At 39.3% G+C, this 530,297-nt stretch overlaps 22 protein-coding genes and 2 long non-coding RNA genes across 31 annotated transcripts in view; 14 read left to right on the plus strand and 10 right to left on the minus strand.

The window, feature by feature from the left end:
• Positions 1-5,341: 5,341 nt before the first annotated feature.
• Positions 5,342-12,097, minus strand: dynlt2b (dynein light chain Tctex-type 2B). The gene is made up of 5 exons (XM_042483905.2): positions 11,932-12,097; positions 11,261-11,394; positions 10,564-10,633; positions 9,800-9,863; positions 5,342-9,688 (listed from the first exon to the last, which is right to left on the minus strand). The coding sequence occupies exons 1-5, from the start codon at positions 11,976-11,978 to the stop codon at positions 9,641-9,643; spliced, it is 363 nt and encodes a 120-aa protein (XP_042339839.1). The 5' UTR covers positions 11,979-12,097; the 3' UTR covers positions 5,342-9,640.
• Positions 12,098-14,217: 2,120 nt separating this feature from the next.
• Positions 14,218-15,829, plus strand: LOC121941136 (receptor-transporting protein 1-like). The gene is made up of 2 exons (XM_042483858.2): positions 14,218-14,457; positions 15,196-15,829. Exons 1-2 carry the CDS (start codon positions 14,315-14,317, stop codon positions 15,524-15,526), a joined length of 474 nt encoding a protein of 157 aa, XP_042339792.2. The 5' UTR covers positions 14,218-14,314; the 3' UTR covers positions 15,527-15,829.
• Positions 15,830-17,055: 1,226 nt separating this feature from the next.
• Positions 17,056-19,196, plus strand: LOC121964776 (receptor-transporting protein 3-like). The gene is made up of 2 exons (XM_042514970.2): positions 17,056-17,303; positions 18,631-19,196. Exons 1-2 carry the CDS (start codon positions 17,155-17,157, stop codon positions 18,959-18,961), a joined length of 480 nt encoding a protein of 159 aa, XP_042370904.2. The 5' UTR covers positions 17,056-17,154; the 3' UTR covers positions 18,962-19,196.
• Positions 19,197-20,012: 816 nt separating this feature from the next.
• LOC121963321 (uncharacterized) lies at positions 20,013-34,065 on the plus strand. Its single transcript, XM_088077664.1, has 19 exons — positions 20,013-20,344; positions 20,518-20,572; positions 20,818-20,981; positions 21,321-21,365; positions 21,501-21,607; positions 21,935-22,104; positions 22,489-22,652; positions 23,422-23,632; positions 24,539-24,724; positions 24,869-25,053; positions 26,139-26,202; positions 27,536-27,699; positions 27,963-28,007; positions 28,331-28,437; positions 30,331-30,500; positions 30,658-30,821; positions 31,420-31,630; positions 32,318-32,527; positions 32,621-34,065. Exons 1-19 carry the CDS (start codon positions 20,318-20,320, stop codon positions 32,902-32,904), a joined length of 2,733 nt encoding a protein of 910 aa, XP_087933790.1. The 5' UTR covers positions 20,013-20,317; the 3' UTR covers positions 32,905-34,065.
• Positions 34,066-36,289: 2,224 nt separating this feature from the next.
• On the plus strand, positions 36,290-42,704 carry LOC121941414 (5-hydroxytryptamine receptor 3A-like). Its single transcript, XM_042484212.2, has 9 exons — positions 36,290-36,344; positions 37,409-37,569; positions 37,703-37,747; positions 38,159-38,265; positions 38,504-38,673; positions 38,898-39,058; positions 40,221-40,431; positions 40,616-40,825; positions 42,166-42,704. The coding sequence occupies exons 1-9, from the start codon at positions 36,290-36,292 to the stop codon at positions 42,453-42,455; spliced, it is 1,410 nt and encodes a 469-aa protein (XP_042340146.2). The 3' UTR covers positions 42,456-42,704.
• A 3,123-nt stretch (positions 42,705-45,827) lies between these two features.
• Positions 45,828-50,309, plus strand: LOC121963345 (5-hydroxytryptamine receptor 3A-like). The gene is made up of 8 exons (XM_088077276.1): positions 45,828-46,138; positions 46,256-46,300; positions 47,423-47,529; positions 47,731-47,900; positions 48,311-48,471; positions 48,947-49,157; positions 49,257-49,466; positions 49,979-50,309. Exons 1-8 carry the CDS (start codon positions 46,112-46,114, stop codon positions 50,278-50,280), a joined length of 1,233 nt encoding a protein of 410 aa, XP_087933402.1. The 5' UTR covers positions 45,828-46,111; the 3' UTR covers positions 50,281-50,309.
• A 3,028-nt stretch (positions 50,310-53,337) lies between these two features.
• LOC121941422 (5-hydroxytryptamine receptor 3C-like) lies at positions 53,338-61,279 on the plus strand. Its single transcript, XM_042484227.2, has 9 exons — positions 53,338-53,392; positions 55,705-55,865; positions 55,983-56,027; positions 56,328-56,434; positions 57,164-57,333; positions 57,937-58,097; positions 58,739-58,949; positions 59,658-59,867; positions 60,614-61,279. Exons 1-9 carry the CDS (start codon positions 53,338-53,340, stop codon positions 60,907-60,909), a joined length of 1,416 nt encoding a protein of 471 aa, XP_042340161.2. The 3' UTR covers positions 60,910-61,279.
• Positions 61,280-63,311: 2,032 nt separating this feature from the next.
• LOC121963357 (5-hydroxytryptamine receptor 3A-like) lies at positions 63,312-69,864 on the plus strand. Its single transcript, XM_042513649.2, has 9 exons — positions 63,312-63,366; positions 64,831-64,991; positions 65,097-65,141; positions 65,830-65,936; positions 66,264-66,433; positions 67,482-67,642; positions 68,341-68,551; positions 68,899-69,108; positions 69,212-69,864. The coding sequence occupies exons 1-9, from the start codon at positions 63,312-63,314 to the stop codon at positions 69,514-69,516; spliced, it is 1,425 nt and encodes a 474-aa protein (XP_042369583.2). The 3' UTR covers positions 69,517-69,864.
• Positions 69,865-70,783: 919 nt separating this feature from the next.
• LOC121963447 (5-hydroxytryptamine receptor 3A) lies at positions 70,784-76,698 on the plus strand. The gene is made up of 7 exons (XM_088077325.1): positions 70,784-70,885; positions 71,249-71,358; positions 71,734-71,903; positions 72,105-72,265; positions 73,589-73,799; positions 75,100-75,390; positions 76,481-76,698. Exons 1-7 carry the CDS (start codon positions 70,784-70,786, stop codon positions 76,696-76,698), a joined length of 1,263 nt encoding a protein of 420 aa, XP_087933451.1.
• A 3,129-nt stretch (positions 76,699-79,827) lies between these two features.
• LOC121941257 (5-hydroxytryptamine receptor 3A-like) lies at positions 79,828-90,177 on the plus strand. The gene is made up of 9 exons (XM_042484012.2): positions 79,828-79,964; positions 81,524-81,684; positions 81,778-81,822; positions 82,892-82,998; positions 83,382-83,551; positions 83,961-84,121; positions 84,301-84,511; positions 86,606-86,815; positions 88,258-90,177. Exons 1-9 carry the CDS (start codon positions 79,910-79,912, stop codon positions 88,581-88,583), a joined length of 1,446 nt encoding a protein of 481 aa, XP_042339946.2. The 5' UTR covers positions 79,828-79,909; the 3' UTR covers positions 88,584-90,177.
• LOC148189550 (uncharacterized) lies at positions 82,682-90,311 on the minus strand. Its single transcript, XR_015776598.1, has 5 exons — positions 90,174-90,311; positions 88,327-88,558; positions 86,557-86,761; positions 84,284-84,487; positions 82,682-83,072 (listed from the first exon to the last, which is right to left on the minus strand). It is a non-coding gene; the product is annotated as an uncharacterized LOC148189550 (long non-coding RNA).
• Positions 90,312-97,949: 7,638 nt separating this feature from the next.
• On the minus strand, positions 97,950-121,958 carry rubcn (rubicon autophagy regulator). 3 transcript variants are annotated; one of them, XM_088077667.1, is made up of 22 exons: positions 121,510-121,958; positions 118,832-118,985; positions 117,189-117,272; positions 115,422-115,581; positions 114,579-114,685; positions 114,147-114,372; positions 112,724-113,167; positions 111,998-112,045; positions 111,090-111,185; positions 110,459-110,574; positions 110,087-110,285; positions 109,700-109,807; positions 108,647-108,721; positions 105,610-105,670; positions 105,196-105,328; positions 104,894-105,039; positions 104,624-104,688; positions 104,081-104,319; positions 102,939-103,000; positions 102,695-102,848; positions 102,099-102,192; positions 97,950-98,332 (listed from the first exon to the last, which is right to left on the minus strand). In XM_088077667.1, the coding sequence occupies exons 1-22, from the start codon at positions 121,545-121,547 to the stop codon at positions 98,196-98,198; spliced, it is 2,946 nt and encodes a 981-aa protein (XP_087933793.1). In that variant the 5' UTR covers positions 121,548-121,958; the 3' UTR covers positions 97,950-98,195. The 3 variants fall into 3 exon arrangements, with proteins under 3 accessions (XP_087933793.1, XP_042371820.2, XP_087933794.1); XM_042515886.2 differs by lacking the exon at positions 111,998-112,045; XM_088077668.1 differs by lacking the exon at positions 108,647-108,721.
• A 5,568-nt stretch (positions 121,959-127,526) lies between these two features.
• tsc22d2 (TSC22 domain family 2) lies at positions 127,527-166,412 on the minus strand. 2 transcript variants are annotated; one of them, XM_088077669.1, is made up of 4 exons: positions 164,114-166,412; positions 145,485-145,556; positions 131,079-131,130; positions 127,527-129,942 (listed from the first exon to the last, which is right to left on the minus strand). In XM_088077669.1, the coding sequence occupies exons 1-4, from the start codon at positions 165,703-165,705 to the stop codon at positions 129,643-129,645; spliced, it is 2,016 nt and encodes a 671-aa protein (XP_087933795.1). In that variant the 5' UTR covers positions 165,706-166,412; the 3' UTR covers positions 127,527-129,642. The 2 variants fall into 2 exon arrangements, with proteins under 2 accessions (XP_087933795.1, XP_042371849.2); XM_042515915.2 differs by lacking the exon at positions 145,485-145,556 and having other exon boundaries at positions 164,114-166,411.
• Positions 166,413-188,791: 22,379 nt separating this feature from the next.
• LOC121965813 (profilin-2-like) lies at positions 188,792-199,292 on the plus strand. 2 transcript variants are annotated; one of them, XM_042515944.2, is made up of 3 exons: positions 188,792-189,168; positions 193,379-193,571; positions 198,472-198,835. In XM_042515944.2, exons 1-3 carry the CDS (start codon positions 189,040-189,042, stop codon positions 198,567-198,569), a joined length of 420 nt encoding a protein of 139 aa, XP_042371878.1. In that variant the 5' UTR covers positions 188,792-189,039; the 3' UTR covers positions 198,570-198,835. The 2 variants fall into 2 exon arrangements, with proteins under 2 accessions (XP_042371878.1, XP_042371871.2); XM_042515937.2 differs by lacking the exon at positions 198,472-198,835 and adding an exon at positions 198,899-199,292 and having other exon boundaries at positions 188,796-189,168.
• A 2,870-nt stretch (positions 199,293-202,162) lies between these two features.
• rnf13 (ring finger protein 13) lies at positions 202,163-254,686 on the minus strand. Its single transcript, XM_042515952.2, has 10 exons — positions 254,449-254,686; positions 250,274-250,536; positions 249,887-249,967; positions 238,521-238,643; positions 218,859-218,946; positions 217,739-217,829; positions 215,999-216,104; positions 215,497-215,590; positions 204,575-204,655; positions 202,163-203,565 (listed from the first exon to the last, which is right to left on the minus strand). Exons 2-10 carry the CDS (start codon positions 250,385-250,387, stop codon positions 203,195-203,197), a joined length of 1,149 nt encoding a protein of 382 aa, XP_042371886.1. The 5' UTR covers positions 250,388-250,536; positions 254,449-254,686; the 3' UTR covers positions 202,163-203,194.
• A 5,182-nt stretch (positions 254,687-259,868) lies between these two features.
• Positions 259,869-262,850, plus strand: LOC121962300 (protein ANKUB1-like). The gene is made up of 3 exons (XM_042512540.2): positions 259,869-259,961; positions 260,076-260,972; positions 261,217-262,850. The coding sequence occupies exons 1-3, from the start codon at positions 259,957-259,959 to the stop codon at positions 261,296-261,298; spliced, it is 984 nt and encodes a 327-aa protein (XP_042368474.2). The 5' UTR covers positions 259,869-259,956; the 3' UTR covers positions 261,299-262,850.
• On the plus strand, positions 262,501-285,787 carry ppp1r2 (protein phosphatase 1, regulatory (inhibitor) subunit 2). Its single transcript, XM_042483841.2, has 6 exons — positions 262,501-262,849; positions 273,937-274,044; positions 275,011-275,094; positions 279,431-279,531; positions 281,096-281,290; positions 282,762-285,787. The coding sequence occupies exons 1-6, from the start codon at positions 262,725-262,727 to the stop codon at positions 282,779-282,781; spliced, it is 633 nt and encodes a 210-aa protein (XP_042339775.1). The 5' UTR covers positions 262,501-262,724; the 3' UTR covers positions 282,782-285,787.
• Positions 285,788-290,850: 5,063 nt separating this feature from the next.
• acap2b (ArfGAP with coiled-coil, ankyrin repeat and PH domains 2b) lies at positions 290,851-360,763 on the plus strand. Of its 3 annotated transcripts, none has more exons than XM_088077672.1 (24): positions 290,851-291,261; positions 309,726-309,783; positions 315,406-315,525; positions 317,564-317,617; positions 320,868-320,926; positions 322,702-322,885; positions 327,523-327,567; positions 327,648-327,743; positions 333,605-333,679; positions 342,650-342,762; positions 343,181-343,232; positions 344,280-344,380; positions 344,521-344,626; positions 344,893-345,101; positions 346,182-346,251; positions 346,400-346,494; positions 346,950-347,137; positions 347,973-348,074; positions 348,666-348,758; positions 350,097-350,329; positions 350,489-350,598; positions 350,699-350,809; positions 351,616-351,659; positions 357,718-360,763. In XM_088077672.1, exons 1-24 carry the CDS (start codon positions 291,209-291,211, stop codon positions 357,819-357,821), a joined length of 2,475 nt encoding a protein of 824 aa, XP_087933798.1. In that variant the 5' UTR covers positions 290,851-291,208; the 3' UTR covers positions 357,822-360,763. The 3 variants fall into 3 exon arrangements, with proteins under 3 accessions (XP_087933798.1, XP_087933796.1, XP_042371911.1); XM_088077670.1 differs by having other exon boundaries at positions 290,852-291,261; positions 351,616-351,677; XM_042515977.2 differs by lacking the exon at positions 347,973-348,074 and having other exon boundaries at positions 290,854-291,261; positions 351,616-351,677.
• A 36,398-nt stretch (positions 360,764-397,161) lies between these two features.
• Positions 397,162-443,291, minus strand: psmd1 (proteasome 26S subunit, non-ATPase 1). Its single transcript, XM_042515993.2, has 25 exons — positions 443,103-443,291; positions 442,065-442,108; positions 441,134-441,207; positions 440,760-440,929; positions 440,312-440,520; positions 440,035-440,178; positions 439,121-439,347; positions 438,712-438,772; positions 438,484-438,612; positions 438,280-438,368; positions 438,090-438,168; positions 437,818-437,991; positions 437,484-437,595; positions 436,925-437,121; positions 436,407-436,502; positions 435,759-435,823; positions 417,627-417,741; positions 413,653-413,769; positions 412,457-412,559; positions 408,563-408,732; positions 404,962-405,054; positions 404,514-404,600; positions 401,955-402,122; positions 399,546-399,711; positions 397,162-397,357 (listed from the first exon to the last, which is right to left on the minus strand). The coding sequence occupies exons 1-24, from the start codon at positions 443,116-443,118 to the stop codon at positions 399,565-399,567; spliced, it is 2,886 nt and encodes a 961-aa protein (XP_042371927.1). The 5' UTR covers positions 443,119-443,291; the 3' UTR covers positions 397,162-397,357; positions 399,546-399,564.
• On the plus strand, positions 425,325-435,490 carry htr2b (5-hydroxytryptamine (serotonin) receptor 2B, G protein-coupled). The gene is made up of 4 exons (XM_042516001.2): positions 425,325-425,825; positions 426,428-427,050; positions 430,598-430,798; positions 432,323-435,490. Exons 2-4 carry the CDS (start codon positions 426,789-426,791, stop codon positions 433,276-433,278), a joined length of 1,419 nt encoding a protein of 472 aa, XP_042371935.2. The 5' UTR covers positions 425,325-425,825; positions 426,428-426,788; the 3' UTR covers positions 433,279-435,490.
• A 480-nt stretch (positions 443,292-443,771) lies between the features above and the next one.
• LOC121940116 (uncharacterized) lies at positions 443,772-449,106 on the minus strand. Its single transcript, XM_042482976.2, has 3 exons — positions 448,238-449,106; positions 446,972-447,076; positions 443,772-445,746 (listed from the first exon to the last, which is right to left on the minus strand). The coding sequence occupies exons 1-3, from the start codon at positions 448,998-449,000 to the stop codon at positions 445,649-445,651; spliced, it is 966 nt and encodes a 321-aa protein (XP_042338910.2). The 5' UTR covers positions 449,001-449,106; the 3' UTR covers positions 443,772-445,648.
• A 463-nt stretch (positions 449,107-449,569) lies between these two features.
• LOC148189551 (uncharacterized) lies at positions 449,570-454,776 on the minus strand. Its single transcript, XR_015776529.1, has 5 exons — positions 454,505-454,776; positions 453,715-453,801; positions 453,387-453,554; positions 450,937-451,016; positions 449,570-450,205 (listed from the first exon to the last, which is right to left on the minus strand). It is a non-coding gene; the product is annotated as an uncharacterized LOC148189551 (long non-coding RNA).
• Positions 454,777-524,502: 69,726 nt separating this feature from the next.
• On the minus strand, positions 524,503-526,284 carry hes1 (hes family bHLH transcription factor 1). The gene is made up of 4 exons (XM_042514281.2): positions 525,964-526,284; positions 525,699-525,794; positions 525,501-525,588; positions 524,503-525,355 (listed from the first exon to the last, which is right to left on the minus strand). Exons 1-4 carry the CDS (start codon positions 526,069-526,071, stop codon positions 524,814-524,816), a joined length of 834 nt encoding a protein of 277 aa, XP_042370215.1. The 5' UTR covers positions 526,072-526,284; the 3' UTR covers positions 524,503-524,813.
• A 3,870-nt stretch (positions 526,285-530,154) lies between these two features.
• The window catches only part of LOC148189552 (uncharacterized), a 73,422-nt gene continuing 73,279 nt past the window's right edge, over positions 530,155-530,297 (minus strand). For both annotated transcript variants that reach the window (XR_015776530.1, XM_088077277.1), the window contains one exon: positions 530,155-530,297. This exon is cut by the window's right edge and continues 6 nt beyond it. Coding sequence is in view for 1 of the 2 variants with exons in the window: in XM_088077277.1 (XP_087933403.1) it covers positions 530,270-530,297 (28 nt within the window). In the remaining variant the exon portion in view is untranslated.

Consider the following 530,297-nt stretch of genomic DNA (forward strand, 5'->3'; position numbering starts at 1 on the left):
AGTTTTCAAAGGTAAATAAGGTGCCAGATTCAATTTAATTTTTTTTTTTTTTTTAAAGGATCTCCCTGTACCCCCCTCTGAGGTCCAGCAATAACCTAAAATCATAGAAACGCTCCTGTAAAAGGTGTTTCTTGGGATTACTTAATTTACTGAGAAGGTGCCACTAGTAATGTGCTGCTTTAAATTCACTGCATGCATAAAAGTCAGTCAATCTTTGACCGCACATGTGTGTATGTGTTCATTCATATGCATGTATTTTGGCAGAAACTGACACACCGCTCCATTATATTATAATTTGTCTCTGGGTGTTTGTAAAGGCAACTATAAGTTAGAAAATTTAAGTATGACAGTAAACAAGAACGTAGATGTACACGTGTGTATGTGTAAATTGTTGTTACAGTTACTATGACAATATCATGTGAAGTTTACAGGAACTGTGATTTGCTCATCCTGCATTGCTTGTATTTTCTCCTATTTCTTTCCGAAGAATCATTAGTGACTTTCAGTAACAAAACTTTAACAGTCATTTCCACTGCAAACCATCTCAGCATGATTCCCATTATCTAAGACGATGAACGGATGTAAACACACTTACTTTGGCTATAATGACTGCACAGCGAGACAAAGCCTCCAATCTTCCCTCTACATACAGGATGTAAACACAATGAATTTATAATACGAAAGTAAAGCACAATAATAATAATCATATGTGGTGTTGCAGTAGTGCTATGAAATCCGACATTGAACAATAAATGAATTCCTGTGAGGAGTGCGTAACATGATGCATTAGTTTCATCTTTTGGCTTTCAGCAATGAGTGACAGAAAAAGAGCAAATTTTCTCCAAATGAAACAGTCCTGAAAATGCTGATAAGACCATCATCTTTATTGCTGGAAACAAGACTGCTTTATAAGGACAACAAAGAACACCAAAACTGCAACTAATTATTTTTCACCCAATGAGTATCCCTAATTATACTAACCACCAGCTAATAGCCAGCCTGGAATTTTTGCTAATTACTGCATTGACTATACATTCATGCAAATCCAGCAGTCCAGTAATTAGTGCTGATTTATAAATAATCTAAAGAGAGGGAGGTGGATTATAATTGCAGCAATCTTGTTTCCTTCCAAACATCTGATCATTTCCTTCAGGTTTGTTCAAATGTCAGAAACAACCTATTTCTAAACATTTGATTTATTTTGTTGCCATGTTTGCACTTTACAGCGTCCTGAAAACATGTTTGTAGCTCATTCATAAATGATACTGTGCTGCACTGTTCTGAACAACAAAAAAGGACACAGCCATAGCCACATTGTTATAATAATTACATATTGCCTATTTTCTGTCATATTTACCTTTGAAAAGACATAACATAATAAAAAAAAAAGAAGCCACAAATCTCAGATACACTAAGTATTTAAGACTTCCACTGAGGATCTGTGAAAATCCTGAAAATCCTGGTTTTGTTATGTACACTTCTTCAGTAACATTTGGTCACTAAAATTTGATATATACTCATCTAAACTGTGCCCTCTTAATGTGCAGCAACAAAATCCAGACAAGTGAAGCTCTGAGTTGAACTGTTAAGATGCACCCATAAGAATAATCTTCATTACCAGTGCAAAGTAATATGGGGATTTTGGCCCTGAGCTTTGTCTCTCAGGCTGAATAGAGGCTGCCTGTATTTCATGGGCTCAGTCCAAATGTCTGGACTATTTTGCAATTGCAGACTCTAGGACTTTGCAAGATTGTCACGGAAAGGCTGTGAGTGCTGATGGCTGTCCAAATCCGAAATTCATGCAGTCCAAAAGGGACCTGAAACAGCCATTCTGCAGTTAATCTAGCTGCTTTGATTTAGGATCTTATCCTCGCCAATTGTCACTCTTACTGGGGCACTTGATTGCAACTGAGCAATCGTAAGTGTTATTATAAACACCTGTGCTTTTCCTATGATAAGCCAAAATGTCGTCTATTTGACAAGCCTATGCATCACAATATGGATGTGACATTGTTTTTTTTTTTTTTTACAACTAAACCTGACTAAAAAAGCAAGGCTAACTTACTATGAATATGTAAAAACATTTTAAACATAGTAAAATGTTACCCGAATCATGTTTGCCTGGAATAATCCTCAACCATATCATGATGCAGAAATATGTGGTTTTAAGATGTAATCAGAATACATTTTACCACTGCGGCCTACCCTATAAAAGCTGTGCAGTGCAATACCCAATATAAAGGTTAGAAAAACAGAAAAGGTCTGAACTGTCCTATCTCTGTGGTCCTTATTTATAAGTTCTTCTGTATTTGAAAGCGTGTAGGCTGAAAAACTACTTTTTCATATCTTGGTAATGATCAGATTTTTGATCATTCAACATTTCTGTTTTGAAAAAACTGGATATGCTAACTGGAGTACTTCATTAAAAACCAGGAAACTTTAGCATCTGAACATGTCTGCCAGGTTTCTGATAATTCTCTGCCATGTTTGCAGATTTGTCATCAACTCAAGTTATGCACAATACAGGATGATAGATATGATGGTAAATGATGTTATGATGATCATCAGGCTGAAAGGGAAGTCTAATTTGGCGACGCAGATCATAAAGTGTGTTGTCTTTCATCACCAGTGATCAGACAGAGAAGCCAAATCCAGCAGAATAATAAATGCAGCAGAGTTAAAACAGTCAGAAACCAAACTGTCCTTATTATCAGTCAATGAGGTAACTCGGCCCACAGCACAGAAATAGGAGGCTGTTAATTAGTGCATTATATCGCAATTTGCATTGAATTTCTAATTATGTTATAAGACTACCATTATTATTATTAAGCGTTGCTGAGGGTCACGCAGAGTCTGGCTACCTCCTTTTTGTAAATGGTCTTTGCTGCTTACCCACTAATGTATCCATTTTGATTTTAGTTAACCAAAATTAAATGAAAGGTTAATCAATGAAGGGTTGGAATTATTTTTGTTGGAAGCTAATGTTAGCTGCCTAATTCTTGATGTCACATATCAAACATCAGCTCACTTAAAACATCTCATTTCCGAATTTAACAAATGTGGAAATGATTATTTCTCAATGACAAAATTCTATCCAGTGTCGCCAGTGACACAAAGGTATGAACCTGATTTTCAATTTTGAATAATTACCTTTGTAATATGCAAAACCTCAAAAGGAGTGGTAAGTGGTCAAAAAAAGGAAAACTGTGCCATGACTCAAAAATCAGTGTTCATTAAGGAACACCTGCCTGTTATTCTAAACAACTCTTTGAAATAAATGTGGCAGATAACTCACATACAGCTTTGAGGAGAGAATGAGTGATGTTGACAACACCAAATTGCTCCAAAATGACTTTACCATGACTAAATAAACACTTCAGACAGTGCCATATAGCGTAAGGAAAGATCCTTTACATGTTAAAAGTATTTGATAACACGTTGATGTTCAATCTCAGTGGAAGTCAATTAAAACAGATAGCTGTGAGGGAATCCATGAGGGTCCTGTGAGAGTAATACAGCACTCAGGGGTGTATGGTTTTAAAGTGATGAAAGTGATGCATCAGATAAGACCATGAAATACACCATGTTTCCTCATTATTAAGCAACTCATCCATTACATTAATTTATTTATGGTGGGCTGATGTGTTAGTCCTTCAGTGTCACACAGCTACATGTTTACTTACTCATTCTGATAGTTGATTAGAGTATTCATCTGCTTTTGGCCTTAAGCATCTCCAGCCAGAGAAGGTCTGGATTAAGTTACGGCAGGAATTTAGGTACATCAGTTGGCTTCAAGCTGGAAAAGTAATTAGGGTTCAGGAATAAAGTCAATAGACTTAATCGCTTTATCATTACACAGGCTCATGGGAAAAGATAATAAACAACTGTGGACTGAAGATGGACAGTTTAAATTAGGGGCTGAACGATTATTGGCTCCAATATTCAGCTTTTTTTTAATAATAATTATTTATTGAATGGGTTAGCTCGCAAGCTGCATGGACATTTTGTTAATACATACCATTTAAATGACTGAAAACAACATAAAAGCTTTCCAAAGCTGTTTTGCTATAATAAATTAAGCATATCTCAGACATTCAAATTTCTCAATTCGTGGCTCTTAATCACAAGGGTGCAAATGCTTGTGTTCCAACAGCTCCATTAGTCCAAAAAATGTTCCATTGGACTGAAAGCCCCTTTTGTCCAACAGCCCGTTATCTCAAAACTAGATGCAAATGCTGCTGAAGCCATGCAAAATCAACAATCCATCTCACGCTCTTTTTTTTACCTTTATTTGGAAACAAGACCCTGAGATACTTGAGACACCTTTGCTTAGGGGCAGAAACTCTCTCCCATCGCAGAGGGGGCAATCCACCAATTTCTGGCAAAGAACTTCATCATCATCATCACTGAATTTTCACAGAGGGGAGAGGACGCTGGCGTTGTCTTTTTGCCACCTCTCCTTCCCAACAACATTTGACAATAGCATTATCTTGCTGGTTGTTCAATTTGCTTTCATGCTCTTATCTTCTTATCACTTTTAAATATATGCTTTTATTTTGATTGTTTTTATCGTTTTTTTTTAAGCTAATGCTTTATCTTGCAGCACTTTAAGATTTGTTTCAAATGTAAAGTGCATTACAAATAAAATCTATTATTATTATTATTATTATTATCATATTATTATTAAGACATATGGCCTCAGACTTGATGCTTCATATTATTGAGATTAATCATGAAGGTGTTTTATGACTAATTTGGAGAAATACTCCAATGCGGCTTGCAGGAGTTGATAATAGTTTGTAAAATACATTAAAACTTTTACAACAATTGTCTACAAAAATATTAAGTTTTGAGCATCTAGAAGTTCATCCACAAATCAGGTGTGCTTTGCAACCAGAAATAGACAGGCAAAACTTGCTTTGGCATGTAGATCAGAGTATGAGTCATTTGACTAATTAAGTCAGTTAAGCTTCATCACTTCAACGGCTCACTTCTGTCTCATTAGTCTTTATATATAGTCTGAAAAGCATGGTGTTTTTTCGGGGGGGGTGGGGGGGGGGCTGGTTTGCTGAAATTAATTGATGAGAGACCCAAGAGTTAAGAATGTCTGAAAATGATCTCCCATCTAATTGAAGACAGATGTCTCAATTTCACCAATAAATTACAGAAGAAGAGTTGACGAACATTTCAAACAACGAACAATTATTGTTGTCAGGCAGATAACTGGAAATAAGTGCAGTAGTAAAGTGTGTTTGAAAGTATTATTGAAATTTATAGTCAGCCTTTGAAGAGTCTAATCGCTGAAGTGAAATGAGCAAAAGAAGGCAAACCTTCAACAGAATGCAGTAGACACTTTTTAATTAAGAAAATATGCTGCAAAATATCCTCTTAATGGAACAAAGATCGAAATTGTTGTGAAGAAACTTCAAAATATGAAAACCCAGAAGCTGTGCATGTGATTTATTATTCACTTATTTAAATTGATTGGATATAAAAAAAACATTTTTTTTATCATCCTTCACTTTGTTGTGAAATATTTAATGCAATTTTTAGTCTTTTCATAATTGGTGCTTTGTGATGTCAGTTTGTTGGGCTGTGTTACTGGTTCTAGTGTTGTCACAAAACTGGAATTTCTAACACCAATACAGTACTTTGAAAAATATAGAATATTTATACTTTTTTTGATAACAGGGAAAAACTGACATTGAGGGAATAAAATGTTTTTTGGTTTTTTTTGGAAACAATGACTTTTTTTGTTGGTTATTAGCAGAAAACAGCAGAATGACAGTGTAACTTTAACAATAAGACAATGAGAAAGCACAGCTGGTACTGGTCTATCAATATTTTGGAAAAATTAGTATTGAAACCGATTCAAATTTTTAGAATAAACACGTATCAATAAATCAGTATTTTAATACTAGTTCAGATGATCTGAGGTGCCTTTTTGCTAAATTTGTAATCTGTATAAATGTAGACCTATTTACAGTGGGATCTTATGAAATAGCCTGACGTCAATTCTATAAAAGAAGTAGGATAAAGAGCATAATGATATGGTAGCTTAAGTATATTCTAGTGGGAGCCTCAGAGGGCAAAAATGTCAGTGAATTCATTTAATTGCTCAAGTGAAATTACTGTGAGTACATAAATCAAATTGGTACCTCTATGGCTTTGACAGCTCTTATTGTTGTCAGTACAAACAGATTGAACACAATCAAACCTCCCTATAACGTCACCACTGTTTTTTTTAGACTGAGTATCTGCTGATTTGGCTATGCTTTACGTTTTGCGCATCATCTCTCTTGTCCAAGGTACAGGATATTTAGTTGATATTACAAAGCATGCACTGACAAATCAGACGACGGGGTACACTGCAACTGTCTCAATGAAGCCACCATCACTTGTGCCAGTTACTCGGCACACAGTATCCTTCCATTCCATCAGTTATTACGCGCTTTTACAATTTGCACATAATTTGGAAAAGAAAAAGTCGAAATTACACAAGGATGTTCAACTGAGGTGGAAAAGTTGATGTAGCAATAAAAACAATGTGATGGAAACAGACTTAGCAAATAAATCACTACACATGAGGCATTTTACCTAAACATCAAGCTTCTGTTCTGCTAAAGAGATGAAAAACTGCAGCGGACAATAAATGCATATCAGCAGGGAGCAATGAGGAGACTACCTCAAATGACTATGAAACAAGCATAAATGTATCTTTATTTTATGGTTGTGTTTGGATTATTTTGTGGGTCTCTTTCCCTTTCTGCTTTGTGGCCTGCAGCCTCTCTGCAGAAAGGTCCTTGCTTGTTTAATGTGTATATTTTGGACTCACTATGCAACCAGTGGCAGACTCAGTCATGGACCAGTAATGGCCAAGGGCATGACCGTGAGGGAACAGAGAATTGTGTTAGTGGAGGCAGAAGTTGTGCTTGCATCAGCTAATGAGCTATCAGTTTCCAAATCAATCTCTGATTGAAACTCCAGCAGATGACAAATTGCCTGAAGAGGGAGATACAAAGAGATGTAGAGACTAGAGAAGGTCAAAAAACTCATTAAGAGTAAAGTCAGGAAAGTGGTCAAGCAAAGGAACAAAAGAAAGCTCTCAAGATAGACTTTTGGATGTCTTTCTAGTACGACCACTCTTCCAAAGTGACTCAGCTACAGTACAATGTATCAGCACAGCAGCCCCTTAAAAGCCACAATTCAATTGACCTTTCAGGCAGCCTTCACCAGAAAGACTCCAGGGTGAGGGCAAGAAGTGCCTGCGACATGCAAATACTTACATCACTGGCCCTCATCCAATTCGATCAATTTACATGCCAAAGACAATTGTGGTGCACTTCCACACCGCCATCATCACGTCCATCCTCACCTCCTCAGTCAGTCTGGTACGCTGCAGCCACGACGAGGGACAAGAACAGGTTGCAGTTTATCATCTGCGCTGCAGAGAGGGTGACTGGCTGCTACCTGCCATCCCTCCATGAACTGTTCACCTCCAGGGCCCTGAGGCGTTCTGGTAAAATTGTGGCAGAACCCTCTCATGCCAGACAAGAACAAAAACCTCACGCCTTAATAACAGTTTCTTCCCCACTGCTGTCACCATCATGAACGATACCCGCCCCCCTTCACATGACACGGGCTGTAATCCAGCCCCAGAGTCTCGTAACATCATATCAATATTAGGCTAAATCAGTTTTCATGCGTTACATTAACGCACACTGTATTGGACTTTAGTCTGTCTGTTCAATTATTTATTTAGACTGCAGATAATTGCACTGAAACTCCATCTTCTCCACAACTGTACGATTCCTCTATTGCACCTTTCTACATACATTTTGTGTTCTTTATATTCTGTTTCATTTTATATTTTTAAATTGCTTCTAGATTTTAAGCTTATTTCTTGTACTATTTAAATGCACTATTTTTATTCTACCTTTATGTTAATTGTTTTGCACCAGAACACCAGGTCAAATTCCTTGTATATGTTAATGTACTTGGCCATAAAACTGGATTCTGATTCTGATTTAAAGAGAATTGTGCTTTTGGAAAAGGTCTTGCTGCTGACATATGGTAGACAGATATTTGATGAGGTTGTGCAGAATGTGAAAAAGGCAGCCAACCCTTACAGCCAACAAAGCTGTCAAGTTTTTTTGGGGTTGTTTTTTTTCAATCTCTGAAACCATTAACACTTGTAGCCAAGGCACTTACCGAGTGTGCTAAACTAAAGACATCCTGTCAGCCTAACACTCAGTTTGTTATTTAATAACACACTGCAAACTGTGAATATTAATTTCTATATTGCTACACTATTTTTCCAACAAGTAAAATGTCACCATAAAAGCAATGCTATTGTACTAAAACTACAAAACTAAAAAAAAAAAAGTATTACAATTGTCAGATTAAACATAACATTAATTAAAAATTAAAATATTGCCATTGAAAAGTACTGCTTTAAAGCAATAAATGTATAAATAATATCTTAAATATGATATTTCTGTGACAGTCCTTGTTTTCATGCCTAGCATGAGTCCCACAGCATATTGTGACTGTTGAAATATAATGGCCATGGGAAGAAAAAAAAAATCCAATCTGGATAACTTCAGGTGGCATCTCATGTGAAGTCTTGCCTGGTGACAAATCCAACATTACAAATTTAGCTCAAGCCGGGAAATTCTGTGTGGCTAGAAATGTTTCTGTAGGCAGTTGAATGTTTAAAATCTTTTCAGTGATGTTTTGATTTATTTATGACAAATGGTTAATGTGATAATGTATTTTATAATATTGTGGTGTTACATACAATGTATATAGGAAATAATGTTTATGATAACAGTAGCTGACACGTATTTGAAATACTGGGCATTTGATACTGAAACAAAATTTTAAATGTTATAGTCTTAAAAAATACCAAGATAGCTCACTTCTGTGTTAGATAGTTGTTTGCTCAATAGGACGTCACCAACAGATGTCACAATCATAGTGTCAAATCAAACTAAGAGTTGATCTAATTTTTAAGGACTCCAATAATAGCAGAAAGAGGCAACAATATAAAAGGGATGAGCAGAATTAAAGTGGTGATACGCTAGATAGACAATGGTTCAATTTCTTCTTTAGTCTTTCCTGCTCCTGTATAATTTCAGTGTCTCTCCAACAGCAATCTGCTGTCCTGATATTTATAATCAGAGATAAATACTGACCTCTACTGTAGCTGCTGTGCAAAGTTAACCCCTTAAAGTGCAGTACAAATATGCACTCCACTGCACTGCAACAGCTGTGATCAAAAGGATTCTACTAATCTACCAGATCTGGTCACACACAATAATATGTTTCTGGAAATGTTGCTGAAGACACTTTTAAACTGTTATCCCTTCAGTGTTAACAGCTGGTCACTTTTCTAAGAGGCTTCGGTCTTCAATAATCATCTTGTCTGGTTAGGAAATCCTGATGAAATCCTAATTTTGAAAATCACTATAGCAACAGAACAGGTCGCTCGTCTTGATCTCAAGATGCAGCAGTTATGTACACGGTTACTTCAGTTCAACGCACCGTGGACCCAAAGTACTGACGGTGAGCAGTCTCAGTTGGACGTGCGCCTCACATCTTTTGATCTGAAAGACTTCTCTGTCATCCATCCTCGTCTTCAGTAGTAATAGCTTCCGAAAACTGCCACCACACAGAACAAGCTGTCCTGCACCCAGAGGTAAAACAGTTAATTAAAAAATATATATTTCTGTCTGAAGAAATCTAATCCCCCTAACACACACACACAAATTTGAGTGAGCAGAATAAAGAAACCTACGTTCATGAATACATCTTCTGTGTAGCTGTCTGTGTCAGCATCCCACAAACACCTTGAAGACATCCTGGCAAAACACATAAGAAGGTCGTGGATTCATTTTATTCTGACCTGCTTCCTAAAAGCCTTCTACAGTGTACGGCAATCCAGAGGAGGACCCCTCAAATCAACACTATTTTTATGATATTTACAATATATGTTGTTCAAACTTTGTTCAAACTTTGTGGTATATGTGATAGCCTTGCATATGTCCATGAGGTAGGAGGAGTATTATAAAAACTTTTTAGAAAAAATGAATCTAATAAAACGCTACCAAACTACAGTCACAAAAATGAGTTGAGTCAGTACCTTTCTGATAGATAGCTACTTATGAATGATAGCTACTAATGCTATTTTGAAACAGCAGTAAGACTCTCACTTGATAGGATTACTGATGACAAATGCAAAATGCAGCTGCAGGATAGCAGTGAGGAAATATGAATCGTGCTACAGTAATGCAATCAGTGATTCAGCCTAATATAGTGCTATTTTTTCATTGCTGGTTTATTAGCTTACAGCTTAAGCAAGCCAACAACATATGCATCCTTTTAATTTGTATGAATTTTTCTTCTATTGCTAAAGACTTATTAATAAAATACTGCTGGGAAGAAGAAGGGTTGATGATATCCAATCTCTGGAAGCCTCTCACTTTCACTTTTATAGTATATGGTAGTTTTACAAATTGTTTCAGCTATATTTTTGTTTACCACTACCAAATGAACACTCACTTGACTCCTTGTCCTCGTTGTTCTCCGATGACCACCTGCACAACAAGCTTATATCTATCAAACCCTGCATCTGTTGAAAAAGAGGAATGAGTTGTAATGATGTACATCAGTAATTGTGCAACATTCTGCAGAGACAGTGCAGGGATGAGTAGAAATATGCTGTAGTTCGTGTGCGGCATTTAGTTCAGTAAAATATTTTACTTGTATAACTTGTTCTAATGGAAGGAGTGTTGTTATTGACTATATTTTTAATGACAAAAAAATGTACTGTTGCACTGTTTCATTAATCTTAAAACTTCTGGCTACATTTTTTTATTCAGCAGAGTCACATTAAACCTCATTCCTTCTGTGGATTCAGCATGACTTTGTACTGACAGCCACACCAATCACCAAAAGTTTGCTTTATAATTTGCAGTGACATCTTTAGTCTGTTGCCTTAAGGATCAAACAATAGTTTTTTGTGTGTGTTATACTTGCTGTGCATTCAGTCAACATCAGGTTAAGTATGCAGTTCTGTTGCAAGTTCACTGGTAGACTGAATATAAAATCAGAGTCACACTCCTGTTTTGTTACTGTATGCTTTAATGTGTATCTGGTTGACCATGTTTATCTGTATTCTAGTAATTATTTAGAGTAATACTTAACATAGACAACAGTAATTGGGTGCTTTTGACTTATAACACAAAACATCACTCACTCTTCACTTTGTCCTTGATGCAGTCTGCCAGGGACCTGGACAGCTCGGGGACTTCCTCTGGGTCGTATTGCATCCCAGAAAGTCTCTCCCTCACAATTTCACGGACACACTCCTTTACAATGGCTGGCTTAAACCTGGAGGATTTAACAGTGAGCAACAAGGCAGGACATCAGCTTACAGGTCACAATGGCCAAAACTCAGCAGCCTCTGTCAGTGTAGGTGAAAGAGCTGCAGAAATGTCTTAATAAATGATATTATATTAACGGTCCACACTGCACTTGAGTTATACGTCCCATACACTGAAGCGTATATTCTATATTTACAGTATTATACAGTACTTTGCATATACTTTATGTGTGAGTGACTTCATAACATAGTTGAAGCAGACAAGTATTACCCACATTGTCCTCACAGATAAATTAGCGTTAAGCGGCCTCTAGCTAACTAACATAATAGTATTAAAGACATACTGTCATTTGCAAACATAACCACGTCATCTTGACTATCGCCAGTCTATTTCCTTACGGTTGGCACTAATGGTTTAGTTTCTGTAGAAAATACCTACATAGTGGCAAACTTATCTTAGCAAATATATCGTTAGCAATGAACTCGCTGGCTAAAAGCTAACTTTATCTGTCACGAACGACATTTAACCCCTTTGACTAACTCACTTGTCCTGGTGATTAGGTCGTATGAGGTATGTATCGGACCCCTCCATCGCATGTCAATGATTTTAACGCGGGATTCAACAAACGAGACTGGAATAAAGGAGCCACGCCGTTGCTAACAAGCTAATCTCTACAGAGTTTCTTCAGTTACCATAGCGACGTATTTTTATCGTTTCCGGTTTCAAAATAAGAGTATGGTAAATAGTGTGTGTACTGGCGGACTCTAACCAGCATTCTGTTGTATTTTTCTGTCCCAACTATATCCCTAATGTATGAGAGGAACGAAAATACCTACTTACCTACTTACCTACCTAAATACCTACTTCATTTTCCACATTTTTTCCTTCTTAGACAAGGAAATCCTTGCCCATGAAAAAGTCAATACTTTTAGTCCCACGTATGGTATGAAACCTTTCATGCCATTGTCCTCTAAACTTTCCCCATTATCTTCATCATTTCTTTCACATCGCACCAAATTCTGATCCTCTCTATGGGCTCTGGATCCATGTCTCTTAAGCACCTTTGATATATATATATTTTTTTAACGTGTCTTTCTTTTTGGGGAGCAGCATAAGCAGTCATTGCTCTTCTAGCTGCATTTAGAGATTACTTCCCACTTTACCCCCAACCATGATATCCCTGAGTCCAGCACAGGTATCCAACAGCATACCATGGTGGTGCCTATTCACTGCTCTCTTCACCTTGATTTCTGAACATCTCTGCTTTCAAGGCCTCATCAACTTCAACCTAATGAGACATGTTCTGATTGGCTTTGATGAGACGGTGAAGTCAATTCACTTTGCTCTTCATCCTGATTTCTGAACTACTATGCTTTCAAGGTCTCATCAACTGCAGCCAAATGAGAACAGGTCATTTAGTTTTACTTACCAAAGAAACGTACCATAAGTGCTATGATTTCACAGTACATTTTTGAGCTCTCTCAGTCTTTATAGGCTAGTGTCAGGGAAATGACTATCCTGGCACATCCTTACCAATCAAATCTTTTTTTAAAAAAAAAAATCAGGTATCTTATAGGCAAATGTAAACTATCTGCATGATTACAGGATTCTCTCTGAGTTGCACCATCCAACATCTACATTAGCTAAATGCAGAGCCGACCTGCAACAGGAAGTTAAACAACACAAATCCAATAATTCTGTAATCTACATAAAGATGTATTTGAATAATTAAAGGGACTCATTTTGAATTCCAGATCAATTTGGCTTGTGCCAAAAAGCCAGAGGGGTAAACACTGTGTTCTCATTTTAATTGTTTGATAATATTGCAACTAATGATTGGACTGATCATTACATTCAGTATTGATTGTCATCATCTGTGGGCCCTTGACATGGTATGAATTACAAATAGCAGTAATTGAATTACTCTGTGTTCTAACATTAAACCTGCAGAGGTTAATTGGCCATTAATGTGTTTATTGGTTTGTTACAATGAGTTGTTGACAAATTTCTACATGCATAATCCTCATGGAAGCAAGCACAGGTTTATGAGTTTATTGTTTAATGTTGCAGTTCTCTCACTGATGACTGAAGGTCAGGACTCAGGATAATCTGTAAACAGAGATGGCAACCATGATATTGGCATTTTACGAGAATATTTCATTACACAATTAAGCTCGAATACTTCTGTTTATGGTTTGAAATGAAACCGTGAACAGGAGAAGAAGGTAAATGTTTTAGGAGCTACAAATTCTTACTATAAAAAGGATGATGACATGGGATAACTTACGGTGAAGTATATTTACTTCTGCAAAATGATGATGTCACTGTGTAAAATTATAGTAAATATTAGTAGTTTCATTTCCTACAAAACAGAGCAAGACAGCAATATCACCAGCAAGTGGCAGTGTTGCATTAAAACAGGAAAACGTTTCAGTTTCATTTATCATGTAGTCCTCCACTGATGAGTGCACTGAAGCTCTTATGTAACACAGTTAATTCAAACTAATCACATTTCTTACGTATGTGACACTTTAGTAAATGAAAAGTTAACTTTCAATTAAACTCAAGTCAATTAAAATCATACAGCTCCCAAACACACAAATGAGTTGCATTTTCAATATATGGGCTTATTCTTTCACACCCTGACCTTTATTTCTGTGCATAAACAAGTTATCCAAAAATTAGACAGTCAAGTGATCAGTGTAACATTTGCTCCAGCTCCATCTTTTCATTTCCCATTCTGGACCCGAAACTTAAGGAAATCAGATTTTCACTTTAGGTTTCATTTTCTCCAAACTCTCTGTAGGAGATGCTATATTAAGACAGCCCAAGCAGGGTGAGTCATTCTCCCAAGTTGTTTGGATACTGTGCAGATCAGCTGTCAGTGTTTCGTGTTGTCTGTCTTCAGCACCACTGGCACCAACAGGATGACACAGCAGGAGTGGTCGCGCCTCTTCCAGATTACATCTACGAAGCTCAAGGACAACTGGAGTTTGGAGTTGGATGAAAATCTTGTGCACAACTCCCAAAGACCAGGCTGGAAGAAGTGTATTGTGAGCACTGGTGGAAGGTCAGCAGTAACTACTGTAGTTAAGAATAATGCATGAATTAGGTTGTGGGGACAAAAAATTCAGTTATTGCAATTGACTCATGTTGTGAACCATCCCGTTTTAGAGTACAGTTTTTTTTCTGTTAACTAACGGTTAGGTTAGGATTAGGGATTGAGCCTAGATTTATATTGAACCTTTGAAATCTGCATCAGCATCACTTTACTTGTGCTGCTGTCAGACGCCTTTCACATGTATTTAAGTGTTTGAACCCTGGGTAAATTGGTGCGATTTCTTTGTAAAACATGGGGGTTAGCAATAAGTAACTTAATAAGAAATGTTCCACAAATTGCAAGAAATTAGTAGATTTAGAAAATTGTTCTTAAAAAGCAAGTGAAAATATCCAGGGAAAAATGAGTAAAAATAAGAAAAAAAAATAGAATTCTCATAATTGAATACTACTTTTATGAACTTATTTTAATTTGCAAAGCAGTTTTTGCAGATCATTAATGGGTTTTTCTTTTTTTTTTTCTTGTAGTATTTAGTTATTTCTTGCTAATTTTGGGGTTGTTGCCTTCTTCCCCTTTAGCTCCTCCTATTTACTTTTTACACTGGCTCCAGTCTTGCAGCATTATTTATCCCGATAGTTAATGATGTTGGCCAGCCATCTGACATTAAAACCTACACCTAACCTAAACTGAAGTTTCCAGAGTAAGTTTGGTTGTTTGTCATTTTGTTAAAGTGCCTCTTTCATTTTCAAGGTTCAGATGCACCAAGTGTGGAAGAGGCTGGTCTTCTAACATGGTGAGGGTGGTCTGCCACATGCGTCTGGCGTCGGGGCAGGGCTTCGTCAAGTTGAGGCCCTCCCGTCAGAACTGCAAGGAGTGCACTGATGGTCCAATGGAGGAGCCCAGTATCTCCTCTGACAACATCAAAACCCTGCTGAAGAATGTTGTGGAGAAGATCAGAATAAAATGCTACAATGAATACATGGGCAATACAAACAGGCCTTTCAGAAGCTTTGACACCAATCGTCCCCATGAGCCTGCCCATTGTGAGGCCTGTATGCAAGGCATCTGTCCAAAGCGTTGAGCTTGTGTTGCATTTTGTTTCTTATAATGTTTTATGCCTCAGCTCATGTTCGCAAAGCACCAGTTGTGGAAGACTTTACTTCCTTCCATTCTGTTACATTGTATTGTATGATATCCAAGTGGATGTAAGCGTTCATATTTGTCCTTGTTGGATTTTTTCTTGCTGTGAATCTTGTTAAAATGTGAATCTGTGTGCTCAAATTATTAAGCCACCCTTCTCATGAGCTACACTTAACATTGTTATAGATTTTGTTGTTGTTCCAGTAAAAAGCTTATAAGCAATAAAGTAAATGCTTTTGTGATATGCAGTGAGTTGTTATTTATATCAAGTAGTCACTTGGTAAACTGGTAGGTAAACTGATCTGTTAACAACACTTAAATATTAGCAATAAGATTTGGACATATGCAGGTAAGAATTGTAGAAAATGGGATATTGTACATACATATATACAGTATATACATGCATGGGTGACTCTTAGACTTATTTTTGTTTCCCTGCTAGAAACAAGAAAAACAAAATTATTTTTCATTTTTGTGACAGGGAACACAAAAATTAAATGACATCAGGCATTATTTTTATTTTACATTAATAAGTGTTTTTTTTTTATTTTGGATCTTTTTTTGTTTTTTATAATCTAATATAAACTTTAATTACGCATAAATACCCATTTTAATGAAATGTCTAATGTGTTGTAAGACATATTACTATTTTGTTTCTTTTATTCATAAAAAGAACATATGTCCCTCGAGGTTACTGTCATTTCCACCACACTGTAGAAAATGGCTGGAGGATCTCTGTGGAGACTTCTGAAATAAGACAAAATCAAAGTAAATTTTTGTTGATTCAAAAATATCTTTATGGGCTGCAATATCCAGACAGCTCTTTTTTGTCTTTCTTTTAAATCCCGAATAATCAATAAAACAGCATTTTATGTTGTCTATTTTGTGTATATTTAATGCCAATGTTAAATCAGTCAACAAAGCTGACATATCACTTTTTTAAAAGTGACAAAATGTAATTTCCACAAAAGTGATTATCACTTTGTTTACTGTGATGGAAATGACATTTTTTAATGTTTTAGATTTTCTCAAAGTTTGCAGACCAGATGGACCTGTGTTGAAGGATAACTGCGTAGAAGACAAGGCAGCATAGCACCAGCAAGTGGCAGTGTTGTGAGAATGCAAGAGGAAACACTTTCAGTTTCCTTTCTCTTGCAGACCTCTGTAAGTGATTGCTCAGAGTTTCTCTGAAACACATAAAGGCAATAATTATATTTTAAATAATCTACGCTTTACATACAAACACACATATTTTTTTTATATGTTGGATGATTTAGTAAATGAAAGGTTAACATCCAGTTGATGATAATCATAACCCTAACTATTCAGACACACACACATAGTCTTCAGCGTCTCTTCATGTAGTAATTAAAAAGTCTACTGAATAAAGTTTTGATCTGTCATCTGCCAAGAATACAAAACTAGACCTGAAACTTAAGGAAATCACGTGTCCACTTTAAGTTTCATTTTCCCCAAATAAATGGCCAGGTCAGCTGCTTATATACTGTATAAATCAGCTGTTAGTGTTTTTCCTCCTCATTAGTCACCAGCACTGCTGACACAGACAGGATGGCACAGCAGGAGTGGACACGAATCTTTCAGATTAAAGCACATGATCTTAAACAAGAAGACTCCTGGCGTCTGGATTTTGATGAAGATATTGTGCCTAACTTCCCGGACTCAGGCTGGCAGCAGTACATCAGGAACACAAGTGCAAGGTTAGTGTGCAGGACTACTGTTAATCATTGCCATTGCTATACATACAGTATCATATAAATTTGGCCAATATAAATGATAGTTTTGTGGATTCATTCTCTCATTAAGGATTGTGTGGACAAAAATCCGTCTGATTTAGGGACAAAATCTAGTCATTAGGCTAAGCACAAGGGTCAGGTTAAAGTTAAGAAAATGAATGAACACGCAGAAAGTTAATGCCATGTCCAGTGTGACAAAAGATTGGTTGTTTAAGAGTTAGAGTTGTAATCAGAAAAGCAATTATTTAATTGGTAGGGCAGTAGGTTTTATACTGGCAACACTTGCATAGAGGGGTGCGGCAGTGAGTCCTAAAACTCAGAAATATGTTAGCATTTTAGCACTTCCAGCTCCTTTGTCTCAATGTCAATGTTTTATTTATTTATTTATTGGTTATATGCCTGAAATAATGTTTTTGTTAATCCTACGAAACCTGAATCAACATCCATTTTATGTGCTATGTTCAGAGGCTTTTCACAAGCACTTAGACCTTTAAACCTCATGAAATTGGTTTAATGTCTTTAGTAAACATGAGGGTGAAGTCAATGAACAACTTGACAAAAAAATGCCCCACAAATTGCAAGAAATAAGTAAAAGGTGACAAGGAAATTACCTGATATTTTGCTCAATATGATTATTTAATTTAATTATCAGAATTCATTAAGGTAAGTTTATTTTCTTTTTTCTTTCTTTTTCTTTTTTTTATCCCAAGTAATTGTCTTTAAATATTTTATATCTTTTAACATTTTTGGGCCACTCCTTAAAATGCTTGTTGCCTTCTTCCTGTATTTTGAAAGAAGTTAAGCCAGTTCACTCAGGTTTCAAAAGGTTAACACAAGCTTCAGAGACTTTTATGTTTTGTTCTTCAACATAAAATACATCAGTAAATGATGTACTAAAAATGTTGATACCTTTATGTGATTTTGAAAGGATATTTTCTAACAAGTGGCTCAATGAGATTACACCAATCATCACGCAACGTTTAAGTCATGCAACCCTATAGTTTGTTTACAGCCTAACATTAGCTTTTTACATCTGGCATTTGTGCTTCAAAAATCATAAAAGTGGTGCTCATTTGTTGAACAAAATGTGTAAGTATCATAAACTTTTGTTTGCCACAGAGCCTAATTTCTGTAATAATCCAAAATCCAATCAAATGGGTTTTTTGTCAAGGTAACATGGGAGATGTTGGCCTACAAATAAACGTCATCCCTGCAGCACTCTATGACAGTGTCATATTGTTAAAGGACCAGTTCAAACTTTCTTCAACTTGGGTCCTCTTCCATTTTCAAGGTTCAAATGCAGCAATTGCAGAAGAGAGTGGCCTTCCAACCGAGTGATGGTGGTCTTCCACATGCGCCTGACATATGGACAGGGTGTTGTTAAGGTCAGGGCCTTCCGTCAGAATTGCAAGATGTGCTCCAACGCTCCAATGGAGAAGCCCAGCATCATCTCTGAGAACATTGACATCCTCATGGAGAATCTGGTGAAGAAGATAAGAATAAAATGCTACCATGAAGACCTGGGAGAAGGACACAAGCCTTTTGTGAGCCTGGAAGTCAAAAGTCCGCATGAGCCTGCTCATTGTGAGGCCTGTATTGCGGGCTTCTGTACCAGGAACTAAGCCTGTGTTGCTTTTACGCCAGCCTTTTTTTGTTAACTTAAAAGAATATTAATATTTATCTCAGGTTTTAATGCCTATACTAGTACCCTGTACTAGATTTACTTGCCTGTCATTTTGTTTTATTTTATATTTATTTAATATAAGTGCACGTCAGTTGACTTTCTGCTCCAGAGCATTACACAAGTCGTTTACAATCAGAAATGTGATGGATAAATAAAGCCCATACAAACAATAATCTAAATGTGTGTGTGATTTGTGGTGTTTTTAAATAAATTGGTCTGATGTATGAATTATTTGACATGTACATATGGCACTAAATGAGAGAATGAAGGCCTATCAATGACTTTTGACACTTCAAGTATGAATAAAGGCGTCACTAAGGTAAACTGATCTGTAAACGGTAAAATGTAAAATATGCGGGTGGAGGGGGCCGACAATTTCGGCCCCTGGGCCTGTGCCAGGTTGGCAACTTCCATCCTTGTACACGGGAAGTGATGTGCTACATTTCTAACAGGGGAAATGAAGAAAAAGTGTCACACACACTTCCTCACGTCATAAGTTTGTCGTGGCTTCACTACAATAAAAGCTAAAATATAAACTACATTATTGTATACAACTGCAATAAAATAAAATAAATTTTCCAGACTGAAATTAACTATTTCTGTTCATTTGTTAACACTAAGTTTGTCAGAGAACCACATCTTGAGAACTTGTTGAACATAAATTATATAGACAGGTGGGTTTGCAAAAGCATTGTGTTGGAGCAAAGTTGTATAATCCTGGTTGGTTTTGACAGACAACTTTAATGTTGAATGGAAAAGGTTTGCTGGCAGGAGGGCTGAGGCGACACCAGAGCACACATGTTTCTTTAGAGCCTCCACTGCTTATTTGCATCTGACCAGCAGGTGTGACGCTGATGCCGCCATGGTCAGTCTTCACCATCTGCAAGTCACACACTGCGGTACAATACATCAGCTGTGGTTTATTCTTGTTTTGTATGAAACCACCTACAGGGAAAGTAGCTGCCTCCTAGGGTTGTCCATTTCCCACATCATTTGCTGGGGGCTTGTCCACATCACGCTTGGTTTACAGGGACACTTTGTATATCTTTGGCCACCAAGGTTGAATTTAGTCTTGCAAGAGTGAGTTTGCCAGGTAGGTAGTGGATATGCCTTTTCTGTCTGGCAATAGTTGTTTTTGGATAGATGACTCCTACTCATACAATTTACAACTAGAATTAGAAGTTCTTATGAAGCAGAATGATAATTATTTTTGCATGCTTTCCAGATATGTGATACTGAAGAACCTGCTTTCATCTGACAACTGTAGCAACATAAAGACTGAACTCTTCATATCATGGCACCCAAGGCTACAACTCTGGAGGTAAAATATCTTCTCCTGGTGCATAATCTGTATATTATGAAGTGTTATATCCAATGCTAATTACAACATTATTTATAATAAATCTTCTTTGTAACTGATAAAATCATTTATGGTTTTAATGTCGTTTATCGTTTTGTGTAAAATAAATAAATGTATTTGTTGTTTTATTCTAGTGCCTCCCTCCATCAGTCGGGCCAGCTGTGGTTGTTTTTCTCATTCTTATACCAGGTAAGCTTTTTGGTAAGCACAACACAGCATAAGGCATAATAAAAAAATTAATGAAAAATTGCATAAAAAACATAACTAACAAGGTTGCATGGAAATGAAAAAGTGCAGTGGGATGTTAACTGCATGGACATTCATACAAGGTAAAAAGTATCTGCATAATCATAAGGCAATAACAAAAGCCAATTCAAAACAAAGGAATTTCATGTATTTATAATGGGACTTTAATTTTTGAATCCTACCATCAGCTGTGTGCAGTGCCATTGAAGTAAATTGCTCTCAACCAAACCAACCTGCCCTTCTGGAGGCTCTGACTCCAATCTTTAACCTGAGCTCCATACGACCTGTCATGAACATGACAACCTACACCAACGTCAACATATATTTCACCCTGTATGGAATCCTTGGAGTGGTACGTTTCACAAGATAAGATAAGTAGCATTATACAGCATTATACAGTATATGTAGTGCGCACATGCACTTTGCCCAAGTATGTGGCACTACTTTTAAAATTAAACTTTTGCAGATGTTCAGTGAGCCATAAAGGAGCTTAAATGTAGAATTATTTTTAAATACTTAATACTGATTAATAATAAATTAGCAGGAGAGCTACCTCTCCTATCAATCTGCTGCTGCCTCCAATCAAATGTAACCTGAATTAAACCATGTCTGTATGTTTCTGTGCTCAACTGCGACTTCATTTAGGATTTGTATGTTTTTGTGCCTTAAAGCAGCTCTTTTTATCTCACAGGATGAAAAGGCTCAGCTCTTGCACACTTACCTTTGGCTCCATTATGTATGTACTGTGATCATCTATCTTCATTTCTCAGTCAGTGATGCAGGGATAATTGTGGGATTATTTTTGTCAATGATGCGATGATTTTGTGTAAAATAATTGCTCTGTGCACTGACTGCAGTTTTCTTGCTTTAGTGGTGGATGAATGAGTTTGTCAGCTGGGACCCAATCCAGTGCGGCAATGACAAGATTTCTCTTCCCAGAAAAAAGTTTTGGGTGCCGGATATTGTAATAAATGAATTGTGAGTATAAAGTATATATTGTATATATCAACCATGTTAGACATACACCGTTTCTTCACCATTTTAAAGGCTATATAATTTCTCTTAAATTTTACCAAATGTTATTAAAACAGGAGTTTATGGTGCATTTTTAGTTTTTTTGTACTCAAGTGAGTATTACCAGCAAGAGGTATATGTGGAATTGTATAAAAATAAACTGTGTTGCCTGTGTTTGTTGTAATGAAGGAAAATGTCACACATTACAACAGAGTGACGGAGTGAAAGGTACCATACACTAATTTTACAGATATTTCACTCATAACTCCTCTACCTGTTCTTGTCTTGCAGTATGGATGAAAACACAGCCCCTTTTGTCCCATATGTGTACCTGTTTAGCAATGGCAAGGTGCACGATGCTCAACCAGTCAAAGTTGTCAGCTCCTGTAATCTCGATATCTATACCTTCCCCTTCGATATACAGAACTGCACTTTGACCTTCAATTCCTACATCCACTTTGGTAAGGCTCATCACCAAATGTCTCATATAAATGTCTCATATAAAGACTTCTGTATGTTGGTTACAACAAAAGTGTCCACTAAATGTAAATGTAAGAGGCATGAAGTACTTTTTGTCCCTTGCAAATAATGATGCACCATGACAAAAATCTGCTGTATTAGAGATATTAAAATGATCTTATGATCCTTATGGTTGATGATCATGTGGTAGGAAGGTATCTTTTACACTTATCATTAGGTGTTTACAGTGACGAGCTAGAGACAGAGAACAATCAAGAATAAAACATAAATAATATTAATTTTGTGAAACTATGAATTCCTTTAAGTCTGCAATGTGGATATGTAATGTGACTTTACAGGTGTTATCTATTTCTTTTTCTCCCCAGCAATGGATTTACAGATTACCCTGGGGAAGCGTGCAGATGAGATCACAGAGCACTCCAAGAATGTGATGACCACCATGGGGGAGTGGGAGCTTCTGGAAATCACCTCCCACAAATACCACAAACAACTTGACAAAGGAGGTCATGTTGATGAGCTTGCATTTCATGTAGGTTGGTTGTAAATCCTGTAAACTGCAGTAAATAGACCTTCAACTGCATTTTAATCTCAGATAAAAACAGTGTTCATTTGTATTGAATGTCGAGCAGTCAAACAATTCATTTTAAAATCGGGATGAAATGCAGATTTTCACTTTTTTTTATTACACATTTTCAATTCCATTATTTTGCACTGCAAAACAAAGTCTTTATTGACAAAGTAACCAAAGTCTTACAAGATTGTCTTGATAAGGAATAAAATGACAGCAAAAAACTGCATGGGAGTAGCATAAAGTGGGCACGTCTGTAAAGGGGAGACTTATGAGTATCCACAAAACCCATTTTCATTCAGATATCTTGAGATCAGAGGTCAAGGGACCGCTATGAATTGACCAAAATTGTGCCTAACTTTGGAGCAAAATGCAGTCCTCTCCCCTCTCCCGGGGCATGACATGGTTGGTGCCACCGAATTCCTTAGATCCTCTGGTTTCAGATGATATCAGTATCATCACTCTAGCTTTAAAAGGCAGTCCAGGACAGCCGCTTGAAGACAGGAATGTCAGCTGGCAGTTCACATGATTTGAAAAATTACAATGTTAATGCTCACAGCCCTAATTTAAAGCAAGCAAAATTATGCTGTGAAATATTATATTATATTACTTTATTATTCTGCCTAAAAAAGTTGTATTCATTCAACACACTTGGACAGTTTTCAAATGTGTGCAGAGCTGGTAATAACCACATCGTTTTTGTTTTTTGGGTTTTTTTTCCCCTCTGCAGATCAGAGTGAGGCGCCGGGCCACCCTTTACGTGGTGAACCTGCTGATCCCCAGCTGCTTTCTCATCACAGTGGACCTCTTCAGCTTTCTGCTGCCTCCACAGAGTGTGGACCGCTCCTCCTTTAAGATGACCCTCATCCTGGGCTACACTGTCTTCCTGCTCATCATGAACGACCTGCTGCCCATCACCGGAAACACCATACCTCTCATAAGTCAGTGTTATTCAGAGTCTGTATTTTGTTGGACTTGTAGTTAACTTTAAATGTGCTTGTTGGGTTCAGCAGTTGCTTTAGTTGTTAGCGAAGGGCATCACACATCTTTTGACTCAATGGGAGACTTAAGGGGCCTATGGGGCACAGGCTGTGGTGCCAAATGTGTCAAGGGGCCTCCTAGTTCCCAAATTAAAACATACCAACAAGGAGAGACTCAAAATGACCACAGAGAGACACAAAATTACTTTTCAAGAGACAAGAAAGCACAAGGAGACACAGTCTGTGTGTCTTGCTTCCATGTAGGAGGGGTAGTGGGGCCCTTTGCATATGTGCCCAGGGGCCAATTGTGACATGATCCGCTCATGATCACTACGTAAGCTGCTGTGCAAGGGGTGTAGACTGCCATCTATTGTATCATCAGTGTAAGTGTAAATGTAATGATCATTTAACACAAATCAGTGAATGAGACTTATTAGTAAAGGCAACATAGAGTATCTGCTATCTTAAACAAACTGCTGTCTCGTTGAAATGTTGACATCTCTCAGTGGTTTCACATGTTCAGTTAATTTCAGCCTGCAGGGTACATGTGGATGTGTCGTCCTCAGTGGACATCAAAATGAAAGAGCTCACAGTTTTTTTGTTTGTTTGTTTGTTTGTTTGTTTGTTTGTTTCAGAAAAACTCATTCTTCCAAAGATCTTATGCATGTGGGTATTTGGGGCAGGTCAAATCTGCTGCAATTTTGATTCCATACGATAAACAGATACTGTAAGCAAATATGTTGAGATTTATGAGTAATTTGCATTTGCATCTCCAAAGAGGTTACAGAGAGGTTTTCAGCAGCATAGGCAGCTGTTCACTATACTGAATATGCAGTAAATAATCAAACACGTCCCACTGTCTCTCAGATGTGTTCTTCTCCATCTGCCTGGCTCTAATGGTGGCCAGCCTACTGGAGACAATCCTCATCACCAACCTGCTCTATGGCTCTGGTGACTTCTCTCCTGCCCCTCGCTGGGTTCAAGTGCTTGTTCTGCAAATTCTAGGCCGTCTCGTTTGCATGTCTCGGAAGAGTAAGGAACCAGAAGATTCAGGTAATTATTTTCAGAAAAGAAATTTAAAACAGACTTAATTGCAGTTAATAATACATCAAAAGGATCAACATTTTTTATACACCACATTGAAGTAATTGATATGATCATTTTTTAAATGTCAACCTCTTCTTCCTTGATAACTAGACATGAAACCCAGCACTGTCGTGCCACAGCAAAAAGCAGGGGATGGGCTTCCAGGTGAGAGAGGGCCAACTTTGGAGGGCAAGGCTGTGCAGGAGCTGAGAAGCCTGAGCAGGGACCTCCGGGCCATCCGCCTCCAGGTGGAGAAGCAGCTCGGTGGAAGCCAGAGCTCAGAGGAGTGGATCCAGGTGGGTTTCATCATAGACCGCCTGCTGTTTGGCCTCTACATCCTCTTCATATCAGTCAGCTTCATAACCATCATCATTATCTGGGCACAATCATACAGTCAGTAGACAACTGATGTCTGTTTTAAAGGGCTCCATTTATGTAGCTAGTGACTCAAACGTTTGTTGAAATTTGGTCAATAGATGAATATTTTGTTGTTTTGTTTGAGTTTAGGCATTAATTAGCACTCTAAAGCTGTTGTGCTAATGTTGATATAATAACAAATCATCATATCATATAGGACATTAATCTGACTCTATTACATTTAATATATGTAGTTCTAAGCCTTTTATGTTATATTGTGCAATTCTAAAATGGAGGAACCCATGTATACAAAATAAAATTATTTCAAAAATTTCATTCAGTTTTCGATTGACATTCATTTCAAACATAACAATCATGTTCGAATTGTTTTTTAAATTCATTTAGACACAAACTTTGATTCTCATATTCTTTTGTAAAGTCACATTGTAGAAATCAGAAATCATGTAATTCATTACACTTAAAAGGGTACACTGCCAAAAGTAGTTTCAAGACATTTGGAACATTGTTGTAGGAATGAATAAGGCCAGGCACGGATAATAAGCCAGTTCTATACTAATCTTCTAAACTTTTTTTTTATTTTGAAGATTAATGCTATATGTTGTTAGTTTTAAAGTAAATATCTTGCTTTTAACTATTTGAATACGCAGAACTCACCAGGATATAAGCAGGAAGTTAAAAATAAATAAATAAAGAGTATCTTTGTCTGCTTTAGATCATGTTAAAGAATTTTGTAAAAACATGTAAATCTGCACAAAATGAAATCACTTTATCTGGATTTATATTTGATATTGGGATTCAGGGTTTTGCCATATTTTTCAATGACCTTAACTTTAGATGTAGGTCTTTAAATGCTCTCACATTAACATGCAAAAAAACATTTTTAAAGTTTCCACTTCTCTAGATCATTTACCTCCTAAATCATAATAACTTTACAGGACAGCCCTAACAAGCAGCACACCATTCAAACTAACAACCGCTTTTGACTTAATGTTAATGTTTTTAGTGCTGCCCGCTGAAAGTCAAGCCTTCTAGGGTTCTATTCATCTTCATCTCTGTCCTCATGCATGGTAAGTACAGCTCCCGCTGTGTGTTACAGTAATATAAAATTCTACTTCTTATTATTATTGCACAGTGATGATTCAAGTCAGTCTGTCCAGAGTCCAATCACATGAGGGAAATCAAAAGTTTCGACTACAATAAGGCTGTTATGTCTCTACTTTAAATAGTTTTGGACACAGAAGCAGACTCAGAGACTAATGAGTAACGAGATGGTTTTATTAGGGGTAAGCAGGCAGGCAGAGCTCGACTGGCATTGTGGAGATTGCAGCAGGAGTAAAGAGGTTGGGTAGGTTGGCAGACACGGCTTAAAGTTGAGACAGGATCCTTAGTTAAAGGTTTTGGCAAGGCCATCTTTGATGAGGCAAGGTTTCTAAGAACAAGGGAAATGAAAGTTAGCTCACAGTTCACAATAGCTCGCTGCTAAAGCACAAAGACAAAATGTGGCATAAACTTGGTCCAGCCGATTACCAATACCACATGTGGCAACAGGATAATCTGGCACTGAGTGAAGTAAAGTCTGGAGCTCTTGTAGGACTGGTGATGAGTTGATCAGCTGCAGCTGTGCAGCAGTGTCAGGAGAGCAGTGTGAAGCCACACCTTTAACTGACACACACACACACACACACACACACAGGACAGACAGGGGAAGACACCAGGAAAACATGAAATGGAGGACACATAAGGGAGCAGGCAGAAAAGACTAATGATGTCACAGCCTGGACTGTGACAGAGGCATTATAGCAGTTAAGCAACTTGAGGCCACTGTGTGGAAAAAGTAGTGATCAGTGTCACTCATTTAATCAATTGATGTGATCTAATCTTTCTGCAATTTAAAACTCAAGATTTTTAAGAAAAATATACTAGTTTTAACAGCAAAGTGAAGCTGATCTTTCAATGTCTATGTTGCAAAGTCCAAACTCAGCCTCACTGATTTTAACACGTGTAAAAGAGTTTGTGTGGGTTCGAGTTGTCCCAATTTGGCAATGGTATGAGGGCTGTTTCACTGATTATTTGAGACCTTTTCACACTCGTTGTTAGTTAGATTTGTGAACATTTATCCATCGGAAAACTGAGACTGGCAGATCTTCTGGGGGGTTTGGTCAATGACCAAAAAAATCTCCTTCCTCAAACTCTCCAAACCAACTTGACTCACCATTACTACAGTACAGCTTTTGCCTCTCAAGCTGTTTCTGGATGCATACTTTAGGCTGGATACTTAGTTACTATACATTCTCTTGTTTTTGAATTTCATACAGTTGGTAAAATACCTTTGCTTGCTTTTAGTTGGTGCAGCCAATCTTCTCTAACAATATAATGACGCGTTTCTTTTTCCTTCCGTAGCTCCGTGCAGTTCCGTTATGCTGAACTGCTCTCGACCTGACCCACAGTCCCTGCTGGAGGCTCTCCAACCAGTCTTCAAACTGAGCTCCATTAGACCTGTTGTGGATATGTCAGTCCCCACTAACATCAGCATTGGCTTCATTCTGTTTGGCATTTTGGGGGTGGTAAGGGACATTACATTAACCTAAAAACCAATTAGCCATTTGGCAATGGTTGATTGCTTCAAATTATAGAGACTGTAATCAACTTATATCAACTTATTAATATTCACTTTCGTTTTTTTGTGCATTAAGCATCACTGTGATTATATCAGCCAACAGGGCAGTTTCACTGGTTTTAATCTTTATGAGTTTCTACATGGTCTTTCCATTAAAGAAAATGCCTGTAAAGAAGGAATGCATATGACTGAATGTTGTTTCTTTTTCAGGATGAGAAGGCCCAAGTCCTGAAAACATTTATCTGGCAAGAATTAGTAAGAGCTTCTTTTACAGACAACTTCTACGTTTTGGGGCAGATCCTATCCTAAACCAGCAAGAGAACTCTAGCTACTGATATAATCAAATAAATAAACAAACAAAAAACTAATAGCATAATTTGTTATTTGCAAAACTAAACAAACAAAGACAAAACTGCTGATTCTTAACCCTGTTAAAATGGGGTCACTTGACATTTCAAAGTGTAACCAGCTGTCCACGTCAAATGAGCTTCAATATAACCACCAGACATCGTTTGAAATCGGCTATGCTGTATGTAGTCAGCTACATTCATTTTCTGTTTGTTTGATTCGTGTTGCAGGAATGGAGAAATGAGTTTGCCAGGTGGGACCCAGAACAATGTGGTTCTTCATGGATTACAATTCCAAGGAAGCTGCTGTGGGTACCAGACGTGGTCATCAATGAATTGTAAGTACCAGATCCTCTGTAGAGGATTGATTGGCCTTACACACAATATTGGCAAAACTGCTCTCATGTCTTTATACCTATGAACATCACCATCAGTATATCACACATAATCATGAGCCAGTAATTCATGTATAACCCATGCGATTGGTAAAACTGTAAGAGTAAGGAAGGAAGCAGTTCACAGATTGAGGCAGGCTGAGGTGGTGGATAGGTTGTAACATGGGAGGTGAAGGTGCAGAGTGCTAGTGGCATTAGCTGGTTAGCAGGAGGTCCAGGATCGCAGATTAGCCCAGATAGCTGAAAAACAATAAAATGGAGATTTCCACACTGTTTCTTTATTCTGCAGTATTTACCATGGACCACACATGCCATGGCAGGTGTCCATGGCACTGTATTATTCAATAACATGAGCAGTATAATGTGGAAATATAACCTGCACCTATTTGGTTACTCCTGAGAGTCATCTCCTGTTGATAGTGGTCAGAGTAGTGTAGGGACTACAGTGTCCATATTAGGACATCCTCAGTTCTCAGAGTCAGGTATCAGACCTCAGATGAAAAGGCATCAGGTCTGAGAAAAAACTCTGTCAGGTGTCAAACAAAACAGCCTCATGCGAAATTGCCTTCAGGTGTCAGACAAAGCGGCATCAGGTGTCAAATAAAGCCGCATCAGGTGTCAGACAAAACTGCCTAAAAAAAGGGCATTAGACAAAATGGCCTCAGAAAAAACGGCCAGTGTCAAAAAACGGCTTAATTTCTTTATACATTTTATTGAAAAGTAGACATTTCTAACTGAACAATATGAATTTAAGCCTCAACTTGGCAATCACAGAGAATGTTGAGCCTCAGCCCTAATGAGCTGCCCCCCCTCCAAAAAAGTGCACTAATAGTCAGCTTCTAACGGGCCGATCACACCGATAGGCATCACTAGTGAAGCACCAGCAGCAAAACCATTTTTCTATGGTACAGTGTGCCACTCCTCTCTTGCTGTTGCATGATGTGTTTTTTGAGCATTTTTTGCTTGCAAATTTTTAAAAAATATTTCAACTTTTCTGCTCAAGACTCAGGGTTGCACCATTAAGTTCAGTTCAGTTTTGAGTATTAACATGTAAACATTTTTTCTTAGGCCATTTTGTCTGACACCTGAGGCGGTTTTGTCTGACACTTGATGGAGTTTTTCCTGCGACCCGATGCCTTTTTATCAGAGGTGTGACACCTGGCTGTGAGACGTGAGAATGTCATAATATGGACACTGCAAGTGACACTGTGTGCTGACCCCTCAGCTGTAGTATATCACAACACAACAAAAAGAAGGACACCTTATGGCGTTGTTAGGCATTGCAGTAATATCATAAATCTGGCTGCAACAAGGTCAGCAAAAAACACATGACTTTACCACACATTACTTTTCCCAAGGACATTGGTGTGGAGACCTTCCCCAAACATAACCTACATAACTTTACGTTAAGTATCTAATGTCATTTTTGGGGTGCCAATTTGTAAGATATCATACAAAATGTTACAAGGGCATTTCCGGAGTGCCTGTCATACAGACATTGACAATATGCTGCACTGGCCTTACCATAACTGAGCTCAGATTAATAGCCATACTGGGAAATGTTTCTTACTGTCAGAAAGTTATTGTTTTATTTCAGTGTGTTTTAGCTGACTGCAATTTGGTCACCTTTGTTATATTAAACACAAACTTATGTTTAACTTAAAACTTTTCATTTTTTTAGCAACATCAATAATTTTTAATTTACTAAGAAGACTTTTAACAAAAATAATTTAGTAAAAGTGTATACTTTCCCAATGTAGATATTTGTGTTATTACACACAAAGAGGATATTACTGATCATATTCACTGGCTTCTTTGTATTTTCTCATTCTACAGTATGGAGAAGAACTCAGCTCCGTATGTCCCATACACCTATTTGTTTTCTGATGGACTGGTTCTTGACAAACAGCCTGTAAAAGTCATCAGCTCCTGCAGGCTCGACATCTACACGTTTCCATTTGACATCCAGAATTGCAGTTTAAGCTTCAACCCCTACATACACATTTGTGGGTAGAAACCGATCCACATTGTACTCTGTCTTGCACTTACACAATACGTGATACATAAAGTTTTTCATTTTGTTTTAAAAGGAATGCTGTTGATAGGCATTTTTATTATTCATGTCATAACAAAAGCATTGACTACAATATATTTTCCTTTCAGTAAGAGATGTGCGGCTTGACCTCTCATCAACTGTAGAGGACATATTAATGTACTCAAAAGAAGTGATGAAAACTATGGGCGAGTGGGAACTGATTGGTCTCTCAGTGAAGATTTCTGAACTACCATCCTGGAAAAATGAAACATACCATGAGATTCGCTTCTTTGTAAGGAAATACTGTATAGACTGTAACGTTATGTTTTTTGTTTTTTTTTTGTTTATGTTGTTTTTCTTTTTCTTTTTTTTAAGCAAAAGGAAAGATGAGTTGAAGATACAGAAGAAGGAGTCTAAGACTAAGGGTTAAATATAAAAATGAAATCGTGAATCCACACATCAGCATCATATGGCCATCATCATACAGAGTGATATGAGCATGAACGCTGTCTATAAAATCTATTACACTGTCAGCATTAAACACTCTACATATTAGATTTTCACATCAAAAATTGACAGTACAGACTTTCATGCATGTGTTGAAATGGAAATTCTGTGTTTTAGGATGTATTGTAACTTTCACTTACTAGATGTTCTTAATTGTAGTGATTTTGTATAGGCATTTGCAGATTGTTGTGATTAAGTGTTGACTTAAAAAAAGATATTTCCAAGCATTTCAAATATAACAAGACTTCTAAGAGCCCTATAAATATTCATAAAACTGACAAATAGTCAGACTTCTTTTCTTGGGCAGTCCATTTAGTTCTCTGCTCTATACAAAGCTTAAAGTGAGGTTTACCAGCTGCTGTTTATCCATCAACACTGCACAGGTGTCAGTGAGACGCCGGGCCACCCTCTATGTGGTGAACCTGCTGATGCCCAGCTGCTTCCTCATCACAGTGGACCTCCTAAGCTTCCTGCTGCCTCCAAAGAGTGTTGATCGCTCCTTGTTTAAGATGACCCTCATCCTGGGCTACACTGTCTTCCTGCTCATCATGAATGACCTGCTGCCCATCACCGGAAACACCATACCTCTCATAAGTCAGTTGACAATACCTTTTACTAATGCAAGTGTCAGTAGTAGCCAAAAATTCTGAAAATTAAATGATGATTATGGTCATAAAGTAAATATAATGTTGACTCCCAGTTGTTTGGGTTTGAATTGGAATAATGATAAACTGCAGTTTCAGTTGTTTGTATTACTTTTACAGCATACAACTTCATTTTAGTTAATTCTCACCACTCTTCTAGTGTCATTTTCAGCCAAAGCAGGTGGCAGTTTTCTGTGAAAACTGTATAAAAACCCACTCCACGTTACCTGAACAGCATCAAATAGCAGGCACACAACATTACCAACCTGCTGATGAATATAGTAGAGATTTTTTAGCAGTTAAAGTGACAAATATGTCGCTTTAACATTGTTTGAGACAGAGATTAAATGCAACTGAGACATCAGAAGAATATAGATGCAATTTATAGTGAATGCTAATGTTACTCTGTTGCTCCATTTTTGCTGGCATGTTCGCCACATCAGCTTGAGGTGATATAACGGTATCTCTGTGTTGTATGTTATTGTTTACAGCCTGTTTCCATCTAGTCAAAAATTTTCTAAGTGCAGTTTTAAGCCTTAATGGATTTTTCTGTCTGGATTTAACTTGCAGGTGAAGCAACTTTAAGATTTTTTTTAAAAAGAAAAGCTTCAATGAGCACTTTTTACTACTGTCTCAGATGTGTTCCTGTGTCTGTGCCTGTCTCTGATGGTGGCGAGTCTACTGGAGACTACCCTCATCACAAACCTTCTTTGTGGCTCCGCTCACTACTCTCCAATTCCTCCCTGGGCCAGAGTGTTTATCCTTCACATCCTGGGCCGCCTGGTAGGGCGTTCTCCAAAGCCCAGAGATCTGGAGGACACAGTCATTCAAAATCCTGAAGCACAAGGTAGTATTTAGAAAATTCTGCAGAACATCCTTACACAAGTCCATAAAAAAATGAGAACTTCTGTCACCACTTTCCTCATCTCCTCTGCCACAGAAATGAAAGTCTCCTCCATGGTGGTGGAGGACAGTGAGGCTCCAGAACAGGGAGGACCACTGGATGGGAGCAAAGCTGTGCAGGAGCTAAAAAGCCTGGGCAAGGAACTCAAGGTCATCCGCCTTCAGGTGAAGCAGCAGCTGGATGGAAGCCAGAGCTCAGAGGAGTGGATCCAGGTGGGTTTCATCATTGACCGCCTGTTTTTCGGCCTCTACATCCTCTTCATATCAGTCAGCTTCATAACCATCATCGTTATCTGGGCGCAGTCATACAATGCATCCTGATTCAGCATTTAAGTATGTATGTTTTTACATATTTTGGGGAATTTTAAATTTTTATTTGTAAGTTTGTCATATTAATTGTCAGTTTTGACTTTGCATGGAGGAATGTTGATGGTTGGTTGGATTTTTTGAATTTGAAAGTAACATGTCACCACCTTTCACAATTAATTTGAACGTTTTGTGTTATTTTCTTTACTTAAAATGATCCTGTTAAGAGTCATTTTTAGGGCAACTGCATCCCTAGTGATTTTATTTGTCCATATCACTGTTCCTGGAGTCCAGGGCCTTATTTCCCAAAAACTTCTAAAGGATAAGATGACCGTTAAATCAATTTTTATCATCTTGAGCAACGTATGAAGGTTTTATTGTTTAAATAAAAATATTTGCTCAAATTTAAAATATCCATTCATTGGAAAAGACAGATGGTCTGAATGTCACAAGAAAATGAATAGGAAAATACTGTTCTGATTTGATTTTCTAATATACAGTTCAGTTTATAATCCATTCTATTGATTGTGTAGACAGAATATTTATCTCAGGAGGTTTTCAATATAGTATTTTATGAATATACTTCAGAAATTGAAGATATTCGTTGTAGTAGTAGAAAGTAGAAACCCACCATGGCAATATATTGTGTTTGTGTTTTTGGAGCATAACTGGGTTCAGGTTCAGGTTCAGGTTACTTTATTTGTACCTGTAGGCAGATTTGGTTTGCACTATAAAGTGCAAGGCATCAATTAACACAGTTGTCAGACACCACAGACAACATACTGGATGAAAATATGACAGAAAGATAAAAGATAAAACATAAGAAAGATAGAACAGATGCCCCAGAGCTAATCAAAATGTTAAATATGTATTAAAACCCAACAAAAACACTAAACTACAAAACAAAACCTTAAATAAAGACAATCTAAAAAAAATCATAAAAACAGGCTCCAGAATTATCTTGTGCAATGTGCAAATTTGAACAATTTTCTAAATTTTTTTTTTTCTAAAGTATCTTAACCAAAGACAGTCTTGATGACACTGATAATTGTAAATTAATGAGTGTCTAGTACCGCAGGAGTGGAGACACTTATTACTTCTACTTGCTCATGGGAAACAGGGCTCAGGACTGTACTGCCCTGTAAGATGACTCACTAAGACACAGATGAATAAATTTTAAGCATAACCTGTCTCAATACATCATTTGCATTGAACACTGATGTAGTACCACTGTAGAAGTGCATGCATTTTGAGAGTAATAAAACAAGCTGCCATTGTCTTAATGGAAATCATCTCTTGTGCATCTTTTTCTCTTTACATCTGATCACAGTCAGATTAATTAGTGAATTTATCTGCAGAGCAGAAGCTTAGAAACAGCTGTGTAGATTCTATGAATATACACCAGAGAGAATTTCATTCATCGTTGCTACGTTTAAACCAGTTTACACTGAAGTTCTGTTTACCTTTTTCTTCTCTGTTTGGCGCACATGTGAGTACTGATGTAGACTCATTGCACGTTGAGGTGTGCATTTACAGTATAATCTGCTAAAATAAACTCAAATGAATTTAAAAACAACATCAATATCATCTTAAGGGCATTTTAAAGTCAACAAAACTCACTTCATCATTCATTATCCTTTGAGTTAGCAACACTGTTATTTTGACAAACTAGACATGCATGTAGGTAATTCAGCTGTGAATTGAGGTGAACCAATTAGAAAAAGGATTTACTATTTTCTTGGTTGACATTTTTTTTGGCGCACTTGAGAAGGAACTATAGAAAACTACTGCATCCTGTAAAAAGCTTTTCAGATATTAATCATCTGTCTTGGATGGATGGGTGGATTTTCCCTGCAGACTCACTGCCCTGGAGGTGTGTAAAAAAGCTGCACATTCCTGTATACATGTTCGCTTATAGTTTTTCTGTATGTTTTCTATATGCTAGTTTTCCTAAGGCTATAAGCAAGACAAGTCCAGGACTGCACTTTTTAAAAATAATATGCAGCACTAAGACACAAGTGACACACAAACTGGCCTTCCTTTGCCTTAAATATTCATGTCCATATGTCATACAATTACAAAAATCATGTCTTGTGTGTAGCTTATCTATATGAAGTGTGATAGAAGAGTGATTAGAGAGTGTTACCTGTGGGCTGCTGGAGTTCAGTTATCCCCACACATCATTTGACGAAAAACTTAGGCAAGTGACCATCCATCATAATGCCTGCTACTTTATTTCATTATTTGGGTTTTCATTGTATGATTATTGTTGCAGAGGCCAGTAGCAGTTGAATATAAATTTACCAGTTGAGGCTGTATTTACTTCATTCGCTAAGAAAGCCATAAATAAAAAGACTTGTCAATTAATCTTCTTTGAGAAGGTAAGAGACACTGGATGAGATAATTGAGACTGAGAGAAAGAAAGAGAGGAGGTGAGGGAGACGAGAGATGAAGAGCAGGTACCTCCTTGTGTGCCCAGGCCAGGATGAGCATTATGTCCCTGTGCTGTTTAATACAAACAAAAACTGATCCAATTCAAATAAAGTCATTACAACAATTATATGTATGTTCTTTGATAGTTACAGTGGTTTGGTATTTACCTTTAAGTTCAGTTTAACAACAACACAAACACCTGACATTGTAAAAAGTCAATTGTAAATATATTACTATTGTATTAACATATTGTTAATATTTGTTTAATATTTTGTTTACATTTATGTAATACTGTTTGAGACACATTTCTGTAATGCAAATTCAGAGTAGTACCAACAGAAAAAAATAAATAAAGAAGGTGTATATCATTTTATTTGTAATTATTTTTAATACTGTCTGGCAGGAAAGGCAAGTGATGAGTCACACAGAATGGCACAGGGATAGAGAGATGGTCATCATAAGACAAGAAAAGTATCTGTAGTGCAAATTACTTTAATTAAATATTGTCAACAATCATTTTAAGATGTTTCATGACTATTTTAGCCTCCTTTGTATTTCAAGATTATAGTGTGGATCATTCATTGCAGCATTTAACCTAATATTTAAGTTACTACTTAACAGATCATTTATGCTACTGCCGTACTTTTGAAGCAATTGTTATCCATTTTTTTGCTATCCAAACATCTTGAAATACACATCTGGATAAGGGAAATGACAAAATTCAAGGCCATGTAAGCTCAGTCATGGACCTCAGTATTTCTCAAACCCTGCGTGCAGTGATCCTTGTTTGATTAGTTTTACAAGCAAGCCAAGCACGCAAGCAAACATAGATCAAAAAGAAAAGGTGTGAGATGAGGCTTAATTTAGCCAATCAGAAACAAGATATACATTTGTTCAGCATGTTGACATTTTCTTTGAAATTAGTGTGACAAGTTAAGAAAGTAGTTAGTTGCTGACACCTGACAAGATGACAGAGATAAAGACAGCCAGGCTTATTTTCATCAGTTTTTCACTGTTTCACGGTAAGATTTATATATATATGTATTTAGAGATAGATAGATAGATAGATAGATAGACAGATAGATAGATAGATAGATAGATAGATAGATAGATAGATAGATAGATAGATAGATAGATAGATAGATAGATAGATAGATAGATAGATAGATAGATAGACAGATAGATAGATAGATAGATAGATAGATAGATAGATAGATAGATAGATAGATAGACAGATAGTGATCATTGTGATTGGATATGAGTTTACAGTTTTGTGGCACATTCATAAATAATGTTATGAGATGTGTATGAATTTGTATTGTTTGTAAGACAAGCAGTGGAAAACAATTTAAAATTTTGAGAATTTAAGTTAAACGTCTAGTCACAACCTTATCAAGACTAAAAGCCTATGATGTGTTATTTTACAGAATTAATGTACATATTCATAACTAAGAGTCTCAGCCACCAACATTAGCCATTGCCAGAGGGAGAGCGGGCTGCAGCTCCCGACATGGACCTTCAGCTCACCTGTAGTAACTCAGACTCAGCCAGTAGAGGTCCCACCACCGGGGGGTTACAGTGGCCTGGTGACCAGCAGCCGCACTGCGTCTAACCTGTGTAATAGCAGCAGTCTGGGATCAAACCCCTGGTTCTGTATTTATGTGGCTTGAATCTGAGTTGCTATAGGGCAGTAACTAAAGGTCTGTGCTCCCCTCCAGTCAGCTACCATTATTATTATTATTATTATTATTATTATTATTATTATTATTATTATTATTATTATTATTATTATTATTATTATCATACACTTTACGTTAGACCTGCTGATATATTTTGTGATAATGTATACTGTGTGTTTTTGTTTATTAAGATGTATAGGTTGATTTTGTATGATGTTCTGTTTCAGTTAGACTTAGGCATTGTGTTTGCTCTATGTTTTTTTTGGGGGGGGGGGATTGGATGACTTAAGTTCAATAATGTTATTGTTAACAAATACAAATGTAGAAATAAATCAAATAAATGAATAAATACATGCATTTAGGCTGTCTTATGAGTTCACATTTCTTATTTCTCCCTTTGAATGCAGGTTTTGCTGCAGCATTGAACTGCACCAGCCCAACTCCCAAATCCTTGTTTGCTGCGCTTGAGAAAGAACTATTTCCTCGAAATCTGATGCGACCTGTAAAAAGCTTTTCAGATCCATTGAACATATCCATTAGTATGACTGTAGTGGGAATATTAGGAGTGGTGAGTCCATTCCTGCACATAGATCTATAAATGCTTACACAAGCACATGGATAATTTTTTCAACTAAGTATACTGTAAATGAATTCATTTTGTTTTTTAATTTATCACTTATAATCATATGTCTCATTCCTAGGATGAAAAAGACCAGTCCTTGACAATGTTTATATGGCAGGTCCTGGTAAGAACTTTTTCACTTTTTTGAACTAAAAGTGATAAGGCAAATAGCTGAGACCTTTAATGAGAGGCCAAATAAAACAGTGAAATTATGGTATTTTCAGATACCATAAATCAAATTAAATACCATAATCTTTACCATATTACATGTCACAATGTCATTTTCTTAATTTTGCATTGTTCTGTTTTTCAACATAAGATAACATTCTTTTTTTGTTTTGTTTTGTATTGTTTTTACAAAATAGTATTTTGAAATGGAATGCCTCGTATTTCTCTCTGATGAGGTATAGGGGCTGTTGATGTATTTGTAAGATCGTAACCCTAGTTCTATTAGCACAGGTGAAGACCTCTACTGGGAGATAAACTCGGCTGACTCTGAGCTGTACGTCTCATTGATGTTGCTCTTTTATTGTAGGAGTGGAATATAGAGGGACTGAGCTGGGATGAGAGGGAATGTGGAGCTAAACGTGTGTCTATCCCTCGAGAAAACCTTTGGATCCCAGATGTCCAGATCTCAGAGTTGTAAGTGAAAATAATGTTCACTGGTCTGTCAAACTGCATTAGAAAAAAAGGGAAACACTCCAGCAGCAAACAATAAAAAGCAAGAACTATGTCTGATTTTAAATATTTGGGGATTTGATTAATTATTAGTTACAGAAACCAAGGAAAGACTCGAATGAGTGGAACATAATTCCTATTCTTTCAAGTATATATGCATTTAAAGTTTTTCTTTTAATCGTTTTATTCTGTTTACTTCCAGCATAGACGAGGACAAATCTCCCTACACTCCCTATGTCTACCTGTATAACACAGGTCGTGTATACGATGATAAACCGATCAGAGTGACCAGCAGCTGCAAATTAGTAATCTACACTTTCCCCTTCGACGTCCAAAACTGCTCATTGACCTTTGTATCATATTTACATCTTGGTAAGCCTGCGCAACAAAGAATTATAACAAAATAAAATCAGATCACCTCAGCTTCATCCCACTTTCAATTTCATTGTAATTATGGAAGTTTTGTAGCCTTGGAGAGTTTTCATGAACCCAACTTTCATGTTGTCAACTTTACCCCACCCATGTGCATCACAAGCTACACTTTACATTGACTTTGTATCTAATGTGGACCCACTTTTCCTATAATTTTATTCCAGCTGGAGATATAAGAATGATTCAAAGCACTACAGCTGCAAAGATTCTGGAGTACTCCAGACAAGTGATGCAGGTTCAAGGGGAGTGGAGTCTCGTAGATATTCAAGAAGCTCCAACTACCCTTGAGATAACTGAAGAAAGCTACTCTATGATTAAATTCTATGTAAGTTATTTTATCTGTTTTATTTATTTTATCAGGTATTCACATGATGATTATTGTTTTTTTTTATCTAGAATTTATCAACAATTGTGTCCATACTTGTACAGAGGAGGAGAGCTGTGTGATAAAATAAGACAGCAAACAAAACGAGTACTTTTACTTTTGCTACTAAAAGTGTATTGTAATGCAAGTACTTTTTGGGTAACATTTTGAATGAAAGGCTTTACTCGAATTTTTTCACTGTAGTATTGCTACTTTTACTTAATTAAAAGAGTAGATAGATAGATAGATTTTATTGTCCAAATGGGAAATTTGTTTTCACAGTCTGTAACATTACATAAATACCAGTATATATAAACTCTACATGAACACATAAACACACACAACATTAATACCCCACCCATGGCCTCCTACAATACATGCAACAAACACATAGAATAAATGTAAGGACCAGTTTTATACAAGGTTATCGTGGGAGGTTGCTAAGTGCTGATAAGCAGACGGGACAAAACTTTTGCTGAATTAAGCCCTTCTCCTTCTGTATCTGTGGCCTGATCGCAGCAGTGTGAGGTGTGGATTGAGGGCATGATTGAGTCTGACGCGTATCATGGCCCTGTGGTACAGATTTAAGAGTTTAGGTGAAGGGGAGTGGATGATTTTGGAGGCAGTGTGTGTAATTCTGATGAGTCTGTATTTGTTGGCTTCAGCTTTTGAGTTTCCAAATCTTGTCATGTCTCAAGTGAGACAGTTTTATCGCAATCTTCCTGTAAATTACCTTTTTCCTATCCCTCAGATGTTTGTTTTCTTCCTGTTTTGCACAAGCTGCATGTTAAAAATGTCTTTCACAGACTCATTGTGTCAGAAGTGACAATATTGTGATGAGAGGGTGGAGCAGTGAAGTGTAGTGTATGTTGTTTTTGTGGATAATATGTCTTAGTAGAAGGTTGTAAACAAAGAACAAAGAGGGACTAGTCAAGACTTCATCAAGTATATATCCTTGAGGGACACTAAAGGTCTGAGGGGCCACTTAAGACGTATCAAAAACTATAAGAGAGGAAGTTTTTTGGAAGCTCAATATTCCTGGCAAAGGTCTCATTTATTAAGGTAATAAGACCTATGATAAGGTCTGACTAAAAACTTGAGCCTTTGTACTTCTCATTCCAAGATCATTTTGAAACGAAGACCACTCCTTTATGTGGTGAACCTGCTGATACCTAGCTGCTTCCTCATCATCGTGGACCTCTTCAGCTTCCTGCTGCCTCCTGAAAGTGTGGACCGGTCCTCCTTCAAAATGACCCTCATCCTGGGCTACACCGTTTTCCTGCTCATCATGAACGACCTGCTACCTGTCACTGGAAGTCCAACACCTCTCATAAGTAAGTAATGACTTTAAAAAGCTGGTTGTTCTGCTTTTCCCATTGAGTTTTAACTTAACCAAAAAGATTACTTCTATCCTCATTGCATTTCTGCATTTAGAAATGTCAGTCACTTACATACCATGAATGAATAAAGTTTCAGTTAAAAATCTTAAGCATTCCTTTTGTTTTTTGTTTCCTGCAGGTGTTTTCTTCTCGGTCAGTCTCGCTCTGATGGTGGCCAGCCTGTTGGAGACGGTGTTTATCACTAACATCCAGTTCAGCTCCAGCCAGTATTGTGCAGCGCCTAAATGGCTCACTGTCCTTGTGTTACGGTATCTTGCTGTTGTTGTTTGTCTCCCTCCAAAAAAGAAGAGCAACCGCGTCACAGTTTCCCTCCAACCAGCTTCTAGAGGTATAGTAACATTATCATTATCCTTTCCTTGTCATCATTTCTGTCACTAAGGTGCTACATTTTATTGTGAGTTTTAAGGTTGGTGTTTTTTTGCTGCACTTTCCAAAAGCAAACATGAACAACACCAAAAGTGCAAAGAGTGCAATCAAAAAAAGGAGTTATCTTTACTAATGTAACGAAGAATACATAATTTTATCCCCATTCAAATGAGTGGAGCGGATACCAGAAGTAGCCGGTTCTGCCAATGAAAGTCTCTGGTGCGATTGCGCTATAGGCTCATTGATGTGGAAGCATCATTCGGGTAATTTTATATCACAAAAAAAAGCTTTTTTGGCTAAATGTGCCACTAAGCAACTTTCAGCGAAAAAATATGAGGTCCCATCCCCAACACTGTAGCCAGTCTCTTAATAAATGTATGTATGAGACTGGTGGGAAAGGTCGGGTGTGTTAAGCTGTGTGGCACCTGATTCCCTTCTGGGCATAATACAACAACACATTTCCATGATTCTAGATGATCCACAAAATGTGATGTGCAGGGTGTCTTGCCTTTTAACCCCTGCAAGGTTAGGTTAACCTAAGCTCCACCCAACTGAGTTGCATACCTCTTGGGTTGGCTTGAGCCCCCAACTTCTCCTCAGTGGCAACCTAAGTTATAAAGAAGCCACTTTTAGTCATTAAGGACCTGTGTGGTTGTGTCGATGTCATGTGCAACAGGGCATTCATTCATTTGGCTCCAACCACTGTTCCCATTTAGTCCAATAGAGTGTGGAGCCTGTGTGAGATCCAGCAAAGGTTACAATAATATAACTCTAGTTCTTTTAGCAAAAGCAGACCCCTCTACCTAGGTACACTGTCACTCCTATGCTGCTCACTAAAGAGGGCTATAAGATGGCAGACAATGCTTTGGTGCTGCCTTGTATATTGTGGGCTCTTCACATATTAGGATAGGCACTGATTGGCTGGCTACATTTGTGCAAAATTCACAGGGTGGATGCGTGTATGTGATTGGAATAGAGTATTACCCAACGAGTCCAGCAGAGGGCTCCGCCTGTGCTAAAGGATCTAGGATTACAATATCATAATCCTCTTTACAGCATGCATTTATTTTTCATTAATGAGAGGGTTTGATTCCAATAATTGCTGAATTTTTAGCTTGGAATTAAATGAAAGCTTTGGATGAAGCTATCAAATCATATAACTTTATAATGTGATGTCTTTCTTAACAGTCAAAAGCATGAGAATTATTTATATTTTCATTATCAGAATTAGAATTGGAGCCTGCCTTTTTTAAAAAATATGTCACTCACACTATGTACCACACTATCTCTTGATATATCCAGCGATGAATAGCACCATCATCTCTTCAAGAGGTCTTCAGAGTATCTCTGGTGATACACCTCAGGAGAAACCCCCTCCAGAGCCGGCCCTGGATGAGCTGAGGATACTGAGCAGAGATCTCACAGCAATCCGTCTCCAGATGGACAAACACTTCCAGGGAAACAGTACCTCACAGGAATGGCAAATGATCGGGATAGTCATTGACCGTATGTTGTTTTGCTTGTACATTCTCTTTATCTCTGCCAGCTTTATCACCATCATCTGGATCTGGATTGACTCAAACATAGGTTGACATGATGAGAGAGTCAAATAACAATTCATATTGATTATCAGCAAAAGTTTGATCAGTTGGCAGCTTACCGTTTGAAAGACTAAGTGAAATAAATGATAACATGGAGTGTCTTTTTTTCTGGTAGTTCTGATCCGAGATTCAAAATCTTATCTGGTTATTCGATGCAGGTAAAAAAAAATAAAATACAGAAAATGGTCAGTATAAACAGAAAGAATGATTACAGCAGACAAAACCTATTATGCACATATACCCGACTGTTATATTATGGCAGACTTAAGGCGGAAAACTGTGAATCTATCCTTTCATCAGTATTTATTATCCATATCTCTGAGATCTTAAGTTGTGGAAATAAAAGTTTATGAATGATTGTGTGAGTCATCACTCTCCTGTTTTGAGTTTTTAGGTAAGAAAGTTGTCTATTTGTTTAATATTTGTTTTGCATGGGTAACGTGATAAGATTTTGTTCACTTTCGCTGTAAGCCAAGCCTGAAGTGATAATATCTCTGTGAAAAATAAACGAATTCTTTGGTTGCTGTTGCTGGTGATTCTTGGCGCTGGGAATGGTAAAGTGTCTTTTTGATGTTGCTCAGGGCCAGGGCATGACAGTGGAAAGTAGAGTGATCAGTATCTGTAGAAATCCCTGAAGTCCCTCTTCAGGGTAGTTTGGGAGATTTCTCACAGCTTTAATTGCTGTAATTTTAGCTTGTGCAAACTGGGGAGAGAGAGCAAGAGTAGGGTGGTTTATGGACACAGTCCCTCAGGGCTGCTCCCAACAGCAACAGCTGATCTGTTCTGATCTATAGCTTCTAATTCTGTGGAAAAAACTGAATGCAGTGCAAAAAATGCCTAGAAACATTGCAACATACACTAGAGTTAAAATAAATCCTGAGGGGACTAAACACTGTTGTTTTGACAAACAGGATGTGCATGCAAACAAGGAAAAGCTAAATGTAAAGCTGAGCCAATCAGAAACAAGAAACACCACTTGTTCAAACTGTCGACATTTACAGTACCTGGAAAACCGTGGGACAAGGTATCAAAGTAGGTAAGCTGACATTAAAAAAGATGACAGTCATAAAGATAACTGGGCTCTTTTTCATCAGTTTTTCACTGCTTCACGGTAAGGAAGAAATAATTCACTCAATCTACTAGCAACAAAAAAATATATATGTTTAAGACTGTAAGAAACTTATTTTCATGATAATGCTTTAAGACACTTTAAGGTTTGAGATCATTTGCAAAAGAAACAAAAAATAAGCTAAACTAATCAAAAAAATCAAATACAGTGAAAAGTTTGTACTTTCTCTCACATCGTAACCATATGTAAATAAGCAAGAAAAAAGTTTAAACAAATACATGATACTGGAGATTTAAAGTTGCCTTGAAATTGTACGTATTGTGTTTTGTAACGCTTTTGTGGCTCATTCATGAATACAGTCATGAGATGGTTACAAAATGACTGAAAAGGCAGTGGAAAAAAACAACATTATGTAAAGACGAAGAGGAGTCTACAGCGACGCTAAATATTTTTTCTTAACTTTATTTTCAGAAGAGTGTTCAATAATCTTCTATATAAAGACGGGTGAACATACTAACATAGCAGTAAACTAAGTTTCAAATCTTACTTTTCTTTCTTTCACAAATGTTCATCTATAGAATCCCTCCATCTTTTCCTTATTTTATAAAGTTGGGAACATTTCCAAATTTTACTCTATAAAGTTGGGAACATTTCCAAATTTTACTCTAAATAGTGACACAGGGCATTTATAAATCATCTGTTTCAGATAATCCCAATGTCAGTTTATTTTCTTTGATAAGTGATCGGAAAACATATTGTATTTACTGGTATTGTTGGTATTTTTGATCTGTATTACGAATGCTGTATTCTGTTCTTAGACCAATGGGCAATTTCAATTGCAGGTTTTATGGAAGAGGTCTTTACATGATTTTATACCCAGATTTGTCCATTTACATATATTGATTGGTCTCAAGTGATTTTTTGTTGTTGTTTTTAATCAAGATTCTGGTGGATCAGGGAGTATAAAAAGTACCATTGGTAATACCAAGCTTTTTGGTGCAGTTTGTCCAGGCTAAAAGTCTGTGGTAAATGGTGAAACATTGATTCATGTTGTTTATCTTATTAAAGTGCAAAGGAAATTAGACAGCCTCCTGGCGTTCAGAGAAAAGGACATGACTCATGCATTTTTCTCTCATATGTGAGAGACACGCATTAGATTTGTTAATATGTATTTTTTTAACCCCAGTATCACCCGAATGGCTCTATCGTATTATATAAATGTGATATTGAATTTTGTGGATCTTTGATATATTATGTCATCCGCATAAGGGATATTTTGTGTTCAGTATCATTTATTTTTAGTCTTTTAATTGTATAGCATGTTAGCATGCTAGTATGTTCACAATAACAATGCTAGCATGCTTTAAAAAGTCTTTTCAAAGTCCTCTAGTGTATGGTAGGCGACAGGGGCCATGCAGGAAACTTCAACTTCAACTTCAAGCACCTTTATTTATACCAGAGGAGCAATCCAGTTTCACAATCTACCCAGACCAGACACAAACTGACAACACGCAACATTCAGCAATAGTAGTAGTATATCAGAGAGATCAGTACATGGGCAAGATACACACTGGCACTTTGAACGGTCCTGAGCATACTGACCCACACGAGGACCGGGCAGAATAAATTAAAGAAACAAATAATTTAAAACAATATAAATATGAAAAAAATAAGATGTTTTGATGCATTGCACGTCACTCAAATACATTCATAGAATGTGTGTATGGGCTTGCCAGCCATGTGAAGAAAGAGGCCCAATGATAAACCAACCGTCTGAGTAGAAAAAAAAACAGTCATTTAACATAATTAATGTCAACATTTAGCAGCCTGAATGCAGAAGGAATAAAGGACTGATTTGTTTTTGCGAGGGGTAATTTGCAGCCTTGACCTGATTGAATTAAAGTGAATTCACTTGATAGAAAATGATCACAGTGACTTATAATTCCTTTTGCTTTCTTGGCTACATATTTCTCTCAAAGGGAGTCAAGGTCTCTCTGCTGGATTTGCATCAAACTTAAGTTGGTAATCCAACAGGTTCCCCAGGTACTAATAACTGTCAACAATCTCAGCTTATAAATTTATAAAACCGTGCTGTTGTTAAAGAAGGCTGGAAAGCTAAGATGGCTGCAAAATAGACCATCAAACAGGGAACAGGTGGAGATGGGCAAGTATATGTACTGCAGAGGTTGATTAGTAAATGTGAAGCAGCTGAGTGAGTGAGCAGATGAGGTCAGGTGATCTTTGATATCAAGGGGAGTTAATAGATGGTAAACAGAGCAAGCAAACAGAATGAATGTTTGGACTTCTGTGTGGATCGAAGTGTTGAAAATGGATCCTTGTATTTTTGTGTAGCTGACATGAGGCACTAAATGAAAATGAAAAAAATAAATGAATATTTGGGGTATCTTTGATTTTGGATTTCTTTGTTTCACTCTTGAACACAGGTTTTGTTGAGGCATTGAACTGCACCAGCCCAACTCCTGAAGCCTTGTTTGATGCACTTGAGAAGGAAGTATTCACTAAAAAACGACTGCGACCTGTAAAAAGCTTTACAAATCCTCTAAAAATATCTGTAGAAATGACTTTGGAGGGAATTTTAGGAGTGGTGAGTACATGAGTTGTCCAAAATATTATTTATGCTTGTGCATAAATGTGTTATTTTTTTAAACTACAGTTAATGAATTTTGTTCATCATTATAATTATAGTATCTCTCATTCCTAGAATGAAAAAGCCCAGTCATTGACAACATTCATATGGCAAGTCCTGGTAAGTTTTCAGTGCACTTAAAAACTTAACTTAAAAAAACTACATTTGTTTATTAGAATTAATTTGCTTGCCATAAATTTACCCTATAGTCAAATACCATGATCTTGACAATGCAAAACAGTACAATGTCTTATTTTTATGGTGTATTTTATGTTTTTCAGCATTAAGTTACATTTGATTATTTTTACAAATCTATGCAGTAGTCCATGATATACGACTTTACAGTTTACCTACTGTCTGTGTCTCTCAGCCTCAAGCTCAGTGGTTCCTCCTGAAGATGTGATATTTTAAAAATGTGAAACAAATAAAAAGGCACAGTAGTTTTCCTTGCACTGTATAGATTGGTGCTCTAATGAATTTTTCTGACAGCACAATGGTGTCTGTGGGAAAACAAACCGAGGTTCTTTGTGATGAAGGTTCTTTCACATTTGACCCAGTGCAACTGTGCTGTTTTTCACAGCTTTTGGACAGCCATTGAAGTCTCTTTAGAGACAAAGTCATGATGTCATATCTAGGCTGGTCAAGCTTCATTCCTCTAGCATGTAAAACCCAATGCAGTCTTTTCAGGATTTCTTTCATCAGTATCTTTGAAAAAAATGAAGCATGTTACTGAGGTTTACTTTCGATATTCTAAGATGAATGTAATTCATCTTTGTAGCCATTAAAAAAAAAACAACCTATGGCTCCCATGAAAATTTAAAAGTGTGGGAACTCACATCATCTTAACTTGGTTTTGTTAGTTTTGCATAAATTTCCTCCTGAAGTATTTTATTCAGCATTTCAGTTGTGATATCTGCTGTCTAAAATGAAAGTTACGGTTATTTTTATCTAAACACATGGAATGAACCACACAACATTTTGTTGACTGAGGTAAATGTGTTTTTACGACATGACAAAAAATTTCTAGATTCAGTTCAGCTGTCTCTAGAAAAATGAAACAAGCAATGAAAAGCTTTGGTTACGCTAAAAACATGAAAATAGGATCCATATATTGTTTGTTGCGGTCATCTGTGGGATTTGTTGACAGTAAGAAAAACATGGAACACCACCAGTCTTATCATGTGAATTAAAGTATATAAAGTACTAACACAGCTAAAATGGATGTTGTTCTGTTTCATGTAGGAGTGGAATATAGAGGGACTGAGCTGGGATGAGAAGGAATGTGGAACAAGCAGAGTCTCCGTCCCTCGAGAAAAGCTTTGGATTCCAGATGTCATTATCTCAGAGTTGTAAGTCAAACTTTTGCTCAGGAGTGTGTATAAAAATAATAACAGTTATTATTATTATTATTATTATTATTATTATTATTATTGTTGTTGTTGTTGTTGTTGTTGTGGCAGCACTAACAATTTAATGTGTATAGCACTTTTCAAGTGCTATATATATGATTATTTAAAGCTTTTTTATTATTCTGTTTTATTCTCTTCCAGCATGGAGGACGACAAATCTCCCAAAACTCCCTATGTTTACTTATATAACACAGGCCGTGTATTTGACGATAAACCAGTAAGAGTGGTCAGCTCCTGCCGATTAGAAATCTACACTTTCCCCTTCGATGTCCAAAACTGCACACTGACCTTTGGAACATATCTACACTTTGGTAAGTCTGTGCAAAAAACACAGCCCAGTCACCAGAAGAAAATATTGGCATTGTATATGTCTGCATACCACAAATATCATACTTTACATTATTACACTTTAGAGGTATCATCATCATATCATATCCATAGGTCCATAACTTAAATTTTTGTTTTCATTTCATTTTACTTGGAGTACACTGAAAAGTGTCACTTTTTAATTAAATACTTTTTTCCAATCAATTATGCATTTTCAGAAACACAAACCAAATACTTAACACAAAAGTTACATGAAATGTTGGTAGGATTAAATAAAGTAGCTTGAACTGAGAAATTCGAACTTGAACTTGATGAACTAAACTGCGATTATTGTTACTTTCCTCCACTTGTGCAGAAGACTGGGCATCTAAACTTTCCTTAAATTTTATTACAGCTGAAGATGCATGGATGACTGAAAGCATTTCAGTTGAAGAGTTGTTGGCGGAGTCCAGAAAAGTGATGCTGACCAGAGGGGAATGGGAGCTTGTAAATATCGAAGCAGCTAAAGAGACCCTGGACATACAAGCTGGAAGCTACTCTGAGATCAGATACTTTGTAAGAAATCTTATTTTATTCTTTATTCATGATGAATGATGAATTATTGATCTGTTAAGTATCACTTTTAAATCTGTTGCAACCCTTTAACAAACCCAATGTAGAATTTCCATGACAATGTTTGTGATTAAGCTTGGAACAATAATTGATAGGACACACAAAAAGTGAAGAAATAAAACAAAATTCAATAAAATGTTTTTATTTTTTAGAAGTGAGTTCAGTGGGTGTTGTTTTTGTGGATAATTTGCCATTGTGGAATCATGTAAACAATTAACAAAAGGGAACTGGTGAGTGATCCTTGGGGGACACCAAACGTGTGAGATTCCACCAAAAAAGCATCAGAAACTACAAACGTTTTATGGGCGCTGGTACACAAGGTTACTATATGGGGGCAAAGGTCTAATTTATTAATGATAATAAGACCAATATTGTAAATTCTAAAAGACAAAGGCTTTGCACCTTTTTCTGTTCCTAGATCATTTTAAAAAGAAGGCCACTCCTCTATGTGATAAACCTCCTCATACCCAGCTGCTTCCTCATCACATTGGACCTCTTCAGCTTCCTGCTGCCGCCCCAGAGTGTCGACCGGGCCTCCTTCAAGATGACCCTCATCCTGGGCTACACTGTTTTCCTGCTCATCATGAACGACCTGCTCCCTGTCACTGGAGATTCAACACCTCTCATGAGTGAGTGACACTCATGATTTAAGTAGATTTAAATTACCCAACTACAGCTATGATTAAGATGGAGGCCATTCTTTTGTGTTTTTTTCTTGTTTTCTGCAGACATTTTCTTCTCAGTCAGTCTCGCTCTGATGGTGGCCAGCACACTGGAGACGGTGTTTATCACTAACATCCAGTTCAGCTCCACCCAGTACAGTGCAATGCCTAGATGGCTCAGTGTGCTCGTGTTACGATACCTAGCTGTTGTTGTTTGTCTCCCCCCCCAAAAAAGGACCAATCGTGTCACAGTCTCCCTTCCACCACCTGCTAGAGGTAAAATGCCATTTTCCTTTTTTTTTAATATATTATGTTTCATGCAATTTGAAAAAAGTTCTGATGATATTAAATGTATTAGAAAATTGATGGTGAAGGTTCATTCTGCATTATTCAGTTTCATCATGAATTAGCCTTTATAATAAAGTTTTTTATCAGAGGAAGAGTGCCTTGGTTTAGCCCTCCTTTTTTTCAACTATCCTCATTTATTAACCAAAGAGCACCTTCTTATTGCTTTAATGTTTTACTTGCTTATAAAACGCTGAAGCCCTCCCACTTTGTCTCCATTCATTCTGTATTCTTGATCTTGAAAATAGTTATTTGAAAAAATAATCTTAAATCAAGTTTAACTGACTAGCTTTTTCCCAAAGCTTGAGACTGCATGTCATTTTCTTTACCATAAAGTTTGGCAAAATGTTGTCATCCCAAGTTGTCACATATCGTCGCTTTGTCAGTGGACTTCCATGTCTACATACTAAATTCGAGGTTTCTTTCTGAATCTTTCTTTTAAGCAATAAATAGTGACATCATCTCTTCAAGAGATCTACTGAGTATCTCTGGTGATACACCTCAGGAGAAACCCCCTCCCGAGCCGGCCCTGGATGAGCTTAGGAAAATGAGCAGAGATCTCACAGCCATCCGCCTCCAGATGGACAAACACTTCGAGGGGAACATTACCTCACAGGAATGGCAAATGATCGGATTAGTCATTGACCGTCTGCTGTTCGGCCTGTACATTGTCTTTATCTCAACCTGCTTTGTCACCATCATAAGTCTCTGGTATGCAAGTCACAGAGCTTTAAGAGTTGACTGACTGAGTTTACTCACCCAGTTATAGTGATCATCAACAAAAAATTGATCAGTTGGCAGCTTACAGTTAGAAAGACAAAATGAAATAAATAATCAATGATGAGACTGAAGTTTGACTCCTCATTGAAGTTTCTGTTGAATAAATAGGATAGACTATGGTGCAGACTGTATTTTAAAAGGTCATGTGGACACTTAAAGTTTATAACACCATGTTGATGTAATTGATTTATTATCTGGGTCATGTATCCAAGTCTTATTGTACAATAGCAGAGGGCTGGGTATGTGGGTGAAGAAGCCGTCCCTTCGATGACAGCAGCGGATGTAGATGCAGCACCCAGTACCTCCTCAAATCCTTTCAATTTTTTGCTGAATTTTCTTTTTTATGACTCCATGGCCCCTTCTGCTGAAGCACAACTTTTTCTATGATAGAGAAGCACTTCAACATCAGGAAAAGTTTTGTGGGTTTTCGGACTGAATTCAGCAGAGGATTCCCACTTGCAGTGTGTGCCAATCAGTAAGTCAGACCAGTACGGAGAAATGACACCAAAAGCGCCAAATGAAGAGGGCTACCTAGCCTTGTTCTGGCTAATGTCCAGTTGCAGGAGAATAAAGTGGATGAGATGCGACTCACTCAGCAGCTGGAAATCTGAGTCAGCTCTGCGTACATCTTCACAGGGACATGGTTAAACCTTAACATCCCAAATCAAGCTGTTGCATTGGATGGGCAAAGATGTAACAGGATCGAGGACAAATTGCAATTTAATTTTTTAAACTTTGTTAAAATATAACTAGTAAATCTACCTTCTACCCTCTAACAATAATAATAATAATAACTTTATTCAGGACACAGAAAAGGTTCATAGTGTACAACATATAAACACAATAGTCTATGTAACAATAAAAAGGATTTTTAAAAAACAGGAAATACACAACACTACAATAGCCAAGTGGATTTTTAAAAAAAAGCACAAATTCAAGAAACTGCATCCACAAACAAACTGGAGTGCCAGTGGCGCCACAGTCTGAATGAAAACCTGACTGAGTTGAATAATACAGTTTTCTAAAACAGAAAGCCTGCACATATCAACACATACAATTTGCATTATGGCAGAACAGGTAAGCACACTAACTTTAACAAACATTTGGCTGGCACTAAACCATCTTGTAAGCTGAAGAGGCGATCTCATGCCATCATTATAGACCACATTAGGTCTCTGCAGGTTTCTCTTCCTGCCTGAATGCCACCAGTGAGCAGTATCTAGAGGGACACAAAATGCTGTAAATAAAGCTTTCCTCACTGAGTGCTAAAACTTTGTTTTTTCGTCATCCATTTAAGAATTGTAACTTACCTTGTCAGCTGCAGCTATTTCCTCTTCTCTTTCTCAGCGATTGGAAAGCGGTAAAATCACAAAAACTTTTTTTCTGGTACTCTGTTCAAACAATGGGGAACACAGCAATGTGGCATTGTAAACAAAACAAGGTTGGAAACAGTTTTCTGAAAGGGTGTTGCATCAGACTGAAAGGCCTGTAGTTCTCCATGCTATTTGTTTTGCCAGTCCTTAAACAGCTATCCTTTCAATAACTTCCTAATGATTACCAACACGAAATACAGCACCGGAGAATGTAAGAGATTGTTTGTGTGTGTGTGTTTATATTTTAGAACAGGGATTCTCTAAGTCTGAAACTGTTGTGTAGATTACATTCAAAGCCTTCTTTGAATGCCATTTCATTGTGCATCTTTATTCATAAAATAAAGAATATTACAAATGTAAAATCTGAAATATGAATTAAACATGAAAACATTCCTTATTTGTTTATTTTATTTTCATAAGTGTAAAAAGTTTTCTTTTTCTTCTTCTTGTTTTAAGTGCCAAACCATAAGCAACTGAACATGCCTGAGTTTCTTTAAGAAATTTCACCTCTCATCTGAGAGAGAATCGAAGAAGCCCTTTAACACATTCTCATACTTCTTGTTCTTATTCTCCTTGTGATATATCAGAGTATGAAGGAAATTCAAAAGGTTGGCCAAAATGTTTTACTTGCAAGTAATTTATTGACTTTCCAACATTTTTTTATTGAATTTTCCTTAGATGCACATCAACATCAATTAATATAGCAGAACCGTGAATTTCATCCAATACGTTTGTAGTATAGACAAATAGAAAATAATAATAATAATAATAATAATAAAATAAGATGTTTCATAAATGATATAAATTGAAATATAACGAAACATGACATGTCAATTGGTGAAAAAGAGAACCAAGAAGTAAACCAACAGAGAAGCAAAAAACAAGAAAGGAAAAAAAAGAGAGAAAAGAAAAAGGAGAAAGAAAAACATGACAGGACACATTGACACACACACATAGACAGACCAACAACAACAACAACAAAAAGAAAATTAAATAAATAAATGCAAGTAATTTATTACTTCTCATCTGCACACTATATCCTCTTTTCTGAATAATTTAAATATCCTACATATTTTTAGTCAAGCAACAAATATTTACATGTTTCAACAAACCCTTTTATGTGTGAAAATGCCCTGGAGTTGTCAGCAACCAACAACCCTGTTTATGTTTACTTTTAAAGTTTTTCTATTTCCTTTTTTCCTCAAGTCTATAAGCAAGACAAGTCCAGTATTCTTCTCTGAAATATGCAACACTAAGACTCAAGAGAGACATAAGCAGTCTTTCCTTTGCATTTAATATTCATGTTGGTGTGTAATTCACTTGTAAAAACTCTTCTTGTTTGTGTCTTTTTATATTTTAATCTGATTTCATTCTGATAAATGGGTTAATACGAGTATAGAGTAACTAAGAACTAATTTAGATTTATTTTATAGGTATCTGTTAACAATAGTTGAAAACTTACATGAGCCTTTCAGCAGACATCCTTGTTTGATTAGTTTTAGTTGTTTTGACAAACAAGACCTTCATGCAAATAGCTCTAAGTAAAGCTGAGCCAATCAGAAACAAGAAGCACCATCTGTTCAGACTGCTGACAGTTACATTGAAGCAATGGAACAAAGTATTAAAATAGGTGAGCTGACTCAAACAAGATGACCAAAGTAAAGATAACTGGGCTCTTTCTCATCACTTTTTCACTGCTTCACGGTAAGAAAAAAATAATTTAAAGGTTTTCTTTATCTACACAATTTGGCAATATAATACAATAATGTGATCAAAGTTGGAATGAACCTACTCCCATGGTAATGCTTTAAGAAACTTTAACTTTTAAGATGATTTGTGAAAAAGTATGTTCGGAAACCTAAAGATCAAGTAAACTCAAATATAGTGAAATGTTTGTGTTTTCTCTAGCCTTATAATCTTATGTTGATAAGCAGAGAAAAAGCTAATACTAAACAAATACATGACAGTGGCATTTTCAAGTTAGTATAGTTTTTTTGTTTGTTTGTTTGTTTGTTTTCTTTGTTTTATAACAGTTTTGTGGCACACTCATGAATACAGTCATGAAATGGTTATGAACTGTTTGTGGAAAAGCAATGGGAAACAATCTAAATTTTTAAGAAATTATGAAACATCTGAAACCAAAATCTCAACATAAAGACTAAAAACCTCAGGTATGGGTGTTCCTTAACAGAAGAAACAGCTTTCCACTACCAGCAGGTAACTGGCAAGTGGAAAACAAGGAGAAGTACAACATATGTCAAGACTAAAAGACAACAGCCACGCAAATATCTCTGCAATGCTGTATTTCAGTACAGAGCTGCTTTGAGCTACTAATGTTTGTAGGCTGTACTCATTGTGGCAATGCTTGCATGTATAGCAAGTTTAGCATCTTAGTTTTGTATGTTAGCACATGAATACCTACCAACCAGCACTGAACACAAAGTGCTGCCAATGGGAATGTTATAGGTATTTGAATATAAACCAAAAAGAGTTGGGCAAATTAAAATTTTACCCTGATGATGGAGCTAGATGAAAAGTCAAGGATCAACAAATCTATTATAATTTATTCTCATGGGAAGAACTTGTCAAAGAGATGATGATTAGATCAATGTTTTTATTATTTTTAGAGTTATTTTTAGAAGACATCAGATAAAGATACTTCTTTACTGTTAAAAATCAAGCAGGGATCAAGACCAGGTAGTCTGTCCAGACAAGCAATCTTATGCGTGCCTTACATCACATGACTATCCGAGCAATGTCACAGTTGCCAAAATACTTCTAATGTTGATCAGAATTATGAGAGTTTCACCTCAGTGATTGTGCGCTCGTGATTTCGATGTAATGGGGCGTAGAGCAGGTGGACCTTAATACAGGACACTGCAGGCACATGAACTCAAAAAGGTCACTCTTTCTTCTAAGGAAACAGAAACTTAACATCACTCAACTATATCAAGGATCCAACAAAGAGTGAGCTGAAAATCAGGACTTAAATACATAACTAGTCTGACGAGGAGATGAAGTGCAGGTGGAGAAAAAGGACAGAGAGGCTCAGGTAAGGAGAATGAGGTGATGAGGGAAGGACTAACGAGGCTAATAAGGGACAGATGTGTAGCTGCAGCACAGGAGCACAGGGGAGAAAAATCAGTCAACAGAAACAAAAAGCCAATCCTTTTGATTATAAACAAACCAAGTAAAACAACAAAGACAAACTACCTAATACAGGCAACTAAATTTTTTCTGTTACGCTCAGTCCAGTTCATCAAGACACTGAAGGCGGGTTACCATTAACCCTCAAACTGCTCAAACTGAAATATATGTTAATATATTTATTCTAATATAATTGTATGTATTTTATTTACATATAAAACACAGCGAAAGAAAACATGTCAATTTCACACAAAAAAAATCCATTTATCGTAAAAATGTTTTTATGCCCACATGAGGTGATATTTCGGGCAATTTGAAAAATACATATATTTCAAAAATGCAATGGCAGCATTTATTTTCTACTTTTATAGGTCACATGATTGTTTAGCTATGCACTAACTGCATGGCTCTCTCAGGCATGATGCAGCAGGTGCTACAAGAGATGTTATTGTATGGCATAACTCATCAAAAGTTGAGAGATCATCCAGAAGTTTTGAATCAGCAATCGCTTCGGTAATCGTGGACTATCACCTTCCAGAAATGCCTCACACATGGTTCCACATATAAGGGGCTTGCCTTTCCTTTATCGCTTACATAACATGCCTACATCTACTTGGATTGGAAATAATGATCACTAGTGTGGTGGCTGCAATATAATGAATGTGTGGACTTACGTGTGGATATTAAGTGTTGAAAATCAATCACTGCATTTCTGTGTCACCAATATGATGCATTTTGTTGAACAGTTCATGAAGTCTTTGCCCATACTTTTCAGCATACAAAGAAAGATCTGCTAAAACATGTATATATTCATTATTCATTTATCTATCCTAACTAAATTTGGATGTTTTCTTCTTTTTTTAACACAGGTTTTGTTGCAGCATTAAACTGCACCAGCCCAAACCCTAAAGCCTTGTTTGATGCATTTGAGAAAGAACTATTTCCTAGAAAACTACTGCGACCTGTAAAGAGCTTTTCAGATACATTGAATGTATCCATTTATCTTACTTTGGTGGGAGTATTAGGAGTGGTGAGTTCATTAGTTGTACAAAAATCTATTTATGGTGGCATATAACTGCATAACTTCCTGAACTACAGTTAGTGAATTTTGTTCATCTTAAATAATTACAGTATGTCTCATTCCTAGAATGAAAAGGCTCAGTCATTGACAACATTCTTATGGCAAGTCCTGGTAAGTTTTCAGAGCACTGACAAAACCAATTTGTTAAAATGTGCTTTAAAAAAATAAATGTGAGAGAGAATGACAAAATTTAGCCACTTAGGTATTTCTATTTTTATGATGGAAACAAAATCTAAAAGTTCCAGTTTCAGTTTTACTCACTATGGCAAAACATGTTTTGGTGAGACTGAAAATATTTGTTAACAGGATCTATGTATTGTTTGTTGTGGTCATCTGTGGGTTTTGTTGACCACAAAAACATAGAACACCTTAGTGACTCTGTTGAAATTGCTGTTGGTCTTTTTAATGTAGGTGTGGAAAATAGAGGGACTGAGCTGGGATGAGAAGGAATGTGGAACAAACAGAACCTCAGTTCCTCGAGAAAACCTTTGGATCCCTGATGTTATCATCTCAGAGTTGTAAGTCAGTTATGTTTAGTAGTCTGTAATAAAAAAAAAATAACAATAATAATTGTATGCATATAGCACTTTCCAAGCTGAAGCAAAACACTTTAAAACATTAGAAACCCATTTGTATGCAAAAATTAAGAAGATGAGAGAGCACTAATATCAAACAACACTTAGCCCAGACATAAATTTGATGGATTGGAAAATAAAAGTAATGTGGATAAGAGAAATAAGCTCATTGAAAGTGTTTAAAATTAGATAATAGTAAATAATTACATATATACACAAATAAGATGTGAATATAAAAGATGATCTTATATAAAGCAGATAAAATATCAATAAAAGAAAACTCTTGAATTTAAAACAGATAAAAGTACAAAATATTTAAAAGGGCATATAAAATAGTGACATGGTGATACTAAAAGAAGAGCACTTAAAAATAAAAAATAAAAACTTAAAAGTAAAGTTGTTCATTGGAAAACAAAAGGAATCACACCATAGACCTTATCTCCAGTCTGTAAGCACTTCTGTAAATCTCTATTGCTATTGTGCTGTTTTGGTCACAAAGTGGTTAATCTTTTATATTTTTATATTTTATAAATATTACAAACAAGAACTGCACCCATTTATTAATATTTATTAGTTAGAAAAAAAGTGAAAAGAGTCAGCTGAGTGGAACATTATTATTTTAATGAGTGATCCAAGCTTTTTTTTTTTTTTCTTCTTTCTATTCTTTTCCAGCATGGATGAGGACAAATCTCCCAAAACCTCCTATGTTTACTTGTACAACTCAGGTCATGTTGTTGATGATAAGCCGGTAAGAGTGGTCAGCTCCTGCCGATTAGTAATCTACACTTTCCCCTTCGATATCCAAAACTGCACACTGACCTTTGGATCATATCTACACTTTGGTAAGTCTGCACACAAAAAACAGACCAGTCGCCAAAAGAAAATATTGGAATTGTACATTTCTGCAAACCACGAATATCATACTTAACATTAGTACACTTTCTAGGTATCATATCAATGTATGAAAAGTGACATTGTATATAAACTGACTTGACATCAGTAGTTGGAGGGGGCAGTGGGTGGTGTGTCTCCTAGGCAAGCTGAGCTGCCTGCCATGCTGCTGACCATGGTTCAAGACCAGAAAACAGTTGTTGTTTAGTGAGTGGCTTTTTTTGGCACCAGCCATAGATGTTTTGTAGCAACCAGTCCCTGTTTTTCCAGCAACTTTTTAGAAACATTTGTGATTGTGATCGTTTTTTTTATTTCATTCACTTGGATGAAATTGACACTTTTTAATTTTACTTTTTTGTAGTAATTATGCATTTTCAAAACTGAAAACTGACATGAAATTTTAGTAGGATTAAATAAATTATTTTAAATACCTTTGAGCCTGAATATCATTATTTTAAATTTCATGATTACAACTTTGTTCTACTCTTGTGGAATACTGTAAGCAACACTTCACACATACTGGGCAACTAAACTTTTCTCAATTTTTTTTCCAGCTGAAGACATACACATGATTGACGGCATTCCCACTGACCAGATAGTGGCACAGTCCAGACAAGTGATTCAGACAAGAGGAGAGTGGGAGCTTGTAGATATCAAAGCAGGGCCAAGTACCCTGGAAATAACTGTTGGAAACTACTCTGAGATCAAGTACTTTGTAAGCTCTTTTATTTTATTATTTTTTCACGTGATGAATTATTTATCTGTTTAATGACATTTTTAAGTTGATTGTAACACCTTGAGAAACCTGATGTAGAATTTATGTCAATGTATGTGACTTACTTGTGATTTCTTGGAAAGATAAAATTGATAGGAGGAGTTAAAAGTGCAGAATTGAAAAAAACAATGCGAGGATGTTTCATTTTTAAGAAGTGAGTGTAGTGTATGTTGTTTTAGTGGATAACTTGCCATACTGGAATCATGTAAACAGAGACTAAAGGGGGACCAGTGGTTGATCTTTGAGAACACCAAAAGTCAGATTTAGTTTTACAGGGGCTGGTGGATATGGTAACTATCTGCGGCAGAGTTCTAATGTTTTAATGGTAATAGGACCATTTATCCTGTTTCTTTTTTATCAGACAAAAAATGTAGGAGATGTTGTTATCCTTGTCCTTATCAGCTGTTCTGAGGAAGACTGCAGTTGTCAGTCGAAACATGTCAAGGTAAAAATCAACATCTCCTCCATTTTTTGTCTGACAAAAAAGAAACAGAATTAGTCATCAAAAGGTAATTAGACTAATATTATAAATTTTGAAAAAACGAAAAACTCAAGGCTTTTTGCCCATCTGTCATCCCAAGATCATTTTGAGACGAAGGCCAATCCTCTATGTGATAAACCTCCTGATACCCAGCTGCTTCCTCATCACATTGGACCTCTTCAGCTTCCTGCTGCCTCCCGAAAGTGTGGATCGGGCCTCCTTCAAGATGACCCTCATCATTGGCTACACCGTTTTCCTGCTCCATATGAACGACCTGCTGCCTATCACTGGAAATACAACACCTCTCATGAGTGAGTGACACCTTTAAGTAGATCTAAAATAGCTAACTACGGCTCTAATTTAGATGACGGCCATACTATTTATAGTTATAGTTATACTTAGACTAGTGTTTCTATGTGACCAGATGCCATTGCTGCTGAATTAATATCTTGGCTTCTGAAAAGTTTGCATTTGCTTGATCATTTAACCATTCACAGTGCTTGTGCTTCTGCTGTACAGTTTCTCTGCAGTTGCAAATGTATTGCATTATACTGACAGTTGTTTCTGTAGTTTTTTCTTTATTCATTTGGGTATTATTTTGTCCATAACAGTCATATAAATAAAGGTAGGCTAAAAAAAGAGACATCTCTCTGTCTAATGCAGTACAATCCATCAGCAGCAAACTCCAACCTCCTAAATGACCATACAGTAAAACTGTTTCACCAAGACCTGAACATCACAACCTTCATGAATGTAAGATTTATTTTAGGAGCATTATATTTTAGCTTGGAATACTAAGTAAACTGACAACTGAGTGAATTTAAGTTCAGCCTCACCTTACACCTAAAAATTTGACATTATTACGCCAATGCCGCCAACACGTACAGTTTTGAATGCAATCTCCTTGTACTTTGATAAGCTTGTTCTCTTGCACTGCCCACTGAATTTTGACTTAACCAATGGGATTACAGGAAAATCTAAATTCCTTAACCATTCTTTTGTTTCTTTGTTTTCTGCAGACATTTATTTCTCAATCAGTCTCGCTCTGATGGTGGCAAGCACGTTGGAGACGGTGTTTGTCACTAACATCCAGTTCAGCTCCACCCAGTACAATGCGGTGCCTAGATGGCTCAGTGTCCTCGTGTTACGATACCTAGCTGTCGTTGTTTGTCTCCCTTCAAAAAAGAAGAGCAACCGTGTCACAGTCTGCCTTCAGCCACCTGTTAGAGGTATCATTCACTCATTATTTAACATTATTTTAAATTCTGTCAATACTACAGCTGCAAAATGTTATTCTAAAAAATAGTGAATGCAGCTCATTAGGATTAAGTTCTACTGACATTGATGACACCAAATAACAAAAGAAAATAAGTTCATTTTGCATTCTAAGCTGGGAAATTGTAGTTTGACAAAATGATCTCAACTCATGATCAATGTCCTAGCTTTTTTTCCAGAGCTTTCAACTGCATCTCAAGCTCTTCACCATCAAAAGAGTTTGTTCAGTTGTTATGGAGATGTATAATAAATTCAGAAAAAGTTTGACCTATATTCAATTGAACACAGTCCACAAATGAGATATTCAATTTCCATTTCCAAACTGATAAACTGTGTTGCTTTTTGGTAAATATTTCCTCAATCTGAAATTTATACCTGCTTCGAGTTCCAAAAAAAGTTTGGATATGTGCATGATTACCACGATTACTAAACTCTGTGAATGTTTGGAAACTAAGGACAGTAATTGTTTTATCAAAGGTTTTATTCTGTATTTTTTGCACAGAACAAAAAGCTTTTAGGTCATACGCTTTTTTGCTATTGAGGATTCTTTCTAAATTTTATGACAGGGTGTCTTTTTCACCGTCGAAAGAATATTGATTATTTATATTTTTATTCCTAGAATCAGTATGAGTGTATGGTATCTGGATTTCTTTAAACAGTGTCACTCTATCACTCTAATGTTGAGTTTTGACATACCCAGGAACGAATACTTGCATCATCTCTTCAAGAGACCTTCAGAGTATCTCTGGTGATACACCTCAGGAGAAACCCCCTCCAGAGCCGGCCCTGGAGGAGTTAGCGAAACTGGGTAGAGATCTCACAGCCATCCGCCTCCAGATGGACAAACACTTCCAGGGGAACATTACCTCAGAGGAATGGAAAATGATTGGATTAGTCATTGACCGTCTGCTGTTCGGCTTGTACATTATCTTTATCTCTACCAGCTTTATCACCATCTTAAGTCTCTGGTATGCTAGTTACAGATACATAGGTTAACTTGATGGGAGAAATGAATCACACAATTGCGTTGATCATCAGCAAAAGTTTGATCGGTGGGCAGCTTGAAAATGAAATGAGGTGTCTTCTTTTTGTCATTTGATGCCGGAGAACAAAATTAAATGCCGAAAATGGTCAGTATTAATAAAAAAAATTATTATAACAGGCAAAACCTATTTTAATGCACAAATGGACAGACTGTCTGTTTTTTTAGCAGAAAATTGTGAACCTATCCTGTAACCAAAATTATTATCTGCATCACTCTCAGATCAAAAGTTAGTTCAAGTTAACTGGCGAGATTCTGATACAGACCCTACATTTTAAAATGTCATGCATACACTTAAAACTCATAGCACCATAAAATACACTTTATAAATTCACTTTATAAACATTGTGTCTTTCCAGAAATCATTTCAGCTGAGGGCTGAGGATATGGTTGAGAGAGGGTGAGGGAGCTGTCGGGACCTGTACATTAGTCGTGTGTTTGTTATGTAATACTGTTTTTGTTTGTATTTGTTGGATTTTTTTTCTTTGTGTGTGTGTGTGTGTGTCTTTAGGACCCCATTGAAAATAAGGTGCTACATGTCAAAGGGGAATCCTTATATATAGCCTACAGCAGTGGAGAATGGAGCAGACTGTAACTGTCATTGGTGGCAGTGTTGAAAAATAAAATGTGTGAGTTGTTACTGGAGGTGTGGAGCAATTCCTGTATTGTGTAATTTTTGTTTTGAGTACGTAATGTGAGAAGATTAATTTAGTTAACATTACCCCTCCGATACTTAGTAAAAATTAAAAATGTTGCAGGCTGTGGTTGTTGTGGTGGTGGTTATTGGAGCTGAGGTAAGGGGAGTGTCAGTGGCTTTGGTTATATGCACAATAATATCTCCCCACTATTTTCCGAATATGACAATACTCTGATTTTGCCGCAGGTCATGTAAACAGCATATTCTGTTAAATGTTCCGAATTAGGCTGTTTCCCCAATTTAGCAATTTCCAACATGCCATGTAGCCATGTTAACATCTTAATAGGAATATTATATTTTTCAGAATAAGGGCAAAAACCTATTTTGTGCATGCAAACATAGTAATTTTTGTGTGTTCTCAGGGACGGGGCACAACAGTAGGGATTAGAGCGATCAGTTGATCTTAAGTCCTTATTCAGGCTATTATATTTCAACAACTTTTTTTTTGGTGTCTGTTAAAATATGTTGGCCAGCATGCTAAAAATGTGCACATATTGTGAAAATGAGTGAAAATGACTCTTCCACCTTCCAGTGTTTTCCTTACATACAAACAAGGGACCTTTTTCACTGCAGACATTTTGACTTATCAAGGTACAAGGTAGATTTATTAGTCTTTTTTTTGTTTTTTTTAAACATAGTTTAGAAAAAAACTAAATTAAAACTAGTCCCTAAATCCTGCTACATATTTTGGCATCAAAGGAAGAGTTGGGGACTCTCATAACCGCGGGAGAGAAGCTCTTCCGTAGTCTCATGGATTGGCAGCTTCTGTATCTTTTCCCAGATGGAAGCAGGGTGAACAGATACCGCTGGCTCATTGCAGGAAATAATAACATTAACGATGGCTCTGTTCCATTTTGTTTTCACTGTAAGTTTTCCAGTGAGCCAGCATGTACAAAACCAAGGTTGTCCCTAAATGGAATGCAGCTCTTTTGCACTGACAGGACAAGGCTTTCTTATCTTTTTTTTTTTTTGATTACCTGCCCAGTTGGAAGGTGGGCTGATATGTGTTATTTGCAATATCTTAATCACACATGTACACTGTCCTCTTCTCATTTTCAGTTAAGCAACAAATATTTACATGTTTCAACAAACCGTTTTTCCTGCAAATTTCAATTTGCCCTGGAGGTGTCCAGCAACCTTCAACCCAGTTTATGTTTTCTCTTAAATTCTTTCTATTTGTTTTTTTCTATAAGCAGGACCAGTGCAGGATTCTTCTATGAAAATATGCAGCACTATGACACAAGAGAGACAAGATGTCTTTCCTTTGCATTTAATATTCATGCCACTGTGTTATTCACTTTTAAAAAATCATCTTGTGTGTGTCTTTTTATATTGTTGTGTGATTCCATTCAGATAAATAAATAAATAAATAAATAAATAAGAGTTCAAAACAGAGTAACTCAGGAATCATTTAGATTAATTGAATAAGATATATGTTGATTATCAGTAGAAATCCTTGTTTGGGTTTTAGCAACACTGTTTGTCAAAGCAACAGTGTTGCTTTGACAAACAGGATGTGCATGCAAATAAGTAAGACGTAAAAGCTGTATATGAAGCTGAGCCAATCAGAAACATGAAACACAATTTGTTCAGAATGTTGACATTTATGTTGAAATCGGTGGGACAAGTTATGACAGAAGGTGAGCTGACACAAACAAGATGAAAGAAGTAAAAGTAGCCGGGCTCTTTGTCATCAGTTTTTCACTGCTTCATGGTAAGAAAAATATAATTTGACGGTTTTATTTTCATGTGTAAATTATTTATTTGAGAAAAAAAAGATATTAACATTTTTAAAAAAACTTTTTTTAGAAAGCTGATGTGATAAAAGCTGAAAGAAACGTATTCCCATGGCAATGCTTTGAGAAATTTCGAAGGTGATTTGTGAAAAAGATACACAAAAAACTAAACTAAACAACAAGTAAACTCAAATACAGTAAAATGTCTGTAATTTTTCTTGCATTATAACCATATATCAATAAGCAAGAGAAAAGCTAATACTAAGCAAATACATGATAGCAAAGTTTGGAGTTGACTGAATTTTATACATACAATGTATATAAGACTGCATTTGTGTTGAAGAACAGTCTTGTGAATACTGTCATGAGAAGTTTCAAGAATTTGAATAAAATCTGCAAATAAAATCGAACTAGGAAGACTAAAAAAAAATATGGGATGTGTGTTTTTAACTGAATATACAGCTTTCCGCTACCTAGTAATTAACTGTCGCAAGTAAAGGTAAAGAGACACATGGGCAGCGCTACGATGCTACATGTCGGTGCAGAGGTGCTCTGAACCATGCAGCGTGCTTACATGCCCACAGGGACAATTCTAGCTTCTACAAAGCTGTTGTTTACCAGGTTTAGTTTCTTTGTTTATTATGTTAGCACACTAATTCTCACCAACCAACACAAAGTGCAGCTGATGGGAATGTTGGTGGTTTGCAGGTATTTGGATATAAACCAAAGAGTTGAACAAATAAAACTTTTACCCTGAGGATGACACTAGATAACAGGATTTGTAACGCCATAGAAAATGTTTTTATTGAACACTCAGCCAGATCTGATATACTAAAATTAACATAATGAGTTAACATGAGGAATTAGCCAGTGTGCAACAGCTAACCCAATAGCACAGAAACATACACGATCCCTGAAATGGAGGACAAGCAGTTATGCAGCTAGACAAGTTAACTCAGTAACACATAGCACACATTGCCCTTCTGAAGCTCTTATTTACTTGAGTCAAAAACAGGTGAGGGTAAAAACCAGGTAATCTGTCCAGACATCCAAAAATATGCCGGCCATACAAATTTTCAAGCAATTTCACTGTCTAAAACAATTTTGCTAATGGCAGAACAAAGTCAGAATAATCACTGCTTGTGATAATCACGGACAAGATCTCAAGGTGCAGCCTGGGGGAGAAAGGGATCTGGTTTGTAGACCTCAGAATTGAATCTCTGCTCTTTGCAGATGATGCAGTTCTGTTGGCTTCATCACACTGAGACCTTCAGCATTTGCAGGGACGGTTTGCAGCTGAGTGTGAAGGGGTCATTGTGAAAGTCAGCACCTCCCAGTAGGAGACCGTGGTTCTGGGGGTCTTGTTCATGAGTGAGAGTAGATTGCATGAGATGGATAGGCTGTTATGAATTCAGATTTATTCTTTCTATTTTTGAATACAGGTTTTCTTGTGGCATTGAACTGCACCAGTCCAACTCCTGAAGCCTTGTTCGATGCACTTGAGAAGGAATTATTTTCCAGAAAACTATTGCGACCTGTAAAAAGCTTTTCAGATCCACTGAGCGTATCAATAAACCTGACTTTGGTGGGAATTTTGGGAGTGGTGAGTCCATGAGTTGCATGAAAATCTATTCATGCCTGTAAATACACATGCATAACTTTTTAAACTACATTTACTGCAAATAAATCAGATTTTTCTTATCCATAGAATGAAAAAGACCAATACTTGACAATATTCCTATGGCAAGTCCTGGTAAGTGTTTAGAGCACTGACAACACATGAATTCATTCAGAAACATGTCTTAAAACTTTTCAGCAACAAAAGCGCAAATTGAGTACAAATGTCGTCAAATTTTTTGAAGATTGTAAGAATTATATCATATTACAAATGTCCAGCATGTATGAAATTATGAAAATTATTTATATGTTAAACACCTGCAAATGTGTGCTCACCTTTTTTCTCTAATAACTTAAGATACAGGGGCCATATTCACAAAGCTTCCTTGTAGGCTACACTCCCAGATGACATCCAAGAACTAGTGGCAACAAAAGTCCCCTGCCTTATTTAGCTGTGTCTGAGCCAAAAAGTTGCAAAGACTGTGACTGTGTGAGAGGAGATTCCCCTCCATCACAGTTGTCTGTATTCATTTTTCAAAACAGGAAACCAGAAGTCTATAAGCCAGCTAACGCTAGTTAACCACTTGGCACATTAATAACACAACCCAAATGGACAGAACAGAGCATATTATTATGTGTTTTTTTTTGTTTGTTTGTTTGTTTTGTTTTATTAATTTTCAGTTAATTTTCTTGTACTTTTAACAATTTTTAAAATAATTTTGTAATATTTTTTCTGTCATTGCCCATTGCCTTCTTTCAATGTTTTTTAAAGAAATCAAGCCAAGTATACCCAGTATAAATTATTTTTGTTCTGTTTAATGTAGCAGTGGTATATAGACGGACTAAGTTGGGATGAGAAAGAATGTGGAACGAACAGAGTCTCTGTCCCTCGAGAAGATCTTTGGATCCCAGACATCCTCTGCACAGAGTTGTAAGTAAAAACTATGTACAGTAGTCTGTTCACTTGTTCATTCATTAGAAAACAATATTAACCACACCATATACCTCATCTCCTTTCTGGTAGCACTTTTTTTTTCAAACCTTTGTAGCTGTTGTGCTGTTCTGGCCACAAACTAGTTTATCTTTTATATATATTTTGATCATATGCCTACAATTTTTGAAATGTGGTGGTTTAATTAATTATTATTCACAGAAATCTTTGGAAGAGAGACAGCTGAGTAGAACATTCTGTCCTTTCAAGTATATATGTGGAACTAAAAGTTATTGTTGTTTTTTTTTTTATTCTGTTCATTTACAGCATGGAGGAGGACAAATCTCCCAAAACTCCTTATGTATACTTGTACAACACAGGTCGTGTGTATGAGGATAAGCCGATCAGAGTGGTCGCCACCTGTAAATTAGTAATCTTCACTTTCCCCTTTGATATCCAAAACTGCTCACTCACCTTTGAACCATATCTACACTTTGGTAAGTCTACGCAAAAACCAAACAACATAAAACCTAGTATATGGATGGACTGTGTATAGTAGTTCCCACCCATTTTCCTTCAGGGACTTCTACACTATGATTGAGTAAACTGATGACATATTTTAAGGATATTTTGTATTCTATTAAATTCATAACAATAACAGTATAAAACAATTAATAAACTGTGCCATTAACCCAAATGCCCAACTCCAACTGCAAGAGGTTTGTTAGATTGGCAATTATGATACATTTTGAGCAGATTACTTCCTGTAAATATTGCATCAGAGATTAATTTTTCTTGATGAATTTGTTGAAATCTTTTATAGGATTAGATAAACCTACAATCATACATTCTATAAATGCTTCCTTTTTGAAAAATTATTTTTGCTTGGTCATCTTTTCTATGACAGGATGAGGCTGGTTACATCTTGAACATTAATCTTAATTTATGAAAATACAATTGCATTTAGTTGTCTTCAACAAAGTTAATGAAATGCCGAGATAGTCTTACTGTCTTTTTAGCTTATATATTTTTTCAAGTTTATAACACCCTTTAAAATCACGAGAGCCTCACGACCCCCTGGGAAGCTTTGGTGACCCACAGTTGGGTCAGGATCCCCAGATTGGGAACCAGAGATGTATAAAACAAGTTGTTGGCGGTCCAGCCCAAAATTCATGTAACCTAAATACATGTTAACATGCAGAATAACACTTACTGTTAGACACAGTAACACAGTGAAAGGGAACCTGCTTTCTCTGGAGCTCTACCAGCTGATCATTTAACACATCCTCCCTCTTCAGCACCCCTTCTAAGTTTTTGAGGTTGATTGATTGCCAGTTTTTCCAGTAATTATGCACTTTTATGTAAACTAAAACACAAAAATGACATGATATTTCAGTACAATTAAATAAGGAAATATCATCAGGCCAGGGCTTCATTCAACTTTCTTGTTGACAACTTCATTCTATCCCTGCAGAAGACCACAAGCAACATGTCACACAAACTAGGCATCTAATAAGGCTAAACTTTCTTTGAATTTTATTCTAGTTGGAGACATAAGGATGTTTCCGGGGAGCACAGCTGCAGAGACCCTGACAGAGTCCAAACAAGTGCTGCAGACCAAAGGGGAGTGGGAGCTTGTAGATATTGTATCGGCTCAAACTACCCTTGACATAACAGGTGGAAGCTACTCTGAGATCAAATACTATGTAAGCTATTGTAGCTTTTATGATGTGTTCACATGATGAAAGCTGGCAATTATCTTTTTAATATTTGTTAAAATATGATCCCTTTGAAAAACTGTGTAGAATTTCTATTGATTTTATTTTGGATTAGTCTTTGTAATTATTCAGATGAAATTGTTGATTGCATGACAAAATCCCTGCATAAATTTGTGCAGTCCATGCGTTGTTTTCAGCCCTTGTCATCTCAGCAGGGCAGGTCAGAGCAGCATCAAGTATTAGGGTATTTTTTTATACTACCCCTACCAGCCTGAAAAAATATAAATTATTTGATTAAATAATAGGAGCTTCATACTAAAAAGACAATGAAACACATCACTATAATATTATGACAAACACAGTAGTTAATAAGAAGCACCATGGATGCTGTACTCACTGACAGTGAAGCAATCTGATAAAAAACAGCAAGAAAATGCTTAAGTATTGTTTTTGTAGATGTGAGTGTAGTGGATGTTGTTTTTGTGGATAAGTTGTCATTGTGGAATCATGTAAACAGAGAACAGGAGGGACCAATGATTGATCCTTGGGGAACACCAAAAGTCTGAGTCGCCTCCAAAAAAGCATCAGAAGTTACAGCAGAGGAAGCCAATTCATTAATGGTTATTACACCAGTATTGTAAATGCTGTATAAACCTTGATGCTTTTTCCTTGTTTGCCATTCCAAGATTATTTTGAGACGAAGACCACTCCTCTATGTGATAAACCTCCTGATACCCAGCTGCTTCCTCATCACATTGGACCTCTTCAGCTTCCTGCTGCCTCCCCAGAGTGTCGACCGGGCCTCTTTCAAGATGACCCTCATCCTGGGCTACACTGTTTTCCTGCTCATCATGAACGACCTGCTCCCTGTCACTGGAGATACAACACCTCTCATGAGTGAGTGACACCTACGATATAGCTATATTTACAGAGATGAAGGTCAATTAATACCTTGCCCTCTGATGCTTCTTCTGTCCACAGAATTTTAACATAATCCATGAGATTAGTTCTACCCTCACTGCTGTTCTACAATATAAATGTATATATAAATTAGAATAGAACAGAATAGAATGGAATAGAAATTCTTCATTATTCTCGTGAGGGAAATTGTTTTGTTGCAGCAGCAAATAAGACATCAGCGACTGAATGAAATATTCGTTAAAAAGGGCAAAATAATGCAAATAAATACAAAGTAAGACACTTAACATTGAATACTTCTTAACCCTTTTGTTTTTTCACTGCAGATGTTTTATTCTCAGTCAGTCTCGCTCTGATGGTGGCCAGCACATTGGAGACAGTGTTTATCACTAACATCCAGTTCAGCTCCAACCGGTACAGTGCGGTGCCTAGATGGCTCAGTGTCTTTGTGTTACGATACCTAGCTGTTGTCGTTTGTCTCCCTCCAAAAAAGAGGACCAATCGCGTCACAGTCTCCCTTCACCAACCTGCTAGCGGTACAATAAAATTGTCTTTTTTTTTCTTTTTTTTTACATAAATTCTGTCAAAACTACATCTGCTTCATCTTATTCTGATCAAATCTTTTTTTCTTATATCAAGCAATGAATGCCAGCATCATCTCCCTAAGAAATCTTCAGAGTGTCTCTGGTGATACACCTCATGAGGAACCCCCTCCAGAGCCAGCCCTGGAGGAGCTAAAGAAGTTGAGCAGAGATCTCATGGCCATCCGCCTTCAAATTGATAAACACTGCCAAGGGAGCAATAGCTCGCAGGAATGGCAAATGATCGGATTGGTCATTGACCGTCTCCTGTTCGGCTTGTATATTCTCTTCATCTCTTCCTGCTTTATCACCATCATATCTCTCTGGATGTGGAGTTACTTTGTCATAACAGATAATAAATGAAACAGACAGTATAGACTTCGAAACAGGGTTTCTGGTGAATGGAACAAATCGTATCTCCCATGGGTGGAGGTGTTGAAAAATAAAATGGTTGAGCGCTTACTGGAGGTGTGGAACAACAAGTCGTGTTGTTCTGTGTGCTTATGATCAATCTGTACATACTGCACAATTCTGTGTTGTTTTTTTTTTTTATTTCTATTCATTTAGGTCTATTCATGAGGACTATATGTCCTCCAAAGGAAAGATATACCTTAGCTGTGGATTTGTTTGCAGTATAAAAGTTTGAAAACCTCCATTTTTTACTTGAGGTTCATATTTATAGAAAATACATATCCACTGTTTCAAAAGTTAATGGGGCAACTTAATGTGCATTTAACATTTGCTGGTTCCTACAATGTAAATAAACACATTTTAAAATACCTTGTTTTTGAGTATTTGTTTAAGATTAGGATCACGTTAGGGGCTGGGGTACGGCATGCAGTGGCTGTGGTTAAGTCTCCAGAGAATTTCAGTGTCCTCTTAGGAGGCATAAACAAGTGTGTTTGCATTTATACTGCCAGTAGGAGCTATCTTAACAGATAAGATCGGTATTTGTGTTAGATATTCGGTCCATAAGAAACATCCAGCATGAGTCTGTCTCAGCATATTATCAGCATCATCTCAGGTTTACTCCTAATTTCAGGTAATGGTACTTTTATTCAATACTTTATTATTGTATTGTATTGTACTGTAGTAATGTAGCTCTGCAACTTAAAAGTTCTGCTTTCTCTTCACGTGAATAATAGGCAGTGCTGTTTTTATTTTTGTAATTATTATTGTAATATTTTATTGGGTGCAGGAATCAAGATTAAATTATCCTCATACTGATGTCATTTTTTCTGTTTTGCCCAAGAAAATCTGAATTGCTTGCATAAGAGAATTTATAAGTGGGTGAGAACCAGGGAGCATTAGTGATATTTGACTAACTTTACAGGACAGCCCAAACAAAAAATGACCACCATACTTTGTCCCCAATATTATGATTTTTAAACAATGATCATGAACCATTACAATATTGATGCATGATTATTCAAAAATTGTTTTCTCTTCTATGTCTAAGCATTTTACTTGTATGATAAGAAAACATTTTGTCAGTTTTTATCATTTCAAAGTGCAGATAAGGTGTTTTTAAAACATTTAAGAGTTTTATAAACTTTCTCTCTTGTCAGTGTGTCCATGTTACAATAAACTGACCTGTAAAGACGGCCACAGCGGACCAACCTATGAGTCTATGCAGGCTGTGTTTGACCTAAAACCCTTCAGGCCGGCAGTGAACCTCAGCAATCCCACCATGAGCAACATCTCCTTCACCCTGTATGCAGTCCTTGGCGTGGTGAGTTTGTAAGGTAACTTTAAGGCAGATATTCACTGTAACAAATTTGTCAATCTATACATGTGAAAACAATTACCATGTATATTGTTGTAAAACATTGCATTTTTTGACTTGACTCTACCCTCTACCCAGTCAGCTTAACATGAGATTTACCTGTTTTTACTGTATTTCAGAATGAGAAAACCCAAATACTCACTACTTTCTTGTGGCTAAGGCTGGTAAGTAGCATGGCCAGACAAAATGTAAATGTGTGTCTGTAACCAGAGCAAGATCACATAAAGAGATTATGAAACTATAATCAGGAGTTATTTTAATTTTATGTTTAAAGTCAAAAGCACATTATTTCTGTTTTATTCATTGAAGTACTGGCACCATGAATTCCTGGTTTGGGACCCTGATGAGTGTGACGGTGTGACCAGGATTTCTCTCCCTGTGAAGCAGCTTTGGTCTCCAGATATCATTGTATATGAGTTGTAAGTTCTCAAGCTTTAAGAGGTTGTTTTTTGCTTTTTCATGGATCGCTGAGGGTCTTACACATAGTAAATGTCTCTAATACATGTAGCCATGTTCAGACTTCAGGTAGTAACAGTGATGGCCATCAAATCTCAGTTGTACGTATTCCAGAGGTTGATACAAAGTCAAAAATGCGTAGTCCACAACATGACAATTCAGGGTACAGACACCCATAGTGTCATATTATTTCCCAGTTAAAAAATATCTGAAACTGAGAGAGCAGAATAACTTCATTTATTGTGAAAGTAATGTGTTTCCCCATTGGTGCCATTTAAATATCATCTTGATGTGTTTTTTCCTATCATTGTGTTTATTCACTCCTCCAACCCACCCAGTGTGGATGATGATGTTTCCCAAGCGTGTCCTTACGTCTACGTCAACCACACAGGTCACATCCGCTGGGACAGGATGCTTCGGCTTGTCTCAGCCTGCAACCTGGAGATCTTCAGTTTTCCTTTTGATGTGCAGAATTGCACATTTACATTTGGATCCTACATGCACACTAGTAAGAGAAGGCTTCTCAACCTTCACACAGTCCTAAACTCATCCAGTCATTGGCTTCACTTAGCACCTAAAGCAGGCTTAATAGTCAGAAAATGCAACTGCAGTCTGTTGCACTTTTTTTTTTTATTTAGGTTAGTTTATTTTTGCTGTAGAACTTTCAGGCTCATTTCCCCCCCTTTGATTCTGTTTTTCTTTTTCCCAGTAAGGGATGTGAGGGTCGGTCCTGCACTCACCTTTAAGGAAATGTCTGGAAACTCAAAGCGTTACCTTGAAGCCAGTGGAGAGTGGGAGCTGGTGGACATTTTGGGAGAGACCTCCATCCTCCAGTTTGGGATTGATGAGTGGGACATCATCACTTTCTGGGTGAGAGAGAACAGTTTACATTTAGTTTACTTCATATGTGCAAATATAACAAACTATAAATAAACCACTTTGCTATCAGTCAACAATGATTATTTATATTAAAGGTATGGTGTTGTGGAAACAGGCTAATTTGCTTTTTCTTCAAGAGTTAGAGGAGTCGGTCAATACCACACTCATGTCTGTACGGTAAATATGTTGCTGAAGCCAGCAGCTGGTTAGCTTGGTTTAACATAAAGAATTTCTACACCTAATCATTTGTGCACTTGTTGCCTTATCCTAACAATATGTCCGAGCATGTGCTTTTGTTGATGTCCCAGCCTTGGCTGCCATGTGCTTTTTGGTCTAAACATAGCCCACCTACCATGTGTATTTTTTGACATTATGATAGCGGCATCCCAGAACGTCAACAGTAGACGTAGATGGATACCTAGAGCGTAGTATGAAGACGTGAAAGTCCAGTGCAAAGCGAATATATGTGAAAACCTGGGATGAGAACAATTTGGCTCACCAGCTGCTTGCAGGCCACGATCAGACAGAACGAGTTTTAGGCCTTGGGTGGCTTTTTTGCGTCTGTTTCCAAGTGTTTTGCTGGCTGCTTTTGCTGAGTGCTTACATTTTTCCACTCTATGACCCTCGCATTTCTGCAGAAGCACCCTGGAAGCCACAAATTGAAAAAAAACTTCAACTCCGAGTGGAAAAGCACCCAATGTCATTGGCATTTTTTTCCCATTGTCCAATCAGAGGAACTGAGAGGCGGGCCTTCCATAGTGACAATGACAACAAGTAGCAGCGTACATGTTTCATTTTAGGCTAACTTTAGCTCACTTTCAACGTTGGAAGCTAAAAGACATTACCGAACAAATTCCTCAGAGTGATGAAGCTACAGATAATTATGAGCCATGTCAACAGCTCCGCTCCCCTCCCCTTTACAAAGCTTTACAGGGAGTTTGAGTGTATTGTCTTGCTGTCCAGCCACAGCCTTGTTGCTGCAGAAGTCAGCTGTTTTCAGTACAAATACTTCAAAAACCCACAGTCCTGGTGAAAATATCAGAGAATTTAGTGATCAAAAACTCAGCTAAAAGAGGGTAAACAATGGACTTACATAAGGTGGCCAGAAACATGACTCCAAATAAATGATAGTGTTGCTCTATCCAAGATTAATAACTCTTGGTGTACATTTTGGTATTGTTACGTTCTCTTTCAAATGCATCCTCTCCTTCTTCGTTTTATGTCATAACAAGTAGCGTAAAGTGGGGTTTTTTTGTGATATAAATGGCCTACACAGTAAAAGGTGGTGAAACTCCTCAAACTCTTGTTTACTAGGTGGTCATAAAGCGACGTCCAGTGCTCTACGTGGTCAACCTGCTGATCCCCAGCTCATTCCTCATGCTCATCGACATCCTGTCCTTCTACCTGCCCCCCCACAGCGTTGACCGCGCTTCTTTCAAAATGACCCTCATCCTGGGCTACACTGTCTTCCTGCTCATCATGAACGACCTGCTGCCCAGCACAGCAAACGGCACACCCATCATAGGTCAGAGGTTTTGACACGTAGAGGTGACAACCTGAACACTATCAAAGTTGTGGTTTGAGGTTTCACGTCACTAACATAATGACAGTCCATGGTTTAAGTCAGCAGTAACTAGTCTCCTCCACCACAAGCAGTTGGTCCGCTGTGGCTACTTCATGAAGAATAACTTTTTGCCCTATTTGCTGAAACTGTCACTATACAGTATTCTGACAGTAGTACAAGGCACAGATAATCTGTGAAAAAAAAACGTTCCTCTGGCTCCTCCTAGTGCTCTTGATGGCATTTGCAAGAATCCACCATGCCTGACCAAAAACAACCAATCAGAGCTGAGGTGTCTCTAACCCAGCTGTCATTCAGTGCATAGCTGCCATCCCTTGCGCATGCTTTCCCTCAGCCAAGTTCAATATCTTCAGTGTGCTGCCTCAGGAGAAACTTTGCAAATACAATGGCTGAGAGACAAACACCAGCAGTGAAAAAGGGCCCATCCCTTCTTTTCCAACAGCAGCATGCATGGCTGTTAATGGCAGTGTAGCGTGTGCACAAGCAGTGATTGACTCTATGTTTGAGAGTCTACCTGATTCAGCCAGAGTAACCAGATTTATTCAGATTATGTCAGGATATATTGACAGTTTCTGCTAATACAACATATTTTTGTATACCCACTGTAACTTTAAAGCTGCAGTAATCAAGTATTTCATTTCAATATTTCTATGAAATGACTTTCTGTAATCTAAAAGTTGTTGCCCCTGTCTTTAAATGTATATAAAGTAATTTGCTTGCCAACATAATGTGACTTAATGTCAGTGTTGCACTTTCAGCTATTAGTGTGTTTGCTGCTCCCAAGTGGCAAAAAGCAGTAGTTTTGAGTTTTGGCCCATTTGCTTTAAATAAGCTACATATCTAACAAACTCTCTGAAGTTTTAGCACAAAGATAGTAATAACTGAAGGTGTTTAAAATTGTCTAAATAATTTTTTCCCCCAAATTTTCTGGTAAATAACATTGTATAAATACCTTTCAACTAAAATTTTTTTACATCCATATATATTTAATGATGGTGGTAGCTAAAACTTAATATACAGACCAGTGCAGAGTGTAAAATACTTACACAAACCTGTTTCAGTACATCAAACATTATTTTAGAATTTATGCATTAAAGGGGTCCTTTGCTTTAGCTTAGAGTGATAACATGTATAAGGACTCACTGAATCATTGGAGCTTACTTTGTCAACTGAGGAAAAAAAGTTTTACATATGACATCTCAATTATGTATCCTCCTATTTCTCAATCTATCCTTCAAACTAGGAATCTATTTCTCGGTGTGTCTGGCTCTAATGGTCATCAGTCTTCTGGAAACGGTCATCATTACCAATGTCCTCCACCACAGCTCCATGAAATATCAAGAGGTTCCAAACTGGGTGAGGGTGGTCGTCCTTAAACACATAGCCAACCTCATCTGCTACCGATGGCCTGAGGACATCCAGCGCCCCTCCAAGCCACAGACAGGTAAACCTGAAAGCTCAAGTGGCGGTTCAGAGTCGTGGATCATCCAACCAGCCAGTCAGACACCTGCCCAGCATCCGATCAGCAGCGGAGGTAAACACTACTTTGCCATTACTTTTGCCAATTGAACAGTTGTCTGACCTCAAAAAGACTAGTTGTCATCTATTACAACAAATAATAGTAATCTATAAAGACAAATCTGCAGTGTATAACAGTAATTCACAGTCAAGTTTAAGCTGTATGCTACATCCAGAGCATATCTTTGATTCAGAGTCTTGAGTGGAATAATCTGCACACATTTCTCAACATGAAAGCTAGTGACTAGCAGCTAATGTGCTCGATAGGTAAAAAGCACTAAATACGGGAGAAATGCTGACAGAGCTAACATTGTTAATCTGGGGGGGAACCTGGAGGACAAAGAGGTTTTAATAGTAGTTATAACTGCTGTATGTGCACGTTGAAGAGCTGCAGCAATGAGTTAGTGGCACGAGCAAGCAGGGATTCACATACACTTACATGAACACACAGCCAGATCATGTACCATCATATCTGACAGGGAATGTAGAACACAAAGAGGGAAAGTGACTTCATTCTCTGCTTAGGGCATCTTTTCTCCACTATATCTTAACACAACAGGTAGGGTGGGTGGGTAGGTAGATAAACATATACAGTTTGGCTTCACAAATCCAATGTAGAGCATCAGTCTTGCACCCACTGTTTGGTTATCATCACTCTTTGTAAGCTCAAGGTTATGATTCCGGTTTCAAATGATTTCTTTATTAAATTTGATCACACCATTAAAAATGAAGGAATGTTAGTGCAATTAAAAGATTAAAGTGGTCACTCTCTAAATGTTTTGGTTGCTTGCTCTCTAGTGCTGTCCAGCCAAAACAATTAACTATACAAACAGGAAGTCATCGTAGCATGTAAACTGTAAAGTAATTGTTTAGAGAGACCAGACAATATGGAATTGTTAATCTTTTATAAATGTGAGAATGACTTTGTTTTATGTTATTATGCATGATGGTGAAATATGATTGAGGTTCATACCTAATTATGCTAAACTGACCAACGTTATTTGTTTTGTTCATTTTTTCAAATGTCATTTTATTACTGGTATAAGAATTGTATATTTCATTCTAAAATGGTCATATATTGTAACATGTTTTCTTTCACCTGCCAGGTACAGCTGCTCTGCCTGAACTGCAGCAGATCTGTCAATACCTCAGCGACCTTCGTGCCCACCTCACCTCGCTGCAGAAGGAGAGCGAGCTGCAGGACCAGTGGTGCCACGTAGGATATGTCCTTGACTTCCTGCTCTTCCGCATCTATCTGCTGCTCATTTCATGTTACGCACTGGTCATTATCTCCATGTGGTGCATCTGGATCAGCCAGTCCTAAGGGATCAATTCAAAATTAAAGTAACAAATTAAAAAAGTTATTGTGAAAGTAATTCTGTAAAATTGGTTTTCTTTGTTTTATTTCGCAGTACTTCTGTTTTTGTGTGTCCTGCATTTATTTAGCCCCTGCTAAAGAGATGCATCTTCTACACTACTCAATATAATAAATACTTTAATGGGAAATAATTGAGAATGCTTTTTTTCTTCAATGATTCTAAGTTCATTCTGGCTTCCAGTCACAATCACATCATCTATACAGTACTGATAAGGATATTAACACATTTGATTACTGGTTCAGGTAAAACATTATTTCTGGTACTGCTACTGATAGTGCAGTCTTTGATACTTCTATAGATATTTCTAAAGAAGAACTTGTTATAGCTGACTGAAGCGGCACAGGCAGGCAGGACCCAAACACAGGACAGCAGGAAGGTGGATTCAAAAATAATTAAATTGCAGAAAAACAGGCTTACAGGAAGAGGGGATGATTGTACTGCAGGCAGGTAAACTGACAGGAACAAAGAGCAGGGAAAATAACAGGAAAACCACGGGAACATGGACAAATGATTCAACAAGGAACAAAGAAACTGGGCAGGTATAATTACAAGACACTAATTAGGGGGTGTGAGAGCAGGTGAGTAAACTGCTGGACTAGTAAGGGACAGGTGAAATTAATCAGGGCAGGCAGACAATCAACAAGGCAGTAAAACTCACAAAGATGGGAAGTAAAGCCAGACATGATACATGAGGTTTGAGAACTGTAAACAGACTAAACATCAAACATCAAAAAAATCAAACAGAAAACCCCAAAAAACAAAGTCCACAAGATAATAGGCTAAATACAGAAAACCCAGAACCTGTGCACAATTGGTTCAGGTTATATCTCAAAAGCAGAGGCTATGTCATGATCACTGGTGGTCACAAATCTGAGTGGAGTCTCCGAGGGTTCGATTCTCAGACTTCTAATACTCTAAAAAGTAATTCAAGGGACCTATCACCACCGCTTAATAAAATGCTGCAGGAGAACATTTTAATTCATTGATCGAGATAAACCTTTTAAGTTGCAAACATAATTTTGATAAGTTGTGTTGCTACAATAATAATTATAATTACATCAACTTAATATTGTGTGCAATATTTAAAACTCAAATGAATGTGTTAATGGATTTAAAACAAAATTTAAGCTGTACTTAGGTAATGATATTGGCTTGATAATTTTACTTTTTTCCACCTTCACATAATATACTGAAACAAATTCAGACAGTTTAGACTGTATTAGGGACCTGCAGGCCAAACAAAGGACATTTTTTTACTTAAATACGTGTATATGGGGTACACATAAGCTCAGTTGGTGGAGCTGGTGCACCATGTTCAGAGGCTAAGTCCTCACTGCAGCAGCTGCAGGTTTGATTCTGACCTTCGCCCTTTGCTGCATGTCGTCCCCCCTCAATTTAGTGCACTCGATGCATGTGATTTAATCACAAGCTGTCATAACTCACTCACTCACTCAACTCACTTGTTTAGAGATGGAGATATTTTTGGGATTGTAAGGATGTTTACATGAAATGTTTTATGCAAAGTAGGCCTAATGTAAAGGGTAAAGCAATAACTTTTTTTAGATTTACAGTTCTACCCCTACCAAGCTTCTCCAAGTGGTATTGTTGCTGACGCCATTGCCATGAAGACAAACGGATCTAGGATCAGTTTCTGTTTCCATTAGAGCTTATCCACAGACAAGCGATTGACACGAAACAAAATTATCAACACACACAACACTGAAAAAAGGAAAGAAAACATAAAGGTGAAGAAATGTGTAATAATTTTAGATGGTTATGTTTTAGTTGTTTTAGAATGAAAAAAAACTGATAGCATTACCTAGCATTACTTGATTTGGAATCCTAAATTGGACTAGAAATATCTACTTTAGCGCTATGTAAAATGAAAGTTAAAAACAACTTTTGCCAACTCAACAATGGTTTTAAACTGTCCGATCATGGAGCTCCCTCATTGTATAAATACCTTTCAAAGATTCACCATCGTTTTACCCTGCTTTCGGTCGCTCTCTCTCTCTTTGCCTTTTTTGCAGCCTCCGTTAACAGGGCTCTTTTTCTTTTGCTATGCAGAATTTACTTGTTCCAACCTCTGCCATTTCCGCCACTACTGTGGACAATAATGACAACTGCAAAATCACATGTTCAGTGTGAAATTATTCCTTTGCTGTGGACAACTAGTGCTGGACCTGGGAAAAGTTCTCTTCCTGCTTTTGTTGTGCAATGGTTGACACACTTCCTTTTGTTCCTCACATGAATCCTTCATTTTTCCTGGGAGATCATACCCGGAGGCAGGCTGAATGGCATAGTGAAAACTAGGGTACAAGCAAACCAATTTTGACGCAGTTTTTTTCATTGTTCTATAGCAATTACATTGTGTAATCAATATTAAATTCTGCATTGTTTAAAGAGAGAAGGTATCTCATTCTGTCCTCAATAAATCTTTGAGTCTGAGTTTAGGAATTTCTCCTAGAAGGTTATAGGTTTAGGTGGTAGACACACCTAAACCTATAAGCAGTGAAAGTGGCGATGTAGGACAACTTTCCTAAATGCTATTGCACACATTGTATTTATCAGAATTTGCTGCTAATACAGTGTGAAGCTGAATTCAGCAGTATTTGTTTTCTCAGCCAAATTAGTGGGCTGTAACTCTAGTCATGCTTGCAGTGTGGCTCTCGGGAGTGTAATTGTAAGTCTGCAAAACTCATGTCACTCCCATCAGCCTCAGCTGTTGCATACATTTATTGCAAACATGTGTATGTTCACTTGCTAAACTACAGAATAACTGAGAATACTTGTAAATACTGTTGTGTTAGCCTTGGGCTCAGTTGTGACAAATTGAGTTGTTGACACATCTCATACAAATCTACGTGAAGATAATTCAAAAACCTGCTGTACAAGCCCAACATTCATTAAGTAAACACAATCACCAGATGAGTGAATATCGACACGCAACTGCCAATATCCCAAAGGCTTACTGTATGTCGTGTTACAGTCTGAGTCAATATTAGCCTGTGGAGGAGGTTACACGGTTCACTCGAATTTTTGATATACTCATGCAGCTTCGGCAGAACATCTCAATCTGATCGAGCAGACGGATGACTTTTTTTTCTTGTATAGTTTCCGGCACTTGCAAGGATAAAGGTTTAATTGAAACTGAAAATGACAGCCGTAAAGCCTTGCGAGCTCCTTCTCATCTGTTTCACACTGCTTTACGGTAAGGCGGGAAGACATTTTAATCATATACTAAATAAGCAAAGATGACAGTCTGTTCAGTGTTGTACATTTGCAAGTTTGTTATTTAAGGGGCGCTCCAGATACCCCTGGTCCTGTTTTGGGTCAGGTTGTTGTCAGAAAATACTAAACTAAAAACTAAAGGCAATATTTAACATATTAATACATGCTGCCTTGAATAACATAATACATGTTTGACTAAATTCACAACAGCTACATGGCACATTCATTAAAACTATTTCAATTCTTGTTTACATTAAATATCCATTGAATATTTCCAGCATTTATTTTCCAAAAAAAATTGGGAATTCTACAGATGCTCCGAGGGGCAAGGTGAAAAAAAGTTATTTTCTCCTATGTACTAGATGTTATCTCCCGTGTTGAAGATAACATGTCTTACATAGGAGATATTACTGTTGGGCTTAATTAGGCTGCTTTGAGAGTAACAAAGCTGCTCACAAAAAAAGCCTAGTGCATGATACAAAGGGTAGAATTTACTTTCTCAGTTAATAAACTCCAAATTTCCACTGTAAAACATAATGAAACTGTGTGGTGGCTCCAGCAGGATTTTATTTCTTACACTCAAGAACTGCCTGCCTGTAATGTCTGGGTTCCCACTTTTGCGCATATGCAGTCTACACACCAAGCAAGTGAACACTAGCGTAAAATTAATAAGCCACACATATTTAAAATACATCATTTAAAAGTCATAATTGCAGCTCTTGTACAGTCGCAACCACATTCTGATTAATAAAGAACTGGTTGCAGTCAGGTTAAATAATACATTATTGATGGAAAAAATATTGATTACATCATTTAAAATGTGAACATAGCAGAGAGCAGAGCTAAAATCCTATACAGAGGAGACAATACCTCCTATGAAGGCAATGAACAGGCCATCGCTGCCCACAATTTATTTTTCACCTTGTCTCTCAGGAATTCCATAGAGCTCATTTATTTATTTTGGTTATTAGAATATAAACAAAGTTATCAGGCACAAATCTGATTGAAAAAAGTACTACCTATCTTCCAATAAAGCATCTTCCTTTTTCTTTTTTTCTTTTTATTCCTTTATTATTGACAGCAGAGAAATGACAGGAAATGAGGGACAGTGAGATGCAGCAAAATAAAATTAATGTGTCATTTACTAATAGTTAATGAACCAGTTACCAGGAGGTTACCAGAGGTTGTGGAAAAACTCTCTGGGTGTCTGTTAATTATTAATAAGCCTTTAGATACAACTTACAAACCCTTTTTAAAAGTGTTTGACAGACATGCAGATCTTACTCTAAAGGTATTATAGTTTTATTCAGAGGAAATTTAGGTTTTCTGGATGCTCAAGACAATCAGCCTGTTATCACAAGAAAACAAGATAATTCATGATCTCAAGATAACAGGATATAAAAGAAACTTCTGTGTTAACAGCCTTACTTGCTCTGCTGCCAAACGTATATTGTGTAAAGCAAGCATCGGGACTGAATACTTCCATATGCATGAATATGAGAAGTCTCACAAATTTTGCTCACTACTTTCCCTTTAAAGGTTTTGGAGCAGCGTTGAACTGCACCAGTCCAACTCCTGAAGCTTTGTTTGATGCACTTGAGAAAAACTTATTCACTAAAACACTTCTGCGACCTGTAAAAAGCTTCTCAGATCCACTTAACATAACCATCAGTATCACTGTGGTGGGAATTATAGGAGTGGTGAGTCTACACAAATACCTATTCATGACAGCACATGAGTATGCATAACTTTATCAATCACATTTTAAGAGTCACTGCTATTTCTCACCCCAGGATGAAAAATCCCAAACCCTAACAACACTCATATGGCAAATTCTGGTAAGTTCTCGGAGCGCTGACACACAAATAGACATATACACACACCATTTTGCCACCCATGAACTGGCTGTTATAGGGAGGCATTACTGTACCTGACAAGTGTTTGTTTTTTGTTTTTGTGTGTGTGTGTGTGTGTGTGTGTGTGTGTGTGTGTGTGTGTGTGTGTGTACGCGCTTGAATGCATGAATACATAGATGCATGTGCGAACATGGTGCACCTTGAGATTATCGCATCTTTTAAATGATTATGATTACATTAGGTTTCTGTGTGAAGCAAAGTAAGCAAGTCCGAGGGTCAGAAGTGTGACTTTTTTGGAAGGGAACCAAAATCAGAAATGTGCTGACCTAAACTGTCAGATTTTCTTAAAATCGTATATGCATGACTACTTGTTCAAAATTACGAAATTGAAATTAACTTAACTTGAGGTTCATTGACGTATTATTATTTATAGTTCATGAGCCCTTTGAAACCTGAGCAAATTGTTTTGATTTTCTATTTTTAGGTTGTTTTTTAAAAAAAAACATGGGAAGAAGGTAGTGGGCAATTCCATGAGACATGGCCCCAAAAATTAGCCAAATATATAATAAAATTAGCAGAAAATAAGAACAAAAAGAGTGAAAAAAACAAAACAATCAAGAAAATGACCTAAGATAAATTGCTGGAGAAAAAAAGTATTTATTTTTTGTATATCATTATATTTCTTTCTGTAACATACTTTTAAATATAAACTTATTAAATTATATATATATAAATAATTTTTAGGTAATTTCTTTGCCCCCTTTCATTCATTTCTTGCCAAGTTAGTTGTTGCCTTTCCCTCCCTGTGTTTTCAAAAGAAATCAAACTAAATTGCGAGAACTGACACGCTTCCAGGTTTCAAAGGGTTAACTAGTGACTAAATACTGTATGTTTTTGTGTTAAAGTGTTAAAATGTCTTGTATTTCATTTCCCCTAAAACGATGGTGTTTTGAATAAAACATTTGTTTGTCATTTTATGTAGTGACACATCTGAAATGGTTGCCTTTTTCTTAGCTGTGTGTAAAATCATTCTTTGTCCCGTTGAATGTAGGAGTGGAATATAGCAGGACTGAGCTGGGATGAGAAGGAATGTGGAACCAAAAGAGTCTCTGTCCCTCGGGACAGGCTTTGGATCCCAGATGTCCACATTGCAGAGTTGTAAGTTAAAAGGATGCGCAGTAGTCTGTATGCTTTTCAATGAAGAGAAATGAGCACTGATGTAGAGTAAAAACCTGAAATGTCAGCACAGAGAACAATCCCCAGTAAACCTGAGAGGAGAGAAGTAAACCCCCATACAGTATTACAGTTGTTTGTATTATGTAGTTCCAAGGAATCTACTTCTTGACCATTTTAGGCCATTTTATGAAAAAAGAAATTATAATTACTTGTTTGAAAGCATAAAAAAAGACCAACATTTCAGATGAAAATACAACATAAATTTTAAAAAACAATGAATAGAGCAAACTGTCTGAGAGAGATGAACCCTCTTGTCTTTGTTATCTTTTCTCCTCCTTTTTCTATTCTACTCTATTCTTTTTCAGCATGGAAGAGGATAAATCGCCCAAAACTCCTTATGTCTACTTACAAAACACAGGTGATGTTTTTGATGATAAGCCAGTCAGAGTGGCCAGCTCCTGCAAATTAGGGATCTACACTTTCCCCTTCGATATCCAAAACTGCACACTGACCTTCGGATCATATCTACACTTTGGTAAGTCTGCTCAACTATAAAATACAGTTGAGTGCTTATCCTTTTCTGGGGCACAAGTTTTTTGTGTTTCAGTTGAACTTAAAAAGTCTGATCTTTGAACAACATTGTTTTAAACAAATCTATTGGATAAAAAGCAGCTTTGTACACTACAAAAGTTGTGTGAGCAGTGACTGGAGGTGAAGTGTTGACTGGAGATTAACTTTTATTTTTACTTTAAGTGTTGGTTAATAAATGTGCCGGTGGCACAAGGTTTTACTTGCTTTTTGCTGTTTTCCCACATTCAAATTATTTAACAAACTCAACTGAGGAAAAAAAGCTTAAAAATGTTATAAAAAATAAAAATATTTTTTTAACTCACAATGGCATCTAATAACTCAAAACAAAACTCTGCTACTAATTGTTATTCAAGCTGTGGACGTAACTGTGTTAAGAGGCGCCACAGCTCAAGAGATCCTGGAAGAGTCGCAAGAGGTGATGGAGACCAATGGGGAGTGGGAGCTCGCAGGTCTCAGTATATCTACCTTCAACCTGGCATTAGAGGAAGGGAGCTACTCTGAGATCAAATATCATGTAAGCACTTTCAAGTATTCTATATATCTTTTGATCACATTGATCACACATTTGATCACAGGCTTTTTGTGTGTGTGTTTTTTATTCAGGCAACATTCCCAATATTAGTTATTGTGGGGAAAAAAATCCAATAGAAAAAACAAAACATAACCTGTGATTTACCTGTTTCTTTTTCCAAGCTCATCATCAAACGCAGGCCACTCCTCTACGTGGTGAACCTGTTGATCCCCAGCTGCTTCCTCATCACAGTGGACCTCTTCAGCTTCCTGCTGCCTCCCGCAAGCGTGGACCGGTCCTCCTTCAAGATGACCCTCATCCTGGGCTACACCGTCTTCCTGCTCATCATGAACGACCTGCTGCCTGTCACTGGAGAAACAACACCTCTCATTAGTAAATATACTAAATACATTTTATTAATAAGCACCTCTCAAGTCAACCAAGAACAGATAAGAACAGATAAGACAGATAAAACCAGATAAGACAGTCAGTACATTATAAAAGATGACACAAAACAATACAGTAGGTTAGTCAAACTTGTGGTATATTGATACTTCTTTTATTCAAGAGAAGGTTGAAGGAACGTGCACAGTCTATTTCTTAAATTAGGAAATTTAACAGCTACAAAAAGCTCCTCATAACTCCAGAACTTACCTGAAAGAGTTGAGATTTTAAGATTTCTTCAGGATTCAAGTATTCCATTGTAGGTCTACACTGCAAAAATTGATAGTCAATAATAATAATAAATAATAGCTTATGCGGCACACCTCTACTGCTGCTAATTTGCCAAAATGTTAGGCTAATAAATATAGGCTGAAACAACTATGAGTTCAAGGAGCTCACAGTTAACTTTCCAGCTGGCCACCAAATGCTTCAGACATTGTTATTTTGGTTGAATTTCAGTTCTGACATTTGGTGACCAAAATCAAGTGTCAGGACATCTACCAACTTCAATTTGTTGTAGAAGACAGGACAGATGAAGCTCATGTTTTGTCAGTTTTAAGTTGTGTTGTTACATAGACTTACCAAAATCCACTGAATACATTGTCTGCATGACATAATAATGTCAAAATCCATTCAACGTGAAATTCTAATGTTGTTAGACATTGAAAATATCATCAACAGGATTTTTAATTCCAACCCATATTTACCATTTACCAATGTCTCCAACATTTTACTTCCTGTTTACATCCTCCAAAGCCCCCAAATATTATGATAGCTGTAGTTCCCAAACTTAAAGCTTTGAGATAATTATCCCCAATAAAGGTGGGACAGTTGCTGAGGCTGAGAGTGTCCCGTCAAAAGGATAGTTTAAATTTATTAAGTGGTGTTGTATATGGTACTTATACATAGTCATTGTAGTACATACAGTCAGCACACCCCCAGTTGGAGAAGCGCGCTGAAGTCGGACATGGAAGCTAAGCAATTTGCTGCTGTGGACAGGTCATCAACAAAATGTATTGTAGCCACCTAAAAAAGTCCCATCCAAAAAATAATCTAAATCAGTTTAAGTATACGTAATATTGAGAGTAATTTTGATATTTAACATTATTGTCACTGCGTCAAACAGTTTGGGTTTTTTGTGTTAGTGTGTGACTTTGGTGTTTAAAAGACTTCAACAAAGTCACAAATTAACACTAACTAACTAACGAATCAAAGCAGCAGTATGTCAGCAGCTCCCGTCTTCAACAAGCTAAAATGACTTGTTTCATTAATGGAGTCTGGTGGCTTTGACAAGAGCATAAAAGGAGAACTGCAGCAATTAACACCTTTCCTGTAGGAACAGGCTGTCTCACGGAAAAGTTAAGTGATCTACTCTGAATATAGCCTGCACTTAATCTGATACTGATTTCTTCAGTTGGGGCTTTTTTAGGTGGTTAAATATGGTAGCAAGCAGTCTGACACCTACTGTATGTAATACACTGACTATGGATGAATACCTTATACAACCCCATTACAAAATGTCCAAACTATCCCTTTAACATGTTTCTTACATCTGTCTTCTTATTTATCCTATCTGTCAACTCATGTAGCCTACAAATATTTGCCCTGTGTTAAAAATAAATATGTGTACATATTGACAAATAAGTAAAAAGTAAATTATTCAAATATAAATTTGTGCCTGGGAGTGATGGAGGGATGATTGAGCTCTGAGAAACTGTATTCCCACAGAAACTCAACGCCCTGCGTGCAAACCTGCCATTGAGCTCCACAGTCTATAAAAACACTGGGGTGGCTGTTTTAACATTAATATCCTGGTTATAGCCTTGTTTTTACAGTGTCAAAGACACACCTCCATGCAAATGATTAGAGAAAGTGAAACTGTAAAATGATATGATGAGGAGAGACAGGTTTCCCAGGTTTTAGTGTAAACATCATTTCCTGATAATCATAAAAACACTGAAAACCAGTTTACGAGCATGTAAGATAAACATTACCTAATGAAAAGTGTGCCGAATCCCCCTGTTTTGTTTTTGTTTGCTGCAGATGTTTTCTTCTCCATCAGTCTCGCTCTGATGGTGGCCAGCCTGTTGGAGACGGTGTTCATCACTAATATCCAGTTCAGCTCCAGTCAGTACAGTGCAGTGCCTAACTGGCTCAGTGTCCTCGTGTTACGATATCTGGCTGTAGTAGTTTGTCTCCCTCGAAAGAAAAAGAGCAACAAAATCACTGTCAACCTCAACCCATCTAATAAAGGTATATTCTTATTCTTCTTATTATTATTATTATTATTATTATTATTAGTAGTAGTAGTAGTAGTAGTAGTAGTAGTAGTAGTAGTAAAAGTAGTAGTAGTAGTAGCAGTAGTAGTAGTAGCAGTAGTGGTAGTAGTAGTAGTAGTATTACTATTATTATATTAATCAACCTCAACTGCGAAAGACATGATAACTTTAGTTTGACCTCCAGTTTTCAGGGTTGAAATCCAGTGACATTTAATGGAGTAAATAATTTTTACATGAAAGGGTACAGAAAACTTATTTGTTTATTGTCACCTCCTTAACTGAGGAATTTATAAGAATTCTGAAATGTTGGAAAACCGTGTTCTTCAGTTGTTAAAGGTACAACGTACCTTTAGATTTAGGGGGATTTAGTGGCGTCTAGCAGTAGTGACTGCAGATTGCAACCAGCTAAAACTTCTCCCAATTAGAAATCCCTCTGTGTTCATTGTTAAGGAAGTTTTTAACTTGAGCCAAAAAGGTCTGTGGCTCTCTAAAACAAACATAATTGGTGATTTAAACCACTAAAAACACTGAATAAAGCAGTTTCACATTAAAAATCAGCGTGTCTTATACACTGCCAGCCCAACACCTGCCCAACGTCAAAATCTCTGTAGAGGTTTCTTCCTCTGTAAAACATATGGACCCATTTTAAAAAGTCAGTGTCATGAGTGGACTTATCTAGAGCCAGTGCAACACACCGGACCCACTCTATGTGTAGATATAAACAGCTCATTCTAAGGCAGAAAAAACACAACAAAACATACTAATTCTATTTCTACCAAAATATATCCCCCTAAATCCTACATAGTGTACTTTTAAATTCAAAATACTGCATGTCAGGCTGGTCAAAGGTGTTTTCTGTTCCTCAGCCATAGTTTTTATTTGCTTCTTCTTCTTACTCATGGTTATGTGTGCAGTTGTAATTAACGAGAAACATATTGTACTCCTGTGTCCATAAAAGACACAATGATGGAGTAGAGTGGTCTACCTTTTGAGCTTTTTTTTGGGGTTAAGTTCAGCTTGCTTGACCAACTCAATCACAACACCTGTTTATCAGTCTGTCTTGCACAGTGGACTTTTTGCTGTGCCAAAAAAAAGTACTACAGATTGGCTTAGCACCAAACTGAACCCTATTTGGGCACTTATTTTCCTCCTCAACACAAGTATACTGGGGTTATTCTTTTTTCTTTGTTTGGTCATTTTTTCATTAGAATCACAATCTTTTGTAGGAAACAGTGTTTAAGGTGTCCTGATGATTGTTTTAATGGATACCTGAGGCCCAATAAGTAATATTTATTTCCATTGCCTTTGGATAATTTAACTTAGATCAAATTTAGATGCAACAATTTCAGTTTTTAGTAATTTGCTAATTTGGTTGTATTCCAAATCAAATAAGTTGTCCTTCGTGTTTTTTGAAAGAACCAGGAATGAATTCCAGCATCACCAGTGTCTCAGTCATCCACCCTAAGAGCATATTTGGTGACACACCTCCAGTGAAACTCCTTGAGGCCCCTTCACTCCCTCAGGATCCGACCGTGGATGAACTGAGGAAGTTGAGCAAAGATCTCTCAGCCATCCGCCATCAGATAGACAATCACTCCCAGGGGAGCAAAACATCACAGGATTGGCAAATGGTCGGAGTAGTCATCGACCGCCTGCTGTTTTGCTTGTACATCATCTTCATTGTTGTCAGCTTCATCGCCATCATATCTATCTGGGTCTGGAACAATTCGTATTCACCGTGATTTAACTAGAGAGTTAAAATTGGAATCATACATACATCATAGACAAATAACTGTTCATACATATCAGCATCTTATATCCTGAGAGGTGGCACATGTGGACCGACACTGTCAAGGAATACAATGTGACTTTTTGGGTCTTGGAAACATTTGGGAGATTTCTATTTGTCAGGGTAACTCCTGTTGAGACCAGTGTTAACTAGTTATGTAATGGAGTTGCATAATTAAACCACAGAATATTTTTTTATTCTAATCTGTTACAGATACTGAGATAAAATATGTAATTAAATTACACTTAAGGGAATACTGGTGAATACAAATGGGTAAATCTAAATTATTAGTAGTATATCTAAGGGATATCAATAAGAAGGAGTCCACATCATCACAGCTGTGATTCGGTCGTAGGCATGAGGCTGCAGGCTGAAGACAATCATATTTATTTGTGTTTCCATTTATTTTGCGACCAGTAATTTAAGTCTGTTGACAGTTGCTTTGGTGGCTTAATGTGATGTAGATGAGTTAACGGCTTAAGTAGGCTGAAGTCGGGTAATTTGGGACACTTTTTGGTAGATTACCAAGAAAACCACCTAAAACTCTGTATAGTACCCTAAGTCTTACTTTTAGAACTTTTTATGGTTCTCTGGTGTATTTCTATAAAGAAAATACATTGACAAAGATAATTTAGAAACTATGGACCCTCAAACACATCAAGAAAACCTACCTAACTGCAACGACATGTTCAGGTCAAATGGGACAGTCGTGTTATGTTTTTAATTCGTCTAGTTAAATCCATTAGGACGTCTACCAATCCATCCAAATCCATCGGTTTAGTCATTAAATCATTAATGTAACCTGTGGTTATTTATTTTAAAAAATGTCCAACTTCCCTGCAATGCTTTCCCCATTCCTTTGTTGCCTGTTTCTTTGGTGCCATGTTGACTACAATGGACACTCCTGTGTCTAACAATGATGGCTAATTTGTGAGCGTTGTAACTGATATGGACTCACAGCATCAGCTTTCAATATTTTTTTTAAATGACAAAAATACTACAAATTTGACAGTATTGCATGCAATAGTATAAGTCAAAATTTTATGGCCTCCAATAGTTTCAAAACATTTTGGTTTCACTTTAGAAAAATGTCCCAGTTAAGCTTAATTTTCTGTCTGTGTTAAGCTGAATGCATTAAGTAATTACTCAGAACCCTTTTCATAAAAAATAAATTATATTCTTAAAACATTATAATTAAAAGTCAAAAATTTAATATAATGCAACATCATATAGCCATTTTTGTTGTTCTACCCTCATTTTTTAGCTGCAGCGCTCACTCAACATGAAAAAATGAATATGCCACATGGTTGTCCTTGCATGATCTTGGAACAAGTGGATTTTTGACTATTTGCTCTGCCTATACTAGTTATGTAAGACCATTAAAAGAAAGGCATATTTGTAGTAACAACTCAGGAACGTGCTTGGTGACTGGCGGCTAATATTTAACGAGCCCAAGATGTAAAACCTTATTTGTCCCGTTTCTGTCTGAAATAACCTGGCTTCACCCGACATAGCGACACCTGCTGGTCTCATATGAACATACCTGTAGATCTGCAGTGAAGTCCTCAAGCTTCTTTCTTTCCTCTCGCCCTTTTTCTGACAACCATTTAACATTTTACTCAGATATTAGGCCTATTTATGAAAATGCGCTCCTCTTTGAGCTGCATAGTTTGATCCTTGGCGCATAACGAGAAATAGTGATCGATGTAATTAAGGCTCAACTCAAAACACCTGTGAAGCGGAGTAATACATGCATAGTAAAAAGTCTCAGTGGTGTCGCGAATAAGCACATCAATGCCTCCCAACAGTCAAATGGGTTGGTCGGATCTAATTGTCTTCTTTAGCATATTTCCGGTCAGCAAAGTCTAGAGTACAAAGTAAAAAAATTTAGTGCATTAAATGCACTAATAATTTTAGGACTTTTAAGCTTTCTTTTTGCCCAATATAAAACATCATATGTCTGCCCAATAAATTACATTACTTATATACTCAGGGTAACTTGTAATCTGTAACCCATTATATTTCAAAAGTAACCTTCCCAACATTGTTTGAGATCATATGACGTTTACTTATTTACTCCTTTTAAGTAAGGAGCCAGAGTGCATTTAAAAGAGAAAAAAACTTCAAAACAGCTTGTCAAAAAATAAATGCCAGGGGAGGATCTCCCACACATCACACACAAAACAAAAAAACATTACTTTAATTACTACTGTTATTATTTCTATTGTGTAGTTGTCTGTGGTGGTGGTGGTGGTAGAAGTAGTAGCTTAGTATATTCATTTAATTTATTACTTAGAAAGAGCTCATGAGAAGTAAACACTATAAACTTAGCTTGCAAAAAAAAAATTCCCCTGTTAAGGGGTTTATTTGGGGCGAGTTGCATTGACTATTGCCATACTCTCTAGATCAAACTGGTAGAGAAAGTGATGTCATACCAAAAAAAGATTTTTCACCCACACTAATCTCAAAAATACACACTAGAGAATTTTCATACGGCACTTTGTCAGCTGTAAACATATAAATGTCTTAAAAAGCCAGTCAGTATCCTTGAGGAAACAGAACAACTAACTTGCAATAAAGTACCTGTAGGGCCAAACTGTGTTTTATGCTTTAAATCTAAAATTTGACGACTGAATTTTTAAAACAGTGTAATATGAAAAATAAGCACATGGTTCAACAGCGAGAGAACAGAACGGACTGTAGCTCCCAAAGGTGAAGGTATTGAAAGGTAAAATGGGTCAGTGGTTACCGGAGGTGTGGAACAACAAGTGCTGAGCTCTGCTAGGCGTGTTAATGATCTAGACTGCAAGCATAAAATATGTGCGGTGAATGTCTTTTTCCATTTGTATTTATTTTTTTCTAAATACTTGTTATATTTGTGTTTATTTTGTATATATCACCATTAATGAAGACAGGAAAAGCAGTCTTGTTTTTTTGTCTTTTATGCAATTTGATGTTTTGTTATATATAATATGCATGTGAACATCTTTATTTAATGATGCTTATATTTTAAATAAAAATATCACGGAGAAAATGCCATTGTAAATACATTTGCATAAAGCAATTTGAGATGGGAGCTTGAGAATTTTCTTAATTTGTTTGAGGCTTGTATCAAAGCAAAGTAACAAACTTAATAGTTTTAATGGAGGAACTAAATTCTCACATTTGTCACGACCTGGCTCCTAGGCTGGACACCAAGAGGACAACTCAAAGTGAAAGCAACTTTTAGAGAACAGGGAGTGGCCGAGCTGTCTGCCTGCTGTGTTTTCAGCTTCACTCAGAGACTAAATAGTTTCCAGATTAGAGGAAGGTCTGTTCTGTCTGCTGTGACATCTTCAAAGACCCTGTCACCCTGTCATGTAGCCACAGCGTCTGTAAAGACTGTGTGCAGAGCTGCTGGACAGAGAAACAAACACGTAAGTGTCCACTTTGTAAGAGAAGATATTCAAAGGAGTTATCTCCTGACTCGGCTTTAAAGAAGCTGTGTGAGAGTTTCTCACAGGAGAGATCAGAGAGCTTCAGAGGCTCTCTGCAGTCTGCACTCTGAGAAACTCAAACTCTTCTGTCTGGACCATCAGCAGCCAGTGTGTGTCGTCTGCAGAGATTTAGAAAAACACAGCAACCACAGATTCAGACCCACTGATGAAACTGCACGGCAACATAAGAAGGAACTTCAGGAAACTCTGGAGCCCTTAAAGAAGAAGTTACAGGTGTTTGTTAACGTTAAAGTGAAGTTTGATCAAACAGCAAAACACATAAAGGGTCAGGCCTGTCACACAGAGGCTCATTAAGGAGCAGTTAAAGAAGCTTCAACAGTTTCTAGAAGAGGAAGAGGAGGCCAGGACGGCTGCACTGAGGGAGGAAGAGGAGCAGAAGAGTGAGATGATGAAAGAGAATATGGAGGCTCTGAGCAGAGAGACAGCAGCTCAGACACAGTCAGAGCCACAGAGGACGAGCTGAGAGCCGAGGACCTCTCATTCCTGCAGAACTACAAGGCTGCAGAGTCCAGCAGCGCTCCCTGCTGGAGGATCCACAGCCGCTCTCAGGCACTCTGATAGATGAGGCCAAACACCTGGGCAATCTGACCTTCAACATCTGGAACAAGATAAAGGATATGGTCTCCTACACCCCTGTGATTCTGGACCCAAACACTGCTGGTCCACGACTCATCCTGTCTAAAGATCTGAGCAGTGTAAGAGCAGAAGAGAAGCAGCGGCTTCCTGATAATCTAGAGTTAGGAGTGACGCTCTGTTCTTGGCGGGCTTTAACTCAGAGACTCACAGCTGGAATGTCGAGGATGGAGACAATACATACTGGGAACTGGGTGTGTTAGCAGAGTCTGTCCAGGGGAAAGGAGACATATACGGTGTGGATTCTGGAGAATACGGTTCTGGTAAATACTCAGCAGTGAATCTGGACTGCAGCAGAGGACAGCTGTCATTCTCTGATCCTGATGCTGGCACACAAACACACCTTCACACACACTTTCAGTGAGAGAACGTTTCCGTGCATTCATACAACGGATGAAACCTCACTAAAAGTTTTACCAGTAAATGTCTCTGTCGACTGTAAAACAACAGGAAGAGATGATGATGATGATGATGATGATGATGATGAAATTTCAAGACAGTGAACTTTTTTCTCTGAGTTGAATCCTGTGTACAACAAATGCAAATCATCTAAATCATTGTCTATTGGGTGCAGATTTAAAAATCACAACATGCAGTAATATGACTTCTTTATGTGATGTGTTCCTCTAGAAAGGTTTTGCAGATAGCAGGCAAACTTTGTTACACTTTATGGCAATATCAAGGTCAACTTATTAGTTGATGATAAATAAAAATGTTTGACACTGATGTTGTTTTGACATACTGCCACATTATATCCACTAGATGGTGCCATTAACTGAATGATGGAGGTTTGAGGTACTTGTACTTTATTGGAGTATTTCAGTCTTCTGCTACCTTATACCTCAATTTCACAAATATTCAGCAGGGGAGCCCTCAGAAATGTTTTATAGGGGTGTCTGACCAAAACCAAATGCCAATGAAATTTAAGAACTATAGGATGTTGTGGTAGTAAACAGGCCAGTTGAAACTATGTTAATATGGAGAGTTAAGGAACTGATGTGCCCGGGTTTCCTCTTTTACCATTAATATTACTAATCATCTGATGTGCATGAAGTAATAATGGTACAGTTAACATTTTGAGTTGCACAACAATCCTGTTTAAATGTGTTTTATGTCTATATGTGTTAGGCTGGCTGTTGTTTTCTTTAAAAGAACAAATATAATGCTCTAAAGATTTATCTATAGCTTTGTAGAGGTGCTTCTATTAAAATGAATTCATGCTTCTACCACAAATTATTCAGCACTGAACATGACTGAATTTGCCTGTTTCCTCAAACGTAAAATATGCAGGTTCTGCAACAAACTGGCGACAGGCCTTTTTCAAAGACATTTTGACATGTTAAAGTAGGAACAACACAGGTGTAAATGATGAGATTAACGACAACTGAATCCCATTAAGTTGCTTGGATTTCAGGATTCTTGTGTCCTGCATGTGACTGACTCTCGCTGCGCCACTTAAACATAACAGCCGTCATTAGTCTTATTAGTAACACCTGAGATTTTCCTGCTATAACAGGCCAAGTGTCTGCTGTGAAAAAGGCCAATACTCGTGAAGGACTGTTAAATCCAGTAGCTCATGTTATCACAAACACCTTATGTCCCGTTCAGCTGTTTGGTAGAGCACATTTTGATTCACTTTATCTCAATGAAAAAGATGGTTAATTTTGACTCAACTAGCCATCTCTGTCCATTAAGATAAGGTATGTTATGCTTAAAAGAAAGGGAGAAAAAAAATCCACCAGATGTGTCTTTAAAAATGCCTTTTCAGGTTGCTTAAAAGAACAAATTGGACCCTTATTTAACTTTTCTATATATGTACATAATATTATGGTAACAAAATTGGTATGTTGGTATGTTCACTGTTTGATAGAGGTCAATATTTAAAAATTTTAAAAAAGTCTGTGTGGTCTATTTAAACAAAAAAAAAATGGATTTTGGTTATTATAGTAGGTTAAAAATTCCATTGCTTTTTTTTTCACGTGGACATTAAAGGGTTAATGTACACCACAGTTTGTTTTGAAGATGAGGGTCAGTGTTGCCTCACACTCCTTGTAGCATAAATGGCATATAGTTACTGATTTTCATTACTGAAGACATACTCGTTTTTTTTTTTGTTTGTTTGTTTTTTACACACATCTTGTAAAGACTGGGGAGAACTTGATCTGTTTTTGTATTTACAGTAAATTGTAACATATGCTGATTATAATTAAGTGAAATGGCTGCCTAAATTGAACAAAGGAACTCAACATGTTAAATTACCTCCAGTATAGAGCTAAAAAGATCTGTCAATCAATCTATCTTTTCTTTTTTCTTAAAAAAAAACAAACATCAATTGGTTCCAGGTCCTTGTTTTACATCAAAAGAAATTCATTTTTAATTTTTTTTTGACTGGTGGCTGAAAAGTCTCTGACTAAAGGCTCTGACTAAAAATGGTTGCAAGCCTACTTCAGTTTAGTGTTATTAGTTTAGTCTTTTTAACTCTTCTTTTTTATCAACACACAAAAACAGGGGCCCTCATCAACAGTCTGGCCAGTCTTTTATTGTCAACATACTTACAGAGCAAAACAAATTAATACAAATAATACCTCAAAATAACAATAATTAACATTTTTAATAATAGACATGTTAATCTGTAGTGCACTATAAACCTTCGCACACCTCTGTGTTAAAGGCAGTCAAAGGACAAACAATCTGCTGAGTTGAGGAGCTTCTTCGGTGGAGTCGAGCGGCCGCTTGGTTCAGGAGCCGTGAACTGAACAGTTCTGTGTTTCCTGGTTCAAACTGAAAAAGTGGGCGCAGTTTATCTTTTTAATTCTAGTCTGTGAGGGCTGAGGGACATGGACTTCACATTTATTGCTTTAAGTCATGTCTCATGAGAGTGTGATGAACACGTGAGGGATCGTTCACATAAAGCAAAGCCTGTTGAGGACGGTATGCAGAGCGGAGACTAATCCATTAATAGCTTGCTGCAAATAAACCTGTAACTCCAGGGTGAAGGCTTTGATTAAATCAGTGGGTTACATTTTTGTTTCCCCCACAACTTTCTTTACATACTCTGTTGGTTATTTTTAACTCTCTACAGAGTCGTAACTAACAAGATTTAACATGTGAGACGTGTCTCTAACATGTATAACAGACCTGTGGTTTCAACCCTACAGAATAAATCTGAGAGGTCACCAAATGATTTAAAGTGCTTAGAGGAAAGAAAGAAAAAAAACTTTTCTCTCTTATATCAGACTTTTCCACAATGTCTGCTTTGTTCAAGTTTAATACTGGATACTTCTACCTTTTGGGGCTTCTCAGTTTAGTTCAACTGCAATCTGAACTACTGATCTTTAGCGGTGTTGGCAGGCAGATTTTAACAGAGCTAGGCTAGCTGTTTCCCGGTGTTTCCAGATTTTATGCTAAGCTAAAGTAAACTAACCAGCTGCTGGCCCCAGGGTCATATTAGGCATGCATACTGTCTGAACCTTAACAATATACTATGCAGGATTTAAAAAATAATAATAATAATTTACACAGAGGTAATCTTAATCTTAATCCTGATTTAAAATGCCACCAGAAGTGTGTGGTGGTGTAGAGTCTCTGCCCTTTGCCTGTATTTTCTTGTTTTCTTCTCATTTTCTGTGTTAGGGATGTTTATGAGAGTGTACCTCCGCAGTGCTCAGGTGATGTTCGGACTTTATAAAAAGGGAGCAAGCAGGAGCCAGATTGTAAGCAACGGGCTTTCAAAGGACACAGCACAGAAACTAACGCAAATATAGCGAGGCGAAAAGCCAAATGAGAATGAATCTGTGGTTGGCTTTTACTTTTACTTTCTGACAACAATTAGCGACTGACAATCCTGCATAGTATACCAATACATTTGGGAACCCCTGCACTAGACTGCTAAAATATGCTGGAGGAGAAAAACGTGCTCAAATATGAATAAATTCATAAATTGTGATGATTTTGCTATAAAATTGTGGCTTTCGTATTTTGGACGAACCCCTTCACATTATCATGCAACCCAGGTGACAGGAGCTTCATGAAGGAAACAGATTTTACAACGACGATTCATGATCTTACAACGAACATCTGAACAAACCCCAAAGAGTGACTCCCAACTCAGCCCTCCAACAACGACAGACAGGATCAGTGCAATTAACTCGACTCTCCTATTGTTCCAAAACCTACAACATTAGAAAACAAGTGCTGATCAGGCTGGTGCAAACCATGTTGTGCATGGCTGCATGTACAGCAGGTAGACATGTGTGCGCACACACACAAGCACTCCGTATCACACAGCTTTTTCTAGTCACCACTCACACAATCACACAAAGCAGCACAAAAATGGAGAATTTGTAGTTTCATTTAAAATATCTGCAACACTGACTCTGAGGTCCAGTCTTTCAATAAACTCAACTCTCCAATGTAACTCCGCTAGCTCTACCAGTCTAAGTTCATTGGTCCCAGAGGCACATAAGCATGGCTAAAAGAGCTTAAAACAGGATAGTAAGGCGCAGAGAAAAGAACGGATTAGTTAAATATCTTCAGTATTTTCAAATCAAAATTAAAAAAAACCTCAACATAAAGGGCAGGGTTGCACAAATACAGTATCTGCACTGAAAAATCAGTCAAAATGTTAAAAAATTACTTGCTGTTTACTTTTTTAAAAAATAGATCCTGCCATTTTAGGTCACAAAAATCAGCTAAGCCAGTAGCCATTAAAATGACCAGAGTTGAAGCAGTTGCCAGAAGCTGCAATTGAAGGAAGGAAAACTATCAAACCTGGGTACATTCGTCTGAGCAAATACATCTGATCTACTTTAATCTCAAATGTAATTGTTTTACCACACAGGAACGAAGTGCCAAGACATTTAGTGAATCTCAGCCCCTTTTCACACATAAATATAACAAGGTCAGCATCAAATATACTTGTAAGTTTGAGTTTTTTCGTCACCTATACTTATGATTTTTGTCACACATACTACAATTAGTGGCTACTAAAGGTTTTAAATCCTACATTTTTACTTATGTACAAAAAATGTCTATAAATAATCATTTTTAGGAGTTACATTTTCACTGGTGGTCCAATAAAGTCGCTAAATTTGACACTAGTTGCCTTTGAGTAATTAAGGTGCTAAAAGGGTCTGCAAAGTCGCTAAATCTAGCAAGAAAGTCACCAAGTTGGCAACGCTGGCTGACAGTGTGTGAAAGGGGCTTAGCATTCACTGAATGCATCAAAAATCATTTACAGTTGTCACACTAACACAACTGATGTCCTGATGTAGTAAAAACTGCACATCTGGTAATTTATTGAGACCAAAACATCTGTTTGCAATATTGTCACCCAGGTCTGAGAGGACTGGAACGGAAAAGAGAGGTTGTCGGTCACTACAATCATGGTCGCATTGTGCTCTTCTCGAGTCTCAGAGTTTCCTCTGTTACCAGCACTAGGGCCCACCTCCCTCGTCTTCTTGCTCTTCCATGTTTTTGCGCGCCATCCGCTCTCTCCGCTCTGCCAGCCGCTGACATCGAGGGCAGTCTTTACCTGTGCGGAAGCAGCTGCGATGGTAACATGCATGGCACTCTGTAAAGGGAAAAACAACAAAAAGTCAGAGATGTGACGCTTTGAAGCATTTCGCAGCACAAATGTGTCATCTTAAAAAAGGAGGCTAACAGTTCACAGCTGCTTTCAGCTGCTTAACCAAACAATGCTGTAATGGCCACAAACCAGTTGAACCAGTTTGCTGAGAAAAGATGTGATGTAGCAACAGAGCAGCCAATCACAATGAGACCTGAGAGAGGCAAGGTGAGGAGCAGAGTATAAAAGGCCGAGAAGTTAGAGGCAGCGCAGCAGAAGGCAGGAGGTAAGTGAGACGGCTGATATCCTGGGAGACAAACACGGCACGCCCTAAACCTGCTCAGACACATCCCATTCTTCCAAAAGAGGCCACCAGAGTGCTTTAAAACCTCTTCAGTCTCTTAACTAGTCTACTTCAACACATAGTTATGTCTACACACATAAAACTGATTTTTAAAGGAAAGATAAAATAACAGGCAACTCAACTTCAAAACAATTGTGTTTATTTCATGTTCACATGAAGATGAAGTTTAAATAATATCAACTAAAAGAATAAATTACACATTCATTCTGACACGTGGTCATCTCACATAAATGAGACGTTCTACCAACAAATATCTAAACAGACAACATGGCTTAAAACAATCGTAGATGAGGCAGCACAACAACAGGCACTATTTCTTCTAAACCAGAGAAAGAGTCTACATTTCAATGAAAATCTATATCTGCTGATTTCACAGAGATGAACTCATCAGTAGGGATGTGTGTCGTTTAAAACATTATGATATAAGCACCCAAAAGTTATACTGACACCAATAGGCGTGACGTGTAGTATACCGTTGAACTTTAATTAATAAGCCTGGGTTTTATTTGCTTCAATCACTGAACTCAAGCGGCATATGTATATTTTTACAACACAGGATTACGGCGCCTGACAAAAAACAATGTTTTATCCGCTTAATACAATATTTATAACTTGGATTTATTTGAATGAAAACCAAATATGGTCCTTTTGATTCTTTTGGACAAAAGGAATGTAAAATATTGAGGAACGGGCACATTCGTATTTATTACCTCTTCAGAGAGAGGAAGTCACCACCTTCTTTTCATCTCTCTTGTTTACTGTGCTGGTAAATCTGAATGAATAATACTTTGGTGCTGGTGGTTTCAATAAAAATAAACTGAACATTGCATTGTGGACAAGTGAACCGAGTTCACAACGTGTAACAAGTCCATATTGACAAATGTTTAAAACACTTCCATATGTAAGCTCAATTTAAGCGGCTAACGTTAGCTGAAGCGGATACCCAACCATTTGGTAGGCTTTTAGAGTTATATATACAATGAACTTCTGTAAAAATAAACTTCTCTGCAGCACCAATGGCAACCACACCTGGCATCTAATTTAGAATTTTAATTGTTTTGGTGGCATCTTGGCATGCTAGATTGCAAACTCTCACATACATCATGCTTGACTTCCCCGGACCGCAGCGCAAAAAGGATCAAATTCAGCTATCGTTTGACTGGAAACATTTTGATACTACTGGGTACTACTACTATGACGACTATGATTACTACTGGTTTATTTCAGGTGTTGCCTTAGCAAACTATTGAGTACCGATACCCAGCCCTGCTGATCAGTGAAATCAGCTAGAGTAGTGTTTGGTTAGGATGAAAACAGACTCCTCCACTGGCTCAGAAAAACAGGTGTAACAGCCCAAACTAAAATTCATGACCAAAGCAAACTGAAATGTAAACGTTTATGAGTGATACGCCCCTTTAGTGTCATCTGCCAACCCGTGGCCGAGACAAAAGCATTAAGAGCTCAGAGCCAAGAGAAACAAAACCACTGATGGCTGAGCTCCACACACCAATACCTCTGGAATATAAGCCAAAGGAATCCACCACCAAATAGCTGCCAGATATTTACCCTCCACCAGCTGTGCAACTGCACAAAGAAACAAAGCCAAAAAACACCAAAATCACTATAGTGCAAGGAAGTTGCAGCCAAATGTGAGCAACAGAAAAAACAAGTGTACAAAATGTTTCAAACCCTGAGATGGTTAAAAGGTTGAAAAAGACAGTTTAAAGAGAGGCACAAATAGAGGTAGGATAGCAAAAATCACCTGATTATCTGAGTTAGGTTTAATAACCTTACAACATTAAAATACTAAAAGAAACTGTGTTTGGAAAGCCTTTGGGAAATATGAGGAGAAATTTGCAGAGAGAAAGATGAAATGCTAGATATCATGCTCTTATCTGTCTGCTAAATATGAAGCTACAGGCAGGAAGAAGTCGTCCAGCCAAGAAACAGAGCAGCCACAAAACCACTGTGTAAAACATGCTGTTTCTTTACTTTTCTATACTTTTTGGATGGATTAAACAAACAAGAAAATAAAATGTTTATCAGTGAGCAAAAAAGTCAAATCAATCAAAACGTTCTGCATTGCTGCACTTGTGTAGCTCAAAAAGAAGTATTTGAAATCTACAGGCGTTAGAAACACTGCTAAAAACATGTGACAGAGTCAACTCTGATGAAATATAACCTCTTCAAAACTAAAATAGACGAGGTGAACTAATCCAGAAGCCCTCAGTTGACTGTTACCAGTCATTAACATCTGGGCAAATGCAAACTACAGTATCATCCAGCAGAGCCATCAAATATTAACCTTTTAGCAGTTTAGAGTACAGTAATTTAGTGCTGTTTTAGCTTCTTATTGCCCTTACCCTCATCCTCCACCTCTCTCAGTTTAAGAATCTACCTCATTTGTGTCTTCACTCTCTCCACCTTCTGTCGTGCCTTCCCTAATCTTTCTGCCTCTCCTGGCTTTGCGAGTTCTACGACCTCTCCAGTTAGTCCGAGTTATGACGGGTGGCTCTTGCTGGCCTTTCTCCTCAGTGTCCAATTCTCTTTTTACATCGCTCTCCCCACTTCTATCCTCCTCCCCCGTGCTCGTCCCTTTGGAGAAAATCGCAGACAGCTGAGGTTTTAACAATTTTGTAGGTGTAAATTTCTCCACATGTTCTGCATCCCACACTGCCTTTCCTCGCTCCTCTTCTCCCTTTACTTTCTCCAATAATATTATGGAGGACTCCTTCTCTTTGACATCTGTTTTCCCTTCATCTTCTATCTCTCGTTTTGAGACACGCTTGGCGAGATTTGTTAACCCCGGTAGCTTCAAACGTCCTTTACTCTGTTGTCCTACTTCATCTAGACTTTCCACGCTGCTGCATGTTTCGCTGCCGCTGCTTCTTCTGCCTCCTTTTGAGATGTTCTTCTTTAGTCTGTCTATGTGAAGAACCTTTAGTAGGTTGACTTTTTCCCTTCTTGCGTGACCATCTTCCCTTTCTTTACCCTTTTCCTCCACATGCTGATCATTTCCGTCCTCCTCCCCTCCCTCATCACACTTTATCTCTTCCTCCCTCTCTGAATCTGTCTCTCCTGTCATCTCCTGCTCTTCGTCATCGCTTTTACTCCTGGAGAACGCTTTCACGAGCTTTCCATAAGTGAAAGTGTGAAATATTCCCCCTCCTCCCTTTCTCTCTTCTGCTATGTCACCCCTTTCCTCTAGCGCTCCACTCCTCACCCCCTGATCCATGATATCCTCTAAACCTTCCTCCCCTCCCTCCCCCTCCTGCCTGTTTTTGGAGAGGGCCTTTGCCAGCCTAAAAGGATCGGAGATCTTCCAGTCTCTCCAGGTTAGTGGAATGGAGGGGCGGGGGGAGGGGGCTCGTGAGCCACCCAGGCCTGCCGCCAGCAGAGTGGGCTCACCTTCGCAGCGCTGGCACTTGTTCAGCTGGAAGGGGAAGATGATGTCTTTGTCGTTGCCACAGAACTCACACACGAAGCCCTTCGCCTGGCACAGCTGACGGAGACCGAAGAACAGGTGACAAAAAAAAAATTAGATTTGATTAAAGGGATATTTCACCGATTTTCAACCAGCTTTGAATCAAAACAATGTGGGACAATGTATGTGTAGATGAACTACAGTAAACTTCCCTCTGTCTAACCAGTGCTGAGATATCCCCTCTTTCCCCGGGCTGTTGCTCCAACAGCAGGCTATACTGACAAATTTTCTGTCAAGGCTGTTCAAAAGAGGCTGAGACACTGTGTATTGAGTCTTTGGGCAACTTCAGACCAGATTTCACTGCGCATGTGTTATACCCCAATTGTGTGATGGAATTTGAAACCATGACTTCTCCTCTTTTGACTCTCCTTAATATGTTGATCAAGAGAGTTCAGAAGCTCTTGCATGGCCTAGTTTTATGCGAGGACTTCAACTTCACAATTCAGTCATATTTAATCAATGCAGTAAATTAACTGGATTAACTCTCTATGTAAGAAGAGGAGGCACATGATTATCTTACCACACAGCCAGCTACGTGCATGGTACCGAGTTTAAGCAGCTCCTTCATTCTGGGAGCCAGTTCTCCATTACGAACAGCAGTGAGGTCATTGAGGGAAAAGAGGTGAAGGTCCTCGGTCAGGTGACCTGGCAGGCTGTCAAACTGGTCCAGCACCCTGATGGACACACACACATACTGATGATCTGGGTCTTTTCAGGAAGAATAATTTTGTTTTGTAAAAAACATGTACAAACAGACATCTTACTCTTTAGCAAAGCGACAGGTCTTGAAGAGATTTTTCATATGAAACAGCTGCATCCTCAAAACCTACACAATGACAAAATGGAGAAAACATTATCTTGTTAGTTTAACATACACTGACAGACACACGGAGGCATAAAGGTTCATCTATGGTGAAAGGAGCATAAAGTCCAGGTTCAGTTTCCAATTACAGCATCTGTGCTGTTAGTGTTTAATATTCAGTGTCCCTGCCAGCAGACTGACTGAACTGAGCAAGCATCACATTTCTTCTTTCTGTTTTCCAGTAGGTAAAAACTGCCTTGACACATCTTTAAAACCATACTGTCATTATGTCTCTCCCTATCAGCGTTTTAATGCACATTCTTGCAGCTACGGATGTTCCTAATTTCTCCAATGATTAAATAGAAGTTTACACCCAGACTAGTCTAAAATCATGACAATATTCAGAAAACTGTTAAAAATGAGCACAGTTTAGTCTACAAAGTAAGACATATTATAGGAGCCATTTGAAATCATTAAATCACATTTTTTAATTTCCAAATCTTATTTTAAAAGGCCATTGAAATATCTGGCATTTTGCACTGTCAATTATGAATATTGCAATATTGCAAAATATCCAACAAAACAACTTACTAAATAAAATTAAATACTGTAAAACTGCACTGGGTTTACAAAATGTCATCTCTGTCCCACTTTCCACTTCTCTACTTGCAGGACTGAGCAAACAGACCAATATGCTTTTATTTTTTCCTTGTTTATTTAAAATGAAGCTCTGTTAACTAGGAAGACATGACATTTCAGTGCATATTATGTCAAAATGTGACCATTAATAAAATAATTTAAACTGACTAGTATATTGTGTTCCAGCTAGCAATAATAGCAATATTTAATCAACTTCTCAACTGTGAACCTCACTACTTTTAGCACAGTCCTGCCTAATCACGTACATAAGGATGTCTTTTTCAGTATAACCTTACTCGGCTAATCTTCTTCAAACAGAGCTGAAACTGGTTATGATGGGGTGGAATTATAATTACCACTCTTTACCAGTAAAAAAGAAAAAAGAAAAGAATACTTAAATAAAAACTTCAGGAAAAAAATAGCTTAATGCCTCATTTCCCATCCCGCTGCTGCTTCTGTGCTCACCCTGACAGCCTCCAGAGCTTTGATCTTCTTGTACAGGCCACTGTTGATGTCACTGGGGTTGAACAGCGGGTCTCCGGCGATCTTGCTCAGCAGGTCCCGTGCAAAGTTGCTGACATAGTACTTGCTGAAGTCCCACTTCCTCAGCACTCTGCCGGGAACCACTGCCTGGGCGTTCTCATGGCAGCACTGGCAGAAGTAACGGCCGAGGTATTCACAGTAACGCAGTCGCTTGATATAATCTGAAGTGTGGACAACCAGCAGAGACACAGGTGGCAGAGAGGAGTGTGGAATGAGCAAGCTAGCACTTGTACATATAAAGGAAAATGCCACAGAAATACACCAAGTTTTATGGCAACTGATCAAGCTGGAAAAACTTAAAGTTGCACTTGTGAAATAAATTTAAAACAAGAACTGAAACTGTGAATGTGAATAGATAGCTAGTATTTTGACACAGTTTGATTTGTTGAACTGATTAACTTAAAACTTAAATGCCTTGCAAAATTTTCCAAGATAACAAGTATTTCTGGGGTTTGCTGGTCATACCTGGGTCGATGCGGGTGCCACAGCCAGCGCAGCGATAGTTCTGTTTAGACACAACTACCTTCCTCCTAACAGGATAATGAAATGTGTAAGTAATATCAACTTCATAGAACAAAGAGCAAGCAAACCTACTAATTCAGGAATGGTCAGCTGGGTATATCACAAAAAAGATGACACATGAATAGCAGATAAATACAAATCACCAACAACATAAAAAATAAAAAACGAAGCAAGAAAGTCAGTGCAGGCGGGTTAAACATGGCATGGACTCACTTGGGGGCGGGATGAATATTAAAGATGATCTGTGGTCGGGGTGGCGCCCACTCCAGGTTGCCTCGTACCCGAATCCTAAGCTTGTAGATGTCTGCGTGTTCACCATCATCAGGTGATATTGGCATAGAGTCTGGGATGGGCAGCAGCTGGGAGAGGGCAAAGAAGTTAAGAGAGTTCAAAGTGTGTTGTGTGTCGGTATATCAGGAGAAGTGCTACATACTGCAAGTCAAGTTATTATTATGTGAATTATTGCATGTGTGGAGAACTGCTGAGTACTGCGCATAAGCCAGTTCCTGTTGTACCTTCTGTGGAGCGTCATGTTCTGGGACCAGCCAGTCGAGCTCTGAGGCTGCAGGAAGCTGCATACCTTCAAACTGCTTGAGTAAACCCATGGCTACTGACTCAGCGGAGTTAGACTGGAGGAAGGATGGAGAGCTGAAAATGCAAAAAGAAGCACAGAACATGCTTTTTATTAAGTCATTCAACATACATTTTTCAGTTTTCTACTCATCCACATATCTGACATGCAATCTCCACTGTGGTTCATATAATTGTTACTTATTATATCAAAGTCCCAAGTGAGGACATTGCAGTATTTAAAGCCAGCAAATTTTCCTGTAAGTCAAGTAACATTTAGTTATTAACATGCTTTAAAATGACATTTCTATCTATTATTAAAAGAAATAAGGGAGACAGGAAGTGGCTGTGTTACTCACATGGACTCTGAACTGAGGAAAGACCTGCCACTGGAGCTTACACTGCGTTTAATGTCTGCATCTGGAAGACACAGCAACAGCAAAATAACAGAGATTTAACCACATGGGAGCAGTGCACCAGTTACACACTTTAAGTGTAACTTTACACTTCTTTCTACTCCTTTTCAACATTGGATATGACGGTTTCCTTTTTTCTTTTTTATGCTTTTGCTGGTTTGTATGTTTATGGTCTTGGAAAAAAACATGTTTGAAATAAAGATTTCAATCAATCAATCAATAAGTATTCATCAGTCCTAGACACCAAAAGATTCTTGATACTTGCATAATCAGATGAAAAAAATTTAAATCTATGGTATTGCAAATAGCTGTCACAGGGTTCCTATAGCTTGTTAGATTAAGGACTTGAAAAAAAACGTTTTTTGGATCAGTGGGAACCCTGTGTCAGATGATGGCTGAATTTGATTTAAAATAGATGCACAAAAATAAGAGAAATATTAGAAGACAATCTCTTCTTAAAGATACTGAAGTGGAAGACCCTTAAAACCAAATCACATCTCAGATTAAATTCAAGCATGTTTAAATATATTTTAGCAGGTAGCATGCAGAGAAGCCAGAGAGATTCAAAGGTAGAGCATTGCTACTATTATTTATGTGTAACACCTCACAAACAACATGTAAGCAGAGACATTAAGCAGTTTGGGTTTAGCAGAACAGTAGACCGTCTGCATGAAATCTTGTGTGACTATGACAGATTCTTTCTATCAGAGGATCAGCGTTGTTGTTTATTCTAATAAAACACTGGTTAGATTCAGAGCCCTTCTGGTTGCAGTCAGTCAAAGTTCTTGCAGAGCATTTACAAGCTTGATAAGCAAGTTAATCATCTGCATGATTCCACAAATGCTCTCTTTTGCACGCATAGTCTGTCTTACAAATCCCTGGTTTCATGTGGGATTACAGTTTGACTACTGCAAAGTGATACTTCAGGCAGGCACAGAACACCGGAGGAGGGTTTTCATAAGCAGCACACGGCAAAAAGCACATGTGAGCAGACAGGGCATGGTGATTGTGTGTCCAGAGGAGCGAGCGAGGAGCAATGAGTCAAGTGTGAGCGATTAGGACCAATATTTCATTACTGGCAATTGGCAAGAATGAAAAAATAAACTAAAATTGCCATGAACAGGAATTTATTTAGACAATTTATTTCGCCGAAGTTGTGAACAACACAGTGAACAGCATCTGAGTAAAACTGCACCGCAGTCCTTGATTACACCTCTTCTCCATGCTTTGTTTGTGGCATGGGGTGTAAACTAAATCAAATATTAAGGCATTTCTGACTCCTTTCTTTAATGTCACTATTGTGAAAAATTACTATTGCTTTCAGGGGATTTGCACACACAAAGGCATTTAAGTACAAAGTTGAGTATAGCTACATGGATATGTGTGGTTTTCTATTAACTACACTTTTAGTATTTTTCATAGGAAACATACAATGACAGTGTATTTTCTGTTAAAGAACTATCAATTTATATTTTCATCTCATCATTACTATAATGCAGTCACATATGATTAGTTAGTTCAGTTACTTTAGATTCTGATTAGGTTTCAAGATTTTGGTTAAATGTATGGTTAGTTATTATGGTTAAGGAATGCAATTAAGTATAAATCATTGGGGTTATTGGGCTATGTAGAGGCAATGAATGTTCATTTCACTTAATTGAAAGTCTATGAACAAAAAAAAAGTATCACTTAAAGGGAGAGTTCACCCCAAAACCAAATACATTTTTTTTCTGTTACCTGTAGTGCTACTTATCAATCTAGATTGTTTTGTCAATGCTACAGCTAATATCTCCAACACTCTGCATCTTACACCAAAACCATCAAGACTGATGAATAAAATCTATGTACTGTTCATTTTCGGTTTAACTAACCCTTTAATTCAGATAAGGAAAATCTTTTTAGAAATATATTGTCCAAATCCAAAGTAATATTTGGTTTTTTAATGTATCACAATGTGATATTCTTTTGATATATTGTCCCACTATAATTGGTTGCAGTCATGTTCATGATGGGTCTCAGACAAAGCAGCTGTGTGTCCATGTTAAAATCCTCATTTTGCCAGTGCTAAAATCTGCTGTATGCCTTAAAAAAGGAACAAGACGGAAGAATTTTACACCAATCACACCGCACTCTCACTGGAGTCATACTGGGGATAATGATTTATGGAGTGGATGAATAGGTGGATGAGTGTTTATGCCTGTAGTCACAGTCACCACTTGTTAACTCGCTCGTCTCCTCTCATGAGGCCCTCTTAACTCTAACAGGTACAGGCACATTTGTCCACCAAAACCCTGGAGCACTGAACAAGCACCAACACTAACAGCCAAGCACACTTTTCAACTAAGGGGAGAGGGAAGCTGGCTTAACTCCAAACTGAAAACTTGCAGTACTCCCTGCTGTTGTTAAAAGGATTTTTTGTAGGATACTGGGGAGCCATAGAAAAATAATCTTTTTTTTTATCTAAAAAACATCGCCACTGAGGTATGACAACAGACTGAAGCTTTTAGCAAATTAACACAGCTATGGTTCATTGGGAAAATTAAACATTAGTAAATATTACTTTTCTTTCTTTAGGATGGTGCCGCATGACATCGAGTACACACAGTCATGCAGAATTAGAAGTTAAAGCTGTCAGCTCACAGATTTTTCCTAAAAAATAATATATATAGATAATATCTTCATACAAAGCGAGCATCATTGTATTGATAAAACACAAAGATTGGGTGTTTTTACGCTTGATTCTTAAAAACGTGTCTTTAACTTATTCAGAGTTGTGTTAAGTGGTAGATTGAACAGAATGAATCAGTATGTTTATGCAAAGACAACAGATAAGCTATCCAGTTTAACTAGAGGGATTAAAGCCATGAACTCTCAGTTTGGAGCGGAGCCATCAGCCTCCTCTCAGAGGAGCCCCACCACAATAAACTATCTGCATTGTAGCTGTTGAGCCTCGCCCACAAACTGTCCAGCCTGCAGATACCTGAGAAGAGGGAGGCGAGTGACAGGGAGAGGCCGTTCTGAGACACCGCCAGCAGGGACTGACCCTCACAGCCATCTGAGAGACAGAAACTAACACTCAGCACAACCGTCACCACAAGCACAAACATTTTTTAACTCTCCACAGAGCTGTATGTCAGTGTCAAAGGCAAACATACAGTATACTGTACTCATGCAGTACATGTGGAGATCATGCAGTTATACAGCACCGAGATACAACAAACTCTGTGTGCTCAAACCACAGTGCTGAGAAGTGTAGCTATACACAGTCAAACAATACATAAAGAACATGCAGTTAAGAAATCCCACATCCAATGTTAACAGTGTCAAAGCAATACATGTTTTGACATTTCTATATGTTAGTGATTAGTCTCAGGGTTATTATTTGTCACATAAAACAGCAATTGACATCTAATCAATTAATTAAGAGGAAAATGTTTTAAATTTACTCAGTGAACACTGCCTGGAATTTACCAGAATATATCAAATTATAATGACCATACAAATCTGAGATATGACAACTCACATGACTGTGACTTGGTTATAAATAGCAACACTAATAAAAGCATTTTACAGACCCTTATTCTGTGACTTTTGTACTCAGATGTCTGTGTTTATGGTTCATGGTAAAACGTGACATGCTTGGTGAGCAACATAAAGCAAGTGCGATGATTAGGTTATGAATTATGACTGGAGCAGAAACAAACTCACTCACACAGACAGAAGAGAAATTCTTTACATATTTCAAATTTTTAAAATGTCAATACGTTTTCCAATGTAGACGAGAATATTTTGTTCAAAGTTCTCATTACAGCAGCTGAAAGATAAAACTGTTAGCTGCATCATGTCACTGTAACTCTGGCTTGCTGATAATCAAGTAAAAAGTTCCTATTTGAATTGACAAATACACAAAAAGTGTAGTCATATTCCTGGATTGAAGAAGCTCGGTCACACTAATTAGCAATTGTGTTACAAAAAAAAAAAATGAAAAAGGGACTGTTAATCTTCTGGTACCACCCCCATCCCCTCTCTCTACCTCGTAGTTCGCACTCCTCCACCTCTTCAGCTGAGCCAGAGTCTGACAGGCCCTGGCAGGAGTCCTGAGAGCTCCTCCTGGAGCCTCCGCTGTCAGTGGAGTGGAAAACTGCAGGAGAGGAAGGAGAAGAGGAGCAAAACGAAGAATGAATGATAAATAAAAAATCAATAACAGCAAATGACACTGTGGTGCAGTGAGACCAATCTATTGAACTATTTATGATTGCTGCTCACAAAGATCTAAGACCCTATTTACAGACCATAAAATGGAAAATAATCAACTTGTAATTTTCTCAGTGAATGAAAAATGGTATGACAAAAAGACTGCAACATCATACAGGTGACTACTTTCCCATTTAACAACTCCCCACAACTAATGCTGCCTTACGGTGCTGGGAGTTTGAACAGGGCGGCAGGCGGCTGCGTCTGATCTGCTGCCTTCGCAGGCGGATCTTCTGTTTGAGCTGCTGGATCTCACAGTCGCTGTCTCCCTCCTCTTCTCCCTCCTCCTCCTGACGGCGTAGGTTGTACTTCATCAGCTCAATGGCAGCAATGAGGGATTCTGAAATGCTGAAATGAGCATTCTCCTAAAAAGCACAGAGAAAACTCTAAATTAATCAGAAGAGGAGACTAAATCTACCGTTTCAATCATGAAACTTTGTCAGTTCAATAATAAACTTTTTCTAAGCCTTAAGCTATCACAGGTTTTTCAGATGCACGTCACAATTAGTCAGAAGTTCAAAATGAACCAAGCACTGACCTTCTCCAGGTCAGCACAGCTGCCAAAGTCCTGCTCTGACAAGTAGCTGATGAGACTCTGACCCTCCGATGGCTTCCTGAACATCCCATCTGGAACACTGCTGTACTGGGACCCATCTGACACAAACACAGAATATACATGAAACAAATACACAGAACAGACACTAAAGATAAATCGTATTTTCTGCACTAAATTTTAATGTAATCTGTTTTAGCTTTAAAAATACATTTTTGATTTCATAATGTCTAAAAAAACAAGTGTTAAAAAATAAAAAAACTGAATGCTCCAAGCTTGCCAGAATCCAACTATCAGCATGTTATTATCCAAACCATAAAATCCAAATAAAAGATACACCCCAAACAACCTATCTATGACCTTCCTGCTCAGGTCCAGAGTGTCACGATTATGGATCAGCTGACTCACTCACAACATGCACATTCAGGAAATGAAACCTAGTTTTCTCTTCAACATTTCATGTCAGCTTTCCTGACCAACTTCTTCCTGTATTTAAATTTGCTGTGGATTTCCATTAAAACTTCCTTAAAAACTTAACAATCACAGGATGAGTGCAGAGTTTTTTTCTACAACTGTACTCATAAAAACACAGCATAAAAGTACTGCAAAAACTCACGGGACTCCATGTAGAGGGAACTGGGGGTGCTGGTATCCTGGCGTTGAGGTGAGAAAGGGCTGTAATTCTTCATGCAGCAGTCATCCTCTGCTGATTCTGAGACACAAATAGCATTTAATAGCATTTAACAAATCTATGTTAAATGCCACAGTCACTAAAACAAACACTGAACTCTTTAAAACCTGATGGGAACATGTGTCATGATTCATACACAAAGAAGGTCAAAAATGTTTTGATTTTATCATCGTTTTTCTGTCAAACAATCAATAAAATCTATGGAGATGGCTCATTTTATTGGATGCAGAAACAAAAACATGACTGCTGACCTTTATCACTGTAATGACCTGAATTATGGATGTACAGATTCAGAAAATAAATCACACACTGACACACAATTGATACATTTCTATATGTAAGCTGGTAGAAAAGAGTGATCTGATTCTTGCTTTTCTGAGGAGATAGTCTTGAATTGTATTGCAATACTCAGCTTTACTTTGTTTACAGTGCTTTCACATCCTGTATATGTAAAAAATACAGTAGAACGCCTGCTATGCTTAATCATCAATAAATGTAGACACATTTTAGTGTTATGTTATGGTAAATTCTAAATCGCAATGTCAGAGCTTCTATCAGAACATCATTAGCATAACTGCTGTGAACACATGCTGTTTATTTATAACTTCCCTTATACTTAAGATAAGACATTGAAATGGCCTCATCACATTAATATGACCCGAGAAACACAAACCAGACTTTAAACAAAATGGACATCAAAGACTAAAAGCACAGATTATGAGCTGAAGGCAAGACTTAAAATGAGAGGATGAGGAGTTCATCAGCATGCAGAGGAAAAAAAAGAGGGGTGGAAGGGGTCAAGTGATGGAGCACAGTGAAACTGCACTGCCAACCTGCTACCGGATCTTCTATTATTATGGTGATTTTTCGGTGGCCCCCTCCTTCGCACAAACATTAAAAAGAGAGATAGAGCAGAGAGAGAAAGTTACCTCAAGCTAAGAAAGGGAAACAGGGCGCAAAGAGAATCAAGACGTTAATTTGGAAAAAACTTCAGACAGGAAGTGTGCAACTAATGAGAAAGAGTGTAGCCTCACCACATCCTACAAAGCTACAAATAATTTAACAGGTGCAGGTATACCCCCATCTGAATCTCACCTTCAATTTATGCAAACATGTAAAAAAAAAATGGTTGATCAAGTATATTTCCATATGCAGGCAGCTGAAGCCTCACTCTACAAAGCTATTTAATCCTTTAAAAATTAACAAACTCCTTAAATAAAACATATGCCATAACAACAGATTCATGTAGTACATGAACTGATAACTACATGATGTGATTTAATCTGCACAGTTTGAGTTTGAACATGCAGAAAGCTATGGGTTGCAGCAATGCACAAATACTCACTATGTACTTAAATATATATATGCTGAAATGTAGGAGGTAAATAGTAAGTGTTAAATGAATTAATTTTAATCTTCACAAAAAAAAGATTTTCTTCTACTTTTTTGAATTTTCAATTTCATTTCAACCTTTCTAATTCAATAAAAAAAACATATATGCAAACAGATGCAGGGTAGCCCAGCTATTGTCATTTGTGTTACCCTCAAAGTTTACTCACCATTCCTGAGTTTTTGATTGATCCCTGTGTCTGAAAATGAGCGGGTGTGTCCTTTAGACCCCCGGCCCGTCCCCCTCTGGCCCTCTGAGAAGGATGAGCGTCTAGGTGGGGGCGGAGCTAGGGAACTCTGTTGCAGGGACTGGTCCGGGGTGATGCCCTGGTCGGGTGTGACGCCCTGGTCGCTGCTGTGGGTGGAGCTCCGGGAGTCACGGCGGCTGCGTTGCCCCAGGTTACCAATGGCAAGGTACTCAGGTCCATCATCATAGTCACCCTCACCAGAGTCCCCACCCTCAGGCTGAACGGAGGTGGTCGACGGGGACTCTGTGAGGGAAATAGAGGGGACTGGGATGGAGCCAGGAGGGGGTGTCACACCTCGCTCGCTGTCCCCGGGCCTGGACACACACACCCAGGGAGCTCCCAGGCTGCTGGCTGGAGAGATGGTGTCTGCAGCAGAACAGGTAGATAAGGTAAGATCAACTGAGACACAAGGTCACAGGCCTGCTCCTGTTTCTTCCGTTTCATTTGCTCAAACTTCGCTGATGTGGAAGGGACGTGAGTCAGCTTACAGATTGTTTTTAATCTAAAAAGTAACAATAATGTTAAAACATTTTTAGGAGCACCAGTTTAATCCGTTTAATCTCTTTTAGTGAGCACAGCCAGTTCAGGACATTGAGTTTTGGAGGCTGTCTCAACACATTCTTCAATATCTGAGCTTGTCCACAAACAATCAGGGCTCTGTATGGTTAAGTCAGTCAGTCTATTCACATACAAACTGTGGTGCATTCATTGTGTCATCCCCTAACCCCAACTCCTATATCACTGAATGTTCTTATTACAGAACATTGACTATTTTCTTTTTGTTTGCTTCACTAAGTGTACAACTAAAAAATCTTTCACTTAAATAGTGACAAATATAAGAAGCCTTGCTCAAGACGACAGTGTTTACTGAGATCTGAAATGATTTTGTGGAATGACTTTGATCAATTTCTGGTCCTTAAGTATAACAAAAAACTCAGATGTGGCAAAATAATGAAACAACATTGCAGATTTGAATTTCTATGACCTTAAGTGTGCTCCATGTGAACCGACCATAAATCTCTGTATCAAGCACTACTTCCTCCTTACTCCTACACTTACTTTTGATGGACCAAAGATGAATAAAAAAAAATCATGACATTGAAATTCAATAACTTTACCTGAACCTTTTTTTTTTAAATAGGAGACACACAAATACAAGGCATTGCCTGCTAGCAGTCTGCCTACCTTCTGAATTATTATTACGGCACATTTAGTTGAGCCGTATGAAAACTCATCATTAAGCATTCAGTTAAATCAGCGGAAACAACACATTAAAAGCACAATATGAAAAAAACCCACAAACCCCTTTAAAAACTACATTGATCACCCTTCACCCTCTCCTCACTTGTGCTGTTGCTGTTTTGGGATCTGCCTCCCGTTGTGTTCCCAGAGACATGGCTGGTGGTGACTGCTTCTCGGAGGGAGCAGTTGGAGGTGGTGAGTCTGCGATTTAGAGAATCTCCTCTGGGAGCCGAGTCAGCGTTCCTCCAAGCTCCACCAGCCCCTGGCAGCACACACAGGCTTTGGCTCTTCAACAGGCCCAAACATGGTGGGCCCTTCAGAGGGGACAGCTGAGGGAAGAAAAATAAGAAGATTTAAGGCCTTGTCCCAAATGTCAAAATGAGGGTGTGTAGCACTATCTTTATTGCTAACCTGTCACATCATTCATAAAAATCTTTAACTGATGATGAACAAAAGAGTAACAACAAAATGATAATAAACGAGACATAAATGCAGCAAGCCAGAAAGATTTAATTAGTTATTTCACAAGACTCACCCCGACAGTGTCGACTTGGGCCAGCAGTTTGGGATTATTCTGCTCCACAGCTTCCAGACACTGGAACATGGCAGTCACATGGGGCTCGCTCAGCAGAAAGGCATCATCTGAAAGGCAGAGGCAAACAGAGAGAGAGAAAGAGAGGAAAACAAAGAGGGTGACAAAGAGATAATGATGAGAAAGATAATTAATCAGTGGGGTATGAGTGAAGATACAAAGAGAAAAGTTAAAGAGAAGAAAGGAACAGACTAAAGAAATTGGGGAACAGAAAAAGTGATTTTTGCTGTTTTTTTACATTACTTTAAACTTAACACCAACTTCTTTTCAAACAAACTGGACAATTAAAAGAGTACATGAGACAAATAATGTGTGAAAAGATCATGTTCCTCTGCCCAGCATTTGCAAGAACCCACCAAGCAGCTGTCAATCATTCAGCAGGAGCTTTGCGAACACAACAGCTGACAAACAACCACCGGTAATAAAAAAAAAAAAAAAAGCCCATCCATCTTTGCAAACAACAACATGCACGGCAAAGACAAGTCAACAGAAGAAAAACAGCATTCCTCTGTGAAAGTGAAAGCAAGCCTTGTCATCGATCTTCTATTTATCTGTCTTTGTCATGTACACTGTTATTGGCAGTCCAGTGTGTGCATAAGCTGTGATTGACACAGCGTTAGAGAGCTGTGATTGGTTGGAGCAGCCAAAAGAACGTGATGTTTTTTTTCCCGCTGATTATTCGTCTCATGTACAAGTATCAGAATATATTAACGGTTTTAGCAAATGTGCAAAAGTTCAGCAAACATTATTTTTATTTTTAAAAAAATACCTTAATGTGAAACTCACCATTATAATATTTACGTGTATGCCCCAGATGCCGGAGCAGAGGTCTCAGCTGAGCAGATAGCATGTGAACCTGTAAGCTGTGAAGAAGCCAGCGCTCAGCCTTGTAGCTCTCACCAGCACTTTGCATCCCGCTGCTCAGTACAGGCTCCAGGTGACTGAACTGTGGACGGAAAGAGAGAGAAAGCAAAAGAAACAAAACGAGAGAAATGTAAAACAGAGGCATATATTTCTCATGGCAGGAAAGGCACAGATGTTACTAATAACATTCATAGTAGATCTTTTCTATTCAGGTGCTCTGATGAGCGTTACATTGAGCAAGAATGCACGATACAAGGATCCTGAATCAAAGCAGCTAAATGTAATTCAGCCATAATTCATTTAATTATTTACACCCACATTGTTCCTACTGTGAAATGTCAAAAAAAAGCCCATTGTGAGGAGAGCAGTGGATAGGAATGAAGCTGGCAGAGGTGTAAAAGACAGAGTGACACTATTGTGAACACTATTTATCTGAATATAAATTCATTTTTAATGGTTTCTTTTAATTTTTCTCATTTGTAATTTTTCATCCACGCTGTTAATTAAACAGCACGACAACCAGTATCATGAGCTCTTGTTCCAAATCTTACTATGTTTCCTACAAACACAAACATAGAATATCATGCAACATTAGTACAAACATACTAATGTTGCATGATATTTCATCAATTCAGCTAAAAAAGCAATGGAGGAGTGGTAAGGAGACAGGTCTACCATGGTGTGGTGCATACGATAAGCCTGACAGTTTAAACAGAGTGAGCAATGAGTGGAATGAAGAGTGAAATATATCTGCATAACCTGCGCACAAGGAATCAACAATCAATCGTTTCATGAGAATTTAATCATGGCAGCACTTGCTGTCAGTCCTGCTAGTAACAAAACTGGATGTAATAAACTACTCTACGATCCTTTCATGTTGCACATTTCTGTTAACACTGGACTGGGGTTGAAAGGTGACTGTTCTCCACAACATACCTTAACACAGAAAGGTAGAAAAACGGGTAATCCAGGAAGTGTGGTAAATCATCTGAAGGCATCTGACAGTGTGAAATGTATTGGGTATTTACTTTGCATGTAACTAAAAACTTAAAGAAGGAGCCATTGTTTTTTCTGTCAAGCAGATCAGCTCTGAAATTAGCCTCCAATTTTCACTGTCCAAAAAGCCAAGTTAAGCACAATTTTTCAGCTAAATAAGGGTATTGTTTTTGCCACAGTAGCTGGAGGAGCACATAATCAAACATAGGAATGCCACAATATAAAAAAATTATCAGGATATGGTTAATACAAATTTACTTCTATCTTCACGACTCGTAAATCACCAGCTTATTCTCTACAAAAAGTGAATCAGTAAATAAAATGCAGAGGCACATCATTTTTTGTGTGTGAATATGAATTACAGAACTAAAACATATCAGCCCCCTCTTGCAGAACATATGGAACATGAAAAGTTTTCAAAATTACACTGCTGTAAGCTTTTGAAACAAACCAAGCAACAATGTGTCTTGTGATTATGAGATAATAAAACTATAGTCAATCTGCTTAAGATAAGTTGACCTTACACTGTTAAATCTGAAGAAGAAAATAGCATAGCCTAGAGCAAAGTAGCGTTGTTTAGGAATGTGTTTTGTGCATTAACTTGCCTCCCATGACATATGTAAGAGATCTGTATGCTCACTAAACTTGAAAATATTTACATACAACGCTGCATGTGGATGGTAGTGACCATACCTGTTCAACATGTGAGGCGAGGTGGGGGCTGATGTAGCGAACACACCATACAAATGGCCAATAATCTCTCTGCTTGTAGTACACCTGCAACACAAAACCAGCATGACCCAGTTACAAAGAATAACAGCCTCTATGAACACAATAAGCCATTATGGAGTGAGCTGTTTTCCCCTCTAATAAAGGAAGTGAAGTGATAATGATGGGTAATACCTCTCTAATAATGTAAAAAAAAAAAAAAAGTATTTAATCTGGTGACATCAGTCGCTGCATCCAGGCGCAGTCTCATTCTTCCTCTCCTTGCAGTTACTTGTCCTCATAAAACTGAGGTTACATCCAGTAACTAATACTACTAAGAGCAAAATGTTTCCAGCAAAAACACTGGTCCAGGGTTCCCACACATTTTCATATACAACATCTGAAAACTTATGCATGAATTTTCAGTAACAAAAAGTAAAATTTCCCCCTCAGAAAAGCATTTGCTTCACTGTGTTTGCATGTTTACCGGCCCAGTTACAGTACTTTTCGACACATACACACACTCAGGAGAGTCTCGCTTCCCGTAACAATTGGTGCCACAAAACGTACAAAAAAAACACATAAGCTGTCTTGAAGGGGAAGGCTGGTATTAGATATGGAAAATGAGAAAACTGTGCGAGTTTTCCTTTTTCTACCAAGCAGCAAATTACTTAATTTGTCTTACCTAACATTGCATGTACTCCGATGTGACTATTGCACATCACAGTGTCAATGCTGAAACGATATATTGTGCAGCCATGAGTCTACACATATTATGCTTACGTTATGTTACCAGCTAACTTACAGAAAATAAATTTGCCAATTCATAACATGACGTGGAAAGTTACTCTAAAATCAATTTCATTACACAGAACATAATTCCATGACTTCCCAAACCTTTAAATGATTTTTCCAGGCCTGTAAAACCAGACAGTGAAATTCCAAAACTATTCCAGGTTTTTTATGACTGTGGGAACCCTGCTGCACTGTTTTGGGAATTTCAGTATAAAAGGTTATGTTGTTTACAGCTGGGCTCCATCAGAGCCAAAGTAGCGCATGTTTTCAATGAATTTGTTATGTTACATATGTAAAGGCTCAAAAAGATACAGCGTAACATGACCGTGGAAATGCATTTATCGTCACAGCCCTGCAAAAATATGTCATGAAACCTATTACGCCTATTCCCGACAACCTTTGGGTAAGTGAGAGACTTATTCTCTGACTTACTTACTGGTTTTGTAACTTCTGTTAAAATTACTTCTGTATAGGGGATTTCAGTGCCATTTGTCTTAGCATGAGCAACTGCAAAAAGATTCCCTTCAAAGCATAATATGATTCTGCACTATAATATGCGTAATGCGGAAACACTGAACCAACCAATACTGCAGTTTGTTGATGGATGGTGTGGTATTATGGGGTTATGGGACACACCTAATGTGTCAAGTACTCCTCCATGTTCAAACACAAGACGTTATGGCAGATATTTAGGCTTAGGTTTAACAAAAGCTAACTTTGACTTGCGAATCTGTAAGAAGTGCTGAAAGTCACACAGAAAGAGATCAGTATCTGTTCACAACATATAAATAAAAAAGGGAGAGTGGTATCAGTCAGATCTGCTGAGTTCGGACCTGTTCATTCTTCAGTCCATGGCTCAGGATGTTGTTCATGTCTTTGTGGAGCCGCTGCAGGCCACCATAACGTGACCACACGTTGGGATTGTTGGTGGACACAAGACCCTCGACAGTGGTCTTCAGGCTGGACAGTAACTTCCAGTGTTCCCTCCTGTGAGGCAAACAGGGCAGCAGAAAGGAGTGACACGGGGTAGGGAAGGAAGTTTAAGAATGAGGAAGGAGGTTAAAAAGTGCTGGTGTTAGCAATGTTGTGGATTTAATCATTACTCACATGGACAAGAATCCTTTTCCCAAAAATTAAAAAAATCAAGTCAGCAGTTTAGTTACAATAAACTAGCTTTTCTCTGAACTCAGCAGCTTACAGGGATTGCTGACCATTATTATCTGTAGTATCACCACACAGTAGCCTAAAAAGAGAGATACATAAATAGACAATGTCACTTCCTCCCGACAAACACAATGTTTGCAAGGGCTAAGATGTGTTTGCATCAGAAGCTTTAAAAAGTTATTTTCCTTCCTTAGCTCACAAATACTGGTTGCAAAATTCTCATAACTAAAAGTTAGTAGTCCTGTTGCTCAAGATGTGCAAGTTCAAGGAGTCAAACTTTATCTTTAGGATACAGCTATGGAAAGCTGTTGCTCCAAAAGTGTCAGTTGTGTCAAATGCGAAACAATTATCAGGTCAAATTTCCCAAGAGCCATAAAGCACCCGCTCTTATCCAGGACTTCCTCTTCTTCCCCTTAAGTCAGCAGTTAAAGTGAATGCTATTGAGTTCCAGCCGCATAACTGCAGCAACAGGACAAAAGATCTGCTGTCAGAGGACACCAACACTGAAGGCTGAATTCAGAACAGGATCATTTAACTGGTCATCTACCACTTATTATACTACGTATTAGCAAGTTGCAAAACAAGCAAGTTTATTAATATAAAACATTTCATCAACAAGGCAATTTAAAAAAAAAATACACTACTAAAGTGCTTTGCATAAAACATCTCTTGTTGTTAAAGAGCTAGAGAATAAAATAAAAAATACAATTTTAAAAGAAAGAAAGAGTTTTGCCCCTCCTCCATGTTAATGGAGAAGCTGCATTCATGTTTATGTTAAAACATGACTAATAAATCCACCTTCTACCTTCTCCTTCTACCTTAAGTAGTAGTGTGTGGTTACATGCATAAGAATCCCCCCAAACATAATACATCATATCAAAATAGATCACCTATAATGAAGGTCTAAAATCAAATCCAATATACAGAAGGCCTGTTCTATTTTGTGCAAGATAGATATAGCCAATGCAGTCATGTAACATCAGTGACTAACCCATAATTTAGTATACTTTATCTTCCTTCTCTAAATAGTGACAACCATCACCTCAGATGGAGAAGTGGATGCAGGCTGTTGAAAAATGCTATGAAACATATGAATAGCACACTTATGAACACAACAACAAGCAGTGCTGAGTGAGCAGCAGCAGCATCACGAGTCCAGTTCCCAAGCCAACTAATCAAATCACACCATGTAGCCTGGAAAAAGAACATTCTCCACATACGGTCGAGCATGATGCATTTATGCAACAAGAGAGTTTTATGTGACTTGTGTTGTGCGTGTGTGTGCGTGTGTGTTTGTGTGTGTGTCGGACATCATGGAGTGAAATACTACAAGGTTCAGAAAGGTTTTGAGATTTAGGATCAACTTAATGTTTCGTTTGTTGTCGTGTAACGTTACTCCGCTTGTGAAGCCTCCATACATATTTGTTTATACAATCTGAACTTCAAATCTGGAACAATACAAAGAGGATTTCAAAGTTATCACTGCCCTGCTCATCATGATCCGTATATCTCACGTTATGATTCCACTGAAAGGCAGGACCATACTAACACAATATCCACAATGTTGACATTTAAATGTGCGTTTTCGGATTGAAAGGGTATTTAAGCTTCTCTTACCACAACACAATCGGTAGAAAATTAGTGCACTTGAGCAGCATTTCCTCTCACAAATACTCTTCCACCAATCGTGATGACAACAAATACTTGTTATTTTGAATGTCAACTTGTGCGCACTAACAATAATAATAATGACAACGTCAGCTTGCTAAATACCCCCCCTATGGTAAACTCTATATGTATTCTTACTTTCGATTAAAAATGTGCGAATATCTGTACCACAATGCAACCAACGACATCTCGCAGATGTCAACTTCATTTGACAGCTAGCGTTAGCAGTTAGCACAACCTAGCTACGAGTTAGCTTACAGTTAGCACCATTAACGCTAGGTAGTAATGTGAAATGCCCTAACCGTTAGCTCACAAATGTACGTAAGAATTGCTTAACTGCCTCCAAACGTTTAGTAATTAGTTGGCCTTTGATATTACACAGGTTAAAAAGCGTCGTAGTTAACGTTTGTGTTTGCTCCAAGTTGTCAAACATTGACATGTCAGGTTAGCCTAGCCTAGCTTAGCTTTAGCGCTAGCACCCTGGCGTCAATAATCTCACCAGCTGGCTAGTTAGGTGACTAACATTATTTTAACGGCTAAATTTAAATGAGCTGCTGCTCCAAAAGTACTAATTGGTCGGCTTTGTTTAATTATTATCTAGTTTTGATGTTTATATGACATTAACGGTCGCTCTTTACACAGCTAGCCGGGAACCTGCCCAGCCCAGATTGTCACTCACCTGCGCTCCTCCGCCTCTCCCTCCGCCGATGTCTCCATATCCTCCGGGCGGAATCGAGTACCGTACAAAGCTGCCAGCTTTACCGATATTTTGTTTCGTACAACGGAGTTTAACCTCGGTAGTATGGTAGCTTGGAGTGGTTACCCGGACTTCCAGTCTTCCGCCATCTCTGCCCCTCTTGTCCGAGCTGTGAATCAAAACAGTGGAGGCCGCACAACCTGCTATGATCAGAAAGTGGGCGGTGATGTCGACCTCTGCGCTGCCCACTTTTTAACCATAATTACGCTTTTACTCTAAAACAAGATCACCGCTTATTTTCCTCCGTTGTTTTGTACTATGCTGGCGGGCTGTCAGTGCGTTTTCAGGACTTGTAATGCATAAACTCAACTGTTCTGAAGTGGCTGGTAAAACACGGAGCTTTCTAGAGACACGTGACTGCTCAAGTGAATTAACCGCACTTCACTGCCACCTGCTGTTACTAAATAATATCACACTTACAGCTGCTGCCCCCTGTTTGAACCATCGGCTGCATATGAAGAGGTGCGAAGAGGTGCAGGTCAGGTCATGACGACCTTTTTTGACTCTGTGTCAATCATCCTCTTAACCCTCTGTAACCTGAAAAATTGGTTTACTTTACTGTAAAAAAAAACACGAAGAGAAAGCAATGAGCAACTTAATACATACATCAACACATACAGCAAGAAATCAGAAAAGAAAAGATACAGGAAAATTACTGAACAAGCAATAAATAAATAAAACAAGAAAATGACCCCAAATAAGTGCAGTAAATATATATATATTTTCTGTAACGCATTCTAAATGTTTGACTAAAATAATTCTGAATCTAGTTTTCAGGACATTTTTCTCTAGTTTTCGATCCTTTTCTAATAATTTCCCCCTGCCTTTTTTAAAATAAATTTTCAGGCTATTATCTTTGTTACCTTTTACGAACCTATTGCTATTTGTGAGACGTCTCTTGCCAAGTTAGTCTTTGCCTTTTTACCAATGTTTTTTAAAGAAATAACAACACATTTCTCAGGTTTCAACAGGTTCTGAGAGGCATCTCAATAGAGCACAAAAAACTGATGCTGAACTAGGTTTTACAGGGTTAATGACGATGGAGGACAGCTCTGTCTTGGGATGTCTCCTTGCTTCAAGTGGAGGAGGTGGGAAAAGGGAGAATGATGGCCAAGTTATCATCCCAGATGGAGAACATGTCCAAATGTCGTGCTGGATACTGACAGCTGTGGGCTTCTTCGGTGACAGGCTGCTTCACCCATAGTGTTTGAGGGAAAGTGACCACTCCTCCACTCCATTAGTTGTGCCTGTTTTCCTGGATGCGCTTTGTCTTCTGCATTAACACGCCAGGGTCACCATTAAAGAAAGTAAATTCAAAGAAAAAAGAAACACCAACAATGCTTATTTTCAGGTGATTATACACTTTATAATAATAATAATAATAACACTAATATAGCACTTTTTTTTAGGTACTAAGAAATGCTTTACATGAGAAGCAAAAAGAAAACAAATAGAAAATAAAGAATACAAAATTCTGAAAGACACTTACATAAAAAAGAACAAATATAAGAACACCCCTAACACTAACCCTAACCCCCCCCCACCACCACCAAGGTGTTTTTTCCACCTCAGCAATAACTTTCATATCATACCCACATGATGGCACCACAGTCTCGATTTTGTTTCACTCCATGCCCTCAAGTTTATGTCCATCAGTTTCATTACTAGATGGCAGTGGTGAGTCAAAAGAGTACTACACTGTGTAACCGTAAAGCTCATCCCCAATAATTGTTGGGTGTGGCTGCAGATGACTGAATTATGAGTTATTGTCATTGCAAAACACACACACACACACACACACACACACGCACACACACACACAAAGAGTCACTGCTTCCTTCCCCTGTGCTGTGTATATGACAGTACCAAATTCTTTGGTAGACAGTACCAAATTCTTTGGTACTGTCTTTGGTACTTTTATTTAAGTAAAACTACAAAAGTATTGCCATCAAATTATGTGCTTTTTTAATGTAATCATTGGAATATTGTCACTGATTCATTTGCACGTCAATAGTATTTTGATTTTGGTCTTTGGGCGAGTAGATGTTTACGCATGCATTTCAATATAAAGCACATTTGCTTTTCTTGCAAGTAAATAAGTTATTTAAAAAACATGTCTTGCTTTGTCCATTAATGCTAACATTACTGACATTATTGTTGATTGGTTTTTTTTGATTTTTTAAATCTGGCACAGTAACTAACTGTATATGTAAGATAAATGTGGTGCAAGTACAAACTCACAGAGAAAAAGCTCTGTACTGTAGTAAAGTAATTAGTACCTCAAAATTTTACTTAGAAATTGTGAATAATATGCATAATATATTCTGCAGAAAGTCCTCATATGATTGAATCCCAGCACGTATTTGATTCGTGTCAGGAGTCAGGACATGTCATGACAAGTTGATAATCAAGTCACAGAGACAGGAAATGTTGACATCAGCTTTTATCCTCCATTCATAGTCGAGCATTTTTTGAACTGTGTTTGTTCACGGTGACGCGGTGAACACACCCCGTTCTTACCACAGTTCTGTGTGAGCAGCTGTGACTCAGAGCTGTGACCTGCTGCAGCATGAACACACATCATTGACTTAAAGTAGGTGAGTAGGAACAGTTATCACAGTGATGCAGAGCCCACTTGATACCGTTTTTATGCCTCCAGACTGGCGACAGCCATGTCTGCAGCAAAGAAGGTTGGAGTTGAACCAGCGGCCGCTGCGGTGAGGACATAACTCGAGAATCCACGTGCTAATTTTTGACAAAATTTCACACAATAGAATAAAATGATGAAGTGATGAAATTTTAGATCCAAAGGTCAAAAGTCACCTTCACAGTGTCATCACAATGTTCTGCAAAACACTTTTCTGAACATTGCTCTTGAAACTGTGCTGACTGTATAGATCTTCTGTGTTGTCAGGCTGAAGATGTAAGTGTGAAGCATTAATGTTTTACATTATGAAGCTTCTTTGCAGCAGCACCCATATTTGAAGCTTTGTCAGCTGTCATGGCTACATTTGAGTCTGGACAGACATGGAAGAAAAGGGCTAACTGCAACTTGACTGGTTTGTGGAGGCATCAAACAACGTGCAACTCTAGTTTTAGTTTGCAATAAAAACCCAAAACTGCATTCAGACGTTTTAGCAGATATGTAGCAAATCCAACCCAGAGAAACAAGTGTGGTGTAGAAAACACCCAGAATAGTCTTTATTTTGCCTAAAGGGTGAATTCATGTCCAACAAAATCTATTAATGAGTGTCACAGTTTTGTGAAGTCTTCTTTGTTGATATTATGCAACACAGTGTTTCATTCCAGGGCAGGGAGTGGAATGTTCAAAAAAAAATAAAATAAAAAGCTTCCCGAAAAGAATTTTGACATGATAAAACATAAATTAGATTACAGCTTTTTCCCCAGCTAGATGAGGGTAAAAATGTGCCAAAAGGGCCACTCCATCTCTCTTTGTACCTAAATGATCAGATTACATTTAACTTTGTAATACTCTAGCAGAAAAATTAGATTCACATGGTGCCTCCTGCTAAGTATAAATAAGTGCAACAACCCACTGACCGAAAATTGCAAAATTCATAACTTTTAAAATTAGAGGTAAAAATGCTTAAGCTATTTATGAAGAGTATAAAAGGGATGCAGGTTATGAGGAAAGGGGCTGTTTGAGAGAAAAGGTCAATAGGTCAACTTTTGCTTCCAAGAAGGGGGTAGTATTGTGATTAAGTCACTTGGAAAATTGCTCATTGTTCTTCCTCTTGAAAACTCCTCTTTTTGCCATGTAATCTGTTCCGAAAACAGAGCTCTCCTCCCACTGGAAAATTTGATAGTGTTTTGTGTCAGCAGCCACTTTAATTCAAGTTGACAAAAGGTAGAAATTAATTAGGTAATCTATATTGCTGCTTTTTTGCCCAATAACTGGTAATGATCAATAAAGATCAGAGATTATTCCATGCTTTTATCCAAAACTAGGACATTTTATTCCTTATGATCAAAGCCATGGTATACGCATGTTTACCTTACGAATGAATATTATAAATATTATAACATTCAGTGAAATACAGAGGGCAATCTCTTTGGAACAATCTACTTCCATCACTACAATCAACATTTATATTACCGTTATTTAAACAAAAACATCTGTAAAGGACGTTGACTTGCAAAGACTCATAGGACTTCACTGAATCATTTGAAATGCATCTCACTTTGTAAATACAAACTGTTGGTCATTTGTACATTTTATCAAATCTGTATGACTGCTTAGTCATTAAAAATGATGATCATTTATGTTATCTGGGTTCATTTCGTTTTCTTTTCATGAAAATTATATAGTAATTTAATAGGGGCCATTTTCTGTCTTTTCTACAGGCTACATACAGTACGAATGCACAACTAAACTAAACCACTTTAGTGAAACTGAATGAGCCAACTTAGAATGACTGTATGTATGCACAACACCTGTGATGAAACTAAACACCTGGCAGACAGAGATGAGTTATGACAGAGCGCACGTTTTCTCTTCACTGAGACGTGACAAACATGTCAGAGACCGATCTTTCAGGTGTGAAACTCTCATCAGCTGTCAGTGGACGTCAGCTTGGGGGCCACAGAATTACATGCCAGACTTACTTAAAAAATTATCACCTTTTTGAGCAAGCATGAACTGATAATTTATGTCTGAAATGACATGAAGGTGATGACTAAACATAAAGTCATTTAGGATTTCACACCTGCCTCTGCACCAGGTGTAAAGTTTCCTCCCTCTTTAGAAAGGTTTTATGTGTCTTTCAAGCGTGCACACAGGGACTACTTACTACTCTCATGGAAACATAACTTCCTCCTAACTTACAATCAGATTCCAGAGTGAAATTTCCTGTTGTTCCAAGGAATTGTGGGAGAAGGATCTGAGCTCTTGGATGACAGTGACTGGGAAATTACGTTATGTAGACAGAGTTGTCTGGATACCAAATTACAGATGACGTTATTTATCTGGAAAAACAGAACTAAACATATTTTGGACTTTTTTGTTGCCATTTATAACATTATAGATATGACTTAAATCTTTTTGCTAAATATGTCACAGAAATGTTTGAATGTAAAGGTCACCCAAATTGTGATTTTAATGGGAATTTTCTTTAATTTCTTAACTATGGAACATCATTGGCATTGTACTGTCACTTTATGTCTTTAATTCGTCTGATGTTCCCCAGGACGTTGATAAGTACTTGGAGTAACTCATCTTGACCGAGTTGTCTGCATGTATCCTGTGGAGTTTCACACTGCTGTCTCAATTCTTCAAAGGTTCAGTTCTTAAAATTCCTCTCTTCACTGACAGACAATATGTGCCTTTACAGTGACTAGAAATAAACATCCATCTGTAGTAACACCGGAGATCAGACTCTGAACTTCATGCATGTGGAGACCCGAGGCTCTGTTTTGAGGGACAAGCCATTTCAGCTCTACAAAATCAGAGACCCTTTTCTTTCTTTAATGGGAAAACAAAGTAGTCCGAACTCCAAAACATAAGGGAAAGAGAGGTTAGAGCTCTTTCACAGAGCACATTTAAACATATCACAGCAGGACAAACACAGATGTACATAATGACATTAATGATAGCAAAAATCCATCTAGCTGCTTCAATTTCAGAGTCCTGCTACTGTGCATGCAAGTAGCATGCTGTCCCTACTCTGACCGTCTGTCTTGCACTAAACATGACTTTAAGAATAAAATGTCTGCTGAGAAAAAGGTCTATTATGTCCGAGGTGGCAACAGGAAACCTCGGATTACCATGACCTGGATGACTGAGAACCTACACAGACGTCTATTGTTACGGACTGATAACTAGTAATAATCAGTTGTATCCTCATCAGGTATCCGGATCTGAGGGAGTATATGTTGGGTGGGGCCTTTAAAAAAAAACACAAAAAAAGAACATGGAGACATTTTCTTAATAAAACAGTAATTTATTCTGACTGAAAACTAAAATTGTCTGAACAGCACATTACAAGGGCATTAAGATATTTTTCTCCAAGGCTCAGTGATCACTTTCATACAGTACACTTGGCATGTACACGGCATCTCCTTCAAATGAAAAGAAAAAATAAAGAGAGAAGAAATAAGCCTGTTTGCAAACAAAAAAAGGAAATCAAAGAGTCCATCCTGTAGAACGATGACTGATTGTACAATTACCAAGCATTTTGGTTTGGTTCTAAGCCACAGAGAAAGAAACCGGATCGCCTGACGACAGCAGACGATGGCACAGGAGGCACAAAAGACGTGACACAGACAGGACATCAAATAATATGCTCACACACAATTGACTGGGTTCCAGCTTTTCAGTGTGAAACGTTTAATAGTTTCTATTGTTTATTTTTGCGGATATTGTTATTTTTTAAGCAAAGTGTTGGTACACTACAATCGAAATCTAATTGCTGCATTCATTAAATACATTAAAATCTGCAATGTAACAAAACCTTTTTCTCTGCATATTAAATTTAACACAGCATTTACATGAAAAAAGAAAAAAAAAGATGGCTCCTTTTCTGACTAATGTTTTGTGCACGGGGCCGTTTTCTCCATCTGACACAAACCCCTCACTCTTCTTTTTTTTAATTCTTACCCTCGTCTACTTACTCCACCCTCTCTGCCCATTGTTCCCTTTCTCTTTCATAAATCCTTTCACAATCATTCACAGACTGACAGCTTGACAGAAAAATAAGAGTGCTGGATAAAAACATGAGGTAAGAAAGTGGTTTGATTACAGATCATGCAGAACATGCAAAACAGCAACAAAAAAATATAGGGAAGGAGAGAGTAGAAAACAAATATGAGTGTGCATTTAAAATGGGGGGAAAAGACTTACACAGCTTTGCGTCTTTGGTTATAAAGTAGGTCAAGTATTTTCACAGCTTTTCACCCCCAACCCTCCCACCCCCACCCCAACCAAACCCCCAAATTCATTTCTATTTTTGCCTGTTTTGACAAAGAAAGTCTTGAAAAAGTAAATTTATAGTTTTCTTTATCAAAACATCCCATCAAATCAACAGGTGTTCTCCTGTACAAACCCTCCTTGCTCTTAATACTTTACACTTTACAAAATATACATTCAACCTGGATTTTACCTAATGTAAGCTCGGCTTTAGTGTTATCACTATTTCATGGAAAGAAAATTCTCTATTATGGAACTTATTGCCTACTCATTGAGATCTACTTGTTGCAAGAGACTACCAAATTGTAATACCTGACAGATTCTAAAATACCAAAAGACCAAAGAGAAAGGTTTTCTTGTTTTGTTAATAAGTATCTCCATGACATTTTTCATTTACATTATGAAAATAGCAGCCCTGAAATAAATAAATGCAAATACTAAAACTGAACTAATGGAAAAAAAAGTATTATGATTTATGTCAAAGTACGGTGGCTCTGAGAAAACAACACAAGCTTTTGTTGCAGCATATACCAAGCCGAGGCTCTCGACTCGCGACCCAACGTCCTCCTGCGCTCAGGGAGGACGATTATTCTCCCCCACTTCTCCCTCAGCTCTGTGGTTTCTAACAGCCCTGGAGTGATGTGGGGTTGGGGATGCTGGGAGGACAGTCCCTGCTGGTTGTTAGAGGACCCTTGTCACCTCACATGGTTGCGCCATCCTCTTCCACCACTTGTTGCCCCTACGAATCGAGCTCTCTGTGCCCTTTGACACTGTCCTCCTGCACAAGAACAGCATGCAGTTTTATGTTTAATGGTGTGCACCGGCTCCCCTGCCTCTCCTTCTTTCTTGCAGCCCACCACAGGCACAGGATAAGACTTTTCGAGGGGTGGTAGATGTCTTAATAATGTGAAGCCCGGTGACGGCAACGTGCGCACACTGAAGCATGGCTCTTGCAAACAAAGATGTTGCTGCTGTTGATTTTGCCTCAAATGGAGCATATTGAACGCAGAGCCGAGCCTTTTGCTTTATGAAGCTGAGGGGACGGTAGCAGTTGTTGTCTTTACTAACAGGATCTTCCACTCCTGTCCGTGGGAGGTGTGTCTTTAATGAGTGTACTGGGGGGACAGAGATCACGCTGAGGTGATGTTGGGCTGATGAGGGACGCTCTGACTCCCCTCGTGGTGAGCCGAGGGGTTGTTGTTGTTGTTGTTTGTAACGAGTGGGTGTTGCTGTTGCAGCGGCGGCGATGTGCTGCTGCCCTGGTTGAGCTGACTGGACAGTTGGCTGAGCTGATCTGTGTTGGCCAGCGACTTCAGCACGGCGTTCTCGCGCTCCAGCACTGAGTTCCTCTCGTAAAGCTCCTTGATCTGCTCCTTCAACACCTCCACCTCCTCGCGCACAGCATACATCAGGTGGCTCTTCACCAAGTCCTGAAATAGAGAGAGAGGAAAACAGAAGATAATAATAGCACATGAATCAATCAGATTCCATCCTCAAACAGGAACACATGACGTCTTACAATTTAATCAGTGTGATCTTTTTTGGGCTGCAACACGATTACAAAAATATTTGGCAACATTTTTTTTTATATCATCAATTAGTTGGGCCCCACAGCAGGCCATCATCAGACTATTGCATCAAATTGGAATCAGACGCTCTCTTACCACACTGAAATATGCACTACTGTTTCGTCATATAAACAAACCTTGTATCAATCAGCTGTGCACTAAAAAATTAGAGACGTAACCACGAAGAAAGATGAGTGTGTACTTTCTATCTTCTGACGTTTGTACTTTATAAAGACAAAAGGCACATTTTATATTGTGACGTAAAATGTAAAAATGTGATGTACTGGAAGTGACGTAAAATGTAGCCAGCAGCAGGTAGGTTGTTTTAAGTGACGGTCATTATCCAAAAACTTTAAGCTCCCTTGTAATCTTTCTCTAGTCAGCTGCCACCTTATTTAGGTTTTTTGTATTAAAATAAGGATTTTTCTCTCTTGACCTTTTTTTATTTAAGAGTTTTTTGAAAGTATAACAAGAAGACAAGGATTTTTTTTTTAAATAAATTGTGGAAATTAATAAACGTGGCTTTATCCTTTTAATCAGATGAATAATTAATTGCAGTAATAATAAACAGATCTCCTTTTATCTAAACAGCTGTTAGTTTCAGGTCTTGATCTTTTTTCCGCAGTATTTTTAGCACTGATGCGTCATTGCCATGTGGGGTTTTGCAACTGCATTTTCAAGAGATCACCTGTCAATCAAACTACAAGAGCCGCACTAAGATGCTGAGTTATTTGATTTTCTGGTATGTTAAGAAAGGCCCACAAAGAGCTTGTTGTTCCAAGTAAATGCAGAAGTTTCCATGAATTGAACACGGGTTATTACATAAAATTTCCCTTAAAAATGAGTTTTATGTTCCTCGTCTCTGAGAAAGTTGTGTCACAGAGCGTGTGCAGTGGAAAACTCACTGTCAAACAGGTCGCTGTACAGGTTAGGTTAGCAGAGAATGTGGGTCACCTGACCACATTTGTTGTAATAGTGTACATCTGTGGAAAACTCACCATTGCTTGCTCGATTTTGTTATCAATGGCGACGACGCTGGCACCGGATGCACTGTAGAGAGAAAGAGCGAGAGTTACCACAAGATACTCATCTCATGTCCCCCTCGTGCTTCAAACTGATATCAGCGCCTTCATATTCACAAACAGCCAAAACTAGGTTCATAAAATAACAGCGATGACCTCAGGGGATTTCACGGGGATTTCAGAAGCACACGTAAATTAACAGTCAACTCTGGTTTCACGGAATGAGAAAAACTGATTTGAGATTTTCCAAAACAATGACCAAAAATAAAAATAAAAACTATTTTGAGAGCACTTTAAAGAAAGTGTCACAGATGAACAGCTTCAAAACCCCCAAAGAGCTGCTGTTCAATGTGATCAAATTCAAAGAGGGATGTTATAAACATGGGGCTGCTTTGTAAATTTGAATATTTTCTGGTTTCTTTACTCATGTAAGTAAAGTTAACTGAATATCTTGGGGTTGTGGACGATAAACAAGATAAAAACAGCAGTGTGCACAACTCCAAAAATCTTTAACAATGTGTAGAGGCGCACATATGGGGTGAGAATCTTGACCACATTAAATGAGTGTAATTTTCTGTGAGTGCCGGTGTTCTGATTGTAGACAAGAACAAGACATATGAAGATGTCATCTGGGACTGTGGGAAACACTGATTAACAATTTTCACCATTTATTTTGACAATCTATTGACCAAACCACTCATCTACATATAGTTAAAAATATATAAACTGAAAATAACTGGAGTTTTTTTTTTGCTTGATGTATGGCTTCAACTAACAAATTAGGGATTGCTCATGGTAGCCTAACATGTAGCAACGCACAAAGCAAGTGTAAATTTCCATTTAGACGGCTGCATCGGAAAACACCTCACATGACGACTGTCATCGGTAAAACCAGATATTGAAGTCTGAAATAACATACAGTAAAGACTCTGTCACGTATGAATCACATACATATGGAGGGACAATAAAAATCAGTTGTTACTTTGTGTTTTTTGAGTGTTTCGACATTCATAGAGGTAAAAAGCACAAAGAAGCGCTGTTCATCCATCACATTTCACTTAAATCGTCCCGTACAGAAACAGCAGCAGGGGCCCCGATAACAAAGCTCCTGGACATTGTTTAAAAACAGACATTTCAGCGACTGTCGGTCGTATCAGTTTTTATCTCTGCATGATTCCCCTGCAATGAAAACAGATTACAGAGAGGGAGTGTGGCTCCGCTCCGGCAGGAGTTGTATTGCGGGCGCGGCTGGTTGTCGCCGTCAGCGATGCGTTTACAGTATCAGTGTTATCTCATTGTTCTCCGTCCTCGATATTAAACACGTTTTAACGCGATCGGGCCAATTGTGAAGCATCCACGCCGCTGCTATGAGCACCCCCCCATTTATCAACACGTTTCCAAACCACTTAAGAGCAACACTGTGTTACCCCCTCCCCCCTCTTCAGGAAAGACGGGAAAAACGTACCCCACTTTACACATAAAAGACAATCAACTTACTGAACAAGCAAAAGATCCTCATACAGCATAAACAATGCCAAGTTTCGGGGTGTACCTCATAGAAAGATAGAAACCCACTCAAGATCTTAATCTGTCTCAGCAGATAACGCTCTCTCTCGCACAATCACCACCCTACTCAGATGTGGATGCAAAGACAAAAAGAAGGACCTAAGCGTTTTCACGCCGCTAGAAGGTGCTCTGGCCATCAGTCAGAGCCATGAGAGGGAACACAATGTGCCGAAAGCATAGTAAAATGTGGAGAAGGAGGTCAAACTAACGTATGTTTCCTGAATCGTCCCATTTTTAAAAACTGAATAATAAAAAAAAAACGAGTGGTGGAAGATAGTAGCAAAATGATCTAAGTATCAGCTTTATATAAAATTATATTCATACCATTTGAGATGTAAATTAACGTTTTGTGTGAGTAAATTTGATGGAGCTTTAACATAAAGACACTGCAAAAGAATGAGCTGACCTCAGCAAAAAAAAAATAAAACTTGCTGCAGAATTATTTAAAATATTACAAGGTAATAAGGTAAATATTGTGCATCACCACACACTTGACCAAAAACATAAGACTGAGCTCCAGTTGGCTCCCCAAGCATATCCATCGCCGTGCGTAATGTAGCGCACGTTCAGCGCGTCCTAGGCAGCCCGGGGGGCGCAAGTACAAACACCAAACAGATGCTTCACTTAAAGGAAAGTATGTTCTGTGCTGCAACATCCTGAGAGGTAAAGTGTCACGCATACCAAACAGCTGATGGCAAAATACTTTAAACACGCAGGGCACCGGGCACAGAGCCCTTGCGCAAACTTTGTCCGCTTTGTCAACATTGTCTATGACGGCACGAAACACCCAGCTGCATATGACTCAGAGTTAAAAAGTTGTGTGGTAAATTGGGAGTCTGCCACAAAGTTTTAAGATTTAACCGTAAGAATCATATGTAAACGAATAAAACAGGGACCCTAAAGGACGCACAAGCAAAAAATTAAACCATATACGCAGACAATAAGAAGGACAACACACCCGAGATTGTACACGGGACATATACGAGTAATACGGCAGTAAAACACATGGCAGAGCGGCATATAAAGGTTAATTACCTGATGCATCTCGCCCTGTAAGTCATCAACCGTCCGGAATACGTCGGTGAAGTTCCCGGCGAGCAGGGCAGACTGTAGTTCATTTTGGAGCGCATGTTTGCCGATTTTACAAAGTTTCTCGAAAGTGTTTCTTCTGTGTAACTCCGCTGAGTGTCAACACACGAATGTCTCTTGTTTGCATGGGAGCGGAGTGTGTCTTAAAACCAACCCGCTCGGTCACATGGTAAGAAAACAAGGGGGCGGAGTTCAGCCTCTCGCTACTTTCCCCTCTCTACATTTGCTCGCAGGGAGGACTCCCGTACTAATTACATTACATTCACTGTCTGCCAAAAATTATACACTGTGATCCCACAGAGACACAGGACGCCTTATTTAAAGGTTAATTAAAAAGCAGACAGTGTTTTGCATGTAGTGGCAAAGATTTCTGGTTGTTCCCTCCTGTATTACAGTAGAAAAAGGCAAACTCTTGAGCTGGCAGTTTGCAACCACATTAGCCATTTAGTTCTTTAAAATGCTAATAACGTAATTACTCTACATCAAGAGTGATGAGAAGAAGATGAATTGTCAAATATGTGTCGACAACATCAAAAAGAAGCACTGAAAAGCTAATTGAAATGGTTAATTTTTCATGAACTTTATATAAGCTGATAATAGAAAACTTGAGAATGATGTTGATGATATTGGTCACGTGGTCATTAAGACCATATAAGTGCAATTAAATAGCATAGATCATGCTGAATTCACTATGAATACACATGCTTTTCATGTAATTAAATCTGTAATGCAGTGTTCCACATTTGTCTTCTTAATCTATTGGGATTGTGCAAAGAAGAAAACGTGAGAATATGTAAAACTAAGATAAAACAATACCAACTCATGTCTGCTTATTGGAAAACTTGTTGAATCTCGCCTCTAAAATTGTTTGGAGGTGATGGAGGTCAGAGGTCATCTACTGTAGCGTGACAGATCCACACTGCTGTGATGACAGCGAGGTAAATGAGCTGCATTCCACAATGAGCGAGTTGCTCTGTTGTGCTGCCGATAAATAACACAAGAAGACGACCCTCCCTTCGAACCAAGCTTGAACAAATCTGGGACAATGAGAGAGAAGACTGTCCACTAGACTGACTGTCACTAGAACATGTTTTTATCAGAATTAAAAATCAATGAACATCCAGGTTAGATCAAATTAACTTGTCAAGTGACCAGAAGATGTGAAAGACTTTCAAGACATCGTAGGCGGACAAAAACTGATCCGTTGTCATTTTGTGTCCAAGGACAACAAAGCAAACTGGACATTTTATTCAAGGAGGAGAACATGTGGCGGTTTATATAAGGGCCGCTTGCTGTGTTAACCTTAACATAGGCCTTCCCCGCAGACTGCAGGAGTGCACACATTCACCCCCCCGCCCCCAAGCAAAGTCTCCAGGACCTCACGGCAACACATTCCAACTCTGGACACCTCCGGCCCCGGGGCCAGTGCCTCTAAACTGAGACATCTGTGTCAGAGCCACCATCGTGCTGTGACAGTTTTTGGTTTTAAACAGGCTTAAATGAGCTTTCCATGATTGGCATGTCTTCTGTTGGACACCCAGCTCACACACTGCAAGCAGCTCCAAAGAAATGAGTAAAATAAATGCCTGAAATATGTGTATTACTGAATCTGTCATCATGCTATTGCTCTATATCAGAAGAGACACGTGCAGGAGCAAAGCGTGGTCTCCTTTGTCTCTTGGTTTATCACATGATGTCCTAAAACATCAGAAATTCAATGTGTTCTCCATTAAGGCACTGATGCACCGGCACACGTCCCCATTGGAAAGCATACCAACGCTGACCGTAGGGGGAGGCAGCTGAATAATCAGCCTTCAGTGATAACCCCCCCCTCCCCTGGTAAGTGTACTTCAAAACATTAGCTGGAGGGTGGGGGCTGAAACAACAGAGGAGTGACCTCACTGTCGATTCACTGTAATTCTCTTTCAGACACAGAGACCTGCGCTGTAGCCCAGTTCATGCCGTTCATTCTGAAAGATGCAGTTCAGCTGCTGCGCCACATGAGGTCGGCAGAGGCTCCAGTTAGTCTTGACACAAAACTACAGTGAAAACAAACAAAGCGGCTTCGGCAAGAGCGATTTAGTCATGTCTCTCCTAGACGATGACAACAAATACATAATCATGGCAGAAATCCACAAGAAACTTCCAGTTAATCAGGACATTTTACAAGCTTTTGTCTCAAAATATGACCTCTTATTATTTCTGATCAGACAAATTCATGAAGTGGTCAGAGGAATACTGACATCACAGCTCATGACTATTTGTATTCGTGGATAAGCAAGTGAAACGTCTAATAGTATCACACTGCACTGTCAGCAAAGTACTACAAATGAACGTGGAGATGTAACATGTTTCATTAAAAGATTCAGAGAACTGAAAGTGCCTTCCCTTCAAGACTTACTGAAAAGGTCTAAACTACTCCATGACCCTGCAACCACTTAACTAATGATCACCCTCTCAGAAAACAAGGAGAGCTGTGTTTTTGCCTGAGGGCGTTCACCGCAGGGATGAGCCTGTCGTGTATCTATCTAATTAGACAAATCAGGCTACGTCCACAGCAATATATTTTAAAACAAACCAATCTCAGCACAAACAGGCATTTTAGCACTGAGAAGTAATCTCCGTCAATATTAAAATGCTTGAAACGCTTATCAAATGATCATACACACAAACTGTGCATACTAGTGTAAACAGGAAGCAGACTGTCTACTCTGCGTTTGGTTGCTTACTTACAGAAAATACTACGGAGATGGTGAAAAGGAACATCAGAGATATATTTGCTTGTAACAACAGCGAGGTGACATCACACCCAAGTTGAGTGTGTTTGGGTGCAAGTCGGAATACTAAGATGTTTACAATATCCAGTTTCAATGTGATAATAGTAATTAACTTTAAAATAAATAAATAAATAAAAACGGTTGATGGACATTAGTTAGAAGAGTGATTTAAACATTTCTAATGGCGTTGAAATTATTTTAGAAATAAGTCTCCCTCAACTCAAGTTCTACTTTTGTTGTAATTTTTGCAATAGGTGAGCCATAAATAATTTTGTTAACAGAAAGTGTATTTGGTTCATTTTTAAGGTGTTTCCTCTCCTCCCACATTTGTAAACTTGAAATCTTCTCTTGATAAGCTCCTCCACTGCCTGTTGAGACTGTACAATAAGTACGAGTTAATGCCATCAACATGCTCAACGTGATCTAAACGAGCGGCTTCAAATCGAGTGGTATTACAACACAGAAACAAGTTACACAATACATGAGGAACACTTTGTATTTAGTGACGCACGCATGAAATTCCACATGAAGACTTAAATTTGCAAAGTGCTCTAAAATAGACACATAACAACTCTTCAAACAATGCTGACAATTTTAGGATGTTGCAAGTATGTTAATATGTGCCTCAGAACATGGTGAACTCCTCCGATGCTGAAGTGTTGGGACGTGTTGTCTCCATAAAGGTGGCTCACACTGCAGATACATTTTCTGTAGATTGAATTACAAATAACATTTTTAAATGTGCGTTTGACAAATCAATTTATTTTAAGACAATATAGATGAGTCCTTCTGAAGAGCTCAAGGAATAAAAATGATATTTTTAACTACTTCAGTAGTTTTCTTGACAATTTCAAAGGGTTGGGTATCGAACTCTGTAATTTCAGGGGTACCGACCGATTAACATTAGTACCACTTCCTGTTAAATCAATCGGTGCCACAAGTTCAGCAGCTGAGAGCGCAAATGGATGAGAGAGTAAGCCTTTTTTTTTTTCATAACGCCTTAACTGAATGTGAAGACAGAAAAAAAAAACTATGCTGAGAGTTTTCTGCCAAGTTTTTGCTGTCAATAACGGTCGCACTGACTTCTCTGTCCTCTCCGCTGCGTGTTTGACCGAGTGCAGCACTCATCTCCCACACACACACACACACACACACACACACACACACACACACACACACACACAAACAGAGCAGACAGTGCGGACGGGAGAGCAGAGAAGTCACTATGGAGGTGGTGAATAGTAAAGAGGGAATGAGACAGAATGAGACTACATCTCCCCTACAGCGTTTTTTGAAAAGTGTGGTAACACCTCTCAAAAATCTATGCAGACAACGCTTGATGCTACACAATATAATATAATGACATTTCAGAAGTGGTCACAATAGCTGTTACAGTTTCCATGAGACAAACAACAGCGTTCTCTCTGTATGCCCTTAAGACAGACTGACAGGCTGGAGGTTTTGGTTTTATTTTATTTTTTATGGATTTTTAATTCTAAATGAATATAAAACATGTTAAATAATAAATGGCCTGAACTGAAAACTATGCTGCATATTGAGAAATTTGGACTTTTTAAAATACTTTCACAACTGTTATACATTTATTTTTGTTATTACAGAGAAAAGAAGAAAAGCTACCACTGAGTATCTGCACCAAATTCCAGGAACCAGTACTGATCCCTACAAGTGTTCAAACTGAGGAGGAATATGATACAATTAAAAGCCCAAAACTGTGTTTGTCAAATTCTCCAAAGTCTAATATTGTCATATCATTCATATTTTTCCCCTTTTCTTGTAAAAATGTTTTTAACTGATTACAAAATTCAAGGTGTAGATTTTGGTAGAGTGATCTTTCCTTGATAAACTGCTGAGATTTTACCTTTCACATCTGCAGTAGGTGAGTAAAATCATGCTTTGTATTGCAAGATATGTGAAACTTGGAGCCTGAATGCCATCATCATGCTTGTCGGGATCCAAACGTATGACCTCAAACTTGACACCCCACTCAAGCCTAACTTTACAAGACAGAAACAAGTTACAACACATGAGAACTACTTTAAATACTTGAAATTCACCATCAAGACTTAAATTTGCATCTCACCTCGAGCCAATTCTGTCCTTATGTCACTGATAAGCATCAAACAATGGTGACAATGACAGGATGCTGGAAGTATGTTAATATGTGCCTCTGAACCTTTTTCAGATGCTGTAATGTTGAGACATGCTGTCTACATAAAGGGTGGTCCAGACTGACACAATGGAGACTAAACAAAGGAAGACAGACTTCGAGACCCCCTTGTCTGGAGATTGAGGTTTTATTTTTCCAGCAATAATTCAAGAGTCACAAGTAGGTGTGTCTGCTGCCACCGAGCTTCCTCGTAAACATACCGAAGGAACTGTCCCACGCGCACCCTCACCTGTTATATAACCCCAGACTTGTTCACAAATATCATGTTTGTGACATACTCAAATATATGGACACCTCCAGCAGGCCACTTGAACCAGACATCCGGGAACATGAGAAGGAATTCTGACCCTCAGGGGTTTAATAAAAATGATAAGATCTGAATTCATGAGACAGGGGATTATCATCGTTAATTTAAATGGCTTATGGAAGGTCTCAGACGCTAAAATAACCAGCAGGGATGTTTGTTAATGGCTGCCGAGCCACCCTTACAGCTCCTGAGGAAATGATAAAGAGCCACACTGTAATGTGACCATCAAACTACATATGCAAACACAGAGGGGGATCCAGCAGTGGGCGTCCCCCTGTCTCAAATAATCACTGCTTAAAACCAGATCTTCGGCATGCCCCACGTGCCTCGATATCATATTTCATTACTTTTCCTTCGCCTCAGAGTAATTTGGGCCTGTGCCACTTGTTTGGATCAATGCGGATTAAGACCCCACTGGAATGTGTTAAAAGTAAAAGTGTTACTCCCAAGACTTTAATGAGAAAGTCCTGGCACCTCGCTGTTAACGAGCCTCTGTATTCAGCAGAGCATTTATCATGGGATCAAGGACTTAGCCTCAACTGGGCTCCTTCTCTGAAGTGCAGGCTTTGGGTCAGACTAACGTCATTAGACTCTGTGCTGCAAAAACACTGCATGTCTCAGCCGCTGTCTGTCGCTCTGGCTTTCACAAAGTTTGAGCTTCAATCATGACTTGACAGCAGAGCGTGCACAGCGGAGCAGGAGTAACAGCTTAAAAGTTCTCAAAGATTAGAAATGGAGTTTGTGGCCAGGTGGTTTGAATCTGAAGTTGAGTTGGAGTTGAAATGTGAAACTTTCTCCCCTCCTTCAACTATACAGGTGACTTTTGGTGCAAGTTTGACCCTCTGCTGGTCTAGAGGGGATGTTTTAGGGTCACTACAGCTTAAGGCAAGTTAGATTTACTTTTTAGGACTTTTTAAAAGCTACTCAAATGAAATTTAAGACCAACTTAACAACTAAAACTGAAGCAAAAGAAAAAAAAAAACACAAAATGAAATCAATTATGTAGGGTGAGGAAAAGTTTTGTCCAAATGTTTATTGTAACAGAAAATGTGACTTTATTTGTCTTGCGATGGAAGAAAGAACTGGGAAATACCCGCCATTCTTTGGCAAGTTTTCTTGTAATTTTTTGATTCCACTGCCTTTATTCCTGAAGTGCTAAGTTTTAAAAACTTTTCAAATAAAGTACTCAGAGCCTTTATGCATTGTCTTGCCAATTAGCCATTTTTTGTGAATTTGCACTTCCCTTTGTCTTCCTGGGTAAAGTGACAACTCTGCAGCAGACAGTGGATCCTCTGTTCTGAGCATCCCAGACGGGAACAATATCAGAGTATTGTTAGTTCCACTATCCTGATGTGTATGACGTTAATGCCAGAGTCAATAGGTAAATTATCTGTAACCATTTAGTCTTGCACAGGATCACGGGGGGGCTGGAGCCTATGTCAGCTGACACTGGGCGCAATATAAAGTACAACCTGGACAACCCTTACACTGCTGTGTATTTGCTCCAAAGAAAAATACAATTTAACATTATCATGAGATTTTATAATGCAATGTCAAAAAAATTCAGGAGGAAGTGGGAAGTAGGATTCATTTAATCCTACTTCCCATGTCGTAGCATTCTTAAGACTTTTATAAGATTGACTTAAGACATTTTAATTCCAATGCCTTATTTTTAGATTAATGAATGCCTTTTAAAGCTTTTTAAGGATCTGCAGGAGCCCTGTGTTTAATGAGAAACAGTACACGTCTGTGGTTATATTAGGTATCTCTAAGGAATGCCTTTAACTGCCGAGTGTGAAGCAAGACGCTTCTGGAAAAAAAAAGCACATGTGCTCAACAAACTTTTCCTGGATAAATAAAGGTCAAATTTCAGCAAAGTTTCCAAAGATAAATTCGACAGGATGAAAATGTTGCCCTCACACAGTGCCGTCTTTGAGACATGGGGTTTGTTACGTAAACCGTAAAATCCTTGATGGTGATGATGGCCATCCATCACCTCCTCATTGCATCTAAAAAAAAGTCTCAAGTTTGAAATAAGAACTATGCATAATGTTGTTATGTCATGTCCATCAAGGTTTAGCTGTTAGTGATTTCGCTGGAGGGGAGCACCATCGCTGAGTAATCAGTTTAAAATCATGAACTGGGTGTGTTTTCAAAAAAGAGCCTGAAGTTGAATTGGGCAAGGTTCTTTTAGGATATGCGCCACAGGCTGTTAGCAATTACAACGTGTGTTTTTGAGTGTGTGTTTTCATTTGTATGGAGGGAAGGTGATTCCAATTGAGTCCATACCAAGAAAAAGGTGTATTTGGAAAAAAAATGCATTAACATATGTCGAATAAAGCAGTGATATTTTCTAAAAGCATCACCATTTCAAATAAATAAGTTCCCTGATGTGTTTCTTTCCTATCAGCACATCAACAGTAAAACTGCAGCTTTCCCACGTTCGACTTTCCTCCACCTGGCCCCGTAATGCAGTGTTTGTTTCTGTGTCATAAACAGTAGCTGCATACCTGGTCTAGATCAAATAACTCTCTGTGACTGAGCATGGGGCCACTGATCAGGTCCACTCAGTCGGAATATAAATCTGTCTTTTTATTGTCTGTGTTCATAAAGTTGATCATTGTGGACTGAGGGCAATAAACGGGCTGCTGCTGCTTCCGTCAGGACCAATCACAGCCTCACAACGACTCCATTCAGCAGGCCAACAAATTGCTTTCCTGGAATGTTTACGAACGACGAGTGTAACTTATAATTCAGTTAGAATAAAATACATTTATCTCTTCTTCATCGAGCTGTTAACAAGAGGGGCTTTAAGCAGAGCTGTATGGGAACAAATAAGGGGCAATAACATTTTAATCTTGTGAAATTACAATCAAAAATTATTTTAAAACCATTTTTTTATCAGCCTGAAAACAAAAAAACAGCAACAAAAAAAGCATGGCATGGGAAATTTGAGATCGGGAATGGCTAGAAAAATGTGTAGATTTTGAAAAAAAAAATTCGAATGTAAATTTTGTGCACAAACTATATCGGTTAGGGCTGCAACATTAATCTAAATCAATTATTTGATTAAATGTTTGGTCTATAAATGTGAAAAACTATTTAAAATTGCCCATCACTGTCACACACATCTTTCTTTACCCAGATGTCCACAGAAGCAATTTTCCTCAGTTTTTGACGTGACCTCATTGCAATAACTTTTTCCACAAATTTATTCTATTTTCTTTTTACAACTACAAATATTTTTCTACAGAGTGTTGTCATGGTATTACAAAGAATAAAACAAAATAACTCGGTTTCTCTCCGGTTTCAAAAACTCATTCTGAACATTATTGACAACCTCTGAATCTTTTTGACCCTTCCTTGAGCCCATAGTGCTGCAGCAGATGTGGCATTGTAAAGATTACCAGGTATGCATGTATGGATGACAACAATGTTGTAACTTGCGTAAAACAACACAGTAAAAAGTGCAAGTGATGTGAGGGCACACTGCATAGCTGAGGTTTTACATTTTCCAAAAAGCAATCATTTCCAGGAATGCTCCTTTGTGCCCTCAAACCATTTACGTGCAATCCCACTTGTTCACTTCTAACAAGTCCAACCTTGCAGGAAAGCTAGCACAAGACAAAAGGATGAGGAACAAAGTGACGCCGTCAGGTTTATCTGCGGTTAGCTGAAACGTTTTGAATAAAGCTGCTCTGTTAGTCACAGAGCCCACAGGCAAACATGAGTATGATGGCAAACATGAAATCTTTGCCAGCCGTGCACTTTATCAACTGCTACTGTTTTTTTTTTTTTACGTTAACATCCACGTCTCTTCTAGACTGGCTCGCTCACTCTGGACTCATAGTAGTTACACCTCTTATTGTGCTATAATCCTCTTGGTTCAGTTGCCAACGGCTGCAATAAATCATGGGAGTGTAGATAAACTACGATATTCATGCCCTTTATTGTGCAGTGATCTATGTTAATTAAGTCAAACAATATGTATCATTAATCTCTCTTTCATCACAACTGTAAAATAACAATTGGAAATCTAGCATACAAAAATGTAATCATTTCCTAAAAATGTCATTATGCCAGAAATTGTATTAACATTTGCTCTTAACCTGTTGGTATGACTCTTGATGTGTTAACCAACGAGCTGGGCTGGATTCATAAATAAACTGTGCTGCTTTTCTCAATACAAACCAACATAAAATACACTGGCATCAGTTTCCTCAGAGCAGCGTTTTTTTTCCGTTTAAAGCACTGCCAAATATAATTTTTTTTCATGGGATTCATTTAGATTAGAGACCAGTTTTTGTCCCAGAAATTACGATGTGCTGAAAGGTATTAGTTTACTACTGATCAATTTGAAAGAATATATTGAGTGAATCCTCTAGCTAAAACAGATATCAAACACATCCCATTATGGCAAGATTTGGCTGACTGAGTAACATTCAAATTTTAAATGACTCATTTTCCTGCAGATGCCCCAAAGAATCCCCACCTCCTTGGATCAGAACTGGGAATTGTTGCTTTGGAGCTTTTTGATCAGGCAACATCATATTTCAGTTTCATGACTTGACAAGCCGACCGCCTGTTTAAAAAAAAATATGCTGCCACCTTAACTCCAAGGTTTGTTTGCCACTGTTTGTTGGCAGCCGATTAAATATTGATGGCAGAGAGTCAAGAAAACCTCAAACAACCTCCATGGGGCAACACATGGGAACAAGAAATGGTTGAGACTAATGCGAACCACTCCCAAACCACAGACATACTAGAGCCACAAAGTCAAAACCAACTGGTATGTATTTTACTATAGCGCTGACGTGAATCGACAGGTACCCACATGTTTTAGAATAATGGTCAATCCATGGATAATGCAGTCTCAAAAGTGTTTATTTACTGCACAGTATGTTCTGCAAAGCAAACCCCAGTTAAGTCCAGATATTAGTGTATTCTATTTGACAACAAAAGGCAGAACTTGGACCCGATCAGCTATTGGTCTGATGACATCTGGGAGGAACGGACAACATTTTGTGGGTTCCTGTGTGGCATGCAAATATCCGGGCCAAGTCTTCCTCTTCCACGCACCAATCACTGTTAATAGTTCATTAGCAAACTTGAGACAGGTCCTACAATATTTTCACTAACCTCAATAAACAAATGCGTGCATTCATATGCAGAAAAAAGCTAATAAAAAGCTTACTGTTTGGAATAGCCGATGGGCTCCAAGTTTGCATTTCAGCCCATGCTTTTTTGCTCTCCACAAGGGATAGGCATTTAAAGTAACTTTCATATTCTAATACAATGAAATCAAACAAGGAGAGAGGCCAGTCCTCACACTGGAGAGACTGGAAGCGACAAACATTTTGCATTTTATCTTGAAATATTAGTACAGTTGTTGCTGATTTATGTTTTGTTAACTGCCTTATCCATTCATTTACAAACTGTTTTTCTACTTATAGTTTTCAACTTCCCACAGTCAATGAATCCAAGTCAGTGAACAAGAGCTTCTCATCTGAGAACACGAAACAGACTTCAGAGAATATGACGTAATACAACACAACCTCCCTCATGTTATCTCACTGTGATATGCTATTTCCAGTGCTGAAACCCCCTGGCACTGGCCGCACATGTAGTAGGTGCAAGAGAAACCTGAGCACTGGATCCTCGTGGCCGACACAACGTAGACGCTCAGAGTGTCACAGAAAGTGTCACGAAATGTACCCGGACGCTTCGTTAAGTGCCATGCTTTCTCCACACGTTACACACCCGCAGCAGCTCAAATGTCCAGCCTGACAAGTCATTTATTTAATTCTGCACTTTTTGAATGCAACACTGAAGCTGCTAAAAGCAGGGTTTTGGGGCAATACTAACAATATCCATGTGATCATTTTTCAGCACACTAGTTTTTTTTTTCTTCTGGCATTTTATCCTGGCAACAACGGAAATTTGACACAAAGTTTGAAATATGAGGCACTATGAGGCAGTCTTTAAATTCTGCGGTTCTTTATCTCAGGCTCATCTATCACCGGAAATGGGAAATATTAAACAAAAGTAGTAATGAAAGAAAACTGTAATTATGTTTTGTTTTTAGTTGTTTTTGGGGTTTTTGTTTTTTTTTTACATTTTCTTTGTATTAATGTTAAAAAAATTATTGTTGGTCTGAAGACTTCATGTAGCTGCAGTCAGGTGGAATCTAAATGACATCCAGGTTTAACTCGCAAACAATGCAAGTCAAAAGACAGAGTAATTTGGTTCAAACAAAAATTCCAAACTAACCAGACTTCTCTGGAAATTGATGAAAGTGTCTCTCCTTGTTGACAGCACTATAACACTGTAAAATGCCAAAAAAAAAGTCAAAATGGACATTTTCTTGCAAGGTGCGCAGGGTTGAAGGTTTGCAGCATCTGGTTTAGTCAGCCAGTCCAGGCCACACACACAAGTAAACACACCCGAGCTCATACCTATCGTTGACAGGCTTTGACCCCCGTAATCTGCTGGGCCGGAAAGCCTGGTAGAAAGCAGTGGACGGGTTCCTGCATTTTAATGGGGGAGGAAACAGAGACAAGACAAACATGAGTAAAGGAAGGGAGACATGTTCGCTGGGAAGGAAAAAGAGAAGTGCTTTACCAGGAAAGGAGATTATGAATGAGAGTAGAGGAGGATCCTGAACCACAGAGGTTAGAGGAAAGGATGATTCGATCCAGATTGCCAAACTCTTTGCAGAAGGGACATGATGAAGCAAGACCAATGAGCTTATGAGCTTTTTTTTCCAAGTCCTAAAACCTTGTCAAATATTACAGCCAATCATTCCTATATCCATCCCATCTAAAATAACGACCTTAAACATTTCAGCGCGACATCTGTTTTTATCAACAGACTTGTGGTATGATGTGATAACATCTGTACAACTCACCCAGAGCTTAGAGGATTATTTCTCTTCAAAATGTTTTAGACAAAATAATGTGTTTGCTACTATAAAAATCAGTGTTCATCTTTAAAACTCAGAATATTAGTAAAAGCAAACAGCCAAGTCTCTTGTAGCCATTTATTCCTAAACTAGAGACACACAAGGCTTGAGCAGCCTTAAAATTGCACATTTTCAGTTTAAATCACTGTCATATCATTTTCTCTCCTTGTACCCTCATGCATACTTAAGTCTAATAACATGATATTTTAAGTTGAATGCAGGATTACTTGTTTGTTTCAGATGTGAAACTAAAATTTACTTACTCATCAACACATACCAACACATTTTTAATCATTGGATATTATGCCAAACTGTTTTTCATCTCCAGTAAACCATGTCAAAGTTCACCACCAATCCAGGATGATTTTGACAGGAAGTTGTAGTTTCCGTCAGCTGCTAACATTTTCACTACCACTCTACAACTACTTGACCAGACTGATTTGTGAAATAGAAAGTAAACACCAAGCGGGGGCGGTTTTCCTGAGGGGAGATAAAATTACAAACCACATCAAATATTTATCAGCATTTAGGTAATTGCTAGCCCCGGATGATAATGAAATATCCTGGCAAAAAAATGTCAGTCCTGGATGTCTGAGTTTAAAAACAGTACAATAAGCTTGACTTCAAAAGTACCGTTACTGTTCACTGGAGCATGGTAAATAGTATTTGTTATATGTTATATTTTTTTTAACATCCAGTTGTGTTGTTAATGTGCTAACTAGCTAATCAGCATCTTGAAACTGCCCTGTCAGTCTACTGGTTTACCCTTTTGAACTGCGAATATAGACTACTGCTGCCTGCTGGTATGGAGAGTTATTTTCTCTCAAGCAGGCGCAGAATGTGCATGCAAGATGACTGCTGGTTGCAGGCGAAATAAGCTACTCAAATCGTCGGCCCCTCACAGCCATTAGTTGTTTGATGTCGGCCTGGTGTGTCTGGGCTGCACTTTTGACATTTTAACTCCTTTTAGCACTTAAATCTCAGTCAAACTTCGACTTCTTTTGCATTTCAACGTCATTTTTCAACTTATAGTATTTCATATTAGTATTTATAGCACACTGAAGTTTTTTTGCATAAACCTGAGCCTCTCCTAGTTTCAGGCTATTGTCTTTGTCTCTATTTTATTTATTAGTCATATAAAGTCTGTATTTTGTGTCTTGGTCTTTTGTTGTTTATTTTGAGACACTTTGTGAAGTCTTATCTAGAAAGACACTATATAGATAAACTTTAGCTACTTGGATTTGGTTAATTATTTTAAATCAAAGTGCATTCAAATAGCATGACTGCATACAGTTTTAGCATGCAGGACCGCAAGCGTTTTGAGGCAATAAAAAATATGTTTTCATGTGTGACATTTGCTCCACACCATGTTATGTTTTGAAAAGCAAATAAAATTCAACTCATCTTTTTTTTATAAAATGATAAATGGGAGCATGTATTTAAAGTCAAAAAAACAATCAGGGAAACAAGGTTAGGTGTCATGTAATGGCTAACAAATGGAACAAACGCATGCTCCCGCTGGGTTCAAGTTCATGTCAGTAGCCCTTCTGTCTGCACCCTGTCTGTAAAACTTTGTATGAGAGACTCGTCCCACAATAAGAGCAGGGGTGGTCTACAAAATTGTTAATTGGACAGTTTCACTATATACGAGGCCCTGGAGGACAGAAAAACAACAGCAGGGGAGGGACAGGAATTTGTTTTTTGGAACTAGAAAAGCAAGGTTACCCATCCACTACTGTATCACTGCAAGAGTGATTTACAGCCAAGTTTCCATATCTGAGCCTGTGACAGATTTATCTGCGCCACACCCGACAAACAGCAGCTCAGGACCTTCCAGTTTCTTCATGCACTGGTGAGATATTTAGACACTGCAAGTTGTAAGAGCTCACAAACAACATACTTCAACACAGCAGCTATGAATTAGCTCTCTGAACCAAAATATGTGGTTTCATTGAGACAGGAGGACACTCTCTTATGTAAGACAAGTTCATCAGAAGGAGAGGAGACAAGAGATCAAGACATCTGAGGAGAAGCTGAGAGAAAAGCTGCTATTTAAAATAATGGAAGTGGAGACAGGGAAAATTTAGGGAAAATAGGCAGGCGTGGTCTGTCACCTCATCAACGGCCTTTAGCAACATCGCTCTGTGGAACCGGAAGTGTAAGATTTAAGTAGAAAAATGGGTTTTCTGTGCTTTATGTTCATGCAGTGCGCCGTAAAAAGGCCACTTTAAAGGTCAATCGTGTTCATGGCCGATCACACCTGCCTCTTTTATCGACTCACAGCGCTGTGCTGCTGCAAAACAAATATGGGGGGAACACAAAGGGGTATTTGGTGTTGTTTTAGGTATTTAAAAAGTTTGGGGGGGGCGGGAGGTTGGTCTGCAAAGTTATAGGCGAAACACTGGTTTTAGACTGTCAGTTGGGTAAAACAAGATATTGGTGTGACGGCACTTTGGGCTTGGCAATATAATTGCAACTTACCACAATTTTCAGACACAACAATTATTGACAAAAAAGCCATCATAGTAATTGTAAATAGAAATAATCATTAGCTGAAGTGCTCATCGAACATAAATCAGATCCTTAATTACAATCATAAAAAAGTCGTCTTAACACAACACAGCTCATGTCATGTCAAGTTGTGACCTTGGCGCATATGGCCTAGTTGAGCTGTTGGAACTTGCATTGTTGCTGGAAGCAAATATTTAAGTGACTAAAGTCAAATTAGCTCTGCAGTGTATGAAAAGGTGAAGGCAGAAAGTTGGATGGTAGGTATGCTAATTGATAAACATCCTGCTTGACCTACAGCCCCAAGTAAGATTCAGCAGGAAACGTGATGGGAACTCACATGCACCCCTCAGGCGTTCTTTAGGGAGCATTTATCTTGTGATCTGACTGATGCACACATGACTGCATTTAACCTAAAGGTAAATTTCTACACCAGGTTGTTTGTCCACGAGATGCTAGGTGAGTGAGGTCATTTCTGAACCCACCCATCAAAGTAGAACAGGGTACCTGTGTCTGTTTACCTAACTAGATATGTGGAAAACTGTTCACTTTAAAAATAGCTTTTGAGCTGAAATTGTATCAGGTAAATATTGCTACCGTAAAGTCATTATTGAACTGTAAAATGTACATATTATTGAGTGGCATATCTCACTGAAACATTTATAGGTTCCATTTAAATGAAAAATCATCATCTCATGAAAACTATACTAGTATTACAGTACTTTTTAAAAGCTGCAACAAACATCACATAATGACTGAGAATCTGTTTCTATAAATACATACAGTATTTAGATTATCAGAATATCACAATGTGTGCAGGATTTACGTAGTTCTGTGCAGTGTTAGGCTGGCTACTTTTAAAAAAAGTCAGATATTACTCATTACTTCTTCCTCTTTTCAAAAGTAATGTTATTATGTTACATATGACTCCCTGCCAACAGTAACTGTTAAACTACTTGTTATATTACTTTTTCCTTACACCACACAAAATTTGTAATGATTCCTTTTTCTTCAAAATTCACACTTCGCATGTGCGCCTCTGTGTGAAGGGTAATCTCCAGTGCACACATCTTCCATAGCTTGCTGCTTTGTGACGTGCATGCGCAGCACAACAATTACAAAAAACTAATCTGGGATGTGATTGTCACAGTAGAGGGTGACAATAAAACTAAAACTGTAACAAATTATTTATTTTTTGGGAAACTGTAACATTATTATTGAAATAGTGATTGGTAATTCGAAACACTACTCATTACTAAAAAAGTAATATTATTACAGTAACACTCTAGTAACGCAATGCTTCCCAATACTGGTTCTACGCACTTTTTTTGGTGTGCATTTGTTTTTTCTTTGCAGTGAAAGACATTTTCGGTTCCTATAGCAAAGCAAAAACACTGCATAACAAAGGTGTTCACATCATAGTGTACTCATTGTACAGTGGGGTAATCTGGATAAAAGCACCATCTAATACACCTTTTACATTGCACAACCATCCTGTAAATACATGCCAAAAACAGGTGTCATGTCAAGCCGGTTGCCAGAAGCAAAGTTACACGATATTGTCAGATCTGAGAGACCGATCCCTGGTCACATGATGTGTGCTGACAAGGGATTCAACAGCTACAACTTCTGTCAATAGAGAAGCTTTGTTAGCTTCAGGACTCTCTATCACACATAAAGTGCCTGTCAAGTTCAACAAGCCAAACTACTTGCAGCAGTATACAAGGTTTAGGAGATTGCATAATTTGATTGGCAATGACAAATGTTTTCAGAACAGAAAATGGTCATTCAAAAACTACATGTTTACATGATGTGATATAACAATGACATAACCATAATGGTTTGATGGTGTTCCAACCACCTGCTGTGGAACAGGAACTAATAAAAACAAGTATGTCCATAAAAATCTCTGTACGATGACATTTTAACAACCATGGCACAGCATACACAAGATGAAGATTAGAATCACAAGTGAGACTTTGCCCATAATACACATTCAATCTTTAAATGCTTTGCTGATTTTCAACCAGCTTTGTATTTTAACAATGTGGGTAGTACGTATAAATGAACTGGGGTAAACTTCTCTCCATCTTACCAGTGCCCAGATCTCCCTGCTCATCTCCAAGTTCAAGGATTTTTGTTGGCTCTAGGGCTGCTGCTCAAACTACAGATTGTACCGCTGCATTTTCATATGCCCGCCACCACAGACGCAAAGTGGATCAAGCGAGAGGGCCATCCCTGTCTCTCTCTCCCTCAAACTAGGACCAAATCCAGATCAAAGCATAAAATTAGGCAGTGCTGGGATTTTGTTACTGTATTGCCTATTTTCACCCAAAATGTCTTAAAAAACATGTTTCAGGGTACTGTGCGGCTGTTATACCAGAATGTACTACCAGTTATTATGCGCCATACTGCTTCCTGTAATGTAAAAATAGAAGCTGAAGAAACAGCTCAAACAGTAAACCTAAGCAGTGCTAATAAAATATGAACCACGATTTTGTTGCGACATTGCCTATTTTACAGCTAAAATTACATTTAACAGTAAATCATTTTGGTGTGTTACCAGACAGCCACTATTTATTGTTTACTGTGTGAAAATGGACAACCTTGCATTACATCACCCACCAGCAGGGCTTTTATTGGTCCGGTGAGGCGCAGTGCTTTTTGGTAGTTATAGGTTTTCTACTTCTTGAGCAAAAAGAAAATACCACATATCCTTTTTCTGTTTTCTCTGGTCATGTAGCACTAATTTCAAAAGTATTTCTGTCTTTTTGCACAGACAGCTCAGTTTTATGAAAAAAAATGTTTTTCAAGCAGTAAAATAGTTCTTCATGCTGCTGCATGGCCCTGAATGAACACTGTATGCTCCCTGAGGTCACTTGAGGAAAGCTTCTGCTTTCAATGGAACACACACAAATTAGATTTTCTCTCTTAAAAATAAAAAACGAGTTGAAAACCTCATGGAGTACAAAAAACAGGCATGACAGCACAAAAGACGAAACATGTTGGAAGGTTTTTCTTCATATCAAGCACACAAAACTCTATCCCTGTTCATATCACAAGTACCAAATTTTGGCCAAAGCCAAAGATGCAGGAGGGGCTGAATAAACTGGGCAGAGGGATGAGACATGACCCAGCGGTTGGAAGAGTTCTTCTCATAATGTAGTGATTAGGAGATGCCGTGGGAGAGAGAGGAAGAGGCTCAATGGCGCACAGGGACGTGACCCTCTGCATGGGGCCCAGTCTTCAGCAATACGGGAGTCAGTCAATGTCCCAACTGTGCAGCTAACCTCCACCGACAACACAACCACGCCCACTCTCCTATGGGAGGCTACAGAGTGTAGGGTAGAAAAGAGAGATTTGTTGGGATTTTTATGACCTATCTTCAAAAACCTCAGTAAGTAAGATCACAGCTCAAGCTTTAGCAATGTTAGAGGCACGCTCAAACACCTCAGCAAAGAGCAGCAAACATGTAATGTAAGTGAAAGATGAGTGAGAATATGTCACACTGACATGAGCATTCTCGTAAGCAGAGGGTGTAAATTTCTGCTCGGGTTACACATAATTGCTACCATGAGTACAGATGAGTCAGTATAATTCAGGATCTGTTGCGGCTCATTCAGCTGGGTGGCAGCTGATAGCATCTGCCTGGAGCTACAAAGCCACCCTATCTGCTCAATTTCACTTAGCGGGGCTCAAGTTCATTGACTCCGCCGGTTAAATAAAGTGTAGAATTGGTTCCTGAAGCGTGACACTGGCCAAGTGAACTTTGCCATACTGGCCCTCAAGTCTGTGTCTGTCTCTACTTGTCAGACGCTGTATAACAACAACACTGAGTCTGTCACTCTCCAGTGACTTTGCCTCGGGCTGAGCATGAAGGCCAGGCAACTGATTTGACATATTGCTGATTCTCACTCACTTTAATAGACATTAACAATGATGCTTATGAACCTAAATGTGAAGGTTGTGAAGTTTTGTTATTGTATTAATACAATGAAAACTGCACACTACAATTCATGTGTGTTATTTTTGTATTATTCAAGTTTATGATTTATATGCTGTCTGTCATGAATAGGCAGTTAACAGAAAAGGGCACACATATATTAATAACAATGCAGTTTAGTTATCACTCACTGTGGCCTAAAGCGGGTTTTATACTTTTGTATAGAATTAACGCCTAACATGCACCTCCCCACATGTCGTGGTGACGCAGATCTACAACAAACAACAAAAGCCCCACAAAATAGCATTTTAGGTCCTGTGTGTGACTGATCGTGGCTTCATATGATTAGAGGAAAGTCTGTTAGCAGCTAGGCTAAGTTATGCAACTGGGAATGTCATAGGCTTATGCTAAAAATTTTAGCATGTTGTATTTGTGGGGAAAGCATGTTTAGTATAAGACAATAGTTTTGTGGTGAACCTTGTGAGTCATAAAGGAGCAAAATTGTGTACTTTTTGTTTAATGTTGATGTAGTTGGTTGGATCAATTACACTTTACTGAACTTCACAGACACTCAGCACAGAAACAAACCCTACCGCTCCCTAGAATTTTGGAGGTGTAACTGCAGAGCGACACAGACACACCACTGCACAAGTGTTAATGCTCACTACTAACGGTGTAGCCCACTTACGAAGAGCCTATGCAAAACTACAAATCAACATTAAGTGATGTGGTTTCTTTGCAGCTTTTGGTAGGGCACGTGGTTTCCTTTAATAATTGTCAATCCAAAAAAACATTATCATTACCATACACTTCTTCAGTCTATCAAATATGGTCCCAGAAGGAGTCATACGTCAAACCATAGACATGTTATTGCAACTGTTCAGTACCATGCTCTGGCTTTGATCCAAGGTCTTCCCAGCTGTTGTAATGCTGGTTACATGGGGATTCATATCTCTGTGCATATAAAGCACTCACAGATTCCTGTGACAAATTACAACCAACCCCTTTTACATACCATACACCGGGTGTGTCACTGACTGACCTAAAGTAAACTTTCCTAGATTTAACGCTTGTACAGGAAGCACACAGTGCCAAGGTTTCTTTCACAGGTCTTTTATGTGAAAAACGGATAATGTAGAGATGCTAGATGTTGAATGTTATATAATGTTATAATAATAATAATAATAATAATAATAATAATACTAATAATAATAATAATAATAATTTAATGGAAGATTTTGAAAAAAATCTGAAAATTAAGTATGATATTACTGTGTTCATATGCTTAACTATTCAAAAAACCCGAAAAACAACGAAAATCTTTGAAAGGTTGGGCGGGAAAAAAAGCAGTTCTGCATTCACCGAAAATACATCCACAAATGGCGCTAGCTGGGTATTAACATCAGACCCTGTGTTTTTGCTGCGTTAACTACTTTATTACCATTTATTAGCAATACTACTATATGAAAAGATAACTGGAAAGATCCAGTATGAAAGGTTTAACTTGAGTGAACGCAAATTACAAATGCAAAATGTGTGAAAGTATCAAAAGTAAAAGCATTCATTAATCATGATGAATGGTCTCAATGAGAGTGGTGAATTATTGATGCATTTCTGTAGACTGAAAAGGGCATCCTATCCAATATGAAATGTTCCACGGGACCTACGCTTTAGTGTATTTGGTCAGCGTCTCTCACTCATGCAATGAACATCCCCTGGACTGTCACACTGTCAAACATTTTTGTTGCAGTCCTAGTTCAAAGATAAAATGCCAATGCTCTGCCTTTCCTGTCTTCAGCTGCTGTGCATTCATTGACAGCACAGGAATATTTTCCACTGTTCAGTGTGGAGTTTTCTGGCTGACCTCGTAGCCGAGGGTGGCAAAGTGGCAGAGCAGAGCACTAATGCGACCTAGAAAGCTTAAATACTGAATGAAGAAATCAATAAGATGATTCATATTTTAAATATTTAATTAATATTTATTGTCGCCAAGAACCTAAAAAACAAACTGTGACAAAAGTGCACAACTTAAGATAACGTGATACCTGAGTTCCTGTTTCACAGTTCGATAAGAAGGGGGATGAAATGTTTGAGCACGTTAAAGGCTGACTCAGATGAGGAATACAGAAGCATGAAAGTGTGAAAGTTCAGAACGAACCGGTCATCACACCTCACCACAGTGCTAACCAGGACGTCAACATGCCTGATGAAGGTTAGCTGCTTCTTGTAAGTCTATAAAAGACTGACAGTGCCTCTGATTATCACACTGACAGCTTTTAAAGATTCCAGCATTCTTTGCTTAAGAAATCAAGTGAACAGGGTCTGATTCACAACAGCGTAATGGAAGAAGTTCAACAAAGAGTTATGAAAAGAATGATTATTTCCTAAGTGGTGGCAGTTACACACATTAAAACATGATCACATAATTAGAGGAAGTTATTTGCTGGAAGCTAGGAGATAAATGATATAATCTGGATGGCCTCTCTGGGTGAAAAAGAGGACAAGTTCAGCCTCCTATGACAAATCAAACCTGATTCAGTGATAAGTTGTGGTACCATCTGTTTGACACCGGTGTTTCGAATGAGCGAATACACCGCTATCAGTCTACCCAGCCACAATGACTCACGTCCGTTTCCTTGCAGAAAACCTGCTCAGTGTAAGTCACCGGAGGAGGTGGGGGGGGGCAGAGAGATTGGTGCGCTGCTGATGAGAGGAGACACACGAGACGAAGTTGACTTAAGAAAAAGAAGAGGAAGAAGACAACAGAGGAAGTGTTTGACTGAATACGAAAGCGGACATCAAAGCAAAGCAGGAAACGTAGGTTCTTGCAAAACCTGCGCCTTTCTCAGCTGAAGACATTGCATTGCCTGCATGGATGTTAGATTCAACTTGCAGGGGAGTTATGACCTTAATTGGCCTTGAGAGCAGCTCCTGCTCATGCTCACTTAAAAAAAAAAAAAAACTTGAGTGTGAATCTACTGCTTAGCTAACACAACCTGACAAGACTGATAGATTTAGTGTGAATATGAATCCATATGTGTAAGAAAATGTATTACATATTTCAAACACAAATGCTAAACAGTTCCAGCTTCTCAGTTGTGAGGATTTAATGCATTTCTTTGTGACATGACACAGACATGAGTTTTTGTCTTTTGCTTATCTGTCGATGTCATGAAAATCAAATACTCAATTATCTAAGAATCAATTGCAAGATGTGTCATTAATGAAAATTATAATTTATTGTATTCTTTAAAATAACTTTTTTACCAATTTCAAATCTTAGACCTATATGTTAGATATATTGTCCAAAGTATAATTGCAATAAACATTATTTTAAGACCATTCTTTGCCACTGATTCAATTTTATTATAAAAGCATAAAAATGCAAGTATACTATTTCAAAGAGCAATGATTTTTTTAATTCTTAAGAGTATTTAGACACTAAAAGTAGAACTTGACAAAAAAAGTGAAATATATACTTAATAAATAAAACTCAACACAGTTTGGTTTTTTTTTTTGTTCATTCACCTGAACAGCTGTAAAAAGAAAAAAAAACCCTAAGGTGCTGTGCCCTAGTCTTATAACGGTCAGGACCCTGCTGTCAATAGTGGCATCATGTTGTTTAAAATGTCAATGGCATCCTTGTGTAAAAACAAAAAACAAAAACATGCATATAAACACAATGGCAATATCATAAGCTGATAACATAATTGTTGTGACAGGCCTATTGGTCATTATTCCTCAATAATCAAATTTAAGGGACCCTTAACAAATCTTTTTTTATGCGACGTGTTTATGCCACAAATTAATATCGCCATCAAACATCTCATGCCAGCCTGGCTTTAGAATCACAATCTACTGATGTTTTCTTCTCCTCAGGTGAGAGAAAAGTTCATTGCCATCCAGAGCTGTACCTGACTCAGAATTACGCCAGCGCAAGCAGGGCTGTACAAGAATATTCGACAATTTGTTTTTTTCGAGTTTTATCGTTTCAGCAGAGTTCAGCAGGACATCAGACGGCATGACATCAGCATTCACATAATACAGCAAACAAGCTAACCAAGCTAACAATTGATTGGAAATGTGCAACATTTCCTGCCGACACTTGATATCAAGCAAATGCCAGAGACTGTGTCGTATTACGTTAATGTGACCCGGAAATTCAGCATTTCTCCCCAGAAAGGCTCTCCTCTCCTCTCTACCATGCTGTGTTTCTTTGCAGCTCCATGCAGAAGCGTCAAAGTTCAATGTGCAGCAATATCTGGGATCCAAAACGTCTACTGGTTTACATCGCACAGCACAATGAAGAACAAAAAATAAATAAATAACCAAACAACTGTTCAACTTGAAGTAATCTCAGTTGACTGAGGGGTCTCCAACTGATGATTCGAATCTTCGACTTCCAGGGGGCAGCCTATTGCCATCCATAAATTCAAGACTGTAAAAACTGAATTCAAGAAGTGAACTGTCTCACTCTGTGAGACTTGAGTACTGACAGAAAACCCCTTTGAAAGAAGTTTGGGATAGACTGAGAAAAGAAAAAAACTACCCAGGCAATGAATGGTAAATGAAAAAGACACTAGAGAAAAAAGCTCCCAGACCCTGGAGACGCCAAAAACGAAGCCAAACATGAGCACCCCCTAAAATCTCTTATTCACTCTTGAAGCCTCTCTTCAACTCTTTCAGCCAATCCCACACTGTCATACCACAACACTCACACGCACGCGCACACACGCACAAACACAGGACTAGAAAACAGATGAACAGTCACAGGCACCAGAGAGCCAGATCAGTAGACGACACCCATTGAAAGCAAGCAGGAGCACAGAGAGAGGATGGATGACTCAAATGCAGCTGCCTGCCATGCTTTCCACACATCCTCATTACTCATTATTCAGTCATCTCGGGCTCCAGGGGGCCCCAGGCACTGAAACCCTGTTGTTCAGCCCTTGCTTCCCACTCTGTGAGACTGACTGGCTGCAACACAGAGCTTCGCATTTTCTTCAGCAACTGGCTAACTTATTTAAAGCTGCAGACATTTATATCCCACAGACTTCCAGTCAAATCTTCTCCTCCGTGCCTACAGACTGAGCTCTGATCTGTGGTCAGCTTTAAAAGCCTACAAAAAGGCATTGTGGGAGAACTGCTGAGTCACCTAACCAACAATTTGCATATTCTTTCTTCTTCCCTTTCCCTATTGTCTTTTACTTGCTCTGAAATATATATTTAACCCCTGCACTTGGAGATTTATTATTGCTTATCATCAGCATAAGACAAACTGAGCTGTGGCCAAGTTCTGCCCAAGTGGTTGTTCTCTCCCTTTCACTTCCTCAATTTGGTGTCAGAATACCTGACTTTACTGTAAACCAACGGGGTTGAGAGACAACAAAATCGGAAATGTGCCAGATGACCTCTGAGCAAACTCTGAAGCACCACATTTGTCACTCAGTGCCAGAAAGTTCAAACCAATTTTAAGTCCTTAAACATATCACCCTCCTTGCTGCAGTTTTAAGTCAGCAGCAACTGCAGCACCCACATGTCAACATCACAACAAAACAGCCACAAAAAGAGAGAGAGAGAGAGAGAGAGAGAGAGAGAGAGAGAGAGAGAGAGAGAGAGAGAGAGAGAGAGAGAGAGGGGGTGAGTGATTAGTTGGGATGAACTTCAACACTTAGATGCTGCTTTTGTATGAAATCAACTTGCATCAATGTTTTTTATGGCGAGCACTAAGGCTGCAGCCAAGTATTATTTCTACTAACAATTATTGTGTATACAATACATCAGAAAAAGTTTTACAAATGTGCATCGCCATTCCCTTAACACCAGCATAATGTCTTAAGATTTCTTGAGTTTTTTCTGGCAAACAGTCAAATATTAAGTTTACTCCCCTATGTGTAGGAATTAGTCCATTTTTGCTTCAATACTAAATTCTTTGCCATCGTCTTGTCAGTCAACTCTTCTTACTCTCATCACAAGTTAAAACAAACACTTTCAATTTATAAGTGTGCACAGTTTGTATAGTAGTATAGTATACTACTAGTATATGCTAGAACAACGCGTAACACCGACTTCTGCAAGCCTACTTACCATGTCTTCACTGCCTGATACTTCTAACAGGTAACTGCGGTCTCTAAAAATGATTTTTCTTCTCATCCCTCAACATTGTTAGCAAGCCACTTATGAGCCATACTTTTGTCTTCTTCACTGATTGTTACCAAAGAAATAGGGCTCTTAGTCTTGAAGCTTGCCTAGCTAACTTATGAGGCTTAAAATAAGTCAGTCTGCATTTCTGTGAAACTGTCTGAAGTCTAACACAAAGACAGACTTAACACAACACAAATATCCAGTTGAACTTTTGGTTTGAAATTTGGAATCAAGCTTCTGAAAACACAGATGGAGCCCATGTGTAAAATAAAGACACAGTAACTTTGCGTATTTTTGGTTAATCTATTCATTAAACTCCGAACTGTTAAAATCCAAAGTTATGACACATACACTGGAACATTATGCAATCCCTCAGCTCAATGTAGCCCACCCCTCTCCATGTACAAAGTGCAGACTGGACAAATGAGTCAGTGCATACTTAACATGCTGCAACCACTCGAAAGAGGGGTCTAACCTGTTCTGTACGGAGACTATATTGGAAAAAACAACAAACACGAACAGTTTACACACACTGTCCTCATTCTTGGAACAGCCTACAACATATTCTGCGGCTGATTCAATGGCCTTGCTTCCAGCACAAACTCAGTTAGTTATGGTGGGACACCAGGAACTTGGTTGTTTACTTGCTTTGGCAGGTCCACTCTAATTGGAAGTGATCCCCTGACCACGTCTTGCTGAGATAACAGGGTGGGTCCTGCTATGCTAACTTACTCAACCACTTTGCCTCACAGCACTGGCCTCTTCAGATCTTTGAAAATGGTTTGTTTTTTGAAATATACTTGACATGTTTGAAAATCAAATACAATTCACTGTACCATCACGAAACGAGGAGATTATTTTAGCCCTGTCTCTGTGTAGGAATGGAGTGTTGTTGTTGGGGAAAGGGCCTAATAAGTTTAAAGCTGTTAATGAGCACTATGAGGGTAGTTCCAAGAGACATCATTAAAAGCTAACTCTGGTCAGTTATTATGCTTGTAAAAAACTGCTAGTGATTGCTCAACACCAAAATTGTCACCCCAATTTAAAAGCACAGAGAGTTTTGTGTATGAGCTGAAGCCTCTCCCTTGATTAATTAAACTAGAAAAAACAATGATGTGAATTGGAAGTGAAAAATTGAATCAGCAGTTTAGAAGCAGAGAGGGGGACTCTTAACAGCTCAGTTAGGGATAAACAGAAAAGAAGAGCCAGAGAGACAGAACAGACACATTAGAGGGAGGAGGCAGGGGCAGTGGTCCAGCCGAAAATCAGAGCTGGCGCAGACCCGTCTGCTCAGCCCGGGACGTCCCACAATCACAGCCATTCAGGGCTCCTGGAATGTGTCCCCTGGAAGTTCAGGCAGGTCAGCTATCTGTGGAAAATAAGTTGCTCCCTTGTTTCCAGGCACTGCGGCAAATCAAACTACAACCCCCAACACACACACACACCCCATCCCAAACCTGACTCCCCATCTCCCCCTTTGTATTAAACTGTCAAACTGCCAAGAGATGAAATGTAGGGAGGTGTTAGTACAAGTACTGAACATGTGCACATTCAGATTGATGATCCATGTAGGTAGGCTCGTCTGCAATCAAATAAAGCTAAATGACGTGTTTGGTGTAAAACATCAGGCAATAACACAGACTTAGGCAATTTGCTGTCAATCTAGGCATGCAAAAAAAGCTTTTAAGTCAAGAGCAACAGTGGGGGTTAAAACTCAGCTCATCTCCCCAGCGTTCATAACTAATGCTTGTCCAACTTAACACACACTTCACAAAATTACTCTTCACCAGTTTAACCATTGTTCTCCAAACTGCAGGAGCCACAACTCTCATGCCAGATAGAGGTGGAACGACTCACAATTTCCACCGTGTTGAACTCACACACACTTTGCAGCTGACCTCTCAGAAAGCTTCCAGTCATATTACAACTTTATGTGACATTCAATGTGTGCAAGGAGAAATTAATCTTGTGGGTATTTGATTTTCCACAAATGCACTGTGACATCATATGTCGGCTATCGGACAAGTTGAGGAGGTCTGTAAGTTTGGCGGCTGGTTTGCTCTACTTTTATTGGCCCAAGTTCATCGGTTTGTTTGCTGATATGAGCGTCAGTGTTTATTTAGCACAAACAAACTGAAGTTTATAAAACTATGCTTGTGACTAGATAGCGGTCGGTTCGAATCCCACAACTGACAAGGAACAAAAAAGCCTTAACCCAGGCTCTTTATACTCTTCAGTAGACTGTGGCTGAGCTGGGTCACTCTCAAGTGTGACTGTGGATAAATGCACAAAGGTCAGGCAGGGTTTTGTTGGAAAGGTCTGCAGGTGCAATCCTACTTATGGCCATTAAAACCAGTTCTTTACATGCTAAAACATTACTAGCATTTTTAGCCCTGGAAAAAAGTCAAGCAGCTTTCTGATTAGATTGGGACACTGGAACTGCCTCAAGAAACCAACAGGCTGTTGTGTGCTGGAGAGGGAGAGTGAAGTATGTGCAGGTTTCTGGCACACACTTTAGATAGCAGAGGAAGAGTGGAATGAAAGTAAGGTGGTGTCGTAAAATGTGTAAGTAAGGTGGCAAAGGGTCAAAAACAGTACCAATTAATTTCAGGGGAAAAAGTAAATTTGATGTACACAATTCATTAATGACATATGAACTGTTTATACTATCAAGCAGATTAATCACCTTGATTTTGGTTAAGTTAAAGGTATAGGTTACATTTTTTGAAGTGGGGCTATATAAGGCACTTATCCATAGACATTGTATTACATTCAGTAGATGTCAAATTGGCATGCCTCCCGTTTTGAGAAGCAGGCTGGAGGCCGACACAGAAGCAAAGCAATGTGCTGCTGTTGATGGGGGTCAGCAACAAAACATATTTTAGCCACCTTAAACAGTCCCACTTAAAAAATGTATTATCAGTTTAAGTGTAAGCTATATTGAGAGTATTTCACTGCTTTACCTTACTGTCAGGCGGCTCAATTTGATAGGGAGCATTTAAAAGCTGTTTGTTCCACATGCACTTGTCAGAGGCACCAGACTTCATTGAGAAAAACAGTAATTTTAGTTGTAATCTCCAGACTGCTTTTCTCTCCACTGTACAATTAAGCTACCACTGTTCTTCATCTTGAGAAATACATCTATGATGGATTATTATATTAACACAGCACAAAGGGAGGGAGGTCTGCCCTGGGATGAGCAATTGAGTTAAAGGCCAAATGCTCCCACTGAAGGAAACCAATTTGTCCCAAGGGCATCATCATCACTTTATTTGGCAGAGATGCAGCGTGCTGAGCAGAGACGCTAACCGCTCCAAACTGAGAGGAAATCATTCTAATCTCACAACTCCACACCCACAATGCTTTGTCCCACTTTTGTGATGGACTCTAACTCAAAACAGAACCAAACAATGAAAACTGGAACAGACTCCTCTATGAGGCTGAGCTCGTGCACAAAACAATGACCCTCTGACAAGAATTTGAAAATCTGTGTCCCATTATAGAGGTGTGTTCCTAGCAATATGTGTGTGGGGGGTTTCTCACTCTCACTCCTCACTGAGATCTACAATACAGTTATAAGTTAACAAGGCATTTTAACTACAACTGATGGTAGTTAAAAGTATGCATATGGTTGCCAATTTGCCTTTGGGCCCCACAACCTCACTAAAAAGTTTTGAGGTTGACCATAATTCAACATATGCTTATACATGTGCATATATGCAGTGGGCGAAATCTATATAGAAACACAATAAAACAGTTCCACTCTTCTCATTATTCAGGCAGAGCGTAAAGAAATAAGTGCTTACCGAATCTTGGTGTAAAGGCTTTCATTTTAGATTAAATGAGGGTTAAAGTTCTGTTAAAACTAGATAAAAAGTTAACAACTTAAGTATATGTCTAGAATTTCTCTGTCTGCATTGTTATTGTCCAACACGGTTGGCTTATAGTCAAAAGTTTGGTGCAAAGGGATCAACAAGGGGAGATTTTTAGCAAAATACAGTTTGGTATCGGCTCAACTTTCACCCACACTCTTTATCTTATTTTGTTGAACAACTGTTACAAAAGTGTGAGTGAAGCCTCGCTGGATATGTAGAAGTTTTGTTGCAAATTGGGGGCCCTTGGGGGCAAAATTGTTTTAAAATTCTGGAAATCAGCTCTAAAACATTTATGCAAACTAGCTGCAAGCTTCAAGTCTCCAAGTCTCATGGAAAAAAAGAGGAAGTGCGCAGAGAAGAAGACAACAGAGCTTCAACCCCTAACAAGCCAGCAACAAGTCAACACTTTGTTAAGCCGATGTGTCAACATGGACATGAACGGGCCAAACAAGGACTTGTCTGAGAGCCAGAGCAGAAGGCAGACATCGTCCTGCTGATTTGGTCTGGCCATGTCATCACTGCCACAGACACAGGTGGCTTACGTGCCTGCTATCATTGCCACAGGTGTGTGTCTGTGCATCTGTCCGTCTGCGCTCTCCACCTCCATGACACCTCTTGTCCTGCTGCCAGCATCACCATAGCTACACAGACAGCCACTGATGTCAGAGCTCACAAACACATAGATATACACACAGGAATGACTGGGAAACAGGCACTGGCTGTACCTCATATGAAATCAGTGAAAACATACAATGTTTCTGCCCTCCGCACACATTGTGTGATGCTGCTTGGATAAAGTCTCAGCAAACAATGATTAGCCTCAGGAATATCTGAACTATGAGTGTTAAAAATCAGGCCTGAAACTCATACAGTACACATATAAATACCTCCTCCTCTGACTGTCCTATTCAAGAGTCTGTATTTACAAGGTATAAAGTTGGGAAGCTGGGATCGCTGCTCAGGGCGAGTATGCTAAACATCTCTCCTAGACAGCAAGGAGAATAAAAACCGACCGCCTACGATTGGGAAGTTATTCCCCTCTCAGCTACAAAACACAGCTACTGCCTATGTTGTAACATATTCAAGTGCTTGTTAACGCCCCCTTAACCCAAAAAGCCTGTATGGTTGAATGGAGGCTTGAGGGACGGGGCTGTGGGAGTGTAAAGAGCCAAGTTACTATGCAATGTTTTGTGGGTAGCCTATTAATGACAGAGACAGAATATCCCTCCTGTCTCGGCCAGTTTTCATTGGCTCACTACCCCTCCTTCCTCACAGTCTACAACCTTCAACTAAGAACTAAAAAATGTGTTTTGCACAACCAACAGCTAAATATGTACGGTTAGTGTGCCTTATTCTGGCACTAGTGAAGGGAGAGGCAGAGTATGACCGCACTGCTGTAGAATGCAACAAGAATGTTTAATATAAGGGCTAACTGCCAGATACACACTAACTACCTCCAACAACGTATCAGTGCTGCACCAGGTCAAGACTGTCTCTTTTTTGCTCATAAACTCAAACTGATTTCGTTATTACAGTATTTCATTACTAACTGCCCACAGATTAACAACAAAGGCAGTAAACAACATTTATGAAAGAGGACTCATTTCACATGAGCTTTTTTTTTTTTTTTTTTTTTGCATTATACTCTCTTACCTGTCCTCGTCCACATCCATGGTAATATGGATGCCAAACAGGCTGTTGACAGCAGGAGTGGGCAGGTTGAGGCCCTCGCCGATGAAAGGCTTTACACCATCTTTCCCTGGCACCAAAACACCACTGGGCTGAGGTAGGGCATCTGACTTCTGCCTACTATCTTCTGCTTGGTGACTGAAGAACGAGGGAAGGCCTGTTGTTGCTCCTCCATGGGCTCCTTGTGGCTTGACAAGTCCTCCTGTGCCAGGCGCCTGACTTGGCACTCCCAGAGGAGTGTTGGTGGTACTGGGCAACGTGGCAGGCGTGTTCTGGACACCGCTGTGGGAGGTGGTGGTGGTGATGGAAGGTGCAGGGGTAATGCCTAAACCCCCTGAAGGCTGACTGACATGCTGCTGTTGGCTACTTCCTGGAAGGATGGGTGCCATGGCTGATGCATTGCCCCCTTGCAGCAGGAGGGGCTGGACTGAGGCTGCCTCCCCGCCCAGCCCCTGGGCTCCTGGACCAGCAGGGGTGATCAGAGGTGGTGGTACCTGGCTGGCTGGAGGCCCCACAGGGTGGGCAGACATGGGAAGGCTCTGGGTGCTTGAGACAAAGTGCTGCTGACGATAGTCCGGCTGGCTAGCTGTGTGGCCAGTTGGATGAGTAGAATAGGCATACTGCTGGGCCTGCGAGGCAGGAGGCATAACGGGAGACTTCTGGTGCATGGCACCGTGGTGCACACCATTGAGGCTGTTAGAGAGGAAAGTCTGGGGAGCAACAGGCTGCATATTGACCTGAGCCTGTTGTGATGTGGTAGTTGTATACCCTGTAGGCTGGAAGGCACTTGCTCCGCTTCCTATCTGTGGAGCCAAGCTGTAGCCTTGCTGCAGAGGCTCTGAAGGGTAGGGGTAACCACTGTCAGCAGTGTTCTCCAAAGCCTGTGCAGAAAAAGCACTGCTAGTGACCACAGAGTTGCTGGTGGCCCCTAGCCCACTGTCCCTGTCTATACTGTGATCGAGGGTTACAGCTGGCTTTATGCTATCCACAGTCCGATTTGAATCTGAATCCCTTTCATAGAACTCAGTGCATGTCCACCTGCCCCGTCTGAAGGGCTCTCCGGTACCATGGTCAAGTTTAATGACCCTGAAACGGGAACTACAACTGGTGTTCACAGGAGCTGTGTGAGCCACACTGGTGGAGACAGTGGCAGCAGGGACTGTATTGATGACTGTCGACGGATGAATGGCTGAGCTCGGAACAATAGGTTGAGTTGTAGCTGGCACAGGCACACTTCCTCCCAAATTATGTGGGGTGACACGACCAGTGCCAATACTTTTATAAGGCAGCCCTCCGTTGACAGGAGCTGTGGCTGGCGGCTGGCCCTCCTGAGACTCTCCTACGTTGTTTAAGGTCTCTTCGGATGAACTCCTCTCACACACCCCGAGGTCGGCCCGAGAAACGTCAAATATCTCCGACGACACGTCCTCTGTCCGGGACTCGTCCGGATCATCCAGGCTCTCGGTATCGTCTGTGATGCTGCTGGCCGCCACCTGAGCCTGAGTTACACTCGTGATCTGGAAACAACTTTTCTTCTTCGCCGGCATTTTCGACATGTTGACTATCTGCGTCAAGTCTGTATGCCTCTCTGATGAAAGAAAGTGCGGGACTAATGTGGAAGTAACTCACAGCTGAGGGATATCACACAAACACGTACCGTCACAGGACATTTCCATAGCGTTCCTCCTCCTCTCTCATGGAGGAGAAAAGTGTCACAACCGTGGATAAAACCCTGCTGACACGTCCCGCCGTGTCCGGTCACAGCGCACGGGCTGTTCTCCCTCGCCGGCCTCTCTGACACCCGCACGGCCTTTCTCGTGTCCCGGCAGCGGAGTTGCAAACAGGCCCTTGTCAAAGTTCTTGTTCCGCAGCTGCCACCGGTACTTTAGTCTGAGGCGGGCCCGGTCTCACAGCCCACTCTCCTTTCTCAATGTATTTCTCGCCGAATAGCTAAATTAGCTGATGTTGGCTAGTTTTCCCTACCTCGGTACCAGCATGTGCGACATCATGGTGTAAACAAATCCATAGGCTTTCCAAAAAGAGTATATAATCCAGCGGTAGGCGGGGAAAACGTCACAAAGTCGGTGAAGTTTTGCCTTTTGCCGTGTGGACAGCTCACTTTTGGCAGCTGCTACTAGCAGCTAGCTGACAGATAACCACTTTACCACAGCGGCGGTGAGCTAACGGGCAGCTAACTCCTGCTGCCTCTCTGCTAACCAACCACTCCACAAGATGGCAAGAGCGAAGTGCATCCTGGGTAATGAGGTCAAACTATTTTTATGTTATCTCAAATAATATATTTATAAATCAACAGCAACACGTACGTTTATCTTATAAGCCGTATGTTAAGTTATCGAGGCAGTCTAAAATTTTAAAAAAGCAACATTTATTTTACGTGGCTAAAACCTTTTTTCATTGTCGTCACTTCCGGTAAACGTCCCACCCGGTAGAAGCAGGACAGAGTTCCTCAGTCGCCGGCAGATGTGTTTTTTTGGGAGATGTTTCCTCAAAAGTCGGCAATATACCGCCGGAGAGCCTCTCGAAATATATATTTTAGCATTTAAATCCAAACTGCTTTTTTGACATGTTACTGTCATCACTATTAATAGAAAGATGGACAGCTGTTCTCCAATATGCTCCTGCCTCACCTAGACTTTAAGAAACCTGTTACATTAAGGGACTGTTCTTTATTTATCAGAGGATGGTGTGGCTGTGTTGTGACTTAATTTTGTCAAGTCGAGTCCATTTTATTCATAAAGCTCATTACAAATCACAATTGACCTTGGAGGGCTTTGTACAAATAATATATCCTTTATTTAACCTGATAAAAGGTTCATTGAGATTTAAAATGTTTTTTCCAAGAGTGCAGCATAAAACATAGCTACGGCAATAAATACAAGCAGACAAATACAACCATCACACATGAAAAAAAATAAGTAAAATGTCAATTTTCAATTTTGGGTGAGAAGAGTGCTATTTAGTATATGCATTACATGCTTATATTATAGTTTATGTATGTGACAACAAAAGTCATATGTGTATAATAATAGTGGCAGAATGACAAATAATAATGGCGGTTAGCTAGGCGTCAGGCAGGACCACGGCATCAGCACAACCACGGCCTACATTCCAGGAGCAAATCTACAAGACAAGCGAGCACAAATGCTCCCGAGAAGAAGCAGAGTAAGTGATATGCAGTAAAAGGACAAGAAAGTTTGCAAATGAAGAGAGAGAGAGAGAAGGAGAGAGGATCTCAGTGTGACATAGGAAGTCCCCCGGTAGACTAGACAAGCCTGAGCCAGTGTGTGTTTTGGGTTTCTTTTTTTAACCCTTTCTGAAACTACAAATATTTTTCCTTGAGCCTCCCTGCTTAAACATTATTTGACATGCCTCCCCCTTTTGCACCATCCCCTCCCCTCTCATAGATAACAAACAGTCCCAAGTCTTTCTATATTTATTCCAGCACCCTGTTGCCTTGCACCATTGCACTGCATTAGCATTTACAAATTGTGTTGTTTCATATATTGCATCATTGCATATTTCATATTGTATTAACTGTTGCATAAACTACAGCCATCATATTCAACAATGGCCTTTCGGATCCTCTAAAGTTGCCTTACAGAAGTAACTGTCTGTTTTATAGGCTTTTAACTGATCTCTGTTGCAACATTATCTGGGATTAAAGCCTGAAACATTTATTCTATTAAAGAGCAAAAATTGAATGAATCAAGAGAGCAGGGGGCTTTCTTTTGCACACACAGCTTAGATTACCTGATATAATACTTGTCGAGTTACAAAGATGACAGTCATGAATACAGTCTTTATGAGTGGGTTTATGTATGACTGTGAAGTCATGTTCTCAGTTTGGACCATGTGCACATATGGAGATCACTGAGATAGATAAATAGATATGCTTTATTACTTCGTTAAATATCAGTTTAAAAAAAGTCTTTGTTTACCAAATCACATAAGACACAGAACAAGTGATATAACAATAAATACTTTTTTTTTTAAAAAAAAAAAATCACAAATTAGAATAAACTAAAATCTAGAAACTGAACTAAACTAAGGCAGAAATCATGAGGCAGATCATGTGATATAGATGACTTTATCTCACATTGTTGTTGCTGAAAAAATATCCAGTGTGTATATATATGTATATATAATGCATAATTATTTTATTAGTTGATTAGTAATTAAAACAGACTTAACTCACTTTTCTTGTGTGAAAGTCAGCTTGCAACTGTTTTGTCAGCACAGGCTGAAAGTCATTAACCAAACTTCTGATCATAGGTAAACTCAGGATTACACCTGCAAATATAATCTTCAACTAGAAATATCATGAACAGAAAACACTACTTCAGCACTTTGCCATCTGCCAAACCAGTCAGTAATGTTGGCAAAATTTCCAATAGGACGCACACGTGAGTATTTTTCTTGTGTTCATATCCAGTCATGTCCAGGAAACAGGAAAAGCCTCATACATATGGCTCGTGACTATGGTGACCCCTAAGGATAAAGCATAAAACAAAACATATTAGATCATTAAGAGAAATACACTCCTGTCCTTATTTTTGGTATTTGCAATTTCCTCTAGTCTTGACTTCCATTATTGCATCAGTTTTGTCATTAGAGACTACACAAATGACATACATATTTAATATGTTCCCAGGAAACAAATTGACTGACAGATATAATCTCCAATTTCATCCTAGGTACATCCTCATAGATTTGACTTGCCTGAAGCTGTACGATTACTGTGCCTTCCTTCAATTGAATTTTTTCATTTGACATTTGACCCCTTATAATAAAAATATATCTGCCATCACGCCATAATTGTGTTGCCCCATTAGTTTCTTAAGTATTGGTTATTGTTTAGTAATACCAAGAATCTCTAAGTTCAGCACAAAAATATTCACTTTTTGGAAAGAAAAATCAGATGTTTAATATAGATGTTATGGAGGTCTGTGACACACCTCTTATCGGGAAATTGTAAGCCTCGTTATACCGCACTGCTGAGGTGATTTCAATACCAATACCAATAGTAATTCATACATAACCACGTGACTCATACGTGATTTCAGCTTACAAGGTGTCTCCACCATTAGCAGACCTGTTGAAACCTTTTGGATAAGAGGAAATGTATTTAAAGATAACTATATTTGAACACTAACGTAACTTGTTTACTTTATTTTGACTCATAGTGTATTGATTGCTTTATTCCCTATTAGTGACTCATTAGCACTGCACTGATGACTTAAGGGCACTGCCTTAATAACGGCCATCAGAGGCGTGTGTTCAACAGCAGGACAGTTTGTCATAAGATCAACACATGACACAAGAAATGGATCATGATGTTTGTCTATGATTTTGTGACATCAGGTCAGATGCATATATAGAACAACATCCTCTGCCCATAGACTCTCCAAGGCACAATACAGAACTGCAGACAATGGCAGAAAAAAATATGAAGGAGAAAGTCATAATAATAGTTTAGTGAATTGCTCAAGCAGTCTCCAGGGATCAAACCTTTGATCTCTCTACCTCACGTCTTAAATCAACATGTCATCTTCCCATTCTGTCTATTTATTGCCATTTTATTGCTCTTAAAAACTATGTAACAGCGTGAGAAAGGGCAATACAGCTTAACTGTTTTATTTTCATAAAGTTTGTTACGTGGTGATGGTTGAAAATAGCTATGCTGAATTATTCCCCTGACGCGACTGACTAATCATTGAATTACAGAGTTACATAATGTCCGATTGCCGACTCACAAGGTCTGTGTGATGAAAACAATGTCACGATGAGTCCTCAGATAAGACAAGGAGATGGAAAACAGCACGATGTAGATATGGGTTGACAAACAGTAATAAAATACATCAGCTTTATTTCATTTGGGGTGGAAAAACAGATACAATTTCAAAAGATTATGACAAATTTGTGGAGACACTGTAGAAGTAGAAATAAGATTACTTGTGTGGAAAACTACTTTAAAGTGGCTCTTTTGAAGGCTGTGGCTTTATGATCAAAAGCATTCATTCATCAGTTTGTGTTTGTACCAGAGGTGTGGACTTGAGTCACATGACTTGGACTCGAATGATAATTATAATGACCGTCGGCTCAACTTTACAATATCAAAAAGACTGGCAACTCAACAGACTTGGACCTCATCATCTCAACATCATCGACTCATGATTTCATTCGCACTTGAGCCTTTTGCCTCGAGAATACTTGATACCTTCCCTCAAGCCTGAAGATTAAAAACTATTACTGTGACACAAATCAATTAATTTCTCTTAATTTCTTAAATCAATAAACACTTTCACTATTCATTCTCAGCAGGTCAATACTTAATTATCTAGGTCCACTTCGTTTAAACCAGTCCGACAGCATCCAGTGAAGGTGCAGGAGAGAACCATGAAGAACTAGCATTACATAGGCGACATTTGGAAAAGATGACACATAAGATCACTTTATTCATGTACAAAAACTATGCAGTGGTCAACAAAAAACAACAAAAGTATGCAAAATGTTTGCGTTGAAAATAACAGATAGTGACTCAATAACTTCTAGTTATATACAACATTTAAAATTCAACATAGGACAAACTTGAAGTTTTCGCAGCTAACGGTGACTGCAGGTCATTTTAAGTCGGAAATGTCTTTAATTTAATTCTGGAAATATTAAGTCTTAATTTTGAAGGTCTTAATTACAATACATGGTCTTTAAACCTACCACTGCACAGGATTACACAGACACTACTTAACTTACATAGAATGCTTGAAAATTGTAGAAAAATACCATTGTCTTAAAATCAATACTAAATTAGGTTAAACAAAATATCTGAAAAATGTTTCAAAAAGCATGTTTAATAACATGTCTTCTACCTGTAGACATCCTGACTGAATGAATTTTTAATAGACAGGTAAAAATAAATGCAATTTTAAAAAAGCATTTATGATTTTGTAAATTTAACATAATTATTCTGATGTTAAAATGGCATTATATCCGGTGAGGAATGCATTCTGACTTGTTAAGGACACAAAGCTCAAAGTTTAGGACTTGAGAGTTTGGGACTTGTCGGTTTCGACTCATGACCTTGCTAGTCATGTCTAGACTTGAGGTTTGAGTGCAAAGACTTGAGCCGCACTTTTGACTGAAAAATGAAAAAACTGAAAATGACTTGGTCTGACCTCTTACCACAGTGTGAAAAAGCTACTTAGTTACAGCATGTAAAAAAGTGAAAGTGATTTCAAGATTAGATTCATTTTTATTAGCCAAACATCACTTCTTACTCTTCCCTAAATGGACCTGGATACGACTCCCTCTGAAAACAATGTTGCAACATCAGCTCCAACAAGCCCTCTATACTTAGACGCTCTCCTTTAGTAGCGGGCTGTGCGCGGGCTTTCCCAGCACCAGCCAAAGTGTTTGTGTAGCTGGTCATGTTTATTTGCTCTGGTCTGAGGGCGAAGACTACCAGGCTGTGCTGCGGCACGTCACAACCCAGCATGCTGGGTCCACTCTCAGTATACCACCGCAGTAACAAGCCAGGCGTTGTACCGCTGTATTTTGGGGCCTGGGGTCCAGGCCAGCGGTCACTCTCAGCAGCCCAACCTGAGAGACCTCTGGCCTTTAGCAAAGAACTGTGGGGTCTGAGAGTGCACGATCAACAAACACACTGACCGAACATCACTCAGCACTTGCTAAAAAAAGGGGTTCCCGTGAGGAAAGGTAACAAGCGGCTGGTTCAGGGCATCTTGACCAGCCTGAAACTGAAATGATGAAATGTGCACGTGAGCCTTGAGCATGGTTTCAGATTTATTGGGCTCCTTTTCCAGAGAAACAAGCATTGGCTTGTTAGTTTTGACCTGGACCATTTATTTCCGTGTCTGACTGCTAGTAAACCTAAGTGTTAAATAAAGTTACTGACACGTGTGTGCATTTTAAAGTGCCTCTCTTCGCCCGCATAATCCTTGTCGCTCCAAATATACACAAGTGACAGAACAAGCTCTGAGTTAAGTCTGGTGTACTTTTGGAGATATTGGAGTACATTTTATCTGTTGAGCTATGTGTGTTCAGCCTGATATTTTTGACTACCTCATGAATTCCTTCGGCCTACTGGGATTCACAATTCAGTTATTACGCAATATCTGAAGTTATATAATAATGTATGGGGTAATGTACAGTAATACTCAGGGCGTCTGCTCACATGGTAGCACAGAGTCCCCAAACTCTGTTGCAATGCAGAAATGAAATGTTTTCACGCTTAGCAACTTTATTTTCCACAGTTTCAGTACACATCATATTCAATTATATAACCGTATTAACTGATAGAAATTCACTGACCATAAACTTCAAATTCCCTTTTATCCATTCCGCATCAGTTTCAACTAACAGTGAATACTCCTACGTCGGCTGGCAAGTAAAATGAATGATAAGTTATGGTTGTGCCGTCTGGAATAAATCACTTCTGATACACCTGCTTGTGTAATATCTCTTCACTCTTACTGCCTTCACAGACAAAGACAGGTTCAAAAACTTAATGTCATTGTATTACATGTTGGCATTACCAGGGAAAGTAACAAGGAAGAAAATGAGAGGAGCTGAATGTAGAAGTGCAGACAAAAAAAAAAAAAACACAAAAAAAAGGCTTGCACAACAACTCTGAAGTTTGACTTTCTTCCTCAGCAGGTTTAAAGTTAATGCAGAATAATGTACACTAAAGGCTGTAAATGTTCAACATTACAAGCCCACTATCTTTTAATGAGAGCAACATTAGAATATGTTTAAATTCCCTAATTACAAAAATAATCTGCAACAAATAATAAGTACAAAGTTCAGGGCCTTGCAGACTTAAAACCCTCAAAACACTAGAAAAAATGCCAATTAGCCTGAAAACTGTGGAAAATAAGCTCAGAGACAGTGAAACAACATTCCTGGTGAGGACAGCCTTTTGAGCTATAATCCAGAATGAGACATAGTCCTGAGTCATTATATAAAAGTGCCTCAATAACAGACAAAAACAATAAAAAAAATCTCCCCGATTTAAGCAACCTGGCCTAAAGGATTATCTCTCTTCAGACAGTTTAAGTCACATCAAGTGTGTGTGAGAGAGAGACAGTGACTCATGAATCTGACTACGTGTTATAAAGCATGGAAATGATAACTCATGCCCACATTTTACTGAAAGTGTATATTTTCACTGGAATGTCGGCCAGGGAAAAACAATAACAAAGAAAACCTGAAATCTACTTGAACTTCCTCTTCAAATTTCCGGCATTTTTTAAATTGAAGCCACTGTATGACGTGATGTACGTGTCCAAACAGGGAGAAGGTATAAAGAGGCATCTGTGAGAAAAAAGAGAGATGTTTTGGTGGAAAATGTGAAGTAATTTACACCCACTCTACCTCCATGCTCATGGTCTTATCTTGATCATTTGGCAGAATCATTTTGCTCAACTTGTTTTTGCAGATATATCTTGTTCTACGGAAAGAATTTGCATTGAAATGTAGATTCTTGATCTTCAACAAAACTCCCACATTTACCTGTGTGTGTGTGTGTGTGTGTGTGTGTGTGTGTGTGTGTGTGTGTGTGTGCATGCGCACAATGGTGTCTTTGTATTTTTGTTTGCACATTCACAGCACCTCATGTGAACCAATGAATTGGAAAATAGTGCACACTAATACTCATATTTGTGTGGTGTGCGTTCTTCCTACTCCTTTTCAGACATGAAATGGTAATTTATGTTGCTTACTGAAAATGTGTTATATATGTTTGCTGTTAGTTTTTTATAGTAGCATATTTTATATATATATTTACTTTTAGTTTTCGAAATAAAGTATATTTGAAATCGATATCAATATGTGTGTTTTCAATCACTTGTCACTGACTGTTTGCATCAATGGTTGTTTATCATGGTTTCATGTGTCTTTTTCTCCAGTAAACAGGCAGGTTTTTGTTGAAAGTCAAATGGTCAGACTTAAAGAAATACCTCACCCACAAAAAGACCATTTGAAGTAGTGTTGTGTTGAATTCAGGAAGAAAACTTTGTTTTTCTCACATGCTTCCACAGAATACAGTGAAAATATTGATTTATCAATTGATTGGAGACCATGTTCAACAATAGTAAAATTATATCAAAACATCTGTTACTAAACTCACACCCAAATCGTGCCATGAAAGTTTCTTTTTACAGTTGTATAATCAATACCTCCTTAACACACGCATTTCACATTACTACAATATTCAATTACTAAGGTTTTTAGTGAAAGTGCATGTGCTCAGGAAGTACTGAGCATATTGAATAAATGAGACTTTGATTTTGCTGCACGACTTGTGTGAGAGTTTGTAAATGCTTTAATACAATTTTGCAGTCATTAAATGTGGTTCATTAAACAGTGAATCGATGTGTTTGCTGGTTTCCATGGAGGCACATGACTACTTGATATATAAATGGTCATTTTGTGGTTGAGGTATTCCTTTTAACTACACTGACAGTAGAAATCGTAACTAATCCTCTCTTTTCCCCGAAGTACAGACTTCAAAGAACTACGTATATGCACTCATACGGTACACATACAGTAGGGCTGCAGCTAAAAGGTGGCAACAGGCCACTGATTACAGTTACATGAAATGTGCAGAATACTTAGAAAGACTAAGAAATCAAAGAAAGTACCATGTGTCCATTAAAAACCTATAAGCTGGAATGCATCTATTTCCTGTTCATGTTTTGAAACAATTTATATCAGCACAAGCTAAGACTGGTTTTGGTAAACAGCACAAAAAGCATGCTATATATCAATATAAAACAGTAACTGAAACACGAGAATTAGAGAACTGTTGTAGTGACCAAAACGCAGTTCAGAAAGTTGATGAGATTTAACTTATCATCTGCGAATGGCATATTTTGGAACCAGTGGTGATAATGTAAACTTCATTAAATTCAATAAATAAACTGGATTTTTTTTGTGTTTTTGTTACCTTTATCTGTCACAGTCATGACAACAAGTTTCACTTAACATTTATGAATGTTTCATGGGTGAAAAAGCTGTCTTTGGTCTGCTGGTGGCCTTTGGATTTTCTGACTCACTCACTATGACTAGCATATTAACAAACCTTAATGTATGGTTTTGGCATGTTTGTTAGGAACAAGGTGTATGCGCTGATACTGATGTGCTGCTAGATTTTCTTGTCCTCTGTTGGACGGTGTAGGTCAGCGGTTCCTAATCTGACCCCACTAGGGGTCGCCTAAAGCTTCACAGGGAGGTGACAGGGCATTATTAAAACAAGTAAATCCATTAATCCAATTCACTCGTTTTACACAAAATTCCTGAAGTTGTTTTGTCCACTATTTGGGTTAATTTTTTCAGGTTTGTAATTTCCTCTGTACTGTTATTGCTATGTAAGTGCTATGTATAAAAATAAAATATTAAATGCCCAAAGAGTATGTCATTTAGTTAGGAGTTGTCAGTTCACTTAGAAAAGGGGTCCCTTAAAGAAAAGGTTGGGAACAACTGGAGTAGGTGACAGACTGATGAGACTAACTGACTTCTTACAGTCTTCCAAAAAACCTGTCTGGATTTTATTTATCTTTCAGCAGATTATGTAAACATGTGCAATGTAATCTGGAAATACCACATACTAATGACACAATAACAAATAAATATCTGTAATGAGAGCATGGCATGAAGCTTCTGCTCTCTCCACCTGAACACACTATAAATAAACGCACCATCAACAGTTTTATGCTGCCCTCTATTGGTTAAACACTGATAGAGGCTAAATGTGCATAAAATGATAAAATGCTAGTGCAATAATCACACTTTCACATAAATATTACTCACACAGATAACCTTTATCAAATAATAAAGCTATGGGCTAGAAAATCAATAAAAAATAGACTCCATGGCAGTTACAGTTAATTGTCTCTGCAGTTAACCACTGATTATAATATCTGAAAACATGCAGGTGTGCGGGCTGTAATTAGGGGGTGGTAAATGATTTGATCACATGCAGCTGTGGACTTCCTGTTAAATCCACCTCAGGGGCGCCACCACATCAGAGCCAAGGTTGTGGCATCACCTCAGCCACAAGTGAAAAGGGCTCAAATAGGCTATGACACAAAGTATGAAAATGTTACCATGTGTCACAGCGTATACAAGCTGTCACGCGTACTTGCATCCATCATAGTTGATTCACAGTATTTAGCATTCAACTACACTGATAAACAAATACTATATGAAGCAGTAGTAAGCATAGTTAGAGGAAAGTGATGTCAAATTATGAAAACGTCATTCTAATGAATCAAATTAAAAGCTGTAATAGTGCTGCTTCATTAAAAAGCAAAACACATTTGGTCGTTTCTTTATTTGCTCCTTATGTTACTCTTACAGCACCTGTTGTATATCAACAACATGTGAACTTAATGAGCAAGTGTGGTTGATACAGCCTGACTTCTGCTGCCCCCAGGTGGCTACAGAATTAAATCCTGTAAGTTTCAAATCTGCTGAGTCTACAACCTTTAGCACGCTTTTTTAAAAATAAAACAAGGGCCTGAATTGAGATGGTTCCATAATATTACACAAAAGAACAACCTTAGTATTTCAATAAAGCCTTTTCATTTGTCAGCCATGAGGTTCACTGTGTAAAATGTGACAAATGTGCCACTTTTCCACAAGACCACTTTTTTTTGACCTGTTGTAACTTAGCATTAAAACAAAAACAGCTGATTGGCTATTAACAGTCTCACATTAAATTATCCACAACATTATGCAGAGGTGATTATGTTAAATTTGACATAAAACAATATACATACATATTTTGTTAATCTTACTTTGGTTTCTTCTGCTTTGCTTCTTTTTCCTGTCTTTTTGAATGCTATTCACCTTCAAAATAAAGCTTTTAATACCTTTAAGGCAGATTCTGTACTCTGTACTGGGCTTAAGTGAAGGGTGATTCTTTCCGATACTGTCATCCCAAACTGTTTGTGGAATGATGTCCTCTTTTTTACTAATTAAACAATTCAGTCATAATACAGTAACAAACAGGTGCAATGTATCTCTATTTTTCCCTTATTTCATGAATGACAGAATAAATAGGCTTCTTAAAAGGCACCAGGATTTAATGGTACCTAAATTGCATTTTATACACATTGGTGAATTGCACTATATACATTCCAAGTTGACACAGTCAGATCATGTGGAGTATCGAGTCTGTCCCATAAACTGTATATTATCTATGTTTTGTCCTCAAGATGAACTCTATCGGATATCTCAATACTTTAAAATCAGATCCTCAAAGCTTCTTATCTGAATAATCCAAATCAATTTGTTGATGTCTACAGGATTATTAGGAGCAGTTCACACTTTATGAAGCATGTAAGCAGCCAGACAGCACACAGCATTTACAGTAGAGGCAGTATTGAGCACAGTATTTGAATGCAGCAACTTCATCAATTCATACATTAAAACACACACACACACACACACACACACACACACACACACACACACACACACACACACACACACACACACACACACGCACGCACACACACATGTTGGTACTGCGCTCAAACGAAATTGTCCACTTCATAATGTGGACCCTGCATGCACTGACAGGTATTTCTGTGCCCCTACCTTTACATACTTCAGCTATAATACAATATTTATAATTGCTGACTATTTTTTAAATTTATTTTTGTTTACTTTCCCCAATTTATTATTTCACGAGTTATCTATTATTTAGATATTAATTAATTCATTCATTTTGTTTGGTAAATGTCAACCCTTTGAATTTGCACCAATAAAAATAAAAATAATATTAATAATTCATATTTGCTCTGTAAAGCATATTTGGGACGCTCTGGGGGATGCTTTATATTCATAGTTGTATAAGGTGTTTATTTGTGGTTGTTTTTTATCAACAGTTACCTCCTAAACTTTTGGTTCATTAAACAGTCTGTTGCTTAATGAGAGGAGCTGCTGTGATTGGCATTTTTAAAGCGTCCCTGAAATCCTCCTGCTGCTGTCAGCAAGGTGTGGTCACAGTTATCATGATCCGACTATTGATTTTTTTTTTTTTTAAATTTGATTTGACTTTTTCTTACTGTGGAGTATCTGAGAGTTGAGGATTGACATCGCAGATGATCTCACCAGTCCTAACCCTAGAAGCAAGGCTATTGGACAAGGCTGTACATACGGTTTACATTTTCAAACTGTTCTGAATAAATGTTAAAGGATGCAGGCGGTTAGCATGACAGCCAAAGAGAATGGCACCACAAAGCAATGAGCACTTTACCACAAAAGTTGGACACAAAACCAGTAGAATTTGGACCTGGCAGATGCCACGGTACATTCCAAGGTTGTTTGCATTAAGAGTTACTGTAATACTGCTGGCATGAGTGTGTACATCTCGGGTAAAGTTGTACTAAATGAAAGGATAATGTTGCTTTAGCCATGGTTTAGATCATGACGAGAACCCTCCATTTAATGGCATTAGCTGGATTTAAAAGGGACCTCATTTCACACTCTTCATCCACCATCCTTAATGATTCATGTACATGTATATTCGCATCATTCCCTGTGGCTTGGACATAAGAATGGAAACGCCTTCATGCATGTCACTAAAAAAGAAATATGTCCATGTTTCACCCAAACTCAGAAATTAAAAGAAGAAATATGTCAAGCTTAAAACAAACAAAAAAAAGTTACGAGCAACTTTCAGTGAATCAGTAAAACAGATCAGACCATGGAAATGTCCAAGACTCACTTCATCCTCTGCTATGAATCATGACTATTCATCTGTGCAGAACAGTGGGGCTTTATATCCACTCTGTACATTATCATACCACGCTGCAGGACTAGATGTACAGTGGCCTGTTGCCTTGCAGAATAACAACTCTGTCCTTCCTAACAGGCAAGAAACGTTTAGTCCTGTTAAACTCCTTTTGGGAGGCATTAATACAGATCAGAGGAGCTCCTTTGTCTTTTATTTATCATAACTGGCTTTATTTATAAGAAAAAAAAATGTGGGTGTTGGATGATCCACATTCCTCGAGTTATTTTATGTGTGGAGTAAGAGAGAGAGAAGGGAGGCCTGTAAACAACAGGCCAAAACAACAAGGCAGGCAGGGTTTCATACCGGGGCAGCTTGAAGCTACACTGTAAATTCTGATTAGTTAATCTTATTTAGAAAAAGCTTGCAAACCGATTGCCGAGTCCAGTGCAACAAGTGCTGTATGTTGTACTAAAAAATGCTTTTTAGTGTAGTACACTTACACCAGAGTTTTAGGACAACCAATAATATCAGTTAGACTTTAAAAAATAAATTAAATTATAATTCTGGAAAAGAAATCTGACCCTGACCTATAATTTAACACATCTTTAATATGAAACCATATCTTTAATTCTGTAATAATAATATCACGTTGTTTATAGACCACATGATGTGAAGAAGCAACAGGCTGAGCAAAGTGGCTTCAACCTGTGAGCGTAACAACATAAATGAGTAATGACTCTGGCAATGGACCACTCACATGTATGATGAACATTCACTGTCTGTGTCTATATGTAACTGGCTGCTGAACCCTTGGGCTGACAATTTGAATAACTTAATTAAATTTACATAATAACAAAAAGCAAATTACTCCACTGTCAAAAAGTGAGATCTAATGCCAAACGTCATCACTTGTATACACGTATACATTCTAACTCAACAGAAGATTTTTAAGAGTTTGCAGTTTTGGTGGGAGTTTGTCCTGTCCCAAGCCAAGCGTCAGTCTTTAAATGAAGGTGAAAGTGTTCTGCATGTCTTTAGGGTCGTCTCAGTGTGCGGCATATGACAGGCCAAGATGCAAGATGCCTGAGGTAGATTCTTGAGCTCTGACGTTACAATACCTCCCTCAATGACGATGACTGTAGTCACTGGGTCAAGGTGAAGATTTGGAGAGGCAGGCTCATCTTCCCTGATGACAGTCAGGACCCCAACAGATACCTGGGCCCAGGCCTCATCACTGTAAGAATCCTGTATAAAACCAACCACACACAACACTGAAACAGGGAAATATTGATGGCCATGATCAATTTTCACCATGTTATCTGTCTCTGGGTCAGCAGTTTGCTGTCGGGTTAGACTTAATACAGGCGGAGGGGCCTTGAAGCTAGGAGGCCAGCCACAAAGCTCCCGGACACCTCGTCAGCTTTCCAGCAAGCCAAACTAACATAGAAACACATGCACTAAATACACACACATACACTCACTCAACTGTCATGGTTAGCATGCAGTCCCTGCTAGTGCGGCACGATTAATCTAATCACAATTGCAATTGCGATTTCAGGCTGTGTGATTACATAACCACATAAAAGGCTGCAATTTGCGATTTAATTTAAATTAATGTGCATGTGTGTGGCTGTGAACGTGGCTACCTCTCCTCTAGTGTGTGGAGCCCAGGCTGAGTTAGTAGCGACAAAAAAAATGCAACCTCTGTTATATGGCAATACTTCAGGTACCGCGACGTTGAACAGAAAGATGTGCAGTGTAAAACAGTCCAGAGAAAAATATGAAGAATGCATGCGAGAAAACACTGCATCAGGACTGAGAGAGGCTTTAGCAGTGAGGGACCTGTGTGAGGAGAGACAGGTGACCATCACTACAGACAACGCCAGTAACATCATCAAGGTGGTGCAGCTTAATAACTGTCAAAGATTCAACTGTTTTGGCCATAGACTTCATCTTGCCATTGGTGCGTTAACTGTTTCCAAACTACTTTGCCTATCTGACATGTGTACTATTTCTTTTTTAAAATCTGTATTTCTTTATAATTAGTATTATTCAACCAGTTTGAATAAGAGAAACATTGCATTTTCAGCCCTACATAGTTCCAAATAGCTCTTTGGTTACTAGTAATTGTTGTTATATCACAAACACATAACATATCTGTTATGTGTTTGCTTTTTTGATTTTGATTGTGATGTACTTAAAAGTGTGCTATATAAATGAAGTAACCAGCCACTGAAGTGTGTATGCTGTGTCAAAACTGGCTGCAACATTTTAAGTTTGCAACTGTCCACTTTTGTTTCGACAGTGAAAATAGGTTTTCAGGCAACCTCTGGACAGTGGTGGGGAAGCCAGTCTCCAACGTCATTACCGAAACATTCATGAACAAGCTCTGCAAGCACCGAAAATACTGAGAGGTGCCTGTTAGCAAATTAGCTAGCACTACTTCGAGCAAGTTAACTAACTTGCTAACAGGCACTGTTAGCTCTAGCGTACGCTAGCTAGCGCTTAGCATACGTTAGTGAACGCTAGCTAATATTGGCAGCAGCCGGACACAAGCTCACACATAATTATTGTTTACCTTGTTATTCTTTAATAGAGAATGGTCAAAATCTGAGCAGTATGGCTTTCTTTCCTCTGTCTCCTGGTCGGCGCCAGTCCACCTGCTCACGCTATGCAGATTTGAACTTAAGCGACTGCGCATGCTCAGACCTCAGCATCTTCTTCTATTTACACATTTATGGCAGACTTTGGAGCTACCAGCTAATGTAAGTTAGCTTCACTCTGAACAATTAGTAATAGGTGTTTTGTTTACCCTGCAATTAACTGTTATTTGATAAAAACCAGTAAAAAGTAAATTTTGTTGATTAAGTCAAGTAAATAATTTATGCAAGTCAGGGCGGCTATTAGATTTTACAGTGTATTTGACATTTCTGGGCACATATGTATCATTTGATGGAATCATTTCTAAAATGTATTAAAGGCTTAAGTCAGCATTTTTAAATATCAGTGAACGACAAATTATTTTTTACATCGTCATTCGTAATGAATGAGACAAAGAGGAAATAAGATATAGGGGGCTTTGGTGATATCTGGTGGTGAGGACTACAGATTGCATCTCGCTGAAACTTCTCCCAGTTAGAATTCCTTCAGAGTTAATTGTTCAGGAAGATTTTCACTGGGAGTCAAATTAGAGATCTGTTACTTTCCAAAATTATACGGACCAGGTGATTTAAACCAATAAAAACACTCAATAAAACAGTTTCATGTTACAAATCAGCATTTCTTCAGTGTTGTTTGGCACATCAGAGATGGGCCACTAATCCACCTACAAATGTGTCTTCACCTTTTTTTCCTCTGAAAACTAGATCCCAGACATTCAAGATGTTTTCAGAGCCAAACAACTGTAAAGGTCTCTTCTTTAAAAAAAAAAAAAAAAGTGTTTTCACAACATTGCTCCTCCAAAGGACCTGATTATATGGTGGCCAACATGAAAGCGTGAATGGCATTCTGAAGCCATGGTTTGGTTTGTGCATTCAGAGCTACCGTAGAAAAGTGGCGGTGCAACATAGCGATCTTCAAAGACAAGAATCAACTCCCTATGACGGCATTAATGGCTCATTTTAAAACTTTATGCCCTGAGCAAATTGGCCTGATTTCAGTCAAAACCATGGGAAGAAATCAATGAGCAACAAATGAAGAAATGATTCAAAGGTTAGCAAGATTTTTTTTTTTAAAAGTACAAGAAAATTAGGTTTCTCTTTAATAAATGAGAAAGAAAAAAACTGTTTAGACAAAGGGGAATGACTCGCAAAAAGTGTTTTACCACTATAATCTTTCTGTAACACATATTTAAATATCTAATAATGATAATTATAGTTTTTCACTGTTTTTCCTCTTTTCCCCCTGGCTGTTTTACCTAGTTTTAAAAAATATATATTTTCTGATTTCTGGAACACTTTTTTTTTTTATTAAAGAAACCACACCATTTGGCTCAAGTTTTAAAGGTTTAAATTGTGAAAAGCATCTGTAAGCAGCACAAGGAAACTGATGTCTCTACAACAGTTAAAGTAACAAAAACTCAAATTTTATTTTAAGGTGTTCATACACTAAATAGAGCATATTTACAATGTTATACTCCATTTTTGCTGATATATCTCCCTAAATCCTACACACTGGACCTTAAAGTTCACCTTTTTCTCCTTCTGTCTGTTGCAGGTGAGGCCCTCTGACCGCATCATGGCTATTCAAATCCATACTAACCCACTGCCCCCGGCATGCCTAAGGTTTATGTAAGCTACCCTTGTGTCTGTGTCTGTGTGTGTGTGTGTGTGTGTGTGTGTGTGTGTGTGTGTGTGTGTGTGTGTGTGTGTGGTGACTAAGTGTCATGTTCATTTGCATAGCCATGTTTTAAGTGTCTATTCATATGAGAAAATGTGTGTGTGCACTTCTCAGAGTTAATTTGCATGTGTATGTGTGTGACAGCCACGCGTTGCAGTCGTGATCAGTGGGGGTGTTGATCCATTCCACAGATGGGGGGGTGCAGGCCTCTGAAAAGACTGCCTTATTGTACTGTATGTGCTGCTGTGTCTAACACATGCAGACTGACTGCTGGCGGTGCAGATGGACCACCTTTGATCTCCCATGCTGACCTCTCAGGGGGCAAAGGTTACTGGAGCCAGGCGAGCTGATTGTCAGGTTTTATCCCAAGTTGCTAAGTACAAGAGATGTGTTATCAGATGATAATGGTTTCAGCTCTGCCCTGACCTTGTTGAGTAAATGTCCTTTATACACAGTCCTGAAGAGACACTTATCACATGAAGCTGCCTCTGACAACTCATCTGTCAAAGCTTATGCTTTCCACTGTATCTCTGAAATGTTGAGGACGTGTACATCCTCTGTCTCCACCCCTCCAATATGTGGCTATTGATTTCCTTTGTGTATGACACGCTCAGGACCTGGTGAGCAGAAAGGAGACATTTTCTGGGAACAGAGCAGCGCAGACGCTCCATCTTCCCTACCTGCTGCTTCTTAATATTTAATGCCTTGCACTGTCGAGCCGCTCCAGGAAGAAATGACAACGAAAAGCTGGCTATTTTTATATTGTAGCGATTGTGTTGACATTTGTTTTTAGGAAAGCCACACTCACAAACCTGTAAGAATAAGTATGTTGAATTCCTTTATATTTCTTTAAACACCAGTTTAAATTTGAGTTCAAATCTCAATATCAGGCAATCATGCAGTGAAAATAATTTATTAAGCAATACGTCTTATTAAAAATACACCAAAGGATATCGACCTTTGAGAGTGTTCATCTGTGCGAGTTAAAAATAGGTCTACTTTTTCTACTGCTACACAGGACAAAGAGTGAACTGGAGTCATGAATAAATAATTTTGTCCAATTGAGGTGAAAAAATGGCCTGAATTGTGTTCAGTCTATACAAGAGAAAGCAGAGCTACCTGCAGAGTCATAGCTAAGGTAGGCTGAGAATTTTAAACCCTGTCAAGCAGCTGTGGCTCTGACCTTTGACCTCTTTCCTGTTAGTTGCTTGTAATGATGATCAACTATTAATAAAAGCTTGTTCTGTTGTGCTTATTTAAATACATGAACTCTTGCTGAATTGTCCAAAAGCTATTAAAGTCCCATTAACGATGAGCCATGCTGTTGTATAGTGACGTGTTGCTTTATTATCAAAAACATAATGCTGTTTATTTTAAATCAATCCTGCATCTGCTGTTGAAAGCACTCAATTGAGCGACACATTTTTATTAATCCTCCACTGAAAATAGACCACAGCGCGTGATTTGCTCTTGTTCCAGTAATGTTTGCTAGCAGTGGCTCAGCTGTTTTACAGCAGTTTTTCAGCTGTTTTGTCACCCTCTTTGAAGATGCACCCTCTGCAGATGCTGAATTAAACTTACTAGAAAGACAAGTTTTAACATAATGTGCTATATTTAACAGAAATTGCCAACACAGTAATAATTTTGCTGTTTTTCTAAATTGAAATAAGATATTTTTAAAGTGTATGTCTTCCGTTGGTGCAAATGCAGTTGAGGCTGAGAGAAAGAAACAGACGTCAGAAAATATTTTGAGATAGACTGATGCGTTGGCCTCGTCTGTTGACAATAACAAAAGTAAAGAATATCACCATGTCTCATCCTTTAAAAACAGTGAATATATGAAAACAAAATAAAAGGCTTCTGCAATTGTAATGTGTGATTTGATTCATGGTCGGATTATGAGACACGGATATGCAAAAGCCCCCACCACCTCTTCTATGTAGGAGCCATAAGAACTCGTCGTGGTTTTGCCCCTTTGTTGGCGGGTTTCTTGTTTGTTTTTTTTTGTCTCTATGAGGACATTTTGTGTCTCCTTGCAGTTCATTTGGATCTTTTTGTGGTCATTATGAGTCTCTTCCTGGTCTGTATGTGTTAATTTGAGTGACATTTTGCAGGTGAAGGTGAGGGGGTCCCCAGACACTTTGGGCCCTTGTGCCTGTGCCTGGTTGGCCTGTTCAATAATCCATCCATGCAGAAACTCACACATTTTTCAAACATTTCTCAAAACTGCACAAATACTTTCCAGCCTTCTTTCCTTCTCTCGTATTTTATCAAATAAAACAGCCAGCAAAGGGGAAACTTTGTGTTCGTTGAACTGTTCACCACACTGCAAATACGGCTAATGACAGGTGATCACAAGTGTGCATTGCTCTGTTTTATGGGGTCGCAGGCCATAAATACACACAATGCTGGCTGTCAGCAGCTCCAGCACAAATATATTAATGTCTTTCACCTTTACTTTACTTTTATTTGCTTGTGGTCTTAATGTGTTCTACTTCATTAGAAATATATGTTTGTAGAGGCAAAGAAGCTGGAAAAAAATAACAATGAAGTTTTAAATCATTTTAAGGCACATGCATCTGCTTGCAGAGCCGACAGGACGTCACAGTGCCAGGTGTCAGAGTCCAAGTGTCGAATTCTCTTTATCATTGAAAACTATTTGGATTGTTTTTATGACTTTACAGTACATTCAAATCATGTACTTAAACTTCTGCAATGCATGGAAAAACATGGACAACATGCAACATGCAAAAAAAAGGTTAAACAAATACAAAATAGCCCACGGGAAAACTTAAGAGTTGCTACCTGCTGCATTTATTGCTGTGTTATCCAGCTGTTATATTGTGACAACACTTGAAGTCAGCGGCCTTGTCCAAAACCAAGCCTTTTCTAAAGCAAACAAGTTAGCTCCTTTCTGTATCTCCATGACTCATGCGCAGCCTGAGTGGTTTGGCTGTGAGTGGTACTATTTTGACAGAGCAGAAGTGCAAAACAGAGGTGGCCATGGAAACTGACGGCATCCAATGAGAGGGTAGGATATGGGTGTGGCTGACTGATTGACAAACTCCGCTCACGTCCTTCTGCCTGGTCAATTAATAACTTTTTCTGCACTCATTCTTCCACAGGGAGGAAGAGAAGAAAAGGAATTCACTGGAAGCTTCTAAAGATAAATTGTCACGTTGTAGAAACATAACCACGGCAGTATCTGTGCAGTGCAATATCAACTCAGCGCAGTGAAGTCATTTCACTTGAAAGTGTTGTTGTTTCTCACTTACTTTTATTTATTTATTACTAGTCTGAGTGTGAATTATTGATCTGACATGTGTGTGTCATTCCATTGAGAGTCTTTTTTTTAAGAGGTGAAAGTCACCCATTAATGCTCTCTACACACACATTAATTGTGGTTGATTAGAACAAGGTGCTTATTTGCTTTTGTGCACATGCTCAGTAGAAGTAGCTCCCAGATGTGAACTTGTGCAACTGTTTAAGTATGAACCAGGGTGCATGGTGTTGAAAAAGTACTCAAAATAGGGAACAAGCTTCTCTGGATAAACCTAACATGTGTCAGTTCCATAAATGAATAAAACTTTTCAGATATACAATGTAAGATAAATTATTAAACATATTAGTTTTTTTCTTCAGTTGAAAAACTGCAGTTTTCAGTCTGTGATCTGCTTACTTTCAACTTCATGAAGAGCTGAGGAAGAAAGCATAGATTATGGTTTCCATGGAGCAAAAACAAACAAGGATAGTTACAGTACATGACAGCCTAAGATCAGATTAGATACACCTTTATTGATCCCTGCCATGGAAATTTAGTTGAGTTAGCTAGAGAAATAGGTATAAACAAGAGGTACGTAAACCAGGGTTCCCACACATTTTCATGGACAAAATTTCAAACCTTTTGGCTCCTCAGGAATACATATTTTTTTTTCTTGCCCCACTCACCCAGTGTTTTTGAAACAACAAATTCAAACTCCGTTAAAGCATAACTTCTTACATGCATACATGAACAGAAAGAAGGTGGGGAGAAAATGAAGAAATGTACTAGATGGTAAACAAACGTCACAGATCTGTGCATATTAGAACTACATTATGTCAGCAGCGTCAGATAATAAATTTGCCGTTATGTTACATTTCGTGGAAGGTGATCCATAAAAGATTACTGTGAGAATTTCATTACACACAACAAAGTTCAATAACTTTCCCAAAACTTTCAACAAATTTTCCAGGTTTTCCATGACCTTGGGAACCCTGATAAACTAAATATAAAAATATTTTTGTTTCATGTGAGCACAAAAAGTTACATGTCTATTAACAACATTGAAATAGCAACAAAGTATTGAATCCTGAATAAGGTTTATAACTAACAGTGTGCCCAACACAAACCATACACAATTCCTGCTGCTAAATCACTGGAGGACATTCTGGAGTGTAAACTATGCCAAAAATGTAAACGTACACATATATGGAAACACAGCTTCTCTCTCAAACACAGCGCTAAAGATGGATGGAGAGCCTCCCACTTTAGGACTGTTCTTTCAGGAATATAGCACATTTGTTAAGTTTCTATCCCACCTAAAGTGTAAGCTTAGTTACAGCAGGATATCAGTCCTCATCCAGAAATATTCAAGCCAAGTGTATTGAAGATAAAAAAAAATGCTAATTTGCATAATGAGTGTGTGATTACTTCTTAATTGCTACTTAACCCTGTGATGACCGACTGGCCTTTTGAGGGTGTTTTCCTGTGTTCAGTACGTGATGAGTGGACCAAATGACTGAATACAAATAAAAATGCTGTACTGTGCAAAAGTCTTAGGAGGACATAGATTTGACGTTTTAGCGTATATATATGCGTATATATATAGTGAGAGAGATAGATAGATAGACATATCTTGAATACAACCTGACGTAAATACACCACAAGGTTAGTATTGAAAATCTTATATTGTCTGCCCAAGAGAGTTAATGACATGATAACTGGAAAGGGAGATCATGCTAAATGCTTGCAACTTTAGCCTGTTGGAACTGTTTTATTCAGAAATATTTGTAATTTTAATACCATTTACATATTTCCTCTATGACTAAGACACTAGGCTACTAATAAATAAATATGTATGATCATTATTACCTTGCTAAAATAACAATGTTTAAGGTGGCCTGAGAATTTTGCACAGTACTCTGGATAAATAAATAAAGTTATATCGATCTAGGTAAAACAGCTTCAGCTTTAGTGATCATTATCCTGAAAAAAAAATCTTATGATAAATTGTTACATGCCTTGCAACTGTATTTGTTGCACTAGTTTTCTTAGAAAATTAAATCACAGATACCTAACACTTATTGAATCCATGACAAAAATGTAATATAAATAAATGTGCATTTTGACTTGTTTAACCTCCTAGAAGCTGAAAGAGGGAGCAAATTTCTGCTGTAGTGGAGAAAAAAATAGGCTGTCTTGCTTTATACCACGAGGTATCCATCCGCCGCGCAGTATATTATGCAATGAGGCAGCAGGGCGAACAACGACCTGGGCGGAGTGATTTAGTGAGGACTACACCCAAGCGCCTGTCCGATTGCAGCGGCTTCTCTTCGTTGCCTAGACCAGAAGAAAGCCGGGACGTGACGGAGCCGGGGGGGTTCTGCTTGCTGGAGGCCCGTTAAACCACCGATAAATACAGCTTCCTCACTGCTCCTTCGTCGCTCAAGAGACGTTTGTGATCTACCCTGACCTTTCGTGTTTTTTCATCTTAGCACTAATTTCACAAACATGTCCTGGCAAAGCTACGTGGACAACCTGATGGCTGATGGCAGCTGCCAGGACGCGGCCATTGTTGGGTACACGGACGCCAAATACGTCTGGGCATCGTTTGTCGGCGGTACCTTTGCCAACATAACGGTTAGTATGCTCTGTGTGTCAGTATGTAGGGTTACACGAGAGGAAAATGTACATTTTGCATGCCGGTGCGTTTGTCTGCATAGCCAGGCCTGGGTGAATGAGGATAAGGCGAGCAGTGTGTGATACACATGGTGTCCGGTGGTCACAATCAAGATGCATTGGCACGTATGCACCGTTGCTTTTCAGCCCACCACCACTATTCTGCCGTTTTTATTCTTTCCCATGAATTTCGCAGTGTGTGGTTTTAACTTAAGCAGTATTTTGTTTTAAGAAATAGTCAGTTAACCAACTAGAGATCTCCTCAGTCACTAACGGTACCGCGAACTCAAGCTAGAAGGGCTAGCTTAGCAACGCTAGCAGGCTAGCCTGCTTTAACTTGCTTGTGATACCGGTCAGATAAGATGAGCAAGCCGAACAAAGCGTAACCAATTTCAAGATTATCAAGATTATTATAAACCAATGGGTTATAAAAACGCCTAGATTTTGTCCTTTTTTGTTGCATAATGGCGTGTGATTTAAAAACACAAAACCGCCTACCTGCCTAGCAATGCAACATACTCATTGATTAGCAAAATACCGCTTGAGGTTAGCTCAAATCAGGCCGGTCATCCCCATTGGAAAATCATTATTAGCTAACGCTAATAGCGCAAAGTTAGCGGTGCTCAGACGCGTACTTGACGCGCTGGCGTGCAGTTGGTCTCTCCCGTTTTCCCGTATCCGGCTTCTGTGAATCACACTGCCGCTACCGCCCCTTATTTTCCAAGATGGCGGATACACTCCCAGTTTCTTATTCATTTTGCTCATGGAAGCTAATCGAAATGTCTCGGTAACGTCTGAAGCTACCGACCTCATTTTATACGGTAGATTTCTTACGTTTTTGAGTTACCCTTCGGACTTTAAGATCTTAACGTGTCGTAGCATTTATGCGAAGCTCTTTTTGCTAAAAAAAAAAAAAAAAAAAAACGTCTCCGGTGCTTCCTTGAGCCTCCATTTTGTCTGTTAAATAAATTATCGGTCTGTAATATAAATGTGTGTGAAGGTGAATACATAACGAGCAATAATGAGACTCTAACGAGCGTTTTGTTATTTTGAGGAGCATGTTAGCTTTGAACTCATGTTACAGACAAGCGAGCTACAGACGAGTGTGCCGCCGCCGCCGCCGCCGGGGAGTGTCCGCTCAGGCCACCGAGACAAGATAACGGTATCTTTCATACCGGATAAATTCACATTTTTGTGTTTAATTTTCCACGTTTTTTTTATTATTATTTTTAAAGAAAAAGCTAGTGTGAAGCCACAGCTAAAGTGCCAGCTCGCTACCCGCGTTAGCAAGTTTGCCCCCCCCATCCAGTGATTAAATTTGCTAAACAAAATCGCATATAAGAAAGCCAAATCTGAATATAAGGCATTGTGGTGCATGCTTGCTTGAATAGATTATTGGACAGTGAATAAAGGCTGCGGATGTAATTACCTGACCGGGCCTCAACATGTAGTTAGCCACCATGCTATCCTAGCTAGTTGAAATCACTTGAGTTTCCAGGGTTTTTTCCTCTGAAGGGTTTCGTGTGTGCCATGACTGTGCACTTCTGGAGTTAAGGGGCGACGCCTTTTGTTCTGGAGTTTTTTTTCTCTCTCCATAGAATAAACATGTCTTAATATCCAAAGTGTGCTGCAGTACATTTTTTTTGCACGTTTAAGCAGTAGTGGTCACCAATACGTGGTATATTGGTAGTAGTCAGAGATTTTTCTTCTTCTGCATTATGTTGTATGTCGGGTGCAGTGAGCCTCTGAGATTTCAAGTCTTGCCAGCTATAGTATAACAGAATCAGCTGAGTCTTCAATCAGACCATGCCCTTTTTTCATCAGTTGGGGCTGGATATCCTCACTCGGTGCTCAAATGCTCTCCTGACCAACTTGGCACAGTGTTAAAAAAAAAAAAACCCTTTACATTTCTTAACATTTGCAGCAAACTCTGACTCAGTCTTGTTGACTCGTTCACCTTGATTTACTCAGGCACACTAAGGCTGTCAAACAGTTATTTTTTTAATAGGATTATATCAACAGTTAATCACAATTAATTGCATTTCAGAACAGTTTTGAAGTCCATATTAATAATAATAATAATACATTGGATTTATATAGCGCCTTTCTTGAACTCAAGGTTGCTTTATAAAAAAAAAAAAAGTTTGAGATGGTAAAGCCATTTTCATTATTTCTTATGAATGAATGACTACAAAAAAACTACATGGCACTAGCACAAAGTGAGCATGACTGTAAAGGTAAGCCTTTTGGGTACCCTTAGAACCCATTTTCATGTAGATATCTTAAGGTCAGAGGTCAAGGACCCCTGTGAAATGAGCACGCTATTTTTCCATTGCCAAAATTTTAGCCTAACTTTGGGGTGTTATTCCACCCCCTTCCTGAGAAGCTAGCATGGTTGGTACCACTGGATTCCTTATACCTTCTAGTTTCATATGAGACATGACTTTACCATCACTCTTGCTTTAAAACTTAGCCCGGTATGGCCTTTAAAGACAGGAACCTCAGTCTGCGATTAACAGCGTTAAATATGAACGGACCTTGATCGCATCATGATTACACTTCAAAGCGGACAACCGCAACACTTTTTCATACGTATCGGTTTGGGTGATGTGATTGATAGCTGACAATATCAAACACTGTATTTGTGGAATTATGATAATTTTAGTAAATGAAAGGGTAAGTTTATCAAACTAAGGCACTGAGAAAGTCATCACTAAGTAACCGCTGAATGATAACCTGGGCCCTTAATCATGAAATGAATCAAGTGCAGCCCTTTTCTTAATTGAATTTCATCATGTCTGTACTTACCATCTTGGATGATTAAAGAACTGCTCCCTTGTTGCATTTTATGCTCAAATAAAATGTCTAAATAAAATGTAGTTAACTAATTTTCTTGGCTAATATGAGATGTTTGATTTTAAAACGCCTTTGATGTTTCAAGTTTGTATGTGCTTGATTTAATCATCTCGATCTGTGTTTCTAATATGCTCACTGTTGGTGCCTTTTACATACTCAGATGTGATGTTAAAGTATAAATGTTTAGGAAACTTAACTAGCTGCAGCACTAATGTAGAATCGTGTCAACAAATGCAGCAGTAGGATGTGCTTGAAATCCTAGATTATCAGAGTTGCATGCAACTAGTGCAAGGAGTGAAACATTGAAAGACAGCCTAGAAGTAATACACCTGACATTAGAGGCTGTCTGAGGCATCACTCTATTCTGTTATTGGGCTAGGATGTATGATTTTAGTGAAATCCTGAGTACTCTCACAATGCTCATTTTCTGAATTTCAATCCAAAATATTCACTGGAGTTGAGGTTGGAAATTGGTGGTAGCCGAATGCTGCTAAAATGTGTAAGTGGCTGCTAGATTTGCCTCACTCACCAACAAAACAATGGTAATCTATTGAGTGGCTGGTAGATTTTGAAATCCACCCGGCACAGTGGCAGGCGGACAAAGTAGTTAATTTCCTTCCCTGGCTGCAGTGTTTATATTTTAGAAACTGCATGGTGTATAAAACCCATGATGGTGTATATCCTTGTAATGTCTCGTAAAGCCACACTGGAGGGCTGCAGGTGAGTTATTTCATACTGTGTAGGAGTATGGTGCTGCAGTGTCTATTGTGAGATTAACCAAGAGAACTGGCTCTGTTTACCTATATGTACAACTGATTGTCCATGTCTTCACACCGTGGTTCAGTTTTTAATAGTTAACTAAAACAAGATTTACTTTTACTTCTGCTTATCAGTGTTCAAATCCTACAAAAACACATGCATGTTTTCAACAGCATAAGAAATGTTTTGAGCAAGTATTTCATGGTTTGAAATATTGTAAAGATGTATAATTATAAGTATGCAAACTCAAGGACTTTTATAGCACTATAAGACATTGCTTGTAGAGGAACGGAGAGAAAATTAGGAGCTGAGAGACAGAGGAATTAAAGTGTTTATTTGTATAGCACTTAATCAGTCTCAAAAGGCCTCACAGCGCCCACACTATGGTGCAATAAATGAGAATTCTGTTCACTGAGAGCAATGAAAAACACCAACAAATCACCATAAAAGGATAATCGGAAAAGCCTCAAGAAACTCCATTTGTATTAATCAACAGTTTGCATTTAAGATTGGCAGTGATGAAACTGATTTCTTGGCTTTTGTGTTCCCCCTTTAGCCCGAAGAAATCGACGTTGTAGTAGGAAAGGACCGCGAGGGATTCTTCACCAGTGGGCTGACCTTAGGCGTTAAAAAATGCTCCGTAATCAGAGACAGCCTCCAAGTTGACGGTGACTGGACAATGGACATCCGGACAAAGAGTCAAGGTGGAGAGCCAACATACAACGTTTCTGTAGGCAGAGCTGGCAAAGGTGAGCACCGTGTTCTGTGTGGTTGGTAGTGGCAAACATTTTTGTGGTGCTTTAGTGACAGTATAGCCTGCTTTGATACAGTGCCATTAGTTTAGCTACACTTATAAAACTTATGTGTTGTCCATGCATGTGGGATAGATCTTGAATGCACCTTTCCTCAATATATGACGTACACCGATGTTGAAATGTCTTAGAATCACAGGATTTTACCATTGAATGTCCCTCGATTATGATGGGGAACAACTGTTACCAAGATGAATGTTAACTGTAAGAATACTACATTTGTTTTAGAGCTAAGAGGCAAGTTCATATCACAAGGTTTATTGGGTCAAGGTAAAAGAGACATTCACTTAAAGTCTGGGTAAAGTTCAAATAAATGGTTTTGGAGTTCGTCACACCACAGAAAAATGTCTTATAAACAATCACGCCAAATTTGAACAATTTAAAGAAAATCAAATATTTCAAGTTTCCAAGTCATGAAAAAATAAGTAATACTCTGTGCTCTGAAACACTCGGGGCGTGTACGCTTCAGGCCCATCTTTCCTGTCCGGTATAGCAACAACATTGACGTATCACAGCAACAAGCTGAAGCAGTCCATTCAGCCTTCGTGTGTAACAGAGTGAAAAAAACATGTTCAGAGTAAGTTAATCATAACTTTCAAAAACATTGCGTGCAGTATTTGTCAAAATTCACTTCTATTTTGTCCGTCTTTCAGCAAGTTAACAGGATACAGACTCCGGCTTTTGTTTGATATCTAGTGTCGGTGTAAAATGTTGCACATTTGCGATCAGTGGTTGGTCCCGTTAGCTTGTTACTTACTACATTAGGCTACATGAATACTGCTTTCACACTGAACGTCCTGCCAAACACGTTCAAACTTTAACACAAATCATAAAACGTTCGTATTGAACTACTGAATCTGATTAGATTGAAATAATTCTGAGTTAGGTAAAGCCTTAGATTGCACTGCACAAGTTGTGTGTGCGTTTTATAAACTGATGTTTACCTTGTTAGAAAATATCGCAGGTTTCTGGCGGGCGCGTCAAAAACTTGCAGGAGCACTGTGCAATAGGCCGCCTTCTCTTCCCCGCTCACTTTCTGTCTCTTTCAAAAACTCAAAGCAAGCTCCTTTATCTGCAGCACTGCTGCACTCAGGGTTTCTGTTATCAGTTTTTGACCAGGAAAACCTGTTGAAGTCTGACATTTAAACCTCTCGGGTCATGTCTGGTAAAAATATTTTCCTATGGGAACATGTAGGCCTTAACTGGTGTCCTAACAGCAAGCATACATGTCTCTGTCTACATGGAGTCTTGTTAAATATGCACTTCTGTTGCTTCATGAACCTGTTAGCTGTGCGTTTTTGTAAACAAACTTGAGTTGGATATCAACTTTGCGCTCGTGATCATATTTAACACATTATCACCGAAAAGCTGGGTTAGCACTGGGTTTGCAATGTTTGTACTTCTTAAAGCAGAAGGCATACGTTTCATTTTGTGGCTTGTTTTGTTAATGGAAATGACGTTCTGTCTAACTCGTAATTTAACAGGATAGAGTTATGATGAGCATGGTTTAAGAGAGTCATTGAGCCATCATTTAAAGCCTGCCAAAAATATGCCAACACAAAAATCAATATTTTTGACAACACTGCTTCAGTCTTTCATGTTTTCAGCAGATATTTTCTAACATGTATAATATGTAGGGAGAATCTCTGATTTTACTTTGCCCAGACTTTATGACCGTCTTCCATGTTAATAGTTTTGTCAATTATAGCTGTATTGCACTTCAGTATAATTTGGATGATTTGTTTTGTGAGCATGAAATGCCTCTTGGATGATATTGTTCTGTAGGTTGATGCAGAAGTTGGTATTGCCCTGTTTCCGTCATCAAAAAGCCTGTGAGATTTTTCCATTTGATTATTGCAGAAAATAAGATGTGTGTTAAACAAAAGTTTATGACACCCTCACGTTTTGTTGAGCAAGATAATATTTACATTTTTTTATAAACTCCACCTGAAGAATATTTAAAACCTAAATGCAGTTTCCAGAAGTACAAAGCCAATCTTAGGCTATTTGAATGTTTTAACATCACCACCACAACAAGGCTGTAAAGCTTTGTTTGGCGTGATGATGTTCCCTCGTCTCGTTTAACCAATTTTTGGTAACCCCCTTTTCCAAGATCCATTACAGCTGCAAAGTTCACAATCAATCAATTACGTATTTGGTCATAGAACAAAGTTTCAAAGTCTCCTAACCGTGTGTTCACCACAGACTATGTTTCAGGCAGTTTGCCAAAAAGACATTTCAAAAAAAGAAAAGAACATTGACTCAGAGAAGAGGTGAACAGAGAGGATCATGCTAACTAATTTATTGGTTTTAGGACTCATTAATGGGGCACTTTATTGATAAGGAAGATGTTAGATCTATTGGACATTAGTTTAACTAAACAGTCCTAAATAATTACGTGTTTCTCAGTTCCCCCTCTTCAGTGTCTTGTATATCTGTTGTCTGTGGGGGTATTTGTTTCCTTGCTCCTGTCATCAGTTCCCCTCCTGATTCAGTTCTGTTAGTCCAGGTTTTCACTGTACTATCATGTAACACAGCAAGATCTATGACAAAACTTAAAAAAAAAAGAAAATGTTATTGCATTTTATCCTTACTTTGTATGGAATAGGTTGTATAGTTAAAGTATATTCAAATTGAATGTATATTGGGGTACTGTTTAACCCTGAACTTCGGTCACATTAAAGACATTGGTTGCCCACTAGCTGGATGCTTGTCAACCAGAGCAGCATTAAAGCTGGCATGTGATTTGTGTTCTGCATAGCTGAAACACTTCAGCACAGTGGTCACAACTCACTTATTTATCTCTATTGGAAGGCTGCTTTATTTTAAATGCGTAAAGCCATTATGTATAATGTTAGTGTAATTATCGGGCAGTCCTGGTTTATATCTAAAAATTCAGATTTGATGCATAAATTCCATGAAATCAAATATCAAATACAATGAATAACTGAATGAATAACTTCAAATTCACTTGTCACTGTCAAAAGGTAATATTTTGGAGGCAACAGCTCTTTACATTAGCAACCATCATTTTCCTAAATTGTTAGCAAGTGTTGTATGATGCAAAGAAGTTAAGTCCCCTTTTTAAGGGCTCGCCTGAGAGTTGTGCCAGTCTTCATGTTGCCTGTGTGGGCCCCGATGTCCCTGTCCTCCCACTCTTCCCACACACTGCAAAAACTTGCAGGTGAGGCTGTAACCGGGTCCCATTCTCTACACACTGGGCTCACTCTAGTGGCTGGGATTTCCTAAAAACTTTCTGAACTGCATGCATCTTCTCTTTCGTGGTTAACACACTCCCTTCCTTCAACAGTATGAATTGGTTCCCTTACTCACATCCCTCCACTCCGTTTCTGGTAAAATACTTACTAAGGCACTCCAGGGCTCTTACATGTATTGAGGAGAGGTACCACAAGCATGCTGCTGTATCTGCATGTGTGCCGCATTAGTTATGGTTGTTAGTGTCCAGTAGAAGTTTCACTTTCCTATTCTTTGCTGCTGGCATGGTGCGATTACAGATGAAACAAAGACTAGTCTCTTCAAGCGGAGTGAAGTAAACTCAGAGCAGCTTGCATTAATACCACGTTCATACAATACGTTGCTGCTGGGTCAAGAGTCAACTTCAACACATTCATGCAGCAGGCCACTCAATGCATGATAACTTTTCTGTCCAAAGCAGCAGGTTAGATTCAGGCTAGGACTGAAATACATTCAAAAATATATTGCAGTTATTTTTGACTGACATTGTGATGAGTCAAGATTTAAGTGTGAAAGGATTTTTTACATCTCATCCTCACTGATGATTATGGGATTTTTGCTGGTCCAAACAACATGTTCCCTTATGTCAGGATTAGGGATGTCTTCAGTTAATTTAGTGTGACATTCATTAACCAGTAACTGAACTTTAAATTTTTAAGACAAAAAAGGCACAACGTGACGTGAAATATAAGAGGTGCCATCCTTAAGTCTGGCGCTCCATTGACTCAGTGAGCTTTGGGTGGTGAAATTTAAGTGTTTTGTGATTTTAATATCTTGCCTCATATTTGTTTTATGTTGCATTTGCTGACAGACAGGCAGCTACCTGCGCGAATATGTGGACTCGCGGTGCAACTGTCCACCCTCTGGTCTCCGCTGGTTAGCTAGCTGTTCTGTGCTGTGCACCAGGCGGGAGTGAGCTAGTGGAGCCACTTTTTTGTCTAAAACTGCTGGTAGCGCCATCCAATCCCATGGTGTTGGGTCGGCATTGCCACGGATATATTGTGCCCACCCATTGTTTTACCCCCAGGTCGCCCCGGTTAGTGAGCAGCTGAATTTTGAGCAGCAAAATCCCTTTAGCATTTAGCTTTTTTGATGCTGCTAACTGTGCTAACAGTAATAACAATACTTAAAGGGTTTTGATGTGGAAAATTAGCTCCTTTTTGAAGCAGTAGTATGACATAGCAAACACTGTTTTTACTTTAATTGGAGGTCAGATTCAAAAAAGAAGTCAACGCTAACTACAGCTCTGAGCCTCTGCCTGATTACTTGCTCATCACAAGTGTACAGACTGACAAACAGCTTTGCATGCACCCTTTACATCGACTCTCCCGTCGTACTCACTCTGTCCTCCCAATCTCAATGTGTGACGTCTTTGTTGTTTCACCACCAGCAGCACTGATGAGAAAATGAATGTTTAGGCTCAACAGCCTCCAGACCAAAGCACTGCTATGATTTTTCTGCCATTGTCCTCCTCTGTAGCTGTCTCGTCTGCCTGCTGCTTTTGGCTCTGTGCTCTTCTCTTTTCACTTGTGTGATCTCCGCACTGTCTCTAAATGTCCCTTCTCTGTCTCTTTTCTTTCAGTCTTGGTCTTGGTAATGGGCAAAGAAGGGGTCCATGGAGGCGGATTGAATAAGAAGGCATACTCGATGGCAAAATACTTGAGGGATTCAGGGTTTTAGTTTAGTTTTGATGTAGCTTATGCAGTTGTAGCTGAGGGAGAGGAAAAAAAAAAACAAAAGAAAAGGAAAACAAAAAAAGCATAAAACTTTTAAAAAAAAATGGACCAAAAAAAAAAAACAAATTACTGTCAAGACCATGTTTCCCCTTAAACAGACAGTCCCATTAAACAAATCCCAGGAGCATTTCTAATAAAGCAGAGTTCATGCTCTGTCAACAATGTAGCCCCACATTTAGCAAAGCGGCAATAAAAAAGTATATTATTTTCCAGTCCTGCTATCACCATGTCTGTTCATTTATTTTGTTGTTTTTTTTCCTTTGTGTACTCCAGCATTGGTTATTGTCATGGGGAAGGAAGGTGTCCATGGAGGGCAGCTCAACAAGAAAGCATTTCAGATGGCTGATTACCTGAGGAAGTCCGGATACTAAAGCAGCCTGTACCCAGCCACCTAGCAGCTCACCCTTACCACCCTGTTGCATTTCACACTACTTCCAGTCCTAGTTTGTAGTTACTTTTGTTTTTTTTTTTTCTTTTTCTGCCTTCTCTCCTCCCCATTTGTTATCCCATATTTTGTTATCCTTTCCCCTCAACACACTTGCGCTGTGTATTCTTACCCCTCTTGAGCACTATAAGTTGATCCATAGCAAAGATGAGCATGTTGCTAACAGGATGTCATGACAAATCTGTACTTAACCAAGATCAGCAAAAAAAAAAAAAAAAAGAATCTGGCCAAACACTCAGACAACGAAAGATATAGCATCAATTTGAAGTCTTTTCTCTCTGTCATGGTGTCCGGTATTCAAACCCGATCACTCCCTCCCCGAGCAGCCGATGCCTTTGGAGCACTAGAGCTGTAACAAAGCTCGTCATGTCTTCCTCTTTAATTTCCCCCGTCATGTCCGGGAGGGCGGACTGCGTGGTTGGTCCACTGTTTCCCCTCTCCTGCCACACACTACTCCTCCCCCCTCCTCCCTCTGCACTCCCTCCTGCCAAATGTTCAGTTCCTCCCCTTTCCCCGTCCTGTTTGCTCAAAGCAGGCGACACTACAAACCTCACAGGAGACTCGTCTTCATCAAACACTTCAACCAACCAGTCCCCTAACCCCTCTCCTTTCAGATCCACTACTTTGTCCTTAATACATTTTTATAAAAGGAGGGAAACTAAGAGTGTTTGGGGGTGCTCCGTTGACGATCACAAGCCGGATTTGCGAGTGTTGGTGTCGTCCAGATGCTGATAGCCTCTCCTCCCGCCATCACAACTCACTCCCCGACTACACGAAAACCCCCATGGACATTCCACAGTAACAATGGCTCAGGCACTTAATACTGTTTTTGTTTGCCAGCTCCTGTAATATATTTTATTTTATTTTATTTTTTTGAAAGGCTGCCATTTTGGACAGTAGATATCCCAGCATATAACCATCTGGAGCTTGTCCAGTTTTTTTTTTTTTTTTTTAAATAGGACCAAGTGTAGTCGCTCGGGTGTTTATACAATTGCTCTAAATCATGTGAAGGATGACTGCTAACTTTTTTTTTCTGATGAAGGAAACGCTAACCAGACAGTAATACTTACCATGGTTAAAAAAAAATATGAAGCTACAGGGGAGGTAAGGGTGGGAGTATTTGAAGAAAATTCATTGTTTTTTTTTTTTTTCTTTATTGTTTAGAAAACAAACGACTGCATTTGTACAAACCCATGCTGTGTTGACAACTTCAAAACTGTGGAATAAATTGCCTTTTACTCTATAGTCAGCTGAGCTCTGGGGTATCACACGGTCTGTCCGCGCTCAGTACTGCTAACTGTAACGTCCAACTGAAAAAAAACACTTTCAAAAGTAGAAATGACACTCAATGGGAGATGGGATTGGTTGGAACAAAGACGCTTATGGGTTGTCTTGTTGAAACTTAACTGCAGAACCTGTGTATCCTGTGCCATAATATAGAGATCTGTTGCTGTTGTAAGATGGATTTTACCCACTGTCCACTAAAGAGTCATTTCATTGGCACTTTTTTCTTTTTTTAGCTTGGGCTCCACTGTTTAGGCCTTGTGGGATATGTGTACTCATAAAAAAAAAACCTGTTTCAAGTCCTGTTTGCTGATTTATGTTCATTTCCTTTTTCCTCATCACTTTATTTTTCTTACATCTGGGATACAGTCTCTTTAATGCATCTGATTTCATATGCATAAAAACCAAGAAATGCCATAAATTGATTTATCACCTTGTTTACAGACAGATCAAATAAATTTATTCCAACCAGATAAATGTTTGCTGTCATTTGTATCACACTGAATGCTGCCTCTCCTTGAAAGGATCATTTTTGGGGGAAAATTTGTCAGATGAGATGATGGATACGACACTTGAATATGTCTGTTAAACATGAAGCTGCATTCAGTTAGCTTAGCACAAACTGCTAGCCTGGCTCTGTCCAAAAAGACCAAACAGCAGGTCTTCTCATTAAGTGGGTTTAGCTCTTTTATCAAATTTAAAGACAAGATGCTGAGATTTTCAGAAGCTTGAGCAGTATATGTTATTGGATGTGAAGTTCATAGAAAACAGGGTGAGCAGATTCTAGAGTAAAACTTGGAGCCATCTGAAGTCAGGACCAAAATTAAAGCGGCAAATCAGTTTTTCCACCTGTTCAGTAATCTTGCTTCACAAGACTGGCCTCAGGGCAAAAAAAAAAAAACGTTATTATCAAAGTCATGTTTCTTTAGTTTATAGCTTATTTGAGTCACTGACCACCAAGAACAAAACGATCAGTTTTATGCTCTTATTCATAAGAAAGCTCTTTACATGACTAATAAAAACCCCAAAATTGCATATTCCAAATGCACTGTATACATGTCAAAAAACGTTCCCAAAAGCAGAATGATGTCCACATATTCCAACTCATAAACTAAGAATACTTAAAAAGTAAGAAAAATGCCTAATTGAGAATATCCAAACAGAATATGCAGTTTGCATGACCCCTATCCAGTTCACAATATTGTCCAATCTGCTGATTCAAGATCATGTGATTGAAAGCTCCAGGATATCCACTAAATGGTGCTCAGGACGAGCTCGCTTCATGAACTGGTGGTTTTTATTATTAAGCCTTTACCTTCATTCTCATTAAGGGTTTTTATGCCTTTTTTTGGAAAAAAAAGGAAATAAAGAGATGTGGAATAGCATGCTGCTGAATTCCCCAGCCAGACACTCACCATAAAGGAGACTGCGTTTCATGGTTGGCGCTTCAATCCCAGAGCCCTCCCCGGAAAACCCTCATCTTGGGGTAAAATTGCTGTCTTTAATGGTAAAATTAGAGGTCCCATAATTTCCACTTGCTAATGAGCCATGCTAACTAATACAGGCTGATTTGTATCTGATAATCAACTCATTACACTGACCAGGTTTACTGGAGTTTTCTTGTTAAAACCTCCCATAAACACAATGAAGCTGTACATGTTGCGACAAAAACGTACTGACAACAGGTCCCTTTAAAGCAAAAACTAGACAGAATATCAGCAGCAGGATATATGTTGAATTAGTGGCTATATTGCATCATGTTTCAAAGTCATGAAACTTAGTGAATTATAATTACTGACCATGAAAAGTTTCCTTGTCAGGTGTCATTTTCATTTTATTGAAGTGAATTTGTATTGAGAAGAGACATACATGAGCAGGAAAACATTAACAAGACAAAATACATCAACTGAAAAAGGCAACAGGTTTCATGAACATAAAACAAAATCAAGCCATGTTACAAAAAGAAAAAAAAAAGATTATTTACTATAAACTGTATTAAAATGAGATAAGGTCAGTTAAATGTGTACTACAAGGCCTATCAACCAACAACCGTGTGTGTTAAATGGAGTGATAGGTCCGGAGCAGCCAGAAGAAGTTTACCACAGGCAGTGTGGACATTATTTCCACTCAAGTGTCTCTCCGTTCCTTAATGTGACGTCACATGGAGATTACATCCTTTGCTTTAGATGTGTTTCTCATTCTGGTTTGGCTTCTCTTAGTGTGAACTGTAACAGATAAACTGTGGCACAAAACACAGACAGGAGCGCCTAGGCTCCTGCATACATCAGGCTAGAAAATAAATTGGCAAAACCATATTGCTGTGGCTTTAAATGTTTCTATACTTGCTGAATGTTAGGTAAATTTTTACAAAAAGGATGCTGCATAGGAGTGTCAGTGTGAACATGTATGTACAGTAATGAAACTTCCTCATCGTCTTGAGCATGTAGTATAGGAGATAATCAAAGAAGTAACTTATTGTGATTTATACTTTTTATATACACAGTACTTTTACTGAACAAGTGTGATCTTGTGTCACTTTTCCACTCATCTGTGTGTCATCTTTTCTTTCATGATCAAGTAGCGTACAGTATAAAAGTCTACTGTACATCAGTGTCACTACTTTTAACAAATCTGCTGAGCGGCCCTCAGAAATGCTACTGACTTTGTGTCACACAGTCGAAAACCAGCACTTTATCCGTAAATCAAAATGAAACTTAAACTTTGCAGAGAGGATACATTACAATGTCTTGTAAGCAGTGACAGAAAAACTGTAAAGATGAAACTGTTTCGTGACCCCCCAACGAAAGTCTGTGAGGTCGGGGACTTTATCAACAATCAAGTCAAGCTCGTGGCAGGTCGTGCTCGTGGCCCTCAGAGCAGGGCTGCTGCATCTGCACCACCACAGTCTCCACGGTGACCTCTTCTTCGCTGTCGCTGCTGTCCAGCTCGTCGTCCTCGTAGTCAGAGGATTCCTGGTCTTGCTCCGAGCGTGACGCTCCCGACATGGTGCCGAAGGAGTGGGCGCTGGTGGAGGCCAGGGAGCGCAGCAGAGGGGTGCTCTCTGATGCCTCCTCGTTCTCTTCGGGGCCACTCTCCCCCTCCTCTGAGTCCGAGTCGGAGTCCCCGTGCGAAGGCACTACTTTCTGCTTACACACGGGACATGTTTTCTTAGTTTTGGTCAGCCAGGGGTCCACACACTTACTGTGGTAGGCTGTGGACAAAGAAGGCACAGAAAAGGTTAGTCATTATCCATAATGTTAATCCTTGAAAAAACGTGTTGTTTTCTTGTAATTAAAGGATAAGTCTGGTTATATATTTTTGTGGAAAACAGACACGATGAAAAGACAAAAACTAACAATGATTGATAACACTAGCAAGTATTGCCCGTGTAGCCAAAGCCTGATGTAGCTTTTGTCTCTGCACCACTGTTGTCCAAAACTTTTAAAGTGTCTATCGAGTGAATCCCAAACACCATTCGGCTGCCATAAAGAGATTTCAAGAAATTCACTGTCCACTACTATTCAAGTAATATTAGGATATTAGTGCCATCTAGCAGTGAGAACTGCAGATTGCAACCAGCTGAAACGTCCCCCTTTTAAAATTCCTTCAGTGTTCATTATTGGAGTTTTTTTTAACCAGGAGCCGAATTATCTGCAGAGGTTTGTCGCAGAGGTCCATTCTGAGCAACTGTAGAAACATGCACTGTGCAACATGGCATACTCCAATAAAGAGGACCTGCTCCTTATGCAGATATAAAGAGTTCATTATAAGGTACCAAAAACATGATTCTCATTTTCAGGTGATTATACACAAAGAAAAAAACAGAATTATTATATTATCTTCCTTTTCTGCCAATATGTACAACTAAATCCTACTTACTGGAGCTTTAACTTCAGTAAGCAGCGGTTATAAAATATCATTCAGTGTTTTATAAACTTAAATATATATTGCTGAACATAGTTTTTTTTTTGTATATTAATTTACTTACTTCTTTAGTAGGAACACATGGATTTGTTGATTTTTGGCCTTTTCATAGGATTTGTTGACAAAAGCAAAACATTAGTATATAAAGAATACAAGAGGAGAAAGGTATCTTTGGATTTTATAAACCGAATGGTTTTTCAATCAAGATTTGACACAAAGCATTTCATCTCGTTGTGTCATGATGAGTCTAAGAAAGGTCAGTGGTTCATGTAAAGAGTAGAAGTGTTCACACTCACCATGAGAACACGGCAGGACTCGGAGTTTGTCACCTTCTTCATATTCGTCCAGGCAGATGGCGCACACATCATAGTTGTCCCCTGTGTCAAAAAAGACGGGACCTTATTTATCCTCTGACTGCTTTAAACTGAACACATTTTTACTGAACATTTATTACTGGCCAGCTGACGTGCATTGTTATCTGAAGTGAAGAGACAAGTGACGCTGCTTTGGGAAATACAGTGCGAGCGTGAGTCCAGGTTATTATTAATGTACAGAAGATGAGCTGGTTGTTTTTAATGTTTTCCTGAGGTTCACTGACGTCAGGTGGCTCTGTGACGTGACAGACAATTAGGAATTCCAGCCTTATCACCTTAAATTCCCTAAATTGTGTCACTTTTCCAAATGCGTCCCGGCACCCGCCCGTCTGCCCCTCCGCCTGCAGGGAGAATCACTGCTAAACTGCCAGCATTTTTTTGACTTTACAGGAGGTGCAAAGTCTTTCTGTGCACTAAAAGCTCAGGAATTTATCAACGCACTCCCTTTCAAATTCCACAGCGTTCTTCTCATTTTCCTTTCCTTCCCCTTCCCTGCCCGGGCTGGAGGGAGGGAGGGAGCAGTGGGTCGGTGTGTTTATGTAAGCTCTAAATGAGCATGTTTTCCCCGACTGGGCTCTCTGTGTCCGTGCCAGGGCTGCATGTGACCGTATAAGGATGGGGAGTCACATCGACCAAGGCCCCCTTCCTCCTCCTCCTCCTCCTCCTCCTCCTCCTCTTCCTTTTCTCTCTGAGTGTCAGCAACTCAAGGCAATGTTTTCAACTCTGCTCCTTCTTCCTCTTCACACTTTTAGCTCCGTCTCTTCCTCCCTCAAACACCACACTCACTATCATCCCTTTTTTTTTTACCCAACACTTGTCCATTTTTGACATAATCCCAAGCAAGCCTCACTCTCCCATGCCGGTGCTGGACAATCGGAGTGAGGGAGAGTGAACGTTTGTGCAGGCTTGGATCCAATACACTCAGGAAATGCTGAACTGTGGCACTAATCGAGCTATTCTAAGCGAAGCAGAGAGAAAAGGTTCAGTGGCTTTATGAACTTATAGACTGCTCTAGAGGAAATAATGAAAAGGGCTGGGTATCGTTTGACATCTTTCGAAACAGATGCCATAACAACACCTTAAAGGATAACTTTTTTAACGCCTTGGTAATACAGTAACATCACTGAAATAAATTATTCAAGGGGCGAGAAAAAACAGCCGTCAGATAATTAAGTTTTAAACAAACAACCAAGGTTAGCAAAAGGTAATCTGCTCACACTGGTTTGAACTGCCACCACAGCTCAACTACCATCTGAAATGATTCCAAGCAAAAAAAAGTAGAAAAGAAAAAAAAAGAAAGGTAAAAAACAAACAAAAATTACCTAAAAAAAATGCTGAAAACTGACCCCAAAAGTTCCTTTTTTCCTGTAATATAATTTTAGAAATGTAACATTTATATAATAATTATGGATATAGTTTTCTGGACATTTGTCTTTGTTGTTTATTTTTATTTTGTATTCCCCCCTTAAAAAAAATCAGGTCTTTTTGTTCTCAAACCAATTTGCTCAAAGGTTTAAAATGGTTAAACCGTGTGAGTTGTGTGAGTTTGTAAACTGATGTTTTGATGTCATAAAAGGCGGTCTCCAATAAATTATTAATGAATGTTAACCATTTTCCCTGAAGGCACGTGAAAAAAACAAGTTTTCTCCACAAATTCAGGTAACGCGGCATGACCAATTGATTTACAAGTGGTCACTTTGTGGGTAAAGTATTCCTTTAAAGTTTAGTGGTTGAAAATGAATCTGACTAAACTGTTGGCTTGTTAAAAACTGGCTGGTTGTCTGACAGCTTGTGTTCTCATTTGTCTAGTTGGACCTTGTTGAAATAATGGTACCGTGCGCCCATATTTCAGCAATTACTTTTGGTAGTACAAACTTATAATAACCAACAAAGTTGTAATAAGCCTGAATTATCCTTTAACTCTCAGCTTACTAAAGTGAATATAAACAAGTTTTTGTAGTTATTTTTAAAGAGAGAAAAAAATCAAAAGCCTTCAAGATGACTAAATCCAGTCCAGGACTCAGTCCAGTTAGAGAGGTGCAGCGCAGTATTCTGCAGCATAACATAATTCACAGTCTGGTCCAGTCATCCCTCCTCACGGAACAAATTACACCACTCCTGCTGATCAAAGAGCCTGCTGTGGACGTTACCCGCTCCTTTCTAGAAGCTCCTGCCAAGGATCAGCTGCAGTAATGTCATTACTGCGACCTGCACATGTGAGCTGAGATTCACTTTCATGAGGCTCACAAGTACAGTTCATGTGTTGTGATCAAATGTTCAGAAAAAAATATATATACATATGCAATGCAATAATAAAAAGCGTTTTAGAGAGAATATGGCAAACATTAAAAACACATAAATTCAAGGTGAGCAACAGCAAGAAATATGTGAAAAACTTCTCAATAAAAACATTTCTACCAATCTGCTGTGTGCTGAGGTGATAGATACAAGTCTTCATATATTGTGCGCTTTTTTGTGTTTTCAGATGAGTCAGCTTTGAATGTGGCCGATCGAAAACATCCAGTTCACGATTTGGCAACGTGTTCACTTCTCAGATGCTGGGAATCCCTTACATTTACGTTTTGGGGCTAGTAGCACATCTTAAAAGGACTCTCGAGCCAGTGCAGCTCTTCTCCCCTCTATTTTTCATTAATCAGCCTGCCAGCCAGCATTTCTGGCTCTCAGAGGAACCACGCTGTCCTACTGAACTTCAGATGAGCAGCGAATGTACGTAGCAGAACGAGAGCAAGCGGGCGAATGAGAGAGAGGGTGACAGAAAAACTGAAAAAGCCTCTGCACAGTTCGACACTGGTTGAGCCAACCAGACAAGGAGAACTGGCACTGAGGCCAGTGAACTACGAGACAGAGAGAGCTCCTCTGTACTGACATCAACATGCTTCACACACCGACGGCTGAGACACTGCAGCTGCTCTGTTCAGTGTTAGAGTGTGTGTGTGTGTGTGTGTGTGTGTGTGCAGCGTGTGCACTCAGCTCTCCGCCTATGGTTTGGAAGTGAAAAGCTGTGGAGGGGAGGGGTGGTGTGACTCATCATACACAGGGAGGGATCAGAGTACAGTTCAGGGGTCAGAGGGAGAGTCTACCCCCCCTCAGTCTAATGAAGGGTCTGAAACAATCCCTCTCGTCTCCTCAGCCTCAGTTCACTGTGAGTGTGTTTCCACAGTTTCTGGCTTTGACGTCTGCTAGACGCCGGTTGCTGGCGAAACTCGCCACCCGGAGGGCCAAAACTCACTGTCAAACGTCAGGCTTTCAGCCTAAGTGGGGATGACGCAAGGCTCTGCAATAAAACCAGAGCGTAAGTCAACTTAATGGCAGAGTGGCGCTGCACGCTGACAGCTGTGGCAGCTGGTATTACATAATCCTGTACATCGACATAGATTTCATGTTGCATGCTGCTGCTCAGACTGGTATTGTGCACTAATTACACGGGTACCATGGTTTTCATTAAGGCATTGTGCACTATCCATAATGACACCCTTTGTGTTTGCTGCTATTCATTTCAGCCTATGCACTACATACATGCGGGTCAGACATAAACCAATGCCTACCAACAAATCTATACAAGAACTGTCAGGTGGCTAATTTAATTGCAATTAAAGATTACCAGCAAATATTAAAGGTAGAGATCAAACAACACCAGCAGCAAGATGTATGTGTAAAGGATGTGAAAGAACAACTCAACAGGAGCATGTCTGACAAAGTGTTTGCAGAGTTAATAGATAGATGACTGCCAGTCTGAGCTCCTCTGCCAGAGATGGTGGGCAGATACACTCATCAGCAGAAAGGCATCCTGCCAGCACAGCAGCAGCCGAGGCTGTGGCTGATCAGCTGGTTAAAATCTTCCTGAGGTGACTTCACTTACCCAGAAAAGACATCACACCATGTTGCATTTATAAATCATCTGTCACTGAAACTAACTATTGCAGTACTGTGGTTTCTGAATTACAGATTGTAAAAAGAAGCATAAAAGTCGTCTCAGTTTTGCTGTTTATTGGTTTCTGATGGGACATTGTGACACATGGATGTGGTTTAACCGACTGCTGACATAGTGGCTGATACTGTGACCAGAAAACTGAAATTTGGGCAAGCACAAGCTGGAATGGGATATGTGTCAATCACTATGGCTGAGAGAAGTAAACATGACTAAAAACATACTTTGTTTTAAGCCTTAATATTGTTTAAGTTGACATGTTTAACCCTTAACTGTCAATAACAATTTGACTGATTAATACTGTAAGCTAAATGTACTGAATATATATTTAATATCATACACTGGTGCAGCGGGGGAGATTATGAAGCAGTCTGCTGCTGCTCAGGCTCATACAGCACCAACAGGGCAATGCCATGATGTTACTACAGGGAGACAAGTACAACAGCTCTCTACAAACTAATGACCCAGAGGCAGAGGTGGACACCCTTATCAGAGCAGTCACTTCAACCGCTTTAAACCCTGTGCAGGTGTGAACTCTTACAGAGTCGTTGGGGCCCCTCAGAGACCGGTGAAACATCTTCAAGAAACTCAAGCAAGACCAGTTTCCTGCAATTGAACACTTATGGTGTGTTCACACCGAACGTGAAGCGAGTGTTTCGCGTGACAAGTTCACTGACGCTACTGAGATACAGAAGTTAAGGATAAACCATGTCGCTGTCAGTGGACACACAGAGCTACACACAGCATCAGTACTGCACAGAGACAGAACAAATAAGGACCTGAAGGATCAGCGAGCAAAGCTATAAAGTTACATGGTAAGCTCTGAAAATACACCTGTGTCTTGTGTTAGCTTTTTTGTTGAGATGCTACTTAGCAAAATACTCTGAGTTATTTAAGTTGGTCTTTTATTATTATTGTGGAAAATAAACAACGGAGGGCATTTAATGTGCTGCTGTGACAGTCTGATGAATAATAGTCTTGGTTCCCTCTGCTTCAGAGCACAGAGCCGGCCTGTTTACAACCAGCTTTTTGTTGTATTTCACTGCAAACCACGTTAGCCGTTAGCTGCCTCTCCTAGCTAACGCAACCACAACCCAAGCTGTTGCTAGCTGCTCCAAAAATACTCCTGCGACCGTATATGTGCGAGTACCGCGACCCAAAGATTTTAATCGCAGTCGTTGTAAACGCGGCATTACCATGTACCTGAATGACTAAGACGCTTCACCAAACATATGTTAGCATCCCCTCTTTTAACTTAAGCACGGTAGATACACATGAGAAAAAATGAAATAAGCTAATGACACCATAATGCCACTGATAAAATGTTTTTGTCTTTGTATTTCAAGAGAAGTTGGGAGTCTCCTTAGCCACTTCAGTCTGGTTTTTGGAGCGAGCATCTAGTGGCTGCTGTTGGATCTGCTGCTTCAGACATTTGCACAATGACTTCAACATGTAAAGTTGCAGATTGCAGCTTTTAAAGCAGCGCTAGCAGCATCACAGTGTTCCTGTTCACTGTGGCTGTATCTGCTCAAAGCCCCCAGAGTCCAAGCTCAGCATTATCTGTTGCAGCAGAGGCCAAGGGCACCACTAGGCATCCTTCCCACACTGTGCAGCACACACACATACACACATACACATACACACATACACACACACACACACACACACACACACACACACACACACACAACCATCAGCGCTCTAAACCCCAAGTTCAGGCACACTGCCCAAAAACTTCAGGATGGGAACTGGAACAGCAGCGAGTCTTGGGTGTCACAGAGACTTGTGTGGCAGTGAGCTGTCTCAAACAAATGCTGAAAATCCTCACGTGTCACAACATGCGGCTTATAAGAACAAAAAAAAAAAACTATAAGCATGCTGTCAAAAATGACCACTGGTGTCCTGATGAACTGATGTAACAGCAGCTTTGTGATTCTAGCTCGCCATTATTTCTGTACAGATGTACAATGGGCCTGTGGTATTATTTTGCGTCCATAAGGCCACGCCAGTCCACGTTTTAAAGAATTCTCTGCTGATAACACACTGGGCTTCTATAAAACTGTAGGACTCCAGGACAAGAGATGTTTTTTTTTTTGTTTTTTTTTTAAATATACCAAACATTCTTCATCATTGCCCCTACATTAGGGCCTGTGTCCACTGAAGCGTTTTTTTCCCCAAGGCCAGCACATTTTTAAAATTCTTTGCAATGGCAGCACCGTGTATTTATGCCACACTACAAACACCAGCAGTGTTACGAGGCACTGGATGTTTGGTGTTTTTTTTTTTTTCCTGAGCACCAAAAGTTGAAAAATGTTCAACTTTGGGTGAAACACTGCACTTGTCACAGTCACTTTTTACCCAGCTGTCCAATCACAGTAGAGGAGGGGCAGGACAAATACCACGAAGACCATATCTTGTACAAGTGCTAAACAACAACAACAACAAAGGAGGAGATATATGTTAATATTCTGTAATATAGGTTTCCTCACACAAAACCACACACCCAGGCAGGTCCTTACTCTCTCCATATGTGCTTTAGCCTTCCATTCATCAAAAGCAAGTGCTCCACCTTGCGCCAACATGTCTACTTGCAGAGATATTCCATATCATAGCAAACACACGCAACCAAAGCATTTCAGCTGAAAAAACGCTGTTCCTTAAAGCACTCTCAAACGCTCCCAGCTGGGCGTTTCCTGAAGAGCCCCTGGTGTTTTCAGCTTGGGAAAAAAAAAACGCTTTGGTAGACATGATGCCTCGCCTACAATTTTAACTTGATCAAGACAGTTTGGTCGCAGATTTAGGCGTGTAATGCTAGTAGCGGCTAATGTAGCCTCAAGCTGCTAGCTTCGAGCAGAATAGGCAGAGATGCTCAAAATGAGCAAAGTTTGCAATGACAGTAGAGCTCGGGAACTCCGCTGCACGTCATAAAATGCTCACAGCAGAATCAACTCATCACAGCAGCCTGTAGTTTCTAGCAGACTTTTCGGTTTATGTGTCTCATAAAAGCGTTCGAAACCTCATTCACTCATTCGCTATGTAGTGTGTATTAAATAGTGCAGTATATAGAGAATAACGAACGAGATTACGGACACTACGTTGGAATTTTTCCCCACGCAAATACATGGCTGCATTGCATTGTGGTATACAAGGGTTAAATGTAGGGTACATTGTATGTACACTCAGATTTGCTGTGCATTTAGGGTACTTTATAGTGCACTATATAAAGTGGTGAAGGGATGACATATTTTTGTAGGCCAACCAGGAAGTAACACGTTAAAATACGATTGAAAAAAATTAGAAACAGATAAATCTACAAGTTCGAGTGTAAGTCTGTAAAGCTGTAAAGGCGGACAAGTGGGTTTAATGAGTTTCTGTGTCTGCTTTCATGACGTTTAACGTCCCTGACAAACACTGTAGTCCCATTAAGCCACTTGTTAGCAACCGCCTTTTTTAAGATGAGTAAAACCTTAAAAGTTCAAAAATCTGGTTTAAGCGGACGTATTTTATGTTGCAGAACAAAACGTTTCAATATGTTTAGCCTCTGTGAACCCCACAATGTATGTTTTGTGACACAATAATATTGTAACTGCATTTGGGCTGATAGAAATAGGTCTGGACATTCAGGCTGAATATTTAAACATTAGATTTGTGTGAGTGCAGCCTATGTAGTTGCTATATGAATCAGTGCACTCTGATATGCTGAAGTCATGGATGTATTATAGTATTATAGTATTATTACAGTGAAGTCCCCCATGTTAAGAAAAATCTGACAGAAACTACACGCTGCTGTGATTGGTTGACTCTGCTGTGAGCATTTGATGACGTGCAGCAAAGTTCCCGCCCATTTTAGCATCAACCCAGTCGCTCCCGTTGAGCTGTCAGTCAAGCGTCGCACGCAAGTTTGTCAATAAAAGTCACTGAAGGAAAATTCAGACTTATCTGTCTGGGAGTGAAAAAAGAAAGAGGGAAAAAAGAGGAAGCGGAAAAGAGAACGCAAGACAGCAGTGAGGCAGATAACAACGATTAAATATAGTAAACGACTGAATGCTGCAAGTACAGCCTTAGCTATGGGGGAGGGACACTTGACTAACAGAACTACCGTTAGCAGTAAATTATGACGTTTGTTCTTTGACGTTTACCATTAGTTTGTTAACTTAGCTATAGCAGCTATAGCCTGCTGTGCCCAGCTCTTCTGGCCAAGATGGAGTTCAGTGCGCGCTGCCGGTAGGCGACTTGTTAGCTTCGCTAGTGGGTGGAAAGAACGTGAATAAGCTAACGTTAGCAGTTACAGTATTAACGCCTCATAATCAGTCAACTTGGTCTTCTTGGGCAATGTTACCGAAATAAACATGGTCTCTTCTGTGTCTAGAGTAATGTTTTACCTGTCGTTTTACAGGACACCAGTAATGGAGCGATTTTTTCATCAAATAATATTTTATTGTATTTTCCATATCTATGGTGGTTTTACGATACTGCAGGTTTAATCCTCTGTATTGGAACTATGTTTAATTACATTGTCCCTCTCAAACGAAAAATGTAAATAATATATGAATAGTGAAACCTATGCCCAAGGGGAACATTTAAAGGCTCAATTTAAAGGAACTGTAACTCTATAATGTGAAAGTACTTTAAATTGACTTTATTATAATGTTACTATTATAAGTTTCATACACTATGTCACATTTTTTTTAATCTTTCCCTAGGATCAATTCTTAAGTTTCTGACACCAGCAAAAGAGAAGGATAAAGTCCCCCCTTCAAATGTTGAAAATGGTAAATGTAAGTTCAGCATTCCACTTTTAATTGATTATAGTGTATATGCATTGCATTCTTTAAATGTATATTTTGATAATAATACTAATTTCTACATTTTGCATTTTTTTTGTTTATGTCAGATTATTTCTAACATAATGGTGATGGTCGCTGGTTGGAGGGCCCCCTGTGAGTTTTTGCCTAGGGCCTCAACAGACTCTAGAATCGCCACTGGAGTTGAGAAGCAGGCTACAAAGGTCTGGTGAGCTCACTGCTTTCTTACTCCTCTGTGTTTTTTATTTCCAACTTGTAAGCTTCAGTTCATGTTATTAGACTTCTCAAAGCTCCTTACAAGGCTTTATGCAACTTTTTTCACACATGCAGTAGCACTAACTGAGACCTGTAAACAGACCTTGATGTGTAAAATTGATGCACTTACCCTTTAAGCGACTGTCGACGAACTTCTGGTATTAATACTCGAAAATATCAAAAACAAGTATTACCTCCTAACTGCTGAAACTTTGGCTATATAGTAAAACCATTTTGGTGACAAGTACCTCAACTGTTGTTGAGCTTTTTTCTGACATTACACAAATTTTTCCAAAGAGAACTATTTCTGTCATTAGAGGTCCTACTCTTCCCTGGTGTAAACACTGTCTAACAATAAACTGGCAGTGTCCCACTGCTCTCAGGCCGTCCTGTTACAGCCCTCCTTTACCCAAACCAGGGCACTCGGCTCTTTGCCAAGCCAGCGTTGCTCCAGAGAGCAGGGCTTAAAAGGTGATTAGGTAGAGATTTGGTGTCCCCTTCCTGTATAGCCAAACGCTCTGACTCAGCTAACAGGAGCGCAGACACCGCCCTGGAGGCCGTTTCCTGGACATCTGAACTCCCCGTAGCGGCCAAGGTCGACTGTAGCGGTGCCTGGTGGAAACCCTGAGTCAGAGTGGGCAAAGCCACCAGAGCGGACAAACCACAGAGCCTGACGTGACACAACAGCTATGAGCAACACGCTACTTTTTAGCTGGTGTGTTGCACGTGCATCTGTTTCTGCCAGGCAGTGAGGAGCAACTCGACTCATAACCCCTTCAATTAGCAGCTTTGCAAGGGGGCTACTTATCATGCACCACCCGTGGTCTATAAAGCTCCCCGGTGTTCCCCTACACAGCTGACTGTAGTCTGGGGATTTCCAGTCTGCAAAAAAACAGCGGCGAGAGGAAATACAGCCGGCATGAAAACCCTCTAAATACACAAAACTTACTTGACCATTGCACAAAGAGGATTTGCATCGCAAAACAATGCTATAGCCCGTCTGACCCTTGGACCAAGAAGTGGGGGGGGCTTTCTGGCACAACTTTACCTATTTCTAGAGTGCATGGAGAAGGAAAACAAGTCTGAAGAAGTAAAAACTCCAGGGATATTTGTTTATAGAGCAAGTTTAATGAACGATCAATAAAGTTGTTTTATAGACTGACCTCTTTTGAACCTTGTACCAAGGCAGAAAGGGAAGCCAGAGGCAGAAAAAAGCTTCAGAGGTCTCCGCTTAAATACTCAATTTCACCCAAAGATATAGTTTTTATCTCATCTATCTCACTATCTTTACAAACCAGCGGCACACTGTACACTGTACCCCCGTCAGGCCTCTGGCATGACTGAGACTACATTCCTAACCATCAGTCATGTGTCCAGTCTCAGCAGAGGAGCTCTAATCTGCCACGGAGGGCTTTGTGGAAAAATCATGTCCATATTAATCCGATTACCTCCAAGGTGCAGAGCTCCAGGGAGGAATGATGTGTCGTAATGCACTGATGACATCTCTCTTTTGGGCCAGATCATGTGAGAAAGAGCAGTGTGGTAGAGGAGCAAAAAGCATTGCTACAGACTCGAAGGTCAAAGGTTAGGGTCAGGATAAAGATGATTTTTGATCTGTTGTTTCAGGGAGGCTTTACAATCCTGGCAGCGTATGTAAGCACAGCACAAATATGAGGCTGAGGGCTTACTGTTTTTGTTTTCAACATACAGAGTACACACAGTGTGGCACCTGACTTAGTAAACATTTCTATCCTCAGTCAAATGCATGATGTTTACTCCCCATAGAGTGGTACTGTAAATGGCTTTATGGTTTAAATAGATATTTGCGTCCGTACCTTTTTTGTACTTGTGGATGGGAAGTTTCTTCAGCTGATCTTTGCGCAGGCGGCTCCTACGAGCCCGGTGTCGATCCTGGACAAACTTGGTGATCTAGGAACAGCAGGAAAAAAAAGAGTCTCTCAGAGTGCTTTTAAATCTGTACACAAAAGACACAGACACATCTTTCTTGTCCAAGTGCTGAGTCCAAAAAGCTGTAACTGTAATTTCTGTCACATTAGGAAAAGTGCGATGTTTTGTGCCCACACTGGATGGGACTGGTACCTGTCCAAGAGCCAATCTGGAATCAAAATCTTGCAATTTTTCTTATGTAATAAAGTGGGAATTTTAAAAGGAGTGGGTAACAGTGTTGCGAGTTCTCAGGATGCAAAAATAGTTTACCATCCATTTTTAATAATCAAATTTACAGAACTACATTTTAAGTAGTCTCAGTCTGCCTTTCAATATGCTCAATAGTTCATCAGGGAAATGCAGTTTGAGTTAAAACAGAGATTTACCCACCATGAAAACAACAATGAGGATGAGGCAGATTCCCACGATGATGAGGAAAGGGATCAGGTAGTATTCCAGCGGCAGGCTGAAGTCTGGCATGAGGACCACATGGCCCCTAAAAAGCGAGCAGAGCCACTGTCAGGTGTTGGCAGATAACACAAACACAGTGGATGTGAACTCCACAGCGGCTGTGTTACTGTTACTGGTTCATTGTTTTGGCTGCAACAGTGACTACATTTGCATGGACACTAATATTTCACAATTATGCCAAATATGCCAATATTCTAAACTGATACAGGTCATGTTAAAAGCATTTGGATATTTTTGAATTAGGCCCTATTCCAAATGTTGATTTTTTTCCAGTTAAGATGTGAGATATGCAGGTATATTTCAGGTTTTAGGAGTGTTTTTAGGACATATATACAGTACATTTGTAATGTGTCTCATGTGAGGCTTTACCGCAGTTTGGGACACATGAGTTCTTGTCACAGATTTGTTGTAGACGGACCAACTCGACAAAGGTTTGCAAATTCGAGATAAAGATGCACTTTTAAACATGAAAAACTTGAATATCAACAGGTTTTTGGATATTATGTGCAAATATCGCAACACCAACCTTTTCAAGAGGGTAGTTGGAGAATGAAAGAGGGAGGCCGAGTTTGCACACTAAAACAAGTCTGCCTCCGATGGAAAACTCTGAAAACATCTAATTTCAAGCAAAGAAGCAAAATGGCACAAGTGGCATTTAGCTTCAACCCCTGTCAAACAAGGCCAAGACAAGTAAACAGGAATATAAGAGGAATATTCAAATCTATTAGCCATGTAAACTACTTTGTCTTCTTTGGAATAAGAGCAAAAAAACTAAACAATTTGCGCAAGTTAATGTAGTACATGTCGGGATTAATTTTAATGTCCTTAAAAAAACTGTGATTTGACAGTTATATAGTGTGTATTTTTGCATTTGCAATTTTGCATTGCTTGATCTTTTGTAGTTTTTTGTGCTCTTTGATGTATTGATTTCTCTCTTTGTTGGTGTTTTGTGCCCATATGTGTTGACGGGTCTACCTTTGTGGAGTCCAAGTCAAATTTCTTCATGGGGACAAGAAAGTATCAATCTCTCCATTCACATGCTAATATTTCACACCATCAGTTAATGGGGTCTACTTCTTTTCACAGAACTCCCTCTACAGCAAAAATATTTCTGGACCAGTTAAAACTGTAACAGCCAACTTGGTCCACACTGACAAAGCTCTGCCAATACCATGTTTGGAGTTCATTCCTCTGCAAAACACTTGGGAATTACCCTCATGTATTTGGATGGTATTTGACAAGCACCACGCACGCACGCACGCACGCACGCACGCACGCACGCACGCACGCACGCACGCACGCACGCACGCACGCACGCACGCACGCACACACACACACACACACACACACACACACACACACACATCTGATGGAGAGCTTAAAAAGCCATGACTCTGAGCTCCTCTGACAAGCTGAGATATTTCATTACCACCTCACCAGCAGTGACATCACATGAGAGATCCTCTGCCTTGCTATATCACAGTGCACGCTGCCCGAATTATTCTAACATTACATTCAACACTGTATGGGAGAAACTGGACAGTTTTGAGCGAAAAAGAAGCCACCTCTTCACAGTATCACACTGTAAGTCTGAGGAGTAATACCTTTCCTTCTATTAGTGTTGACGGGCAGAAAAATGTAATTTGGGTTTAGTCTTACCCCTTGTCAAAAACAAAGTCTTCTTTCAGAGAGTTGGCGGTTTCCTCGCTCACAAACACAGAAGGGATATCTATCTGCTTCATGACATCCACTAAAAAGGGAAAGAAACAAAATTCTTTAGCAATATATCAGGTGACTGTATATCAATAGCTAACTTAAAACATGAATTTTTAACTTGGCATTACAGATGAAAGCCCCAGTATCAGAGAAAGACTACATTTAAATAACTTTCAGAACTTCCTAACCTCAAGATAAAAAGACATAAGTGGACCTTCAATGTCCGGAGCATTGTAAGTGGCTCTGCAGTAGTGTCTTTTTTTTTTCCTGTAGTGGGTCACAATCAATAGTAGAAAGCAGCATGGAGGCCAGTGAAAATGTTTAAGTGGTTACTTCTTTTTTTAAAAATGATTATTTCTATTACTTAATTAGTCTTTTTGAAACTCTGTGCCAATGAATTTAAAATTATGTTTGAGCACTGCTTGGATTGAGACAGAAGGACTTTGAGATAGCGTGTAACTGTATCCCGTTGCAAAATTTGTGCGTCCAATCAAAGCTAATCAGAACAGGAGATGATAAAAATACTGACAAATTCCACAGAGTCATTTGTGCCAGGATTGAATGCCAATTATAAACCTTTCCATAAAATACAAAAGCCAGATGTTAGTGGATGTTAGTGGGTTTTTTTCCAGTGGAAAAGTGGCCTAAAATGATAGAAGAAACTGGCCTTATATCCAGTGTATGAAACATAAGCTTGCGAGATCTACTCCTCTAAAAAACAATAACCAGGACAAGAGGCCTTTTGGATAATTTATGACTGTACTACACCCCCTTAAGTGGGAATAGTAGGTGATACCTAAGTGAAGGAAAACCCCAAGACACCATCATAACACAAATGCGAGCTACAGGGAGGCAGGGACTACTTGGATTGATATGCAGGGAGTGCTGCGGTGCTGCAGGGCATCACATCCCTCCTCAAGTACTATTTGAGACTTTAAATTGACTTCTAGCTATGAAAGTGCCCAGCTTTCCCTCAGGCCTGGGGATTGGAGAAAAGCATAAGCACATTCTCTGTCAACAGTGATGCATAAAGGAGGATGTGCTGCTGGTGGTGGTAACTTACGATCATTGGATCCCATGCTGATTAAGTCATCGGAGTCCACATTGTGAACAATGGCTGCTTTGTACCCGGCTTTCTGGGCATTGAGGACCTATGAGGAGACAAAACATTTGTGCTGTGATAATCGAATGGATCCTCTTTGGTGCAAACCCCTGGTGATCATTAGGACACTAATCTCAGCTGCTGCTGCCAGACTAAAAACAGCCCTTAAGTGAAGGTGGTATGTGTGATAACAGGAGTTCTGTGCCAGATAGCGTGATCAAATCTGACCTCCACTATTTGATACAGCAGCATCAAACCGCATTAAACATGACATAGAAGCCAGTTGTGGTTAGGAGGGAGAGTTCTCTGATTCTGCTTCGAGGCTTTTAGCAATCCACAAGTCATCTTCCAATCTGAAAGGTCCAACATATTCACTAACATTAGCCTGCAAATGTACCACTTCCAGCTCTCTCCTGCTGATATGAACTCATTTATCATCCTGAATTCCCAAAGGACAATAAATTCCACAGTTTTCAGCAGCAGCAGCAGCAGTCGGAGAGACCACATAAAGAAACTCTGTGGCTTCATGGTTGCATCCAACAACATGTTTATGGCCTGTTTGCCACTGAGTGTTTGCAAGAAACCAAATGTTTGCATGGCTGCTTTCCTCCGTGATAAACACGGACTGCTCATCGAAACTGGATGAGCTGTGACTAAAGATCCAAAAAGGGAAGCGTTCCCTGATCAGGAGAGAGTCACAGGGCCAAAGTTCAGCAGAAAAGTATTTCAAAGGTTACAGAGGAAAGTATGGTGAATACTGACAGTCTGCACATATGGCTCAGTAAAAAACATCTAAGATTTTGACCCTCCTGACTTTAGCTCTGTCACCTGTTATTGTTTAGATGTGCTGCAGTTTCTTATTTTAAATTACACTGAAGCAAAACCAAACAAAACACTTGAGGCCAGACCTGCTCACTCACATGGCAAGCTCTGACTATCTGACTAACCAAAGGGCGATATCACTGCCAAAATAAAAATAAATAACACAAGACTAGAGGCTGCTGTCGATCCCAGATTGATTGGCAGATCCTCTAATACAAGGACCAAAAAAAAACCCCAAACAAAGAAAAAACTAAAACATCTAATTTTCAAATGTTTATCAATCTGGAATCAGACTTTTAATGTTTTCTCTCTGAGAAATTTACAAAAAAATGATTAATTGTCCAATTCACTGACTATTAATTCCACATTGATGAACCATTTCACAAATATCACTTTGATTTACTTTTGATTCTGTAGATTTGCCTTGTTATTGTGAAACAAAATATGACAATCTCTTAAAGGCGGAACAAAAATGACTTAACCATATCATATTCTACATGTTTCTGTACAATATAGATTATCAGATATATAACCACCGACCTCTCATCCTTTCAGTAAATATTAAATGTATTTAATGGTTGATAACTAAATGACAAGTTGCTGCAGCTCTACTGGATGTTGTAAACCGAATCTATTAATTGTACACAATAGGCCTTTATTTTAGTTTTTAGTTACGAAACATTACACTGTTTAAATATGGTTTCCTCTAGCACTGGTAGAACTAAAGGTTCTCTGCCCTTGTTCCTATTAGTTTTAATGATTTTGAGCGACAGTTATGTGATCTGAAGCTAAATGTTTTCCTGCTCAATTTCAGAGGAAGCATTCACGGTCTAAAGTCTATCTGTCTGTGTAAGAGCACATAATGATTCATTCCAGGATTATATTGTCACATCCTATTTCCTCCGCCACATCTGCTGTGAGCAATCAGCCACAACAATGGCTGTACAGGATACTGTAGCCACTATACTGTGTCACAGCCACAAAAACAGCCTCGCAGATGGAAGATCCTCATTACATCAGTTTCCCCTGCATCCACGATGCAGAACACACGACCCTCTGCTGCTGGAAAGATTTCTGTTTGAATCTTATTTTAGTGTCTTCAGCATTACATTTTCTGAAAGCACAACCTGCTGTGAAATTAACGTTTCGGTGAAAAATGATTTACAGTTCTGTAGCAGACTGACGTAGACCTTAAACATTTTTATATAACATTTAACGTGACTTAGACACATGACTACCATTTTTTATGATAGTGGATTTATTATATCCCTATGAATACCTAAAATCAAAGTAAACAAGTCATTAAAGCAGCCACACATACACCGAATAACATTTGGACCTCCAGAATATGTTTATTTCTCTTTATGCAATAATCTTGCAAAAGCTATTGTGTTATATACGATTCAATGTATGTTTCTGGGCTTCCAGCTGAGAGATGTTTGTGTATAATAATTGAGCCTCGGCGCAGACTTTGACACATCCCCCGTCTACTGGATTTTGTCAATTTGAACACATAGGTGTTGACAGATATAAAAAGAAAAATAAATTGCCTTTCAGAGCTACACAAGCACAGAAAGCACGTAGCAATTGTTTTTATGCAGCAGTGAGAGGCTCAACTTTTCTGCAGAGGTAGGAGGGAGGGGTGTCACATCTATGATTAATTGGATTGTGGACATGTTGGCATGTTTATGCAACAGTTTAAACCCATTTAACACACACACACAAGCATGCATAGCTATACACACGACTACACCTTTTGCCAAATTGAAGAGTAAGTCCGACCAGTATTCATCATAAGAAGACTACAAGCTCAAAAGAATAAAAGTATTACGTGCCAAAACAACACAACTTCTAAACAAAAAAATCGTACAAATTGTTAGAAATGCAAACCTTTTAAACTTATAAACAAATATATACTATATGTACAAGCTATGATAAACTTAAGTGTAATTTTTTAAAAGTTTATGATGAATAAAGACAAAATGATTTAGTTTGCTTATCAACTGATTGTGGACACAAACAAAACAAAAACTTAATTGAAAGCACAAAACATTTCACATAAATATTCAACAAAGTAAACGAATCCAAGTGTGACTATCTTTCTTTAAATCACCGCTACCTGCAGCCTCAGAGGAACCGCTGATGTTAATTATTACTCAGAGCATGTGCGACACTCCTGTGGTAAATTAACACCCGACCCAAAACCAGACAGTGAGAGTGAGACCATGATGTGAGACAGGGGAGACTGTACAGCGTAAAGACAATCATTTGAGCTCGGGTCACACTGTAAAATTTGAAAGTCATCTGCTCTGTTAAATAATAGAACGGGGTCACTCCTTCTTCGCACTAACCTGAGCACCCACTGGCTGTGAGAGTGCACAGTGTAGTCTGCAGCTCGGCCAGGCCTCTCTATACCAGCATTGTACTCTGCTGTGATGCAAGGAAATCCATTTAGACCTGTGAGGGGTGAACAGTATGTGTGTGTGTGTGTGTGTGTGTGTGTGTGTGTGTGTGTGTGTGTGTGTGTGTGTGTGTGTGTGTGTGTGTGTGTGGTGGCCTGCATGATGCTAAAACAGAACAGCACTGTCTTTTGTCTGTTCCTTGTCATTGTAATTTTATGCACAGGCATACGTGAAGCAGCGTGTATGGCAGCCGCAGCATTGTGATCCCATGTGTTTTCTTGTGAGGGTGTATTGTGTGGAGGTATCAATGGCTACTGTGTGCGTCTTGAGGCAGGCTGTCTGGATAAGCGACACACACACAAAATCGTGGGTATGGATGTTTCTCTGTGTGTGTGTGTGTGTTTTAAAAAAGGATGGAGAGCTAGGTGGAGGGGTTTCTGTCTATGATTGTGAGAAATCGCTGGTGTGTGTTTTTAATCATAATGACAGACCAGAGCCCTGCACTGGACTGGACTGCTTCCTTAATCTAAAGTTTAATCCCAATGCAGTCCTCTGATGCATGCTTCTCAGTAACAACACAGCAAAATTACATTTTCCTCATTTGCATTTAAACATAGCAATGTGATTTGATTTTTTCAGGTCATTTAAATAAATAATTGTCCTGTTGGGTCATTATGAGCGACTGTATTTTGTATGAGTATCCATCAGAATGCCAATGAAAGTGCTGGCTTTCAGTCAAGTTTAAAGTCAAGTTAGAGGTCTTGCTTAATATCCAATCTTCTCACATTATGTTTACTCTTAACAAACCAGCCATTATTTCAAGTCAGTGTGATCTTTTAACCTACAGACAAAAGGAACTGATTTCTAAAATTTCCATTCCACAGTTTATTTTCTGATGGCAGCAAAGTTTAAAATGACCCCAATCCCGATGCAGTCATCGAGTACAGGCGATAACTGTAAAACTAATTTCAGCCTTTTGTTTGACTTAAGAGTTTCAAAAATTAGCCAATAAATTAATAGATTTCGATCGACAGAAAAGTGACTGACAACTACTTTGATATCTGTTCTATTGACTAATCGATTAATCATGAAAACAATCGGCTGATCAATAGATAATGGAAGTAATTGTTAGTTGCAGCCCTATTTGTCTGCTTTGTTCTTACTACTTTTTCCTCTTATATTTCGACCTGATTGTGACTGATTTTAAAATTAATTTTTTTTTAACTTTTAAAAACTCAGAAGCTGGTCTTTGTTTTTATAGTTTTGCAAGGTGCTGCTCTAATCAATCTGCTGATCTGATAGATCTGAGACTTAACATCTTGTGGTCAAACTGGTTCAGTATCTGCCAGAGTACCCTGCACTGCCTGCCTGACTCAGTTTAAATGAAGAAGGCTGTGTGTTTTCACATATGGCTCAAGTTGATCTGAATGCGGCTACAACTGCTGGCGTGCAATGATTTGTTTGATATGTCAAACTCCACTTATCTAAAGCTCCATGTAGGACAAATTAAACAACACAGTGTTTGACTTGGATGTACATGTAGTGTATTTTGCATCATATTACACCTTGACATTTTGGCCAACCAGGTTGTTGGAAACCAAGTTATGCAAATAGGAAACTACTGTAACAGCTGCCACAAGCCAAAGTTTGGCCAGCTGTCGCTAACATGGATCATCAGTGAACCATTAATTTTGTCCTGTAACCAAACATGATATAGAGGTCACACTTTACCTCCTAAAACCTACTTAGCAAGCACAATAATGCTGCCAGACAAAAAGGTCTGCTGCTTTTAGCTCTCAAAAGACTGGCTGGTTAATTTGGTTTTGTGTCTTTTCAGAGGGATTTTACAGTAAGAGTAAAGAGCCATTTTGGCTGCTGGCTGTCTAGATGCCAGTGTGTGGTGTGGTCTGTCTGCATGGGATCTGCAGAGGAATTCAACCTCTGCTGCTGGCTCACCCTTGTGTTTGCATGGGCAAAGATAAGGACATTCAATGCATTCCTGAGACCGAGCAGAGGGAGAAAAAAAAGAGGCAGAGAGGCAGAAAAAAAGGAGAGGGAGAAAAGGGAATATGAGATGTGAAACCTCTAGAAATAAAAAATCAATAAAAGGCAAACGTGTGGGTATAAACACACTAACACACAGGCTTACAACAAAAATGCATCACTATGGTCTGCTCTTCTACCATCTGCAGACAATCATGCTGAGCTGTAGCACCACCGTCCATGTCAATTTAACAGCCTTCATTAAACCACTTAATTGCTGTTATCCCTGTGGGACCACACATAAAAAGCTGCTCATCCTCAGTGTCATATCACTCTGCACACACCCAACTCCTTATGACAGCATTGTGCAAAAAAAAACAACTCAAAAATTAAAATATAGATTTTCACCAAAAATTACCCTAAATAACCTCTATTTCAGAAAGCTGACAGCACAACATTTTGCTTCTCTGAACTTTGCAGCTATAGTGGAAGGACACTGGAAAAACAAGTGGCTAACTTCCTTTCTCAAGGGCATCTTGACATCTTTTCTTGTCATGTGACAGCATTACTTGGCTCTAGAAACTTCCAGCTCTGCTTCTTTTTTTGCTGCCTTCCACAGTCCACATTATTTCTCCTTCTTTTGCACCATCAGGCCTTGGATCTAAAACAAAGTGGAAGTATAACTACCATCTGATGCTTGTTTTCTCATCGTGGCACCCTGTGATGTTCTGACCAAATTTTGACTTGGCCTGCAGCACAAGCACTGTAGGTTTTATTCATGAGGTTGACCAATTATGGATTTTTAAAAGACAGACTGGATTCGACTTAATTGGCTGTTGTTTTTGGAGCCCTGCGAGTGAACTTGGCAAGCTCCAGGGGCATTTTGTCAAGGGGTTAAAAACACAGTGTGACATAAATGTGCCAAGAAACAGCACAAATTTGCATCCAATTAAAATTGCTTGTGATATAATTTTTCGGCATTACGTTAAAAGCAATTAATAATGTGTATGTGTCTAAAAAATGTCAGAAAATGTCATGTCATGGTATTTTTGTGGTGGTTGTTAAAAGCAATTGGAAACTGAACCTATTTTTGATTAGTCTTTACTTCTGTTGTTGGCCTTAAAAAAATAGCAACTCTTGATCTAAATACAGACCACCACAGTTCTTGGAGCAAAAAGTGCTGCCAATATATTTCATTAAAATGTAATTATTTCTTCTGAAATTAGCAGAGGCACGCTATATTTCAGGTAAGGTGGGGCACCTCCACAATAAAATTATACAGGATACCCACGCATAGAAATTTTACTTGAGATGCCTTTCGGGACTCAAAACAAGCATTATATTTTATGCAGAGTGCGGCGCCACGTTGGTGGCTATGGTGAACACAGCATTCAGTCAGTTTAGACGGTGACAGTAGACACTTCAGAAGCTGCTGCTATAGAACGAGTCATGACGTCACGCAAACAACAACCTCTGTGTAGACTCCTTGCAGATTATTTCCACTGTGACGATATGTGAAATCTGCAAACTTCTTTATTTCTGTTGTCATTTTTAGCCCAAACTGTAACATTTAAAGATATATACTTAAACACTGTGGTCTGACATTTCTGCTGTGCTTAATTTATGTACTGTGCTGCTTTGCCAGCATCTTTGATAAACCAAATCCTCTGACACTGACTCTAAGCAAGGTACTGCTTTGGATGGGGGGCACAGAAAAACATATTTTGGCCACCTACAAAATTCACCATCAGTTTCAGTGTTTGCTATATCTGGAATATTTTCACACCTTAAACATTAACCAATCAAGGCAGCGGTAGACCAGTACCAGTACTCCCTTGTTCTGCAAAGTAAAATCACAGTTTTTTACAATGGAGTCTGGTAGCGTTGAGATAAAAAGATTCGGTTCCCCTTCGGAGAGGGATGTCTAACAGCAAAATAAAGTGGTGAAAAATATTCTAAATATAGCATACACTTACACTAATATTGATTTTTTTAGGCAGGCCTTTTTCGAGTGACTAAAAACTAACCAAGTGAGGTAGTGTTTGATTAGGTTTCCTACCAACGCGTTCTTGCAAACAAACATTGCGATCCAGTTTATAGCTCAGGTTGTTCATACAAACCTGCTGAACCCTGATTCTGCATGAAGTACACTAAGGCCTTGAAGAGTTCAAGTGCCCTTCTGCAAGAATGTTGCAGCTGTTTGAAGGCCGAAAGCACGCACTGTGTACGTGTATCGAGCAGCTTCCTGTGAATGCGTGGGACTGAATGAATATGAAGGAAGGTGTTGTTGAGAAAAAAAACTTGTTTACAATCAACTGTAACATGGAAAAAACAAGCATTTCAAAGTAGTTTTCCACCACAGGTCACTGAACTATTGATATTTGTGTGTGTTTGTCTGTGTGTGTGTGGGAATTTATGTATGTGGGACCTGACTCCGGTTGGTCACAGCTGACTGGAGGTGTGTAAATGGTGCCACCTGGAGCTGCCTGACTTACTGGTGCTGGATTTACTCGTTCTCTAAAACTGCTTGTCATGAGTATATTTGTTTCATCAAAAAGCTCATTATACAAACACATTGCACGTAAATGAGCATTATCTACCTAAAGATGTAATAAAGATGATCACCTATGGCATTAAATATACCTGCACACACAGATTATATCTGCCTTGCAAATGCTCTACTAGTGCGTGTGAGACTGGTGGTGTGGACAGGGTCTGCTGATAGCATCACTAATTATTGCTGCATCACCACTGTGTGTGTGTGTGTGTGTGTATGTGTGTGTGTGTCAATAACTACTGCATCCTCACTCCAGTGTGTGTAACTGCTGCCAACACCACACAGTCTCCTCATGCAGTGCTGCAGCACACATCGACTCCTCTTCTCTGCCTCTACCTCCTCTTACACTGTTGACATCTTCACGCCTGCAAATCCCTCTCTTTTCCTGTTTCTCTCTTTATTATTTTTCTCAAACCCATTGTCCTCTTTACTTCTCCATTTGTTTTCCGGTTCATTTTTCTTCCACACTCCTGAGAATCAGGCAGGATAAATGACCAGCGAGGAGCCTGTTGCAGTCACTGGTCTGCGTTTGCATACTGACCTCGGCTTTGTGTAAATGAGTCAGAGCAGCGCAGCACACCTTTCTCACACATTACAGCTGATGTTTTAAATATAAGGAGTGCTTACAAATGTTGTCCCCATGTTTTAGCAAAATATCATCATTTTTTTAGAGTTATTGACAGATTGGTTTTCAATATTCACAGATATTACATTATTATGTATTACATTATGATTTTCAATGATCACTTTAATAAGTTTTTAGTCTTTGAAGCATATGAAATTGTTTTCAGAACTAGTTTCTTTGACTTTACATTTGTTCTTTGGGCCCTCACACAACAAGCTGACGGTCAGTCGTCGGTCAATGGCCATTAGTAACTGTCTGCCACCTTAGGTTCAACATTTACATCTAAAATGACATCTAATTTGCCAACTTTTCCCCCTTTTTCTCAACCTGCACCTTTCCCCCATGTATCCCTTCATTTCTCTGCCTTTCACTTCTTTCTCTTTCTCTCCGGACCTGAACATATCAAGTCGATTTTACCTAAACAGCCCAAAATAAACCTCCTGCATCTTCAGGGGGAAAAAAATTCAACACATGAGGAGTGCTTAATTCACATATAGAAAAGACAGTTTGGAGGTCTATAAAAGTACACCTCCACTGGTTCACATTTCCCTAAATTGTATCAGATACAGCTAAGCCGTGCTGTGCTCCTCTGTTTGGACAGCAGCTCCCAATCAGGTCCTCATTTCCTCCTCTCTCCTCCCTTGACCGTCCCTCTCTCCCCTTTTTTCTAATGCACTCCTGCTGCTATCTTCTCATTTACCCTCATTTCTCCTCACGTTTCTGTCTTCTCCCCCACCCCCTCTCTCTTCCTCTGCACAAGCTTTCTCCTCCCACCCTTTTTCCTCCTCTTGCCACCCTTCCTCTTTTATTTCTCCTCCCCCCTCCAAAAACTCCCCTTCTTTCACTTCCTGTTCCCTACCTACCTCTTCTCTAAATTTAACCTCCTCCTCTCTCCTCTCTGTGCCCTCATTACCCTTGTTATATCACCTCGACTGCCAACTTCTCCATAATTCTGCCCGGCCCCTTCTCTTGATATTTCCACCCTCCTGCCTTTACCCCCCCCACCCCTCTCATCCATTACCCCCTCTGCTCCTTCATCCCACCCTCCCCTCTCTCTTCTTCGTGTTTCAGAGGAATGCTGCACAGAGCAGAGCTGGGTTTTAGTTTCAAGGTCCAGACGGCAGATTAGATAAAGAGTTCAATAAAACTGCAAACTGCAGGGAGAGGCCGCTCTGATAAGACTGCACAGCTGCAATTCATGCAACCCACTTCCCTGTGTGTGTGAGAGACATAATTGTACTACAGGTGTTATAAAGATAACAAATTTTAATGATGCTCCCATGCTCCAATTTATGGTTATTTTTTTATTTTTTTGTGTGTTTGATTAAAAAAAAAATCAAATGCCTTTAGTTGATTTTTATCATTTGTACACTAAGTTGGATAAAAGTGTTATTGTCGTTTGGTAAAAGTGAAGCACTCTTTAATCCTGATTCTAGGAAGTGCTTTATAAATAACCCCTTACTTTATTATTTTCAACTATGAAGGGTACCAAATGCAATAGTGTATGAAGCCATATCACTGCAGTTTATATGAAGGTGAGGAAACTTTTGTCCTCATGTTACTGGATGAACACTTTAAAGGTACTTGTTTGGAGAAATTGTATAGGAACATATACAGTTTGATCTGTGATAAAAAGTACTTGTGCTCACTGTGTGTATTTACCCTATAGGCCAAAGGGAGCTGGCTGGACAGTTTGTTGCCACAACACATTTCAACAGACAAAACAGCAGCTCAGAAAAACAACACAGCCACACGAGATATGGCTACTGCCCTCCCTCTCGCTCTCTCTCTTTTTCGCTCTCACACACTCGAGCTAGTCATACATCCAGTCAGCCATAGTCATACCCTGTCATAAGACTGAGTGAGCGTGTGCAGGGAAGCTCGATCATTGTTTGAATAAAGACTGAGGCCTGTGTGTATGTGTGTGTGTGCGTAGCTCAGGGGCTGTGAGGTCACCGCAGAACAAATAGGCCGCACAATAAAATGCACTTACTGAAAGGCAGAGGTAGGAAGCAAGGTTAGATGGGAAATTACGAACCACCAGAGCAAACGCTGACCAACTTAGGCTGCAGCTGGTAAAGCAAACTCACAGTGGATTATTTTACACTGACTCGGACGCTGACTGGACAGATTAGACTGTTGTAGAGAAAAAGAGGTCCCTGTGACCACTCCTGACTTATTGAGGTCTTTTCAGGCATCTGTTGATAACATACAGATGGAAAAGGAGCCTGGACACGCCTAAAGATAAGCTGAGGGACTTTAACCTCTTTTTGTGGCTGTTTTCTCCTTCCTTGGATCCCAGCAGCAACTTTTCAATCGGATGGATGGGCTGTCAATCGATGGCACTTTGTAACCTGTCATGGTCACAGATTACATCACCACATGCAACAGATTTTGCTTTCCGCACCCAATTTCCACTCAACATGGGAGTAAACTTTAATTTGTATTGAATACAAAATTATATATAGAAATTAAGTTAAAATACATGTAAGCAAGTCCACATAACATGCCTGCCTAACATAGTCCCACTGTGCTGACTCACAACAGCCCACTTAATGCTTGATGTCACTTTACATTAAATGTCACTTAACCTTTCTTTAGACTTAGGCACCTCTGTATGAAAATATTTATTTTCACTCTGGTTATGCATACATTTACAGCACATTGCTGTTACACATTGCCTGTTCTTGCATCTTCTGATTTATATTGCTTACTTCATATTTATTTGTGATATTGTGTCATTTATTATAACTGCAAAAGTTTCTATCATTATATTGATTTTTTTTTGTTTGTGTGATTGTATTATTTGCACACATTTAAATTGCAATGTTACAGAAGTGTGAGACCCAAGTTGTTTAAATGGCAATAAATACTTTTGCAGCTGTTGTTCACTTGACAAATAAACAACTTTCAGCTTTGATTTTGTGACAAATTTTAGGCTTGAACCACTTCCTCCTGTTTGAAATGATTAGAAAAATATATTTGCATTTGTGGTAGAGATCCAGGAAGCAACTAAAGAAGAAAGAAAACTTATTTAGTATATTCTTTCATGATTATGTTGTTATACTGATGGAGTTGATCTAATGTTCCCCTTTATATACTCCGCCCTTAGATAGATGTACCTCTTGTAAATGGTTTTGAATGAGAGAATTGTTTAGAGTACAATGTCTGAACTCTGCCCTGTCACATAAGGTTCACAGCTTCCTGAAAGGACAAAAAGCATTTACAGCAGACTGGGCGTTTAGTCTGAACTGCCCTCTGCCAGGCAAAGTTTGGACTGTCTCATGGCATGACCTACTGTACATCTCAGATGGGGAATTTTCCACCAGAAAAAAAGCAGTCATCACCTGCGTGTGCACTCACATGCACGCTTGTCCTTGTGCAGATCACAAGAAAAACAAGAAAGGAACCGACTCATAGAAAAAACATGCTAAAGTTAGAAAACTTTGGTGGATATTACTGGATACTTTACTGAGTCACTTTGTTGACTTTATCTCTGCATTTGTGCAACTATTGCACTATTTTTTTTAGCAGTAACTATACCACATATTTGTCAGTTATGGACACAATGGTTGCAATTCAGTGACAAATACATAATTCACTGGAATTAAACATATCCCTATAACCTCAAACAGGATTTATTTGCCTTTTCCCCACCAGCACCCCAATACTTTTCCTTTAAGGTCTAATGTCTAAGTTGATGTAAACATTCACATTATCACTCCACAGAAACATAAGAGAAAAAATATATTTCACAGACTGATTTTTAAAGTTGTTTTAAGAATAAACTGAACACAGAAAGAGGGCAGCAGAGAGACTTTTTGAGTGATAGGCAGCAAATAAGAGAAAGAGCAGAAAGAGGAGAACAACGTGGTTCCACAGAGCTCCACATTTCTCAGTACATGTTACATAACTAGGACGTTATGTCTCAATGTATATGGACTTGCTGTGTGTGTGTGTGTGTGTGTGTGTGTGTGTGTGTGTGTGTGTGTGTGTGTGTGTGTGTGTGTGTGTGTATTAATGGAGGGCAGCAGTGGGCCAGTGAGACAGTCTGCAAAAAATCTTGCTAAGAGAGGCATGGGGGGGGGTTCATGGGAGGGAAGGAAAATGGTATTGAGTTTCCTGTTCACTCCCCCTCCTCTCCCAGAGAGGTCATAAAGGTCACCAGTGAGCCTCCCCACCACCACCACCTCAAAGAATCCCAGTATACAGGAAGTGCAAACCCTGTCTCTCTGGAGATTTATTTTATAAAAGGAACAGCGATGGAGGAATGCTTCCCCCTCATTCCCTCTTCACACACACACACACACACACACACAAAGAGCGTGTGCGCCTATTAACACCCCTTCACATGATCCCCTTCACCCCTCCCCATCTCAAACACTCTCTCTCGACATTCGACCTCCTTTCTGTCATGTCTTATCACAACACGCGCGCACACACACACTTGCTCTCTCTCACCCACACACACACACACTACACGGGTGGAGAGCCAACACTTGACGGAGGGTTAAGTGGCTGAGTGTCCGTTTTATTGCCCATTACGACCATGGACCCATTAAAACTCTGCGCTGTTGCTTACTGGATGCTAATGGCTAAATGCTACAGAGGAGGCTGCACAGGGACAGAAAGAGATGGAAGGCCATGAGACAAAATAGCAGGCATGTTTGGGGTCGACAACCCTGCATCACCACACACACACAGACACGCACACACAGACAGAGACGCACAGAGGCGAGTGTGTGTCGTCTCAGTCAAGATGGAATCTATTATTCCTTTGTTTCCCTGCAGCTTCTGGAGGGAACTGAGCCCGGCTAAGAGGAGGGAGGGAGAGCGTGTGTGTGTGTGTGTGTGTGTGTGTGTGTGTGTGATTCGAGGTAGACAGCTGAATGCTAGCGACAAATTGAGTGTGTGTGAGAGATAGAGGGAGAGGGGAAGACAACAGTAAGAGGAAAAAGCAGCTAGAGCAGTGATGGAGAGACAATGAGTGTTAATGGCAAAGAGACAGGCAAGGGAAGCTGTGTGTGTGTCTGTGTGAGTGCACATGTGTGTGACAGAGGGAGAGATGGGGCTTTTGTATTTGCACTTTTGGCCACGCCGAGTCAAACTATGTGTTTCTATTACGAGTTTAAATGCGCGAGTCACTTTACTGTCTTTCAGCTGTATAGGAGTCATGACAAAACATGTCCTGATTTTTTTTCTTCACAATAAAAGCTTCTGAATAACAAAACAATAAGGGACTTTTATTGTGAAGAATTTATAGGAAATTAAATCTGTTTATCACCGAATTAGAGCGACTTTGTTAGCAGCTATTCTTCAACAAAAACAAGTCTACCAATGCAGCAGGGAGGCGGAGTTAATGCAGATGCAGCCACAGTAAGATGAAGAGCTGCAGACAACAGGCTCGTACTGCATCTCTGTTAACAGTTCACTTCCAACAGGTAATCAAACTTCTTGTACCTCCTATGCTGTAAGATGAAAGAACATGCAGCAATATAGTGGGGGACTTCAGCTGAAGATCAGCCTACTGCTTTTAAACGTTGACTCAAGATGAGCGTCATCAATTAGAAACACACGTCAAGCAGGCTCCCTAACACAAAATCTTCAGATTGCTTCCAGCCTTCTATCAAATCCTAGTTTACTGTAATAATTTTTAAAACGTGTCAATAGAAATGGGAAGTTAAATATAGGCAGGAAACACATGGATGTATTAAGAGAGACAAATTTGCCACATGGAGTCGGTCCTGCTGCCAATTTGTCCCAGTGGTCAACCACAGTACTGCAAAAAGAAAAAACATTTTCTCTGTAGAAAGCCATTACAAAGACACAAATGTTAAACTGTTGAAAGGATACTTATGATAGAACACCAGGCCACTTTATTTCACTTTTTCTAGTATGATTTTTAAAAAAGATATATTTTGTCTTTTTACCCTCACTGTGACAGTGATAGGAGATGCACGAGACATGTAACAAGTCTCAAGTCCAAATCAAACTAGGGACTTTGCATTTACATGGTTTGCACCTTCACCATCAGGTTTCTGGACGCACAATATTTTGAAACATGAAGCTTAAACATTTGTAAAACTTTGCCACAGCCTAGAAGAGGTACTTTTCCTGCACTTAATCTCAAAGACGTGCTGCCAGTGACAGAGACACCGACATGTATGTGTAGCAGGTTGCACAATGTGGAAGCAAATAACAGAGATATTTGGCATATAATCTGGAATAACTGAGTGCCCTTGAGGAATTCATCGCCTGTTAAGCACAATGACAAAAAAAAACAACCAAATATTTATACACAATAGTCAAATAAGTTCTAAATAAGGAGCTGAAAACTGTTCAAAACTTCTTTGTGGCTCAAAACAACTGACCCTGCGATCAAATCCCTGGCAAGAGCAGATGGTTTGAGGAGCAATTTAAACAAAATCAGATACTGACTTGTCGCGGTAATGCCAAAAGATGACAGAAACAGAGACGAGGTGGGAGGACAAGTAGCATCATCCTCTTTGTAACAGGAATCAACAAAGGCCTTTAAAGGTATACTATGTAGGATTTTCCCCCCAAAAAACAAACAAACAACAGACTCATATAGAAGTAACTCCTGTCAATCATCACTTATGACTAGAAGTGTGCGGCGGTGCATTTATCTGCAGAGACTCTGCCTGTATTTTGTAATATTTTGTTCATTAGGTGAGGTGCCGGACAGTAAGCACCACGTATCCAAGAGAGAGCTATGAAAATAGCGGACTTTGAAAAAAAACGCAAATATATTGGGGTTAGCTTCCACTTTCACCTTTGCTGGCAACACTGTTCATAAACGGTAGCTGAGAATTCCTGCATCGTACACCTTTTTTTCGTTTTAATTAGAACACTAACACAGAACACATTTCAATCTGGATCTAACTGGCTGTTGAGAAAGTTAATATTTATCATGTGATTATATGACAAATTAAAAAAATATAAAATTTGCTTTGAGTTGCTGGTGAGAAATGCACAATGGTGTTAATGAGCTTTTTATGATACAACTGCGGAAACGTGCGCTGTAAGGTTCTGCTCAAAACTGCCACCAGATCTGAGCAACAACAAAATCAGAGTCAGCTTCAACAAGTCAGACCTGCTCCTTTGAGGGTTAGCAGGAGGTTAAATGTCAAATCTGACACAGATCAGGGAGACTGGTGTGTGTGTGTGTGTGTGTGCGCGCGCGCGCGCGCATGCGTGTGTGTGTATGTATTGTGTTTATATTGTGTGTCTGTCTGACACACAGCTATGTGGAGTAGAGTCTGGTTACACTCCAGCAAAGGGAACACCTCACTGCTCATCTGTCAACATGCTTCTACGAGTGTGTGTTTGAGCATGTGTGTGTGCATGATGCAGCAAGACCTTCTAAGGCTGTGAGGGCGAGAGGGAAAGACCAACAGAGAGAAAGTGCCGAGATAATGGATTGAAAAAGAGGGACAGACAGGAAATGTGAGGGAATGAACAGGGGGAGCAACCGAGAAGCTACAGAGTGAAAAGGTACAACTGAGAACTATGAGAGGCGGAGAGAAAGATGCCAAGAGGCTGCATGCTTTCCTTGCTTTCACCCCATTACTCATCCCCGCTCTCAGTCTAACCTGGCTCTCTTTTCTCCCCTCTCTCTACCTCACTCCTTTCTATTCTCTCTTTTGATTTTTACACTAAACCCGTGAAAAACTGGGCGTTTAATGTGTATTTAGGTACCAATCTACCACATGGTGTCTGCTGCATATGGACATGTTTAGTTTTCTTTGCTGCAAAGGAGCGACGCAAAAACATTTTTGGAAAAACTTCACTTTCTGCTTTTTACTTCTAGCAAAAATCATGGTCAGGAATCAGCAGAGGGTGCTGTATTAACAACAGAACTCAGTTTATCAGCTGCTGCAGACTATTGCCAATTTCATCAAGTGTCCACACCACAAATCTAATCACATGGGGAAAGCTAATGTGTTCACTACTGAAGTATCTGGACACAATTTAAGATTTCTGCAGGTCGTGAAAATAGAAAATCCCCAAAGGAAATGTCTTGAAATTCTTTAACAAGAAATGCATCATCAAGGTCTCCAAAAAATATACTTGTGCTTAATATTTTGTTGTCTTTTTATAAGTTTTAAATCTTATTGGCATTTGCTCGATGGAACTTGCTGCTATTAAAACTCAATTCAGGTCAAGACCCTGGACTAATTTATGGCCACTGTGGCTGACTTTGCATAACTTAGTTAGACTTTAACTAAGGTCAGATGCTTTGTTAGACTTACTTTTTATCATTTAAATTGACATAAGTGACTTATTTGAAAATTAATACATCTGCTAAGTGTATTTCTCCGGTGTTTGTGACCGTGAGTAGCAGCAACAGGTGTGTTTCAGGGTGGCTTTGGTTAATTTGGGGCCCCAGGCAAACGCCATCTTGCTGTACTTTTCACCCTTTTCCTACCTGAATTTGGGAAGGCTATTTGCAGGGGCAGAAAACATACTCTAATTTTTTTTTTCAGAAGTACACTTTTAAGTGAAGTGAACTATTAAAACTGCACAACAAAAGTCTTGCATTCAAATTTTACTTAAAGTGCAGAGTGATAGAGAGGCATTATCAATACAATGTAGTTAAATTTACTTAACATCTGTTCAAGGTGGAGCTTTCAATTCTCATATAATGCTGGATAGTTTCATTAATAATAATACATAATAATACATAAAATATAAAATATTATTTTGTGAGTAAAATCTGAATCTGCAACTCAACTGGCATCATTTTACTGTCAGTTAATTTAATAATACAGTGTTTTCCTCTAAAGTTGAAGAATACTGTGAGTAGGCTGTATACCAATGAGTTGCATATTTTTTAAGTGCTCTGGGGGCCTTTTGTTACTTATTTTGGGGTATAAGGAGTTAGAATAGCAACATAATTCATTTTTTTTCATATCTGAACATCATAATAAAAACAATACAGGCCTATAGCTGTTTGGGGCCCATGTGTATAGCTCAGGACCAAAAAGCACAATGCTGAGTATGATCAGTTCTCTATAAGCAGCAATGCCACAGGCCAAGCAATTTTTAATACATTTCTCCTTCTTGTCTCAACATCTCTTCCTCTCTGCTGTTGAACTGGACAACACTCCCAACACACATACACACAACTTATGCTGCCTTCACCGTCCTCTCTGCGCTGCACGTGGCCTGATGCCTCACCAGAACTTTTCAACTCTGCAAGTCCAGCATGACGCACAAAACTGCAGCAGGAGGAGGAGGAGAAGGAAAAGACAAGACGCAGTGGAGTCAGACGGATGCTCATGGAGGAAATTGTGTTTGGGGAAACGGTCACTTCCTGTTTTCCTTCAGTGAAATTAACTCTGAAACAGCACCTACTGATTTAAATGCACTGTGAGGCAACGCACATCAGTGTACAGTACCTCACACACACTGTTTTGGCAGCTGGTCCTTGTAATTAAATGCGTAAATAAATAGTGCTTTAATTACTTTCAGGTGTCGCTGTGTACTAAAACAACAACAAAAAGACAGCACTGAACAAGCACCAGAAGCCTGTTAGTGACATTTATTATATAAATTAATTTAACAGTTAGTCCCGACCAAGCAATTTGATTGGTCAGAGGCATTCCATGAGCGCTGATCACGGATGTACTGATATATAGTACAACATCACTGGGACTTTTAACTCTTCATGTATCACTCCGCATTACAGGTGTTCTAAACTGCTAATTAGGCCTACATTAAGGGTCGGTAGGTAAGGTTACTGTGGATTGTTGCTCTGGAGGCCTATTGTGTGTCCCTCTCGAGTTGCCCTATAGCAGGAAAAAAAGGTAATTGGGGTAACTTCCACTCTTTTTGGGGCTCATGCATGCAGGTGTTTTGGTTAAGGGAAATAAAAGGGCAGCAGTTGCTGATGGAGCTGTCACGCCGTCTTCTGTCCCGTTTTTTATTTTATTAGTTTTCCAGTTAGGCGAACTCGGGACGGTCGGTTTCATTGGTGGCGGTGTTTTCTGTGGACGTGTGGAGCCGTTACCCGTGCTATTGTTTTTAGCTTAGCTGCCTCAGTATAGCTAAGTGGCTAACCCCCGCAAGGTGCTTCAATACTGTGCGCAACAACGTTACGAAGATGTGGTGCGGAGACGAGGAGCCTATTAGACCCGGGACGGGGGTGTTTGACAGTCTCTCGCCCGGCAGAGACTCTGACGTTGACCTGCCGTCTCCCTTCCCTGGCGACGGGAGTCAGACATTACTAAGCTGGGTGGAGAAGCTGGAGGCTGCGCAAACTTCAATTAAGAGCCGGTAAGGATACTTCTTGCTCGCCCACAACTCAAGAGAGACACAGAACTTACTGGAAACACACAGATAATTGTACATTATATTAAGCAGCCGCCCTGCGTATAGCATGTAAACCTAGCTAACATAAAGTAGCTAGTTCATTTGCAGGAAAAAGTTTTATGTTGCTAGGCAACAGCTATCACTTCCAGCGGTTGCGTAACTACTTGCGTCAGCGGAGCCAAAAAAATCATTAGATAAACAAACAGATCACAATCTGTTGTTGTGTATTGCTGTTAACCAATAAATACGCTTTTTTAACTGCTGTGTAAAACCTATATCACCCTGTAGGTCGTGCTGCTGGACTGAAAATTGTAGGCTACTTAGTTACAGCACTTGAGTTAGTTACTTAGTTACATTACAACAATGTTCATGTATATTCAGCTCTAGTCAACACTAATGAAAAAAAATTTGAAGTACCCCAGTTTTGACATTTTATGAGGTTCACATTTCAACTTTTCAGTGATTAACATGTGTACTTTGAATGTAAATAGGGTGCCAGAGTGGACCCCTGGTTACCCCTGGACCCCCTTTCTGAGGTCAGGTCTAAGCCCTAAAATATCCTCAAACCTTAAAAAACAATGGCCATTAGGTTTTGATATAAACATGAAACATCTATGTTATAGCATACAATCATAAAGAATGGCTAATATTATCCACCAACATCTCATACTGCCCCGCCATTCAAAGCAGTCTAGAAAAATGGCCTACTGCACAGTCTGCAGATTCAGACATCAAAATAAAACTGGTTATGTTATGCATATATATAGAGGTAAAAAAAAGTTATGTTTAGAGTAATACCAGACATGGTTGGGGAAGACTAAAGGTGTAGCGTGGTTTAGTCAGGAAGTGCCTCTATCTCTAACAAAAAACACTCTCACTAACCAGTGTAAACACTTTACCTTGATGTCAAAGTTGCAGTCAAAGCGCTTGATGAGGACAATGAAGGCGCCTGTCAAATTGTCCCTCGGAGGGGGCTCAATAGGTTCACATGCATTTTCTGGCCTTGCCCCAATGAGGAAGCCCTGTGGGAAAGACATCATCAGACATGACATGGTGAGAGAAATGCATGAATGACTTAAAAACAAGTTTTAAGAAGTCAAATGGGTATTGAGGGGTCAAACGAGTCATTTTCCAAATAAAGATATCTATTATCAATTTAAAAAGCACTATCCAGTCCTAAAAATGAATGATACAACACAATAGATTTATATGCTACCCTAACTTTCTTATGATGTCTTTGGGTTGACAAACTAAAAACGCTTATACAAAAAGGATCCTCTGTATTCTAATGAGGAACAAAGTCAAACGGTTTGCATTTTTTTTTTTTTAGATGAAAACAACAGATCAAAAATACCGGAAATAATAATTAACTAGTATTCGCTGATAAATTAATGACCCTACTTCACATTTATTCAGTTTCACTCATCCCTGCATCACAGCTTGCATCCTCTAATATCAATAAATAAAAAAAAAAAACACCAAAACTGCACTGAAGCAGCTGTTGGTTACTAAAGGACACTTTGACATGTCTACAAATTCAAAGTGATACTGATAATCTTTAACTTACTTTCTTGCATGTCTTATGTAAAGTTGCTACGACTAGTTGATTAATAAATTAGTTGATGAAAGAAAAATAAATAACCAACTAGTCTGATAACCCTTTTTCATTTTAGTCATCTTCAAACAAAAAGTCAAACATTTGTTGGTTCCATCTTCTTAAATCGGAGAAATTGCTGCGTTTCTTTGACATTAATAATGCTAAACGAAAAGTTAGATTTTGAACTGTTAGTTGCAATTAACATGAAAATGATTAGCAGATTAATAGATGGTGAAATAAATAATTTGTTGCATGCCTAGTCTGAAGTACCACTGATCTTATCTAAACAAGATCTGATAGTTTTGATTCTGATTTATGTTGATAGCTGATGGACTGTCGGCAAATCACAAGCTGAAAATCATTTCTGCAATCGTACATCACAACATGATCATGACAGCGGCTTCACAGCTAAATGACAAGTCATCAGCACGCAGGATCAAGATGTTTTCTGATTCTAGAAAAATCCTTGCAGTCCTTTCCAAGATATGATCACACTGTTTTGTTAGATTTCAGAGACCTGGTTGGTGAGCCTGTATACTGTTAAAGAGGCTACACACACAAAACAGTAACATCCCATGATCAAGTGTTAGCTACCAAAAGCACAAGCAGCGCCATGTTTGTTAGATCGTCCTGCTGCTCCCAGATAAACAACATCTATCACATCTAGATAAAAACTTGAAAAAACAAGATGAGAGGCAGTTCTGCCAAAGCCCCACATGTAACAGTGGCATATGAATTTAACATGGTAATGCATTCATAATTCATGCAGAACCTTCCACTGGAGTGAGAGATATTACTGACACACACAAAAATTATGTGTATGCCACGTGTGTCTTTATCCATAAAATCTTTGTTTTTGCATGTATCACAGACAGCCTTAGAGTTAGCCTTAGAGTTAGTCGTTTTTTTTTAGTTTGTCAGGGTCTCAATTTGCCCTGAAAGACTCTGTCCCTTCTATGCCCCATCTTTCTGTCTCTCTCTGCTGCTTCCTGTCTCAGTCCCATTCCCAACAACAGCTTTTTGAAGTAGCTGATGAGACTGCGATAGCGAGAAAAGAGAGAGAAGGTGAGACAGAGAGGCTGACAGAGTGATAAAAGGAAGGAGAACAAAGGCAGAGAATGGAAAAAGATACAAATATGGAGGCAAGAGGAATCAGAGAGCCACTGAAATGAGACAAAAGGAGGAAAGCCAGAAAAAAATGGATGGAGAAAAACAAAAATAGAAAGGTGAGGACAAAAAGAGGCAGATGGTGAGAAAAGAGAAGAAACAGCGCAGATAAAAGGAGAAGCAATGGCACACAAGATACGAGGAGAGAGGGAGCTGATATGATATACGTTTCTAAACCTCTGCTGCTCTTATGCAAGTGTAACTAACACCACTGAGTGTGTCAGAGGCAGGGTGGTAGACAGGAAGTGTGGACTGCTGAGGGACTCTGGGACTATGCTGGCCTCTTTCAACTCACTCCCTCTCTCCTAAAGACTTAAACACTTTTTAAAAAATGTAAAAGAAAAAAAAACAACAGCAGCCCATATATCAAGGAGAGTCAGCACTTTCTCTCTCACACACACACACAGCCGGTGCTGCTAGCATCTCGCCGGCTGCCAAAACAGCAGCTGAGCCACATATGGAAAACAACCACAGTGACACATCACATTTGCTAAACAACGACGCCATGCTACACAACAGAAGTTGCTGACTGATACACTGCCAGACTGTAGCTCAGTATTGAAAAACCCTGACACAGGGAGGGTCAGATACAGGAAGGATCTGTGAACTCTCACATCAGGGAGGAGAAATGTGCGAGGAATCCCTCACCACCGTCACCTCTGGGTGCCTCCTCCAGTGCTGCCCTGCCTTGCTGCTAAATGACATCACTGTGCCACTGCCTCACATTCCTCCTCCAGACTTTGAAACTAATGACAAGAGCGCCCTCTATTGGGTTAAAAAAAATCTGAAAAAACACAAAACACTGCAGAGAGGAGAGCATGGTGAAAAACAGGAAATAACAGGGGAACGAGGGGAAATCCTGAAAAGGTAGCCTGAAAGGAGATGTCGAAAAAGTGCTGCCCATGCAAGGATATCACTTTAAGCACTAATACCACCTAAAATTGATTATATATGTCCACTGCACTGTCATACTCCAAGTTGGATGACATGGGGGTTTTGTGAGAGAATATTTATATTTCTGTAACTCTGAAGTGCCACATTTATAAGCAAAAATCATTTTAGATACTGTTTACAGAGGACAAAAAAAGCACAAAAGTACATTGTCCAAAATTACAAACATCGCCATTAAAATTATTGGGAAAAAGCAGAAACAGCTGATACACACACACACACACACACACACACACACACACACACACACACATACACATACATATATATGAAATGCAGGTTACACTAAAAGCCAGGGTAAATCTTGTCTGATCCTGTTAGTCCCCGTTTTTCTAAGAAATCATTATTCTGCCTCGGGTAGACGGTTTAAAGTCGATGCAGTAACCAAGAACATTTATAAAACAACTTTTATAAATGCAATAACTTTGCTGAATTTGTACCAGAGCTCCACTTAATTCTTATTTCTGTTGACAATTAATCTGTTGATTATTTTACCAAATTACTCAATTAGTTGTTTGGTCTATAAAATGACAGAAAATGTTGAAAAATATTTCCCAAAGCCCAAGATGAGGTCCCCAAAGTTTTTCCCACAACCCAAAGATATTCAGTATACTTTCATAGAGGAGTTAAGAAACCAGAAAACATTTTAAATTATTTTTGTCTTTAAAAAATTAGGGTCTGGGGTTGGGGTCTATCCCAGCTGACTTTGGGTGAGAGGTGGGGTACACCCCGGACAGGTTGCCAGACTGTCACAGGGATAAAACACAGGGACAGACAACCATTAATGTCCCATTCATACCTACGGGCAAGATGAAGTCTGTTGAGACAATACCAAACTAAATTTTCCATTATTGCATTAGTCTTATGCTAAAGTTTCAAAGTTTAGAAAAACATGACATCTCCAATGAGGAAAAATGTTCATGATGTATGTGATGTTGAAATAGCGAAGTATCATGACATATTTGCACAATTAAACAGTGGCAAGTGTCACAGAGGGGAAAGTGTGTTTTCTTTGCTTTGAAACATCGTTGGACCGTGCCTGTATCTGATAATCCATGCATAAAACCAATCTATAGATCAAAGTCTAAATATTAACAGTTAATCCAATGTTAAGAGGTGGACACAAACAGTAAGCCTTGAGTGTAAAATCAATGCTTTAGTTAGTCTTTTTGTTTCAGTGGTTTAAAACTGGGTGGTGTAAATGCAGGCTGAATTATCTGTCAGTTAAAAGCTTTATGTTGGAGAGAAACAACCAATTGAAACCATATGTGATGCTTATGCGATGTGATTAATGCTCAGATACAAGTTAACGGTGTAAATACAGAGATAAATTACCTTCACCATGTTCTGTTTAGAGTGTTCTCGAATATCAATCAAGTGTCAGTATAAAATGCGATCTCTTGTCAAGCTGAAAATATCCCCTAATTTCCTCTTGTTCGACTCTCTTGTGTTCCTCTAATACAGTGCATGAGTGCAAACAAACTCAAAGGGATTTTCAGTTGTTGCACAATTTAAGGGGGGTGGGGGTGGGGTAGGGGGGTTCTCTGGTGGACTATTACAAATTACAGCACAGTAATCCTGTCACCAACAATCTCACTATAGGGCTTGTTTGCAGATTTGCTACGGGTTGAACTAGGGAAAAAAAACAAAACAGAGGAATTAATCACTCGCTCTAGCCTGACTGGGGCTTCCTGTAAGGAGATTAAAGCTTGTGTGACTCCACACTCACATTCATCGATGTTCAGAGTCCCCATTTTAACCTGAACCACTTCAGTCCCCACCCGAAGCATGACAACAGGAAGCAGGTGAAGCGACAGCACTTCTGCACGCAGCACTTTTCTGCATTGCAGTAATAGTCTATGATCACAATATTACCACATTGATTACCAGGGCATGGAGGCATTGACCCATGACCTTCTTTCTGAAGCTATTACTGCACCTAACCTGGATAGGAATGTTGGTAAAATGGGGCAGCTGCTTTCTAAATGTGAAAAAATGTGAATTTGTTTCTGGGTCACATTCTCGACTGCCTTAGAAAATGTGGGGGAGAAAAGTGAACGAGATACTAAAACTCTACCAACAGAAAAAGACAACAGAGTAAAGCCGCTCCTTGGACACAATGACTTGCTGGAAGTACATCGGTGAGTCATTTGGATGCTGACAGGGACTATCTGCTGTAAAACATCTATGATTCGTTCATTACCAGACATTTACCAGAGGCAAGTAGCACAAGAGAAATTACTCATGCAGGTGCATTAAGTAACCACATTAGTGTTTCATCAACAAGATAAAAAAAACCCTCAGAGCTTCCTTTAGAAACAACAGTTAACCGCCTGCTTTATGCATTATAAGCTGTGTCTCTAGCACACTCACCTGGTATAGTACCTGTGCAGAGATGCACCTAAACCCTAGATCTGTGTTGTGGTCCACCACAAATAGTACTTTTAAATGTTTGCAAGGTTGTTACCAGTAGATAATAGCTGAGCCAACTATTTAAACAGCCTGACGATAAGGAGGAACGTCAACACCTTGTTTAAAACAAAAAAAGAACGTACTGCTTGATGTGGCCAACACGCCACCAGTTAATGATGAGAGCAGTATACCTGTATGTTCAGCTTTCATTTTCCTTTTCTTTTCAAGCCTTCATTTGTACACTATGGTCATCTGAGCTAGCTCAATTTGCTGATGACGACCCACGACTGCAGTGAAAAGTTGGGAAAAGCTAGTAAATTAATCTCTGGGTTTAGATTATTTTCTTAAAATATCATTCTAATTTAATTTGTTAGAAATCAGTGAATGCAGTAAGTTGCACTGACAGAAAGCCAACCACTCACAATCAAATATAGTGAGTTCACTTAAACTATAAGTCTTTGAATTGTGGGAGGAAACTAGAACAACCGGAGACTAAAAACAAGCAAAATGCTTGATATATAATTATCCACTCAAAGTTCGCAGCCTCCTGATGTGCATTTTTTTTTCCATATTTTGCACAATGTGTGATACACGAGACAAGATTGTTTCCTGCCACCTCTTTATATGCCCACAACTTCTATTAAATGTATTTAGATTTAGAATAGAGGAAATAACTATAGAGAGGTTTTTGCAAAATTTGGTATTTCCCAACAGATAGGAGGAAGTCCATTCTGCTGCCTCTAAGGTAACAAAATAACTCAGAAATATTTTAAAGCAGGACCCTATTAGAAATACAGATAGTGTTGTAAAGGTCCATGTATTTTATGATTTCTGGACAACCGCTCGCACAGACACCACGGCTTTAATGTTGCAAGGAAAGGATTTTTTTTTTTTTTTTTTTACATATTTATTTTTAAATCTTTTACTGGGAACTTTTGTGCCTCAGAGACTTAGCGAGTGTTGCTGAACCATCCAAACCACATAGTCTTTCCAAAAGGAAACGCAAGCATTTCTTCTTAGGCTATAATTGTGGAAGTGAAAATGGGCACATAAACAGTATAAAAACAAAAAGCCTTCAAGCCAAGTGGTGTGCCGAGAATGTGCCGCAAAAAGAGAACAAAGTTATTTTAAGATGGGTATCAATTCTTGGCCGGGGTCATATCAATAAATACTCACAAAACTGAACCACTTCTACACAGTTCTTAACCACGTCCACTGCCAGTACTCTCACTTAACCCATGTGCTGTATCTGCAGTTGCTGAGGCAAAGACTTGCCTCTAAAACCATTTTTGTTGTTGTGCACCATGTGTCAGTGTTTGCTAGTGTTTACACAATACAAAAACTATTTGAGCTAACTAAAGTAAAAACTAACAAAGTAAGTTTACTCAAGTACTGTACTAGTTTTGAGGTACTCCTACTTTGTTACTTTATTTCAGAGAGAAATGCTACATTTTGTACTACTCAACATGTATGCCATGGCTGTGCAGCCGTTAATCTGTGTATCTTACAACAATCATCAATCAAAATATTGTAAAAACTGCATGCTGTACAAAAAACCCCCAAAAGGTTGTTATTTCCGTAGATATACCATGTCATAGCAACCACCCGTAACCAAAGCATCTCAGCTGAAAAAATGCTGCGCGCCTTACTGCGCTTCATTGCCCCTTCGTGTTCTGCATTGATTTGTTTAAAAATTGTCATCTTTGTCATTTCATAGCATCAATATACCTAATAATAGCCTAACAGTAAAGCTTATGTATAAAGCACTAAAATCAGGAAAAATGAAGTAATTTGCAAGAACAACAAAAATATGATGGTGATACCGCATATCGTGCTCTTGAGTCACCTTTAATCACTGCAAGACAAAATTAATCACTGAGAGACCCCTATTTGGGAAGGCAACAATAACCCTTTTTCCAGTCAGAGGAACTGATTCTTTCAACTGTGTATACCAATTTTAAGAACAGTCATTACGATGCAAATCTAGATTTTTCATTAGTCACCATTCAAACCCAACAGTTTGACTAATTTATCAAACAATAATAATACAATTACTACTTCTCTGCAGCATTGATTCAAATATTGACTGTGACACACAATGTAAAACTCTTACTGTGTCTTCAAATCTAAAAGACTGGAGTTGTGAGGTTTTATTTTAATCTGGCAAGTTTTGTTATGTTGCATTTTTATTGACCCTTCATCTCCAAAATTAAAACTACTAAAATGTGCACCTCTGATATTAAACAAAGCACAACTGTTGCATACTGTGGGTGTGCACAGGCTTGTAGAGGCCTTGCTTTGAGACCCTGAGGCGACTGTAAACAGCACTGGTTGTGTAAGTGGAAACAGGGAGGGCTCTGTTTGAAGCCTCACTCCCTGTGGGGAATCCTCCGGAGACAAACAGTCTTGTGCTGCCTTGTGATGCCAGAGGTTTCTCCGGGCATCATACAGCTGCAGCATTGCAAGGCTACAACATCTAAATTGGGTTTATCTTATAATAACAATGAAAAGGTTACCATTTTTTTCAGTGTACAGTTTGTAAACAGCATTACAAAGTCACAAATTACTTGGTTGAAAATCACCAGATATACTAAGGCCTTGTGGTCTTCATGCCATCTGCATGACTTCTTGCAAGGTGATCCTCTTTCCTTATTGCATATGCATTTCGGAAATGAGTACGCAAATAGTAGGTGGGGATGCAGTTAATGCATCCCCACCTTCACTTTTCTTTAGGAGGTGTTAGTAGGTTTAGGAGCAAATACCTAAACCTACTAACGCCTCCTAAAGAAAAGTGAATTCACCTTTAGTCTTTAGAGATCTAAACTGCATCAGATAAACAGTGAGTGCATAGTATCTAAAGATACCTGCAGTGTAGGTATGGTGAGACATTGTTTACTTTTTCTGTGAATTTGTCAGTGTGCCCAAAAAACATTGTCACTGTTTGACAAACACGGCAAATCCTTTGCTTGTCTAGTAAATAAGATTCAGAATAAGAATAAGTTTTTCTCTCGTCATCCTTAGCCTATGATAATGTGGATGATAATGTGGATATATTCTAACATTACAATCTTGCTGAGTGCAGCTTTAAATCAAAACTGAAATGACTCGCTGCCAAGCTCTCTCAGACAGGAGCAGACATGGGCAGGGCAGAGGAGGGTAACTTTAAAATGGACGGACTGAGTTTAGCCCCCAGGGAGTAGGGCAGCATGTCTGCATGGCACACGGCCTCTCCGCAGCGGGACAGCAGGGGTGAAAATTAAGACGCAGAGATCAGATGAGAATATAAGAGAGAGAGTGGGCGGTGACATAGACTAAGTCATTTCTCAGCTTTCGTAACACAGAATCTTACATAAGACTAATATGCTCAAACACACAGAGAGAGCAGCATGACTGTGTGCCATAATCTCTGCTATCTGCCTGGTGGCACATCATCCACAGCAGTCTATCTATGGTGAGGCCCATATCAACAAACATGGTTACATGTTGTACTGTATCATTTTTTAACAGGTATTTCTTGCAACAATAACCCTGAGTAAATAAATAAGTTAATTAATTCTTTGAGACTCAACTCACATATTTTAAATGTAAACTGTCCACATCCCCTTATAGGGGGTTAAAAATGACAAGATGACAAAAATTTCTGAAATGTTATGATATTAGATCTTTTTTTAAAAAAGCCCCATCTCATACCAGGCACAAAGTGGTGTAAAGTGCAGCACAAATGTCACTGCTAGTTTCAGACCAGCTCCCATGTTGTGTAGGTACCAGCAAATGTACTTGCGAACATCTGGGTGCCCATGAGTGTGTAGGTCTTAGCGTGCTTTTGGAAAAAGTTACTCTGAGTGCCAGAGTACACCCCGGCACAAACTGGACCGTTCAAAACTTTTGAAGACTGATGAAATTTGCCATTCGGTTATACAGGACACCAGTCTTGGAGTGGCAGAGTGAACTCTTGGCACCCTGTCTGGGGAGACGGAGCAGCAGAGCGCCGAGTAGAGTGAATGTGAGATGAACCTAACATTTGTTCATTCATATAGAAATAGAACACTAAATTACTTCAAACGCATTGTTTGGAGCATTGCTATTTCAAAGCAGCAGAAATGGATTTCACCATTGACCAACAAAACCTGATCTAAAGTCAATGGCACAATATTTTCCTGCTATTTAAAGGGTGTATTATTCAGATAGTACAATGTGCCCTACAATGCGCTTTTAAACGCACAGGGGCATGCATATGGGTTGCAGGTCGGTGACATGATACATCATTGATTGCGCCCAGATTATGCATTGTGTAGAAGTGAAACTGGAGTTGTACACACTTGAAATGCACTTTAGACCATGCACCAGAGATCGTTCAATTAGGACCCTTAATGTTTAAAGAGAGGTGGTATTCCCACTGCTGTTGCTTCAATTTACTTTGTTTGACGTAGGCAGTTGCAAATTGTAAGTAGAAACACTCCAAGGGTCTGTTCACCTTTAGTGTCTTCAAACTTCACGTTGAGAGACCAATGCTACCAACCATCTCAACCAGAGCCCTGATGCCTAAAATATACCATGAGATCACAACTCATGTGACAGAGCCAAAATTATGTTGTGGGACTACCATAATGGTGTACTGATGCTAAACATAGAACCCTTAAATTCAGATAAGTGGCAGTAATTATGAGAGTCCAAATACACTGTACTTAACCTGCACATGTACACAAACACAAAACAAGTCATATACTTTAGCCTGCACATGTACACAAACACAAAACAAGTCATATACTTTAGGACTTTGCCATCACTTTGTTTCTGTGCCCCCAAAAGCGTTTGTACAACAACAACTGCCACAATGACCAGCTTAGATAGCAGACATGAATCATCCCTTCTGTTTGGGAGCTTTGTGGATCAAGCAGTTTGCGGGCTGCTGGGCGGGGGGGTTAGACACAGAAACATCACAACAACACACATTTATTACAATCCCTCGACACAGAGCGGTAACGTTTGGGATTACATCATTACATGTTATGAAACTTTGACTGAGCTTCATTAAAGTCCAACCAGAGTGTAATTTGAATACAACAGATCTACTTTGTGTGCTCCTCTGTCATAATGAAGTGCTGCTGGATGAATAGGGCTGGGTGTTGTTTTAAATATAACTATACCAGTACCTTTAAAGTCATACTGATATAATAGAATACTTCATTTGAAACTAATAATGTGAATGGAGTGAAGTATAGCCGCACATTCCAACATCTTTGTGGCATCTCTGCACATTTAACTGCCAACTCTGTCAATACACCGTACTAGACTTCACCAAACCACAGACTGTATGTGTTGTAGCTGTTTGCTGCGGTAGTGTGAGTTCCGTACCAGGGAGAGTCTGTGCAGGTGCACACACAGTCATAGATCTATCTTTTAGCATGACATAGCTAACATTAAATTATGTTGTTATTTATTAACAACAGAGTCGACCCCTTTCAGGGTCCCACATACTGTATATGCTGCCATTTGAATGGACTTGAAAACCAAAATTGTACCTGACTCATTAATGAGTCAAACACTTTTTTGACCGAACCATCTTCACATAGCTGCTTCCCTACAGTAATTATTTGCATCCTCTCCATGCACATCTACAGGTAATCTCTCTATTTCAGTTTTCTGTATATTATTAACCTTTACCCACCCCAGCCTTCCTATCTGTATATCACCCTGTGTTTGTTACTGCAAATGATGTTTAAACAAATAAATACACTTAAATATTAACCATTCTGAATTATTCTGAAACCATTTTGCGAGTGACAGCAAGTCCTAATTCAGTCCTTTAATAGTGAAGCTGCCTTTTTATTTATATCTGGATACAGGCTTTCACAGCCTGTTTCCCTAAAGTGGTGAAAACAACTTAATCACAAATGCAAAAATAATATATACAAATTTTTGCATTTATATGGCATGTATTTATTATTCATATTCTTATTATTATTTATGTTTTAATGGCTAAACTTTAATTCAGTGGAGCTGTAAAGTGGAAAAATGCCGGGAAAATTATGTGATCATATAAACCTTGAAAAGATTTGTAGGGACTTGCCTTTTAGTCTACAAACAAATCAAATGACTATTTTATCAGACAAACATCTCTGACTCTTCTGCACTCACCTTCAGTCCATCGCTGGGTAGCCGATAACCAAACCGTGCAGGCAGGTCCTCAAATGTCTCTGTTTTGTTGTCAAATGAGTACTGAAAGATGGAAAATGAAGTTTATTGACTTTTGATTTGATTATGGAGGCTGCGGCTTCATCACCATCAACCAAACAGATCTTTAGTTATCTAAGTGAGAAAGGTAGTCATCCCCAAAATAAAGCTTTACCAAGTCTTTTTTGACTATTAGGATGTATAGAAACAAAACACAGGCCTCGAAAAAAAAGTAACAAACACCTCATTGGAGGTGTGTTTCTGCATAGACAGGGGTGCAACTGTAATACACTGTCACATTATTGTTGATAGTGTCTATGTATGACCCTACATGCACTAAGCATTACTCACCGCGGCAATATCGGCCTCCACAGGCAGCAGATTGAGGAAGGCGAAGAGCTGAACAGTGAAAATGGTGTAAATCTGCGTGGCCGACAGCATCAGCATTCCCAGGGACAGCAGCATCTTGGCATCACGTTACAACCCCCAGCTGTTGTGCCAGTCACTCATAAACATACACAACCATAAACACACACACACACACACACACACACGGATGACCACGCACACTGGCTTGCAGTGGAGCTGCTGTACACCGCCTCTTGTTGTCACACCTACAAAAGACACCAATGTTTATGTAAAGCCTTAACTCGCAGAAAGTGATAAAATAGTGTTTACATTTCCTGATTTAAATTGAATAAATTTTATGCAGGTGTGATGTCTTTTGGTTATCTATCATTGTTGCAATGTTAAGTGAAAAATATAAAACACATTTTGCTCCTTACGCCAATTTGATAAAACAGATTTAGCTGTACAGGGATTCGGCTGGCGACATGTTGGACTTTTTAATGCTATTTCCAGGTGTATGACTCAAGCCACTTGTTGCAGCAGAGCACTGTCCGAGATAGGTCTATTCCAGTCCTACATCTGGTTTTTCGATTATCTTGCTCCACATGTGTACGCCCTCTTTAAGCTCATGGGAAGTGGATTTTAGTGGTTTTTCAGCTGGCAGAACACATGAATCATATGTTTTAGTACTGAATTCAATCTTCTGCAACAGCGTGAAAGCAGAGCTGATATTCTGGACTTGGACACATCGATGATACCCCTTTATCAAGCTTTCTTTCAGCTGTTCTGATTTGATAAGTTATACAAACAGACTATCTGAGAAGTGCTGTGAAGTATCAGTATCAGATCACTTCTCTGTCTTGAATGGTGTTTCTCGCTTTTACTACTTTTTCATTTAAAGAATATACCCCTTACAGTAAATGTCCATTAGAGGAATACTTTGCCACTTTTCAACCAGCTTTGCATAATAATAATGTGGTAGTATAAATTAACCGTGGTTAACTTCCCTCCATCTTACCAGCGCCCAGATCTCCCTGCTTGTCTCGTCTCAACTTGGATTTTTGCTGACTCTTGGGCTGTTCCTCTTGCTACAGATTGTACTTCTGCATTTTTGTATGCCTGCCACCGACACGATAAGTATAGAAGTGGATCAAGAGAGAGATCCGCCCCTCTGTCCCTCTCAAACTCAGATCATACAGTAAAACTATATAGTGCTGATCAAATACAAAGCAAGACTGTGTTAGTGTATTGTCTATTTCTTGCCTTAAAACGTCTTCAGAAACATTTTTTATGAGTGCCCTGTTTGGCGGTATTTTGAGCATTTTTTAACAGAGACCATACTGCTTCCTGTATTGTGGAGGCCTAAAAAACTATGCTCAAATGGAAAAGCACTGCTGATCAAATATAAGCATAGATTATTTTACCGTGTTGCCTATTTCTCACCTCAAACCTTATAGAAAACATATTTTAGCTTACTGTTTAACAGTAATTTCAGATTGTTTGTTATGAGGCTGCCGACATATTAGTTCCAGTGTCAAAACGGCCAAGATTGCATTACATCATCCACCAGTGGAAATTTCATTGTTGCAGTGTGGTGCAGTGGATTCTGGTTGTTGTTGGTTTTCTACCTCCTTATCAAAAGTGAATGTCAATGTGTTTTTCTCTGTTCTTGTAGTACCATTTTGAAAAGTATGACCATCTTTCCATAGACAGCCCAGCTTTATGAAAAGACCATCTTTCCTACAGTGAAATACTGATATTTAAATAATGATAATGATAAAGCTATTGTGACTATAGTTTAAGGACAGCCTTGCTGCTAGCTTCTGAGAGGCTTCCTGTTTCAGTCTGTTATGTTTCTTAACTGGCCAGTCACTCCAAAAACACTGAAGTCAGCTTCAGGCCTAACATCACAGCAGCACAGCAAGTTTACAAAGAGGAGGGCAGCATGTGATCAGGTCAGGAGAAAACAAAAGCCAGGCTTTAGACCACTAAGCTGTGTTATCAAGCTGCAAAGTAGGTGAATAGTGTTTCAGGATTACATGGTTTGTTGTGTACATTTTGAGGAAAAAAGAAAGTTTTATTATCAGATCAATGCACCACGGTATGTGCGATGCCACCATTTGTCTGCTTTATATATTGTACAATAGCAGAAATGCTTCAAATAGATGGGGACTGAAAAACAGCTTTGGCAGCACCTGTCCTTATTTATTATTAAAAACTACACCGCATCTAAGCATCTGGAATTTCTAAAGTACTTCACTTTAAATTTGAAAAATATGTTGACATTCATTTTTGTGAAACATTTTCTTTCAGGTGCTAACTGTAAGATGCTAACTGTCACCAAGTTTTTGCAAATATCTTTTTGAAATATGCACTTCTAAATTAACATAACATTGTCATATTTTTAAAAAAAAGCATATTTTTATGGCAAAAATAAATATTTAAAAAATGCATTTAAATAGCAGCAATTAACTGTGTCTTTCAACCCCAGCTAAATACAAGAAAACCTTTATCTCTGAATGAAATTACACCTGCTTTATCTGTCCAAACTGCATAATTCACTTTAAAAGTAATGAGAATCAATTCCAAGCCTTAATCAAGTCTGTGTGAAAATGGGCATGAGGCTTCTTTACATAATTTTCCATCCCTACTGTTCTACTAATGCTGCTGCTACCACTCACCATGAAACACGGTCTTACGGTCTTACATACTGAGCACTTTCAGTAAAGCATGTCACTCTATGAGGGCATAACCTGATTTCCTAAATTGAGATTAGAAAAAAAAGCCAGCCATCTAATTATAATCAGCATTAGTGGGTTTGGGTTTAGAGAGAAGGAGTTGGGGAAGTACAGTAATGCCCAATCGTAATTAGGGCTGCATGATAATATATATATATGATTATGATTACTATTTTATATTTATGTTTTTGACTGCAGTATTTTGTCTTTATTATATCTCTAAATGTGTTTATTGTATGTTTAAAGTATGCATCGAAGACCAAAGCAAATTCCTTGTAAGTGAAAACCCTAATTTACCAATTCTTATTCTGAATTATATAACATTTATTTTAAATCTCTGACAGTTAACAAATCTCAATTTGGTCTAACATTTCACATCATCACACTGCCCAGCCCTTGTGTTTACTTGTACTAAACCTCAGTGTCATGCAGCATGTCATGAACATGTTTTCAAAGGGCATTTGGGCGTTACTTAAGTTAATTCTCAGTAAGACAGCAGCTTACATGTATGAGTCAAATGCCAGTTCTGCAAATGATTATTAGATCAAGATAGAGATCAACTTTAGTGTCCCCTAAAGGAAATTCATCTTGGGCTACAGTACTATGCAAAGCTCCAATCACAGCTATACTAAAGAGACAATAAATCAATACAGCAAGGTAAGACACACACAAAACCAAAAGACGGTCTTTATGACATGAATTAGATGTCACTAAAATGAGGAACAAATGTTACATGGCTTTCATGTCTTGCAACTGCCCTTTAATATTGCACCAGCCTCGGCAATCACAATAATGTTGCACAGTATAATAAAGAGCAATGTAAACTGCACAAAGGATAAAACACAGAATAAATGTCAATGATAATGACAAGAGAGATAAAATAAAAAAATAATGGCAATGTCTTGCACAAGGCTGGATGCACTAACCATGTCACCAAAACTGGCTGAGACAGGACAGGGTCTTTGTGATGACAAAGAATCAAAGGGGAAGTGAAAGCAACACTCAATGACATCTGAGAGCAGATGACTAAATATCAAATGACAGTTATCACACTGTATTAGGAAAAAATGCTAGGAGGTAACTGAATAGAGAAATGCCTACATCTACACCCCGATGTGTTTTAATATTTAATGATATCAACATTATCAACAGTAATCAGACTTCAGAAAATTGCGTTGAACTACAACCCCAAATCTTTGAGATTAATGTAGGGTTACTGTTTACACATCGAGCTGCTTTTACAAATATCGTCGATCGCTTTAATGTCAAGCTTTTTCAAATAGTTGCAGTTCTTTCAGTGTATAGATATAGTCTTAAATAAAAGCGATCTAGAGTAGACAGTCTTAAAGATGTGCAGACAGCAACAAAAACAGAGCGTCCTGTACCCGCGTTAGCATGATGCTAACATGGGTAGCTAGCTGGTTTGTCGTGGGTGTTTACCTTTATCGCTGCCTGGAGGTTTATATTGTCCGGGAATTTAGCTGCTGGCAGTGACATCGCTCTCCTCCGCAATGTATCGTGCCAAGAAACATGTACAACAGTGGCGATCGCGGCTGGACTTCATCCCGTTTGAACGTTTGGTGAGAGAATATGTACATAAACGTTACAGTTTAATCCCGTCCGCTAGCTTCTTCTTTCATGTGAGAGCGCTGACTTCCGCCACATGCACCGCTCCTCACTCAGCGTCCGATTGGACAAAACACCTGTCAATAATGCTATTCCGGAAGTGACTCCAGACGTAAACATATCCACGTGATGGCACACACAACTCTTTACTGCCTTTTACAGTCGCATAACACGAACTGGCTGAAAGGAGCAGCCAGCCCATATTTACAGCTTTGTTACAGCTGCACTGGTGCTTTAGAAACACCAAGACCATGTACAGAAACTGTATATTTTCAGTGGAATAAAGTAAGCTATATTTTTTTCTTTCCATCAGCACAAATGTTGACACCCTCCCCCTCCCTTGAAAAAAAAAAAGTCTTGAAAACAGTTGACACTTTTAAATCTCTAGCACCCTCTATAGTAAATGGATGGCATTTTTTTTAGGAGATCCTTTGTGTCTTTTTAGTTTATGTTCGAGTTCAAGCCTTTTTATATAATGACCAACAACCAGATGCGGAAGATATGGTAGTAAACTTTATTAAGGTACAGCTATATTACCATTGTGGAGTTCTGCATGCGTTACATTAACGCACACTTTGGACTTTTATTTTACACATTCCCATTTTTGCACACCTCTGCACAAAACTGTTCAGCTTTGTTATTCTGAAACAGTTACACTGTACATATTTGTCCTGTTATTGTACTTTTTTGAGTATCTCTGTCATATTTTTATTATTATTAATTATGCTCCCTCCTAATCAACCAATGCTGGTTATAGAACATGAAAATAAATACTCTTAAGATAAAGCCATAGATATCAGCACTATAAAATTATTTTCCACAGAGGGTCCATTCAAATCATAGCATTAAATTATAGCATTAAAAATTACCCAAAATTAAGAAACAATAGACTTGAAATATATACTATACTACATCCTACAACATTCATCTACATTTCTAAATCTAGATTTCATTTGGGTTCTGATGTGTGGGGGGAAAAAATCACAACTTGCAGGTGTTGATCCTTGAGAAACTGAGGCACTGTGTGACCCAAGCCAAGACTGCACAAAAACTTTGTGGACAGCCTCAGACTTTAAAAGGTCAAATGCAAAATAGCAGACCCCTATAAAACTAAAGAACATTTCAGGTTTCTACAATGTTCCTCCAACACAGTGTGTGAAACAGGTCCTTTTATTTCTCACTAAAAGGCAGAGCAGAGAACTGACGTCAGGCTTTGTTGGGGTTGGGGTTATTTCCAACTGTGTGTCACAAATAAAACTGTTCACACTCAACTTATTGCAAGTTATATTATATATTAAATTGTAATAACATGTTTAAATAGAATAGTAAACAAGATGCTGCCATTTGCACCTGAGACTTTTTTCTAAGACTGTGATTCTTGAACTTTTTGTCTTCTGAGTTTGTCCCTCTCCACAAATAGTTCTAGTGTCAGATACACTAATGTACTACTTCTCCTGTAATGCTTTTACCTATGTCCTCTTCTGATAATAACTATATAACTGCACCTGAACTTTGTGACCAGGCATGTATGTAAAGTGTAATTGCAGCTGTTAAAACAGAGGCAGGTCAGGTGTACAGATGGCACATGACTAAATAACTGGCAATTGTCATGTGCAACACATTTTATTACTACATGTCTGAATGCTGAGAAATGCCAGTATATTTTTCTTCATTTACAAGGGAATCAAAGTATAAGCGTGTATACTTTTGTATCATGAGTGGTTGTTTTTTTTACTGTCTCTAAAGTAATTTGAGACTTGTTATAATTGTTTCGTTTAGTATTGTTGCTTAAGGGTGAGCATAACACAATAAAGAGCTATGAGTTACTAACTCTTAAACGAGTGCCAAAATACAAATCGACAAGAGACAAGAAATAAACTTGCATACTTATAGTGTAGGCTTATAACATGTCATGACCAGTCCCACGTGTTTTTTCACCCTTTTACTATGCGTGTTTATTGCACTTTAACATATTCCTGTTTAACAATGTTTAAAGCCCTGTCTGTGGGGTAATATGGGATATTCTACCTATAAAATAACCCTTTCCAAAGTCCAAATAGATAAACTCTGAAGACTCCATGTCACCAAGCCAAAAAGGTTAATCAACTTCTGATTTTGCATTTAAGCATCATTTTTTAGAAGTAATTATCAAATAATCTGCATGGAAAAGCATTGTTTTTTTGTTGTCTTGTTAGATCCTCAAGTAGCATGCCTGCCAAAACCCACCTAACTCCTGCCCCCTCTCTACAAAACTTTGCCTCTGACACACTCACCACACACCCTCCTTCATCCAACCAGAGCACCACAGAGGACTCAAACAACCAGAGGACTGATGTCCCCACCATGAGGGTCTTCATGTGCTTTGAAGATTCCTGTGAGCAGTTTGATGTCCTTCCACATCAGACTGTGGGGGCCATGAAGCAGATGATGAAGGTAATCAAAAGCTATAGCAGTTGCCCTGTGCCATCCCTGTTATCGGACCTTCTTTTCTGGACAAATTTTGACTGCATTTTGGAAGTGTGCCTGACGACGTGGACTTATCAGTGGAGGCAAAAGAAAGTGTTTGAGGATTTATCACATTTATTACTTGTAATTGTGAAATATTATGCATGACAAAAGTGTTATTGTCTATGTGGAAAAAAAAGCACTAATCTCTCATCACTGGAGACATCTTTTATTCAGCTCACATGGAAAAGCAAATTAAGCTACAGACAATGAACATGGTCTATCAAGACCCAAAAGTTTCCTCACTGTCTCATTCTGCAGGATAAGTTTCTGGTCCAACTCTCAGATGACAAGCAGCAGCAGTACCTGGAGCTGAGCTTTGGCGGTGCAGTGCTGCAGGACAGCTGGGCTCTGTGCGACGTGGGCATCACAAGTGGCAGTGCCATCCGATGTCTGATAAAGGTATTAAAACATGAAAAGGGTTTAGAGATTTGGAGCTGTATTGGGATTTTCAGTAAATACTATCAGCTTATAATGATGCACATTGAGAGAGGATGCTGAAGTGCATCTTTGCCGTAGGCCTACACTTAAGAAGCTTTCCCCCTCTTAAAAATGCTTTACATAAACAGATGATTGCAGTGCAGTTTTGGCATTAAACTATGTGTTTTTGGTCAAAATAAAGACCCTTTTATGGGAGAAATTGGTTAACCTGCCACCACAACTTTTGAATCAGTTTAATAATGGCAGTAGTATTGCTTCCAACCTTTAGACTTACCACATACTTGTTTTTTCTGTTTTTATGTCAGATCTATAAGTTGAGGGACCTGCAGTCACTTCAAAATATTCTTCATGTTTTTCCTTTAGAGTTGCTAAAATTAGCATCTTACTGCATACACATTCATTACTTGGGATTACTTCTCATCAAAGACGTGCTTGTTAGAGCGAGCGTATTTCATGTCAGACTGGTACACTAATATGGATCAAGATGTTCCCATGTGAGCTGCACCTCGGAGGGAGATGACTTTATGGTTGAGATCTTTAGTTTATCCCTGTTAGTCAGTTTATAGTGTTGGGACACATTCCAGGCTCATCACCAGGCAACCCTGTGTAAAAGCTGACAGTGGTAAGGATGTGTGCGTGTCCCTTTGTCATCGTTTAACATCCTCTCATAAAAGTGGTTGTTTTCTACCGGCCTTTTAGTGTTTTCGTCCCATTTCACTCTCGACTTTTTTATGTCTTGGTCTCAGTCATTTTGCTTTGACATTTCACATCTTTTTGCCCACTTTAATGGGTCACACACACTCCTTAAATGTGTACCTGTTTACATGTGTTAAGTTAAAATCCTTTGCATGCAAGATGGTAAATCATGGAGAGAGCTTTTGCAAAAAGCACTCCATGCTCTGGGTTTCCCTCAGAAAAGTTATTCAACAATTCAGTACTTATTGTTTATTTCATTATCAGAGTTGTAATACTCGAGATTCTCAGGCCACTTGTAAAAGATATTGCTCTCATCTCACATCATTTTTTTACTTGGCCTTTTCCTGGTCTAAGACAAAAAGGACTTGGGTTTTTATTTCAAGATTGGTCAAGACTTCAAATGCAGGGTCATCACTAAATTGCCTGTGCAGAAAAGGAGTGCTGAGATGGTTGAGTAGATTTCAGCTCTCTAGTGTTTGTTAGTATTTGTTTGTTCATAGAAAACAAAGGATGACTCCTGCTCATAAATTCACTTTCACATGCACACATACATACAGCGTATGGTAATTGAGGAGGAAAAAAGAAATCTTCATTTGTGTTTTAATGGGAATGCGAATCCTTCAGATCAGTTTGAGGAGCGCCTTTGTTTGCATGTTCCACATTTTATTGTAAAGGAGTCAGGCAGTGTGGGACTGGCACTGGTGTGGTCTTGACCTGGTCTCGATCGAATGACTTGGTCTCAGTTTAGATCTTGACTGTAACACTCTTCATTATTTTTAAAAAATAAATTTAATATGACTGTCCATAATGTCAACCACAGAATTGCAGCAAGCACCTCTTTGCTTGTGTATTACTTTTACAATATAGATAAGAGTCAGAAAATGAAACAAATTAATAAATACAATCTAGTAAACAAATAAAAACAAAAATGTAAAACTGACTCATGATCCACTGACTTGAAATTCACATTTTAAAGTTTTAACTGACATCAGAGGGTTGTTTGTTTTCCAGAAAAGTACAGAAGTTTCATCTTGTGACTACAGTTACTCCTTTGCCCTACTAATTGGAAGGCCATTATTAATATTTTTCAGAGTGAACGACGGTCTGTAATGCGTGTGTTCAACGCTGTGACAGGAGAAACCTTACCAATCATGGGAAATGAGACTCTTCTGCATATGTCCGTTGCTAGATTGAAAACGTTGGTGTCCATACAAAGCGGCCTCCCTGTCAGTGTCTTCAGACTGAGCACACCTGCTGGTGTGCAACTCTACGACTGCAACCAACTGCATGACTACACCACTGAAGTGGGTATGGCCTCTTTTTTCTGTGCTGCAACTTGATTGGTGTATGTAACATCATAGTGAGTGCTGTGTGGCTCAATACTTGTGAATAATCAAATAACATTTTCATTGATTTCCTTGGCTTCTAAACAGCTAAATTACTCCAATCTGTGCTGTATGTTGGCTGGTATGAAGTGGATTTATAGCTTTTTCCTACAGTTTTTAACTATTTTAAAACAGAATAAACATTAAATATATTTCTATATCCATACCATTTTTATTAAACAAAGGCATAACTCTTCGTTTGGACACGTGGGATGGGTGGGTGGAGTTCCTCCAAGGTTGCCTCCTGGGCCACAGATTGACAGTCCAGAGCCACCTATCAGAGAAAAAGCCAGTAATGAGGTCAGAAATTCCCCTATATGATTAAAGATGTGACAAACTGTTGTTGTGCAGCTTATCTATAGTAATGCAGTGTTCAATCTTACACACACAAATGTAAATCCTTTCCTGCTACAGGTTTCAGCTGCAGGTAGCACTCTACATCGCTGCCTCTTTAGGCCACCTGGATCTGGCAGGCTGGCTGCTGGAGAGGGGGACGCATGCTGAGGAACCAGTGGGAGTCCATCCATACCGCCAGTGGTGCTACCAAACTGCCCACCGAGACACTGGAAAGAGTCCCATCCACATAGCTGCAGAGAGCAGCCAGCTCCTCATCCTCAAACTCTTCATCACCAAGAACCCTTTGACCTTGGCTTGTTGGGACCCTGCAGGTCATGACCCTTTGAAAGTTGCTATTCAGTGTGGTCACAGGGATTGTGTGCGCTATTTAGCCAACAAGCTGTGCTCAGTAGTATCCCTGCCAAACATGTCCCTGCCCATGCGTATCTACCTCCAGATAAAACGCTGGGTGAGTTTGGGGCAGAAGAGGGCAGCCTCCAATCAATGCCTGTACACCAGCACTGCATTCAAAGCCAGGGTGGGAGACATCCTGCTAGTAGATGGTTTCAACCAGACGAATATGTCTTCCAAATCCAGGAAGGCTGTGATCAAACAAGGCAGGAGAATCAAGGCCAAAGCTTTGCAGCTCTTACCTCCCACCAACAACTTTCTTCCAGAGTCAAACCTCCCCAGCCTGCAGACAGTGAAACTTGGTGACTTTAAAGAGACGCAGAAAAGACGGAAACAAGCTGTAAAAAATGGAGAAGATGACCTAATGAATGAAATCATAAAGGATGACAGCAGCTCATGTAGGAACGTGTTTATACTCCCACCAATCAGAGAGAGCATACCAAGGCTGATGTTTATTGGTGCATCTCCGAAATCCTCCCATAATCTTACTGCATCTCTGGAATCCTTTCACCACAGTGGCCGAACACCAAGAGAAAATGCCATATACTGCTTGACTATAGCCAGGTCTCTATCCTTCGTATTATACTGTATGTTAATGTGCAATAAAAACACAATGTGACAGGTCTAATACATGTCATTAGGTCCACAGCAAAGGTCCAGGGAGGAAAAATTGGTTTTAATTAAATTATTAACACCACACATTGTTTTCTGACAGTTACTTATTGCTAATTTAGTTTTCATGAAGATCTCTTTTCTTGCTGATTACATGACAGTTTTACTATGTGTAATGTTTGTTTCTCTTATACAGTACCTTCACAGAGAAGCCTTGGTTGAAGCAGCTGAGCATAGCACGCACCCTGATCAGGAAGCACGTCCTCACCATGGCCTGATACGCTCATTCAGATCTCAGCCTAATTGCTTGTGGAGCTTCCATCGACTTCCTTGGAAAACCGTCAACAAGAATTGTTCAGAGTGGCAACTCAGCAGTGTATCTCAGGCTCTCTGTATGTGCTTATCCAAATATCTTCCTTTTATTGATTTTAACAGAAAGATAGATAGAAGTCATAGACATAGACAAATGCAGATTTTTTAAACAAATAGTGAAAAAGTTGATGAATTAGTTGTGTTTGACAAAAGTCTAAGGACAAGACTTGCATTTGAAATGACTTACCTTTTTGGAAAATCAAGAGCACTAACATGCTGCATCCTCTGCCCTCACTATCTGTGTAGGTGGACAGCTATGCAGCACGCTAAACACACTTCCAATGAAGGTTGAAGACAAAACCTGGCAGTTAAGATTTTTACTGGAAGCAACTTTGACACTGCAGATGCAGTTTTGAAGAACAAATTCAACAATACTGATTTTAAATCATAAGATGCTAGGATAACATAAATAAGAGTTACCAAAGGTAGTCTATTGTAAAAAAGATCTGCAAATGCACTGAAATAAATAAATAAATGTGGAAAATAATGATGAGCTCAGAACACCATCATTAACTGTGCAGCCCTTTCTTTCTTTCTTCAATTAGTCCATCTGTTTAATAAAAGGCAATTGCCAACAAAAATGTCCTGCACATTGCAAAATTTATTATTAACGAGTGTCAAGAAAATTACCGGAAAATTGTATTTATTTTATTTTATATTAGCACTTTTTAGGCCATTTCTTGTTTGTTTTTTTCTTTTTTGTGTTTTTTTTTTCTCTATACTTGTGTTAGCTAATATCTTGCTAATATTTGGGCCACATCACATTAAGTCGCTCATTGCCTTCTTTTTTTGTTATTAGAAATCAAGCCAATTTTGTCAGGTTCCAAAGGGTTTAACGACTACAAAGAGATGCAAAAAATCACCACAAAGTCCGTGTGTCTTTCTCCTATGCAGGAAAGTTGTGGATTTTTGCATATTACTCATTACTCCAAAATGCTACAGTTGCAGTCTAAACTTTTAAAGAAAAAATGTTGAAAGAAAACTTAATGACTTGGAAATTTCCGAGCACACAAAGGCAGCATTTGTGGCACGGTGCGCAATCTCGTTTCAAATCTCGCGATGCTGCAAGCATAGCCGACCCGCTAGTAGTGCTGTTGCCCCACCAGTGCAGGGAACAACAAACGGAGAGCAGACATGCTGAACCGCCAGTGCACGTAGGATCCTGCATGGACTGGTTTGTCCCGAGTTTATTGAAGAGCATTAAGTTATGACGGGAAGCATGTTTAAAATAGAACCTGTATTTGGTAATTGAGTCGCAGAAATCACAGAATCTGTAAAATCAGTTGAAGAGAAATACTTGAGCCAGCCGGGTCTGACAGACAGCGTGTGGGAATGGCAGCTCCCCGGCCGATTAAAGGCATCCTGAAAAACAAGAACAGCGGGACAAACGTCAAATCGCTGCCCGACGAAGTACCGGGAGAGGAACAAGCCCCTGTACTCTCGGAAGATGACCAACAGTAAGTTTGCTGCTTCGCTGTCGTGAGGCTGGTAGACAGGTAACGATAGCTAGCTTAACACTTGTTAGCCTCTGTAACGTTACTCCCCTCTCAGGCTAACTGTAACGTAAAAGTCAGCCCCTCTAGCTGTTAGCTGTTAATGTTAGTCAGCAGAGTGTGCTGTCTGTTTGGAAACTTTCTGGTTCTGTCTTGAAACAATAAAATCGGTTGTCCTCCCCCTGTATAATCTCGATAGTGTGTAACCAGGAGCAAACATTTCCCGCTAGGTTTCGTTTGTCAGGTTAGCTTGTTCGCTAGCCGGTAATGTCAGAGTCACGACAGATAACAAACATTGTTAAAACACAAAACTCTTAACGTCAACCTGCTGAACCTAGTGGTAATCATGAAAAAAATATTAACAACTTTAAATAATGACGACCTCTAGACAACAATGACCATAAAAGGGCAAATTAAGACCAAACGCGCTGTCATGTCCTCTGTATAACTTATGGTTTCCTCTGTCAGTAGTTTGGTGCGCTAGTTTAGGGACTGTGCGTTATTTATGAGAGCTGAAGAGGTGGCGCTAAATGGAGATATGTTTGTCGATTTGGCCTTTTGGAGGGAAAATCATCTGTTAATGGTTGTGTTTTGTATTTATTTTTAATACCATCAGATTCCCAAAAGTGGGTTTGAAAAGTAGGTTCATTGTTTCTTTATAAGGATTCAATTCAATTCAATTCAAAAAACTTTATTTGTCCCCAGGGGGCAATTCAAGGCACACAGAGCAGCATGACAAGCAATAAGGTAAAGATGAAAGTAAGAAGGAGAGAAAAAATAGAAAAAAAGATAATTTAAATATTTGTGAATATACAGTATATAGATGAATAAAGTATAATAATAATAATAATAATAATAATAATAATAAGGTGCATGTAAAGGAGGTAATTGTGCTTATGGATGCCAGATATTGAATTTTTTGCTGATATCTGATGTGCTGATATAAAAACAACTTATTTGGGCGATAACCAATACCAATAGTGATATTGATATATCCTCTTTTTGATGTTTGTGATCATCAGTTCTCTTCTGTAGTGGAATTAACATGTTATTCATACTCATGTTGTAGTGGCCACCAGCAGATGGAGCCATGAAATACAATGTTTTTAGTGTATGTAATATTCATTCATTGTGCAAATTAAGAAAAACACCTCAACTTAGGGTTGATGTTTTAAACATGTTTACTTTGTCAGTTTAAAAAATGGTTTGTGATAACTGCAATCATCAGTGTGTCGGCAGATTCCGATATGTCATTTTAAAGCCAATATCTGCTGATACCAGTGATGTGCCGATATTATCGTCTATCACTATTTCTTTAAAAATCTCCTAAAACTACACCATTTATCATAAATAGAGACTGTTAAATGTGGTTATTTTTAGTGGTCGTGTATTTCACCCCAGTCACTCAGGGAAGCTTAAGGAAAATATTTGTAGGTCTGAGGAGGGTCATGATCCAGAAAAATACCTGAAGTCATACCCCAGCCACCCCCAAATGTGATAAATACAATACAGTCCCTTACCTCTGTGTATGTCAGTAAGTGTTTTTAACACCCAGCACAGTGTGAGCTTTCTGTAAATTATAAACATTGACTAAAGATTTGATTTTTTTGCAATAAAAAGACATGTAAAGACATGTATGACAAACAGTACATTGTGAAGTAAATTCACAGCATCAAGATCTAGACCAACTAAAAGCCACATTTTAGGGCTCTAAACTAAGGGACCCATCCTGGCTAAGGGTTTGTCAGTGTAGATTACATTCGATATTCAAGTTATAACAACAACGATAAAGAACTACTCATAAACAGTAAAATGAACCCAAACAGTGAACCCTATAAGTGCTGGAAGTTTCCATAAACTATTGATTTTGATGAACTTTAAGGAAATTACCCCCTGTGCATCAGAGGTGAGTTTCCTGATATTTATAGGAACTTATGATTCTCTGTATTATATGTTTTTACATGTTTATCCATCATACACACTCAAATTCAGTGTTTTTTCTTCTCCCTGACACTAAGGCGTTGTTGTATTAGCTCCTTGGCTGTTTTAACTGTGTACTTTTTTAATACCAGACGCAGGCTGTCACTGACAAAGAGAAAGCTTATAAATATCAGTCGTGTCCAGGTCTTCACTGTGCCCTTATTGTGTTCAATTTTGTTAGTTTTTGTGAGTTATTCTGTGCAAGTTTATATCTTGAATAATAATCTAAACTTTAAAATAACAATTTCATTTAGTTTCTTCACAGAAATGATTGAAATCAGAGACATAGGTCTGTTCCACCAGGTTGGGAGCACGTGTATCAATGTGTTTGCAAAGCCTTCAATTAAAAATGAGAAAATATGTGTTGCTCAAATACTTTGACAGGCTATGTGAGTCACTAAGATCGAAATCAGTCTAAACCAGCATCAGGCAAAGCAGAGCTGAGTGTAACCAAAGTTATATTTCTGGCAACAAACGCTTGCTGTTATATGTGACACTGACAACTGTGTAACAGGCCCTCGCTGGCACTGAAGCAGCAGCAGTCAGAGTCGAGAGAGGCAGCAGTCAGTGATAAACAAGATTACTCTGATCTGATAATCTTACACCCACCTCTTTTTAAGTGCTCCTACAAACATCTCATAAGACTGTGGTTGTATATTCACTTTTATCATTATAAATGATGTGAAATCCCCTACTTCCTGAACACATCTCCAGTGTCCTTTATTTAGTCAAGGCATCATTCAGATCAGAAATAAGTAACTTGCTTTGCTTGGGGGCCACAAGCAGCAGCCCCATACATGTCTCTAGGATTTTAGGAGGTTTCAAGGATTTTGGTATGTTTCTAGTATTTTAGGACATTTCTAGGATTTTAGATTGTTTATCATTAATGGGATTTCTCCACTTGACCTTTTCTTTGATAAACAAACACTATTTTTATGCTGTTTTATGCACTCTGGCACCTTATTCTAAAAGTACAAAAATAATTCCGAGTGTTAATCAATTTGTTTTCATTGTGAATTAGAAAATGGTTGGGGGGTCCACCTGGCACTCTATCGGGGGCCAGATTTGGCCTGTGGGCCGTAAATTGAGTATCAGGGGACATCTGACCTTTCTTGGTATATATTCCATCCTGATGTTAGCCAGGATGATAGTTTGGCCCGCCCCACTTGCAGTAGAGGACGCCTGACTAAAATATCAAGCGTGTTCGATGGCAATGTGGATGCCTGAGATGAGGTCAAGAACATTACAGGGGAAGTAAATTTGGGTCTGCCAACAGTCTGTCAGTTTAGGGGAGTGACTAGGGCTGACATGCAGATTGTGAAAACTCACCTGGGACTGCTAAATCAGCTGTTCTGCTGTCTAATAGGTGCTCGGCCTCCGGGCCAGAGTGACAACAGTTTGAGGTTGGTGTCTTTTTCTGGAGCCTTGCCTCCCGCCTATACATTGATATCATTCACGCTGACACTTTGGCTGTGGCAGTGAGACATAACGCCTCAGATCACCCGTCGTGGTGCTCTGCTCTCCCACAGCCACCTCTCAGTCTCTCCTCTGCCCCCAGGAGGCTCTGGACATGCAGGACTCTCTGAGTAATGCTGTGCTGCTAAGTAAAGGAGATTTGCTGACATTTTGCCACGGCCTGATTGGTAAAAATAATACAAAAAAACCCCAAAAAACAAACACAAAACCTGCTAAAAATCAGCATTACTTAGTATCATTTGAATAGCTGTGGGTTTATGAAATTGTGAAAAAACACATTGCTGGATATTTTTAGCCATGTTTGTCATCTACAAACAGACCTTTGAGTAATTGGATTAAAAATGCCAGAGGTGAAAATGTACGAGTCTGCACTGGAAGTCGTCTAATGCTTAATGCGTTGCTGGTTCAAAAACCATCAGAGCACAAGGCACATCTGCTGCTTTAGGTAACAATAAAACGAGGGATATAGAAAAAATCAAAAATCATGACATTGTTGACCAAACACCTTGATAATGATATTTTGACAATAAGGTAGGATTGGTGCTTTGACTAAATATTTACAAGATTTGTACAATGACCAAGTGGAAAAAGGCAAATAATAGAACAGCTATAAAAGTGTGGTAGCGTTATAAATTACATAACTTTAACGTAATGCAGAAATCATCCAAGGAAAAGACAACACTTGGGCTATTATGATTTAGTCCCATATCATGATAGGGATATAATATCAGTACACAAACATGAAACTATAAATTAAAAAAAACACTATTTGTTGTCAAAAACGGGATTTACAATACATTGTTGTGATAAAGAATTAAAAACACAAGAAGAAGATAACATAAGAAGCAGACTTTTAAGGCTTTACATGAATTAAAATTGGTCTGATTTACAGTCAGGATGATGAATTGATACCGCCCACCTGCCAAATGCTGCTAAATCTTTGATGCGAGCTGGAGAGCCTGCCCACTGGAACAGTTGGCTCCGGCAGCATCATCAACTGAATCTATTAGTGGAATCATATTTATATTTTAATCCCTTTCAGATTAGCATGCATGATACGAGGTATAGTGTACTGTATTTTTTAAAAAAGCCCAACAACACCAAAAAGCATTGTGGTTATATTTTCCTTATGTCAGTTACTTTTGAGGGTAACCAGCCATTCTTCGGTTTGGTAAAGTTAAATTAACTAGCAGGTCTAGACATCAGCACCAGTCCTCTCTGAGCTGCAGCGTGAGAAATTAGGCCATTGGACGGCATTCCAGTCCCAACAGTGAATCGAGCTTTTTCTGTGTTGATACAAAAATAGTCTCTCTTTGAGTGACGAGGAAGTGGAGTCAAAAGAGTTTTCTGGAAGTATCCTGTGTGCAGCCAAGCACCAAATCCACCGAGAAGAACAAGGGCCAACCGTGCCGTGCCAAGCTGCCAGTGTCAGCTCTGAGTTTAAAGCAAATACACACTTAATCAGTCTGTATGCTTACAGAGCGCTCATGCTTTCAGATCTGTACATAAACCTATGCTGACATTTTATTTGCATACATATTTTTTAAATTTCTTTCTTTGATTTTAATGATTTCATTAGATTTTATCAGCGCTTTGCATTTGCCAAATGTCGTTGAAATGACACTTTTTTGATAAAACAATGACCCTCCACTGTTATCCTCAGTCCAGTATGCTTAAACTTTGGCAGCTCTTGCCTGCACTGGCTTCCTGCATGCTAGAAAATTCTCTTGAAGCGATCCTTTTTTATTTTCCACAGAAAAACTAAAGATTGGCAAGCTTTATAGCTGCCATTGTTCAGCCCAGCAGTGCTCCTACTGAGCTTGACAACAGCATCAACGTGTTTTTCTTATCTGCCTTAATTGTGTTGAATAAGTCAGATTGCCTTCCCTGAAGATATCCTGAACTAGCTCTACAAATTTGATCAAACACCTGTTCATGTTTAAACAACTCAGCGTCCCTCCATGGATTTATAGGGAAAATGTGGACGTGAGAAAACTTGTTTATCACCTCTAAGATAGTGAAGAGACCCAAAACCTGCAGACATCAACGTAACTAAAGCTTAGTAGGGCGTCGTAAGACCTTGGTTACTTTTTTTTCCTTTTTTTTTTTTTTTAACCCATTAGAGCCGTCACTTTTGTTACCTCTTCAATCAGCCACTATTATTTAGTTAACAGTGATGTATGGGCCGCACACCGATCATATATAATTCATGGATGCTTCCATGAAACTGAATCTCTCCTTCACTGTCTTGCCAGCCGTATCCTGACTGTGTGATGGACAGTTTGACTGGCAGGCAGCGAATCTGTGACTTTCCACAATGTGGACAGAAAAATACCACTCAGACATTTTACCCTCCTGTGTAAAGGTCAGTGGAGGTCAGCTGTGGGCTCAGTTAACCCTTTGAAACCTGGATCGACATCAGTTTACCAGTGCTGCGTTCAGAAGCCGTTCACAGGCTATTTGACCATTTTGAACCTGAGAAAATTGGTTTTGAAAACATCAGGGAAAGAGGTTAGGATCGACTGGGCAAGAAATGTCCCGTGATTGCCAGAAATTAGTGGGTGACAGTAGTTACCTAAACATGGACTTTTAAAAAGAGGGGAGGATTATTTAAAAAAATGATCCAAACAATAAAGAAAAATGTCCAGAAAATATATATTTATAATCATAATAATTTACATTACATAAAAAATAAACTAAAATATATAAAATAAGCACTTTTTTCAATGTCAGCACTTTTTTTAGGTGGATTTTCTTGTTTGTTTTTGGCCTTTTCCCCAGTTATTTTCAGAATTAAATTTTTGGGGGGGCATATCTTGTTAAGTTGCTTATTGCCTTCTCCCCATTTATTTGAAAAAAAAAAATCAAACCAGTTTGCTCAGGTTTCGAAGGGTTAATGAATACAGTTCCTGTCTTGATGAGAAATCCGAAGTCAGAGTCAACAGGTGTCTGAGCTCTTCTGGTCTGCAATGAGACGAAGCAATAACCGCTTTATGACATGGCAGTAAAACTCATTATTTCCCTCTGTATTATCTCCTGTGTTCCTGATACAGAGGTTTGTAGTGTCATAACACCTATGAGTGTAATTTTGTTAAAATGAAACATTTGATCTTTGAAATCATATGTTGATGTAGCTGCACTTATTTTGCCCTATTTGCCCAGTTTTAGGGAAAGGAATTATTAAAAGTTTATTGATACCAATGTCAACACTTCTGCTTATCAGTCTGATTCTTTATTGGTCCCCTGATTGATTCTTCAAAAAATACGCCTACACAGATTTTTCAATGTCAGTGCAACTGTTTTATTATCAGTCTGAACACGCTGTAAAAACACAAAAAACACTCATGTTGTCATCTAAAACACATGAAATGAGAAAATATTAAGACAGCCCTCATCTTCATTTAGGTTTTCTTTATTAGTTAAAGAAAAAATGTGGTAAGCCTGCCTGTGTGGTGCTAATGTTATCATAACATATGATATCCACCCTTACTTAAAATGATCATTTTACAGGCAGAGCTGTTATCGTTTTTCTTTGTGAAAAGAAGCAGTTCTATGGAAAGTTTCTTCCTCTCTGCCATGACTCCTTCTTGTTGCAGGTTTCCTGCATTGTAGATGTGCAATCATTGTTTTGCAACGTCCAACCGTCAGAAAAACATGCCAGCATCAATAAAAGAAATTGATAAGCTTGGCGGCATACGTAAGATGGATCGGACAGTTTGGACCTGGTTGCCAGTTTCATCCCTACCCATCCTGTGATTCACATTACCGAGCAGTAGTTTAACTCGTCAGTGCAGCAGTTAAAATCCCTTGCATATTTTGTGGAGGGCGTCTGCTTTTTTGTTGTTATGTCATGACCTTACTATGATGCCTGATGTAGTCGGAGAATTCAGTGTGCAGTCCCTCTTTATTACTCTGCTTTGAATCTTTGCTGATGCACTTTCTGAAGTCTGGACTCATGACAGGGACTTAAGAAACTGCTTTTAGTCCTAAATCTACTATTAGCCACTGCTGCCTGAGGAAGGAGCCAAAGGAGCAGTGATTTTCACTAGAAAAAAGCAGAAAACCTCAAATTAGAAAAAGTAAAACAAACGTAACGTTGGCTCGTAAAGGGATGCAGGTCAGATTGATCCCCGTGCCTGGTGCTTATTTCCTTCCCTTGCTTGATGCCGTATGTGGAAGGAGTAAGTTTGTTCTGTGTTTTTTGACCAGCCGCAGTCTTCAGTGTAAAATAAGGAGGGCGTGCTGCTGTTACTGTTGGTGGGTTCAGTCAGTATCTGAGAGCACAGGGCTGGACCTTTCCTCACTCCCCTCTGACTATGCTACCTGATAGCACAGCTCAGCTCTCAGTGATGACTCACTCTATTTAATGAGTTTCCCTGAAGCCTTCTGTCGCCAGCTATTGACCATCACCAAGAGATAATCATCACATAAGAGGTACAGCTCTATATTTAGTGTGTGCTAGTAGTAGTTGTTTTTTTTTTCATGTAGCAGCGGCAGGTGCATCATCATTTCATCTCCGTTTCTGTGATGATTTTCTCTGAATGAGTGAGTGGACTGGAGTGGATTTAAGGGCAATAGCTGTTTGGCGGAAATAAAACACGATTGGCTGCCTCTGGGATGTGTTGTGTAACCGCACACTCTGTAGAGTGAAGCACTACAGACTCATTAACGCCTAACATCGTAACACACACTCTCCCAGATGTTACTCTGAGCTCTGCGCTGAGGAAGTTTCTGGAGTGATGTTTATCTCTCAGATCTGAGCTTTCTTTAGAAAAGTGTTGATGAAACTCTCACTGTCAGTCTTTGATTTTAGTCTCATGGCAGTGTTCTGCCAAAGAGATTATTTTTCCTGTCTTGTCTCCTAAGTAGCAGGATATGAAAACTATCCTCTTTGAACAAAACTATAATATTAATTATTTTATATAAACCTGCGATTCGCTGGATCCAGATTAAAGCAAAACACGGTACTACTGTAATTGCAGATGTATGTACTCTCTTTGACATTTCGACTTTTGCACGTGTTCCAGTTTCACAAACCACCCAACAAGGTAGCTAATTTTGTAGCATGAGGGTGCATGTTCAGTATGTTGGTCAAGGACATTTTATCAGGATGAACAACACTGGCCTATTTGCTATCTGTTTACAGAGTGTTTTTCCCCCCAAACTGTGAGGCCACCTTGCTGCTCATAAGCAGGCCAGCAGCTCATTACAGCACCAGCTCGTGTCAGCTAATGTGCCTGAGTCATGGCCAAAACCTTTTAAACTCAAATTCATTATTTGTTGCCCAAGTCTATTTTCCTTTTTTTTTTTAAAAGATGTAAGTCTAAAGTAGGGAAACAAAATTCCAGGAATATTCAAGGTGGAAACTTTAATTTCCAATTAATGGGCATTTAGGAGAAGACAATGAAAATGTAAGGGTTATTTGTTCAAGATGTATTTACCCTGTCCTTTAAAGCTATTACCATTTTCTAAGTAATCAAAACTGTGAACCCTTTTAATAGAAACAGCTTTAATAAAATGAGTTGACTCATTTAAAGTTAGTATGAACTTTCTTTGAACAACAAAAAATGAATGCTCAATGCAATGCATGGTTACATTTAAATTAAATTGGCATACTTTTAACCAAAGCATGGCATGAGATCTGGTGTTGCTTTGTCATGTGAATGATTTTTATATCAAAATTGTATAACATTTCTAAAAATTCAGATGTTTAAGGGATTAAGCTTGTCAGATATTCTAGATCCTTTGCAATCCTCGTCCAGTGAGGTGTTTCTGTTTTTTAACCTCATGTCTTTGATGTAAATAGGGTGGACAAAAACCACACAGTTGAATCTACATGTCCTTGAAGCAAAAACTTAAATTAGCAGATGTCATGAAGGTAGGGTTTACTGCAGGACTCTTAAATTAGACTGCATTCATTTTAGCAAGTTATACCTATTAAACTGGCAAATCTCCCCGCCCATCCACTTTTTAGCTGTTAATGCAGGCGCATGCAAGCTTGTTAAATAAAGTAAATACCAAAGAAAACTGGGAGTCACAGTTTGTGCAGCAACCAGGCAAATCTCAGCCCGGCCCAGCATCCACAACAAAATTGATTGCCTTATTGACAAACCTTTGTGTGTGTGTGTGTGTGTGTGTGTGTGTGTGTGTGTGTGTGTGTGTGTGTGTGTGTGTGTGTGTGTGTGTGTGTGTGTGTGTGTCTGTGTGTGTGTGTGTGTGTGTGTGTGTGTGTGTCTGTGTGTGTGTGTGTGTGTGTCTGTGTGTCTGTGTGTCTGTGTGTATGTCTGTGTATGTCTGTGTGTCTGTGCTGATGCTTCCTGCAGGTGCTTAGATGGTGCAGGCTGCAACACGTATACTGTATACTCTTATCTTCGTTCTCAAGAAGTTTATGTTAGTGGAGAGTTTTCCACACAGGAAATTAACTAGAAAGAATATTAAAATTTATACGTAATACTTGATCTGATTTTCGGCTATGGGACAGAGAGTAATATGGTGTTTTTGCCAGGTCTGTGTGGCTCAGGTCTTTTTTGAGTGAGAGGCGTAGGGGAGCTCTGCAGGCAGTGGATTTAGCATCTCTCCTGTTTCTCATCCCCTGCCTGTCTCCCATGATCCCCGACCTTTTGTTCAATGAACAAGGTTGGGACTGATGTACAGCATCTTGGCAGGAGAGGCTCAGAGAACAGAGGTGTTTTTACCCAGATAACTCCCAAGAGCCCCTGGATTTATAGCTTTAGGTTTCATCTTAGCTTGGAAATTAAAAGGATTAAATAAAGTGTGAAAAAAGAAGTAAACATTGTGCTAATTTGATGGCGAGGACAGCACAGGCAAAATCAAGTAGGGCTACTGAGGGACATCAAATCTCAATAAGATGAAAACTACAGTACAACACAATTCACAGCAAAAAAAAACAATGGCAGCTGAATGACACCTTTTTCCCCTGTGACTTAAAACAAACATTTCCACTTCCTGTCTCCTGAACTTGAATGGCAGGTGTTCTCTCTTTATCCTCTCGACCAAAATGTCTCATTTGGTGCTGATTTGGTCTTTGTTTTTGTTCATTTCCTCTGAGGATTTGAAAGGACAGCAAGGATTAGAGTAATTTTGAACAAAAAAGCCCTGGTGGAGAATGCAGAGGTGACAGCCTTATTCCTCCGATGAGAATTGAACCATTTGGGGATTATGAACAGGTGTGTTTCCGAGACGTGGAACAAAAACCAACTCTAAAAAAAAACACAATTGTACCAAATCAGACTGTTGTTTGACTTTTGACCTCATTCACTCACAGCTGATCAGACTTAGCTCTCACTCAGACCCTTACTCACATCCGTCATGGATTACCTTGACACGAAAGCAAATAGCATGTCACATCCAGAAAGTCTTCAGAAATTGGTGCCGATGACATTTCCGGGCTTTTTCATCTGTGTTCCCAAAATATGCAGTCTGAGTGCAAAGTGGGGCACGCTCAGTCCTAGATTAAATCTGTCCGCACGTCTCCCTGGAGGAATCTGTGAGTGGGGAGCTGGTTGTCCAAATGGACTGTCTGTCCATTTAGCCCTCATTTTCTTCTCACCGTGTTTTCTTTGATCTTTTTACAGGAAGAAATCCACAAAGTGGGATGAGATGAACATCCTGGCCACGTACCATCCGGCTGACAAAGACTATGGCCTGATGAAGATAGATGAGCCCAGCACACCTTACAACAGGTCAGTTGATCTTTAAACCATTTTTACAATATTTTAAATGATCAGATATCTACCAGTGTCGACAGTAAAGTTTTCAGTAGGAGACAGATCACCAGCACATAACATTTCGAGAGAAGAATCCTCTGTTGTTACAGCTGGCGCCACTAAATTTGGTAGAATGATACTCGGGTATTAGAAATCAACTAAACACCCTAAAAGGGAAAAAAAGGGTCAATTATATGACAAAAACTGCCTCATATGAATCCACGCTGGACAGGATGACTGACAGAAACCACAAGGAACCAAACTGGGGTTTTTTTTTTTGAATTATATTACACGGTCTGAAAACCCTGAAATATGACTGTTGTTCTGTCTCCCTCTTCCTATTTTTTTTATTTATTTCATTTTTATTTTATTTATCCATTTTTGTCTCCATGTATTTAGTTGTTTTGGGGGGATTTTGACTTTTGTTCAGTCCTCACTTGTACAGATCTCCTTTATTCTGTAGCCATTTGATTTATTTATTTATTTAATTGTTTCCAATGGAATATCTCATCTGATGTGTCAACCTGTTATGTATCGACCCATTCAGAAAAAAAAGGGGGTGATATTTACTTCCATTGAGAATACATGTGTAACACCACAGAATCTAGCCTTAAAATGATCATGTAGCCAGTTTAGAGGTGTAACCCGTGCCGGTGTAAGAGAGTTGAGTTGGTGTGTGTCTGAGCAGGTTTGTAATCCAATACGCGAGGCTGCCGCAGCGAAGGTCACTCTTGTCACAGACCTTTCCTCGTTCTCTCCTCGTGCTCCTCTTTCCTGTCTGTGTTTTCCTCTGTGCTCTTCTTCCTCTCTACCCTTTTCCCCTCTTTCAGTCTGTCTCCATAGCTGTCTGCTTCTGTTTATTTCCGTTTGTCCTCTCCTTGTTGACCCCCCACTTCGCCTCATTTTCGGCTTATCTTTACTCAGTTAATGTCTCTCTTTCAGGATGGTGGGGGATGACGATGATGAAGGGGCACTGAGTGACTCGGATGGCCACGGTGGACTCACAGCTGACGACCTGGCATCGAAGTAAGAAGTGTGAATGGAAGGAAACAAAAGTGCAGAGGTAGAAAGGGGGAGAAAGAAATTAGGTTGACTGCTGGAACAACTCTGGTGCATTTCAGTTTTGTTGTTGTTCTGTAGCTGCGGTGCAGTGCATAGCGTGTTAGGTTTATAGTGAAGCAGAAATGTAGCCTCGAAGTGGGAGAAAAATCGTTTGTGTTCTCAGGTGTAGCTCACATATGCCACACCTGAACACACTCACCAATGCCCTTGTCCTCCAGCAAGAATGTGTCAGAGCTGATAAGAGTGTTTTTACTGTACAGCCTCTGACGTCCCGAAGACACTCAGTGACCGCTCCACCGCAGCATTACACAAAGAAACATTAAAGGGCTGCAGTGCCAAAGAAGCTGCATTGCTGTTGTTGTGGGTCATTGTCTTCTACGGTGGCCTACAAGGGGACCAAAACATTTCCATTAGGAGAAACCTGCTGCAGTCTCAGAAATGATGTCAATTTAAAAAAAAAAAACAAACTGAAAAATCCCGAACAAATACATGAACAGAGACGTGCTGCAGAGGAAAACATGCTGCAGAAAGCCAAAACAAAGACATCAACAGCAAACACACTGAAAAAATGCAAAGTTAAAAACACATAAACCACGAAACCAAAGACTTTTTTAAGTGAACATTTATTTATTACACAGTGCACAAAGGAGACGGACAGTGAGCGTTTTTTGGCATTTAGACCCCATTGTGTATATATTTAGGGGGTAGAGAGGGGGATAATGGGATGCAGAGCAGGATTTGGCAGTGGTTGTGCTTAAGACTGGAGGTGAATGGGGGTGGAGAAGAGTCTTGTTCGTTGGTCCTGAAATTACAGCAGACTGCAGCAGAAAGGAGAACGGTTTTAAATTTGACAGCAACAGTATGATTGGCTTATGGAGATTGTGGCAAAATCTGGCTAGATTAATTTAGTGATACCCATAGTCAGCCGAAAAAAACACAATATCAAAACACAAAGTCTCTCTTGGTTGAAAATCAAGCTGTTCCACGAAGCGCTCCCTCTAGAGGTCTTGAGAATTTCTGTTGTGTTGACTGGATATGCAGCAGTTTTCCAATTCACTTGTTTTTTGGGTTTGTGTGTTTTTGACTTTCCGTTGTTTCTGTATTTACCGTTTGTTTGCTTTTAATGTATTTTTTTTTTGGCTTTCTACAACATGTTTTTTTAGATTTGTGGTATTTTATTTCTGTTGTATTTCTTTTGAATTTTGCATGTTTTTAAGAATTGGCATCATTTCTGAATCTGCAGCATGTTTCTCCTATAGAAATTTTTTAGGCCGTTGTAGCACGTCTGCCCTTATGGGTCACCGGATCTTTCCATGGAAACATGAATGGATTTATCCCTAGACTTCATTTTCTCATTTTCTTAACCATTATATCGTGGGATAAAGGTAGCTGTAACCTCCCAGTTAGTGATGTTGTAACAGCGCAGCTGCTCAGCTGCAGCCTCCAGGTCAGAGTTGTCCAGGCAGAAAGTTGTATAGATGTGTGTAGTAGTGTGTATAAATACACACAGGATGCAGACACAGTGGGCAGTGGACTCACTCCCAGACTGCACTGCAGCCTTGGACAATGCCTCAGGCTGGGCTTACTAAATGCACGCTGAAAAATTTCTTCCTTTTACCTCTAAAAGAGAATTGCACAGGGAGAACCTTTTGTAAAGGTTAGCAGTATGCCCCAAAACTACATTAAATTTGGCGTGTCCTCAGACTGCTCACTATAAACAGCTGTATGGGTCACTGCAGGTCTGCTCAGTCAGTGGGTTGAAAAGTTCCCATGCGGACATGTCCTTAAATGATTATGTTTTCATTTCAGTTTGTTCTAATTTAGAAACGCACCTGTAGAGGAGCAAATCTCTGTTAAATTGTGTTCATAACATACACACAATCATTATAACATGAATCATAAACCAAACAGACATAATGAAACCTGCAGTACTGTGGGAGTTCAGCGGCGCGCTGTGTGTGGTTTTCATGGAAATGCTTCCTGCATTTTTACTCTTAGCAACAGCAGCCGATCAACAAACAATGGGTTTAAGGGTGTTTCCCATCAGGGAGGATTTCAGGGACAAACAGTCATGCGATGTGCGTAGTAGCTTTAAATCACATGAGCTGTTAGTACTACACATTTGCTGCTCAGCAGCTCTAGAAAGATAGCAATTTTCTGCGATACATTATGTCCTAAAGCAAATGTCACTCTGCTTTCACGCAGTGTCACAGTGAAATAGTATTTAACAAATCTAAGATAATAGACTTTACGCTGAGCAGTCTGCATTTTGAATATACTCATTTTTATCAGTGACAATTTGCTGCAGTTTATACAGAGCATCTAAGACAGAAAACATCTTGATAAAGATTCCTTTTTTTCATTCATCCATTTTACAACCTCTTGTGGAGAGTGCAAAGGGTCAGAGCCAGGTCAAAGTCAGCTCAGATGTAAACAGTACTTGTGCATTACTGTCAAGTCTTTTCAAACCGAAAAACATCCTGTATGAAACTTATTTGGATACAGAAAGTTAACATGTCATCTCTGGGAGCAATTTATGGAAAAAAGGAAGTGAACTACATTTTTTCAGGGTTGTAATGGCACACAGAAGTCACAGTTCGGTTTATACCTCACTTCAGGAGTCATGATTCCAGCTTTGCTATTTTATTCGCGCTCACCAAAGTGTGACCAACTTGCATCCCAATCTACTTGTCGTGCTAAATTGCTGGTATATGTTGCTTATGGTATTCAACTAAAGGTTTCCGGGTAAAACTTACACTTGTGAACTTTGGTTCCACATTACATGCATCTGTCTGCATACCATGAATTCTGCATGTTGCTGCCTGCACTAGACAGTCGGTAGGGTATAAAAACACAGGCCATAACAGTCTTATATCATATTTAAGAAAAAACAAATCACATAATTACAAACATATGTCTAGTTAACAACTTCACAATGCTAAACCAGGGTTCCCGCGGCTTCTTAAAAAGTCTTAAAAGGTATTGAATTCATTAGTCTTAATTATAAGGCCATAGTTGGTATTAAAATGTTTTAAATCAGTCTTTCAAAAATCTTAGAAATGCTTTATTGATTGGGTTTTATTGATTTTTTTCGGACATTGCATCGTAACATTTCAAATAACATCTTTTATTTATTTTTATTATTAATAATATTTTTTAAAATATATAGAATTTACCAAAAATCCATGAATCCATGAACGTCTCCAAAAAAGTCATGTTATATGATCAATACAAAATTGTCCCTAAACTTAAGTAATAGTTGTCAAATCATATTTTCCTTTTCTTCAGTTTTGGTTTTTGTAACATTGATCATACATCGAATTCCATGCGGCATTATAAAGTCTTAAATCTAACTTGCCTTAAGCTGTAGGAGCCCCCTGTGTTAAGAAATGTGTATCTGCCACTCAGAGCCGTTTTCTGGATGGCAGTCGGAGCTTGAGAAGTGTATTTGCTGTGGGCCATCGCGCTTACATAAGAGCATTGATGCAGCGATGGGATGAGCTAGTTTGAGTGTGTGCGCCACAGAGAGGATAGTGATTAGCTCCAGGCTTGCAAGTCAATTAGCCGCCTTTGTTTACTTCCACACAAGAGTGCCTTCCATTGTTTAACACTTAAACCTACAGACAGTACAACAGCTGCTCTTTTCCTCTGTCTGCTCGTTGTTTAATCTCTCCAACATCCGCACAGTCTCGTCTCTCATCCATCACTTAACTTAGATTTACTTAACTAAGACCTTCTCTCCATCTTCCTGTCCACCTTTGTCCGCCTTTGATATCTGATACCTTTACTGGTGCATTTAGAAACTGCAGGGAAAGTTCTTCCTGGGTGAATCAGGCCAGTTAGTTGGAGAGCAGTAGTACAGTAAATGGGAGCTTCCCCGGGGCCGTTGCACCGATTTACTACCATCCGCTGAGCCGTGAACCATTATTCATTTTGTCCTCTGCTGTTAAAGCTCTCTGTGAGTGTGAGAGATGGAGATAGTAACTCTTGTTATTTTTGTCCTCATGCTCGAGTACTCGCACACGCTCACATCTCTTCACTCTCCCTGTGCCTACTCTCTCCTCCCCCTAGTCTAATATCACTCCATCTGTCTTCCTCCTGTGTCTGTTTCCCTCCACAGAAAGCCTTTTCACAATATTTTTAATATCTCCGCTATGACTTTAGGTGGAGCTATTTTCTATTCTGTCATGTACGCATCTAATATGGAAATATGTATTGAATGATCTTGTTTTTAATTGATTGAAATTTCTCATTAACTTGTTTCATGTCCCTTCCTTTCTGTTTTTATTGTCTTTTCAAGGCTGGTGGCAGCTGAGGGCTCAGAGCCTCGCTTCATGAAGGAAGAGGAAGAAGAGGAAGAGAGCAGTGAGGAGGAAGAGGAGCTGACTCCTGAAGAGCAAGGTAAACATGGAGATTCTTTCCTTTTTCTTTCTGATTGATCATATTCATACCCACTAGTGCCTTCATTTATTAAGTCTGACTGGCAAATTCATAAAAGGGTTGCAGACCTTTTGCAGCCGCTAAACCAGCACAAGTAAGACAAAAGAAACCATGTAATACTCAAAGCACTTGCAAAGGGTGAAATGCATAATGTGTTGGTGCTACTTTGATATTTGCATGCATTTAAATTAAGTAACACGCATGCATTTGGTGCAAAATTGGCCTCTTTGTATACAAAACAGCCTAATTGCAAAAATGGTCCAGTTCACAAAGATCAGTGCTAATAGCCACACACAGTTATGGTGAAATTATTAGCATCTTTAGAGAGCTGGTGGCAACTGAAGCGCACTGACAGACTGGAATATTAAATACCAAATGTGATTTCTCTCTGTCATGTTTAAATTCCTTGCCTGAGGTTTTAAGGAATGCCTCTTCATGTCGTCGGGCAGGACCTTTATCTTGCAATCTTAACATTTCAGTTTTCTTTTTTCTCTCTTTTTCTCTCTTGCTCTGCCTTCTACCTTCTTATACCTTGCCACATGCAATTCCAAACGTGAAAAAGGCAAACTGTACTCAGCTGCAAAACTTTATGGGCATAATTTTGTGTTGTAATATCATAAGCATAATATCTCATTTGAATCTGACCTTGAGACTGGACAGGTAGCGTTTGCAAATGATGCTCAATTCATGGTGCTCTCAGCAGCTGCAATGCATTCTCTGTAAAGTCGTCCCTCACTGTAATAAAATCACGTTATCCCATGGTTCACCTGGTTATTTTTACCCTCCACCTTTACACAAAGTGTCCCCTGCAGCTGTGAGGGCGACTAAATGCAGAGTGACAGTGCAGGGTGAAGTGCTGGCGGAGAGGGATCTGTTTTGGAAAGGGCTCCAGTGTTCTGTGTGCTCTTTTAAGACAGACACGCGCCCACGCTGTGTCGGTATGCTTTTGACCGTTCCCTGACCTTGCCCCTCTGCATGCACTCTTCCATCTTTCTCTACATTTCTGTCTCAGATACAGAGATGAGAGTTGAGTTGCAGAGCCCAGTCATACACATTGTAGAATTTTAACAAGTTTCCATGCTTGTTTTTTTTTTTTAACAATGCAGGTAAAAGCAAGAGAACAGTCCAGAAAATGAAAATCTGATCAATGTAATCCAACTGCAGAGCTTGGGCTCAGCAGTTTTTAACATTCAGTTGTAGATATCCAACTTGTGCCACCTATAGGAAAACTAACATCACTTTTAAAGCTGCAGATGATTCAGGTTGAAGGAGAATGCAAGAATGTTTACAATAAATATGTTCTGATGTTTTGTTTTTCTGTCAACCCAAAATGCAGCACATACTCTGTAAGCAGATAATATAGGCATTGTAGAGTACCTTTAAAAAGTCTTTGAGTAATAGCATGTGTTCAGGCCGACCCCTAGCTCACCTGGTAGAGTGTACACCCCGTATGTATAATAGCTTAAAATTCTACATGTTGCTTTTGGCAAATTAAAGCAATTTCAAAACTGTCTTCCCTCCGCAGCCAAAAAGAAGCATTTTCAGATGATGAGGAAGATGCACTACAATGAGGCCATGAACATCAAGCTGGCCCGGCAGCTCATCGCCAGTGAGCTAGAAGAGGACGAGGATGCAGACGAAGAGATGACGGACGACACAGAAGAGGCGAGGCAGGACACAGAGGAGACGGAGGAGATCAGTGTTGACCCGCCGCAGGAAGGTAAGGACAGGGAGACTGTGTTGCTGTGCACGTCCAGATGAATAATTTGGACCGTTTCCAGGCCAACAGTTTTTCAGAACGTGTAAAGAGGTGTAGTGGGTGTAGTACACCTTGCAAAATACTGCTGAAGTGAAGAGGTTCATAAATAATGTTTTTGCACAATGATGCACGCTGTCAGAGTGGATGTCATTGCATTTAACAGCTGGCTGCTTTTTGTTTGTGCCGCCCTGTGCGTCAGTTACTGGCAAAGCTGCGCATCAGGAGTTTCCAGTGTTTTTAAATGACGCACCATTATAAGTTTTATAAGCACTTGTCATCATTAATCACATAATGATCTGGAATGTGTGCGACGATTAGTTGATTAGATTATTGAACATTGCTACTCTTGCTAGTCACAACCACAATTACTAGTCGGTTAAATTTATCAAAACACTGAGAAAAGAGGGGGAGGATTTTGGAGCAGCATGCGAACTAAACCAGCTGCTCTGATCATCAACGATGCTCTCGCCCTCTCTCTTTCACACACACGGAAAGCAGAAAATATAAGCAGAAAATATGTTTGAACCTCACACACACCTGATGTCTTCTTGCTAGGCTAAACATGAGTGTTTTTTTTTTTTGGGCGCACAATAGATCCCGACAAGCGTGGACAATTGTGTGTGTTTGTGTGTGTCAATTTGCATCCACACACCCATACATGAGAGTTACCACATGAATGTGTGTGAGTTGTGATGAGTCTGGATGTCAAACACACTGTAGATATATGTTACTAGTTAACTTTTATTTGTTGTTGTCTTGTTTTGTGGGATAATGTGTAATATTCATAATGCACGATGCAAAGTGCCACACTTTTACTTTATAGATTCAATTTTACTAAATCTGACTGTTTTCTGAGTGTTTTCCTACTTTTAGATAACTAGTCTAAGTTTGAATTTGTGTTTAAACATTTAGCCTTACAGTGCATCGGGCATAGCTAATAATTTTGCATAAAAAAAAGCATTTAGACTGACTCTAATACAGCAAGATTTTGACTGGCTTCTTTATGCAGTAATTAGTTCTTTGTCAAACTTAAAATATACAATTACTGAGTATTCAGTTTGGAAAATAATAAGACAAAATAAGACGAAAGATTCCATAAATCAAAAAACTACATTTGAACCCAGAGGTAAATCAAAAATAAAAAAGCTGTAGTTTGAGAATAAAACACTTGAGGGCAAAAACAAACTTTCTGATACTGCAGACAATTGTACTTGAAGATATGATACTAGATGTCAAGTTTTATTTCTGGAGGAGATACAACCCATTTTTCATCACAGTGTTTTTCAATTTCCCCCAGATAGACTATTTGGAAGATCAAAGTACAAAGAGCAGAAGATCATTTGGGGGAATATTACATTTCTATTTTTTTCCATCTCAATCTGTCTCTCTATTCTCACGTCTGCCTGCCTGTTTTGTCTCGTTTGTCCTCCAGCTGATTCTCTGGACTCGTAGATGAGGTTTCTCCCACCTTGAGCCTGTGTGTCGGCTCCAGATCCAGACAGACAATGCCGCTGCGCTGTGTGTTTTTAACGCTGGGCCGCACAGCAGACACCGCTTCACCACCCATATAACGAACCTCAGCAGCCAATAACCTCCCGGTCACCTGTCTCTGTCTCCACTGTTCCTTAGAACTGCGCAGTATAACCATCAGACACTCTGGTTTTTAACTCCCTGAATCAGTACAACACAAGAAAAGACTGTTGCTCCTTCCTCCTCCTTCTCCTCCCTGCTCCTGTTGCCAAGAACTTCCCCCTCCTTCCTCCTCTGGACTGCCATCGCACTGAAGAATATGTGATTCTGACCCTGAAAGCAGGATCAAGGCCTTGTTAAAACAAAAAAAAAAACACTGCTGGATACAGGACTCCCATCTGGCCGCTCCACAGTCCGTCTGCAGGCCACAGAGGCGGTACGTCAGCCCTGGAGGAAGCCAGGGGAAACCCCACGGCCTCACTAAAGGCATATCTGAGACATGACGACGGCGCTATACTGAGTGCACTAAAGACGGCTTTTATTTTGTTTTGCTTTGTGACCCACCACTATGTTGAATTTTCTTTCCTTCTTCAGTCCTTTTTGTGATAGAAATTGGACACCGTGACGACCAGTTTTTGTTTTTTTTACCTGGTAAGTCAGGTAAGACATACATAATGACATAATAGCATTATGATAATTTGGGAACAAAAACATCCAAATTTGACATCATAAAACCAATATTACAAACCATGAGTTGACACATGTATGCTGCGGTGTCTCATTTTAATGCTCTCAACCGTATGAAGCTTTAAGCTTTAACCGTATGAACCGTATTTAAGCTTCATGCTTAAAGGTCCAGACACACCGAACTGACGTCGAAGAACTAGCAGCAACGAAAGCTGACTGCTGCGTTTTTTCATGTCATCTCACATCGCCTGTCGGTCAAAAAAAAGTTGCACTTGAACACACCGCAAAGACGCTAACTTACAGCCAACAAGCACACACATTCTCCCCCCGCGTGAGAGGAAAAAACTCGTCATACCAGCAGACAATGGTTGTCTGTAATCGTCATTTAAAAAAGGGAAAACCGGAAGACCGTCTTGATGCTAGTTATCCAGTTAGCACATTAACAGCACAATCCAGTGTTGAAAGAACAAAGCATACGAGCTCAAGAACTAAAGACAAACAATATACAAAGTTTTCAACATTCATTCAACATGCTGAATCGGCTGAGAAAAAGCAGAAAAGGGCCAACGGTGCCGGAAACACTACAGCGACGAGTGCAACAGACGGGAAACATTGACCGACAGCCGGCTTGGTGTGTCAGGGCCTTAAGATCAACAGCAGATTATAAGTATTATATTCGCGCTTTGCCCAAGCACTTATTTAAATTCTCTCTTTACAAGCAAGGACACCACACCAAACCTCATTTAAAATTCTGGCAATTAAAAAAAACATGTATACCTCATGGAAAGAAACTGTAAACTTAAAAAAAAAAAAAAAATCAATTTCTAAATTTGGCATATAGTTTGTCCCTTTATAGTTAAAAAAAAAATCAAATAAAAAAATCTGCATTTAAATTCAATTACGTGAGAAGATTGCAGGACTAGCAGCTATTAAACACTTCAAAACGTTCAGTCAAGACTGAGTCAGTTTCTCCTGGCCACAGCAGTGAGGTAATAAAACTGGCACTTAAACATTTTAAGTCTTTACGATTGCAGGAGGGACTGTGTCGAAGTCCCACAATGTGTGCTACTGATAAACAGGACAGTGTCCCGTCTTTAACAAGCTACGGTTTTAAGCAGTGAGCTTTTATGTAGATCTGACACAGAAGAAACAGGCTCAATGCTCTCGCTCACATAATTTGTGTAGTTGACTTCTCATCGTATGAGAACGTCACCAGATCATCTGAGGAAGGTACAATCATCTAGTTTGAGTTTTAATTTCTCACTTGGCGTCATCACTTTATTTAATGTTGTTGGATCTACTTGAGCGTCCTGTCAGACGCAGCTTGGGAATGTTCAAGTTAAAGTTGTTGTCGATGCTACTGACTTTAGTTATAGCAGATGTTGGTGGTGAGGTTAACCACTAAAGCTTATTGGAGGCGTTTTAAGGATTTTTGTGATGTCTGGGGTTCCTACGAGTGTTGGAAAGTTACTAAGTCTTAAAGTTGTTGTCTGTCAGCGTCCGGGGATTTGTCCACAGCTACACACGGTATGACTTCACTAGTCGAATGAAGAGAGAAATGTCTGTAGGAACCCTGAGTATGTCTTGTGTTGTGATCTCTTAATTTTCTCTGACCCTTTAATTTCTCACTGTGATTGAAAGTGTTGAGCTCGGCATTTTGAAATACAAAAGATCATAAACCGACTTCTGCAAACGTCCCTTTGCAGTTAATTTTGTTCTTGTAGTTTAGTATTTGGTGGCGTTTGATCTCCATGACAGAGGTTAAAAAAATTTTCCTTTAGGCCATTTCCCCCAACCAACACGCTCGAGCAGTTAATGATCACACGATTATTGTAAAGAAACACGAGGAGACGGTTCACTGAATCTGTGAACAGAGAGAAAAGACAGCTGCAGAGAAGCTGAAGTGATCTGTTTATGTTCTCACTTAAGACAAAAGGACAAAATTGTCCTAAAAATGACTGACGTGATCGCCCTGTTGGTGGTTATTACCTGTCAAATGTGCCTCTTATGTATTTATGTACATGTGTGTAAAATGAACAGGCTATGCTCCATGTTACTGTTTTTCTGCCTCACGTGTCCACTGAGTTGCTTTTTTTGTTTTTCGCACCTCCTCTGCCCCGCTTGTTTTGTTTTTGAACAATAGCGGACTGTTAAGCTCTGAGTGTCTCTCTCAAAAATGACGCCGGGTGTTAAATCTACACGTTTTTTGTATTTCCAGTATGCATGTCCTTTATCATCAGATTGTGTGTATTCTGTTCCGTTTTCATCTCCGATCATTAAACAAATGTTGTTAGGAACTAACATCTGTTGTGGTTTCTGTTTGATCTGAAGAGTCAGATACCTAAAATCTGAACGATGCAGAAAATCTGACACTGTCGGAGTGATTAAAGAGGACTGGAGTTAGTTTCTCTCTTCACACAAACAAACTTTTTTCTCTCTTTTTTCATAGCTTTGATTTTTCTCCTCTTTCTCCTGTCACTCACTGATGAGCCGCTTTAGGTGAACTTGACCTCCAGTCTCTGATCATCATGTGCCAAACAGCATAAAGAAAAACCATATTTTCAACAGTTTTGTCCAACTAATTGTGTATTTTAACAGTTATGTGAAACGTGAAAACGCAAATAGCACCATGTACAGTCTGTCTTTGATTTGTCCGCTTTGTGAAGCAGAACTCCCTCTGTATGTAGATTTTAATGTCTCATGCTGAGATAAGGAAAACGCAATTCTTACCTTCAGGTTGCCTGATATTAGACAGAATCGTCAACTACTACACTCTGTTTTCATCTTCAGTTGACTCTGATTTCTTTGCTGAAGGAGGATTCAGATATTTCCGAAACCAATCTCGAGAGACCCTCAAATCCGTGTGAATCTGCAGGGATGCAGAGTCATGACAACATACCTCTTTTGCTGGGGTTTAAAGAGTGGAGCGAAGGGAAGTGATCAAATTACGATGCAATATTGAGAAGACATGTTTTAGCAGCACCTATCTTATCTATAGTGCTCACCATTGTTGTTATCCAAGTCATAGGTTTTAGCACTTTGACAGCAGTGTTAGTCCCGCCCGTGGCATTGATTTATTGTTTTTTCTTTTCACTGATAAAACGCCATTTCCTGTCATCATGCCAGAACTTAAACTCAGAGGAACGGGCAGATTCAAAGGTCTGGACTCAGGTAAATTATCAGGTGAACAGAAACTAAATGAAAACATGGCTCTGATTATAAGTTACCACTTCTGCCAATAGACGCCTCTAAATTCTACACACCGGACCTTTAATTAAAAACCATAAGAAAATTTGAATTATGCTTGAATTAAAATCTTCGTTTCGTTTGACTTAAATGTGTTTTTGCAAGCTTCGGCCCTTCACAAAACATGGAAATTAAATTTCAGAGATTTGAAACTTGCTACTGTTAAGAAATCCATCAAAACAAACTTTAGGACCATCTCATTACGATGATTTTTTTCAAACGTTGTTACTTTAAAAGTAACATCAAGCCAGTCACTAAGTCAATGCAGATTAGTTAAAAACATACCTGTAACTCTTCCAAATTAAAATAGATCATCTTTTTTGTGTTGGCTTATTTACTGTAGGTTTAACTTGTTTAAAGCCTTTGCTTGTTTTTTATACACTTTATGGGAACATTTATACTCATTTCATCAGGAAATCACACTGAGATCGAGATCATATTTCCAAGTGAGACCTGATTGCAGGCTAACAAAATGAAACAAATAAAATAAAATAGTAATAATGGGGATGACAAATATAGTAATAAAACTACAAACAAACTATACTTTCTAAAATATCCTTGGTGTACTTATGAAAATGAATAAAAACAGTGTATCAGTGTATTATATAAACATATGTAGATATTATGTAAAAATATACATTTATGTAGACAACTGCATCACAAATGATGAATAAGGCATTCTAAAATATCCTGGTGAGGGTAAGATGGTGGTTCATGCATAAAAAATAATGCAATAAAAGTCCTGCTGAGTTGTAACATTGCACAGAAAATGTAATAGTTTGAATACTTCCGAGGTTATAAATAAAATGCCAGTTGCTCTCTCTGTAACCACCAGATGGCGCTGTTTCAAAACATATCTGTCCTTCCTGTTGGGTTTCTAGTAATTCTAATAGGATAAAGCTGTGAGGATTATTCTGCATGTTTCGTCTTCAGTGTGTTTACAGCGAACGCATCTTGTGGTCATTCATTCATCTGCAAAACAGCTTTTTAACACAAATGGTCGAGAAATTTTGATAAAACGTCAAATGTCTAACTTTTTTGTCTTGTCAACGTTTTGGCACTTAAAGACATTGCACTTGATGAATGATTTTGTAACGAAATCTGCAGTCCGGACTAAGAAATCCGCAGTCCGTCCTGTCTGTGCGTCCAGGAGGCGTCAACCTAATTCCACTGGATCAGGAAGCGCCTGTCAACTCACACAAAGATCGTGTAGAAAATCACAGAGGCATCACTCGTGATTTTTTTTTAAATCATCGTGTTATTATCTCTTTGAACAGAGTAGTAATTCAGGTGGTTGCAAAGCATCAAGTGTTAACATTGTGTTGTCTTGACTTTCTGTATACTCTACTCGTCGTAAGGGTCAAAAATGACTTACTTTCCCTAAACTCCGAAAATAATCACCTATTCAACATCAACATCTATTTTGCATGAATAAACAACAGGTCATTCATCACAAACTATGAATATCTAGGTTTTCCCTCTTCACAGTGCAGAAAGACTGTGTTTAATCAGTGGAATCACTCATTTTTTTATTACAGCACACTTGTCATAATTGTTTTCTTTTCTAAAGTAGAGGTTTACTGTTAATATTATTATAATTTATTCATGTATTTATTATTATTATTACTGCTAAAGGTATTACATACGTGTAAACATAATTTTTTTCAAGATATATCACTTGTGTAGCCTAAGAAAGTAGAAGAAATGTGCAAAGAGTAGTTCTGAATGCATTTCATTACAGGGAAACAATTACAGTCTTATTCTTACAGTCTAACATAGTATATTATACTGTACTATGAGAACAACATGCAAGTTTGTGTGCGTGGACTCTGGAGATGTATTTCTGTGTGTGTATGTGTGTGGGTTTTTGTTTTTGTTTTTTGTGGTATGATAATGATTTTATAACTGCCGTGTCAAAAATCACCATTTAGGGGGTTTTCTATGCTGTTAAACATTGTGGCAGGTAATTTTTGACACCTGAGATGACGTAAGGGTTAAAAGAAATAGTAATTTAGCTATAATATGGCTTTATATATCCATGCACAAGCTCCCTAAAATAGTCAGTGACAACACGACATAAACTGAGTGCATTCAGCCATCATCATCAAACCCAAAACGTTTGTCATCAATCTATTTTTAAATGTAAAAGTGATCATCAGCTGACTCATTAGTGAGCAGTTAACCACTAATGCTGAGTCCAGGCCTTCTCCACACTGCCAGGAATAAATGCTGAGGCTTTGATGTTTTGTAAAATGTTTTGTATTTAGAATATGTTCATTTCCCCCAGTAAAACATGAAAGTAGAAGAGAACTGTTTATTTGGACAAAATTAAGGACATTTTCACCATAAATTGATGCAGATAATGCAGAAATAGGTGTCCCCTCACCATTGCTATGTGTCTTCGTTAATGTTGAAACAAAACCTACGCACTTGCATGAAGAAATCTGTGATTTGCCCATTATCCATAGCTATGATTTGCCTCTCAAAATAACACACCATGACCATGAACAATGCAGATGTCATACATTTCTAATACAATTTTTCCACAACAGTAGATTTCCATATTAATGTTGTTAGCCTGAAAGAAGTGAAATTTAAATATAGGGAGACTGAAATTATCCCACAAAGCTTGTAAAATTTCCACTATCATGTATTTGTTAGTTTTTATTTAAAGGGTGTAAATGCTGCAGAGTGTTTTATCTTGGTTAAAATCAGAGCAGCTAAACAAGAGCAGCTAAACATATCAGTTATAAATCTGTGTTAATGCAAATTAGAATATGCCATCCCCCCTGTTTGATTGGCTACTTGAAGTGTAGTCAGCCAATCAAACACAGGGGATGGCATTTTCTAATTAGCATAAAGAGAGATTCATGTATGTACAGTAAAGTTATAACAATTTCACCCTCTGTGGCCAAACATTGGCATTCGATGCTAAGCCATAGATAAAAGGTAAAAGTTTTGTGCAGGCTTTTGATAACTTTCAATTGTGAAAGACTGAAGATCATACAGACAGATTTTCAACTTGATTGATTGATTGTGTAGGACAAGTTCGTAAAAGTATAAAGAAACATTATTTCCTATAGCCACTAGGTGGCGCTATAAAGACTAGAGAATATTCTCACACAAATCTGTTCAGGGTGGGACCCTTATCGAGCCTATGAAGTTTCAGGCGGATCCTTCAATGTACACCAAAGTTTCAACAATTTCCTGTTTTATGGCGAAACATCAAAATTTGAAGCTGTGCCATCGGAAACTCGTAAAGGTTTTGCGCGGATCTTTGATAACTTTTCATCACCAAGGGGTTAAAATTGGACACACCAAATTTGAAGTCGATTGGATTAATACTGTGGGACGAGTTCTCAAAAGTACGAGGCCGGAAATCAGCAAAAATCAGCACAAAATTCGAAATGGCTGAATTCCTGTTGGGTTTGGGGGTTGGGTCCAAGAGGCTTTTTTGTTTGTCCGGGTATGATACATAATTGAACCTAATGTCATAATTGTAGGTCAAACTGGCCATTGGGACTACACCTCAGAGGGAGCTGTGGAGCCTTTTTGCCAGACCCGTATCCGAAACCACCAAAATTCAACATTTTTCATGTTTTTTTTGGGCATTTTGCAACCTTCAAAAATACAACTGATATGGCAGAAAAAATAATAATTCCTTGCATTCAAAGACGGTCCTCGCAATGTTCAGTGCTCGGGCCCTAATAAAATAAGGATTCCGATCGTTTCCATAAACTGGATCAATTCTACAATTCTACAATTTCATTTAGCAGACGCTTTTATCCAAAGCGACGTACAACACAAGCAAGAAAATTAGACTTAAGGAAAAAACCCTTAGTAAGCGCAAAAAGTGCTTCAGGTGTGATTGGTCACAGGTATTGCCGTCTAGTGGCAAAAGAAGTGCCACAGCCCCCCCCCCCTTTTTTTTTTTTGGGAAACCAAAGTAATAACCAGTAGCGATCTCAGCATCTGAGATTCAACAATCTCAGTATCACTACTTACGATGACAATCAACATACAACATCACACAACTTTGTCAGTGCTAGATAACAGAGGCGGATCACATGCGCGCCGCGTAGTGACGCATCTGTTCGCAGCGTAGAGGATCTCTGTAGAGCAGTAGTATCTGCGTTGGAGAAAAGCTCCTCTCCCACTGGCTGCTATGACCTAGCTACCGGACGACACTCTCTGCTTTCAGGACTGACCGCTACGGCTGAAACTGTCTAGTTATAGCGATTTGTTTTTGTCCAGTCATACATTCAACAACACGGTCGTTTATGGTAGCATTGTTGGGACTTCTGAATCGTCGCTGCTGGCCTCTGAGGCTAGCTGGTGACAGAGAGGAGCCAGCTGGTCGCACGGAGCCTCAGCAACGTTAGCAAACAAGCTAATTAGCCTGCAAAGACTCAGCCTGGATTACTGTCTTTAATCAAAGAAAGCGCAAGTCTGCGGCTTTTACTCTCTGCGGCCAAAATGAAGATAACTGTGGATTTCGAGGAGTGTTTGAAGGACTCCCCGCGGTTCAGGTGAGTGATGACAACCGGGCTTTTGTCCTGGGCACAGGTTATTGATTAATCACAGGGGAAAGTATTAAGTTAGCTGCCTGCTAAGCTAATCAGCTGTAACCAGCTAGCTGTTTGCTACTTCTATTTTTGTCCGTAAAGAAAGCTGGGGCCAGCCGGGGTGGCTGCCTGTTGGGGTAGGAAACCAACACATAAACTCACTGACCACTGTGGCAAGCACATATGCGCAGCAGTAAGATGTTCTGGTGCCTGTTTTCTGTGTATAAATTATGTAAAGATAGGAATATATATTAAAAATGAATGCAGGAAGTCGCAGTCTGTGCCTGTAGCCAATTTGTAATTGTTCAAAAATCTCAAGCATTCTGCACAAGACAGATTAACAACAATGAAATCATTGAACTTAGATAATTATTATTGCAGCGAAATTTATTTGAAAAAGTCACTGATTTTATTTTTAATAGGCTGTAAAAGTTGAATTTGTATTTCCAATATTAAAGATTTATATATTAAGAAAAAAGAAAGATTATTGGCATGTACATACAGTACATACAGTATTACCAAGTACAATATCGCAACACCACGCTGTATTTTTTTTCTCCACCACGGAAAGATTAAAAAAGATTATCCTTAACAGTTACCCGAAGCCAAAGCTGACATTTAAATATTCCAACATCCAAAACTAGAAAGTTTAATATTTCGTAAGACAAGAAGCTGAAACCAGTGTTTATTTTCTTTTTACACGTTTCTTGCTGAAAAAATAGCTTGATTGATTTACTTTTCCAATTGACCTCTAAAAGCAGGGAAAAAAGTATTGTGCTACTTTAAATACTGTATTGAAATGCCACGAATATTTTTAATATTTTTTTTTCAAAATTATAGAAGCCTTTAATATTGCAAATACAAATTAATCTTGTATAGCTTGGTTGCAAAAGTGATTTGCCTTTTCAAATATATTTTGCTGTGGTTATTATTATGGAAGTGAAATGAACTGACAGACTTAATCTTATGCAATAAAACAGATGCTGACAAAGTTTTCCTTTGGGCACATAATTTGCAGTTAAAAATAAATGAATCGCAATGTATTGTAGATGTTATCGCAGTACTCAACATATTGCAAAATGTTCAAATTCACAATAATATTTTATTGTGAATTTAGTATTGTGATAATATTGTATTGTTGGGCCTGGTGATCCCCACCCATGTTTACCACTCATTTCAGCTGGTGCAGGCCTCACACACTTTCTCTTCCACATTAGGTGCAACATCTTTAAACCATCATGTGTTTCATTATTATATTATTTTATTATTATTATTTATAAGTATTTGCATGAAGCTGAGTCCACTCCCAAGGTGTAAAGGAGCTCCTCATCAGTTTTGTCAGGCAGTGGGTGTTCATGTCATGTATTCCTGTCAGCAAAGTCACTTCTGAAATCATCACTCTTCAAGTTATTTTCTAACCCCCCCCCCCCATTCATCAGGCCTCAAAGTCGCGTAAAATGGGATGTTTGCTCTCAACTTCCTCCTCACTCACTTGCCGTTTTCCAGAGATTTGTGAAGGCGCCTCCTTCCTCCCTCAGCTCTCTTCGTTGTTGCTGCAACATCCTCCCTCTCACACACAAAAACGAGGAACAGATGTTAGAAAGTTGTTTGCAGAAGAATGAAGCAGTTTTTTTCTGGGATCACATTCAGTGGGATGAACTGATGGAGAAGTTCCTACTCAGCTGTGTAACTTTAAGTTGGCTTGTCTAACACTCCAGTGACATACACCCCTGTGTATTACAGTTATTATTATATTTCCTGAAATTGTTTTCATCCACGCATTCAGATTAGTCCATTATTTCTCTAAAACATATTAGCAAGTTCGTATGTATATCAGTTCTTGCTTTCGTTCCTTCTTTGCATCATCTTCATCATCACCATCCTCATACACACTCCGCCTGACTCTTGATAGCAGAAAGCACGCAGTCACTGCAGACAGTTAAAAGTTGTGTGTGTCAGTGATGTACAATTTATCAAAGCTAGGAAATTACCTCAGCCAGACCGCAGACAGAGGATGTGGTATACATACATCGTCTGTCTGAAACTGAAACCTTACCAATAACCAATGAAGACTGATATCATTTTTTAGACATCAACGATACCTTTTCCCAACCGAAAGTCAATCATTTGTGTACAAAGCTCGATCCCCAAATGTTAATAGATAACAATGATCAGCTCCAAACTGTGTTACGGCTTTTATTATTGTCATTCATTTATTTAGTTTTGTGACTTTGCATTATTCCAGCCTAACTGCACACATTCAGAACATGAACAACTTGCTGAAGCGATAAGTTGATTCATTTTCAGTTGCTTGACAGGAAATTCATTATTGGCAACAAGGCAGGATTATGGCCAAAATCATGATTATGATCATGATTATTTATCACGAGTATTTATTAAAAAAAAACAGAGCACTGTTTTCACTTTCATGTTGTGCTACACTCCTGATAATTACGATGTCTTTGCATCAAATCAGATTTAAAATAGATATTTTTGTCACCTAATTTTTAAATATAAATATAATATAAATTTAACATTTTATAAAATTTAGGCGAACTAAAAATGTTCATGCCATCACAGAATGCAACCAAATGAAAACAGTGTTTAAAAGTGGAGCGGTCATTTTTAACGATGATATCGCAGTCCATTATGTTCATTTATTTGAGAGACGACAAAATCTGGATCATGATTAATATTCGATTAATTGTGCAGCCCGACTGGAAACTGCTTCATTCAATGAATTTCTTAAGCAATTTTTCAAGAATATCCCAACTTTCTCCAGTTTCTTTGGAGAGATCATCTGATATTGTTCAGTCAGGGCTCTCAGAAAAACTGTTTTCCAGGCCTTGACAAGGCTTGGAATTTACAAAATGTTTTGGAAAAGTTTTGAACATACATTGTTTTTTTGGCTGTTAATTAAAATATATTTTTAAAAATTCTTTAACATGCCTAAAATGTTAAAAAAGACATTATTTTGATTACTTTTTTAAATCTAGTGCTGCACTGCATGACCATTAAAACATTGCTAGTAGACCAGAGCGTCATCGCGTCATCACCAAGGACGTGTCCCCTTTTGGTGGAAAGAGTCACGCTGTCACGTAAGAGGAGAGAAACAGAAAAATGTAGAAAAGCTGTTTTGTAGTGGGTAAGGCTGTCACACTGAGATTTGAGCGACATCAAATACTGACTTTTCACTGTCAGCGTGTTTAATGTCTAAATAATGCTGGTGACGGTTAAATCAGTAGATGGACAGTTACTGTTGGCTTGAGTGGGAAACTTCTGCAGTCCAATTATTCAGTATAGCAGGTCTGCTGCTATACTGTGTTTTGTCTCCAACTAAATCTCAACCTCTAGATCAAAAAGTTAGATATTAACCAGTTAGCTATTGTCAGACAAGTCATTAGCCGTGCCATACCTGGTGATTAAATCAAATAAACAATTTGATTTAATCACCAGTTATCGTCATCTATGCATTTATAGACTGTCCAGATAGTCCTACACATTTAACACTATTTAAATAAGTATACTGAATATATCTTTGGTTTTTGACCTGTTAGTTAGACATAATGAGGAATTTAAACATGTCAGAGTTTTAGGAGATTATCATGTGCATTTTCTCTTTTCTTTATTTATATATTTTTACAGAATTGATAATATTAATTATTAATATATGATAATATTGATAATGAAAACTATTTTGCAGCCTTGAAATACAGTAGCTCACCTTTTGTGAGCTGCAAAGATTAGTCGATTTATCGATTGGTCGGTCGTAAGAAAATTAATCCCAACTGTTTTGATAACTGATTTGGTTGTAGTTTCTTAAATATGAGAATTTGCTGCAATTCTTTGTCATTAATCACAATAATTCAAGACTCTTTGGCTTTGTTGGTTGGACAAAAGCAGCAATTTTAAGACATCACTTTAACATTTGGGAAATTGTAATGAAAGTTTTTCTTTTTTTATTTTATAGACTAAATGATCAATAATGAAAATAACTGGCAGATTGATCAATAATATAATAAGTAAAGTAACTATTATTTGCATTTTGCAGTTTTACTCCCTCCACATCTCACCTGGTTAAATGTTTCTTGCATTGTTGGATGGAGTGACATTTTTTGAAAAAAAAGTTGAAATTGTCTATTTCCTAACAGCGTTTTTTCCCACACACTTCATAGTCAGTCAACAGTTTCCCGCCTCAGACGAGACTCTTAATCCTCTCACACAAAAATAATTACCTATCAGAGTTGCCAGAGTTTCTCTTTATAACTTAAGCTTCCAAATGTATCTTCTTTGAGGGAACTATGGTTCAGCCATTTTCCTGAACAAATCATGCTCTTTCCCTGCACTATTTTCAGAAAACTATACATACTAAGTCGCATGCTGCATGAGAAATCAGCTATTTTATTCGACTTTTGTACCACCTAAACATTAAAATAATTGCCCTCCGGTCTGTTAACTATATTGTTAGGAAGAAAGGAAGCCACCTCCCATGATCCTCTGCAACTAGGAGTCCAGCTAAGCGTATATAGTCCCATCTCCATCTATATTTTCATTGCCCTTTGTCCCTAGAGCAGAGTCATCTCTCAAAGTTTCCTGACTTCAAAGTCTGCTGTAGGATCATCCTGATGGGTTGGGACTCATTAGAGATTTTCACAGCACAGTTTTCCACTTCGACCACCATCGTTTTACTCTCATTTTTCCACCCCCCACTTGTTATGTTTGGCCAGAGAAGAGGACATAGTGAGAGAGAGAAAGGGAGAATGTATGAAAACATGGATACATACACCAGCGAGGAGCAGCTCTCACTCGCTTAACATCTGTTTCCATTTTGGTGTTTGCTTTCAACTTGGTGCCAGAGAATATGGAGCCCCCAAATGTGGAGAGGGTTGTTTTCAAGTGGTAATTTGGCACACCCCGCATCTATTTTTTTTTTTTTCTCTCATCCTCGTTTTAGTTGGGAAGCTGTCTTTGGTCATAAACCATGCCTTCAGCCTGGAGGAGAGATGCACTAGTGCAAAAATTATGTATTTTTGGCAGTAAACGCTGGTAGCCTAGTTTTCCACTTGAGAATAGACATTTCGACTCAGCCTTTCCTGGCTCCTCTTCAACTATGAGAGTTGAAAATTCCCTTTAGAGGTCCGTGGCTTTTCTCCTGACATGTATAGGAGTAAATGTTTAGCATATTATTTAATATGCCTTTCTCTCCTGCAAGGTCCCAAACAAGCCGGAAATGTTTTTCTTCTTAAGTTAGCAGTATGTTGTTTGTGTTGGTAGTTTTAAGAGCAACAATGACATGATCAAAAGTTGAACATCTGTGGAGCTGAAATGTTAAAACATCTGATTCTAAATAGGCCACAAGGCGGTATTACGCCAAGAGATTAAAGGGACATTTCACCCCAAAATCAAAAATACATATTTTTTCTCTTACCAGTCTAGATTATTTTGGTGTGAGCTGTCGAGAGTTGAAAATATCAGCAGTTGAGATGTCTGCCTGTTCAAAGCACCAAAAAATAACATTTGAAAAACTCAACAAGAATGTCTCTTTCCAGAAATCATGACCTAAGACAATCCACAGACCTCGTTAGTAGTTTCCTTTAGGACCTATTTTCTCTCTACCCAAATGCACTCACCAACCGTATCACTGCCTAGAAGGAAGCGTACATTTAGTCATGGACGAGACGCTCATGTTCGTGACAGTGCGAAATGCTGTCCTCTTTCACGGTGCTGCTAGATGAGCCAGTAGTAGATGCATGCATCCTTCCGCGCGGTGAGGGGTTAGTGGGTGTAGTTTGGTCGAAGAAAATAGTTCCTACATTAAACTGCGCACCAAAGATCTGAGCATTATCATAGTGTAACCAGGTTATGATTTCTGTAAAGCGACGTTGTTGAGTTTTTCAGATGTATTTTTTTGTCACTTTGAGCAGCACAAGCCAAGTGCCATCTAGTGCCATTATATTGAAGAGAAGTACAACTCAAAATCTCTAACACTTAGCAGCTCACACTAAAACGATATAGACAGATGAATAACTCTACAGGTAAGATGAAAAATATGTCTTTGATTTCGGGGTGACCTGTCCCTTTAAGAAATAAAGCATCACCAGAGTGCGATGGATATGTTCTTATAGCTAATCGACATGAGCTGCCCAGGAGTGAGCTAATTTCTGTAATTAGCAGGGACCTTTTCCCCCGTCTTCACCCGTTGCCTAATCATGATAACAATATTGCTTGCTCCTGATTGGTTTGGCTGATTCTGAGCTTGGCTGCGTCCCATGTTATGAAGTCATCGGTCCAGCAGTCCCGGCCGCAGTTTCCCCTGAGTCATTGACAGCTGTAGAGCCGGTAGATCACTGGCAGTCTTTAATACAGAGCACAGAGTCTGATGAGGAGCGCTCCTCGTACTGCAACACTCAGTCATTAGTTTTCCATTGGGAGTCCAGCTGTGGGCTTGTTAGCATGCCGAGCTTGTTTCAGTTTGATTTAATTAAGCTGTGGTGCCTTTTTTTTATAGTGGTTATTAATAAAGGAAATTAACAGCTAATGAATTAAGAGGAGTGACTACTCCTGCTGTATTGTCTGTACTAGACACAGAGTATTTCAGTAAAAATGAGGCAGCAGAGGAAACAAAATTGTTTCTTTGACAGTGTTATTTCTCACCATCTGACATTTGTAGGCCATTAATTGATTTCTTGAGAAAATAATCAGTAATTGATAATTAAAATAATGGTTAGTGACATCCCCATAGCTGTCTGTTTTGCTGATCACTCCTGCATCTTTACAGTCAGTCAGGAAAGTGCTGTAGTGATGACTTTGCTTAGTCTGTGTTTCCTTCCTACAGCTTGTGTAAGACATAGGAAGGATGAGGATGTGTGATAAAAAAACAAAATTGGCCAAAATGTTCATTCATTTAAACAACAAGCTGGACTTTCCAAAAACCAGCGTAACTGTTTATCTTTAAGTAATGACCTCATCTTGTTGTTGTTGCTGTCGAAACTCGTGCGTCTAATGGTGGGTTTTTACCACAGTGGGACCCCCCTCCATATCACCACTGCGCTGCTCTCTAACAATTACAGGATCTACGTCACAGCACCAAAGCTCACCCCATTCTTCACATTTCCATCCACAGAAACAGATTCAAAGTGTTGGATTGTTTACCACCAGCACTGTCATTTCAGTCCAGTGGAATAAACTCAGTCCATTCCCTCATGGCAAACATAAGAGTGTAAATTAAAAACAAAAAATAAAGCCCCATGTGTATTACTCTCTATAAATTCAAACATTATTGAAGTTACCAGAGGGGAGAAGAGATGACAAAACACTGCTGCTGGACACTGTACAAAATGGAATTAGAAAACATCAAAAGAAAGTTGTAGTGCAGAGCTATTCAGCTGTCAGACATGTCTAAATTGGATTAGTTATAGTCATTTAGAAGTAAGCCTGCTTTAAGCGACCTGTCAAGTTTGAAGCTGTGTGGGGAAATATAAATATGGGATTAAACTCTGTGTTGGCAGATATATGACATTAAATGACTCACTTTGGGAATGGGGCAAAAAATGTTTTATGACATTAGGACTGCGGCTATTTATTATCAGTTAATCTGACCAATATTAAATTGATATATCTATTTATTTATTGGTTTATAAATTGGAATTAAGTTGTGAAAATGCCTATTGAAATCCCCTATAGCCCAAAGTTATGTCTTCATATTAATGTTTTTTTAAAAACAAATCAGACTTTCATCTTTCATCTTTCATACAAACATGCAGCCCAAAGTGCATTACAAAGCAAGACTGAAACAGCATTGAAAAAAAAAAAACAGGTTAAAAAATATGAAACATTTCTGTTAGAAAAACAGTCCATAGCCCAAAGACATTCACCTAACACATTCACGCATTAGTCTAATGAAATAAAGAAAAAGGAATGCAAGTCGATTTATATAATACATTTCAGCAACAAGGAAATTCAAAGTGCTTTACATATAAACATCCAAACCATTGAGACATCCTGCAAATAAATAAATAAATAAAATGAAATAAAGGACATTTGAATGCAAAGCTTAATTAAAGAGCAAGAGAATCGAAAATAAAAACAAGCTAAACTAATAGAAAGAGAGGCATAAAATACAGAAATGAAAATTACAGTGCAGTGTCACAAATGAATAAATATTTAATTTAATAAAAGCCAGGCTGCATGGAGAAAAGTCTGAATGAGAGGTGAGAGTTGCCACTGACCTGAAGTTTTCTGCAGGTTTTTTCCAGATATGTGGTACATAAAAACTAAACGCTTCTTCCCCATGTTAAGTCTTGACTCTGGGGACAGAAAGCAGACCTGTCCCAGATCTTAGAGGTCTCCTGTGGTTCATAGCATAGCAGAAGGCCAGAAATATATTTTGGACCTAAACCATTCAGTGCTTTATGAACTAACAAAAAGCAGCTAATTCTTACACAGCCCTGTCTCCTAGAAACTGCATTTATTTGAAGCAGCAAGAATATTTTGAGAGAAACGTAATGCCGAGCAAATAATGTTTTCCATTATGAGGAATTGTTGCTTTTAAATGGAACCGGCAAGTCACGTGAACGCATAAGCAAAATGTTCACTGACAATGTATCAGAGTCGTTTTCCACCAAAATAGGCAATCTTGAAATACGGTATCCAGTAGTAGAGACTAAAGCATTACTTTTTAACTAGCTTTTAAAGAACATTCAATTACGACTTTCCATAGTCTCAATCAAAGTGCATTTATTGCTTGATGTCATGGTGCTGCACTTTGCACACCTGGAGTTTTTGCTTTCAACAGGGATCCAGAAAAGTCTTAAAAGGCATTGAATTCATTTATCTGAAAATAAGGCCTTAATTGGTATTAAACTGACATAAATTAATCTGTGTAAAGTCTTAAAAATACTTATACATGGGAAGTAGGCTTTTATGAAGAGTTCACTCATCATGATGGGAATCTAAACAGTGAAATCTCAGATGCAGAGTGACGAGCACAAATAGCCAAGAAAACCAGCCACAAACACCAGATATTTTCTACTTATGTTGGTAAACAAAATACATACTTTTTTGATAGGGTGGTATCTGCAGTATGTTTAGTATGTTTAATGTAGATAATCTAAAGTTTTAACAGGACAAAAAAATCATGTTTTATGTTACAGTAAACATTTGGGCAAAAATAAATGTCCTTCTTCAATTTTGGTTATTAGAAAATAGATATTTAACTTAATTCCTAATAACATTAAAAAACCCTTAAAAGTCTTAAATCTACCTTTCTTTAAGCTGCAGGAGCTCTGTTTTAAAAAGCATATTTTTTTCAACTTGTCAATTGACCAATGAACTGTTTCAGCTCTAAATGACAATAATGAAAAATACCTGTTCAGATATTGTACAATAGAAACAAATTTCAGCCAGCCTTTACAGAACATCTGCATTAGAAAATATCTTCCAATTTTGAGGATAGTGAAAAGATGCGAGGAGCAGATGGTCTTTGAGTGTCAGCTTATGTCTTTGAAGTGCCGAGGTCTGCGCCACAGGCTCACAGAGGACTCTATTGTGTTGGCAACGTGAACGACGAACCTGTTCAACGGCCTCGCTCCTACATGCAGAGTGCACGAAACCTGCTGGCCCGCTGCCAACTCACAGCCAGAGAGGCTGCTCTTTTTGTTTTGGTTCATGGTCACTGAATCACTGCGAAAGAATTAGGTGTCTCCTTTTTTATGGAAGATGTGACTGTGTAGTCAGAGCTGTAACTCATAGGTGGAGGGCGAGTAGTACAGAAAGGATCTAAGGTTTTGTGTGTGTGTGTGTGTGTGTGTGTGTATGTGTGTGTGTGTGTGTGTGTGTGTGTGTATGTTTTATTCTATTTTGGTTAGTTGTTGGCAGTGTAAAACTTTTAGTCACTCACGACTAAAATAACACCATTTCTATCGCTGTTTACTTTAGAGTAACTACAATAACACATGCACACATTGTAGTAGATTCCCGGGAAACCCTGAGAAGTGTTGGCACCATGTCTACCCGTCACATTTTACCGTAGTGCTGTTTATAGTAAGTATAGATCATACATTGCCTGTAAAAATATATAAAATATGTGTTCACCTATGAACCTTTAGTTTATTTGCTTTTTTGTTTTAAGTGGTGGAAGAATTAATCATCAACCTTTTTGTTCTTTTTGGATGACATATTAGAATTTAAGTAATTTATCAAGCAAAATCAAATGATGATATTATAATTTTTTCCTTTTTATATAATTATAAATGGACTATTTTTGAGTTTTGAATTGTTTGTTAAAATACGTACTTCAAAGGTGTCACCTTAGACTCTTGGAAAATTGATGAATTATTCTCACAGTTTTTTGACATGTAAAGCTGGGGTAGGCAGATTTATTTTGGCATCTAAAAATCCGGAAATAAACTTGGCCCCTTCACCTCCTTTGGGCTCTGTTTTCATGTTTTATGGCTTTAGAAAATCCAGGCTCCCCACCAGATTAGCACACTTTATGTTGCTGCCGTTATCCAGGTTAGACCCACCAGCCAGCTGTGACACTCATTACAGTCACGAACCAAAGGTTCGTCTCTTGAGCTGCTGCCCGCTCTCCTCTTGGGGAAGAAGTCCACAATGGCAGGCAGCGAGGCAGAGTTGCCATGGGGTGGCTGGTCTAACAGAGAGATCTCTTTAATAGAATAAGATGAAATAATTAAATGTATGGGATTCACTGGGTGTGTGTATGAAGCACATGCTTATGCTCCTGGTCCTTGGGTAGGAGGGACTGGGTTCAGAGAGGGGAGAGCTGCAAGAGGAGGGTGTAATTTTAAATTTAACCATTTCTTTTTGGCTTTCCCAGATATCTGGCTTCCCCATTTTTAACAAAAATAATTTTAAAAAATTCAAATCATATTTCTATGAATCTAAATTGAAGACAGTGATAATTGGTGGTTTAATGACACCTGAACTGCTTTTTACAAATACAGTAATCTCTTTTTTTAAAAACATTTATTGGGATTTACATTTAAATACAGGTATGTAGTTAAAAAATTGCTTCACAGAGAATAGAAAAACAGTTACACAGTTAACACTCTTCACTGGATCAGTACAAACAAAAAAAAACATGTCCAACAATCCCTTCCCTTCTTTATGTTACATGTATAATAATGTGAATAAGTCATAGTAATAGTTTAGGAGGTATAGTTGCAGTGTAATATTATGAGATATCGTTAACACTGTGAGCTAATAACAGTGCAAAGATCAGAACCAGTATATTCCACACAGGTAACCCCTTCTCTAGATGTACACTATACTGGATGTACAGTATACTGGATGTCTGTCTGGTACACTGTGGATCAGCGTCCCTTTGCGTGATCTTGGTCAACTTAAAGCAAAATAGGACCCAAACATTCCCTCAGTGATGCTGAATTGGCCTCTTTCTCACTGATGTGGTTTAAAAGGCAGCCGTTTTTTTTCTTCTTTTCTTCAAGGCCTGTAGTCTCCTTCATACCACACGATTGCCTTTATTTAGCCCCAGCTTCACCCTCACACCCAAACAGCACTAAAACCAGGATGTCTTAGTCCCCTAATTTATATTGTTCCATTTAGTGAAAAAGCTAGTAATGATATGTTGCTGTTTTTTTACTAGTCTGCTGTAAGTTACTCCTTCCACCCTCACTTTGTCACAGAGGGAGAGTCCTCTCTGAGCTGTAAAGGTCAACACGTGTGGCGGATACGATTTCTCTTTGGTGCTGAATGAGTACAACCAGACACTGTGTAGTCACAGCAAATATACTTAAAGCTGCTCACCTAAGCCCTGGAGCGTTTACTTATTAAATACAGTTTTCTTTTATTAAGTTAGAACAGAATCATTTTTGAAAAGTTTAAGACAGACAAAGGATGCAAAAAAACACTGTAAAAGGGATACTTTGCTGATTTTCAACCAGCTATATATCAAAACAATGTGGGCAATATGCGTAAATGAACTGTGGTAAATTTCCCTTCATCTAACTAGTGCCTAGATATCCTTCTTCCCACCCCCTGGTGAAAGTCCAACAGATGACGTAAATTGATGCGAAACACATCATCTGGCAGAGTTTCACTGCCTCTCGGGCTGTTGCTCAAACTACAGCCTGTACTTCAGCATTTTTGTATTGTCCACCATCTATGCTGCCACTGCGGACTCAGAGTGCATCAAGAGACAGACCCGTCCCTCTCTCTCTTTTTGTTTCAAACAATGACTTAAATGGAACAGCTGATTGAATATAAATCAGCATTATATTGCTACGCTAGCTATTTTCATCTAAAATGTTCTTAAAAACACATTTTATTTCTGTGTTTAACATTCATGCTGTGGCATTATTGGAGACAGCTACAGTTGTAATGTGTTCTGGTAGTTGAAGGGTTTCTACCTCTTGAGTAAAAGTGATTGTCACAGTCGTTTTCCTCTCTTTTCTCTGGTCATGCAGCACCAGTTTTAAAAGTGTATGCGTCTTTCTACTGCATAGACCGTCAAGTTTTATGAAAAGGCCATCTTTCTAGGAGTGAAAGTCTATTAAGTTCACAGAAAAATGTGTCTTCAACTGTGCGGATGATATTGACATAATAGTTTGAGGTCATTTTAAGTAGAAATTACCAGTTTCACTGGTTCTGACTTTTTGTGTTTTTTTTTTGCATGGGGACAGGATGTAGGGTTATGCTTAGAGGTGGCTTGATAGCATAACATGTCAATTGAAATGCACGAGTGTCTGCAAATTTGCTTTGAGCGACACAAACTGACATACAGATGCAACTGTGCAAATTGAAAGTGTTTCAGTTCACTTAAATTTGGTAGTTGATAGTTAGACCAAACTGCAAGAATTATATGTTTTACAACAACTCAATACTGCCAGGATTCAGGACTCCTGTTTTGTTTCAACACAAAATGCACTAATGGTGCTGTTACAAAACACTTCGCCCCACATTGCATATTATGACTGTTGTCTAGTGTATTTACTTCAGTGAGATGAGATTGTCTACTGATTACATCTTTACCACATAGAGTCTTACTTACTCGTCTGCTGCTGCTTCTGTTTAGTTTGCAGGAATCGGATAGCAGATGTTTGGCATTGAATCTCTTTGCACTGAGAGCAGAATACCTTCATCATCTGGGCTGTGTGCTTATCACACAGTCTGCTTTATCACAGTGTGTGTGCTGTTGAGAGATGCAAACTTATTGACGCCATGATGCAATGTTGAGACAACACTGTGTCATTATAATGAGAATGGTGAAATGTGTCTGAATGTTCAAGAAAAACAAAGCACCCCCTGTTGACTGTTTGACTTCTCTAGTAGTAGTACAAGAAATGGATCTTCTTGAAGTTGGGAATATAGATTTTAGGGGTTGGGAGACGCAAGGGAGATAGCTGGCTCAATATTTAGATCTTGCATTGTCCCCAGATTATTTTGACAAAACTGAAGACATTTCTACTATATATTGATGCGGAACAGGCACAAATTGGAGTGTAAAATGAAGCAAATTAAGGGTTTGATGCTTAAAATTCTCTGGTGGAGGACCCCCAAACCCCATTTCATAATGTCTCCCTCACAATGTTAAAATGAAACCTAAACCCTTAGTTGAGAAATTATATGAAATTAGATGATTACATCTGATGTCTGAGAGTGCTCAGATAATCTTTCATGTGCCTGAGAGAGCATGAAAATAGTTTTGTATGGCCAGTAGACTTTACTTTATTCAGTCTAAAATTGGGAATTTGCGTTTTTTTTGTCATATTTCTTATCTACAGATAATTTTCAATTTTATGAACCTTCAACACTGTTACTGAAGTCCTTTCCTCAATACAACAAATATGTTAAATATATTATTCACTCCTTGGCCCAGTTCGTGTCAGTTCAGTGCACCTGCACAGCTGCAGCCCCCTTTGCTGAACTCCTATAACAGCCTACATTAGTCTCATGCTTATAAGACCCATGCTTTAATGCTTTTGATGTTTTAACATCACAGATGATGAACAGATTTCCTGTTCACACATATACAATCTTTGCACGCCCCCCCCATTTCCATTAACTTTCTCTACTTCCATCACAGTTGTTTTTGTGGAGAGGTCATTCAAAATGAAACGCGGTTTGTAGAATTTTCTGTTGCTCCAGTGTTACTCAATATTGTGGTTAAAGTGAAAGTGATTTGATTGACAAAATGCAAGTCAAATTTCAGTGAATCATCATACAGCTTTCACTCTAGACTTACACATTACATTAAATTAAGTTTAGGTCAGTGATGTTGCACTTATTAATGTTATATCAACAAAGATGTATCCTCACAGATTATGCAGGAGTAATATCTACAGCTCAGATCTATACAACATAAGCCATTTAGTTACACTCCTTTTAGAGCTACTTATGAACTGACAACAAACAGCTACACTCTTCATTATAGTGTTTTGAGGAGTTGAGATTAAAAGATTTAGGTTTGCATAAACCATGTGATTTCCTTTTATCAGTGCTTTGTTGTGCAATGACTTAAGGACATTGTGTCTCATGGCTTGTTAGTGCTGTGTGACTTTGTGTAGTGTGACCCACTGCACAGTTTCAGATCCACTAGTGCTTTAGCCTCTAAAACATACAGTATATTATACACATGCAATTTGACCATCTTCAGGATCACAATCAGGACATCTTTATTAGCCCAGAGGGGCAATTTGTCCTGTGGTCAGCAGTATGATACACACATAAATGGATAATAAGATATACGATACGAACTGTGTTTTGGGATAATGGGCTTTATAAATAAAATTGACTTGACTTGACTTGACTACTCACTGGATAAGGGTTAACTGGTTACATCCATGACTGATTTGGCCTTCTTCAGTGTTCTGATCCTGTATATGTAAGACAAATCATTTAAAGTTGTGTCTGCGATATTGCTACAAGCCTTCACAATGCCCTGCAATGTGTTTCTGTGCTTTAAGTTAAGTTCCCCTTACCAGCAGATAAAAGAAAAGGTGAGAACTGAATCAATAAAACAAGAATAAAACAACTTCTTTAAAGTACCGTCAACATTAAAATATTGGTGTTTGCGGGTAGCATCAGTCATATTATAAAATGTTATCCACTTATTTACTCATACAAAGTAATTTATAGTTCATAAACTTGACAGGGCTTTTGGGTAGTTCACACCTCAAGATGCAGTTGTTATCTGTGTTCTTGGTGTTAACCTTCAATCACGATTCTCGTAACAGCCATACAGTATGCCTGAGAACGCTGTACTATGGGTATAATCACATGTATTCTTTTGGTGCCATGTTTTCTAGGAGTCTGCATCACCACATACTTTCCAGTGAAAAAGACTGTGTTTGTGTTAGAATTCAAAGTCTGCGTCTCTTGTTCTCTCATGCTTTCTTCTGCTGCTCGTTATCCAGACTCAGGCTGGACATGCTCCAAGGTCAGAGCTGTGAAGCAATGGCCCAGATTTTCATTTTGCCAGCGCCCCTCCTTTTCTTATTCTCTGTCAGCACTTTCACAAGTTCACCCTGCAGGCTCAAATTACAAGATCAGGAGGAAATAGTCATGTTCCTGTAGTTGCATAGAAAGCCACAGAGTGACTGACTGACAGAGGATTAACTTAGATTTCCAAAGCTAATTTTTACAAACCATTATTTTTCCAGGGAAAGATGGCGGAGTGTGTCTTGACCTTTTCAGGGCCTTTTCCGGGGCATCCTGTGATTCACACAGTTTTACTGATTTACATGAGAAAGCAATAAAAGGCAATAAATGGGTGAGCTGCTGTCTGTGCATGCTTTTCTAATTAATTACCCTTAGATGCAACAACAAGTTCTTTGTTTCTCCCAGCATAGCCAGCAAGTGATAATAATAAATAATAAAATAATAATAAAGAATTAAGAAAATCCAGCCAGAGCCAGAGTCTCCTGCTGAAAAAGACACTGCCACATACTTCTAGTGCATCATTATTAATGACTTGTAGGGATTACTTATGTATGAGTCTATACGCTGCATAGTATACCTTTAAGAAGGATTCTTGGCACCACTGGGGCCAGACTGTAATGAAGCCAAATGTTGGTTTCGTACCAATTGGCATTCTGCCTCACATTTCTCTTGGCTTCATTTGAGTTCCTAAGTGTAAATTAATTAATTTAAATTATTTAACTGCTCAATTAAATCAGTTATGTTTTGAAGCAGAAGTGTATTCAAATGCTTGAAGGTTGCAAAGCCTTGCTACTTGCTGATGAAGCACAAATGTGAATAAGTCTGAAATGTGCTGATCTGAACTCACTGACCTCAAGCAGTTCTTTACATCACAACCTTCTTCATTTTAAAGACAACCTCTGCGCTGCTCAAAGCTCAGAAAGTATGTGTTGATAGATAGAAAAAGTTATTGAGGTGAATTTACTGTTAATGGAGTGATGTCTAATCCAAGACTCAAGTGACCGTGGACTCTAGATTCTCTAAATGTTGCTCAGGACTATGGTGGTCCCTGCTTTGAAATAAAGCTTTCATTGATTGTAGTAGTGCTTGTTGTTGTTGTTGTTGTTAGATTCAGTATAAAGTATGTAAGACATTAAAAAAGATACAGTTAAAAAGATTATTTACACAGGAATCCATGACCCCAGCACGCCTTGTCAAAAGCAGTCAGTAAGCCACTTGTTTTTCCCTGACAGTCACCAGATGTTGGCAGCTGTCAGTGTGACACCATACGGAAGAACAAACAGCTGGAGGGGGTTTGGGAATTGCCACCCGCTGCTACTGCAGAGTGTTACGGTTAATCTCTATGCTTTATACAAACACAAGACACACACACACACACACACACACACACACACACACACACACACACACACACACACACACACACACTCATTTGCAGTCCTGCATGACATCTTTTACATTTTCCCTTGAATAAAAACAATGACATTTACACTCAAGCATTAAATTAATGGTCTTATATCCAGTGATTTACACTGAGGGCAACAGCATAATAAGCCTGAAATCTAGATAATCAGTTTTACATGAAATTACCTGAAAGGGACAGAGTGCTCCAATCCACCACTTGACATAACCCCTTTCAGTGTTTTCATTGTGTAAACTTGCCTTTTTGTGGATTATTGCTGCTAAACTATTGTAAATGTGGAGCAGGAGTAATCTAAAAACCATAACTTAGCTGTACGATATAACTGATGATATAGGACTCAACATCATGCAAAAGTAGCACTGTGTCCTACATTCAGTTTATATAATATGTGAATATTGACCTCCTACAGACATTTTCCTTTCTGGCCTGCAATTGTGCCCTGAGCTGCTTTCTGTTTGTGTGTTTTTGATTTTGAAGGATGGAAATTTTTGCAAAATGTCTTTAATGTGACTTGGGTTGCAAACACAATGGAAAGTACTTACCAGTGTGATGTAACAAAAAATGCACTACAGTTGTAATTAATAGGCACACCTGAGTTTAGTGCACTTGCTCCTGCTGATGTATTATTTAGTAGGTTAAATTCAAAAAAATGTTTACAACATTGTATGTGATGGTTGCACTTGCCTTATTTATTGTGTTGTGCCTATAATAGTTATAAGTTTACTGTGTCGACAGTAGTAGACACACTTATTAGCTGCTCATGCACCTTTCCTACATGGAGTAATGTCACAGTAACATGTTAAATGTCATAGATTATGATAAGAAATGAGTGCTGATTAAATCAGCCTGTGCTGAGATGAGGTCTTTGAGTTTCTTCCCCTGCGGTGGCACTTGCATGCTTGTGGGCTGTTGATCCTGTGGAGAACCAAGCTGTGCTTTGTCACATTTTAAGGGGCAGACTGCCAGACCTGACTCCAGCCCTGCGGCATTACCCAAAATGGCAGCTCTCTGTTTGGCTGCCTCTAATGGTGTGTGTTTCTGGTTGTGTCAGTACTGTAGAACTGGATAATATTGTGTATCACAGTTTGCAGTGGCTATAATTGGGCTTGTAAGTGAAATTAAATTGTTACATTTGAGTTGCAGTACCTCCTATATTTAAATGGTTAAGATGATGATATAAGAATCAACAGCCGAACAGATATTTGTCCTATTAACATAGGGCGTGATTAGAAAAATCTGGTTAAGTAATCAAGATGTGATGTCAGTCATAATTAGGCTTTTCATCATTGAATTCAACAATGAATGCCTCCCTTTTAGAGATAATAAGCTGACATTTTTTCTTTAAAACATTCTTACTTCTTAAGTCTGTTTACAGTGGACACACACAAACAGTAAATGGAAAAATGATAATAATGTGGCAAAGACGGGAAACCAAAGTGGCACAGAGGGAATTCATGTTCTTTAAATAAGGATTTCCCTGCAGTGGGTCTTTTATCTTCACCATCTGGCATATGCACGCTTCTCAGTTCCAGCGAAGTTCATACTAGTATTAAGTGATGGTCACACTGGATTTTTTTCTCCACAGAGCCACCATAGAGGAAGTGGAGGGGGATGTGTGTGAGTTGGAATCCAAGCTCGACAAAGTGAGTACCACCCATGAAAAACATGCTTAATTGTTCATTTGTTATACTGTGTGAACTGGCAGCTACAGAGTCCATCCTGTGAGTGGAAAGTTGCAGGTTTGTCCTTGGCCATGTCCCCGGTATATCCCCTGGCATATCACCTTTGATGAAGACATTAACATAGAAACTGTACACCTGGCTTGCATTGTAATGAAACATGTGGTAGAGTTGGGTTGACATCCGGTTTTGCTAAGATCAGACTGGTTTGATTTTATGCAAACTGGCTAAACCAGTATTTCTCATTATGACACATTCTAGCAAAATGAAAAGAAGCCTACATCCTCAACCTGTGCTGACAGCATCACAGCACTAAATCCAACTTTTATTGTGTTAGTAATGAGCAGTATGATTAACATAGTACTATGTTAGTTTTTGAGGCTGTGTGCAATTTACTGCCAAGCTAAAACTGGCAACATGAAGGAAATCTTGAAGACAAACAGAAGTCCCCTCACACTGTCTTGCTTATTGCTGCAATTTTAATTTTATCAAGCTTGTGTTTCGGTTCTTCAGGCCTTCATCAGACCAAAAAAATTACAATTACATTTTTTTGTCTGATAAAAGGTCTAAAGGACTGAAATGTTACCTTAATATAATGTAAATTCCAGTAATTAGCGACCGTCTGTAAGAGCTCCTCCTTATTTATCATCAATATTGCCCCTCCTCCAATGAATCTGTCATCCTTTCAGGTGTGCAGAGATTTTTTTTAAATAACATGGAGATAAATTGTCAGTTGAGATGGAAGGGGGGAAGATGTGTATGATGCACATCATGTTTGTTTACTAGAGAGATCATATGTTGTTGGGTTTTTTTTGAGTTGATGAGTCTCAAAGTCTCTCTTAGTCTCAGAGAAAACTAATGCTGCGACATTATGGCAGCATTTTGAATTTGAAGGTGACGAAAGAGGTGACATGAAAAACATAAAGGAAGCAGCGTGTAAACACTGCAGGAAAATGTAGTGTCAGTTGTCCTGCTGATGGTGGTGTGGCACCACTCTCTTGTCTTTTTTTTTTTTACAGAGATTGCACTATAGGGGCTCTAGGAAGTCTCCTCTTTATGCCACCTTTACATTTTTACACAGAACCAAACAACATCAGTATCAATCAGCTCCACTGTGTGATTCTAGACTGTATGTTGGCGTCACATGAGCAAAAGAGGCGTGATGGGCTTTGCTGTTGTTTCCCTATACCAGCGTCTGCCTCGAGTGACATATCACTGTACATATGCTTCAGCAGTGCTTTGTAAACATTAACATGGCAATAGCTAGCACCCTCCCGGTTAAATGGCAGTTTTCCCAATTTGTGGACATTTTTAGCTGTCAAGTCAAGTCAAGTCAGTTTTATTTATATAGCCCATTATCACAAAACATGGTTTGCCTCAGAGGGCTTTACAGTGTACGACATCCCTCTGCCCTTAGACCCTCACATCACCCAAGGAGAAACTCCCCAAAAAGAACCCCTGTAACGGGGGAAAAAAAAAGAGGAAGAAACCTCAGGAAGAGCGGTAGAGGATAGTGAGGGATCCCTCTTCCAGGACGGACAGACGAGCAATAGATGTCGTAAATAGCAAATGAAATACAATCATGGCGAAAAAGGAAAGAGAGAGAGAGAGAGGGGAGAGGGTGGGGAGAGAGGAGGGGGGGGCACAGCAATAATAGAAACAGATGCATGTCATATTACAATAATGGTAGGTGTGGAATTAGTAATTGCTCTCTATGATGATGTTGATAGAGATGATAACAGTCTCATGCATATGTTGAAAGGGAGGTGTCCAAAGGCAAGATCACAGCATCGGCGCAACCAGGACCAGACCACAAAAGCTGCTGAAAAGACATACCCAGCACACTGTCTTTTTTGCTGTAGTATTACTAATATTGAACCCTGAATACTTCCCACTTAGGATCATGACTCACTACAGTGTTTCAGATGTACCAGTGATTCTGAAGTTGGATCTGATGCTATCTCTGTTCATTGCCGATACAGCAGGAAATGGACACCAGCGGTCAGTCAAATGACAATTCACCTGTGCCTGATTAATCCACACTATGGGCCTTTAATGATCTTTTAGTCTAATAATTGCATTTTGATTATCAAATTCACTACAATGGTGACTGTATCTGTTCAGACCATTACAAGGGAATGAAAACAGTTTGGGTGTCATTATTCTCCATATGGTTTGTGTTGTTTTTGGTCCAAACTATGATAGACGCTGAGAGATTAGGGATTCAGGTTGCAGGCTGTGTCAAAATAACAGTTCATGTAATGCATCTATAGTATGATTTGCTGAATATGAATACTAGCCTAGGGTGAGTTTTAGCTGCTTTTTTGGTTGTGCTCATCTTTCTAAGTAAAGGCTAACTTTCACACGGGAACCACTCTTTCGTAATACCAATAAATTCTTGCCTTTTAGTATTGTTTCCTGTAGCTGGTTCACATTAAATTCAATGTCCTAGGGAGCTACATCACTTTTTTATCTCTCTCACTCTGCACAGAAGAACTAGATTGAACTAATAAATTAAACAAACTGGTATTAATAAGTAGTTGTATCCTGCCCTGATAGCAAACCTCCTCCCATCAGACCCTCGCAGAGCTGAGAGTATGTTCACTAGCTGAGGGCTCGGATCTTGGGCTTGGAAGATCCCACTTCATTGTTTCTGGGCTTACAGTCTCACAGTGTCCCACCCTCCTCCTCACCCCACCTCTGTGACTCAGCCCCGGTCTCACTTCCCCTCTTGCTCTGGAGAGGAAGGATCTGCTGGAGAGTGGGTGTGTTTGTGTGCATGAGTGTTTGTGTCTGAGTGTGTATGTGTTAATGGGTGGAGACAAGAGACAAGGGGCTTAAAAGACCAGAGTTCAACTCTTTCATTGAGCTTCCAACCTGCTTGACGTGTCCATACGCAGCCATGATGTCAAAAGTTAACAGACTTTAACTAAGCCAGTTTTAAAGGGGCCCTATTATGCTCATTGTCACAATCACATTTGTATATAGAACAGGTTTACATACTTAAATGTAAAAAAAAAACAACACACGTGTCTCATACTACCCTTGGTAGCAGCACCTTTGTCTCCAACAGTCTGTCTGAGCTTATGTCCCGCCCTCCAAGAGGCTGAGTCTGCGCTGATTGGTCAGCTGGCTCTCTCTATGCACAGTCCATTCTTTGGGCTTTATTACTCAGGAGACCTTCTACAAGCACAAAAATGCTTTTCAAAACAATAAAGAAAAGGGAAAAGCCTAAAAAGCATAATAGGTCCCCTTTAAATCTTTTCATGAATGAGCTATTTTCCTAACAGACTGGATATATAACAGTGGCTAGATGATTATTTGATTATTATGAGGCTTTCGATGTTGTTACAGGTTAGGTTGAGGTCAGATTTGATTGAACTCTAAGGTATTGTTTCAGTTCAAAGAAATTAAACCACAGTATTTACAGTTCCTTTTTTTATGAGGAGAAAACAGCAAGTGCAATATGTTTACCTGAAATTTCTGAACTACAACTTATTGAGAAATTAACTACCAATTGAGCAAGTCATTACAATTAAATCATTGCTTACTTGGACAAAAAGAGCAAACTATAAATGTTTATTTGTCAGTTTATTACTTACACACACACACACACACACACACACACACACACACACACATATATATATATATATATATATATAGATATCCTTTATTTAACCAGGTAAATTACAATCTCTTTTCCAAGAGTGACCTGGCCACTTATATGAACACAGTAGTCCTGCAATAAATCATACTTTCCTAAAAGGTGTAATTTTCATTGTTAAAAATTGTTTCAGAAAGCTGCTGATTTAGATGTACAATCACTTCAGAGCCTGCAGCTTGTGTTAGAGTTTAAATGTATGCCATTATACTGATGAGTTGTTGCTGTCATTTAGCCAACCCCTATTAATGCAGTGGAAAAAATAGGGGCTGTTGTCTTAAAATGCATTATTTTTTAATATGGCATGCATGCTGGCAACTGAGGTTATATTCACAATGGAGCAAAGCATAGGTGCAGTGGAGAAAAGGCCGGTTCATACTTCTGGCTTGACTATTAAGAATCTAGATTTGTACCCTAATCGGTAGCCTTGCAGCTTACTAGAAATGTAACTGCATTTTGTGGCGCAGACGGCAACAGCAGTGATAGGACTGCTGGTTGCATCACATTTGCTCCTGTACATTTCCAGCTGCTCCTTGTTTTTCATGAACATGGACTAAATCGAGAAGAGGTTCACAGAGAGAGTTAACTGAATGTCAGTAGTAACTTCAGTCAGTCAGTAAGTAATTTTGCTCAACATTTATTAGTCTCAACTCCAACATGATTTGCTCAATTTCAGTCACCATTGTTTGAAGTACATGAAGAAGCTCACCACAGACTGTGGCGCTGTAATTGCAGAGTGATGCAGACACACCAGTGCATAAGTATAAAGCTCACATCAATGCTAGCTACAATGACGGCTCTGCATGGAGCTCATGTACAGCTATAAATCTGTCTTCAGTTGAAACTAGTCTTTACTAAGCCTCAAGTCCTTAATACTGTAGGCTAAATCAAAAAGGTTCTAAAAATGTATTATTTAAAATAATTTAAATGATTTACAGGTATATATATATATAAACAACAATTTTTCATGCTGGAAAACTCATCAGAATATATGAGAGGGAAAAATATGCAAGGAGTCAGTCGAGGAAATACAGACTAAAATGTTTTATGTGTGTGCATGTGGCTGGATGGGAGTCAGCATGTGCATGTGTGTTGAGGTAAAAGACTATTATCCACTTTGTTAGACCTGCTGATATTTAATAGTTTCTTGAAAGACAGGCATCTATAGGGTCACTTTTAAGGATACCTTTACCTTCATATTTTTTTTCAAATATGACAAAAAATGTGTGTCATGTTTTTCAAATCTGTTGCCAAATTTTGATTGACAGTTTTGTTTTGATTAGTTTAATATATGACTGTGCCACTTAATTTCTGATTCAAGTCCCTGATTAAGTTGAGTTTTGCTGCAAAATATCAATGCCATACGTTAAAACAAGGCCTTCCACAGAGAAATAAACATTTTATATTTGTTTAGCATTTCTTAAAACTAATTGACCCTTTCGTAACTTACTAATCTGTGAGGATATTTGCTTAAAATTAACATTTCTAGTTGAGTTTTTAGCTGCTTTGGCTGCAAATACACACTCAGGCTCTGTGTCATCTCCTGTGTGGGAGTGGATGGAGACCGGCCAGCGTTTGTTGTGAGTTTACATAACCTGGAATTATCTTTGGCCTCAATGAGTCAGAAGGGAAAGAAGTGCCTGTTGTTAATTACCAAGAAACTGACTAAGCGTCAGTGTTAGTCTTTTGCTCTGCAGCACCACGTTCCAGCAAATCTATGACTCCTGAATCCATTTTAAGCAAGAGATTTTCATGTTTTTAAGAAGAGACAAAGCCCTGAAGAAATGACCACCACTGTTTCTCGTTTCTCTTCACTCAAGTGTTATCATCTTCTCTCCACAATTGTCTATTACTGCATCTCTTAATTTCACTCTTCTTTGTTCTTCCTTAAGCATTTTCCCTTTTTCTTGTTCTCTCTCTAGTTGGTGAAGTTGTGTATTGGGATGATTGATGCTGGAAAAGCCTACAATGCCGCCAACAAGCAGTTTGTTAACGGGATCCGGGAGCTAGCCCAGCAGTCCACCAAAGATGAGGTCATCGAGGTAAACAAAAACACAACCTCACCTGAATCATAGAAAGTCACCAGCATTAGCTCTAGTGTTTGTTTGTTTGTTGTTGTTTTATTGCATGTGTGGGGGCATGTGGACATTTATGAAATTATAAATAATTTAGTATAATCTGTTAGATAACAGTAAAATAAAGAGCCATGATTGATAAAATCAGCACAATGTAAAACAATGGCTGACGTCTTCCTAGTTCCCAGATATCATGAGGCCTGTACTTCCTCTCGGTTTGCATGCATGGCCTTCTTGTCTCTTATGAGTGTAGTGTTTTCATCCTCGATGACATTACCATATTAAATCTAAATTTTAAAATATGTGGCCCAGTAAAACCACGTGCTGTCCACTGGGCCCTGTCGAGGTCAGATGTTTTGTTTTGTTTTGTTTTCTCACATGAATTTTGCATGGCGAGGCAAGCACTTCCTCCCTGCCTTTGTGTATTTTCCTCAATGCCTCTCCCTTGGGTTTGAAGTTCAGCCACTGCATGTATTTGGAGGGAGTAACTTAGCCAAAAGAATTCTTTCTGAAAGACGTATTGTGTGTCCAAAAAGACCAGTTTAAATGTCGATATACAGTACCTGTCTGGTGGGAGAGTTTGTTTCTGATGCAGCATGCAATAGAAATCAGCATTTTAGTTTTTGTGCAACCTTATTTTGGTAACACTATACTGAGATGCACAGATTCACTATTACTAGTTAGCTAGTATTAGCATGCATATTGGCTCTTTTGTAGTCATTATAAAGCACTATTGCATTATTCCACGTGATTATATTCTACAACTACTAAGCATTAACTAAGAATTTTCCCTTAATAACCTCCTGATTACTGCTTTTTGATAATAAACCATGAATGTACATTGTAGCATAATACACTCATTCTAAATTTCTAAAACTTTACCTACTAGTTTTTTACAATGTAATTAGCATAATGCACAATACTTTTGTATTCTTTACATACTTAAAATGTTATACATATTTTATATTATTAATATTTTAGATGCTACTGTTAAACATTGAAGCATAATGCACTTTTTTTCCTAACATTTTTTACATACTTCTTTTGTAATACTACTTATTTCTGCTTCTCATAATTCTCTATGCATTCAGAGTGATTGTAACATATCACAATTTCCCCTGAATTTAAATTAAGCATTTCTTACACTGATTCTGACTCTCAGTGAGAATCTTTATGCTTTGCTAAGGATGGGCCTGAAGGTGGTGGTGCCACAAGATTAGTTGAGAGGGAGTAATTATACACACATCATGTATATTGGAGACTATTAAAAAACAGCGAACATGAGGAAAAAACATCAGCACATTCAATCCACGCCACTTTCACTTAATTGGATCTTCATCACGTCAAATTAAGTCAAACATTTTTGACCTAACAAAGATCCAAGTAGGATTGAAATGTTGTTTTCATTAAACGTTTGTGGCATAGAGTGAATGTGCAAGCTTTTTTTTCTCAGTGCTGCAAAAATAGTCATTCTCCCTGTAGCGTAGTGTATTTTTATGTAACAAAACGTAAAGTGTTAATAGTGTCCAAATAACTAAAGTGTCTCAGAATATGTTCCCATTTTAAAGTAAGATTTTTCTCATCGTCAATTCACTAGTTTCACACTTTTTAACCCACACAGTTTTCATATTCAAAACTTGCCTCCTCTTCACACTTAGTTAATCCATAATAGCACACAACTTTTGCAATAAGGAGACCTTTATAAGGTCTATACTGAGCAAACCATATCAAGATTGAGATGTACAACAACTTCCTTACTTACTGTCAATAAGGAGGGAAAACTCTTAGTAGTTGTTAGAATATTGCATCTAGAATAAGGCATTAAAATGTGCCTTTTAATGACTAATAAAGAGACAGTATGCTACAAATATGAATGCTTATAAGCAAATAGTTAATGGTGAATATGTATACCTTAATGCTTATTTTAATACATGCCTAGTTATAAGAAAACAGTGACGTTCCCTTACTGCCTGCCTTCATGTCTGTCCCCCTTTTCTCTCCATAGTCCAGTCTCACAAAGTTTGCTGAGAGCCTGCAGGAGATGATCAACTATCACACGGTATGCTACCACTTGCATGTGAAACCGGATGTATTGTCTTTTTACTCCCTCTTTACAGCTGGGTGATGACAAAACTCAGCTGGGTCGCCTGTCTGGAACAGCTCTTTAACTGTCAGAGTCTTTATTTATTGCTGGGAAGGACAGCAGCAGACCACAAGACAGAGACATTGGGTCTGTGAGAGGATGGCGACTGGTTTGAGAAAAGGAAGTGAAATTTGTACAGAATATTTATACAGATAATTAACAGTAATGTTGGGTTGCCCTTGCGCAAGACATTTAACCTATAACTGCTTTAATGGGGCTACTCAGAAGTAAAGGAAAGTGGCTTTAACATACAGAATTCACATTACTGTAAAAGTGCAAACACTGCCATAAACCATAAAAAGAGGTTAAAAGGAAACTCTTTGGGTCAGATGCCTATGTAATGTCAACACAGCTTTGGGATTTCTCGTCACAAAAACCCCAAATTTCCTTCTGCTCCCCGCATATAAAGTCCATGGTATAGAGAGAGGATTTTCCTGTCTCATAAAATCCATTCCTTGCCTCCCATGTTGTGGAATCTGCGGTATCTGTTGGAATAAATCATGCGTTACTGAGGTAAACATGGTCATGGCCAATTTTTTACGATGTGGTTGTCATCCTGGAGACAAGACAAACCATTTCTTGCTTCAGTCAGAGTAATATCAGTATCCTGCTGGCTGTACATGTTTTATAGCATGGTCATCTAATGCACTCCATGTCCAACCTCTGGATCTTGGACAATAAATAAACATGACACCTTATTGTTTCATCTTCCATTGTTCCCAATCAACCTCTCCAAGGAGCCCAGTTGGACAGATCTGATTATGTGGCTGTTCTTTCCCAGTGTCCCCTCGTTAGCCTCCACAGTCGTCAGTCTCTGATAGGCATGATACTGACATACAGAGATGAAGAGACTCAACTTTCCTCTGTTTGTCCTCTCGTTAAGAATTCCTTCAACACAGAAAGAAGGCGCAGAGCGAGCTAGAGACTTTTGTTCTACAGTCAAAGTTATTTGCTTGGTCTCGCCCGTCATGCCATGTTTCTGCATAACTTGTTCAGAGTGAGTACCCAGCCAGCATCACACTGTCTGTGATATGTTTGTTAGAGTAAAATGACAAACTGGGGGTGCTGTCACTCGGAATCGAAACTTTTTCTTTACACTTGACACTGCATCTCTAAAATTATTTGTGTGGATCATGAACTAAACAACTTTAATGTGAATGATGAACAGTCAGACTGAGGGATGTCCTGATCAGGGCTTTTTGTCCTCGATCCCGATCCGAGTCACTTGATATTGAGTATTTGCTGTTACAGAGTCCTCATCCAATACTTACATTTACCCAGATAATACAGCTGCACAATGCAAACTTCATGTACTTTCAAATTATTAAAATCAATCCAGTGTATATGCTTGACAGTTAAATAGCTCTGCAATGCACTACAAAAAATATGTCTGCATTTAAACAGTTCCTTAAGGATTTTTTATTTTATTTTTTACAAAATAACAGTAAACAAGCAAAACATATGTTTATGTGGCTCTTATCACAGTTCCACTTAGTGCAACATTTGCTTTTTCAACAAAATAACTAAACGAATAGTAACTAAATAAATAATATACAAAATAAATATGTCATCAGAAAAGGCTTGCAAATCCACTTAATGTAGAAATGTAATATAAGTACAGTACAGTACACTTTAAATGGGTGAAATAATCACAATTCATCTTCAAAATAGCGTTATAGCTTAACTTAAACATTCCCAGTCACAACAAATAAAAATTGGACACAGTTTTGCTTATAACAGTATTACTATAAAACTAGTTCACAAAAAAGGAACAGCAGAAATTTTAGTTCTACTCAGAGTGGTGTTGCAGCTAAGATTGAACATAACAAAAAAATATTTTTAGTGTAGTTCTAGACTAGTTATTATAGTTATCTAGTTATTGGAGTCACAGCATTACAATAAAACCTGTATATCTCACATCACTATTGTTGTGCTGCTTTCAGATGCTTTTCACTATTAGATTTTTTTTCATAACTATGGGTAATAAGGCAATGAGCAACTTGGTAAGAAATGGTCTACAAATTGCAAGAAATTAATTGATTTAGACAATTATTTTTAGGGGGAAAAGGCTAAGGGAAAACAATATTTGTAATTATCATAATTAGTATTTAAAATTATGTTAAAGAATTATTATTTTTTTATTTTAGGCATTTCTCCAGGTCAGTTACCTTTTTTGTTTGTTTTTAAACTAATTTGCAGGTAATATTTTTATACTTTTTAGTAACATCTTGCTATTCTTTAAGTCATTTCTTCTTTCGCTGCTCATTGCCTTCTCCCCATGTTTTTGAAAGAAAGCAAGGCTAGTTGCTCAGGTTTCAAAGGGTTAAAGAAACACACCGATCTTTTTATTGAATTTTTTGGCTTACTTTGTTCAAGTTTGGTTTAATTGGGTTCTACACTTTGTCTTAGTTCCACCGTAAAGCCGCCCAGGTTAACTGACATACTGTATATGTGCTCTTAACTAGTGCCCCAAAAAGCTGTATGGTGGGCAGTCCACCATGACTCAACAGCAGAGTCTTTCTTCACCAAATCCTCTTAATAGCTTCCTTGACTAGACCCTTAAAAGCCTCCAGGAGCCACAACGCGGGCCCGCAACTCTGACTCAACAGTGGAAATTGCGGTCACGTCAGCTGACTGTCAGATAGGTTTTTGCCACTCAGCGATCTTTCAGCACATGATCCCCTCAAACACAGTGCTCAATCTGTTTGTCACTGGTAGCCTCTCCCAGCCACACTGCGCATATTGTCTTGTCTGGCCATGAAGTCACACTGAAGCCCTGTTGTAGAGAGAAACGTTTGTCAGGCCTTTTGCTTGGTAGCCCATTTTCAAGGAAGCATACAGGTTAATGAGGGTATGACTCATTACCGAGAATAAGCAGATCACGTCATTTCTCGTGTTTATGTCTTTATGAGGGGAGTTTACAAAGTCGGCTTGTTTGTGTAAATTTAGCAGCCTAATTGCACCCTGTGATGTGAAGAAAAATCTGCCTAAACAGAGGTGCCGAATGCTGACTTGCAAAACATCCTATGGGCCGGAAAGTAAATTCATTTATCATGTTTTTGCTGCCTTTTCAGAGAAGTGCCCCAAGATGTTTAATGCTTGGATTTGTTCTACTAACTAGAGAGAAAGAAGCATTTATTCATTCTCTGTTTCTCTGTTATCACAGATATTATTCGATCAGGCCCAGAGATCAATCAAGACCCAGCTTCAAACATTTGTCAAAGAGTGAGTATTAATTGAATAAAGATGGACCTTTGGACCATGTCTTATAAGGATATTATTTCAGTAATGACTTTATATTTTTTTATATGACAAAGATAAAAGGATATGAGTATTATATGTTTAGTATAATAGTTTTTTAGTATTATAGTTTCTTTTGCTTTATGCATTTCATTGTCTTTAAATATTCATTTTTTTCTGTCTGCTAGATCATTTCTCTTTTTTTCTTTTTTAAACATTTGAAATCAATTTCTAAATCAAATCAAATCAGATCTGAGCTTTTGAACAATGGCCTAATTTTACCTTCTGTTTCATCTGTCTGTGAGAAATAGCTACAACAGCACTTTCACATTTTACTCATGCTTGTATCCAGATGAACTTAAAATGAGAAACGCTGGAATGTCTGAGGGGAACTTCACACCTGTTCTTTAAATCTATATTGGAGGAAAAGTGTAATACATGTTAAATGCAGAAAGACAACTCTTGAAGTTATGAATATAAAGCAGAAGCTGGAGGGATGTCGTCCACACACGGCATGTAAGGACACTATTAGTATATATAACAATGTTTTCTTTTCATATCTCCCTGTTTAAAGCCTCCTAATACAGCGCTGAATTCCAAACTGCTTGTATAAGTCTAGGAAGCAGTTCGGCCTTCTGGTTTACTTCATTATAAGGATTAGCGGCTTTTGCTCCTGGCACACCAGAGCTTAACACCCACATCAGCAGCACCCATGCTTCTCAGAGAAAGCTGGGAAACACGCTCCTTCATAATTACTCGCTACCGAGCATTAATCTCAAAACACACCAAAGAACAAATGTGGGGCGCAGAGTTTGGGTACTTTGTTCTCCTCAAGACAAGTGGCACAGCCCCGTCAATCACACAGACACAAGACCCTGGGTTAAATATTTTTGTTTGCTTTAACCTTCTTGTATTTCCAGCTGACTAAGATTTATGAAATCACCTTTGACCCCTGTGTGTTCCTGTTGCCTGGCTGTGGTTGTGTTGCTTCATTTCCAGAGACAACTTTGCTTCCTTTAACATTTGACCTTTTACCTTCACATGATTGTTAACAACAAAGGGACAAGTCTTATTTGTACTTGGTCATAGAGTTTGTCAAACATATTAAACTTTATCCCTTAACTGTGTTTAGATGCAGTGTTGTATTTGAGGGTATTTCCCCCCAGCACAAGTTACAAGATATATTTTGGTGCTCAAGATAAGTAATCAAGTCATTTGAAAAACCTTTATTCCCTCATCCTTATGAATACATTTGTGTTTTAGAGTTAATATACAGCTATTTTTTTCCCTTAATTTAAAGGAGCAGTGTGTAGGATTTTGTGGCTTCTAGTGAAGAAGATTACAGATTGCAAACAGCAAAAACTTTTCCAGCTTGGGGATGCCTTTGGGTTTTTACCAGGAGCTGAATTACCCACAGAGGTGTCTATTCATTTGGAAAGATAACAGATAAGAGACCTCTGTGGGTAAAAATCCATTAAAAAAGCTGTTATTCTGACGCTATCATAGAGAGGCTGCTAACTTGGGTGGCCAATGCGAGAGCCAGTGTTGGTTTGATCATTTTGGGGTAGTGTGGAAACATGGCAGTGCAACTTAGCAGACACACTGGACAAGGACTTTCTCCCTGTGTAGATGCATAAACGGCTTATTCTAAGCTTACAAAACATCAAGATTTTCCCACATTATAATAAATAATTAGACAATAAGCACCGAATGTAATGTTTCTGTCCTAATAAAAGTCTGTTTCCTCTTTTTTTTTCCAGTGACATACGTAAGTTTAAGGAAGCCAAGAAGCAATTTGACAAAGTGAGCGAGGAAAAGGAGGCAGCGCTGATCAAGAACGCCCAGGCTCCCCGCAACAAGCAGCATGAGGTGGAGGAGGCCACCAACATCCTCACTGCCACGCGAAAGTGTTTCCGACACATCGTCCTCGACTACGTCTTACAGGTACAACTCACTTGAGCATGTAAATAAATGCTCTTTAAGTGACAGGTAATGAACAAAACTAAACCCAGGTCAGTTTGGTTTGAGGAGAAAAGTGTCAGAAGTCTTGAATCTGTGGAAATTTCGGGCAGCAGTGACATTCCAATGTGTTTTTTTTTTATATACATGCCTATTTTAAAAATGTGTAATATTTATATATTGTAATATTTCCAGTTCATGCTGAAATTTTGGAAGTACTCAGATATTGAGCCTCTTTCTGGACCTCATTTTGTGACACATGAAACAAGACAGTTGTTTCTCTGAAGGGATTCAGCAAGAGACTGCTGACATGCAGCTTTTAACATAGAAGTTCAAAAAAAGTTGCTGAGCTACACTCCGTCATGTACGATACCTCTCTGTGGCTAACATGGATCTGGATATGGAACTCAGTATGCTGAGTCAGCCTGAAAATGCTGATGTGGCACAAAGAGGGATGAACAGCAGCTGTGTTTAATTCTGTTACATCTAAAGTAAAACACCAGAGCTCATCCACCTGTCATGGTCCAGTTTACCACATCAGAGTCAATCTGGTTCAAAAAGACGTCGAAGCAGATTAATAAGCAGGAAAGAAAGAGCAGCAGTTGAATTAGTTGCAGCAGTGTCGACAGGGCTAGCAGAAGTAGCCTTTAATTTTGTTTTCTTGGTATGAACATTGAAGTAATAGTTGTTAAAAGAATTTTCTTCCACAGTTAATGCACATACGAAACATTAGTTAATAAATGGATAAAACGCTGCTGTCCTTTAATGTCTAAGCTAATTAAGGAGTTCACTTTCATGTCCACATCAGGCCTTATATCAGTCCCTAGACTGATGTAAAATTAAAGCAGAAAAAGCAACAGAACCCTTCGTTACCAAGCAACAAGATGTTAACCCATGTTTGATGGAGAACTATTAAGGAGACATGATTTACATTTTTAGGAAAGGTAATTTTAGAACAAGCAGAAGAGGAAGAAAGCAGGAGGAAGTATGAGAAAAGACTGAAAAGATTTAACAGACTCATTTAACAGTAAGAATGTTGCTACATAGTGATGCAATTTTTTGTCTTTTTTTTGACCAATAGCTGACTCTCCTAACCACACATCAACCTGACCAACTGTGTGGGGGGCTCAACATAACTTAAACTTTTTTTTTCTTTTTTTCTTCTTTTTACTCTTTTGAAGTGGTTAAAATCTTATTTCATTGTAGAGCTGCACATCACGTCAAGAGTCAAGCCATTTTGTTGTCAGCGTGAGTTTGTTGGGACTGCTTAACAGCTTGGTTTCTGGTATTACTGATGCTGATGTCGTAGCTAACCGGGCAGATGTTGAACTGGCCATTCTGTGTAAGAGAGAATTTGCTATTCCTTTGCGCCGGTGAAGAGGAATAGTGTCCAGTGAGGGGTGATTGTCTCTCATATAGGTGTCCATCTCTGCCTCGGCATCATTAGCCGATTGAGGCGTAGTTGCCTTTCAGGAGCAACATCACGGCACTGCCCTGGCGTCATCATATGACTCAAGCCTGGGCCGCAGCAGACTGCGCTGTCTCATTGTGTCCCCCTGTTGCACTAGTATGTCATATTTGATAGATATTTTAAAATGTGTAACTGAGAGCGTCAAACAGGCAAAATACTTATTTTCTAGTTAACAGTTAAATAGTTAATTATTTAGATCCCTACTGCTATATTAAATCCAACATTGGGGAAAATAATTGTGTCAAAACAAGTCAGGATTCATAGTTTCATTAATTGCATAATACAGTGGTTTGCAGGCCTGCGACAGAAGTGACTGGGTCTCTGAAAAGGTCCAGTGGATGTTTTCTTCCCCCCAATTGTTGCATACAAAAACAAACAAACAAAACAACCTCATGTTTTAGAGGGTTTTTTTTGGTTATTTTTTTAAACAGGCTACATTTTACCAGAGCAACAATAGATACAGTGCTTTTTCAGTTATTTTAATACATAATGGTAAATACTTAAGTGGAAACAAAATTTTGTTATCATTGGTTATATATTGGATTACCATGATTATTGCTGGCCTCCGTAAGTCCCCCCTAGCAGCTGGGCCCCAGAACTTTTTCTTGTGCGTAAATATCTGTTAAGTTCTCTTCAACATTTTTTCCTGTCAAAGCTCATAGACATGTTGTACTTTTAGGTTTCACAGAAGAGGCTGCTCATGTATCACTGAATACGTCAGCTGAGCCCTCAGTTTCTCCTCACGGCCACAGTAGCACTGATGAATGCTTCAGGCTTCCTGATAAGGCAGCTGCCAGCGCTGTTATTGAATCTCACTCCAAAGGAACAGACAATGCTGTATTGGCACAGCTCGCTCCAAAATTAGATTTTGAAAAGAAATCCAAAAGCAGGTTTCAAAATAGGTTTGGCAGTCTGCTCCAGTGGCCCACTGCATAATCAGTCTCTCATAAAATGAAGCCCGACTGTGAGAAATTAGTTGACTTTTTTATCTTGCCTGTTAGTCTGCTTATAGGAAATCTATAAGCCAGCAGCTAGCACAGCTGATTTAAATGGGTCTCCCGTAAAGTTTCACATCAGTGCTGTCAGCACTTTCAAAATACTGCTAACTTCTGCAGCTGTGCTTGCAGGAAACATTTCAGATGGATTTCTGCTTTATTTTTTTTGTTCTTTTTAGATTGTTTTTGTGGCATTTTTGCTTAATTATACAGTGCACAGTTTACAGTGACATGCAAGATGGTAGAGGGAGAAGAAAATATATGAGAGAGGTTGTAGGCCAGACTTCATGACATTTTAAGAATCAAGCTTTTCTCTTCATCCTGATGTGCCACGTAGAGCCAGATAATAAAATACTAAACTTTATTCTTTGGGTTTGCTTTATTGACTGTTGGTGAAGTCTTGAATAAACAACATGTAAATATTATAACATGAGAAACACATGCAGTAAAACGGATGATACAGCCTTCTGACTTCATGCAGATGTACCTTGTCGCCCCTGACATAGAAACCATTGCCTAAAATATTAATATACTCATAACACAGAAAAGCAGAAGCACCGTTAACACTTAGTTGAAATAAATAGTTTTATGTTTTGAAAACCTAACAAACCCGAAATTTCCCCTGTCTTAATAGTTACTCATATAAGCCTAAACCTTACTCAAACTTTGTGTTTGGAATTACTGCAATTTACCAACCAATTACCAACCGTATGCTCATAAATTTAGCTTGAAGCAGTTGTGTTTGTTGACCCAGTAAAGCACTTTGCCAGTTAAACAACCACAGTTTAGACGTGCCACTCCAGTCAAAACTACTAATTGACTGGAATTGAGAAAAGGAGGGGGGCTTGTAAAAGTTGTGATGCATCAGCCACTGTAGCAAGGAGCTGGAAAAATAACCTCCCTCCCCTGGGTTGGACTGCAGTGTGTGTACAAACACAAAGTGCGGTTAGTGTAACCAAGGAAAAGAAACTCAAAACCTACAGCCAAATAAAATATTTGTGGCCAAAACAAGGATTTGAACTTTTATTCTTTCATTTCAGATGTTTTTATTGTGAAGCATCAATTTTAAAGATAACAAAAAATGGTATGGCTATGCTTTCCCCCCATATAACCAAAAAAAAAGAAAGACATGGGAAAAACACACCTTAGCAGTAAATAGATAAATAGATTAGTTAACAAAATAAAAAACAATTAGTTAAAAAAATAAAATTGGAAGAACAACATTTAGAATAATAAATAAATAAACATAATAAATTAGCAAAATAAAAAAATAAATCAAAACAAAATAACAAAAAAATACATATATTAGAATTACAAAATACATATATAATAACAAATAAATTTAGTAAAATGATAAATAAATAAATGAATAAGAGATATCAAAATGTATTGTTTTCCATGTAAACATAATAAGACATAGGAAGACTTAAAAAAATCTAAATAAATAAAACAAAAATTTTATTATAACAATAACTTAATGCATATGCATGAATTAATACAGATGCTGCCTCACTTTCTGCATTAACCGGATGCATCTGCTACACCCCGTCAGTGACTCCACTGTCACACAGCAGTCATTAGTTCCTCTCAGTCGCAATGAAGCAGCCAGCATCACCGTCTGCATTTACAACCTGCCATTATTTATCTCAACTCTACTACATTAACCTAAAATAACCTCCAAGGCCAGATGAGCAGCTCAGTGGTAATTAAGAGAAGATGGAAAGTAGTCTGCTGCAAACACAAACACACACACACACACACACACACTGAAAGCAGCATGGAAGTGTAGATGATGAGTGAGACAGGCTACAGTAGCCTCTTTGAGTTAAACATGAGACACGGAGCTCCTCCTGGTGTCTGTTCTAGGAACTATTGTCCAGTTGTGCTTAAGGGGCTGGTGTGATTTTTCAGCTTCAGTTCAACTTATTTCACGCTTGTCTGCTTTCTTTCATTTGCTCTTCCTAAGAAGTTTTTTTTTGTTTCATCTTCAGTATCTTACCTCATTTCCCCTTCTGTGTCGTGTTCCTTCTTTTTCCCCCCCAGATATATCTCAGATATAACATATGGGAGTTTTCCTTACTTCAGTATTACTTAAAAGCATCTATAACAAACAACCCCCTCCCCCTTCTCACTGTCGCTGTTTTGGTTCATTACAGATCAATGTGCTACAATCAAAGAGAAGATCGGAAATCCTGAAATCAGTGAGTATAATTTTGCTACATTTTAAATAACTTGTGCAGCATCCAATACATGCTCTCTGAACATTCACTCTTTTCCACAGATGTTGTCCTTCATGTATGCCCATCTGACATTCTTCCACCAAGGATATGACCTCTTCAGTGAACTACAACCCCTGATGAAACAGCTTGGAGGACAGGTACAGCCTACACAATACACACACCATTGCAGTGTTTGCGTGTATCAAGATGATGACAGTCACCTAAACACAAAGCCTTTGCAGCAGTTATACAGTGCTCTGTTTTCTCAGAGAAAATAACTGCAGAAATGCTGTAATTGAACACTTGGAAATGCCATTCAATGCAAAGTCAAATCTAACAGAACTACGTGATAATTGAAGATGTAATGTAAAACTTTACAGTAAACAGTACATGATAATTGGTATGTCATTTATGATATCAACAAATCAGTGACTATGTAAAAATAAAAATTATTTAAAATATTAGCATATATTAAACAACATTTTTACTACTTATGAAGCTATGTAATGATGTAGAGATTTTTTTTAGATGTAATGTCATTTTATTACATTTTTTAACTATTAGAGGTACATTTTAATTTTAAAATATATATATATATATATTGTTATATCGTACATACTTTTCCATGAATCTATTGAGGGAGGATACTAAACTCTGCCCTGAAGGGTAAATGGACCTGCACTTGTATAGTGTCTTTTCTAGTCTTCGGCCACTCCAAGTGCTGTCACAATAGGAGTTACATTCACCTATTAACACATTTATTCGTACACTAGCTTTTTCTAGTTAAACAAAAAGGATCTTAGTCTTTAACAAAAAGGTATATCTCTGCATGAACCTGTTCTTTTGTGATGTCAGACACTTATAATAACAACCTGAGCCTGTTAGTGGCAACAACAAGCACTTTTTTTTAATATACATATTGTTCTTCCATTAGTCACTTTGTCATAAAAACATGGGAAAACAGGCTTCAGGTTGCAAAATACCATATTTACTCTTTGTCAGCCAAGAAATTATCTTGGATGGCTCACAATTTGTGGTTCATTTTTTTCCTTTTAATTTAAATGTATTACTTTGTGTAAAAATAAACATGGAGCTAATCCTGCAATAACACTTGCAATGTTATTAGAACATACAGTATAAACTTTTTTAACAAAAGCAAACATGAGTCTATTTTGAGCAGAGTAGCGGAATAAATGTTAGCTAAGTTTACATACCAGTGCACTGTCATAAACACTTTTTATCATGTAGACAAGGACAGTATTGTTTGATTCCCAAAACGGTTTTCCTGTTCAGGGTCTTGGAGAGCTCGGAGAGAGTGTCTCAGGTGATCACTCTGAAATCTAACTTTTAGCCATCTTCTTAGTTTGTACATAAGAGGTTGGGGGTTGGCATTGGGGTCATTAGGGAGCACTACAGCTGCACTTTGACCCTGTGCCTTCACCTCCAGACGACCTCTCTCTTCTCTTTGTGTTCCTATCCTCTGTGTGCGCGCGCGCATGCGCGCGCGCGCGTGTGTGTGTGTGTACTGCTATCTTTTTGTGAACCAATATTTCAGCTCTGTGTGTGTCTGTGTGCATCCTCTGATAAACAGAGCCTTCCCTCTGAGCCAGAGGATGGCCCAAATGTGACTTTAAGATGATTATCACAGTGGAGCTGCTGTTACATTGAGCAGGAATGAGGAAGAAGCAGCCAGAGGGCTGGAAAAGGGTTTTCCCACAGTCAGACACATTGACAGTCAGCTGAGCGAACAAGCAAAGAAACCCAGGATTGATTCTGAAGGTTGTGGAACATAAACTTTTTAGGCTGGAGTAGTACAAGAGCTGAACGAGAGGACAATTTTTTTTCTCAAAATTGAGGTTCACTGGAATCTGTGTCTGGAGTCCAGACACAGATTGTGGAGATGGAGAAGAGCAGACAAGTAGAGGGAACTTCTTTAAGAGAAAAATGCAGCTTGTAAACATGTTTTTCTGATGTTTAAACCCACCAAAATATGAGAAAAAGGAACCTAAACGTGTTTTCATTTGAGAAACACAGAAAAAAAGATGATTTGCGAAGCCAGATCTGAAGAGTTGGGGCAGTGGTCCTCTAAATTGGATTGAAGAGAAGAGTGTGGTTTCTAACCCTCATGCTCTGAAGTTGGAACCGTCTGACGTTGGTACTATCGAGGAATTGACAAACAGAGCTAAAGAGTGCTGGGAAAAGAAAAGAAGGAAAGACAGGACCCACTTGAAAAGCAGATTTTAGGAAAGGATAAGAGGCAGAATGTAATCTCCTCAAAGCAAAAAGTGATTGAAGTAGAATGGAAAGGCATGGACTGTAAGCCTTCGACACTCAAAAGACTGCAAGGATTTTGTGAGGAAAAAGGGGGAGAAGTCCAAAGACTGTTTTAGAAACCAGATCCTGCAGAGAGAGGAAAAGAGAGAGATAGAGGGGTTGGTTTCAAGGCGATGAACAACTGAAGTATAACTGCGTTGTGTGGATTGTAAGCCTGTCACACTAAATTTGGTGAAAAACTGAAAGGAGAGGAAGATCAGAGGCCGAGCTGCAGGGAGCACTGACAAGAGGATTGTGGATTATTTCTTTTCTCCTTTCCGACATGAAGCTGAAGAAGGTGGAGAGGCTGTGCAGGGAGGTGTGGAGGAGCTGTCAACAGGTCTGATAATATGACTCGATGCCTGTAGCCAATGAAAGAGAGATCAAGGGTGGGAAAATTAACACTATAAGAGTAGGCCTGTCATGATAACTACTTTTGGTGTATGATATATTATCCCAAAAATAATTGCAATAACTGATATTTTAATTTTAAGAACATTTTATGTCACAAACATAAGGACAATATAATATCATAATGATGCAAGTACACCATGTCAAGGAAAAATAAACGTTTCATTCTTAAAAATATTCAATGGGATGTCAAACTGTCAGCATGTCAGCATTAGGTTGGTACATGGACTCCAATTATCTTATTTTTTATGTTATTAAATAAATGAACAATATTTCAAATACAAAATAAAGTGTCGGTAGCCTACTAGAATAATAGAGTTAATTCATTTCCATGAGTCCATGAGATATTAAATTTGGAAAAACCATGAATGCTTTTTAACATTTTGAATTTATTTGTGAAAACCAGTTAATTAAAACAAGTGTGACTGAACTAAATCATAAAAAAGTAGTCCTGACATTGTGCTTTAATGTAGCACTATTAACCAGTACATAACAGAATTAATTTTGTATTTTTTCTGCCCTGTCTTGTTATTGTTATCTTATTCAAATGAAATTATAAAATGTCTATAACCTTCTCTTCCCAAATTGGCTTTAGGTAATGAATCAAGTGTTTTCAAATCAGATGGCTCAAGTCCATGTGTGGTTACAAGTCACTGGTGTTAAAGTCCAAGTTAAGTTGCAAGTCTTTTTTGATTTTGTGAGGTCTAGTTTAAAATCCACACCTATTATCTGGGGTCAAGTGTCTTGTTAACTATATAAGTTAAGTGATACTGAGATTGCTGAATCTCAGATGCTGAGATCGCTACTGGTTATTACTTTGGTTTCCAAAAAAAAAAAAGTGTCTTCTGCCACTAGACGGCAATACCTGTGACCAATCACACCTGAAGCACTTTTTGCACTTACTAAGGGTTTTTTCCTTAAGTCTAATTTTCTTGCTTGTGTCGTACGTCGCTTTGGATAAAAACGTCTGCTAAATGAAATTGTAGAATTGTAGACGTTAAAGTTGCTGTATTTCCATTTCAAATGAGTTTGAATCACCACTTGATGATGATTCATTTTTAATATTCTACATTTTCCACCATTGCCTTTGGAAATAGCTGGCCTGCCTCTAAATATAAGCTATATTCTGCTGATAATATCTTTCCATGACATGAAGCCTCTGGGTTGAACATGTGCTGAGTGAATATATCCATTCAAAAGTATATTTTGTATCTTTTCCATGAATCATGCAGCTTGTCATGATAGTGTTATGGGACAGATCTGAGCAGGAGGCCGAGTGACTAAAGTGCTTCATTGTGGTCTGTTGGAGACAAATGGAGGCACAATTAAATATCTGAGGCGACTGTCTCCTCTGACATAGTCATAAGGGGGCTGAATAGTTAGATATGATTTTAAAGGTACAGTGAGTCACAAAATATGTGAAGATAACACACACACACACACACACACACACACACACACACACACCTGCCTGTGCAGATACAGATAGAAGAAGATAGGCGGCATGGACCGGACTGGACTAGTTGTTGCGGTACAACAGGGGAAAACATTTCCCATCTGATGTTATCAGCCTGCCGTCCACCCATTTCCTCTGCGAACAAAACAAAAGACCCGGCTCCCTTAAATACTGTCTTCTCTAAAAATTATTGGATTGCAGCAGTTAGTCACATTTTCCTTGGATCTAATGTATTTTTTTTAAATCTAGCACTGTGAAGTATGCAGAGAATAAATAGAAGTCTTTTGCTGAAAATTTCATCTATTCAAGGCTACAATACAGAACTTAGCCATCAGGCAGGAAGTAAAATGTGGGTTCCTCCCTCCTCTGTCTGGTTGCCATACTGACTTCTCTGTCACCCATTAATATGAATTGCAATTTAGCTCGAAGCTGTGGTACAGTAACTGGTGTCTAAAACCACAGCAGGCACTAAAAGCATACAATGACCATAGCTAATCTGTAGTTAAACATGCAACACATGTTTTATGTGCAGATACTTAATCTCTGTGTTTTTGGCTCGAGACACAATGATTTGGGTCACATTGTGGCCAAAGGGTATCGGAAGTAGGATTTTATGGCTGTAAGGAGAGCTGGCACATTTTCAACATCACCCTATGACCTCCAGGACTTCACTGAAGTTCTTTTTTTATTTGTTGCTTTCTTCCCTGCTCAAAAGATCCGTTGTTTTGCTTTTGCACACGCGATGGTTACTCACGGGGATGAGAAGAATCAATCATCTACCCATCCAATTTCACACATGACGAAGCCTCCACAGCACAGTCCATTTTGTGTGGAGGAGAAGGTCTGTCTTGTCTCGATATGGCCTGTGGAAAAGTTGTTTATTTGCTGGAATCGTTTATGTTCTCCAGAAATGAAAGGAAATCTTCTGTGCACACATGCTTGCATTCACCTTTCGAGTGCAGTTGAAAGAAATGGGTTTCAGTTTAATGGCCCAGTGTTAAATTGTATGACAGTTGTATGCACGCACCTCTTACCAGCTTTCCCTGTAATTGTATGGTGAGATAAAGGATGTAAATGTAGGCAACAATGCAAAGCACGGCTTATGTTCGAATATGGTTTTGGATGTTTGTGGCATTCTGGGTTTCATTCCTTTGAATCTAACTAAAATAGAGGGAGTTTCTGTCTGTCTGTTTGTCCTTTGATTTTCAACAACTATTCAGCCGGTCGACTTCAAACTCGGCAGGTGTTTTGCTGAGGATCCAAGGAAGTGCAGTCTTGAATGCAAGCTCATGAGATCTACAGGACATACTTACAAGTAGTGTGTTATATACACATTGTGTAGGGAATTGAGAGTGGACCCCTATTTGAAGCAGCCGAACGGCATGCTGGGTACAGCTCGCTCTTTGTTGCTATAGTGCATTCAAGAAGAGATGAAGAAAGACAGACCTGAAAGACCAGAGGTGTTTCTTTATAGCAAACTCACAAGCAACCCCGCCTCAAGCATCAGTGATGTAACTTTTGGAGCAAATGCTCGTGTTCTCGGAAATAGCCTCGTTCCAAATATATGGTTGGTTGCAAATGACACGTATACCATAGCATTGCTAGAGTACACAACTAAGTACTGTGTAGTTGTTTGGATGAGAGGTTCTTGAGAAAGCTGCAAGCAGCAATACTGGAGGCCAAGCAGGCACGTTTTAAAATGGCACTTAACCTGATTCAGAAAACAGATTTTCTGAAAACAAGTCAAAGAATGTGTCTTTGTGTATGCTGTTTTAAACTGCGTAAGTGCGACCAGGTGGTTTGGTGAGCTTGACTCATCAGCTGTTCTGTCTCTTGCAGTTGGACCAGCTGGTGGTGGATGCTGCCAAAGAGAAGAGGGACATGGAGCAGAAACACTCCACCATCCAGCAAAAGGTAACATACAATATGTTCCCACCATCACTTACATTTAAACACAAACGCACAAAGCACATGGAAACTAAAAAGTGTTTACACTTTAGCATTTTGTACAAAAAACATAATTAAGTGCACAATTAGCCCTTCCTCTTTCTGTCCCAGTAACAGTTGACCGAGCTTGAAACACGACAGAGCCCCCCCCCCAACCCGTTATACTTCGATATGTTGTGTTAAAAATGTTAGAAAGAAAAATTTTGAAGATGGTTTAAAGATGTCACTGGGGGACTGTCGAAATCATCAAAGCCATGTTACATTGTTTATAGTTACATCTTAACAGTCTTCGCAATAGCTAATGTATAGCTACATCAAGAGAAGTTAGCCTAATGTCAGCAAGGTTTGCTTCCCTCTTATTTCTGTTGTAATGTTAAATATATTTGGAAAATGACAGATAGATTGGGTTCTGACATATTTTTCAGATAACATGAATCATCTGTAATTCATGGCATCAAAGCTAACATTACTTTGTTTATATTATCTTTGTAAGGCTACATGCTGCCCCACAGTAACTAATGTAACTTTGTGTAGTAAAGAGAGATTAACATTAGCAACATGATCTGTATTTAGCAATAAATACATGAATTATGATACTGAAGATTATGATTATGATTCCCCAGAAGGGGAAAAGGGGACACATACTCGGCAGTACAGAAGCAATGCTGACTGATATTCTTGTCTACTTCTGTTTCCACTTCTCTGTTTTTTGTTGAGTCCAGAACCCTCAATGTGTCGTTTTGCCTCGTTCATTACAGTTAACATTATGAATAGATCCTTTCAATGCAAAATATAGTTCTTACTGATGCTGAGAAAGTATCTAACAGACATCTTTTTTTATTTTTTTGTCAAGCTTGTCCCGTAACTGAGGGGGGCAGGACTTAGGATTGGTCAATTGTTTGTAGAAATCATGAATGTCAACGTGATCCACCTTTCCCCTTCTCAGCAACCTGGAAAACCCAGAAACATAAACATACTCACTCACTGTGTGATCAACATGGCCAAGCTACTCTTAGCCTGAATGTCTCCTGCATGTGTAGTGACTGTTTGTGTGTTATTTCCCCAAATGCCTTTCTCATTGCATTCAGGCCTCCTCCCATTAAAAGTAAACCCACGGCACTCTGCTGGGATCTTGAAGGACTTACCTTCTACCCCATGGCCTCCTGTGCTTGTAGCCCTCTGATAGAAATCTCCTTCACTGCTGTCACTACTCACATGCTCTAAACCCTCTCTGAATGCTGAGTTGGGGTCAGTAAAGCACTCAAGCAAGTATTGTTGGGTTAATAAGGACAAATCAATTATTTGCAACTGAAAGAAATATTTCATAGTTAATAAACTGCCTAAAGGAGCATTTATACACTAAAGCTTTCAATTTCAGCCATTTACTGCACATTTGTCATTTGAGTGAATGGAGGTAGTACTCTGTCCCCAGGTGTAAGCTGATCCCTAAGGATGATCTCAGCCACACACCCATGCATTATTGACGGCTGACGGAAACCCATTTCCAAACAAACAAGGCTGAGTTTCAGCAGCCTTCCATCCCTGGTCAGCCCCCATGCCAGTTTAATATTCCCAATGAGTCACACTTCTGATCTATTTTATATATATTTTGCCTACCTGAAGGGTGCATCAAACAATTTGACAAGAAATGAAAGGTGAGGGTGCAGTGTGATAACATATAATCATTAAATTTCTCAAGCATTTGCTAGTTTTTTTTCCTCTTGGCCTATGTTCACTTTGGACATTGCTCTCATTGAGCTCTGTGAAGCCTCAACAGAATAAAAGTTAAGCAGGATGTGGGGTGTTATGTTACAATATGTGATGGTGATGGTAAACTGCCCTTAGCTGAAATTGTAAATCGGGCAGTGTCATTAACTCCAGACAACATCTGCCAGCTCCTTACCCAGCTGTTGTCTGCTGGGCTTCTGCTCTGTTTGCCTGTCAGTGGTGTCCACTTAAGACTCCAACTGTGTGCTGTTGTATATCTTCTGAATTGTCTTTCTTTTTTCCTTTTTTTATTCTCTTTCGATCTGTCTCTGCATTTTTTTTGGTTCTGCTTCACCATCTGTGTTTTTCTTTTGCCTCTCTCTCATCTCTTTTCCCTCTTGCTCAGTCATGGATGGCACATGTGCCAACTTCCGCCTGTCCTTGAGCACCTACAGTGTATCCTCCACCTCCCCTCCCTCAATTTATCTGGATGCTATTTATATGTTGTCTCGCTCCCGCTGCTCTCTCTCTCTCTCTCTCTCTCTCTCTCTCTCTCTCTCTCTCTCTCTCTCTCTCTCTCTGTTTCGTCTGGCTGTTTATACACGGACACTCCTAACCAGCTGTCTCTTCTTTTCTTCTACCCCTGTCTTTTCTCCCCGTCTCTTCTTCTTCTACTCACTTCAGGCTGCTCTGCAGGTAAGCTCTGTTACTCTACCTTTTTTCCCCTCAGTGTCATCTCTTTGTCATGTCTGCATGGTTGGATAGATACTGAGCATGCTGCTGTAGCGGCTTTGACTCCACCTCTGCAGCTCACGTCATTCATAGCAGGACGAGTGAGCCAGTTCGTCACGAGATTAAACTGAGGATATTATGCCATTTAATTTATTTTTTTGCCATCATGTGTGTCCTTATGACTGCAGTAAATTTATATAAACTGACCTCTATACTTTAATCAAACTAAAACTGTTTTGACACAAATTACACATGACCTTTCACACTGTATCAAACTGCTTGTTTTGTGCTCAGTTGGTTTCAGTTATTTACAGATGTTAAACTGCCTAAAGCGTGTTTAGTTTTAACTTACTTATGGCAACAAAGATGGTCTTTGTCACATTTCTTTTCAGTTACCTCTCAAAGTTTTGAATTAAGTTAAGCATGCTAAAAGTGGGGCTGCGCAATTTGTATAAATAGTGTCAAAATCACAGTATGGCCATGTGCAATATCCAGATTGCAGGAGTTGCAATTTTTTTGATTAAGGTGTCATAACATACCATTAGATACATAGCATTATGTTGCTACAGAGAGGCAACAGCCTACAAATCATATTCCAGATCTAAGGGAACATCCTTATTAATCTTTATTACATTTTTTTTTTTTTTTTTTACATATCGTACTAGCTAAAAGTACTCAGTATGGGTATGATATTCTAGAAGTGCAGCAAAAAATAAAAGTATTGCACCTGCATGTCAGCTGTGGAAATGAACAAAAGCATCATTTACTGTTAAGATGATTTGGTAACACTTGACAGTGACTTCACTTTGTTATTTTAATCTGTGCTTTACAACACAACAGTGCTGCACTACTTGATGAAATATCACATGAACATTTGTGTTGCGAGTCAAAGTGTACGTCAGCGTGGGCTTTTCGCCTGATTTTAAGTGAGTGACCAGGTTTTGGGTTTAGCATCCTCCAAAGACTCTTCAGCAGGCCTGTGTATAGACTTGCTGTGACAGGGACTGAATCTGTGGCCTGACAGGACAGGTTCTTTAACCCATGGGGCTACTTGACCACCTTGCAACAGACTACACAATGTTGATTTAATGAAGTGTAATTAGACTGATCTTATGATCTGTATCAGCCTCAGTGACTGGTGTTATTTGCACCAACATAAACAAAACAGACTTCTGGGCATGCCTCTGACTCCTCCTCTCACCGCTGTAGTTGCGATGGTGATGTAGGGTGCTTATTGTTGGTGTTTAATCATGGTGCCATCCTTTACTGGTTGAAAAATGTGTGAAGGGTGGGCACACTGTTGTGAAAACTCCTCTGTGTGGAGAAAGTTTCCTTTGTTCTCGAGTATGAGCTGGAAGTAAGTTTTGATAGCCAGAGGACTTGTAAAGTAATTGGTTAATTATTAGTATTGATGAGGGACCATATCAGGCCCCCATCATTTTATTATGTGTCATTGTGTGTTGTCAGTCATTTGACACTAAAATCTCATTTCCCCTTTGGGATAGTTTGATTTTCCATATTTCCATGCCTATGCACACTGTCCACTTTATTTGTGCTTTCACACAAACCTTCTCATTGTCATTGTATTAATGAAACCTTCCATTCTCATAAGAGTTGAGGTTGTGTTTGTATGCTTCCTATCTGTTTGCATGCAGCAGCAGTATTGTGACCACAGGACATGACAGCATCACAGTAGTGCTACAGGAAAGAGAGATGGGCTGCTTACTTAAAGATGCTGTCTTGTCTCATTAAGAAACAAAATGTGTGTCATTGGTTTTGGAATGGCAATGGTGTTAATTGTAACTGTTTTTATGTATAGAAGAATAAGTGTCTCAGCTGTCATACCCGCTAAAATCTTTATATGGCTCAATATTACAGACATTTAGTTAAAGTAGTAGCTATTTTATTAACACACACACACACACACAAACACACACACACACAAGAGAGATAAAAGAGAGTAAGGCAAAAGCTGAGTGCACGTCTGTTAAATTGAAGTCACTATAAATGTTTGATGCCCGAGCTTCACTGCACGGTCCACTTGATTATTCTAACCCAGCAGTCACACCAGCATCACACACACGCACACACACGCACACACACATACACACACACAGGTGACCTTCGCTTAGGCCTCAGGAGGAGGAGCAGCAGAGGCAGTGACGAAAGTTTTGATAGACATACGCAGCCACAGGAGAGGAGGAGGTGAGGGCTTGTTGAAGAGACGGGCCACACCGCTTAGGGTGACACACTGCCATTGAGATGCTTCACAGGGAGACTTTGAGATAGCGAGGACTCATCAGCCTCACAGGGAAACATTCACACACACATACACAGGGCCTCACGCACCACAAAATCTGTGAAAAATGAAGATTTTCAGTCGTTTTCACTATGTGTGGTATCTGGTGAGTGCACCTTAAGGAAAGAGATTGAGTTAGATTGTGTGTGTGTGTGTGTGTGTGTGTGTGTGTGTGTGTGTGTGTGTGTGTGTGTGTGTGTGTGTCCGTGCATGTGACAGTGTCATCGGCTATTTAATAGTAATGGTCTGTTTATGTTTCTTTCTTTAGTGTGATTATATAAATGCATTTTTTTTATTTAGACAAAATTCCTCTGTTTTAGCATATGGAGATACATATTTCTTTTTTCTGTGTGCCGTTTTCTTGCTGTGTGTGACATTTTAGGAGGTGACTGAGCTCGAGTCTTTACCAGACTGCCGCAACTTTTGCGCTTGGAGGTCGACCTCCGTACGTAGAGTCACAGCATCGATTTGCATCTGACTTCCGCTTTGTAACCCTACCTGTGCCCATCTTTCACCTCCTCTCCTCTCGTGCAAACACTAAGAGACTGCATTGCAGTGTTTGTGTAGATGTTTGCACCTATTGTTTCCTCATTTTACAGTTCTACACATGCATTAGTGTTGATTTGTCTTGATTCTGTAGCATGTACATTTTGATGCCTCATTGTTGGTGCCAGAGTTTGCTATCGTGAACTCAGGTTGTTGGGTTGCTGTCAGTGAGTGGTTTGTTGCTTTGCAGTCCATCGTCGCTTTTTACTTATTGGATAATGAATGAAAACATGTTTGTTGTCAGGCGAAAACCTTGCATCTCTTAAATGTTTCAGGAACTAACAACACAGCCTTTCATATAGCTGACCACTTCCTATTTGTTAATTTTTGTAACAGGGTTGAAAATGTTTTCTAAGGCCCAAGTGGCCACAGAAATTTCTCAACCTGTAGTTGAAACAAGGGAGCCACAAAGGTTTTCACGTGACAGCCAGTGTGTTGCACTCTGTGTGTTTCATTCTTTGGTCTCGTCATAATTTGAGATTTTTAATGTGGTCGGTGTTAATTGTTATTTATTGTAGCTTTGAACTTAAAAAAAATTGAAAAAAGAAAAGATATTTGGTTCAGCCATAGTGGTTTCCTTATTTAGTCAAACATCATACTGACATATAGTGTTGTGCATTATGCATTTGTGTGACTTAAAAAATGTTGTTATGAGGACAGTTATGAGAATTATGTGCTATACTCCTGAGGTTAATTTTTTCCCACCTTTTGGAAAAGGTGATTTGTTGAATGCCTGGACGGGTACTTTCCATTACCTCTCTGTTCAGAAGCTTAATACAGACGCAGTATGTTCCCCTTGTGCACCCAAAATAACTTCTGTTGTCCCAGTGTATGTCATGCTGGAAAATTTTGTGTGTGTGTGTGTGTGTGTGTGTGCGTGCGTGCGTGCGTACCTCCATTTGATACACCATGCTATTATAGGGCAGAGGGGTTTAGCTTTTGCTCAGGTTGCATTTACACGTCTAAGTACTGAGACAACGTGCATGATACACAAAAAAAAAATGTGCAGTCATGCACTACATTAGACGCACATACAGTATATCCATCTGTAGGCTGCTGAGTGTCTCTGTAGGCGGAACTCTTCATTGTCGGAGTCTACAACATGCAGAGTTTGGCCTGTTGTTGTTGGATCTGATCTGTACTCAAGATCAATTTCCAGAAAGAGTATTTATAAAGCATACATGTAGAGATTAGTATGAATGTTTGAGTACACTTTATTGGAGGAGGCTTTGTTCCTTAGCTCCAGTCAAGTGAAAATGAAGACCAAAATCTGGTTTGGAGCAAAAAATATTAAAATATCAAGAAGTAAAGAGAAACATGAAGAACAAAGACAAAATGCCATCAGACTTTTATGATTTCCTCCACTGAGAAAAAGTGTAAAATTTTTATTCAAACAATTCGACTACATGTTATGTGCATGTTTAGCATGATGGCTTTCCATGAAGTAAACAGGAAATAGTAGTCATTGTCACCACCTGCTGAATGAGTGAGGTAATTTCCACTTGGCACACAGAATTATCTGTTATTTTAATGACAGAGTTTATTGCACAAGGGTGTGCTTGTGATATGTTTTTGGTTGTTCTTTATCCTGCTCAATGTTTTGGTCATAGCCTAGCAGTTTGTGCTTTTTTAAATGTTATGAACTATTATCTGATGAAATCATGGCCAGCACATATGTATATAAAGAAGCTGTCTTAGAAAATGAACATTATCTGTTTACTTGAATGAAGCCTTTTCATTCCACCAAACTTTGACTGTGTGAAGTAAATATGCCTCTCAAGACCCGATCTTATTTCAGTTTGTTGGGGTTAAGCAGTTTTTCTGGTTTCATAATGGAGGGCAAGGTGAATCTTTTTCTGTGTCTCTGGATGTTTATATAAGCAAAACACAGATAAAGTGATTCTGCAAATCATCACAGTAGCAGATCTAGAGGTGTAATTGGTTGTGGAGATGGCGATACTTGGTGTAAATTGACTCCACAAGGACGTACACAAGCACATGCATACATCATGGTGTTCAGTGTCACTTGAAGCTGAGAAAGCTGGGAGGGTGTAAGGAGAGTGTGGCAGCAGCTCAGGTAGTTAAAGCAAGTATGGCCACAGGGACCTTCCCATGACAACACACCAGATTGAGTTACAGCAGCAGCAGTCAGCGAGAGAAAGGATGCATGAAAGCTCACTGTGCAGCTTTACTCCTTGGAGAAGAATAACTAACTTGCTACCTAATTAGCTGAATACCTAACTAATTAAAACCTTAAAATGCCATAGTTATGTGCAGGTTTTCACACCTCCAGAGTTTGTTAATGTAATCTCAGTCTTAATTTAGGGATTGTTTATGCAAACCACTGAGTATGTGAATTTACTCAAACTGAAAGTCTTAATTTATTACACAGATATTTTATTGTTGCACACTATATATCATTTGGACAAACCAGATAAGTTCTGATATTTTTTTGTGGATGAAGGAGAAAGTAAATTAGTCTAAAGCCTTGAAACTGTGAAGACATATTTCAGTAAAGTGGTGAATAACTCAACATAGATATAAGTTATTGAGGTACATTATAACTTCAACCATCAACTGTGCATGTGTGTTTCTATCTTGTCTGGTTTGTTGTGTGAAACATTCAACATTGATAATTATTAGGTCAGTGACAAAGTTTACATGCACAAAATCTTCTCTTTTTTTGGCCTTACTAAAATGACAAAATTCCTGCTAAGCAATTTAAATGGCCAATGAAAATGAAAATTCCACTGATATTCTGTTTACATACACACGTGCATACTCTGATTAATGTGCCCTAGCATATTTTTTTATGACATCAAAATATAGAAAAGTTGAATGGTTGGCGCCATTTGTGCCATTATGCTTCTTTGCATCGAAGTAGGATCTTTTTCCAAATTTTCCACTGGTGGTGGACCGTGTAAACACAGCCTCCCTCTTTCATTCCTTCAACAACCTTCTTAAATAGCTCAGTGTTGTGATATTTGCGCATATCCAAAAACCTGTTGATATCCAAATCTTTCATAATGTTTAAAAGTAGGTGTGTCTCTACTTCTGATCAGAAATGTGGGCTTATCTTTTGGGCATACATCTCTACCCCACAGCCTTGCAGACTGTGGGCTGATTGGTTTGTGTATGTTGCATTCATGACAACGCACAGAGCCGTCCGTAAACAGAAAAGAGGCCGTGTGTCACAAACTGCGGTAAAAACCCCAACTAACACACATTTCCTGAATGTTTTGTACACGTGCAAAGAATGCTCCTAAAACCTGAATAACATCAACACATCCCACGTCTTAATCAGAGAATGCATCATTTGTATGAAGGCCTAATTTATGTCATGGAATATGCTGTTTGTATGCCCCGTTTCAAAACGAGAATAGTGTCATATTCTGAATAATAGTGGAATGTTAGTGTGCATGTAAATATGGTCACTGTGAGAAGCAGCCATGCAGCAGTTCTGCTCTGCACAAGGTTACTTAACACAACTGAGACTGATGGCCCTTAATTTGTGACTTTGGGATAAGTGCTGAGTCAATGCTTAACCCATAAAAACCCATTTTAAATGCTGACAGTATGGGAAATTTTTATTTTAACACGTTGCTTACTTACTCTTTGCTCTCCTTCTGTCTTTTCTGACCCTTTTTGCTCAGGACTTTTCGAATGACGACACCAAGCTGGAGTACAATGTGGACGCAGACAATGGCATCGCAATGGAGGGTTATCTGTTTAAGAGGGCCAGCAATGCCTTCAAGACATGGAATCGGTACAATGGACACAGCTCACTTCAACTGTCCATGAATACATTTAAAATTCAATTTTATGATAATGGATTGCTGCTGAGGGCTGATTGTGGGTTGAGGGTGGGGGGCACGGTCATCAAAATTCAGAATAGAGACATTAAAGGTGCTTTACATTTTAATACCTGATGCAAGAACTTGAAATGTTGGGTAAATATTTGTTTATCAGTCACAATAATATAATTGGGTTGAATGTTGAAGAAAGGGTAATACTGAAATCAGCAGATTCTAAATACATATAGGTTTTTGAATACTGTAGTTTTACTGTATTTAAATACACTTGAAGGATAAATGTGTCTGCTCTAAAATTATGTCAAAGCGTGTTATTTTAGGAGCACCACCGGCACTACATGTGACTTTTTTTTTCTCGTGACCTCCTTTCAGGCGTTGGTTCTCCATCCAGAACAATCAGCTAGTTTACCAGAAGAAATTTAAGGTACGTCAAGTGACTCCCTGCACACCGACCACAATCAAATATGCATGTGTTTGACTTCCAGCACAAATAAACCCCTCATGTATTTTTAACAGGATGCTGTAGTTTCATTTAAGAGCTGTAGTAGGCATTTCAAAACAGATGTTAGTGTAGGATAAACCACAACTTTGTAGCTGTGATTTTGTGTTTAATTTTCTAATAAGATGCAGTCATTATGCAGCTTCTATATTCTAGGAAAAGCCACATTCTGCTCTATTTTTAAACTACATTGATCATCCATGTCAAGATATACATTTTTTTGCATTGTAGAACACTGAAAAGCCAAATATTTTTGCTGCATTTCAAGAGCAGTTGGACAAAAATAGCTTGAAGCTTTGTTAGCCACATTTTGCTTCATAGGTAAACTTTAGTATTTTTCAACTGGGACCTCTATTTTCCCATGTTTTGTGTCTAAGTGAGTAATTGAAGCAACAGTGTTTGAAATCGGTCAAGTATTGAGCAAGGGTGCTGCAACCTTTTTGTGTAACCAGAAACAGCCGTAAAATCACTATCACCAAACCCACCAGAGTGCATTTAAATAAACCGTAATTTTATTAATATACAGTACATAAAACTCCATGCTAAGTTGACAGAAACAAAATAAAGCTCACAAAACCATCCTGGTTTGTCTCTCGGCTGTTCCAACAATTACCAGCTTTGTTTTGTTTGAAATAACCCTTTAATTCTGGCAGTTAGATTAGAAAATGTGCTGACTCTATACATGCCTAAATTATTGTTTATTTTAATGGAATTTGTAACGGAAAAACACACTTTTGCTGTGCTGTGATTTTTGCATTTTTTCACACCAACAGTAGTGACTTAAGTTGATTTAAATTTTAATTTGGATATTTTCAGTGCTTTCATTACTTTATTTGTTTGTTACTGTGTTTACTCTACTATATTTCATGGAAAATCTTAGTTGTTTAGTTTTTCAGCATTCTGTGTGTGTGTGCATGTTTGGTGTGTTTGTGTGTATTGGGTTTAACCAAAGCTGCTATGCTGTTTCCTCAGGACAACCCGACAGTGGTGGTGGAAGACCTGAGGCTATGTACTGTCAAACACTGTGAGGACTTAGAGCGTCGCTTCTGTTTCGAAGTTGTGTCACCCACCAAGTGAGTTTGATTCACGATCAGTCTAATGAGCACTAGAAAATGTTACTAAAGGTGGGAAGGAGGAGTAGCAATGTACCCACCTCCTCCCACATGCACACATACACATTCAGCAGCTGTGTGATGCACGTCTGTCCCAACAGGAGCTGTATGATGCAGGCAGACTCAGAGAAACTGCGACAGGCCTGGATCAAAGCCGTCCAGAACAGCATCGCCACCGCCTTCCGCGACAAGGGAGATGAAAGCGAGGTAAGAACCAAACACACTGAAAAACACTGATTGGATAGTTGAAGGGATTCACATAAACTTGACCAGTTTTCACCAGTTTTTATGTAATAACACTGTTCATTTCATTCAGTTTTTCTGACTCTGATTTTCCCTTGCCCAGACTGTTAGTGTTTGCTGCTACTTTGCCCCAGTAACACCTCAGGGATAAGGTTGTTTTCATTTAATTTTTTATTTTTTTTTTAACTTCAATTTCATTCTATCCAATTTTAATGTCTCCCTCATGTCAGAAGCTGGATAGGAAGTCGTCCACGTCGACGGGGAGCCTGGACTCTGGTGGGGAGCCTAAGGAGAGATCGCTGAAAGGAGAGAGTGCCCTGCAGAAGGTCCTGGCCATCCCAGGCAACACCTGCTGCTGTGACTGCGGCCAGCCCGACCCCCGCTGGGCTAGCATCAATCTGGGCATCACCCTCTGTATACAGTGCTCTGGTATCCACAGGTAAAGCATTGTGGTGTTGTGTAAATGAATCCTTATAATAGGTGTTTTAATATTGAGGTGACAGACACTTAGAAATATAAAAATGTCAGCAAAAACAGGACCTGCAGTTACAAGGAGATATGGGGGACATAGATACAATATCAGACAAAGGTATGAACTGATGGAAACTAAAAAACTGAGGAAACTAATATCAGCACATTTTATTTATTTTTCTACCACTTAACAGGAATACAGTTCATTTTAAATTAATTGAGTTCATTGGGGTTCGATGGAAACTGGTGAGCATAGTTGTGGAAAATCTTTTCCACGAGGGTCATGTTTAGTTCTTTGTACAAACTGTTGGTCTTCAGGGATTTATGAAATGTAAACTCACTGTTATGAACACCAAGCCTGCTTGGGATGTTGTGTCGACCTTGAATTACTTAAGTCACCAGGGTAAAATTTAATTATTATTCAGGCCAAATTTTAATTAACTTACAGGTGTCTAGGGATTCAGGCTGTCTTCTTCACTGCAACCTAAAAAAAGTAATGGATCTTCATTTTGATTTTCTCACCAAAGTGGGTTCAAAAATTAAGTGATAAAATTATAGAAAATCTTTTTCCTTAAATTATTTGTAGTTTATGTACATTTCCGACACTTTGCCTCTACATTAGTGAGGGAGAGATTAGATTTTTGAATAAACATGTATATTACAGACAAAGTCACAGAGCAGTCAGAGGCCGCATGTTTATCTGGGGTTTTGTGGTTAATGCTGCTAAACTTGTAAATCTGCAGTCACCACTTTCCACCCTGTGGCTAAAACCTAAACTAGCGTGGTGAAGTGGGTTTTTATTATGATTTTTATTATTCAGTGATCACACATAATGCAATAAAAATAAACAATACCATCTGTACAAATAAAATCAACAGTCTATGTATTAAGTAGTGACTGAAAAGGCCCGGCAGAAGTACAAGCTTATATAAGCCCGGCCACTACATTCATGTGTGTTGGAAAACATCAAGGTCTTTTAGCCCTTTACAATCAAAACATATCCAGCAAGGCCACTGTATTTTTATTAAAACACTTCTTTCACCTCCAGGAGTCTGGGAGTACATTTTTCTAAGGTTCGATCTTTGACTTTGGATACATGGGAGCCAGAACTTCTAAAGGTGAGGGAGGAAGAAGTGATGCATACAAATAAATATGCATGAATTTTATCAATTCACACAATTGTGGAAGGCATAGCTGTAGCAAAAAAACACATTTCATAAAAGGAGTTTTTTTGTTATTAATAATTGCATTGTACACTTTTCACAGTTGATGTGTGAACTGGGAAATGGAGTGATCAACCAGATCTATGAGGCTCGGCGAGAGGAGCTGGGAGCCAGAAAACCACATCCAGGAGATCCAAGGTACAGATCTGAGTTTTCACTAAAAGACAATGTACTTACAAGCTCTTACATAAAGTAGATGAATAAATTAACACTTATTTTATCCCTTGATTAATTTCTTACCTAATCTTGCAATCTTTTCCGAGTTTTTAAAATGAAAAAGTCCTCTCAGCTTTCAGTAAAAAGCAGTCATGTAAGTTAAATCAACAAAGGCTAATGTTAGAGTTTATAATAATGGGATGGGTCTGATTTTTTTAAGGAGATGCTGGTCTATCACTGTCTATATTGGTTTGTTAGTTAGTGTTATTGCTTGAATTTAGAATCCAAATTAACTTGCCGTCCACAACATTACTTAACTTCTATTAATGGACCCAGTTTCTTGCTAGAAAAGTAACATGAAAATTTACTTGCAGTAGGCTTACCAGTTTAATTTTTTTCTCATCTTATTCACAAAAAAACGTTATCTATACTAACAGGCACGAGGTAGAGGCCTATATCAAAGCCAAATACGTGGACCGCCGGTTTGTACGCCGACCGTCAGACGAGGAGCTTCGCAACAAAGTGGTTTCTCTGAGCAAACAGGAGAAGAGGTTGAGCAGCAGCTCTGAGCATCTGCCTCCGAGACCACCGCCACCCACCCCAAAACTCCGACCTGGTCAGGCAGGTCAGTAGAAAAATGAGCAAACACAACACACCTTCAACCCAAGAGTTTGTGTCTTCTGTGGTCTTTACCTCGTCTCTGAATTGAATGAATGAGCACTTAAAGCTGTAGTTGGTAACAGTTGGAAAAAACAGCTGTCAGACTAGGCAGTGCCAATGAATTATGATTTTGAGGTTCTGTTACTGCTTTGCCTATTTCTAATGTCAAATGTGTTCAGAAACACGGATGTGGAACAAACTTTTTCATTAAAGTTTGAGTTGTCCCAGTTTTTTTTTTGTTTTTGTTTTTGTTTTTAACAAATTCTGGTTTATTTCCCTCTTCTAAAGTTTTAATTTCCCCAACCAAAATTGCCAGGTTACTAAAGAAATAAAATCAGATTTAAGAATTCAATCACATTCAAAACTGTTAAAGTTCATGTCATAGGAAACTTCTAGTTTCTCTTCAGAAACTAAATTACACAGCATCAAGAGGGTAAAGCCAGTCTCATTCGTGATTGTGGCTACTTTTCTATTGTATGCTCTTAGTGATTTTTGCACTGCTGTGGAGATGTGTCCATCCATCGGTATACTTTGTGTTCCCTGTGAACAGCATATGCCTCAGCCCACTTTGCCTCCCATTGCTTCTTGTAGTCTGTCTCCTCCAGTGTCGACAGAGCTGTTTGTTTAACTATCTCTGCTTTCACCCTGCATTCCTCTCTCTTCTCTTCCTCAATCTCTTTCTTTCCTCCTTTAATACTGCTTCTGGACTAACCCCTGCTCTCACCGCTTACCCTGTAACTCCCTACTCTGCCACTCAATTTACACCCTCCGCCTCCCAACTCCCATTATCCCTAACGTAGCTGTTGCCAGCGGCACGGAGGCCCGCCGCGACTCTCTCTTCTGTCCTGATGAGCTTGACTCGCTCTTCTCCTACTTTGACAACTCAGCCAAGCTCAGGAGCAGTAAGTACTAAATGCTTAGTGTTTCACTTGCTTCTCCATCCCCTCTCTCCGGTTATATTCACTGCTTTGGGGCTGTGGACCAACAACCCTTCATCCATTCCTCTGTTCCTCCGTCATCCAGACCTTCTATATGGACCATCCCGTCATGTTAAGAGCACTGCAGAGCATACCATGTTTTGTTTTACCCAGGGATGGGGGGTGTTTCTCACACATGGTTTGTCTGGTTTTTGCATTCGTATCTATCTCATCATATTTTGGTATTTAGGGTGATGGTGGGATCTGTCCTCCCGTACACTCTCTGTTGATCTCAGCTGGGGGCTTTTGTGTGTGCACTTACTGTACAAAATATTAGGACCACCTGCTGTTTCTTGTAACATATTGGGGAAAATTTAGCAGCTGTCAAAAGTATAAAAATGTTATATTGCAACAAATCAAACAAAATGTTTTGCAGGAGCTACCTTAGGAGGATATGTGATGCTTTGAAAACTCAACAATCAGCAGAAAGGTGTTCCTTGTATTTAATACACTAAGTGAGTAAATAACATCTGTGTGTTGTTCCCCAAGTCAAAATTCCGACTCTTTGTTTTACAGTAAAAAGTGCAGACAGCGGCATCCAGAACAGCGCTGATGGGAGCAGGGAGATGCTGGCCACCACCCCCTCCAATAACAGCCTGACAGATGCAGGTAAGACACAAAGATACGCTCACACACCTATGTCATGTAATTACACAGACATCACTGGCTCTTTAAATCTAACGCTGGATTAGCGTGGAACGTGTAACAGCTTCGAAGCACACCAGTCTTCCATGAAGCGCTTCCCACTTCCTTTCGGCACCTGTGTTGAGCAGTAATATTGTTCACACGGGACGTGCCACAGCCCTGAGCTCTGCAGCATACTCCCAGTCTGCAGCAACAGATTCAGCATCCAGCACTTCAGGTGTAAACAGCCAGGCAACTGCTGACGGGGTGCTTTGACATAAAGTTTGACCCCAGCGTAAAGAAGGCGGCATATTAGCCAAGTAAAAAAAACAACATCTTGCACAAGTATCAAAAGGGACAAGACAATGCTGCACTACAGGTGTAGAGCCACATGTGCTTATTGCAGTTTAGTTTGGCATCATCTGAATAAGTTATGCTTTTGTCTGTGCCATTGCTAAGATTAAAGTAGAAGCATGCATCAGTTTCATCATACGTCATAGTCAAAAATGTTGGAGACAAGAAGGGAAATTATTAGTTAAAGAACTATTAAGGAACTTTTTTGAAAAAGGAATATTTTTTTTACAAGTCTTGGAAATGTTTTCAATTTTTAAAATCGCATTACAATGCAAATATTGAATTAGAGTCTGTCTTTCAGATAACACATAAAATAAGTTGAAAATGTAAAGAATATGGCTAATTTCAAATTAACAACAAAACTGCATGTTGACTAGCAAAACTATTTTTAAATACAGTGATTTCTCCCACTCATCGCTGTTAAAATGACACGTCAATAAAACCACAAAGCCAAAAGAAATCCTGTACAGACACAATAAAACACTAAATTATAAGCCACAAGGATACTATCATCACAATATTTAAAAAAAACACAACTTACCAAGCTGGTAAGTTTAAATACAGTAGCCTGTGTCTCTTTTTTAAGATATAACACAATGTGGCTCATCCACCACTCTGTACTAACATCACATTAAAAGCTAGCTGAACTTGTAGAGGAACAATGTGAAGAGACTGTCTTATTTCAAAAAGGCAATGTAGTTTCAGCAAATCAACATTGCATCAGTTTACTGCAACAGACGTTTCTATGTAGTGTAGGCTCCGTTCATGTCTGCATATTTTTACTGACTTATCGTTTATTGTATTTTCAGTACCTTTACTTTTAATTTTTGTTCTTTAAACTGTTGCCTGATTGGGGACTGCAGATGAATATTAGCCTTTCCGGTTGACTCTGGCATGTTTTCAGAACTGTTATTAATATGTACTGTCCTTGTTGAATAAATAAAGTGTCTCTCTCCTCCCGTGTTTCAGATGCTGCTGAGTCTCCGCCGTTGCCCATGCCTGCCACACTGCCCCCTCCTTCACCCTGTAAGGAGATGGTTTTCTACGAGCCTAAGGAGTACAGCTCGGGTCTGCAGCTCTACTGGGCTGCGTGTGCCCGCAGCCTGCCAGACATGGCGGAGGCACTGGCCCATGGAGCCGAAGTCAATTGGGTCAACACAGAGGACGACAAGAGAACACCGCTCATCATGGCGGTGCAGGGGGTGAGCATCACTACAGATGATCCAATCAGCACAGTACCATTAGTACCAGTCAGTGATGGTATATATGTTTTGTATATACAAGGTACTAAAGGTAAAGTGAAACATCACTCGTTGTCACTGAAAAGTCATATAATGTGTTACATTAATGGTTCATTTCAGGGTTCGCTGGTCACCTGTGAGTTTCTGCTCCAAAATGCAGCTAATGTGAATCAGCAGGACGCTCAGGGCCGAGGACCCCTCCACCATGCCACCATGCTGGGACACACAGGGTTTGTTTTACGCATCATCATTACATCCCCAAACATATATGATGCAATTCAGAATATTTGTGACTTTTAAAAAAGTGACAAACCTCTCTCTCTTGTTCAGGCAAGTGTGTTTATTCTTAAAAAGAGGAGCAAACCAAAATGCTGCAGACATAGATGAGAAAACACCCCTGACAATAGCGGTGGAAGCGGCCAATGCAGACATCGTCACGCTGTGAGTGTTGTCGTAGTTACTATTCGTATGAATATAAATTTTCTGTTTTTGTCAGCATTTTTTTCTGTCTGAGTTTCCGCCTCCTTTTTTTGTGGACATCAAATCAGTGGAGGAGAATATGACAGGTTGCAATTTTGGCTTTATCTGTCTGCATTTACGCGGAGTAACAGCTTTCTCCACAAGGTGTCACTATTTGATAATTTTACAGATCAATATAATGCTGGCGCTGTCTTCTACCAAGGAGCTGAGTATTTCTTTGAGAAAAGTTCTTAAAAACAAATCACAAAGGATAAAACAAGGGGTAGAAATATGAAATAGCAGAAAATGCTTAACAAGATTAATATACTCCAAAACAGGTTATTGCTAGGTACTCTCAACCAACATACGTACTAAGAGGCAAATACTCAGTACTTCAAAACTAATTTTTCATACCACGGTGATAACATAGGGGCATGTTTATCAAGCCAAGAATGCAGAATTGAAAAATGTGCAGCATACAAAATGGTGCTTAGCACTTTTGCCTTTTGAGCAGGCATTGAGCTATCACCAAGAATGTGTAGTTTTGGATCCTTTACCATTTTGAATGCAAAGAAAATTTATCGATTCCTGTTTGAACAGTGGACTAGTATGACCACATTAGATGAAAATAAGTGCAACGGTGTTTTTGGCGTTTCCATCATGCTGTAGAAAATTAATCATACTTACTAGGTATTTCAGGATTCGCATGCAGTGAAATTTTAAAAGTTTGATCATTGTTAACATCTTTTAACTGCGGCTAATCTGTCACTTCCTGTTTCTTGACCTAGGTTGCGACTGGCCAAGATGAATGAGGAGATGCGAGAGGCGGAAGGTCCGTACAGCCAGTCAGGTCAATATAACACCAACAGCCCCACCGAGATGCAGTACAGAAAGTGCATGCAGGAGTTTATTAGCCTGCAGCTGGATGAAACTTAATAACTGTCTGCTCTTGCCTAAACACAGGGGCCACGCACTGTTAAACCAGGCTTATCAGAGGAAATGTAAAGCCCAGGTTTCAGAGTTGGGGTCAGTTGACTGAAAAAATGCAAATTAACACTCAGATAACACAAAGTTCATTCTCAGTGGTTTGATAACAAATATTTGAAGCAACTTTTTTATTAAGGGACCTCCAGGTGAGGGGAAATTTGCTCTGATTAGGGTGATCTGAGCCCGACTCTGTCAGATGTGCTCCTGTGTCCTGCCCCACTGTGAGTGCAACTATCATCTTAACTGCTCCTGCCAGGTGCTGGGCCAGCTGCACCGTGGGGTGGTTTATTGTCAGGTGCTATACTGTATCAATGTGACAGGGTTAAAGTCATCAACTCTGGACATTTCTGAAGGGTTTTGTTCCAAAGTGGAACATCTACGTTTTTGATTAAGTGACTGTTATAATATAAAATTATCGATAGCACAAAATTAAAAGAAACTAGATAGTCTGTACTTCCTCCCTTTAAGTTTAAATTGTATAACTTGTGCTGATTCCCTCTTTTTTAGAGGTGTTTACGTATTTATAGTAGCTAATTAGACATTTGTATTGGGGGGCTAAATGTTTTTCATTTTTAAATTAGTGTTGTGCTATCAGTTACAGAATCTTTGCAAAAAAACGATCTACCCAGTAACTGCCACCACCAGTATTAAGTAACCTCAAAGTGACGGCAGTTTTCACTATCTGGCAATAATCATGACTTTTGAATGACATTTTTTTATCATCTGACCAGTCTGAACGGGCATAGTGTGTGTATAAATCATTTAATTTTAAATTGACCTGTCAGAAGTAATTTATGCACATTCCTATTAATGGTTATGCAACGTCTGCACCTTGTCCTGCGACTGTATGGTTCCTATGTGAAGTCTTAACCATTTTTATGGCCTGTTAACTTATTTGAACTGTTTGTTGTCCAAACGTACTGCATCTTGCTGTTGTGACATGCCTGGTCAGAAAATAAGTCTATTTTAGAGCAGTTTTCTTTTATAAAGATCATTCTAGGAGCAGTATAATAAGTATGCTTACTGTACATGTTGTAAATGATGTGCATATGTACATTTCTTCATGGTCGAACAGAATAAGCAGAGTGAGATTGACTCTGGTTGCACAGCGCTGAGAGCCACGAGGGGCTCTGTGTTCACATACTTTTCTTTTCTGATTGTACGTATTTGCTTCAATATTGTGTCTTGGTTATTAGTCGGCTAGTGTGCTTGCTTGTTGCCCGTAATCACGGGAAATCCAGAATTGTAAGTTGATGAATTGGCCTTTAGTGCCATCACATTGATTGTATTGAATGTCAGTGGGTTTTTACGCAAATATAGACAAAACCATCTTAGGACGGTACATTATCAAGCAACAAGTGCAATAGTCTAGAAAAAAAATCACATGTAACCATGTATATAATGTTATCACCTGCTGGTCCTAGCTTATATTTATCTCAATCATATGGGAGCTTTATAAAAAAAAAAAGAGTGTGAATACACTTGAGTGCGAAGATCACTTGAGATTTACTGATAGTGAATGAATGAGGGAAACGTACCCCAGTTTTATCCCACGTCTCCGATCCATGCAGCCCCAAATCCTCTGTGAGGGCACCAAAGCACTTTGATTAAATGGTCATTTCTGCTTATTCACATTGATTGATAGAGCAACTCCTGCCGCTGACTGAACAGCATGTGATGTTTTGAATGGCTGACAAGTGTGGGGGAGCGTTCGGTAGTTAGAATAGAGATTGTGTTGTGATTGTGTTCACAGTTAGATGAAGTTTCTGTGTCCTTTAGAGTCGATGGTGAGGGACTTTTGAGCGCTCTAAGATTTTAGGGTCAAAGGGACTTGTGCAGTTATTGTGTTGACCACAGGAGAGAGGACTTCACTCAGAAACGCCGTCCATTTGTCCTAGAAGAGTAAAACATCTTATATTGAGGGCTAGATGAGCCAGACTGTTACAAGCCTGAACGCTGCTTTTATATCCTCCATGGTAATTACTCACTTTTTAGAAATAAGTCAGAAATGTTTTGGACCTGAATGACAAAGAATGAATTCTTCTTTTATTTCTTAATTGTTTTCTTTAGTTTGTGCAATGTAGAGAATGTTACAAAAACTGTTGCTAGCTGTTGTCGTCTTCTCCGATGGTGGAAGAAGTATTTAGATTCTGAATTACTAATACCACAAAAACACTCCACTACAAGTTAAAAGACGTTTTTCTAAACCACACTTAAGTAAAAGTTTGTAAGTACTTTCAATAAAATGTACTTTAAGTATGAAAAAAAGTCATTGTGCATTAAAATGTTACCTGTCAGTTGAAGGTGTAGGTTTCCTGTCAACATTGAGGAGGACACATGAAATCGGGGAGTAGGGTCCTCCCCCAGGAAATTTTGAGCATTGAAGCAACACTATGCAACTTTTAGATGATTGTCAAGTCTCATTTCCAAGTTGTCAAATATAGATGTTTCGGGTTGGTGCTTCGGCCCTACCATCTGCCAAACGCATTGGTATTTGACAACCTTGGAATACGACTCAACAATCAACTAAAACTTGCTTATAATGCTTAATTTCCTGCATTTTGCCTCAATTTTTGCATACATTTCTGCAATTTTTACACCAATTTATGGCAGCAATGTCTTTAAATTCTTCAAAATAAAAGTCCACTTCTCCTTAATATTTAGGGGAACATGTCTTTTACATCCCTTGTGTTGTCCCTTTGCATTGTAATCTTAAAAAGTAATTAAGGATGTCAAATGTAGTGGAACCTCTGCGATGTAGTGGAGTGTTAGTGTCAGGATGAATAAAATAGGCACACTCAAGTAAAGTACAAGTACCCAAAAGTTTCAGTACTTCGTCACATCCACCACTGCTTAAAGGTTAACAGCAGCAGAGAGCATGAGAGGAACAGAAGGAGGTTTGTCTTTACTAGAAGGAGCAGAGAAGAGTCTGAAGTACGTGCTTCCAGTCACTGAATGATCCTCACGTTGTTTTGCTTTGCGAGAGGATTTGCCTTGTTGTCTGCATCTGCTCGCCATCCTCTTTAATACCCAACAGCCTCTTCATCAGCACCTCCAATCAGTTGATAGTGATGATTAGGGACATTCAGGGGTAGAGAGTGTGAGGGAGAAGTAACTTCAGCAGTCCAACCTTCACCCCTTTTTAAGAAAATGAAAGCCTCCTCGAGTCAAGTGTTTCTACCTGACTGTGTGTAGAAGAAGCAGCAGTCCTCAGCCTGTGGGCTGTTCTCTGATGTTCTGTGGGCATTTTAACATTGATTTATGAAATTTGCAGTAAAGTATTTATATTTTTTTAAAACGTAATGATTATTTTAATATTTTTCACATTTTGTTTCCTGTAGTCTTCTAGAAATTGCATTAAAAACCTGAAAAATGACACTTGAACTTTGAGAACAGATTGAGAACTGCTGCTCTGGTGTAAGAGGAGGCTCTCTGTCTTCTTCAACACACTCTTCTGTCTTTCACTGTAAATTCACTCTATCAGTTCTGTATTTTGCTTTTCTCTCTCCTCCCTAGAGTTTTGTGCCTTTTTTTCTTTTTTTCTTTGGGGGTGCTGAGGCCAACACAACTGTATTTTTGTACATAAACTCCTGCACTTTAAACACAATACAGTTGTTAATGAAAATGAATCTCTGTGGGCTCGTCTTTTCTTCCTGAGTCGATCTCCAAGCTCTCTGGCTGTTTCTCCTCAAACATTTGCCTTTTGCTTCTTCTGTTCTTTCTCATCTTTTCGCCCCCGCCTTGTTCTTTTTCATATTCGAGCCACGCTGACACTCTGACAGGTATGGCTGACTTTTTCTTTTTCATTCTTGTTCTGATGTTACTGTCACTGTGCATGAGCCCTCCACTCTGCAAAATGCTGTTGATATTTAATCCTGCTGTAAACCTTCCTGATGAGGCATTAATGGGGTTCTGCTTTATTTTGTTTGCATCACAGTTGCACCACTTTTTTTTCTCTGATGACACAAGTAATATTTATCTTGTAATATTACTTTATATTATTTATTTGTGGCAGGTTGATGTGTTGAGGAGGGAGACAAGCTCAGATTTGGTGTGGTGCTGACGTAGTGTGGTAAAAACCATCATGATCACGTGTGCTCAACATGTTTCTCTCTCTGTAATAGTCTGGACTTTCTGCCACCCCAAACGATTTCATTGGGCCGGAGTTACTTGCTTTGACAGACTCCTTCAGCCAGTCCTGGTGATAGCATTAACATCTGCTCCTTTACTACGCAAATACATGCTCAGTTAGACGGTAACAGTCTAAAAAATATTTATCTTTACCCTTTCTATGTGACCTGTGCCTCGTCAACAACAATCCCTGTGAGGTTTTTGCGATGTACTGGAGTTACCAGTATATTTCAACATCTCTCATTCAGCAACCAGCTGCGTCTGAACAGCTGAATACCAGCTGGCCTTGTTGTATGTCCAAAGCATTGTGAACACCGGTCTGCATGGCCACGATTCTCAGCTTTGCAGCCTCTCGTATCTGCTCCTTCATTTACGCAATCAATGGAAAAACCACAGTAAACATTGTATTTATACCTGAGAACATCTTCTTCAAAACCAACAGAGCCAGTAACACTTGTTGCCGCGGGAGCCGACGTTACCGTTTTCAAAGCAGCGGCCTGCATGCTACATCATGAACTATAACACAGTCCCTGACTGGCTGCTGATGTTTTCAGCAGCTGCAGAGCGGATCCCTGATCAGCCCAACTAGGCTTTGATCGCTTGAAAACGTTTGGGATGGCAGAAAGTCCAGACTGACACAGGGAGAGAAACAGAATGATGAGCTCATGTGATCAGGATGGTCTTACTAGGCTGGTGCTGAAGGGATTGCTATTATATAAGCATCTTACCTTTTCTTAGCCACAGTGTAGCAAAGTGCAGTTCTGCCAAACAAATGCAAAAGCACTATTTTCAGACTTTTCTGACAAAACGTACAACTTTTAGATCAAAAGTCATACTTGTATGACTTTTTATTATAGCGCATTTGTGCAGAAAACATTGTGTAATTCTCATGTGCCATGGCAGGAGCTATACGTACTTTTGAAGTGTTTATTCAGGATATTCTTAGTAACTGATTTCCTTTAGGGATGTTCCTAACGACTGATTTGCCAGCAATTTAAGCAGAAGTTTAAACTTAGTCTAGTCATTGTGTTGAAGTTTAAAAAAAAAAGCACTCTGTAAACTGTCCAAATTAAACACAATTTAATTGATTTGTCTGAAAAAAATATTCTGTACATCATAAGTGCCATATGAAATTGTTGATCACATTTTTCAATAGCCAAGTCTTTTACATAACTAGTCAGAAAATAAAATTAAACAAATAACATTTATTGGAAACAATGTTGTTTAGGAAATGTACCTACACGCATGAGATGAAGCTGCTAGTCTAGTGTTTAGATTCTCTTTTTACGTCTCTTGCAGACTCTTGTCTAGCACCTCGTATTTATCATCTGGATGTGGGTACTTTTGCAAACTTTTTGAATGCAATCACCTAAAATCATTAAAGTTAAGAGTTAAAGAGTTAAAAGTAAGAGTTAAACTAACCAGAATCTCTGGTACCGACTAGCGAGGGTAGCAACATTTTGTTGACTAGTCAACTATTCTCAAACATCCAAAGTATTTACGTCCTCGATTATGAGACGTAGTAACTGTTGTTAGGATTATTCCCCACCATTTTGTGGCACTTTTAAAGTAAAGTAATATCTAGTTGTGACCATTCAACACAGGTTAGAAGGGACTTTGTGTGGACATAAGTTGTGACCTGTTGAACAAAAGATTTTTTTTTCCTGTCAGATTGTATAATAAGAAATATTTTACAGGGATTCATTGCTCTGTTTGACATTTCTTTTATTTACCTTTGTTGTTGACATCTTGTGTCCTTGTGTCTCCTGCAGGAGATGAAACTTACCAGGACATTTTCCAGGATTTCACCCACATGGCCTCCAATGACCCGGACAAGTTGAACCGCTACCAGCAGTACGATTCGCAGCGACCCTGACACAACAGAAATGCCGTCCACTAGCTCTCAGAGACACTGTCTGCTCATCCCAGGAGAGGCAAAAAGATGCCTGGAAAGATGTTTTCCACTTTCCCTTTAACATTGTTCAGCGTTAAAGCCAGTTAGTGCTGCCACAGCTGGACTCGTGTCACCATATCTAACGTTGTCGAAGCTCCCTTTTAAATAATAGTTATCTCGCAGCTGTGTTTACAGCTCTGAAAACTACAGGCGCTTCACTCATGTGAAGGGGAACTTCTGTGAACAGTAAACCTCTTTTTTTTTCTTTTTTTTAACTGTGCTTCCCAGAAGGATCTATAAGTAGAATAAGCGAATGGTACAGTGTGAAATCCTTTGAAAGGATTTGCAAAATCATGAAAAAAAATCAGATTTTTAAAGAAAAATTATTTTGTTGAACTCAGCCTGAATGTAGAGCTGCCATCAAGGCCGTAGGTTATTTTAGTCTTTTATGTCACACAGAACAAATTCAGAGGCAATTTCTTTTTTTTTTTTATACATCAAGAAAGGGGTGTGCTGAGTTGTAAAGAGGTAAGAGTATGACAGATTGTTAAATACTCCATTTCCATTTTAAAGTGCTTCCTCTTTTTAGTAGGATTCTCTTTATGATCACAAGTGTCTTTTTATATCAAAGTTTTGCTTCAGTGAACTCTCCGCAGTGTATACACGACAATATGCTTTTACTTATTTGCACAAATCCTTTTGTCTTAAATCACCACCGATGTTTACCAGTTTTGATGGTAAGGCTTTGACATGTTAAACAATGTACAGTGATCATTTTATTGATGCTAAATAGATTTTTCTGATTTTTAAATTGTAGTCGTTGTTAAAAGACTTTCGTCTGAATGATTTAAAGTTTCTGTGTCGTCACCATGTCAGTACCTGCAGTACTTGCAGTACCTTTCAGTGAGGCAATCAGCCCTTCAGCATTATGATCTTTGTGGAAGTAAAACCGCTTCAGTTTAGATGATTTGTTTTTTTCAGTTTGTAGATTCAGTCTCGTGCTGATATTTTAAAAAAAATTAAACACCAAGACAATAACATGATCTATAAAATATATACCACTATTTCATTCATGTTGATTATAGAAATACCAGTCACACTGCATTTTACAGGTTTGCAGTTTCCTAACAATTTGGCAGCACGTTTTCCAGAAAAAAAGCTCCATGAAACCCAAGCAAACATTTGTTTAATTTTGGAGACTAAGTTAAACTCCTCAAGGTTTTAGTCTTGGTTCATCTGATGAAACCCATGTTTACTGTGATAAGTGTGGCTTTATACTACAGAACTCAAATGTGAATCTGTTCAAAAAACAGCTGAACAAACTCTTGTTGATTTAATGAAGGAGTTCGTCATTGATCATGCTATGAACAACAAGCCTAGACAAATTCTTGAAATTTTGAACAGCATTTCCTGAAATGCATTGATAGCAGTCGTGGATTCTCATAATTTTAGGAGCAAAGCCACTTGGCCAGGAAGATATTTTTTAAGGGCTTTAAGGCCATGATTAAAAAAAAGGCAATTCTGATTTCACTTAATCAAAAGCATAATGCTTTCTTAATAACCAATAGCTTCCCCCCCACACACACACAATATTTATCAAAAGAATAATTCATTAATAATTCATGTTATCAGAAAATATTTAGGATCACATATCGTCAGTACAATCATTGAAGCCTCAGGGCAATGAAGAAAATGAAGTGAAAAACAAAACGGAATCCATAAATCTGAGTACTGTGTATATATGGTGACTTAAGTTTACGTCACATTTATAAACATGTATGTGTGAGACAGACATATACCCTGTATGTAGTATACATAGTCTGTCATACCAGATTTATGTAAGGTGCTGTTCCCCATGGTGAAATAGTCAATAACATTAATAACAAGTAACTGCTAACGAAGGAATCATCTCTCTCCCTTCTCGTTGTCAAGAGACTTTATCAATTCTGTTGCCGGCGGACTTGACAGGAGAGGCCAGATAGGTTTAAAAAAAAAAAAAAAAGAGTAAAAAGAAAAGAATGGCGGACCCTGACGCTAACAATGAAAACTTCTTTATAGAGGGATAATTACTGAATGTAGATATATTAAATGGCTATTACTGAAAAAAATGCAGACTATAAATAAAATCAAACATTTTCTTTGATTGCATGAAAATTTATCCATATCTCGTGTGTTGTATGTTCAGCTGACCTGCTGTGCACTCAAATAAATACTATGCTGGCAGATCATTACATTTTCTTAATTGGAATTATAACAGTTAAACATCCTCTGTTTCCCCATAATAGCAGAAACATATCTGAATCTTTCAGTAAATCTTCCTGGAAATGATTTTATAAATTACAAACCTGTAAAGTTAAACGTTACAAAGTACCTTACGTACATTCTGCTAAATGTCTAGATATGTTTTGAAAATCTTAGTGGAAATTCTGTAAAAATGTGTCTTTAGCTGTAGAGCAGCTGTCATTTCATGTGATGAGCTGTTAAACATTTTTACCTAAAGAGTGTTTGATTTAGTTCAGACATCAGAGGACTGCACTGAAATGTTCAAGTCCACAAATTAATTCTGCAATTTTTTTTGATAGACTTTATGTCTACTGTGATGTAGGATCTGCAAATGTTGTCTTTAAATAAAACAAAAAAAAAAACAAACTGTAAACTTCTCTTAGACAATAACAGTAAAATATGATAGGAAACATTTGGCCAACATGGGATACAATTCTTGTGCACTTTGTACAGATGCTTTTGAATTCTCCTGCGAACTGAAGTATAAAGTTAGTGGTACTTGAATCATTAAATAAGCTTTTGTATATGCTGTTCTTTGTATCTTTCCCTAATTCTAGCCCATTTTACATTGCCTGTCTGTATACCAATATACATGTACTGTATATTCTTCCTGTGATATGTAAGAACTTCATATGAACTGAGGAGTCGTCCCTGAATGTTGATTTAAATTTTTGTTGCTGGTTTTACTTTGCCTCAGATTTTAATTTTAACCACTCTGCCTCATTTAGCTTCATTAAAGTGGTTACAGGAATGTGTTTTTCAGCATGGAGCTAATGTTCACTGCTAACAGGGAGTGACAGTGACATAATGGTACCCCAAACAAACAGTTATTTGACAACATTTAAAAAGTTTCTTTCAAGTTGCTCATGTCAAGAAAAAGTTACAGTGCACTCCTGGACTGATTTCTTTCTTTTTTGAATACTTTGGCATTAATTTATTTTCAACTATTCATGAAAATCTGGTGCTTCTACAAGTTTCTCCCTCTTTCAAAAGCTCATGAAAGCGTCCCACGTCCTGTAAAAGGCAGAACATTTCCTCTCAATCACAAAAGAGAAAAAGGCAAAGCAGTAATTCATCAACTAGCTATTGTACACTTGGTCTATTATCAGTATTGCAAAATTGGGCCTATTATGTTTGCTTTTTATTAACAAGATAATTATCCAATTTAAGGTAATACATTACCACAAAATCTAAAAATACATGTTTTCAGCTGAGGCTCTGTCACTTCCACTTCTTTTTATTTGTTGCTTATAATGTGTCATTTCAACTAATTTTGCATTTGCCTTTGTACATCGTGCTGAATAAGGGTGTCAGTCAAAGACTAAACTTTAATGGGAGACAAAAAACTAAATTCAGGATCTTGTTTTTCAAAGATGTTCAGATGCTATTTTTTGTCAAAAAAAAAACACAAAAAAACTCTCAACAAGAGTGGCATTTTCAGAGGAACAATTTATAATTGTACAAATGTCCTTCACTGCAGGTTTCCCTGGGTAGATAATGAGTAAGTGATTTTTTTTTATCTTAAATACACACACGCTTGAATGTGGTGTAGAATTTAAATACACACTGGTGAGGGTCACTTAATATTTGGGGAATATTTACAGCTGCCACATGGAAAATAAATCACATTTTTGTTTAACGTTTTTATTTTGTTTGTCACTTTTAGATTTGTTTGCAACTACACATTGTTTTTTTTCCCTCCTTAATTACTACTTTTAAAATATATTTGGGAATAAATAAAAATATGTACAAAGAAATCTAAAAATGAGTGCAAGCATACAGATAAAATTCTTTAAAAAGATGTAATCAGTCAGAGGATTCGGGGAATAATGTTGCATAGTTTTCCAAAGGCTTGGAATACTTTATGTTTTGTAATAAACCAAGTGATTTGAGAAAGATTTTAATTCTAGGAGGAAATAAACATATCAATAGAGGAAGTGAGAGAGCTTCTGATTGCGAATAAAAAATTAAAAAATTGAACAGTAAAAATTCTAAGTGGAGGTTCCAGATCTGTCCATAATCTTTTAGATATTTCCTTGAAGGTGTTAAGTTTTGCAGAAGGCAGCAGTGTAATCTGTCCAGCAGGGGGAGGGCCTTTCACTCTTTCATATTTGTAGGGAAAAAATCATGACCTGTACTGCCTAAAAATGCAGCTGAGGAACTTTAAATGCAACTTAATGTGAGTCTGAATTTGCTCAGGTTTTTTTCGATTTACCCACTCAATTTGTTTTTACCTGAGAAGTTGTTTTTAAACTCCATGTAAACACTTTTGATTTGATTTTTGTCTTCAAAGATTAGTGTTTCTGCTCTGTGTATTTTGAGCAGTTTATTATTTTTAATCTCTCAGCCTGTAAAGTCACTACAAATAAACTAAGCCTAAAAAGCTCTAATGTTAAACTCAGCTGAGACTTGGATGAAAATTAATATTTATTTCTTTTTAATACAAAGAGGCTTCATTCATGAATGTACACTGGTGAGGTCATGAATTTCTCCCCATGCCAATCTTGATACATGTTACTCCGTCCCATTCCACCTTTAATAATTACAGCTTGTTTATTTCTGCTGCAGCTTAAATGAGAGGCATGTGGGCCAGTAGTGCCCACCACTTCAGATGACTTATAGTCATTTGTGTGTGTATACAGCAAGCCGGTGTGTGTGTTTAGTCTGCTCTTAACTAATGTTCCTGAAAACACATCACTTTTTTCAACAATGATAGCACAGTCATAACTCATCTAAATACTACTGGACAAACTCATGTCAAACATAGAGAACAACCTTCTGAAACGGGGAGGGGAACGTCACTGTGTTTTTTTTTGTTTTTGTTTGTTTTTTTCAAATGTGTGTTTGCATCGTGTTGTGATAAAGAAGAATGAAAATAAATACAGTCATGTGAAATAAAAACAGGAGCATCTGGAAATATGTAGTAAAGCTGAGGGTTTACTGTCAATGACAGCAGGGTGGAAGGCATCAGATTTTTACTTTATTCTTACAGTGGCCATTTTGAAACCTAAAATTAACAGTCAGAGAAAAGAAGAAAGAGGTTTCAGTAGTTGTGATACACAAAAGCTGCAATTTTCATACATTTCTTTCCTAAGTTAGATCAGAAAATACTGGACTTTTGGCTAGTACTGAATCTGATTTTGATCTTTGTAGTCTTGTTCAAACCCTGTGCAAATAGTGAGAGAACAGATACACACATGAAGTCATGAAGGCTCTTCTTAATGCTCCTAATAGCACTTGCAAGAATACACTGCACCTGAATGAAAACAGCCAATCAAAGCCAAAAGGAGTCTCTAACGCAGTGTCAATCACTGCTCCTGCACACTGCGCTGCCAACAACAGCGTACACAGAAAAGTAAACCAAAGAGGACCAACAACAAAAGGAAGGTTAAAAAGAAAGAGTTAAACTGAGCTAGAGTTAAAAGAGTAAACATCTGAGTTCCTTCTCCGAGCAGAGAGAGCTCCGCATCCTCAAAGAATTTAAAACAAAAGCTGAAGTTTTGCACTGAAGATATTGATTTTGATTGAGTGAGGGCATGCGTGCGGTAGAGTGGCTGCTGTGCATGAGCAGGGAGAGACTCCTCCTGACTGTGACTGGTCGTTTTCATTCAGGCGCAGCGGGGTCTTGTAATTGTCATAAGGAGCACTAGGAGGACAGGGAGGAATATGAGTTTTCCACAGATTATCTGTCTCATATACCACTGTCAGGAGATTTTCAGCAAATATGACAAAAATGTATTTATAAAAGTTACCCACTGAACATTTAAAACCTTCCAGTTGTCCATGAAATAAATACAGAAACATAAAAGCTAAATCCCTTTCAATATGTTAGAAAATAATAATTAAATAAAAAGTACACTTCTAGAATTCAAAGCATCATGCATTTTTGCTACAGAGCTGTAACCATCTATAAATAGTTTATATGATCTTAGTTTAAAAGTCATCTGATGCCCGTCTTGTCTGGCCACTGTGCCCGGCTCAGGGGCCTTGCTTTGCTAATCGGCCTTTTCCAGGAAGTCTGCGGTCTGCTTGCCTGCTGAGAAATGAAGGGCCGCCGCTGGAGACGTTTCCCTCCATAAAAACACCATGTGAACAAACGCTGAGAGGGCCAAGCCCCATTAATGCCGCTCAGACTGCCAGGGACCAAACTGCAGAACATATTCGTGTTAACAAGTCACCGAGTCCACTGGTGACTGAAGTCTCATTTTGTTCAAACAAATTCAGAAATGCCAGTTGAATGAGATCATTCACTTATGTCCAATACAAAAAAACTAAAAGATTCTATTAGACTTTTGATTTTCTTTACTTCAGCATACTGACACTGTAGTTTAAGGAAAATGTTAATAGTTATTGCAAGTTAAGTCACTGGGCCTGATGCAGGAAACTATATACAAACAAATGTTCTCTTATTTTTGCCCGTATCCAGGATTTGTTCTTATCTTGTTAGTTCCCACTGATTTTCAGTATTCACCAATGTTTTCTTATTTTGGCTTTTCTCTTAGGTAAGAGAACATTTTACGAGTGGTTGGGAGCACTTGTACTAAGATTAAAGAGGAAGAAACATTTTTTACTCACGTAAGGAACAGCAATTTTGATGAATTACTGCTAATTTCTATTGATGTGAAATTTTGATAAGAGACTGATAAGTAAAATGATTTCTGTTGATGTTCAGCTAAAGCAGGACCATCACTTTCTCAGCAGGTGCAGACAAAACCAGGTCAAAGGTCATAATCGGAGGGGTGTGTGTACTGCTAACAGACCACATGAACAGGAGACAAGTGATACTCCTTCTGGACTCCACAGGTCAGTCTTGATTGTTTTTTGAAGTATAGATTTGTAACACTGCAGCTGATAAACTGTAGTATGGATTCCAAAAAAAAAAAAAAAAAAATACAGTGACTCGTGACTTCACATTTTTCCAGTATGAGATGAGTTAAATACAAACAAGACAGGACAGAAACAGACAAAATTAATGCTGTTGTATTTCTGCTTAATGGTGCTATTATGCTTTGCAAAGACAATGTCAGCACTGTCAGCATTTCTTTCTAATCAACTTCAGACACACTTGTATTAATTTGTTAAAACAAGTGTAAATACAAAATTTAAAAAATATTCCTAATCTTTATAAATGTTGTTGTTAAAATGGCATTTCAATTGGCTAAGAGACAATGTGACATGAAACTCTGGATTTAGGATTTGACTCAAACAATTTGCAATTTCTAGATTAACAATTCTAGCGATGATGTCAGTAACATAACTAGCAAAATAACACAAGTACAATTTAGAGTACAAATATGGAGAGCAAAATAGATTAATAAATAAAAAGCAAGAACAAAGTATCAAAATACTAATTTCTAATAGTTTTAATAAATTTATATTTCAAAATAAATTAGATGCTTTTGGTTCCAACCTTCTCATCCAATTAGATCATTTAAAGTTTAAAGTATCAAAAATAAATTTACTTAACGCAGAGCAATGAACCTTTTGACTGTTATACTATTATAAATGAATTTTTTTTGTTGCTATTTTTGTTGTTATTATTTTGTTGCTTATTGATGTGTAAGTAGCATTTTACTATTGCAGTTGGTCGAGGTGGAGCTAGTTTGGAAAGTAGCTTGTTAACTCAAATAAATGCAGTGAAGTAAAAAGTACAGTACTTGTATTTAAATGCAGTGGAGTAGAAGTATAGTACATTATTTCAGTAAATGTACCCCACTGTCTGTAGTTGGGCATTTAAAAGACCTGCCAGGATGTAGTGAGTCAGAACATCAGTTCAGACTTTACTCTGCCTGGGGAAAAGTTTGTGTATCCTAAACTCCAGTCTTTAATAGACAAGCCTTCATGCTGACAGAAACACTGCTTTATTTAAGCATTTATGCTACACAGCGCGGTCTTGGCCTCCAAATCTTCGGCCATCACCGCTAATATTCATTTCGCTCATTTTCACACTGAACTGAAAGGTTCAGGTTTCACATTTTGGAGCAGCCTTCTGCTGGGAAACAGTTCTGCTTGTTTTCTCTGAGAGCTGATGATGAATGAACAGACGGCATGAATAGACACAATGTTATGAGCACACATTCATACACCAATACCCTCCACCACACTGACACTGACACTGACAAGGAGGGGAAAAAGATGGTGGCGGCCGAGGTAACGCACTGTACCGTGCACCACCTTCACCAGCCTGCAGATCTACGCTTCCTTCTCCAGAACTAGTGCTTGTTTAGTTTGTCTCCATCCTGGCTTCCCAGAATGGGCCGTCCTGGCTGCCTTTAAATTTCTTTTCTTCCATTTTGTGGAGATTTTATTTCTGAGTGAAGCCTCCCCAGAGAGCTGTGCTCCACGGCACGGTGAGCTGTCAGCCGTCAGTCTTTCCAACAGGGCTCTCCCCAGCTGGGGAGGTCTGGTGTCCAGCTGTTTTGACACGCAGAGGATGGAAACCTCCTCTCATGCTGACGGAGCATTCAGCCAGTGCTCCTCTTATGCAAAGAGTATACAGACGGTGCAAACCTGAAGGTCCCATAAATGAACTTTGCAACCAAAAAACTACAGCGCCCAGCAGAACCAGTGGGCTTGTGTCTGAGAGAGAAAGGCAGGGTTATGAAGTTAGAAAGTATTGTGAGATGGACTAAAACACTGTTTTTGAAACCTAAGAATATTTAGATAGCAGAACCCAAAAGGTCAAATGTGCTTGTAACCAGACAGCTGCAGGTTAATATTCCCAGACCAGTTGGGAGAGAACTGTAAATTACCAACACGCTCTTTCTTAAATATTTACTGTTGTGGCACCCTGAAGCAAGACACTTAAACCCCAACAGCTCCAGTGGTTGAGAATAGGGTAACACCTAAAAGTTAACTGCTTACTGGCCCATTGCAATTTTACAAAGCCTTACAAAGTTGTTGTATTCAAATCATTTGTTTTATCTGATCAAGAGTCCAAAGATGTTATTGGCTATAGAAAGCTCACAGAAAGCAAATATTTACACCTGAGAAGTTCTGCTAGTGAAATTTGGCATTTTTATTTGCAAAAAATGATGAACGATTAATCAGTTAATTGACTAATTAACTATGTTGTTCAAAATTCTGTTGCAGCAATCTTCAGCCTCTTATTGTTTCATGAAACAACGTCAAAGGTTTTGCACAAGACTGTTTTTATTAGTGATGAAGTATTCGGGCTTGATAAAGCTATAAATGTTGTACGTATAAACTGGTATATGAGCTTCTCTGACATTAATCAGTGTTTTCCTCTCTACACAGTGTTTGCTGTTTCTGAGGGGGATTTCCATTTCCAACTTTGAGTCTCAGGACTGTTCCTCGAGTTCATGTCGCCAACAGAAGCTTCCCGTCCCTGCGGATCAGCAAACAACTCTCATCATCTTTGGAATTCAAGCACAGAGCTCAGAGGCTTCAAGAAGGTAATTAATCAGTGAAGTGTTGTTCAGGGACTAAAAGCAGTGCTTCGACCTGCCACTTGTTCAGCTGCTTGCTGACGGATGCCAGCGTCAACAGAGAGCATTATATAACTCATTAGACTGTTTTGACACCAGTATCTGGGTGCAGGGGGGGTGAGTGAATGTCAACACAGTAAACTTTAGTCACCTGGGCAGGGCAGGGTTCACGTAAACAGGCAGAGCGACAGCTGGTGGTGTTTCATGAACTCTTTAGTGCTACTGAAGCTACTGAGTCTACTTGTTCTAATATAATCAATGCTTCTGCAACCTTTCATTACCTGTACTACCTGTACTACACAGTATATCTTTTATACCTTGACACAATTTTTTTTTTACATCTTAACTACAAATTGCATTCGGCGCACGACTGCAGCTAACAATTATTTTACTCATCTTTTTATCTTTCTGTTTTTTTTAAACTAAATGTTACAGCTATCACGTTAGAAAATGGTGCCCAGAGCAACTTCAGTCTGCTTGTTCAACCAAAGCACCAAAAACCCAAAATATATTCAGTTCAAAGCTGAAGCTGAAGTCAAGCACAGTTAGTTAATTAACATATGTTTTAATTGATTGTTGAAATCAAAACATATTTTATTTTCAGCTTATTCAATGAATACATTCCGCTTTTTTTCTGTTTTGCTTCATTGTAAACATGCAAATAACATAATGATTAATCAATAATATCAATAATTATTACATATAGGATGAAACTACACAGATAAAAACAACAACCCTTCAAAACAGCCTAAATTATAAATAAGCATAGTTGGTATTAAAAGCCAATTTTAGTATTGTTATATATGAATATTTTTGAGGTAGTTAAGGAACAGAGTTGCCTTTACGTAGTTTGTCGCTTAAAAAATATGAAAAGTGAAAAATATCCTGCTCAGTTCATATCTTGGTAACAATTGTATAATATCCACGGTTATTAGATCATTTTCAAAAGTATGTGTTTGTGTTAAAAGATGATTATCTGTTATATTTTTATCAGTTTTAGTAATCCAGTATCAGTCAAACTCTAATCCTCACATTTGAGAGTCTGGAAGGAGCAAATTTTTGGCATTTTTTCCTTTTGAAATACTGATAAATCATTCTTAAAGGTTGTTTGTTCAAATAATACATAACTACATAACTGTCTCAGCACTAGTTCAGTGTCCTGTGCAGGAGCAGTAACTGGGCTGCATGTAGCTTAATCTTGAAGTCCCAGTTCACAAAAGGTGAACACGTGGCAAAATAAAGTCTGGCTCAAAAGGAACAAGTGAACATAGTGTAACTTAAAACTCTGCTCCGTGCTGCTTCCCTATAGGAGGTCGCTACCTTTTCATCATCAGCGATAGACAGAAATCTACGAGCTGGAGGCTGTTGAGGCCAAAATCCACAACATCTCTGAGTTTGTTATGCGTGAACCTCCATCAGGAGGAGACGGAGCAGTCTGCTCAGTCCAGAGCTCTATCATGGACCACTGGCGCATCACTCGCTGATCCTCAAGTCCAGCCAAAAACTCTCAGAGACCTCGACCCTGTCCACAGGCTACACACTCACTGACCTGACCAATGAGCTCTCTGGTGGGTTCGCTTGTTTGCTTTGACAGCTCTTTTGAATCCTCCATGCTTTCATCGAAACAGTCACCACCGCTGCATCCACAGACGGTGACTGCGTGCTTCGTCTGCTCACACAAACCATCACCCTTCTCCTCTTCCTCTACCATGTCTTGACGTTTGGTTTGCCAGTTTACTGACAGACATTTGTCGCTGCTGGTTGGCCGCCTGCCTCCATCTCCTCTCCACAGCTTGGCTTGCACGATTGGATGCAACTGAGGGATCCTTTTGCCTTCTATGGTACTTCGCAGTTGCGCTCATTAGGGAATTTGGAGCTTTCACATTTCCTAAAAAGCACAACTTCAAGCTCAGAGGTAAGAGTCATGGTTTTGTAAGAAAGAGGTCACAGGTTCAATTGCTTCAAAGATCAGTAGTTGTTGAGATATTTCAGTTTGAACCACCAAAGTGTTGGACTGACTGACAGACAGGCGTTGCCATGAATAGTGCCGCCCAGCAAACTTGTCTAAAACAGGGCCAAACGCATTCGCCTATGCCACCAAAATCGCAACGGCATCTTAACTGTGCAGTTTGGATGAGACAAAGCTCCAAAACTCTGCTTTGCCATGAGAAAAGTTTGAAAACTACAAGAGCTTTGTGAGGTTCTTTGGTGAACAGGCTAACTGAATAATATGTGTTCGTTTACAAGGTAGAGAAACAGAGATATGAGGAGGAAGTTCACTCCATCACAGAAAAATGTGAGAGCTTGAATGTTTGAAAAGTCTGGTGTATGAGACATGGCTACACAGACATATCTACATCTACATGCCACCCATGCTTCATCGCGATGTACGGGAGGTGAGGGCTGCAGCACACGGCGTCTCATCTTTGCTGGAAAAGAACATGGAAACAAAAAGATGTGGATCGGAGAGGAGGGGGGAGGTAGTATGACTCAACATTCCCTCCCGTGGAGACTACACAGTGTTTCAGCATCTCCAGGAATGTGATCTTGTAATAGAAAGTTCATCCCTCATTTATGGACTCAACAGTCTCTATATTTAGGATGTGTTAAATCAGTCATGGAGTTGTGCATCAAACATCAGATGCTTCTTCCACGTCACAGGATCATGATGATGGATTTGGTCGTTAAGGTCAAAGTCAAGTGAAGTGTGTGCGCGCTGCATCGCAGTGCTGGACGACTGAGATGGGGAAAGATTCAGAGAGACTGTGGAGCTGATAAAGTTGTTTAACAGTCCTCTATGACCAAGTTTCTGGGAATGTGGAGGGAGGAGTTGATTAGACTAAATGTCTGGCCAAAATGTACATACTCTGGTTCACTGATGGGAGCGCACAAGCTGCAAATCATCTCTGATGACCATTTTTCCACCAGTCTTACGCTTTAAAAATCTTTTTTTATTTAAATCATTCCAGCATATTTCATGCGGAAAATAACTGCCTGTTTCATTTCCAAACCACTTTTCCACACGAAGCTTCATTTACCAAATATAATCACACTTAGTATGGGGAAACTGGCCACTTGAAGATGATAAACTTGATCTTTGGTTGAGGGACAAAAACTAAAAGAAAATGCTGCAGGATTGAGTACATTTAAATGCTGGGTAGCTGGATTGAACTTCTTAGTTACAATGGATTTTAGGATGTATGACAACAATTATATTAAAAATAAAAAAATTTCTGGCAACTGGTGACACCCCCTGATTGTCCATTAAATAATATATATAATTTATCATTATTATTATTAAAATTTAGACTTCTATGCTGGTGCTGTTAGCTGATAAAGCGATTTCAGTGGCGAAATCATCTGCAGTTTAATGTGGAAATGTGGAAAGGTTAGTACTGTTTTATTATAGTATACCCTTAAAATGTACAAAAAATTGCATGATATAGTATGCCTAAAAATGTTGTGAAAAAGTGTCATAGTATGAAGCAATGAATGTCATAAAAACAGTATAGTAATAGAATACCATGAAAAATTATTAAAAAATCACGGTATAGTATGTCACAAAAATGTCATGACAATGTCATAAGATAGCATGTCACAAAAAATATGAAAGCAAAATGGTCATTGTACAGTATGCAATAATAGCGTCATAGTATTTAAATGCCATACAATGAGACATGTCATGTTTTGATATTTTTTGCCATACTATAGCCTTGCCTTGTTGGTCATTATTTCACCATGCAATATTATGCTTCGTTTGGCCGTTTTTGCAACTTTCTATGCCATGGCGTGTCTTGGCACGCTATTTAATTCCCGTTTGAGGTGTTTGTTGCAGTTTTTGGGAAATGTCAGGTTTTGACATTTTTCGCCATATTATAGCCTTGCCTTTTCGGTCATTTTTCCAACATGCAATACGATGGTGTTTTGGGCCGTTTTTGCACCTGTCTTTGCTATGGCGTATTGTTGCACGCTATTTTATTCCCATTTGAGGTATTTTCAGCAGTTTTTGGGACATGTCATATTTTGGCTTTTTTTGCCATACTATAGCCTTGCCTTTTCGGTCATTTTTTCAACATGCAATATTATTGTGTTTTTGGCCATTTTTGCAACTTTCTTTGCTATGGCGTGTCTTTGCACACGGTTTTGTTCCCGTTTGAGGTATTTTCAGCAGCTTTTGGGATATGGCACATTTTGACTTTTTTGCCATACTATAGCCTTGCCTTTTCGGTCATTTTTTCAACATGCAATATTATTGTGTTTTTGGCCATTTTTGCAACTTTCTTTGCTATGGCGTGTCTTTGCACGCTATTTTATGCTGTTTTGAGGTGTTTTCAGCAGTTTTCGGGACATGTCATATATTGACTTTTTTGCCATACTATAGCCTTGCCTTTTCGGTCATTTTTTCAACATGCAATATTATTGTGTTTTTGGCCGTTTTTGCAACTTTCTTTGCTATGGCGTGTCTTTGCACGCGATTTTATTCCCGTTTGAGGTATTTTCAGCAGTTTTTGGGATATGGCATATTTTGACTTTTTTGCCATACTATAGCCTTGCCTTTTCGGTCATTTTTTCAACATGCAATATAATGGTGTTTTTGGCCGTTTTTGCAACTTTCTTTGCTATGGCGTGTCTTTGCACGCTATCCTATGCTGTTTTGAGGTGTTTTCAGCAGTTTTTGGGATATGGTATATTTTGACTATTTTGCCATACTATAGCCTTGCTTTTTCGGTCATGTTTTCAACATGCAATTTTATGGTGTTTTTGGCCATTTTTGCAACTTTCTTTGCTATGGCGTGTCGTTGCATGGTATTTTGTGCTGTTTTATAGTGTTTTCAGCAGTTTTCGGGACATGTCATAGATTGACTTTTTTGCCATGATATAGCGTTGCTTTTTCGGTCATTTTTTCAACATGCAATATAATGGTGTTTTTGGCCGTTTTTGCAACTTTCTTTGCTATGGCATGTCTTGGCACGCTATTTCATGCTGTTTTGAGGTGTTTTCAGCAGTTTTCGGGACATGTCATATTTTGACTTTTTTGCCATACTATAGCCTTGCCTTTTCGGTCATTTTTTCAACATGCAATAATATTGTGTTTTTGGCCATTTTTGCAACTTTCTTTGCTATGGCGTGTCGTTGCACGCGATTTTATTCCCGTTTGAGGTATTTTCAGCAGTTTTAAGGATATGGCATGTTTTTCACTTTTTTGCCATACTATAGCCTTGCCTTTTTGGTCATTTTTTCAACATGCAATATTAGGGTGTTTTTGGCCGTTTTTGCAACTTTCTTTGCTATGGCGTGTCTTTGCACGCTATTTCATTCTGTTTTGAGGTGTTTTCAGCAGGCTTCGGGACATGTCATATTTTGACTTTTTTGCCATACTATAGCCTTGCCTTTTCGGTCATTTTTTCAACATGCAATATAATGGTGTTTTTGGCCGTTTTTGCAACTTTCTTTGCTATGGCGTGTCTTGGCATGCTATTTTATGCTGTTTTGAGGTGTTTTCAGCAGTTTTCGGGACATGTCATATATTGACTATTTTGCCATACTATAGCCTTGCCTTTTCGGTCATTTTTTCAACATGCAATATTATTGTGTTTTTGGCCATTTTTGCAACTTTCTTTGCTATGGCGTGTCTTTGCACGCGATTTTATTCCCGTTTGAGGTATTTTCAGCAGTTTTTGGGATATGGCATATTTTGACTTTTTTGCCATACTATAGCCTTGCCTTTTCGGTCATTTTTTCAACATGCAATATAATGGTGTTTTTGGCCGTTTTTGCAACTTTCTTTGCTATGGCGTGTCTTGGCACACTATTTTATGCTATTTTGAGGTGTTTTCAGCAGTTTTTGGGATATGCCATATTTTGACTTTTTTGCCATACTATAGCCTTGCCTTTTCGGTCATTTTTTCAACATGCAATATTATTGTGTTTTTGGCCATTTTTGCAACTTTCTTTGCTATGGCGTGTCTTTGCACGCGATTTTATTCCCGTTTGAGGTATTTTCAGCAGTTTTTGGGATATGGCATATTTTGACTTTTTTGCCATACTATAGCCTTGCCTTTTCGGTCATTTTTTCAACATGCAATATAATGGTGTTTTTGGCCGTTTTTGCAACTTTCTTTGCTATGGCGTGTCTTTGCACGCTATCCTATGCTGTTTTGAGGTGTTTTCAGCAGTTTTTGAGATATGGTATATTTTGACTTTTTTGCCATACTATAGCCTTGCTTTTTCGGTCATGTTTTCAACATGCAATTTTATGGTGTTTTTGGCCATTTTTGCAACTTTCTTTGCTATGGCGTGTCGTTGCATGGTATTTTGTGCTGTTTTATAGTGTTTTCAGCAGTTTTCGGGACATGTCATAGATTGACTTTTTTGCCATGATATAGCGTTGCTTTTTCGGTCATTTTTTCAACATGCAATATAATGGTGTTTTTGGCCGTTTTTGCAACTTTCTTTGCTATGGCGTGTCTTTGCACACGGTTTTGTTCCCGTTTGAGGTATTTTCAGCAGTTTTTGGGATATGGCACATTTTGACTTTTTTGCCATACTATAGCCTTGCCTTTTCGGTCATTTTTTCAACATGCAATATAATGGTGTTTTTGGCCGTTTTTGCAACTTTCTTTGCTATGGCGTGTCTTGACACACTATTTTATGCTGTTTTGAGGTGATTTCAGCAGTTTTTGGGACATGTCATATTTTGACTTTTTTGCCATGCATCGCCTTGCATTTTCGGTCATTTTTTCAACATGCAACATAATGGTGTTTTTGGCCGTTTTTGCAACTGTCTTTGCTATGGCATATTGTTGCACGCTATTTTATTCCCATTTGAGGTGTTTTCAGCAGTTTTTGGGATATGGCATATTTTGACTTTTTTGCCATGCTATAACATGCAATTTTATGGTGTTTTTGGCCTTTTTTGCAACTTTCTTTGTTATGGCGTGTCTTTGTACGCAATTTTATTCCCGTCTGAGGTGTTTTCAGCAGTTTTTAGAACATGTCATATTTTGACTTTTTTGCCATACTATAGCCTTGCCTTTTCGGTCATTTTCCCAACATGCAACGTCATGGTGTTTTTGGCCGTTTTTGCAACTATCTTTGCTATGGCGTATTGTTGCACGCTATTTTATTCCCATTTGAGGTATTTTCAGCAGTTTTTGGGACATGTCATATTTTGGCTTTTTTTGCCATACTATAGCCTTGCCTTTTCGGTCATTTTTTCAACATGCAATATAATGGTGTTTTCTGCCATTTTTGCAACTTTCTTTGCTATGGCGTGTCTTTGCACGCGATTTTATTCCCGTTTGAGGTATTTTCAGCAGTTTTAAGGATATGGCATGTTTTTCACTTTTTTGCCATACTATAGCCTTGCCTTTTCGGTCATTTTTTCAACATGCAATATTATGGTGTTTTTGGCCGTTTTTGCAACTTTCTTTGCTATGGCGTGTCTTTGCACGCTATCCTATGCTGTTTTGAGGTGTTTTCAGCAGTTTTTGGGATATGGTATATTTTGACTTTTTTGCCATACTATAGCCTTGCTTTTTCGGTCATGTTTTCAACATGCAATTTTATGGTGTTTTTGGCCATTTTTGCAACTTTCTTTGCTATGGCGTGTCGTTGCATGGTATTTTGTGCTGTTTTATAGTGTTTTCAGCAGTTTTCGGGACATGTCATAGATTGACTTTTTTGCCATGATATAGCGTTGCTTTTTCGGTCATTTTTTCAACATGCAATATAATGGTGTTTTTGGCCGTTTTTGCAACTTTCTTTGCTATGGCGTGTCGTTGCACGCGATTTTATTCCCGTTTGAGGTATTTTCAGCAGTTTTTGGGATTTGCCATATTTTGACTTTTTTACCATACTATAGCCTTGCCTTTTCGGTCATTTTTTCAACATGCAATGTAATGGTGTTTTTGGCCGTTTTTGCAACTTTCTTTGCTATGGCGTGTCGTTGCACGCGATTTTATTCCCGTTTGAGGTATTTTCAGCAGTTTTCGGGACATGTCATATTTTGACTTTTTTGCCATACTATAGCCTTGCCTTTTCAGTCAATTCTTCAACATGCAATATATTGGTGTTTTTGGCTGTTTTTGGTCGTTTTTGCAGCTTTCTTTGCTATGGCGTGTCTTTGCACGCTATTTTATGCTGTTTTATAGTGTTTTCAGCAGTTTTTAGGATATGGCATGTTTTTCACTTTTTTGCCATACTATAGCCTTGCTTTTTCGGTCATGTTTTCAACATGCAATTTTATGGTGTTTTTGGCCATTTTTGCAACTTTCTTTGCTATGGCGTGTCTTGGCATGCTATTTTATGCTGTTTTGAGGTGTTTTCAGCAGTTTTTGGGATATGCCATATTTTGACTTTTTTGCCATACTATAGCCTTGCCTTTTCGGTCATTTTTTCAACATGCAATAATATTGTGTTTTTGGCCATTTTTGCAACTTTCTTTGCTATGGCGTGTCTTTGCACGCAATTTTATGCTGTTTTGAGGTGTTTTCAGCAGTTTTCGGGACATGTCATATATTGACTTTTTTGCCATACTATAGCCTTGCCTTTTCGGTCATTTTTTCAACATGCAATATTATTGTGTTTTTGGCCATTTTTGCAACTTTCTTTGCTATGGCGTGTCTTTGCACATGGTTTTGTTGCCGTTTGAGGTATTTTCAGATGTTTTTGGGATATGGCACATTTTGACTTTTTTGCCATACTATAGCCTTGCCTTTTCGGTCATTTTTTCAACATGCAATGTAATGGTGTTTTTGGCCGTTTTTGCAACTTTCTTTGCTATGGCGTGTCTTGACACGCTATTTTATGCTGTTTTGAGGTGTTTTCAGCAGTTTTCGGGACATGTCATATTTTGACTTTTTTGCCATACTATAGCCTTGCCTTTTCGGTCATTTTTTCAACATGCAATATAATGGTGTTTTTGGCCGTTTTTGCAACTTTCTTTGCTATGGCGTGTCTTGGCACACTATTTTATGCTGTTTTGAGGTGTTTTCAGCAGTATTTGGGATATGGCAAATTTTGACTTTTTTGCCATACTATAGCCTTGCCTTTTCGGTCATTTTTTCAACATGGAATATAATGGTGTTTTTGGCCGTTTTTGCAACTTTCTTTGCTATGGCGTGTCTTGGCACACTATTTTATGCTGTTTTGAGGTGTTTTCAGCAGTTTTCGGGACATGTCATATTTTGACTTTTTTGCCATACTATAGCCTTGCCTTTTCGGTCATTTTTTCAACATGCAATATAATGGTGTTTTTGGCCGTTTTTGCAACTTTCTTTGCTATGGCGTGTCTTTGCACACGGTTTTGTTCCCGTTTGAGGTATTTTCAGCAGTTTTTGGGATATGGCACATTTTGACTTTTTTGCCATACTATAGCCTTGCCTTTTCGGTCATTTTTTCAAAATGCAATATTATGGTGTTTTTGGCCGTTTTTGCAACTTTCTTTGCTATGGCGTGTCTTTGCACGCTATTTTATGCTGTTTTGAGGTGTTTTCAGCAGTTTTCGGGACATGTCATATTTTGACTTTTTTGCCATACTATAGCCTTGCCTTTTCGGTCATTTTTTCAACATGCAATATTATTGTGTTTTTGGCCATTTTTGCAACTTTCTTTGCTATGGCGTGTCTTTGCACGCGGTTTTGTTCCCGTTTGAGGTATTTTCAGCAGTTTTTGGGATATGGCACATTTTGACTTTTTTGCCATACTATAGCCTTGCCTTTTCGGTCATTTTTTCAACATGCAATATTATTGTGTTTTTGGCCGTTTTTGCAACTTTCTTTGCTATGGTGTGTCTTTGCACACGGTTTTGTTGCCGTTTGAGGTATTTTCAGATGTTTTTGGGATATGGCACATTTTGACTTTTTTGCCATACTATAGCCTTGCCTTTTCGGTCATTTTTTCAACATGCAATATAATGGTGTTTTTGGCCGTTTTTGCAACTTTCTTTGCTATGGCGTGTCTTGGCACGCTATTTCATGCTGTTTTGAGGTGTTTTCAGCAGTTTTCGGGACATGTTATATTTTGACTTTTTTGCCATACTATAGCCTTGCTTTTTCGGTCATTTTTTCAACATGCAATGTAATGGTGTTTTTGGCTGTTTGTGCAACTTTCTTTGCTATGGCGTGTCTTGGCACGCTATTTTATGCTGTTTTGAGGTGTTTTCAGCAGTTTTCGGGACATGTCATATTTTGACTTTTTTGCCATACTATAGCCTTGCCTTTTCGGTCATTTTTTCAACATGCAATATTATTGTGTTTTTGGCCGTTTTTGCAACTTTCTTTGCTATGGTGTGTCTTTGCACACGGTTTTGTTGCCGTTTGAGGTATTTTCAGATGTTTTTGGGATATGGCACATTTTGACTTTTTTGCCATACTATAGCCTTGCCTTTTCGGTCATTTTTTCAACATGCAATATAATGGTGTTTTTGGCCGTTTTTGCAACTTTCTTTGCTGTGGCGTGTCTTGGCACGCTATTTCATGCTGTTTTGAGGTGTTTTCAGCAGTTTTCGGGACATGTTATATTTTGACTTTTTTGCCATACTATAGCCTTGCTTTTTCGGTCATTTTTTCAACATGCAATGTAATGGTGTTTTTGGCTGTTTGTGCAACTTTCTTTGCTATGGCGTGTCTTGGCACGCTATTTTATGCTGTTTTGAGGTGTTTTCAGCAGTTTTCGGGACATGTCATATTTTGACTTTTTTGCCATACTATAGCCTTGCCTTTTCGGTCATTTTTTCAACATGCAATATTATTGTGTTTTTGGCCATTTTTGCAACTTTCTTTGCTATGGCGTGTCTTTGCACACGGTTTTGTTCCCGTTTGAGGTATTTTCAGCAGTTTTTGGGATATGGCACATTTTGACTTTTTTGCCATACTATAGCCTTGCCTTTTCGGTCATTTTTTCAAAATGCAATATTATTGTGTTTTTGGCCGTTTTTGCAACTTTCTTTGCTATGGCGTGTCTTTGCACGCTATTTTATGCTGTTTTGAGGTGTTTTCAGCAGTTTTCGGGACATGTCATATTTTGACTTTTTTGCCATACTATAGCCTTGCCTTTTCGGTCATTTTTTCAACATGCAATATTATTGTGTTTTTGGCCATTTTTGCAACTTTCTTTGCTATGGCGTGTCTTTGCACACGGTTTTGTTCCCGTTTGAGGTATTTTCAGCAGTTTTTGGGATATGGCACATTTTGACTTTTTTGCCATACTATAGCCTTGCCTTTTCGGTCATTTTTTCAACATGCAATATTATTGTGTTTTTGGCCGTTTTTGCAACTTTCTTTGCTATGGTGTGTCTTTGCACACGGTTTTGTTGCCGTTTGAGGTATTTTCAGATGTTTTTGGGATATGGCACATTTTGACTTTTTTGCCATACTATAGCCTTGCCTTTTCGGTCATTTTTTCAACATGCAATATAATGGTGTTTTTGGCCGTTTTTGCAACTTTCTTTGCTGTGGCGTGTCTTGGCACGCTATTTCATGCTGTTTTGAGGTGTTTTCAGCAGTTTTCGGGACATGTTATATTTTGACTTTTTTGCCATACTATAGCCTTGCTTTTTCGGTCATTTTTTCAACATGCAATGTAATGGTGTTTTTGGCTGTTTGTGCAACTTTCTTTGCTATGGCGTGTCTTGGCACGCTATTTTATGCTGTTTTGAGGTGTTTTCAGCAGTTTTCGGGACATGTCATATTTTGACTTTTTTGCCATACTATAGCCTTGCCTTTTCGGTCATTTTTTCAACATGCAATATTATTGTGTTTTTGGCCATTTTTGCAACTTTCTTTGCTATGGCGTGTCTTTGCACATGGTTTTGTTGCCGTTTGAGGTATTTTCAGATGTTTTTGGGATATGGCACATTTTGACTTTTTTGCCATACTATAGCCTTGCCTTTTCGGTCATTTTTTCAACATGCAATGTAATGGTGTTTTTGGCCGTTTTTGCAACTTTCTTTGCTATGGCGTGTCTTGACACGCTATTTTATGCTGTTTTGAGGTGTTTTCAGCAGTTTTCGGGACATGTCATATTTTGACTTTTTTGCCATACTATAGCCTTGCCTTTTCGGTCATTTTTTCAACATGCAATATAATGGTGTTTTTGGCCGTTTTTGCAACTTTCTTTGCTATGGCGTGTCTTGGCACACTATTTTATGCTGTTTTGAGGTGTTTTCAGCAGTTTTCGGGACATGTCATATTTTGACTTTTTTGCCATACTATAGCCTTGCCTTTTCGGTCATTTTTTCAACATGGAATATAATGGTGTTTTTGGCCGTTTTTGCAACTTTCTTTGCTATGGCGTGTCTTGGCACACTATTTTATGCTGTTTTGAGGTGTTTTCAGCAGTTTTCGGGACATGTCATATTTTGACTTTTTTGCCATACTATAGCCTTGCCTTTTCGGTCATTTTTTCAACATGCAATATTATTGTGTTTTTGGCCATTTTTGCAACTTTCTTTGCTATGGCGTGTCTTTGCACACGGTTTTGTTCCCGTTTGAGGTATTTTCAGCAGTTTTTGGGATATGGCACATTTTGACTTTTTTGCCATACTATAGCCTTGCCTTTTCGGTCATTTTTTCAAAATGCAATATTATGGTGTTTTTGGCCGTTTTTGCAACTTTCTTTGCTATGGCGTGTCTTTGCACGCTATTTTATGCTGTTTTGAGGTGTTTTCAGCAGTTTTCGGGACATGTCATATTTTGACTTTTTGCCATACTATAGCCTTGCCTTTTCGGTCATTTTTTCAACATGCAATATTATTGTGTTTTTGGCCATTTTTGCAACTTTCTTTGCTATGGCGTGTCTTTGCACGCGGTTTTGTTCCCGTTTGAGGTATTTTCAGCAGTTTTTGGGATATGGCACATTTTGACTTTTTTGCCATACTATAGCCTTGCCTTTTCGGTCATTTTTTCAACATGCAATATTATTGTGTTTTTGGCCGTTTTTGCAACTTTCTTTGCTATGGTGTGTCTTTGCACACGGTTTTGTTGCCGTTTGAGGTATTTTCAGATGTTTTTGGGATATGGCACATTTTGACTTTTTTGCCATACTATAGCCTTGCCTTTTCGGTCATTTTTTCAACATGCAATATAATGGTGTTTTTGGCCGTTTTTGCAACTTTCTTTGCTGTGGCGTGTCTTGGCACGCTATTTCATGCTGTTTTGAGGTGTTTTCAGCAGTTTTCGGGACATGTTATATTTTGACTTTTTTGCCATACTATAGCCTTGCTTTTTCGGTCATTTTTTCAACATGCAATGTAATGGTGTTTTGGCTGTTTTTGCAACTTTCTTTGCTATGGCGTGTCTTGGCACGCTATTTTATGCTGTTTTGAGGTGTTTTCAGCAGTTTTCGGGACATGTCATATTTTGACTTTTTTGCCATACTATAGCCTTGCCTTTTCGGTCATTTTTCAACATGCAATATTATTGTGTTTTTGGCCGTTTTGCAACTTTCTTTGCTATGGTGTGTCTTTGCACACGGTTTTGTTGCCGTTTGAGGTATTTTCAGATGTTTTTGGGATATGGCACATTTTGACTTTTTTGCCATACTATAGCCTTGCCTTTTCGGTCATTTTTTCAACATGCAATATAATGGTGTTTTTGGCCGTTTTTGCAACTTTCTTTGCTATGGCGTGTCTTGTACACGCTATTTCATGCTGTTTTGAGGTGTTTTCAGCAGTTTTGGGACATGTTATATTTTGACTTTTTTGCCATACTATAGCCTTGCTTTTTCGGTCATTTTTTCAACATGCAATGTAATGGTGTTTTTGGCCGTTTTTGCAACTTTCTTTGCTATGGCGTGTCTTTGCACGCTATTTTATGCTGTTTTGAGGTGTTTTCAGCAGTTTTCGACATGTCATATTTTCTCTTTTTTGCCATACTATAGCCTTGCCTTTTTTCGGTCATTTTTTCAACATGCAATATTATGGTCTATTTGGCCATTTTTGCAACTTTCTTTGCTATGGCGTGTCTTTGGTTTTGTCTGCTTCAGTTTGGGAGGTACAGCAGTTTTGACGGATATACATAGGTATTTGTTATCTTTTGTGTACCATAGCCTTTTCACGATGCATAATCATGCACATATATGTGTGCTTTTTGGTCCGCTTTTGCAGCACGCTTGTGCTTATGCGTGTATGCTGCTGCTTGCAGTGTTCACATGGTTTTGACATGTCATATCATTTTTAGCTTGCTACTAGCCTTGCCTTTTTCGGTCATTTTTTTCAATATGGTTTGGTGTTCAACATGGCATTTTTTGACACGCTATTTTATGCTGTTTTGAGGTGTTTTCAGTCATTTCATATTTAGCTGCAACTTTAGCTGCCGGTCATTGTTTCAGATGCCTTTATTTCACAATGGGCTTTTGCACAGCAGTTTTGTTGCCCTTTGTACTTCGACATACATTTATACTTGACTTTTTTGCCATGTTTTCAACGATGCATTTCTCAATGTCATGTTATTTGTAACTTTTGTGCTATGGTTTGTCTTTTAACGTTTTTAGTTCCCTGTTTTGAGGTTTTTCAACTTTTCCTTCATATTTTGGATACATTTTGCTTTTTTGCCATACTATAGCCTTGCCTTCGGTCATTTTTCAACATGCAATATACTTTGGCAAGAAATTTCTGCAACTTTTTGTTATGGCCGCTATGTTTCACACATTTTTCAGTTTTTTATGAGTTTGTTTCAATACCTTTTCAACATGGTCATATTATGGTTTTTTGGCCATTCTTGCAACTTTCTTGGCTATGTCTTTTTTCAACATGTTTTGGTGTTTTCGGCTCGCTTTTGCAACTTTCTTTGCATGGCGGTCTTGACATCTGTTTCATGTTGTTGCTTGAGGCATTTCAGATGCATTTTTCAACATGCAGCTTTTGACTTTTGTTAGCCTGGGTCAGTTTTCTACCTTCAACATGCACATTGTTGTTTTTGCCATTTTTGCAACCCTTTCTTTCATGGCTACGTGTCTTTGCACATGGTTTTGTTGCTTTTCAGCAGTTTTTCAACATGTCATATTTTGATTTTTTACATACGTATTTTGCTCATCAGTTTCCATTTTTCAACATGTGTTTTCTCATGTTTAATCGAAGCTCGCTTTTGCAACTTTCGCTATGCATGCACTCTCTTTGCATGGGGTTTTATTCCTTTTTTAATGCACTATGTAATCCTTTTATGTAACTTTCTTTGCTATATTCATTTTATAGAAAGATAGAAAGAAAGTTGCAAAAACGGCCAAAAACACCATAATATTGCATGTTGAAAAAATGACCGAAAAGGCAAGGCTATAGTATGGCAAAAAAGTCAAAATATGCCATATCCCAAAAACTGCTGAAAACACCTCAAAACAGCATAAAATAGTGTGCTAAGACACGCCATAGCAAAGAAAGTTGCAAAAACGGCCAAAAACACCATTATATTGCATGTTGAAAAATGACCAAAAGGCAAGGCTATAGTATGGCAAAAAGTCAAAAATATGCTATATCCCAAAACTGCTGAAAATACCTCAAACGGAATAAAAAATTGTGCAACCACACGCCACAGCAAAAGAAAGTTGCAAAACGGCCAAAAACACTATAATATTGCATGTTGAAAATATGACCGAAAAGGCAAGGCTATAGTATGGCAAAAAAGTCAAAATATGGCATATCCCAAAACCTGCTGAAAAGACCTCAAACTGGATTAAAATAGCGTGCCAAGACACGCCATAGCAAAGAAAGTTGCAAAAACGGCCCAAAACACCATGATGTTCTATTTTGAAAAAATGACCGAGAATGCCAGGCTATAGTATGGCAAAAAAAGTCAAAATATGGCATATCCGAAAAACTGCTGAAAACACATCAAAACAGCATAAAATGGCATGCCAAGACACACCATAGCAAAGAAAGTTGCAAAAATGGCCAAATAGACCATAATATTGCATGTTGAAAAAATGACCGAAAAAAGGCAAGGCTATAGTATGTCAAAAAAGTCAAAATATGACTTATCCCAAAAACTGCTAAAAACACCTCAAAACAGCATGTATAAATAAGGCCCAAGACACGCCATAGCAAAGAAAGTTGCAAAAACGGCCAAAAACACCATTATATTGCATGTTGAAAAAATGACCGAAAAGGCAAGGCTATAGTATGGCAAAAAAGTCAAAATATGCCATATCCCAAAAACTGCTGAAAATACCTCAAACGGGAATAAAATTGCGTGCAACGACACGCCACAGCAAAGAAAGTTGCAAAAACGGCCAAAAACACCATAATATTGCATGTTGAAAATATGACCGAAAAGGCAAGGCTATAGTATGGCAAAAAAGTCAAAATATGGCATATCCCAAAACCTGCTGAAAAGACCTCAAACTGGATTAAAATAGCGTGTAAAGACACACCATAGCAAAGAAAGTTGCAAAAACGGCCCAAAACACCATGATGTTCTATTTTGAAAAAATGACCGAGAATGCCAGGCTATAGTATGGCAAAAAAAGTCAAAATATATATCCGAAAAAACTGCTTAAAACACATCAAAACAGCATAAAATGGCATGCCAAGACACACCATAGCAAAGAAAGTTGCAAAAATGGCCAAATAGACCATAATATTGCATGTTGAAAAACTGACCGAAAAAAGGCAAGGCTATAGTATGTCAAAAAAGTCAAAATATGACTTATCCCAAAAACTGCTAAAAACACCTCAAAACAGCATAAAATAGCGTCCCAAGACACGCCATAGCAAAGAAAGTTGCAAAAATGCCAAAAACACCATAATATTGCATGTTGAAAAAATGACAGAAAAGGCAAGGCTATAGTAAGGCCAAAAAGTCAAGATATGGCATATCCCAAAAACTGCTGAAAACACCTCAAAATAGCATAAACTAGCATGCAACGACACGTGATAGCAAAGAAAGTTGCAAAAACAGCCAAAATCACCATAATATTGCATATTGAAAAAATGACTGAAAAGGCAAGGTTATAGTATGGCAAAAAAGTCAAAATATGCCATATCCCAAAAACTGCTGAAAATACCTCAAATGGGAATGAAATCGCGTGCAAAGACACGCCATAGCAAAGAAAGTTGCAAAAACGGCCAAAAACACAATAATATTGCATGTTGAAAAATGACCTAAAAGGCAAGGCTATAGTATGGCAAAAAGTCAAAATATGCCATATCCCAAAACTGCTGAAAATACCTCAAACGGGAATTAAAATTAATGTGCAAAGACACGCTTATAGCAAAGAAAGTTGCAAAACGGCTAAAAAACACCATAATATTGCATGTTGAAAAAAATGACCGAAAAAGGTAAGGCTATAGTATGGCAAAAAGTCAAAATATGCCATATCCCAAAACTGCTGAAAATACCTCAAACGGAATAAAATTATGCAGGTAAAGACACGCCATAGCAAAGAAAGTTGCAAAAACGGCCAAAAACACCATAATATTGCATTTTGAAAAAATGACAGAAAAGGCAAGGCTATAGTATGGCAAAATAGTCAATATGTGCCATATCCCAAAAAGTGCTGAAAACACCTCAAAACAGCATAAAATAGCGTGACAAGACACGCCACAGCAAAGAAAGTTGCAAAAACGGCCAAAAACACCATAATATTGCATGTTGAAAATATGACCGAAAAGGCAAGGCTATAGTATGGCAAAAAAGTCAAAATATTGCATATCCCAAAAGCTGCTGAAAAGACCTCAAACGGGATTAAAATAGCGTGCAAAGACACGCCATAGCAAAGAAAGTTGCAAAAACGGCCCAAAACACCATGATGTTCTATTTTGAAAAAATGACCGAGAATGCCAGGCTATAGTATGGCAAAAAAGTTAAAAACAATGACATGTCCCAAAAACAGCTGAAAACACCTCAACATTGCATACAATAGCGTGCACAAGACACACCATAGCAAAGATAGTTGCAAAAAACGCCAAAAAACACCATAATATTGCATGTTGAAAATGACCGAACTAAAGGTAAGGCTATAGTATGGCAAAACGCTAAATTTGCTATATATCCCAAATACTGCTGGAAACACCTCAAAACAGCATAAAATAGCGTGCCAAGACACGCCATAGCAAAGAAAGTTGCAAAAACAGCATAAAACAAAACCATGATGTTGCATGTTGAAAAAATGACCGAAAAGGCAAGGCTATAGTATGGGAAAAAAGTCAAAATATGCCATATCCCAAAAACTGCTGAAAATACCTCAAACGGGAATAAAATTGCGTGCCAAGACACGCCATAGCAAAGAAAGTTGCAAAAACGGCCAAAAACACCATTATATTGCATGTTGAAAAAATGACCGAAAAGGCAAGGCTATAGTATGGCAAAAAAGTCAAAATATGGCATATCCCAAAACCTGCTGAAAACACCTCAAAACAGCATAAAATAGTGTGCCAAGACACGCCATAGCAAAGAAAGTTGCAAAAACAGCCAAAAACACCATTATATTGCATGTTGAAAAAATGACCGAAAAGGCAAGGCTATAGTATGTCAAAAAAGTCAAAATATGGCATATCCCAAAAACTGCTGAAAATACCTCAAACGGGAATAAAATCGCAAGACATATTTTATAATAGCAAAGAAAGTTGCAAAAACGGCCAAAAACACCATTATATTGCATGTTGAAAAAATGACCGAAAAAGCAAGGCTATAGTATGGCAAAAAAGTCAAAATATGCCATATCCCAAAAACTGCTGAAAATACCTCAAACGGGAATAAAATTGCGTGCAACGACACGCCATAGCAAAGAAAGTTGCAAAAACGGCCAAAAACACCATAATATTGCATTTTGAAAAAATGACCGAAAAGGCAAGGCTATAGTATGGCAAAATAGTCAATATGTGCCATATCCCAAAAAGTGCTGAAAACACCTCAAAACAGCATAAAATAGCGTGACAAGACACGCCACAGCAAAGAAAGTTGCAAAAACGGCCAAAACACCATAATATTGCATGTTGAAAATATGACCGAAAAGGCAAGGCTATAGTATGGCAAAAATGTCAAAATATGGCATATCCCAAAACCTGCTGAAAAGACCTCAAACGGGATTAAAATAGCGTGCAAAGACACGCCATAGCAAAGAAAGTTGCAAAAATGGCCCAAAACACCATGATGTTCTATTTTGAAAAAATGACCGAGAATGCCAGGCTATAGTATGGCAAAAAAGTTAAAAACAATGACATGTCCCAAAAACAGCTGAAAACACCTCAACATTGCATACAATAGCGTGCCAAGACACACCATAGCAAAGATAGTTGCAAAAACGGCCAAAAACACCATAATATTGCATGTTGAAAAAATGACCGAAAAGGCAAGGCTATAGTATGGCAAAAACGTCAAAATTTGCCATATCCCAAATACTGCTGGAAACACCTCAAAACAGCATAAAATAGTGTGCCAAGACACGCCATAGCAAAGAAAGTTGCAAAAACAGCCAAAAACACCATTATATTGCATGTTGAAAAAATGACCGAAAAGGCAAGGCTATAGTATGTCAAAAAAGTCAAAATATGGCATATCCCAAAAACTGCTGAAAATACCTCAAACGGGAATAAAATCGCGTGCCAAGACACACCATAGCAAAGAAAGTTGCAAAAACGGCCAAAAACACCATTATATTGCATGTTGAAAAAATGACCGAAAAAGCAAGGCTATAGTATGGCAAAAAAGTCAAAATATGCCATATCCCAAAAACTGCTGAAAATACCTCAAACGGGAATAAAATTGCGTGCAACGACACGCCATAGCAAAGAAAGTTGCAAAAACGGCCAAAAACACCATAATATTGCATTTTGAAAAAATGACCGAAAAGGCAAGGCTATAGTATGGCAAAATAGTCAATATGTGCCATATCCCAAAAAGTGCTGAAAACACCTCAAAACAGCATAAAATAGCGTGACAAGACACGCCACAGCAAAGAAAGTTGCAAAAACGGCCAAAACACCATAATATTGCATGTTGAAAATATGACCGAAAAGGCAAGGCTATAGTATGGCAAAAAAGTCAAAATATGGCATATCCCAAAACCTGCTGAAAAGACCTCAAACGGGATTAAAATAGCGTGCAAAGACACGCCATAGCAAAGAAAGTTGCAAAAATGGCCCAAAACACCATGATGTTCTATTTTGAAAAAATGACCGAGAATGCCAGGCTATAGTATGGCAAAAAAGTTAAAAACAATGACATGTCCCAAAAACAGCTGAAAACACCTCAACATTGCATACAATAGCGTGCCAAGACACACCATAGCAAAGAAAGTTGCAAAAACGGCCAAAAACACCATAATATTGCATGTTGAAAAAATGACCGAAAAGGTAGCATATAGTATGGCAAAAACGTCAAAATTTGCCATATCCCAAATACTGCTGGAAACACCTCAAAACAGCATAAAATAGCGTGCCAAGACACGCCATAGCAAAGAAAGTTGCAAAAACAGCATAAAACAAAACCATGATGTTGCATGTTGAAAAAATGACCGAAAAGGCAAGGCTATAGTATGGCAAAAATGTCAAAATTTGCCATATCCCAAATACTGCTGGAAACACCTCAAAACAGCATAAAATAGCGTGCCAAGACACGCCATAGCAAAGAAAGTTGCAAAAACAGCATAAAACAAAACCATGATGTTGCATGTTGAAAAAATGACCAAAAAGGCAAGGCTATAGTATGGCAAAAAAGTCAAAATATGGCATATCCCAAAAACTGCTGAAAACACCTCAAAACAGCATAAAATTGCGTGCCAAGACACGCCATAGCAAAGAAAGTTGCAAAAACGGCCAAAAACACCATTATATTGCATGTTGAAAAAATGACCGAAAAGGCAAGGCTATAGTATGTCAAAAAAGTCAAAATATGGCATATCCCAAAAACTGCTGAAAACACCTCAAAACAGCATAAAATAGTGTCCCAAGACACGCCATAGCAAAGAAAGTTGCAAAAACGGCCAAAAACACCATTATATTGCATGTTGAAAAAATGACCGAAAAGGCAAGGCTATAGTATGGCAAAAAAGTCAAAATATGGCATATCCCAAAACCTGCTGAAAAGACCTCAAACGGGATCAAAATAGCGTGCAAAGACACACCATAGCAAAGAAAGTTGCAAAAACGGCCCAAAACACCATGATGTTGTATTTTGAAAAAATGACCGAGAATGCCAGGCTATAGTATGGCAAAAAAGTTAAAAACAATGACATGTCCCAAAAACAGCTGAAAACACCTCAACATTGCATACAATAGCGTGCCAAGACACACCATAGGAAAGATAGTTGCAAAAACGGTCCAAAACACCATGATGTTGCATGTTGAAAAACTAACCGAAAATGCAAGGCTATAGTATGGCAAAAAATTCAAAATATGACATGCCATAGCAAAGAAAGTTGCAAAAACGGCCAAAAACACCATTATATTGCATGTTCAAAAAATGACCGAAAAGGCAAGGCTATAGTATGGCAAAAAAGTAAAAAAAAAAAAATGACATGTCCCAAAAACTGCTGAAAACACCTCAGAATAACATAAAATAGCATGCAAAGACACACTATAGCAAAGAAAGTTGCAAAAACGGCCAAAAACACCATTATATTGCATGTCGAAAAAATGACCGAAAAGGCAATGCTATAGTATGTCAAAAAAGTCAAAATATGGCATATCCCAAAAACTGCTGAAAACACCTCAAAACAGCATAAAATAGTGTCCCAAGACACGCCATAGCAAAGAAAGTTGCAAAAACGGCCAAAAACACCATTATATTGCATGTTGAAAAAATGACCGAAAAGGCAAAAAAGTCAAAATGTGCCATATCCCAAAAAGTGCTGAAAACACCTCAAAACAGCATAAAATAGCGTGCAAAGACACGCCATAGCAAAAGAAAGCGTAAAACGTGCCAAAACACCATAATATTGTATGTTGAAAATATGACCAAAAGGCAAGGCTATAGTATGGCAAAAAAGTCAAAATATGGCATATCCCAAAACCTGCTGAAAAGACCTCAAACGGGATTAAAATAGCGTGCAAAGACACGCCATAGCAAAGAAAGTTGCAAAAATGGCCCAAAACACCATGATGTTCTATTTTGAAAAAATGACCGAGAATGCCAGGCTATAGTATGGCAAAAAAGTTAAAAACAATGACATGTCCCAAAAACAGCTGAAAACACCTCAACATTGCATAATAGCGTGCTAAGACACACCATAGCAAAGAAAAGTTGCAAAACGGCCAAAACACCATAATATTGCATGTTGAAAAATGACCGAAAAAGGTATAGGCTATAGTATGGCAAAACGCCAAAATTTGCTATATATCCCAAATACTGCTGGAAACACCTCAAAACAGCATAAAATAGCGTGCCAAGACACGCCATAGCAAAGAAAGTTGCAAAAACAGCATAAAACAAAACCATGATGTTGCATGTTGAAAAAATGACCTGGGGTAAGGCAAGGCTATAGTATGGCAAAAACGTCAAAATTTGCCATATCCCAAATACTGCTGGAAACACCTCAAAACAGCATAAAATAGCGTGCCAAGACACGCCATAGCAAAGAAAGTTGCAAAAACAGCATAAAACAAAACCAAGATGTTGCATGTTGAAAATGACCAAAAAAGGCAAGGCTATAGTATGGCAAAAAGTCAAAATATGGTATATCCCAAAAACTGCTGAAAACACCTCAAAATAGCATAAAATTATGCGTACAAGACACGCCATAGCAAAGAAAGTTGCAAAACGCCAAAAAACACCATATTATATTGCATGTTGAAAAATGACCGAAAAGGCAAGGCTATAGTATGTCAAAAAAGTCAAAATATGGCATATCCCAAAAACTGCTGAAAACACCTCAAAACAGCATAAAATAGTGTCCCAAGACACGCCATAGCAAAGAAAGTTGCAAAAACGGCCAAAAACACCATTATATTGCATGTTGAAAAAATGACCGAAAAGGCAAGGCTATAGTATGGCAAAAAAGTCAAAATATGGCATATCCCAAAACCTGCTGAAAAGACCTCAAACGGGATCAAAATAGCGTGCAAAGACACACCATAGCAAAGAAAGTTGCAAAAACGGCCCAAAACACCATGATGTTGTATTTTGAAAAAATGACCGAGAATGCCAGGCTATAGTATGGCAAAAAAGTTAAAAACAATGACATGTCCCAAAAACAGCTGAAAACACCTCAACATTGCATACAATAGCGTGCCAAGACACACCATAGGAAAGATAGTTGCAAAAACGGTCCAAAACACCATGATGTTGCATGTTGAAAAACTAACCGAAAATGCAAGGCTATAGTATGGCAAAAAATTCAAAATATGACATGCCATAGCAAAGAAAGTTGCAAAAACGGCCAAAAACACCATTATATTGCATGTTCAAAAAATGACCGAAAAGGCAAGGCTATAGTATGGCAAAAAAGTAAAAAAAAAAAATGACATGTCCCAAAAACTGCTGAAAACACCTCAGAATAACATAAAATAGCATGCAAAGACACACTATAGCAAAGAAAGTTGCAAAAACGGCCAAAAACACCATTATATTGCATGTCGAAAAAATGACCGAAAAGGCAATGCTATAGTATGTCAAAAAAGTCAAAATATGGCATATCCCAAAAACTGCTGAAAACACCTCAAAACAGCATAAAATAGTGTCCCAAGACACGCCATAGCAAAGAAAGTTGCAAAAACGGCCAAAAACACCATTATATTGCATGTTGAAAAAATGACCGAAAAGGCAAAAAAGTCAAAATGTGCCATATCCCAAAAAGTGCTGAAAACACCTCAAAACAGCATAAAATAGCGTGCAAAGACACGCCATAGCAAAGAAAGTTGCAAAAACGGCCAAAAACACCATAATATTGCATGTTGAAAATATGACCGAAAAGGCAAGGCTATAGTATGGCAAAAAAGTCAAAATATGGCATATCCCAAAACCTGCTGAAAAGACCTCAAACGGGATCAAAATAGCGTGCAAAGACACACCATAGCAAAGAAAGTTGCAAAAACGGCCCAAAACACCATGATGTTGTATTTTGAAAAAATGACCGAGAATGCCAGGCTATAGTATGGCAAAAAAGTTAAAAACAATGACATGTCCCAAAAACAGCTGAAAACACTCCTCAACATTAGATACAATAGCGCCAAGACACGCCTATAGCAAAGAAAGTTGCAAAAACAGCCAAAACACCATAATATTGCATGTTGAAAAATATGCACTAAAAAAAGGCAAGGCTATAGTAAGGCAAAAAAGTCAAAATATGTCATATCCCAAAAACTGCTAAAAACACCTCAAAACAGCATAAAATAGCGTCCCAAGACACGCCATAGCAAAGAAAGTTGCAAAAACGGCTAAAAACACCATGAGGTTGCATGTTGGAAAAATGACCAAAAAGGCAAGGCTATAGTATGGCAAAAAAGTCAAAATATGCCATATCCCAAAAACTGCTGAAAATACCTCAAACGGGAATGAAATCGCGTGCAAAGACACGCCATAGCAAAGAAAGTTGCAAAAATGGCCCACAACACCATGATGTTGCATGTCGAAAAAATGACCGAAAAGGCAAGGCTATAGTATGGCAAAAAAGTCAAAATAAGCCATAGCCCAATTACTGCTGGAAACACCTCAAAACAGCATAGTGTCCCAAGACATGCCATAGCAATGAAAGTTACATAAGCGGCCCAAAACACCATGATGTTACATGGTGAAAAAATGAACGAAACGTTAAGGCTATAGTATGGCAAAAAAGTCAAAATGTGACATGTCCCAAAAACTGCTGAAAACACCTCAAAATGGCATAAAACAGCGTGCAAAGACACACATGCTAAGCTAAAAATGTCAAAGCCTTGCCTTTTGACATTCAGTATTCTGGTGTTTTTGGCTGTTTTTGCAACATTCTATGATATGGCGTGTCTTTGTATGATATTTTATGCTGTTTAGGGTTGTTTACAGCTATTTTTGGGACGTGTCATATTTTGACATGTTTTGTCATACCACAGTAATGCAGTTTCAGTCACATTTTGGACAGGCTTTAATATGGTGTTTCAGGTCGTTTTAGCAACATTCTATGCTATTGCGTGTTTTGGAACTGTATTTTATGCTATTTTGCGGTGTTTTCAGCTGTTTGTGCGACGTCGTAACTATATTTTTTTTCCATATTGTGCTGCCTTTTTCTGTCATGTCATAAAAATGACAGAATGGTATGCCATTTGTGCCCTGTTTGAACTGATGCCTTGGCTTGTTGTACAACTGAATGGGTTTAAGCCCTCAGCTAAATGAGAGCCTCTTGTGTTACAGCTTCTAGCCTAGGCTGAGCAACTTCAGTCGTAGCTGACAGGACAGCATTGGAGGGGCAGCGAGGTAGACAGCCATTTGCGGATCTATGGAACTAGCTGTTGGCTTTTATATCAGTCCTCTGTACTGTTGTTGCAGAGAAATTACACAATTTCAGCAGGCACATCAGGCAATGGTAAAGGGGGAATTGATAGCACAAGGTCTTGAATTTCCCTTGGTCCATCTTCACCAGGCCCTCTGAAAGCTGTGTAATGACATGGCTGCACTGCCAACAGTGGGGTCTTCTCTCCATCAACAGAGAAGGCTGTTATCATTCTTGCAACCTTTATGAATTGACAGGCTGCGAAACTTGGCTGGTTTGATTTTTATTGTCCCCCAGCTGAAGAGCTCCTCCAGTCTCTTCAACAGTCGTGTTGTGCAAGCAGCTGTTTGTAGCCTTCTTATGGCTGGAAGACACTGCCCTCATGCAGACCTCACTCCTCAGACCACCTGTCTTACGCTGATGAGGATGATTTCAAAGGCTGCTCTGAACGGAATGGGTGAGATCAAACAACCCATCACTAAGCCTTTCTTGAGCCGTTTCCACGAATTGTGATTTCTTGGGTTGCGTAGAAGGTATAGAGGTTGTTGAATTAGGCAGAGACCAGTTTTCTTAAACAGGTACGCATGTGGAAAAAGTTATGTGGGAAGGTGATGAGCTGGTGTGGAAGAGATCTGTGGGCGTTTGCCAGGTCCAGCAAAACTATCTGGAGATCTAGCTTCTTGTGTTCTGGATTTGTTCCCAGATCGTGGCAGTGTTCGACGCAACCAGGAAACCCGCAGTCCCATGCATTCTGGCAGCTTGTGTCAATGTCGTTGTTAGCCATAACTTAGTTGGTTATGTATCAAGCCACCACCATGAAGAAAATCTTCCTTTTTACATTGAGCAGGGCATTTCCTCAAAACTGGGTGATGTTATGAGAATCTTTCTCTTTTGGGATAAAGGTGGTTACAGCTCTACTCCATGCTGATGGAACAGATTGCGTTTGCCAAGCAGCTCGCATTGATTTCTACTGTAGCCTGAGCTCCATGAGGCAGTTCTTGTACACCTTGTAGGGCAGGCTGTTTGGTCCAGGTGCTCCTGCACCACCTGCTTGATTTCTGTCCACTTGGGTGGTGTCATGTCAAATTTGAAGGCCGGTTCTGGAGGGCAGGGAACATGCTCTGGTGAGCCAAGGGTGGTGTTCTTATTGCTGTTCCATGATGTGGTTCTCTACCTCATGTGAGGTGGTCTCAAGCTTCCTGGATTTTTCCTTGGGCAGCTCTTAAGTGCATTTAAAGGGGTCCTGGAAGAAGCTAGTGTGCATTTTCTCCTTCCTGCTCCTTTGTTGATGAATCCGCTCTGCTTTCCTGAGGTTGTAAAGTCTGGATTTTTGCTGGTCCCAGAGAGCTTTAGGACCCTCCTTCTCTCACTCTTGTGCTTTCCTCCATGCCTTCTGGATAAGTCATTTTTCCTTCACCAACTTAAGGGTTTCGTTCTCTCTCCTTCCTTTCTGCTTTGGGATGATCTTCTTCTCTGGCATAGCACAGTATGCCTTAATAATGAAATCCAAATCATCGATAGTATGCCTTAGCTTTGCATTAATGTAAAAGCTTGATGTTGTAGTTGGATGAGGTGGAGCCGATATTTATATATTTTGTATAGCACTTTAACTATTGAATATTTTATTAAATTTTCAAAGCAAGCCTTGAAGAAAACAGTACAAAGCCAATTCAGCTCAATTCAAAGTATTCAAATGTATCTGAAGTGTGGCATTGATCAATGAGAGACCCCAAACACACAATTGTATTTTTAGAATCACCCCTTGATTCCACCAGCAGCATGTTGGTGGCATTATGTCTGCAGCACCCTCCACACGACACTACATCCCACCAGAAGTGTTTCACCTACAGGTGAAGAGTCAGACGCATTGTCTCACTCTGTCAAAACACTAACTCATAAACCATGAAACTGCAAGTTCAAGTTCAATGGAACGTGTAACACGTACAAAGTGTCAAGAGGTCTGGCTCACCGGGTAAATCAGGCAGTTAGTGTGTCTGAGGTTGCTGGTTCAAGTCTTATCTGGGACAGGTGATTTCTGAAGACTGCTGTCCAGAGCAAAGAGCAAAAGGAAATGTCGAAAACATGAAAGTGATACGTGGTTTGGCTCAGTGGGTAAATCAGGTGGTTAGTGTGCCAGAGGTTGCTGGTTCAAGTCTTTTCTTAGACAGGTGACTTTTGAAGACTGATGTCCAAAGCGCATAGCTAAAAGGAATGTCGAAAATATGAAAGTGATGGGTGGTTTGGCTCAGTGGGTAATTCAGGCAATTCGTGTGCCTGAGGTTGGTGATACAAGTCTTATCTGGGACCGGTGAATTTTGAAGACTGAGCTAAATCCAAAGCAAGCATAGAGCTTGGTAACATCGAATACATGAAGTTGGATTGAGAGAGTCAAGAGACAGGAAGTTGGGGAAAAGAAAAGAAGTCAGGTTAAAAGACAGGACAGTCAGTCAAGTTACGGGCAGTTGGGTTGTGAGACAGGAAGTTGAGTGAAGGTAGAGGATGAGAGTATAAGAGGTAGAAAAGGAATAAGAACAGGGTAAGCAGAAGGGTCAGAACATACAGTAGTAGGGGACTGGAAAAGGAAAGTCAGGAAGGTGGCAGAGTAGTGAGGTAGGAAAGTCAGAAACATTGCACGACACAGCCTAGTGCGAGTCTGGAAAGATGAAAGAAGGCTATGATACACCCCTTAGGTCTTGAACAACAGGGAGCAGTCCTAAAACGCAGGAAGTCCGGTACGTCATTGATGACGTACCTTGCAAGGAACATGTAAAACAATTGTCTGCTTATCTTGTATATGTATAGTCTGTCAATTCTGTCATTATCTCTTAAATTTAAGCCATGGATTTTGTACTGTTGCATTATCACTTCGCTTGTGAGGCTCGAACTGCCAACCTAGGAGAATCTAACCAGGCGTCTTTCCCCCTGAGCCACACTTTAGTTATTTATACCATTTTGGACATTGCCTTTACCTTTCACATTTGGACAATGACCTTTAAAAGTCACCTGTCCCGAATTATCCAAACATCCTGACACTACAACTGTTTTCAACGTTCTCTTTCTCTCTCTTGTTTGGACAGTAGTCTTTAAAATGTGCCTGTCCTGGATAAAGTTCAGTCTCACAACCTGAAACACTCTTACAGCTCACCTGTCCTGAGTGAGGTACGAACTAATGATCTCATAGTCTGCAGGCAAACACTCTAGCCATCTGAGCTAAACCTTCAGACATTTCAACTGTGTTTCAAGTTGCACTTCAGACTCTTCTCTGGGAACCAGCCTGTAAAAATTGCCTACCCTGGATAAGGTTGAAACTCAACATTCTAAGTATTTTTTTTTTTTTACATGAGTTAATTAATTCACATGAAATTTTCATGGTTTGGTCTACAAATGTTGTATACCAAGATGACATGGAATTTATGTGCCCTCCAGGGCCGTCTAGTGGACGCTAGAAGTACTACATCATGTGAAATATCTCACTCCAGGGTCCAAATTCGCTGCATTATCCGACTCACAAAAATGAACGACCGCTTCAGCTGAAGTTCACCAGTACCGCAACATATGTAGGGGTTCGAGGGCCATTTCATCGCTGCTTGATTTTCCTTGATTTTTGGGATTCTATGATGGTTAAGAAGATTACATATATAAATGCTTTCCTTTTCTGTTTGTTAAAATTAGGTTAAATGTTTTTACCCAGTTTGTAGTGCTGTAGCCTATAATCTCACCAGGAACAAAGTTGATCAAAGAATTTTGGCTGTTTCAGTCAAAAAACACTCATCTTGATAAGCCCATCTTGATGATTGAAGATTTGTGGCTGTAAAAAAAAAAAAACCATATCAATCTTAATCATATAGATGGATAACTTATCCAGTTATGAACTAAATAGATATGTAGAAGATTCAAATGTGTTTTTGGTAAAAATACAAAGCTGTTCTTAATTATTATGTATTTCTCTGTATTTCATGCATAGTGCCTGTTAGCAGGAGAATTAAGTCTCCTCCTCGACAGAATAAACAGGGCTGGTGGAAGGAGAAGGAGCAGATACTGTTGATGTAAAGTTTTAGCTAGATGAAACATGATCCCGAGTCTGTGCAAGGCGCTTTTAGTTTGAAAGTGAGAAATTTAAGATCAGACCGCTGGGCAGATTGAAGTAGCTGCTGAGTGCTGGAAATGTAAACCAGTCTAAATGTATGGGATTAGAGAAATTCCCTCAATGCATGCCTGGAGAAATATCTACTTAAATAAACACATTCTCAAGCCTCCAATATATATCATTTTTTATTGTACAGACAGAAAATTATATAATTTGAGGATGTAAAACATTCCCTGTCTGACAAATAAGGTGTCAGAACAGGAAAGAAACGTGTAAAAGTGGAAGTGAAGCAGGGAGGTGGATGTTTAGGTGGATGGGTGAAGGGGAGACGTTGGAACAACATGCTGAGATCTCATCTCCTCTGATGCCTGAGGAGAGGGGAAACATACCAGTTAGAGAATATTGACTTAGTTTTAATACTGCTCCCCATGAAAATAAAAATAAAAATAATAATAATAATTAAAAAAAAAAAAAAAAAAAGGAACCTGAAGAAAAATCCGTTTTTAGACGAATGATTCTCAGAACTTATGCCACATTCATGTCGAAAAAGATTGATGGTACAGATGGAAAAGATTCCCATGTTTACAACCAGCAAAGTTCACATCATTAGAAAACTAAAGACCATCGAATGAGGGTTAAAACTAATGTGCATTCACAACATAACCCTGTGAAAAATGGACTTTAAAACCAAACAAATTCCTCATGTCAGCCAAACCCTTAGAGATAACGGAGCTTTGAGAAAGTATCCCTGATCATTATTATGACTTGGATGTTGACATGAGCTCTCTTTATCAATCAGAAACCACTAAATACAGTTCAAATAATAATGACATGAATGTGGCATTACATCACAGCATACAGGCACAAACTGGGTTGATGTGATAATTAGTTTTAAGAGAGGGTTTTATCTCACTGGACACAGGAGCTGCTGGCCTGCCACTCCCTTGATCAGTTAGTTACTGTGTGACTTGTTTTAGACAGTTTTTCTGATTTACCAAAGTTAAACAATAACAAAAGCTAACTGATTTAAGCAGTGGTCGAAAAGCAGCTCCTGTGTTCAAGACATTACTGTTTTCGTCTCTGTAGTCTGGCTTAAAAGAGAGCATTAATAAGTGTCGCTCTCTGCTCAGTTACCCCTTGTAAAGGGCTGTTTGTTGAGGGGGTACTGAGGATATAACTGGATAAATGAGAGTTTTGTGAGTTTGTAAACACATATTTTTGATATAGTTTTGCTGTTGTTTAATGTGGCTGCCTTCAATTTTACATTTTCAGATTATCCATTCGCACAAAAACTTTTGGTTTTTTTTAAAGTTCAATGCAACATAAGGTAAGTAACTGAAAATGGTAATTTGGGAATTGAGTATATCTTTATCTGTTCATAGCAGAAAAGGCTCAGGGTGAAACTAGGAATATTAATGATAGCTCACAACACCAGGGTCCTTGAAGTGGCAAAACTAAATGGCATCCAAATGCTGTTAGCCATTTTTAATACTAATAATTACAGCCGTGCTTGTCCTGGTATGACAATGTTGAGATGCCTTTCAGTTGTGTTTGAGAACAGGCGCGCTACTAATCAGTTTAGAATTGGGCCTTTTAAAGTGTTTGCACATCTACACAGGTGCAACAAAGGTAACAGGAGAATCTCTACACGTCCAAACAGTCCTGACAGGAGCTCTAATCAGGTCGATTTGGTGAAAACACCAATGTCGATTGAGTTTTAATCATAAGATGCTGAAGGAGCAGAAAACATACAGTCAATAAAACAAATCAAATGCACTGTGACTCAACACATTTTTTTCTGGGTATCAAACTTGTGAATTGTATAACAACTAAGTGACTTTAACCGCCTGGCCGCCGTGCCGTCCCTGGCAAACACACCTGCCTTGAATTCACCCTGACAGTGATCTCTGCTGTGTTTACTCTGTCACACAGCACTTGAACCTCATTAAAAGATGACATAGTATGCACAGAGGCCCTAATTTGGTCATTGACACCTCATCGGTCTCCTCACACGCAAGAGCGAGCTCCTACATGGGAGGCAGGCTGCAGCCAATCCAACAAAAACACAACAAGCGGCCAGGAGTCATTAAGCATCCAGCTTCACTGGCGAGTACAGTGTGAAGGTATGCCCTCAGAGCTGGTGTTTGGAGATGGCAGTGCGGTTTACATTCCTCAGTCAGTGACGGGTGAAATAAGGTTAGGGTTGGAAACAACAGCACAGACCTGCATTGTGCGTTATCACATAATGTCACTGCAAATAAAAACAGCCTGACAGCTACGTGGGAGTGTGTTAAAGCCAGAGAGTGTAAGCAACACGGTGTTATATGCGGCCTTGACTGTACTTTAACACTCTGAGCAACCACAATCCAGTGATTTAATAGTTAAAGGTCAAAACATTTTTTTTTTTTTTTTTTTACAGAAGCTGCAGGCACACTGTGGAGCAGCAGGTGGGGAAGACAATTGAACAGCCGACGTGGAAACATGAGCAGTGTGTTGGATAGCAACAGACACTTCACGTTTGCTTCAGTTATGAATGAATATCAAGGGAATGCATACCTTTTTTGTGAGAGCACTTCTACTCATCAATGTACTCGAAGGGCTCGGGTGGTTCTGGTTCCTGCTCTTCTTCCTCGATTTTGGGGCCATGAGCAGAGACAGGCTCCACCAGCTCCTCCTCCTCCTCACTGGTGTCTTTCATGATGATGATCCCACCAGTATGGAGCTGGTGACGGAGAGAAACAATGTTGCATTAGTATCTAGCAAATGGGTTGCGTGCCATGACTGACACTACATACTATAGATATATATGTTCAAAGTACCGCTACTCAAAGTGGACTGTATTTGTTTACATCTCAATCTTCACTGTGGACAAAGAACTTGACAGTTATGTTACAGCAGAAAATACTCCGAACCAGCATTTTACAGAGTGCTACAGACATGCAAAACTACAATGACCAAGCAAAAAACAGGCAGTGCAGCACACTAAAGCAGCTAAAAAAGAGCAAATGTCATAACCATAAGAAAATCCTCCTCAAGTGCCCTAATGTACAGAAGCCGAGAACAGCCATGTTTGCAGTTCCTGTTTTTAAATGCAGAGATCACAGGTTAATTACATATTATTTACACAGTTTATCTCTAGATTACAAAGCTTGTTTTCTTGTGATAACTGGTTAATTTATGCCGATTCTCAATAATACATATGGCTGACTTCTCAAGATAACAAGATAATTTATCATGGGAAAACAACTTGTTTTCTTGAGATGAAAGGGTAATTGTACTATTGTCAAGTGAGCCATCATTTCCTAATTATCCCACAATCTTGAGAGGACAAAAGTCATTTTCTCCTAATAAAAAAAATCAGCCCTTTTTTCCACAAGAATCCACATAAATTAACATGTTAAAATGAGAAACCTCGCTTTGTTATCTCAAGATCACAAGTTTGTTTCATGATCTTGAGATAATGGCATTAGAAATAGCACAATTGTCCTCTGCTTCTGTACTAATCCTGCTGTAGTCAGCATACACTGTTTAACTCTCAGGGACAGATTTAACTTCTAGGAGGCCCTGGGGCAAAAAAAAACTGTGGAGACCCTAGGAGGGTTAATTTATTCAGAAGTAAAGATCACAAATAATGGTATTGTCAAATTTTTGATTTTGAAACTAACGTGTAAGAGTTTAAATGATGAATTTGCAGAAAGAAAGATAGAAAAATCATATTAATTTTAGTTGATCCACATAATAGCCTTTTAATAAACCTCCTGACATTAACCAGATTCCAAGATAGGTCTGTAAAACTTCTTCACTTCCTATACTGTCATTGAATGTAAAAAAAACAAACCCTTAAAAGGAAAGCAGCATTACAAAACTTTAGACAAGCATAGACTCTTTTGGTCATTTTGGCACTTGATACAAGACGTCGTACAATGTAATACTCACAGTTCAGCTTTCTAGACACAAAAATCAAACAGTGCTTCCCCTTTACAGGACGGGGTGAGTGCTCATTGGGTAACTGCATGCTGTCCTGCCATTTACTGCGGAAAACTGTCAACATTTACAGCATGACCGCAGGCGTCTGGTTTATAGGCCTGAAGAGAGGGGAGTTTCTGGACTTGGAGAGGTTCAAAAGCGGCCAAAATTAACCACGGGGTTGGAACCCGATTTCTATGATTTATTTTAAAAGGAAAAACTCTTCTGACATACTTTAACATTGTTAAATATCATTAAATTGATGTTCAGGAAGTTAAAAAGTCTTTGATATAATGGTGCTATCAGTAATTTAAAATATTGGTAGACAGTTTTATGCACTGGTAATGAGCTGTTACTTCACATTTGGCCTATTCTGGCTACGAAGCGATGATTGTCATATGTCATTGTTACATGATGAGTAATGAATAAGAAGCTATTGAGCTTGAATACAGAAAAACTAGAAGATATTAGTGGAACTTTGCTGTTAATGATATAGACAGCTGAAACATTATGTCCCTGTACCTGGAAATTGTATCATTCACATTACATACAAAAAAAATGGATGCAGATAATTATTAAGGTAACAGACAGAGGAGGATTTTGCAGCCGACTTGTTTGGTGCAGTTTGAACCAACTCTAATATATTTGTCCATTTTGTTTGATTTGTTTAGGCTAGTGTGAAAGCTATGAATTAAAAACTGGTGTTGAATACACAATTGGACTGAGATTTACCGAAAAGGTACAATCCAACAGCCATTCTGATGAAGTTATAACAAGTTTTAGGATGGATTTTTAAATTAAACCATCAGCTCTTGACCAGGTGAGTCCTCTGATTACCCTGTACCCTGAACTGTATTTTTTTTTTGTGCTTTTCAAAAAATATTTTTACCGTAACCATCTCTTTTCTGGAAACTCTTGGTGAGCCTTTTTTTGCAGAAGCCTTTGTAATCATTTTAACTGGACACAAATTCAGACAGACAGACAGAGGTGTGTTGTTACCGGTTTGAAGGGCTGGTAGCGGCAGGTCTCAGGCATGTTGAGGACTTTGAGCTGAGCCGGCATCACTCTGGCTGGGTTCTCCAAGAGCTGGAAGTTTGGTTCAGCCTCTTTCTTCTTCTCTTTCTCCTTCTCTTCATCCTTCTTCTCCTTCTCACCCTCCTGGACCTCCTGAGACAGAAAAAGTTGCATTTTCTGCATCAGAGCTGATGTGATCTTCTTAAAGTGGAAATAGACAAGTTGTTAACTTTACCTTATTGTTATGAAGTAAATGCTGATTGCACCACTTAATGGCTATAGAATAATGACGCCATCTGCATTTAGACGGGTTCTTTGTTAGACTCAATATCACCGTGCAATTCTGTTTGCCAGCAGGTATAGTCTTCAGGAAAAATGAGGGTTCATTTTTTGAGACAAAAAAAAGCATGTCAACTATTGTGCAACCAAAACAGGAAGAGAGTAGTGCTTTTGTTTTCCCCTGTAGCTATCAGTAGCTATCCCCAGTTACCAAAGAGTGTCAGTTCAAGTTCTTTGAAATCACTATCCCCAGTAGCAGCAATGATGGACAATGGAACAACCACAGTAACTGTGGAAACTCAAGTTACTGTGGTTTTGACAAAAACGTAGAGTGATCCAGTTGTCTTTGCAACAGCGACACCAACAATAATACCACTTGGAAACGCCGTTGTGTCTTTTTTGTCTCTAGAGTGTAACAGCTTATGTTTTAACTCTCTCTTTGTATGCATATTATAATTTGTCTTGTATATAATAATTACAACACTTTAATGCAATTCATATTTTTCAGGGGAAATTTGCCCATCATCCAAAGTTATGAGTTTAAACCCACTGTAATCACACCACAATCATAATCCAATTTTTCTAATATACATCTGACACTATTTGACAGTTTGCAGGACGTATGAGTGATAAATTCTGGTTTTACTTCTTTCTGTGGTGATTCAGTCCTTTCCTTCTCTGGTGGCCTGTGATTTGTTGGACTATCAGGCAGACGCTGGAGACCCATAAACAATACACTGAAGGAAGAAGGTGCCAGGGGAGCTAGTAATAAGTTTTGTATTTCAAGACAAAACTACATATCCTGCGGATGTTTGGAAACATTGAGACTGTCTTCTCCACTTTGACTGAAGTTTTTTCAAGGAAGGCTTCAGGTGTGAGCTGTAGATAAAGTCACAAATACTTTACGGATGAAATCTGCATTTTAACAGTCTTTTTTAGCTTATTTTTTATCTATTTCATTGCCACCAGCAGCAGTCTGTTTTTTCAGGTCAAAATGAAAATACAACACTCTTGAGATGACCCAACTATGTTGATTATTTTCCCAACATTTCATTGTGTATAATATGTTAGAGTCCACAGTGATGTTTTAAAATTGTTTGCAAATTGTCAAAACCCAAATATATTCAATTTATTTGAATCCTAATCTAGAGAAGCAAAAAATTCTCACACTTTCTAATCATATTGTACAAAAGATAAACTGTATTTATCAATACCATTTATTTTCCCTACCACTTCTGTTTCTATCTCAATCATTCCTCCTAACACAATTTAGTGTTGAAATTATTAGTGAAGCTTTTAAGGGAAAAAAGATGAGCTCGGCACAATCAAAACAGTCAAAAGCAAAATCACCTCTATAAAACTGCCCAGAAAATGACAACCAGTGAATTCTGAACCGCTTGACCCCCTTCAACTGCCTTTTGAAAAAGTTTAGCCAAATAAAATCAAAAAACCCGAGATGTGAGCAGGCCGTACATTTCCACACTTGTCTCTCAGCACCTTAGCTGAGATGTAGCATGGCAGAGCGGATCGAACACGTCGCTAACGCCAAGAGAAAATCCTAATGAAAGTTATACTGGCTCTGGCCTGACAGAGCCTGTCTGTGAACACTGGGTGTGGATAAGTTAAAAGATTAAGACCAACTTTGTGGAAAGAAATAAAGGTAAGTGTGTGCGTGTGGTGTCAAAGAGTAAATTAAACTGTTAACAGGATGCTTGGATCTGCCTCAGATAGCCCAATAAGTATCAGGAGAGGCAAATGTGGTATGTTACCATTAAACCGAAACATCTCTGCAAAGACACAAGCATTTCCATGTAGTCTACTTGAAAGAACATTGTGTCAGAAAAATAATCCAGGTATAATGCCCTGCAGAGTATACACCTCAATATTAGTATGTGGCATTTCCCTGCCTTCAAAGCAGTTTGGCAGTCCAACAACGTAATAAATCCTTGAAAACATTGCAGGGATTTCAAGATAGATAGAAAGAAAGATAGCCCCTTTGTTTTAATTTAGACAGACCACCGACAAAATAAGGGTCAGTGTTTAAAGATTAATTTAGAGTAGATCTTTCTGTTGTAATAGGTGCAACTCCCTTATCTAAATTAATCATTCTAAATATATAAAATTAAATTAATAGATTTGCAATACAGATATGTTATTATGAGTTCAAAATCCTTTTAAAATGGAAGGAGTGAAAACATGCCGAAAATAAAACAAGATTAATAGTAACGACAAGGAAGGAGAGGACTTTTGAGCATTTCCACTCACCACCTCCATCTTCTCCTCTTCCTTTTCCTTCTTTTCCTTCTCCTTCTTCTTGGCTTTGGCTGTGATGGAGAGAACTGCGGTGGATACCTGCCATGCACACAGAGAGAGAGCAGAGACATTTCCACAATGTAAGACAATACCATAGACACTCAGACCTTCTACAAACATGGCTTCAAATGTACAAAACTAGTCAACCACAAAATAAACCCTGCATGGTCTTTCATTACATTCTTCAAGAGCATCTAGGATTTTGAAATGAAGCAACTGAGAATAATAGGCCAGAGATGCAGAAATAATAAATATAACAGGCAAGAAAATGATGAGTCTGACGGGGAAGGTTCAAAATTATTCACAAATCAATATGAAACGAGGTCGGCTTTCCTCAACTAATAATTTCAGAAAGCAGAAAGCAAAACAAGTTGATCTGTCGTGGCGCCGAAGATCTCACCTTCTCCTTCTCTTTCTCCTTAGGAACCTCAAGAGCGGGTGGGTAGGCGAAGGTTGAGGGCTTACAGTTGGAGCGATACTGCACCTTGGGCATCTGAACAGGAAGACAGAGGAAGAGAAGATGCTTAATAATTTTTTAATACCTCACCATGATCTACTCATCAAATCCACTTATTTGGAAAGAGACCTCTAACAGCCTTTCAGTGAGTCAAGTCAAACAAAATCTCATACCACTCTGTTGTGTGGTGATTTTTAGCCATGGTTCCAACGTGGGGTCGAAGTAGTTGTTCCACTACTTTGTACAAATTTCCATATCAATCCATCTAGTGCTTGTCGAAAAACTTGACTTTGGGCAAAAGAGTCATGATTCCAAGAGGATGAATCCTACTGACTTGGATAATCTCCTAGCTTTTCATCTGGTGCCGCATGAGTTTGACATTTTTTGGTTTTGTGTGAAATGTCTCCAATAAAGTGAGGACTATAAAATTGCTGACCAATAAGGGGCATTAACACGAAGAAGGACTATAAACAGGGTGTCGACGAACCAAACTTAAGACTTTTTTTGGACCAATTAAGTGTAAGTGTTAATTAAAGACAGTCTTTGATTTGGTGGTAGGTTAAGAGATTTGTAGCATAAGAAAAAATACTTTCACACAGACCTGTTTTGACAAAAAGAAACTGACAGATGAACATATGAAATAACATAAAATTCAAAATTGAATTTTAAGACAATGTAATTACTTTTAAGGCCTAACAGTAATAAAATTGAATTGAGGAAATTTTAAGACTTTTTATGGACCTGCAGACACCCTGATAAAGCTTACTATTAAAAAATGACGAACGATGAACATCCACAATGATGAACGATAACATTCTGTAAACAGCGGCAACAAGCTAGCGATGCACTATCCGGTAAATTCAGATGGATTCTGGATGGCTGTCAGCATTTCTATTGTTCATCAAATGGCTCTAAAAGACATTGAAACAATATCATTCACCAATGATGTTATTGTTATACTTGTGGTGTGGTATCCACCATCGAGTTGAGTCTGAGCAATTGTTAAAACAAAATATTTTAATTTATTTAATTTATTGTACTTAGTGTGAATGGTCCTTAGACCTACATCATCATGTTAATTAGGTCTAAAACTTTGTGTTTTCACTATGTACTACCTGGATATTATTTTCTTGATAATCTTTTACTCAATAAAATCTCCAAAAATCGTGGATAACGCTTTTCACATTTTCCTGAAGTCAGAGGTGACATCTTTAAAATGACTGTTTTGTCCGAACAATAATCCAAACTATATATAATTACTATCATGACAAAGAAAAGTAACAAATCATCCCAATTATCAAAAAAATTATTCTGGTATATATTGACTTGACTGATTAACTGGCATAGTGTTCCAGCTTTAATGTTAAAATCTTCATTCCTTAGTTATTATTAGCTCACAGCACAACCACTGTACCCATGTAAACCCTCACAGAGCTGCGGGAATGGCTGTAAACCTTCATTTTAATACTCTGACATTTTGCTGGAAATCAATCACCTTTACTTATGCATTTAAGCTTTTCTTGCTGACCTAATATTTAAGAGCGTAGCCTTCATCAGGATGGACCAGCGCTGTTTGACAACAATGACAGTAAACCTCAAGGTCCATTTAGCAGCAATTAAACAGACCCTGACATGAGATTGTTTTGCCAACTGCCACATCAAAAATGATTGAAAATGATAAAAGTCAGACAGAAAAAAACCTTGTTTGTTGATCTTTGTTCAACATAAAAACAACTTTTTTTCAGTGCTAAAATCAGCTGAAAGCTTAACTATAGCCTTCTGGCCTAGCTAGCATTTGTTTCACTAACATTTTTAAACTTCTCGAGCGTTCTCAGTGAAAAAGATGTTTTATAAACAGCACAGTTTTAAACATCCCTTTATCTCAGAACATGCGCAGACAATTCTAGGAAAATGTTTCACAGAGACACTGTTGATTAGATTGGGGGTAAGACTTAAGCTCTACATTGTAGGGAGTGAGAGTCAGACTGAACTAATGAGAATTAAGGATAAGCACAAGCCAAACACTGACAACTATTATTTTCCCTTTTGCAAGAGAAAATGGCACATCTAAACCTTTGGCAGTTTAATGTGGTCTCAAATGTCATATCAGTTATTTGCCAAATTTAGATTCTACTGGCCACCCAGTGTAATTTAGGTTAAATATGAAAAAGTGGTTACCAAAAAAATCTGTTTAACCATCCTTTCATATTCATTCAGTCTGGTATCATCCGATTGTCCTTTATTATGTCGTTTCTGCAGATGACATTTCACAATTCTTTCACTGAGAAGATGGTCGTTACAGGAAATGCTGTCTCTGGAAATACCTTGTCTCAGTTAAATTTCCATCTGGTTGGACAAAAAAAAGAAACAGCATTTACTACAACACTCTTCTTTACCCATTAGCTGCAGGCCTAACCTTGTGTAAAAATGAAACAGTGGCCTGTCAACTTTACCTAGACAAACATTACAGAAGATCTGCAGCCAGAGCAGCACCAGGTGCCTCCTGTTTAGTGTGAGCCTTCAAATTATAACAGTGTTCCTGAAACTAAATGACTAAACAGTCACTAAGGTCCAACTCTTTTTAGCTATCACCTCACAATTTAGCTGTGTCACTGACGTTTGGTGGGAGAAAGAGCAACAGTGAGGCTGTGAAATGACTTTATTCAGACTGTTTTGTTTTTATAGATAACCCACAGGTTTGTTGCTAAAAAAAAAAAACAACTGGTAAATAACAAGGATGATCTGTCCAATTTGTCCGATAGTGAGAGGCAAAGTCTGCAAACTCGTGTTGCGTAGTTAAACAGGTGCTGAAAAGCTTGGCAGGGTGCAGCATTAAGTGTGTTAAACCCTGATGTCCGCAACTTCCCTCTGCACTCTATCCCTGGTGCATTGTATGGGGCTTTACACCAAATATATTCTCCAGTGCCTTAAAAAGATCTGGCTGCACAATAGACAAAAGTGTGTAAGTGCCCCTGGAGCCAGGTGCTGTCAATTGGGATAGCAATGAAGAGATAATGCCCATCTAATGTCTTCTTAAGACCCTATCATGTCACAGTGATCCTCTGGCATCAGTGTGCGAGAACAAGCCAACAATCAGGACGGCCTTGTTATGGATCGCCAGCTGGTGACAGTTGTTACCAAGGCAAGAAGCTTGATATTTTTAAACCTACTGCAGTACGAAATATAAATTCAGCAAGTCAGGTTAATAACAAATTTCAAAATGAAGACATATGAATGAACATATAAATAATCTTTATATTTGAATCCATGCTGCATGCATGCAGGATAATACACTCTTAGTGTAAACATAAAATAATGCTTTTCTGAGTCTTTTGTCATTTAATTTCCTCTTCCATTATTATTTAGAGTGATTTCTGCATTGTATCTGCAATTTTGTTTCTTGCTGTAAAGATCTGTAAGGAATCTTTAAAGCAGCTGTTTACCACCTGTGTTGGAAAAAAGGTCACATTCTACATATGCTTACGCATACACACACGCATTCTTTCTGACACAACAATCACAGCAAGTCCGGCTACTTCAGTACCTTGAGGTCCTTGTTGAGGCCGATAATAGCGGTTGGTGTGAAGGCCAATGACAGGAAGTGGGAGAGTGGGAACCAGAACCAGAACTGGGTGAAGACCAGGAGGCCGACCAATGACGGCATGTGAGTGTGACCCGTCCTGGACTGGAGAGAGATGGTCACATTACGTCCACCTGGACAATAGAAGGCAGAGGAGAAAGAGAGGGTTTTAGTCATATGGTACAATCTCAGTGATATTGGTCTTTTGCCAAATGACACACCACTTAAATCAAACATTATACAAAGTAATTCTGATTAGACAACACCATATGTAATATTTCCACACAATAGCATAATTTGAAAATGTTATTTTAATATAAATAAAAGTAATATTGTATTCACAGCTATAGCTCCCATGATCCCATGTTGCCTTGGTTTATGTGCACAACCTTTTCCCCAGAAAATGTTTCTTTTTTCTACCTATACATGCAGTGACACAATACTAGAAGTCATACAGCTTTGGCATATGTCACATCTCTTTGACGTAGCGTATGCTGCTGCATTATGTAACAATCCTGGTGACAGAATTTTTATTTTAAATAGCAAGTTTTGTATAAAATGTTAATTAAAGACAAGGTTGAAAAAGACCATGCTTGCCTAACGAAATAGAATTGTGCTAATAAGGAGTGCATAGTAAAACTCTTACAAGCTTCATTTGTCCTCTGATACATAACAGGTTAAAAATCCATTTCGGGGCGCCTGGTGGCTCAGTGGATGGAGCGGCGCCCCATGTGCAGAGGCTGTGTCCTCGCTGCAGCGGCCGCAGGTTCGGGTCTGCCCTTTGCTGTAAGTTTCCCCCTCTCTCTCTACCCATTTCATGCTCACACTGTCCTATCAATTAAAGGCAATAAAAGCCCCAAAAAATAATCTTTAAAAAAAACAAAAACAATTTCATTCTAGGCTGATAATTTAGTTTGGTCACATGAAAGCTGTGGGTGAAACAACTGCTACAAGAAAACATAATTAGTACCAATGGACTCAATGAATACAATAAGTAGTTTATAGATAATTGTGCGCAAATACCAAAAGGGCCAACTACTTTTTGAACATTAAAAAAGTAATTTAAGGGTTAAAACTAATTTTAGAGGGCGTAAGTTCTGTTATACTGATTAGTGGTTGGGAAAACGAACTCTCGTCAACTTGGCACAGCAATCTTAAGATGAGGGAGTGGGGGGGTTAATGAGGTTACAGACCAGAATGGTAACCCCCCTGAGAAGGTCGTCTTTTGACTTTAATCTGTCTGATCTGTTGATCCCACAGCAAAGATTTATAACACCGGGACAAACAGGCGAGCCAATTAAACCCAGGAATGCATTGTCTACAGCATCCTGCAATTAAAATTTCAAAAATCAAGGTCATTCATTAGATGTGAGCTACACAGGGGACTGAATAATTGATCTACATCACAAGAGGTGTGCCAGCTGTCCCAAAAATAACAGATGCCTTTTCCAGCTGTGTTAGATTAACCATAGATTATATCGAGTTAATTTTAAACGTTTCTGTTTGAGGATTTTTGCACATTTAGTATGACTAGGGGTAAGAGTTTGATCCTCACTGTGGCCACACATGGCTTAAGAGTATAACCAATGCAAACGTGTATGCTCTGCCAAAAGGTGATAAAAGGTGGTCAAGGTTGCTCCCTGGAGCAGTACCAAAGAGTAACAGACCTCCCTTGGCCTTTCTTGGACAAATAGTAGGAAGGGACAAAAGAAAGGAAGACAAAGGGAGGGAAAGGAAGAGATTGTAGGAGGTAACCAGGATGAATCTGTCATTTCTATAGGGATGAAAAGAAAAACTTTGCCTTAAAAAGGGTTGGTTACTAGGGAGTAGCCCTTCAACCAAAAAAGTCTGTCTGCCCAGACAATTTCAGATAAATCATCTGCTGTCTGCTTTGCGCCCACACTTTTCTGACGCCACTCAGATGATTTTAAAAAATGGGTCCTTATCTTGACATCTGAACCAGTGTTAAAACCATTCCAGTCCCACAGATTGAACCTTGGCCAGAAATGAGTCACAAGGTCTGCTCGCTGCACCACAACTTGGTGCTTAAGAGTCTCTTAAAAACTTGAGAAGAGGTTGAGAGCACTTGACTAGTGGGTTTCCCCCCCCACCCTACCCGCTGTTTTTGCCAACTCTTAGTTTGGTGGGCCAATTTTCATTCCAAAGAGTTGGTGAGGGAGGTGACAAGACTGAAGTGATTCCTCAAAAGGTGTTATATGACAATATCAACAATCAACCAGCTTGCTGTGTTGCTTTGAAAAGATGAAATAACTCAATCCAGTAAAACATAAAGATGTGTTTGTGTTTTGTTTCATGAATGAGACAGAAAACACCAATAAAAGCTTACTAAAAGGACTGTATCATTTAGTGAGAGAAAGTCTATAAATGAGGGCTAAACATGTAAGTGTGAAGTGAGGGAATGAGCAAAAAGGCCAATATCCCTGAGTAATGAGTACCAGAGATCATGAAACTGAGCTCTAATCGCTTCCGCCCATCAAATTAAATACAATTACCCGCGCACTTCAAAACGCCTAACCCCCCTAGAAGAATCAAAATACTAGAACATTCACACGAGCTTGAGCATGTCTGGCATTCAAACACAATTGGTGTGTTTAAACTGTAAGCTACACACTGAACTGTACTGAAAACATGGGTTAAGCACCAAGAGCTGGAGTTTGGCATGAAGAGGCGGAGAGAGAGTGGGGAGTGTGTCTGCTGTATGAAAAATGAAACCAGTGGTCAGGGTTTTGTCTGGACGGTCTCACGCAGGGTCATCTTGGCATGTCAGCCGGGTTTATTATGGTTAATGTGCGTGATTTGATTGAGGTCCTGACTGTCATCAAGATGGCTAATCTGCTCTAAACAAAAATAACCGCGCTGCAATCGGGGCGGAGTTAATCAAGAGGCAATTTTATGACTAATTAAAAATGTCACAACATCTCAAAAACACATAAGCTGCACTTATCCTTTCAAGTAACGAAGCAAATGCTTGAGTCAGGCTTCACTTTGTGTAAATTGCTACACCTGATAGTGTATTTAGACAGCAGTGTGTAAACAGAGCTGGTTTCTTTCTGGCATAGCACACAGGGTTTTATGTTAGTGCTAGAAAATGGATTTCTGCTTCTGCCTGCATTGAGGGCTTGTGTATATATGTGAATAAGGGCGTGTTCTGCGTGTGTTGCTCGCCATGTGATGATGTGCAGCTTTCTAGGACCTCACACACACACACAAACACATGCTGCATGCTTGTGTCCACAAACACCCGCACAGACACACAAACACAGAGACCATCAGACAAACAGTAATCACCAGGGGGAGACCAACAGGCCATGTGGCTGAGAGCAGAGCAGAGCTGAGGTAGGAGCCAGGCGCTAATGCACCTTAGCATGATCTGTTCCAGAGACACAGTGCACGGGTGGTCAACCGAAGAGGGTTATTCTTTTTGCTCGAGCGTAAAGGAACTCAAATTAACACACACACACACACACACACACACACACACACACACACACACACACACACACACACACACACACACACACACACACACACACACACACACACACACACACACACACACACACACACACACAAAGCCCATAAACCCACATTACAATTAGAGCTCCTCGCTTGTTTACAGTGTAAATTGGAATTTGGGTCTTTTTTTATCCCTCTAACGGTTGAGGGCGGAGAGGCAGGTGGGACCACATACTGGTTTGATCTCTTGCACAGTGACAGACATGAATAAACCGGCTGCCTACTGACGAGATCAAGCTGGTGTCTGTCCAGTTAACAGAATACATTTACAACTACCAGCCTGTACAAACAGGTCCTGTGCAAGTCTTCTTAGAGACTAACCTGCATCGAGGATTCCCTGTGCCAGGATGGCTCCGAACTTGGCCATAACGTCATCATGTTTGTCGTTGATCACCTTTGCATACAGTTGCCTGAACTGGTTCACCTGAAATAGTGAGGGGAGGAAGACATATTAATGTTGAGGACATAACTGATAGCGTGATACCAATGGCCATCCAAAATTTTGAAATTTGTTTTACGATACTTTGGATTTTTTTTAATCAACATGAAAATGGAAATCCAATAAAATTGTGAAAATGTGACCTTTAACATGTTATATCACCTCAATAAACAACAATGGCTCAGAAATGATTACAAATCCTCTCACACTTAAAAATTCTGCATGAAAGGGTGTATGGTTACATTATTTTGCCTAGTCTGTGACTACTTGATAGAAAAAATTACCGGAAAGGTACACGTTTGACAAATGCATAACAGCCTTTGACAGCAATAGTCAAACTTGGAGTCTGTCAGCACAATATTCTGAACAAAGCCAAACTAGCATGTCAACACTCACGATGATGGTGTGGTGCCTGTGGGAGTTCCAGCACTAATAGCGCACCTCGATAACCACTGTAAAACTTAAAGTAAACACTGCCTTGGGTAGATAACGGCCAATTTGGGCCAATTTAGTACCCTTAAACTAGAAGCCTAAGACGTCTGTCTAAAACTGTGAAGCTGAGCTGGAAATTACAAAGAGTGGTACTTTGAAATAAACAGTCATGGATGTAATATCTCCTGACATTCCACTGTTTGAAAAAAAAAAATGCCTCTTGCACAATCCTGCATACCGCCTTGAGCTTTAAGGACTGTTGCTGAGCAGATGAGGAGTCTCTGAAAACGTGTCTGGTAAATCTTAACTGTCTATGACAAAAGTATGAGGTGCTCCAAGGGTGAGTGCGTGCAGTTATGCCTGACTAGTCACACTAAAGTCTTCCACAAAGCAGATTTCTTTCTCTCTCTCTATAGTTTGGATGCTTTCCGCTTTTGGTCAAATCTTCACCTTTCCTCTCTCCTCAGTTTGGTCTGGAAAAATATCTTTCAAGTTTTAAAGGTGTGCTAGATCTATGGAAGAGGTTTTTAGACCAAAAAGTTCAGCCAGGCTGCTGTAACTGCTGGCTATAAAGCCATTTCATTCATGATAACTGTGAAGCAATCAAACAAGTCTTGGCAAAAAAAAGTAAAACACAAACATTTACCTTGGGACAGGTGACTTCGGTCTGCTGGATCATGATGAGGGCAGAGGCAATGAGGGCGCCCTGTCTCACATAATTTACTGGGTCATTGATCATGGGCTCAAGCAGATTGATGGCCTCCTGTGCAACAAAGAAGCAAAACAGAAAAGTTAGTCATGTTGCTTAAAATGAAGTGGGCTTTCAGTAAACTGTTACTTATAAGCTTGAAACAATTATCTATTACCCTATGTACTGACAAATTGGGTAGCAATGAATGCCTGATTATATTAAAATTACGAAAAGCTGCTCTTTGATATTAAAAAATGCTAAGAATGTAATAAAACGATTTTCCCATGTATGTATTTTAAGGGACACTAAGACGAGTGGCCTGGGAACACAAGGAATCTGCCAGCTCATGTTTCATACGCTCTGGCATTTGTAAATTGCTCTGGTTAAAGGTTAAAGGAGCAGCTCCTTGGAAGGTGAAGTGGCTAAAGAAATTGATCTTCAAGGTCTGCTCCTTCTCTGCAGTGTTAAATTTGCAACTTGATTTTAAGACCAAAAACATTGTCATGGCTACACTGGAAACCATGTCATCTAAAAAAAAAAAAAAAAGAACACTTGAGAGCAAACAGACACAGAGTAGCAAAATATAGAAAAGAGCAAATTTTTTCAGTTAGATATTAGCTGGAAATATGTTTCTAAGATCATCCTGACTTTGAATAGGACAGTGTGGGAAGACATGGCTGTCTTCTCAAGTCACTCAACTGCTGGTGGCGCTCCACAGCTGGTGACCTGGACTGCAGTACTGCTGCTGCAACAGCAAATGTAAAAGCCACTGATTCAACCAACCAACGTCTATGACACTAGTCAACAAGAAGCAAGCAGGTTAATCCTTACTCCTCCATTTGGTAAGCAAGTAGGCACTACTGCCCTTTGTTCTACAGACTATGGTTTTATGGTTTTTATGATTTCCGTCTTATTTCTACTATGTATGTATACTCTATCTTTCTCAAGGCATACACAATACTTTATATATCCTGTTTTTATTTCCTTTTTATGTTGCTCATTATGTCTGTGGTATACTACTGTACTGTTATGTTGACAATGTATTGCGTCAGGTTGGTTGCTGCTGGATGTAGCACTCCTATTAGTCTGCAGTCTACAGTCGCTGAGGGCCAAACCATCTGCAGCCCAACAGAAGTATCTTTTAGAAGTGGTTGCCAGGCTGAAAACCATCATTTGGTTGTTGAATTTGGCAGAAATGTTTATATATATATATATATATATATATATATATATGTATACACTTTTTTTAGAAAAAAATAGAGATTGATAGCCATCCTGTGTGGTTTCCATGTTTCGAAAACATTCACAATTTCATGAATATTTGTCTCTACCTCTCAGAAACACAACAAGGACATAAGAATTTTGCAATGATGCTGATGGCTTAGCTAAAAGTGCTAAATAAACTTAATGGACTGGCTTACACTTATTTTTTTAGAGTATATTTGTGAGGTTAGTTGTTTGGTATAACTTGACAAAAGATAGAAAAATGACCTCTTTTAATTATGCTCAAGTGGACATGAAACTGTCACTTGATTTATTTTCCACTTCAAACACTTCATTTTTTTGCCATTCTCAACGGAGCAAATCAATGCAACTTAGGCTGAAAACAGGAAAAGGTATTATCAACAGAGGCAACCAGACCACACACATTAATGAGATTAGTGTCATCCATATCTGGTTTCCCAGGAAAACTGAATAACAGTAACAACAAGCCCTGCCCTCTTCAGTTTCCTCACATGATCACTGCATATATAAAGATGAGGGAGGGCCCTGTCTGAGCTCATTTTTATTTCTGCACGCTCCTCTGTTCTTAGCTGAGTAGTAATGGCTGTAACACACACCACCAAACTCAGAGGGAGGCGTCAGCTCTACCAAGGAAAGAGAAACAAACTAGGATGATGACAGTGGAGGTAAAATAAACCATGTTTCATCAGTGTTCTCGGCTCAGCTGGCTAAGACGGCTATGTACTAGGACGATAAGTCAGAGTGTAAAGCCAACACCAGTCGACCGCATCCTGTTCCTGATAGGTTGTAGAGGGGTTTAATTGAGGGTATTTACTGTCAGGCCCAATCAGCAGCGGAGGGCGACCGTAATGTGGTTGCTCCTCGTAATCCACATACAGTGGTGGACTGTTTTCTTCAGGCTTGTGCCTCAGTGAGTTGAACTCTAATAAGATTCAATTGAGTACTGCTAAAAACTGGCTAGAGGATTGTGTAAATAAATGGAACAGTGCAGAATACACTTTACCACGACATAATTTCCATTTTTATACATATTCATAAAAGTGTATCACATGACAGTATTCTGAAACACTGATATGGTTCCTGGTGAACAATGCTTCCATCCAATTCACTAAACCAGCTAAACAATATTTAAGATTCTCAGTATGGCGCAAAATCAGCATAAACAAAATGAAAAAAAAAATAGCTTTCTTATGCAGTTTTTTTTGATGCATCAAGTAAAAATAACCAAGGCCCAAGGTGTATAAATGATGGTAAAGGAATGTGCTCCCTCTAAATAGGTGACCCACTTCTCTTGCCACAACATCATTACTCTCACTAAGGACCTAATGTGCTCGAGGTCTTGCTCTGGAAAAACCAAGCAGTGGAGCTTTGGAGCTGATCAGCTCTCTAACGTGTCTCGGCCCGATCGGGTCCAAAACATTCACTTTGGTGCTTCAAGGATCAGGATTCAATGAGCCATAACTCTGCTTTGGCTCTGCCACCTGAGACTGATCAGCCCACATAGTTAGACAACTCAGGAACTGGCAGCACCCCCGACTTCTGTCTTCTTCACTCTGCTTTTCGGACTTCAATGAACCCAAACGCGATGACAGGGTACAGCCTGGTGACTGTGAGCCAATTTGGACCATTTTATCAGAAAATCTACCACAAACTTTCCACAATCATGAGCTTCTCAGTGTTGACCCTTCATGAACATGAAAGCAAATAAATGTAATAAATTCAAATAAAACAGATGCTTTTTTTTAATGTTTTAATTGCCATGAACGGCAATTAAGATGAAGGTTTGCGCACTTAGACGAATTCAATCAAACTATGGTATAATTTAAGCAGGAGGTTCAAAAGAAGACCGCAGTCTTATAAGATCATCTTAGGATAATAACAGCTTGTATTTTGAACAAAATCATTAAATTACCATTACAAATTATTTTAGCAAAGTAATGTTTGCTCTGGTGGCATTATTACATCTGAGAAGAGAAATGAAACCTTTTCTCAGCAACTTCTGCAGCGGCTATAAAAAATGAGTCTGTGCTCACTCATCTAGATAAGCCTTACAGGGAGGCATCAATTGGCTGCTTTAAGAAACACCTTCTACGCAGCATATATGGTCTTTGCATCAGTGACGCAAAAGTTATGCCAAGGCACAAATAAAGCACATAAAATAAATGAGGAAAGCAGGGCTGTGGTGGAAAAAATGCCATCTAAGCTTTTTTGTATGCAGCCTCATGAGAAATATTAATTCCAGTTATGAGAAGTGATTAACCTATCCTCTTGTGTAGAAAGCTTATTTAACAAGAACTCATTATTAACATTGTGGAACTGGACAAAAAGTCTGAACCTATTTTTGTGTTTATTTGAGGTAAGGTTTGGTGCATATGCCCCCCCCCCCCTTGTGTGTAGTATGTTTAATGGGAGCTAGAAGATGGGACTGTGAATTCTCAGATTGCCACCGGGCCTTTCTTTACCTCAACCAAAGACAGACCAATGACCCTTTTTTTTTTCAACAAATTATTATCAAAGCTTTTTCTCCCTTTCTGATATGCATCAAACACCGTTGCACGTTTCACATTAAAAGGCAACAATTTCACGCTGCCTGGTGGACGATTATATTGAGGCACTGTGTTAAGTTTCATTAATAGCAGCCCAACACCATGAGACAAAAATAAAAAAAATGGGAAAGCACTCACCTTGTTGCCAGTCCCAGCACAGCAGATGCCCAGGGCCATGGCAGCCCCGCAACGCACATGAGGGTTGTAGCTCTCTGACAACAGAGACACCACACTGGGACACTGCTCAGGGGTCCTGAAGAGAGACAGATAAGAAACTAAGAGTAAGTCGAGAGGAGGAACTTGGAGTTCACCAGTTAAACGACAGTGTTGAGAACAAGGGCACAAGACTGTCCCATCGTGATCATTATGCAGGACTATAAAAATAACGATACATCAACCTATGATACCTTGTTTTAATGATTTAAAAAAATAACTTGTTCTTGTCTAGTGAAATATTACAAAAACATGGAAAATGAAATTCACCAACTAGTAAAGCTGTTAAGATCGATTTAAATGAATCAATCACAACTGTTTGGCTGTAGCACAATGAGCGGAGGAGGCTTTATACAAACTATGCCCACTGTGCCCACAAAAATATCAAGGCTTAACACTCCGATCAAGTGATGGATGAGGTGATTTGTTCCATATGATGTAAGGCTTGGAGGCCTTGAGCAAAAGATCCTCACGAACCATAACCATTGCAGTTATCTTGAGATGACAATGATGGGGAATGCTTATCTGACCATATTTCAAAAGGCTGTCATATTTGCATCAGTAAAGTGTTGTCTGTACAACATGGCACAAAAGGCTAAGTACCAAATTATTTAGAGATTTGTGGTGATACCAAAGGTGCATTCACCTTCATATATATATACACTTAATGTTAATAAACAAACTGTAGAGACAAGAGAGAAAAAGAAACGGAGTATGAATGTAAAATGCAGGGCTTTGTTTTATGTCTCAGAAAACCTTCCAAATCCATATGCATTTTCTCCCAAATGGTGCTGTTGTGGAAAAGGGAGAAAAAAAAGCCCTGAGCCAAAAAATTATTTACTAAAGTTATAATTTAAAATACTGTGGCTCAATGTGATTTCTTTCCTCCTCTTGTGCTGTATTAACGTTTTTTTTAAAAATGTTATTTATATTTTGGCCAAATGAAGTGAATATTGAGAGGTGCTACTTAAAATGTGCAAGGAAGGGGCCAATGGTTCATGTAATGCTTATAAATTCAATTTACCATATAAAAAAAATGAAAATTGCAAAATGAAATCAAATTTTCCAGGACCACAAAAAACAAACAAAAAAGGATATTGCAATTTTTTTTGTAACATATACAATATGAATCACAATTTTAGTGGGAATGGGTTTTTTTTGCATTTAATTTACACTGAAAAAAATATCTAAATATGATGGATGTGATTTTTGTTGGGGTTTGACAAAAAAAGCCTGTTCCTTTACATCTGAAATATGATTTGTAGTATTTCTGTAGCACCGCAATGCTTAATTTATAAGAGAATGTTGTGACACATTTTACCTTCATCAAAAAATTGCAGCTTCTGCAATTTGGATATTGCAGTTGGCCATTTTGTAATTTCTACTATTTTTCAATTTTTTGTGCAGTCCTATTGTAGTTAAAAATAGTACTATGAAGGCATACAGATATTAAAGGTAAAGGAGTAACTTTTTCCTTAAAAAAAATAATAGAGACCTACACAAAAGTGATCATGCTCAATCATCACCTGGGCATTCTGGTGGTCCAGCTCGAGAGGCCAAATTTGAAAGTTGTGTTTACAAACCACCAAGGACTAACGCTACCGACTATACCTTTAAAGACATAACAGCAAAAGACCACTCCACTTTATGTACTGTTGACAAAGGTATTACAAGTTAAAGGCTAGCCAAGATAAGGACCACATACAATAATTTTTCACTTTCAGGGAACTTGATGGGGTCTAAATGAGAGGCCTTCAGCAGAAATTAAACATTTCTTTACATTTAAACTATAGTTGTTTGCTCCTCAGTCACAATGAGATACTCTTATCAGTATACGCCACACAAAGCCACTGTGACAACACTACAGTGGAGTCTTGTCACATTAGATTTAGGTCACCAGGTAAACATGCCAAGCATTACCATGTGGTGGTATCCTGATTTCAACAAAAAGATCTGCAAGATTTAATAGTCAGGTTTGGTCTTGAATTGGTCCATCAGAAGAGAAAAAGGAGAAAAAACATGAACAAGGATAAAGTGATCAGTTTTATAACCAGAATGTTAACTGAAAATTTGCTTGTGAATGACAGTGTTGATAACACCAGCACTGTCTGGGTCTGGCAGATGAAATTATTCATGAGATTACTCAGTGCCTTTGAATTTCACAGAAAGGTTTGGACCGCCTCAAACAGCCATTAAGAGGGAATCAGACGGGTTGTAATTGCAAGCTATTATCATTATAAAATACAAAAAATAAGTACAATGAGTCTTGTAGGTCCAGTCCAAAGGCCAGCATTATAATCAGCAGCAAAAATCTATGTGGTTGGACTTTCCACAACCTCACTAAACTGTCACGATGTACAAACTGTCCCGACCACGCTACACTGCAACTGAAGAAGCTGTAGTAGTTTATTCCAGATAACTAAAGATCATTGATCCGATACAAAAAAAAAGAAGGATAAATCACCTAGCCGTGCTTGGCCCTCAGCTTCTTAAACAGCTGCTTTTAGTTTGCGCATTCGCCTAATGATATATTAAATGGAAAAACTGCTTTATTTTGAATACTAATAAATCATTCTGGCAATAATGTGCTTAATACAATTGTAGGTTCAAAAGCAACATGGAAGGACTTTTACCTTAACAGCTTCAGCAAAGACTAGCTAAGATTTTATTGGACTGAACCAAATAAAAGTTCAAACACAGAAAGATAGGAAACAGTAAAAACAAAATGAATTACTGTGAGAGCTACAGCTACATTTTAGCTTTTGGCTTAATAGTGCATGGAAGTATAGAAGGTGGCCAAGATGTCCAAGTCTCTGCCTTCATTCAAAACACCGTAAATAGTACTGACTAAATGCACATAATGTACAATAAGGAAGGGAGTGAATGTCCCTGGCTTTGTGTTTAGTCCTGTGCATTGATATGCTGCAGTGGCTTGTTCTCAAAGTAAAATATTCACTGGTCTGTTTAAAATTAGAAGCTCAACTCAAACACTACGCAAGGATTAACAAGATCACAAATGGCAATAATTGGGAGATCTACAAACCCCAATTCCAAAGAAGTTGGGATGTTATGTAAAACGTAAATAAAAATAGCATACAATGATTTGAGAATCCTTTTCAATCTATATTCAATTGAATACGCTACAAAGACAAGATATTTAATGTTCAAACTGATAAACTTGTTTTTTTGCAAATATTCACTCATTTTGAATTTGGCAAAAAAATGCTGGGAAAGTTGAGGAATGCTCAAAAAACACCTTTTTGGAACATTCCACATGTGAAAAGGTTAATTGGAAACAGGTGAGTGTCATGATTGGGTATAAATGGAGCATCCCTGAAAGGCTCAGTCATTCACAAGCAAGGATCGGGCAAGGTTCACCACTTTGTGAACAACTGCGTGAGCAAATAGTCCAACAGTTTAAGAACGGGTCTCAATGTACAATGGCAAGGAATTTAGGGATTTCATCGTCTACAGTCCATAATATCATCAAAAGATTTAGAGAATCCAAAAATAAACAAAACTATTGGTCTCAAAAAAAAAAAGATTCAGAGAATCTGGTGAAATCTCCACAAGTATGCAGCTATAAGTGCGAGTTAAAACTCTACCATGCAAAGCGAAAGCCATATATCAACAACACCCAGAAAGGCCGCCAGCTTCTCTGGGCCCGAGCTCATCTGCGATGGACTGACGCAAAGTGGAAAAGTGTGCTGTGGTCTGACGAGTCCACATTTCAAATTATCTTTGTAAATCATGGACATCGTGTCCTCCAGGCCAAAGAGGAAAAGGACCATCCAGACTGTTATCAGTGCAAAGTTCAAAAGCCAGAATCTGTGATGGTATGGGGGCGTGTTAATGCCCATGGCATGGGTAACTTGCACATCTGTGAAGGCACCATTAATGCTGAAAGGTACATACAGGTTTTAGAGCAACATATGCTGCCATCAAAGCAATGTCTTTTTCAGGGACTTCCCTGTTTATTTTAGCAAGACAATGCCAAGCCACATTCTGCACGTGTTACAACAGTGTGGCTTCATAGTAAAAGAGTGTGGGTACTAGACTGGCCTGCCTGCAGTCCAGACCTGTCTCCCATTGAAAATGTGTAACGCATTATGAAGCGCAAATACGAAAAACTGAGAGCCTGGACGTTAAAGCAACTGAATACACCATACATCAAGCAAGAATGGGAAAGAATTCCACCTACAAAGCTTCAACAATTAGTTTCCTCAGTTCCCAAACACTTACTGAGTGTTGCTAAAAGGAAAGGTGATGTAACACAGTCGTAAACATGTCCCTGTCTCCGCTTTTTTGGAAAATGTGGCAGACATCAAATTCAAAATGAGTGAGTATTTGCAAAAAAAAAAACCGATAAACTTTATCAATTTGAACATTAAATATCTTGTCTTTGTAGTGTGTTAAATTGACTATAGGTTGAAAGGGATTTGCAAATCATTGTACTCTGTTTTTATTTGCGTTTTACACAATGTCCCAACCTCATTGGAATTGGGGTTTGTAGATCACCTTTCAATTTTACCTTTGGGAATAGAGTTTATTCTATTCTGGTAGTCAGATGATGCCCTTCAATCCTTATTTGGATGTGGACCAGATTGCCAAGCCCTCAGAGACATATTTGTGATTTTGGGCAGTCCCTCTATCCATTTTAGGATAAAAAAGTATGAAGTTGACGAAGTGACCTTATTTATGGTGGACTATTATGGACTACAGCAGCTTTAGGCACAATTTTAGAAAACTTTGCAGTGACTTTTTCGTAATGTTTAATTCAAAGCCTTTACATTCTTTTCACAGTAAATAGTAGGCTAATTACCTTCAAAAGCCAGCAAAATGGAAGGACTTAGATGAATAGAAGAAATCAATATGAAGCATTTGTTTAGTCTGAAAAGGCAATGAAGCGTAGACCTCTGCATTTCATGCTTAACTTAAATATCCTCATGATGTGTGATGGACCCAGAAACCTCAGAGCTATTACAAATACTTTCGAAAATCAAAGTGATGAGAAGAGAATAGATAATAAAAACAGACATGTGATGCTTGCAAAGGTTTGCAAACACATTCAGCCTGCTGCGGACATATGAATCAAACAAAATCCAATCTTCATTTGCTGGAAAAGAATTACCATTTCATTCACCTTGACCTGGAGACAATGAACCGTTCAGCAGTGCACAGTGACACCCCTGTTCCTCAGATCTTTGTACAAAATACACTCTTAAAGACTTTATGATCATACGAGCCAAATTAGAAATATTTATTTGAAGGTTATAAAAATGTACAGGACTTTTACTTGACTAGTTAATGGACTGTACGATGCGCATGCCTAACATTTATTATGGTGAGTGATAGAGGCTGATACAGCTGCAACTTAATAATTCTCTCTGTCTGCAGGTCCCAGGCGATGCCCAGCTAAGCTAAACATATTATAGATTGATTTTGCCACGTGAAATGTGATTGTGGCAGTTACTAATGCACTTGCATGGTAAGAGAACAGATCTCATTAGCTTGCTTCCTGTCTGTTACAACCAGTCACCCAAATACATTGTGAAAGTACCTGGACAATGTTGTATTAAACAAGCCAAGAGGCTGCAGGGCTTCCTAAACTCAATTAAAAATCAACCAATGCCTGGCTAAGGGGAAACAAGAGAGAAGCTGTACCCCATTCTATTGACTATGCAAATTCAAAATTTACAGAAGAACATTATACAGCATTACTGATAAAAGTTTAACACGCACAATAAATGGTCATAGAGTGCTGCAGGAATGAGTCCTACATCCCCAAAAATACGTTTTTGACGATGATTTGATGAATCAAGGGGATGCTAATGTCTATGCCAGCCTACCATGAAAAACCATCCCTGTACCACGTTATTGCTACATATGGTTGAAAGAATGTGGTTCAGTGACATGTTTTTGATGTGGTTTGAGCAAAACCTGCTGGAGGCATACCTTCAGTTGTTTGTTGCATCATAAAAATATACTTATCAAGTAAGTATTTTGTAGAAAATGAGAAAGAGACAGTGGCGGGTGGCTAAGTGACCTCAGATTTTTCCCATTACTCACACTGTGTAGGCTTAATGTCTGGTTCTTAACACCAGCTATCACAAATTAGACATGCTAATTCTATTTTTAATAAAGAAATACATTTTTTTTTTCTGCCGAATCTTTCAGGGCATGGGCTCTTTTTGACACGGTTCTAAGGATTTTGCACTGTGTTGGGAAAAAAGCTTTCCCTTACTTTACTCCTTGAATTTGGAATAATCCACTGAACAAATTACATTTTGATAATATAGTCCCCTTGAAGCAAAAAGTTAAACATTAAAAGTCAAGCTGATTACAATTTTTTTAAGTATTACTTAAGATGGTTTTAGTCTCTTCCTTGCTTAAACTGTAAATGGTGTGCTGCCTTGGCCTGGTCTTCCTGGGAAAGAGATCTCTTTCTCAAGGGACTTCCTGGTTAAATAAAAATAAACAAATACAAAACCAGCAAGAATTTTTTTATCAAGTTTCTCCTGCACGCAAGAAGGCGTATTTTATTTTAATGGATTAAGTTCTGACTTCCCACTGTTAACCACTGTTAACGAATAACTCTAAAAAATAAAAAAAAAGTTTTGCCTATGCATCATTTGAGCTCAGTCTTTAAAGAATGAGGGTTTTTTTTGATAAGCTGTGAGCACCTTTTCTAAACCACCTTCCATTTTGCACAGCAGACCTAACGCGCAGGGGTACTGCAGGATAAACTGGCATCCTTTATCTTCAACATGAAAGTCTAATGCTCTCCCCTGGATATTTTACGGCTTTCCATTAGTTGTGTGCTCCCTGATTCATGTATTGTATTAAGCTCTGAGATCTCTGTATAATATTTTTTTACTCAATGTGTATGTCTACATACCATGACGTTTTTTTTTTCCCCCTCATACCATTGGGTCTATAAAGTGCATCTATCTATCTGTATCTATCTCTGCTGTCTACTTTTTTAACAAAATATTTTATTGAACTTATTGAGAGTAGAGTTAAAAAAAATATGAGGCAAGTTTCAGCTAAAGCATTTAGTCTATGGACTGCTTTTTACTGGGAGACTTAAGGGTACAAAGATCTAAGAAAGGGGGTTACTGGCTGTATTTCACACATTTTCTTGTGTAGAATCATCATCTGGATACTGTAAACTCCAGGAATCTTTTATATTTACATCTTTTAACGTCTTGCATCTGCGTAAAACAATGAGTGCACGCTGAGAGAAAACACATTTTGACTTGTAAAGGCAGAAAGATCAAAGGAGAAAACAAATATGGTCTAAATTTTTTTCAGAGTATTCAAATAGAAGAATTGAGGATAGGTATTTAAAAGACTTCCCCTGCCTGAAAATGTGGGCTTACGAAGGACAAATTTTTAAAAAAAAGCTATGGGGTACAATTTTCAAGCACCTTACCGCACAGAGGACTCCCACTACTACATCCCCCACTACTGCTTGCCTCGAATGGGGGAGAGAACAGAAAGTGACAAATATAAACAGTGGGACGGCTGTGTTGAGGGAAATTACCTCCCAGAACCACTGGCATACTGCCAGCATGAAGACATTCATCTGTTTTGTACAGAGTCTGACTCACGGGCAAGACGGAGGGGAGGGAGGGGAAGAGTGAGAGAGCGAACAGGACAGGAGAGAGTGCGGGCTGATCACAGGCTGTGAACGAGAGGCAGCGAGTGGGAATGGGAGAAAGGCAAAGGAGCCACAACATCTGAAAGTTTTAAACCTGTGATCGCGGTAGGTGATGCGAAGCAAGACTGGGGGTTCCTCCAACATGTGGAAGCAAAACAAATTCCACATCATGGACCGCTTCACACAGAGACAGATTTAGGTTTCACCGCTGAGGGAGGGCATTTTCTGTCAAGTTCTTCTTCAGGATGGGGGAAATATAAAGACGAGACAGTTTAACATTTCTTTTAAAGTCCCCTAAGAGGTGTGCAGAGATTGAAATGCATTGGGCGTTAAGCTGCACTACTCTACCAGCACGAAGTATAGCTTTAGTGTTTAAGACGTAGCGGCATGGAAAAATACTCGAGGAGTTGAAACTTCAACGGGAAACTTAAATGTACAACAGATGTCATCTTCAGTAGCAGGTAAGAAACTTAAGTAAAATTATGGTCATGCTAATTGACCTTTTTTTTCTTTTTAAAAAAAAAACTTGATTGTCTTCAATCCATTCCAGGTCCATTTGTATGTATATATCTTTGTAGTCTTTAGAAGCACAGAGTAAAGGAAGAAGTGTATCTTTCATCTAAAGGCTCATAGAGAAATTTTTTAAATAAATAGTTTTAATATCTCTGTTTTATACCATGGAAAAAATGTCACAATTTAAAACTCAAAATCTCAAATTTGTGTACTAGTTTGCTATATTTTTGTTATAAAAAAGCATTTAAATTTATGTAAATTAATGTAAAAAATTAATTGAGTTCTGTAAAAAATATATGTATAAAAATGCATAGAATAAAAAAAAAACAAAATGGAAAAGTATGTTAGAAATTGTTCCTTATAATTTCCAACTTGTTTCCACATTGTGGAAAAGAAATTTCCACAATGACCATTACTGTTTCCACATTATGATGAAGACACTTTTCATTTGTTATGATAAACATCTCATTATAAAGCCATCATTCAGACAGATTCAATCAAACGGGTTACATGGAATTGCTTTCTTAACTGACTTGTTTGTTCTCTAAAGTGGTCGCAGTGGATGACAAGAGCATTAACCGCCTGGGAAAGTGAGGACCCCCACTAAGATCTCACTGTGACTGTGGAAGTACTAATCGTGTTGGGATTATTGCCAACATTGGAGTTCTTAGCATTGGACCTGTTATTTTTTTGTCCCCTCCAAGCAGTGGATCCTTTACCAATTTTGAGCTACGCCTTTTGGTTTGTACAGTGCACAGGGGATGAAGCATCCTGTGCACTGACCCTGAGCTGTTCCGCCCCACCCTGTGTCCTTGCCTGTGGGACGCAGTGACCATGCTGACCGAGTGTCCAACACCAGAGAGATCAGAGCCCCGACCCACGCTAAGGCCTGCTGTAACCTCTGCAGCACCATGTCTCAAGCAGTCGCGGCTCCACTTGAGGCTAACAGCTCACAGTCAGGAGAAGCGTCTGGGGTTCAGCTGAAATGGGCCGCCCTGCTTATTGTCATGGTCATCATCCCCACTATTGGAGGAAACATCCTGGTCATTCTTGCTGTGTCGCTTGAAAGAAAGCTGCAGAACGCCACCAACTACTTTCTGATGTCGCTTGCTGTGGCTGATCTGTTGGTGGGACTCCTAGTGATGCCGATCGCACTCGTCACTGTTCTTTACAGTAAGTTTAGCATGTGTTTGAAAACCTGTCTCATCTTTGAAAGAAACCTGTGCAATACAAAAGCAATAAATACTTGACCCAGTCTTTGCTCAATGTCCAAATCAATCCATTGGCAATGAAATTTTAACCAAAATGATAAATGACATTGCCCTCAGAGACCTAGCTAACCTAGCAACTATCACAAACAAATGTTTACAACAACAAAGTGAGTGTATACTATGTGTCTGTGGCATGGGGGCATAACCAGCTTCATACATTTTACAAATCAAGAAAGTCTGGAAAAATACTTACGGGTAGCGAAGGAGGATAAAAATAGTTTGTCAGCAACCCTAGATACAATCTTGACAATCACTAATCGAATTATTCTGCATGAAATATCCCTAGAGATAGTAGATAATAAACATGCTACTTCCTCTGACAGTGCTGTGGTAGCACAGCTTGGACTGAACCACTGGCCTGAGGGATCATACCCACAGAAACAAAAACTGGTTTATATTAATTCCAGTGACAGTACTGCATAAATACAGCTTCATAGAAACTGATTTAGACTCTGATACGCTATGTTTTAATGCAACTGCAAGATAAAGAGCTATGGCCAAGACATTTTTCTCCATTACCTCTATTAAAGGATGATGGGCTACATCATAATTATGTCTCTTACAGACATAAGAGTGTCTGCCTAAAATGCATGTTTTGCATGTGAACTGGATGTGTTGTACTGAAAGGCATACTCAAATCAAACTAGTCACAGATGCTTTCATTTTATTCTAATGAAGAGGCTACATGAGCGCCATCCAATTTACCTAAATGCTGTTCTTCAGTCTGATGAAGAGCATGTAGATTGAAACGTCACCTCGGTGGTGATGTAAGTAAATTTTTATGGAAGCATAGTCAAATGTGCACATTATGTCTTTTCTTCTCTTGTGTTATCGTTTGTCCAGCACCTACTTTTTTGTCGTCTAGATGTATGCGCTTTTACAAACTTCATGCAATCAATCTACCATTGCGTTTAGAGTTAGAGTCTGGAGTTTTGTCTTAAACTGAACTTAATCACAAAACTAACCGTGAAGGAAATAAAAAAGGATAATGAAAAATAGAGGGCAGTGTCGCAAGGCATGGCAGTGCAACTTGTGTCTTGCTTGCTGCTACAACACTGAATATCAATAAAGTCAACAAAACTCCGTCTGCACTTGATGCTGGTACAACCTCATCTACTGTCGTCCAGTATGACAGACTGTTTGGCACCTGACAGCAGCCAGGGGAGACGCTCTATGAAATGCTTGGATTAACTAAACAATGTCCAGGCATGCACTTTTACTTTGTCTGACTGTGTGGAAATTTGTTGTTATAATAACACAAACGAACAAAAGGCATTAAAACATGGGTCTTGCAGGGTAAAACATGAGACAAATGTTGGCCCACATAAGAGTAAGTGTGGAGCAGCTGCTCTGCAGGCGCACTAAAAATTACACTAACTGGGCAGAGGGGTTGAGTAACATTTCTCATCACTGTAGGTGAGAAAAATACATCAGCAATAATGTTTTTTGTATAAAAACAAAAATATCTTGGAAATTTCCAAAGGATCTTGTTTTTAGGGAGATAACGCTCAGACTACTGAGATAAGGATGGAGGGGTCAATGGGGACATAAACATGCATGTTCAGTGTGGAAGGGCGGCATGAAGCACAGCTAAGCTATGAACAGGGTGGACATTTCTTTGCTGGATGTCACACGAGAACCACAGGCACACCGTGGACTGACAATACTGTTACCAGCACAACTCTGAAGTGCTGCAACAAACACTCCCTAATGCCTGGTACAAAAGAAACTGTGACAAGGCTGGCAGAGATTTGGGTTTAGATAAAAGATCAAGCTAACAGCAAAGCCACAGATCATTCAAAACTCGCGAAGGTTCAAGAAGCTTTGATTTCAAGCTAAAAAAGCAAAACAGTAAAATGACTGGGTTATAGTTGCACCTGTAAGGACTGCTGGTCATTTTCCACATCTGCTGCACATATGAAGTCAAAGTCGGAAATAGCCGGAAACTCATTGAAAAGTGTGCGAGATCGGCTTGTTTAAAATGTAAGCTGTGTGTACAGACAGTTTTGTAAACTTGAAATACAGCACTGTGTGACAAAAAGTTTAGATTTTTGTTCGAAGGATAGATCATTTGGTGTTGCTTTCTGAAGTGCCATACTCACAAAACATCATCTCCCAACACACTACACTGCCAATCCAGACAAAGGTTTTATCTCTTCAACAGCATTATTAAATATACATTTTCTCTTCTTTACTATTCTCTTCTCTCTTTTTGTTAAACAGCTGTCAGTCACATTTTTGTACTGTACTAGATGCTTTTATAACAATCAGTATTGGTTGATTTAATCTAATCCACATAAAATCAAATATAAAAGATCAAAAACACTGCAAAAAGAGTACAATTACCACAAAATACAGAAAGCACTTTCTATAGTATAATCATTTTGACTTACAACCACCTAAGGCTGTGCTAGGTGTTTTAGACATTGAAATAATGGTGTGGAAGAATTTTGTAATTCTTAAAAACAATAACAAATGTAACAAAAACAAATCAATATGATACATTTCTATGTAATGTACTGACTGCAGCCTTTCCATCCATTACCCTTCCTGAAACAATTTATACAGGCTGACATTTGAACAGGGACATTTTCAAAACCAACAACAATTAAAGTTTCACTGTAATTGTCATTCCTTACTGTATGTTCTCAAATAGAAGATGAAAATACAAACACCTACTGTAGTACCAGCCAACTGCAGAGGGCTCACACAAGTTTACTCATTCAAAATTTCTTAATTAAATTAAGCAAAATAAAAATATGTTCCATTGTACAGCTACTTGGGCCTTGCAAGCTACACTGTTTATTGAATTTGGCATGGGACTAAACACTTCACAAAACACGTACAGAGGGTCTACTTCAAGAACGCTTAAAGTATTTGTCAATGAATAAGCCTCCCAGATGAAACCTAATCGAAACTATGACTCAAAAATTCCGAGTGTGACAGGAAAGCAGTGCGAGGAAAAAAGGGGGAGTATGGCATAACAAAAGAAAATTTTGTAAAGGAATATTTCCAACAACTTTTTTTTGCAACATTAATGGGTGACAGGACTAAAGCCAAAACAATTACTTGCCAATTTTATGCCTGGAACTGAAAATAAACACTACTGTTGAGCATAGTCTCCAGCACATCTACATAAAGAGCTTTTAGCTCCATAAACAGTCAGTGAACCCTCCTTTTTCCAGTAAAGTCATTCCTCAAAGAGATAAACAAACGCCAATCTTTTGCATGAGTGCAACTTCTAATCCCTTGCCATTGTGGTCCATCTCCCATAACTGGTGGTGTGCAAGACCAAATTCTTTTTGGACTGAAAATTAGTTAAACCACATGACTACAATAAAGGGGATTACTGATTGTAGAGACACCAGCCTGGACAAGTGATGTCCAAATTAACAAAGACAACATTTTATTGTCTTACTGGACTAATTTCCTTCTCATCTTGTCTTCAGACTCTGACTGGCCTCTTCCGGAGCCCCTCTGCCCTATCTGGCTGTTTCTTGATGTGCTGTTTTCTACCGCATCCATCATGCACCTATGCGCCATTTCACTGGATCGCTACATTGCCATCAAGAAGCCAATACAACACAGCCAGTACAAATCCAGAGCCAAAGCGATGGTGAAGATTGCACTGGTGTGGCTCATATCCATTTGTAAGCATATCAATTCAGATTTCCCTAGTTTACTCCTTAATTTTTCCAACTCTGCAGTAGTTTTGACTTTGATAGTTATTTCTCAAAAACTGTAATATTTCTCATCATAATTCCCATGGCAGACCTAGTTTATAGACACCAGAACATTTTCCTCATACAATAAAAGCAGATACTATATATATGCTGGTTTAGGAGCTGGGGCAGAAGTATCACATTTATTCAGCCACAAAGAATCTTAGAGATGTTCCTGAAAATGTCCTACGAGAAAACCCAGTAAATTTTTATGAGAAACTGGAGTTTGTCCGAAGGGCAATGTGGCTTGTGCATCCAAAGCGAGCTACTGAAATGGGTCCCTTTAAAAGGTGCTCTATAGCTTTAAAAACATATGTTTTAGGAGTAGAAAGCATTGACAGAGAGGTTAATTTCGCTGCTTGCTAGTAAATTTGATGCAAGACTTCAATGTTGTCAGTGTTAAGGTTAAATGTTTGTCTTGGATTCTCAATTTGTTTTTTTGGTTGTTGTTTTTTACTAAATTTAATCAGCATTGTTGTAGGGGGCGTGAGACCTGAGATTTTCACTGATGACTGCTTCTCTAATTGTTAAGTATTTGGTAATAAATAACCTGAAACTGGAAGCATCTCGCTGTATCTCTCCTCCAAAGCCCTTTCATGAGAGGTGATGCTTGTTGCTCAAGATGTGCTCATTATCTCAGCTTTACTGTCAGAAACTAAAAAGTAGCTTCTGTCCATTAACACTACAGTGCAATAAAGTGGCTGAATTCACTGAGGCATTACTGCTCAATGCTCGATGCCAAGTGCTTAGACCACTAAATGCAGTAAGTTTCATTTGAGCATCATTTAATGGCCAAAGCCAGAGATCAGATGGAGAGATGTGAGCAGTACTTAAATTGACCAGCAGTATTTAGTGAGAGTAAAAAACTACTGATAGCAGTGTTAGGAGGGATTATGGCGAGCCATGAGTGATTGGTTTACTTTATTTTAGAAACAAAAAAGAAAATCTTATCCCTCGTGTTGTCCTTGGGGTCATTCTGACCCCAAACTAATCTTTTGCCGTCAAAATATGTTTTCATACTTGTTTAAACACGGTCCATTGGCCCTAAATTCCAAAACGGAGGGAAAAGTGTGTGGTAATGTGTTGGACTGAATTAAGACTAAAGGTGTAACACAGAATTAATTGACAATTTATACAATATGTTTTGAATAGCAGTCAAACCAGGCGGGGTCTTTTTTGACCCCATAGGACAAAAGGTGTATGGCAATCGAAAATACATTACGAGGGGTCCGATCAGAATGTTTTTGGTATATTAACCTTTTGTCCATTGCTACTACGACTACAATACACAATGACAAATAAAAAAATAAACATAGAGATGACGCTCCTGGGCATAGAGAAGAAATGCTACTCAAGCTAGTGTTGAAAACAAAAGCAAATAATAAATCAATATTACAAAGAAATTATATAATTGCCAGTGTTTACTAACTAATCGTTGTTGTTATTTTCCAGGTATCGCAATCCCAATTCCAATTAAGGGGCTTAAGAACTACCATCTCCCCAACAATATTACCTTCAACAGTAACCACACATGCCTGCTGAAAACAGACACCTTCCGGGAGTTTATCATGTTTGGCTCCTTGGCGGCATTCTTCATCCCTCTGACCATCATGATGGTCATCTACCTACTTACTGTCCAGGTGCTGCGCAAAAAGGTTTATCTACTCAGGTCAAAGGTGACTCAGCGCTTTAGCTACCCGACAGTCTCCGCACTTTTTCAAAGGGAACAGACTGCAACTCCACCACAAGCTGAGCAACTGAACATGCTGGACAGCAGACTTCCCAGGATGCAAGAAAAGCCATACGCAGGCACAACAATCTCTCCTACAGGAGATGAAATGTCCTTTAGGAGAATGTCAACAATGGGCAAGAAGTCGATGCAGACTCTGAGCAATGAGCAGCGCGCCTCAAAGGTGCTAGGCATCGTCTTCCTCCTGTTTGTAGTCATGTGGTGCCCTTTTTTCATCACTAACATCACTTCGGTGCTATGCACCAGCTGTGATGTTCATGTAATCGCCCGCCTCATGGAGATCTTTGTTTGGGTGGGTTATGTGTCATCAGGCATCAACCCCTTGGTTTACACCCTATTCAACAAAACTTTTAGGCAAGCATTCACGCGTTACATCACCTGTAATTATGAACACTCTGCCTGTCATGTGCCAGGGCAGAACCCAAGACCATCAACTGCAGATCGGACCCTTACACGGATTTCATTTAAGTCTTCTATGGCAGAAAACTCTAAACTATTTATGAAGCGGGGAATGAAGAATGGAATTGGAGCAGTTAGCTACCAAAGTCCGCTGAGGTGCCAGCAAACACCACAGTCATCAAGCGGTGTTGTGTTAGATACAATGCTTCTGACTGAAAATGACTGTAGTAAGCAGGAGGAACATGTAAGCTGTGTGTAATATAACAGACAAGTGAATCTTAGTAAAAGGGAGCACTTAAAGTGGATGAAATCTATGGTGCAAACTTTTTTATCTTTAAAGACAAAGGCTTGCCCCACGATAAAATATTGAAAATGTATGATTTGGAAGCTGCCGTTACTCTCAATTTGATTGGCAAGTGTGTACCATACAACAACTAAATCTCACCTGCTGCTGCCTGATGCTACTGGTGTTCGTATGCATCAGTTATGTTTTTAACAAAAGCAAAATCAGGCAGTACTTTTGATTACAATAATTTTGGAAACACACAGAGCTCCCCCATTATGTATGTGAATATATATGGTCTAAATATTCGTCAATGTGGCCTTTAAGACAGGCCATTAACAATGTGAATTCTAAAAGACACCAAGACAGTACAAAGCATACCAGTGGAGAGTTTGAGTCGTCAAACGTTATAAAACCTTGAGATGACCTGTAACAGGTCAACTTAAAAAGAGAAGACAGGAGGATGTCCTCTGTGAAAGCTAAAAAGATGACAAAGTTCATGCCAACAGACAAAAATGTGAGGAATGCATAATTATAACCTGGAAACTTTCTGTGAATATATACTCCGATGCTGATTCTTTTCTAACGTAGGCTATCTGAATATGATGTAAACCATCTCAGACCACATGCTTATATCTTGTTATGACAAACACAACTCTAATTTCCAAATCTTTTCTACAGCAGACACATTAATGCATTGCACTCTTGAAATGATACTTATTGTATTTGCCGGACCTTTGAGAAGCATTCTTGTATGTGTATTGCAGCCTGATTTTTTTGACGTGTTCGCAGGCTTCCCAATAAAAGACAGTATACAATAAAGAACAAAATCCAGATTGAATGTAAACCTTAATGTTTTCAATAAAATATTTTCTGTGTTGCTGAACTGAAAGAAAACTGCACCTATTCTAAGCATCTATTTCCTACGCTCTTATGCTACTTTACTTCATCAGCCAGTAAAAAGGTCTTTCATGACCCAGAGTTGAGCAAAGTACAACAGGACAGCCAAATAAACCGTGTAACTAAGACAGCTTCCAAAGATAAACAAAAATGAAAATGCTGGAATAGTACTGTACACTGTGACAGTGTACTCAGCACTATTTTTACTTTCCTTTCATATTTAACATCAGGAGTTTGCAGCATTTTAATACAGACATCCATTTACATAACAGTTTAAACAGCTTAAATTATACCTAGTAAACAAAATATAAACAGCACCTGACCAATATGGCAAGAAATATGAGATTTTCATGAGGCTCCAGAAGTTTGTTTTGCCAGTTTGGAGTGCGTCACATTTTATTAAGGCCTAGTCCGGACCCATGTCTTTGTTAACGAACAGAAACTCTGTTGATTTTGTAGTAGCTGAGACTTACGATATTTGAACTCGAAACAGCCCTTCTTTTATGCTTGTGTGCATGTTGAGTGAGTGGAGGGAGTTATCCCAGAGCTATTAGGAAGTCAGAGAAGGAGGCCAGCTGAATTGTTCTGGTTCAGAAGTCTCTCTAAACACACTGAAGATTTACGCAAAGTTTATCTAGCGGCCAATTGATCACGCAGAATTTCACATAGCCTTTTTTGGGCTTAAAATTTACACCCTGATATTTGTCCACTTGCTAGGCGCTCTGTTTAACAATGCTCTGTTGTCTGATGTGTAAATCCATGTCATTCTAAGAGCAAGGAATCTCTTTAAATAACCCTGAAAGAAAATGTGTGCGTGACAATGACAAGTACGTCCAGCTTCCCCCAGAATACCCTTCATGGAGGCCAGGAATTTTAAATTCTAGACAACAATGTATAAAAATCACACAACACTACATTTCATCAGCAATACAAGACTGCAAGACTAAGACCTAGGGTAGAAAGGATAGAGAAAAACCAAATGCTTCATTTTTAAAATAATAACCCAATGGTTCCCAAGAAAGCAGTGCTGTGTCTACATTGTGCATTCATTATTTCATTAGTTTTAAACCTGCCAATGGTGGAAGTGTTTTTTAGGGTCCTTTTAAAATATGGACAAATTAGTTTAATAGTTATACTTTTCAAGGGAAGCTAAAAACAGTAAAAATATTCAGTGTCATATGTGTGACAAACACATAATTGCTCATTTTTGAGTGTAAACTCCTACTTTGTCTGGAGTCCATTTTAGAGGTAAATGTCTTATAACAGTTTTCTCTGGGGCTAGCTAGAGTTCTTCTATGCTGGCGTCAGTGCAGCTGAGCTTCAGTCCTGTACCAAAAATATAGTTCCTTCTATAGCAAATCTTGAGGAATTTATAATTCAGTTGATGAACAAACTGCATAAATGCATTTTTGCAGGTTTAATTTGTCTAAACACAAAGCAGTGAGTGTAAGAGAACGGACAAATAAATAAATGGAATTTTGGCAGAGAGAGGCCTCTGGTGCATGTCAGGAAACTAAACAGTGGTGAGAGCTCAAGTCATTCAGTCTGGTCCTTACCTGAATAAGATGAAGCCAATGGACTCGACAGCAGCCCTCCTGACGTCATCATTCACATCGCTTACCTTAATTAAAAGAAGCAAAGCAGTCAAATCATGAAAACTGAATGAGATTAATCAAATCCCTGCATTTAACTTTCATAGTGTAAACTCCCTTATGGTCCAAAGTGTGAGTAATATACTCCACTATCACACTATCCAATAACTTTAGCTTGTATGAGATGCCACCTACAGGACAACAAGTTGTTCACACCCCATTACGTTGCATTTACACTGAAAGCACAATGAATGGCATATACAGTACATAAATTCACAGCAACTGAACTGTAATGTCTTTATCTCACATTTTTCCTTGTTAAAGTAAAGTGTTGCAACAGTGAAACCCCAGAGTGAAATCAGGCACAAACAGGAAAACACTGATATGCTATCTTAAAGCTGAAGGTTACAGTTTAATATTTCTCTCCCAATAGAACTTGATAAGGCTTTAATAAACAATCATAACCAGCGTATTAAACTCATCTGATTTATGATGCCAGGCATAGTTGTGCAGCCCTGGCTGCTGTCGTTTGCTTCACTGCCAGAATGATAAACCTGTCATCCCCTCTCTGAAATAATGTGTTGTAAAGAGGGCCAAACAGAAAACACTTACAGCGACATGTAGCAGGCGTCGGATGGCCTTGTTGTTCCCGGAGCCACAGTAAGCCATGCCCACTGTGTACATACCAGAGCGCCGAAGGATGGGGTCCTATCATAGACAGTGAAGGAAAGCAGAGCTTTGAGACTTGAGTCTGGGTCGCAACTACGATTTACACAGTTTGAGTCAATTCCCACATCTAGCTTTAATAGAAGGATCCTTGGCACAAAGTACAAAAGAAGAGCCTCACGTGTGACATGAAATACACACACAACCTGGGTTATAGAGAACATGCAGGACTCAATACATCAAACACTGGAACTGCGGGTTACATCTGCAAGGTACACCGAGTTATTTCAATACCCTCCCTGATTTTTCCCTCTAACTTGTGTCATTTCAAATGTATTGTTACTATGTGCATAAGCTGCAATGCCACAAAAACAAAGTACTGTAAACTTTATTGTTGTTGGAAATTAACCAATTCTGATCTCATTGTGCGTATGACATGCTACCTGGTGGCTTTTCAGTCCTACCTTGTCTCTGCAAAGGCTCTCAATGAGGGCATCAGCCTCCTCCATGCGCCCGTACATGACCAGGGCGATTCCCACTGCCAGACCACGTAAGATCTTCTCATGCTGTGTCTCCTGAGCGTAACCTACCATGTCCTCAATGGCCTGGGCCGACTTGGAACCCAGCATGACCAGACCCAGGGCCAGGCCTGCAGCTTCACCTGAGAGATTACATGACATTGTCAGCATGGCTGGTTTGGTTTTCCCGTAACAATAAACAGTTGTTTAGTAGTGTGCAGTACTAAATTATATTTAACAGTACTGCATACCAGAGACATTGGTAACATTAATATTAATACCGCAGTAGGCATCTTTTTGTTTCTATATTTGCTATGCAAAACATCACTCTTTCTTAAAAAAAAAAAAAGATGATTTTCATTTATAAGCATTTCATCATTCATTTGTTCATATGCTTTATTATTTCTGTGCAACCTGAATCCAATCTTACTCTATTCTATTCTATTCAAGCAGGACCAAAAACTACACTGTTACCCTGATATTCAGAAATTCATTTTGTACACACCAGTAACAGCATCATCCTGGTACAGGTTGGACTTGAGGAGGTCATAAACATCTTGTCTGGCTGTGCCCAACGCAGCCAAACCAAGGCCAAGGGCGCCACCATGACGGACAATCTAGAAGAAAACAGACCGCAAAGACACTAATACATAAATTAACCAGCTGACAAAGTGACCTTAACCAGCCACTGGTCTCTGTTAAAAATGTGTATCTTAAGCTTTTTATTCTAAAAAAGCACTGTAGTTTCTGTAAACATAAACTGTCATCATTTCATGAGTCATATTTTAGTATGCAAATTTCAAAGAACCAGAATTCAAATTAAATGTCAAAAAACTCACATCATTGCTGGCATTCTTGAGTTGACTGAGCAGATAGTCAATAATGTCTCCGCCATGGTTGGCGTGAATGAGTCCCAGAGCATACAAGCCTCCTCCCTCCTGGTAGGCGGAGCCAGGGGAAGTGTCTTTGGGCAAGTAGGTGGCCATTAACTGGAGAGCTTCTTTTTCATGACCCTGAAAAAAAAACAGCATGTTATGTTAAAAATCTGGAATAAATTGACCAGTACTTTTTTAATTTACATCATATTATCATCAAAATGATGCAAATTTACCTTGTGGATGACACCCAGACTTGCTGTGGCTGTGAACTTTGCCCAGTTGGTGGCTCTTGCAAGCCATTCCAAGTTTTCTCTACAATGTCAAACAAAAACATCGGCCTTAATGTCACTAACAGCAAGTAAGTTACTCAACGTCTCTATGCAATCTATGACATATTCGTTTCTATGCTGACAGCACAGTTACCTAAGGAACTGGTCACTTGTGGTCCCCGTGTGCATGAAAGAGTTGGCTATTACTGTGGCTGTGTGGCATACCGAATTTCGGACTGCATCCTGAAGTGACAGACAAAAAAAGGAATAAAAGCTCAGGAGGAAGCGGCAGTTCAAGTGACAGTGTAAACAACAATTTGTTCTCTAAGCCATTCGTCTTGTTACTCATCTATATTACCTTTGTGTTTTTGAGGATCATTAAATCTGTGTTGTTATTTCGGATTAGGAACTGCAAATGCAGCTCAATGGCCATCTCCCCGCTAAGTATTTTGATCATCTTGGCGTTCTGGTCTTTGGGCTCATCCTTCTGCAAAAACACCAAGGGGCAAAATAAGGAGCTGACAACCAAGTCAGAGTTGCTTTATGAAAGAAAGTGCTACAGTACAAAACAATCCAAAGAGCAAACCGTTTCTGTCAGCTTTCCAGCAGGGGAGCTTCCCGCCTTGTCATCTGTCTCCATTGCATCACTGTAACACAAAAAACACAAACACAATGACTCAAATAAGTCTGTGTACAGATTCAGTTGGTTGCCACCAGTCTCACATATATTCACTGTACATGACATAATGGGCTATATGATCTACATGTATATAAGAGTTTATTCTAACTCTCATGTTAACTTCTTTAGTTGAAGAGCATGCATGCTTGTAAAATGTTGAGTTTTTGGTTACCTTCCTAGTAACTCAAAGCGTCTGTGAAAGTCTAAACAGACTTAAATCAAAACCATTAGATGTGACAAATCCTTAAGCCTTTTTAAATGTGAGCCAAGACACAATGCTTCAGCCTCGGCCTTAATGTTTTCTTCCCCTGCCCACCTGTCTTTGTCTGGTGTGGGCACAGTGCCTGTGTTTGTAGAGCCAGGGACTGCAGGGATAGGTGTTCCAACAGTGCGCAAGTTCTGGATGACAGAGGAGAGGAACTGCTGGCTGGCACTCTCATAAAGATCAAAGCAGATCTGATAGGCCATCAGCAGGTTGTCCTCCTTCACCAGCTTCTCCAGGATGTCACTCACAGCCTGCGGGTCGTCCAGGAATATCAGGCACTAAAGAGGTGAGGAGAGAATGTTATTAGAGAGGGATTTGATGGTTCTAACACAGTTTTTGGAAACTCAAATTCTTTAGAGAGAAGTTGTGAAATGCATATTATCTGTCTAAAGCATTGATTCTGACTGTTACATAGTGCATGAAGCACAGCAACAGCTGTCTGTATGACTCTGGGCTACTACTGGTAAGCTGTAGCCAACAAGAGGCATCATTTTATTTCGTATCTTGAGGATAAAGATGATGCTCTTAGGCAAGCTAATCTACACTCAGTTGCCAATTTATTAGGAATTACTGCAAGACTGTTGTATTAGACTGCACTGGTTTCAGCTACATTAACTTGATAAACTGGCAACTGAGCATTTATTGTACCTAGATCAGCAGAACTAATATCCACAACTACGTCAAACACTGCAAGCAATCAAAAAATTGAATTAAAGATAGCATAGTACCAAACATCAAATCATCAATCATCAATCATCATTCTGAAAAACTAAGAAACTTTTCCTAAAAGAATCCTTACAAATCAAAGTTTGTGTTGGAGAAAATGTTAACCCATTCAAATACTAAAAAGAGACTAAACAACAACTTATTAGAACCAAATCTTTCTCAAGCAGGACATATATTTATAACATTAAGGGGTAAGTCCGGGAGATGATTCACAAAGTGTTAATAAAGCTGATTGTTACCTGACAGACATTGATGAAATCAGGCTTCTCCAAGTTCATGTAGAGCTTGACCAGCACCCGCAGCACCTCGTTGCGGAACTTCTTGTTCTGCATCAAGGACATGCAGACCTTCAGGCTGTAAGCAAGGAGGCCACTCACATCATTCTGCATGAGAGGAGATAAGAAAAGTAAAATTGATTAACATATTTCATGACAAGCAACAAGAGAGAAAAACAAGAAAACCATTAACTGTATATGAGTAAAGTGAAGTCGGCTGTGAATAACATTGCTGACTGACCGATTCTAAGATGGTCTTCTCAAACATGTCAAGTCGCCTAGTCTCCAGGGCGATGCCAATGGCCTGCTTGTACTTGTGATCATCTAGGCAACGCAGGAACATCTTATTGACAATGCCCTCAAGGCGGGGGTCGATGCTTTTCTTCTCTTCTTCCTCTGGCAGCTCGGCATTCTCCACCCGCAGCTTGGTGTAGTGGTCGATGCATTTGGCTAGCAGCAAACGCAAAAAAAAGAATGTGAGTTCAGTGACGTAGTTCAAGTCAAAATCTTATTTCCCAGGTGGGTTTGTAATCTGGAGGTATGATTCTTTTTTGCTGCATTCAAGTTATTCACTTCACACTGGAAAAAAAAAATCAGGTTCACAGCAGTATCCAAACAGAAATGTCAAATGATCATTAAAGAGGGAGGTAAGTCATATAAATGAGATTTGTTTTTGTTTGATTTCTCACCAATGATGGTCTCCACGTATTCTGAGTCATCTGTGACATTGAAGAGATCTCCAGCACCGAGAGCATAGTTCAGAGATTCCTCAAAGGCTCCGAGATGGTAGAAAACCTTAGAGGCCACCAGGGCAGCAAATGCTCTGCTCCGAAATGTCTCATCCTCATACAGGACCTCACTGAGAGTAGACAACAGATGGTTACACAAGACTGAAAAATGTGACCTGCAGTACATCTTTTTGTATGACTACTGAATGTAAATGACCACATCAAAATTATCTTTCATACTGCAGAAAGAGAGGTAAAACTAGGAGCTGAAATTATTGCTGCCTCAGTTTACTTTCATGTTAGTTGTAGTGGCAAGGGGAATCAATGGTACTTACATTTTATCCACTGATCCTGAAATCTCAGCCCAGAAGTCATTTACAATGGCATCTAGCTTGTGCAGAGCAAACTCCTGCAAATAAAATAGATATCACAAACACATAATATCAAAACATTTCTGTGTGAACTTTTGTCAAAGCAAAGCCGTCATTATATGAGATCCAGCTTATAAGATTCTATCGTTTGGGCTCGTGAAGAGAATTGTGCTCAAATTGCAGTTAGTATCAAGCTTCAACTTTGGTGCCATCATTACTTAAGTCTTTACCTGTAGAAATGTAAAAGGGTAGCACTTTGCAAAGCTGACTTCAAACATGAATATAAAGTCTGAAAGTTGCATGCTGAAATGATAGCCTCTTGTTTTCATTAACTATTATGCATTGGAGGTAAAACCAATGACTGCACACGAAGGGCAGACAGATCAACAAAACTCTTTACTAGCCACATTACTGTTTGTTTTTCTCTACAGAGAGATCATCACACCGCACTTCAACCCTCTAGGGAGCCACTCTTCCATTGAACATGATACAGTACATTTAATATTGTGTTTGAGAGCCTGAGAGCTTTATTGTTGACTCATTGTGATACCTTTCAAGGAAAGCCAGTGTCCTAAAGCTTTTACAAATAAGTAAAAACACACTCTCGTGTAACCTCTATAATTCAGAATGTTTTTTGGCTTGGCATAACATGACATTATATCAGTTCTGTATGGGAGTTTGCAATCTCCAGGTGCTCTCCAACCAGGGTTGGAAATTAGCACCAGCAACCAGCCAAATGCTGGTAAAATATGCAAGTGGCTGCTAGATTTGCTTCACTGATCAGCCTCAAAAACAATGGTAATCTATTGAGTGGCTGGTAGATTTTGGATTCCACCAGACTCAGTGGCAGGTGAAGAAAAGTGAGTTTCCAATCCTGCGTGCAAACAGTTCTTACCTTGAGCTGTGGCTCCTCCTCATCAAGGAGTGAAATAATTCCAGCTAGAAACAAATAAATAAAAACAAGAAAAATGAAAAGAGAATCAAAATGGAATGAATGCTTGCTTGATTCTTCGAGTTCATATATCTTCATCTTTATCCAAGTATGGCTTTAAGCTATAAATGTGTGTGTTTATTTGTTTCCTTTTGTTTTACAATACAAGCCACCCTGGCCATGTATTATATATTTTAGTGAAGTCTAGGGAACAACAAAATATTAATATAACAAATAACATAAGTCAGTTTCATCATACACGTTCAGATACAAAATTTACATGATTATTTCTTAACCACAGACAGTACATTTTCAGTCGTTGTTCTTAGCATTAGCATTGTGTCAGTGTCAGTTGAATATGATTAAAGGCAAAACATTAAAAAATATCGACTTTAACGAGTTTAAGATGTATTAATATAAACACTGGAACGCCCACTTTATTTAAAGTTAAACCATATATCAGCAGAAATTCAATGTTAAAACCATAGTGTCGCTGACATGAAATACAAAACAGGTCAACGGTGAAATCTGAAGTTGTTTAGCACAGCTAAACTGTAAACAGTGACGGTGGAAAAAAAGACATCATAATGTATGGGATGGACTATGATTAGCTTTAACACGTGTTCCCTTGATAATTTTTCCAAGGTGAAAAGAAAAATCCTGCTTTTATATTTTATATAAACGTGAACAGCTTATTATCAAAGCTGAAGAAGTCGATGCTGTACCAGTGTAACACCACCGAGGACTTGACGGTTATCACTGACGTTACTGTAGCTTATTATGAATTACTATATTTGAAACATTATTGCAACGATCGCCTCGCTATGCCAAAGACACATCAAACCGGGTTCTTCCGTCCTGAAAAATAACTTGGTGAATGTATTAGCCGTCGCCGGCTAACGGCTGCCTGTCAACTGCTATACTGGCTGTGTGACTCAGCTAAATCAATGGCAGCTAGCTAAACTTGCGGCTAGCACAATAAAAGCACTTTCTATGACTTACCGGCAGATGTTATCATGGTTGATTCTATATTCCCTCCTCAGCCCCAAGATCCCGGTTTAACGGTGGATTTCCGTGGGATTTTTCCGGGATATTTCGTATAGAAAATTTGTAGTATCTGAAAATCCAAAACAGTTGAACCAAAAGCAGCCGCTGCTACCTTCTTTTTGTCCAATACCGCAAGTCCACTTCTAAAAGGACCTCCGGGTTCCGGCTGGCCTCTTTATCGCCTGATTAAAAATGCATAAAAAATATAATGTTATCTATTGTATCATCATAAGTAGGGTTAATTCGTAGTATGTCAATGATTTATACTAATATCTTACAAGCTTCTGTTGGATTTAAAATGAATTATAAAAAATATAGTGATTGAAAGTATTCGATTTATGCACTGGTTTTTCTAAACGGGCTCAACCGTGAATCAGTTCTTCTGCCCATTTGGCTTCCCTTCCTTATAATACATCTATGTATAATACATCCGTGATCTGACTTTGCACCTTGATTAACTGAAGATAACAGCACAATGTGGCTGTTATGCATGTAATATATATAAATATGGTGTTGTCTAAGGAATTTATCTCAGTTGCTAACTGAATCTCTAAATACCCTACTTTTATTCTCTAAATATCCTACTTTTATTCTGAAAGAATAGGCAATTAATGTCACACTGACTCAAGATTAAATGTGTTTATTTACATATTTAGGCCTATATGAGTGTACAAACCAGTAGCCTACATAAATACATTATAAGGACAGGTGTTTTTTTTGATAGTGGGGTTGTATGCAGTACTTAAAATGCCCCCAGTTTGGAGAAGCAGACAGGAGTACCATCACACACGCTAAACATTACAGCCTACTGCTGTAGAGGGGGTCAGCAGCAAAACGAATTTAAGCCACCTAAAAAAAGCCACATTTAAAAATTCCATGTCTGTTTAGGTATACACTTTATATTTACTGCTTTACCCTCAGACAGCAATTCAACAGGAGAATGAAGCTGTTTTATCGCTCTCTTCAAAGCCAGACTGCACTGAGAAAATGATTGATTTTACACCACTGAACACAGGAGCTGCTGGTCTACTGCTGTCTCAAGCAGTTATTTTGTTTATGTTATTGTGTGCTTTTAAGGGGGTTAGTTTTGATTCACCAAGGCCACACAATGACACAAACTAACTGATCGAACACAAGTAGACAAGCAGGTCTTGTGTTTAGTGAGCTAAATTTACTGTTTTTATCACTGGAGTCTGGTGGCTTTGATGAGAGCATAGATGGGGAACTGAAGCCATTGACAGCTTCCCTGTTGGAACCAGCTCTCTGACACTAAGGTAAAGAGGTGAAAATACTTTCAATATAGCGTACACTAAACTGATACTGATTTTTTCGAGTGGGATTTTTTATGAGAAGGCTTAAGTACGCTTTGTTGCTGACCCCCATCCACAGCAATACTGTTCTTAGCTTTTGTGTCCGACACCAGCCTGCTTCTCCAAACTGGGGGCATACTGACTGATGTCTACTGTATGCAATATACTGTCTCTAGATAAGTACCCCATACAACTCCACTTAAAAAAAATCTGAACCACCCTTTTAAAGGTGAAAAGCAGTTTTATACTTCTATTGAAGATAATGCTACTGTTAATAGCAGTCATCTAAGGCACACAGTTCTAACAGATGAATGTGGGGAAAAAAAGAAGACAAAATTTCACATTTAACACTTGAAGATGGCTGCTGGATTAACCTGCTGTGGAATCTGAGTGGGGGGTTGTGTGTGTGTGTGTGTGTGTGTGTGTGTGTGTGTGTGTGTGTGTGTGTGTGTGTGTGTGTGTGTGTGTGTGTGTGTGTGTGTGTGTGTGTGTGTGTGTTGGGGGGGGGGCTCATGCAGCAGGCAGGCCCCGCTTAAGGCTCTTATTGTGTCAGCTGATGTTATGATGTAGTATATTCTCAATTAAACTGTCAATCCAATTAGCACAAACCACATGACACACAATAAGACTGGGCTTTTTGAGTCACCTGGAGCTCTGGGGCCGTGCAGGCAGCCCTGGACTGGAATATGTGTCAGGTCAAAAGAGTACTTTTGCTGTAAGTTTTTGACTGTAGCCTAGCCATTCTGCAGTTCAAACATGTACTAAATAACAGACAAATATCTGTCTAGGCCTAAAGTGTGTTAAATGATTTGATATCCAACCAAACAGGTACCATTGGAGGTGCAGCAAGCTTACAGTCAAGCATGCTCAACACCTACCTGTATAAAACAAATGACTTACAGTTACTTGAGTCAGCCCCAAACATACACAGTAAATTCCTCAATGACTAACCAATTGTGCATCAAAGACAATGTGTAAATCAGCAGGATGGTTATTATTTGACTTATTAAGCAACAAACTGCTTCAGGACAAGAATCCTGTTGGCTCAGCGGTGGGAACATTTAACACTATGAAGAAACACTGTAACATGTATTAAGGCTCTGTAGCACCACAAGACCAACTAAATCTTCACAGTTACAACAGGATTGTCTACAGAGATATGCCTGTAGCCACAGGTCATGTGTCACGACATCAGCTGTCTCCTGCAGCTGACTCTCCATCGACATGAGGCCCCACAGACAAGGAAATGGTTTTCAGAGGGATGCCTTCTTCTCTACTTCCATTGTCTCCTGAAAAATCAACCAAAACCATGGAAACATTTTTACTTACTGTGCAACTGATTTTTTTTAAAGATCATTTTTGGGTTTTTATTGCCTTTAATTGACACAACAGTGTGAGCATGAAAGGGGGAGAGAGAGGGAGAGACATGCAGCAAAGGGCTGGGGCTGGATTTGAACCCACGGCCTCTGTGGTGAGGAAACAGCCTCTGGACATGGGGCGCCACTCTATCCACTGAGCCACCAGGGACCCTATGCAATTGATTCTTAATGAAATTATGATTATATTATATATTATAAATTATTATTGTTGCTGTTGTTTTCGTTATTATAATAGTGGTATTACTCTAAATTATGATCATATTATATGATTACACTTGGCTACAGACAGATGTCAGTATTTCTTTGCTCCCTATACATTTGTCAAGTGTTGACAGTATGTGTCTACCTGTCTGGCTAAATCTTTCAGTTGTGTGTAGGATAAATCTGATGGTCAGTGCATCCAAGAAGCTATTTTGTTGTAACAGTTAGAATTCTCTTTTTTTTTTTTCACCATCCATTTTCCTTCCAACCTGCCATATCTGCTTCACTCGGTCAGTCATTTCCTGAATTTCTCCAGGTAATTTCTGGATTTTTTTTTTCATTTATAAATTATCAGCTGCAAATGTAGAGACAGTGACAGTAAGAGCAAAAATATTTCTTACATTTCTGAAAAAGCAAACTCAGTTTTGCCAAAAATACTAAATATTTTGTGACCTGGTATAGGGAAACAGAGGGTTGGTAAACAGACAGATAAATCCATGAAGGTTTTTGGAAATTCCCAGAACTTCCCCTAAATTCCTATGGAAATTTTCCATCTTAAATATTTGCGGAATTGCAACTCTAGCTTTGTATGCTGAGGTTGAACTGGTCCTCTCTGCTTTTCTATCACAGTTTTTTTTGTTCATCATTGCATCAAATCTTATCGAAACACAAACCTATGAAGAGTGAATGTGTTATGTCTTTGTTTGTCTGTTGGTCTTGTGATAGATTGGCAACCTGTATCCATGCCTTTTGCCCATGTAGTGCAATCTGTGTTTAGCTCCAGTCCCTTGGAAACCCTGAACAGGACTAAGCTGGTGTATAGAGTAGATGAAGAAAAGAACAGAAAGGGAAAAGAGGAGTTGAAAGAATCCTGTGGGAACAGAAATGCCTGTATAGCTCAGTCAAACTGAACACTGGGACAATGCGTCTTTACCTCTTTGCCTGCCAGTTGAAGAGTTGTTGGCCTGGCCTCTTCTCTGAGCCCAGAACAAACATTGGAATGGCCAGAAAAGCGGGTTCCCTCTATCCCTGGTATTATCTGAAAGGCAATAATAAGCATTTAACAATTTGGCACTTTATCTAAGGGCCTGATTGTTTTATGAATGCTCCTTTTGTTCCTGGCCTTTGTAGTCATGCCTGGGAAGAAAAATGTGTGCAGAAATGAGTGGTCTTGTGAATGTTGTGGATTGACTTACATAGTGAAGTGCACTAATACAAGTCACTCTTTGAAAAATATTCCAGGAATTTACACGGTGACCTTGCTAATTAGTGAGTTGATCTAATTATAAGTACATGTATCTACCATGATTTCACCATAACACCAATTATATTCATATATTTACTTACTTACTTAGTTACTTTTTTTTATGGGTAGCTATAGTACTGTGCAAAAGTCTTAGGCCACCTTAAACTTTGCTATTTTAGCAAAGTTATAATAAACCTATATATTTATTTCTCAGTAGTCTCTTCACTAAAATACAACCAGAACATCATGGAAATATGTATATCGCATTAAAAATGCAAATATTTCAGAAAAGGCTTAAGTTACCAGAGTTTAGTGTGGTCTCCGTTTCCACTTAGACTTAGCATGTCTTGAACTCTGTTGGCAGACAATATGAGATTCTTCTGGTGCATTTAATTTACACCAGGTTGCAGCCAAGGCATATCCAAAGTTCAATACTGACTGTTATATATATATATATATATATATATATATATACACACTCATTAGAACTCTAAAACAGCAAATCACCTATGGTGGCCTAAGATTGCAACACTGTTAATTAACTTGTTTAATTTCCAAAAGGATCACTGCTTTCCTTTCACCAATGCAGAGGGCTGTAGATTAGTGTGAAATGGGGTTAGGGTTAGGGTAAACCTATATGTGACAGTATATAGTATATAGTAGTAAGCTTGCTTTTTAATGTGTTGTAAGTGTTTTACACATGTCAAAATCTGTAGTTTTCCATTGTTTTGGCACTCTAAAATTGAATGCCTAACCAAAGCTGTGTGGTGCCTGGTTAAACACACCACAGTTCAAACTTCATGTTGACAAATCTGTCCTGCTGACGTGTGCCTGAGCAAAAAAGCCGCATGTGTTTGAACAAACAAGAAAGACTACATTATACTTGCAAGAAGTAATTGCCTAATGTGAAATGATGCGTGTAAAACTAGATAAGGACAATGTGTGTTATTACACCTGCTGTTTGAGATGAATGTATAACTTTGCAGGCATTTTTCTTGATGCTGAGCATTTTGGCCTCTGTCTTCGGGATGAAACAGCCCACCCATATTGTCTCTGGTGACTGTTTGTGGAACACTGAGCGGATCAGACGCTCCAGGAGTTGCGCACACTGCTGCGTCTCGGCGCTCTCCTGTCTGGTGCGTATTAATCCAATCAGAGCTGGTCGGGCGATTCTGGCACGTTTTGTGCGTGCTCTTACGTCCTTCAACGTCTCTTTTAAGCACAGCTCGTTAGACGTTTTGCTGATAAATGTCTGTCTGAAGATGAATATGATGATAGGAGAGTCTATAGTTCGCTTCAGGCTGTAAATGTTTGCCCTCCTCGTTGCTATTCTCTGAGCGTTGCAGTTGCGCGTTGGTCGCTTTTCCTTCACACCGTCCTCTCCCAATTCGAAATCCTGGGGCCTCGCTATTAGAGGTATATCGTTGCTGTTTACAGCCTCCTTGCCGCAAATGGGTTTCGCACTTGCAGCATCGACGTGGCTGCTTGGCGGATTGGTTTGGGGCTCCCCGTTGCTGATTTCCGGGGTGTTGTTGTTAAACATGTCACGAATAAACTCCCGCATTATTCCAGCGTCATCATCCCCGTCCACCTCTTTACTTTTACATGCATCGCTCACCAGATAAATCCTCTCTTTACCTCCGATCAAAGCTATAATCTTCTGAAACTCCCTCTCCTCCTCGGACAGCGTGTCCTCCGGTAAGTCTGCGTCTGCCATCCTCGCGCAATTACGTCCGCGCGGAACTGTTATGTTTACGGACTGTCAGGCCATTCACTACCACCTCTGCGACCGGTGTGGTGCAGAAAACTTCCTCATGATCATCACGAACACCAGTAGGAAGGGTGTGAATGAAGACTCAGCTTCGATTACTATTGGCTGATCATTGTATGGGGCGGGACTAAGCAGGGCCGTAGCATCAAATCCGTGAGCAGTCTGGGGGCCCCCCACCCTTCCTTTAATATCCATGTCTCTCACACACATTTGCCTTCTTTCATTCATTCTTTCTTTTTTCTTTTTCTCTTTTCCTTTTTTTTGGAACTCTATTTTCACCTCTTTCGGGTTAGATTTAACAGTCTGTGGTGCTCCAGTTGCATAAATAGTCTGTCTCTCGGCTCAGTGGGCAGACCAAATCATTTTGCCTTTAGGGGTGAGAGGGTCTCAGAGAGTTTCCACTTTTTGTAAAATAAAAAGCTCAGTCTTTATATAGATTTAATCAGCATTTTTATTTAGTTTTAGCACCTTTTTTTTTTTAAAAAAAAAAAAAGCAAACAACCAAACTTGTCATGCCAGACTTTGCAAATAAACAGTCCTTCTTTTCCCCCCACTATGACACACCTGGGACTGACTGATAGTGATCATATGCAACACAGGCTTAATTCAAGATAATAAACTTTAAAGGATTAAAGTAACAAAAATAGTGACTTCAAATTAAACTGAGATGAAACAAGATCACAAAAGGGACTGTACTTTAGTTATCAGAGTAGGGGGATGGTTGGGGTCTGACTTGGTTGTTTTATTTTATTTCATGACCCTTCCTCCATGATAAATAATTTCATGTCACAGTTTCTGGTTATGATAAATTGTGTGACTTTGGAGAACAAAAACATGCCTATCAAACCCACTTGCGGGTTGTAGAGTTCTGGGGATATTTTAAATAAATACAAAACACAACAATTTAGGGTTAAATGTCCCTCTCCTCAGCCAAATCAAAAAATATAATTTCCTACCCAGTGCTTAAAAATATTTGAAGTGCCTCTCCCACTTTGCACCACCCTCTCCCCTCTTATCAATACCTAACAGTCCCTAACAACAAGAGAACAGATTGTGGGATGATGAAATCAGGGTGCAGAGGTCAATCTTTTTATTCCCACTATTCTCATTGAAAAGAGTCCTGCCTTCGCTCCAGTGTTGTAGATTCCTGGCTTCTCGAACAAAAAAGGAAACAAAGAGAGGACAGTCATAAGCACCAACGTCAACACACAAGCCTCACTTGTCGTAACTTCTTATACATAATTGTTCAAATGGCTTCAGAGCTGCTTGACTTCTTTATAAGATCAAAAATTCCTTTGACCCTTAAACCCCCGGCCCTCTACATCAACAGTCTGTTGAGTTCTTGAGACTCTAATCCTTTAATCCAACCATGCCTGCTCTTTAATTAAAAGGTGCTGTTAGTCTGAAATGGCACTGAGTTCATGAGTTGAAATTTAATAACTTTGAAATTAAATAACTTCAGCTTCGGAGTCTGCGTGGGATCGGCCCATTGTTTACTGATGAATGAATGATAAACTGTAAAGTCTGATCAAAGCCAGCACAGAAGTTTCCTGGGTCTTTGACCTTTAGACTGACTGAACTTTGATTAGCCGGGCTTTGTGTTTGTTATTTGGCTTTTCTTCAAACAGAGCCTCCATGCACTCACTGTCAGAGGCGACTGCTTCCTGTGTATATAATGTCTAACATATGCAAAATAAACACTGTTGATATTCTTGTCTTTCTTTTTCATCTCTTTTGATGACTTAAATTTTGAATATGATCATATGTACAATCCCTCCAAACTATGTTTTTTATAACCACAAAGAAAAATTATAATACTTTTTAAATTTTACACATCTTCATGACTTTAAAGTTATTCAGGTGTGCTGGGTAAACCACTGACCTCTTTGTTCAGGGAAAGGAGGAGTTCAGGGTTAAGAAGCTCCCTTGGACCAGTGAGAGAGACACGGAGCCCTAAACGAACTGTAAAATAAATAAGTAAAAGTTAAGTACTTAAGTACAGACAAAAGACAAGACAAAAACAATTGTTATCATTTTAGAGGAAAGGTTAATTTTAGGAAACTTTGCGGCCATACAACCATGAAGAGTATGTGTTTATCAGTCTGTAGAGTGAGACTTGGAATGAGGAACTAAAGCAAAGCACAATCATTATTCAGTTCAAGACAATGTTCAAAAAAAATGTTTTCCAGAGGTATAACAATGAGGAAAGACTACGATGACAGTCAAGTCTTTGTCTGCTGTCACGGTCTGACACCTGCATTGTACAGAAAACTTGAATTACTGTTAATAAATGGTATAATGTGTGTTTGTGTGTGTGCATACATACTGTGTTTGATATATATGCATATATGTGTGTGTAAATTATATGTATATATGTGTGTATGTGCATATATAAGTTAATGTGTGTGTGTATATGTTGTTTATAAGAATCTATTCACTGACTTTGTTTCAATTTCTATTATTTTGTTTTGTTTTTTATAGTTGTTTGTTTTGTTTATTTTACATGTTTGAATTAAAATATTAATCTAATCAAATCAGATAGTTTTGTATGTTTGTATTCAGTGCTGGGCCAAATAATTGTTGCAGTCTATGTTATATTGGCCTGACTGATGTATTGGTCAATCTGGTCTTTCATATCAGCTATCATCAGTCATTTTGCATCTGGTAGGAGGATGTTCACTATTAGTTCACATTTTCATTTTTCATCTCATAAATGAATCTTTTAACTTGTTAGTACTGTACATATAGAGTTTTCCACTCTGACTTATGGAGTCGGGTCAGACCACATTTCATAAACGCAGCAACATTGTGTTCATTCCTGCAAGAGTAAATCATAAGAATAGGCCTACAGCCAGACAAAAACACAAGATACATTTTAATAGCTTTGGTGAAGATTTTTAGTCTCATAATGAAGGGATGAAGGACGGCTGACTACACACTGTGATTCATTCTGTCGTCTTTTCCTTTATGGCCATAGTTGCTTTGTTTTAAACTCCTGTACCTATTCTATAATTATATTACATATATGGGAGGAGACACATACCCACAGTATTCAAATATACTCCCTCATAGTATACTGATTAAAAATTTAAATGAAAAAATGTGCCGGGCTTCATTGGGCAACCAATGCCGTCTGAAGTCATCGTTGGCAAACGTAATCCTTATCATAAATAAACTAACAAATTGCCATTATTACTATTACAACTGGGTCTAATATAAATGTGTACTGCAATTCTGCATGTGGTTTGTGCAGTAATTGTGCTGTGCTCCAGCAGAAACTGTTGCCCAACTGTTGTTGGCAGATATAATCAATCACTGTACGGTCTCTCTGTTTCATTACTTTCAACTGTATTAAAAAGTGTAAAACTAGAATGTAATGAGCATTGTGTAGGCTATATCATTGTCGATTTTGATAGTGCTAATAAAGTGTTAGTATCCCATAAAAATGTAATAAAATGTAATAGTATTGTATGTCATAAAAATGTCATAGTGCTGTAAAACTTTAATTAAAAGCGCAGAGGGTTGGATAGCAGAAAGTGTAGGCTGACATTGGTTCCCACCATGTTAAACAGGTGATCACAGTCCTGGTATGTACCACTTCAACAGCACCTCTCTACCTCCAAATCACTCAACCTAGAACTTCTCCGACAATAATAATAATAATAATAATAATAATAATAATAATAATAATAATAATAATAATAATAATAATATCTGAATAATCATCATCATTATCATTAGTAGTAGTAGTAATAGTAGTAGTCACACTTATAACTTAAGGTACAAACTTAGTATGAAGATGGGTCTGTTAACATGGGACAGCCTAATGCTGTTCAGGCTTTCACACCCTAACAGGTAAAATACATTTAAGGGAAACTCTGAATACTTGCAGTAGTTAAGGCATAAAAAAACATCAGGTTAAAGAAGTAGCTCACAAGCTAAAATTCATTCCTTTGCTGCCATCTTGTGGCTCTAGGGTGCAGTGTTTTGGGTCTGAAGACTGGAGAGTTGCAATGCTTTTGTTTCAGTGAGTTTCAGTGTAGCTGAAAAGTCATTTTATCACGGCTATTCTACCTTTCTCAACTGACTAATAGTTTAAGGATGCAGACAAATGAAAGTCTAGAATTTCCTTTTCAAATGATAAATAGTGCTGATCATTTTGCTCTGTACACATCTGACATTTGAGCAGAGTGAAATAACAACAAAACTAAATATCTGCAAATAGCACTCAGTCCAGGTCAACTCATCCCCAGTTCTTAGAAAAGATTTCTTTTTTAAAATTGAATAATGCTGTTTTGAGTTGAGAGAGGAAACACGGTAAAAGCTCACCACCTGTGATTTTCTTGTGCGACACCAGATCTCTGAGAGCAGAAAGATGAGAGGCAGTCAGAAACTGTGGAGGCAAAACAGAGTCCTCAGTGTCAGCGGAGGAAGAACTGCTTCTTCCTCTACTGATGTTTTCCATCATGTTGGTGTCATGTGGAGTTTGTAGTGGCAAGACTGTGGATACATCATCAAAAAGACAGGACATTTAATTATCATTTTTGGGGGGGTTATAATACATGTAAAAAGTAAAACTTATAAAGTGTGTGATGACAGAATACACTAATATTAATTTGGCCTAATTTCCTCTTCATTCAAGTACAGAGAAACTGATAACCTGAAGTGAAGGAATGCTGCAGGAGTGGTTGATCCTCTGACGACCTGAAGGTGGCTCCTTTCTCCACCCCAGACTCCCCTTGAGAACCTGAAGCATTTGTTTGGTGTGAATTTAAACCAGCACAGTATCACTTTGAAACAATACAAATTATCAAAGAGATTTGAAATTTGAACTTCAGATGAGAAAAACAAACACTGTTAGGAGGAATATAGCTGTTAGCAGTAACCAGCTACAAAACAAAGCCTGCAGTATAGGTGAAGTTACACTGTTGAATATCATAATGTGATGCTGTTTCGCACTCTAGGAATTTAAGTGTCATAAAATGTACTTTCCCCATTTTCTAAGTCCTAATTTGTGTGATTTGTAATTTCTATTTTCACAGAACAATGTTCATACAGAAGAAAGATGTTGCCTTGTTTTACATCAGTCAGAGCTGGCATGGCCAGCAGTAAATAGGATATCTTAATATCTGCAGTTTTGTGCACTTTCACACACCATAACTTATCTTGTTTGACCCAGAAATATATATAAATTACAAAGGCTGGTCAGTATTTTTGAGTGGATTTTCTCTCTACTTTGAGTTTATGGTCATCATGACACTTTAAGAGACTCTCATTCTCAAACAAAGTGAACAATAATGCAAATTACAACAATAATTGTACTGGTGGTGTATTATCACAAAAAGTCATTGTAGCACACAGCAGTATCACAACAAACAGAGTAAAGTTTAGAATAGTTATGCAAGTGACATTTTTACTTTTTTAAAATAATTTCAGTGTAAATTGCTTACCTACAAACACAGTCCCAAGGAGTAGCACAAAAAACAAGCGACCAAAACCAACTACGGTCCACCTTTTTAACTGCGGAGCCCCAAAACAAGCTGTCCTTTTTGTCATGGTGAGTGGAAAGGCAAATACAGCAGTGGAGAAGGTGTTTCTGGGAAGAAACATTATAACGCCCCAGTTTTAAACAATACACAACGGATCAGACCTGGGACACTAGGTATTACATTTCAACCAGGTTTTGTCTCTTCACAAAAGCTGTGACAAGTGGGAGTGGTGGTCCCACACAGAGAAAAATACTAATATGTTACACAACGTTATAAAAAAAAAAGAAGCACTTGCAGTTGTACACAATACCAAACAAGGACAACAGCTAACAAAATAAAGTGAAAGTAACAAACACTGGAAATATTAAAACACTGTTTTTCATTGTCCCCCTGAAATCACAATGGAAAGAAAAGGCTTTTCTCGTGAACAATGTTTTACATGTGGAGAAATAATGAATGAATGAAACATTTTTCTCCTTAGGGGAATTTGCTTTGCAGAACACAGCATAAATATACGTACATAAAAAAGACATATCAACAACAGTATATATCATAAAAAAAATAGCATTATTAAAACATCATAAAATGTCATAAAAAGCATGTCATTGGGAAATTAATAAAGGATATCAAGTTCAAGAAGTGTCAGTTCAGACCATGTGATCAGAGCTTGTGTAGCAGTTGAATGCTGCGTGGGACAAATTATGTGATGCCTCGTTTAGTCTGTCATATAATATAATAAGCATATACAGTACAACAACAACACCATCCTCAAATTCATGTCACTGATATTAAGGATTAGTTATTATATAGATGAAATGATATAAAACACAATAATAAATGCAGTGCTGGACCGTGACCTCTCTCAGTGAGGTTGGCCCCCAAAGGTAGCTTCTCCTTCGCCTCAGGTCTCAGTGCCTAGCCATGTCTCTCTAGCCATGTCTCTTTAGTAACAGTTGGTGTGTGTTGGTGTATGTGTGCGTGTGTGTGGGTGGTAAGGGTGGATGTTCGGGTGCCTTTGCGAATATGTGTGGGAATATCTACATGAATGTGTGTGTTTTGTTGCGTACGTATATGTGGGGGTGGGAGGGTCAGGCTGTCTGTATTTTTCTTGATTTTCTTTGATGTTTTTCATTTCTGTTATTGTTTTTAATCTCTGTTAGGCACTTTGTGTTACTCTTTGTATGAAAAGTGCCATACAAATAAAGATTTGATTGATTGATTGATAAATGGGCAAAGCTTCATAAATCACACCCATATGTAAGTAAAAAGTGACTTTATGTAGTACATATATGAAATACACACACTTTGAAATTGCTTGTTTCATTGCCTTGACTCCAAAAGACACAAAAAAGTTTTCTTGTAGTTTATGCTTGGGAAAACTTTTTTGTGTCTTTTGGAGTCAAGGCAATGAAACAAGCAATTTCAAAGTGTGTGTATTTCATATATTACTACTGTAAGCAGCTTTACAAGATATTTCACGAATAATAATAAGTCGTCTTGTAAAGCTGCTTACAGTAGGAGTGAGGCTGCAGTTAAATGACTTGTACAGTTGAAGAATATATCCATGTGCCCTTGTTAACTGAGACAATGAGTTTGTTGTTTGAGTTGTCATAACACTTCTAAACTGGGAAATCCCTGAAAATGAGAACTGTGTAGTGAGCAGTGCGGCCGGGTTTCAATTACTTCCTTTCATGACATGCTGTTTTGACTATAGTTTGCACGATGCCTTACAAAGCTTAAATCATTCACATTCCCAGACAAAATCTCAAAATTCTATGATTGGTCTTGCTGATAACATAAATGCTATTATGCTCTCTTTGTATGTGTAAAGAGGTGGAGTGGTAAAATAGGTGAAAAACATCTCTATTTATACTTTAGGTCTGGCCCTCTCTCAATTTGTATTTCTACTGCAGTATGATATAATCAATGAATGAAGATAGTTATGCTTAGATTAAGTCTGAAACAGATTTACAAAAATAGGATCTAAGTGATGTCTCATCTCAAAATTAAAAATTTGGGGGTTGCACTCATTGTCAACAGCCAACATGTGAAAATGTCTCCATGTACTGGACAGATTGTTCAAAATGGTGATGATTACTGCCACAGATAATCTGCACTGCACTCCTCCTGCATTTACTGAGTTGTTCCACAAGAGGGCACAGGAGACTTCTTGAGAGCTTATTCCTGGAGACACAGTAAAAAAGGTTATCACAGTGACTAAACTGCTGCCCAAACATGCATTGATTGTTGTATTTATCTTTACATTATTACGTGTTAGTTGCAGCTGTGTCATGCCGCAGTATTATTTGTGTTTGTGTAAACTTATTAGCAAAATACTAAAAATATGATGGAGAAATATATTCTCTGTTTAAAGTTATGCATAAGATCTACCTCGAAGCAATCACAACATGAAATGCTAAATAGGACAGTAAGACTATGACAGTAAACAATTTGTGGCTCCTTGCTGATGTGTTTTGGGCTTCCGAATGTGTTTTTCTTTAACACTCCAATATCATCTATTTCAGTGAGCATGCATTTTCCTAAAATGTTTGTCAGATTTTTTGTTTGAGCAGCTACACAGATAAAAGTACAGATTGATTTGAAACATCTGCTTTTGGGGTTATTTCCTTGGTGATGATGTGTTTACACAATAAACTGCATTACTCATAAAGCAATGACATTATGTTTTATTGTGTCGTTGCTTTACGAGATCAGTTGAAACCACAACTCAGTGTCAGAATTTTCCATTACTGCTTCAGACTTGATTATTAGAGAAATGAAAGTGTTTTGTCTGCAACATACTTCATGGTATTTTTAGTTAATTATCCAATCACTTCCATTCTACAACACCGGTCTGATTATCCTGGTTAAAAACATGATTTCCGTATGACAAATGTTTACTTCTGCTCATGCAAAAATGGATTTTCATAACACTGATGATGATCTCCGAATCACATTTATATCAGCCAATAGTTGTTTCTGCAGTGTCATTGTCATGAGCAGTTAAACAACCTTTAAATCACTCCACCAAAGCTTAAAGAGGAATCACAAAGCATTCTTGATTTTAAGTGGTATAAGAAAACATTGTAAAGATATATACAGCAGGCCTATATCTCAGCACTTTATCACTTGTTTTTATTGTGTAGAAAACTAAACAAAACTGCTATTTTTAAAGTACAGATTGTTATTTAAGGTAGATGTAAGTTTTTTAAAATCTCAGGATAAGGAAATGATGTACAGAGCCTTCACTCTCTGCTAAATAGCTTCATGCTGCATTAGAAAAGTACTCAGCTAAAACAGCAAAAGAGCTAACAGAAGAATGGCTAAGCGTCAAGGAGAGGAAAACGTTGAATTCTTTTTAAAAAAAAATTGCCTATTGATAATGTATGATTGTTTATAAAATACAGACAGACAGTCGTAACATATCTCAAAAAACTAATAGGAAAACTCGGGAAATAATGTGCTCAAAATTCATACAAATTGCTGGTTTTACACAAAGTTCTTGCAGCTATGAAATATCCATAACATCTGTCATTTAGTCAGGGGTAGTCAGTCCACTCAATTATAGATTAGGGGTCCCTTTAGAATAAAGGTAGGAAACCACTGCTATAGATGGCAGGATTGTAGGAATTAAAGTGCAATAGCTACTTTTAAGCAGCAGTAAAAGCTTGTGCAGACTTTGCCCTCTAGGTGGCAGTGTCTTCCTACTGAAAGTGACATTTTTCTGATCATTTAAATCAAACCTTGCCAACTCCCTGGTACTGCCACCCAAGAAGCTTCGTGTACTGCATGTTATTAAATACACAACCAATACCACAGTGCACTGTAGGACTCAATGGATGCCAGAGAGGAACAAATATCCACTCACTATCAGCATGTCAAAACAAAACAAGTTCCTTTGAGAGCGGGAATGATGAGTACGATGAATATGAGTACATCTGATGAGCGCTCAGTGTCTGGGCCAACTCATGTTGTTTGTGGTGCCGTTACTACAGAATGACACATCAGTCAAAAAGAATGTCCTGTGTGTGTGTGTGTGTGTGTGAGAGAGTGTGTGTGTGTGTATGTGGACACCACAGCGCCATCTGTTAAAGCTTTGGGACATGGTTTAGCTGGTTAAGCTGTTGATTTGTACAGTGATCATCAGAAATGATTCAAACCACACAGAGGTCACTGAAATTCCCTTCAAAAGACGCTCCTCGATTTAACAGTCGACCTCGAGCGTCAGTCACACGTCAGCGGGCTGACACAGTGAATGCTGCGGCTGCTTTGGGAAACTTCAGGCATGCAAATGGCTGGAAAATGAATGACGGTGGATTTGCACTTGTGGATTTGCTGGCGGCACTGCTCTGAATTCTGAGATCTTTGACAAGATCATCTTACATCAGGTGCACTTAGCCCAATGCGTCAGTCACCTCACTGTGCAGAGCGGCCCTGTGCTTGACAGCCCGGCTCACAGCAGAGGCACCCCTGCTGGCTTGGAGAATGACTCAGGTAAGGGCTGCACATACGCTGGAAACACTCCAGTGGTGGAAAGTGGGTAAGTGCATGTAATTAAGAACTATGTTTATTTAAGGTGTACGATTTTTGCACTTTCCTTGAGTAATTTTATTTTATATTGCTTCAAATTTCCACTCCATTATTCTGACAGCTGAAGTTACAAGTCATTCTGTAATTTAATATTTAACAACCAGCATGTTTGATGAAACCACCCAAAAATATAGAAAGAAGTTCAAAGTGGGTACTCTTAAACCAGCTTAAACATCAATATTCTGCTTAAACATTAACATCACTAATACTAATGCAATACTATCATATATATAATAACTGCTTTGAAAGTACATTAAACGTTTGATACATTACAGCATGTTTAGGACTTTTATATGCAATTGAGTGTTTTATTAGTGTGGTATTGCTACTCTTTCTTCAGTAAAATAGTCTGCTTAAACAAGCTAAACTTTTGCAGACAGAGCTCTCATCATTGTAAATGTGCATTGCTGATGTTGCAACATTGCGTAGCTTCTGGGTTACAAGATGTTGCCATCAAATTTGATGATTTCCATACTTTATCTTTAAAAGAAATTTAAATGTCAATCAAATGACTGGAAGCTCTTCCGTGGGTTCAGAAATTTCGACCACACTTGGGTTTCTGAAACATCTTAAAGCTTAAAGTTACATTACCTCAAAAATGCAACATTGTCAATTTGAAGTCAAGTCATTGTCAAGGTTTCTCATTACATAGTTTTGATACAACGCAACATTAGCATAATCATTCAGTTGTCTAAAATTTTTTCTATAAGGTATTTTTTTCTCAAATCTTCACTTCCCTATCCACAAAGTGTTTTCTCGTGTTTTCCTTTTGTATTTTATATTTTGCAGTTTATCACGGTGCTAAACGAGATCCCATGCTCCTGGGACAATAACTGTTTCTTGAGCCAGTGTTTTCATTAGAATTTTATTTAATATAGTTAAGATTACTGTATATTTTAAATGATAAATCAGCTTGCACCCCTGATTTGACTTCGTTTTTTTTCGATCCAAAAATATGAATAAAGCATGAAAATGTGTTTTTCGATTTTTATGAATTCATATGTATTCATTTGTTGAAAACATTTAAATAAATTTGAGTTTGACCATCACTTGTCCTTCTACTGTTAAATATTTTGGTTGCTTGAGGCAGTTCACATAGAAATACACACATGTGCATGCTTGCGGGTGCGCGCGCGCACGCACACACACACACACACACACACACACACACACACACACACACACACACACACACACACACAAAGTTTGGAAAAGGCTATTGTTCTGTTTAGGTACTCATAGAGCGAGAGGTCACTGGGTTACAAGTTAACTCGTAGGTGCAGAGAATCGCAGCCTTTTGGAGCACTGTTAACCAAAAAGAAAAAGAAAAAACACAGCACAAGTGTCCTCCAGGAGCCCTGCTACTCCTCTGTCCATCCTTTCTCCTGGGCTGAGACATTAACAAAGCCAAACAAACAGTCCACTGTAAGCAACTTTTCCAGCCCAGTGGGCCTGGACACTGAGGACTTGTCCACAGAGAGGCGAGGGTGGAGGGGGGGGCAGCACAGATGGAAACACCTAGAATACGTCAGGCTAAACCCACAGTGCATGACAGGTCAGAGGTCACTAGAGTTGACAAGCTCCAAGAGCCGAGCTGAAGATGAGGCGAGGTAATTAAATTTGAGTTGGTCAGTAAGATCTTTCTGGACTCGCAAAGAACTGCAAAGGAATTTAACAGAAAAAGAGGTAATCCCAAATGCTTTTATAACTGTACAGATTTTCCAGATTTCAGTCATGATCAATTGAGTACATGTCTGTACTCTTGCTTAGATTTATTTACTTCTCTGCATCCTCCTTGCAAAAGTTGATGCAATAATAAGAAATGAGAATTATCCACCAGAACCTATTCCAAATTTAGTTTCATATTTCTTGTAGTTTATATTGAGTAATTATCAAGATTTGATTCCTGACTCTTGAGGAAAATAAAATGAGGTTTTGCTGTGTAAAGTAAAACATTCAGATGAAAAATTGATATTGTTTATCTCAGAAGTAGTCTGGAAATCGCAAACATTAACCCCGGCCAAAGTAACTTCTAATATTTGACATGGTTGCAACTTTTATTTAGCCAAATGTATAATTCTATCAGCTGTATAACTGATAAACTTCCTATCAGACTTTGAAATAAAAGTCATCTCCTGACTTTATTCACTGTGATTTCAGGGAACAAAACTTAAAGGTAACACCTATACACATCAGAAAAAGAGACATGCCCTTGTATTCTGTAATGAACTGACAATATGTAGTTATGTCACTTTTCTATGAGATAACAATGAGGACGTCTTGTTGTCGAGGTAACGGCCTTGTTTGAAAGTGAATGTATATTTCAGTTCTCTATCTGAACACTTTAAAAGCATTTTAAAAAAACATTCGAGGACCTTCAGTTGTGTGGCAGAGTTTTATGATGCAAATCTCTCAGACAAAAGGGCCAGGATTTTTAAATGCAGGCCTTGGCTGCATTAATTGAATTATCGCTTCTGAACTGCAGGCTGGGAGCCACATGAAGAATGGCGTCAGTGAGAAATAAGAAAAGGCAGTCTCTGTGGCCAACCCTCCTTTCGGCAAGAAAATATTTGGACAGTCACTTTGTGCTTTTAGAGGTGCACAGTGGGAGAAATGATGCCATGAAACGCAAAGAAATGAATGTACTAAGGCAGAGCTGTTGACTGAAGAAGGTGCTGATTGCACAAGTCTTCAGCTGCTCGGCCACGTCCCAAACAGAGTGAGAAGGAAGTAGAGAATCCATGTAGCAACACTGCTAATTCACCAATTACTACCACTAATTGTTGCCTCCTGAGGAGAGGTTAAGGAGACGAGTCAGTGCCTCCCTGGGTGACTCTGATGGGCTCTCTGCCAAAATGTCATCCATCCTGGAGCCTAATCAAGTTATCATATCAACAAATCTCCCATCAGGGGCCCCACAGTTGACACTCCGAAAAGACACCCAGAGGGGGACAACAAATTTCTAGCAGCAGGACACTTGGGGAAGGAGTCGGCCTGCCAGGCAGCCATGAAAGCTACCTGCAGCTCGTGGTCAAGCTCCCCTCTGGGATGACACTCAAACTGGACTCTACAACTCCCGCCCTGCAGCCACGGACATTCCCTGGGAGTGAGCATGAGAAGTGGGGCACGGAGACTGCACATTATTTAGTGCTGCACACAATAGTCCACAGGGAACACAATGTGGCATCTCGCAGAGTTTGGAGGAGAGAGCGATGACTGCAGACCCCCTGTGGTGGTGTGAAGGGGACGGGGGGTCAGGGTTTAAGAGGCACGCTGGCCTCGCCTAGGGAGGGGGTTAATGTACTGTTAATCTGAGGTCAGAGATGCCCCTTCGCACTCATACATCACCACTGACAGCACCAATCAGTGATGACTACCGGCATGAATCCTCTGTCATAAACACTGCCGTTGGTGCTATAGCTAAATGACTCCCTGTGTGTCCCGGAAAGAGCACTTTCTCTGTTGTTCCCTCATCCGGCAGAGGCACTCAACTGTGTTAAAAACTGATAAAAACATCAAAAACTGGTGAAAGAAAACCTTGAATGAAAGTGATCATCAGGACACTAATGAAAGTGTTATGCAGCTTTTCAAAATTCTAGTGGCAATATAACCTGTCAGCAAAGTTTATTATGGTCACACATTAAATGGGAGAGAGGGTTTTGTTGTGTTTTCATGAATAGCAATTTCACAGCCAGAGTTAAAATGTTATATCCATCTTTTCATTCATTAGTTACTGCTTATCCTTAGGTGGGTCACAGGGAGGAGGTCCCAGCTGACAAATCGGTGTATAAACAGGCAAATTAATATATGAACATAAATAACAGCCAACACACATACATGGCAAGTGAAAAGCTGTTGTTTAAGACTGCGAAGGGGTTGCTTTGTGGACTGGTTACTAAGTGGTAAACAGGGTGGACAGGGGACGAAACTAAACTAAAACAGAAACTTACATTTATTTGTTCTGACATCGCGACTTGCATGAAAGGAATACTATACCCACCTTAAATTATTATCTCCAACCTTTATTTTTCAATTACTTTTAATTAATTTAATTTAATTAATTTTTAATTAATTAATTATCCTGAATCTCCCAGTAAAACAAGCCCGCTTTGGTTAAGATAAGGACAAGACCATGGCTTCTGTTAAATCTTAATTAAGTAAATGCAAAAACAAACGAAAAATCCAAATGAAGAAAATTCTTGATGAATTGAACAGCAGAGCAACAGCAAAGTTATATCAAAGCATCTGTTTAGAAACTCTCACACAATTAAAGCAGTAATCAAGGCTCATTTATGCACTTGTATGTTTATTGCTTAACAAACAGACAGCTCGTTCCGACAGGAAACTGAACAGAAAGTGAAACTTTTCAAAGCCAGACTCCACTAACATAAACAATAATTTTACCTCGCTGAACACGAGAGCTTCTGATGGACTGCTGCCCCAATCAGTAAGTTTGTTTGCGTTATTTGTGGTTTTAGTGTTTTAAAAAGGTTAGTCTGGATTCAGCAAAGACAATAACACAAACAAACTATCGATTGAGGCAGCGGTAGACCAGCAGCTTCCCGGTTTAGCGAGGTAAAATGACTGTTTCTATCACTGGAGCCTGGTTTTGAAAAGAGCATTGAAAAGTTTCACTTTTACTTAAGTTCCTTGTTGCAAAACACTGTCTGTTTATGAAGTACTAATCATATGACTGGATAAACGAGACTAAGATTATACTGCATTAGTTGTGTGAGAGTTTATAAACGGATGTTTTGATATAGTTTTGCTGTTGTTAACCTTGGACCCCTATAACTGCAATTCATCAAGAGTGTTGTCATTCTTTCAAATTTTTTTCATTCACCGTAGTGAGATTAAAAAAAAAAACGTTTTCTTCACAAATTCAACATAACGCAAGGGTCAGTAAATGATACGAAGTGCTCCTTTAATGCAAGCCCTGATGTCGGAACAAAGAAAATTAAGTGTTTGTTGGTGAGTTACACCCAGCTATGAACATCAAAAACAACATGAAGAGCAAATTTTCAGGAACTCAATTTCATACGCCACAGTTAGTCCAATGAGGACAGCTGCATGTTTGTGTTTGAAGTGCTGACAGTGCATGGAGGCATGAGAGCAAGCATTCCCTGGACGCACAGGGGTTTCAAGATAAGGTGATAGGGGCGGGATCTGGCTCAGCACAGATCCAAATGTTTGACATGCCCTTTCACCATCCCGTTGTCTCTAACACTTACTTACATATCCACACATGCAGCCACATAGTCACCTGCATGCACACACACGTACATACACCACCTTATGACTCGTACCCACATCAACAACACTGATAGCCGAGATGTCATCAAAAAGGTTTTTGTTTTGAGTCTGCGATAAGATTTTTATCCTGCTGAAGTGCTGAGACATGGCCTTGTCAACTGCAGAGAGCAGCCTCTGACCTGAATCGCTCGTTATTCCCTCTCATGGGCCCATTAATCGAATTAGCTATTCATCGAAAACTGGAGAGCAGGCTGAATTTGTCTCTCCGCTCTGCTACCTCTCAATCTTAAGAGTCTCCTTAGCGGTGTTGACTGGTTTCCTTTGTATGTAGCTGTGTCTCCGCAGGCCTATGAGAGTAGAAGGGGGAGACAGGGCAGGGCAGGTATGGAGCAGCCCACAGGGGGCCTGACCTCTGACCCTGCTCTGGAGAGGGACTCGGGTCTATCCAGCAACACAATACTTCCAGCATACAGCCCTTGGTGGCTGCCTGCTGCTACCCACAATGAAGCCCTTTGCCGGGGTCTCTCTGGGCAGAAAGGCCCCCCGGAGCGCCGACTGCCATCCGGAGGTCTTTCACCGCTTTCTCTGCTCTCTACCTCCGGCCCTCGGTTAGAAAGAGAGGAAAAACTCAATAACAGAGAAGATACAAGGGGAACAATGGTCTTTAGAGGGCATCTTAACCCGCAACAAACAGTGTCAACATCTGTGGGGAGCAGATAGATAGATAGACACTGTGTCCGCCACGGACAGAAAGGGCCCTTTCCTTGTGGGCAGTCACACTGAAAAGGCTACAGTGTTGTTTTGTTGTGTATGAGAGGGATTTGGTCCCCGTCTCCTTTCAGCTGCAGTTGAACCGCACTGTGGTGCCGGCGAAGCGATTTTGTCTCGCTGGAGAGCTGGGGCAAAAGATGAAGCAAAGCCTCAAGAGCAGGGCCTTTCTTCCCATGGCCCGCTCTTTTGGAGGGGTGAAAAAGATTATTGTCGTACAACATCGAGTAGAAAAAAATGCATCAAAGTCGGCGGGGAGTGTGGCCCGGATTGAGAGAGCGAAGGGTTGTTGTTACGAGGAGGGGATGAACACGGACACATGTGGCGTGTAGCGCACGTGTGTGTGTGCGGCGGCCACACACAAGCCCAGACGCGTGGGAGTGTATTGGATTCTCATGGGCTGTCTGGGAAAGACACTGTCCCTCTCTCTTTTTCTATCTCATTCTTTCTCAAGCGTGTGGTCTCCTCTCATGTGAACACACTGCCAGTATAAAGGATCTCTTCATCTCTCTCTTTCAGCTCTCTTTTTGCATCCTGATGTGAAAAGGGTTCATTCACTGGGCCCTACAGTCTAACTCCCACTCATCCCAATTTATCAGTTACCGCCAATTGGGCCTAACTGAGAGCTTGTGGGAATCCAGGTGCTTATCATTAATGTGGCCTCATTGTGGTTTGTGAGGATACGCGGGAGGAACTGTGTCATGTTCCTGCATGTCTGCGAGGCCAAGCCGTGCTTCCCCTCTATGTACTGCATCCAGACTCACACGCCCACACATGCAGTTACATATAGGGAGACATGCTTGTGTTGAAGCTTCTGCAGAATGTCTTTTGTCCTGCCAAAATGTACAGTAGCATAAAAGGGGGAAAAATCAGGACTATTAAAGTTATAATGTCACTGCATGCTGATCCACCAGTCTGCTTTTTCTCCATGACATATGTTTTTGGTCAGATTATCATAATATTGTGATATCATTAACTGCTTTCAACTTGGGCAGGATGAGTATACAGTTACACATCTGAACGCAAAAACACATAGCATTCAAAAACCATCAAAGGAAACGCGCTAATGACAAACAAAGACAGTCTGTGGCAAACTCTATCATCTGAGATCTGAAATCCTCCAGAAAAACCACATCCCGAAAACTCACTGCCTCAACAAATGTATAACCCTGGCTGGACTTCCTGTCAAAAGTTTTAGAAGTGACACAAATAGAAACATTCATGCTAAGATCAAAGAAAATGTTCTGTGGGTGTCTGAGCAGACAGAGAGAGCTTATGTTTGGTTTGTTCAGCCAGCATCTGTACTGTCAGCTGTATTGGATGACTTAAATGATTTACACATATGACAAATTTCACAGATGTTTGTGCCTCAGTCACTACTGTCCTCACACTTAACAATAAATCAAGAAAGATGTAAAATTGAACAAATTCCTCTGCTGAACAGTTGCAAATGGCGCTACTCAAAATAGACAAACACAACTGGACTCTAAATTAAATTGCCTACATAAAGGGCACACAATTCCTGCACTGACACTTAACATTGGCACTAATGGTAAATCATGTGCTGCAGATTTATCCAACATGAACATATATTCCATGAAATCTGGCCTGGATTTTATTTGATGAAAGTTCATAAAAAATTCCAGGATATGCCCTAAATTTTATATAATGTGAGCTACATGAATCTTAATTGGAATGCAATATGGAGTTTAAATACTACAAAGCAATTATCATGCATGCATGACAAAACAGCCATGAAAAACAGAAAAAAAGAAAAGCATCAGTCTTTGCTTGACCATTCGACTTATTGAGACCTTCATACAGTGGAACCTGTGGTTAGAGGGGTCTAGGGGGTCTGAGGTGCCTTGACATTTGAGACCCCTAAAAAGCAAAACTACAAAATTTTGGGGGGCCTCTGAAAAAACCCCAAGCATATTTATTAAATTTACCAACCGTTGTGATGACTGATATTGTTTTCACCTCGAGAGTTTGTGTGTGTCATCATGGTGAAATGGGGTCTTGGTGCCACTAATTGTAGTGGGAATTACCACAGAAGCCATAAGGAGTATTTTTCCAGGAGTTTTATGTCTGACTGTCTGTCTGTGGACATATTTTTGTCAACATGATAGCACTGCAACTGTGCAAGATGCAGTCATTAAATGTCACATATGTGTAGTTGAAATCACAATGAAGGCCAAGTTTAAATATGTGTGTAGTTCAAGCCAGAAGGCTGGAAGTAGAGAGGCAGTAAGTATGCCCCTGACTCATATTTCTTTTAAGTCATGGATAACTGTATTGTAGCTGGAGTAATCCCAAGATGCAAGGTGGTCTCTAGTTTGCCACTTGCAATTGTCACTAAAAATCTGTCAAATGTTATGCTATGTCCAGCGGTTTATTCAAACAGCAAAAAATGTGCTCACAAATTCAAATACAGAAAATTATTGTTTTGGTGCTATTGATTCTGATGAGACCTTCTTCCCTGGATGTCGTGGTTACAAATGGTCTGCAATGCAAATATCATGTTGTTTAAAAAAACCTAACATTACCCCATACAACCTAAAAAGCAGTGGATTTTCTTTTTCTGCTTGAACGTCATGTTTACAAATGTGGAATCAGTACGCTTTAAGTCAGGGAAATATTTGAAGGACAAAGCAAAGTTCATTACTTGCTGAGTTTGGATTTGGAGTGTAAAGTTGCATGGCAACACACGTGTGTGTGTGTGTGTGTGTGTGTGTGTGTGTGTGTGTGTGTGTGTGTGTGTGTGTGTGTGTGTGTGTGTGTGTGTGTGTCAGTGTTGAGTGTGTACATGTGTTGCGTTAGAAAACAGAAGCGTGTGCTGTGGGGATTCTGTTGCAGGGCATAGTCATAGTTGTGTAGATTTGTGAGTGGCCTTATTATTAATACGAGCCTTGGTGATGTGTGTGCAAAGCATGTACAGCCTAGTCGATTAACTTGGCTTGCATCCATGAAATCTTTTATATTGCACTTTAAGTCCATGTAAGACTTAAGCATAATTGGTGCACTGGGGACCCCCGCAGCTGCCATCAGCTATTTCACACACTGGTAGCAGTGGATACCACTGTAACAACAAACATCAGTCTCAGGTGAGCAAATAAAGTTGCTACAAGTATCTAATTTTGCAACACGTACTTATAATCAAGACTAAAAATGTGTAGCTTCAATCAGCTTCTCTGTTCCAAATGAAAGTGCACATGGAAGGACACACACACTCACACACACACACCCACACACACTCACACACACACACACACACAATAACAGTGTAACACAATTAAGGCGGGACATCCCATTTCCTGTTACATGGGCTATATGAGGATGGTCACTCCAAAATGTGAAAGGCCTCTAAAAGAAAACACTTTCTTTGAGGATCGTTGTCCTCCTGGGAAACCACAGGGGAGGACGGAATGCCAGCAGCGAGCATCTTTAGCTTCTCAGTGAACCGGTCTGTAATGTTCATTAGCGGACCTGGGGAGAGAGTGGAGGACATGAATGGAGGGTACACCTTTGTTCTGTAACCCGTGCCAGGAGAGGTCCACTAACATTAGATATGGGTGACCTGAAGTGAATGTTGGCCTCGCTGAGGGAAAGAGAGTGCCATAGCAGGGGGTGAGGAGCGGAGGCGAAGCAGCACCCTCCAAACTGATTATCTCTTGTATTCCTTCCCCTGCGGAGCCCCTTATTTCCAGCAGCCCCCCCCCTTCCTTCCCCTCGTTGGTTAAGCTACTTATTGCCAAATTATAATTATTGCTTGTAGGGGTCTCCCCCAGTGTGCACCCCCCCTCCCACACACACACACACACACACACACACACACAGTTACAAACATACACTCTTCCCTCCATCATAGGGAAAGGGTTTGCTGATGAGGTGCCCCTAATACAAATCTAATCAGTGTTTCATTGAACTACTCAACGGTGTTTTATTAAAGTGAGAGATTTAAGAGATTACAAAAACGGAAACTAAATAAATCCTTTTTCTGCATGACAAAGCAACAATCCCCTCCCACTTTAATTATCCAAGGACTACAGGGTGTGGACTTCCTTGAACCGCAGCATGTGTTAAACACTGCATAGTAAAAACATGGTCAATGCACATGCTAATGTAACACACACAGATAGAAAAAGAAGACAGCGCAGTAAAAGGTCACTTACACAACAACACAAATTTGGTGGTCATGATGACTGTAAACATCAGACAGTAAAACTCTGCCTAGCGTTGGGAAGAAAAACTATAAACGTGCCAGTTGTTTCTGGGGGTATTTTATATGCCTCAACAAATGGCAATTTGAATGCCTGAGTATGACAACCAACCCAATCTCTCCTTCCTCTCCTCTCTTCCTCCCCTTCCAGGCAAGCAGTGAGCAGTTAAACGTGTGTTCACACACAGGCTGAAAATACACACTGCGTCTGACTCAGTTCTAAACCGCAAAGAGCCCTCCTGTTAGGACTGACCTTAATGAGGCAAGCGTTGTGTACGTGCATGTGTGTATGTGTGTGCTCAAGCAGAGGCAAACACCTGGACCAGCTGCTAGCTATAAAGCACCAACGCTGTCAGGGACTATCAAAGCACCTTGCGGGCGGCCATCTTTCTTCCTTCCCCTAAATCCCCAGCGATGCCTCTAAAATCACTTAACAGCATCCTCCATTAATTGGCCCCTTACCTCCGACAGGCTTAAAGTGGGAACATACATTTGAACATAGACATGCACACGCAGAACAGCAGAATGCTCTCATGCACACATTAAACCACAAACACACACCCTCAGGTGAGTCGAACACTGCAAACACAGATCTCTCCTTTTTTTTCCATACTTGGTTTTTCATTGCAGAAGTTGGCAGCGGGTGTCAGGACAAAATGTGTGTGTGTGTGTGTGTGTGTGTGTGTGTGTGTGTGTGTGTGTGTGTGTGTGTGTGTGTGTGTGTGTGTGTGTGTGTGAGAGAGACAGTGTGAGGAAGTGTAGAGCAGGCTTATCTGGCTCAGCATCAGCTCTGGGACGATTTGCTCTCAGTCAGCGATGTGCAGGTGCAGAGAGAGCGCCTTTGTCCTCCTGGCAGAGCGCAGGCTAGGATCCTGCCTCAACAGCCACCGGCTCACAGTCATTTATATACCGAGTAAAATGTGAAGGAATTTATTGTGATTGTGTTTGTGCAGAGGCATACAGGCAACAACTGGTGCACTGCAATTCTCTTCTTTTTAGGACTGGTGATATCACACATTAAGTCATATTAACATACAATAGATACATCTCTAGGGAGGATTGGCCCAACAAAGACAAATAGAAAACACTGGCTCATTTGTGTATTCATAAGCTATCTTTACAAAAATGTCAGAAGCACCTGTAAAGGGCCAACTGACATTCAGTTCATTTACATGCACAGTTAAGTCAAGCTAGGTTTATGGCTTGAATAGGCCTAACAATTGCATAACTGTCCTTGTCAGAGTATACAAGCAACAGGAGAGAATTGATTTATTGATGAAAGTATGTCAGTCTCTGCTACAGTTGGTGGTGATGTGCCCCCTTTCAGCTATTTGCTATTGCACCTTCTTGACCTATCAGTCACATATTACACAAGTTAGCAAGTAGCAAACAGGTTGCATGCCAAACGGTGAAAGCACAGCTCTTCCTGTAGCACTTGTTATGTTGATATCTATGTCTTCTTTTTTCTTCCCTTCTTTTTCTTTATTTCTTTTAACCAGCTTTCATCTACAAATTGATGCTGTTCGACTTCCGGTTCAAAGCCTGGCGTGGAGACTATGTAGCATGCGCAGAATGCATACACCAGGTAGGGTCCAGTTGAGGCAAATACATATACACATTTACAATAGCAAATCCTACCCAACCGCATTACCTAGGTGTGTTTGTCCGAGTCCAAGAAATTCGACTAAGTACGATTGCATAATAATTTGACTTTCTCGAACATCATGTAAACGTACTGATTGACTTGGAAAGAAAATTCATTCTCACTGCCACTACTACAAGGTTTTTACAAGAGAGTTGATGGAAGGCAGACAAACAATGAAAACTACACTGGGACCAAAACTGTGCATAGATTTTTTTTTGGAAGCAGAGCAGCATACTGTCAAAAAGAGAGTGCAATTCAACTTTTTTTATGGAAGAGCACAAAAGGTGGAACACTTTATGTAAGCTATAGTTTTATGCTGTGCAGGCAACTGGCAGTTTATAACAAAAAATGTTACTTGAGTCAACTTTAAGGATAAAATCAATGAAAAAAAGTGGCATCAGTTGCTGATAAGATCACACACTGACCTGAGGAATTTCAGGTCAGCAAAAATTGGACATCAGTGATAGTTGTTTTAGAAAGTGTTTTTTTTAGATAATCAGCACATAAGTGAAGAAGTGATTGTTCTAAAATTATGCAAAAATAAGCTGTATAGGCTAATGCAGTGCATCCTGAAGAATGTTACAGTAAAAATGGGACCCTGACAAAGTAATGTATCCCTCTGCAAGCATACATTCTGCAACATATTTTAGGTAGAATACATGAAATTACAACATGAGTGCCAGAATTTTTAGGGGAAAAGATGAAATGGCTTAAAAAATACAGTCAAAATGCTTTTCTGCTGGTGTCTGACACTTGACCCTAATGTGAAACTTGGTAAATCCCGTCCACCTGGTGCTCCATTAGGAAAAAACAAACACTGAGAATCATTTGCAAATGTTATTTGACTCTGATCTGCTCAGCAGCTCGGCTGGGTGTACGCCATCCACAAGTACATGTCAGCCTGAGGAAGATTTACTGCCTCTGAGCCAGGGGCCCGTTTAGCCTGGGAGTGAGAGGCTGATTGACTGAGTATGTGTTGGGATGGAGAATGTGTGTGGAAGTATGTGTGCACGTACATGTACGCCCGTGACAGTGAACATGTGTACGAGTGAGTGTGTGTGAGAGAGTCTGTGGGTGACGTGACGTCTGTGTGCACTTGGACAACTGGTGTTTGTGCTGAAAAATGTCTTTCTCAGCTAGCGCATGCATTCCACTGTGTGTAGGAGTGTGTGGGTGTGAGATTGTATATATTTGTGTTGTCTTGGAAGCCAGGCAGCAGGGGTTACTGTGGTGCTTTGGGCTGGAGCAGAGTTAACAGCTCATTAACACCAATTCATTACGGGCCACTTCTCCCTCCCTTTCGGTGCTCTGCATTAAGACACCGCCAGCCGCCCTCTTTCACACACAATGTAAATCACTCAGGACAAACTCACAGGCACAGAGGGGGAGCCGAGCCAGCTAGCCTCCTGGTGAGAAATACTACCTGTGTGTTTGTGGTTTTTTTTATGTGTATGTGCACGTGCAGGGGCACTACTACAAAATCTGGGCCTCCAGACAGAAGCACACTGAGGCTGAAGAGCTGAGATTGGCCCAGCAATGCAGAAGGTTGGTTGAGGTATGAAGACTGAAAATTGTTAGGTGTAGGAATAAGACTATAAATGGTTGAGGTAATGGTTTAGTTTATGCAAGTGTGTGTGTGTGTGTGTGTGTGTGTGTGTGTGTGTGTGTGTGTGTGTGTGTGTGTGTGTGTGTGTGTGTTTGTGTTTGTGTCTGTGTATACAGTACAGTTGGCTGTATGGCTGAACAACCTTCTACTGATTACCTAATTTTGCAGATTATCAGCTCTTGGGGATGAAAAGTTCGGAACAACTAGTTATCTTTGTTAGCATGCGTTCAGACAGACAGTAGCCGGTTGTTTAAATGAACCCAGTCCATCTGTGCAGTGGAGACTGCAAAGTGGGGGCGCTACAGCAAAAAATTTAAACCACATTTAAATTGTGGTGCAAAGCAAAGTGATGTGATGTGCAAGCGCACATTCCTGATAGATTAATTTGTAATGTAAATGAGATTTTTCCTCCCAATTGTCACAATGAAAGATAGGATAGTTGGCCCTGACATAAACTTGAAGGAACTGATGCTGTGTGAAGAATTGGTCTGCCCATCACTACTGCATGTGTTGTAATCCAAGCTTCTCTGTTTGTTGTTATGATACACGGTCCAACTACACATGCATGTTAGTGCATGTGAGTACCTAGGTGTGTATGCCACTAGCTGGCTAATTACCACTGCTCTACAATGTTAGCTCTGCCAGCACTGTTTACACTGATAGCACCATTTATTGAGTTAGCACTGTTAGCTGCTGGCCACCAGCTCAACCACCTCAATGTGTGTAGAAAATCCTGCCCCAGACTCTGAATCATAGATATGCTCTCAATTTCATATACAGGTCCTTTAAATAACACAAAAGCAAAAATAAATGTGATTTGCATGCAAGGTAACCTGATAGCTGGTTATCATCAGCATTCTTGTTTCAAATCACATTACCACTTCCGGGTAGTCTTATTTGTCTTGATAAGTTCCAGTGTTCTTAATATATATGACGTAGTCTTTTGTGATATAATGTCTCCCACTGTCACTGCACATAATCCATGGAGGTAATTATCTGTCAAAATATAATTGACAAAACAAATTAGTAGTATAGAAATGTCGTTTCTAGAAGACATGATTGCTCTATACAAAGGGATAAGACATCATCTGGCCCATGGATGTCATTTATAAATTCAGTCACATAATGAAATTGTCTGTAGGTTGTCATCTACTTACATTATTTCACACATTCAAAAGCAGAATCATCACCAGCTTCAACAAGCCCATGTTTGTCGTTGCCAAAAAACAAAACAAAAAAGTGATTTAAATGTATGTGAAAGCCTTGAAATGAAGATAATACAGACAATTCTCCACTGAACAATCATGATGTTGAGGGGATTTGTGACACAGCTGCTGTGTCTCTGTAGACAAGCTCTCGGAGGATGAGTGACGGCCCTAAAACACAGCTGCTGAAAGTATGGAGGAGCACTGAAGGAGTATCTCCTCGCATTTATATGTCAGCAGTCTGGGCTGTGATATTTTGACCCTCTCAGCACCTTCATTTGTAACATAAGACAGCACAATAGAGAAGGAGCAAAGAGTGGAGATCAAAGAGGCAACAGTTACATAGACAATGACCTCTTACCTTACAAGCCCTATACTGATGTCTTAAATAAAGAGCAAAAAACTTAGAGTATAATTTAAAAGTTTTATTAATCAGATCTATTTATTTAAATCATATTGTCACAGTCATTGCTGTGTGGAAGCATGCCAGTTAAACAGAGGTCAAAGGTCAGGCTTCATTGCCCCCAGGGAGAACAGCCACTTGCGGAATAGCCACATGTGCACACTTTTTAACCACAGTGTACAGAGAGCTTTGTATAACTGTCATTGGTCTGAAATTTTAGGACATCTCTCAGTCACTACAATGGTTGCTGATGCCACTCTATCATCTGTTCCTGCTTCAAAAGCTGCCCATTGTCGAGAGGGTGAAGAAGAAAGGGACACAATCCTCTTATTATCAGGCAAATAAATAGCAGCATATGGACTTGCCACTCACAATCCTTTCCCAGGCGCTTTATATTTGGGCTTAGGACGCAATTTCAGTGCAAAGCGTATTTTAGACTTAGCAGAGGAGTTGATGAGGTGAGGGATCGTTACCTCCTCAGGATTTTCTTTTGAAGCCTCCATTTCTCTGACCTCTCAAAATGTGAGAGAAGAAAAGCCATAAAACCTATTTTCCATTACGTCTCTTTAAAGTGGTGCCCGCCAGTGAGGGGACGGAGAGGGAAAGAAAAATTGGCTTCTGGATACCATTTACATCACTCACATGTCAATGCAAATAAGGTGATCTGGCCACTCGAGCACTGCGCTTGCCCCCAAACACCAAACAACAACAAAGTTCTTTGTATCTCAGATGGTTCGGTGAATGTGTTTTTGCCCATATATCTCTTCTCCCTCTTAATTACAATAAGTTGGTGCCATAATAGGATTGTCAACTACCAAGGAGTGACAGCTTAAAAGAAACGCTTTCCAGTTGAAATGTGCCTTTGAGGGCCGATTTTCCAGAGCTTTCTTGCTTCACTTTAAAGCTCCATCCAATTCAGCAGCCCTTTCAGTGTAGCTGGGATACAAATCCATGCCACTGCAGCTATCACAGGCCCAGAATGAGCATAAAAAAGCTGCATTACATCTTGCTTCGTTTTTAAAGGTTCTTTTTGGCTTCTCATGTGCCGTGGCCCTCTATAGCACAAAGTGGCCCACTTTGGTCTGCCAAGTGTCTGTGTTACTGGGATTTGTCATAGGGAAGTCAAAGAATCGCTGTGAAGACAATGCTAACGGCCACCATTTCATCGTAGCTCAGGCTCTCTATCTTATTTCAGAAACGCCATTGTCATGCTGCTGCCTGCCAAAATGCGTACCCTAGGCCAGCTACCAATCAGCCATTCGCAGGGGTGATTTTTTCAGTGAGCCATTGTGCTTTCAAGGTTCTTTACTATTACTCCATCTCTCCCTCCTATTTATTTTCCAGTTGCAGCTGACAGTTTGACAGATTCCAGGAGTGCTGGTGTTTTAGCCAGCGTGTCTTGGAGGCAGTGGCAGCGGATGTAAGTGATAACCATCCCCAGCCAAAGGCTACTGCTGTGCCTTGAATCTCTTTGTGGGTGATTTCAAGGCACGCTCACGCCATCGCGCACATCCGCCCTCCTAGAGCGTCTCCACAAAAGGGACACATTTTGCAACCTTCCCTTCTGATGTTTCTACACTTTTGTTCAGGAAAAGAGAAAAAAACACATTTTGGTGCCGTTTTAAGCAAACCTGGTGACGATTTCCAATGCTTTAGAGATAGATTGGGTGAAAACAAAGACAGATGTAGGGAGGCGAGGTAATAGGGCATCCTAAAGATGCCCTGTGGTTTTTCTTGGTGCCGACCACACAAGTACACACAAGAACAAATCCAAGATTATCTTTTCAAAATGACTTAACATTAATAACAACATCTGTAACTCTACTGCAGCATTAAATGACACTTAATCCCCATTTACAGTGCCTGTTCAAGGTGGGAATGTCGCTCTATATAAAATGTACAGAGTTGTCGTGCCTTCACAAAGGCAGCAGAGGTAGTAACAGCACTGAACTGACATCTGTGTTAAAGATAAGGCCGGCAGGACAAGACCATGGACATGACTAGTTTTATATTTTGATGACTTGCAATGTGTGAGACTCACTGCCATGTAGTAGGAGTCACTACTAACTCAAGGACAAAATCAATCCCCATAAAACAGAGGTGGTAAATGATTCTTGCCATGTTTTGCCATTGTTATTATTTATTATATGTTGCCAAAACACACGTTATGTCAAACTAGAAGGAGAAATCAATGTGTTACACCATAGACTGAATATAAAGATAACAGCTCCCCAAAAGTGAAGCCAAAACACCACGATCCCCCCCTGCTGTGTGTCCGCTGTACAGGTCATAAACCCCTCTTCCATGTTAATGAATGGGATATGGGCCATTTAAAAATATCAAAGTACACTTCAATTAAATTTTCTCAAAGATGTTTTCTGTTTAGGTAGTTCTTATCACGTTGTTGTATGTACAAGCGTTTTACTTTTGGTTAATAGTTATTTGATGTTATAAAAAGGTGATTTGACACCATAATTGACAGCATGCCAATAGGTGGCTCTGGCTCAATGTCGCTGCTTATGACTGGTCAGAGGAGTGTATGATAGGAACTCCAGAGCACAAGATGGCAGTGGCTGTATCTAGGATATTTTGCCTTGAAAACACGTTGTTCATCTTTGTATACAGTCTATGTATAAAATGTAAGACCCATCATGCATTTTTTTGCTTCAGGGATGTTTGCATTTCATCTAAATCACACATGATGCCACCATTTTTTTGGTTGTATGAAAGAAAAAAAAAGCAGAGGCTTCTTAATGAAAGGACTTTGCAGTGGCCTTATTGTGCAATGTCTTTGTAAAATGGGCTTTTGCTGGAAGTAAAAGGTGCATTAGTGAGTTTTTACTCACTGACTTTTTACTGCAGTTTTGTTTCATTTGACCCGAGTAAACTCCAGAAGACTCAACAGTGAACTCAATCATCCCAATATTCATTTACTCGTTTTACTGTAAACACACACGACAGTAACAACAAATCAACTGCCTTCCATTTGGAAAATTTTCTTGAAATCAAAAGCCATAAACGTTATGAATCGGAACTCTGAAATGGAGGAGGAGGCTGCCATCCTGGCTTAAATCATATCCGGGAAGGAAACAGTGCTCTGGGTATAATCTACACGATGCACACTGAACCAAAACCCATATGACATGTGTTTCAGGTTATGTCTTTCTACCTAGTGCCTGCACAAACACAAAGAGGATTTCGAGGGAAAAAGTTCCCAGCACCTCATTCACCTCTCCTCACCTCTCGCCCCCCTTATTCCTCCCTGTCCACGGCTCTGATAAAGCAGGGAGGCTCAGTGCCTGCACTGTGCTCCCCAACGAGCCAGACCTGGGTATGAGAGAGGAACTCGTAAAAGATAATCACGCTTTATGAGGGCCCCTCAAGAGGTCTGGTGAAGGGAAGGCCATTTTTGTCTACAGTTTTGTTCCAATCTAATGGGGAGCAGGAGAGTAGAGTGCTCAGGCTACCAGAGATCTCAGTCTAGTTACACAGGGGGGACCTGGGACAAGGCATTCCCCATTAAAAAAACCCTAAATATTTAAATTTTTGTCAGACTGACACAAGTTTTCCAAGTATTTGGGGAAAACCTGTAAATACTTGGAAAACTTGTGTCATCTCAAACCACTTTTTGCACAGAGGTCTAATTCAGTAAAAACACTGAATAAAGCAGTTTCACATTACAAATCAGTTTTTCTCCTACGCTGTTGGGCATATCACTGACGAGCCACAAGCCTAGCACCTGCTAATGTGAGCTCACCTTTTTGCTCTTATGACTTGATCAAGACGTCTAGGAGGTTTTCACTGGAAGCCATATTATCTGCAGACATCTCTTCCTTACTAACACTATTAGACCTGGGGATTTAAACTGGTTAAAACTACGAATAAAGCAGTTTCACATAAAAAGGGTGAAAATACGAAAATGGGAACGGCTCTATATGGAGCCAGCCATAAACAACTCATTCTAAGGTAGCAAAAAAAACAATGATTCTCTTTTTTAGGCGATTACACACACACACACACACACACACACACACACACACACACACACACAAACATTACATTACATTATACTCCATATCTGCCAATATGTCTCCCAAAATCACTGGACTTTTAAATCATGCTTCATTTAGGTTTCTGGGAATGAAGATATCCATATGTCAAGAGGTAAAGAGGCAGTTAATGTATAACCTTATTTTTTTTCAAACAAAACTAGGTATTATGTCACTGGTTTACCTGACACAGAGCACACATTTGTTTAAACAAATCTGTGAAATCCTTTAAAATAATTAACTCCAACCAAATGAACAGATATGAAACAAATTTATCTTTCCAGTGAATTTTAAAGTACAAAGACAAAGACAAAGACATGTAAAGGGCCATGGCACCCGCAAAACACACGGCAGAAAAAATCTGCCTGCTTTTTGAAGGAGTTTACCAATTTCAAACTTCCGAAACTCAATAAGACTGAGAAAGAAAAGAAAAACTGGATTTTAAATGGACAAAATTTTCCTTTGAATAAATAGCTATTGGCAGCACATAACTTCTATCAATCCAAGCGGCATCATTTGCATTTGAAATGGGCCTTATACACGCCCAATCAAGAACGATAAAGAGAGACAAAGGATAAAAGAGACAGGAGGGCAAAAATGAAAGGCAAGATGCTGAAAGAAAAGACGAGCAAACAGAGAGGAGTTTTAAAAGAGAAGTATGTGAGGGAGCAGTAAACAAAGAAAGCAGCCAAAAAAGAAGAAGAGAAAAAAAATTGACTGTGTGGGTGAGTTGGTGATGCTGAAGAGGAGCCAAACCCTGCGGCCCTCACCTCAGCCACATCTTCATAAGCTGCAGCCCCTCCCTCTCCCCAGTCCAGCCTCTGGCCCTGCAATAAATACATTTTCAATTACAAGCACTGGGGAACAAAAAGGAAGAGGAGGAGGAGGAGAGGAAGGAGGAGGGAGGAGGACCCTCAAGGAGTCTGACTGAATCCCCTGGATGACACCTCTGGCCACGAGGCTCAGATGTGCCGCAGCGGTGGGCCCCATCATCGTGCCCCGGCACACGCGTGCAGTCTAATCACTGGCTGGCTCTTTGCAGGCAGTCAGGCGTTTAACGGAGCCGGGGTCTGAGTCCAGCAGCGCACCAGCCAGCACTTTGATGGAACACCTGCAGTGAAACGAGATCTTTACTGGACACGGTGCAACCTGAACCCCACACAGATGGAGGGTTGTGGGACCCGCCACAGGGTCAGGGGAGTGTGTTAGACTCCAGACATACCACCACCAGGGCCTTTGAAGATTATTATAGATGGCGGTTGTCAAGGCTAATATAAGGTTTACATCAGTGCCACTGGATGTAACAGTGGTATCAGAGTGCACTGAAACCTCTGACACAGCGCACACTCCAATTTATGCACCTTGATCTGTGAATATAGAATATCAGGGTTTACATCTAACCTGCTGCAAAAACCTGATTTTTACAATACAGTCTGGACTGACAATTGACACTGTAGATGCATGATCAGAGTGGCTGTGTGCACTGTGTTTATCCACTGTCTGCACTGTAAATAGCAAAATCATTAAACCACGTCCCATTCATGTGCTAAATTTGCAGATTTTCTAAGCTTAGCACTGTAAAATGTTAAAAGTTCAGTGGAGATATGTTGGCAGAAATGAAATATAATATGTTTTCTGAACTGTAGAATCGCCTGAAAATAGGAATTGTGGTATTTCATTACCTTAGATTGAGCCATTTGTATCAAGATCAGGAGCATCCACGGAAATTGCCATTTTGCACTAATATGTTTCTTCAGTAGTCCAGAATGGACAAATCAGCCCATTTTTATTCCGAAGTCATCAAATACCACTGCTTTGACAGTGTTTTCGACGTATGATCCCGACACGAAAAGCCACATTTTGTGTCTGCTTGATATGCCTCTGGAGGGCATCTGCTGAAAATGATGTTCGGTCGGACAGAATCGGTCGTGGTGCTATAATAGGCCGGCGGACGGCTAGACAGTACCTGCCGTGGCAGCCTGATAAGCCGATGGGTGCAGACAGCGTCATTTGAGAACGTGCCTGGATGGAACCTGCTGCATTTGTATGATATGCCAAAGAACGGCATCAGGTTGAATTAGCAGTAGCATTATAGGAAAGGTGAGCACACATAGCAGGTGCTGAGCGAGTGGCCTGTCTGTGATGTGCCAAACAGCGTCAGAGAAAGACCGATTTGTAACGTGAAACTGCTTTAATCAGCGTTTTTACCAGTTTAAATCACCTGGTCTATTTGTTTTGAAGAGGAAGAGACCTCTGTGGATAATTCAGCTCACCTGAACAATGAACACTGAAGGAATTTCAGTTGGGAGAGGCTGTTTACAATTTGCAGTCCTTACTACTAGATGCTGCTAAATCTCGCTGAAACTTTCACACTTGTTTAATTAATTTGATACAAATTATATTTCTGCATTTTATTCCACTTGATGCAAATATGAACTGGTCTTACTGGGTAGGAAAACAACACATCAGCTGTCTGCAAAAACACACAAAAAAAAGGCTTGCTTATTTAGTACATGATGACACAGCAAAGATGTGAAAGATAGCAACTGCGAGCGGTTCATACCTGGAGGCAAAAACAACAACAGACTATGTTCAGCCACAGAGAGTTTATCACTATATGTGGATCATACAAGGTCTGCAAACACCTACCGAACTGTGTTTGCTTTTGAATGACTTCGTTCACAGGAATAGTTGGCATGAACTTCCTTTAGGCCAAGTTCAGAATATAAATGTTTCACAATCCTGACAGAGTTTGAATTTAGGTTGTGTCACACACAAAAACCAATAAATTTCTTTTTTCCAATCAAAAATGTAATCACAAAAAAGATGGCTATAATAATGCAACCCACACTACGTGATATTATTTATTTATTATATGTTATTTAGTTTTCCCTGACTCAGCTTAATTTTTCAGTTGCTGGTCAGCATTTCTGGACACATTTTCATAAAACCTGCTGCACCAGCTACATGGTCGACATTTGAAGTGTTTTCTTTTTTCCCTTGTATTTGTCACTAATTGTGGGTCTGTTAACTGTTGTGCAAATATCAGACAGATTTGAAATTGTAAGATTAGCTCCCAAAAAGTCGTCCAGAAGCTCGGGAGGGTCCCTATTTTATCTGTGAACCATTTACATTAAGGGATATCAGTTGCAAAACATCTGTAACAACCAGTACCCCATTTAAGAATCCTTCCAGAGGGATAAATCGATTCAAACTTTCAGTTATATATCTGCAACTACAAATGAAGAGCTGGCTTACATATTTCACATTAAACACAATCAAGGGTGCGCCGTCCTTATACAATGCATTCCAACACACTCCATGGGAATGTTGGGTATCCCTGGTGCGACACAATACACCAGTTGGCACGCATTCTAGCCACCAAATATGGGCTGCCGCAGAGAAGTCAGTGATGAATTTGTCGGCAGGTTTGTTTTCGGTAGCACAAAGCCGAGCACCGCCTCAGCTACACGGGCTGTCACTGTGCACCGCCCAGGGTCACGGTCTCTGTTCTGAGCACCGTGACTGCTGCGGTAATTACCTAAATTGGTGAAGAAGAAAAAAAAGCTTCAGCATTCCAGGAGTGTCACAGGGGCTGGGTCTGTGTGGGCAGTATGTGAGCTGGATTCTCTGATTCCAGGGTGGATGTGAAGGGATTTAAGCGCTCAGGAATTTTCCCCTCTCCTTATACTCTCCTGTCACCATCCCACCCATCACCCCACCCACTCCTTGATCTGCCCCTGGTTCCCAACAGGGAAGAGAAAGAGGGTGGGAGGGGAGAGACGCGCTGGAGGTCAAGAGAAGTATGTGGTCAGGCCTCTGTAGTCTGAATAGGTCAGTGGGTTGGGTGACCTCGAGGTGAGGGGATGTTGTCATAGCTGCTGATACTGTACCAAGAGAATGAGGTGCTGTCTGGGTCAGATCAACTTATTAACCAGCTATTAAGTATTTCACTGACATAAAGAAGGCCCTCACAAAAAATAGGCCATTTCTGCAGTAGAAAGATGCAAATCATTTAGAAATTGGTGCTGCATGTGTGACCTGAGAAAACAGAGACGCTTTTGCTCAAGAGACAGAAAACCTAACACTACCAGAATGCATTGCACCTTACCAGACGCTCCCACTGGTGGGTAATGTAATGTGGACTGGTCCACTGGCAAGTAACTCTCTTGATCAACTGTATACTCTTTGTCCGTGCAGTTGGCGGCAGGCAATAAGAAATTGCAGACACACAGCTTGTAGTTTGAGCAAAACTTGCAAATGACAAATAATGAATGAATGATGAATTTGGAGGAGTTTCGTCATGGGTGAGAGGGATATCTAGGCACTTGATAGGTGGAGGGAAGGTTACCACAGTTCATCTACACATACTACCCACATTATTTTGATTCAAAGATAGTTGAAAATCAGTGAAATATCCCTTTAAATAATTGGTTAATGAAAATGAAATACAGCGGCCTACGAATTAGTCCTCAGCCTGAGAGCTGGTTGTGTTTCACCTCTCCTTCCCCAGCCTCCTGGCAGTAGCAGCAGCAGCAGCCGAGCATGCTCCCCAGAGACGTCGGGCTAGGTAGCGTCATCACAGCTAACGAGGACCACGCTTTTGCTGTTTCCACCAGGCCTGCCAACAGTTCCCAGACAGGGCCCCATTTCACGGCTGCTTGCTCAAGGTGTGGGACCAAACACTGGGCCCCATGGCTGGTTGGGAGCTGTGAAAGAGAAATAATGTGTTTGGATTTTTGTGCATGTGTGTAAAAGTGTTTTGACTTATTAGACCGCTGTAGCGATAGTTTTGGTGTGCATGAGAGGTAGTTGTGTGGCTCATAGTGGAATTTCCATTTCATTTCCCTTCTATCCAATCAGCAAGCCTGGGGGCCTCCGGCCTAGTCAGGCAGGGGGTTGTGGGAAACGCGGTCTGTCTGCGGGAGTTGATGTGATTTAGCCCTCGCTTGAAGGGAACACATGGCTATTTTGACAGACGCTGGCCTCCTGCTCAGACTGAGGTCTGCAATTACACAGGACATAAACACGGTGCACTGAGGCCGGACTGGAGCTCCTAGGGCCCCTGGGAACGGAAAACATTGCACAGCTTTGTGGAGGCCACAGAGGCCTTGGCAGGCGCCCACAGACGGCCATCGCGTGACTGTGGGAGAGGGATGACTCGTGCATAACGCCGGAGAACTACACTGGGAGAGAAACTACACATACACACATACATGAAAGGGATGTCTTAGGCAGTAATATAGGACACTGGTGTACATATAAATGTGCATGTATGTCACTCAAACATATAGACGGAAATAATCTTGCCGCCACATGTTGTCTCTGCACACTGGATATACTTGGATATTTAGAGCACATGCAAACGATTACACACACACACACACACACACACACACACACACACACACACACACACACACACACACACACACACACACACACACACACACACACACACATCCTCTCTCTCAAACAGGCCACATACATGCTTGTTAACACAACTTTCTCTTTTGCTCTCCCAGCAGTCCACAGGCCTCACCTTCCTCCTTGTAAAACAGCTTAAAGCCTTCCTCCTCCCCAACGGATGAGGGGGATTCTCCACCATGCACCCAGTCTGTACTTGGTTTCCTAAACCTTGAGAGGAAGCTCCACTGGGCCTAAAACAATTACCCATTTAAGTGTACTAAATCAACTTGCATTGCGGAAACAATGCGACGGCTGCCACTGTTATTTACTGTAATGAACTGGGCCCCATTGTAAGCATGGCACTCTTCGGGGACCTCTCATTGAGCCCGACTGAATGCAACAAGCCCTGAATGGATGTCAGGCTACATAAAGGTTTTTGAGCAACAGTGAGTGTTGCCTTGTGGATAAAAAGAGTGGCGGTGAGATCATATTTACCCACCATTCAGCCTACTTTATGTACGCCCATCAGCCACATCCTATTCGGATAAATCAGGGACAGAAAGAGTGGCCGGCAGACTAGAGTGTATTTTCCACAGTCAATTCAGAGCGGGACCTGACACAAGCATGGGAAAGCAAATAACCCGGATTAGGGTTCTTCAAAGGCCTGGCCCTGTGAAAGATGGGAGCAGGAGGAGCAGACAAAGGTGGGAGTTAGCGGTACACACAAACTCTTAATGTTATGACAGTAAGACACACACACACACACACACACACACACACACAAAGTTGAGATGGTGTATGAAACTCCATCCAGCTGAGGTGTGGGTTTGTTTGACTGAGTTTTGATGGAGGATCAGGCACATGAGGAAGATGTGTGAGAGTTTTTTGGGGGATTGGGGGGGCAGATGGGGGTAGCGTGCAGGATTGCATGTTGAGGCATCCACACAGCAGGATCAGACTTCACCTCACCTGCTTAGTGTGTGAGGCTGACACTCGGCCAAGCCAGACTTGCCAGACTACCACTGCCAGGGTGTGTGTACACGTGTGGAAACTTCTCATCCCATCTTCAAGTGCAAGCAAAGTTCAAGCGAGGATGTCTGTGTTTCATTAAAACCATCAGCAGACAAACACGGATCATTATGGAGCTAGTTTCCCCAAAAACGTGAGGGAATCTGACTGTCGCAGCTTTGAGGAGCTCACTGAGACTCTCCACAGCAGTTTATAATGTACACACGGTTTAGCAGCACACGCCATACATTATTCCACCAAACCACAACAATATTAATGGTGCAGCAGGCTAATTTCTCAGTGATGGGGCAGATTGTCAGAGCTCCCCTGACATGAAATCATGTTACACACATGTGCTACATACCTCTGCACACAGTCTTTAGTGCTGACATGACTTGCACTCAAAGACAACCCTATTCAACACCAGGAATGTTCACAGTTGTGTGTGTGAGTGTGTGTGTGATGGGGGGGGTTCAGAGTTACCCCCCCATGCTTCTCTACTTTTCCTTCGCTCACTTACTATCTTTTCATATCAAGATTCTCACCCTTTTTTCCCCAAGAGTCACAGTAGCCTCCCAAATGTACACACACACACACACACACACACACACACACACACACACACAGAGGCATGCAGCGGGCATAAACACACACACGCACACACATTTACACATGCAGGCACACAGCAGTCTCCCTCAGGCGGTCTGGCTGTAAGATGATACCTCGTCTCGGAGCATTTCGCACATGCCTTCCCGGACAGTTCCCACACTCCCGGCCGCCTCAGCCTGTCTGACCTTTGCCAAGCCCGCCACCCTCCCCACTGCCCCCCTGAGCCTCCTTCCTCCTTCCCCAGCCCTCCCTCCCTCCTCCTCATCTTCTCCCAGGGCCTGCGGTTTGGACAGCTGCGGCCAAGCTGGCTGCTCGGCTTGTGGAAAACATCCGCCACACATGGAGGACTGCACTGATCCCTCTTGGCCTCTGCCGGCTGGCTGGGTGACTGGCTGCCTGTTTCCCAATCCCACGAACACGTTATTTGACCCATCCACCGCTACTTAAGTCCCTACGCCCCGTCCAACTCCAAGACCTCACCCTCTGAAAATAACATGAATCATTTTGAGAGCATTTTTTAGGTTTAAGTTGAAAGCAACAAGAATGGAGATATATGAGAAAGACGTCATGTGACATAAAGCTGTGGTTACATGGGTTACACCTCACCCACCAGGACCACTAGCATGACCCAGTATTCTTAAGTTCATACCGAAACCGTTTCTGGTCCATAATGTTCAGTAGCTTAGGTATAAAACATCTGATTTCTGACGGGATTTTGACCTGTTTTCAATGGACTGTAGTTCCTTGAGGAGCTGTTTTACATCAATAAATCATTCTTTTAAGTCAGGGGTCAGCAACCTTGGGCACATGCACCATCATTGGCACGCCTTAGGTTAACTAATGACACACTAGTAATAATTACACCCCACAAGAAAGTTTTCTTAAATGCTAAATTGCAAGGTTTCCCACACATGAATTTCTTTGTGACTTTACACCAGGATAATAACATCTACCACCAAATATTGATTTTCTATTTTTGAAACTGGACTGCTCATTAGGAGTCCTGTTAAAATATATATTTATAGCCTACCATGGGTTTATTCATTGTACGTGTGCTCTGGGCACAGACAGAGCAGCTAAGCCGACAGTTGGCTATGCCCAGTGAAATAGAAACTTAACCGTTCACTGCTAAGTATAAAAGTTTGCTTTCACTTGCCTGCTCTTCCTAGCCATAGATCTGATCTATATAGATCATCAGATCGAGTAATCAATTATCCACCCCACAACTCAAACTCCAAAAACTGCTGCTGAGGAAAAAAAGAACTCATGAGGAGTAATGCCTGTGTTGCATTCACAGACTCTGCAAAAATGATAGAATTCGGAGAGGGGACAGAATATTACAAAGGGACGACTGCACACAAGTTGTTTTTTTTTATGATATATTTTGGTGGCTTTTTCAATGCCTTTATTTAATAGGACAGGTATAGCATGAAAGGGGGAGAGAGAGAAGGGATGACATGAAAACTACTGAATCAATATAGGAAGTTTTGCTCTCACTCCAACTGACAGACTTGCTTAAAATAAAATTAATTCTCCAGACTGGTTACAAGAGTAAAAGTCTTGTTAAAATGGATATTTCTTGCAATGCAGGCCTAATCCCCTGCAGCATGGCTCCAATTTAAGGCCTCCCCACCAACAAAGTGTGGTACATTAACAGGCCCGGGTTACAGCCCCCCACCCCCCACTGGAGCCTCCACATATGAGACTGATTTTGTTTTAGATCTGGACTCTGGCCACTGCTTGGAGCTTTTTTCCTTCTATATGTGTGCACCGGAGTCTCACACACACACACACACGCACACACATCTGCTCACTGTAGTGCATGCGCGCCTGAATGAGGGTGGTAGACTAAATCACACTGAGGAAACTTACAGTATAGTGATGGAGCTGCAGACAGGCTTACTCACAGACGGCACAGACTGTGTGTGTGTCTGTATTGGCAGATGCAGACACACACACACGCTCTTCGAGACACACACAGTCTGTATAACTCTCCTTCTGAACCCCCTCTCTGATTGTGTTGCTGGCGACATTCTCTTTGTTGCACATACAAACACAGTCAAGTCTTTCCTCCAGTTTCCTCACCTTCCCTTCTTCACACAGGGATGAAAAATGAAGTGTGATGAATAGAGGGAATGGTGTAAGATGGAGGATTACACCCCTGGCTGGAATTTTGAAGGGGAGTAGCTTTACTGTAAAGACAGAAAAATACAATCTTGATGGTGTTGCCGACACCTTGCATCACATTTCCCCTCTGTTTGAGACAGGATTATGGTAGGGAACCAGAGTGTTGGCAGGGCGCTTGCAGCCTGACCTGAGAATCAGAGGATTCCTGTGTGTTTGTGGTTGAATTCAGCCACGGTGTACACACACAGTCTCTCAAACAAACACACGCTAGCCTATCTGCCGGGCTACTCAGTGTCTCAGACCAAAGGGAGTGAAGCAGGAAGACAGCTTTATACAGTGTCAGTTTTAGGCACAAAACTCAAAAGAGTCTATTACTTCTCTGTCAGTTATCAATTCATGCAGAGGTGGTTTATGATGCTGCTGAAATGTGGGGCCAATGATTTTAAGATCTTGGTGAAAGCCTAGAAAGTCTTAAAATTGTCGGCATACAGCAAAAACTGATCATAAAATATCAAACCAAACCATGTTGGGTAAGGCAAAAGAGAACACAACAAAGATGTGCTTAAAAAAAATGCCAACGCACATCAAAACTTGTGAACTCAAAGCTATTTTAAAATTTTAAAAAACTTAAATTCAACCTATTATTCTAATTTTTCACTTTGTGTTTTGGGATTTTACTGGAACATGTTTACATGATTTAATATTCAAAAACCACTTTATCTTCCTAATACTCTCTGTGCTATAACATCTGTGTTCATCTTCTCTCTGAAACACTTAATTTCACGACTGTCTCATTAATCACCTCTCGAATAAGCCCAGTCTGCTCCAATTGGTCAATGTTTTCGTGTCCTTCATATCTTGGCCTCTCCGCCCTGTCATTGCAGGTGGGTTTTGACTGTAACAGACACGGCACTTCTTACTGTGAAAAATCACCAATAAAAGCTTCTAAACACAACCGGACATGTTCTGGCATAAATATAATCCATAATCGAGGAGAAATTTACAACTTTGCAACCAAGATTGCATGTTTCCCTGATGTTAGCATGTATCTACATGTAGCAGTTCTTGCACCTGGGGAAAGGACTGTAACAAATTCTAGTGTTACTTTCTACAGAGAAAATCAACAATAAATGCTTCTTAACCAAAATATTTCAATACTAGTACTGTATGTTCCAGCACGATTATGATCTGAAATCAGACAGAAATTTATAGTATCGCAACAAAGGCTACATGTTTCCCTTATTTTAGCATGTAGCTACGTGCACGTTAGCAGTGTACCTACAAGCACAAAAAAGACCATAACAGACAGCAATGTCACTCTTTGCCATTACAATTCACCATTAAAAGATTCTACATAGAACTGAACATGTTGCAGCAGAAATATGATCTGAAATTGGGGAGAAACTTACAACATCCGAAACCAAGTTTACATGTTTTCCTGATGTTAGCATATAGCTATGTGTAGCAGTGTAGGTCCCACAGGCCAAATGCAAACACTTGCAGCAGAGTGCCTGTTGCATGGGACCATATAAAGAAATCCCACACTATGTACTGTAGCTAGAAAAACAGTTGGACAAAGCCTATCCAGAACAGTCTGTAGCCAGAGGTTTTTGCTCATGAGGATTACACATCATTTTTCCTTATTATTTGAAATGTTGGCCACGTTTAATATAAACATTCCTCACTGTAACACTATACATGAGATACAAAACAAGGGAAAGCATATTTGGGTCCCCTTTAAATTCTGTTGTCTATTGTTGTAAACTTGGGTCATGTTAGGTTAAATGCCAGCATATCAGTTTTGAGGACTCATAAATGAGGATTCAAAGCAACAGGAGGTATTCAAATTAATTCACACCATCTTTGTATCAGTGTTTGGAATTCTGAATAGGATAATTTTGTGTGAATCTTGTGAAAAGAACAAAAACAAAACCTCTCAGACAGCAAAAGAAGAGGAAGGAAGTGTTATTTAACTGTGGTACCTCCTGTGTATTTTTGGAAAATTAAATTCACGAGCTTTCATTATGAATGGGATGATGTGGCAGTAAAATTTGGGGCAAAACTGAAGACTTTTTCATTTCAGTTCTGAAAACAGATTTAAATCACTGTGTTCAAACATGAGATGGGGGTGGGGGGCATGGTCACATTGACGGCATTAAAAAAAAGGAAAAAAAACTGCACACCCACGTTTAGACTGCATCCCCCCAAATCACATACACATTTGCACACACCCCCACATAAACACTCAATTCTCTGCCCATCCTTTTGCCCTCCTCCTCCTCACTCTTCCATCCATCCACCCGTCTCCCACGAGGAGCTCTTGCTCCAAGGCTGCGGTGCAAGCGCTCATAAAAAAAGAAAAGAAATTGCTCGGCCTGATGATGGAAAAAGCGACACCAAAAAAAGCGAGAGAGAAGAAATGTAGTAGGAAAAAAGTGTTAAGTTGAAACGAGCATTTTCTCTCGCTCTGAGCTCTTGGTCCAGGCTCAGAGCATCCCTGGATGCCAGAGTCTTTCATCATTTGGCAGCCTGGCTCTGCAGTTCAGTTTTACCTCCTGGCTGGAGGCAAGAGAAGCACCACTCGCTCTCCACACAGCAAGCAAAAAAGGAAGAGAGAGAGATGGAGACAAAGAAAGACAGAGAGAGAGACAGAAAAGCAGTCTTTCATGCAAAAACAACCTCTGGAGTCATCCATGGCCACGCATGGGCCCCTGTCTTTTTATTCTGTGCTCATCCCTCTGCTCCTCCATCTCTCTCCACCGTTTGCTTCATTTTTCTGATGTGCTTTAGCTCCAGAAGTAAAATGCTTGTCATTATATAATCTGCAGCAGCGGATAGCTCCCAGTGATGGAGATGTTGAAAGCAAAGAGGGGGAGATATGTGCTAGCGAGGCAGAACAGAGTGACCTCTGATGTCCTACTCTCCTTTTTGGAAGCAAGCAGAGTCTTGCTGGTACCATCGCTGAAATACCAAAAACAGCCGTTTTGTTCTGGGCCTGAAGACTGCGTCGCCTTCGTAGGCGATTTCAAAATACACCTGCTGCCCTGTTTTGCCTGTTTTCTCAAAACCCAAAACTCAACACTGGTACTCCAGGCTGTTTTATCCCTTCTTACCTTAGTACTTGTGTATTTTTGGTCAAGTTACAAAACCCTCAAATTCAGTTCTGCTCAAACCACCAGAGATATGACAACTGATTTATAGTTTGCAAGCAAATCCTATTTATTTCAGTGTAATGACTGAAAAGTAAGTAAAACAAATAATTATCCAATTGCACACACAGGAGGGAAACCACGCGCAGGGAAACAAGATCACAACCTCCCGCCAAGCGAGTAAACTGCACCAACAGCGCTTAACAGTCTTTAAATGCTCTCCACCGCTGAGAGTGAACACAGGTTCCCACAGGGCTTGATAAAGCACCCCTACGATATGCATTCTTTCGCCATGGATATGCCACCATGAACAAGACACTTGGGCATGTCAGGCCAGGCTGAGAGGAAGACTGATGTGTCTCATCATTAGGGCTGATGGCCTTCCCCTGCAGCGAGATGTATGTTCCTACTGTGGTGGCCCAGCGGGACTTCACTGGCACCCCGCTAAGAGTTCTGGGAGCGAAGGCATCTGGTGGAAAACTTCTTCCTCCCACTCAGAATCATGAGGCCAAATAGAAAAACACACAGATACCCAAACACACACATATATAAGTATAAGTATGTGTGCAGAGATGTGCATTTTAGATCACACACATATGCAGACACATACACAAAAGCCTGGCGCAAAATGGGTGCAATCTGGCCCCCGGGGAGCCTGCCCGCCGCCCAAGGCCCCTGCTGAGCTTGCCCAGTGGGAGCTCCAGGGCTAGCTGCTAGCTGCACAGCGGGGTGTCTGGGAGATGCGGTCCTGAAGACTATAAGGCTAGGAGTGGTGTGTCGACCATGGAGGCCTTGTCCTTCAGACAGGCCGCAGAGACAGAACGTTTCTCAGGCCCAGGCATATGCTCTTAGACATGGACGATTGTGTCAGTTCCTTTGCAATCGCCGTTCCCATGGCCTTAACCTGAAGGGTCCTGAGAAATTATTTCAGAGCGCTTAATCATCGTTTTTATCGTAAAAGGCCCCATGAAAAAAAATCAACATTGAAAAGACTTTATATGTGTCTGAGAGCCGCTGCTGGACAGATGTGTCATTTCTGATGAGAGTTTAGATAATGCGCTTAAATTCACAGTGACAGATTCATCAAGAAACTATGAGATCCAAGGCTCAACCGCATTTAAACCAAAGCATACCATTTGCACCAAAGCATATTAAAATATTCACAATCAATGAAAGCAATAAGTTACAAATACTTTTTATATTGTAGATGGACAAATGCAATTTACATTTTTCATATACAAAGAAAACTAAAAATATCAGTCCTCAATATATATGATTTTTTTCTATAAATTAGTTATATTTTCGGTCAGTACTAAACATGCATTTACTCATACAGTTTTTGGAGTTTTCAAACTAAACCAGGATCAGCACCGTTTTCAAAACACCAGAGTAATGTGGACACTAGGCGTAAACATAGTAATATTTTTAAAATGAAAGCATATTAGTATGGATGCAGTCTAAGATATAGAGGTATAACCAGAAGGTTGATAGTTTGTATCTGTGGACTGTTTATGAAAAGATGAGTGATTAAAGAAAACTACTGGTCCTCATTAACTGCCATTGGGGTGTCCTTGGCAAAGTGCCTAGGGATCTTTAGCCCCAGTGGCTGCTGTGTAGCTGCCGAGTTATTAAAATAGAGGACAGTTTTTTCACTGGGCAGCTTCCACATATGACTGTGTGTAAGGCAGCAACTTGTGTTCTGCCAAACTTCCTGTTATATGTAAACTCGTAAGGCTCTTTTATGGGAGATGTTTTTTCTCACAGCAAGCGCATTTGGCAGCTCTGTTTATTTTGTGTGGTTTCAAACATAAAGATGTTTATCTGAGAAGCTTGTTAGAAAAAAGTCAACTAATAAAACTGCACTGCGATGCAAGCTATTTGATGAATTTCGATGTCAGCCATTAAGTTAAATAAAAAATCTAAATCCAACACAAATTTGGATTTTTAGATTTTTTTCTGTCTGAGATGTTAATAATGATTTGTAGCAGCACAATCAATTAATTGAAAGCCACAGTTTAGACAATATCATGTTCAGGCAGGTTTGGCCTGATGAAAATCAAAGGCCAGCCTATTTATTTCACATGATATAAGTGGTCTTCCACATCTCCAGTATAAAAAGATTAGATAGTGACACTGAGGCATACAAGTCATAACCTCTGGAGGCTGCAACCCAATTGGCAGAGGAAAAAAAATCTAAACATTTCTTCAAACCACATATTCATTACATCTCCACATTATTATGTAGCAGATACAATGAAAGTTTGTGCTTTAACAATCCTGTGGTTAACATGTGGTTAGGCACAAACTTGGCTGAGGCAACCTTGCACCACCTTTGCACCCATAGGCTAATGCCTGCAGCTGCCTGTTTGATCCCAAACCCCTGTCCCTTTGCCAGGGGTTTGGGATCAACATTATCATGTTTGAGCTTAAAATAACCCCAAAAAGCAACAATTTTCCTATTCATGACAATATCCTTGCTGTCTAGTCGCTACAAAACACCAATATTTGTAGGCCAAAAAGCCGATGGAAACACATTGAAGGGGCGCTACCAAATATCAGTTGGGTGCCTAAAAAGCTGATAAAAACATAGAAATGACTTTGTTCAAACACAACATGTTTTCTTCTTTGTTGGTCTTAAACCGTGGTCTGCAGCCTGGCAGCAGTCTCACGTAGATGTCATACCAACCCCCATTCCCCCCAGATGACAAAGTCAACTCATGTATTACATCACTTTAGTAATGCTGATATGATACATATGGAATGTGCAAATATATAACATATATGAGGTTTGCAGAAACTATACTTAACTATATAACTACCTTTTCAACATTTTCTTTGGGCACAGCAATCTATGCAGAGAAGTTTTTAGTGCACTAAAAGAGTTTGCAAAGTTTGCATGCCATTGGACTAAGTTTGCCAAACCTTTCTAACATGCATCAACAGCCAGAAGCTGGCAAGTTAGTGATCCACCACGCATTATCTGACGGTGACGTCCGTTGACCTCTGGGGTCCTCGCTGCCTGTGTCACATCACCAGAGAGGATTGGCTGGTGATTGATGATCCATCTCATCACGCCACAGTTACCTGCCACAGCTCAGAGAGGACAAAACCTTTGGGCCGGGCCAGAACTAACTTAATTCTTGTCATCCGCCCCTTTGCAAGGTATGGGAAAAATGGCTGGGATTGAAGAGTTTTGGAGATGAGAGAAGTGGGACTTGAATGGAGCCAAAAGGAGAAAAGAACTGAAAGGAAAAGGAACTCCGTCAATGGGAAGGGGGCAGGAGAGGCTGAATGCACCATTCCGTGGTCTACAGTGTTGATATTTCCCTCAATGGTCTCTTCTAAAGTGAGCGTTTTAAGCCACCCCGACACACTAAATTTGCCCTTTGTGCACGGAGAGGCCCCTAGCTGTCGTGATGCAAGGTGAGGAGGCACTGGGGGCAGATGGAACCTGCTTGTCACCTCAATGGTCTCTATTCTCCCCCCTGTATGCCCTCCCTGGCCCGCCCCGCCCATCGCCACCATTCACCCCGCGCTCCAGTGGGAACGTCCAGGGACCCTGCGCTTTGGGACGGCCCCATATAATGAGCCCCTCTGGATGGCTTGAATGTGGCGCCATTGTTCTACCCAGGGCCATTAAACCACCTCCTGGGCAAACAAGAGCGTCCCTCTTCCTTTATGGGGCCCAAGAAGGCAACAAAGAGAGGAGTCATTGAGACACAGAGGGGCCGCCCTTTGTTTGGTGTCCTTTTTGCGGCTCCTCAATGCCTGGGCTGGGAAGGGGAGGCTCCTGTTGGTCTTTAGCGCTCCTCATATCGCCACAATCCCTTGTTTGGCCAAAGTGGAGATGTGAACTTAATTGACTTGAGTGGCCCCAGTGCACCATGTAGCAAATAACCTGGTGGAGATACAGAGAAGGTATTGTGCATCTGAAAGTGTTTTTGGCTGTCCTAACAGTGGTGAAAACCTGTGAGGAAAGTTTTACGACTCCGGCGATCCCAGCTAATGAAACCCTGGAGATTTTATGTCACCTGTGAAATGTAGCTGAACTGTAGTTGATAACGGCTTTGTAGAGAGATTTAAAGATCACAAGACTCCTGTGCAGTGATATTATGAATGTTTACATTGTTTTGACATGCAATTACTGTAAATTCCTTATACAGTGACCTCAACTAGGAACTGTGCATCCTTTTACATCCACTGGTAATTCAATCACAGAGGCCCGTCTCACATGATAGACAACAACTGTAACCACTTACATAATAAGACCTAAATAGAAAGTTTATTGAATGACTGTATGTTTGTGCTCAGGATTTCTCAATGGAGGGCACAGTGAGAGACACCTACAGCGTTTCAGATGCATTCGTCGACTGAAAGTCCTTTGGATGTCCTGAGGCTAAGGGGCTGCAGGCCGATGTCAGGTTGCACCATCACTCACATCTAAACAGGCCCTGACCTCAACCTTTCCTGCGGCCACCACTCTGGGCAGCGAGGCTTATTAGCCAAGGGCAGGTGCTGAGCGCCGGGCTCCTGAGGAGAGGTTAAGGAGAGGAGTCAGCACCTCCCTGTGTGCCGCTGACTGGCTCGCTGCCACCACGTCATCCATCCTGTAGTCTAATCGAGTTATCATATCAACAAATCTCCCATCAGGGGCCCCATAGCTGACACTCTCAAGAAAGAAACCCCGAGGGGGCCGACAAATTTCTAGCAGCAGGACGCACAGGGAAAGGAGCCGGCCTGCCAGGCGGCAATGAAAAGTACCTGCAGTCTCTGGTCAAGCTCCCCTCTAGGGATGACACACACACTGGGGCGCCATGCTGAGGCGGTTATTCGATTAGGCTGCTTGCTATGTGGGCAACTCCATTCTGAAGCCCCGTGGCCGAGTGAACCACCCACTGGGAAAACTGTTCAAGTTACCATGGGGAGAGAAAGAGAACAGTCTGAGATAAAAGCATCCAATCAGTTAGAAAACCTACAATATGAAACCTACGGCTCCTGCGGGTCAAAGACAGACAGTGGGAGCAAAGGTCATCCAAATATGTCTTTCCCCTTTTTCAAGGAATCCTTGATAAATCCTAAAAAATCTAAAATCTTAACTAGATAGTGTTTTTTCTTGTCTGTTAGGCAACACCCACACAAATTAAAAGATGAGATTAGGAATGTTTTAAAACCAGAAACAAATTAAGAATATGTGCCAAAGGTGTAGCTAATATTAAGAGTTTATTGTTAAAAAAGGATCTAAACTTGCTGCAAATTCCTCCCACTTACATCACACACACACACACACACACACACACACACACACACACACACACACACACACATACTATATTACGCTTTCACTCTTGCACAGAGAAACTCTCTGCAGGGGTCAGCGAGAGAAGGGGGTAGTTGTGTTGGCCCAAGAGTTGACCTGCCACTCCGTTGCTACCTGCTGCTAGGGCATAAAGGAACCCCTTGGCGAGCCGCGTCAGGAAGAAAAGCCAGGCGGAGAATGAGTCAGCTCCAGCTCCACAGAGAAGAAGACCCTCGTCTATCCCCCATGACCACTCTGTCATCCATGAATACTATTTACGCCACGGGAAGTCTTTTCTGTAATAGACCCCCCGGTTCCTTCTTCTTCGCCTCGCGCTCTCGCCACATTCACAGGGACCCCTCTTGTCTTCTGTGTTCTGCCTCATCCTTTTTTCTCTCTTTTCCCCTTTTTTTCTCTCTAAATCAAGAGAGATGCTCCCCAAGCATTGCAAATTGATTATGAAGCTGAACATTTATTACATGATGGCTGGGGCTCTGCATGGTGGAGATGTGAGAGAGAGGGAGCGTGCTGAGGAGAGGAATGCAGGCTCATCCTCAGGGTCATCATTATGATCACACACTTTGTTAGTGTCACAGGGGATGACTGCCGCACATGTGTTTCACACAGGGGACGTTAGAAAAGTAGGACAAACGATAAAGATAACTGACTCACATCTCATTAGGTGTACTGATTCTTTGGATTTTAGCTCTCTGTGACCTATGAAATACTTTAATATGCAGTGTGGCACCTGTTGAAAAGCTTTTAGACTGATTTAAACATGCAAAGTGATCAAGCTAATGACAAAAGCTGCTATTTTTAGTTCCTGAATATTGACACATTGACGGTTTTATCTTCACATATCAATTAAGTGCAGGATTTTGTGATGCAAATTGTATATACTTTGAGGTTGTATGCAGTTAATCCTTCAACAATTATAAGTGTTGATAGAACTGTTGGCAAATGTAGCCTATCACAATAACTGCAACAACTGTGAAACATATTGCAATCCAATACAACAGCCCTGCAATAAATAGTGCCACTGTGAAGAATTTAATGTTCCCTCTTTGTTTCTTTGTAAAAAAAAAAAAGAAAACGTCTCAAAAAGGCTTTTAGAGACTCTGTGATTAAGTTTTGGGAATTGTTTGTGGTGTTGACTGAATTATACCATTATTTGTTCCTGCTATTTTCTAAAACACATATTCGTGCAACATGTGTTTTGGATTATATTGATCATATTTGACCGTATATTTAAATGTGTGTTCTTGTTATCTCCCTGGTGAGTACATTGACTATACTGCAAATGTAATAATGTCATCATGGGTGGATTCACCTGATCGTTTTTTAAGACATCTTCTGTAAGTCTCTGTAGAGAAACTCGAGACAGCGTGGGTGGAGACAGCAGTATTCTCCAGAGATTTTCAACTCACTTGGTTTGTCTGAAGCTTCTGCACAGACGCAGAAATTAGTCACTGTCACTGCAATGTAATGCCACTTTAAAGTGGATGTCTGCAAGTCTGTTCAGAAAACTGTAAAGATTTCATGACTGCACAGACTGAATAATTGCTGTGCAATATCATTAAAGGGGTCCTGGAAATTCTTGACGTTTATTTATGTGGAAATGTCACAGGATTTTTACTTTAAAGCTAAATTAGAATCATCTTCTGATGCAGTTCAAAAGGCCTGTGGTCAATTGTGGCAGCATTTCCATGCAACACTCACATGCATGCCGCCATGGGTAGATCTACATACAGACATCTGACAAACATATGAGCACCCTCTCCAATGTACAGCATGCACTTTAATGAAAGAATTCACACTTGGTGGCAGACATATGCACACCGCTGCAGACATTTCAAAGAAATACTTCACCCACAAAATTACCATTTCTAAAATAATTAGTCATGCTGTCTAACCTGGAATTCATGAAGAAAACTTTGTTTTTCTTGCATGCTTCCATATAAAACAACAAACATATTGATTTAATGATTACTTTGAGTGTAGGGACACACGATAATATCAGTACGTCAATGTTATCGGCAGATATAGGTTTTAAACTGAAATATGGGAATTGGCCAAAATGTTGATTTCTGCCAATATTACAAACCAATACATTTTTTTTTATTTACAAAATATCAACCCTAAGTTAAAGTATTTTTCTTACTTTGCACAATGAATGAATATTGTATACACTGAAAGCATTGTATTTTATGTCTCCATCTGCTGGTGGGCCATCACGATAAGAGTATGCATAATAAGACGATCATGAAAATTTGTTGGGGAAAAAAGTGGATATATCGGTAGCGGCCAAATATTTGTTATATATCAGCTTATCGGATATCGTCAAAAAATACAATATCATACAGCTCTATTGGGGAGCTCATTTTATAACAGCACAACTATCAAAACATTTGTTTACACAACTCGTGGGGTCTAATCCACTATTTATACAGTCCTATGCGTCGTACTTCCCAAACACATGCATGTTAGCTAGACAAGTTTTTTTTTTTTAGTCTGGCTTTGAAGAGACAATAGATAAGTTCAATTCAGTTCAGTTTTAAATGGTACAGTTTTGTTGAAAATGCATGTGTTTTGGCAGTACTGAGAATACAATTAAATAAATGAGACTTGGATTTTACTGTACGAGTTGTTTGAGAGTTTGCAAATGGATGTTTAATATAAGTTTGCTGTTGTTAAACTTGGTCCTCAATCCATAAATAAATCAGTTCACTGTTTTCCTTGGAGGCATGTAAGAAAAACGTCTTCTTCGCGAATTTAAGGTAAAACTGCATTACTAACTGATAAAGAAATGGTGATTTTGTTGGTTAATTATTCCTTTAACAAAACCCCTGCTGGCACACACAAACTAATCTGCTGATGAACAAATGTACTTTGGCTTGACTGATTCGCAGCCTGGTCTCCAGTGCAAGCGAGTGATCAATAAAATCACTAAAATGTTTACAAACAGACAGAATCACCACCTATTCACCCTGTTACCACCCGGTTCCCCCTACAGACACACCAAAGAGAGAGAGGGATATATTTTTGGGGTGACCTCTATTGTGCCCGGCTTTAATCCTGGCCGCGGCACCTTCCAGTGGGACAAAGGGATTGTGAGCGGCAGGAAGCCAGTCCTCAGTTCTCCCAACGCTCCACATAAAGCCGCTGCCGCCGGGTTATGATTAGAACATCAGTGTGGCCCGCAGAGCGCTTGCTGGGAAGGATGCAAGCTTAGACCCACGCCAAGCCAGGGCTCCGCCAGCACTTTGAAGAATAGAGAGCGGGTGAAAGAGAAGGCCACAATGAATACCTAAAAGACCCCATTCAGGCAGACCTTGAGAAGCACAGGTTGCCTCTGTGGTCGGTCCTCTTCTGTTCTCCCTCTCCCTCTGTTCCCTTCTTCACCTTGGGCTGAGAATTTGCTGAGGTCTGCTGGTTCTGCAGAGACCTTTTAGAAAGGAAAAGAACGACAACAGGACGGGAGGCAGGACTTTTACAGAATAGCTTCGTCAAAACTGGCGTGGCCCAGACCTGGCCCAAGATGCTCTCACTGCCCTGCTAATAGCTTGCATCAGCAAAAAGACAAAAGGAACTCTACAATTATTAGATTTAAGGGCTGGCTGTGGTGAATGGGGAAGTCCAAATGAAGTCATTGTACGTTGATGGAAGAGTTGGGGGTTAGCTGAGGTTCAGCTCCAGACCAATACCCAAGCCTGGAATAATTAACCAGAAACAGCTATTAATCTTGACCAATGACAGAGCCTGAAACAATGGGGACTGACCAATCATTGATGGTAACATCCACCCTGGAGACCTCGGCTCACAGCTGACACTGAGGAGGAGGAGCCGTGGTAGTTTAGCTACAATATATCAACTTCACTGAGTACAGTGATGGATGAATTGCAGCTTTGTGAGTAAAGTGATTGAAAAACAAATCTCACAAAGCCAGCTGGGAAGACCTTACTTCTCTATTTGCTGACAATGCAGTTTCCTTGTTTTTGTATTGTACGACAATAACAATATCTAACCAAAGACAGAAACGACAAGACAATGACAGACCAAAGTGATCAGATAAAAAACGTGGTTAGCAATCGATCATGCAGCAGTGTGATTATTTAACCTGGTTGTTTTATTGTAAATCTTTCTTTTTCTAAATAATTCACATTAGACTGTTGGTGATAAAGACACTATGTAAAATACATGGATGGATTAACTCATGGGCATACCAATCACAGTCCAAAAGGCCCAAAATGTCCAGTGCCTTCGAAGGAACTCAAAATTGACCACAAAGAGACACAAAAAGACCTAAAAGAGTTTCAGAGGAGACACAAAATATCAGAAAAAGAAATGGGCAAAACAACCTCACAGAGACACAAAACAACCATAAAACATAAATTACCTCAAAGAGGCACTGTATCAATAGAAAAAAGACACAAAATAGCCACAAGGATATACAGAATGACTACAAAGAAACACAAAATCAGGGTGTCGGCCTCTCACATATCTGTGCCCAGGGGCCAGTCGTCTCATAATCCACCCATGGTAAAATAGAAAACTATCACTGTACAGTGGCTCAAAGTAAAGTAGCATCAGATCTCTTGTTTTGGCTAATGACACTAGGTAATAGGCTGCACCAAAACTACTTTAACAGTGATTACACTGTAGATCAGCATCTGTTCTGGGTGGGATTCGGTTCTCAGACCCCGAAAAAAGACAGTAAGGTCACACTAAATTGGACACGGTTGAAAAATACGCTTGGGTTCAGGTATCTGTGAATGACTGAAGGAGGTTCAAAAAGAAAATAGAAAAGATGGGAAAATGAGCAGCGGCAGCAAGGGTGTCAAAATCCACCAGTGAAACATGAAAGCTGCAGGAAATCTGCACATGTAGCAACTCCACTGCCTCAGCGCTGAGTTTATTCATTCACACATAATTATCAAAACATACATTTTTGGAATTTGCTGCTCTCTAATATCCATGCAAACAGCCTACAGCAAGTTGTGAGAAGCCAAAATAGATAACGTGTTAACTACTGCATGGACAGAAAACCTTTTCACACATTCAGATCCAAACCACTTGAATGTGAGGGAACCATTTTTTTCCAGGAACCAGCAGTAGGTAGCTGATGACTAACTTTGTCCAATAAAAAAAAAACTACTGCAGTGTTTGCAAAAAAGAAGGGGAACATCTGCTAAGTTTATTGCTAGTACATTTTTTATCTCAACTAACCTGCTTGATTAAAAACACCAAAAGCAGGAAGCAGAAAGATGATAAAATGAAGGAGCTGATAATGTTGTTTTCTGAATACTTTGAGCTCTACAGTACAGCTCGAACAACTTGTAAGGACAACCAGAAAAAACTTGGTCTGGGATAACATTTGCATCAAACTTCTGATAGTAAATTGTGCAAATATATACAATGAAATGGTGTAGAGGTTAGCTCTGTCGCCAGACAGCACAGTTTGATCCCAGGGTGGGGTGTTTGAACCTTGGGTGGAGTTTGCATGTTTTTACAGTGTCAGCATGGGTTTTCTCTGGGTTCTTGGTAATTGGTGACTCTACAATGTCCCTAGGTGTGAATGAGAGCGTGAATAGTGGTCTGTCTCTATACCCATATTTACACTGCCTGTTCAATGCGGGAATATCATGCCATTATGCCACCTCGCCGCCTTGTACGTCCAATTGCAGAAACGGGGGACAGAGTGGTCTTGCCTCTGAACCTGGATTGAACAAAGTCACAGCGCTGCAACGAGGTGTGTGTAAAACGTAAAGCCGGAAAGACGTGACCATGGGTGGTATGGGTGGCACGGATGTGACATTTCAATAAAGTGTTTATGTGTGCGACCCACCGCAGGAGATTTAAAAGGCAGCTTTAGGAATTAGCTGCTAATTCAAAGAAAAAAAAAAGTGTCCGTAAATGTAGGCTAATAGTAAAAACAATGAGGTTCAGGAGCTTCTTACCCTCCAAGCAGAGGACGATATCAGCTGCCATGTAAGAGAGACGGTCAATGATCGTGATTGACTTGTCATACCTTTTTTATTGTTTAGAAAGGGCTGCTGACACATACATTATATGTTACACTGGAGATTGATGCTGTCGTGTTACATCACACCCGTCATCCCTGTTTTGATTGCGGGATGCACTGATGGAGTGTATAATCACACACTGGAGCGGAATGATGCTGCCGTCGTTAGGTTCTGTGTAAAATTGCAAAGCAGGTATAAAGACAGGGCTTTGCTGCGGCCCTATATCTTGATCTCTGTGTAGGAGTGGTTTACATGTCAGCCCTGTAGCAACATGTCCAGGGTGTATCCCGCCTAATGCCCAATGTCAGCTGGGCTCCAGCCTCCCTGCAACCCTTAACAGAATAAGCGGTTACAACTAATAAATGAATCAATGTTGGTAATTTTGGTGATCTCCATTGTCTTACTTCAGTATCCAGTCATTTACATGGCCCAAAGCTAGCTTGTTCTTCCGCCAGGGATATTCCCTGTCATCGCAGCCATGGTCAACAGATTTACTATAGACAGGCACCAAAATGCTTCGCTTTTTTGAGGAATGCTTTTGCAGGCAGGTGTTTGTAAGGTTGATTGCTGCACGGTGGTTTAAAAGCATCTTGTATGAATATGCTTGAGCTTTAAATCAAGGCTGATACAAGTGAATGTGTGTGAATATCCTTACATACAAAGCTTTTGTCTTGTCTTGGCGTTTCTTTGGGCCTTGTGTAAGAGATTTGACAGATCAGTCAGTCAGTCATTTTCTGTAACCGCTTGTCCTCGTAAGGGTCGCGGGGGGGCTGGAGCCAATCACAGCTGTCTTCGGGTGGAAGGCGGGGTACACCCTGGACAGTTCGCCAGACTGTCGCAGGGCCGACACATATAGACGAACAACCATACACACTCACAGTCACACCTAAGGGCAATTTAGAGTCACCAATTGACCTGAGCTGCATGTCTTTGGACTGTGGGAGGAAGCCGGAGACCCCGGAGAGAACCCACGCAGACACAGGGAGAACATGCAAACTCCACACAGAAGGGCCCCCGCCCGGACCGAACCCCGTTCCAACCGGGATTCGAAGCAGGGACCCTCTTGCTGTGAGGCAACAGCGCTAACCACAAAGCCACCGTGCCGCCCGGTGACAGATGATTGTTAAAAATCAAAAGTGTAGCAAACCATTCTTACTTACTGCTACTTTTTTTTTTGCAACCAGAAACGTATTAAAATTGAACATTTGTATGTCCACTTTATCATCTATAAGCATAGTTAAAGTTAGAAAGTGGTGATATATCAGTAAATGTGAGCAAAGTAACATCTGACACTGTTTTAACCTTATGGGAGACTGAGAGAGGACCAGCGGGGGTAATGGAGGTATCCTAAGAGACACCGGCGTACAGGAGGCAGTTGCAGGGAGGTATGGAGGGTGGCGGGGTGGTGGTACAGTATGTGGCAGACCCCTGGCACACACGCCAGCTCCACTTTCCACGCTGCTCAGTCTCCTGACGCTGGGCTCCCCCCGTGCCCCTGCCCTCCTCCCAGCATCGCTTTGTGTGCCCGCATAATCTCCCAGCAAAGGAGGCGACGCAGGTGGTCCCATCCCAGTGAAGGCTCTCTTTTTCTCTCACCCTCTGCCTGCTCTTGTCTCTCCTCCCTGGCTGCCTGCATCCTCTCTCTCTTCAGTCCCCAGCGTGGCGACACAAAGAGACATCTCCCTGGCAGAGATAAACCTATTTTAGAGATGCAGAGGGGGGGGGACCTGACGCTCCCCGCCTCTCCTCCCTTGTTCCCTTCATCTCCCTCTTGCTCGTTCTCCCAGGGAGAGCTGAGCTGTGCCGGGCTTCAAGCACCATTAGCGCCTCAGTGGTGTGTATATTCTTGTGTTTATGTGCATTTGTCTTTGTGTGTGTGTGTGTGTGTGTGCGTGTGTGTGTGTGTGTGTGTGTGTTGAGGACGTTCAAAGGGTTCTATAGTTCACCAGTCAACCTGATCCATGGGGGACAGAGTAGGCAAGGGGTGACAGAAGGGACACTTTAAGGGTATAAGTTCAAATCACACAGGTTAGTACAGGATGGACCAAAGCAGGTGATGCATTGTATACAGGTTTAAGTGTGTGACACTTTCTACTGAGAAAAGTTTAAGATTTTTGTTTTTATTACAAAGGCACTGGAGCAGCAGCAGTTCCTTCAAAATAAACCTTAAGGTCCAGATACACCAAACTGGCATGAAAGAACCAGTGCTGATGAAGGCTGACTGTTGCATCGCCTCATGTCACCTTTATCCTGCCCAAAAAGTTGCACTTGAACACACCATTAAGACTGCAGCCAATGGCCGATAAGCATATACATTCTGTGCCTGCATGACGGGCAATAACTCTGCATACCAGTAGGCGGTGGTAGTCTGTAATCAAAAAGAAAAAACCTGAAGATCAACAGGACAGATTTAAGATACCCCAATTAGCAGTTTAAGGTGTTTAATAAATGTCTATTATTCGTCTATTTGTCTTTAAACATTTAGATTTATTTGTCTTTAGACGTACAGATTTTAGTTATTCAAGGTTCAAAACGTCTAGTCTTAGCCTAGACATGCCTCAACATGCTAAATCAGCTAAAGAAAAAGGTGAGGGGGGTTGACGAGGGCCAACAGCTCAGAACACACCAAAACAAATAAGGACGATTGACGCTCAACGACAGCCTGTCATTAACAAACAGCTGTCCATCTGTTTGGTGTGTCAGGGCCCTTAGAGGTATGAGCATTTAACCTCATCGCCAAACCTCAAAAATGGCATGTTCAAAGCAGTCTGGCATCCCATCAATGTGCCAAATCCTTGAAAATATGTATGTCTAAATTAATTGCAAGGGTTGAGTGTTTAAAAATCATTTGTTCTGGCTTAGGTGGATCACTCGCAAAACTACCCTGAATGTCAAAATGCAGGGTGTCAATTTGGCACTATGCATAATCTGTTATATGACTGCAGTAACTAAAATATTAATTGAAAGAGCTTCAAAATTACCCTATAAATATCAGACCAAATAGGCTACATGCTCTATGTAGTAAAGGAGAAATTAACATGGTGTTTTCACACTTTTTTTTCTAGTATTGTCACACCTTGTTGCGCAGCCTGTCTCAACAGACTCCTTTACAACAGAGGAAATCTTCCCTCCATCAATGCATAAGAAGTAATTACCTACTTCAAGATACAAGGACAAAGTCCATATCACTCAGTGGGAAAACACTAACAAGGTTTCTCTTGTGCCCTGACATCATTGTTATCACACCCACCTCCTCAAACAAATCAGACATGGAAAATTGTCTGGTATTCCCCCCTGGGTACTCCCAATCACGGCATCAAAGGCATGACGCAAGGCCGGGACAAAATGGAAGCCATTATGGCTAATTAGCCGCTGCCCTTTAAAGCACAGGGACCTGCCTGCTGCCGGGGAGTGTGTGTCAGAGCAAACGCCACTGACAGCTCCCACGCTACAGAGGAGACGGAGGGAGGGAAGAGTTAGCAAGGACAGCGAGGGGGGGGTAAAAAGAAAAAAAGGAGGATGAGGTGGATTGTGAATAATCTGAAAAGCATGCATTCAGTTTCTTTTTAAAAACGTTTCCTGCAAATAATAGAGGAAGTGTGCAGGAGGAGTAGGAATGGGGAGGAGGGGGCGTAGAATAGTTGGAATATGGACCAGGAAAAATTGGGGTGGGGTTTGGTCCACCAAGCTACTTGTGATGAAAGGAGCTTCTTCTTTCATTGCCAGGATCCACATGGGCATTCTTCAAGCTCATCCGAGCAGAACTCTCTCTCACACACACATACGCACGCACACACACACACACACGCACACACACACACACACACACACGCACTACCCACTACCACAAAGTTCACTTATGCTCTTCCACATCCTTTCTACCCCACCTTAACTTTATCACATACCTGTAGGCCTGCCTGCTGCCCCATTACCCAGCCTGCCCTTCTCTCTGCTTGTCTGTCATCAAGCTCCTATGGTTACAACAACCCTAAACCACACACACACACAGATAGAGACAGATAAGAAGAGGACCCACTTGGTTACACACACAAACACACACTGAAAGTCAGACACATGCACAGTTGAACACTACACTGCTCCCCGTCTAAGCCTGTATGTGCAGGAAAAAGGTTTTCATGACTTCTCCATTCATTTTAGAAGTTTTAAAAAAATAAATTTCACCAACTTCCAATGTCTTCCTGTTGCCGCTCACCACCATACACCCCTCACCTATCCTGAGTAAACTTGCTTTTCAAGTAATTTCTTATTTTACAGGGTTCTCACATATTTTCATGGACAAAATTTCAAAACTTTTCCATGGCTTTTCAACAAACCATAACTGTTTTTCTTGCCCCACTTGCCAAGCATTTATTAAACATACCAAATTCAAACATAACTCAAACTAGCAGGCATACATGAGGGAGAGACGGAACAGAGGGAAAAATAGAAAAAAACACGTGATGGTAAACAAAATGTTGTCAAATATCAACGCATATTAGAGCTGAGTCACCAGCTCCAACAAGTAAAATGGCTTGTCACCTAGAAAAGACAGCTGCCAAGCTGCAGATCACTGTTCAACAACAAAACTGGTTGTGTTAAAGTGACTCTTTTATGTGTTTTTATCTGCTTTTTAGGCACCAAACTTGAGTGTTTTGCAGTGACCCATCAGTGTTTTTCCACCAGGGATAGTGCCATGAATAGTAGTTGTTTTTTACGGAGACATTCCTGCATTTACTGCCAGGACAGTGCCCAACAAACTGGTTTTGAAGCCAAAACATGATCTTTGCTTTACCCTAAGCATGTGGTTTTTGTGCCTATACTTCACCGCGCATTAATCACAGTGAATCGGCTAAATGATAACGAGCGCATTTAACATATCAGTGGTTTGCAAAAAAGTACAATGCCAGCATTTTTTCTGAGGATTGTATTGATCGGTAGTGAGTCTAATGATGCTGAAACATTACATGTAAGATCTATAGGAAGCTCGAATATACTGTATTTTGTTGTATTGACCTGTATCTTAATTTTCTTCAGTGTTTAGGGAATAAAAACAGCCATGCCCTAATTCTACAGCAAACTTTTACAAAGTAGTTTTGGCATATTTTTATGAGGGAATTTTGCCCCATCAAGAATTTTTAACTAAAATCAACATATTTTATTAAAACACCTTATTTCACAGTGTTATAGTCACACTACGTGCACATGTTAACTGTTGTTTCAGTTAAATTGGAAGTCTGTACTTGCACAGGAGGTATTTCACTACTTTCACTGCCAGAATGAAGGGGCCTTGCTGGTGATTAAGATCAAATCTTATATATTTCATGCCCGTTTCTTATCTACATACCACCAGATTTGTTTGATTGTTTATTCATTGCCTCCCAAGTGCAGCCTTAAGATCTCAAGTACCACCACAGATACTACGGATAACAGAAGTCAAGGCCTCATCCTCCACCCACGTATCCAATCTGTCCTTCCCAAACAAGCGGCGACAGACGATTTCCTGTGTGCTGGAATCCTTAACCTCTTACTTACAGCTCCAAGGCTGGTGGGAGACTTGGGGAGGGGTTGAAGTCCAGCATCTTTTCACACATCTTTGCAGCCATAAAGAGCAAACAAACCTCAGGGTCTTTATCGCTGAAATCTAAACCCCCTCGGCTGATTTCATGTCTGTGGGCTGATGCTGGGGGGACGCAGCGATGACCACCTGTTCTCTGTTTCTCCTCGTAGTCGCTTTTGTCATGGGCTTTACATTCTTTCAAACCATTACAGGCCCAGGGCGAAACTTAAGCTTTTGCCAATTTCTCCCTCGCTGCCCCATATATGAGAACCTATACAGTCTCCTTTCAAAGGCTGCTTATGTGTCTGTCGTCGTGTGAGGGAAATTAAAACACAGAGAAAAGGGTTACCTTGTAGGTCTCTATAGGCCTTACAGTTTCAGCACAAGTATCACAAGACTCGCTGCCGCTGAATGATTTTGGGGAGTATTTTCTTTTTTTAAACAAAAGCATTGATTTACAGGAGGCTCTCCTTTGTGCCAGCCCATTGACATAAACTGTGTCATGGAAGCATTTATTGAAGGACTTTGGGGGTTTTAACAGGAGACAGTGAAAAGGGCTTCTCATACATACAGATTCCATCAACCAGCTATAAAAACTGAAGGGAGAGGAGTCTCATTTATAGGGTAACATGGTTACATTTTACTGCGTGGTGGCATTGAGGCAGAGGAGGCAGAGAGGACGCCTCTTTTGTCTCCTGCACGGCTGCGGCAGACAATGATCGAGGCGTGTGGAGCGCAGGAATGTCCTTACTGTAGACACTCTCGGAAGTCGGGTTCGAGTGTGCGTCTGTCTGTCGCTTTGTCCTTGTGTCAGTGTGTGTCCATTTTCATGACAGATAGGACTGTGGGAAAAGTGCCCTTACAAATGCTGTCTATTGTCTGCCCTCCATTTATTTGCGGTGCGGTTCACTCCACTGATAAGTGATGGAGAGAACCGTAGATGAAACAAATTCAATCCAGTGCAGCATTGTGACTCGCTTACATGAATCACTTCTGATTAGCCTCAAGCTGGCATGGCTGAGCCGTCAGCCAAACTGCACAATCACACAGGGGCCTTACAAAAATCAGGAGTCCCTGTCCCGTTAAAGACCAGTCACTTCTCTGCCTCGCGACAGAAACCACTGTCAGGCCTCACTGTCGCTGTTGACGCGTAGTCAGGCATAATGGACTCTGACTATTATTAATACAGGGCCTGAAGCGCTCCCAGCTACATCCAAGGGCTCGCCATAAAATATGTTAATCAAATCGGGCCCCTGGGGGCCCCTCAAAGGGAGCTTTAACACAAATTGAATATCACTGATGGCTTTGGAGGAGGGATCGGTCTCGAAGGGGGGAGGCCCTAACCCTGTTAGTCACACGGGTCAGGGCTCAATGATGCTGCATATTTCCAGTCACTGTCAATTACCCTGATATCGTCTGTGGAGGGTCGCATGCAGCCAGCGCTTCAGGGGGAGAGAGAGAGAGCACTCAGCAACTGGTGGCTGGGTCTGTGGAGCACGTGGGAAAATTAAAGTAGGTGTGTGCATTTATGTGTGTGTGTGAGAGAGAGGGAGAGAGAGAGAGAGATTTTGTGATCCTCCGAACAAATTGTCAGCCCCTGTCAGCCCGGGATGCCACATGCTAATCACACTAATGCCTATTGGCCAAGTTAAGGAGGAAGCAAACATGCCAGCTTTAGATTAGTGGATCATGTAAATTATCTGATTCCACAAATCTATGACAGCTCTACCACTCGGTGCTCACAGAGACAGAGTAATTATGATGGTTCTAAAGGTTTCCGTGGAACTCTATGGACAATATGTCTATTCTAAGAAAAAAGCAGCGGACCATAAGGGACCAATTAGGCACGGGACAAATGAAACTGGAAAAAAAGAGACCTGATCTGCAGTTAAATATCTCTCTATAGTGGTAATGAAGCAGCTCTGAGGTTTGAACAGAGAAGAACCCCATCAGCTGACAACATAGCCTACATACAGCGCTGTGGAAAATAAAGGACGAGTAATAGTCTTTGAGAAGCGTCTGTGCATCTGCCTACTATGCAAACAGCCTATTTATACTTTCAAGTTTATTGTGACTGAATGTGCAGCTTGACTTTTTCCCCTTCCATAATGGACAAAAGCAGTAAATTGCAGAGGTGAACTTTGTCATCCTCACAATTACTTCGAGACATATTAGTAAGGCCAAATACTTTATGTCAGTTCATTTAGAAGAAAGGTAAACCTTAAATTCTGTCCTTGCATTTTCTTGTTGCAGTACTGTAAATATCACCTGGGAGCAGGGTTGCAGCAATATACAGGTTTTAAGGTATATTGTGATATGAAAGTTGATGGTTATTATACAACCTATATTGAAAAAACAATACAACAGGACAGAAAATCTCAGCTTCATTTTAGTTATGTTCAAAAGAGACTTTTTACACACGCTTCCATTAAAACATTTTCTCTAGTCTAAATTATAGTGATAACACATTTGTTCAACCAAAACTATCCCCCCTGTTTTCATTCCTGTAAGGGTAATCCTGAGTGATAATAATAATAATAATAAATCTATAATATTGGGATACTGTGAAACCGGGATATTTTCTGAGACGTTTATCATACTGTGAAAATCTTATACCACTGCAACGCTACATGGGAGAAACCAAATAAGAGCAACTTCTGACAATTTTAACCATTAAATGTTTTAGGTCACACCAGAACTACAGAAAAGGCCTGTAAGATAGAGTCCCTTTTTGCCCTAAAGCCAACACACAACAGGTTTTAAAGCAGCACTGTATTAACACAGCTATGGAGACTCCTCAAACCAGCATAATCAATATCTGTCAAACTCCTGTCATCATTATGTCAAAATACAGTCACAATACACAACAAGCTGTGCATGTATCCATATCTTGTTGAAAATATCTGGGTGACCGCAAAGAAGTTGGATACTTGACTTTTTTGGCCCTGAAAGCCTTTTTCTTCTATTTAACCAGCAGATTTAAGGACCAGATGCTCCAAACCAGCGTCAAAGACATAGACGCAATAAAGACTGACTTTTGCATCACCTTACGTTGCCTGTGTCTTTGCCAAAAGGTTGCACTTGAGCACACTGCAAAAACTACAGCCAACAGCCAACTCGCACGTATGTTCTGCACCTGTGCGAGAGAGAAAAAAAATTCTCCATAGCAGTAGGCAGCAGTAGTCTGTATTCGTCATTCAGAAAGGGAAACCGGAAGAAGCTAGTTAGCCAGTTGCACATTGACAACACAAGATGATGTTGAAAGGACATATGATATTTAATGTGTGAGCAAGTGAGCAATAACACAAACAATTACAGTTTGTGCTAAAGAGCTCAATGGCTAAAAGATTAATCTTGCCTCATATAACAAGTTTGTTTTGGTCTCACACCCTCTGGACTTAAGCTGTTTGGTTGCTTTCCTCACTTACATTTCTTTTCTTATGCAGGGTGCTGAACTGTCAATCAGAGTGATTTCATTCACTGTAGGGCTCCTCTGTCTCTTACACTGACTCAAAACGATGAACTGGCCAAAAAAAAGGGTCAAAGACTTCCAACGCCCAGTAAACACTGCAAAAACAAGGGTGACACACACTGACGGCTTGGTATGTCAGGGCTACTCTATAAATTATTGTAGCTATCTTTCAAGTTTATGGGCAAATGTTTCATACCCGCTAAGATCATGGGGGGAGTATTACCTCCACTGTTCTGCAATAATACAATCACCAGAAGGGTGCACTGATATTGGACTAATTTGCATAAGCCACGATTACAGTAAATGAGGAGATATTTTTAACATCCACTGCCAACATTTGCCTGGTAACTGTGACATGGTCAGTGTTAGGGGAAGATGGTGGTTAGGGCAAATAAAATATGGTTAGAGTATTGCTATGGTTAGACAACTAAAACTAGATGGAAAATACTTGAGAAAAAAGTAGTTAAGGTTGAATATATCTGATTGTAATTGTAACAAAAATTAAAGAGCACGCTACAACTTGCTTTGGCACTGAACAGCGGCAGAGGAAGTCAGACGAGCTCCACTGCACTGTCCTGCTGTCTTACTCAGTCACTCACCTTTTTCATTCAGTAACTTATCTCAGCATTCAGGGATGAGACACACTGCTGCTTCCCTTATAGCTGCTGCTGCTAGTGAGGAAAACAAAGACAACCAGATGCTTTATGTATTTGACCACACAACACAATACCATCAGAAACATGCCACTTATTCTTCTGAGGTCTCAGTTCCTCTGCCCACTCTATGTGGCTACTTTACAGCTTCGAGGATAATCACATTGGACCCATTTCGCAGAGAAACTGGGGTTTACATGTCCATGACAAGCTTGCCAGGACACCAGCGCACACGCACACACACACACACGCACTGACATTTGTCTCATTCATGATGCAAACCGGGCCTGAGATAACAGGGTCTGGTGGGAGTGTTTGAGAATACACTTCACAAAGGTGAAGTTACAGAGACAAATGAGGTGGGAGGCATCGAACACACACATGCGCTTAGAAAAACACACTGAGTCTAAAATAAATCCACACTTAGGCTTTGTCAACATGTTTGGATCGCAGAAAGACAAGCAAAGACACACACTCAGCATCACACACTCGAAGTGTCATAAACAAACTCTTCATTGTTCACACACTCAAACAATTACACACTCACACACGGCTTGCTTTGTGTCTACAGCGTCTCGTGGTCGTATCTCCGCGGCCAGCTCCTCTGCGGCTCCCGCCACTGGCTCCAAAAAGGGAAAGAGGATTAACTGCTGGTCCACGTCACAGTTTAGGCTGCTTTTGCGTGGACGGAGCAGAGGAAGGTGGGATAATGCCATTTCATGTCTCTGAGCACCAACATGATGCAATGCATCTCAGTGGTGAAACACTTTAGTGCAGCAGAAACACAACAAAACCAACCAAGAGAAACAAACAGGACCAGAAGGTTCTTTGGATGAAAATGAGGAGTTATGAATCTCTAAAAAGTTGTTAGATTTTGTTTTAAAGTGTGATGAACAAGAGAATATTTTGCATTACAAGCCACTACAGCCGTTTTGGATAATTGTGCTCTTATCTACAGAATAAATGTCTTAGAAACCCAACAGTCTTTTATAATAAACTACACTGACCACTACATGGTTGCAGGCCTCTGTGCAGCAGGCAAGTTCCACTTACAATATACATACATCCATGTCTGTGAAAACATGGATTATTCACACACATCTTCCCCCCCGGCAGCATAGAATATCTCTACATTCAGCACAGTTTCAATGTGGACACTCAAGATTAGTGTCACAAATTCAGTATCCAACCAAATGTTTCTCTTTCTGTTTCTGAGATATGATGTTGAATAATGGCCAGAACAGTGTCAGAACTTCATCATTATTTCCTATAAGACATTTGTGGGAAATTTTAGTGAATTAATTCTTTAGTTATGGCCAAAAACATGTTTTTTGAGGTCACAGTGATTTTCATCTTTGACCTTCGACCACCAAATTCTAAATAGGTCAATCGTTGAGTGCAAGTTGTTTGCACTAAATTTGAAGAATTTCCCTCAAGGTGTTTTTGCGTTATCATATTCACAAGAATGAGACAGACGAGATCACACTGACCTTTGACATATGACCAAAACATCTGATCAGTTCATCGCTAAGTCCGAGTGAACATTTGTGCTAAAGTTGAAGAAATTCGCTCAAGGCATTCTTGAGATATCGCATTCCCGAGAATGGAACAGACGCACGAATATACGGTTGTAGAGACAACTGCAAAACATAATGCCTCCGACCCAGGCCATCGCTGGCGTGGAGGCATAAAAAAAAGAGGAGGCTGGAGAAAGAAATACCCCTTTTTCATCACCGTGGTGTGGGTTGTGCTCCAGTTCCAGCACCTAATTTTAGACCGTTCAGAGTGTTTTGACAAAAAATAAATTGGTTCAGACCCAGAAAGTTGGTTCCCAGCCCCATATATTAGGAACGTAGATACCATGTTGCCAGTTTACATGTGTCTATGTGGCCGCTACATTGAGAAGGTCAAGATCTACTGGTAAACAAATATATGTGTATTGAGAGATGCAGACTTCATCACAAAATCCACTGTAACTCGATTCATTCTGAACTGATTTTCATGAATAGTTATAAACATCGTAAAGTGACCGTGATGGTGGTTACTTGTTTGAATTGATGTCAGTGACTTGAGGCAATCTAATCAGCTCTATGACAAAGAAGTTATCTTCTGAGTAGCCACAACACTGGGAAATGCAGGCTCTGACTTAAGTGTATTCATATTTACAGTCTATGTGCATATAACTGTTTCCTGTACCTCACTATTGTCTCCCATGTGATTTGTTTTTAAATGTTCATTGGTAAAACATTTTATGTTTATGTTTATGCAACATAGTGTGCATGTTGAGTCAAATGACCTGTGATAATATTTACACTGATTTGGAAGGAAATCCAAGCAAAAGCACATGAAAATAATGAGTGAATGATGAAAAAGTATGCACAGAAACACAGTAGACTGTACTACAAACAGTCTGTAGGCTGCACACACCCAACAGTCAAACACATCACAGCATGTTTCCCTGCAGGATTTCTCATTTGTGGAGGAGTTTCTTCCTTCAGAGCACATCACCATCATTTCCCATACTGAAGTGTGAGATGCTAAATCAAAGAACACAAACAAAACTGTTGCGCAGTCAAGACTTGATCCATCAGTTTTTTGCGCAGACACCTCCCTCCTCTGTATCCCAAGCTCCTCTGGGTGTGTGTGTGTGTGTGTGGCCTTGAAGTTAACATTACCGCATAAACACCATCATCGTGACTTTACAACAACAACAGCCAGCGTGTTGATTTACTGACATCAAACTCGCAGACTCCATCCCAGCTCCATCAGAGTGAAAAAGAGCTGGACATCCAGACCTGTTTGATGTATTCAAGGGTCAAAAAATCTGGTTTCTCTTTCCCTTCATCTCAGAGGGGCCCAAGCCTCGGCGGAGCGGCTGTTAAAAGCAGGAAAATAAAACCAGCCACGCGAGGGCAGAGCTCGTAGATCATACAGCCAAACAGCGTGTAAGTTGAGTGTGTTAGGGGTGTGTTTCGCTCTCCTGCTGGACTTCACAAGCCTCCCTAGGCCACATTAATTGATCTCAGCCTCCCTTGCATGTGGAAAGAGACACAAAACCCTGCACAAAATGATGATGTAGTGTGAAAGTAGTGGTTGGTAAGCTGCAAGCATACCCACACATATCTGACGACATCCATATTGTAGATGAAATCAGAGCAGGTACCTACTGTAACCTTTCTCTCACAATCGACAGCAGGATATACAGTAAATCATCTCAGCATCCCGCCATATAAAAACACACATATGGGAACATAACCAGAATCAGACTGCATAGTGTTGTACACTGTATGCAGAAGAAAAGATCATCATAGCAACACTGTACGCTGTAGCTGACCAATGACCTTCTTTAACAGACAGGAAAAAGAAAAGACAACTATCATTTTTGGTCATCCCAGAATCACTGCAGTCCAGCAAAAAACATGTATGCCCACATTTGGTGATTTGAAAATTTTCAAAAATAATAAAGACAGTACAAGTGGAAACCTCAAAGGGGTGAAAAATGAAACAAATGAAGCCTCAAATGACCACTTGAGGCTCGCTCCAGAAGCAAGTCAATCCCAATAGGCCCCCGTGTTAAAATGGCCAGCTTTCCAGCAGAAATAATCATGTTTACAGTCTGACATAAAAAACGGTCTTGGTCTCTATAGCTAATTTCAACATTTCTGACAAATTTACTGGGAGTAATTTATTTTATTTATTTATTTATTTTTTATAAATCACCCGTTTAAGGCCCAAAGTTACACATATTTAAGACCGGGGCTGCTAGACTGGCAGGCTGTTTGCCAATTATGTCACACAGCTCCACCCTCTTATCAAAATATGGTCACTTCTCACTCCAAAAAACGAGGGTGATGACGGCCAAAATGCCAAACTCGAGGCTTCAAAATTGCAATCCACAAACCAATGGGTTACATCACGGCAGCAATATCCCATATTTTCAGCAGTCTATGAAGAAGAATTGACTTTTCTTTAATGGGTTGAGAAAACTCCTTCATGTCTTATCATAAATAAACAATTTAAAAACACAATGGGTAACCTAGAAAAGCACTGTAACCAAACCGAAATCAGGACTGTTTTTCTAGAAAAGTTGACATTTTGGAGATACATGGTTCACACTGCAATGACCCTTCTCTGAGTACAATAATTAGATATGCGAGTTTCAAAGTTCTCATTTTAGAAATACAAATGATTTATTAGTTTCCTCATACTTTTTTTTTTTGGCTTTTTCACCTTTATTTGATGGGACAGAGTATATGTGTGAAAGGGGGAGAGAGAGGGGACGACATGCAAGCAAAGGGCCGAGGCCAGAGACAAACCCGCGACCGCTGCGGCAAGGACTCAGCCTCTGTACATGGGGCGCCTGCTCTATCCACTAAGCCACCGACACCCCAAGTTTCCTTGTACTTTAATTTTGCCTCTTCAATTGCCTGATGTCGCCTTAAAAGACATGTTACAATACATACACTACACACACAGGTGTTTTAGTTCTGGAAAGGCAATCTATCCACAAAACTGGTCTGTCTATACAGTAGAAAGATGCAAATACTTTTGAAATTACAGAGAAGAGCTATGGCACAGGCTTTTGCTCAAAAGGTAGAAAACCTACAACTACCAGAATGCACTGCACCGCACCAGACCAATAAACACTGCCACTGGTGAGTTACGTATCTGAGCTGGTTTTGGCTCATTCGACAACAGTATGGTAACCGGCTGGTAACAAACAATCCTGCTCACCTTAACTGGCCAATGCTGAGGTAAGGTAAGGTAAGGTAAGGTAAGGTAAGGTATGGTAAGGTAAGGTAAGGTAAGGTAAGATAAGATAAGATAAGATAATCCTTTATTAGTCCCACAGTGGGGCAACACTGAATACTCCAAATAAATAATATCACAGTGATAATATACATACCTTAATTTTAGATATTTCAATTTATCATTGACATTGTTGATTATAATTTTTTCTGTTTTTTTTCCGGGGACAACTCTGGGGGCCCTGACCCTGAAGTCAGGAAACTTGCTTTGAATGACAAAAGCAAGAGGCTCAGAAGTGCTTGATGAAGAACCTCTTTGTGTGATATCAAAACCAACCAAACTGTCACCATTGGCAGTTGTTTGGACGTTGGTGTGGTGGGAACTTGTTTGCCTGGTCTATTTGTTTGTTGTGATGGTCCCTGAGGGGGGAAAACCCTCCCACTCAATTGGCCTTGGGTTCCAGAGTAGTTGGAGGACAGGTCATACAAAGGCGCAGTGTGATGGGGTCATCACTGTCACAGTGCAGAATTGGGGGATGTGCCAACTTTGTAACTGACGGCATCGTATGGTTGCCATGTCCCGCTCTCCTCAAGTCACGATGCCCTGAAACCATTCGCCAATACCCCTCAACAACATGTTTACCCACCAAAACTGGGAGGATGGGCTATAGGGATGAAAAAGACTCCTTCTAAAGGCTGGAGACTATAAAAGAAACAATCATCCAGCATCACAGGACCACCTTTGCTAGAGTTGTTGTTTTTGAGTGTGTGTGAGAGGCTGGGCTGGTGAGAAACACGGTGGATTTACATAGCAGTCTGCAACTTCAAACGAGGTGGCTGACATTTGAATGGGCTGGTGGTGGGAGCCTCTGGTGGGTTTTTTTTTTTGTTGTCATGCAGGGTGAGCCAAGGAAAGTGGGCACGCACACTGCTAGGATTTGTATGTAGACAGCTTGTCCTGTTTACTGGGCCCACAGGTTACCATAGGAGCCCCGCACAAACTGAGTGTGCAAGAGACAAAGACAGTGTGAGAGAGAAAGATAGAGAGACTGGGAGATGGAAGCATAAGAAGGGTACACCGTGTAGCGTTAGATGGGTATTGAGTCACTTGGTATGCTGCAAAGTGAAGACAGAACAACTCTGATGAGTAATACGCCAAAAAAAGGGGAGGAGAGGTTGGGTCTAATGTGACCTGGATGTCCTTTTGTGAGCAAGTACACAAAATTTCAAGCTCCCTGACTCCAATAGCTTTTATAGATAAGTGACAAATATATGTCAAGTAGTACATCATTGTATATGAAAGCAAATGTCTGTATTTTAACATAAGGAACCACATCCATCCTCTGTATATGAAAAATGAATTTAGAAGCTCATCTACAGCTACAACCTTAAACATGCACATAATGGGAAAACTAGTATAATAAGGCTGTAGTCTGCTGTTTGTTAAATGGACTTGCACTGGTATGGCCTTTCTATTCTTTAACACTACATGTCAAATATACACACATTCATACACTGGTGGCCGAGGCTACCATACAAGGTGTCAGTTAGAGTACAAATTCATACACATTCACACATCGACGTTACTACTAGATTCTTTCATCTCTGTAGCATGGACAGATTAATGAACGGGCATACTGGGCACAGGCCCAGGGGCCCAAAGTGTCAGAAAAGACACTCAAAATGACCACAGAGAAACAAAAACCACCACAAAGAGATGTAAAACAGCTGCAAAGAGACAGAAAGACACTCACCTCAACTACAAAAACTGGCAAACAACCACTAAGAGACACAAAATGACAACAAAAAGACACAAACTGAAAATTAAGAGAAGTAAAACAGCCGCAAAGAGATTATCAACAACTATGAAAGGGGGCAAATCAATCACAGAGATATAGATGGCCGCAGCGTTAGGGAGTGCAACATGGGCCTGTCTGTTTGCTAGCTTTGTTAGCTCTATATTTAACGTTATACTGTGATTAGAATAGATTTGACTTGTCAAACTCCTGTACAAGTCTAGTACGCTTTCTGTTTATTGAGCACGACGAATAAAGGCACTGCTGGGCTGATTAATTTCACTGGATCAGCAAAATCAGATCTCCTTACAAACGTTATGGGATGGTATACGACTGATGAAAACTGAAATGCTCACTCTCATCTTGATCTTGAAGTGGAGACAAAGACAAAACTGAGCAAAATTCAGATGTCTTGGATTACTCTTGGTGAACATGTCTCTTCACTGGAAAACGAATCGAGGCAAACGATGACAACCTACAGGACGTCATGGCTCGGAATAAAGAGCTAGTCAGGGACGATGCCTACCTGATGGACAAGGTTCAGGATCCGGAGAACCGAAGCAGATCCTCCTGTCTGCGCTTTGTTAGGATCCCTGAATCCTCTGAGGGCCGTGATATTCTTGGCTTCATGTCCCAGTTAATCCCACAAGTCCGTGGGCGAGAAAACTCCTGGTCCAATGCCAATCCTGATTAAACTTTTGGGCTTTCAGGACAAGGTGAAAATCCTCCGTCTTGCCAAAGAGCAGAAAGAGTTGGTGTTTAGGGGTACTGGCATCTACATATATCCCGATTTCAGTGCTGAACTCACGAAGAACCGCCGGTGTTTCGATCCGGTGAAACGGAGACTCCGTGAACTCAATTTAAAATACTCTCTCCGATACCCATGCACCCAGAGTGTCATTGTGGATGGTAAATCACAGCTGTTCACCTGTCATAAAGCCGCCGAAGCTGCCTTCATGTCCCCCATGAACTCTCCATCATAAGAACTGTCAATGCTAATAGCTTTAGCATAGCGGTACACACGCGAAAAAAATATCGTTACGGCCTTTTGTTTCTGGTCCCTTAAACTCAAGCCGTGTATAAAAAGTTGAATTCTTTGCTAGTGTTACGCTGTCATGGCTTGATACACTCGTTTTCTTATTCACTATTATTTTAACGTGCGACTGGTCTTTCTACGCACCGGAATGTCTTTCAGTTATTTGCCGTAAATCGACTTGTTTGTTTACTTCCGGTTGTCGCAAAACCGTATTGTTGTATTGCCTATTTTTTTTATTATTTTTTTTTTTTATTACTTCCTTTTTCTTTAGGAGCTACTGTTACCATTTCCTCTAAGCACACATAGCTATGTGTTGACTGTTAGTGGTCTCAACTCAAGGTTTAAAATTATTCATCTGAATATCAGAAGTCTCTTGCCAAAAATTGATTTTCCTCCTGCTTTGATTTTTTCAAAGTAATCCTGACATTATTACACTGTCTGAAACTTGGCTCAGAAGTAACATCTCTGACAATGATATCAAACTTGTAAATTATGTCCTATATGGAGCCCACCAAGCCTGGCAGGGGGGTTGCTATTTATATCCTCTAACATAGTATCTGAGCTATTTACACCTACAATTGAACAATTATACTTTGAATGTCTCTTTATTAAAATATTTTTTTTTCATCAGAATAAATACATAACTATTGGAAGCATTTATAGACCCCCCTCTGTCTCTGCAGAGTCCTCCAACTGTTTAATCTCCGCCATCGATTATATCTCATGTAAAAATGAAATGATTATTTTAAGCGATTTCAACAAAAATTGGTTGAATAATTCTTCTGCTGAAGATGAAAATATTTTTTAAAATCTAAACGTAACACAACTTATTAAGGAACCCACTCAAATGACCCCAACATGACAGTCTTTACTAGACTGGATACTTGTCACCCATCCTGACAGACACATTAAAGCTGGTGTTTTGTTAGACTTCTTCAGTGACCTTTCAGTTATATACTGTGTATGGAAGATGGAAATTCCCAAGTCATCTCTAAAATTAATTAAAATTAGACAGCACAAGACAATGAATGTTGATCCATTTATAAATGATTTAATTACTATTAATTGGGATAGATGCCAATGAATACCCAATGTTCAGGATGCCTGGGACTTTTTACCTCCTGAATTCACTCAGGTTAAAGACAAGCATGCTCCCTGGAAAATTTCAAAAGTCAAGGGCAGACACCTACCCTAGGTAACTGCTGAGCTTGTAAGTCTCTTTAGGCAGAGGGATCAAGCTTGGGCTAAATTCCGGGAAAATGCCGATTGGGAAATATACAGGACATTAAGAAACATTTCCAAGACCATGACTCATAATGCTACATGTAATTATTATAAAGAATGTCTCTCTAACAATTTTGAAAACCCTTAACAGTTCTGGAACAATAAAAATATATTTAAAAACATTTTTTCAGCACTTTGGATACATTTCCTTTTAATCAAATAAGAGATGGCAATATATTTATTCAACTTGCCTCACAACTTATTTTACCTTTTTTTTATTATGCCAATTTTGTTTATCAAAACACATTACAACCTAACCTTCTATCCCTCAAAACAGCGTACAATAATCTCTGTGGATTTGTTCTTGGTTGTTCCTCTGATACACATCGCTGCACAATGTATGTTGTAATGTTGAAAGGCAAGGAGAATCAAAATTACCACATGAACACCAAGAATACAAAATGATGCAGAATAGCTGCAAAGGGACACAGAGACTCACACCTGCGAAAATTGGCAAAACAGCCACAAAAAGACACAAAATGGCTTCAAAGAGACGTAAAACGACCACAAAGAGACACAAAACGACTACAAGGAGAAGCAAAACAGCTGCAAGGAGACACAACAACTGTGAAAAGGGGCAAAACAACCACAGACACAAAATATCAACAAAGAGACATAACATAACCACAAAGAGTCAGAAAACTACAGAGGCTAAACAGTTATAAAGTCTGTGTGTCTTGGATGTGAGATGGGAGGGCCTTCAGCATGTCTGCGCCTGGGAGCCCATTGTCCCATAATCAGCCAATGCTCTTCAGGTCTGTAAAATTCCAGTTGGACAAGGCCAACTGAGGCCATAATACAGTAAGTGATGTGGTTCAGAAATAGACATTGCTTCATTTAAAGCATCACAAGCCAAAAAGATTGGGGACCACTGCTCTACATAAGCTGAGCAAATTGACAAAATCCTGTGCAATTGTTGCATTTGGCAAATAAAACGGCTGGCCTTGACTCTGTAATTAGTAAATCTCAACATGTCACGCTGATGCAGACCAATTATTAAAAAAGATCCCAAAATACGTCTGGACAGCTGTGGCTAAACTTCTGACCACGTCCAACCATAACAGTGTCAACCTCACGAGGGATAAATGTTAGTTCAGCACACAGGGAACCAAAGGGAAAAACCCTTTACTCCTGACAAGGAACACCTGTCTGAGTGAGTGGATACTCTGGAATGAGTGTAAGCCTCTGGGACAGAGGGAGGGGAGCATGTGAGGGGAGTGCGTGTGCATGTGTCTGTCTGTGTACGAAATCTGCGCAAATACCCAGTCAGGGTCACACTTGAGTGTACCGTCAACTTAAATCGCAGATCGAACTTTCCATTGTATTGTATGCTCGGATCAGGATTCAGACTGCATATGCACACTGATCCACTTCCGCCCCCACACAGATCCAACACTTCTCTCTCCCCTCCCACAGCTTTCCCTTTCCCTGCCTGGCTGCTCTGCTGGCTGGCTGACGAGCCGTGCTGCCTGGCTCGGTGGCGGTTGCCCTGTCTATCAGTCTATTTCCAGGCTCAGGGCCCAGCGCCGAGGCAGGCAGTCAGTCAGTCAGGCGGTGTGGTGGAGGGCAGAGGGGTTGATGCGTGTGTCAGAGAGGCGCTCTCCCACATTCCCCCGGCGGCTGGCAGCAGGCCGGGCCTGCGGAGGGGGGTTCGCCTCTTTCTCACGACCTCTCAGGTTCCTGCGCTCATCTGGGAGCTATTCATTTCCTGCCAGAAAACAGCCTTCCCCTGCAACTGCAGGAGGAGGGGGGGAGTGCAAGGGGATGGGAGGGGAGGGAGTGGAGTTTGGCTTCAAAATGAGTCCAGGGCTTGGTACAGCAAGCCCTGGGCTTAAATCATAAAGCTCTCGCTTGTCTGGGCTGCAATCAAAGACAGCCCCAGCGACGGGCCGAGAGAGAGAGAGAGAGCGAGAGAGAGAGAGGAACCATGAGAGGGAGAGGGAGAGAGCGGACCATATGGTAGCACTTAGGGAGCCAAGGAGGAAGCAGAGGGGCTTTTTTTCCCCCTCCTTTCGCTCTCTGCATGCACGCGGAGTGTGGGAAAAGTTAATGGACACGCATGGCAGCTAACCCCCCGGTCGTGTTGTGACATGTGTGCGGTCACTCCGGCAGCTCGGCCACTGCACTGGGTAATTGGAGAGGCTCGTAAAGCTGTTCTCCAGAGGGGAAGAGACCACTGAAGATGTTGGTGGGTGGGGGAAGAGGCAAGGGGGGAAAGGCTGTGAGGTGGAGCGGGAGGGCTCAGCAGCTGGGTGTTGTCCGGGTCACACCACGTGCCTCCCAGACGTCCCGCGTCCAGCTGTGGCCCCGGGGCTCAGGGCAGGAAGCTCGACACTAGTCCGAGCACAGCTGGAATGCTGTGGGAACGTTCTGTGTGTGTGTGTGTGTGTGTGTGTGTGTGTGTGTGTGTGTGTGTGTGTGTGTGTGTGCATGAAGTCACATGCTGTTATCCCGCGTGGTAGGCCTTTCCTTGAACCCCCCCCCTCCTCAACTTAACTACCACTACCTCACCCATTGTGCCCTTTGGCCAGGCATGTCCTCACCCTGCACAAATACACACACACACACACACACACACACACACACACACACACACACACACACACCAGTCATATGCACGCACAGGCACGAGCGCACACATGGCTTCAATCAAACAGGGATGCATGGCCCCCCGTAAAAAGGTGTGATGGAAATTCAAAATGATGGCACTTATCCACACTTTGTGCCTCTTAGCGCACTGATAATTGCAAACACCTGCACCCCCTCCCCGCACACACCCCCTTCAAAGAAGGGCCACACTCGGATAGCTGGAGGGGGCACACACACCTGGGTAAAGCAGAGCGCTACCACATGGCTCTGTGGCGAGGTGTTTAACGTGTCCTTCTGCTGTCAACCCCCCATCCCCTCTTGGCATCAAGGAACTCCCTCAGCTCTGATTAAAGACACAGCCAGAGGCTCCTCTCTGCTATACAACGTCAGGAGATTCATGCTGCTGGCGATGTTAAAACTGATAGAAAAATGGAAATCTTCATACTGATAACTGTTTGACTGATAGCTGTTTAGCTTGATCACTCCAGATTGATGTCTAATTGTTAGTTTAAGAAGTAATTTCCATTTTAAAGACTTTTGAGTGAACGGAGCCGTTGCATAATTTGCACTGAGGCCATTTAGTTTTTTGTCATAATGAAATGGGGTCAAAACATGCAAACAAAACATTCAAGTGGCACATGTTATGATCACATCCTGCAACTGACAAGCAACATTTCCTGATAAATGCAACCTGAAGTTTCTTCAGCAAGTGCTCCTATGTCTTGACTAATAGAATATTAATACAATGTCCTATTTCCATAATCATCTCTTGAGTTAGCCAGAGGCTGTGCTCCTTTTCATCCAAGCTCCACATCCAAAGCAGCCATTCATGCTGCACTCATTGATCTGAAAAATACCAATCACCTTGCAATGCACTTCTGCGCTACTAGATGGCGTAAGTGACCTCTGTAAGACTCCAAAGTTTCCATCAAGAGAGGTGAAACTGCTGGCCATCAGCTTAAGAAAGCACTAGCTTGACTCCTGTGCCTGGTTAATGACAGAGTTACAGTCTCCTGTCTGATTCACTGATTATTTAGATAATGGAATTACAATTACCCAACAGTTTGCAGACAGTCTGGTCCAGTCTGACGTACACTCAGTGAGCAATGTTCCAGCTCACACTTTAAAATAATGCATGCATCTTCATAAATAACGCTTATTTTTTAAAGTGATTGAACTATAAATATGACTGCAGACTCTCACACTCAGTAATACCCGACTTTATGTTTGCACAAAATGTTATTACTGCTGCTGGCCAGAAAAAAAGTGAGTTTTTAATTATTTTCTACCAATTTCAGACGTTTTGTGCGTTCAAAAGTTCCCAATACACTTGTTGATTTCATGCGTAAATAGCCAGTTTTTCACATAACAAATACGATAAGTGAGTTGAAAAAGTTTTGGTAGCTTACTAAACGTGTTCTAGCGACCAGGTTGAGTTTTCCCCAACAAACAACACACGCGCATGTTTTTTTAATATCTTTACAAATTTATTTGTCTTCCAAAACGAAGAACATCATAAGCGCATTGAACATTTCTTTGGCATCACACAGTAAAAAAGACAACTCAAATATATAAAAAAAATGCAGTGAACGGACTTCCACAATACAAATCTCATTTCAATATGAACTTTACTCCCTTGTTAGCTGTACAAATATAGTGCATACTCTTTCAATTTTACAAGAAAAAAAGAACAGATTCAAAACAACTTTCTAACATTGAACAAAGAGAGAACTATTAAGTGTCATTTTAAAGTCTTTATGGTCCTTTTTCCGCTTTTCACCACGGTCGCCACACTGAGTCCGAGTTGCCTGACGGGGCTCCGGGGGAAACCGCAGCCGGTACGGGGACCGACGTGTTGACGTTATTGGCGTACACGGGGATGACGGGGCCGTTAGGCGCAAATGCCGCATTAGGTATGAGGAATGCAAACTGTCCGTCTGTGGCAGGCACAATCTGGAAACCACCGTACACTTTGGTGGCGTCTGATGGTAAATTAGCCGGCGACGAGCCTCCTTTACAGGACACCGGGTTCATGGGCAGGACCTGCGGGGACGAGCTGGGGATCTGCACCATGGACTGGCCGAAGGAGGGGTGGGTTGGTCCAGCGGTGGAGGGGAGCTGGTGCTGGTGCTGATGCTGGCTGGGGTAGTTCATCGCGTTGATCTGGGTCATGCAGCTGGCCAAGTGGCCGAGGAGCCGCGTCCTGACCTCGGTGTTGACACCTTCGCAGGTGGACAAGAACCGGGTGACTTCGTTCATGCACTCGGAGAAACCGGCACGATATTTTCCCAAGACAGTGGGGTCTGTGTTCAGGGCAGCTGCAGAGAAAACAGGTACATGTAATTCAAGATATGCATAAGGTTTTTCATAAGTAAAAATCTAAAAGCGGGATTGTTGGAGCAGCCCACAGATGCTCTAAAACGCACAGTCATGAGACAGATTAGTCCGGGAAATGCGACTTACCGGTCATTTGAGCCCTCTGGAGGTTCCGGAGATGCTTCACCGTCATCTCCAGGATGTCCGCCTTCTCCAGTTTGGAGTGTCTGGAGCTCTGAGGGGACGGAAAACACACATGGTTAGGATTACGCGCTCACTTTCTCAATGTTTGACAGGGACAGTTTGTAAATCTATTAATAACCAGGACGTTAAGTCAGCACTTACATCTTTTTTGAGCGCATCCAGGATGAGAGTTTTCAGTTGCCCCAAGCTCTCGTTGATTCTGGCTCTTCTCCTCTTTTCCATAATTGGTTTGGATGACTAAAGATAACAAAGAAAAATGACACAAAACGTTAAATTTACCTTGCTTGTTTCAGGAGTAAAAGTGAAATCCTCATTCTGGGCGAGGAGTTTCTGCAAAATTGTGTCTAAAATGAAATGTTTCAGGCTTTGTACATTTAGATGACACTATTACAGGATTCATACTAACCTTTCTGTGCTCCGAGGCTGTCTTGGGTTTATCGGGAGTTGTGTTCATGCTTGCCGGGGTTGCAGCAACCGGAGAAGAGGAGGTTTTTTCCATCATATCGGCAGGCATCTTCTTATCAGAAATATCCCACAAAACACAGCAAATTACGATCCACTGATGCAGATAAAAGGACGGTGAGTATTTTCAGCTTGCAATATTCAGAAGTCCCCTCTTCCTCAAAAAATCCTGAGATATGGATCAAGTTAAAATCCGTTTGAGCGATGCGCAGCAGCAGCAGCGGCTATCACGAGCGGATGCAGAGTCTCTCTGTTGGGCTCTCCGCGTGTGGCTTGTATTTATATCTCGCACTGCACGCGAACGGCTCGTGTGAAACTTCCCAAACTTTCTTTCCCACAGTAACTTTCCACCAATCAGAGCGAGGGACACGCGGCCCGAGGGAGGACGGCTCGTGGTCGGCGCCCTCCCATTGGTTGTTTGGCCGCTGGAGCTGGCGGCCAATGGCGCGAGGCCCGGGTTCAGGGCACAGCCGGGGAAACTGCCTTCAGTCTTCAATCATCGTACCGTTTACATATTAACAGTGGAGCCGCTGACTGGGCACCGCCACCAGGAGCGGGCAAAGGACCTTTTATCTTCCAGACAGGAGATAACAGCATGAAATATAATAAAATAATTATTTTAAAAAGTGATCTATTTCTGATAAATATACATGTGAAACTATAATAATAATAATAATAATAATAATAATAATAATAATAATAATAATAATAACAATAATAATAAAATTCAGCCTGAGATCATAACATTTGCCCTGACTCCACAAATAAAGTCTCACTTTGGGAGAATTTAGCCTAGGTGTCATACATGACTTGCTTGCAATAACTGAAAAAATAAAGTAAAACTTTTGAAACCCTTTAAAAACCACCAATGGGAAGTGGCAAACTATCTATCAGAGTTCCAGTCATGTGACACATTAGGGAGAAGTTTTGTTTTCTTTTATCTTCACAGACAGTAAATGACATTAGTAAAAGAAACAAATTAAAGATGAAGACTCAGAACCACAAGAGGAGAGAAATGCTCATATACACACGACCTTAAACACAATTACTATATCGTTGGAGTAATTTTAATTCATCCTTCCCTTCGAGGAGGAAATACAATTAAATGCGAACACTCCATTTTCATGCTATTTCCCACTGTAGATCCTAACTTTGTGGTACAAATTTTGGCATTTAATCATCTGTCGGTGTTGTGAATGTGGAGCACGTGCCAGGATGTTTTATGAGCGCGGTGGTTGGAGGTTTGGCCGCCGGGCTGCCGGGGGGCCGCCGGGCCAGGGAAGAGGGTGGAAGGGGTGAGGGGAGGGTATGTGGCGGCGGCGGCGGTGGTTTACATTAGAGGGGAAGGTAAATAGCAGCTGCTGTTTTAAAAGCCTGGGAAAACCACGCCTACAGAGAGAGCTGGATCGGGCTCCCTTATCGGAATGTGAGCCAGAGCAGAGATATTTCTGAGCCCGGAGAGCTCACACGATCAGACCGCTGCTGCCTCCTCCTCCTTTTCCTCCTCTTTCTCCTCCCCAAAGTGTTCAAGGCTTCTTCTTTTTTTTTTTTTTTTTTTTTTAGATTTCAGGTCATAATTTCGTTTCCTTATCTTTATTGCAGTTGGAGAGACGCAAGAGCAGACGAGCAGTAAAGAGAGGAAGAAATAGGGCTCATAATTGGGTCTTATAGGTTTATTGAGGGACAGCAGCTATCATGTTTAAGGTTGTGCGACTGTGGTCACAAACAGGGAAGTTTATGAACATATCACCGTGTTTATGAGTCTGGTGGGTATTTAAAGATTGACGAGTCCTTGAGGTGAAAATCACACTGCTTTCTCTATTACTAATAGAAATTGCATTAAAAACAACTGTCTTGGTTTGCTTGTGGGAATCAACAGAAAAGTTTACTTTGTCCTTGGGGCGGTACAACAAAATAAAGAAAACAACATAAACTATGCGCAATTCTGTAGGTTTTAAATGTCAAATACGCCTATGCAGGGAAAGGCGTCATCGCGAAAAGAAATGCAAATAAGTCGCCTATATTGAGCAACAACTCCATCAATTTATTTTTTTCAACATACGGAGCTCAAAGCACAGCTCTCCGCTGCGCGCACACACCTCCAGCTGCTGCGGAGACCGCGACACGTGGCGCGCAGGCGACCAGGGGAAGGCGCTCCTCTCGCCGGCTTGCCGCCTGGATCCGCGGGGCGTCGCCGACGGCTGGCCGCAAGATCGCGAATTTGATAGGCAGTGCGGAGCTGCACAGGGCTCCAGATTCCCCAGCTGAACACGAGAGAGAGGCGCAGAGTCGGTTGAGCATGCTGCTTTAAATTACAATGTCTGAAAACTATATGACATCACCGCCAGCAGTCTACGGATGAATGATGTTATCAGAGAGCTGAAGCATTCATTTAGCCTTTTTTTAATGTTACTTCAGTGTGGCCACGCAACTTTAAAGCTAACGCAGTTTTCACATTAAGTCTCGAAAGACAGTCAGGTTGAAAAACTGGCATGTGAAGACATCAGTAAAACCACACGCGTGTCTTGTGTGTAATTGCAAACTTTGCTTTTGGCAGTAGGGAGTCTGGTCTGTACATGCGCCTCTAATCCTAAATATCCTCCATGTGCAACAGCACCGCGTCTGTCAAACACATCACTAACGTGTCTCATTGTTGTGCGCTGCGCACCTGAGTCATTTTCCCCGCACAATGGCACTGACAGAGTTCCAAAACAAATGTATTGATGTGAAGCAGACAGAGTGTAGGTTTTGAAACGCGCTCCGCCTGAATGACTTTCTCACGCTCATGTTGCAAGAGGTGAACTGAGTCACAGAGCCCTGGGTCTGCCGGTCCCTCCCTTTTCTCTGCAGTTTATCGGGCGCACCTGGCCGCCGTTGGTCCCCGGAGTGTTACCTGTTGCTATGTCTCAACTCCTCTATCACCAGAAATCTGTGGGAAACAGGCTGACTAACAGCAAACACGGCTCTCTGTTGTTAAAGCTTTTGATCACGATGTTTAGAGATACTTTACTGATGAAAAGCCAAATGATTGTCTGGCCTGCAGACAGGAAAACAAACAAGCATGATTATTTTACATCTTTTATTTGGGACACCCCACCCACACTCTCCACATTCTCACACTCTTCTTTTTTTTTTTTTTTTTTTTTACCTGTAACCTCCTCCCCTGTCCCTACACCAGCCCTCATCCCTCTTGATCCTATCCTCTCTCCATTTTTATCTCCTTTTTTACGCCGCCCCTCCTCACCTCCCTCCTCCTTTTATCTCCCTCTTCCTCTTTTCTCATTTCCACCGCTCCCAGTCTTTCCCAGGACTCATATCTTTATTGAGCCCTCTCGACCATGGACCTCCACACACTGCAATAATGCAGCAATAATGCAATTAGGCAGGGAGATTGTGGGGCTAAAGTGTGTGTGAAAGTGTGAGATATTCCGCTCACAAAACAATCTGGCCCGCTGTCACCCACTGCTCATGCCTTAATGTGTAAGCCATTGGTGAACTGAGCTGCTGCCAACAAGCGCTCCTGGTGCCACAAGGGTGACAAGGTTGTGTGTGTTGAGGGGGGCTGGGGGTTGAAGCTTAAACGCCTATGCTGGCATTTAAGCTTCATTACTGGCTGGCAAGAAGAGTGGGAAGTAAGCAGGCAGTCAGACAGGCTGTATCAAGGCCAGCCTTGAGGTGTCATGTGGCTGCCGCTGCCAAACTGAGGGTGGCACTGTGTTGACGCAGCCTGCTCTCCCAGGAGGCTGCCACACAGTGGTTGACTGAGTTGACTTATCCAACAGTTCACACTGTGATTAGCATGGTCAACAAGTCACCAGACATCCTTTCATTTCCTACAGAACTGAGTGGCCAATGTGTGCACAGTCACCACTTGTCAACAGCCAATGAACTTTGCAGCTCTGCTTGGAAAGTGCAAACTACAAAAGAAGCTCATCACAAACAGACAGAGATTCTCGGTTCTCTACAATTAAGTCTGCAAGAATGAAGATGCAGGTGAATGGTTGCATGAGTTGTTTTATATCTTTAATTTAAATTAGTTCAGCTTGAAGATTCCCCTAAAGTTTGGGGTGTTCAATTTTTTGGCTTTGAGAACAGCAGCTTGACAAAGTAATCTTACCTAAAGATCTACTTACTGGGTTTTTTCAGAGTATTCCTCTGCAGATGGAGTTTGTTCAGTTGTCATAGAGATGACCCAAGTGGAACTTTGGTTGTGTTATAGCAGGCAGCCAAATATGGGGGGAGACAGCATATCAGCTGAGAAAGTCAGTGAGGAGGGCT

This window comes from Plectropomus leopardus, chromosome 5 (assembly GCF_026936395.1).
Source record: "Plectropomus leopardus strain MGB_pleo_1.0 chromosome 5, ASM2693639v1, whole genome shotgun sequence".
Classification (NCBI taxonomy): Eukaryota; Metazoa; Chordata; class Actinopteri; order Perciformes; family Serranidae; genus Plectropomus; species Plectropomus leopardus.

Excerpts from the sequence above, each read along its gene's own strand:
- dynlt2b (XM_042483905.2), bottom strand. The coding sequence starts at position 11,978 with ATGGAGGGGTCCGATACATACCTCATACGACCTAATCACCAGGACAA. Across the intron at positions 10,634-11,260 it reads CATCAAGGACAAAGTGAAGA|ATGCAGGGTTTGATAGATAT; the intron begins GTGAGTGATGTT and ends CTTTTTCAACAG. Across the intron at positions 9,689-9,799 it reads CAGAAGATGTATTCATGAAC|GACAGCTTGTTCTGTGTGGT; the intron begins GTAGGTTTCTTT and ends CTCTGGGTGCAG.
- LOC121941136 (XM_042483858.2), top strand. The coding sequence starts at position 14,315 with ATGACACAGCAGGAGTGGTCGCGCCTCTTCCAGATTACATCTACGAAG. Across the intron at positions 14,458-15,195 it reads ATTGTGAGCACTGGTGGAAG|GTTCAGATGCACCAAGTGTG; the intron begins GTCAGCAGTAAC and ends TTCATTTTCAAG.
- LOC121964776 (XM_042514970.2), top strand. The coding sequence starts at position 17,155 with ATGGCACAGCAGGAGTGGACACGAATCTTTCAGATTAAAGCACATGAT. Across the intron at positions 17,304-18,630 it reads ATCAGGAACACAAGTGCAAG|GTTCAAATGCAGCAATTGCA; the intron begins GTTAGTGTGCAG and ends TCCATTTTCAAG.
- LOC121963321 (XM_088077664.1), top strand. The coding sequence starts at position 20,318 with ATGGCACCCAAGGCTACAACTCTGGAG. Across the intron at positions 20,573-20,817 it reads TTTTCTCATTCTTATACCAG|CTGTGTGCAGTGCCATTGAA; the intron begins GTAAGCTTTTTG and ends TCCTACCATCAG. Across the intron at positions 20,982-21,320 it reads TGTATGGAATCCTTGGAGTG|GATGAAAAGGCTCAGCTCTT; the intron begins GTACGTTTCACA and ends TTTATCTCACAG.
- LOC121941414 (XM_042484212.2), top strand. The coding sequence starts at position 36,290 with ATGACAGAGATAAAGACAGCCAGGCTTATTTTCATCAGTTTTTCACTG. Across the intron at positions 40,432-40,615 it reads AAGTCCAACACCTCTCATAA|GTGTTTTCTTCTCGGTCAGT; the intron begins GTAAGTAATGAC and ends TGTTTCCTGCAG. Across the intron at positions 40,826-42,165 it reads CCTCCAACCAGCTTCTAGAG|CGATGAATAGCACCATCATC; the intron begins GTATAGTAACAT and ends TGATATATCCAG.
- LOC121963345 (XM_088077276.1), top strand. The coding sequence starts at position 46,112 with ATGACTTTGGAGGGAATTTTAGGAGTG. Across the intron at positions 46,139-46,255 it reads TGGAGGGAATTTTAGGAGTG|AATGAAAAAGCCCAGTCATT; the intron begins GTGAGTACATGA and ends TCTCATTCCTAG. Across the intron at positions 47,901-48,310 it reads TGGAACATATCTACACTTTG|CTGAAGATGCATGGATGACT; the intron begins GTAAGTCTGTGC and ends ATTTTATTACAG.
- LOC121941422 (XM_042484227.2), top strand. The coding sequence starts at position 53,338 with ATGACCAAAGTAAAGATAACTGGGCTCTTTCTCATCACTTTTTCACTG. Across the intron at positions 55,866-55,982 it reads TGGTGGGAGTATTAGGAGTG|AATGAAAAGGCTCAGTCATT; the intron begins GTGAGTTCATTA and ends TCTCATTCCTAG. Across the intron at positions 57,334-57,936 it reads TGGATCATATCTACACTTTG|CTGAAGACATACACATGATT; the intron begins GTAAGTCTGCAC and ends TTTTTTTTCCAG.
- LOC121963357 (XM_042513649.2), top strand. The coding sequence starts at position 63,312 with ATGAAAGAAGTAAAAGTAGCCGGGCTCTTTGTCATCAGTTTTTCACTG. Across the intron at positions 66,434-67,481 it reads TGAACCATATCTACACTTTG|TTGGAGACATAAGGATGTTT; the intron begins GTAAGTCTACGC and ends ATTTTATTCTAG. Across the intron at positions 69,109-69,211 it reads CCTTCACCAACCTGCTAGCG|CAATGAATGCCAGCATCATC; the intron begins GTACAATAAAAT and ends TCTTATATCAAG.
- LOC121963447 (XM_088077325.1), top strand. The coding sequence starts at position 70,784 with ATGCAGGCTGTGTTTGACCTAAAACCCTTCAGGCCGGCAGTGAACCTC. Across the intron at positions 71,904-72,104 it reads TGGATCCTACATGCACACTA|TAAGGGATGTGAGGGTCGGT; the intron begins GTAAGAGAAGGC and ends TCTTTTTCCCAG. Across the intron at positions 72,266-73,588 it reads GGGACATCATCACTTTCTGG|GTGGTCATAAAGCGACGTCC; the intron begins GTGAGAGAGAAC and ends CTTGTTTACTAG.
- LOC121941257 (XM_042484012.2), top strand. The coding sequence starts at position 79,910 with ATGACAGCCGTAAAGCCTTGCGAGCTCCTTCTCATCTGTTTCACACTG. Across the intron at positions 79,965-81,523 it reads CTGTTTCACACTGCTTTACG|GTTTTGGAGCAGCGTTGAAC; the intron begins GTAAGGCGGGAA and ends TTCCCTTTAAAG. Across the intron at positions 83,552-83,960 it reads CGGATCATATCTACACTTTG|CTGTGGACGTAACTGTGTTA; the intron begins GTAAGTCTGCTC and ends TTGTTATTCAAG.
- rubcn (XM_088077667.1), bottom strand. The coding sequence starts at position 121,547 with ATGGAGACATCGGCGGAGGGAGAGGCGGAGGAGCGCAG. Across the intron at positions 117,273-118,831 it reads ATGGACTGAAGAATGAACAG|GTGTACTACAAGCAGAGAGA; the intron begins GTCCGAACTCAG and ends TTTGTGTTGCAG. Across the intron at positions 103,001-104,080 it reads AAGCTCTGGAGGCTGTCAGG|GTTTTGAGGATGCAGCTGTT; the intron begins GTGAGCACAGAA and ends GTCATTGTGTAG.
- tsc22d2 (XM_088077669.1), bottom strand. The coding sequence starts at position 165,705 with ATGTCGAAAATGCCGGCGAAGAAGAAAAGTTGTTTCCAGATCACGAGT. Across the intron at positions 145,557-164,113 it reads ATGGATGTGGACGAGGACAG|GAACCCGTCCACTGCTTTCT; the intron begins GTAAGAGAGTAT and ends ATTAAAATGCAG. Across the intron at positions 129,943-131,078 it reads ACAAAATCGAGCAAGCAATG|GACTTGGTGAAGAGCCACCT; the intron begins GTGAGTTTTCCA and ends TCTCTATTTCAG.
- LOC121965813 (XM_042515944.2), top strand. The coding sequence starts at position 189,040 with ATGTCCTGGCAAAGCTACGTGGACAACCTGATGGCTGATGGCAGCTGC. Across the intron at positions 189,169-193,378 it reads GTACCTTTGCCAACATAACG|CCCGAAGAAATCGACGTTGT; the intron begins GTTAGTATGCTC and ends TTCCCCCTTTAG. Across the intron at positions 193,572-198,471 it reads TGTAGGCAGAGCTGGCAAAG|TCTTGGTCTTGGTAATGGGC; the intron begins GTGAGCACCGTG and ends CTTTTCTTTCAG.
- rnf13 (XM_042515952.2), bottom strand. The coding sequence starts at position 250,387 with ATGCTGCTGTCCCTGGGAATGCTGATGCTGTCGGCCACGCAGATTTAC. Across the intron at positions 238,644-249,886 it reads TACCCAGCGATGGACTGAAG|GGCTTCCTCATTGGGGCAAG; the intron begins GTGAGTGCAGAA and ends TCTTTCCCACAG. Across the intron at positions 217,830-218,858 it reads CAGCATGGGATCCAATGATC|TGGATGTCATGAAGCAGATA; the intron begins GTAAGTTACCAC and ends TTCCCTTTTTAG.
- LOC121962300 (XM_042512540.2), top strand. Across the intron at positions 260,973-261,216 it reads TACTGCTTGACTATAGCCAG|TACCTTCACAGAGAAGCCTT; the intron begins GTCTCTATCCTT and ends TCTCTTATACAG.
- ppp1r2 (XM_042483841.2), top strand. The coding sequence starts at position 262,725 with ATGGCAGCTCCCCGGCCGATTAAAGGCATCCTGAAAAACAAGAACAGC. Across the intron at positions 274,045-275,010 it reads CCCAGCACACCTTACAACAG|GATGGTGGGGGATGACGATG; the intron begins GTCAGTTGATCT and ends TCTCTCTTTCAG. Across the intron at positions 281,291-282,761 it reads TGTTGACCCGCCGCAGGAAG|CTGATTCTCTGGACTCGTAG; the intron begins GTAAGGACAGGG and ends TTTGTCCTCCAG.
- acap2b (XM_088077670.1), top strand. The coding sequence starts at position 291,209 with ATGAAGATAACTGTGGATTTCGAGGAGTGTTTGAAGGACTCCCCGCGG. Across the intron at positions 320,927-322,701 it reads CTTCAAACATTTGTCAAAGA|TGACATACGTAAGTTTAAGG; the intron begins GTGAGTATTAAT and ends TTTTTTTTCCAG. Across the intron at positions 327,744-333,604 it reads TGAAACAGCTTGGAGGACAG|TTGGACCAGCTGGTGGTGGA; the intron begins GTACAGCCTACA and ends TGTCTCTTGCAG.
- htr2b (XM_042516001.2), top strand. The coding sequence starts at position 426,789 with ATGTCTCAAGCAGTCGCGGCTCCACTTGAGGCTAACAGCTCACAGTCA. Across the intron at positions 427,051-430,597 it reads ACTCGTCACTGTTCTTTACA|ACTCTGACTGGCCTCTTCCG; the intron begins GTAAGTTTAGCA and ends TCTTGTCTTCAG. Across the intron at positions 430,799-432,322 it reads GGTGTGGCTCATATCCATTT|GTATCGCAATCCCAATTCCA; the intron begins GTAAGCATATCA and ends GTTATTTTCCAG.
- psmd1 (XM_042515993.2), bottom strand. Across the intron at positions 437,992-438,089 it reads GTCTGGGTGTCATCCACAAG|GGTCATGAAAAAGAAGCTCT; the intron begins GTAAATTTGCAT and ends TTTTTTTTTCAG. Across the intron at positions 417,742-435,758 it reads ATTGGCTTCATCTTATTCAG|GACCCCTGAGCAGTGTCCCA; the intron begins GTAAGGACCAGA and ends GTCTCTCTTCAG.
- LOC121940116 (XM_042482976.2), bottom strand. The coding sequence starts at position 449,000 with ATGGCAGACGCAGACTTACCGGAGGACACGCTGTCCGAGGAGGAGAGG. Across the intron at positions 447,077-448,237 it reads ACATTCATCTCAAACAGCAG|ATAATACCAGGGATAGAGGG; the intron begins GTGTAATAACAC and ends ATTGCCTTTCAG. Across the intron at positions 445,747-446,971 it reads TTCAACTGGCAGGCAAAGAG|GAGACAATGGAAGTAGAGAA; the intron begins GTAAAGACGCAT and ends TTGATTTTTCAG.
- hes1 (XM_042514281.2), bottom strand. The coding sequence starts at position 526,071 with ATGCCTGCCGATATGATGGAAAAAACCTCCTCTTCTCCGGTTGCTGCA. Across the intron at positions 525,589-525,698 it reads TGGATGCGCTCAAAAAAGAT|AGCTCCAGACACTCCAAACT; the intron begins GTAAGTGCTGAC and ends CCGTCCCCTCAG. Across the intron at positions 525,356-525,500 it reads CCAGAGGGCTCAAATGACCG|CTGCCCTGAACACAGACCCC; the intron begins GTAAGTCGCATT and ends TTTTCTCTGCAG.